Raw genomic sequence first — 576,716 nt, 5'->3', positions numbered from 1 at the left:
TCTCCCCTGTTCATGCTCTCTCTCTCAAAATAAGTAAACTTTAATATAAATAAATGAATAAATAAATTAATAAATAAAAGTTAGCCCTCTTCATTTGTATCAACTACCAAGTCCTTTATTGCATACCTAGTACTGTGGGAGAAATAGGTAAGAATCCCACTCTATTAGATTAGATAATACTTATCAATGCATAATTCAAACAACTTATATATAAAGCAAAGAAGATAATGCCACATGGGATAATTAATTTATAATTATTTTATATGTATATACAATATCTGAAAAGTAAAATGTAATCTATGTGTATATATATATATGTCTACACACACACACACACACACACACAAATACACACACACATATATGATTAATCAGTTAGGTTTGAGTAGAGAACCATGCACAAAGACCTTATATAAAGCATAAATTGTATTGGAAATCATTTCCAAAACCATAATCTGATCATCTGATGGCAGTATATATATAAGGGCTCCTACAAGTAAGAGATACTACTATCAGAAATTACTTACAATACAATTTATACCCTAAGCATGAGATCATGCTTAAGGTCTTTGTACATAGCTCTCAACTCAAATCTAATTGATTAAATGTGTATGTATAGGTTTGATTATATGCATATGCAATGTTTTTATACAGTTATAAATGTTTTATAAGGATTGATGCACCAAAAAAATTAAGGAAAATGCCACAGCACAAGTATACATTACTAAGTCAATCAAGGCTAGAAACATTCAGACACTAAAGTGAATTATTGAATTGCAATCAATGTCCATGAACAATTATAATAAGCAAATTACACATCTGGCAACGATCTTCAATAGCATTTACCATAGACATCCTTTCACTTGGAGCACACAGAGAGCAATCAATAGTCACCATAGAATACATGAGTAATCCATTCCACCAGACCATGTCAGCCTAGAGTGACACTGGTAAAACCCCTGCAGTGACATTCATCATGTCTGATATTGCAGAGGATGCACAGGATAAAAAAAAAAAATGTGAGAGTTGTCCATCAGGGTGAAAAAGAATGATGATCTTAATAACTGACAACATATTTTTTTCTTAAGGAGTGAATTATACTTTAGGAAACATTTTGGAAAGTCACCAAAGGTAAGAATAAAGAGTAAATGACAAGATGACAAAAAAAGACAGTTAATTTGCCCTATGTTAGAATTGAACAGAAGTATAAGACTGTTGTGTTGCCTTAGAGAGAATCTGAGCAGCCTACATTCTCATACTCATAATTATCCTCCTTACTGTCCATGGACTTAGCTTGTCAAACTGCATCTCTGTTTTTGGAGCAAGTTCTTTTCCATAAGGTTCCTCAATGGATCCCCAGTGGACTAGCTATACTGACTGTCCAGAAAGGTTAACTACCCTAAATTCTCCAAGAGCAAGCAATGTGACATTCAATCTGCTCTCCCAGCTTGTTTGTTCCCAGTTCCCCAAACAGCCCATGTTTATTTCCTAGAGATTAATTTCAGGGAGGTTGAAGAAGTTGTTAAGTTGCTAATCATGACTCCCCTTGAAACAGTACTAAGGAGACAGGAATTCAAATTTAACACTTTTATAGAGTAATTGTTATGTGACAGTGTGTGCCCAATCTCCTCCTTGGGAAAGCAGGCCAGGAAAAGGACTGAGAAAAGTATGAATCAAAAGATGAAGTGTGTGTGGTTGTCTGTAACATTAAATGATTTCAAAATCAAGGGAGGAAACAGAAATGAAAGTCAATTGGGTGATGGCTCAGGTATGATTACTAAAGCAGACAAGGGAATCTAAACAAGACATCAAAGAAAAAGTCAGAGCCAGATAAACACAAAAGCAGTCTAGAGATCAAAGAATAAATTTATTAATAGATAAGTTAATTCTCAATATCCCAAGAGTTAGGATTTCTGTAATACTTGTTAGAGAGTATAGATTTAAACTGGTATTATAAAGGGCCATCTCATTCCCTTCTTAAATCTATAAAACTTGGGGCATACTGATGGGGACCAGAGATCTGTAGCATAAGCTTTGCTTGGTAACTGCTCATGCACTAAATGGCCTACAAAATGGAAAGCTCAGAATGGCAGGCCAAATATTGAGGAGAAGGTAATGTAGTCAGGAGATGGATCTATCCTTGTCTGGTGATATGTTTATTGCATGAAAGCAATGCATAGTTGAGAAGACAAGAAAACATGAGCACCCACTGGGCTTAAGAGCAAATATAGTTCAATTAAGAGACCATGTATTACATGAGCAGTGAGTCTGAATAAAGAACAGTAACTTGTAGAGGAAATGTGGCCTACTGATTGACAAATTCTCACCAGTCCAACTATTTGTTCTTGTTGCTATAGGAAAGTGAGTGAGGGGGATAAAGGGGGCAGTAAGACAGAAATTCCCTTATAGGAATTCCAAAGGAGCTAATGTGAGAATATCAGAAAGAGGAGGTTTCTTTTGATGGTCCTCAGATTTTGTTTTTTCATCCCAAAGGCAATAGCAATATCTATGGTCAACCAGGCATATCAAGGACAAAGACTGGCAAACAAATAGAGCTTGGTCTACACTTAACCTTCATCATGCTGCTTCCCAATCTCTATTACCACTGATCCTTTCTAGACTTGCAGGACAACACATAGGTAGTTCAGTGTTTATGTTCAGATGAATCTAAAATGAGTACAGAAAGGATGTTAATTATATTTTATTCCAATTTAATTTCCTATCTTCAGCTTTCTTTGCCATTAGTCCAGTGTGTCTCATCAGGGTGTGGAGGGCAGAGAGTGCTCTGGGGCAGTGTATGATTATTCAAAACAATGCAGTTTTTGTAATATTGAAAATCCATGTTTAAATAATATTACTTCTGTCTCTGAAAGAAAATTTAAGTGCAAAAAATGAAACCATACACACTTCATAGTTTATAGAAATTCAAAACAAAAATTTTCAATGGCTTAATACCTTAATATGCTCAGTTGCAACTCAAGCTAAAGTAGATTGAACAATGTGGCTCAAATATATGTCTGATAGAGTACTTTTACAAGCCACCCATTTTACAGCCTGGAACACCCACCTCAGGAAGGAGTTGACTTTACTGGCTGAAATAATTCAGGCCTTCCATACTTATTTGTTACTTTACAGGGAAGGAAAGGAGGAAGACAGAGACAGAGGGCAACAGAGATAAAACACAGATGGGCAAGGAGGAAGAGAAAACAGAGAGAAACACACACATACTCAAGGGGGTGGGGTAAGGGGAGCAGAGGCAGAGACAGAGATTGAGGTTACTGTCTTTAGAAGGCAGTTTTAGGAACTTGACTCAAAGATTCTCACCACACGGAAGCAGGAAAAAGAATAGAGTCCACTGGTCTTCTTACTCATCTATGAAACAGGAAATAGAAGGAAGAGTAGAGTATGTTTCCTAATATTTAGACAAAGTAACCCAAAGGCTAGTAGAACAGTGTTGCTCCTTACATGCCAGTCTCACAAATTAGATTAACTATCTTTTTTCCTATGAGCTCAACAAGGAAAGCCATTCATAGAAGATGAAGTTGCCTTCTCAGCCAGATGCTGGAGAGCAAAGCTCGCAGAAGTGCTCTCCTCTAAGAGCCCAAATGAGGCAAATAGGGAGGGTAAAAAGATCTCTCCCACCATATCTACAGCTCATTATAATTCCAGGTGGATTGCTGTCATGGATGGTGTGAGTCTGAAGGCATAAACAGAAAGGACTGACTGGTATGTAGAAATGGTGGAGAACTTTTTTGCAGAGGAGGTGACATTTGTAAGATGATTTTAAAGTTAAGTAGGATTTTTATCAGGCAGTCAAGTTGAAAAGGGCATTCCAAGTAATAAGAGCAAAAACTCAGCTATATAAAGTATATATAGCTCATTTGGCAAACAGAGAATTCAGTCAGAAAAGGCTCAGGTTAGTGGAATTGACAGAGAGAGAAATGAAGAAATAGCGTGTGTGTGAGAATGTAGGTATGTGTGAAAAAGGCAATTTGTTCACATATTATGCTTCTTTTTAAATGTCACACTAAGGATCTAGACTTTAATCTTTAGCAATGGGAAATCAACAATGGACTTTTCAGTAGAAGGATGACATAATCTGATCTGTGATTTAGGAAAAAATATCTCGATGGACGTGTGGAAGGTAAGGGTATACTTGATGTAACCTCAAGGTCTTTCTGGCCCAGGCAATCCTATCCACAACATTAGTGCAATGTTCCCCTTCAGGCACAAAGTTTTGTGATCTTTGCATAGCACAGGACCCTTGTGACAACTTTGGGCCTCTATAGTTCTTGGAAATGCTCTAAATGAGGTCTTGACAAATCTCAGATATGGCATTAGGTGGTTATCAATGTTTTCACATAATGGGCCAAAGACAACAAGAAAGATCTAGACCAATGTTAACAAGGCTCATAGATCTGTAGTGAAAACCTGACTGAATCTCCCTTAATCTTTGTGCCTAATAACCAGTTACAAGAAAGCTCATAACCTGGGGCAGTACTACCCCCCTGAGAGTGTTTGGTAATTTATAGGGGTATTTTCAGTTACAAAAATCACAAGGAGGCCCTGCTATTAGTGAACAGGGTTCCAGGTTACAAAACTTCCCAAACTGTGTAAGACAGGCTCTTAATAATAACTATCATTAGCACTACACCAGCCAAAATGCCAATGGTTCTCCTGTGAGAAACAATGTTATACCAATATTTATTCAAACATGTCCTGTGGAACACTTTAGTCTGAGGAAACTCTATGAGAAACAAACCAACAACTCAGAAAACCAAGTAACAGAGTACTGTGCTAAGTGAGTTTGGTCAATTCTGAGTACCATATCTCTTCTTAGTGAAGCATTTCATACATTAACAGTTTCTCTTTAACTTTGTATAATCTATTGTTTGTGAATATATTTCTCTGTAATATCCCATGGGCCACTTTCGGAAATTGCATTAGAAACACAGAATCCCAGGCTATATCCCAGATTTTGCATTTCTTCTTTTTAATTTTTTTAATGTTTGTTTATTTTTTTGAGAGAGAGAGACAGAGTATGAGCTGGGGAAGGGCAGGGAGAGGGGGAGACACAGAATGTGAAGCAGGCTCTAGGTTCCAAGCTGTCAGCACAGAACCCAATGATGGGTATGGGGGAGAGGGGAAGGTGGGTGATGGGCATGGAGGAGGGTGCTTGTGGGAATGAGCACTGGCTGTTGTATGGAAACCAACATGACAATAAACTATTAAAAAAATAAAATAAACAAACAAACAAAAAAGAACCCAATGTAGGGCTTGAACTCATGAACCAAGCTAAAGTCAAATGTTCAACCAACTGAGCCACCCAGGTGCCCCCCAGATATTGCATTTCTAACTAGCTCTGAGTAACAATCTTACAACTGGTGAGAGGATCATCACATGTTGAATAGCAAGGGAAACTATCGGTTCTCAGCACTTTGTGTGATAAGAATTGACTAGGGATCTTAAAATATACATATGTTGGTGTCAAAACCTCACTGCATGATATTGTGGTGAAGCTAAGCATCAACATTTTTTAAAAACCCCAAAAAACTCCCTAGCTGATTTTAATATCGAGCCAGGTAGACAATTGAATTGGTTTGATTGCTACTGCTTTTCATTTAATGGGTGCCCATTTATCATGACAGACATAGTAGCTTTTATTTTTTGTTAATTTACTTATTTAGAAAACGTCTGAGTTTGAATAAGTATAATCAGCATGATAAGCCAAAAAAATTGAAATCTGGATTATAATCATATTTTCAGATCTGTTTTCACACCTCAGAGCAACCTCAGGCTTTTGTCTATTGAGTTTTATTTTTCTCATTTGAGAAATGACAAAATAAGCAGGCATTGATTTATCACGTGATAAGAAAGATTTGAAAGAGAAATAGGTTGTATGTTTAGTGTAGCACCCGTTGAAGAGCTATTGCAAAAAAGTCCATGGGCAAAAGGATCACATGTTTAGGCATGTGTCTGGACAGGCTACTCTAGCAAAGTACCTGTTAGAGAATTGAATGCAGCAAAGAGAAAGCAAAGGTGTGAACAGTGAGGAAAGTGTTTCAGGTGTCTGTACAAGAAAATAGGAAGCTTTAAAGAGAAATGAAGCAGTGAATGCAGGTGGAAGGAAATGAATCAAGTAGAAATATTTGGGGGTTAGTCTTAGTTATATGTTATAGGAGAGGAAACATAATTTTCCCTTTACCCTTCTAGGTTCTTGGCTAAGACCCACTTGGTATTAAAAAAGACAGACTAATAGGAGAAAAAATAGAAGTTTAATAATGTGTAGACCTCTTGTATACGTGGGAGAGACCCAGAAAAATTCAGTGACTTTCTGAAGTGCACCAAACTACTGCCTTAAATACCATCTCCAGGTAAAGATTAAAAATGCTGCTGATGGGTGAGGGAGCCAGTTATGAAAGGCTATCAGGAAAAGCTCAATAAACTGAAACCCCTTAAAAGCATAAAGTTGAACAAAAATCAAAATGGCTGCACTAATGCTTCAGAAAAACTTGATTTTAAAAACTAAGTGACCCTTTTCCTCTCTTCTCCAAACCTCCTCTCCTCCCTTCTTAGCCTTTTGTTTAAAAATCCTGGCACCACCCTGGAGACCTGACCAAGAGACTGGGTGCAGTACTCCTGTGTAAATCGGCTAGACCCTATATTTCCCTATAAAACCATCCAGTCCCTTCCTCTGGGTGGGCTTAAAGTTTTTGAAGGCCACAGCCTGCTGCAGCCTCCTTGTACCAGCAAAACCTTAAAGCTATTGTTCCTCTTTACCCGAAACTGTCTTCACATTATATTTTGGTTCCCAAGAGCAAGATGATTGGCTTCAAAGACAAAACAAGTGTATTAAGTAGCTTTTAGTCCTTGACTTCTTTGTTGATAGGAACTTCTAGAGATTTAGTCACTCTTCTCTTCCTGTTACAAAGGAAGGGAACCCTTATAAATGGAGATTTGCCTTATAAATGTAAGTATTCCTTGCAAAAGAGTAGCTTCTACTTGGTTTTCATAGTCTTTCCTGTGTTTCTTGTTTCTCAAAAGGTAGTCGGTTTGATGCGGTTTTGGGGGTGATGGTGGAAGGTTCGGAACTGACAGCCAAGAAAGAATTCTTGAAGATGTCTTTGTTGCAAAAAGGTGATTTTATTAAAGCATGCGGACAGGACCCATGGGCAGGAAGAGCTGCACTGGGGTTGTGACCGGTAACTGATTATATACCCTGAGGTTGGAGGGTTAGGAACAGTGTAATTCTCTAAGGAGTTTTGGAAGCAATGTTTCCAGGACCTTGAGGGATTAGCTATTATTAGGAAAATATCATTTATTACCATTTAGTAAAACTTTAGTCATGAGACCCTTCAGATATATATCAGGGAGCCGTAAGCTTGGAGTATGATTGCCAGCATGTACCTTGGGGGAGTTGAGATAAAAGAAGTTCCCAGAGGAATTTTTATATGTTAAGGTAGACTTACAGGATCCTGAAGGTTGAGATAAAGTTAAGCCAAGATTCTCTTTTGCCCCTAGCAAAATGTCATTATCAGGCAGCTGAGCTCCTAGAGAGAGGTCATTCTGCCTGTTTCAAGGACTTGTCAATGGGCTGTAGGCAGTAAGAGAATTTAATTTTTCATTTGCCTTTGCATTCCACATCACCATGGCAAGCACTTAAACCCCCTTACATCTTGATGAGGGTGATATTTGGGCTCTAAGAAATGGAGTCTATAGGTTTCTGGAGATTAGGCTTATGGATAAGATAGCCTTCTTCTTGCAGTTTACTAAGTTATCTGTAAACTGAAGGAGACGCCTATCCTGCAAGACTGTGATCTCTATCAGTCAACCATTTGTTTTCTTTCCTTTCCCCTGTTTTTGGGCAGCCAGGAGTGTCAGAGGAATATCATGCATATTCCATGTGACAAAGGAGGTTGGAGGGAGGTGCTCTTAGCCTGTACTTTGCTCTCAGCTTGCCCCATGCTCCTTCATCAAGAGCAAGGGGCATATTTTAGGGTGGCAGTTCTGCTCCCTTTCCACAGTTTATTGGTCTAAATGGTGAGACTGAGGGGTGCTTGGGTGGCTCAGTCAGTTGAGTGTCTGGTTTCAGCTCAGGTCATGATCTCACGGTTCATGGGTTTGAGCCCCGTGTCGGGTTCTGTGTTGACAGCTCACTCAGAGCCTGGAGGCTGCTTCAGATTCTGTTTCTCTCTCTCTCTCTCTCTCTCTCTGACCCTCCCCTGCTCACGCTGCCTTTCTCTTTCTCCAAAATAAATAAAAATACACTGGAAAAAAGTTTTTTAATAAAATAAAATAAATGGTGAGAATGAAATAGTAGACAATTTTATAAATAGTTCCTAGATAACTTTTCTTGGATACTTAAGTCTATGGCCATACCAACATGAACATGCCCAATCTCATCTGATCTCAAAAGCTAAGCAGGGTCCAGCTTGGTTAATACTTGGATAGGAGACCACCTAGAAATTTCAGTTGTTGTCAGCATAAAAAAAAAAAAAAAGGTAATTAAAACTCTAAAATTTGTATATCTTCCCAGGGATAGAAAATAAATAGATTAAAGGAAACAGATTAAAGGAAAAGATTAAAGGGAATAGATTAAAGGAAAAGACTAAGAATGAAACCAACATGTTAACAAATGCATGACACTTCTACCCTAAGAAAACTCTTAGCCTAATTCATGAGACTATCTTCCAGAAATTTGACTGAACACCAGAAAGATCATCTAAGACTGGAACTGGGAAGAATTCTTGAAGTTGTGTGGAAGGGATCAAGAGTGAATGAAAGTAATCCCTATAGTGACAAACTCTGAGATATCCTCCCCCCCCCCCCGCCCCATTGGTCATATTAACCTCACCATTCTTTGAACATCTGTCCCAAAAAGAGGCATGATTTCTGAATGTGCATGCCCAGACAGGGGGTCATCTCTCTTTGTTGCTATAGCCAATCAGCATATGCCACATCCTGACCCTTTACCCTTATATACACTCAACCCTAACACTTTGAGGAGGTAGATTCATGAAATCTTCTTCCCTCTCCTTGCTTGGTGCCCTGTAATAAAACCTTTTTTCTTAGGGCATCTGGGTGGCTCAGTTGGTTAAGCGTCTGACTTCAGCTCAGGTCATGATCTCGGTTCGTGGGTTCGAGCCCTGAGTCGGACTCTGTGCTGACAGCTAGCTAAGAGCCTGGAGCCTGTTTCAGATTCTGTGTCTCCCCGTCTCTCTGACCCTCCCCTGCTCACGCTGTCTCTCTCTCTCTCTCTCTCTCTCTCTCTCTCTCAGAAATAAATTTAAAAAAAACATTAAAAAAAAAACACCTTTTTTCTCTACTGAAAAAAACTGGTGTCAGTGTTTTGGCTTACTGCACATTGGGCAATAGAAATGTGAGAAACTTCCATGTAAATGAAGATAGGAGAAAGAAAGGGAAGTAAAGGCATATGTGTAGAATAATCAGAGGAGGAGGAGGAAGCCCATTAAAAAGCAAAAGGAGAGAATTTTAGCATGGAGGAGGAAGATAACAGAATGAGTGTGCAGAAAGAGGTCAAAGACAGAATAAAACTCATGTTGTAGCTATTAGGAATCTACTCCTGAATTGTGAAAGATGTGTTTCCTACTATTAAGGAAACTATTTTCAGATAAAAGGATGAAAGAAATTGGGAATCATGCTGTAAAATGAAGACAAGGAAAAGAGCCATGAAAAGGTTTTTCCATGGACAAAATACTTGATAAATTTCAGGGCAGAAGGCAAAGACTGGTTGTAGGGTATGATAGATAGGGCAATGGGAATAGGGCTTGGGAGGAGGTACAAGAGAGCAAGTTGCAAGAGAAATCAATAAGAGGAAAGGTAGAATGACCTATTCCTCTGAAAAAGGAGGGATTTTCTAGCTAAAGATCAAGTCATCTGCCAAGAGGAAGCAAGTAAGCAAAATAAAAAGGTGGGGGGGTTGATTATCTTTTATAGGAAGGATGAATAGGAATATTGAAGGTCCAGCTAAAATTTAATGAATTTAACATGCATTGGACCAGAGGGTGAGATGTCTCTGATTTTTTGTTCCCTAATGGTGTCATGCTGGGAATCTAGGAGAGAGATATTATTGATTAATCTAACTGGGTTTCAAGCTTATTTGGAATAGAAAAGGATAGGGAGGAAATACTTATTACAACATTAATGGAAATATGTTTCTCTGTGTATTAAAAGATATTTTTTAAAAGTCCCAAATCAACACCTTCAGCGTTCCATTCTCTTCATGACCACAGAACAGATGACAGGAAATATAAACATTTGATTGGAACTGGGTCATTAGTTCAGTAACCACTCTACAGTTGGCGTGAGTGTGAAAGCTCTTGTCATCTGAGGGGAAAAATAATCCCTGTCACCAACTTGCTAGAAGAGTGATTTTGACACCTCCTCAAACACTTCAAAAAGAATTTTCAGGTGATTTATTACCTGTCAAAACAGATTCAGGCTCAAACTCTGGATACACCTTACTCAGTGTCAATCTAATCTGTAAAAGAAGTTTCATGGACAGGGAGGTAGAAAATCAGGAAAGGGAAAATTAACTATAAATATGGCAAATTTGAGTTCTCATTGCTTCAGTGTCTTTGCTAATTGCATGTGTGAATAGAAGTTCAGAAAATAGGGTAGCCCAAGGAGAAAGCTTTATAGTAAATAAAAAAAACAACATCCACAGGCTAACTGTAAAGTACTCTATGATACATTTGGGGTATATCCATCTTTAAACCCTCAGACTTCACTTTGAAGTCTTCAAATGCCTCCATTCCAATTTGTAGTTCTTTTACCTGAGAGATTTTGTTAAAAATGAGAGGAAGAATTAAAGTGGATTTTATAGTAATTACTGATGCTATAGTGTCCCTATAGTGATTACAGAAATAATCACTTGTTTATTCTAAGCCATTTGCCTTTAGCACCTTTTCTTGATATGTGGTCTTGCCTAGACAAAGTCCAACCGAGAAAGATAAGATTTTGTGAAGACTCGATATGTTGAAATAGCTAAATAATAACATCAGAATCTCCTTTATTCCTCCATCTCCCCATAATTATGGCAATCTTTATAATACAGATATGAAGAGCATAGTTTTCTACTTCTAACTTTTCCATTTGTCTTCTCTTACCTTTCCAAGACCAAAAATGTGGGCACCCGGCTTTGAAGAATAATGTTATCAAATTTTTCTTCTTTGAAGGCTTGATTCTTGTGGGAGGGTGAAGACTAAAAATGTAACAAAGATTTTCTAAAGCATTTTTTTAGAAAAACAGAATTGTGGAATATTCAGACAAACTATAGTTTCAATAGTAGTATTCACTTCTATCTCTTGAGGAGTCATGAAGAACTTGGGAGAAGGCAGCTAGCCAACATTAATTCAGAACATATTTCTTTAATGCACTTTAAATGTATTTGGAAAATATGTTAAAAAGTGATATCATAAGTTCAACATTTAGATTTTAGTTCTACAAAGAAGTTAAATGTCACCCCTTCCAATCCTCCATATCCAGCAGCAAATACAATTAACAAGCTGGATGCATACTGTCAAATTTTTTTGAACTCACAGAAGGATGTTAATATTTGTAATGTATTTGATCTGCCAATCCTTCAACAAGATAGAGAGGTTACCTCTCTTTTCATTTGAATCAGGGAGGTCTTGTGACTTTTTTCTAACTGGTAGATTTTAAGTAAAATATTAGTATTCTAGTTACAAGCCTGGCCCTTAAATAGATTGGCAGCATCTACTTTGTTTTCCTGGGACTCACTTACTTCGGAATACTCGCTCTTTGAACCCAGTTTCTATGCTGTGAGAAGCACATTCCATGTGGAGAGGTCATGTGTGGGCAGTCTATTCAGCAGGTCCAGCTAAGCTTTCATCCAACAGTCAATATCAATTGCCATCCATGTGAATGAGCCATCTGGGGCATTCATCCCAGTGACATCTTAGATTACTGTAGTCAAAACTACAGTAAGTTGAATGCAGTTATTTGAGAAAACCCAAGAGAGCCTAGCCAAACCATAGAACCGTGAAGAGTACCAGTGAAGTTTCATATAAAGTCACTAAATTTGGGAGTGGATTCATTACACAGACATAGATAATCAAAGCATCCTTTTCCACATTTTAACATGTCTACTATTGGGCTTATAATGAATGTGATAAGAGAGGGCATCATTCCATAATTTGCAATGAGAAATTTCCCTCATGGTAGTACATAAACTAATGGTGCTACTGATAATGCAACAGATAATCAGTAGTGTTTTAGATTCAAAGAAATATAGTTCTTTAAGATGCCATGAATGAAAGTTCTAGCAGTTGGGATAGTTGAGGTATGTGGGTTTAGTAAATAGATCATGCAGACCCAAAATACCTAGGGTTTCAAGGCTGAATATGGACAGGGAAAAAAAGATGAATACAGAGTAGGGTAGCCAGGAGCATAAAAATACATTATCTGGGAGACAAACCATAAAAGACTCTTAAACACAGAGAACAGACTGAGGGTTGCTAGCAGGGTGTTGGGTGGGGGAATGGGCTAAATGGGGGCTGGGCATTAGGCAGGCACTTCTTGGGATGAACACTGGGGTGTTGTATGTAAGTGATGAATCACCAAATTCTATTCCTGAAATCATTATTATACCATATGTTAACCAGTTAAGATTTAAATGGAAAAAAATAAAAATAAATCTTCCAAAATATCTGGCTAAACTTATAAACCAAAATGTTTGTAAGAAGGTAGAATGTTAAGAACACTTATTTGAAGTTAGAAATGTTATATTTCAAAATAATTGCTATACTACAGGGTAGTCCCCTAGTTACTAATGAAATATCATAAACTGTGAGAACTTGAGCAAGTCACTTCACCTTCTCAAATTTCAGTTGCTGTCTGAAAAATGAGAAAGATAATATTCCACTATGAAGTTATGTTATGAAATAATCCTTATGAAGGATTTCATAGTATAAATTGCTAATAAATGCAAGGTATTTTTATTAATACTATTAAAGTGAACAGCACTGGCCTAGAATGAATCATAACCCATATTCTGGGCCAGAATTTAGTCCAGAACTCAATCTTCTCCTTATTCTAAAACATCTACTATCATACTTAGATTTCAGGGATACAAAATTTCCTAGCAAAATATAAGCATATCAAATATAATACCTAATAAAAAAGTAAAACATGCCATGATTAAGTAGAGTTTATCCCAGGAATATAAGGTTTAATCAAATTTTAAAAAGCAAGAATTAACCATACACACTGATTAAAAAAGAAGCTATTATATGATTATCTCAATAGTTGCAAGAATAAATATTTGGTGAAATTCAAATGATCACCCCTCAAAGCCCACCCCCCCCCCCACCCAACCTTTCCAATACCCAGGGATAGAAGGAAACTTCTACAAACTAATAAAGCTTGCCTACAAAAATCATACAGGGGCACTTGGGTAGCTCAGTAGGTTGGGTGTCTGACTTCGGCTCAAGTCATGATCTCATGGTCTGTGAGTCTGAATCCAGTGTCAGGCTCTGTACTGACAGCTCAGAGCTTAGAGTCTGCTTTGGATTCTGTGTCTCCCTCTGTCTCTCCCTGCCTCTCCCCTACTCATGCTCTGTCTCTGTCTCTGTCTCTGTCTCTCTCTCTCTCTCTCTCTCTCTCTCTCAAAAATAATAAATAAGCATTAGAAAATTTTACAAAAATCATACAGCTAAAATCATATTTTATTTTCTCCTAAAATCAGGAACAGGGCAATGGCATCTAGTCTCACCACTCATATTCAAGATATTACTGCATATCCTAGCCAGTTCAGTAAAACAGGTAAAAGAGATAAAAACATAGATTGGAAATGAAAGAATAAAACCGCTTTTCCCCCCACAAAAGACATTATTGAACATATAGAATATCCGAAAGATGCACAAAAATATTAATTGAATATTTATATATTTGAAAGTGCAATTAATTATATTTTGGATTGTATAATTATAGAATATATAAACATAAATTATATATAATGAATATATATTTGTATGTTATATACAATATTAAATAGATCTAATCAAAATATATAATTATATCTTATTATATAGGAATAATTATAAATGGTACTATTTATAATTTATCAAAATGCATAAAAATAAACCTAACAGAATGTGTGCAAGAAGTATGCAAAACTTGTGTGTCCCAAACTATAAAATATTGATGAGAGAAATAAAATGTGGTTTCATGTCAGCATCATATGGGGAAATTTCAAAAATAAACTTTTCTAAATTAGGAATTTTGAAAATGGAGCCTGAAAATCTGTATGTTCAAGTGATTCTCCTGCAGACCAGTCTGCATTCAGATATAAGTGTTATGTCACTGAACTAAAGTAAGGTTATGTTTTTCTATTAGTTTGAAAAGAGACTTTTATTCTCTCTCTCTTCCCATCAAGTATCTCTTCAGTATGTTTCTTATTCCCTCAAGTTATTAGCAGATGCCCATATTCGATAAATAAATAAATGCTGACTTGAAGACAGTGTGTTCACAGTAAGTGCCAGTGAAAGAGTCAGAACTAAGAAGAGGATTATTTGGAGGGTCCTGGGATTCAGTGATGCTCTTTTTTTTTATCACTCTGAAATTATACTCTGATCTACAATCGAGAGTCCCATCAGCTTGTTCAGACAGGCAATGCAATAGCCACTGCATATAGAATCAAATTGTTGCCAGACCAACATCTGGGGGTGAGCAGAGATCACTGGGAAGAGGTAAAAAGACTGCATGGATAGCCATCACACTAACTTAATTATCACTAATGAGTTTGAGGGAGAAATAAATGGGGGTAGGAGAAAAATCTCACAATGGCATGGGCTCTGGGGTCGTTCATAAAACATTCATGGAGATGTTGCAACTTTCAAAGATTTCCTATCTTGAAGTCTTTCAAGTTTCTCACAATAGGTGGAGGAGAAAGGTTTAAAGACCATTAAACAGTACACCTGAAATTAATATTACATTGTATGTTAACTAACTGGAATTTATAAAAACTTTTTAAAAAATAAAAAATAATGATTAAATAAGGATTAAGAAGAGTGGGTTCTGATGCTCGTTCTGCTTCTATATGACTGTCATGTTGGTTATTTTATTACACCTCTTTTGTCCTTTCTTTCCTGCTCTATAAAATTAGTGGATAGAATTAGTGGAACTTTAAGTTCCTATACTGTTGCAATAGAAAGTCTGTACCTCAAAAATTTGCGGTGTGTATACCAATGAAAGGTACTCAAAACTGAGATCTGGGTGAATAAGAAATGTGTTGCTCAGCTCGTAAAAACTGGACACCAAAATCTTAAGAAATTCTTCTTTTAACATGAATAGGCATAAACAGTTTTCCAAGAGACGTGAGACAGAGACAGAGACAAAAACAGACAGATGTAGATACAGAATCTCAGTAATGATAATCTGTACTGTGGCACAGTGAAAGACACAGTATAATCTAAAGCTTGAAAAGCTTAAAACACTGGTAATAGACAACTGAAAAAAGAGGAGGAATTTGTTGTCCACACTGCACATTGACTGCTGTTTTCAGTCTCTTTACTATATCTCTGTTCGTTCAAAACTAGCCCCTGTACACAGAGAGCAAGGAGAGACAGAAATAAGAGGAAGACCACTCCAGATTAGTAGGCAGCAGGTATAATACGCAAGGAAATTTATGAGGCATCTTTTCAGCGGTCACAAGAAGGGTGGATCACTGCTCCTGAATGCCAGAGTCTTCAAAAGTTTACACAGAGACCGTGATGAGATTGAGTCAAGTGGACTGTCCAGATGGTCTCATTACCATCTCAAGGCTATATACCTCAAGTGGCTCTGGCTGTGGGTATGGTGAGCAGAATACATATTCCAAGGGGAGAGGAGAAGGCGAGGAGCCTCCAATTGTCCAGGCCCTGCTGGCAAGTCAATTCGCAGTCATGTTGTTTCAATGACCTCACTCAACAATCCCCATAGTACCTCTCATGGTGTGGGGGTGGGAATGATTGGTCTCATTAAGTTTAAATAAAGAGACTTTGTTTCCTCTTTTGAATGAAAGTAGCTGCATTCTGGAGTATTTCTTTTTTCTTTTCTTTTCTTTTTCCTTTCTTTTCTCTTCTCTTCTTTCCTCTCTTTTCTTTTCTTTCTTTTTTATTTCTCTTCAACCTGGCAAACTTCTGAATGCTAAAATCATCTGAATCAAAGCCAGTTCCATAGCCTTTTATTTTTTCATACAGGCCTCTCTCTGGTCTGAGAGACTTCAGTGAAGATTTTAGAAGGAGAATGAGGGAGATTGTGATATTGTGATATTGTGACTTATAAGAAACATGTATTTGATCTTCTTCTGTGGTTCCTGGCTCACAGCTCCTAACCTCCCTGAAACTTCCTTAGTGATGACAGTTTAAAGATGTCCTTTACATTATGTTAATGAGGTGACTTATGGACTTCAAGATGGGAGTTGGTCACCAGAGGAACCAATCGCATGATTAGAGAGTTAGAAAAAAAAATTCAAGTTCATTTATATATTTTGAGAGGGACAAAGAGAGTGAAATTGGTAGGTGGGTGGGGGGAACAGAGAGAGAGGGAAAATCCCAAGCAGGCTCTGCACTCTCAGTGCAGAGCCCAATGTGGGACAAGAACTACAAAGCTGTGAGATCATGATGTGAGCTGATGTCAAGAGTGGGACACTTAACCTACTGGGCCACCCAGGTGGCTAGAGGGTTAGAAGCGCCCAGAGGGTTAGAAATTTCACTCCCATCCCCTCACAGCCAAGGAGAGGGAAAGAGGCTGAAGGCTAAATCTTTCCTCAGTGGCCAACGGTTTAGTCAATTATGCCTATGTAATGAAGCCTCCATAAAAACCCAAAAGGATAGGTTTCAGAGAGCTTCTGGGTTGGTGAGCACATGGCGTACCTGCCTGGGGAGGGCATGGAAGCTCTGTGGCCTTTTCCCCACAGCTTTCTCTATGCATCTCTTCCATCTGGCTGCCCCCGAGTTCTATCCTTTTATAATAAACTGATGATCTAGTAAGTATAATGTTTCTCTGAGTTCTGGGAACAGCTCTAGCAAATTAATTGACCCAGAGGAGGAGGTTGGGGGAACTTCTGATTTAGAGCCAGTTTGGTCAAAAGCATAGGTAACAACCCGGACTTTTCCATTGGCATCCTGAGCTGGCAGAGATCGTTGAAACCTTTAATTTGTAACCACCAAGTCAGAAGTCAGGTAACACCCTGGGCTTACTACTGACTTCTGAAGTGGCATGGGGGTGGGGGGTATTTGGGGCACAGTGACAGTCTTGCAGTCAACCTGTGGAATCTGATGCTATTCTAGGTAATAGTGTTAGTATTGAGTTAAATTCCAGGACACAAGTAAGGTATCCAGAGAGAATTTCTTGGTGCTGTTTGGGAAACCTCTCTACAATGCACACATAGGAATTGGATCCAGGAACTCAATTTAGTATGCCCTGTTGACAGCACAACAGATCAACAGGAGTTGATGACGATTATAACCCTAACCTGTTTTACACCTCTCATCCTCACTATCTCAGAACATAGGCAAAGCACCTTGGGACATGTATCCATATACCAGTACATCATTCTTTCTTATGGCTGAATAAAATTGCAATATAGGAATATATCATATTTTATTTATGCATTCATTTGTTGACAGACATTTAGGTTTTTTCCACTTTTTGGCTATTATGAATAATGCTCCTATAAATGTTGACATACAGGGGCACCTGGGTGGCTCAGTCAGTTAAGCGTCTGACTTCAGCTCAAGTCATGATCTCACAGTTTGTGGGTTCGAGCCCCGCTTCTGAGCTGTCAGCACAGAGCCTGGAGCCTGCTTCGGATTCTGTGTATCCCTCTCCCTCTGCCCCCTCCCCGCTCATGCTCTGTGTCTCTATCAAAAATAAATAAACATTAAAAAATCTTTTAAAATAAATGTTCACATACATGATTCTGTGTGAACACATTTTCATTTTTCCTTCCATATACATAGAAGTAGCATTGTTGGGTCATATGGTAACTCTGTGTTTAGTGAAAACATTATGCTAAGTGAAAAAAGCCAGTCACAAAAGAGCACATACTATATCACTCCACTTATTTGAAAGTACAAAATAGGAAAATCTACAGAATGTATCTTAATGGTTGTGTAAGGCTGAGAGTAGAGAGGAGAGTATAGAAGAATAATAGCTAAAGGGCATGGGCTTTCTTTTTGATGTGACAGAAGTGTTTTAAAATTGGGTGTGATGATTGCACATAATTATGGATGCATTAAAAACCAATAAAGTACACTTTAGGTGAATTGTACATTACGTGAATTATATTTCAATAATTAGAGATGAATGGGAAAACACACTCCTATCTAACTAAAAAAAAAAATGTATGTGGGAGCCTTTTGTCCTACCCAGAACAATCTATCCATGCTTGACATTGGTTATTCCTTCCAAGAAATCTTAGTTTGGTGTAAGTGAGGCTACTCTGTGCTTCCATTGTTATAGCTCCTTCCACTTGCATCAGATTTATCCACTTCGTGGAAATCTTCTCATTAAATTGCTATCCCTTTGGGAGGAGAGGTAATATCATACTAATAATTATGTCCCTAGGGCCCAAACACAGAGTCTGGAACATAATAGGTAAAAAATAAATATGTCATATGGATAAATACTCCAAATCATTTTTCCCCACTAGAGAGATGCAGAGTTTTCATAAAGAAGCATACAAGAAAGTTTAATTTAGAGTTGCCAAATCTCTCAAGTGCCAACTTAGACGTCTTTCTCATGTAAAGTGGTATGCGCCTAGCAAGCTTCAGACACAGACTTACCACCAAAATACTTGTAAGGAAACAGATAAAGACAAAAATTCACACAATCATTTAAATGGATACTGACATAAGGCACCTGGGTGGCTTGGTCAGTTAAGTGTCCGACTTCAGCTCAGGTCATGATCTCATGGTTCATGAGTTTGAGCCCCACATTGGGCTTTGTACTGACATCTCACAGTCTGGAGCCTGCTTTGGATTCTGTGTCTTCCCCTCCCTGTGCCCCTCCCCCACTCATTCTCTCTCTCCTCTCTCTGTAAATTAAATAAACATTAAAAACATAAAAATAAATTTAAGAAATAAATGGACACTGACAGTTTAATAGCTAAGAATTTCCACTAATTATGACTGAAAGAAAGGTCACAAACAGATATCAGTAAGTGTCCTGTTCTAATCCATTTGAAAGAGAGTAATTTATCTCTCCTAGTGACTTAGAATTCTCCTACTAAGAGATCCAGATTTTTGTCAACAGGAAAATGGGCAGCCAACTCTCCATAAGCAGGCATCTTTTCAGGGAGGCCACGTTTAACGTGCAAGATTGCTATTCCATGCCCCACACCTCCAGATAAGAAAATATCCATAAAGATCTAGCAATTCCAGGGACACATTAAGGGACTGTTGGTACCTATTTGCACCTGCCACCCAATTATAACAAGGTCACTTTGTGGACAGTTTTAGAGACATGATATTCAATCAAGTAAACTAAAGATTGATGTTTAAATTTCAGAAAAACATTATATATCTTTAAGTATTTTAAAGATGCAGCAAAAGAGAATTACATTGCAAGACTTCATAATCATTTTTTTTACCAAAAATTTCTCCCAAAGACCTTGTAGCAAATGCTCAATGATGTTTCTTATTTTCTGTCTCCTACAAACTCTATAAAATTCTGATCTGTTCTATAAAGACCAAAAGAACCTTGAGTGAATTTTAATGGATAATATAACTGTAAAGGAACAAAAATGAGGTTGGCCTCACTTTTCTCTGTAAAACCAAATGTCCAAAGTTTAATAGATACCTATCATATTTTGATGGAGAAAGCATCAGACATTAAGAGTTTCTGGAAAACAAAATACTGTTTGTATCAGTTAGGGTCACAGTTACTGTTTCCTTTTTGCTTTTATGTGTTTCATATTAGACATTTCTTTCAGATACTGTGTGATCTTGGCACACACTTCAGCTTGAATTGTTAAAAAGCGTATTGGAAAAGATAAACTCCTGGGAGGGGCTTGTAGACTGTAGTCCTAAATATAGGAAGGTGTGCAGAAGCTGTTTCATTTGGAAACCACGAGGTTGTTTTCTAGGACTGGTCAGATTTCTTAAAGAAACTACCAATCCCCTTCCAAAAAGAAAACAACACAGAGCTGCTAGAAATATAGGACACAAGTTGCAGATGAAGGTGGATATTTGTGGGCTCATCTTTCGGTATGCAGATGGGCATTTCCGGTCCCCCCATTTTCACTATAGTACTCCTACCTTCACTACTGCACATTCATCTCTTCCTGCAGAAGCCCAGGGGCCCTTCTCAGAGAGTGGTCCCTGCATCTGTGGGCAGGGCAGACTTTACCTCAGAACTGGGTTGGAGATCTCAGAATTCAAATACTTCTTCAAAAGACTTTTGAATAATCATACTGTTTGCACTTTTCCCTTCCTATGAATTTCCCGGGATGGACTGTGTTGTCATCTCTGTTATAGAGGCTTCCAGAATTTCTACAGTACACACTGCATAGTTATGTTGCTTTCCACTCTTCTGGATCAGCTTTGCCATCCATCCGTCACATCACATCTTCCCAGCCCTGTTTCTGTCTTTTCTGTCAGTCATGTCCTTGTGAATTTATTCATTGTAGATTCCCCCTTTACCAATTGTTTGTCTAATTTTAGTAGGAAGTGAAATTAAGTTTGCTCTAACCAAGTCTATGAATGAATTTATAATTTTAAGTAATCTTATTACAAATATGAATCCTAGTTGGTCATAATGTGTTATTCTTTAACTACTTTGCTAATTTTGTTTGCTAAAGTTTTATTCAGATTTTTTATGTTCACTAGTGATACTCTTTAATTGTTTTTCTTTCTCATATTGTCTTGCTCTGATTTTGAAATAAGGTGAACTGGACTCATCGAATATAGTGCTGTGTCCCATATTTATTATCTGTAAGGGATTAGTATGGAAATGTGTATTCCCAGATGTTTTGACAAAACAGAACTATAAAAAAACCTAGGAATGTTGCTTTTTTTCAAGTACATAGATATTTTATTACTGATCAAGTTTCTTTAATAGTTTCAGGGTTTATTTAGATTTTCTATTTCTTATAAAGTCAGTTTTGTTCATTGTATTTTCCCTTAAGTGCATACATTTTAGACTTTAAATTTATAATTTTTTGTAGAATTGTTATGTTTAATGCCCTCTGCAGCTATAGTCATGCTACCTTTATAACTGAATAGAGTTAATTTGTTCTTTCTCTTGAGTTTCTTATCAGTCTCCTCAGAAATTTAACTATTTTATTAATTCTCAAAAAATATCATTTTTATTGTTTCATTGTCCTAAAAATAACTAATTTTATTATTTTTTAAATTCTACTGCCTCTGGCTTCTTATTTTTCTCTAACTTCTTGAACTGAACACTTAAATCACTAATTTTTAGTAATATCTTTACTGTAAAATAAGCATTTTCAACCACAAATTTCCTTCTAAAAACCATTTTATTCCTGCATTTTCCAGGTTTTGTTACTAAAGCTTATGTGTTTAATTCTAAATATATTGTAATGTCTATTTTGATTTCTTCTGTAATTTAAATATTTATTAATAAATGGCGTGTGATTCTGGCTTTTTGTAACTAATTACTACCTTCATTACAATCTAGTCAGAAGACATCTGTATAATTTTCATCACTTAGTAATTATTGATATTTAATTTTTGTCCTGGTTGATAGTCTACTAAAATGTTTCATATTTTATTAAAAAGGTGAATTTTGTTGTAATGGTTTCTCAGAGATCCCTGTTATGATATCGGACATTTCATCATCAATGTTCAATTTTGTCAGTGTTCACTCCATAAATTTGGGTGAGTATAAAAGTACAGAGAATTTGTATGTTGCTGATATAAAACTATAAGATTTAGAATTAAGCAACACAAATGCTACAATTAAAATTTATATTATTCCAATAAGATGGTTATAAATGGAAATGAAAAGACTTGAATTTATATGGTAAGGAATTGTTCCTTTTATTATTAACAATAGCTTTCTTTAATAAATCTTTTGGGGCTAGAAGTCTATTTTATGTGCTAATAATAATGAAGCTATAGCACATTTATTTTGGTTAATAATTTCCTGTTTCTTTTCTTCTCTTTATTTCAACCTTCTGGTCCTTCTACATCTAGGATCTTGTGTGGGGCAATAAACAGGTGTATAAAAATTCAGAAAAACAATCAGCTTTTTAGTAAATGAATTGGTCTTCCAATCTTTAAGTGATGACTCTTTTTATTTTTATTTTTTTTTAAATATTTTTATTTCTAGGAGAGAGAGAGAGAGAGAGAGCATGAGCAGGGGAGGGTCAGAGAGAGAGGGAGTCACAGACTGAAACAGGCTCCAGGCTCTGAGTCGGCAGTCAGCCCAGAGCCCCACGCAGAGCCCGAACGCACGAACCTTGAGATCATGACCTAAGCGAAAGTCAGACGCTTAACCGACTAAGCCACCCAGGTGCCCCATTAAGTGATGACTCTTTATCCTTAATAGAGCTTTAAAGTCCATATTGTTTATTATTTAATACTATAGTTCTGCCTCATTTTTAAGCCACTCAATAGACCTGATACTATTACTGATAATACGGTCAGTGTATTTATAATTTCCCACATCTTTTACTCAGCTGTATTTGTCACCCTTGCATCTTTGTGGATTTTTTTGTCCTCCACAATGATATACAGTTGAGTCATTCTTTCACTGAAAAGCTGTGAATGGTAAATACTCTCAACCTTTCCCTCCAAGTGTCTGCTTTTAATTTCATTCTTAAGTCATAATACATTAAACTATGAAATTGCAGGTTATGCGATTCATTTTTCCTAGCATTTTGCATATGTCTTTGGATTGTCTTTTGTACCTTGTAATTGTCTAAGTATTTAAAAAATTAATCTGTCTTTTCCCACCAGGTTCTTCTTTAAGATTTGTTTTGCCTTGATTTTCTTTTGTTTTACTCTAATATTTTTGGAATTCTATTTTATTTGTTCTGCTTGTAGCTCACTGTGCTTCTTAAATTGAGAACTAATATTGTTCTATAATTCTGTAAAGGTTCTCATTTGTAACTGTTAATCATCTTTGCAATTTCCCAGAGCCAGCGGATGTGATGTCCCACCTAACCTGTCCCCGAGGGACAACAGTTCCACACTGCTGACTTTGTGCAAGGTTTCATCTCGCCTTCTTTTACAGGCCTCAGGCCAAATATCCTGCCCTACAGATGTGTTAAAACCTCATCTCTAAGCATAGGGTCCATATCTGGATTATTATGTTCATGGGCACTGAGTGTGTCATATTGATACTTGATCACAATGGACTTGGGTTCTCTTCTCACGTCTGGAAATCAGGATTTCCCTTTCTGTCTCTTTACCTTCTTTTCTTTCTTCCTCTCTCCCGTCTTTCTACTGTTTCTTTCTTTCTTTTTGACTTCTACCCATTAATTATTTTTAAAATATTTTTCAGAATTTAAATTTATTTTAAAGCATGATGAGACTCTGCAGGTTTTTACTTCATGTTTCTGTAAAGATCTATATTTGTAATCTGAAAAGAAAAAGGGAAATAATCACACATATCCCTAGGAATCTAATAACATAAAGCTTATCTCTGACATGTTCTCTTATTTTTTCTTAATTTAGATACTAAAAGAAAAAATGTGACTTTCATTTAGAAAATAAGTCTGCTAACCCAACTCTTGGCTGAAAAGATTCTAAGTCACCAACTAGCAATGTAGGCAGAGAGCCTGACTGAGGTAGGGTCTAGGCTGTCAGATGAAAGAAAAATCTTCCCTTTTTTCTGTCTTTCTGACACAGCCTTGATGTCCTTAGCTAACCCTTTGTAGAGTATGGCCTTCTTTGGGCTTTACATTTAATCATTATACCTCAGTGAAGTGAACTGAGTCATAGAGTTGACATGACAATTCTACCTGAAAGCTGTCAGTGCTCTGGATATTCCTACTTTAGAAAAAACAAAAACAAAAACAAAAACAAAAAAAAAACTATCATCTCTTGACAGGGAGAAAGAAGGGAAACAGGCTGGTTTTATAGTCAGGCAATTGGGAAGACACAATTGAATTGAAATTGTGTATAACATAGTGTAGGTGGAAGTTCCTGCGACTAGGGAAAACTAGCAGATTTTTCCAGAGTTTCCTTTTCTCTAGAACTACTTTGCAAAATAAACTGGATGTTGGGCATTTGCCTCATCTCCAGCTTCTTTTGTGGTAACATACGGCCAATAAGTCCAGGCTGCATGAGAGTTGTTTTTTTATGGCATAAAGCATATGTTTTATCTGTGTTTCAGTGCCTCTGGTCATATGATATAAATATGCCTTTGTGTACAAGAGCAATTTTCAAAGGGCTTTATAAATATCAGATCTTTGAGGAGTAAGGGATCAGAAAGAATGGGGCATTCTATGCCTGGGAATTTAGTTACTACTATGAAATACTCAGAGGATCAGGAAAAAAAGTTTCGTCATCCCTTAGAATGTCTGATCCTCTAACATTAAAATAGAAATATTAGGGTGTAGAATCTTAGTAGCACAAAGATACATTTGTTCCTAGGCTTAATTATTAATAAGTTGAGATAATATGGGATGAAAGAGAAATTGATAATCTAAAATTCTATATAATTCTTTTATATTCATTGTCTAACTTTTTTTAGAACTGCTGAATATAAGAAACAAATTCAACATATACAGATTCCACTTTTTAAATTTTACCTTTTAAGTGATGGCATGTCCTCCAGAAAAGAGATGTGTAAAACACAAAGGGAAAAGGGCATGGAATTTGTGAGGGGCTGAAACCTCCTGCTTTACAGCTATCTCATTTAAATGTCATAGTAATCCTATTATCTAATTTTATTATCCATATCTTACATAAGTAAATAAATAAAACAAAATTAACTGAGGCTCAGAATGAGGTTAATGGCTGGTATAAAACAAAACGTTGGTCTTGAATGATTGACTCCCTTCTTTTAAGGGCTGCTTCTGTTGATTTGACTTTGTTATGTATCATGATTGACTTTAGGTAAAAAGCTATATTATTGGCCACTCGATAAAAGGAAGATGTCTGACAAAAATAATAGAGATTACATCTAAATGGTATGGGGACCAAACTATAGCAAATAGGCTATTACAGAAATTCCAGGCCAGAAGTCTTGCTAATTCCTTTATAGACTTGGCATTATTGATTGAATTTTTTTTTACACATGTAGTATTTATCATTGGTTTAGGCTGACAGACACTTGAATAGCACAAAATCATTACACTGTGTCCATAATAAGGATTATATATTTTATAATGACAAAAGTTCTACGAATCTTGGTCTAGCTCTCAATGGTGATGAATCGAGGGCCAGTGGTAAAGAGCTGGATTGCAGTACTGAGGAAGTACATTTTCTTTCCTGGTAATGACCTTTCTGTATCTCCTTTTCTCTCTTGTTTTCACCTAAGATAATCCTATTCATTTGTGCACATGAGCCATAGTATCTATTTGCCATGAAGTACACAGCACACAATTCTTAACTCATCCCTAAGTCACGTCAGATTTTCACACTGCTAGCACAGAAGTCATATTTTCTCATTAACTCTACTTTCCAACCATAATCAATTACTTGAAGTCCTAAATGCATCTTGTCATCTCTGTATTTTGTGGCTCCCTTTACCCAGAGTATACTCTCTTCCCCTTCATCTGTTTACTTATACCATTCCTCCTTCAAAGCTCAATTCAGGCCTCATGTCTCCCCAAGAAGCTTTTCCTGACAATCTTGTCTCCCCTGACTCCTTCACAGATGAGATGGTGGGATATGAGATGGAATACTGTCTCCACTGTGTTCCCATAATTTCCTGCACATAAATCCCAACATAGAGATCTGCTGGTGAGAAGAAGAGAGATATTGTAACTACACTAGTATGTTCAAATGCTGGATCCATCCGTTCTTAGTTGCATGCTCTTGAGTAAGTCATTCAAACTTTCTCAGCCTCATTTTCTTCATGCAAGTTAGAATAACCATTTCATTGAGGTTGGTTGCATAGATGAATGACATGTAAAAGGCACAGATAGGCATTTATGCTGGATATCATTCCTTTGGCCTCCCAAGGTCCATTTCTTGCCTTCTCTACCTCATTCTGGGACACATGAAGCTGAAAACAAGAACTGCATTAATGGGCCCCTTGCTCCTCTGGCTTGAGCTTGACTTCACTCACAGAGGTGCACAGACATAAAGATCAGATGGCAGAAGAAAAGTGAAGTCAGGGGTCAAGGAATTTAGTCCCCTAACCCTTCTTTTGCTTTGTAGCCAGAGGTTGCCTGCATTCTTCTCCAAGGCCACAGCCCCCGCCAGCTGGCTCAGTCAATACAGTGACCTTCTCTGTGTTCCAGCAATTGTACCCTCCCCTTGCCCTTCATGCCCAGGATTCTGCATTATCCCTTGTTCATTTCCTTTAACTCTCCTCCCAAAATTGTAAATAGTTCCTTTATTAAACTCTCCTGAAAAAGCCAGCTTGAGTATGTCAGCTGCTTCCTGCCAGGGGCCTGACTAATATCACATTCGATATTATTAACAATGTGCACTTAACAAACTATTCTGTAATTGTCTCTTGATTTCTCTGAATCCCCTGTCAGACCATGAACTACTTCAGAGCAGGGACCATGGTTTATTTGTCACTGTTATTATCTGTTGTCACGTACAATGCTTGGCAAAATATAACCACTCAATAAATGTGTGTTGGTTAATTAGATGAGAGAAGGGATGCATATTATTCTGACTCCTTAAAAGTAGACATTGCCCTTTCTTCTTCTGACTAGAGTGCTTTACAGGGTGATATCAGTAAATGTTTGCTATTATGAATGTGAATTTTTCCAGAAAAAAAAAAGTTTAAAATGATTAAAAGGAATGCTTCAAGGCAAATTATTCTTGTAAACAGTCAACTGGCTATCAGGTTAAGTGTCATATAAAATTAGCTTAAAAGGAGAAGCAGAAATGAACTCTGGAGAGGGCAGAAAATTTAGTTTAGATGGGTCTCATCTTTTGGATGCGTTGAGAAGGGGAGCATGCTATAGATTATTTATGTAAACATTTTTTAAACTATTACCTCCATAGAATATTATGGTGGTGCATCCATTTTGGAAGACATCACTTGAAGCATAATCACTAGGCTAAATTTTTTTCTCTTTACCATAAGAGATATGCTAATTATGTTAATTTAGAAGTGGTAGGAATAATGATGGGAATTACACTTTTAACTTTGTTCATCACAGGCATCATTGAGTACCCAGGAAAAATAGGAGCAGCTAAGGAAAAGGCAATTTGTTTCAAATGGCCAATTAGAAATTCTGGGTTGTGACAGGGGTTCAGATTCAGGATTAAATTGTTCAAACTTTAAAAGACAAGGAAAATGAGTTTGTAGATGTACTTTGCTATCTAAGGTTATGATACTTTGCATCATTTTAACAACCTTTGGAAATACACCAGGCAGACATTATTACTTTCATTTTATAACCGTGGGAGGTTAAAACCAGAGAGGTTAGGTGCTTTGTCTGAAGTCACATGGAACATGGCAGTACCAGAATGAATACAAACTAATCTATGGCCCAGTGCTTTCCACCTTACCAGAATGGCTCTTCCCATCCAGAGTTGCCCAGTTGTTTACCTGACTTTATTGGAGGCACATTTATTATAGGCTTTTTTTCCCAAAGCTTTTCTTCTAAGAGTTCTACGTGTTTATTTTTCATTATAATGAATTTATTTATGTTGATTTTGGCCCTTTCATGAGATGCTTTTTGATAATTAGAAATTATCTTTGCTGATAAAATACTTAGGGGTTGTCCTCATATTGGTTTAAGTTTCAATGTCTTCCTAAAGCCACCCTTGGTCTCACCCAAACTGTTGGATGATATTGCCTTTTTGGTGATTCCCAACCCATTAGCTGCAGAGCTCTTAGGGGAATCCAATGATCATATGGGGTCCTGGATATTCAGAAACAACCCATGTTATATGTAGGCTGACTAATTTCTGTGACATAAACATATATACCTAATGTTTTACAAATACACATACTCACTGCTATAAACATAAAATATGAATTTATGTGACAGAATTATGAAACCAATAGGTTTATGTCATTATTTGTGTTCAATAAATATTGAAAGATAATGTACTTTCTCCCCGAGGATCTGCACTATCTATTGACTTTAAAACAAGTTTCTTTTCACTTTCAAAACACTTTGATTTTAGCTCTACATTTTGGTTCATTAGCTAGATCTGCTTTAATGTCATCAGAGACTGAACTCTTTCAGCAGTCACCCTGCAACTGTGTCTTTGTATTAACCCTTTTTCTTTATAATGTGTCTTAAATTATATTCTCTGTTCTTAAAATGAAGATTTTGCTCTTTGTTAATACTTTTTAGACAATTTCCAATAAATATTTAATGAAAAGTGGGGTTTGCATTAAACAATCGCTGAACTAGCTTTACATGTAGAATTGTGCATAATCAAGAAATGGACATACAAAGATTAAAACCTGATGTCTTTGGGATAACATAGAGACAGTTCAACTAAAGCAAAGAAAATGAGTCATTTGGCATTGTGGTAACTGTAATTTACCTAACACCCAACAGCTTTATGAGAACCAGTTTTGAAGGGAGATTTAGTGTATGGTTGAGGTAATCTATCACAAAAGACCACGTTCAAACTAGGGCAGAGGATGGGTAAGACTCATCTCTGCTCTAGAAGCTTATCAAGGTTATGTTCAAGTACCTAAGGCTGACTTTCACAATAGTTATGAGAATATGACATAAGTAAAGTATGAAGCTAAGATCAGAATAGAAGCAAGATTAGTACAATAGAGTATAATCAACAAGTGAAACTTTATTGGCATAGAAGATCACACAATAGAATAGATTATCTATGAGATTTGGCATTATACAGATAGATATGGCCTCTGAGTAGTGCCTGGGTGGCTCAGTTGGTTAAGCATCCAACTCTTGCTTTCAACTCAGGTCATGGTCTCATGATTTGTGAGTTCAAGCCCTGCATCTGGCTCTGTGATGACAGTGCAGAGCCTGCTTGGGATTCTCTCTCTCTCTCTGACCCTCCCTTGCTTTCTCTCTCTCTCTCTCTCCCTCTCTCAAAGTAGATAAATAAAACCTAGAAAAAATAAGAATTTTAAAAAATATATATGACTTCTGAGGTTCACTGTTAGTTTGACCTTAACACTAACCTTAGATTTTTTAACTATAGAGGGGTATAATATGTACCTTACAGGTTTGTTATAAGGATTAAATTTGAGGGGGGAGGGAGTGAAAAAATTTACATTTAATTCAGCCAGCTGGACTCAGTTTAGATGATCACAATTTTGTCAGCATCCAAAGCATCATAGTCAGAAGCAAGTCAAACATATGCCTCTTCTTTCCTTCAGGGCTGATCAAGGTATTGACCTTGGCCATGTCAATATCATAGATCTTCTTCACAGCCTGTTGGATCTGGTGCTTGTTGGCCATGACATCCACAATGAACACAAGTTTTTGTTGTCTTCTATTTTCTTCACGGCTGACTCTGAAATCAGGGGGAACTTGATGATGGCATAGTGGTCGAGCTTGTTTTCCTCTGGGGGCTGTTTTGAGGATATCTGGGTTTCCTTTGGAGAGAAAGTGTGTTGGGTGGTGGAAAGGGAGGTGATGTACAGGTTTTCTTGTGTGTGTGTGTGTGTGTGTGTGTGTGTGTGTGTGTGGTTCTGGACACCTTTTAGCACCATCTTCTTGGCCTTCAAAGCCTTTGCTTTGGCTTTGGTATTGGCTCTGGGAGGGGCAGGGGCTTCCTTCCTCAGTTTTGGCACCATCTCCATGAAAAATGAGGATTATTTTTTTTTAATTATGTGTAAAAAGTCTAGCCCAAAGTAGACATTCAGTAAATAATGTTCCATGAAAATGACTAGTGAGCAAATCCTAGGTAAATAAATGCCAGTCCCTTCTTGTCTCCTAGCCAGGCCTCTATCAGGATGCTGGTAAATGTATCTCTAGCTCTCCCTGTTAGTCTTCCTTCACAGTGGGCCTTCTCACCTTCCCCAGTCAATAATGAGTTTGTTGCTGGGTTCTGCCCTCTGGCTTAATGCCTGACACTACATTCAAAATGATGGCTAGTGGGTGTGTAGCAACATGGATGGACCTTGAGGGTGTTATGCTGAGCGAAATAAGTCAGGCAGAGAAGGACAAATATCATATGTTTGCACGTATAGGAGGATTAGGAGGAACTTGACGGAGGAACAAGGGGGAGAAGAAGGGGGGAAATGGTGGGGAAAGGGAAAGAGGCAAACCATGAGAGACTCTTGAATGCTGACAAAAACTGAGGACTGATGGATGTGGGGGTGGGGGGGATGGGCATGGAAGAGGGCACTCGTGGGGATGAGCACTGGGTGTTATGTGGAAACTAAGTTGACAATAAACTATTTGTAAAAAAATAAAATAAAGTAAATTAATATAAAAAAATGATGGCTAGTGGGGCGCTTGGGTTAAGCATCTGACTTTGGCTCAGGTCATGATCTCACATCCATGGGTTGGAGCCCCACATTGGGCTCTGTGCTGACAGCTCAGAGCCTGAAGCCTGCTTCAGATTGTGTGTGTTTCTCTCTCTCTACCCCTCCCCTACTCACTCTCTGTCTCTGTCTCTCAAAATAAAATAAAGACATAAAATTTAAAAAAAAATAGTGGCTAGTTTCATTCATATTTCATCCCATCTGCCTCCAACTCGGCCTTTCCTGTGTCCAAGGTGGTATGACATGATCTTAAAAGTTCATCCATTAGCCCATTTACTGTTATGATTTATTAACTCAATGTGTTGGGTGCCAGTTTTATTACTTATCTTTTTCTGTATGTTTGAAATATTTTAGAACTTTAAAACACATTTCACACAATAAGGATAGTATAAGAAAGAACAGATCTATCCATTCATCAGTTCTTCCATTTTCCATCTAATAATGACATATGTAATGTGCTAGGCACTGTATGAGGTACTTGGCATGAAATCATACTTTTGCCCTCAATGGATTCATGGTTGAAGGGAAGATGAGACAAACTGATAGATCATTACAAGGTGTTCTGATGCCAAGGTGAACTCAGGGTATGGTGATAGATGAGAAGAAATCCTGCCACTCAGCCACCCATCCTGAGAGGGGTCCTGTAGAAAGCAAAGACTTTCGTGAAGCTATGGCATCTGAGCTGATTCTTTATAATGTGACTAGACTATACAAGTGAATAGAGGAGAAAAGCAGAGGAAAGGGCATGTACTAAACTCAGAATTCGAAGGAAGCAAGACATCTTGGTGTAATGGCAGAAGTTCAGTATCTTAGAGAAAAAGGTTTTAATTAGAGGAAAAGGGCAAATGAGGATGCTGCTTAGAGAATAATGGGAAAATGTATAATAATCATACCTAATTGTATCTCATAAAATAATTATTTCCTAGCTCTTAACACTAAAACGCCCTAGAAGAACCCTGTAGTGATGAACACCATAAGCACCGAATTTGTGGTTTTTAATAGTAACATTTAACATTTATGGAATAGTTGATATACATCAGAACTTGTATTAAGTACTTAATATGTATCATATCATTTAAAACTCAAAAAAAGATCTATGTGATAAGGCTGAGTCCACTGAGGCCAAAGTAAATAAAATTATGGAAGAAATTGTAAGTAGATGCCTATTTCACCTCTTTTTTCTTCCCATGGGGCCTAAGACTAATAACTGGCAGAACTTGGATAAAAATTCAGTGACTTCAGAGCATCATATCACAGCAGAGGTCTATGACTTAAATAACTTAGCTCTCCCCCCCCCCCACCCCCACCCCAGGTATCTAGGATAGGTTCTTGGGCATGGTAGACACTGAATACTTATTGATTAATGAATTAGTCTAAACTTACACTGTAGAGAGTTGATGGCTACATATTTTTCCCTTCAACTCTACACATGCATACACAAAAACACAATGAGAATAATCATTACACAACATACCATAATGTAGGTTAGCTGATGTCTACTAATTAGCTGAATATTGGGGTAGAGATATTTTTTATTGAAGTATAATTTTTTTTAATGAAGTATATTTTTTTTTGAAGTATAATTGAAGTATTATTGAATACTTTTTTTTATGGAAGTATAATTGCAAACATGCACCCATTTTTAACATTTTTACCTCCAAAAGAAACATAATACATAAACCGGGGCGCCTGGGTGGCTTAGTCGGTTAAGTGTCCGACTTTCGCTTAGGTCATGATCTCACGGTTCGTGGGTTCGAGCCCCGCGTCGGGCTCTGTGCTGACTGCCAGCTCAGAGCCTGAAGCCTGTTTCAGTCTGTGACTCCCTCTCTCTCTGACCCTCCCCTGCTCACTCTCTCTCTCTAGAAATAAATTTAAAAAAATTAAAAAAAAAAGAAAAAAGAAACATAATACATAAACCAATAAAGAATACATAAAATTCTAGAAGTCTTCATAATAGTAATAACAAATACATAGGTTGTTTTTGGAGATTGTTAGAGCATCAGATCATTATTGTGAAACTGATAAAGGACAAGAATCAAGCATTTACTGCACCTTTCTTGTATAGGATATAATTCAGAGTAACCAAATAATTGATAAGGAAAAGTTGTTTTTTACAAAAATATTTTATCTTTTTTTAATCTTATTTTTCTTTAATGTTTTTTATTTATTTTTGAAAGAGAGAGACAGCATGAGCAGGGGAGGGTCAGAGAGAGAGGGAGACACAGAATCTGAAGTAGGCTCCAGGCTCTGAGCTATCTGTTGGTACAGAGCTCAATGTGGGGCTCGAACCCATGAACCATGAGATCATGACCTGAGCCGAAGTCGAACGCTTAACTGACTGAGCCACCCAGGTGCCCCTACAAAAATATTTTAAATGCAAATAGGATTACAAAATTAATGAGGTGCCTGGATGGCTCAATGAGTTAAGTGTTCAATGGCTCAGGTCACGATCACATGTTCATGGGTTTGAAACTTGCATAGGATTCTCTGTTGCCAATGCAGAGCCCGCTTCAGATTTTCTATCTCCTTTTCTCTCTGCCTCTCTCTCATTCCCTCTCTCTCTCAAAAATAAATAAACATTTTAAAAAGGATTACAAAATTCACTATTCTTATAATCTTCAATGAAATAATGGATATAGGAAATTATTATGACTGAATGATAAATCTGTGAGGTAGAAGTTTGTCAGAGATCTATATTATAGACATGACAGTCTGACATTTCCTCTAACCATTGTTCAATGTAAAAAACTAATAGTGCAAAGAGCAGACAACGTGTTCCTCTGATGTCTTTGAAAAAGTAGTGCAAGAGAACACACGTGAAGAAATTCTTAACAAAAACAATATAAAACTGACCCTAAATCTAATCAAATCTCTCAATCGAATTCCCTACTTATAGAAAATACAAGAGATTATTATTGAAAATGCATGAGGTGACTGAAAATATAGGATAAAGAAATATGTTAGATGATACTGCAAGGAAAAGTTGGTCATTCCTGAAATGAAGAAAATTCTACTGAACAAAATCCATCTTCTTCCATAAATAAATTGATTTTTTATAAAAAAAAAAAGATGAGAAACATAGATTTTTAACAACAAGAAACATGTTAACCAAAAGCAATTTATAGACTTTTTTGGATTTCAAAAAAATATGTTTAAGATAATTAAAATAAATTGAACATAGACTTGAAATCAGATGACATTAAGGAACCATTGTTCTGTCTCTTTTTTTTAACATTTTATTTATTTTTTGAGAGACAGAGAGAGAGAGCATGAGAAAGGGTAGGGCAGAGAGAGAGGGAGACACAGAATCAGAAGCAGGCTCCAGGCTCAGAGCTGTCAGCACAGAGTCCGACACGGGGCTGGAACCCACAAACTGTGAGATCATGACATAAGCTAAAGTGGAAAACTCAACTGACTGAGTCACCCAGTCACCCCTCTTCTCTTTTTGTCTGAGATGTTAGACTGATATTGTAGGTCCTTAATTGTTAATGATAGATACTGAGACATTATAGAGAAGATATGCTTTTGGAAACTTGTTTTTAAAATACTGAAGAATTTTTTTTTCTTTTTATGTTCATGGACAGAAGAAATAATGCCTACAGAAAGATGATGGTGGTTGAAGTGTGATGATGAGTACATGCTAATTAATTATATTATTTGTTTCTAGTTTGAGTATATTTAAGTATTTCCATAGCAAACTTTATTTTTAAATAGTAGGTATTCACATTGGACTAATTATGTTTCTTACACTCAGTCAATGGTAGCTACTATTAAAATTGAGAGAAAGGGCTAAAAAATGAAGCTGGGGAAGAAGGTTCAAACTATCATCAACTGAAAGAGCAAAGACAAACCATCAGAGTGAGGGAAAAAATCAAGGCTGACTGGTCAAAACCAATGAGTGGGTGAATGATCAACGCAAACACCAGAGACCAGAGAAGAATTGTTTGTGGCTAGACTAGACTAAAAACTCTCAAATTCAGCATGTCTAGAATTGAATCCATATTCAATTTCCATAAACATTTTATCCTCAGTCTCTCCTCATTTTAGTTAATGACACAAGCTGGAAACCTAGAAGTCAACCCCAAATCTCTTTTCTCTTTAGCCTTCACTCCTCTTGAATTCATCACTTGTGTATCTCTCAAATCCATTCACTTCTGTCCATCTCACAGAGCATCACTCTGGTCCAAGCCTCGTAATTTCTTGCCTGAGTTACTCCAATGATCTCTAACAGTTATTTCTAGATTTACTCTTGTTCCCCGCCCCATGTCTGTTGTCCTCTCTTCAGCTTCAGTGAAATGTTTTCAATTCACATATGATTAGATCACACTCTCCTTCAAACCTGTCAAGGCTTGAGATCTCATCCATACGTACACCTCCATACTTCTATCACATCTCCATAGCCTTTGGGGTTGTAGCCACTTTAACTATCTTTAGGATCCTGGAGACTTTGCATGTGATATTCCCTCTGCCTGGAATGCACTCACATGCACTCTTATCCTTTTCTACAAGCAGACTTCTTCTAATCTTCAGATGTCACGTGAAATGTAACTTCTTCTAGAAAACCTTGCTTGACTATGCCTCATGAGACTAGATAGGTCCCCTTGCCATCTTCTCTAGAAGCTCTTTTATTCTTTTACAGTAGCTTAGAAAGTCGTTTGACCAGGAAAAAATATTAAAATACACACAAAGTTATAAATGTTATATAAATATAAAATATTATTTTAATAGCCTATATGTTTCATGAGGGTAGAAACCTCTCTGTTTTGTTTACCACAGCACCCTCATCTCTCAACATATGCCTGATACATGATAATAAATATTTACAGGGTATTTACTGAGCCCAAATTTTGGTTAATAGAGTATTGCATTAGCTCAAGTGTTACTCATACAATAATCTCCTAGAATAGGAGATTACTCTCAAATTCTGTAATTCTGGGAAGAACCAGTTTAAATGGGGTTTCATATGTAAAGAGTTTGTATTGACAATAAGACTTTGATACATATGGGTCGGAGTAGATAATGTTCTATATTTGAGAATAATAAAGAGGTCTGTCAAGTTAAAGAAATTAAGAGGACAAAGTACATTCTTGCCATTCATCTAAGCATGCTTGGAAGGCTACAGAAAACAGACCTGAGAAAATAGACACAGAAACCCAGCAGTGTGATGAAGGCTTTATAAGTTATTCACTGGGAAGCCTGATAGGGGGGCAAGTGTAAAGTAAAATTCTTAATTAAATTGAACCTTAGAAGTGAATTCTGTCTGCAAGTAGATGGAACAGAATTACAAAAGGCCACATGTGGTTATAAGTAATACAGAACCAAGACTCCCCAGGGACAAGAAGCCCTGTGTTAATCCCTTGGTGGCTCTGAAAGGAGGAAGAAAAAAAGATTAAGCCTCCTTGTGGAGATCATGTGATGACTTCCTGATTCCAGCCAGAGGCAACATTTCCATGGAAACTTATCTTCTGCTCCTCTTCACCCACACACTGCTCCTTCCACCGAAAAAGGCTGCTTTGAATCCCAAGAGAGTGGTACGGAGGCACCTTGATGTTTTCCTAATGAATGAGACTAACTCCAGAAGAAAGGGGAGAAAGCAGAAGCTGCCTACAACATCATGAGGAAAGCGACAGTCTTCCCTGGAATCCCACATCTCTGAGACAAGACACTGCTGCCTTACTTAGAGCTTTAACTTGTTCTCAGTTGTTCTGTAGGTTAAAGGGACCACCCAGATTCAAGTACAGAACAGGATAAGGAAGGAAATCTCCCAAGAACAACTTCAGTTTGCCTACTCTCATCCTATAATTGCTCAGCTCACCTTAGTTTAAATCACTTAGTTTTTAGGCCCCTTTATGGACTGGTCCCAGGTTTAATTTCCTTTAGTGTGAGGAGCTTGCCTGAGTCCAGTTCTTCAGCTCGGCCAGTGAAACAGCTCCGGCCTCTCAAGTTTCCCCCTGACTGAAGTAGTGTCTCCATTCTATTTGTCTCTCCAACTTATGCCTACCCTTTAAGGTTTTATTCAAGGGGCATCCTTTCAGTGAAATTGCAATACTATTATCCAAAATTATGCAATCTGTTTCAGTATCCTCAGCTCACAAAATTGTCCCCTCCATTAAAAGTTTGATGTACGTATTACCTATACTACTCATTTGAAAACTGGCATAAGTGGTAGAATTATATTTTTATCCATGAGTTTCAATTTATCTAGCTTACTATACACAGAAAAAGAACTTTTAGGACCATTAAATATTTATTGCCTAAATATATTAATCCTATTTATTCACATCCTAACTTGAGAATTTTTTTACAAGATCATATTGCAGAAAAAATATCAAAACAATTTCTGATTTCTAGAACTTATGGGTGAAACAACATGGTTACTGCACTAAAAAGAAAAGGGTTTTCTTTAGAATATTAGCTAGTAGAAGTCTCCATAATAAAGCAGACTAGCCACCTATCCCATCCTTAGGAATGGTTAGGAAATGAATGGCTAGCTCACTAGCAAGTAGTCAACTGTATCAGATAATAAGGAAGGTGAATCAAAAAGGTTTTTTTCTTCAGATACTTTGTATAAAATAAATAAGCTGCAATATAACCAGAGATAAAATACAATCTCTAGACTCTGAAAAGAATCTTCTTCTGCAGAGCTGAGTTCTGCAAATGCTGTGGCCTATTTATGGTCTCTGAGAAACTGCCTTGGCCCCCATAATCTCTAACCTTTCCTGAACTTTCCTAATCAGAGAAGCTCTACTCCTGATACCACCTCTCATTTTCAAATTCATATCCTCATTAATTTCAGTAACCAACTGTGTTTACTTAGATCAGGCATGATTATTATTCTATTATTATAACCATATGAGTTAAACTGTTAATGGTGAAAAGTGTTTCTCCCTTTCACATAGGCCTATCCCACTGGCGGGATATGTGCCAACTTCAGGGAGAAGTTAGTCATGTGGTTTTCAGAAGATGAAAGCTTAAGATAAAGACTGAGAGTGTTTGATGCTGGAGGTGGGACTGGTATTATATAGGTCTTAGCCGAAACATGTGATAGTCACTGTAGGGGTAGCTGGAAAGAGAAGTGTGTGGCTCAATTAACTGGCTCAAGCAGATCCGTGAGGACTAGAGTAAGCATGCTCCTGGCTGCTCTCTGCTGCCTGCTGTGCAGTTTCCAGACCTCCGCTGGCCATTTCCCTCGAGCCTGTGCCTCCTCCAAAAGCCTGATGGAAAAGGAGTGCTGTCCAGCATGGACCGGTGACGGCAGTCCCTGCGGCCAGCTCTCAGGCAGGGGTGCCTGTCAGGACATCATTCTGTCCAAAGCCCCACTCGGGCCTCAATACCCCTTCACGGGGATGGATGACCGGGAGGCCTGGCCCTCCATCTTTTATAATAGGACCTGCCAGTGCTTTGGCAACTTCATGGGATTCAACTGTGGAAATTGCAAGTTTGGCTTTTGGGGACCAAACTGCACAGAGAAGCGACTTCTGGTGAGAAGAAACATCTTTGATTTGAGTGTCCCAGAGAAGAACAAGTTTCTTGCCTACCTTACTTTAGCAAAGCATACTACCAGCCCTGACTATGTCATCCCCACAGGCACCTATGGCCAAATGAATAATGGATCAACACCCATGTTCAATGACATCAACGTTTATGACCTCTTTGTCTGGATGCATTACTATGTGTCAAGGGACACACTGCTCGGAGGCTCTGAAATCTGGAGAGACATTGATTTTGCTCATGAAGCCCCAGGTTTCCTGCCTTGGCACAGACTCTTCTTGTTGCTGTGGGAACAAGAAATCCAGAAGCTGACCGGGGATGAGAACTTCACTATTCCATACTGGGATTGGAGAGATGCTAAAAGCTGTGACATTTGCACAGATGAGTACATGGGAGGGCGCAACTCAGCAAACCCAAACCTACTCAGCCCAGCATCTTTCTTCTCCTCTTGGCAGGTAAGGCATCCTAGATATACAATACCAGAGCATCAAAGAATCTCAGCTATTGCTTCTCCAGGAAGGCATTTATATACCTTCCTCCCCATCTCTCCTGCCAAGAGTAGAAAAGGTCCTCTATTAAAAATTCTCAGCATACCTTGTATTTTTCTTTACAGCACACTTTACAATTGTAATTACACAGATATCTGTGTGGCTATTTGTCTAATATCCTCCACCAGGTTCCTAAGCTCTGATAAAAACAGAGTATTTGGCTCATCACTATATCTCTCAGCACCTAGGATGGTGCCTGGCAAGTGGAAAGGGCTCATTAAGTATCTGTTGAATGAATGGATCAATGAATATTTAGATGATTAAGTAAGTTAATGATCTAGCTTAGTGTTCCTGAAATTTTCTTCACAATAAAATTCATACAGCGTACAAATTACAAATCCCTGGTCCTACCCTTAGACCCATTGATCAGAGTCTTCAGGAGAGGGTCCTTGGGAAGGCATCATTTACTAAATGTCTATGGTCTTTATTATCATCAGGAAAATTGGGTGAATATTATTTAGATTAAATTTTTTAAAAAATATATGAGGACCCTGGGGCCCAAATAGGTAAATAACAAAAATGCTAATTTGCATTTTAGCATGTGTGAAGCCCTGTTGCAATACTTTTTGTGTAGTAACTCAGTTAATACTTCTACTGATCTTTCCCCATTCTAAGGATTGAAACACAGAGGTATAAAGGTAACTTGTACAAGATCACAGAGATAGGAAATAGAGATAGGCCAGACATGGCTGCCTGATCACCTATAGTATTCCCAAGGACATGAATGCTATGATGTCTTTAGCTGAAGGATCTGGCTTACTTCATCTCTGTCTTTTTTTTTTTTTTTTTTTTCTCATTAGGCTGCAGAAGAAATTAGGGTTTTTTTCCTAAATATATTCAAATTTTAGAGGTACAAGATAAGGGACTGCAATTTTGAAATTTAATTTCTCCTATTCTAAAATTCTCCCTCTGGATTAGGGGCAAAATGTGACCCCCAAAATAAGTTTTTAATTATTTAAAACCGTAAGGAGAAAGAAATGCTTTTCCGTCTGTATTCCAAACATTTCTAATACAGAACTTTTTACTAGCAGTGCTTTATTGAATTAAGCCCAATGTTTAAATGAGATGGGAAGAATCTGGCATCCTCACCTTGCACTCTGCAGGTTTAATATATGAATGGCTTCCTCCCCTTTCCACTAAGTTCACATACCTTCCAAATGTAGTCTATTGAAGCTCTTGAAAAATGGTCATGGTGTAATATCCGGTATGACTAATACCAACTATTTACCAAGAGTAATGAGTGTATTTATGCAGGAAAGCCTGGAAAAAGATGAGCCTGAAAAAAATCTATTTCAATAAGCCTTCAGATCTCCTACCTTAATCTATAAAGTGCAAAACTCTCATCTAACGCTCTCATCCCTTATTACTGCTTAAAATACTGCTCAGCTAGGATAGGGATTTTCAGTCATTTATAATGCTTTCCTTACCCATACAGTTTCACTTGACCCAGAAAGGCTTGTGGTTTATCTAAATTACCAAAACTGTACAACATCTGCACCAAAGCTTAATAGATAGATACTAACTGATATTTTATTATAAGAGATACATGCTACTTGGTATTACTAGCAATATATTTTTTTTTCTAATCATTTATTGATTATTGAGTGGAAAGTCCTTATCCTCCCTTTTTTCTTTATAATTGTGGCCAATTTTATTTCTAAATAAAACTTTTTGGGTCTACTGGTTAAACACTGGACTGAAATTATTACATTAGGTTCAATATTATTCTATGATTAAACTGCTGTGGAGTAACTGGTGTTAAAAATAAAATTTGGAAATAGAGTGAACAAAGACCATTGAAGAAAAACAAGCAAATGATAGTTTAAATTAAAAAGGGAGGGTACCTGGGTGGCTCAGTGGGTTAAACACCTTGATTTCAGCTCAAGTCATGATTTCATGGTTCATGAGATGGAACCCTGCGTTGGGCTCTGTGCTGACAGTGTGAAGTCTGCTAGGGATTCTGTTTCTCTCCCCTGCTTGCTCTTCCCCTCCCCTACTCGTGCTCTCTTCCTCTCAAAATAAATAAGTAAACATTAAAAAACTGCAAAAAAGCGAGTGCCTAAGTGGCTCAGTCAGTTAAGCATCCGACTTCAGCTCAGGTCTGACTATGACAATCTCATAGTCTGTGAGTTTGAGCCCCGTGTCAGGCTCTGTGATGACAGCTCTGTGCCTGGAAGCCTGCTTCAGATTCTGTGTCTCCCCCCTCTCTCTCTCTGACCCTCCCCCACGTGCACTCTGTCTCTCTCTCTCTAAAATAAATACACAGTAAAACATTTTTAAATGAATGTGTCTGTTTCTAGAAGAAAAAAAGGGAAGTGAAAAACATTTGTATCTGTCTATTGTGAGCAGTGTCACTGCATGAGGTGTCACTGTTTCCATTTCTTCTCATAGTCTCTCTGGTTACCATCCTTTAAAAATGAAGATCAGTTGTTTATATCAATTTAATGCAGTAGTTCTCAATATCTAAATCACTTAGGAAGCTTAAAGAAAATTGCATGGATCCATCCACCTAATTTCTGCTGGAAAATTCTCTTCCAAGTGGTCTATTCTGAAGTCAAAGCATCTGCATTTTTAAAATCTTCTCTTGTTCTTTTAAAATTTGTATTATCATTTTTTTCTTAATTTTATTTAACATTTTAATTTCATTTTTGAAAGACAGAGACAGAGAACGAGCACAGGAGGGGCAGAAAGAGAGACACACACAGAGTCTGAAGCAGGCTCCAGGCTCTGAGCTGTCAGCACAGAGCCCGATGCAGGGCTCAAACCCAATAACTGTGCTATCATCACCTGAGCTGAAGTCAGAAGCTCACCTACTGAGCTACTCAGGCACCTCTTATTTTTAATTTTAGAAAGAGAGAGAGCAGGGAACAGGGACAGAGGGAGGGAGAGAGAGAGAGAGAGAGAGAGAGAGAGAATCTTAAGTGGGCCCCATGCCCAGTCTGGAGCCCTGTAGAGAGCTTGATCTCAGGACTCTGAGATCATGACCTGGCCCAAATCAAGAGTCAGACTCTTAAGCAACTGAGCCACCCAGGTGCCCCTAAACCCCTCTCTTGTGATTCTAATATGCAGCCAGCATTGAGAATCACTGACTTAATTAATCTGGAAGTTGTTTTGGTATCTATTTCACTTTATAAACAGGTTCTGTAATAAACACACCACTAGTTTGCTTCTGCCTGAATTGTACACTCAAATCAAGAAGTAAACTACTTTGTGTGAAGTAAGAATCAAATAGCTTCCATACTCAGTGAATTCATTGAGACCTTCAACATTAGCTAGACTGATAGCCCCTTTCATGTAAATCCTCCATTTTTCCTCAATTTCAGACATATTTTACAAAACAAAAATAGAGCATTTAGTAATTCATAGCATTTATTAACTGTGAGCTAAAAGGCACTCAGTGGTGTGTAGCGTAGTGCCCTTATGTTATAAAAGAGGATAGAGTGATGCTCAAAAAGGTATGATTTATACAAGGTCACACAGGTGAGGATTGAAATCTGGTGCCTCTGAGTCCAATGCTATTTCTCTGTTAATAAAGAGCCATTTAGGCCCAGAAGAAGTCAATTAAGCCACTAATTTATAGATATAAAATTTGACTTATAGTCCCTTGTTATCCCTTAAAATTCAACTGCACAGATAAATGGAGCAGATACTCTGTAGTCCTTTTCATTTCTGCCTTGATAGAAATATTCCTTTAGAATTTTACTGATCCATATCTCTTACTCAGGTAGAATTGACCCTCACTCCTTGTGCTATATTACACTCAGTACAGATTTATATTATAGTATCTATTAACTCTTCAGTACATGGAATGGTTTTCAAACCTGTCTTGTCTACCATACTGTCAGCAGCTCCAAAGGCAGAGACATTTCTAATTTGCTTTTGTACCCACAGAGCCCAGAACCATGATATATACATAGAACGGACTTTATAAATGTATGCTGAACAAAATTAAAAATCATAGAAGTGTTAGCTGTCATAATAACATGGATTAAAAACTACACTATGCATGCCTGGATTTCTAAATAATAGACCGTACTTCTTTATAGCAGTGGATCACCAAGACCAAGGAGACACAATGAGAAATAAGCAGTGATTCATCAAAGTGTAGAATACAACATTTTATGTAGTTCTTTCTGGGCTTCTATATGTATGTGTGTATGCATGCAAAAAAAGAAAGAAAGAAAGAAAGAGCATACAATAGAGAAGGTCAAATAAGCTACAATGTGTCAGAGTGTTATTTAAGTGAGACTGAGTTTTCTATTACATAAAATAATATATTCATTATTGTTAGTATTTTTAGAAAACCATTTTTCTTATATTCAGGATTCATATCTTTTGTGTATATATATTTTTTAAAATTTATTTCTTTAATGCCAAGAGCTTTTAATGTAGAAGCATATTTGTCATCAGTTAAAAACAGTCCAATAGTTTTGGAGATGGGGGTGCTCCTTAATAACATTAAAGTACCAATACCTGTGCTCAATACAATTAGATCCAATGTTATGCAAGCGCAGGTAGATCAGCCATAAAAAAACAAAAGGTAGATCAGGAGTAGCTGTCATGGTGGATCAAAATAAAGAGAAAAAACAAAATATTTCCTAGATGATAGATGTGAGTGAAATGTGGCCAGGGAATTCACTCATCAGGTGAAAAGCACATCACATGGAAGCAAACAGTGGGAAGAAAAAAGAAAAAAAAGTCACATTTCAGCAGATAGTCATGGGTTTTAGGTAACCATGGCAACAGCTCAGTGAAATAACAGCTTCTCTTTTTTCTTTATGGAAAAGATTCTGTGGAATGTCATATGGTTTACTTGCTCCCCATCCCCCCACCCCGATAAACCTCTAATGCCCTAATAGAATTTTTGCTCCTGAAATCTTTTAATAACTGGTAGTTTATTGGTATTTATTTAAGTTTAAGAGAACACTGTCTAGGTTCACCTCCAATAATACATCTGTTTGTTCTTTCTACCTCTCTTTTTTCATTGGACTTGGGACATTTGATTTTTCCCCCCATCATATGCTATAAATCACTTGTGTTGAAATAGAAAAAGAATGAATTCCTCATCAGAGGACCTCTGACACCAGATGATATTGAACATGTTATTTAGAGTCTTTGACCATTGGTTTTTCTCAACAGAAAACAAAATAGGGTTTTGTTACTTTTGTATCTCAGCTCAAGATCATGGACAAGTTACTTAATTATTTAAGGACATTTTTTCTTTAAAATTAGAATAATATATCTTGTGATGCCTGGGTGGCTCTGTCGGTTAAGCATCAGACTTTAACTCAGGTCATGATCTCACGTTTCATGAGCTCAAGCCCTGCTTCAGGTGAGCCCCACTTCTCTCTCTCTGTCCCTTGTGAGATTCTCTGTCTCCCTCTCTCTCTCTTCCATTTGCTCACTTGTGCCCTCTCTCTCAAAAAAAAAATAGAATAATATATCTTAAAGCATTATTGTAGAGGGATTCAATGGAATCTGTTAATGTAAAAAGACTAGTTTAGTATCTGACATATTCTTTGAGTTCCATGTGTGGAAATTATTATTATATCTTTTTATGATATATCCACATTAGTTGTTACACCAATGAATATTCAATCAGTGTTATAGAACCAGAGTTAAAAACAATTTGATGGCCAATCCAACAGTCTTGTATTCAATAATAATATAAAAGCTATCATTAAATACTCTATACCTGAAACTATATACTAAGTGCTTTGCATATGTTAAATTATTTAATCCTTCCTAAATAGTTGTAATAATCCCCATATGCACATGAAAAACCGTAATACTCAGAGAGCTTAAGTAATTTGTGCAAGGTCATATAGCTAATAATAGTAAATATTGGAAAATACGTCTGACTGTAATCTCCATGATCCTAACCGTTGTGCTAAGTTTCTCCCCCTGCCTCTCCTCCTGTATCAAATATAAAGATGATGATTTGGGATTAAGTTTTTCAAATTATTTCTGGAACCAGGGTAGATTTCCTCCTTGTTACTAATACATCCAGTCATCTGAACACTTAGTCACTTGACAGTTGGCATTTCAGCAAAAATAGTTCCATTCAAACCTCTCTAATTTAAATGAGTCAGCTGTAGGAGTCTTTGAGGCAGTAGGATCTTTTGAAAATATCCTGAGATGGTTTATTACTCAAACAGGGATGTATATTATTTTGTTTATGTACCTGCTCTAGTTAATTGACATTATAAAGGAATCCGATATATCATAGTCAATGCAATGCAGCTGTAGTCAACCATTCTTAAGCCATTTACAGGCAGTAATAAATGTAGTGGATATATAAATTTGGAATCAGAACTGTGGATTAATGTTCTAGTTCTGTCTCTAAATATCTTATGACCTTAGACAAAGTTACCCAACAGATCTATTTCTCAATTATGTGTGGATAAAAGGATTGAGAAATGTTGTAAGTATGAAGAAAACTAGAAACTGACATTTGCTGGGTAAAAAACTACTGCTTCCTATTATTTTATTCCATTATTAATATAATAGATATGAATTATACATTAATGTTATATATTTTTATTAATTCCTCTTATATTTAATATGATTTCATGTTACAGTTGAGAAAATTGAGTCTTAGCCAAGTCTAAATAACATGCTCATTGACACATTGCTAGTAAGTAGCAGAGCCAGAACTGAAGCCCCCATCTATCTGAATTTGGAGTCCAGTTGTTTTCCAACATATAAAGATTCATAAGTGATGTCTTAGTGACCAAAAATTAAAAGCTTCTCTAAGTGTCTCTATTTAACACAGTAGCAGCCATTCCTAGGGGGCATAGCTCATTCAATTCTATCTCATGGTAATTTAATTTGCCTTTACATTTGTATAGATTGCAAACTCACTGGAGCAGGAGACTGATTGTCTTGACTGTCATGATTATTCTCAACTGTGGTGCAAACAAGTGACCAGAAAGTCTTTTCACTTCTAAAATATTGTTCCATGCACCTTGCCTGTTGTCCATATAAGTATCAGTCATAAGACAGGATTTTATATATTTATTTATTAAATGTTTTGTTTTTATTTATTTTGAGAGAGAGAGCGAGTACAAGCAAGGAAAAAAAAAAATCCTAGGCATGCTTTGGGCTCTCAGCGCAGAGCCCAACACAGGGCTCAATCTCACAAACCATTAGGCCACAGGCCCTGAGCCGAAATTGAGAGTAGGTCACCCAGATGACTAAGCCACCCAGGCACCCCATGAGACAGGATTTTAGATGCTCCTAGCCTTTTGTATTCTTCCATACTTAGACTCAGTTTCCTAATCATTAAACTAGGGATAAGATCATCTAAACCTATGAGGTAGTGGAGTGAAGTTTTAAAAATGTACACAGAGATGTCTTCCTCGTGGTGTAGAATATAATAGGGCCTCAATATATGTTCAATGAAGATGATACATTTAAAAAGTGTATCTTAGGGGTGCCTGGGTGGCTCAGTGGGTTAAAAAGTATATCTTCTAGGGCAGAGGTTGATATCAACAGAACGAGGGAAAAAGCGTGTTTAACACATTTCTGTTGAAGATTCATTGGTTCATCCATTGGTTTATTCATCCATCAAATATTTATTGAGCCTCTATTCTAGATTCTGTGACTAATAATAACAATAATAATAACATTGTCCTCATGGGGATCACATTTTCTAAAGGAGACCATATTGATTGTTTATCAAGGGAGTGTAAAGTAAATGAAGTCTAAGTTTGGCAATGAATAATCTTATCTACTCAGTGGACACAGGCATCCTGTGAAAGGATGTGCTTGTGACAGTCAGTGATGGCAGGGTGGCTTCTCCTGCGTGTTTGTACTGAATTAGGATTGATATCTTGCTATTTAGTTCATTGTTCTCACCGAATCTAAGGCACCTATGATTTTAAGATAAATTAATTTATATAGTACTGAGACCAAAGAAAGGTAAACCTACCTATTTACTTATGATGTGATATTTTAATCATTTAGAATTTTTATTTGATGTTTATACTGAAAGAGCACCTTTTGACTTATTTAGTGAATTATTTTATTTTCAGAGTTTATTCTTCTGTGTACATATAAATGAAACTATATGCAAAATAATTCAGTGAAGAATTCCTTAAAATTCTTCATATTTAGAGTCAGATTCTTTTGAATTACTTTTGAAGTCAGAATTGACAGAATCTGTTTTTTCTTTTTTTTTTAACTTTTTGAGAGAAAGGCTCAGCAAGCCTGAGCAGGGGAAGGACAAAGAGAGGGAGAAAGTGAGGTAGAAAAAGAGAGAATCTCTCGTGAGATGTGTGACTTGAACTCATGAACCATAAGATAATGACCTGAGCCAAAATCGGGAGTTGGATGCTTAACTGATTGAGCCACCCAGGTGCCCCATTCTGTTTTTCCTGTAATATTGCCTCGGCCTTGAGGATGAGGTTGGATATCAGACCCATGGCAACGAGTGAGAGTGCCTTGGCATGAACAAAGTCACGGCATGGAGAAGCACAAGTAATGGCCAGAGAAGGGTAGCCAATCTGACTTTAGCAGTCGGATCACATGATTTATAAGAAAATCGAAGACTGATTCTCAGATTCAAGCTATACTCTAGAGGTAGAAGTGAGACAATTGGTTAATCATTTCTATGTGAAAGACATAAGAGAATAAAATGCAAATGAAAACTCACCAGTTTCTCACCAGCTTAAAAATCATGATTCATGGGCTTCTGGCTTGAGCATCAGGATGGTTGGTGAGATAAGAAATGTAGAGGGAGGAACAGATTTTTGGATTTTAAATGTTCCATTTGAGATGTGTGTGAGATAACACTGAAATAGGAAGTCCCAGATGGATAGACAAGGTTCAGAGTTCAGAGGAGTGGTTCTGAAGCAGAGATAGGAACTAGGGAGTTCTTAACATGTAGTTGCCCCATAAGCCATGAAACTTGTTAGAGCCAAAAAAGAAGACATATATAGAGAGAAAACAAATGATGGCACAGATGTGACTCGGTACTAGGTCTAGCTTCATGGGCACCCAACCAGCAAAGTCACACAATGGATGTTTAACAGATGTTTGTCAGATTAATTTTCTCATTAAATAAATATTTGACAAAACTATATGCAGTAGCTATTATTATACCCACTTGATAGATGAGGCCTAGGAAATTTAATTCATTTTCTTAAGGAGATGTAAGATCAGAAGTCTGTTCTAGATTTTAACTTTCACTGTTTATGCTGCCCTGTGACCTCAGATAGGCTGCTTCCTCCAACAGTTCAATTTTTTTTAATGTTTATTTATTTTTGAGAGAGACAGTGTGGGCAGGGGAGGGGCACAGAGAGAGGGAGACACAGAATCTGAAGCAGGCTCCAGACTCTGAGTTGTCACCACAGAGCCCTATGGAAACCATGAACTGCAAGATCATGACCTGAGCTGAAGTCGGATGCTTAACCGACTGAGCCACCCAAGGCTCCCCTCAACAATTTACTTTAAAATGTGAACCTCTTGATGGTAACCTCCGGCCATAACTCCTTTAATATAAAGGTTTTTGTGTAGATCATCTGTACCCGATTGGAGGAGTACAATAGCCGTCAGGCTTTATGTGATGGAACTCCAGAAGGACCGTTACTGCGCAATCCCGGAAATCACGACAAAGCCAGGACCCCGAGGCTTCCCTCCTCCGCTGATGTGGAATTTTGCCTAAGTCTGACCCAGTATGAATCGGATTCCATGGATAAAGCTGCCAATTTCAGTTTTAGGAATACACTGGAAGGTAATGCCTTTTTTCACTCATTTAAAGTTTTCTCTACTCATTTAAAGTTTTCTCTGTTATTCTGAACTTATGTTTAGAATCTCTTATTCAACACCCCAGTCCCAGATATGTTTAAGAATACTGAATTTTCTGAATAAGGACATGTAGCATATTGCCTATGTGGCCAATAATCCTCACAGAGTCTGAGCAGCACACAATAATCCAACACATAAAACTCTTCAGCAAGATGTATAAATACACCCACCATGGCAATAAAGAAAGATGGTTGGCAGCTGAAGGATGAATAAGGTTAAGTTTTTCCACTAATAGAGTATTGGTGCCAAACGAAACACTGTCAGACCATTTTGTATTTCAGAATTATAGATAAAAGACTGTGGATCTATCATACTTTGCAAGTTTTAGTATTTTATCTAGTTTAGAATACTTTGGGAATGAGGCTCTTCGAGGCAAGTCCATTCTCTTACCTCTAAGGATGAAACCTATATATTAGGCTAAGTCGCCATCCCATATTCCCTCAAGATTTCTCTACTTTGTCGGAGATTCCTTCTCAGAGGCTCTTCTAGGTCCCACTTTTCCTACAAAGCTTCCAGTTTTGCTTGCTCCTCCCTTTAGCACCTGTTCATTCTTCTCTGCTCAATGCTGTCCCAGTTAGGAAACTCAATTTTTTCACCTCAATATGCATTATGGAAACAAACTATAAACAAAACCAACCAACCAACCAACCTACCTACCTACCAACCAAGAACATTCACTCAACTCATAGATTTAATAGGAGTTTTGGGAAGACAGGGAGCCAACTTGTAGCAATGTCAACTCAACATTTAACACTAAACTGCTCACCTCCTAAAAAACTCTCTTTGGCACCCTACCATGTAAATGAATCTTTCTCTAATTTCTTTATTTTTAACTTTTTGAAGTTATTTTTTGAGAAAGAATAAGGGCACAGAGAGAGATGGAGAGGGAGAACCTAAGCATACTCGGTGTGGAGCCCAACATGGGGCTCAATCTCATGACCCTGAGATCATGAGCTGAGCTGAAATCAAGAGTCAGGTGCTTAAGCTACTGAGACACCAGGTGTCCCTCTTCTTAACCTTTTTGTCTTGTTTTCTTATCATTGTGATTGTTGTTTTATCCAACTTCTGTTGCTCAACTATACAAGAGTAGTTTTTCTGTGCCTTTCATATCCACAACCTCAGGGCCTTGCTCTCTCCAAGAAGCAATTTAAACAAGAAGTATATCACCCTAAAGAGGAATCCTGCTTCTAACTATTAAAATAAAAATTATGTTTATCTTTTGTAATATTAATAATTAACATTTTCCTTCTAATCACTATTTGCAAGGCACCATGCCATACATTTTGTATAGCACTTCCTCTTACAACCATTCTCTGAGGAAGATAGCACAATTATTTCTAGTTTAAAGAGAGGAAACAGGACTAGAGATATTATACGATTTGCCTATAACCACTCATTCTTTAAGTGACAGAGCTAAACCTGTTCTAAGAATTGTCAAGTGCCAAAATCCAAGAGTCTTTTCCATACTATTCTGATGACCCAGAATGGATTGAGAGTTTCTTTTTTTTTTTTTTTTTTTTTTTTTTTTTTTTTTGAGAGAGAGAGAGAGAGAGAGAGAGAGAGAGACAGCGTGAGCAGGGGAGGGTCAGAGAGAGAGGGAGTGACAGACTCTGAAACAGGCTCCAGGCTCTGAGCTGGCAGTCAGCACAGAGCCCGACGCGGGGCTCGAACCCACGAACCGCGAGATCATGACCTAAGCGAAAGTCGGACGCTTAACCGACTAAGCCACCCAGGCGCCCCTGGATTGAGAGTTTCTTGAGGGTGAGTGATAAATATATCAAGCTGGACCTTCACTAATATAAGAAGGCAGTGCATGGTTCCCAGGTGTCTAAGAGGCTATATGCTGGGACAAAGGTGCACATAGAAGTTGTCAGTCACCATCTGGGAGGATGGGGTGTCCCATAGGACTTTGCCAGAGGTTAACAGTAGGACTACAAATTCTCTTAGTGACACTGCAGAGTCGGGCTCTATCCTTAACGGAGCAGAGGTACTTTATAGGTTTTTCATGCAGATTTTCTAGCAGGGAGAAAGCATGGAACTTTGTTACTAAGGAACATGGGCTGGTCCCAGATATAAGTAGGGGAGCCACACTTTTCTGGGTCTCAAGTCTGAAAAAGAAAGTGGCTTGAGCTGTGTCAACTCAGCCAGTGGCTCCCAAATAAGCTGCTAATGCACAGAGGTAAGTGCAGAACATCAGGTTTATCACAAAGAATTTGCTATTAATAAATTATGGTTGTGAATTATTTTTTAAAAATTTTCCAGTACTTTGTTCTTTCACACATAATCCAGTATGCTTTCTTGAGGAGGAGAAAAAGAGCATATCATAGCACAGTATCTGGCACATAACAAGTGTTCAATAAGTTTTTGATAACTCAATACGTAAATGAAACCTAAGGCGCTTCAAATTGCATAACCTACCACTTAGCTTATTTATCCACATTGTATGTTACCAACGGACCAGTGGGGAAGTCTTAGAAAACATTGATCTGAGCTATCAGCAAAGATTTTCCCTGATCAAGGGCACTTTTATTTTTTTTTTACTCTTTCCCTTAAACTTTTACTCAGGAATAATTTTAAGCTTATAGAAAAATGAGAGCAATAAAACAGTACAAAAGACACACATATACCCAAACGCACTTACTGTTTACATTATATCTTATTTGCTTTCTCTCTCTCCCAATCTGAACCACTTGAAGGTGAGTTGTATAAATTCAAACACTTTACCCCTGGATATGTCAGTGTATTTTTCCATAAAGTAGGAATATTCTCTTACATAGCCACAGACCAGTTATTAACTTTAGTAAATTCTGTATTTATATAATGCTTTATTCTAATCTAATATTTCCAATTTTTTTTCAATAGACCTAATAATATCCTTTATAGAATTTTTTTCCCTCTGTAACAGGATCCAGTCCAGGGGAAGTTAACATTTGGTTGTCATATCTCCTTAGTCTTCTTTAATTTGAAATTTTTTACAGATTTGTTTTTAATGAGATTGACATTTGGGGAGAATGCAATGCCTCCCTCCATTTTTAAATAAAATTTCCTTGTTTTGAGTTTGTCTTATATTTCCTCGTGGTTGGATCCAGAAAATGTATTCCTAGCCAGAATTCTACAGAGGTGACTTTTCTAAGAGGATATCACATCTGGAGGCACAGGATAACCATCTGTCTCACACTGGTGATGTTAATTTGATCATCTGCTCCAGGTGTGGTCCAATTTCTCCACTCTAGAATTACTAATTTTTCTCTTTCAAAATAATAAATTGACTACATGGGAACATTTTTAATATGATGCAAATATCCTGCTTTCTCCTAAAGTTGCCCTCCATTGATGGTTACAAAATGTTGACTTTCCAACTTCAGCACTCCCTTTACATTTCTTAGTCAGCGCTCGGGATTCTACTGTTAGCAAGAGCCCCTCTTCCTTCCTCCCTTCCTTCTTCATTCTTCCTTCCTATCTACCGTCTGTCTATTGATATCAATATATCTATACTATGGAGTAAAGACTTTCAATTTTTTTAGGTATATAATTTAAGTATATAATTCATTAAGGTGCCTAATTATCTCCATGCTCAAATGGCCCCAGGTTTCACCCATGGGCACACCTTTAAGCTGGCTCTTATGCCTCTGTTTCACATCCCCACTCTTCTTTTTAGCATTTTCTTTCTTTCTGGTATAGCAATATATTCTAGAGTCATCTTGTACCATATTCCCTCAGGCTTGGAGTCAGTCATATTTACTCAAAAACAATGGTTCCTTTCAGTGGGCAAGGATGTAAGAAACAAAGATCTGGGAGTAAGCTTTGCTCACTGGACACATTGTGTAACCAGGATAGGGTGGGATGTGGAATGTTTGGGCTTACAAGTAGTGCTCAAGTGAATATAGATGTACGGAGAGTAGGACTGGAGATCCAGGAGCAAAGATTCTCTCTGCATTCTTCTGTATTCTTCTGCATTCTTCTCTCTCAATAAACACAGGTGGGATGGACTTGTCCATTTTTACTGAACCCCATGGTTATTGCTACCCTTTGGTTATTTCTAGCCTTTTAAGATGTGTGTAACATACATCCCATTCAACAAATTCTCACAGCCAGCCCTGGGATGAAGTAATTGTGTTTTCAACTACTGAAGTGATTTATGTTACCTCAGCTTTCTTCCTAGATTTAAATGCCGAAATATATATTGAAAATGTGCCACTTGTGAATTGTGTAAAAGAGACTCATGTTCTTAGAAAAAGCAAAGACAAATAAGTCTGCATTATAAAAGGGAGTCTTCTCATTTGCCTAAAGAGCTGGTCCCATGCAGAACGGGGTATTAGATTCAAAGAAAGATGTTCTCATGTCCAAATCTTTGACTGCGCATGATGTCTTATAGTTCAAGGTTTATAATACTGCTAATGCAAAATTAGCAGTGGTGTGTGTGTTGGCGGCTGAGGGAGGACTGACAGTTTAGTGAAGTGGTTAAAAGCAATCAAACTGACAGGAATTTGATCCAAACCCCATCACTTCCTAGATATATTATTTTGAATAAGTTATTTTACTTCTTGGTCTTAGTTTCATCATCTTTAAAATACAGCTATGAATAATACTTTATGGGGTTTATATAAGGATAAAATGATAAAATACATGTAAGGAATTTATGATATTTCTTCAATAAATGGCCGCTACAATTATGTTAAACTGGGATTAGCTGTTGATGATTCAGTTATCACTGATTAATTTTTCTGACAATCAGCTTAGAAACCAGGTATAGACTGACTCTTGAGAAAATATGTCATTATAGGCTAGTTGTAGCAGAAAAATAAAGGAGAAAGGTGGGAAAATGTTGTTGAGATAGACCCAGAGATATATAGCATTTCTGGAGATAAATAGCTTTTCGGGGGAATTCCCAACAAGAAGGGACAAGGGAAAGGACAACTCCTATTACCCAAAAGGGAGGAAGGTGCAAGAATAAGAAGCAAATCTAATTTAAAGTTGTATTCACAACCCTAAGCGCAACTGAGGATCATGGAAATGTACAGGTGAAAGACACCTCTCTGTGTATTCACTCTAACATCCCATAGTGTGCTGAGATGCCACTATGACATTATCCCTATGTGGCCATTCAAAGACAGAGACTAACCTACCTCACATGGGAGAACAAAAAGTTTCAGGTTTGGGAAAAAACCTAGTTCTATTCCATTGAAAGAACCCTATGTGATCCTGGTACTATAGTAAATTATGGACATACAAAGACACATAAAGATGACAATTACATAGTTCCTGACCTCAAGAAGCTTGCCATCTAATGATGAAATGCCTCATGAATACATGGGGAAAACACAATATGATAGTATACAATTAGCAAAGAACCCAGAGATAAGCCAGAAATATTTCCTTAGAAGACAAAAATAGAAGTGGATCTTTACATATCAATAATTTTCACCAAGAAGAGAAAAAGAAAGGCATTTCCAGCAGAGGGAACAACATGTGCAGTGGAAGAGAGGTGTGAACGTGTGAAATTTGTTACCAAAAAAAATAAGAGGTTGTATATGGCTAAAATATTAACTTTGCAATGGGAAATAAGAAGAAGTATAAAGGGTTTAGAATACATCACGTATACCTCTGTTTCTCAATCTTCTCTGGAGGAAAAAAAGTTATAGACCCCTAAAAATATGCCCAAAGATCCCTAGGGAATTATGAAACTAAAGTTTGTTTCAAGTAAATGTCTTATAGCTTCCCTGTAAAAGAGATATAGTTGAAAACCCAGAGTTTAAAAACCATAATATAATGTTTGTATCTTCAAGAATATGTCTACATTTTGTTTCATGCTATCGACAGTGTGGTCAGGAGAGACCAGGAGGTCTCTCAATTTAGAGACATGATCTTCTCTAAGTGTCAGTAAGGTATGAAGCTAGCAGCCTTAGCAGAATGCGGGAAGATTAATCAGTGAGCTGTTGGGGGGATGATAGATGGTGAGGGCTTGTTTTCAGGTATGGAGACTGAGATGCAGATGAGCTGGTTAGAGTAAACCAACTTCTTTATATTCTAGAATATAGAGTATCAAGAGCTCTTGGTAACCAAATGTGAGACAGACAGGTGAACACATGGAGTATGGTTCTAAAACATCCCCCACCGATTTCTCATAATTGGGTCTCATTTTGGCCTCTCAATCTATACACCGTTAAAAAATCTAATTTATCTTCATATGATAGCTCTTCTAAAATAAATGCTATTTTGATTCTCCAGAACTTTCCTTTCTAGCAGCTCTTCAACCCTTTCTATTTCTTTGTGACTGCCAGACACATCCCTGGGGAGTATCTTGCCTCTTAATTTGCTGGGGCTTCAGCAGTTCAAGAAAGTAAAAAATGAAAATTGAAGCTTTGAAATTTTAAATAATGTTTTGTAAATGTGCATATTTGAAGAGAAAGACTAGCGGCCAGTCACACTGAAGTCTCAAAGAATGGCCTAGTTTTCAGTCTCTGTGCTTGAGGAATGGACTTTATTAGGACTTTCAGAAATGATCACACAGACTCAGTAACTAAATGCCATTGAGACTAACTGTGTAAATCTTAATGTCAAAGAAATTATTTCAGTGGCGTGGGAAATTGTAGTGATGGGAAGGCTCCAGTCCTCTCTGGCCACATCTTTACCCATTCTGGGGGAATCAGAAAGCTGAACAGCTTGGTATAAATGATGTTCACTGACTTAGAAGAGAGGTGAAAGGCTGTAAGGACCTCAGAACAAGAAAACTTTTCCAAGCCTGGGTTATTTAACTCCCCAGAATTACCACCGTGGCAACCTTGTTGGTATTCTGATTAGGTAATGTTCCTGATCATAATACCAATAAAAATCTCTTCGTGCCAGACATTCTCATTTCTCACAGGCTAGATGATTTAATCCTCACAACAGCCCTCTGATATTTAATATTCACTGATTAAACTAAAGCATCATTTTAAGTAGTTATTCCAGTGTGTTTAGGAAGCAATGTGTCTCCTTCCAGTCGAATGAGCTGATTCAACTCATCTGGCTCAAAGGATAGCCTTTTTCTCCTCACTCCAAGTTCACAAGGAAAATAGGACCCTTCTAATAACATGTAGGGAATTCAAACAAGTATCCTGTGTATAACTTTCCAAGCGGGCTTGCTTTGAATGTGCTTCTTTAATCAGGAGATAACATTAACTTTTTAAAAAGCCTGAAATAAAATAAGGACTGCTATATACGTATAAGAGATCCAACGCAGAAGCCATGCTCAGGGACGAGTAATACTTGTGTACTAGGTTCACAAAAAACAAGTCAATCATAATTCCCATATGCCTGTTAAGTTCTTACTCAGTGCCTTGTTTCCCAAAGCAAAAATGTGGCAAGATCAGAATACATTTTATCTGGTCATTAGAAACTCTCTAGCCAGGATGCAGTGATCGCCTGTTAGAAACTGACTTTTTGAACATTTGGAGGCATTTTAAATTTAGTGGACAGATTTCTTTAGTCTCAATGACATTGTTCAGACATTTGGGTGGTAGAAACTCACAGTTTTTTAAATTAATTTATTAATTTATTTATTTTCAGAAAACAAAACCTTAAAAACAGAATAGTTTAGAGTTTGGGGATATTATTGCTTGGTGCTCAGTAAACTTTTAGCAACAAATGTGATCATCTTATAGCCTGAGATCTCTCTGTAAAAAAAAAAAAAAAAAAAAAAGAAAGCAAAAATAGACCGTTGGGTCCTATATATTTATATAGTTTTTAATGATTCTTCTGTTTCTACTCCCTCTGACTAGTTGAACTGGAATGCAAATTGTCCTAGCCAAATGTGAATATTGAGAAAGTAAAGTAATTTATTTAAGCCATGTGTCATCTTTGCTAAGAATTAAGAAGTGCTGGTATTATGTACTGGCAAATGCCATCTTGTAAAGCCACATGAGAGAAAGAGGGAGAAGAATTTCCCAGAGTGGAGCAGGGCCTGATAAAGTGAATTGAGACACTGATTTTTAAGGCATATAGCAATATATTTGAGTATCAGTTTTAACATTATGAGAATCTTATTCCTTAAAAGTGTATTTAATAATTACCTGTTTAGGCTACTGTGAGAATGTACACACATCTAGCTTTTACTATATACACAAGAAATGTTTTCTTTTCGCCACTCCTGTCTTTGTAATCTTTCCTTATAATTTAGCAAAGTTATTCGTCTTCATGATATGTATTTATCTATAATAGAGAGCTTTTATATATTTTTTCATCATTTGAATTTACTGCAGGAGAAAACAGCTCTTTGCTAAAGGATAATCTTATTTTCCATTTAAAGTCCCAGAAGATCTTTAAGGAGCAAAATAATAATGTACCTGTTCTAGGTGTATTCTATTTTTATGCATATATATATATCTAACAAATATGAGTTGAGAGACTTCAAGATACTAAAGACAAAGTAACAACATCTCATGTATAACTGCTTTGTTATCTAAAATATTTTGACTGCAGTATCTATTTACAACTCATATAAAATATGGAGAACTCCAGTTTTTGTTAATGTGGGTTATATTTATTTCTACTTACCACTTTTAAAACTGAAACTAAGAAAAATTTGAAAACATTTATTTATTCATTAAAATAACAAAAATTACATTATATGCATACAAGTAACAATTAAATATAGTTTATAAAAACAGAAAGTAACATGGCATCGTTTTATATTTTTGCAAAAAAAAAGAAGACATCTGGATTCTATGTCTGCTTCTATACTCAATAATAGCATGATGTGGAATTTAGTTAAAAAGTGAAGAAAACTCAGTCTCACACAGATATAAAGTTAGAATAAGAAGTCTTTTTTAAAATATTTTCTGATAATTGTGGGTCTGACTATTTTTATACACCAAAACTCAACAAGTGGTAATTTCTTAAAAGTTGACTTGCACCGTCAAATCTGAAACCATACAAATGAAGTTTTTGTACTTCTTATGTTAAATTCTACTCAAGCCTCTCTTACATCAAGAGTTGATTTTTCTCCATATTTATTTTGTAATATCAATCATAGGTCGTTTATAAAATATTGGTTCACTGAGATCTGTCATATTTTGAAATATCCCATTACACAATATCAAAAAATCACATTCATTAGTATCACCAATAAGTAATCTCATCAGAAATGTTTTAAAGTATGGAGAAGCTCTTGAGCTTATAGTGATGGAATCACAATTTTCAAAATTCTGTTTTTGCTTGAAAACTCAAATTGTATCATTGGTTAAAAATATCAGCAGTTGTTTTCTTTTAGGTAACATACTTATTTTGTTCAATATCAAGAAAATGTCTGCCAAATGCTTAAGTCTGAATAACCATAGTTTATTTCACAATTGTACATTCCAGTAGAAATGGATTCCATTAAAAGCATGGTTATTTCAGTTCTCAACACAAATAATGGCACAAGTGCTTTTCCCCTTAGATAAACATCATACTTCAGACCACAGCAGATATGTATGTCCCATTCTGGTTTCTCTAGGGTACCAAAGACATAGCAAAACTTTGGTCACGGATACACTCCCAATCCTGCTTCTGTTATCTGGCTCAGCACTAGTTACTCCACTCTGGGTGGGTATCTTGGGAGAAATCTTTGTGCCAAAACAATGGAATTTTTACATGGCCAAAAATAAAAAAGAATCACAGTCAATAAACTAATAAAAGTACATAGACTTCCACTTATGGGAAAGTGGAGTAGATAGACATTTCCCTATTCCTCTCTTTAAGTACAACTTAAATCTCTATATGTAGTATATAAAACAGAATAACATCAATGGTGAAGATAAGGCAGACTAGCTAAAGACCCTGGGATCTCTTAACCATGTTAGTGAGTCCCTTGTGCTTTCTTTTTGCCTCAAGATCTATTGCTGAAGAAGCCTGAAAATAGCAAGAGGTTTAGACAAAAATAAAACAAACTAAAAAGCAACAAAAACTTGCTCTCTGTAGCCAAAAGTCAAGAAGTAGGGCAGAAAGCTTTCAGGCAATACCCAGTATACTCCATTTAAACACCAAAAAAGAAAATGAAATGAAACAAAATTAAAAAGAGAGAGAGAGAGAGAAGAAAGAAAGGCTGGTTGGGGTGACTAGACCTCCATCATTATCAAATTAACACTGTGTTCCAATCCCCTGGCTGCATGGTGTCAGAGAAGTCTGACTAAAAAGCAGAGGTTTCCCAGGAATAAATCCCACTTGATCACGGTGAAAAATTATTTTAATGTATCATTGAATTTTATTTGTTACTATCTTGTTGAGAATTTTTCATCCAGTTTCATCAGGGATATTGACCTGTAATTCTCCTTTTTAGTGGGGTCTTTGTTTGGTTTTGGCCTCATAGAATGAGTTTGGAAGCTTCCTTCCATTTCTATTTTTTTGGAAAAGTCTGAGGAGAATAAGTATTAACTCTGCTTTAAAAGTCTGGTAGAATTCCCCTGGGAAGCCATCTGGCCCAGGACTCTTATTTGTTAGAAGATTTTTGATAACAGATTCAATGTCTTTGCTGGTTGTTGGCCTGTTCAAATTTTATATTTCTTCCTGTTTGAGTTTTGGTAGTGTGTGGGTGTCTAGGAATTTGCCCATTTCTTCCAGATTGTCCAGTTTGTTGGCATATAATTTTTCATACAATTTTCCTATAATTGTTTGTATTTCCGTGGTGTTGGTGGGAATGATGTGGCAACCACTCTAGAAAACAGTATGAAGGCTCCTCAAAAATTAAAAATAGAACTACCATATGGCCATCAATTGCACTACTAGAAATCTACCCAGAGGATTCAAAATGCTGATTTGAAGGGGTACATGCACCCCAATGTTTATCACAGCACTATCAACAATAGCCAAATTATGGCAAGAACTCAAATGTTCATTGACTGATGACTAGATAAAGAAGGTATGGTGTGTGTGTATACATACATAATAGAATACTACTCAGTGATGAAAAAGAATGAAATCTTGCCATTTGCAACAACATGGATGGAATAGAAGGTATTATGCTAAGTGAAATAAGTCAGTTGGAGAAAGAGAGATATCATATGACTTCACTTATATGTGGAATTTGAGAAACTCAACAGATAAGAATAGGGGAAGAGAAGGAAAAATAAGTTAAAAACAGAGTGGGCAGCAAATCTTAAGAGACCTTTAAATACAGATAACAGAGGGGTGCCTGATGGGAGGTGGATTGTGGGATGGACTAAATGGGTGATGGGCATTAAAGAGGGTACTTGTTGAGAGGCGTACTGGGTGTCATATGTAGGAGATGAATCACTCGGTTCCACTCCTAAAGCCAAGACTACACTATATGTTAACTAATTTGAATTTACACTTGTAAACAAACAAACAAGCAAATAAATAAATAGCAGAGATTTCCATCCCAACCATGCAGTAAGGAACCGCTCCCCATACCTTACATGAAGGTGATGCAGAGAATCTGCACTTCCATACGTACCTAGCAGTAAAAAGGTGACTCACTCGTTCTCTGCTGGATTGGTGTCAAAGGAGACCTATGGTGAGGCAAGGCCTCTACTATTACCCAGTGACATTGAGGCCATTTGATCTGTGTTATGTGTGGAGGCCAGGTGGGGAGCAGTAATGAGGCATTCCTACCTTTCATAGGCAGAAAGTATAGGGGCTCCATGGAAATCAGGTCAAATGGAGAACCTGGACTTTTATCCCTACCTTGCAGTTATGAGGCATTATCTGTTTCCCTTTCCCTTGCTGGTGTTGAAGCAGAGAAAGCCAGTTATAACAGAAGACTTAATAAGATCAAGAGTCTCAAAACATAATACACAAAATGTTTAGGTTTCAAACACAAATTACTTATCACACAAGAAAATTTCATGCTTGAAGAGAAAAGACCATTAGTAGACAGTTAACACTGAGATAACAGAGAGAAACATCATATGATGATAAATGAGTCATTCTACCAAGAAGACATAGCAATCCTAAATATGTAAGCACCAAACAACTGAGATCCAAAATATAAGAAGCAAAAGCTGATAAAGATGAAAGGAAAACAGACAAATCCACAATTATATACGTGGAGAACTTAATACCCCTTTCTCAACAATTGATAAGGCTTGACAACATATCCACAAGGATATATAAGAACTCACAACACTATGAATGAAAAAGATCCAATTGACAATTACAGAACACTTCACACAACAACAAAAGAATCAACATTCTTTTTGAATGTCCAAAAAACATATACTAAGATTGACTCTAACCTAGAACATAAAATAAACCTCAAAAATTTTAAAAGAACTGAAATCATACATATTGTGTTATTTTACCAAAATTGAATCAAACTAGAAATCAATCAATAGCATAAAGCTAACAGGAAAATATCATTAGAAAAAGGGAAAGAAAGAAAATCACAGCCCAACATCCCTCATGTAAGGCTAGTTTAATATGTAAATGTCTTATATCTGGACTTTTACTAGGACAGTATATTGGCTATAATATTATATTACAGATTTTCAAGGTGATACCATTGGGGGTAATTGAATAAAGGACACATGAAATTTCTCATTATTTTTTAATATTTGTATGTGAACCTAAAACTATCTCAAAATTAGAACTTAAAAAAATAAAAACTAATTACAGCTTTAATTTTAAAAATAAACAAACAAAACAAAGATACAAGCAAAACTGTTCACTTTTAAATAGAAGGAGGAGATAAAAGAGTCTACTACTAAGAGTCTTCGTTTGGTCAAGAAATTGACAATACTTTTGTACATTGGCTTTATTCACAAATCAAGAAATGCAATTTGTAGCATCATCAAGATAATATTATAGTTATTGATACACGGGAAACAGCCTTAGGGCAAACATAATGTAGGTTTTATTCTAAATGTTGCATTCTGCAAATAGCTATTATCATTTCTGTATAGAGTAGAATAAATAGAAAGTTGACCATTAGACTAAATTATTTGGGAAATATATATGGTACATATCCTTTTTAACACATCATAGAATAAGAAATCTGGGAGTTTCTATAATACAGAAAGCTGTTTAACTAGAAAATTTTCCAACATATTTGACCATAGAACCCATTTACTCCTTTCACCCTGTGCCCTTTATTTCCCCAAATACTGTTTTAAAAATTGTTTGGTTTATAAATTACAAACACTTGCTTGGGAAAATCTGGTCTAAAATTAAAACGTTACATCTATAAATAACAAGGGTTAACTCTAGTCTCCATCTATTTCAAGCCAGTCAATTTCATGCCAGAGACTATGAATCATTATATTTTTCTTCTTTGTTGTTAATTTTAAGGGGATCATAGTGATTATTTACACTCAAACTATTCCAAAAAATACAAAAGGAGGGAAAACTTTCAAATTCATTCTATGAGGCCAGCATTATCCTGATATCAAAATCAGATAAATAATCCACTAACAAAGAAAACCAGAGACTATCCTTGATGGACATGGATGCAAATTTTCTCAATAAAATACTAATAAACTGAACCTAAAAATACATTAAAAGAATCATTCACCATGATCAAGTGGGATAATTGCTGGGATGCAAGCGTGTTTCAATATTCACAAATCAATCAAAGCTATACATCAGATTAATAAAAGAAAGGATAAGAACCATACGATCATTTGAATAGATACACAAAAAGCATTTGACAAAGTACAACATCTATTCCTAAAAACTCTCAACAAAATAGGTTTAGAGGGAACATATTCATTATAATAAATGCCATCTATGAAAAACCCACAGCTAATATCATCCCCACTGGGAAAAAAATCAAGAGTTTTTCACCTATGGTCAGGAACAAGACAGGGATGTCCTCTCTCACCACTTGATGAGCCACTACTTGAGTCTTAGCCACAGCCACACATTAGACAACAAAAAGAAACAAAACCCATACAGACTGACAAGGAAGTAGTAAAACTTACTTTGTTTGCAGATGACATGACACTCTATATAGAAAACCCTGGAGACTCCACCAAAAAACTGCTAGAATTGATATACAAATTCAGTAAAGACACAGGATACAAAATCAACATACAGAAATCTGTTGCATTTCTTTTTTTTTAATTTTTAAATATTTATTTATTTTTGAGAGAGAGACACAGAGTGTGAGCTGGGGAGGGGCAGAGAGAGAGGGGGACACAGAATTTGAAGCAGGCTCAGGCTCTGAGCTACCAGCACCACCAACTGTGAGACCATGACTTGAGCCAAAGTCGGAGGCTTAACTGACTGAGGAATAGGATTAGTGTCCTTATAAGAGTCACAACAGAGCTTACTTCCCCTCTCTACTCTCTGCCATGTGAGGATACAACCAGAAGCCAGTAATTTGNTGTGAGCTGGGGAGGGGCAGAGAGAGAGGGGGACACAGAATTTGAAGCAGGCTCAGGCTCTGAGCTACCAGCACCACCAACTGTGAGACCATGACTCGAGCCAAAGTCAGAGGCTTAACTGACTGAGCCACCCAGGCACCTATGCTGCCTTTCTATATGCCAATAATTAAACTTCAGAAAGGGAAATTAAGGAGTGCCAGAGTGACTCTGTTGATTAAGCCTACGACTTCAGCTCAGGTCATCATCTCACAGATCCTGAGTTAGAGCCCCACATTGGGCTCTCTGCTGTTAGTACAGAGCCCTCTTTGGATCCTCTGTTCCCCTCTCTCTTTGCCTTCTCCCACTCATTCTCAATCTCTCTCTCTCTCTCTCTCTCAAAATAAATAAGTAAACTTGAAAAAAAGAAAGAGAAATTCAAGAATCAATCCCATTTACAATTGCACCAAAAGCCATAAGATACCTAGGAATAAACCTAACCAAAGAAGTGAAAGACCTATACTCTGAAAACTACAAAACACTGATGATAGAAATTCAGGACAACACAAAGAAACGGAAAGACATTCCACATTCATAGGTTGGAAGAACAAATATCATTAAAATGTCTATACTTCCCAAAGCAATCTACACAATTAATGTAATCCTTATCAAAATACCAGCAGCATTTTTCACAGAACTACAATAAACATTCTAAAATTTGTATAAAACCACAAAAGATCCCAAATAGCCAAAACAACCTTGAAAAAGAAAAGCAAAGCTGGAGGCATCCCAATTCTAGACTTCAAGTTATATTACAAAATTGTTGTAACCAAGACAGTTTGGTACTGGCATAGAAATAGATACACAGAACAGTGGAACAGAAAAGAAATCCCAGAAATTGACCCACAACTGTATAGTCATCTAATTTTTAACAAAGCAGTAAAGAATATCCAATTGTAAAAACAGTCTCTTCAACAAATGGTGATGGGAAAACTGGACAGCAACATGCAAAAGAATGAAACTGGACCACTCCCTTCTACTGTACACAGAAACAAATTCAAAATAGATGCCAGACCTAAATGTGAGACAGGAAACCGTCAAAATGCTGGTGAATAATACAGACAATAACCTCTTTGACATTGGCCATAGCAACTTCTTAACTAGATGTCTCCTGAGGCAAGGGAAACAAAAGCAAAAATAAACTATTGGACTTCATCAAAACAACAATCTTTTGCACAGCAGAGGAAACAATCAACAACCCTAAAAGGCAGCCTCTGAATGGAAGAAGATATTTGCAAATGATATATCTGAAAAAGGTTAGTATCCAAAATATATAAAGATCTTATAAAACTAATACCCCAAAAATAAATAATCCAATTAAAAACAGGCAGAAAACATAAACATTTTTCCAAAGAAGACATTCAGATGGCCAACAGACATGAAAAGATGCTCAACATCAATGATCATCAAAGAAATACAAATTAAAACTACAATGAGATATCACCTTACACCTGTCAGAATAGCCAAAATCAATACCAGATAAAACAGGTGTTGGTGAGGATGTGGGAAAGGGGAACCCTCTTGCACTGTTGGTGGGAATGCAAACTGGTGCAACCACTCTAAAAAATAGTATAGAGTTCCCTCAAAAAGTTAAAAATAGAAATACTCTATGATCCAAAAATTGCACTACTAGGTATTTACCCAAAGAATACAAAAATACTAATTCAAAGGGATACATGCACTGCTATAGCAGTATCATTTACAATACCCAAACTATGAAAACAGCCCAAGCATCCATCAACTGATGAATGGATAAAGATGTGGTGTGTGTGTGTGTGTGTGTGTGTGTGTGTGTGTGTGTGTATGACACTATACGTTAACTAACTAGAATTTAAATAAAAAATTTTTTAAAAAAGGAAAGAAACTGGGGCACCTGGGTGGCTTAGTCGGTTAAGCTTCCGACTTTCGCTTAGGTCATGATCTCGTGGTTCGTGGGTTCGAGCCCCGCGTCAGGCTCTGTGCTGACTGCCAGCTCAGAGCCTGGAGCCTGTTTCGGAGTCTGTGACTCCTTCTCTCTCTGACCCTCTCCTGCTCACGCTGTCTCTCTCTCTCTCCCTCTCTCCTAGAAATAAATAAAAAACATTAAAAATTTAAAAAAAAAAAAAGGAAAGAAACTGAAGTGATTATTTTTTTAGTTAGTTATAGATTTCAGTAGAATTTTATAGTAGAGTTTTAGCTGGATCCAGGGGAAAAAATGCAAAATAGAAGCTTGTTTACAGTGCCAAGTACGTGTGAAATAAAATCTATCAAGGTTTTTTAAAAATTCATTAAGGTTACTACGCATAAAACTCTGGGGATACCATCCAACTTTTATTGTATTGTGCTCTTGAGAATGAAATTATAAAATATAATATAAATTGTACTCCCTAGGATTGTACTTTTTTTTTATTGTTCTGTAAACCTATCCTCCTTTAAAAATTAAAATTAAGAAAAAACTAATAGGCAACAGTTTTTGAGAGGTTACTAAATGTTAGGTACTTTAGTAAACAATTTTTCTACCTTTTGCAACCTTATCCTAAGTGGTAAATTTTATTTATTATCCCCATTCTATAGATTAGAAAAAAGTATGTCAGAAAGGCAAGGTCATCTGTTTAGAGCAACATAGATCACAAACGGCAGAGCTGAAGTCCAAAATCAATACTGAATCCTGAGCTCACAATCTCAGTGGGAAATGTTTAGAAATTTGATAAGTATACTACCATCCTTGAAGAGAGATCACTTGAAGTCAAGACATGAGACCCTGGGCAAGCCAGTTAAATTCACATAGCACATCTTTTCCATCTATCAAATAGAAAACTTCTGTACTATCTATCTTTGAGTGTTCATATGAGTATCAAATAAGATAATGTTTGCTAAATGTGGGAAGCCTCTGTTATACTACAATGAGGAAAATCTTTTTAAAGATTTATTTTTAAAGGTTTATTTTTTAAGATTTATTTTTAAAGGTTTATTTTTTAAGATTTATTTTTAAAGATTTATTCATAGTATTAGAATTCTATTATCTTTTTATCAACAATTTTACCCCAAACTATATTTATTTTTCATTTTCATCCTATAGTAAAATCAAAATCATGTGACATTGACCTCACAGTGGGTGACTTATCACTAGAAACTTTGAAAGCTTGTGCACTTGAAATGATCACTTTAGTGCTTAACTAAGTAGAAAAGAATATACTGATAAAAAGGATTTGTTATAGGCAGAAGTACTTGAAATATGTTAATTAATAAGGATAAGAAGGATCACTTATGTATATACCAAAAGCAACTATGATTCTAAGGACTCCTTCCAAGATTTCACAGGTCATTAGTTCTATAAGATATTGCTAAGTTACTCTATTTCTCCTTCTATTTATTAGGACTCATTTTAAAATATTATAAGAAAAAAAACCCAAATAAGGTGGCTTAAAAAAGAAAGATGTTTATTTTGTTCTCATGAAACAACAGAGATGGATAATCCAGAACTGGTAGTGCAGTTCTACCGTGCCCGACTCTCCACATCTGTCTCTAAATCTTTGTTCTAATAGCTTCATCTTCATTGGCGGGAAGAGCAAAAACTGGGTAGAGGAATGTATGTCCACTCCCTTTAAAGGTGTGAGTTAGAAATGTCTCTCATCAACTCTGTTTTATCCCTATGGTCAAACAAACATGGCCACACTTAGCTCTAAAGGGTAACTGAAAAATGTAACCTCCAGCTAGTGACCATGTGCCCCACTACATTTAGGATATTTATTATTAGGAAAAGAAGAGAACTTGTGCTGGTGAAAACATTAGAATTTCTGTTACAATCCCTTTCCCTAGTGTTTGCAGAAATACTTTCCTTAGTGTTTGCTGTAAAATTAACATCAAGTACAGTAAAATCTTGGTTTGTGAGCATAATTAGTCCTGGAAACATGCTTTTAATCCAAAGCACTTGTATATCAAAGCTAATTTCCCCATAAGAAATAATGTAAGCTCACGTCGGGCTCTGTGCTGCCAGCTCAGAGCCTGGAGCCTGTTTCGGATTCTGTATCTCCCTCTCTCTCTGACCCTCCCCTGCTCATGCTGTCTCTCTTCTCTCTTTCTCAGAAATAAATAAAACATTAAAGAAATAAAAAGAAATAATGTAAGCTCAGATGATTCATTCCACAACAAATCTATCCCCTTATTTCTTCTTTCTTCTTTAATGCTGTGCAAATGGTCAACATACACTTCTTATAAAGCCTTGCAATTTTGGCCATTCACATACTTCTTTTGTACTTCTCAATAATTTCCTTCTTAACTTCCACCATAATCGTTTCCTTCTTACTGCCTTTCTTTTCAACCTTTTTCTGTATGAGAGTCATTGTATATACTCACATGATGTTGACTATAGTACAGTATTAATAAACTCCTGTCATCTACTGTATTTAATGCAACTGGCAATAAGACAGCAGAGGAACAAGTCTATATCTGCAGACAGCCTGGCCTAGAATGAAGCAAATCATTCCTAAGCTTACTTTTGTATGGAAAAACAAAGGACTGTCCACAGGTGCTTTGAAGTGACAAAAAATACACTAGTTCCAGTTGTGGGCACCTTTCAAAGTTCTGAAAAATCACTGATTTCTGCCAAACACCATGGCCTGAGACCAAGCAGCTGAGCATGGGAGACACAATCCCACAGTGCGTGTGTGTGTGTGTGTGTGTGTGTGTGTGTGTGTGTGTGTGAGAGAGAGAGAGAGAGAGAGAACCATTGGTTCAGTTGTGATCATGTAACATTCAGCATCACGTACTACTTGTATTGCAAGACCTCACTTGCTTATCAAGTTAAAATTTATTAGAAATGCTTGCTCATCTTGTGGAACACTCACAGAACAAGTTACTCCCAATCCAAGGTTTTACTGTATTCTCCTACAGTGTTCTGACTCCTGTGTTTCATAAAAGACAACAGCACTTTTGTAGGAGTAAGTGAAGTACCAAAATATTCTTTTACTCCAGACCTTTCAAGTTATTAAGTTTAGAGAATTTATTATATAATTTTGGAAATTAGAGTAACATGCTAGAATGTATGGACTGAATGTTTGTGCCCCTCCAAATTCACCTGTTGAAACCCTACCATTCAATGTGATATATTAGAAGGCGGGCCTCCGGGATTTAATAAGGATTAGATGAAGTCATGAGAATGGGGCCCTCTTGAATAGGATTAGTGTCCTTATAAGAGTCACAACAGAGCTTACTTCCCCTCTCTACTCTCTGCCATGTGAGGATACAACCAGAAGCCAGTAATTTGCAAACTGGAAGAGGGCCTTCACCAGAACTTGACCATACTGGTACCTTATCTCAAATTTACAGCTTCCAGAACCACGATAAATAAATTTCTTTTGTTTATAAGCCACTCAGCCTATGATACTTTGTTATAGTAGCCCACACTGACAAAGATATGAGAACGATAACAAACAAGACCCCAAATGTTAACGATCTAACCTGATAAAAACTGATCACTTGCTCACACCAAGTCCATTTTGGATCTTAATATTTGGTGAGTGGCCTTTTATGTGGCTATTGTAGTGACTCTGCTATCCCTCAACTCTCTGATGGATCTTCTGCATATTCCTGGGAGATAAGAGAACCAGGTGTTTAGAGCGTCCTATAGGGAGAATATATGGGTCAAGCCTGAAAGTGATCTAAGTACCTTCTGTCTATATCTCTTTAGCCACAATTCATTTACAGGGCCACACCTAAAGATCAGGTTGGTTGTGCATATAGAATTTCGAACAAATTGGTTTTTTGAACACAATAAATGGGTATGTGTTAGATTTTTCTGTTTGAGACTTTTCCTTTTTTTCTTCTCTAGGATTTACTAAATGCTGAGGGTTTTAGTTTCGGGCTAGGGCATCTCACATTGAAGCCTCGATTCTTTTTTTTTTTTTTTTTTTTTTATAGGAGAAGGAGCCAATGGCTTGTCTTTATTGGAAAGAAGAAACTTTACAGCACATTTTGAGTAAGTTAGTGCAAAGGCTCAGTGGGCCAACTGGTGGGGCACCAGCTTGTTCCACAGCTAGGGCACCGCTGGGCTTCGCCTTTGTGCTGCCAGAACCAGTTGACGGCACTATTGTCCTCTTCACAGATGCAGCCCACTATTCGCTTGTTAGTGATAGATGGGACTAAATTAGGGTCGTCCTTGGTGCCTGAAGCTGCCTTTGGGGCTAGCATATTGTATGGGTCCAGTCCCTTCTTTGCAGCCATCATGACCTCCCTCTCCAGCCCAGTCGCCTGCTCATCATCAGTAGGAACACCGCCTCCAGATGCCATGGAGCGCACTGCGGCGACTCCATTGGGACCGCGGGCCCTGAAGGCCTGCGCGGCCAGGGATCCAACTCCGCAAAGTAACCTTGAAGCCATCACACTCGCTACAAACAGCCTGAAGCCTCGATTCTTAATTTACCTTTTCTCACTTGCCATTTCTTTCTTCCTCCTACCCCACTGTTCTACAATATTTTCCCACTTTATCCCATTTTGCAGAAGATAGGAAAAGGCCGTGAAATTCTGTTTTCCCTAGCCATTATATGTTCTTCTGTCCCAGTGGGATTTCCCAAAATGTACCCCATGATTTATGGGTGAATAATTATTTCTATTAACATGTTTTGTTTGAATGAAGAATCATCTATCCTTTCTTTCCTAACATCTACTACTATTTCCTCCATGTGGAGCAACAGCATAACTAGTTTTCATACAAGCTCCTTGGATCTTTCTCTACATACAATTAATTTGTCCATCAGGAGAATATTGAAAGAATGGCCTATTCAACAAATACATAAGAGCCAGATTCACAGCCATGATCCCTTTCACTCAGCAATAAACCGAGGAACATTATGGACATGTTTCAAAATATTTGTAGCTTAACTCATTTTATATTTTAGCTTAACTGATTTTGAATTATGTCAGCAACTGGGTTGCATGTTTTAAGAGGAGAAATAAATATCCCATGTTTATTTATTCAACAAGTATTTATAAAGCATCTACTATGTGCCAGCAATTTGCAATACACTGGAAATAACTAGTGAATATGATGCAGATCCTTCTGTCTTAGAATTCTCAATGTAGTTAAGAATTGGACCATAAATAAGTAATTATAATACAAAGAAAATAAATGATTAAAAAGAGGAAAGTATGGGGCACCTGGGTGGCTCAGTTGGTTAAGCGTCTGACTTCGGCTCAGGTCATGATCTTGCTGTTCGTGGGTTTGAGCCCCGCATCGGGCTCTGTGCTGACGGCTAGCTCAGAGACTGGAGCCTGCTTCAGATTCTGTGTCTCCCTATCTCTCTGACCCTCCCCTGCTCATGCTGTCTCTCTCTCTCTCTCTCAGAAATAAATAAAACATTAAAAACCTGTTTTAAAAAAGAAGAAAGTATGTGTTATTACATAGAGGGACTTAAACAAGTGTTTATTTTTAGAGAAACTTTGATGATATTTGTAAGAATGAGCTGGAGTACATAAGATGAAGTGCAAAGAATAAAAAGAGGAAAATTACAAATTCTTTCCAATATCCTAACAAAATAACTTTACAAATTCCCAGAGAGTCCCTGTAACTAATAACAACTGCTGGTATCAATAGCTCTACTTTTTCAGTTCCTAAAATCTTTTCACGCCCATTATCTGAATTACTCCTCTCAAAAGATTTATATCATCCTTATTATTACATTTATTTTGGAGATGAGGGAACTGAGATTCAGAATAACTTGACAAGGTCACACAGATAATAGGTAACAAAATTGGATCATTAATAGGAGAGGTCATGTCCCCAGGTCTTTCAAATAGAGAGACCAAGTTTTAGAGGAAGCAGAGAATAGTGATTAATAGACTACTTGGGTTAAAATCCTGATACTATCACTTAATAGCCAGATGATTCTTGGTAAATTTAACCTGTCTTTACTTGAAGTTCTTCATTTGAAAAGTGAGGATAATAACAACACTTATGTCATGTGTTATAAAGATGACATGAGTTAACATTTGTAAGTTAGAATAGTCTCTGTGATGGGAAAATTTCATTAAATAATAAAGTCCCTGACTTGCATGCTGATGCACAGTCTTATTTTCTAGATCTACATACAAACCAGATTCTAAACAATGGAGTAAACTAGTATTTTAGGTTTCCAGTGGACAAAAATTGTTTCAGGAAAGTATTAGTCCTAAGCTGAGTTGACATCCAAAGTGTAACAACATGATGATAGTTTCTACTTAAAATGACTTTTAAAACTCAACCTTTGAGATGCAATTAAACCCTACTACAGACTTCTGAAACTCATTAAGGGAATTCAATTAGAGACAAATATTGGGCTTAAGGAGATGAATATCTGGCCTTATATATTGGTGGCACTACTTCCAGAATTCCAGCTCTTCCTGTGTTTTATGACTATCTGACTGAGCCAGCTGACTAAACCATTTAAACAAAGCTTATAAGGTACTCATCCAAAAACAGAGGGAGAGTGGGAACCACCACGATAGGGCCTTCTCTACCCCGAAAGAGAATATTATGAAAAACTGGGCTGAATTAGATGCCTCAGCTTCTTCATTGAAAAGAATTAAGGGAAACAAGGGTACTGTTGGAACGAGAAGAGATGTATTGTCATCTCAGGGATTTTTATATTTTAGTACAACTGGTATTCCTGTATCAACTAAGAAAGTGTAACAGAATTATTAGGAGCAGAGCTTCAAAATCTGGTAGATAATTAGCCCAAATCCTGGCTCTGCCACTTACCAGTTGAATGATTTTGGATAAACCACTGAGCCTTTGTATGCCATAGTTTCACCACCTGAAAGTTGGCTTAATGATATGTTATTTACAAAGTTACTATGAGAATTAAGTTCCATAAGAACATAAGGAAACACAGCCTAATGCCTACCACAGAGAAGTTGAAAGTGTTGTAATAGCAAAAAAATCTTTGTCACCAAGTGATAACTAAGCAGTAACAAAGGCAAATGAACTATATGAATCAGAGGCTCCTGGGTGGCTCAGTTGGCTGAGTCTTTGACTTCGGCTCAGGTCGTGCTCTTGTAGTTCGTGAGTTTGAGCCACACGTTGACCCACATGTCAGGCTCTGTCCTGAGAGCTCAGAACCTGGAGCCTGCTTCGGATTCTGTCTGTCTGTCTGTCTCTCTCTCTCTTTCAAAAATAAACATGAAATTTTTAAAAATATATGAATATTTCCATTTATAACTGAATATAACTGAATTATGAAGATGGCATTTCATCTTATGCAAGCATAAGCCTCTACTTGAAATTGAAGGTTGAAAATGCAAACTCCCTTGTGAAAATTTCAAATATATTTTCAAGTGATTTTAATCAAAGGCATCTTAACAATAATTACCCTTGGTACAGCATAGACAATACAGTCAAAAGTATTGTAATAGTGTTGTCTGGTGACAGTTGGTAATTCCTCTTGTGCTCATAGCATAACGTAGAGTTGGGGAATCACCATGCTGAACACCTGAAACTGATATAGCATTGTGTGTCAACTACACTTCAATTTTTAAAAATACCCTTAATTTTGTTTTATTTAAAAAAATGTTTTTAAATGTTTCATTTATTTTAGAAAGAAAGAGAGTCCGAGCAGGGAAAGGGCAGAGTGAGAGGGAGACAGAGGATCTAAAGCTGACTCTCTGATGACAGTAGAGAGCCCGATGCGGGGCTCAAACTCACCAACTGTGAGATCATGACCTGTGCCAAAATCAGATGTTTAACCAAATGAGCTGCTGAGGCATCTCAAAATTGCCTTTAATTTAACATAAGTAGAATTTTTATTAATTTTTGCTTCCCTAAAAACTAACTTTATTTGATGTTAAATTTCTTTCACCCTTGGCATATGTATGCTCCCATGCATTGGTTGCAATAATTCCTATACACAAGTTTATAGATATGAGTGATAAGAAAGACAGAATGGTATAAGGGGAAGAACATGGAATTTGGAATAAGAAAATTAGAAAGATAGTTTTGGCATTAGCCACTCAAAAGACATGCTACCTTTAATCTCATCCAGATTGCACAACCTCTTCATTTGCACTGTAAGTATGGTGATACCTATTCTATCTCCCTTATTTGAGGAACATCCAGTGACGTGTTGGAGCTGACTCTTTTTTTTTTTTTTTCACAAATAGTTTATTGTCAAATTGGTTTACATATAACACCCAGTGCTCATCCCCACAAGTGCCCTCCTCCATGCCCATCTCCCCCCTACCCCCCCAACACCCATCAGTCCTCAGTTTGTTCTCATTTGACTCTTATCTGCTATGAGAGCTGACAGCATTCTTTTCTCCACTCTTTACTCAAAGACATCAAGTTGGTACCTTGAAATTAACAATCATTGGAATTTACACCATGAAAATTGGCAGATGCTACAAGACAGTATATTCTGCCCCTGTGACCCATTTCCCCTCCAAGATCTGGTTATTAATCTTGCTAGTACACTACTGGAAATGTCACATGAGAAAATGTGTCTGAAAGTGCACTATAAATTTGTGAACTATAACTTATAACGCAAATATGTTAAAATATTCATTACTGAAAATTGTAGGTATACAGGGAAATGGTGACTTGCATATGAAAATACCATTAAATGATCTTGCCTAATTAGAAAGCAAAGTGTTACTAAGATCATTTGACTCGTATTTTATAGAACTGTCCTATCAAATGAAGCCAATGACAGAACGTTACATAGAACCTTAGCAGGATGACTATCTCTGTTTGCCTAGGATTACAGGGTCCTTGTCCCATCCAGGACAAGGATTAGCTATATAATTTACAAGGCCCAGTGAAAAATGTAAATATGGAATACCTTGTTCAAAAATATTAAAAATTTCAAAATAGGAACAATAGAGCATTAAACCAAGTACAGGCAGCTTTCAGTGGGGAACATTCATATGCATGCTTATGAAATTGGCCTTACATATGGCACAGAATTCTCAGTGCTAAACCCAGAACAGCCTGGGGCACACAGGGACTAGGCTAGTCAGTTACCCTATCTTTGCTTCAAAAACAGTTAGCCTTAGCATTAATATACTAACAAAGTTTTAGCACACCTGATGAAATGTACCAAATGCACCAAGCACTATCAATTCAGGCAAGAATACAGCTTGAATAACCCCTTGTCTATAAAGTTGTTTGTTTGTTTCAGTCTGTACAATTCAGTAAACTAAATGACTCTGCTGTGTGGGTCACTATTTTTGAGTCTTTGCAGGATATAGAATATAGACCTAGAATACAGAAAACCATTAAAAATTTTACCTTAAAATAAGTTTCAGATAATTAAATGAAGAAATGGACAATTGATGTGTAAGATCGTTTCATAGATGTGTTTATAAACTAGAGATAAGATCTGAGAAATGTTGAAAAAAATCACTGGATGGTGTAAATTATATATATGCTGTGTATTTGTAATATGCATGTAAAGAAAATGATTACAATGTGTAAAACACATTGAGGTTACCAACAGGAGAAATTAGTCTGATATTTAAAATAATAAATAATTTTAAATGATGGCATATGAAATAATTCTCCTGCTGTCCTTTATTGAGTTTATGGAAATGACTATGACTAAGCATCCACCATTGTCTTTGTGCAAACAATACAAATAATTAGAGCAGTGGTTCTCAAACTTTGCTGTGCATTAGAATTACCTGGAAGACTCATTCTGACACAAGTGGTGAAACCCACTGACTTTCTGATCCAATAGTTCTCTGCTAGAGCTGGAGTATTTCCATTTCTGACAAATTTATAGGAGATGCTGCTGCCTCTGGGACCATATTTTTGAGAACCACAGAAATTTTCGAGCACTTGTGACCTTAACTATCATCTAATAATTACATGTTAAGAAGCCAACACCCACTGCTACATCTATTACACTGCTTCATTCCCTGTTGTTGAAGGAATTTCCTAAGTCAAATTAAAAGTATTTTCTAATAAACATAAATGCTAATTAATTACATTTATGGTGTAGAGCTAGTACTTTGAGAAAGCCTGAAATTGGATTGAAAGTTAATGCTTCCATTGTTCCCAGGGACTTGCTCAGAGCCAAGATCTTTTTTTGATCTGCAATATTATATTTCTGCTGAAAGTAGTTGAAATTATAAGCCTTTTTAAAGTACTCAGCCATCAATTATGACCCCCTTACATCATTGTGTGTAACCTTGTGAGGCTATGCACTTCAGAGTTCCTGAGTTAAGTTGCACATTAGGAGAATAATTAGGGGAAATGTAGCCAGGGGGGCCTAACAGTCACGTCGCTTCAATCTTCACATTCCCTAATGTACATTTTTCTATCTTTCTGCTTTATTTTCTCCAGTTATATCACTGAAACTCTAAGAAATATTAAAACAGGTTTGAGATGCACTTTAAATAAAATTAAATCAAATAAATGTACTTTGTTCTGAAGATTTAACTAGGTACTTTTTCACATATCAAAATTTACAAGGCATGATAAAGTGTAACTTCTATAACCCAGGCTTCTAGAAAGGGGCATCAGAATTAAATAAGATGTCCATCCAGTGTCTGCCACATTTTTAAACATCATTTTCAAGTATATGTGTTGAAGAAGTTATCAGCATGAAAATATTTTAAGTCAGAAGTGTGTGGTGTGGGATTTCAAAGGCAGAAGCATTTTTGGACTTGTCAGGATATAAGAGGAGAAAATTTCAAGTGAAGGGAATAATATATTCAGAGGTAAAGTTTTTAAATTGTGAGCTCAAGTTTAGAGGATGGAAAGCAATTTAGCCTAAACCAGTGAATTTCAACCCTGGTTGCACATTAGAATCACTTGGGTGTTTTAAAACTCCAAGTGCCTGAGCGCCCACTCTGTACCAATTAAATCTGAATCTCCAGGGATCGGAGATAGGCTTCAGTGTTGAAAAACAAACAAACAAACAAACAAACAGAAAAACTCTCCAGAGTACTATCGGGGAGGAAACAAAAGAGAAAAGTCATGGATTGACAAGCTAAAGTTTTGTACTGTTATGATGAGCCGGAAACTGTGTTTATTAATTTCCCGTAGGAACACAACACGCAGATTTGAAGGCTTAACACAGAGTCATTTGGGCAACTGTCACTGCCCTTCACAAAGAACTTTGAGCTTTTTTGGCATCTGCAACTGCTAACAAGGTCCCTGCTGGCTTATTAGATTTCCCATCGTGGGGAATCCTTGGACAGGAGTGAAACAGTAACACATTCTGCACCTTGCTGTTAGTAGATGTAAACAGCAAGCTCATAAATTCATGTTGTAGTCCATAGTAGAAAGAGGCCTCCAAGGTAAATCAGCAAGTCAGCACAGTTACAACCCAACTGCAGTGTACAGAAAAAAGCACAGGTTGAAATTGAGCAGAACTATATTTGATTCCTTGATTCCTTCAATTACTAGCTTGAATGTAGGTGTGTTAACTAATAAACATGTCACTTGTATACACTTAAGTTTTCTCATCTGTAAATTGGGACAATGATGTTATTTATATCACAAGTCACCCTGGGGTTCAAATGAGATCACCTATGTAAAAGATATTTCAAAGGTTTCAAGTATAAATTGTTATTACTTGGAGCCTAGAATTTCCTCGTTGACTTGCACTTCCAAAAGAGAATTAAAATCTCAGCAAGAGAATCTACTGATATTGGCATAATCTTTTCTTATTTTTCCAAGGCAATTTACTGGCCAAATAATGAACTGTTTGAAGAAGTAAAGTAGAAATCATTTATTTAAAATTTCATAGTATTCACATCAACGACAATTTTCTCTGTTTTGTCTCTTAACAAGCAGCGGAGTAGAGCTTTCTGAGGGTCCCTTAAGATTTTGTGGAGAGAAATGTATGTTTCCTGTTCCCAATCTCTATAAAATGGTATAAGTTAAGGACTGAGACATATTTTATATTTGGTTTTCTTTTAAATACAAAGATGTGAGAGTCTCTGTCTCTGTCAAAAATCAAAGCAAAAGATTTGGTCCCTACATCTAAGGCATTTCTAGTCTGTTTGAAGAGACAAGATATGCACAGTTCATTTAAGAGTTAATATAACAAGATGATCTATATTAATAATCGAGTACCTGTCACAAAGAGGTCAGATATTTGCTCAGCCTGTATCTTTGAACTATTTCTGAGCATATATCACAATATTCTGACAAATTCCATGTGTTTCTTATTCAGATGTCCTTTCTGAATAACTTTGGAGGCTTTCCCAGATTCAGTATCTGGAAAATTAGCCAAAGAAGTGAGTAAAGAAACATAAGCCACACTGAGAACACTGTCAAAATGGCAATCCTACTTTCCAAGATCACCCTAATGTTGGATAAAGGCAAGCAGCAGGCAGGTTTCTGTAGAGCAATGGAGTTTAGGAAGGGGAGAGGTGTCTGGTGCTGGGATGGGTCCTGATGGAGGGGAGTTGTGGCAAAAGAGACTTTCCTGCAGGGGGAGTGCCCTCATATTCTTGGCCAGTAGCTCTCATGATGAGCACCCATTGATCAAATGCAGTGAGCTAATAGAAATGACAGGTACTACTCAGGAAGCATCCATTTTGTGCCAGATTCTATACTAGATGCTTCACACCTGCTATCAGAATTATTCCTCATGAGAATCCACATGGGTATTAATTATTCCATCTCTTACCAATGAAGAAACTGAGGCTCAAAAAAAAGTTAACTTGATAAAGGTCATACTTTTGGTAAGGAATATAGAATTTAAAGCTGGGTTTGCATAGCTCTAACAATCTTTTCTCTATAGCAATTATCTTCAAACTGGGATAGACAACACTATTGCAGATTCACTAAGACTTTCTACAGGGTACACGGTACAAAGAATGTTAAGGAAATTTATTTCTAAGCCCTCCTCCCAAATATATTGTTCTAAAATGAATCTTGAATGGATAGGTTCCTAAAGGTTCTCCTTTACCTCTGCCCTATATACAATCCCCCTTTTCCTACTTTTCAGAAGAAAAATCTTCTGAAGGTACATCCTGAATCCGTACTCAACAAAGCACATTATCAGAAGGGGTAAAAACTACATGGTGTCTAACACAGAATTCAAAATATTGGTGCCAGTGTTGCTAAAGGGCATGACTTTAATAACTAGGTAGCAAATGTCTTCCAAGTTGAGTGATTTGTAAATAAATTCATAATTTATAAGATTGCTTTCATGAAAAATTCTTGGTTGAGTTGCAGCTGATGGATCAGATTATTTGATGATGGATCAGTGTGTCATTTTTGGTATATTACTAAAATAGAGTTCAAATAATTAAGTGAAATTACTGTATGAAATCTTTGATTCCAATGTAGTTATTTTTGAGAACAAAATTTTCTCAGGACCTAGATTTAGTTTTTGAAATTTAGAATAGATTTATGTTAAACTTTAAACTTCGTAGTATTAATCCATAGATAACTAAATTAATTTTTAATTAATAATCTTTCACCAATATTATTAAGAAATAAACTTTCACTAAAATTTTATTTTTCTTATATTTAAGATTTTATAAAACATTTAAATATATTTATGTTATTTTGATAGGTTGCTATGGCTAAAATGTTTAATGATAAATTAAACCATATTAAATTAATGCTCACATGAAATTTTTTTTTTTTTTTTACAAATAGTTTATTGTCAAATTAGTTTCCACATAACACCCATTGCTCATCCCCACAAGTGTCCTCCTCCATGCCCACCCTCCTTCCCCCCACATCCATCAGTCCTCAGTTTTTGTCAGCATTCAAGAGTCTCTCATGGTTTGCCTCTCTCCCTTTCCCCCACCATTTCCCCCCTTCTTCTCCCCCTTGTTCCTCAGTTAAGTTCCTCCTAATCCTCCTATACGGGCAAACATATGATATTTGTCCTTCTCTGCCTGACTTATTTCGCTCAGCATAACACCCTCAAGGTCCATCCATGTTGCTACACGCTCACATAAAATTTTTAAAAAGCAATTTTAATTTTATATCTATTTTCATTGCAAAAAAGTTTTTTTAATCAAGCATAATTTATATAACATTTAGTATGTTTCTAAGGGATAGTAGAATTAAAATATGAGATGAAGTTGAAAAAGAAAACCTCATAAATTTTCAGATGATAATAGAGTTTGGGATTTTTTAACATGGATGATAGTGAATAAGATGGATATATTTTTTAAAGTGGCATTAATTTTTTAGTTTAAAATCTGTACTATTTGCAATATCTCTAAAGTTATATCCTCTGAAAGTATTTATAATTATGCTTAAAATAATCTGTAATCTACTTAAAAATATGTGAGACTATATATAAAATACGGTTTTAAAACTTTCATTTGGTGCTACTCAAGGATAAAAGCTTAAAGACCATTGCTCTACAGAAGTTTATCCTCCATGATATGTGATTTATTGCTACATAGGAAAGTCAGTAAACCATTGCATTCAAGAGTCTGAGCTCTAGAATAAAACAACCTGTGTCCCAGCCTTAATTCCTCCGATTTATTTTTTAATTATAGACAGGTTACCTGATCTCTCTAAGCCCCTTTATTCAAGTCTATGTAATGGAGATCATAAAGGTGCCTAATTTGTAGGATTGTTCTAAAGAGTATATGAAATTCATCATGTCAAGTTCTTAGAAAAATCCGTGCATATAGTAAAGGATATGTATACATGTATATAATGTATATAATCACAAAAGTTTCATAGACAAGTGGAGATGGAAGTACTTGTACTTCAGCTAAGCTTCCATTGGGAACGGGGCTTGGGATGGTCTCTGAAAATGAGTACAAAAAGCTCAAAAGAAAAGAAAAAAATCACAAACTGAGGGCAGAAATACTGTGAGCCACAGTGATGGAAGAGCAAAAAGCACTGAATATGAAAGTCAAGAGTTGCAGCTTTAACAATGAAGAGGTTGGGGTGCCTGGGCAACCTATTGGTTAAGCATCTGACTCTTGATTTCCACTCAGGTCACCATCTCGTGATTTGTGAGTTCAAGCCCCTCATTAGGCTCTGAGCTGGCAGCACAAAGCCTGCTTTGTAGTCTCTCTTTCTGCCCCTCCCCTGCTCACGTTCTTTCTTTCTCTCCCTCCCCCAAAATAAATAAACTTTAAAAAATGAAGAGGTTGACAACAAAATAAACCTAGATGCATAAAATTAGCTAAAACTCCCCTGCCCAAATCATAGTGCCTTCACTGTGTGCATCTACCTTTATCATCATCATCATCATCATCATCATCATCATCATCATCTGACAGTTTCTGTTTGATATTTCTAAGTCCTGATTTTAATAATGTGCCCTTAGCCATTATTGCCCCAACTAGGTTTCTATTTTACAATTGAACTTTGATAAATTAACTTCTTTGTATGGTTCTGAATCTGAGTTTTACTTATGTTTTATGTTTTGTCTGCATGGACTCTAAAATATCTTACTCTTGCTCTTCCCGGGTAGTGTATGAAAGAGAACACAAAATAATGAGAGCTCAGATCTTGAAGATCTATATCTTAATTGATAAAGGTTAAAATCCCAACTCTACCACTACATGTGTAGCCTGGGAAAATTCAATTTCACTCAGTTTTCTCTTCTTTCCAATGGGGATAATAATTTGTAATTGGCAGAGTTACTATAAAGTTTGGAGGGCATATATTGCCAAAAGCATTTAGCACAGTTAATATTCTGAAAACAGTATCTCTTATCCTTATTATATTCCCACTGTTAGTATTTCTGATGCAATGAAAGGAACCATTTAATGGAGTCCTGATTAACTTTGAAATGAATAGTTTGCAAATTCTAGCACATTCTGACCTGATGATGTCCCCCAGACTGTGATGCAGAAGGTCACACATTTCATGTTTCCTCTGGAACCAGAACCCAAAATTAAAAGTAATCACCAGAACGGGAAAGCAAGGAGACATGTAACAGGCTGGAAAGATCTGCTCTCAGTGAGAGTGATCGTGCTGATTATTATAGAAAAGTCTTACTACTCTTCAGTATCCAGACGAGAAATAATAGGTAGAAGCATTAGGAGGGAACACAACTGGCTCTGCCTAGTCCATCTCATTAATCAGCACCCTGTCCCCAGATTAACATCCATCACTTCCACCAAGATTTATTAAATGTAAAGAATCCAAATAAAGCATGAATTTTATTACTTTGAATTAAGCTCTCAAGTGTAGTTGTAAACCAAATGAGATAATCACTGAGATTTTCAATTATTAGGGCCAACTGATTTTTTCTTTTCAATTTTCTATTTACCAACAGGATTTGCTAGTCCACTTACTGGGATAGCAGATGCCTCTCAAAGCAGTATGCACAATGCCTTGCACATCTATATGAATGGAACGATGTCTCAGGTACCAGGATCTGCCAATGATCCCATTTTTCTTCTTCATCATGCGTTTGTTGACAGGTTGGTTGACACTTTTTCACAAATTATATGCTTACTGCTGTTAAATATAGTAGGACTTTAGCTATTATATAAAAGCTAAGAAATTATGGTAGTTTGTTGTCTTAGATCAGGTTCTCCCACAAACAGACTGTAAGGAAAGGAGTTAGATGCAAATGTTTCTATTTAAGTGTTTTATTGAAGAGAAACCAGTAAGGATGTGGTTAAAGCAGGATAAGAAGGGGAAAAAAGCCAAATCAGAGTACAATGTCAGCTGAAGTCCCAGACTCAGCCAGATTTTGGTAGAGTGTAAAGCACACCCCAACTTGTCTTGCCTTAACACAAGAAAATGGAGTTTTTGTATTACCATATCAAATAGCCATTGGTTACAGGTTTCCCTGAGATAGGAAAGGACCTTGTCAAGGTCCCAGGCACTAGTGCATCCCAGACAGGCTACGTGGCTCCAGTAACCATGGGCAGTCTTCTGAAGGTTGCACACGCCTGTGGTTAGAGGTAAAGCATGTAAAAGCAGAGAGGCTGGCACAAGAGATCTAAGGCCATCTGGGCAGGACAGAAATATGCTACATCTCTCTTCAAACCATTTTTTTTCTCTCTGGCAATATTATTGTGATTTCTTCTTTTCCACCTTCAGACCCTCACATTAAAGCAGATACAGTTTTTGATCTCAACCTTGACCTGAGTATTACATGATTAATTCTCCACACATGAGGTACTATGGCTCAACCATCTTCTTTAATGTGACTTAATTCTCCTGGAGCCTTTTCCACCCTTATTAACCCTCTTCCATTACACGTGCAATGCCTTAGCCATAAAGATTTTAGACTTAATCACATGTGATGATAGCAAAAGAGAAAGTACATAGAGGAAGATCATCTGTCTGTTTCTGGAATTCCTCAAGAAGAGAGGAGGAAATAAAACATTGAACCATGACAGATGAATATAGGACTCTCTTTTTTCTTTCTTTTCTTTTCTTTATTTATTTTTTTGGTCCTCTCTCAGGTAATTTTCTCACAGTGGCCAAAGAATAAAGGGCACAGATTTATACCTGCCATTAAGGTGATATTTTCCTTCTCTTTGGTAAATATAACAAGTTCTATTTTTCCTGTCTTAGAGAAACTGAAACTGAAAATTAGATGTTTTGCTCATATTATCACCATTTCCAACTCAATCATTTTCCCAGGAACATGGACATAATAACAGTTAATAAGCGACCACTAAGGGTGTCTGGGTATCCCCGTCAGTTAGGCATCTCACTTCGGCTCAGGTCATGATCTTGAAGTTCACAGGTGGGAGCCCCACATCAGGCCTCTGTGCTGACAGCTTAGAGCCTGGGGCCAGCTTCTGATTCTGTGTCTCCCTCTCTCTCTGCCCCTCTCTGTGTATACAAACTCTCTCGCGCTCACTCGCTCGCTCAAAAAATAAATAAAACATTTTTTAAAAAGTGACCACTAGTTTGGAAGATTATTAGGCAGATTTTTATTGTCTTCATGACTACTCTAATATTACAGGAATTAAGTCATATCCCAAGTCAAGTTTTATTTAGAAATCAGTTTGTAAGTAAGTGTATAAGCACTAAAAGTTTGATATCAATATGATATCATAACTACCTATACCCATATATAAAGAAGGGAGAAGAATGCTTAGAAAAACATCTTACCAGAAAACATAGATTGAACTCTTTTTATGAAGTCATTTTTATATCTTATTGTCCTTGTGAATTTGGGGCATTTTTTTTTTTTTATCTTTAGTGGCCCATGTAGTTTAAAGAATTCTAGACTTCCTAGACACATTGATGCCCTAGGCAAGAAATCAGCAAACTATGGATTACAGGCCAAATCTGTCTCCGGCCTTTTTTTTTAATAAATAAGGATTTACTGGAACACAGCCACATCATTCATTTATATTGTCTATGGCTGCTTTCATGCTACAAGGACAGAGTTGAGTAGTTGTGACCAAGGCCATACGGCCCACGAAGTGGAAAATATTTAGTTTCTGGCCCTTTACAGAAAAAGTTTGCTGACCCCTGACAAACCACAGAATTCTACATATACAGACCAGAAAAGAGATGGAAAAAAAAAAAAAACAGTTGATCTTTGGCTAGCTTGCTTATATCTGTATTTATAGAAAATACTACAATTGAATTCAGTGTCTGGAGGCAGGTTTGCTTAACAGAGATAAGGCCATTATGCAGATATATGGTTTTTAGGCCATTCTCTCACCCTGAACATTAAAATTTTAAGTTTTCTGCCCTCTTAGAATTCTCTGCTAATCCTATCTTACTATTAGATATCTGTATGGTTATGAGAATAACTTAAAAATAATAAGTAAATAGGGGCACCTGGGTTGCTCGGTTGAGAGTCTGACTCTTGACTTTAGCTCAGATCATGATCCCAGGGTCGTGAGGTCAAGCCCTGTGTCAGGCTCTGTGCTGACAGCGTGGATTCTCTCTCTCTCCCTCCCTCTGCCCCTCTCCCCCACTCTCTCTTTCTAAAAGAATAATAATAATAATAATAAGCAAATGTCAAAGTAGTTTCTCATTCAGCCCATTGAGCCAAGGTGATGAAGATTCTGGTGAGGGAGAGGGATGAAAAAGCACCATCATGAAGGATAGACACCTGTGGATTTTCCACAGACTGTTGTATCACCTGAGCTTTCCTCTCAAGTCTCTTCTCAGTCAGATGATCGATTCACTGCCATTCAACTCTTCATTAATATATTTATTGACTACCTACTATGTGCTGAGTATATTTGCCCAAATATTCGGCATTCCTTCCTGTCTCTACACATTATTTATACCAATCTTCAAACCTGAAACATATTTTCCTTCATTTATCTAATTTTCATACAATCTTCAAGACTAGTTACAGTTATCAATTCCTCCATGAAGTCTACCCAGACCATTCCTGTCTGTAACCATCTCTCCCATCCAGAGTGTGTTGGAGCCAGCCCACACTGGCTAGCAAGATCTAATATGGACATCTTTTCCCAACTTTGCTTTAGTGACCTCAAGCTATAGTTTGAAATTAGCCATGGTAGTAGTATTTATACCATGAAATTGGCAAATGCTACAAATCAAGGTTTTTATTTTGAGAGCTGGTTGTTATATAATGACCAGCACACTAGTCCCCCCATTTATTAACTCATACCACATTCTCTCTCTACCCTTTATTTTAAACACATCATTTGCATCATTATTGATTATGTTGTTACTCATTTGTGCTTTGTCTCACTAATCTCTGAACTACTTAATAGTCAGACCTATGCCTTGTATTATATCTGTTTGTCTCACAGTGTTTTGTCTAGCTTATTACTAGTAAGTGTATAAATAATTTCTATCAAATGAACAAGTGATTGAGAACAAAGTTAACATGCCACATTTGCCACAGCTACAGAAAGAACTACAGAGAAGTCATTTTAACTGAAGGAATTTGTTTTGCAAGACTTAGAAAGCAAAATGTAATCACCATTTAATGCTATGAATAGGTCTCAAATTTTAGCATGTTCTAGACCATTAGACCTGGTTCTAGGCACTGAGGAAATAATAATGAGACAAGACTGCTGGTCTGAAAAAGCATAGTCTAGCGGGTAATATAAGCCAGTAAACAACTATAGTACATTTTGATTCATGTACTATCATAGGAAACATTCTTAGAAAGCTACATAAAAGGATGGTAGAAGAGCTGAGCCCTGAAGAATGGCAGGCCCACTTGACAAGAATGAACAGTCAAGGATCAGGAGTACACACTTCTGTCTCATTGAAACCAGTCACAGATGAAAAAGTGTATATGGAAGAAGAAAATTCAAGTTTGGCATTCAAAACATGGAAATAAGCCTCAAAGTTCATGTGAAGAGAAACTCATAAGATTCCAGTAGCCAAGTAATCTGTCATCAAAATGTGCCAATGTTGGGGTGCCTGGGTGGCTCTGTCATTTAAGAGTACAACTCCTGATTTAGGCTCAGGCCACAATCTCATGGTTTGTGGGTTCGAGCCTCTGCTCTGTCAGTGCAGACCTGCTTGGGATTCTCTCTCTGCCTCTCCCTCTGCCCCTCTTCTGCTCAGTCTCTCTCTCTCTTTTTCTCTCAAAATAATTAATAAACTTTTATTTACTTTTAAAACCATTTTTTTAATGTTTATTCATTTTTGAGAGACAGAGAGAGACAGAACATGATGGGAGGAGGGGCAGAAAAAGAGGCAGACAGAGAATCTGAAACAGGCTCCAGACTCTGAGCTGTCAGCACAGAGCCTGACACAGGGCTCAAACTCACAAACCATGAGATCATGACCTGAGCCAAAGTCAGACATTCAAGAGTGAGCCACCCAGATACCCCAATAAATAAGTAAACTTTTAAAGCAATGTGCCATTGTTGAAAAAATAAAGACTTAGGGTAATTCCAATTCTATCACTTAAAAATCAGAGAATGGACTTAATATTAAAGTTTTAAAAGATAATATACATATAGTTTTTACTATATTCAAGGCATTACTCTAAACTCTTTGTAAGTTCTATTTCATTCACTTTGTACCAACAAGTCTATAACATAGGTTCTAGTATTGTCCCTACTTTATAGATTTAATATATATATGGATTTAATATACAGATTGTGTAGCTGGTAAAGGACACAGTTGAGACTTAAACAATGTAGTCTTATTACAGAACTAGGTTCTTCACCATGATGGGCAATTCCCTGGGGATATGAAATAGAAGTTTCCTGATTGTTCTTAAATTGAGAATAAATCATCATCATTAAAAGGTAATTCATTTGTCAAACATTTTAAGTTTTTACTGTACTCCATATACTATGCCGGTTATGATGCCTGTATTATTTGTTGAAATGAATAAAAAGTCCTGACCTCCAGGTATTTCAGCCTTTCAAAAACACAGAAAAAAATTAATAATCTTTGCAATGTAGTAGAGCCTATAAAAGAAATACGAGAGATATATGATTCCAGAGAGGAAGAGCCTTAAAAATCAAATGCTTTCTAGAAAAGGCTATCCTTTGATTTATTCTTGAAGATGAGGAGAAATTAAAGATATGACAAGGAAGGTACAAAAGTGTATGTCATACTTAGGGAGCAAAATCAGTAAATCAGAAGATAGAGGAAATCATGTTGAAGAACTTTATTTAGCAAGGCTAAAGAACAGATTCCAATAAGTAGCAGCAAGATGAACATCAGATTTGAGGGCCCTGACTTATTTTTGGCTTCTTTGAAAGACTTCTTTTAAAAACTATATTGAGGGGTGCCTGGGTGGCTCAGTTGGTTGGGCGTCCGACTTCAGCTCGGGTCATGATCTCATGGTTTGTGGGTTCCAGCCTCACGTCAGGCTCTGTGCTGACATCCAGTTCAGAGCCTGGAGCCTGTTTCAGAATCTGTGTGTCTCTCTCTCTCTGACCCTCCCCCTGTTATGCTATCTCTCTCTCTCAGAAATAAATAAAACCTAAAAAATTTTTGATAAATAAATAATAAAAACTATATTGAAATATTTTATTTTTTATTTTTGTTTTCTCTTAAAGAAAAAAAAAGATAATATAAAGGAGCAGATTAGGGGAAATTACCTAATATCTCTTCTGCCATTTAGAAAATTTTTAAAGGTAGAAAAAGGAAGAAATTAACAAATTAAGAGAAGCTCCATCCCATCATTCTGATATACACTAAAGAATTCACAAATAATTCTGTACTCTTTTCCTACTTAATAATCTTAGATATACTTCCACATCTGTACATGTAAATCTATTCTTTTCCTATTTCCCAAAATTAGAGAATGAAAGTATTTCCACCACCCTCTCTCCTCATGAGATGTCATCAGCTCTATAAGCCTTTGCTACTTCGAAGAGTATAAATACATCCATTTGAATTTCTCTATTTCCTACACATATTAAAGATTTGTTTCCTAAAAATCTCTTCACATTTTGTTATTTTATATTTGGAGAAGATTTTTTTGCATTTTATTAGTAAATTGTATAGGTTTTCCATATTTTAAAAATTTAGCCCATTTGTCATAAACATTATAAATATTTCCTGCATTTTAACATTAAGTTTTAATGGTATGCTTTTTGCTTTAGTTTTTTTTTTCTTTTTAAATGTTAATTTATTTTTGAGAGAGAGAGAGAGACAGAGTATGAATGGGGAAGAGGCAGAGAGAGACAGGGAGACATAGAATTGGAAGCAGGCTCCAGGCTCTGAGCTGTCAGCACAGAGCCCGACCCAGGGCTCAAACTCAAGAGCTGTGAGATCATGACCTGAGCCGAAGTCCACAGCCCAACAGATTGAGCCACCCAGGCACCCCAAAAGTTGTTTTTAAATAGCCTTTTCTTAATTCATTCTTTTGTTTCTGACATCAGTGTGCCTACTTTTTTGTTCCTCAGTATTCTTACCTGTTAAAAGAATGGATTGCCATAAAGCTCCAAGGTCATTTCTGGACTTTACTATACTATGGATGTTTTTTTGAAGAAATAATAATAGAATGCATTAGCACAATTACAGGGCTTTCATGGGTTTCTTAGTGACAGCTTAATCATGCTTTTAGTTATGATTAACAGGTAACTGACAAATAAGTCCAATTCATAATTACTTTTCTCTGCCATTCAGACTAAGGTCTGATAAGGGACTCTAGCTGTTCTCAGGGGTTTTTTTTGTTTTGTTTTGTTTTTTCAAATAGTTTATTGTCAAGTTGGTTTCCATATAGCACTCAGTGCTCATCCCCACAAGTGCCCTCCTCCATGCCCATCTCCCCCCTCCCCCCCCTCCATCAGTCCTCAGTTTGTTCTCAGCATTCAAGAGTCTCTCATGGTTTGCCTCTCTCCCTCTCCCCCACTATTTCCCCCCTTCTTCTCCCCCTTGGTCCTCCGTTAAGCTCCTCCTAATCCTCCTATATGTGCAAACATACGGTATTTGTCCTTCTCTGCCTGACTTATTTCACTCAGCATAACATCCTCAAGTTCCACAAAAACAAAAAAACATTTCTGGAAAGAAGAGAGAGTTGAGGAGCAATCACCCTAAAAGAAAGACTAGTTTGGTGTGTTACATATCTTTTTCTCTAAGAAGATCAGATTTGGGGCATGCCAAAAATAGAGGGATTTGAAACTTTAAGCCAACACCCATCAAGCAAAGCTGATGTTTAAGCAATGGAATCAGGAGCTTTCATGCTTATAGTTTCCTCAGGAAGGAAGAGGAGCTTTGGTGTCAGATGGTGCCCTGTGGATAAATGTCAGTGCAATAGAAAAGGAGATTTGGAAATATTTCCCTTTCCTTCACTCAAGAAGGACTCACATGGACCAAAAAAAAAGCAAGCACACTTCCACGTGCATGCTTTCATTCATCTGTTCACTCAAAAATGAGTACCCTCTTTGTTTTGTGTGCTATCTTAGGCATGGGGATGCAGTGGTCATTGAGAACTACTCCTCTCCACCTAATGCTTCCCAGTGAGTTATGTAAATAACTAAGTAACATAAAACAAATGTAACCTGTTTAGTAATAGTGGTTTAATAGGCTAGGGTATGTGCAAGATAAGAAAAGAGTACCAAAGTGTAAGGACCACAAGAGCTGTCCTCTTAAGCCCCTGGATATGTGGCACCTCGCACGGTGCCTGGCACAGAGTGGATATTCAGTGAACAGCTGTTAGAGTCCCTTGTTTGGAATCTCTTATGACTTAGTGGCTTGATGAAGAATGAGTCAGATTTTGACTTGTGAATTTCGGTCACAAAAACATTCAATTCATACGGACCCAAACAAGAAAGACACAGAAGCATGAGGTTCAAGAAACACTTTAGGAAAGAGATGATAGTTTAGAAACACAGTAAAATGCTAAAAACACCGCTAACTGTGCTTACTGTGCACCAAATGCTAAGTGCATCACATGGATTGACTTGTTTAACACTTTCAGCAATCCTACCAGTTAAGTGCCATATCATCCTTACCTTAGGCAGGAACAGACTTGAAACACAGAGAGATAATCTGTCAGGATATTAACCCATGTTCTTAACCTGTTGTGTATGCTTCTTCATAAAGAATTTAGAGGGTTAGCAGAAGAAATGTATAAATAGAGAAAGAATATATACTCTTCGCTCAACAGAGAAGCAGGAGCTGCCAGAATAGGTAGTTATTTTGAGCATTAGTTGAGAAGCATGGTTAGTGCAGCAGGAGCTGATTCCAAGAACAAGTTGGTAAAAAAGACTTAGCAATCTCAAACTGGAGAGGGGTGGGGAGCAGCAGGGTGCAGAGGATGTGAAGGGGAACAAAGACAGGGTCAAAAATGGAGTAGGGAGCGGTGCCTGGGTGCCTCAGGTGGTTAAGCATCTGACTCTTGGTTTCAGCTCAGGTCATCATCTCACAGCTCATGGATGTGAGCCTCGCATTGGGCTCCACATTGACTGTGCGGAGCCTGCTTGGGATTCTCTCTCTCCCTCTCTCTGCCCCTCCACACGCATTCATTCTCTCTCTCTCTCTCTCTCTCTCTCTCTCTTTCTCTCTCTCTCTCTCTCACTCTCACCCTCACTCTCAAAATAAATAAACTTTTAAGAAAATTTTAAAAATGGAATGGGGAAGTTTGCCATTTAGAATGCCCAGAAGCTTAATCCAACAGTTTTAACCAAGTCTCTCTTTATTTGAGTTTATTTATTTATTTATTTTGAGAGAGACAGAGAGAGCACAAGTGGGGGAGGGGTGGAGAGAAGGAGGGACAGAATCCTAAGTGCTCGTGAAGCCTGATCGGGGGCTCAAACTCATGAACAGTGAGATCATGATCTGAGCTGAGATCAAGAGTTGGAAGCTTAATCTATTGCGCCACCCAGGAGCCCTAATTTTAACGAACTCTTCAACCCTCCTCTGATGTGAGAGCTCTTCTCAATCAGCCTTGCCAGGCACTGACTCAGAAACTAAGGGAGGTGCAGATGGAGAAGGCAGGACCAGACACCCACCCTCTGGGAGCTCAAGGTCTAGTTCCTAGACCTAAGTGTGGAAGAGAAATCCTCAAGTGGAAGAACCATGACATCTAGAGTCAGAGGCCGGTGAGCACATCCTGGCTCAGCTTTGTGATACTTGTGTGACCTTCGGAAAGTTGCCCAACCTCTCCCAGCCTCATTTTCCTCTTGTAAAATGTCAGTAATAATACTACTTTCCTTATAGGAACATCCATTTATACTTTAAAACTATAACATATTATACAATGACTTGTTGTTGTAAAAAGAGTAGAGTATAAGGAACTTTTTTAAAAGCTTGCACGGTGCTTTATTCACTAATATCCATGTGTTCCCCAGTATTGGTAATACCTCATCGGTTCCTGTCACCGGTCTCGTGAGTGCATGGGAATCCCAGCTAGGTACAAAAGGGAAGCAGAACATTCCAGAGATGGCAAGCCTGCCTCACAACTCAGCTACAGATTAACTGCATCTTTTGGAGAGACTTTCTAGCTATATTTCCTGCTGAGGCTTCCCCTCCACTCTGCTCCCCAAGCATCCCCTGGGCCATCCTGCTGAGAAGGCTGCCCTGACCCACATGCCCATAAACCCAGTGCCTTGCCAACTTGGCAGCCTAGAAATAGTCCAGGCAGAAGGCAGGTCCCTGGAGCTTTGGGAATGAACAGCAGATTGCTTGACTGCTGGTGATTGCAAGGCTGAAGCTTGCTCGGAAAAGCAGAAATCCTAGGGTTATAGAAGGAGGTGAATTCAGAAGCCAGAGAAATGTCTCAAAGTCTGCTCTAGGAATCAGATGGGATGGCAGAGGAGGACCTGGCTGTTTCTGGGTATCTTTTCATATTGCTGGATTGTGACCAGCTTTAAAAATGTTCCCTGTTTGGGGCGCCAGGGTGGCTTAGTCGGTTAAGCGTCCGACTTTCGCTTAGGTCATGATCTCGTGGTTCGTGGGTTTGAGCCCCGCATCGGGCTCTGGGCTGACTGCCAGCCCAGAGCCTGGAGCCTGTTTCAGAGTCTGTGTCTCCCTCTCTCTCTGACCCTCCCCTGCTCATGCTGTCTCTCTCTCCTAGAAATAAATAAAAATATTTTTAAAAAAATAAAAATAAAAAAAATAATAAAAATTTTCCCTGTTTGTTTTCTAAAGCAGGAGCGTTAATTCCCTAGAACAAGGATCAGTTATACCATCATAGTCACACTTACTCATATTCCCACAGTTAGTGCTGCTCCTATTGTGCAGTTGAGCTTTTGTATCAATCTGCTTTGGTTAGACCATTTGTGGGTTGATCTATCTCTCCTTGAAGACAGGGTCTGTGTATTAATCAGCTCCAGCCTCCAGCAGAGTTTAGCACCCAACACAGACACTGGCACATAGGACATATTCAGTAACTTCTTACTAAAGTGTTGTATAACTGATAATTCTAAGGCAGACAGCCATCTGCTGGGCTATTAATAACATTTTGTGGTAGAGTAAAATATTAATCTAAGGGAATTGAACTGCATCCTATTAGCTAATGAAGAAGCCATGTACTATAATAACCTAAAGAATGTTCCTCCTACAATATGGGATATCTCCCAATTCTTTGCTGAAATAATTTGTTTTAGTACTAGGGGAATTAAATTGCTTAAAGTATTGATAACTTAAAAATGCCAAATGAAAAAGGATAAAGAGACATGAGATGTCATCATTTTTGCTGAATTTTTAAATCTGAAAGAGAATGCCAAGGTCAATCCAAACCCCTCACTTTACAAATAAGGAAATCAGGGACCAGAGATGGCCTGCTCAAGGACACGGCTTTCTGCTAAGTAGGAGGAAAAAGTAAATCAAGGTCTTGTGGTGTAAAGCAGGAGGTCCCAAAGACAGAATGGAATTTTTAACATGACAGGGGATATTTAACCAAGAAAGGCAGAAACAGCATGACTATGGGAAGGTCCTCACCACAATTATCTAGAGAGTCAAAGGTCAGAATGGCTGAAATAGCACCAAATATTAGGTCCAAGGGATGAGCATGACTATAAAATAAGTTTAAAGCCCAGGAATCAGGAGACTAGGAGGCAATAAGTCATGGATTAAGATCACAGATTTTAGCATCAGACGTGCTTCATTTTGAATACCAAAACTGCTCCATCTAGCTCCATGACTCTTGGCAAGCTGTCTATTGTCCCCCAAGCCCTCCCTTTCTCAGTCATAAAATTCTGCTAATATTAGTAGCTATCTGAAGTTATAGCTTTGATAATTAATATGATATTTGTATAAGTGCGTATGAACGTTCTTAGCACAAAATTACAAGACAGACAAGGTCCTTGCCAATATGATGCTTACATTGTAGTGGGAGAAAACACAAGTAAACCAGGAAATAGCGAACTAAGCACAAAATTCAATTAAGCACTATAATATGATAAACATATGTATTTTATAAAGAAATACTTGGACAGTTTCCAATTTAGATAGGCTGGCTTCTCTGAGGAAATGAGCCATAGCTTTACACTGGTCTCATGAGGAATCAGCCAGAAAATTCTTTTGGGAAAATATTTTAGGAAGTGAGAAGAACAAATTCAAAGGGCACATGGCAAAAAAGAACTTGGCTTGTCTCAGGGACACCAGCAAAAGGAAAGATGGTAAACAAAGGGATCCTGGTGCAAGATGAGGTTAAAGAGATCTCCAGAGACCAGCAGAGTCCTCAATAGTGGAGAGACTTTAAATGATTTTATCAGAGTACTAAAATAATTTTAAGAAGATTGGCATTTGCAGAAGTTATCCTGACTGCTGTGACAAATGGAGTGTTGGAGCCAGAACTTTAGTAGAGACATGAATTACCGTATTGTACTAGTCCAAATGGGAGGTGATTTTGAATTAGGAGCATTAGGAAGACAAAAGGACCATTACTGAAGTAGAAAAGACTAGGCAGGTAATGAATGTAGTAAAGAAAATGGAGTCAAGAGTTCTCTTTTGGATATATTATGGTCCCTTTTGGATAGGGTGATGAGATATCCAAGAGAGGCTGCCAAGTAGTCTGTTGGATCTTGAAGGATGGAACTCAAAAGAAAGAAAAGGGTTTCAGACATATATTTGGTAATCTTTAGCAAATAGGCATTATTTCACATCATGGGAGTGGGAAAGATCCCCCAGGTTCCTAGGATCCCTCAGGAGGAAGAGATCCTCCTCTTCCCTGAATAGGGAAGAAAAGCCACAGTCTGGCAAACCCTATCGAAAGGATGAATGGATATCAATGAGTCAGCAAAGGAGGGTGAGAACCTCTGGCCAATGAGGGAATAGAGAAACCAGGATAATAAGTCACAAAAGCCATGTAGGCAAAAATGAGGAAATAAACAAATGGATCTCATTCTCTTAAGAGGTTAATACGGAGGAGAGAGAAAGAACATAGTGGGTCTAAAAACATGGGGATACTTGTAACTCTTAGAACAACAGTTTCAGTAGAATGGGGGCATCAGGAGCCAGATTAAGTGGGTCCTTTTGAAAAGAACTCTTTTGAAAGGCTTTGACAAGAAAAAGAGCAGAGAGAAGACAGATGGAAAGCAGGAAAGGGGATATGGGATCAAAGGATAAGTTGAAAAAGAATTTTTTGAGAGAGAGAAGACATTAATGAGGGTTTGTATGCTACTGGAAGTGAAAAATTACAAAGGAAGACACATGCTAGTGAAAGGGAAAATCTACCAGAGCAAGGTCCTTATGATTTGAGGTCCTTTGCAATGATTAGGGATAGGTCTTCCTTTATGCTTAAATGGACAAAAAAAAAATAGAATGTGGATGCATGTGTATTTGTCAACTTGATGTTGGAAATATTAGGGTCTTCTGATTCAATTACTTCCATTTTCTCACTGAAATGTGAGCGGAGGTCATCAGCTCTAAATGGAGTAGGGGCTGACTAGAAGGATAAGGATGGGAAAGGAAGAGTTTGTGGAAGGTCTGAGAAAAATATTAAATAAATTATCTTGAACATATGTCATTCAATATAGCATCAGTCTGCTGAATTAAAGAAAAAGAAGCATGCTAGTTCAACAATGGGTAGGAACTAGAACATAAGTTTCATTATTATCTACTCAATACTCTGCAAGCCATTTCCATTTATACTATCTTTGTTAATACTTAAAATAAGTATTTATTATCCCCTTTTTATTTTCGTTTACTTTAAAACATTTTTAATGTTTATTTTTGAGAAACAGAGAGAGAGAGACAGAGTGTGAATGGGGAGGGGCAGAGAGAGAGGGAGACACAGAATCTGAAGTAGGCCTCTGGCTCTGAGCTATCAGCACAGAGTCTGACATAGGGCTTGAACCCACAAACTGCAAGATCATGATCTGAGCCAAAGTCGAATGCTTAACCAACTGAGCCACCCAGGCATCTCTATCCACTTGATCTTAGCCAAAAGGCCAAGAAGCGATCCCCCAGGCACCTCTGTCACCCCTTTTTAGAATTTTGGAAAATGGGGGTCAGAAAGACTAAATATTTACCTGAAGTTTCAGAGCTACTAATTGACTGAAATAAGATTTTAAATTTTACAATTTTGTTCATCTTACTTGAAAATCCCTATCTTCAGTTTTACCATCATACCAACGAGGAGGTCACTATAATCACACCAGAAACATTCTCTGTAAGGGGATGTTTTTGTTTGCTGGGGCTGCCATGACAAAGTGCCATAGAAGTACAGTATCATAGTAGAACAGAAGTTTATTTTCTCACAATTCTGAGGCTAGAAATATGATATCAAGGTATTGGCCAGGTTAGTTTCTGTCTCATTGGCTGGTACATGTCCGTCTTCTCCCAGCATCTTCATATGGCCCTCTTTCTCTACATGCCTGTGTCTTAATTTCCTCTTTTTATAGAAAGAACACCAGTCGTTTTGGAGGACCTAATGATCTCATTTTAACTGAATTTCCTCTTTAAAGACTCTTTTACCAAGCACAGTCACATCCTGAGGTGCTGGGGGTTAGGACTTCAATGTACAAAGGGGAGTAGAGGTTGTAAAACTCAGCTCATAACAGCTGGTGAGGATGAGAGTCAAACTGTAGTAGAAGGGAAACAGAACAGAAATTGAAAATGTCACATTAGACCAAGTTTTAATAATATGATGACAAAATAAAACAGGACAGCAAACTGTTTGAAAGGAAGAATTCAAAAAAACAATGTTTGGAAATGGCTTTTTTTTTTTTTAACAATAAGAGTTCCATGACTGAATTTATAATTTAAGAGAAATTTGCTAAGGAAATGAGAGGGGGGTAAAAGTATCAAATGTGAAGCACATTGAAATGCTTTAAAAGGTAAACTATGAAAAAAAATATATGGCTTCAAGCCTAAAAGATGATTCTCTAGGGGAAAGTACCCCATATTTTTTCCAAAGGAAAAACTAATCAAAGGATGACAACTGATGTATAAAGTATTTGTAGGAAATTCTATTTTGAGAACCTCATTTGTCAAATCAATGACAAAATGTCTTTTTTGTTATATGACTTTGTTTTATTAAGTTACTTTAGATATTACAAAGATTTCTGGAAATACCAAAACAAAATTTCTGCATGTAGGATTGACAAAGCAGAGAATAGAGAAAACCAAGGATGTACAAAATAAATGTTATTTCTCCCCTGGAGTCAAGAAGGCCCAAGATAACTATTGTCAAGTACAAAATGTCACAATGATCTACAGATAACAATGAAGATGAGAATCTCTTGGAAACTCAGGAAAGACATATTACTAAATTCAAGTAGTCAAAACAGCAGTAATAAAAGGAGTTTTCTGTAGCTCGATCCTTATATGAAGCAATCTGTCAGGAGAAAGTTACATATATTTATCAAAAAAAGAAGTTTTTGAGAAGAGTGCTTTTCGCTCACAAAAAGAAGTAGCAAAACCCTTTAATCTCTGCTAGAAAAAAGACAGCCATACAAGCTTCAAGATTCGTCTTCTGGGGTTTTGCCTCGTGTCAGCACAGCATGGAGTTCAGAGGCAGAGTTCTTACTCTTCTCTCAGAAGAGGCCACTCTTCCTGGCAACAAGACAGGGACCTGAGTAGAGGTGCCATTTCTCCTGTGTCCCAGGAGCTGATGTCATTTCCTCAAATCAAAGAAGGGCCTGAGACCTGAGCATGTTTTCTGCCTATCCCTCCCCCAGCAGCCAGTTAACTGTGCTCTTGTTGCCCAGAATGCAGATGGGTCTTAAGCAGGTCCAAAGTGTCCTTTCTTCTGCCTCCCAGCAGCATCCAGGAGAGGCTCAAAACTAGTCATACATTCTCCAGGATACCGTGTCTTGCATTCTCAGGAAGTAGAAACTGTTCCATAGCTCATGTGCAGCTTAATCAATGTGTTAACATATCAGCTATTTTCTCCTTACCCAACTGCATGGCTTTTATGCCTTCCAATCATATTGTGGTGAGACAAAAAGCTCACATTTCCTGTCTCTCCTCAGCATGTCTTGTCACCCATTGCTGTCAGTTTGTCTGGATTTGCTGTGATGCTAGCTCTCTAATGAGGCAAAAGTATGATTTTTAAATTGTGACTTATTTTTATTGTTAAATTGGGAATGATATTCTCTGTGAAGTTCTTACATTTTAAGCAGAGCTGAGTGATGACAAGTAAATTTTCTCCTCTCTTCTCAGTCACAAAGGGAAGGCAATCCTGGTGTTAGTGGTAACTGTCAATGTGGAAGTAATCAAGCAAAACCTCGAAAGTAAAGCATAGGGAGTGAGGAACGGATCCAGAGAGAGACAGAAATAATAGCTAAGACAGAAAAGTATGTTCAGGTGCTGATACAGAATTGATATCAGAGGAACTGGTAACTAGAGCGGTGTAAACCTAAGACTCAAAGTTCATGAATAAGCATCAGAGCTCAGAATTGAGAAAATAAAGAAAGGCACAAGTGCTGCTGGAGCCCCATGTTCCGTGTGGAAGAACTCTTGTGATGCCCTACTACTACCATAGGATTGACTTGGAAGAGTTGTGCTTCCCTTCTCGGTCAGTCTTGCAGGTATATGCAGAAGCAGAACATGGAAGAAAAATGGAAATCCTCTTGAATCATGGTATTTTACTTGTGCTCTGATCTTTGATGCCATGCAACTGACACATATGGTTCAAAAATTTCATCAGGGCACCTGAGTGGCTCAGTCGGTTAAACGTCTGACTCTCGATTTGGCCTCAGGTCATGATCTGAAAGTGGTGAGATCTATCACAGCATTGGGCTCCATGTGAAACTCTCTCCCTCTCTTTCTCTACTCCTGCTCACTCTCTCTTTTTCTCAAAAAAAAAAAAAATTACATCCATAGATTATTGTATCACCAGGATGCAATGTGAACAGGAAAGCTAACAGTCTAGGTCTGTAATGTGGCTACTAAGGACTTGGAATTTTGCTAGTACAACTCAGGTATGCAATTTCAATTTCAAAATGGATGATGTGCTCTGTTAGAAAACTTATAAGTGTGTTTGGAACAATTTGAGTATGTGAATACATGTTTTCTTTAAAATGCATGAAATCTGAATATGCATCAAGCATTTCTGATACTCTCCTATGTTTTACATCTTCAAAGTATATTCTGTAGTTACTGACTAGGTTTTTCTCAACTTTGTATATAAAAAATACTTAATCCCATGATGAATTAGCCAAGATAAACTTTACTTTCTGTAGTTTATTATCAAAAAATGATAGGGATTTGTACATGGATGCGTGTATGTGTGTGTTCTCTATTGGTCAGCATTCAATGAGAGAAAACAAACAATACCAGTTATCTTAACAGAGAGAACTTAATACAAATAGTAGTAGTAGATGAAATAGATTTGGGAATTAAAAAGGAAACTGTAAGAATATAGGGTTAGGTATCAGAGGAAACAGTACCACCCCTCAGGCTGAGGAAAGATAAAGAAATGGCTAGACATATTAGAATCTGGAGGCTTTTGGAAGGCCTTCATGGAACTGGCCTCTGACTTCTGAAAAGGGGATATTGTTCAGTTAGTATTGGTACCTCATGCTAACAGTTGATATTAGAAGAGGGGCCTCATGAAGCAGGAACTCAAACCTCTGAGTAGGGAGTGTGAGTAAGCTGGTACTAAAACCTCAGGAGTTTAGCAGCATTCTACAGAACTAATGATATAAGACTTCTTGGAGGGGGGGAATATAGCCCAACATATGTTGAAACTTCTCTTTTTGAGAGGGATAGAGAGAGCACATGCTTGTACGTGCACTAGCAGGGGAGGGGCAGAGAGGGGGATAATAAATCCCAAGCAGGCTCTGCACTGTTAGCATGGAGCCCAATATAGGGCTCAATCTCACACCCCTGAGATCATGACCTGAACCAAAATCAAGAGTCAGATGCTTAACCATCTGAGCCACCCAGGTGCCCCTATGTTGAAACTTCTTAAGGGGAATGATGGTGCTAATTCTGGGAGTGTTTACAAAAAGCTAGAAGCTTAACTCTACTGCCTTCTCAGGGTCAAGAGCAATTGTTGAAATAAAAAGCAGAAAGCAAGCCCCTTATTCTTCTTCCAGTCTGTGTCAACATCTGTTAAGGATCCAGCTAGTAAAGGATCTAAGTAGCTTTCAGAGGCTCAGCCTCAGTATCAGAAGGCAAAGTATACAAGCATATCTCTAGGGTTGAGAAACACTAGCTAATAACTAGCAGAGTCTAACCCATGGTTATTGAGAGTCAACATAGATACACCTTCCTACCCATGGTTAAGTTCATATTAAAGCTGTAGCATGCTTATGTTTTTTTCTTTACAAATAAAGATTCACTCATTCTATCCCCAAAAAGAATAACCAAAGCCCGAAAAGCTATTATATTCATTCTTGATTAACAGTCACCACATACCCCTCTGGGAGATGTGGTATAATTCTCAAGTTCTGTAACAGTCTATATTGAATATTTGTACACTAAAAACTAAATTGTAAAATTAAATGTTATTGATGACATTTATATGAAATAAGAAGACAGGAGATGTGAAAAAAGATGTTAGTTAATACATCAAAATAAATGGATGTAAATGGGCACAAAAACTAGGTAGTATGAAAAAATACACCAAGAGTAGATAGGGAAGAAAATACACAGAGCTGCTGCTGATCTCATTTCTTTAACAGATTATGATGCCTGGATTGTTACTTATAATTTTTTCCACTACCCATAACATGTTCTGTTTGTCTTTAGCCAGTATCTCAGCCAGCCAAAGCTCTTTACTCAGTGAATGATACCAATTTTTATTCCTAGAGAATCTGAATTCTAAGTAACTTTATATTTCCTTGGTTCCTATAGACTTCCATAAGTTTTGCCATTGAAAATAGAAATGCTAAAAACTCCCTGGAGAATGCCCTGAATTTCATAGTCTTTCCTGTACTACTGTGTAGCAGCAATCCAAATATATCTTGATAGTCAGGATCAAATGCATCAAGCAGTATAGTACAGTACCCCTCTTTTTTATACATATGCCCAGTGTATAAAGCCTCTAAAATGTCCCTGAATTAAACTTCGAATCCAATGCAATATTTCTATGTACCTATGTGGAAGCAGTTCTTCTACTTTGGAAAATAACACCTAAAAAACAGACAGTTTCAAAATTTTGGTCATAGGAGAAAATAAAATTGTACATGGGTTGTAAAATGCAATCATGAAAAGAACCATTCCGATTTCCTCTCTTACTTCCAGCACCTGGAAGGATGCACATGCGAGAAATATTACTCAGTAATTCAAAACGTGTACTGCCTTGTGGGACAGGACCTCAATTCTTGAGGATGTTTTCTCCCAACTGGTACCTCAACTGAATCTTCAGTGGTCAATTCACTATTTTATTAACCCTTAGCTTTTAGGTGATGGAATGCATAGTAAAACTAGTGAATTCCACAGGAAATAGCACAATATTGCATTGCTTATGCTATAAAATGAGTTCTGTAGTCAGAAGCAATGTTAAGTGGAATAATACGATAATAAAGTAACATCCCTGGGTCCATGGGTGGTGATGCTGGCAGAAGCATTATCCATAGATGAAGCAGATTAATATACAGATATTCATCTATTTTGGTGAAAGCAATTGCTGTATGCTTTATGATGATAGAAGTCCAATGTAATCTATATACTAGGTGAATGAACTATTCCCTGCTCCAATGGCATGGTGTTTTATCAGAACCTCATAGTAGGTTCTGATATACCAGAGTGTATTAACAGATTTGTCACTCCATAGTGGTAGTATCTAAGTCAGCATTTGTGAAAAGGAAAGCTGTATCACTGAATCCATGCCTAGCCTCTATCTCTGTCATTATGGTTACTTTGCACATGGGTTTAGGGAGCAAACACTTTTGCAACCTGGGAAAGAGGCTGAATGTTATCAACATAATGTATCAACTTGTCCACCTTATTATCAATAATGTATGGGTCTGTGAGACATTTGGATCTGCATGTGGCTCTGTGAGACAGTAGCTTAATAACTACCACATGTTCTAAATATAGAATTTTATTATTCTAATTGCGTCTATTTTCCATCAACTATAAATCCCCTCAGAAGACTCCTCCCTTAAGAATTCTTTCTATGGAGAAAGGTAAGGCAAGTAAGTTATTTTTGAAAATATCTTTTACTTCCTCTCTGATCGACAAATCCCAAAGATTTTGGTATATAATGATTAATCATGAAGCTCCATCCTATTTGCATACTAATTACAAAGAAACCCTCTAACTACAAAGAAGGGAAGTATGCATCCTTTGAGAGGGAGTTAAGGTACCATAATTCAAGGCACTGAGAGTTAAAGACAAAGTATATTCACCTATTCCTTAACTATGGACAATCAAGATATTCTAAGTGGAATCATTGGGAATGTGCCCCATTCCAAGGGGCCTTTATGGAAACTCTTATCTTTTCCTTTGAAATTCTCCATCAGCTTCTCCTTCCCTCTCAAACAAATAAGCTTCTAGTAACCCTTCAAACTCCAGCTCAATCATTGCAGCTTCTCATTTTCCTTCCCTTCAGTCAAAGCTGATCACATACTCCTTTTTTACTTTCTTTTACTTATCTCTGTCGTAGTGTCTATTAAAATTACACGTTCATGCCCAGATTGTGGCACTTTTAAGTGCAGGGACTAGTATTTCTGAAGTCTTTATGTGCAAGAATCAGTGTGGCCACTCAGAAATATTTGCTGAATTTTGAATAGGGATTTTGAGTTTGGGGATTAACAATGACCCTTGACTTCAATGATAATGTGCCAAATACAAGACTTCTATTCCATGCCAAGGTTGATCAAATACTATTAGCTGTCATTTAAAAGGATAGTCTGTTTGGAAACTAAAATTGCCCACTCAAACAAGTTTACTTTGGGATAAACATCCTACTGTCAGAGAAGTTTTATTTTGGCATGTAGGGACTCAATTCTAGGTCTTCACAAATAGGTTAATAAGATAGTAACCCAGGTCAAGGAAACATGGCAGAAAGGAGTTACTGGAATGGACAAAAATGGCCAGTCCATAATCAATGAGGACTTAAGTATTGTCATGGTAGACTATCAATCCTTCCTACTGAGATCACAATTAATCCTCAAAACTGGAACAAGCCTGAGCTTGCAGTGGAAATTAGGCAAAATGTAGGTGAAAAGGGCTTGCAGAGGCTGGAAAAATAGGTCAGTGCTTATTTACCTTGTTTATAATTAAGAACAAAAACACTGCTTCTCTTAAATCCCCCCAATATCCACCCATTTATATTTTGCTTTTCTTTATTTGTTTGTTTGTTTGTTCACTGTCTAGATCATAGTTTCATGGGACTTTTTCCCACTATATTCTGTGATGCGCGTCATCAAAGGTACCGGAAGAGGTGACACTTAAATCCTCATTCTTTAAAAATCTAATACCTAACTTTAAAATTGCTTCATTTTTCACACTGAAGCACCCCCAACCCATTTCATTGCTTTTCCATTTTTCACATTTTCCTTTGGCCATATGTTTGGCAATGGAAGATTTTCCTTATTTTTCTCTTAAAAATGATTTACTATATCCATCAGACTTCTAGCAAAGAAATCAATTTTCTTTTTTGTTCTTATTTGATTTGATACAGACAGCCAATATGAAGACACAGTTTTTCCTCTTCAGTGCCTTCAAGATATCAGATGGCATAATCCCTCAAGTTATAGGGGCACCTGGGTGGCTCAGTTAGCTAAGTGGCCAACTTCAGTTCAGGTCATGATCTCAGTTCATGGGTTCAGGCCCCACATCAGACTGTGTGCTGACAGCTCAGAGCCTGGAGCCTGCTTCAGATTCTGTGTCTCCTCTCTCTCTGCTCCTCCCCTGCTTGTACTCTGTCTCTTGAAAATAAATAAACATTAAAAAAGATAATAATAATTCCTCAAGTAATAAATACTAAAATAAATAAAAACAAAAACACAATTTATCTACGTTCAGGTAGAACCCATCTGAGAAGATTTTTTTACCTTTCACCATAGCAACCAATATGCACCTCATTACCACAATGCCAAACCTTCAAAATGAATTAATCAACATAAAATCAATACTGTAGAAGCAATTAGAGAAATCTCTTAGGATTTTTGTTTTCATCAAAAAACAACTGCACATTGTTAATTTTATCTGGAACATGGAATGTATTATTTTTTAAAAATCAATGAGGCTGTCCTACTTAGCTTGGGATACTTAATACACTCTGCTCAGTGTCCTTCTTGCTTTTTAAATTGGAATTGACAGAATAGGTAATCTACTATGAAACTGATTCTCAATCTTTGCTGTATAAGTTCTCGGGATGCTTTTTTTTTTAATGTTTGTTTGTTTGTTTTTTTAAAGCACAAGTGGGGGGTGTGGAGCAAAGAGAGAGGAAAGAGAAAATCCCAAGCAGGTTCTACACTGTCAACACAGAGTCCAATGAGGGGCTGACCTCATGAACCTTGAGATCATGATCTAAGCTAAAATCAAGTGTTGGATGCTTAACCGACTGAGTCACCCAGGTGCCTCAGTTGGCTTTTCAAAAATATCCAGGTACAGGCACCAGACACAGAACTTCCTATTTAATAAATGTAGAGGCCTGGGACTCCATATGTTAATGGATTGAGAACCACTGTGTTCATGCTCACAATGAGTAGTCTAGAATTAGCAACATGTATATAACCACAGATGTGTTAAAAGGGAATCCTAAAAATACAGATATCAATCAATTTATAGCATTCTTTTAAGCTCTTTTATACACAGCTAGACTTCTTTTTTTCAAGCTTAGCACCTCTCTTTTCATACTGAAAGTCAAATTCTGCCATGTTATGAAGGATACGTGACTAGGACACTAGTATCTTGCCTAGCTTTTTTAAACTTCCTTTTCCAAGAGGGCTGACACTACTTAAACCTCTATCACTGATAAAGAAATGTCAAGGGGGGGAGTGGGGATGGGCATGGAGGAGGGCACTTTGGGGATGAGCACTGAGTGTTATGTGGAAACTAATTTGACAATAAACTATTTGTAAAAAAAAAAAAAAAAAAAAGAAAGAAATGTCAAGCAGACTACCAAAAACTGTACTACTTAAAACTACCTAGAACTCAGCACCCTTCTGTCCCTGAACCATAGATTTCACATAAAATTAGGCTCTTCTATAAAAACTATTTGTAAATACCACCAGATATGACAACGCTAAAGTATTTCATGTAGCTAGATTTGGGGCCAGGGGATGTCATTCATATGAAGAGTTTGAGTTGAAATAGGACCAAGGAATGAGTTTTCAAGATCTATGATTTTGAGTAAGCCAAAGTCAAACCAGAGTCCATTACATCTTTTTGAATGCTTGTGTTTAGATTTCTGGATTCCCTGTTCAGGCGTTTACCTACCTAAGGCCAGGACAATTTCCTAGACTCACCTTACCTGTGACTCTACATCTTTGTCAACTGTCATTCTATTAATCTCTCAACATGTCTGCTGGTCAAACCTCAATGAATATTAAGGGAAGTGCTTGGAACTTCTTGAAGTATATTTCACTACTGTAATACTGAACCTCTCCTAATGTTAATTAAAAGCAATTTTCATTACTTAAACCTATTACCCTTTTGCTACAAGATCATGGATGTATTGCATTGATTTTTGGATGTCAAACCAACCTTGAATTCTTGGAATAAATCCCACTTTGTTATTGTATATAATTCTTTTTATATGTTTTGGTTTAGTAGAATTTTGTTGAGTATTTTAAATTTATATTTACAATGAATGAAAAGAAAAAAAGGAAATATATTCCATACAAAAATGAAGGAAAAATAGTCAATTGAAACTGTGCCCAAGGGAGTCTAGATGTAATTTCTAGACAAATACCTTAACCAACTTTTTAAATATGTGAAATGAGTTAAAAGATACCATGCATACAAAACTAAAGGAAAGTATGAGAATGGTATCTTACTAAATAGACAATATGAATAAAGAAATAGAAATTAAGAAGAATCAAATAGAAATTTGGAGTTGGAAACTTGGAGGTGAAATGTATAATAACTGAAATAAAATATTAATGAGAAGGGCTTAGCAGATTTGCGCCAGCTAAATAATCATTAAACTTGAAGATCATACAATTGAGATTAATCAGTTTGAAAAACAAAGAGAAAATGGAGTGCCTGAGTGGCTCAGTCGGTTAATTGCCTGACTTCTGCTCAGGTCATGGTCTCAGTTTGGGAGTTTGAGCTCCACATCAGTCTCCATGCTGATAAAGAAGAGCCTGCTTGGGACTCTCTCTCTCTCTGCCCTTCCCTCACTTGCATACACTCCCCTCTCTCAAAATAAATAAATAAATAAACTTAAAAAAAAGAAAAACAGAGAGAAAAAGAAAGATTAACAATAAAACCTAAGGGACTAGGGAACACAATCAAAGATATCAACAAGTGAATAATAGAAGCCTCAGAAACAGAAGAGAGAAGGGAAAAGAAACAGTATTTGAGAAAAAAATAGCCAAAAACCTCCAGAATGTGATGAAAATCACTAATTTATATCTACAAGAATCTCAACAAACTCAGAGTAATGTAAATGCAAAAAGATCCACCAACATCATAGTAAAAGTACTAAAAGCCTAAGGCAAGTAAAACATCTAGAAAAAGCAAGAGAAGTGACCTATCTGATAAAAATGATCCCCAATGAAATTAAAGATTGACTTCCCATCAGAAACTATGAAAGCCAGAAAACAAAGGATTCACATATTCAAACTACTGGGGGAAAATTTATGAATCAAGAATTCTATGTCCAGCAAAATAATCCTTCACAAATGAAAGGGAGGGACACCTGGGTGGCTCAGTTGGATAAGCATCCAACTTCAGCTCAGGTCATGATCTCATACTCTATGATTTCAAGCCCTGCATCAGGCTCTGTACTGATGGCTCAGAGCCTGGAGCTTGCTTCAGATTCTGTCCTCCTTTCTCTCTGCTCCTCCCCACTAGTGCTCTGTCTCTTTCTCTCTCAAAAATAAAATAAAAACATCTAAAAAAAGAAATGGAAATTAAAGCATTTCCCTATGAACAAAAACTAAGGAATTGCATTGCTAGTAGACTTTCCCTACAATGATGCTAAAGGGAGTCAGGCTGATAAAAAAGGACATGACTCAGTGACTTAAATCTACCTGAAGAAATAAAGAACATTGGGAAATATATCAAAATAAGTAAATATAAATATTTTTTCAATTTGTAACTTCTCTTTTATATCTGATTAAAAGAAAAATGCATAAAGCAATTATTATAAATCTAGCTGGTGGGCATACTATATATATACATACGTGTGTGTGTGTGTGTATGTGTGTGTGTGTGTGTGTGTGTGTGTGTGTGTGTGTAGTCTGAGACAATACCAAAAGATGAGGGGATGCTCTACAGGAGCAAATACTTTATGTAATATTAAAATTAAGTTGGTATTAATTTGAAGTAGATTGTTATAAAATGTCAGTAGTAATCCCCAGGGCAATCATTAAGAAAATAACATAAGACAGTATAGTAAAAGAAATGACAAAGGAATTAAAAGCTTAACTAGAAAATATATTCATTATAAGAGAGGTTGGCAATGAAATAATTGAGAAACAAAAAAGACATAAGACATCTATAGAAAAAAATAGCAAACTGGCAGGAGTAAGGACTTCCTTATCAGTAATTACGTTAAATGTAAATAGATTCAGTTCCCTAATTAAAGGCAGAATGTAGCTAACTGGATTTTTTAAAAAAATGACCTCAACAAGTATTGTCTAAAAGAAACCCACTGTAAATACACAGACACAAATAGCAGAACTTATTTTTAAGCAGAACTTAAAAATAAAAGGAAGGAAAAGAATTCACACACGCAGTACTCAAAAGAGATCTGGAATAGCTCTATTAATATCAGACCAAAAAGAAAAAAAGACTTTAAAGAAAAATTATTAGTAGATACAAAAGAAGACATAATATAACTATAAAAGGATCAACCAATCAAGAAGATATGACAATTATAAATATATATGTACCTAAGAACAGAGTACAAAACTCATGAAGCAGAAAATACATGAAGCAAAAACTGACAGAACTGAAGGGAGAAATATACAATTTAACTCTAATGGATAGTTAATACCCCACTTTCAATAATGGACAGAATAACTAAACCAAACATCAGAGAAGAATAGAAGATTTTAATAATACTATTTACCAATGAGACCTAGCAGACGTATATTGAACCCAATAGCAGAAAATATACATTCTTCCCCAGTGCACATGGAACATTCTCCAGTATCATCACATGTTAGATCGTAACATGAGTCTTAAAACTTCTAAAAGATAAAGTAACAAAATGTCTGATCTCTAACCACAATAAGAAGAAATAAAAAGTCAATAATAGAGATTTGGAAATGTTATAAGTATATGGAAATTTAGTCACACACTTCTAAATAACCACTGGGTTAAAGAAAAATTCACAAGAGAAATTAGACAATACTTAAAACAAAACAGAAGCTCCTGAGTGGCTCAGTTGGTTAACCATCTGACTCTTGATTTCAGCTAGGTCATGATCTCATGGTTTGTGGGATCAAGCCCTGCATCAGGCTCTATTCTGACAGCTCAGAGTCTTGGATTCTCTCTCTGCCCTTTCCCCACTTGTTTTCTCTTCTTCCCCTCTCAAAATAAATATTTTAAAAAAATTAAAAACACAAAAAATATGGGATGCAAAAAAATGGTGCTTTATGGTTGTAAACCACACATTAAAAAATAAGAATTGTCTCAAATTAATAACCCAATCACCAACATTAGAAATTAGAAAAGGAAGAGCAAACTAAACCCAAATAAGGAGGAAGAAATAATAAAATTAGACTGGAAATAGAAATAGGAATTAGTACTATAGGGAATAAGAAAACTATGGAGAAAATCAATAAAAACAAAAATTGATTTTTGGAAAGATCAACAGAAATGACAATGCTTTAATTAAACTGGCCAATAAAAAAAGAAATAAGACTCAAATTACCAAATTCAGGAGTGAAAGAGTAGCACCTCGTGGCTCAGTTGGTTAAGCATCTGACTCTTGATTTCAGTTCAGATCATGATCTCACAGTTGGTAAGTTTGAGACCAAGATCGGGCTCTGCACTGACAACATGGAATCTGCTTGGGATTCTCTCTCTCCCTCTCTCTCTGCCCCTCCTCTGCTTACATAGTCTCTCTTTCTCTCAAAATAAATAAGCTTTCAAACATAATAATAAAAAATAAGATCAGGAATGAAAGACGACATTACTACTGAATTTGTAGAGGGGAAAAAAAGATTATGAAGGAACACTATGAACAACTGTAGAGCAACAAATCAGCATTCTAGATGAAATGGACAAATTCCTAGAAACACATAAATCACCAAAACTAACCCAAGAAGAAATAGAAAATGTGAACAGATCCTATAACAAATAAAACATTAAGATAGTAATTTTTAAAAATCTGGCCATCTAAGTAGTTTTACTAGTTAAGCATTGAACTTTTGGCTTTGGTCATGATTTCATGGTTCATGGGATCAAGTCTCACATGTGGCTCTGAGCTGACAGTGCGTAGCCTGCTTGGGATTCTCTCTGTCCTTTTCTCTTTGCCCTTCCCCACTGGTGCATATGCTCTCTCTCTCTCTCAAAATAAATAAATAAACATTTTTAAAATGTTAAACTAAAAATAAATCCAACAAAGAAAGCTCCGGGATAAAATGGCTTAACTCATGAATTCTACCAAGCATTTAAAGAAGAACTAAACCAATCAAAGTCTTCCAAAAACTAAAATATGAAGAAAAATTTCCTAACTTATTCTCTGAGGCCAGTATTACCCTGATAGCAAAGCCAGACAAAGCAATCGCAGAAAAAAAAATTGCAGAATTATTATCATCATCATCATCATCATCATTTTACAGAGAGAGCACCACTGGAGGAGAGGCGCCAAGGAAGAGAGAGAGAAAATCTTAAGAATCTTATGCAGGTTTTGATTCCACAACCCTGGGATCATACTCTGAACTGTAATCAAGTGTCAGATACTCAACTGATTAAGCCACCCAGGCACCTCAAAACTGCAGAATTATATCCTTTACAAATATAAATTTAAAAAATCCTCAATAAAATCCTGGAAAATAAAGTCCAACACTATAGACTATGACCACACAGGATTTATTCCAGAGATGCAAGGTTAGTCCAACATATTAATACAATATAAGTAGAAAAACATGATCATTTCAATAGATGCAGGAAAAGCCAACATTCTTTCATGAAAAAATAAACACTTATGAAACTAGGAATAAAGGGAAACTTTCTCAATTTGATGATGGAGATCTATGAAAAAGTACACTTAACGGTTAAAATCTGAAACCATTTCCCCTAAGTTTGGGAACAAGACAAGTTTGTTTGTTCTTGCCACTTCTATTTAGCATTATACTGGCAGTTTTAGCCGAAAGAGAGAGAGAGACAGAGAGAGAAAGAAAGAAAGAAAAGAAAAAAAGAGAAAGAGGAAGAAAGAAAGAGAGAGAAAGAGAGAGAGAGAGAGGAAGGAAGGAAAGAAGGGAGGAAGGAAGGAAGGAAGGAAGGAAGGAAGGAAGGAAGGAAGGAAGGAAGGAAGGAAGGAAGGAAGGAAGGAAGAAAAGAAAATTGTCCAAACTGGGAAGGAAGTAAAACTACCTGTATATGCAGATGGCATGATCTTTTATATAGAAAACCATAAAGAATCTACAATAAAAGAAAAAAAGGTGGGAGTAGACCTAATAAAAGAGTTCAGCAAAGTTGCAGTATACAAATTCAACATACAAGATTATAGTTTATTTCTATATACTAGCATAAGCAGTCTGATAATGAAATTAAGAAAATAATTCCATTGTCAGTAGCATCAGAAAGAATATAATACTTAGGAATAAATTTAAACAAAGAAGTGCAAGACCTGTACACTGCAAACTAGAAAACCTTGTTGGATGAAATTAAGGAAAATGTGTATAAACAGAGAGTTATCCCTATTCATGAACTGGAAGATTTATTGTTAACATATCAGCAGTCTCCAAATGAATCAACAGATTCAAAGCAATCTGTCATGTGAGAAGTGAAAGAGCCATGATTCAAATGCCAGAGTGTATGATGCTGTGTGAAGTAGGTCAGACAGAGAAAGACACATACCATAAGATCTCACTCATATGGGGAATCTATAAAACAAAATAAATGAACAGGAAAACCAACAAACAGGCCAAAAACCAGAAGCAGACTCCTAAATACAAAGAACAAACTAGTGGTGGCCAGAGGGGAGGGGGCTGCGGAGATGGCCTAAATAGGTAAAGGGGATTAAGAGGTGAAAATTTTCAGTTATAAAACAGAAGATTTTCTTGAATAAACATTTCTTCATTTAAAAATTTCCAGAAATTTTAAACTGTTGAGATTATTATTATTTATTTTTCATAATGTTTTCCAGTTATATTTGTTTTGTGAACCAGGTCCATGGAGCCTCTCCCACTGCCCCTCAAGCAGTGGAAATACAGAACCCTTTTATTTTTTTAATTAAACGATGGTACTTCAATATGTCAAACAGATACAGGTAGAACTGCTCTTACTGTGAATGAGCCCATCTGTATGGCAAGGCCTAGAACACACTGCCATGACTCCAGGCTACCCATTGACCAACTCCTGGTTAAATGACAGCATTCTTTCAGGTCCTAATATGTGTCAGATTTAATATGTGCATAATATGTGACTTCTACATCTAAGAAGCCTTATCTCTCCTTTCTCAGGAAAAGCCCTTTTTCCAAAGGCCATTTTCTTTCTATTGCTTTGAGAAAACATTCGAGTACATTTTCCCCTCTCTTCTTTCTCATGAGTCCCCAGTAAATGATATTTATGTGTTCAGTGCATATTTTTTTGAGCTTCACTGATCTCTACATCAGTTTTGAGTGCAAGCTCATTAATGAGGTAATCAAATCTCTGAGAAATTCTTTTATTTTTGAGTGATGAGATCTAGTAATATTTTCTTAATAGCTAGAGATTCTCAAACATTTTGGACACAAAGAAAATGATAAAACTTCATTGACACAGGAAGCTCAACTTTAAAAGAGAACAAGGAAATCCTAAGAATTTGGGACATGAGGGATAAATGGAATTACTAATCTTCACTATCTAGGAGTGTATAAGCGGTTCAGACATGAAATTCATTCCTCTGGCCTTTGAAAAGAAGAGAGGGATTGTCAGCTGGGCCCAAGGAAGAGTTTGCAAATATGGCTGCCATGGCTGTTCTGTCCTTCAGAATTCCTCTCTGTCTCTCTCTGTCTCTCTCTCTGTCTCTCTCTCTCTCTCTGCCATGTGGCTGTAGATTGGAATGATCTCCACGGCTTCTGTTTACCTTGATGTTCCCTAACAGCATCCTTCTCACTTCTTGAATTTTACTTCTAATCACTTGGGGGTAAACAGGTAAAAAGTGATAACAAATTGGAACATTTTGAGATATCCCAAAGTTCTCACTGTTGTAAACTCCTTGGTTTCTATCCCCAACTCTTCCTGAGATGGTATGTGGTTTGCCCCTTTGATATTCTACCCTCAGTTGTTCATTGTTTCAGAAGGGGTTTTATTAGTGTCTCACCTTTTTATAGATCTTTCCTTAGCACAGAATACATGGATTCTTCCTTTTGTACTTACTCTCTTCCCTTAACAAAGACCCAATACAAACAGAGTAACAGATTTCTCCTTTGCCTAAAGTGGCAATTTATATTTTTGACCAGACTTGGTGACACTCTGATTACTGATCTTTGTAAGAAATACATTTGTCAATTTTTCCCAATTGAATAGAAAACTAGAGGAGTAGAAAAGAGACTTGGAAATAATGGTAGATAAAGATTTTTGGCTACAGAAAGAATAAAAGGGGTTAGATGGGTGTATAACTATTACTTTAGAGAAACATACACAGAAAATAATCCTTTTTTTTTCAGTTCTTGATTCTTTTCATGGGCTCCTTCCTTCTACCAGTCAGAATTATTTGTCGTGATTAAGATGTCAGGTTTTCAGCTTCAGTTGAATTTGCTTTCTGAAGGATGTTTTACATTATCTTCTTTGTTCATTAGGCTAGACTTGAACATATTATAATTTTTCTCATCTAAATTTCCAATGATATCACTCTTATTGCTCCATAAATTATTTGTGTATTTGTGTTCTGTATGTTTCTATAATTGTACATCATAAATATTCTTAGGCATGCATGGAATATTTGCTGTTCACTGGAAAGAAGCATTTGAACTCATACTGAATTTTTCTTCTGCCAGATGGCATTCCCGGTGTTCAAACATTTGTGACCTTCTTTGCTTTCTTGTTTCATTTACAGATATTACCTTCAGTTTCTCTTACATTGTGAGTATAGGCCCTTGTTACTTAGCTGCCCAGCATGCCTTGTTGGTCCCTTGCCTCTAATCTCTCCAAAAAAATCCATCCTGGGCAACACTTTCATATATGTCTCTCTGTGTACAACTATTTTCTCATGTCATTCACCTTTTCAAATGGCAGCAGTGACTCTGACTACATATGCAATAAATTCAAATGCCTTATGCTAATACCCAGAGATTTTTGCTATTTTGTTCCCGTCTGTCCATTGTTCTCACTATGCCCCCCCCACTTTTTTTTTGGTTATCAATATGCACCAAATGAATGTATTGTTTTTCCCATTAAGTGTTGTTCTGGAAAAGAGCTAGAGACCCAAGAGATATACAGTCCAGGTGTGAATATTGAAGAATTGGCTCATGTCCTATTAGCTCAAAGATGAAGAATGAGGTTCTTAGTGGTTTTTATTAACAAGGACTCATAGAACATACAAGGAAAATAAAAGATATCCTATACCAGTGGACAAGTGGTGAGAATTGATTAACAGAATTATGGTCTTTGTGCAGCTGAGAATGCAGGGGATCTCTAGGCCATGAGGTAGGTTATTAGGTGAAAAAATAATTCCATAACGTCTCTGAATTTCCATCAAACAATATTAATTCCTTGGGAGGCTGAAAGCATTAGGGGTGCATCTGAAGGGCCAGATGCAAAAATAGTAGTATTAATCCTTTTGTCTGGAGGAAAGAACTTTCAATACAAATAAAGGAGTCTCTATCTGTGCAGGTAATAGATGTGTGGTTTATTCTCCATTGCAACCCTCAGAAGCAGGTAAAATCTATCATGATTGGGGTAAAGTAGTGAGGCTGTTATCAGAAGTAGATGCCTATGGCCTAGAGACATGGTATTAAAAGCTCAATTTAGAGAGAACATTGGAAACCACAGAGTAGTGTCTCGTGCTCATGACAACAATGTTGGATTAGTCAAGTGGTACTTACACTAATTTTGCCTACCTTGAACTTGGTTTACTGTTCTTGCCATTAATAATTACTTTTATTCTATAATACTTAAAGACACATGTCCATATCAGATAAAGGTCCTAGAGCCTAGGCTAAAGTAAAAATACTGTATATATATATATATATACACACACACATATATATATGTGTGTGTGTATATATATAGTATTCACTCACAATTTTCCAATATTCCTTTTCTTTTCATCACTAAATTAGAAAATGGGCAAATCATGCAGGTTCACTCTGTTTGCAAAACATGCAACTGGAAGAACCTGTTATCTTGGAAAGTGCCAAGTGCAGCAAGCCTGAATTTGATTCCGGCTGTTACATTTATTAACCAAATGAATTGAAGAAAGTTATTGAAACTCCTGCTTTTTGTTTGCTCAGATTTTGTGTGTTTTCATGTGAATACTGTGGTGAGGCAATGTTTCACTAAGGTCAGGAACCCGTACTGTAGTGAGGTTGCCTGGGTTGGAAACCCTGTTCTGCCACCTGCCACCTACTAGGTGTGTAACCCCAGGCATGAGTCTTATCCTCCTCATGCTTTAGTTTTCCCATCTGTGGAACAGGCATAACTGAGGAACTGAACATTCTTCATAGGATTGTTTTGTGAATTAAATGAGTTCCTATATGAGGGGTACCTGGCATATAGTAAGTGTTGCATAAGCTAATTCCCATGACTGCTGCTATTATTAATCCTCTCTAGCAGTATTGTTGGAGAAATAATATGTTTATTAAAATCATCACCATTATACCAGATATGTAACTACTTAATAAATGGGAATGAATGCCTTAGAAGCATCACTGTAACGAAGAATAGTAGGAAGTAATGGAAAAGCTGATGTGAAATGAAGAGAAATTCTGTAAGAAATAGGGGCAGCATAGCTCTTTTAAGAAGTCATAGCTGTCTGCATAAACAGAAGTTGTCGTATGCACTGTGGTCCACCGATACATTATGATCTCCAGTAGATGGAAATCATATATCTTGACTTATTGTTATTTAGTATAATGTATAATAATACACATATCCACTATAATATTTCTAAAATTCAAATTCAATCATGGTCATTCCTTACCTAAAGTGCTGAGGTAGCAAGTTGACTCTCAGGATCAATCCAAACTGTTTCTAACTACTCCTATGCTGTGGGCAGGAATTTCACAACCTGACCCTTCTCACCTTTCTGGTCTCACTCCCTATTAATCCTGAACCACTCTGCATTCTGCTCCCACACACCGAAAAGCCATTTTCAGTTTTCAATTACGTCAGGTCCCAGGCTCCCTGGGGGTCTCTGCTTTGAATGCAAAGCCTCTAGGGTCATCTACTCATCCAGTTTAAATACCATCCCTGCTGTGAAGCTTTCCTGGACTCCCAACAGTTCCTTGTTCCTGTTGCAAGCAGGTAGGTTTTATACACATGCCTCCAACAGCATCATTCACATTGCTTTGAAATTTTATGTGTCTCTTGTACCCCAATGTTCATAGCAGCACTCTCCACAATAGCTAAAACATGGAAAGAGCCTAAGTGTCCATCAACAGACGAATGGATCAAGAAGATGTGGTTTATACCATGGAATACTACATGGCAATGAGAAACAATGATATCTGGCCATGTGTAGCAACATGGATGGACCTTGAGGGTGTTATGCTGAGCGAAATAAGTCAGGCAGAGAAGGACAAATACCATATGTTTGCACGTATAGGAGGATTAGGAGGAACTTGACGGAGGACCAAGGGGGAGAAGAAGGGCGGAAATGGTGGGGGAAAGGGAGAGAGGCAAACCATGAGAGACTCTTGAATGCTGACAAAAACTGAGGACTGATGGGGGGGGGGGGGAGGGGGGGATGGGCATGAAGGAGGGCACTTTGGGGATGAGCACTGAGTGTTATGTAGAAACTAATTTGACAATAAACTATTTAAAAAAAAAAAAAAAAAAAATAAATAAATAAATAAAATAAAATAAAATGTTCCTATGGAAAAAAAAAAAAAGAAAAAAAAGAAATTTTATGTGTCTCTTTATTACGACACGGAGTAAGATCCATGAGGATAGGGATCATTCTGATCCATCGTCCTTGGAGCTTGTACCCACAAGCAGTGGGTACAAAATATTAATATTAATACAATATAAATATTAATACAACAATTATAATACAATATTTAATGAATAAATAAATAGGCAATTTAGTGAAGGGGCAAAGGAAGTTGGAACGTCACCAATTCCCTGGGAAGGGCGCTGAGAATCTGGAGGTCAATTAGTAATACCTACTGAAAGCCAAACGAAAAGCCCCAGCCCCTGTGTGGGAGCGCTGGCCCTTTCAGGAACCACTCTGAGCAGCTGTGTCCTGTGAGTGCCGCCTGGCTCATTCAATTTGGGTGTAACTTCCTCCTAAGGCAGTGGCTCTCAGTCCCGGATGCACAGTAGAGTCACATGGGGGAGCATGGCAGCTTGCTTTTAATCCTCTCTCAAAACCGTTCATAGGGTTTTTGTCACCTAATGACACCCCTAAATGTATGGAAAAAGGAAAAAACAACCTGCGGAACTGCCTTTCTTAGACTTCTAGTTTTTTTATTCTTTTTGGTTCATTATCACCAATATTTTGGTTCTTACACAAAAATCCCTTCAAATTTCATCATTCACTTAAGTGAGTTTAATCTGTTTTTCACTCCCTTACGCATGCCCCAAGAACTTGTCTGCCCTTTCCTCAACTAAGCTAAGAAGCTGTGGCGCATGCATTTAAAATTATAGTCAACTGCGGTTGGCTCTGGTTGAATTTCTTAGCTGTGGAACAGGCTTTCCATTTCCAGCTATACATCACTGACAATCTATGCTCTTAAAGTGTCTGTTTCTTTCAAAAGTGTGATTTTTCAGTAAAACTTTCCAAATACTCCTTCAATGAGTTCTATCATTAGGGGGTTGCATGAAAAAAAGAATCTCTGGGATACTGTTATTTCAAACCCAGAAAGAGGCTCCAAGACTTTAATAGGGACCTCAGTGTAGGCAAGTCATGTACCTATTACCTGGTAACTTTCTTTGAGCCTCCAGAGTCAGCCATTGTATGCATTAATTAAACATGGTTATGTCCATTCCTTGCTTTCTCATAGATTTCAAAATAACACCCAGATTTTTTACCTTTCTTAATATGCAGGAAGGCCCTATATATAGTTTTGGTTTAGCTACATGTACCCACATTCATCCTTCCTTCCAGCCCTTTTGAACTACTTGCAAGGCCCAAAAGCATATTCCCATTTCTTCAGGCTTGTGCTTTATTCTTTCCTAAAGTACCCTTTTCCCATTTATTATTTTGCCCAGGCTTGTGCTATTTTTTTTTCAAAATTTAGATACAAGTGTCACCTAAAATGACTTACCCAAAAGCACCATGATGGTTAGTTTTATGTGTCAAGTTGACTAGACCACAGTGTTTTTAAAGATGGTGTTTTTAAAGATGATATTAATATTTACATTGGTAGACTTTGAGAAAAGCATATTACCCTCCATGAGGTGGGTAGGCCTCATTCAAGTAAGTTGAAGGCCTTCACAAGAAAAAAATGACCTCCCCGAGCAAGAATAAATTGTGCTAGTACTTGGACTTTAACTAAAATTGGCTTTGGACTTTAACTGTGTCTCTTTCCTCAGTCTCTGGCCTGCTTGCTTACCCTGCAGATTTTAGATTTGCCAAGTTTCTACAATCATATGAGACTCTCTCTCTCTGTTAATCTATCTTCCTCTCTCTCTATTTTTCTCTGTGTTCCTCTGTCTCTCTTTCTCTCTGAGTTTATGTACACACACACACACACACACACACACACACACTATTGGTTCTGATTTTCTGGGGAACTCTAATACATCACCCATTCTCTTCCGAATTACATGTTATTTCCTCTTCTTTGTTCTCCCAAGATGTTAATGGCCCTGTTTCTCCCATGTTACTCCAACCATACTGTGCGGATTGATTAGAGTGCAACTCTTCTGTAGATGAGACTCCCCATTTCACTTTATATTCCAGCAACCTAACATGATGATAAGTATATGCTAGACACTGTGCTAACTGATGTGGATCAGTGAACAGCACCACCTACAGAAACATCCAACTCAAAACCATTAGCATCTCGGGGCGCCCGGGTGGCGTAGTCGGTTAAGCGTCCGACTTTCGCTCGGGTCATGATCTCGCGGTTCGTGGGTTCGAGCCCCGCGTCGGGCTCTGTGCTGACTGCCAGCTCAGAGCCTGGAGCCTGTTTCAGTCTGTGACTCCCTCTCTCTCTGACCCTCCCCTGCTCACGCTGTCTCTCTCTCTCTCTCTCCTAGAAATAAATAAAACCATTAAAAAAAAAAAAAAAAAACCATTAGCATCTCTGAGATTCCTCCTTTTCTCAGTTCCAACATCTAACCACTAAATAAATGATTCTTAACATATTTAATTCACATTCTCTTTGAGATTTTGATTTTAAAAAACTGGACTCTCTCATACAATTTCCACTAAATTTCACATATTTTTGAACTACATCAACCCAGCCAGCTTGCTGGATAGGCGCTATGATGGACATTTAGTGTACAATGATCAATAAGACAACATCATTGCTCTCAGTGACTTTCTCCACATACTGTTAGAGAGTGACACATAATCAAATAACTACAATTTAATAAATGTAATAATCAAAGGAGAGAAACATTAAGACTGGTGAATGCTTTCAGAGAAGTAGCATTTGACCTAAGTCTTGAAGGAGCAAAAGATGTAGTAGACAATAAAAGTTTAAGGAAACAGGAAATCCTTAGAGGGAGACCTCAGAAACAAAGTAATTATAGTTTTAATATCAATAGCAGCAATACTTCTCTAAATCATTCAAAGTGGCTTTGCATATTTTAACATATTTAATACTTACAAGAATCACTTTAGGTGAATGCTGTTATCTACTGGTTTGCCAGGACTGCCATACCATAGAAGTACCACAGGATGGGTGCATTTTCCCCTCACTAGACTGGGATTTTGATGGGCCAGCTTGAGGCATCTCAAGCAGTGGTTCTCACAGTGTGATGATCTGTCCTGACCTTCCAGAAAGATGACTCTTGAGAAAAATGACACTAGATTCTCTTTTTTATTGTCTCAAACTATAACAACTTCACTTATTAACACAAGCTGATGGTCTCTCAATTTATATTTCCAGAGTAAATATTACTCTGAAATATCCAGCAGTCTACCTGACATCTCCTTTGGAAAGTTTCAAAAGTATACGCAAGAACAGTACATCAAAAATCATAATACTAACATTCCTTCCTCATGCCACATCTGCCCAGTTGACTACATCTTTGGGAATATAAAAGTGTTTTGTCCTGGGGCACCTGGGTGGCTCAATAGGTTAAGTGTCTGACTCTTGACTTCAGCTCAGGTCATGATCTCACAGTTCATGAGATCAAGCCCCGCATCAAGCTCTCCACTGACAGTATGGAGACTGCTTTGGATGCCCTCTCTCCCTGTCTCTCTGCCCCTCCCCTTCTTGCTCTCTCTCTCTCTCTCAAAACAAATAAATAAACATTAAACAAATTTTACAAGTATTCTCTCCTGCAGAATAAGCCAGAAAACTTGGAGTCTTCTATGATACCTCATATCTCAGTTGTGCTGCTTGGCTAGTCAGTCACATACCACCTTACCACCTTTTTGCCTGCACATCGTTTTCTCTGTGATTTCTTCATTCCTTGCGCCCTGCACATCAACTCATACTATCCTTTAGCCCCTTCTCCACAATGCAATCTGTGTAATCTTTAAAAAAAAACAAAAACAAAAGAAAAACAGGAGGGCTCCTGGGCGGCTCAGCCTATTAAGAGACTGACTTCAGCTCAGGTCACGATCTCATGGTTCACCAGTATGAGCCCTGCATCAGGTTCTGTGCTGACCGCTCAGAGCCTGGAGCCTGCTTCAGATTCTGTGTCTTCCTCTCTTTCTGCTCCTCCCCCACTCACATTCTGTCTTTCCATGTCTCTTAAAAATGAATAAACATTAAAAACATTTTTTAATGATAATCTGTTCATGTTCTACCTACCACACACATATACATTAAACAGTGACTTCCTGCTGTTCATAGGAAAAAACTACAAATATTTCTCACATGCCTTCCACTGTTCTTCATCATTTGCTCCCCATTTACCACTTTAGCCTGATCTCAAACTATTTTCTCCCTGCTCTCCATAGACATATCAGTCAGTTAGTGCCTTGGACCTGCTATGTACTTCTCATCAAAAGCCCTTGGCAAATCCCCTTCTAGTCTTCAGAAACAGTCCACCATTTCTCTATGTGCATTCTTCAGCTCTTGGTTAACAGACTATCAAAGATTTTCCCAGAGACTGCAGTCCAGATGAGGTCTCCCCATTAAATCTTAGTACCGTGTGGCCTTCTTCATACTATTTGCCTGTCGGTAATTATAGATTTAGTTTTGAAATTACTAGTTAATATCCGTCTCCACACCTAGACTCTAAGTACCACAGGATGGGGAACTTCACCCAAGGTAACTTGGGGAATTTTATACCCTGCACAGAGCCAGTTTATTATAGATGCTCAGAATATACATATTATCTATTTCTAAAATAGATGAATAAATGAATGAAAAAGTGTTCTGTTATACAGGTACATGTTCCTTTTTTGTCGCTGTGGTGGTGGTACTAAAACAAATCTGTTCCTAAATATCCATTTACATTAGGCCTTTCTTATTTTTTTTTTTTTTTAAACAAAATAAACTCTTGGGACACCTGGGTGGCTCAGTCAATTGGCATCCAACTTCGGCTCAGGTCATGATCTCACAGTTTGTGAGTTTGAGCCCCATGTCAGGCTCTGTGCTGGCAGCTCAGAGCCTGGAACCTGCTTCAAATTCTGTGTCTCCCCCTTTCTCTGCCCCTCCCGTGCTCATGCTCTGTCTCTCTCCTTCTCTCAATAATAAATAAAAACATTAAAAATTTTTTAAGAATTAAAAAATAAACTCTTATTTTAGAATAGTTTTCTACTTAAGTTCAAATATACTCCACATCTATTTTCCTCTATTTTCAATATATTAAATTAGTATTGAACATTTGACACAATTAGTGAAATATTAACCAAAGTCCACACTTTATTAAATAGATTACTTAATAGTGGGGCGCCTGGGTGGCTTAGTCGGTTAAGCGTCCAACTTTCGCTTAGGTCATGATCTCGCGGTTCATGGGTTCGAGCCCCACATCGGGCTCTGTGCTGACTGCCAGCTCAGAGCCTGGAGCCTATTTCAGAGTCTGTATCTCCCTCTCTCTCTGACCCTCCCCTGCTCACGCTCTCTCTCTCTTTCTCTCTCTCTTAGAAAATAAAAAAAAATAAAGATTACTTACTAGTTATTTAATATATATATTTTTTTGTTTCAGGATCCCATGTAGGATACCACATTATATTTAATCATCATGTCTCTTAGGCTCCTCTTGGGTATGTCAGGCTTTCAAACTTCCCTTTTTTTTTTTTTGTATTTTTATGTTCAGTCTATTAGAGGTCTACTGATAGCTAAAATACACTTTCAGTTGTATTACATGACTTGTAAACATATATTTCATGTTTATCACAAGAACATTTTGCAGGTACATTAGATAACTATTATACAAACTGACTTAAGGAGTTATATGCCACCTGTATTATGTATTCAGAGTATCTATGTTAATTAATTGAAATTCTTCTGCATGGTAGACTTAAGTATTTCCCCTTTATTTATTCTTTAATTTGTATCATCATGGACTCAACTATATTTATTACATACCTATATAAAATAAATTAGGTTATAACCTAATAGTACTTTATTTATTCTATTGCTCAAATTTTTCCATCTTTGGCCATTGCAAGTGATATCCATGGGATCCTCTGGTTCCTTTTATTGAAGAATATTTCTTCTGCTCTATTCACTTTTTCTGTTATTCAAATTGCATTCATGTTACCTCTTTGAAATTATCCCACAGCTCTTGATTTTTTTCATTTTTTTTTCACTTTGCATTCTAGTTTGGGAATTTTTTATCTTCAAGACAAGATTCTTGTCTCAGAGATGTCAGATCCATTGGTGAGCACATTAAAAGGCATTCTTCATTTCTGTTACGCTGTTTTTTTATTTCTAACAGTCCTTTGAGTCTTTCTTAGGGTCTTTCCACCTGTCGGCTTTACTATCCTGTTCTTGCACGTAGTTAATTTGTCTTGTTAGAGCCTTTAATATATTATTGATAACTATTTAAATTCCCTATGTGATAATTCCAATCTATCTCATATTCAGTTAGGGTTTACTTTGCTTTGATTGCTTTGTCTTTTTAGACTTATTTTCTCACCTTTTGGTATGCCTTGTAAGTTTTTACTGAAAGTCACATATATTTTATTGAGTGATAGGAACTGAGGTAGATAGGCTTTTAAGGTAGGATTTGTGCTTGTGCTAATCTGGCAAGGAGTTGGGCAGTGTTTAATTGGAGCTGTAGGTGCTGGAGGCTTCAAATTTCCATAGGTCTTTGTTTTTGTCCTCACTCTTGACTTTGGGCTTTCCTGTATACTATTCCTTAGATATTGTCTGCCTTGTAACTCTTTTAGCGTCATGATACTGGAGCTCTGTTGATTCATGGGAGAGTATTAAGGTGGGAGGGGACATTGTGTTCTAAAATATACTGATTAAATTTCAGTCTTTTATGTGGCCAGTGTCTTGGGGCTGTCTCCGATGGAATAGCTTTCCTTTCCCTCTAGCTCCTACTTTTGTGGTTATGGCATTCCCAATTTATTTCCTTGAAACCCTGACCAGTGTGGCCTATGCTTTATTTCCCCTAAGTGAGACAGAAAAGCTGGAATCTCCTTCCTCTGGCTGGGATAAGCCTCTGGTCATCATTTCCTTCTGAATTAAACAGGTTTTTGATGGAGAAGGCTGAAAGCTTATTTCATAATGGTACTTCTCTGCAGTCATCTCTGCAGTTTTAGGGGTGACAGTTTGTCCTGTGACTTCATTCTCTCATAGCCTAAGAAAAGTTGTGGATTTTCCATTTATCTAACTTTTTCTTGCTGTGAGGATGGGAGTGCCCAGGATTTTTACATGTTAGGCTTGACACCAGAGATCTCATGTTACTTTTAAACATAAAACATGTCCCTTATTTGCATCTGCGATTATCTTTACCTTTTTCTAATTCTAGAAAACTGTCTCGATACAGTTTATATAAATCTTTGGTAGGAAGATAAGTTCTTCTGATAATGACAGTGTGATTATCTAGGTGAAGCATCAGAATTCCAATGTGAGTCATTTTAGACATGGTTTGACAAAGTTACCTGAAGATGAGCACCACCGATGAAGAATTTAATCAAGATTAATACTTTCATTTTAAAAGGTTGATAAGGTGGGTGAGCACATTAATGGTTTTATCCATTAAATGTTTTGGTGCTAAGAATTGATGTCCTTGTCTTACCTAGTAAAGAATTTTTATTTCTTGGCAGAAAAAAAAGATTATTTATAAGCTGAACTACAGTAGTAATTTTTCTCAATTGACAAAAGGCAGAATTTTTGCCTCAGGTCCTTATCTGGTAGCTCATTGTATATTGGGCTCTTTCACAATCAAAGTTTAATAGGTATGGGTGAGAGATTAATTGTATCAGAAAGCCTCCTTCTCATTAAAAAAAATAGATTTGCCAGTTGAAAAGCAGCTAAACATTGTTTAAGCATGTTTAAATATTGTTTAAACATTAAATATTGCTTAATACAAATAAAATACCTTTTATTTTTATTATTTTTTAATGTTTTAATTTTTTCTGAGAGAGAGAGAGAGACACCGCATGAACAGGGGAGGGTCAGAGAGAGAGGGAGACACAGAATCTGAAGCAGGCTCCAGGCTCTGAGCTAGCTGTCAGCACAGAACCCGAAGCGGGACTCAAACCCACAAACTGCGAGATCATGACCTGAGCCAAAGTCGGACGCTTAACCGACTGAGCAAGCCAGGTGCCCCATATAATACCTTTTAAAACATTATAATACAATTCTCTTTTTTGTTAAAATAAATACGCAGTTATGCATATTTTATAAACTAGATATAACAAAATATGAAGCAATTATGTGAAGTGTTTTCTCCTTTCATTTTTGCCCATTTATATTTTCTGAATTGTATATAATGAATAAGTACTACTTTCATGCAAAGAAAAAACTGCAGAAGTTAAAACAGAAAAAAAAACCTAATTAATAAAATTGGTCTTGAATAGAATTTGGGCTTTATTTGTTAAGCCAGTTCCTAATTTCTTTAGCTGAGAAGGCACACACAGAAAAGCCAATCTTCCCGTATCTTCTCCTTTTTCATTCTTGCCTGTCAGAACCATAACCCTTCAAAAGACCTGGCTCAAATGTACATGGCGTTGGCATTTCTATTACACTAGGTCTCAGGTCTCTTGCTAATTGTAAAGTTCTTCCAGTATAAAGTTAATAATGAGGAGGAGGGAGAAGAGGAAGAAGGGGATGAAGATGATGATCATTTCCACTTACCATTTGTTAAGCACTTAAATATACATCTTACTGATGTTATACTAATTAATCCATAAATATTATTCCCATTCACAGATGAAGAAAAGGGAAATAAACAGGTTAAGAAATTTTCACAAATTTCCCTTGTCACAACCCATGGAACTCACTTTTTCATGTGGGCTCTTGTTTCTCCAAACTTTGACACATAATAAGTACTCTGTAAACTTATTTAGTAGTTGAGCTATTTAGAGAGCACTTGGTATTTGTGAACCAAATTTTCAGTATTTATCATGGCCTGCAGATCCCTCTGTTAATTCACAATTAGAAGCCAACTTTAATCACAACTAGCATTTGAAGTCCAGAATCTCTAAGCAAATAGAATTGTTTTCCATTGTGGAAAAAAAACTGCCATTCTATATCATTGTTCTGTACTGTGCTTCAAAATGTTTTTCCAAATTTTTGTTTGTTGAAGTATTGTCACTTTCCTTTTTAGACACCATCACTGTGACAATGCAATAACTTTGTATCTCCTGGCATAAGTTTTATAGCTAAGTAACGATAGCTTACTTACTTAGTACTTTCATAAATATTATCACATTGGATAATCCCTTTGGAAATAGGGCAGATATTACTGCTTTCATTTAAGGATGAAGAGACTAGATCTCCAAAAACTTTAGTGATTTGCTTAGAGTCATACAGCTTTTAAAGCACAGAGCTAGGCCTCATGGGGAGTTCTCTGACTTTAGGTCTTGTGTTCTTCCCTCTATTGTATAGCTTGATAATAAAAAGCCTTTCTCTTTGTCATTTGTTTAATGATACACTATAAATTCTTCGATAGCTTGAGTTTCTACTTTATTCTTACTCAATCTTTTAATCTCTTAATTGTTTATCTTTTGTTCCAGTCAGAATTTTTAATTGCACACAACAGAGACTAACTGGCTGATTTAAACAGAAAAAGAATTTGCTGAGAAGATATTGGATAATTCAGGAAATCATGGAAAAGGAGGTTCAGAAATGAGTGGGAACAAGGGAGGAGGGAGTAGCAGTGAAGAGATCTGCTAAAACCATGCTATAGATCACAGGATATTCCTTTGCTGGTACTTCTGGTCTCACAAGCCCTAAAAATTGGATGTTGTTATCACAATTGCCTTTGCCCACTACCAGAAATGTTTTTCATTGTCCTTGCTTCTATATGTCACTATCTGTTTCAAAGTCTTGGATGGATATCTGTGATTGAGTATGGATCATATGGTCATGCTCTAGCCTCAGAGGAAGTTGGAAAACCAAGTCCAAGTATTTTTAGTCTCCATTATGGGAGATAAGCTCTTTCTCACCCCAAACTTCATTACGCATACCCTTCACCAAACATAACAAGATGGTTGAAATCATTGAAAGTCCCCAACCATAACAACAACAAAAATGACCAAATTCTAGTACTGATTCCAACTTAGTTTTATATGTTCTTTCTTTAGGCTAACTTACTTTGGGACAAGAAACATATTTAACTTACAACTCTGACTCAGTTGTCATTCAACCAATAATTGCTCTTGCTCTGCAGCATTCTGAAAGGTCTAAACTTGTCATGTAAAGTTCATTTACCTGAGATATTCCCTTTCCATAGTTACCTTCTCATATTTCTTTCAAATGAGTGAGCTTCATCAGGGCCTGACAGAATGAACTAGTGCTTTACAAAATATTTCCAAGCATGAAAAATATATTTGGCATCCTTCCATGTCTTGGGATTTTAAGATATACCTTATGCTTTTACTTTAAGAATTATAAATATTTCTTTTATAAACATGTTTCTAAGCCTGAATAATCCTTTTCTCTATAGTATTTTTGAACAATGGCTCCGAAGGCACCATCCTCTTCAAGAAGTTTATCCAGAAGCTAATGCACCCATTGGACACAACCGGGAGTCCTACATGGTTCCTTTTATACCTCTATACAGAAATGGTGATTTCTTTATTTCATCCAGAGATCTGGGCTATGACTATAGCAACCTACAAGATTCAGGTAAAGTTTGGGTCACCTGGGTGGCTCAGTCAGTTAAGTGCCCGACTTCGGCTGAGGTCATGATCTCACAGTTTGTGGGTTTGAGCCCTGCATCAGGCTCTGTGCTGACAGCTAGCTCAGAGCCCAGAGCCTGCTTCAGATTCTGTGTCTCCCCCTCTCTCTGACCCTCCCCTGCTCATGCTGCCTCTCTTTCTCTCTCTCTCAGAAATAAATAAAACATTTCAAAAAAAAATTTTTTTAAAGATTCAGATATAGTTTAATTTCTTTCACATGAAATGATGAATCTTGTACAACCAATTTCTTTTGAGAAAGTATATAACCTTCTGTTTTTACAATGTTATCCCCAAAGCCTCCAAATTGGTGAAAGAAAGCACACAACAAAACTTAATTTATGCTAATTTATTATTATATGAACTAAGTTTCAAGGATCTTTAATTTCATATCCATTCTGCTTAATATAGAGCATTTTATATATGGCAGCCATGGAGAGAACACTACAATTAAAATCAGAAAGGAAACAGAGGGTTTAAGACATAATTCTATCAACTGACTGTTAAACGACCTTGGAAATTCTGCTCCAATCTGTGAATCTGTTTTTTAACCTGAAATATCAGGGTCAGAATACTTCAAAGAGATATTATGATAATTAAATGAATATGATATATTAAAGAGTCCTGTGTGGTATGGCACAAGATAAATATCTAGTAGTTTTAGCGAGGCCTGGGTGGCTCTTTTGGTTCAGTGTCCAACTCTTGATTTCAATTCAGGTCATGAACCCAGGGTCATGGAATTGAGCCCTGTGTTGATCCATGCTCAGCTCGAGCCTGCTTGGGATTCATATTCTCCCTCTCTTTCTCTCTCTCTCTCCTTCCCCTGCTTGCACACACACTCTCTCTCTCCAAAATAGATAAGTAAATAAATAAAAAGAAAAAAAATATATGTATAGTACTTTTAGAATCATCTTTGGAAGCTTTCTGCTATGGTTACCAAGAAAACTTGTGGATGTTTTTATTTTAAGCCCAATTAATAATAACAATAACAACAATAACAACAGAAAGAGGAGGAGGAGGAAGAAAAAGAATGAATATAATATTATTGCTATGACTATGATTAAACTAATAATATAAAACTCTAAGGTGATAACTATATCTGGGCTTTAAGTAATCTTCATGAGTAGAAATACATCAATATCTTCCTAAAAAATGAGAAACAGGTAACAATGTCTTCCCCCACCGAAAAACCTGCTACATGCAGATCTCGTACATACGTTACTAATCAGTCATATATTAGGGTGAGTATTATTATCTCCAGAAAGAGGTGAAGCCACTGATACTATGAGAATTTAAATGACTTCCCCAATATCAAACACCAATATGTGGAGGAGCCAGATGTCAATACTATATGGCCCTCTCTTCATTTCACTACAATGCTCTACTCTAACACAAGAGGATCAACATCCAAACACAGTAAACAAAAACAAAAACAAAATATATGGCTTGTGGGTAAGAGGTATTCAATAAGCATTGATGTTTCATTATATTCATTGATAATTCATAAAAATTATAATTCATAAAAACAAGTAAAAGAACAAATTAATGACATTTACCAACGTCCTACCTCTTGTGATAGATTTTAAGAACATAAAGGACTCACATAGTTCCAAACCTCAAGCTCTAAATTCAGTGTGGAAGTCAGATGATTGTGCAAGAAAGTACAAAACATCAGTCTGTGTTAAGTGCAGCAAAAGAGTCATAAACAAAATCCAACAGGAGCACAGAGGAGAAAGCAATGACTTCTGAATAATTCAGCCTAGAAAGACAAGACCTTGAAAGATGAACAGGCAGGTAGCAGAGAGAAAATGGTGGCGAATGTTCTACATGAAGAGAATAACAAGAAAAAATAGAAGTGGAGAGTGTATGGTGTATTTATAGAATGCAAAATTCTCCTATTTGAGTAGGATAAGCAATGGAAAATTACCCTAAGGAGAGAAATGGAGTCATTTCACAATAGCTAACACATATTGAGTACCGTTTTATGTGCCAGAAATCTTTCTAGGTGTGCTGTGTGCATTATTTAAACTTCATAACTATCCTATGAATTAGGTACTATTATTTCTTTTTTCCTATTCAGGTGAGGAAACAGAGTCCTAAAGAATATACATAACTTGTCTCAGGCCATCTAGCTAGTATGTGGCATAGCAGAACCACAATTTAGGGCTAACAGGAGAACCTATATTTTATCAACATTTACCTGCTCTTTGGGAGATCATTAGTTGAACAAATATGGCTTTGATTAACATATTTTGCTTTATCTGAAAATCATAGGCAATGGAAGGAATACTAAAATGGCTGCCATTGGAAATCAGTTCTTTCAAAACATTGAGATCATTGAAAGCATTGAGAAAAGAGAATTTTGTAAAGGGCAGAGGTATGGTAAGGGGAGGGCTTTCTGTAAGTCAAAAAAGGGACAGTCTCAGGTAACATGCTTTTCCTTCCATCTATAAACACCCCACCATACATAAAGGAAGGACCGTATTTGTAATGGCTTTTCAAAGATTCACCACTTAGCGTTTTATGATTCCCATTTCCAAAACATGCCAGATTATTTCATTGGCTCATGCTTTTAAACATGCTGTTCTCTCTGGCTAAATTTTGATCCTGTTTATCCATTTGTCAGCCTCTCAGATATTAAATCATTTTATGCATATATGTAGTCATGTTTAATCATTCCTTTATTAGAGTACATGGTAATTTGTTATATATGAATCTTTCCCTGCTCCACCTTGACTGTGTACTCTAAAAGATTAGAATTGTTATCTTTCAAGCTTCTCTAGTTTAAATATCAAATGATATCTGGTATCATTGGGGTGAAATCAATGAATCAATTTGAGTACAAGTGATATTGATCATGAAGGGCAGTATCTCTTAACCAATATAAGTAAAGCTTGCTAGAAAAATGTCACCCCTCTTAATGCCCAGGTCATTTTTAGATATATCTTCTTAACATATTTCAAGCCTTCTATCACACTAGGTACTTTTGAGGTGGTGTTACTGATTTATTTATTCTTTCTACATATATGTATTTAATAACTACTTTGAACAAAGCATGGTTGTAGATACAATGCATACAGTGGTAAACAACAGAGTCTCTATCTTTATGGAGTCTACATCCTAATGGAAGACCTTAAACAACTACTTACCTAATGACTTATTTGTAGATATACCTATGTCTAGCGGTCAATGAAGTGATATTTCAGAGGATATCAGTATAACAGGAAGAAGTAATTAGTTGAAAAGAGGGGGGGGGTCTTGATTCTAGGTTTTGGCCATATTGCTAAAATAACAGACACCATTGATAAATTTTAAACATTGTTTTGAGTTTTCTAAAGATTACTGTTGCTGCAGTATGTAGGAAATTTTGCAGCAGTTGCAAAGCACATTCAGGGAAGGTGGTGAAGATGCTATTACAAGAGTCCAGAAGGTAGGTAGAGAAGGAGAAAACATGAAAGAATTTGATATTATTTTGAATTTATATAAAATGTACAGAACTTGGAAAATGATTCTAAGGTGAGAATCATGGATTCAAATGAATCATAGGAGATAAGAAAGTAGGGGATATTAGGGATGCCTTTAAGCTTTCTGGCCTGTGAATATGATGAATGGTGATAGGTTCACTGAGACAGTGTCAGTAGGAGGCCAGACATGGTGGGGATCTCATGTTTGCATTTATTATGCAGAGAAATGGGATGACAGGAGATATCAGGGTAAATATGTCTCTGGGGGAGCTGGTTGGCCTTGAAACTCAGAAGACATTCTGGCCTGCAGATACCAATAGGATAAAAGTTATAGACATCAGAAGGTAAATTATTATCTCTGTGAATCTTCACAATCTTATGTAGTAGTGATTTTTATTTTGTTTTGCTGGTAAATTGAGAACAGAAAGGTAAAGTGATGAATTCTAATTCACAAAGCTACTAAAAGTGGCTAATATTGAATCCCAAACTAATTTTCTCCCCATCACTCCACACTAGAGAAGGTTCTCTTTAGTCCCTATGTGCCTTGTACATTATGTTCCATCTCATGGCTCCTTCTCTGGAGACCAAATAGGTAGTTTTTACTGAAAAGGCAATAAAATCCATCAGAGGAAAGAAGGGAGAGCGGGCTCCAAGAGTCACATTAGGGTCTTTAGCTATTTATTATTTATTTCTACTTAAATATTTTTAAAAATTAAAATTGATTTGAGATGTTGTATTTGTTTAGGCTACTTGCCATACAGCTGTGAATCTATACCATTAATTTTAGAGAAGTTTGACTTTAAAATCAATAATAGCAATTGCCTATTTTCTATTTTATGAATTATTCTATCATTTCTTTTGTCCATTCCAGGAGTTTAAAATTTATTCTTATTTATTGTTAAACTTTAGGCCTACTAAAAAAAAAATCTTTAAAAACTGCTTCATGTAATTTAGTTCAAGAAGTTTATTATTCATCATTCAGGTACTCATGTTTATAATTACTTAAGTGTTTTCTGTAAAAGGCAGCTGGTGTCTAGCATTTGTCAAACATTTTCTCTTATAATCGAATTTAGTGATGCTTTTAAAAATTGAGCAGCAGGTGATTTTGTCTGCATGCATAACTGATTAAAAGGCGAGACCAAAAAGCTTTGGCAATGAAAGGTTGTGTCCTTAATGCTGTTGGAAAATGCAGACTTGCTCTGTGTATGATACTGCTCTATCGAGAGCTTCCTTATCCCAATATATCCCTAAGACCTTCACATTTGATTTTAAAAATGAGAAGAGGAGACACGATCACAGTACTAGAGCACCCCATTCTGCAGTTGCAATTTGATGACGGGGCTTCTATCATTCAGAGATGTGTTCGGTAGCTATGCTGCCTGTGTGTATACATAGGTACATGCTGTTCCCTTTTTCCTGGAATGGCTCACCGTCATCACATGCTCAAGTTTTCATTCATTCTCCTACTCAGTGAGATAGTCTTCTGGGAGGCTGCCCTTGACTCCCCAGACAGATATGAGCTCTTTCCACCAGGATTCCATTGTATCTTTTGCCTACTTCCATCATTACAGTATCACTCTTGAAATAATTTGTTTACTTATTGGCCTTCTCTTCCAGTTATTGTTTCCTTCAGGCCAGGGATTCTACTTGTTTATCTTTTCACTTACAGTGCCAGGACCACCACTTGCCATGTAATGTGTCTCAGTGCACATTTGCTTTCTGAATGAATGAATGAAGAATGAAAGATAAAACAAATAAGACATAATACTTGCCTCTCCAGAACTTATGAGGCTTTCAAGCCTGAAAATACATATAATACACATAAGTAATTACATATAATACATAGAGATAATTACAACACAGAGACAATAGTGCCAAGGATCACAAGGGAAATAGTCTGAGAATCCAAAAGAGAGCTGACTTGAGTCAGTAATCAAAGCAGTTTTGACGAAAAAAACTCTTATTAGAAGCAGGCTCAACTGAAATACTGTTGAAATTATGAAATAACAAGAATTGTTAACAGTTATAAATTGCTTTCTATGTTCTAGACATTTTCCCAAGGGCTATAGATACATTGTCTGGTTTAAATATTATAGGCAAACTTTCCAAGTTACAGATTCCTAATTCATTAAGTTAGGATAATGGTCCCTAACTAACATACGAGTTTGTTTTGTGGGTAAATGAGCCTATGGTTTGAACATGATAGAGCACAAAACAAAAGACTTTATTATTATTCTGAAGAGAAAGGCTAACAAGAAAAATGGAATTTAGGTAGGCAAGGCAAAAATAGAACAATCATTATATTAAGAAATAACTTAAAGTTGCATTCTTTGGGTCAAAGCAAGGAGCTGAGAAAGTCTGAACTTTCATGTGGTGCCATTAAGAAATACAAAGTGTTTCAAGGAAGTCTATTGGTAGCAGTAAAAACTGAGACCACTTAGAGTGAACTGAAGTAGAGAGATTATAAGAGAAGCTGAAGAGCAGGACAGGCAGAGACAGTATTTTAAAACTGACTTGAGCTAAGCCTGAAATAGAAGAAATCATATTTACTATGGAATATCTATATACTCTGCATTTTGCTACTTTATTTTATTTTTAAATGTTTTATTTATTTTTGAGAGAGAGGGACAGCATGAACAGGGGAGGGGCAGAGAGAGGGAGACACAGAATCTGAAGACAGGCTCTAGGCTGTGAGCTAGCTGTCAGCACAGAGACGGATGTGGGGCTCAAACCCATGAATCATGAGATCATGACCTGAGTTGAAGTCGGATGCCTAACAGACATCCACCCAGGTACTCCTATGCTAGATATTTTAAACATACTTTATATACCGAAATGACCACTAGCAATATAAGCCAGGCATTTGTAGTCCTATTTTCAAATTAATTTTAAATATATTGAAAACACTAACTTTCTGATATTTCTTTTTAATTTTAGCTTTTTGGCTTTCATTGTTTAGATTTAAATATCACAGTTCTTAATGTTTCATATAATTTATTTGGTAATGGTGTCCCTTCCGAATGAAGAGAAATTCTAAATTGTAACACTGTTCAAATTATGCTTAATGAGTTCTAGGAATTTTAGAGGTAACTTAGTGACAGCTGGCAAAAGATGGTGTCAAGGAGAGAAGGAGAAATGGACAGGATTTTAGCCCTATAGCCCCAAAGAAGCCAGGGAAGCTACACCTTTATCTTCTTTGAATAGATATTAGGCTTTAGTACTGTGAAATTCATTTTTAACAAATTCTCTTGATTAAAAAAAAAGGAACATTCTTACTTTAGTCGTTCTGAACATTACTGAGGTTTATGGTGAACAGTGAGACTTTCATTTTAATTTTTATTTCATGTTGCTACCCATGCTTTCCAAGGTATATTATTAAATAAATATTTTTTTTCTCATTGGTTTGTGGATCTCATTTTTATTATACATGGAGTTTGCATATACATAAAAACCTTGGTTTGTGAACATAATTCATTCTGGAAACATGCCTGTCATTCAAAGCACTCGTATATCAAAGAGAATTTCAAGAACCACTGGCTCAGTTGTAATCATATAATGTTCGGCATCACGTACTACTCATATTGTAAGACGTCACTCATTTATCAAGTGAAAATTTATTGGAGATGTTTGCTCATCCTGCAGAACACTCACAGAGCAAGTTACTCACGATAGGTGTTACTGTAGTTGCAATTCCAGAACTTCCTAAGGTTTTTACTCCAATTTTTATTGTCCTGGACATATAATTAACTTTTCTAAATAATCAGGACTTTCAAAAATGCAAATGGCAGAAGCCCCATAGGAATGAGATTAGATTTAAAAAAGGTATTTTTTGGTTTAAAAAAAATCCAAGGAGGGATGAACACTCAAACTCTGGGAAAGGCAGAAATGCAGCTGAGACTGAGGAAGAGCAGGAACCAGGGAACTAAAAGCCCTAAAGACTCTCTGTGTCTCTGTCCCTCTGTCCCTCTCACTATCTCACTCATTCTCTAGCTCTCATCTCTATTTTTTGAGGTGCATTCATCCTGTCTTCTACAGGTTGAGAAGTAAGGCTATCATTAGCTCCTAAGAGCTGATAACAGCATCACAGTGAATTCTGAGAAGTGATTCTGATTGGCCCATCTTGAGTCAGTGGTCTACCATGTACCAATCAACTATGGCCAAGGAAAGAGTTTGCAAAGAATATTATAATTCCTGTACAAGCGAGGGTGGAGCAGGTACAGGTTCAAAAATCTATGGCTTAAATAAGTTACTTTATTTATTGCTCAAATAGCAATCTTGGCATATTGTTGAATATCAGCTCCATAATTTCAGGGTCCAGTGCTGCTTCATTCTTGTTTCCATAAGACCTAGGGCTTAATCTGGCCCACACGGTCCATGATGGCTCATCAACACACCACCTGCATTACAGCTAAGCAAAAAGAAAAAAGGAAAACAGAGAAGACACATTTTTTTCTTTTTAAGGAAAATGCCCCAAAGTTACATATATTGCTTCGGCACAAGACTTGAGTCACATAGACATCATTTACTACAAAGTAAGCCCAAGATGCACTCTCTTCTTTGTATACAAAATGAATAGGAATATCTTGGGAGTTTCTTAGAAATAGTGATGGGTATTTTTAAATCAAGCAAAAAGATACAGTAAATTATTAACTCCAAGGGGAAAATAATGTAAGGAAATATAATCGTTCCACTGTGAGTAAAACTTATATTCTAAAACTAATGAACGGGTACCTGGGTGGCTCAGTCTGTTAAGCGGCTGACTTCAGCTCAGGTCAAGATCTCATGGTCTGTGAGTTTTAGCCCCGCGTAGGACTCTGTGCTGACAGCTCAGAGCCTGGAGCCTGCTTAGGTTTCCATGTCTTCCTCTCTCTCTCTCTGCCCCTCCCCTGCCTGTGCTTGCTTGCTCGCTCTCTCTCTCTCTCTCTCTCTCAAAAATAAATAAACATTAAAAAAACTAAAACTAATGAAAATCCTAGATGTGGATGTCACCCCAAATCGTGATGCATTATGCCAAAAAGACTTAGGAAAGAAAAGGGGAGTTGTGAGAGAACAATAATCATTATTTCATGTGAAGGACTCCAGATATAAACTTGATGAATTAAAAGATGGTAATATTTGGTTATTACTTTTAAATATGGAAGCAAATATCAGAATAAAGAACTAAAAATCTTAATAGCTGACTTGGTTATAGGCACTGCATAATTTACAGATCAGGTGTTATCAATCAATTTTAAAACGTTCCAACAAGGAGGTATTATGTTCCTGTCTTCCTGATGAAGAAACTAAGGCTTAGGAGTATTAGGTGTGACTTTTCTGAGCTCTTACTAAGTAGCAGAGCTGGCATTCAAACCTAAGCATCTGTCTCCACAGTACTCTGCAAAGATAATTAATGATTATGATGGTGATGATGATGATGATGCTAATGATGACAATAGTAAAAACATTGGGATATCTTTCTGTTTCAGAACAGGACATTTTTCAAGATTACATAAAGCCCTACTTAGAACAAGCAAGTCGGATTTGGCCATGGCTCATTGGGGCTGCTGTGGTAGGCTCTGTCCTCACTATTGTGCTGGGAAGGCTCACGAGCCAGTTGCATCATCGTCGCAAAAGAAAGCAGCTTCATGAAGAAAGACAGCCCCTCCTCATGGAAAAGGAGGATTACCACAGCTTGTTGTATCAGACTCATGTATAAAAGGCTTAGGCCACAGAGTAGGGCCCAGAAGGCTTACCTCACTTTAATTCAAATGATGCTCAAGTCCCAAGAGCAGTCCCTGGTACTGGTTTGTGAAGACTATGATCAGAATTGGCATCTAACAAAAAAAGGTACCCCCCTCCTCCAATTCAGGTATATATTCTACCTGTGTTTGCCTCACTGCTTTTCGATCATCCCTTTGACAGTTTTCCTGACCTGTATTTCTAAGAAAAAGATGCCATTTGGCATTGAGTAACTGCTACTTGTATTTGAATGAAAGTGCTCTTATAAAAATGTGGGAATAATTTTGATTTTTCCTCCTGACTGTTTAATGAAATGTTTCTTTTTTATTGTCTTCTTTCTTTGATTTTAATAAAATAGTAACAAATTTACATAGACTGACTCCTTTGAGCTTGGGAAGTACATTTTTATTTTCCTCAGAAAGCATGTTTGCTTTATGTTTTACATTCTTGCTCCAAAATGTGTTAGGAACTTCAAATAAACAATAACCTTTAGCTGTTTCCTGCCTTGGTTCTGAATATGTGTTTGAAGGTCACCGAAAATAAAGGCCCCACCCCTACAACAAGTCTGGCTAAGTACCTGTTTTAAGATGTACTCATTAACTATGTTGATAATGGCGATAACCCCATTAAAAGGGTTTTTTTTTTGTCTTCTAAGAAGCATTTTATTAGAGAATGTTTAAAATGCTACAAAACACTTGAAGTTTGAGAACTATTATGTGAATTGCCTGCTTGCAATTCTAGTAAAATAAGATTTGTTTCTCTTGGCTATTAAGACCGTAAATTAGGATATGCAGTTAATCCTGCTGCCTGAATTTTTGGGTCTCATTGAATTTCTAAAAACAGTACAATTGATATTCCATTTCTATTATAGCTGTGTATAGCATAAAAGACAAGGACCTGTTGGTGAAAGTTACAGGGGACCATTTTGGTTCAATAAAAGGGAAAACTGTCCAATATGCAAAGCTTTCCAAAACCAAGAGGGACATCGTTAGGATATAATAAGTAGTTGCCACTATAGTTCTTCACATATAGGTTGGATAGCTAATTCAACTGGAATTCTGTAAAGAGAATTTAAGTATTAAGTTTATAATAATACTTATTTAAATTGGCTCAGGACTCTTAATTCCCCACTCAGAAACAGGGCCAAGCATTCTCTATAAACAGTCCCTGTGATTCTTGCACAGTATTTCAGGGTATTTCACCAGATTCTAATTTCCACTTTCACTGGATATCCAAACTCAGTTGCGCTGTCCTGATATCCTCTATCTCATTTTCTCTCTTATGCCCGCCCAATTAGTGTTTGTCTGCTCAGTACTTTCAATAAGACATTAGTTTTACTACTTGATTTGCATTTCCCACCTCCTTTCTGAACACTATCTTTTACTGCCTCTTGATGCCAAGCTTTAAAGACAGAAGTGTCTAATCCAGGCTCCCAGAAATCTGCCTGGCCTGGCACCTGAACCTGTACAGGTCTGGGGGAGTATTTCAAAGGAGACCTGGTCACCTGGTTGGTACCTTTCAACTACGATATCTCACAATTCCTAGAAAGTCTGAAGCTTAGTGTTCAGATTGTTTATGAATGCATTTAAAAATGAGTGGACTGAAAACTATGAGCTCTTAAAAATGTCTTTATCTAGAAAAAACTAGATCAAGATCACATAACTTTAAATTATTACATTTTATTTAGTCCCATTTTCAAAGAAAAGCAAGAAATCAGCCCATTAGACACACTGGTCAAATGATCTTGGCTAATTTTCATCCTGAATACATATAAATTCACAATTATTGCGGAGGTAATTCTTTGACTCTCAGAAATCACTAATAGTTAATAAATTCAGTTATATAGAGTAATACTATCTTCTAATTTCCATTGGTTATTAGACTTATTGACTAGCTTGTCTAATTTCAGCTGCTTCATAGAGAAAAGTCAAGCAACAGATAGGGAACAGCATGCTTACTTATGCTTACTTACCCCATGAAAGGGTCTGTGGGGCCAGCAGGTAAATACAGGGATTATATCCTCAATTTGGTACATTGCCAGAAAAAAAAAAAAGATTTAAAATAAATTAACAATGGCATCTGAGGACCGGATTCAATTTAGTTGGGAATTGGAACCAGTAAAACTAAGACAAAAAGTGGGAAAAGAAATTTGGATAACGGTCTGCAGAAGATTGTGAGGAAGCAGTAACAGTGAATTTTGTTTGCCTTTTGTCTAATCTCAGAACACAAAGAAATTACTTAGGTAGGTTTGAGTTGAAGGCAAAATTTTGGTGCAGGTGGTATTTTTTTCTTTTCTTTTTTTTTTTTTAATGTTTCATTTATTTCTGGGAGAGAGAGAGAGAGAGAGCATGAGCAGGGGAGGGTCAGAGAGAGAGGGAGACACAGAATCCGAAGCAGGCTCTAGGCTCTGAACTAGCTGTCAGCACAGAGCCCATCGTGGGGCTCGTGGAGCTCGAACCTATGAACCGTGAGATCATGATCTGAGCCGAAGTCGGACGCTCAACCGACTGAGCAACCCAGGCGCTCCCCAGGTGTTATTTTCAACCATTTTTACCAAGCATCTCGAATGGAAGTCCACCCCAGGATTTTTTATTGTTACTGACAGCGATCTGTACATTGTCATTCTTTTCTTTATCACAAGACAATTCTCTGCTTTATCACTGCATTTTAACATAGAACATTGTTCTGTTTCTCCGAGATACCAGGTATTTACTTGTGTATTAGCAACAGCTGCTCTAAAACCACCACCACATTGATTCTCAGTAAGGTTTTCTCAATACGGTTCCAAAATCACATGACTGATAGTTGAAGATACCTGGCAGTTCCATTAAATTCTAACTAACATTACATTCTGTGGCATTGTTTTATAGTGTGGCTTTTATAAACTGCTTCACTTTTGGCTCTGCTCTTTTTCCATCACCACATTACAAGTCACATTTTGTTACAAAGAAATAAGCAGCTGCCACTCTTTTTGTTCCTCCGTGTTTTATTTAAAAAAAGAGTATTTTTAGTAACCAACCTTTCCAACAAGTCAAATATATAATTCTCCATCTGTAGAAATAAATATGTGATGGGTACAAGTCATTTCAAGTAGTGTCTCTGGCAGGCTGACAACTGGTATTGATTGTGAGCTTTTTCCTTGTTTACATGGGCTTTGATTTGTAGGAGCAGTTTTCTTTGTCATCATATAAAGGGCCTCGTTGGGGCCTCCTATTGTTAGCCTGTGCTATTTTGGAGGGCACATCCATAGAACAAAGTTCCACTCCCCTTCTGATTAGACTCCTTCTGAAAGCTGCTGAAATGCAAGTAGAAAGAGTTGGGCTTTTTTTTTTTTTTTTAACTTTTTGTTGCTTGTTGTCAAAAGCATTGGCTACTTTGTACAATCATGAATATAAAATTGCCTATGGCAACCACAGGAGGCCTTAAGGGCTTTCAAATCATTCAGCTTTTTAAAACTATAGAGGAAGAATGGGAGTATTTCTTTAAAATAAAATCCTTACTAATACTCGGTAGCCTGTGTTTATCTATTTCACAAGTTCTTTTCTTTTTTTAAAGCTTATTTATTTGAGAGGGGGAGTAGGAGCATGCTCGAGAGGGGGAGGTGCAGAAAGAGAGGGAGAATCTCAAACAGGCTCTCTGCTCTCAGGGCACAGCCCAAAATGGGGCTCAGGGCTTGATCCCACTAACCAAACCTTGAGGTCATGACCTCCACCGAAATCAAGACTCCTACAATTAACCAACTGAGCCACCCAGGCTATAAGTTCTTATAACCCTATAAATTCTTTTCTTAATCGCAATGTAAGAAATTATTCTTGGGGCGCCTGGGTGGCTCAGTCGGTTAAGCATCTGGCTTCCGCTCCAGTCATGATCTCACGGTTTGTGGGTTCGAGCCCAGTGTCGGGCTCTGTGCTGACAGCTGTCTTTGGATTGTGTGTCTCCCGCTCTTTCTGTTCCACTCCTGCTCATGCTGTGTCTCTCTCTCTCTCTCAAAAATAAATAAAACATAAAAAAATAAAAATAAAATAAATTATTCTTATTGATAAGGGAGCATAAGGCAACATGACAGGTCACAAACAACCCACCCGCACCCCCATTTGGGATACTCCTCAAGCACTCCTGGCTGCCCAAGAACAAAGGAAAAGGGGAAAACAAATGGTTAACTGATAGAGATAATAGCTCTGCAGGAACTGAGTCTCCGTCTATTTACAAATATCTTAGTAAATCACAAGAAAAGGGCAATCTTATCAATAGCCTAATCTCCAGAAACCTATAGACTCTGTTTCTTGGAGCCTCAACGCCACCCCTCCATGGTGATGTGGGAAACAAAGGCAGAAGGAAATGGCAGACGGAACTAAATTTCCTTATGATCTGCAGGCCATTGACAAATACTTGAGGCACAGAGTAAAATGTTTCTCCAGGATAGGCCTCCAGTATCCTGTGAGTCTTCTTTAGCATCCGAAACTCACTGGAAACTTCCCCTGAACTTTACCTCTCCCAACTCCATAGCATAGAACCAGTCTCTCCTCCTGGTCCCAGGGCAGCTCTTCCTGCCCAGAGGTCCTGTCCCCAGGCTTTAATAAAATCACCTATTTCCACCAAAGATGTCTTCAGGAATTCTTTCTTGGTTGTTGGCTCCAGACACCAGGAAGCCGGCTATCCCTCTAAAAAACCTCATCACTTATAACTTCATGTTACTGTACCAATGCTTGTGTGTTTGATAATCATGATCATAGTAATTTCTAATTTCTTATTTATTTGTTTTTGAGACATAGCATGCACGCAAGTAGAGGAGAAGCAGAGAGAGAGTGGAGGAGACACAGAATCCCAAGCAGGCTCCAGGCTCTGAGATGTCAGCACAGAGCCTGACACGAGGCTCAAACTCATGAACCGTGAGATCGTGACCTGACCCAAAATCCAAAGCTTAACCAACTGAGCCACCCAGGCAACCCTCTCAATTCTTTTTTAAAAATAAGCAGCAAAGATGTTATAATCTAGTGAGTAGTTATGATGTTCCAAGAACTTTGCTGAGCAGCTCATATATGTGAACTCCTCTGTTCTTCATGTCATCAATATGGGAATAAGTATTATTTGTGTTTTCAGATGAGGAGACGAACACTTAAAGAGAGACATACTTTGCCTAGGTTTATGTGTCTGCTTAGTAATTTATGTAATTTAGCTGGGATTTCAATCCAATTCCTCCTTCATAATTACAAATTTCCTTGTTTTGTTACTTAATTATGTTTATGCAATGTCACTTACCAATTCCTCACTACTGGACATTTAGGTCTTATCTAGTTTTTAGTTTTATTTTTTAATATTTTTTTTAATTTCCAGTATAATTAATGTACAGTGTTACATTACTTTCAGGTGTACAATATGGTGATTCAACCATTCTATGTTTTATCTAGTTTTTAAAATGTTTAGTGCCATATGGAATATGTGGGTATAATTTAGAAAGTAATTTCTAAATTATTTTTGAGGAGTTCAATCTCTGGATCAAAGCAAATGAATAATTTTATGGCTTCTCTAATGAAGCCATGGGTTGCACAGATTTAAAAATGCAGAGAGAAAACCTAAAACTAAGAGATCAAAAGGAGTGAAGAAGAAAATGAAGGGTGAAGAATTAGGAAGAGCTGCAATTCTCTTTGAGGGGAATTGAAGACCCTAATTGCCACTTGGAGTATTGCTTCTTTTCATAAATCTTTGTAGAATTATAACGTCAATTTAATGGGCATTTTCTCTCACTAAAATTAGAAGAAAATTCAGACTGAAGCAATTTTAGAGAGATAAAGAATAACATGCATGTAAATTGCTCTCAAAATGAGATGTTTTCAGAAATCTGTTAATCTTAGCTGGGTAGAGGTGCGAGCTATCAGAATCATGCATGGAAAAACAACAAAAAACCAGCAACACTAGAACCCCATTCTTGGAAGAGTAAGCCTAAGGCATCAAAATAGTCTGAATCAACAGAGTCAGGGTCAGCGATTGGGAGAGATAATTGCAAATATTTGCAAGAATAATTGCGAAGCATAGATGTGTGTGTGTGTGTGTGTGTGTGTGTGTGTGTGTGTGTGTAGAAAAAATGGAAAGAGGGGCGCCTGGGTGGCTCAGTCGTAAAGAGGGGCGCCTGGGTGGCTCAGTCGGTTGAGCATCTGACTTCGGCTTGGCTCATGATCTTATGGTTCATGGGTTCGAGCCCCACATGGGGCTCTGTGCTGACAGTCAGCTCAGAGCCTGGAACCTGTTTCAGATTCTTTCAGATTCTGTGTCTCCCTCTCTCTCTGACCCTCCCCTGCTCACGCTGTCTCTCTCTCTCAGAAATAAATAAAAAAACATTAAAAATTTAAAAAAAGAAAAAACAGAAAGATTAAATTTTTTTCACATCTCTCCAATATCAAAGAGAATTTTGTTGATTTTATTTTTATTGCTACTGCCATAAATTACCACAAACACAGTGGCATAAATGATATAAATTTGTTATTTCATAATTCAGTAGATTACAAGTCCAACATGGGTCTCACTGAGGTAAAACCAAGGTAGCAGTAAAACTGTGTTCTTCATAGAGGCTCTAAGGAAGATGTCATTTCCCTATGTTTCACAGCTTCTCAAAATCATCTAACATTCCACTTCCCCCTCCATCTTCAAAGCCAGATACATTGTATCACTCTGATCATTTTTTTGGTAGTCATATCTTTGATCGATTTCAAAAAGAAACTGATAATTGAATTGAACTCTTGAAGTTCACTCATTAGTTAAGGTCGTAGATAGTTTCAATAAAATCTTGGCATGATAAAGACAAGTGTTGATAAACTACGACCCATAGCCAAAATCCTGACAGCCACCTGTTTTTGTAAATGAAGTTTTATTGGAATATAGCCACATTCATTCATTCATTTATGTTACATACTGTCAATGGCTGTTTTCATGCTACAATGATAGAGTTGAAAGGCTGCAACAAAAACCATGTGCCCCCCCATCCCCACCCCAAGTCTATGATATTCACCATCTGGTCCATTACTGAAAGTGTTTACTTGACTCCTAGCCTAAGTCAAATCAAGAAATTCAAAGTCATGGAAGAGAAATAAATGTGGGTATAAAATCATGAAAGAAAATTCCACCTTAACAACTGTAACAATAATTCATTTTCTTGTTATTCTATTGTTTTGCTAGTTTATTAAGATATAAAGTTCTTTAGTACAGAGAAATGTATGTATAGATACAGTTACAGTATATATATATTTTTTTTTCATTAGATTAGAAACTGTTCATAAGTTTGCAATTTTGAATTATGTGAATAAGGTATATGAAATTGCCAGATAGGAAATGCTTTATATTTCTGCCAGCAAACTGACAAACTTCCTACATTATTTTATTCATCTTATTTTTTACCCCCTGTTCTCATGTAACCATCCTTCCTACTGTCAAGGACTCATCTCTGTAAGCTTGAGATCCCAACCCTTCTGAACACTCTGGGGCCTTTACTTCATCAGTTTTCCTCCTTTCCTGTGTCTTCAACTCTTCCCACTCTATAGAACCCTTAACACTTTAACATTTAGACATGCTCCCCTTAAAAAGAAAATTACTCTCCTTTGACATCACATTTCCACCCAGCTTTTGCCCTTTTTGTCTACAGTCAAGCTGTTCAACAGAACTGTTTTAAAATATGTGTGATCGCTTTGTCTTTGCCTCTTACCATTCAATCCATTCCAGTCTGTCTTCTGTCCCTACCTTACCACTGAAACTCTTCTGACCAAAGTCACGGATGGTCTCTATATTGCCAAATCAGATGACATTTTGGTACTCACTGTACTTGATCCTTGCTCTCTTTTTAAACTCTTTTCTTATGGGGGCACCCAGATGGCTCAGTTGGTTATGCCTCCAACTTCGGCTCAGGTCTTAATTTCATGATTATTAAGTTCAAGCCCTGTGTTCAGCTCTGTGCTGACACCTCAGGGCCTGGAACCTGCTTTGGATTCTGTTTGTCTGTCTGTCTCTCTCTCTCTCCTTGTCCCTCCCCCACATGTGTGCTCATTCTCTCTCTCTCTCTCTCTCTCCCTCTCTCTCAAAAATAAACCAAAAAAAAGGTTTATTTAAAAAACTCTTCTTGGGGTGCCTGGGTGGCTTAGTCGGTTAGGCGTCCAACTTTCGCTTAGGTCATGATCTCGCGGTTTGTGGGTTCGAGCCCCGCGTCGGGCTCTGTGCTGACTGCCAGCTCAGAGCCTGGAGCCTGTTTCAGAGTCTGTGACTCCCTCTCTCTGACCCTCCCTTGCTCACGCTGTCTCTCTCTCTCTCTCCTAGAAATAAATAAAACATTAAAAAAATTTTTTTTTAAAAGAAAAACTCTTCTTATGGTTTCTGGAGTATACCTCACTTATGGTTTTCCTTCTTCCTGTCTGGCTTTTCCTTCTCAGCATCCCTCACATGGTCAACTCTTCTACCTGTATATACCGGAAGTTTCTTAGTTGGGCTTCTCTGAGAAACATACCAAGATAGAAGTTTACATGCAAGAGATTTGTTAGGAAGTACTTGCAAGATTCACACTGCTAAGAGAATAACAGAGGCAGGGTATGGAAGTAAGAGAAAATGTAATACAACAGAGGCCTCACTAACTCTACAAGGAGTTCCTCAGCTATAATGGATATAAAGAGTATATATGCATATACATTTATATTATCATATAAAAATAATATATAATATTAGAGTGGATTTATAATATATATAAAATTATAAGAAATTATTATAAGGAATTATCTTATATATTATATTATATAAAATATATATCTTACACAGTAATGGGTAATTATGAAATAACTCTAAAGCCCTTAGGGCAATTAATTCAGAAGGGAAAATAACGAGCAAACTGGTCTCCCAAGAACATAAGCTGAAACATTTACACAGGTATGAGTCTCTTTCATCAGGAAAGACCAAACCCTGTTAAAAGACCTTCTAGTTGACTAAGTCAGGCCTACTCAGAATGATCTTCCTTTTGATTAATTTAAAATCAACTGACTAGGGTCTTTAATCATACCTACAAACTCCCTTCACAGCAACACTGGGTTAATGCTTGACCAAATAACTGAAGATGTGTGTATGCTACTAAATGCTTCTTCCAACTTTGTGAGAGAATATTCCTTGCAGGTCATTCTAGAAACATACTAGAAAAGAACTAGAAATATGCATATAGTTCAGTATAGCCACGTTGACACATGGTGAGGAGACCAGATCCTCCTTACTCTGAGCCATTCTCAGGCCATGACCTCAAATGGACAAGCTGGCAGTTTTTGGGGGTGTGCATGTGACAGACCCATTGGATCTCATGGTCATGTCCTCACGGCCACATCTTCTTTGTTGTACAGTGTTAGAATCTTATGATCCCTACTGGAATCAGTTTTAAAACTACATCTACTATTGGGTCTGACTTATAGAGCACAGACACTAGTGAGCTCCTCAGAAATACTGGTGCCCTTCTCAGAAATTCTTAATCACTTTGGTAAATGGAGGTTTCCTGAAGCCTTATCATGAAATAGTCAGCAAGTGGTTTTTCCAGTCTTATCTACCATACCCATGCTGGCCTGCCCTTCGATCTTTCCTCCACCAGGAACCACAGAGTTCTGACATTTCACTTTCACTAACATGGGCTATCTTTTCCTCAAATATACAAGAGTTATCCTTGCAGCATGTTAGCACTGTCTTCTGGAATTCTTTCAGGAATGTTAAATTCTCTATTAGGAGAGATGCTCTCATTTTGGTAAATTTTTCTTTTCTGTCTTGATCAGCTTTCTCAGGATCCAGACTCCTATATGGATCCTATTCTCCTAGATCTCCCTGGGTATATATCAGCTAAATCTGTAACTCATTGGTGTGTATACTTTTTCCTCTTTTAACTCACCTATATGTCCCCAAGAAATTTACGTTGTCACTTGACCTCATCATTGGTCAATTATTGGTCTGATGTTCATGAAGAGTGTTAGAGGTAGGTACTGAAAGATGTGTGTATTGTCTTGCAAAGCAAAGTTGGCATCATTTTCAAACAAGAAGGGAGGACTTGCCTTTAGGAGGGATGAGTAGGCCACTTCTGCAGTGAAGAGAGATAATGGAAGCTGAGGGTTCAAGATTTCTAAGTGCATCAACACAAATGTCTCCATCTTGACTGAGGATTCCACTTAGTTCCAACCAGAGCCCTGATCTTTGGAGGTATCAGAATGGATAAGATTGATAATTCAAGCTTTGTTTCAGTTTTCCATTATTATTAAGTCCTAGACTAATCATCTTGTGGTTCTGTCCTCTGGTAGCAGAGGATGAAATCCTCTTTAGATTCTGCCAAGGAGGCTCTCTAGCATTCACATATCAGCTTGAACTGTAGATTGATTGGCTTTCACATTTCACCTTAAAATAATTTCTCCCAGCCTTTCATTGTCTTTTTTTCAAAGCATCAATAGTACTTAACAAGAGCCATTTGCCTTGAACTTCTCAAATCCCCTAAATTATGCTTTAGTTACGGGTGCATTTCAGTCTATTAGCCTATTCCAGGTGAAGTTCATAACAACTACTCACTACAACAAGCTAGGAGTTACCCACTCTCCAAGGATGACTAGTGATAGTCTTCATTGCCAATTAACTGGTAGGTTTTCCAACAGCAAGTTCCTATTTCAGAGCCTGCTTCCTAAGACCACTTCTTTTTTTTTTTTTTTTAATGTGTATTTATTTTTCAGAGAAACAGAGTGTGAGTGGGGGAGGGGCAGAGAGAGAAAGAGACACAGAATCTGAAACAGGCTCCAGGCTCCAAGCTGTCAACACAGAGCAGGGCTTGAACTCACAATCTGTGAGATCAATGACCTAAGCTGAAGTCAGATGCTTAACCGACAGAGCCACCCAGGTGCCCCCATAAGAACCACTTCTGACACATGTCTTCATGTGGTTTCTGCAGAGGTCTCAGATGATTCTAGAGCTATTTGAAGCTGACATAGTCCTTTCAAACTGTCCCACATCCCAAACCAAGGATCTTTAACTTTTGTTTTTCCACCTTGTCTACTCACTGTGTATGAACTGTCCCAGGAGAGAAAGTGTAAATTTGGGCAAGGGATTTCCTTCCAGTTCCTGGCAAGGGATTCAGTGATGCACAATCTGCAGCCAACACTGCCTGTAGCTTGGGAAATGAGTGTCTCAGTCCTGAAGGAGCAATCTGTTCAGCACAAGACAGCATCCCTAAGATACTCTTATCTTCCCATTCTACTTTTTTAAAAATTTTCTCTTCCAAAATTTCCACAATTATTGACGATTTTCATGCTTTTATCTCTAGTCCCAGTTTCTTTTCAGATTTCCTGACAGATACATCCAAGTGCTTATTTTTTATTTTAATTTTTAATTAATTTATTTGTTTATTATTAACAATAATTTTATTTTAGTTATTTTATTTATTAAATAAAATAAATATTTTATTTTAATTATTTTATTTTTAATTATTTATTTAATTAATTTAATTTTTTATTTAATAAAATAAATTTTATTTTATTAATTTTATAATTAATTTTATTAAATTAAAAATATTTTATTTATTTAAATATTTATTTAATATTTAATTTCTTTATTAGCTTTAGATGTGGGGCTCCATCTCACAATCCTGGGATCATGACCTGAGCCAGAATCAAGAGTTGGAGGCTCAACCAACTGAGCCACCCAGGGTTGCCCAACTGCTTACTTTTTTAAAAAATTTTTAATGTTTTATTTATTTCTGAGAGAGAGAGAGAGAGACAGCGTGAGCAGAGGAGGGTCATAGAGAGAGGGAGACACAGTATCAGAAACAGGCTACAGGCTCTGAGCTAGCTGTCAGCACAGAGACTGAAGAGGGGCTCGAACCCATGAACTGTGAGATCATGACCTGAGCTGAAGTCGGACACTTAACCGACTGAGCCACCCAGGCGCCTCGAATTTATTTAAATATCCTGCAGGAATTAAAACTTACATTTAAAAATGAACTCTTGGGGCGCCTGGGTGGCTCAGTCAGTTAAGCGTTGGACTTCAGCTCATGTATGATCTCGTAGTTCGTGGGTTCGAGCCCTGCACTGGGCTCTGTGTGGACAGCTCAGAGCCTAGAGCCTGCTTCAGATTCTGTCTCACTGGAATTGAAGTTGTACCTACAGGCAGGATGTTAGCCTGGGAAGAGAAAAAGATTGATGCAAAATCTTCAAAAAGGAAAAAGTAAGAGGCCTTGGTTTCATAAGTAACAGAGAGGAAAAATCAAAATTAGTATTTAAGTTTTGAAGTCTGATTGTACCTTTTCCCTAACTAGTCAAATAATGAATGTGTAAGTCTAAAAAATAACCTTTGATCATATAAATTATTAACTGATGTCTTTTGGTTTTTATTTATAATATTTTTCTCTTTCTTGAAGACTATTTTAAAATTCTTTTTATGCTTAGTAGTATCTCTAGCAAAATTCAGCATTTCTTTTAGTATGCTCCTTGGTTATAATAAGATGATGAGAACTAGATTTAATCTAGCAAGAAGTTACTGAGAACCTATTGAGAATCAGATATTTTGCTAGGAACCAGAATATAAAAATGATTAAGGTCCTAAGATTGTGCACTTCATTAAAAAAATGAACAATTACTGAATGTATTAGGCAAGCAGACAAGTAACTATGAAATTGTAATGGAAATATTATCACCTCAGAGCAATATCTTAAAACACATTTTCATAAATAAGATCATTATACTAAAAAAGGAACGAATTATCTGTAGTCCACTACTGGATTTCTTCAGGCTGGCCTAATTTCTTCTATAATACTTAGGATAGTTACCTTTTTATCTGTTATGCATTAGACATAATTCTAAACACTATTATTATATAATTGCTATTTCTCATACAAACCCTGCAAGGAGATGTGTTATCTTAATTTTAATAAGGTAGAAACCCAAAGAACAAAGGGAGCCCTGTCCAAAAGTCACAAAACTAGACTTTCAATTCATACCTGTCTGCTCTAGCGTACTGCTTCTAGACCTGTATACCCATCTTTCTCTATTTAATAAAATTATCATTGTTATTCACACTATTGAGTACCTACTTTGTGTTCCTAAATACTTCACATCAATTCATGTATTTAATTCTCATTCTATAGATAGGCAAACTAAAGCTAAAAATGTTAATTAAAAAAATTGCCCAAGATAACAGAGCTAACATTAGGCAGAATTTTAAGTGAAGCACTAGGACTCTAAAATTCAGGGACTTTGTCTCAAAAGAGAGTGTAACCATTGTGTTATGTGGTCAATTCTGGAATCCTGTAGGTCCAGAAGGACACTGATAAAGGAAGTGAATTAAAGCAATTCATCAGCCTCCATCTTGACAGAAACCTAAAGGCTGCTTGACAAAGCATAACACTAAAATGTGACAATTGATAGGCAATCAAATTGGCATCACTGAGTCATGTGTCGACTGTGCAAGTGCCGTTTCAGGTGGGGTGATACTTCTGTATGAAACAGACCAAGTAATGATGGGAAAACTGGTCTCTGGTAGTTTTGAAAAGTGTAATAAAGATGGCTGATGGAGTAACGTTTGTTTTTCCTGGGAATATAAGCTGGTCTGTACATTAAGTAAGTTACGATTAGAATTATGAGATTTGATAAAAAGAGATAGGTTGGAGAACACAGGAGAGAGAACAAAGAAAAAGTTTTGGAAATCTTTATGAAATATCTCTAAGGGAAGCTCAGTAGGGACTCAAACTTTTTGTTGGGGATTGACCACACAGGCACCCTATGCCTAGCACTTATTAAAATCCCTGACTCCCAGAAGAAAAGTAAGTGTTCAGTATAATCCTTACTGTTTTAAAGTTAAGTATTCTAAAGATACCTTCCTTCCCCATAAGATAGCATCTAAATCCCCTACCTCAATCACTATTGATAAAGGATATGCATGAGTCTACCACAAATCTATATTCTGGGAAATTCTTACCTATCAAAGAAATTTGTCATCAGAAATCATTGTCTAAGGCAAATGCCACTTCTGTGCCATCCCCCAAACACTTTATTATAAAATAAAGTTGAGCCCCAGTCAGAGCAGAGATGCCTGCCTGGTGACCAGAAAGATTCTCAGGGCTCTCTCATGTCTCCCTCGCCAACACCGTCCATCCTTTGGGGACCCATGGACCCGGCCAGAGCAGGGCTTTGGCATATATGCACAATTTTTTACACACAACAACCATACCTCAAATGTGAGCCAATAAAAATTTCAGACTCTCTCCAATCGAATCAATATTCTCTATTTTTGAGGTGCAAGAAGGAAAAGGATTAGTGTTGGGAGCCATTCTGAGCCCACTAGTGGAGAAAACTCCTGGCAAGGTTAAAACAGGTTTGCATAGTCTCTTGCCAATCAGATGATGACCGATATCCACCCCCACTCAATTATTTCTGCTTGAGCACTGACCCCTATGGTACCTTGTTGATCAGTATCGGGAGTGACTTGTCCCCTTATTCTGGCCCTGGTATGATGATTGCACCTTCTGAAGGAACTTATTGTGGGAACTTCTTCTTTTGATTATGGGAACAGACATCATGTCTCCAGAAGGTCCTGTTTCCCTCCATACTTTCCCTTGAGCTATGAACAGGCTAATGACCCTTACTCATAAAAGATTGACTTTTACATATACAAATCTGTTTCTACTGTTACGTTAGTCCAAGATGTTCATACAGCTCAACATGTAAATCAACTAACCAAAAATGTCTCTCATGCCCTAACTATTCAAGAAATCATAAAAGTAGACACAAAGGTAAATGCACTCGAAGAGGCTATTCTATGTATTGGAAATGAGCTAAACTCTTTAAAGGTATGGTTGGCTCTCCGGTGCTGTGAAGAATATAACTAAAAAATCAAGTCTTACCTAGAGACAAAGAGCCTAACTTAGAGAGAAGGAACAGATAAGGGCAGAAGATAACTTAGTACATACACCTTTGCTAACTGATGGTGTATAGCAGCCCCTTCCCTAAGGCCTACATTGCACAAACAGCTTTCCTTACACTGGCAACTGTGATGAGGATGGATAAGAGTATCTACAAACCTATGACTTGATCTTAGTGTTATTAAAATGTGAACACCCTGTTATTTTCTTAGTTATTCAACCTCACTATAATTGGGGCAGTTCTGCAAGAAGACTTCTGTAAAACCTGTTTCTGTACATTTCCAAAAACATCTTATCACAGAGAGCTATCCATTGTAAAAATTCCATTTTCTGATGCCATGTTAACATTTGACCTATAAATAAAGACACCAAAACCGACAGGACGGAGATGCCTGCCTGGTGATCAGAAAGGATCTCGGGGCTCTCTCACTCTCTCTCTCTCCCGCCGACACCGTCCATCCTTCAGGGACCCCTGGACCTGCCGGAGCTGGCCTCCGACAGATTAGAAGAGAAGCAGATGGGGAAGTATCTTTCTTCCTCATCTATTGAGAAGATACTCCACAGTAGTTCAAAATCAGTAATAAGTGAAGACTAAAGATAAAACCTACGAAAAGGCACAGAATCTTCCTTCCTAGTCTCCATAACCAGGAAAAGCAGACACCATCGAACCTTGTGATTCAGAGATTCCTTATGTGCCAGTGATCTACTTGATAAACTTTTTGTAACCTTAAAATCAATATTCGCTACACTTTCCTGGTCATTTGCAGACCTGCACAGAGCAATGAAATGTTTGAGTCACTTGAGGCCCGTGTCCCCAGCTGACGTAAAATATGGCATCTCTCTGTCTTCTTGCTTCAGCTCCCATACTGCAGTTAAGTGTCCTTTTCATGGTTCATTTACTGCCACATTTATGCTTTTTCTTGGCAATTTTGCTGCTTAAAAATGGTCCCTAAAAATAATGAAGTCCTATCTAGTGTTCCTAAGTTCAAGATGGCAGCGATGTGCCTTATGGAAAACATACTGTGTTAGACAAGCTTCTTTTTTTTTAAGGTTTTATTTATTTCTGAGAGAGAGAGAGGCAGCGTGAACAGGGGAGGGTCAGAGAGAGAGGGAGATACAGAATCCAAAGCAGGCTCCAGGCTCTGAGCTGGCTGTCAGCACAGAGCCTGATGTGGGGCTAGAACCCACAAACCATGAGATGGTGACCTGAGCCAAAGTCAGACGCTTAACCGACTGAGCCACCCAGGTGCCCCATGTTAGACATGCTTCTGTTGGCCATGAGTTCAATGTTAAGGAATCAACAATACGTATTCAATAAGAAATGCACATACGGTTATGTTGATTGGTTGATAAAACTATTGTGATCAGAGGCTCACAAGAACTGAAATGGGAACAATGGTTTAGTGTTCACTAATTCAGTATGTGTGTGGCATCATCATAGAACAAAACTACCAAACAAAAACAAGACCTAGCTGGAATATCACGCCACATGTAAATAAACTCTGCCTATAACGTTTACCATAATGATACATGGTAATATGGTATATTGGGTGTGAATGGCAGCCCCAGTGACCATGGGCAGAGAAGCCACGGCTGATTAAGGCCAGTGCCTGCAGGACTCCTCTAAGCTCTGAGACAAAGGAAACTCAGAACCAAGAGATTGTAGGTTAATACAGGGGTTGAATGGGAAACAGAAGCAGAGCCTGTGTGAATCCAAAGACCTAAACAAATAGGCTTTAGGACCCAGGTGTTCTAACATCTACAGCTGGACTGGGAAACAACAGAAAAAAAACGAAGTCCTGATAAAGGTTCCAGTTTGAGAGCTGGTTTCAAGGAAACGGAAAAAGAATGGAGTCTGAATGAGACCACGGAAAAGAGAAATTGTGGTCATAGGAAGGTTTCAGATCATGGCTGTGTCTCCCTAGGGGTCTGCAAGCTGATCTACTTAGAAGCACCCTTCCTGTTACTGACAGATTGAGGTGAAAGGGCCAACAGCCCCGAAAAGCAAGCCTCACAAAGCCTACACAGTTGTAGCACATCACTAGGGATGTATTGTTTCCATCTGCTCTGGAAGACCACAGTGTGCTTTCCCCCCAAGTATCCCATCAGGGATTTAAAAACCAGTAATTAACCACTTCTTACCGCCTTCAGAAAAGAAACCTAAGGCAAACAGACAGCGATTTTAAAAAGCTTGAAGTCTGGATTTGTTTAATCGTCAAAACCTCCCACTAAAGTCTTTTGTCAGAACAAACTGGAAATTTCATTTCATAACCCACCTTGTCAAAATGCGAACAAGGTGACTTTGAAATCTGTCACAATTAGCAGTCACTCTAAGTCAAAGAAGTGTCTTTTACACAATACCTTGGGTCCATATTTGAAATGCAAAACCAAGTTTTAGATGTTTGCTTACATTTCCCAGTTGATGACACATTTATCAGCAAGCTGTAAACAGAGCCCCTGCAACACAAGCCACTTAAAAAGATTTCTTATAGATTTCACTGCCTAATAAAAAGTCTGATGAGGAAATTTTACTGTCACACATTTTCATATTTCTAAGCTCTGGCAAACACATTCCTGACAGCAGGGTAATCAATATGAATAAAGGAAGGCATTTTAGAGGAACTTTTAATCTTCACAATTGAGATTTACATCAAAGTCTCCTTGATTTGCGCGCCCCGAAAACATTTTTTTCCCAATTATCTTTGCGGTTTTCCCTCGCTGGCTGCTGCTGATGAGTAATTTTACAACACTAATGCTATTAAAGCACGCACTCATGACCCCTTTGTGACACAAAGCAAATAATGCACATAGGGAATGCGAGCTCATAACTGCTAATCTTGCTTTTAAATGCATTTGAACTTGACCTATTGAAATGCCCATTACAGAATACGACATCCTGGCAAAGTACAGGAACAAGACACCATCTGAGGAAAGCAGATTCTTTGAAAATAAATCACTTGAAGGACTGCAGCTTGGTAGGAATTGATTGAGAACAACGCAATACCACATAGTGAAATAACCTCCTTAAATCCTACAAACAAGTCACCACTTACAAGAGCTCTAAAATTAGAGCACTGTAGCATCTTAGGTGACCCATGAATGACTTTCCGATTAGGGAAAACAATAATAATTTAATGTAAAGAACATACATTTATAAACATGGATAGGATAACATCCTTCACTCTGAAGCAAATAGCTTTTCATTCTGCTAATGCAAAAGGGCTTTCCAACTTTGTATACCTTGAGAGGTGTATCTTAGGACCTAAAGGGGACCACAGTCATACATACTGAAAGAAGCATTTTCACTCATCCTGTCCACCATCACATTATAGGTTCACAGCCAATACAGAAACACAACATGGAAAGAATGTAAAAACTCCCTTGGGCCAAAAGGTGAGGGGCTTGCAAAGGAGGATACCAACCATTGTTTGATCTCAAACTCTATTCAGGTAAAAGGTCAGGGGTTGAGCACCTAGCTCCTCCGGGCTGCAGCAAGCCCCTGAGATGTAAATCTTTAGTGACCATTGTGATTAGAACGGTCAAACATGTTCTTCAAGCAACTGGTAAGCAACCCCCACCTCTAAACGCAAAGATTCTCGCTTCTGTGCACCAGCTTCGCCCCTCTCCCTATATAAACCCTGAGCTATGGCTTGGCAGGGTGCTCTTCCGCGGACTCTGAGTACTCGGGAGGGGCCGGCCAGCCGGACTAAAATAAGCCTGAATAACCAACTCCTTCCGTGTTTGTGGGCTTTGTCCTCGGTGACTCTCCTTTGGAAAAGGTGGTCTAACAGAGTCTTAGAGAAATTTCTCATCGGCCCTATTCTTTTTTTTTTTTTAATTTTTTATTTTATTTCTAGGAGAGAGAGAGAGAGCGAGACAGCGTGAGCAGGGGAGGGTCAGAGAGAGAGGGAGACACAGACTCTGAAATAGGCTCCAGGCGCTGAGCGGGCAGTCAGCACAGAGCCCGACGCGGGGCTCGAACCCATGAACCGCGAGATCATGACCCAAGCGAAAGTCGGACGCTCAACCGACTAAGCCACCCAGGCGCCCCTCATCGGCCCTATTCTGATGGGGAAATCACACAGCTAGTTTTCAGATGGTGCTAGATCACAGGTGTCTCTAAGTCAGAGCTTATGGCAAACTGCTCATTTCCCACCTAAGTAAATGTCATACAAACCTGTGAGTTACTCTACTGGTATTCTTTGTTTCGTGGACCTCACAGACTTCTAAAAAAGGGAGATGAGGATATGTTGGAAAAAATATCCCCCTTGTCCATGGGGGATACATTTCAGGACCCTCAGTGGATGCCTGATACCACAGATAGTAGTGAACCTTATAAATTCTATAGTTTTTCCTATGTGTACATATACGTGATAAAATCTATGTTAGGCACAGGGAAAGATTAAAAACAGTAATAACAAAATGAACAATTATAATATACTGTAATAAAAGTTATGTGAATGTGGTCTTTCTCTCAAAATACATTATTGTGCTGTACTCACCCTGTTTAAGATGATGTGAGATGATAAAATGCTGACGTTAGGAGAGGAAGTCAGGAGAGGGGCAAACATGGAGGAGAAGTAGGGGGATCCGAAGTTCCCTTATCTCTCAACCAAAGCAGTGGTGAGGCCAAAGGACTTTGAACTCCAAGAGTCCTGGTGGTAATGAAGAAAATAAAGGAAAACTCCTTGAGGTCATACAGGTCAAAATGGTGGACTGCCCAAACTGCTCCCCACACCCACTTCCTTTCTCTACCTTTGCCTAGCGATGACCCCAAGTCACCCTACCCCTATACATCCAATCAGCTTTAAACACCTCTGCTGGTATGGGTGGGCTTCTTTTAACTTTATAAGCAAACGACCACCTTTGTTTGGGGCCCAGACCTCTGGAAAATGATCTTCTCTGAGCCCACCTGTGTAAAATAAACCTCCTCCCTTCCCAGATCTCTGAGTGCCGCTTGGTTCTTCCGCCAGTGAACCAGATTTCTGCAACATTTGGTTCCCTGACCGGGAAACCCAACTGCGCTGCCCCATTGCTGCCACCGGTTTGGGAAAACCGCTGGGCGGTGACTGAAGGAGGAATCGAAAAGGAGAAGACGCGCCTGCCTGAATTTAGGTGGTCTCCTGCTTCGTCACCTAGGCCGGCCCACTCCGCCGTTCCCGCCGGACTCGAGGAGACTTGGCAAATGCGGACCTGGAACCGATGTGGGAAACCGGAAAGGCCTGGGCCCTAAGTCTGTCCTGTCCGGCCCACACATAGCCGTGGAAGGGGGACCTGATCACTCCCGGGAGACCCCAGTGGTCTCAACTGTAGGAATTCTGTGGGAGGGAATGTAATAACCTCTGGGGTGTGCGTGAGTGTGAATGTGCGACTCGGTCTGGCTTGCCTGCGGGTTCGATTCTGTGGCTCCACAGGTGGGAACCCTTAAGGTCCCCAAAAGCCTACGGATTCTGAGTGGGCCCATCTGCGATTCTGTGGTGAATGGCATACAGTCTATGGCGGCATTGGAATAGTGTACGATCGTTAAGTCACAAAGCTGAGACCACTACGGCTAAGCGTCACCTAAGTTCCTTCAGGACATGGCCTGATGGGCATCTGACTGGTCTCCTAATTAGAGGGGCACCCCTACCCCTTTGTCTATCTTTGTGACACCGCCTCACGGGAACATTATGGGGCTGGGACAGAGCAAACCCACAGTTCTTGAAACTGATTGAGAACTTTGAGAAAGGCTTTTCTGCAGACTGTTGAATTAGGTGAATTAGAACGGCCCAGTTTTGGTGTAGGATGTCCCTCAGAGTGAACCTTAGTTGTCCCAACCACCCGCCGCCTCTGGCATATTGTATCCCGATTCCCAGATTACTCTGATCAGTTTCCGTATCAATTCCCGGTTACAGATTGCCAAACACCGCCCCGCCTTGGGTGCAATTTACCTTTAACAAACTGAGACACTGGAAGAATGAGTGCCTGAATCACAAAGGGCCCGCTAAACCCAGCCGATATCGGGACCTTGAGAAGGGGACCTTATTGGTCTGGCTGAGATAAAACCAGACTAAAGGGGATGCTGACTCTCTCTGCTCCTCTGCCTAATAGATGTGAGGGCTTCTCTCATTCATTTCCCAAGTTAACAGCTGAGCTGACAAAAATTTAAAACTGGGAATTCTCTTTCTCTGCCTTATGCTGGCACCTCTCCTCTTTTGCCCTCCCTTCCCCCACTCCTTTTTCTGCACCACCTCGGGGGAGGTGGGGTAGGGACAGCCTGCATAACTGATTCCTCAGGGCCTGAGGCAATATCAGCTCCTCCTCCTCCCCTAGACGTTGAGGAACAAAGTTCACCGAAGTCAGATTTCCCCATCAACTTTCCAGGTCAAAATTGACTATGGGAAACACAGTGTCTCAGATAAACTCAAGTAAAATGTATTCAGTGTTTTAGTTAATTTAAGTTTGTTGGTTTGAGAGAAGCAATGTTTATCAACAACAACAAAACCAGAAACAAACCTGTATTTCCTGTTTTCTCTGTTCCAATTTGTTAACAAAAGGTTAAATTAAACTGATTGTTAATTTTGTCTGTCTCATAATTTCCATGGGTAATTCTTAGGATAGCTTTCAAACCTTGGTAACCTAAAACGTTAAAGTTTTGCTTACATGATAAATTAAGATCGAAATCATTGGCTATCTAATGAGATAAGAAGCTAAAGCACTGATTACTAGATGAAGGTTTATGCTTTTGACTTGTCACAAAAAACTAAAGATCTTTGAAAGTCTGCCAGAGTCCTGCTCCAGCAGCGCCTGGAGTCCCTGAAGGATGGACAGTGTCGGCGAGGGAGGGATGGAGAGAGCCCTGAGTGAGATTGTTTCTGGTCACCAGCCACACATCACCACACCTTCTGAGACTCAACTTTATTTTAGTATTAAGTGTTTGGGGACAACAGAGAAGTGACATTCTGATGATAAATAGGATAATGTTTTTAGCATAGTAAAGGCAAAAGTTAGTTCTTAACAAGCATGTGTAAATAGCCTGTTTATCACTTAATGGGAGATATGTTAAAAGACATAAGGAATTGATATACATTTTTGTTGAGGGTAAAAGAAAGTAATTTTGTCCTAAATGAAACTGGTTGTTTTGAGAGAAATGGCTGGGGAAAAAGTTTAAAGCAAAGGAAAGTTATAGAATGTTCTTTGAAAAGGAATTTTATGTGTGCTTAGGATATACTAAGGTTAAGATAAATAAAATTTTAAAAGTACACTGGTGTTCATAGCAGCGCTCTCAACAATAGCCAAAACATGGAAAGAGCCTAAGTGTCCATCAACGGACGAATGGATCAAGAAGATGTGGTATATCTATACGATGGAATACCACATGGCAATGAGAAACAATGAAATCTGGCCATGTGTAGCAACATGGATGGACCTGGAGGGTGTTATGCTGAGCGAAATAAGTCAGGCAGAGAAGGACAGATACCATATGTTTGCACACATAGGTGGATTAGGAGGAACTTAACAGAGGACCATGAGGGAGAAGGGGGAATAGAGGGGGGGGGGGGGGGGGATGGGCATGGAGGAGGGCACTTGTGGGGATGAGCACTGGGTGTTATATGGAAATCAACTTGACAATAAACTATTTATAAAAAAATAAAAAATAAATAAAAGTACACTGGTATAAGGGTAAAACTATGCTTTTCTCTTTGTTCAAAAGACAAAGTTTTCTTGGATTGTTAATCTGCTCTTGATAAGACAATGTAAACAAAGGTTTTCTCTTTTGTCTGCCAAGAAAACCATAGCTTTAGGTTTCATCTTTATCAGGTCTTTGACTGCTTAGTTAAAACTTCTCAATGTTGAAGGAGCTAGGTTTTTCTAATGAATATATTATGTTATGCATTCGCCTTTAGGATCTTTTATTGCCACTTTGGTTGAATAGAAAAAGTTTTAAGATTTTTAATGATCTGTAATCCTATTTAGGATGTGCTTTATAACTTCCTAAGGTTTTAACAAACTTCCCAGGATTTGAAAGGTAAAAGAGGTCTTTTGGCCAAGTAGGCCCTTTTTTTTTGGGATGCTAAGTTACTTGGAAAAGAACTGTGTACAATGATGAACTTCAGGTTATATTGCATGGATAAATGCTGTAACTGCCCAAATATATATGCAAATCCTAAAGTTTTAATGTTTTGGCATAGGGTTATCACATACTCTGATTGCTTGAAATGTTATGTGTCACAGAAATAACTGAATTTCTTTGTCAACTGCATTATAATGAACTCTCATCAGATATTTAACAATGTCCATTTCTGAGATTTTGTCATTAATAACTGTTCTTATTCTCTCACAAAACGTGTTTCTTTTTCAAAGAGATTTATAGAAAGAACTTTTGATACAAATACAGGTAATTGACATCTTTAAGATTAATACTAAAACGGGTAAGAATTTCCAGAGCCAGAAGTGCATTTAAACTGAACAAGAATTAAAACATGGGACTAAATAAATTGAGAAAGATTATAGTTTTGTGACTCTTGTTGAAAATATTTCTGGTTCTCTAACGTTTGCTTATCCAGATTAAGAAAACATTTTCTTAAAATATCTATGATATACAGAAATGTCATGAAGTATTCTTTTGTAAACTGAGGCATTTATCTTTTCTCTCTACCTAAACCCTCTGAAATTTCAAAAACTCTCAGTGAGTATTCTTTCTTTTATGGCAATTACAATTGTTTGCATAAGTTCGGTAGAATCTGTTCATCTTGCAACAGGAAATCATTGGAAATACTGGTTATTTACCAAGGCTTTGATAGGAATGTCATATTTGAGAGTCAGGCATAGACTCAGATATGACCAGATAACTTTAAGGAACTAAGGTTGACTTTATAAAACATGGAGCCATAAAGGCTTTTGGAAATGGTGGCCTGATACTTTCTTACAGAGTTCCCAGCAGCCTCCCCAGGTGAGTAAAGAAGGTCACTTCCTGGCAGGTGCAGGGACCTCAGGATATCTTGGGGACCTCATGAAGAGGAATTTACCCAATCCTACAGGTATTGCAGGCCTATCTGATGGCAAGTACTTGGCTCGGTTTCTGGCCTGGAGAGGCTACTAAAAGTTCAACCTGAAGATTCTTTATAAGAGATCCCAGCAAAGTAATTTGAAAGATCCTCATGAACAATCGCTATTCTTGCTGAGCTTATGTAAATAATTACATCAGGGCTCTGAAGACTGGGCTTGTTCTATAAGTGCATTGGTCTCAATTTAGCTCTCTCTAAATGGGGATTTTTAGAGAGAAAAACTGTGTTTCAACAACGCACCATTATGGATGTTAAATTCTAGTTCTGATTGTCTTTAAATGTCTGTTGTTTGCCTAAAATTAGACAACTTGAGGTCGCCTTCAGAGAAATTGTCACAGTATTTCATGTGTATACAATCTTCTGTGCTTGTTATTCTGTAGGGATGATAATAAGACCCCATGGGCATATGATTATTTAAACAACAGGAAAAACAGGAGGATCTTTAAATATGCAAAATCATATCCTCCCTAAACTTGATTTGACATTTACTAGAAACCCACCCCATATAAACCCAAGATATCTTGTTTATTCAAAGGATGGGGGTCACCCCTTTCAAAGACTTGGAGGTAGACTTCACAGATATACAACCAAACAAAGATTCAGCTCTTAAAGTTTCAGGCATCACCCCATGGGCCCATCACTCCAGAGTTAAGTAGGCCCACTCAGAAGATCCCTCAGCCTGGCAAAGTGATCCAGATCCAGTCACCAGGTTAAACTGACCTTCAAAAAGACACTGGCCTCTGATATCTCCAGCCTTGCTCCAGCCATACCCTGGAAGTCGGTGGTCTACACACGGCAGAAGCTTGAGGAATCACCGGTCCGATGAGATAAACTGTCCTTACCCTTTGCCATTGGCTTGGCAAACATTGCCCCAGAAAGCTTGGAAAACAGCTAAAAGTTCCTATTTACACTCACCTTCCTGTACGGATAGGGTGTTCTGTTGTATTGATTGCCTCTAATCTGGCCCCATTTGTAAGAACAGGGCACCGGAAGATTCTGAGGGGTTTAAAAGTTTAAATGTAGGGGTGCCTGGGTGGCTCAGTCGGTTGGTCATCCGACTTCGGCTCAGGTCATGATCTCATGGTTGGTGGGTTCAAGCCCCACATCGGGCTCTGTGCTGACTGCCAGCTCAGAGCCTGGAGGCTGTTTCGGATTCTGTGTCTCCCTCTAACTCTGACCATCCCCTGCTCACACTGTCTCTCTCTCTCAGAAATAAACAAAATATTAAAAAATTTAAAAATAAATAAATAAAAGTTTAAATGTAGTCTAACCTCTTTTGGTCTGTTGGGTTGCCTGACAGTAAGGTTGCTAATGCCATTTTTGGGGAAAATGTTTGCACTAAAAGGTTAATGCTTAAATTAACTTTCAGTCTTAAGGTTCAGACTAAGTGAGCAGTGTTGCTATCTGTACTCCTAGGGGCAGAAATAGCCACGGGGGTAGGGACTGGCATAAGAGGTATAGGCTTTTCTGTGGGACTAACAACTGGCTGACTCCCGAGTGTCCCTACAAAGCCACATAAGTTCCCTGACAGGAAATGCCCTCCAGAGCGAAAGGCACTGACTCTTCTCTGCCAAAAAGGGGGAACCTGCATCTTCTTACAAGAAGAATGTTGCTACTATGTCAACTAGTCCGGGATCGTCACCTCCAAAGTCCGCAAACTCCGTGACCATATCCAGCATTGCCGCCAAAGCCTTGCCTCCTGGGGCTTTGATCCCCAATCTTGGAATTCCTGGTTACTCCCCTTAACAGGTCCCTTGCAGTCTACACTCCTCCTGATAACTCTCAGCCCTTGCGTCCTAAAAGGGCTAATCCGTTTCATCAAGAACACTGTCTCCAGTCATACCTCAGCTCAAATGCTTATCCTCAGGGGCTATCATTCCCTCGATATAAGTGATGATCTCTAAGGTATGCCTTCCGATCACAAACAGTGGGGACGTAATGGAGAAAATAAAGGAAAACTCCTTGAGTGTCGGAGGCCGGCTCCGGCAGGTCCAGGGGTCCCTGAAGGATGGACGGTGTCGGCGGGAGAGAGAGAGAGTGAGAGAGCCCCGAGATCCTTTCTGATCACCAGGCAGGCATCTCCGTCCTGTCGGTTTTGGTGTCTTTATTTATAGGTCAAATGTTAACATGGCATCAGGAAATGGACTTTTTACAATGGATAGCTCTTTGTGATAAGGTGTTTTGGAAAATGCACAGAAACAGGTTTTACAGAAATCTTCTTGCAGAACTGCCCCAATTATAGTGAGGTTGAGTAACTAAGAAAATAACAAGGTGTTCACATTTTAATAACACTAAGATTAAGTCATAGGTTTGTAGATACTCTTATCCATCCTCATCACAGCTGCCAGGGCAAGGGAAGGTGTTTGTGGAAAGTAGGCCTTAGGGAAGGGGCTGCTATACACCATCAGTTAGCAAAGGTGTATGTACTAATTTATCTTCTGCCCTTATCTGTTCCTTCTCTCTAAGTTAGGCTCTTTGTCTCCGGGCAAGACTTGATTTTCTAGTTATATTCTTCACAGCACCGGAGAGCCAACCATACCTTTAAAGAGTTTAGCTCATTTCCAATACATAGAATAGCCTCTTCGAGTGCATTTACCTTTGTGTCTACTTTTATGATTTCTTGAATAGTTAGGGCATGAGAGACATTTTTGGTTAGTTGATTTACATGTTGAGCTGTATGAACATCTTGGACTAACGTAACAGTAGAAACAGATTTGTATATGTAAAAGTCAATCTTTTATGAGTAAGGGTCATTAGTCTGTTCATAGCTCAAGGGAAAGTATGGAGGGAAACAGGACCTTCTGGAGACACAATGTCTGTTCCCATAATCAAAAGAAGAAGTTCCCACAATAAATTCCTTCAAACGCACAATCGTCATACCAGCGCCAAAATAAAGGGACAAGTCACTCCCGATACTGATCAACAAGGTACCTTAGAGGGTCAGTGCTCAAGCAGAAATAATTGAGTGGGGGTGAATATCGGTCATCATCTGATTGGCAAGAGACTATGCAAACCTGTTTTAACCTCGCCAGGAGTTTTCTCCACTAGTGGGCTCAGAATGGCTCCCAACACTTGAGTTCATACAGGTCAAAATGGCTGACTGCCCAAACTGCCCAGGCTGGGTGCTCCCCACACCCACTTCCTTTCCCTACCTTTGCCTAGCGATGACCCCAAGTCACCCTACCCCTATACATCCAATCAGCTTTAAACACCTCTGCTGGTATGGGTGGGCTTCTTTTAACTTTATAAGCAAACGACCACCTTTGTTTGGGGCCCAGACCTCTGGAGAATGATCTTCTCTGAGCCCACCTGTGTAAAATAAACCTCCTCCCTTCCCAGATCTGACTTTGGCTCAGGTCATGATTGGTTCTTCTGCCAGTGATCCAGACCAGATTTCTGCAACAGCAGCAAATCGACAGAGATGCTTCCAGGGACCCAGTGGGACAGCCACAGATGCAGGATTGTGAACTGGGAGAGATAAAATAGATGGGGGGGAGGGATCCCCTTCTGCAGAGAAACAAAGAGAAGAGAGAGGCTGGGGAAGCATAGGACTGTATCTGGACAAGAAAAATCACAGACCTGGATGGAGAAAGATCCAGTCTCTAACTGTGGGGCTGTCTCCAGACTGGGGCTGGCTGTGCACCTGGGGAGGAGGGGAGACAGCCCCAGGCTTGGTAATAGTTCAGAGGTGCAGTCCGCAGTGGGAGAAGACAATCCCTTCCTGGGAGTGCTGTGGGAAGAAGATATATATCGGTTCAAAAGAGAGGCACTTCCTGGAAACTGGGGCTCATGGAGTGAGACTTTTTTTTTTATTTATTTATTTTTGAGAGACAGAGTACAAGTAGAGGAGAGGCAGAGAGAGGAGACACAGAATCTGAAGCAAGCTCCAGGCTCTGAGCAAATGTTCAGCACAGAGCCTGATGCAGGGCTTAAACTCACTAACTGAGATCATGACCTGAGCCAAAGTTGGATGCTCAACCAACTGAGCCACCCAGGTGCCCCACGGAGCAGGAATCTTAAAGATATTGGGGTTTAAGTGCCAGCCAAGTGCCAGGGAGGCACAGGAGTCAATGGCGCAGGACAAATGGCCTCCTTTGCACCCACAGCACAGTAAGGACAGCTTGAATAGAATGGTTTGGGATACCCGGTCTGTAGAGGAGAAACTGCAGTATAGCCACTGTTCTCCCTACCACCACCAAGGTGGTCCCTCAGGGAACAGACAGTGAGCCCAAAGGAGTGGTGGGGACCTGCCTACACCAAACCATGCCCCTCCCCACCTGGAAACTGCTTATCAACTCTAGCAGGAGTGATATTGAGGAACCAGATAGCCCCTTCTCCACACCAGCACTGTTGCATTGTCTAGTTTAATTCTCAAACAATTCTTATTATATAGATGTATATTCCTTCCTTTTCTCCTTCATATCTTTTCCCTCCTCTAGTCTGGTTACTTTGATTGTTGGTTTGTTTAAGCAGACATATTTAATCTATTCTCTTGATACGTTCTATACTTCCTTCTTTATTTTCCATGTAGTTTCTCTGGTCAACTTTCTTTTCTTCTTCCCCACCTCTTTATTTTCCTTTCTCTTTTTCTAGATTAAGCCATATAGTTTCTCTGGACAATTTTATTTTTCTTTTCCTTTTCCCACCTACTTCTTTATTTTCCTTTCTCCATCTCTGGATTAAGCTATATAGTTTCTCTATTTGGTCAATTTTCTTTCCTTTTCTTTTTCCCCACCTCCTTCTTTATTTTCCATTCTCCATCTCTGGATTAAACTATACAGTTTCTCTGTCTGGTCTATTTTTCTTTTCTTTTTTACCTCCTGCCCCTGGCATTTCCCTCTTTGTATGGGATAAGGTCTCTTCCATCAGCACAGCTTCCACTCTGTTGCTTACTTGTAGTTGGTGTTTCTGGTATTTTCATTTTTGGTTTTTTGCTGGTTTGCTTGTTTTTGTTTTCTGTTTGTTTGTTTTCCTTTCCAGGACTACTTCAAGAAACACATCAAAACACATTTGGTGAAGGGTCCAAAACATCACTATGAGTTGGGAGATCAAGTAACAAAACTCAGAACAACAGAGAGCAAGTAACAGTCTCCAAAAAATACCTCCTGAAGGGCCAGACACTGGACAGTGTATGACTCCTTTTTAATATATTAGTGCTCACAGGTGCAGGGCATATAACAAGCTTTTAAAACACATATGGGACAGAAAACTAACCAAAATGGGAGAATTTTGATCAAATGGGAGAATTCTCCTCAGAAGAAATTCCAGGAAGAAATGACAGCTAAAGAATTGATCAAAACAGATATAAACAATATAATGCAACAACAAGAATTTAGAATAATAGTCATAAGATTAATTGCTGGGCTTGAAAAAAGCATAGAAGACAGCAAAGAATCTATTGCTGCAGAGATCAAGGAACAAAAAAAGTCATGATGAACTTTAAAATGCTGTAAAAGAGGTCCAAAATAAACTAGAGGTGGGGACAGGGAGGATTTAACAGACAGAGAGAGATTAAGTGAAATAGAAGATAAAATTTTGGAAGAAGATGAAGCTGAGAAAAAGAGAGATAAAAAATTTCTGGACCATGAGGGGAGAATTAGAGAACTAATTGACTCAATTAAACAGAACAATATTCGTTTCATAAGGAATTCTGTAAGAAGAAGAGAGAAAAAGGCGGAAGGTATACATGAACAAATCATAGCTGAGAACTTCTCCAATCTGGGGAAGGAAACAGACATTGAAATCCAGGAGGCATGGAGAAACCCCTTCAGATGTAACTTAATTTTCTGCATGATGCTTCATAGTGAAACTGGCAAAATACAAGGATAAAGAAATCATTCTGAAAGCAGCTAGGGAAAAAACAGGCCTTAACCTACAAGGGTAGACATACATAAGAGTAGCAGGAGACCTATCTACTGATACTTGGCAGGCCAGAAAGGAATTGGCAGGAAATTTTCAATATGCTGAATAGGAAATATATGTAGCCAAGAATCCTTTATCCACAAGCCTCTCATTCAGAATAGAAGGAGAGATGGTTTTCCCAGAGAAACAAGAACTGAAGGAATTTATCACCACTAAGCCAGCCCTACAAAATATGCTAAGGGGGACTCTGTGAGTAGAATGTTGCAAAGACTACAAAGGACCAGAGACATCACTACAAACATGAAACCTACAGAGAACACAATGACTCTAAATCCGTATCTTTCAATAATAACACTGAAATGCAAATGGACTAAATGCTCCAATCAAAAGACATAAGGTATCAGAAATGGTTAAAAAACAAGACCCATCTATTTGCTATCTACAAAAGACCCATTTTAGACCTGAGACACCTTCAGATTGAAAGTGAGGGGATGGAGAGCAATCTATCATGCTACTGGAAGTCAAAAGGAAAGCCTGAATAGCCATTCTTAGATCAGACAAACTAGATTTTAAACTAAAGGCTGTAACAAGAGACAAAGAAGCACCTTTTATGATAATCATGGAGTCTATGCATCAAGAAGAGCTAACAATTGTAAATGTTTATGCACCAAATTCAGAGACACCCAAGTATATAAAACAATCATAAATATAAGCAATCTTATAGGTAAGAATTTGGTATTTGCAAGGGACTTTAATACTCCACTTACAGCAATGCACAGATCATTTAGATAGAAAATCAATAAGGAAGCAATGGCCCTGAATGATACACTGGACCAGATGGATTTGACAGATATACTTAGAACTTTTCATCCTAAAGCAGCAGAAAACACATTCTTCTCAAGTACACATGGGACATTCTCCAAGTTAGATCACATACTGGGTCACAAAACAGCCCTCAATAAATATAAAAGAACTGAGATCATACCATGCACACTTTCAGATGACAATGCTATGAAACTTGAAACCAACCACAGGAAAGAGTTTGGAAAACCTCCAAATGCATGAAGGCTAAAGAACATCCTACTCAAGAACAAATGGGCCAAACAGGCAAAAAGAAGAAATTTTAAAATATATGGAAACAAATGAGAATGAAAACACAATAATCCAAACCCTTTGGTATGCAGAAAAGAGGAAAATACATTGCAATCCAGGCCTATCTCAAGAAACAAGAAAAATGCCAAATACAAAATCTAACAGCACACCTAAAGGAACTAGAAGCAGAACAACAAAGAAACCCCAAACCCAGGAGAAGAAGAGAAATAATAAAGACCAGAGCAGAAATAAACAATATAGAATCCAAAAAGAAAGAAAATAGAACAGATCAATGAAACCAAGATTTTTTTTAAATAAACAAAATGGATAACCTCCTAGCCAGACTTCTCAAAAAGAAAAGAGAAACGACCCAAATAGATAAAATCATGAGTGAAAATGGATTTATCACAACCAATCCCTCAGAAATACAAGAAATTATCAGAGAAGACTATGAAAAATTATATGCCAAGAAACTGGACAACCTGGAAGAAATGGACAAATCCATAGACACCCAGACACTATAGACACCCACATGCTACCAAAACTCATATGGGAAGAGATAGAAAACCTGAGCAGACTCATAACTAGTGCATAAATTGAATCAGTTATCAAAAATCTCCCAAAAAATAAGAGTCCTGGGCCAGGAGGCTTCCCTGGGGAAACTACCAGACATTTAATGCATAGTTAATACCTATACTTCTCAAGCTGTTAAAAAAAATAGAAATGGAAGGAAAACTTTAAGACTCATTCTATGAAGCCACCATTACCTTGATTCTCAAACCAGACAGAGAACTCACAAAAAGAGAATTACAGGCCAATATCCCTCATGAACATGGATGCAAAATTTCTCAACAAGATACTAACAAATCCAATTCAACAGCATATAAAAAGAATTATTTACCATGATTAAGTGAGAATCATTCCAGGGCTAGAGTTTAATATTTGCAAATTAATCAATGTGACACATCACACTAATAAAAGAAAGAATAAGAACCATATGATCCTGTCAATAGATGCAAAAAAGCATTTGACAAAATACAGCATCCTTTCTTAATAAAAACCCTTAAGAAAGTCGTGATAGAAGGAATATACTTAAACATCATAAAAACCCTGTAAAAGTCCACAGCTAATATAATCCTCAATGGGGGAAAACTAAGAGCTTTCCTTCAGAGATCAGAAACACAACAGGTATGTCCACTCTCACCACTGTTGTTTAACACAGTTTTCGAAGTCCTAGCATCAGCAATCAGATAACAAAACGAAATAAAAGGCATCAGAATTGGTAAAGATGAAATCAAACTTTCACTTTTCATAGACGACATGATACTCTATATGGAAAACCTGAAAGACTCCACCAAAAGACTGCTAGAACTGATACATAAATTCAGCAAAGTCGCAGAGTACAAAACAATGTACAGAAATTGGTTGCATTTTTATACACCAATAACTAAGCAACAGAAAAAGAAATAAAGAAACTGATCCCATTTAAGTTGCACCAAGAACCATAAAATACCTAGGAATAAACTTAACCAAAGATGTAAAACATATATTTGCTGAAAACTACAGAAAGCTTATGAAGGAAACTGAAGAAGACACAAAGAAATGAAAAAACATTCCATGCTCATGGATTGGAAGAATAAACGTAGTTAAAATGTCATTGCTACCCAAAGCAATCTACACATTCAATGCAATCCCAATCATAATTGTACCAGCATTCTTCACAAAGCTAGAACAAAGTATCCTAAAATTTGTATGGAACCAGAAAAAAAAAAAAAAAAAGACTCTGAATAGCCAAAGTAATATTGAAGAGGAAAACCAAAGTGAGAGACATCACAATCCCAGACTTTAGCCTCTACTGCAAAGCTGTAATAATCAAGACAGTATGGTACTGGCTCATAAATAGCCACATAGACCCATGGAATAGAATAGAGAACTCAGAACTGGACCCATAAATGTATGGCCAACTAATCTTTGACAAAGCAGGAAAGAGTATCCAATGGAAAAAAGACAGCCTCTTTAACAGATGGTGCTGGGAGAACTAGATAGCAACATGCAAAAGAATGAAACTAGACCACTTTCTTACACCATACACAAAAATAAACTCAAAATGGATGAAAGACCTGAATGTGAGACAGGAAACCATTCAAACTCTAGAGGAGAAAGCAGGAAACAACCTCTTTGACCTCAGCTACAGCAATTTTTTGCTCAACACATCTGCGAAAGCAAGGGAATTAAAAGCAAAACTGAACTACTGGGACCTCATCAAGATAAAAACTTTCTGCACCGCAAAAGAAACAATCAACACAACTAAAAGGCAACTGACAGAATGGGAAAAAGTATTTGCAAATGATATACCATATAAAGGTCTAATATCCAAAATCTATAATTTACCAAATCCCACAAAAACAAATAATCCAGTGAAGAAATGGTCAGAAGACATGAACAGACAATTTTCCAAAGAAGACATCCAGATGGCTAACAGACACATGAAAAGATGCTCACCATCACTCATCATCAGGTAAATACAAATCAAAACCTCACACTGGTCAGAGTGGCTAAAATGGACAACTCAGGGAACTCAGATGTTGGTGAGGATGTGGAGAAACGGGCACCCTCCTATACTGTTGATGGGAATGTAAACTGGTGCAGCCCCTCTGGAAAACAGTGTGGTGGTTCCTCAAAAAATTAAAACTAGAACTCCCCTATGACCCAGCAATTGCACTAATAGGAATTTACTCAAGGGATACAGGAGTGCTGATGCGGGGGCATGTGTACCCCAATGTTTATAACAGCGCTCAACAATAGCCAAATTATGGAAAGAGTCTAAACGTCCATCAATTGATGAATGGATAATGAAGATGTGGTTTATATATACAATAGAATACTACTTGGCAATGAGAAAGAAAGAATGAAATCTGGCCATTTGCAGTAATGTGGATGGAACTGAGTGAAATAAGTCAGAGAAGGACAGACATAAGTGTTCACTCATATGTGGATCTTAAGAAACTTAACAGAAGGCCACAGGGGAAGGGAAGAGGAAAAAATAGTGACAGAGAGGGAGGGAGGCAAACTATAAGAGACTCTTGAATACAGAGAAAAAACTGAGGGTAGATGGGGGCTGGGGGATAGGGGAAAGTGGGTGATGGGCACTGAGGAGGGCACTTGTTGGGATGAGCACTGGGTGTTGTATGTAAACAATGAACCAGGGGAATCTACCCCAAAAACCAAGAGCACACTTTACACTGTATGTTAGCCAACTTGACAATAAATTATATTTAAAAAAAAAAAAAGGAGATGAAGTCAGGTGAACAAAACAGGTAGCTAGACATAGTGTTTCACTGTTACTGTGTAGTGACCTTCTGACTACATATCAGAAGGAGGGTCATCTGCTTCCAGAACATCGTTGACTGCACGTAACTGGAACCAAAACTACAGAAAGAAAAACTGCAGATAAAGGGGAATGCTGTCAACAAAATCCTTTGAACAGGAGTTACTATATGGGCATAAATCTTTATGGCATACTCAGCATTTAGGTAAAACCAAAATCCTCAGTGATAAAGTATAAAATATCAATATTTGGACTTCATAATGAACATTATATTTTATTAATTTTATATGTAGAAAACTATAATGTTGACATCTTAAAATTGTTTCAATATTTCAGTGTTTTAATGGTCACAATTATGTGATTTAGGAATCATACCACAAAAAGAAACCAAAAGTAAAACCAGTGATACACCTGATGAAATGAAAGTCACAAGAGTGTTGAGAAGCTCGGAATTAGGCCACGTTCAAGATTTCCAAGTAACACTTCTTAAATATTTCTTGTTTAATATCTTCACAAGTAAAATTAGTGTGATAATTGGGTCCTTCATTAGGATGAAAATAACACTAACTTGTTCTAAAAATCCTGAGAAAATTCTTGATTATTACCACCAGAAGTACACTATTAGTTTATATGAGAGGGACTTTTAAATATATTTGTCCAACTTTTATTTGTTTAGCTTTTAAGCACCATGCCATTTTCTGAAACACTAAAGGTTTTCTAAAACATACCGTGTCTTTACAATAGTTAAATTATACTTTAAAAATAACTGTATATACTTTTCTAATTCTTTATAAGTATTGAAGCTGGGTTAGTGCTTCCTCTCCAGCAATGTACAAACTCACAGCTCCATTTAGCCAGGCAAGAATCAAATGCCACACCTGCATTGCTGAGCATAGCACATTTTGATTGGAGAAATATACTTCCTCCCTTTGCACACCTGCCAACATTGGATGCGTAATTATGAAAGTTGGAAAGTGTCATTACACAGTATTGCAGAATGTCATTTTCATTCAGGCAATTTACTCTCTCTCTCACACACACACAATTTAAATACAAATATCTACAATATAACAAAGCTTTGATGAGATACATAGCGTGAAGTATATTTGTGAGAGTTAAAAAAAGATAAATTTTATTCCATCTAGGAAAAAAGTAGCTACTGTGAAGCGCTGCCCCCCCCACTACAGAATTATTTCTAGTTCTAAGATAGAAGCCATGATTTTAATTCAGTAAGATGTCTCATATATACCTGCTTTTTCCTACACCAAACCCTAAGTAAGTTGGATAATGTATATCTCCCTCCAGCAATTCCTAGCTAGATTGTCATAAATCAACTGAGCTATCTCTAGCCATAATGGGCCTGACCAAAATTTTAAGAGGAATCCAGAAGGCAGCTGTATTGGATACAACAGGCAACTTTGTGTGGGGAATCTCGGGAAAACAAAGATAGACAGTGGTGTTTATACTTTCTACTTGTCCAGAAAACATAATTAAACACTAAGCCTTTTGGTTACAGTGGACTGTGATTCATAAAAGCCTGGGTTTTTACTTTCTCAGAGTGGCATTTTATTTTTACTATGTTAACAGAAAACCTACTAAGGAAGATTTACCCAAGACATTTCTCTTTCCTAACCACTCTTTTCCTCTTCTCCCCTTTATGCTTGCTCCACTACATCCCAGGACAAGGAATGTAAGCAGAGGTAGAAATTACACACAATTTTATGTACATAATCAAACAGTCTTCAGGGATAAAGGCTGCAAGTCTTCTCATTTCTAACCTAGGATTCTGTTCACTCTAAACACTAGAGGTGGTTGGTAAAATGATGAGACTGACATTCTCGGGGTAAATAGAACTTCAGTCAATCATTCCCACTTTTGAAAGCAGTTTCTAATTTTCCCAACTTTGAATCTGAATCAAACTTTAATGAGAAAAAAAAAGTTCCCTGTTAATGCCATTTGGTAAGCAAATAACGGCCATCTTTAAATAAGGATATAATTATACCTGGTAGGCACCCAACTATGTGATTAAAGAGCTGTCCTAAGAGCTAGAACTTTCCTCAACTGGAAAGAATCAAGAATAAGCCATCTAATCACAGAGCACGGAGTAAAACTCAGGTCATATTCCAACAGTGTGCTAAGGAATTTTATAATCCTTTAAGAGTCAGCTGGAGAGGAAAACCTAGAAGATTGAAGTACTTCTCCCTAGCCAATGTGTTTACCACCATATTTTTTTAGCAGAACCCCCGTTTTATGCATTGTGGAGATTTCTCACTACTAAAATGAATTATATAGTCATCCTCATTGATAATTAGTTTCAAGTGAATGTGCAGCTATAGGTGAACAGACACACTGTTATGACACATGAGAGAATTTCTGTATCTCAGGATCCGCATTTGTGAAGAAGGTTTCCTTCTCTGGGTAGAAGGATAAGAATGGAGAAATATGACCTTGCAGTGACAGAATTTTAATGTGCAGTGTATGCAGCTGGAGAAAGGCATGGCAGACTCCCCTGCTTTATTGCTACATATATCAGAGCATTTGCACAGGGCTGGTTTCATCTAAATGTCAGGCTTGCCTTCAGGTCAACCAGCAGTTCACCAAACCACTAATTCTTATAGAAGCCAGGTATAATTCTGATCAGAGGTAAAGCTTCTGTGAAAATTCTAGTGGCAAAGAAAATGTGAAAGAACCCCAGAAACAACCAAACGTTACATTCTTTTACATCTTCCCCAAACACAGGAATGGTCAGTTCTGCCACACACTTGAACATCTACAGAGTTGTGAAAAGAAAAGCATTATCATATCCTAATGTGTCAAATCATTTTTCTTTCTTTAACTCCTTTTTTCTTCTTCCTAGTTTTGCTTTTATGAGGCATTTCTTGCCCTAACCACGCTTATATTGTAGCTTAACACTGCATTAAGATTACTGGTAATATTTGCCAGTATAAAATAAGAAGTCCACTCTTAGATTTTAAAAACAGGAATATAAAATTTTATATAGAAGAAACTAAAAGTTTTGTATATTCACTTCAAAAAAATTCTAGTCTCTGGTCTAAAGCAACATTACTTAACTCTACTACTTTTAAATGACTGGTATGGCCTTTTTTCGCTTTTTCTCTTAATGGACTGTTCTTTGCTAAGTATTGGAAGTCTTCTGTTTCTTTTCTTTAGAAAACTTCCTTTAGCTTTTGCAACTCTGTCCTTTGAGAATACCACAGTGTGGAATAAAGAAGCTGGGTAATGGAGTGGAGATTTAGACAGAAGGAGACAGAGAGTTCACATTGTTCTGTGCTGATTGAGGCAAATGCTCATTATGCTTGGTTTCATTTATTTCCTGTCTTACTAGTTAACAAAAAGCGGATTCTTTTCTCCTCAACATTATGGTCATACGAGTAAAGAACAAGTCATCTGTTTTAATATCAACATTTCCCTGGGAGCTTAGAAAGCAGGGAAGTTTTGACTTCTGTTTATGAATCTAAATTTAAGGTTCAATATTAGTTTTTCCTAGAAATTATACTATTACACATTTCTTCAAAGCAAAGTTCTGGAGAACAGAATCCCTTTAGCACTATCACCATACTTTAAAACTGACTTTTGGAAATAGGTTCTAATTGGCAAATCAGAAAAGACTACCACATTTAGAATCAGAAGATACACAAGGAAGAAGAGTGTGTTTTTCTGCACCTGAATCTGGAATTAACACATAGCACCTTATTTTCCCCCAGCACTAAATAGGCCTCACAGGGAGACTCGAACAAACAGGACTAGATGCATCTTATTAGATGTGTATGCCATGGGGAGGGAGAGAGCAGAGATGCGGAAAGCTGAACTTCAGTTTCAGCTCTGTGACAGACTCAATGGATGACTTTTTTTCCCCACCACAAAAAGTGCAGTCACCACCTGTCACCATAAGTTACTGCAATATTACTATGTATTCCCTATGCCATACATCTCACTCAGTGGATGATGAAACAAATTGCCATTTCCCTTTATGCCTCAGTTTTCTCGACCACAGAATAAGACTACTCCTAACTTCAGCCTTTTCTGTTTCTATAACATGGCTGGATATGAAAATGTCCTGGATGACACATGAAAAGGAAATTCTTGTAAGTAGCACTTACAAATGTTTCATTGGGGCGCCTGGGTGGTTCAGTCGGTTAAGTGTTCGACTTTGGCTCAGGTCATGATCACATGGTTTGTGGGTTCGAGCCTCGCATCGGGCTCTGTGCTGACAGCTAGCTCAGAGCCTGGAGCCTGCTTCCGATTCTGTCTCCCTCTCTCTCTGACCCTCCCCTGCTCACTATCTCTCTCTCTCTCTCTCTCTCTCTCCTAGAAATAAATAAAACATTAAAAAAAAAAAATTTAAAAAAAAAAAAAAACAACAACACTGTTCAGGTGAGTTAACCTTAAGGAAAAATTTTTTTTCTCTTTAATATAATGAACATTGTTTAGTACTAGAATTATCTGTTGATGACAGTGGCCCATTTCCTTCTGGCCATCCTCTTTAACAATGTGTTATGATTTAAGTCTATAACCTCTGTGGATGCTCCAAGTAAACACTGATTTGGGGAGTTGTAAGTAACTTGGATATAGAAGCTGAATCAATTCAAGCTATGCTTTGTCTATATTGTTTTTCTTTGTTTTAAGAGACTCTATTATCACAATCATCCAACTGGCATTTTAAGTCACTATCAATCATTTCATTTTTAACCTGACTTAAAGAAAAAGAAACAAACAAAAAAGAAAGCCCTGAATATATGTGTAGTATGTATGTATGTATGTATCTGTATGAATCTGAGTCTTTCATTATAATTGTTATATAAAATCACAGTCTTCCCTTGCATAAAGCAAGAGAACTTGGATTCTCTGAGAGCATATGAAGAGAATTTCCTTTACTTTGTCCAGAGTTAATTTCCTACTACAACCATATAACAATGGATAGGTTCTTGCAAAAAATCACAGAAAAGTATACGTAGAAAGACCTATAGTGATGGATTATTTTGTTCAGAGATTCATAAACTGGGATCCCTCTTTTTAGAGATTATTTGTAATTACATTGTATGTAATATTTTGTATTAATGTCATAATGATTACTTTTTAAAACGTTTATTTTGAGAAAGTGAGAGAGCACAAGCAAGGGAATGGCAGAGAGAGAGATTCCCAAGAGAGAGAATCAGTGTGGAGCCTCAGGCAAGGCTCAAACTCACAAACTGGGAGATAATGACCTGAGCTGAAAACCAAGAGTTGGTGCCTCAATGGACTGAGCCACCCAGGTGGCCCCATAATATTTACTTTTAATCAGGGTTCCAAAGAGATATATTACCCAGAAAAGACTGATAACCACTCATTTAGTCCAAATGAGAAATTTTAATCCCAGAGTGACATCCATGTGACATCCATGGCCATAGAATTCAAACCCTATTGGATGCTTGGGTGGCAAAGTCAGTTAAGCGTCTGGCTCTTGGTTTCAGCTCAGGTCATGATCTCATGGTTTGTGAATTCGAGCCCCACATCAGTCTCCACACTGACAGTGCAGGGCCTGCTTGGGATGCTTTCTCTCCCTCTTTCTGTCCCTTTCCCCACTCATGCTGTCTCTGTCTCTTTTTCTCTCTCAAAAATATAAATAAATAAATAAATAAATAAATAAACAAACTTAAAAACAAAAACAAGAACTTAAGCCCCTAAGGCTGCTCATGCATGCTACTGTACGTGCAAATAGATTATGTTTCTTAAACTTGCATCATTTTGTGAAAAAACTCTGCCTCCTTTATTTGTTGTAAAGGGTGACGTTATAGAGATCTCAAAAATACCATTTCAATTTTAACATTTATTGCCACCAAAATGATATATGACAAAGATCTGTATGACAAGAAATAGCCCCAGAGCAAAATCCCTCAAAAATAAAACTCTTCTACATACATGATGAAAACCTAATTTATTATTACCTACGGAAGCAAAGATTACCTGTGTTTAGCACTTCATGTTTGAACATCAGCTAGAATTTAAAAAGAGACAGGATGTTCATCTAGAATAGCAGACCTACCAAGAAAGATGTTTATTTTTTTTTTTTGAAAAACCTTCCACTTGTTTTACTACAATTAGGTGTAGTAATATGATCACATAAATAAAATGATCAGTAAAGAATTAGTATTGCACATTAAGCCTGTACGAACTCATTTCTTTTTCCTACTTGTGTTATGTGTGTTCACGGAAATTCTTTTTAATTTTGAAAGTGTTGCCAGGATGCACTGGTTATCAAATATGCCTTCAGAGCTAAATCTGCAGGACTATTGCACATTTCCCATATCCTTTTCTGACTTGCCTTCCACGGAAGGAAGAATAAAAAATTCCGAGGGAAGGAAGAAATATCTCGAAGTAATATGTTTATGGGCAGTAAATGTTAGATGATTTAACATGCTTGATTGCTATTGGTAAATAAGAGCAAAAAGTGACAGCTGCATCTGTCACATGCAAAATTTTAACAGACAAGACCAGTCATTCTGCTTATTTCACCAATGTGCTATATTTGATAGCAATTGATAGATATCTACACAACAAAATCACTAACCTGCAAAAATAGCTTAATTCTTAAAGTAGGGAAGTGGATTTTTCTTCTGAGCCAAGAATGTAATGGCAAGCATAAACTGATAGGATCATGCAGTGTAGTCCCGATAGTGACTTTAAATTCAATAATTAGATTCTATCAAGATCCAGAATACCAGATGGTGCAACAAATAATATTCTTTCTTCTGGACTTAAATACTAATGAAGTATTTTCTCTTGTGTAAACTGTAAAGTATGTGTTTTTTTTTTGTTCAGGAATGGCACTGTACTTGCAATGTCTCCAGTATAAACCAATGGGGGCAAAAGAGAGATATCTTATATCTTGGTGACCACTGAGAGACACAGTGTTCTTTGTCAAATTAAACAAAGTACCTTTTTACCTTAAGGCTAAAAGTAAAACAATTTATGCTGGGGGAAAAAGTAAATAAAAATAATAGAGGACAATGGTGAAAACGGGAACAAGTTATAGTCTATATATATTCCTTTATAATTTACAGTAATGATATTTTCCTCATTACTATGCAACAGTAATAGATTAAGTAAATTGCAGATGAAAAGGACCTATTAAATCACTGTGTCTAATGCACGCAAAGGAGGGAATATTTCCTTATAGGCAGAGGAAAAAAGAAGAAAGAAAAATGTAAAAATAGATACCATATCAACATTTACAAAAGTTCATTCAGCATAAAGTCTACAGACATCAGTAGTGAGGAAGATTAGATACAAAGTACCCGTATTAATACAGAGTCCTGTGCCATATCTTCAAACATCTAAAATATTTGCCTGAAGCTTTTCAAAATCAAAACTACTCTTGTTTATACTCAAGTAGAAAATGTAATCTGAGTTTCAATGAATTTTTAATTTTGTTCAATCTTGCATTTGTTCAACCAAAAACAATTTAAACAGGACCAAGTCTATCAGCCTCAAAGTGAGCAAGCACAGCTCCTCACTAGGGAGTTCTTGGATCTGCCATAAAAATCAACTGCGTGCATCTAATAGTTTTCTTTTAATTTGAGCATTGAAAAGTGAATCATCACATCAACCATTCTTCAGGGCCTCTTTGGTTTCCAGATTAAACATGTAATGTGACCTGTCATCTTGCCACATTCTCTGTATTTCCATTTTAAATAATCATAAATAAGAAAACCTTGCTACTCTTTGGCATGACACAGCTGCTTGATTTAGCTGAGTTTCAGTCTTAGAAATTGCACTCATTCCTTGTTCAGTCCTGGTTCATCTCAAAGGTTTTCAGCTGAAAGATTCTTTATTGTACTCAAATCTTGTCCCATATGAGTTGTTTTGGTTGCATAGTTTATGAAGAGTCTTAGAAATTGAACTGGGTCCACAGCAGAAAACACCAACTGTTTTCCTGGTAAGAGAGAGGGAGAAAACAGGAAATCAGGTGGAAAATTAGGCAGAACATAACAAGAGATATGTTTGAGGTGTTAACAAAGTTCATTTGTTGCTGCTTTGCATACTGAATGAATTAATTTCCCAATTATTTCCAAATGTAAATGATCACCATGAAGATACCTTATTTGCTTCATGCTTTTCTCATGAGAAATTAGGATAGTTCAAAGAAGGTAACTACGAGCACATATTTGCTTATTATCAAACAGAAAGTGAGGTCTGCCCTTAGCCTTTTTGTTACATGCAGAAACCAAATCAAGTAATAGATGTCCATCCACACCAGATCATGTCAGTCTTCTCTTACTGATGTTTTATATGCATTTTTCTAAAGATCTCATGAATTTGCATGGGCACTGATGAATAAGAGAAAGAAAAGCTACTACCAATTTGAAAGAATGATTTTAAGTAACTAATTTATATCCAAGTTGAAACAAAAGCATATTAATCTGAATACAATTCATTTTTTATTTATGTGTTGTGACAACTGTAGCAAATGCTAGGCAGGTTTTATTATTTGCTAACATAAAATTTTAGTAGATAAATTATACATATCCCTAATAAATAGGCTAAATAAATCCCAGGAGATGACTAGTATTACACATTGATCTTCCTCCAAAATTTGTTATTTGCATTGAATTCTTCCTAGGAGATCAAAATTATTAACAATTCATATTATATCTTGGGCAAACATAGTATGTCCTTATTACCTTAGCTGAGAATAATTGGTGCTGGAAAGAAAAAAAAACCTGGTAAATCCACTTAAATGGGTACCAAGATTTTATAATAAATACTTAAAAAATGGTTTTACTAAATCTTTTCACCTTGAAAAATGAAACAAAGAGCTACAAAAATAGAACTTACACTTGCAGCCATGATGGGGTACTGGGGACTAGATTTACCCTCATTCATTGAAAAACTAGGGAAAAAACCCAATATATGAAGAAACGTATTTTCAGATACTTGACAGTAGGTAGAGCAGAACAGATTCACTAGAAAAAGAGAAAAAAAAAACACAACAAGATGAGTCCAGCAACTGTCTCTGCTTATTGGCTGGAGGCAATTTACAGGCTGCAAAACAGAGAAATTCATGCTGAGATTGGGGGTCTCAGTGAGTTGAAGAAACAAAGAGTGGAATTCATGGAGGACAAAGCAGCTAGAATCTGTGAAGACTGTGGAAAGGAAGAGAGATTCTTTCCTCTGGGTGGTTCAGTTGGTTGAGCGCCAGATTTTGGCTCAGGTCATGATCTCATGGTTCATGGGTTTGAGCCCCACTTTGGGCTCTGCAATGACAGCACAGAGCCTGCTTCAGAACCTCTGTCTTCCTCTCTCTCTGCCCCTCTCCAGTCTGGATGCACTCTCTCTAAAAAATAAACATTAAAAAGAGAGAGAGAGAGAGAGAGAGAAAGGAAGAGTGATCCACAGAAGGAAGCTTTGGAGATCTGTAAAAGTGAACTCTCAAGTCTTCGGTTGAGTACTGATTTGCTCATGTGTGAGAGGAAACTACATGAATCTTGGTAAAGAACTAGCAGAGAGCAGTAAGGCAAACAATTCTGAGTTGACAGAAGGTTGTGAATAATTCATATTCCCACAAGCCAGAATGGAAAGATCTATTTATCATATGTGGGTAATGGGTAGTATTTTAGAAAATTATCACCTTGCTTGTAAGAGGCAGGGTGGATACTGGAAAACTTTGCCATAGATGGAAGGTGCTCTGGATCTATACTAACAAAGCTTAAGAGCAAGACTTAGAAATACCAGACTGAATCCAAGTCACAAGACTGCATGCCTGAAACAAATCCAACAATATTGAAAAGAAAAGATCAAAATTTGTCATTTAACATCTAATGTTTATTTATTTATTTTGAGAGAGAGAAAGTGAGAGGTTGGGGGGAAGGAGCAGAGAGAGAGGGAGAGAGAGAATCCCAAGCAGGGATTCTGCCTGGAGCTTGACACAGGGCTTGCAAGACTGTGAGATCATGACCTCAGCCAAAATCAAGAGCTGGATGCTTAACCAACTGAGCCATCCAGGCACCCCATGGCATTTAATATCTAAACTTCAAAATGTACAGTATCCAACAGAAAATTAGTAAGAGTTTTATAGAGCAAGAAATTATGAACCTTAACTAGGAGTCTTATGGGCTGAATTATGGTCCCCTCAAAATTTGTATGTTGAAAAATCAAACCCCCAATACCTCAGAATATAGCTGTATTTGGAGATGAAACATTTAAAGAAGTGATTAAGTTAAAATAAACCTCTCAGAGTGTATCCTATTCCAATCTGACTAGAGTGTTTATAGGAAGAGAAAATGTGGACACATGAGGAGATGTGAGAGGAGACACATGCACAAAGAAAAAGACCATGTGAAGAGGCAATAAGAGGGTAGTCACCTGCAAGCACAGGAGGGAGGTCTCAGGAAATCAACCCTACTGCTATCTTGATCTTAGATGTCCAGCCTCAAGAGATTTGAGAAAATAAATTTCTGTTGTTTAATCCACTCAATTCTGTGAGATTTTGTTATGGAAGCAAGCCCTAGCAAACTAAAACAAAGAGAAAGATCAGTCAATACAAACAGGCCCAGAACAACAAAGATGATGGAATTATCAGACATTTCATTGAAATGGTAATGAGAAAAACACTTTATTATATTCAAAGGAAAGCATCAGCATAATGGGAAGAGAAACAGAAGATTTTTAAAGGCCTAAATGAAAATTCTAGTGATTAAATACAATACTTAAAATGATATATACTGATGGGTTAACAGAAAAATAGGCACTGCAGAAAAAAGGTAAGTAAACTTAAAGACCTACCACTACAATCTATCCCAGGGTACCACATGAAGAACAAAAGTTGGGGGAAAAATGAACAGAGGCTTAGTGACCTGCGGTACAAAATCAACTAGTCTAACACAGATGGAATTGTAGTTTCAACATGAGAGAAGGCAGAGGGAAAGAGGGAAAAAGCACTTAAGAAATAGTTGCCCATTTCCCCCCAAATTTGATGAAAACAAATACATAGATCCAAGGATCTAATGAACCCCAAAGAGAACATACACAAAGAAAACCAAGTAAGTCAACTTAAAATAAAACTGAAAATGACAGTTTTCAAAGAGAAAAACATTTTAAAAAGTTAGAGAGGGAAAAGGACATTTTACAAATAATAAACAGAAGATGAAAGATGGAGTTCTTGTCAAAAACTATGCATGTCAGAAGCCAATGAAATGACATCTTCAAAGTGCCAAAAGACAAGAGAAAATGTTAACTGTTCTATATCAAGCAAAATCTAAATAAAAATAACTTTCGAAACTGAAGATGGAATACCAACTGTTTAAACAAAAGGTGAGAGAATTCAGCACCAGCAGACCAACACTCTAGTCTATTAAAGGAAATTCTTCAGGAAGAAGAGTGATTATTAGATGGAAATTTGAATCTACCCAGAGGAATGAAGAGCACCAAGATGGTAAATCTGTTAAAAAATACAATGTGTATTTTGCCTAATTTATAATCTCTTTAAAATACAACTGATGGTTAAAACAAGAGTATAACAATGCATTATGGAGTTTATAGTATATGAAGAAGAAATATGAGTAAGAACAATAATCAAAGGGTGGTTCCAGGTGGCTCAGTGGTTGAGCATCTGACTCTTGATTTTGCCTCAGGTCATGATCTCAGGGTTGTTAGATCTCAGTGCATTGGGCTCTGCACTGAGTCTGGAGCCTGCTTAAGATTCTTTCTCTCTCAGGGCTCCTGGGTGACTCAGACAGTTAAGTGTCCAACTTTCCCTCAGGTCATGATCTCAGGGTTTGTGAGTTCAAGCCCTGTATTGGGCCATTAGCACAGAGCCTGGTTCAGATCCTCTGTCCCCTTCTCTCTCTGCCCCACCCCCACTCATGCCCTCTCTTTCTCTCTCAAAAATAAACATTAAAAAAGTAATTAAAAAAATAAAATTAAAAATTTTTTAAAAAAAGATTCTTTCCCTCTGCCCTCTCCCCACCCTTCTCGCTCATGTTCTCTTTCTTTCTCCAAAAAAAAAAAAAAAAAAAAAGGCAGAAAGAAAGAAACTAAAAAAGAGAGAAAGAACAACAGCCAAAGAGATGCAGGGGGAATGGTAGTACCTAAAGCGGTATAATATTATTCAGCATGGACTCTAATAAGCTAATGATGTACACTCTAAACCTAGAACAATGTTTTTCTGACTTCAGCCTCATCAAAAGAACATGAGGGACTTCGCAGACCACAGACCAGCTGGTCCACAGACCATCCCTAGAGCTTCTGATACGGGAGATCTTAGATAGGGTTCAAGAATCTAACAAGTTCCAGGCGACGTTGGTCCAAGGAATGAAATTTGGGAACCAATGTCTCAAATAAATCACTAAAAGCAGAGAAGTATGGCTAATATGCCAATATAGGAGAAAAAAATGGAACCATAAATGTACTCAGTCCAAAAGAAATGGATAAAGAAAGGAAAAGAACAAATGAGATAAATAGAAAGCAACAGTAAACTGCTAGATTTAAAACCAGTCAAAGGAAGCCAAGATTACTCAATGAGAGAAACATAATCTCTTCAGTAACTGGTGTTGGGAAAACTGGATCTATACACGCAAAAGAATAAAACTGGACCCCTATCTCACACCCTCACAAAAATTGTCAGAAAGAATTAAAGACCTAAAGATAAGATCTGAAATCAGCAAATTTCTAGAAGAAAACAAGGAAAAACTCCTTGATAATAGTCTTGGCATTGATTTCATGGATATGACACCAGAAGCACAAGCAGTAAATGCAAAAATAAACATGCGGTATTACATCAAATTAAAAAGCTTCTATTCAACACCAGAAATGCTCAACAAAATGAAAAGACAACCTATGGAATGGGAGAAAATATTTGTAAAAATACATATCGAATAAAGGGTTAATATCCAAAATATGTAAGAAATACATACAACACAACAGCAAAAAAAGAAAGAATAAAATAATAATTAAAATAAAAATAGGCAAGGAACCTGAATAGACATTTTCTACAAAAGATTTTCAAATAGCCAAAAGGCACATGACAAAGTGCTCAGCATCACTAATCATCAGAGAAATGCAAATCAAAACCACAATAGGATATCACCTCACACTTATTAGAATGGCTATTATCAAAAAGATAAAGAGACAAATGTTGGCAAGGATATGGAGAAAGGGGAACTCTTGTGCACTACTGTTGGGAATGTAAATTGGTACAGCCACTATGGCTAACAGTATGAGGTTTCTCAAAAAATTAGAAATAGAAGTACCATATGATCCAGCAATCCCTCTTCTACATATATATCTGAAGGAAATGAAGTGATTATCTCGGAAAAATATCTGCACTTCCATGTTCATTGAAGCTTTATTAAAATGGCCAAGACACAGAAACAATCTCAGTGTCCATCAATGGATAAATGGATAAAGAAATCATGATGTGATATACATATAATTTATATATTAATTATTAATATCACACACACATATACACATACACAGAGAACAATATTATTCAGCCATAGAAAAGAAAGGAAATCCTGCCATTTGTAACAACATGATTGCAACTGGAGGGCATTGTGCTAAGTGACATAAATCAGATAAAGAAAGACAAATACTGTGTAGAAACAGAGAACATATTGGTGGTTGCCAGGGCCAGACAAAAGAGGTAGGAAATAGGTGAAGGCTGACAAAGAATTGTAAACTTCCAGTTATAAGAATAAGTTCTGGGAATGTAATGTACACCATCGTGACCACAGTTAACAATACTGTGTTGTATATGAAAGGTGCTAAGAGAGTAGATTGTAAAAGTTTTCTTTACACACACACACAAAATGTAATTATGTGAAGTGATGGTTGGCTGTGTTGACTAACCTTCTTGTGGTAGTCACTTTGCAAAATATACACATACATCAAATCATTACATACATCAAATATTACATGGTACATATTTAATTTACACAATATTACATATTAATGATATCTCAATAAAGTTGGAAAAATCCAACAATATTTTTTATTCCATAAAATAATAAAGTGTAATAAATTTTGAATGAATACAGATAGTATTATAAATAGAAGAATAGTAAGATGTAATGAAGTAGTTTAAACACTACAATTAAAACCTCCAACTAAGAAACTCCAATATACCACTAACAACCAATTGGAACTAATTGATATTTATAGGGTGCTCTATCCCCAAACAATGGAATATAAATTCTTTTCAAGTGCAGCATAACATTCATCAACACAGACCATATTATGGGCAATAAAACAGGTCTCAATATATTTTAAAGAATTGAAGTCACGAAGAGTATATTTTCTCAACAGAACCCAACTGAACTAGGAATCAAAAGCAAAATGATATATATAAAATCCTCACAGGTTTGGAAATTGAACTACGTACTTCTAAGATAACCAATGGGTCAAAGAAGAAATCACATGGAAATTTTAAAAATATTTTGAAGTGTACAAAAACAAAACACATCAACATCTGTGTGTTGTAGCTAAAGTGTGGAGACTGAAGGGAATTTATAGTATTGAACATTTTTATTAGAAAAGAACAAGGGTCTGAAACCAATGACATAAGGTTCTACCTTAAACTAGCAGAAGAAAATCTAATCAAACCCAAAGTGAGAAGAAAATTAAAAAGAAGCATGAAAATAAGTTACCTTAAACATTAAAAAATTAAGATTATTATTAAAACCAGATCTAAGCACACTAGGTTACTTAAATTGACAAAATTGAACAATTCAATTTATACCACCAAAAATAAAAATAACATAGTGTGGTTTTCATGAAAATGAGAAGACATTGAGTCATTTTGATGATTTGTGTACATTCTCTGTCATGCTGCATTTTAGTAAGATACCATTACTTTCTTCACAGCACAATTATAAAGTTCATTTTTCAATTTTTATAGATTTCCTGATTGCTTCTATTAAATATTTCATTAAAAAGTTATCTTTTTTATTTTATTTTTTTGAGAGGGAGAGAGCATGAGTGAGGGAGAGGGGCATGGGCGGGGGGGGGAGAGAGAGAGAGAGAGAGAGAGAGAGAGAGAGAATTCCAAGCAGACTCCACGCCCAGCACAGAACCCCATGCAGGGCTCTATCTCACAACTGTGAGATCATGATGTGAGCTGATATCAAGAGTTGGACACTTAAACTGCTAAGCCAGCCAGATGCCCCTAGAATTATCATTTTTAAGGTACCTATATATCATGTTTTACATTTTGTATTTCATATTGTTAACTAGTTTGACTCTAATAGATCTTTATATAATTTGAGGTGTTCCCCAGTGTTATTTTCACTAACAATGAGATCCTGTAACTTCTTCAAGATCTATACTTAATTTCTGCAATCTATTTGCACTAAATTTGCATTAGGTTTCTGCAGTCCAACAACCATCTAGAGATTTATCTACAAAAACTTTGCTGAGATGGGTTGAAACAGATGTTAAGCAGAGAATGTGGTTTGGGATCAGAGGTTGGAAACTAGTTCCATAATTTTCAATATATTTGTGCATATTATATCAATCTTTGTTTTTCCATGCAGATTTGTAAGTGGGGTATCTCATAATAATGACAGTTTATTCATTCCTTGTGAATATAGATCCAGAGGGTCTGAGTGACTTGACCCAGGGACACAGGATCAAATGTGAGAGATCAAACCTAGGTATGCTTAAAAAATACAGCACCCCTTCTTGATAAAAGCCCTCAACAAAGTAGGGACAGAGGGAACATACCTCAACAAGATAAATATACAAGAGACCCACAGTTAATATCATCCTCAAATGGGGAAAAATTGAGAGCTTTTCCTCTAAGGTCAGGAACAAGACAGGGATGTCTGCTCTCACCATTGAGATTCAGTATAGTGCTGGAAATCCTAGCCTCAGCAATCAGACAACAATAAGAAATAAAAGGTATCCAAATGAACAAGGAAGAAGTCAAACTTTCCCTATTCACAGACAACATGATACTCTATTAGAAAACTTGAAAGACTCTACCAAAAATTTGCTAGAACTGATACACAGATCTGTATTGTTTTTAAAACACCATGAGAAAGATATATAAATATGGTCTCAAACATTTTACTCAATCCCAGAGTAATAGTTCTCTACTCCACATAAAGTAGATCCTTTATTTCTCCTATTGTATAATGCATAAATTTGACTAATTTATGATATGATATACATTTTTATTACAAGTAAGAGGAAAATGGACTTTGGTTAGGCATAACAAAGTATTTCCTGACACGTTTTTAATACTGAATGGTTTATAAAGTAATATCTAGAATATCTTTTTATACTTTTAAAAAATTAGTTGTTGACACTTTTAGTATATTACAGTTAACATTCTGCTGTCATATACATAATGAACATGATGGCTTCTTGCAAGATCTTACTGTCCCCAAGAGGGACATGGTAAAATAAAATTGCTACTCTTTCTATTTGGGTCAATGCTCTGCTGTAAATAAAGTACATTGAATTTCACAGTCAGAAGATAGGGTTCATGTATGAATTCTGACTCATTAACCATAGCTTGAGATAAATCATTACCTTTTGGGTCCTAGCTCCTTCATTTGTCAAATAATGATGAAAGTAGAGTGACTTCAAAAGCTCCTTCACTTTCCTTGATCATGTAATACCAATACATAATTCATTTCCTGAATTTAAAAAAAATCCACAAGGAAGGAACCACCTCCTACACATGTGCAAAGTAAATTGAACGTAAACTGATTTAGCCTTTTGGTTTTAATAGGACAGTATCTAAATGTGCATACTCTTTGAGCCAGCAATTCCATTTCAAGGGTTCTAGCCTTGAACTGCAACTCCCACAAGAGTGGAGTGCAAAGATAATTACTATAGCACTGTTAGAGACAGTAGAGAACTGAAGGTAAACTAAATATCCATAAGTATTGTAGTAGCAATGATCATGTTATCCACATTCTAGAATATTGTGAAGTAGAATTACAAGGAAATCATCCATGAACAATATATGAATGTATCTGAAAAAGACTACATTGAAGAATTCTATTTAAGAGATTCATTTTGTGTTAAAAATTAAGGTTCATATTTTCAGTATATAGATTTTAAATATATATGCACCCATATACACATACATATATATGATAAGTATGTAAGTAATATACTTTGATAAGTATGTATGTGTGTCTTTATATATTCCTTCAGTAATTCATGTACATGAGGTTAACCAAAATTTTATATCTTAAATGAGGATTTCTCTTTAAATAGCACCTTTTTACTAGCTAATGAACCTTAAGATATTCATCCATTCTTTCCCTAAATATATCATGTAAAAATTCTTTAAAAACAATGCACTTTTAGGTGCCTGTCCAGAGCAAATACAGAGTGAAAGTGTTGTACAAAATGTCAACAACAGATGGTGCACACTTGTTCTTCTTAAACCAGCTTTGCTCTTTGAAGAAAATAAACAACCAACCAAATAAACATACAACATCAATCTAAATCATGAATAGTTTAACAAATGAGAATTCTTAAGAAGGAACCAAAGAAATCAATAATCCCAATCTGCTTTCTTATAAATGGTCCTCTTCTGTAATAGAGTTTGGTTTCCTAATTAAGCAAAAACAATAGCACCAACAACCAAATCCCAAAGTTTTCATCACCACAGAAAGAAAACTAATAAAACGATGCTTGTCAGAAGTTAACCATGTATTTTTTTTAAATTTTGCTCCTGGGGCTCTACACCATAACTCCTCAAACAAAATCTCTGAAGAAGGACTCAAGTGCCATGATGAATCTGTGACTCTTTCAATAGATCATATTCATCCATGAATTCATGAACTGAAGCATTTTTAAAACTTGTCACCTTATAAGATCATTCATTCACAAATATCCTTTGTATATTTATAAAGCGTATTTTTTAAATTGTGAATTAACTATATACACTAATAATTGTAATACTAAATCAATCTAGAAGAGCAATAGGGCCAAACGGTTATTTTAAAAATTAAATCTTCAGTTCATGTATATTCTTATTACAGAATTATGTTTACTTAAGCAACAAAAATATGATTGGTTCAAGTGTAAAAACATATTGAATTTTGATAAAGTCTAGAGGTTAAACAGGACAGAAATACAAGTTTAAGTAGAAAAAAATAACGTGTGGGACGACTGAGTGGCTCAGTTGGTTAAGTGTCTGACTTCAGCTCAGGTCATGATCTCATAGGTTGTGAGTTTGAGCTCCACCTCGGGCTCTGTGCTGACAGTTCAGCTTTGAATTCTGTGTCTCCCACTCTCTCGACCGCTCCCTCACTCATGCTCTGTCTCTCTCTCAAAAATAAATAAAGATTAATAAAAATTTTTTTTAATAATGTAAAATGTCCAACTGCTAATGAAAGCTTATTTGTATATCTTTACAAATATATAAGGTTAGTATAAAAAAACTGTTATTTCAATTCCAGTAGACATGTGTAAAAGAGTTACATTAATTTTAAAATGTCAACATGTGCAATATGTTAGAAGTTAGAGCCTTTGCAACTATTTAAACTTACGATGAAACTATTTCAGTACCAAATTTAAAATGTGTTGAGTGGGTATATCATTTTCAAATGCTCTTAGAATTCTTATAGACCATTGCCCTGAACAGTAAGTTTACAAAAGAAAAAGGGATTGGCTAGTCTGTGCCCTACAGTGAATGCTTTCCTTCAATGCTAATCTCTTCAGACCATAGACATATATTCCACAATGCAAATATTCTTCATAGAATTACAGCTTCCAAGAAAAAAAAATTATGTTTGGAAACATTCCTGTTTTGGAGACTCCATATTACAACTGTTTTAAAAATTTATTCATTCTGATAAAAAAAACCTACAAATATCTGATTTTTAAGTGCATTCATTATTAGAAATGCTGGTAGAGCTGTTGGCCAACATGATTTTGAAAAGTTTTTCCGATGATCACCTGATACATGATGTTGGAATGAATACCCATTTTAATATGAGTCATTCAAATTTGAAAGTAGGTAGGAGAGTTTCATTCATAAATTCTTTATAAACTATTTCTAAGCCAAATTTTAATTATTTGGCATTACAGATACATGAGGTGGTCCCTGACTTGCTTTCTTCCTTGACAGTGACAATTGAGTGTTTAAGTGACTTTGTAATTTGTAAACCCATTACCTAATTCATCTTTAAAAACTACATGTAACGGATTGAGAATATTTTAATTTGTTCATTAGCCACAGGGCAAATTTCCTGAAAATTAGTACTTACCCTCTATTACATTTTGCTGTTTCATCAAACAGAAGTTTCCACCGAGGGCGTCCAATAAAAAGTCTTGAATTCAGTGCTTGATATTTTTCTCCAATTATCTTCTGCCAAAAAGAAAGCACTATATTTTATATGACACAGAGTTGGATGAATAACCTATTTCTCTAACATCATTTCTACTGGTTCTGTGGCTTCCTACCAAATTGCTGTGATATAAAGAATATAAGTATCAAATGGCAAGCTATTAAGTACAGTCATTTAGAAGCATCATTTCCTTCCTCTTTTTCCTTTAAAATCTATTATCTTCTTGAATTCCATTATTACAAATGGCTGATTTTCCTAGACTTCAGTTAGTTGCTTCATTTTTAACAACCACAATGTTAAAGAAGGCATTTTAATTGCCTACTCTCAAAAAGGGTGCAGCACATAAACTTTATTGAAGTGTTTTTGCACTGCAAATACAGTTGTCATATTTGGCTCATTACAGGAGTAAAATACTACAAATCGTCATCACAAATTTTGGGAAATTATCCTAGACAAGACTGCCTAAGACAGAAGAGCTCCACATCTTGAGTCTTTCAACAAATAACTTCTAATGGGTTGGTGTTTGCAATTAAAGATTATTAGATCTGGATCAGCAATGAAGGGTCAGAGTGAAGTGAGAAGAGACGGGGAGAGTGTCTGAGTCCTAGGCAGACAAACGGAGAACCATCCCTTAATTATAGCCATACCATGAGGAAAAACGGTACTGACTTGCTTCATGAGAATAGCAAAATATTTTTAACATACCAATGGGATAGAAATCTGACTAGAAAAAATAGGGTTAAGTTAGTTTTGAAGTAATTGACAAGTGTTCATATTTTGTATTCAAATATGAATTCAAGTATTATAGGAAATGTATAACGGAGATACTAAAATATAGCTTGGGAAAGCATTCATGCCCAGATTTATACACCTGTGCAGCACTTCCATGTCATCTGTAAACCTCAGGTTTTTCACCTGTAATGTGAGGATGGCAATATCATCTACCTCTTAGATCTGTTGCAATTACACAAGATAACAAATATGAAATGCTTAGCACAGGGTCTAGCACAGCAAGTAAATAATGTGTAATGGCTATTACTATGTTGTTTAGTTTCCCTTGAAGAGAAATAAGCTTAACTGCACATGACGTTATCTTGTCTTTCCACAGAAAAACTCCCCTTGATGAACACAATCATGAGACTGTTCACTCATGGTCTGATTTCCAGAGGTGAAGAATTTGAGACAACAGTGAAAGGGAGAGAGATGAACTCAAAGGTCTGTTCCAGCTTCCTGTGAGGAGGACAAATGAAAGGCATAACATGGTTGGCTTCAAGTACAAGCCATGGGTTTTCTGGACACATTCCAAAAGTATCCTCTGGGAAACTTTTCTTCAAACCACCTGCAGAAATTTTCTTCCAGCATGGCCCTTGCAGTAAATCTTCTATTATCAAGAGGCTTGTTTAATTTATGAAAACATCTAACCACATACCTGTATCCCATCTGCTTGACTGAGGTACAGCTGGATGTTGACATAGTCAGGTCTGTTCTCTTGCCAAAACTGAGAGGACATAAAAGTAAACAGACATGAGAATTCTCTCTGTATACTCAGACTTTCTCCTATTCTAACATATGTGATTCTACAATTTAAGAGGTGTGGTGTCTGATCACAGTCAACATTTACTAGCAAATGTGTACACATACACAGATATATATATATACTGTATCATATACCAGCCAGAATCTAACATTAATAATCTGTGCCTACTGGCACAATTAGTGTCGGCAGTAGTAGCAGTAGTGATAAGGGAACAGTAGATGGTAGTAGTGCAGGAGAAGAATTCTGTTATCTTATTTTAATTTTTAATTTTTTTTTGAGACACAGGAGTGAGTAGGGGAGGTGGGGGAGAGGGACACAGAGAGCGGGGGAGGTAGAGGGGGAGGGAGAAGGAGAGAGAGAGAGAGAGGAGAGAGAGAGAATCCCAAGCAGGCTCCACGCTCAACATGGAGCTAGCCGTGGAGCTTGATCCCATGACCCTGAGATCATGACCTGAGCCAAAATCAAGAGTAGGACACTCAACTGACGGAGCTGCCTAGGTGCCCTTCTGTTATCTTTTTTAAATTTTTTAAAAATGTTTTTTCTTTATTTCTGAGAGAGAGAGAGAGAGAGAGAGATAGCATGGGCAGGGGAGGGTCAGAGAGAGAGGGAGGCACAGACTCTGGAACAGGCTCCAGGCTCTGAGCTGTCAGTCAGCAAAGAGCCCGATGCAGGGCTCAAACCCACAAACCGTGAGATCATGACCTGAGCCAAAGTCAGACGCTTAACTGACTGAACCACCCAGGCACCCCCTGTTATCTTTATACATACAAAACCAAGCATGTTAAATATTACACTGATATCCCCCTAAATCCTTACCCTATATCTCCTTTTTTATTCCTTAAGAGTCTCTAAATTAGAGCCAAGAGTTCACTCGTAAAGAACATGATTTTCTTTAAAAAAAAAAAAGAAAAAAACGAACCCACAAATAGTGACATAAAATATGCATGCTAGGAATCACAAAACAAAACAAAACAAACAAAAACAAAAACAAAAAGGCAGTTCTTGTCCTTGCCTTCCTCTTACTCAGCACTAGTTTTACTTGTATAAAAATGTATGAGGCTAGAAATATACCTGCCAAAATAAAAGTCTCAAACATTTCAATGCCTTGAAAAATAAAATAAGCAAGATATCATATGCAGGAAGATAAACTCAACAAAAAGAGTAAAGGGTTGTTCTCGTCTGTATGCTGCCTTTTTCCAGAAGACAAAAATGAACCTAATAACAAATGGCCTTCCTCTGACTGAACCCTGATTTCTGAAATCTGGTATTTTAAAAAAATTTTGCACTTGAAATTAATATTACACTGCATGTTAACTAACTGGAATTTAAATAACTTAAACTGAAATTTAAATAAAAATTTTAAAGTTTGTTTAAAATATACAAATATTATTTAAAATATTTAAAAATTTTACTTAAGGGATATGGGAGTGCTGATGCATAGGGGCACATGTTCCCCAACGTTCATAGCAGCACTCTCCACAATAGCCAAAACATGGAAAGAGCCTAAGTGTCCATCAAATGACAAGTGGATCAAGAAGACATGGTTTATCTATACAATGGACTACTACATGGCAATGAGAAAGAATGAAATCTGACCATTTGTAGCAACGTGGATGGAACTTGAGGGTGTTATGCTGAGCGAAATAAGTCAGGCAGAGAAAGATAGATACCATACGTTTTCACTTATACGTGAAACAGGAGAAACTTAACAGAGGACCATGGGGGAGGGGAAGGGGAAAAAATAGTGGGGGGGAGGAAGGCAAACCATGAGAGACTCCTGAATACTGAGAACAAACTGAGGGCTGATGGGGGTGAGAGAGAGGGGAAGGGGGTGATGGGCATGGAGGAGGGCACTTGTGAGGATGAGCACTGGGTGTTATATGGAAATCAACTTGACAATAAAATATAAAAGAAAAAAATAACTAAATCTTTTTTTAATTTTTAAAAGTAGTCTTCTTTTTAGGGCCTCCTTTCACCATCCTGAAATAAAGGAGAGTTGAAAGATAAAGACAAGGCATCAAAAGTGAAAGAAGAGAAGGAGAGGAACACCTCTGTATGGTGGGCTCCTTGGAGAACAGACAGGAGTGTTTGAGGAGTAGATCCGAGGAAAGGCATCAATAGGACCAGCACTTCTTTAAAAGACAAACCATTTATTGAACAGAGCTCAGCATAGTGGATTTGCTTGAGATGGTGCAGGGTTTGGCTGGACTTGACTGCAGCAAGAGGATCAAATGATTCAAAGTATTGTTTCTATATTGTGTAATGATGTGCACAGCTGCGTTCTCTACAATGGCCAAATTATGGAAATAGTCCAAGTGTCCACCAAGTGATGAATTCATAAAGAAGATGTGGTATATATACTCAGCCATAAAAGTGAGTGAAACCTTGCCAACTCCAGTGATGTGGGTGGAGCCAGAGAGTATAATGCTAAGTGAAATATGTCAGAGAAGCACAAATTCCATATGATTTCACTCATACATGGAATTTAAGAAATAAAACAAACGAACATAGGGAAAAAAAGAGAGGGAGCAAACCAAGAAACAGACCCCCTCCCTTTTTTAAAGTAGACTCTTAACTATACTGGTTACCAGAGAGGAGGTGGGCGGGGTGGGTTAAACAGGTGATGGGGATTAAGGAGTGCACTTGCAAAGAGCACTGGGTGATGTATGGAAGTGTTGAATCACTACATTGTACACCTGAAACTAATATTAGAGTGTTAGCTAACTGGAATTTGAATAAAAGCTTAAAATTAAGTATTTAATTTAATATAAAAAATGATACATTGGGACTCGAAGCAGAAGTTTTAGGAATGCAAAAAAAGTCACATTGCAAATGGTGGGAGGATTAAGTAGGGTTTCATCACACCTCTGGCACCACTTAGCATGGTCACAACACCTGGCAGGTGACTGACTTGTCTATCTTTCCACACTGGCCCTGAGACATCTAAAGACTTACTCATCTAGGCCTCAGTTTTTTCATCAGGACAATGGTAGGGTTGAAAGTCATCATCTCTTTTCAGGTGTAAAACTATACATTTCTGACAGGTGGAAACTCTGAATTATAAAGCCCCAATAAAAACATATTTACTTTAAAAGTGGTAAATGATCATTCTCAGCTCCCATAATACCCTTAAAATATAATCGTTAATTATATCCCATCAAATAGCTGCCTCAAGTTACAGCCAAATCTTAAATTCATTTTTAGGCCCTTTCTGAGTTGAATTCAGGATTTATGGCTTTTAATTCCAAAAAACCCCACAGATGTTTCTAGATGCCAGTGATGAATAGCACCTCACAAAACACACGGCTTTTGCTGAGTCTTGTCTTAAATGTTTACCAAGATGCTGTTATGAGATCAGTCCAATGATTCCTACATTAATAACTGGGATTTGGTGCTTATAGCTCCTAGTAAGAACTATGGAAATTTGAATAACGTTTTTAACGATGTCAATGTCTTCATTTTAGATTACCCCTCACTGACGACAATAATTTCTACTAAAGGAGTAATGTTCTCCAAATAAAAAGAACACTGAAAAACTAAGGGAAAAAATGGATATATGGATCAACACAATCTTGCAAATAGACTAGGACTGTAGGATCATGCACAAATATTATGTTCTTCATTTTTACTTCTGCCTATCACCCTTCCTTATTTTTCTCACAAATGAAAAATAACAGGATGTGAGTCCTGGAAGGAATTTTACAAATCACTAAGAGGAATCATGGCAATCATTTATTAAATGCCTTCAAAATGATAGATACTTTAGATATGTTAAAGCTAAGTCTCACATCAGGTTTCAAGTGCTGGTAGCCTCCTTTACAAATTGAAAGCATCAATCAAGTTTATGAAGGTTAAGTGATTTATCCAAGGACTTGTGGTTCATATGAGGTAGAACCACTGTTCCACTATAAATGACAGACTCCAAATGCTTGATGTAGCCCTGATTCCTCATTTTGATTTTGACAATGTAACCTACAGAGGTGAAGTGACTTGGAGGAAGTCATGTGGTTACATATTAGCAGAGCTGGTACCAGATCACCTGACATCTGGCCCTGTGGTCTTCTTCCTTCACCACATTGGACTTTCTGCCCAAGCAAGATCCACCTAAGATCCACTTTGTCATCACTGCAGATAGTCTGACACCAAGACAGTGACTAGGCCAACTAAGGTGACTTTGTCTTAGGCCTTCTAGAATAATGTGAAACATAGCTGGAACAAGATTGAAAGACTGTATATTTGCATTTGGTTTTCAAAAACATTTCCACCTACTCTCACATAGACTGTATGTAACGTCACTCTCTCTGTCTTTGTCTCTGTCTCTCTCTGTCTCTTTCTCTGTCTCTCTCTCTCTGTTTCTCTCTCTCTCTCTCTCTCTCTCTCACACACACACACACACACACCATACATTGAACTTGGTAACACAGTTGCAAACATATCATCCTCAGAAGCATAACTGAAGGACCAATGTTCATTCTGCTGATGTGAAGAATCAAAACCTGGATGCAGAGGTGTGTGTAGAAGATAATCATCACCTATTGTTTATACTAGTTTTAAGCTTTTATATTATTTACTCCACAGATTCTTACAGATAAAGCATATCCATCAAAAAACTTGAAATGAAAACATAAATCTTAAGATTCAACTCCTGTGAAGGTCTAGCCACTTAACACTCTTTTCTTTCCTTTAATGCTTTCCCTCCCTACTACTTACCTTATATAGCATCTATTATTCAAACATGCCTGTCCTCATCTTGGATCTAATTATGGCCTTTTATTTTAAAAAGATTTTATATATCAGTTCAAGAAAGATTAAAAAATTAGAAAAACAAAGGTAGAATTAAGAAATTCCAGAAGTAATACAACTGGTCAATAATCATATGAAGAGAGATTCAATCTCATTAGCATTCAGGAGAAAATAGAATGAGATCTCACTGAGGGATTGGTGGAAATTAACAAGATTGGTAATAAAATGTTTTAAAATAAATGTCTTTCATATTCTTTGGTAGAAATGCAAATTTCTCTATCTTTGGAGAGTGTTTTGTCAGTATATATTAAAAATTTAATTTCATTCACAACCTGCTCATAACCTCCAACTTAGAAAGTCAGTCTTAGAATGGGCAGAAGATATGAACAAACACTTCTCCAAAGAGGATATCCAGATGGCCAACAGACACATGAAATGATGCTCAACAGATACCACCTCATGCCAGTCAGAGTGGCTAAAAGGAGCAAATCAGAGAACTCTAGATGCTGGCGAGGATGTGGAGAAACGGGCACCCTCCTACACTGTTGGCGGGAATGTAAACTGGTACAGCCCCTCTGGAAAACAGTGTGGAGGTTCCTCAGGAAACTAACAATAGAACTCCCCTATGACCCAGCAATAGCACTGCTAGGAATTTACCCAAAGGATACAGAAATGCTGAGGCATAGGAGCACATGTACCCCAATGTTCATAGCAGCACTCTCCACAATAGCCAAAACATGGAAAGAGCCTAAGTGTCCATCAACAGATGAATGGATCAAGAAGATGTGGCTTATCTATACCATGGAATACTACATGGCAATGAGAAACAATGAAATCTGGCCATGTGTAGCAACATGGATGGACCTTGAGGGTGTTATTCTTAGCAAAGTAAGTAAGTCATTCTCTTGAACGCTGAGAAACAAACTGAGGACTGATGGATGTGGGGGGGAGGGGAGATGGGCATGGAGGAGGGCACTTGTGGGGATGAGCACTGGGTGTTATATGGAAACCAATTTGACAATAAACCATTTGTAAAAAAAAAAAAAAAGAAATGATGCTCAACATCCCTCCTCATCAGGGAAATACAAATCAAAACCACACTGAGATACCACTTCATCCCAGTCAGAGTGGCTAAAATGAGCAAATCAGAGGACTCTAGATGCTGGTGAGGAAGTGGAGAAACGGGCACCCTCCTACACTGTTGGTGGGAATGTAAACTGGTACAGCCCCTATGAAAAACAATGTGGAGGTTCCTTAAAAAGTTAACAACAGAACTCCCCTATGACCCAGCAATAACACTCCTAGGAATTTACCAAAGGATACAGGAGTGCTGATGCATAGGGGCACATGTACCCTGATGTTCATAGCAGCACTCTCAACAATAGCCAAAACATGGAAAGAGCCTAAGTGTCCATCAACTGATGAATGGATCAAGAAGACATGGTTTATCTATACAATGGAATACTACAAAGCAATGAGAAAGAATGAAATCTGGCCATTTGTAGCAAAGTGGATGGAACTCGAGGGTGTTATGCTGAGTGAAATAAGTCACGCAGAGAAGGACAGATACCATATGTTTGCACGTATAGGAGGATCAGGAGGAACTTAACGGAGGACCATGGGGAAGAAGAAGGGGAAAAATAGTGGGGAAGAGGGAGGGAGGTAAACCATGAGAGACCTTGAATGCTGAGAACAAACTGAGGGCTGATAAGGGTGAGGGAGAGGGGAAGGAGGGTGATGGGCATGGAGGAGGACACTTGGGATGAGCACTGGGTGCTATATGGAAACCAACTTGACAATAAACTATTAAAAAAGAAAAAGAAGAAAGTCAGTCTTGAGGATCAACCCAGGAAAAAATACAAATCTAAGAGTGGTGATTTTGCTCTTCTTGAAAGTTTTTACTCCTTCAGCCTCAAAGACAAAACTCTCTCATGGTTTTCCTACTATCTCACTGGCCAGTCTGACCAATCTCACTTGTTGGCTGTTACTCATCTTCTGTGCCTCCAGAAGCTGCAGTATCCCAGAGCTTGATGTTTTCACACACATGTCCAAGATCTACACTTAGATCAGTCTGGCTCAAGTCCTTTCAAAGGCTTCTCATCCCTCCCTTTTTCCCCTCCTGATTCAGCAGGTCCCTCGTGGGTACCAGGCATCTGTACTTTTTTCCCAATAGTGGTAAAATATACATGCTTGTTCTTAAGTGTACAGTTCAGCGGCACTAAATACATTCACACTGCTGTGCAGCCACCACCACCGTCCGTCTCTTGAACCAGATCATCTTTCTAAACCGAAACTCCATGCCCATCAAACAATAACCCTCGATTCATGTTCACTGAGTCCCTGGCAACCACCCTTCTACTTTCCATGTCAATGAACAAGGTATCTACGTACCTCATATAAATAGATTGTATAATATTTGTCCTTTTACGTCTGATTTAATTCGTTTAGCGTAATATTTTCAAGGTTCATCCACACTGCATTTCTCAGAATTTCATTCTTTTTTTTAAGAAATATTATTCCCTTCAACTATACACCACATTTTCTTTATCATCACCAGGGGTTTGGGTTGTTTGGCTATGGTGAATAATGGTGCTATGATCACTGGTGTACAAATAACTGTTCAAATCCTTGCTTTCAGTTCTTTTGAGTATATCTCCAGAAGCCATCTATTTTTTGCATCAAATCCAAAGACCTTATGTAATACACTTCTTCCCCAAAAAAGCATACACACCAGCTCTCTGACTGCTTCTCTTACTATTTTCTCCCTTTCTTACTTTGCTTTGCCCATATAGATTTCTTTCATCTTCTTCCCAAACTACCAAGCATACCATTGCATCAGAGCCCTAGCCTATGGAGTCGGATCCCTTTTTCCCCATGATTTCTGCCTTTTCTGCTCATTCACTTCACAAAAGGCTCTGCTAAAATACTTTTTTGGGGGTTGAATTCCCAATTACACAATAATCAGCATGTCCTCTATGGTTTACTCTCCCATTGCTTTATCCCACTTCCTTTTCTTCTTTGTCCTAATCAGAATCAGACATCCTATTTATTTATTAGTTTGCTGTCTATCTTTCCTACTTAGGATGTAAATTGTATGAGATCAAAAACTTGTTTTTATTTTGCTCTCCAATGTAGCTCCAGGTCCTAGAATAGTTTGTGATTCATCGCAGGCAGTGAGTGATTATTTGATGAGTGACAGAAAGACAAGAGTGAATAAATGAATATCTGCATACAAAGACATGTATGATATTCATTGCAGTGTTCTTTGTAATAAAAAAAATCCATCATTAAGGGATGGTTAAATAAAGTACTAAGTATTCTATACTACAAAATACTCTATAGCAGTAAAAATAATGAGGTAACTCTATTATGTACTATTATTAAAAATGTTCAAGATGTAGTGATAAGTTTAAAATAAGCAATTCATAGAACAATGCAAATAGTATGGTAGAACTTATAGAACACTCATGAGTTACCTCTGGTTACACAGATTGGGTGAGGAAAATAGTAAGGGAGGATTTGGTTTATCTGAATGATTTGACACTTTTCCAAAGAAGGCATATGGATCCCCAAGAGACATATGAAAAAATGCTCAACATCACTAATCATTGGGAAAATGCAAATCAAAATCACAATGAGACATCACCTCACATCTGTCAAAATGGCTAGTATTAAAAAAGAAGTACTAAGTGTCCGTGAGGATGTGGAGGATAAAGAATTCTCACGCACTGTTGGTGGCAATGCAACCACTGTGGAAAACAGTAGGAGATGTGCCTCAAAATATTAAAAATGGAAATACCATATGATCCAGTAATTCCACTACTGGGTAATTTACCCAAATAAAGTTAAAACACTAACTTGAAAAGATATATGCACCTGTATGTTTATTGCAGCATTATTTGCAAGGCAAATTATAGAAGCAACTTAAGTATTTTCTGATACATGAATAGAATGACCATATATATATATGCATACAAACACATACACACACACACACACACACACACACACACAGAGAAATAAGTGAGAAATATATATATGCATATATATCATGAGAAATAAATCTTGTCATTTGCAACAACACGGATTGACCTAGAGGGTATTATGCTAAGTGAATTAAATCAGAGAAAGACACATACCATATGATTTCACTTCTATGTAGAATCTAAAAAACAGAACAAGTAGGGTGCCCGGGGATCTCAGTCAGTGAAGTGTCCAACTTTGGCTCAGGTCATGATCTCGTGGTTCACGAGTTCGAGCCCTGCATCAGGCTCTGTGCTGACAGCTCAGAGCCTGGAGTCCGCTTCGGATTCTGTGTCTCCCCCTCTCTCTTTTTCCCCCACTCCCCACTCATACTCTGTCTCTGTCTCTCTCAAAAATAAATAAACATTAAAAAAATTTAAAAACACGGGGCACCTGGGTGGCTCAGTTGGTTGAGTATCCGACTTCGGCTCAGGTCATGATCTCACTCATGGGTTCGAGCCCCGCATCAGGCTCTCTGCTGACAGCACAGAGCCTGCTTCCTGCTTCAGATTCTATGTCTCCCCCTCTCTCTCTGTCCCATCCCTGCTTATGCATGCTCTGTCTCGCTCTCAAAATAAATAAACATTAAAATTAAAAAAAGCAAAACAAACATACAGAAATAGGCTCATAAATAGAAAAAACTGAGGGTAGCCAAAGGGAAGGGGTGGTGGTGGTATAGGTGAAACAGGTGAAAAGGATTGCAAGGTACAAGCTACCAGTTATAAAGATAGAAATTACAGCACAGGGAAGCTAGACAATAGTTTATAATAACTTTTTATGGTGACCGATTATGACTACATGTATTGTGGTGAGTGGTTTGTAATGTATAACTGTTGAATCACTATGCTATACACCTGAAACTAATATAACACCGTATGTCAACTATCCTACAATTAAAAGGAAAAAAGAAAACATCTGTAGCAAAAATGCATATGTGTATTACTTGTATAATTTGGAAAAATTAAGATATATCTATCAATAGATAAATGAAACTTTACATGTAGGATAGATGAAGAAGGCCTGAAATAAAACTTAAGAATTTGGGATTTTTGACATTTTGCCTAGTGTGCAAAAAGTTTGGTGATGGTCCATTTGGAATATTAAAGGTGGAAATAAGAGAGATCAGAGCTAACAGAACGAAGGACGGGAAGTACAGTAGCAACTGTCTGCTGATGTGGCTCTCTATCTGCTTTCCTTCACCACCGCACAGGCATACCTCACCTGCCAGAAACCTATATTTCCAGGTGAAAAAATTCTACATTAAAACACAGATATGAGCATTTGTGTGTTAAAATATACCATAGATATATACGCATACTCTCAGATACCAACATCTGAAAATACGTGTACTAAATTATTAATATGCTTTTTCTGTGCTTTTAAGTTTGAGAAATTTTCCCCCTTCTTTCCACTTATCTGCATATTTCCTGGTTTATTCTGTAACAAGCATTTATTATTTTTGTCAAGTAGATTTTTTTAATGAAAATAAATGCCCAAGTAATAACAAATGGAATTTTACCTTGTTATGTAACACACAGAGTAAGTCTGCAAACCAACGGAAGGAATCGATGTCTCTGCACACCCAAATAAAATACAGTCTTCTGAGCTTGTATGGTTCCCAGTCATCCCTTTAAAATTAAAAGAATGGGGCAGGGATTAGGATGGCAAAAAAAAAAAACAAAAAACAAAAATTAGGATGGTAAAAAAGAAAGAAAATTAAGAATCCCTGTATCTTTGAAAATTTGCTTTTCATTAGTAACCAAGTAGCCCACAGAAAAACCAGTCATTTACATTTTATCATCTGTCATAGACTTACTACAGCTCTCAAATGAATTTAAATGCAACATACCGACTCAGAGGAATGGTACACTCCATGAATTTAAGTGTTTATATGTGTGAATATTATATGCAGATCACCCATTTCTAGTTGAAGGCAATAAACTAAACTCCTGGACCAGAATAATATGAGCCCTGCATCCCAGAAAAAATGTTCTCTATTTTCTGTGAATTCTATCACTCAGCAGGACTCCACTGCTCATCAGTCGTGCCCTGACCTCCAGGCAAAATGAGCCAAAACCATTCCAGAAAGTTGGTTGTTTATCCCCTTCTTAATAATCGTTAAAGAAAGAGATGTAACAGCCACCTACTATGTAATGCATTCCAGTAACTCATAACTCCATGTCTGGATTCCTATTTATAATTATGAAGTCAGCTTGAGGTTAAGAAAATATTTTCTCCTTTTCTTAACTTTAAGTGCCCAAATAACTTGCAGTATGTTTTCAGAAGCAAATGATTTCTGGCTTGGAATATGGTTATTTTTCTAAGAACTTCCGAAAAGTCTCAAATTTGTAACAAGTATTTAAAATTGAATATCATTCAAACAGATCATTTCAACTTTATTATTCCTTCTTTTAGTACTCTATAAAAGACTTCTAATGCAAATGGCATCTTCTTGAAAAGTGAATGGAATACATTTGAGAATAATTTTTTATTATTATGTTTGTGTCTTCATGAAAATTAATATTAATTAATTTTTGCTTATAGCCTTAGAACTAAAATAACTGAAAAAGTATTATCTAGGTAAGAAGTCTTATATTTGAAATTTTTATTCTTTTTTTTTAATGTTTTATTTATTTCTAGGAGAGAGAGAGAGACAGCGTGAGCAGGGGAGGGTCAGAGAGAGAGGGAGTCACAGGCTGAAACAGGCTCCAGGCTCTGAGCTGGCAGTCAGCACAGAGCCCGACGCGGGGCTCAAACCCACAAACTGCGAGATCATGACCCAAGCGAAAGTCGGATGCTTAACCGACTAAGCCACCCAGGCGCCCCTGAAATTTTTATTCTTTAGTCTGTTATAAATTTGCTGAGGAATAGGCCAAGGCATCGTGTGCTCATTTGTTAACTCCTGAGAAAACCTTTTGCTCCCCACCCTTATACAATAATCCTGGCCCTTTATTTCTATATCTCATTGTTCTCTCTTCTTTTTACCATAATTCTAATATTTTCTAAAATGATATTATTTATGAATTTCTCACTGGTTTATTTTTTACCTGCTGCATCTGAATGGAAGCTTTTTAAGGGCAAGGACTCTGTTTCAATCATTACTTTATTACCAGTCCCTATGAGATGGATTGGCATGGAGGTACCCTAAAATATTTATTGACAGAATGGATGAAGAGTGCCACTTAGCACTTATGAGGAAGTAGAGAAATGAAGGTTGGTGGAATGATTTTAAAAAGACAGAGGAACGGAGCACCTGGGTGGCTCTGTCAGTTAAGCTTCTGACTCATTGTCTGGGCTCAGGTCATGATCTCACAGATCGTGAGATGGAGCCCCACATCATGCTCTATGTGCTGATAGTGCAGAGCCTGTCTCGGATTCTCTCTCTCCCTCTCTGACACTCCCCTGTTCACTCGCTGTCTCTCAAAATAAATAAACATATTAAAAAATAATTTTAAAAAATGACAGATGAATGCCTAATTGTGATACTTTATAAGACAGTGTGCTGAAAGCCACAGACCACAGAGTGAGAAACAATGAATTATTTCCTTCATCAATCAGTAAATGGAGTCCCATGAACAAGTACAGTAGTGCCTCCTTATCTGTGGTTTCACTTTCTGCGGTTTCCGTTACCCACGGTCGCCCATGGCAAGGAAGTAGATAATCACTGCTCCATCTGATATATTGGCGGAGGTCAACAGCACATAATGCTTACATCATTCACCTTGCTTCATCTCACCACCTAGGCACTTTATTGTCTCACCTCATCACAAGAAGAATGGTGACTACATCACAATAAAGTATTTTGAGAGAGAGACAACACACTCATAAAACTTTCATCACAGTATATTATAATTTTCCTATTTTTATTATTAGTTATTATTGTTGATCCCTTATTGTGCATAAATGGTAAGTTAAACTTTATCATGGGTATGTATGTATGTATAGAAAAAAGCATAGTATATGTAGGGTTTAGTACTATCATAATAATACCAATTCAGGCATTCACTGGGGATCTTGGAATGTATTCTGTGTGCACAAGAAAGAGGACCACTATAGACAAATTCTATGAGGGATTACCTCATACTAAAAGGGAGATGTTTGAAATATTGATAGTTCTCTATTTGAACTAATAAAATGGATCAAAATGACATACAGCAGGGTGTTGAGTATTGATGCAAACGGAGTCACTCCAATGCCTCCAGCCACACAGAGGCTAACCTCATAGTTCAAGGATTCCTCAAATGGACTTCCAAATGGGCCATCAATGTACAGCCTGTGGAGAAGGCAGACAAAGGTGGGAAAAATGAAAAGAAGTTAAGTTAATCCCCTGTAGTATGTAGCAAACATTCTGAATCCAATTTCTAGGCTGTGTATGGCTCAGGCCTTATTTCATCATTTCTCATTACTGATAAACCTAAAGGAGCATGAAATGTTGTGTACAAACTCTCAATATTAAAACAAGTATATCTGTTTCTAAGCCTTTCATTTTTGAGGCAAACATTAATTAAAAGTATAGAGAAGTGTTTATAGGATCATAACAGATAGCTAAGGACAAGTTAAAGCTCTGATCATATTAGTATATTTGATTAAGTCAAAATATTAATTGCTTTACCAGTCTAAATTCAGTAAATAATGTTCTCTTCAATGGCAAAGTCAGTAGTAGAAATATTTACTGAAACATTTACTATGTGAACAGGAAAGTAATAGAAGAAAATAAAAGAAACTGTTTCTCCTCTTGCCCTATTGAGGTTTATTAGTATAGAAATAACTTGAAAACAATCTCAAAGGAATCTCCACATACTTGGGATTGTATATCCAAGCAAGTAAGTGTGTGTGTGTGTGTGTGTGCGCGCGTGTGAAATCCTTAACTTCAATAAAACTTGCTAATTGTTCACTTAATATTTTTCTTCCATTATTTCTTAATAACAAAACATTAATTTATTAACAGAAGCAAATTGGCCAGCTGAAACACTACATTCCTAAAATCCACTGCATTTATTTTGACTGTGTGACTATGAACTTGTTAATGTAATGTAAATGGAAGTACAATTGGAAAAATTGGAAGGTTCCATGAAGGAAGCAGTCTCAGTTGAAAGTTACATCTCTTTATTCCTCTCTTTTCTTTTTTTCTTTCTTAGTATCTAAAATGGTGACTTGATACTTGTCTTTGATAGCTGTAGAATTAATATAGCCTCTATAGACTACCTTGTTCTAGGCATTTTAAGGTTAAAGATATGTTAAAGGCACTCCCATTTTAATGTTCCTTTTTCTATTATAGAAAAAAACTTTGCTAAAATAACTGTCCTCCAAAGTATATTTATGTTATCAGCCTTATGGTATAGAAACCTTTTATTGTAAGGAACGGCTGTAACAGTAGATCACTTAATATTAAGCATCTGTGGACTTACTGGTTAAATGTTAAATGAATTAATGAATGGACAGTCTTTGGACCTCTGAGCTCTATGAGATGTAGTCTAAGTTGTGTACCACTAGCCATTGTCAAGACTTGGTTTCCTTTCCTCCTGGGTACTTATATACTTCTTGGAATTTTTGTGGTTATATTGAGGCATATGTCTAATTCTGACTGCTGGGCTATGAGTAGAGGCAACACTTCCTACTTCCAGAATAAGCCAGAGAAAAGTGCTGTCCCTTCCATGAGAACTAAAAGCCATGAGTTGAACCAGAAGACAAGAGCCAAGTGAAGCCTTGACTTATCACTTGAAGCAGTTGTTCTGGACCCACTGACCCACAAAAGTCACTTCATGAGTGAGAAATAAGTCTGTATTGTGTCCTATCACATTTTCAGAATATTTCAAGGTTGATTAGTTACTATAGCAGAGCTTAGATCATCATGACCACCACATATACAGTTTGTATTTAAACCCTCAAAGGAATTTGCAAGAGTACAGCTTTAAAAAATATTGTATCTAATAAAAAAAGCTACTTATTGTACCTCAAGGACCAATAACCAAAATTTGAATGTTTAAGGTAGTGTTCTAAACAGAAGAAATTCAGAAAATATTGATAGATCATATGCACACAATATACCTAATTCTTATTACGTCCATCTTACTCATACTTTACAAGTTATTCACTCAACAAACATGCACTGTGTGCCAACTGTCCTGTGATACCATTTTGGACTCAAAGATAAAATTGACACCATGACATCAAAAATGACTTTACTAGAGGGGTACCTGGGTGGCTCAGTCCACTGAACATCCAACTTTGGCTCCGTTCATGATCTTAGGGCTGTGGGTTCGAGCCCTGCATTGGGCTCTGTGCTGACAGCTCAGAGCCGGGAGCCTGCTTCAGTTTCTGTGTCTCCCTCTCTCTCTGGCCCTTCTCCACTCATGCTCTGTCTTTCTCAAAAAATAAATAAACATGTTTTTATATTTTTTATAAAATGACATTACTGGAGTTTTTGCATCTTCATATGAAAATAACATTAAATGGACTGGAGGATGAAAGAATTACTACAATGCTTTGATCTTTTTATTTTTTTATTTAAAAAAATTTTTTTAACATTTATTTACTTTTGAGAGACAGAGAGACAGAGCATAAGTGGGGGAGGGGCAGAGAGAGAGGGAGACACAGAATCTGAAGCAAGCTCCAGGCTCTGAGCTGTCAGCACAGAGCCTGATGCGGGGCTTGAACTCACAAACCATGAGATCGTGACCTGAGCTGAAGTTGGATGCTTAGCCAACTGAGCCACCCAGGCACCCCTGCTTTGATCTTTTTAAAGATAAGACCTTCTAGGGGTGCCTGGGTTTCTCAGTCAGTTAAGCATCTAACTTTGGCTCGGGTCATGATCTCAAGGTTTGTGAGTTCAAGCCCCACGTTGGGCTCTGTCCTTACAGCTTAGAGCCTGGAGCCTGCTTCAGATTCTGTCTCTCCCTCTCTCTGCCCCTCCACTACTCACATTCTGGCTCTCTCTGAATAAACGTTAAAGTGAATAAATGTTAAAGTGGATAAATACTAAAAATGAAAAAAACATTACAGATTTTTTTCAAAAAAAATTTTAAATTTAAGATCTTTAAAAACATCAGTACATGTGCCCCTATGCATCAGCACTCGTGTACCCCTTGGGTAAATTCTTAGGTGCAATTGCTGGGTCATATGGGAGTTCTATTGTTAATTTCATAGCAGCACTCTCAACAATAGCCAAAACATGGAAAGAGCCTAAGTGTCCATCAACGGACGAGTGGATCAAGAAGTTGTGGTTTATCTATATGATGGAATACTACATGGCAATGAGAAAGAATGAAATCTGGCATGTAGCAACATGTGTAGCAACATGGATGGAACTTGAGGGTGTTATGCTGTGCAAAATAAGTCGGGCAGAGAAGGACAGATACCATATGTTTGCACATATAGGTGGATTAGGAGGAACTTAATGGAGAGGGAGGAGAAGGGGAAAAATAGTTGGAGAGAGGGAGGGAGGCAAACCATGAGAGACTCTTGAATGCTGAGTACAAACTGAGGGCTGATGGGGGCTGGGGGAGAGGGGGAGGGGAAGATGGGCATGGAGGAGGGCACTTCTTGGGATGAGCACTGGGAATTATATGGAAACCAACTTGACAATAAACTATTTAAAAATTCAGTGATAAAACTGGCAGATGGTTTCAATATGTATTTGAAAAGCAGAATTTAGAACAGGATTCTTTATACTTGTCTAAATGTATTTAGCTCCTCAAGTGCAATGCTTTTATAAAGATATTTTCGCTAAACAGAAAAAGAACAACCTGCAAACAAAGCTACTAGAAGATATCTGAAAATTAAAGATCACTACATTATTGATATAAATCTCAAAATATCAGGGGCTCAAAAACAACATATGTGAATTCATTCTACCACTTCTCACTAAGTAAGCAAATCTAGAATATAAACACTAAATAAGAAAATCAGGCTCAAAAATAAATGCTTCCAACTGCAAAAACAGATCATTGCAAATCTCTACATCTACTTTAGAATCCACTACACCTATTCATTCTTTCATTGAACAAATGCTCTTATGCCATTGCAGTGTGACAGACAGTGTTTAAAGTGTCAGGGAAACACAGATGAACAAAGTAGAAAAACTCCCTGGCCCCTTGGTTCTTCGATTCTAGTGGGAAAGGAGTTAGCCCATAAATAAAGACACAAAAAGATATATAATATCACAGAGCATTAAGTGCATTTAAAAACAGGTAAAACATAATAATTACTGAAGCTAGGTGACTGTTACATAAAAATTCATTATACTGTTCTGTTTACTTTTATATATGCTTGAAATTTTGCACAGGGAGTTTATTGTTTTATCTTATTTTATTTTATTTTTGCATAGGCAGTTTAAAGGGATAGTAAGAGAAGGACTCTGTGCATATGGCAGTTGAACAGAGACCTAAATGAAATGAAAGCGCAAGATGCAAAAACATCTGGAAGAAGAATAATAGAGCAGGAATAACAAAGTATAAAAGATATGTATATATCTTTTGGCTGAAAGATATATTCACACCAGCTCAACCCTTCTAAGGAATTTTCAGCTCAGTTTCTTCACTTAATCTCCTGCTAATTTTACTTATGAATTTTTCTTTGTCAGGACTGATACTTTGGGCCAATCCCTGTCCTTTGTTCGTTCACAAAATTTTTAGCTCCTATCCTTTTTTTTTTTTTTTAAATGTTTTATTTATTTCTAGGAGAGAGAGAGAGACAGCGTGAGCAGGGGAGGGTCAGAGAGAGATGGAGTCACAGACTGAAACAGGCTCCAGGCTCTGAGCTGGCAGTCAGCCCAGTGCCCAACGCAGGGCTCGAACCCACGAACCACGAGATCATGACCTAAGTGAAAGTCGGACGCTTAACCAACTAAGCCACCCAGGCACCCCTTTTAGCTCCTATCCTATAAAAAACACTTTTCAGGCTCTGAAGATTACGGCAGTGAACAAAAGACAAACATCCTTGTCCTTGGAGATTACACCTTCTCTCAGGTGTAATTATCTAACATAGCCTTCATTTGCATATGCTTATTGAGTATCTTCTATGTGCAAAGTCCTAGAGATAGAAAAGTATATCTCCTGCCCTGAGCAGTTATGGTGCTGCCCACTTCTTTACTTGTGTCTGCTTCCTATAAGAAAAAACAGACTCAAGGACAGACATGTCATTTGACCAGCTAAGGATAAGAGCAGAATCATGAAAAACACCTCTTTTCGACTTGTCTGCTTTATAACCCACAACACCCTCCCCCACCTGATACACACCCATCCTACATGTTTGGTGTTCCAGAATAACTTTTGGCAAGAAGACAAGAATTCAGGGTTCTAGACATTTACTAGGGTTGGGGTCACAGGCCACATACATGTCCTCTCAAAACTGGATTTCCTTCACTGTAAAAAGGACCACTAAAATGTGGTGACACAGAAAAATCCTGGTCAAGAATTGTACAGGGCCACCAATATCAGAAAGACTTTTTGTTAATGGCATCAATAAACACCTGCAGTGCCCTGTCAGGCCAACTGTGAGGTCCAGTGTGACATGAGAAATGTATATGGGAATGTGGTGTGAAGGACCTTAGACAATCTGCTGGGGTTTTTTGTTCTTTTTTGTCATTGATTTTTTAAAAATTTAATTCCAGTATAGCTGATTACAGTGTTGTATGTTTCAGGTGTACATTATAGTGATTCAACAATTCTATACATTACTCAGTGCTCATCATAAGTGTACTCTTAATTCTCCTCTCCTATTTCACCCATGCTCCTACCCACCTCCCCTCTAGTAACTCTCAGTTTGTTCTCTATAAGAGTCTGTTTTTGGTTTTTCTCTCTCTTTTCTCCTTTGTTGCTTTGTTTTGTTTCTGCATGGTATTTGTCTTTCTCTGACTGACTTATTTCACTTAGCATTATACTCTCCAACTCTATCCATGTTGTTCCAAATGGTAAGATTTCATTCTTTTTAAAAAAATTTAATGTTTATTTAGTTTTGAGAAAGAGAGAGAAAGAGAGAGAGACACACAGAGAGAGAGAGACAGAGAGAGGGGGAGACACAAAATCTGAAGCAGGCTCCAGGCTCTGAGCAGTCAGTACAGAGCCCAATGTGGGGCTTGAACTCATGGACCATGAGGTCATGACTTGAGCCAAAGTCAGACACTCAACCAACTGAGCCACCCAGGAGCCCCAAGATTTCATTCCTTTTTATGGCTGAATAATATTCCATTGTATGTATATACCACTTCTTCTTTTCCACTCATCTATCAATGGACACTTGCGCTGCTTCCATAATTTGGCTATTGTAAATAATGCTGCAATAAACATAAATGGGGTGCCTGCATCCCTTTGAATTAGCATTCTTGTACTCTTTGGATAAATACCAGTAGTGTGATTACTGAATTGTAGGGTAGTTCTATTTCTAAATTTTTGAGTAATTGCCTTCCTGTTTCCCAGAGTGGCTGCACCAGTTTGCATTCTCACCAATAGCGCACTAGTATTCCTTTATCTCTACATCATCATCTTCACTTGTTTCTTGTGTTTTTTATTGTAGCCATTCTGACAGGTGTGAGTTGGTACATCATTGTACTTTTAGTTTACATTTCCCTGATGATGAGTAATGTTGACCATTTTTTCATGTGTCTGTTGGCCTGCTGTATATATTCTTTGGAAAAATGTCTATTCAGGTCTTCTGTCCATTTTTTAATTGGATTATTTGACTTTTGGGGTCTTGAGTTGTATCAGCTTTTTAAATATTTTGGATACTAACCCTTTATAGGATATGTTATTTACATAATCCTCCAATCAGTAGGTTGCCTTTTTGTTTCCTTCACACAAAAAAGCAGAAGCTTTTTATTTCAGTGTAGTCTCAATATTTTATTTTGCTTTTGTTTCCTTCGCCTCATGAGACATATCTAGAAAATGCCGCTACTGCCAATGTCACAAAAATTGCTGCCTATGCCCTCTTCTAGGATTTTTATGGCCTCACATTTATGTCTTTAATCCACTTTGAGTTTATTTTTGTATATGGTGTAACAAAGTGGTCCAGTGTCATGCATGTTGCTGTCCAGTTTTCTCAACACCAATTGTTGAAGAGACTATCTTTTCCCATAGTGTATTCTTTCCTTCTTAGTTAGTCAGAGAATAATTGACTATATAAGCATGGGTTTATTTCTGGGTTTTCTACTCTGTTCCACTGATCTATGTGTCTGTTTTATATCAGCACCATACTGTTTTGATTATTACAGTTTGTAATATAACTTGAAGTTTAGAATTGTGATACCTCCAATTTTGTTTTTCTTTTTCAAGATTGTTTTGGCTATTCAGGGTCTTTTGTGATTCCATAAATAATTTTAGGATTGTTTGTTCTAGCTCCATGAAGAATCCTGGTGTTATTTTGATAGGAATTGCATTGAATGTATAGACTGCTTTGGGCGGTATTTTAACAATATTTTAACAATATTTGGCCTTCCAATCCATGAGAATGGAATGTCTTTCCACTTCTTTGTGCCATCTTGAATTTATTTCATCAGTGTTTTATAGTTTTCAGAGTACAGGTTGTTTACCTCTTGGTTAGGCATATTTCTAGGTATCTTATTATTTTTGGTGCAATTGTAAATGGTATTGTTTTCTTAATGTCACTTTATACACTTCATTATTAGTATATGGGAATACAACAGATTTCTGTACATTGATTTTTGTATCTTGTGACTTTACTGAATTCATTTATTAGTTCTAGTATATTTTTGGTGGGGTCTTTGGGATTTTTCTATTTATAGTATCATGTCATCTGCAAATAGTGAAAGGTTTATTTCTTCCTTAACAATCTACGCCTTTTATTTCTTTTCACTGTCTGATTGCTGTGGCTAGGACTTCCAGTACTATGTTGAATAAAAGTGGTGAGAGTAAACATTCTTGTCTAATTCCTGACCTTAGAGGAAAAGCTCTCAGTTCTCCCACTGTGTATAATGTTCACTGTGGGTTTTTCACTGTGGCCGTTAGTATGTTAAGGTATGTTCCCTCTAGGCCTACTTCGTTGAGGGTTTTTTATCATGAATGAATGCTCTACTTTGTCAAATGCTTTTTCTGCATCTATTCAAATGATCGTATGGTTTTTATCTTTCTTATTGATGTGATGTATTATGTTGACTGATCTGCAAATATTGAACCATGCCTGAATCCCAGGATTCAGTGATTTTTTTAAATGTATTGTTGGATTCAGTTTGCTAGTATTTTGTTGAGGATTTTTCATTTATTTTCATCAGAGATATTGTCCTGTAGTTGTTTTTTATGGTGTCTTTATCTGGTTTTGATATCAGGGTAATGCTGATCTCACAAAATTAATATGATGTTTTCCTTCCTTTTCTATTTTTTGGAATAGTTTGAAAACAGGTATTAACTGCTCTGTAAATATTTTGTAGAATTTGCCTATGAAGCCATCTGATTCTGGACTTTTGTTTGCTGGGGTTTTTGATTATTGATTCAATGTCTTTGCTGGTCATAAGTCTGCTCAAATTTTCTATTTCTTCATGCTTTAGTTTTGATAAGTTATGCCATTTAAGCTGTGGTTTGGTACTGTTTTTCATTTGGGACAAATTTCTTTGTGTCCTCACATTGTCTAACTCTTTGTGTCTGTTTCTGTGTGTTAGATAAGTCAGCTGTGCCTCTTGTTTCTTGATGGTTCTTGATGACATCATGTAGAAGAGGTCCTCTAGAGGGGCACATGGGTGGCTCAGTTAGTTGAGCACCCAACTTCGGCTCAGGTCATGATCTCACAGTTCGTGGGTTTGAGCCCCACGTCAGGCTCTGTGCTGGCTGCCAGCTCAGAACCTGGAGCCTGCTTCAGATTCTGTAAATTCCCCTCTCTCTGACCCTCCTCTGCTCACTCTGTATCTCTCTCTCTCTCTCTCTCAGAAATAAATAAAAACATTTTTAAAAATTTAAAAGAAAAGAAGAAGAGGTCCTCTAGTGCCCTGCAGTGCAGTGTCTGGCAAAGGGAAGGTCTCCTAGGTGTGATGGTGTGCTCTGCTGTTGGGTGTTGGTCTTTTTCCTTCAGTCCAGTTTTCTGCAGGCTCCCTTTGGCTGTTTTGGGCAGTGTTTGATCCCTAGCTGGGTGGGACACGTTTTAACAAGGTGTGCAGTGGTATGCTTGCAAAATGACACCTGCTACCACTGTGTGATGAGTCCCTGAAAAACATGCAGGCTGCAAGATATGGTGAGGCCTGTGCAGGGCTTCTGGGGCATAGGCAATAGTACCAGGACTCAAGCAAGTGTTCCTGGGAAGAGAAGATTTGCTGAAGCACAAGGAGTGGAGCGTGGTGCAAGTTAGGCAGCAGAGCCTTATCAGTTCTTGCAAGTGGCTGTTGTCCATGCTGGGGGTGGGGTGTGGGTAGGGGAAGGAAACTGCACCGGCTAGCTCCTTTGTTCCTGGAGTCTTCTCATGATTGCTGATCTCTGGGTCACACTCTGAGATGAACAAATCACTCTCCCTCTTCTCATCCCAGCATTTTTCAAACTGCTGCTTCCACACTGTGTCTCTGCTGACTATGGTGCTTTCTCTTTAAGGGTGGGGACTCAGCTTCCTAAAGCCTTCCAGTTCTCACAGAGCTGAGCACACTGATTTGTAAAATTCCAGGCTTTATGTTCCACTGGATGTCAGAACTCATGAGATTGAGCCCCTTTTGCTTTCACAGCCCAATGTTATGGCGATTCATCCTCCCTGTTCATGAGTTAGCCAGTGTACAAGTCTGTTTCTCACCCTTCTCCACATCACTGGCTCCCTCCCCACTGTGGACGCTCAGGAGGGCCTGTATCTAGATTCCTTGGGTGTGCATGGGAAGTTGCGGCCCCTCCTACTGGGAGGGAAAGAGCCACCTGTGCCATGGGAACCTGAGTTTGGAAGAAAGAGAGAAAGGAGACTTTTGGTTACAGTTGGTCCACTGTCCAGGAAATGCAGAGTGATCTCCTGGGGTCATCTGCAGACTAATTCTGTCTGTTTCATCACTGGCATTGTCAGCAGCATCCGGGCCATTCTGCTCCCAAACCATGCCTTCACCCTTCCTACCTTCTGCATTGTGTCCTCTTCTCTATCTTTAGCTGTGGAGTTTGTTCTGCCAATCTTCCAGTCACTTCCTGTGTTATTGACACTGACGTGAATAAGTGTTATCTACAGCTGTATCCATGCGAGGAGATGGCTCAGGGTCCTCCTACTCTGCCTGTATCTTCCCAGCCTGTATCTTCTCTGTTTTTGTCTATTTGCTTGAAATGCGTAGTCACATAAGGAGAAACAACGTTTTGCTTCTTTGGGAGGAAAGATGAAGAATGAAATTACTGCTAATTTGGCAGCACCTGGGTTTTTGAGGGAGGCAGAAAGATAAACTACTGAAGTCATTTTTCATATATTTAATGTGATTAATGTGTAAAATTCATTGCCTTTAATTTATGAGCAGTGATTTTTCTCCCATGTTAGTACCTGCTCTTTAAAGGAATGCTATATTCCTATTATCATTATATATGTGACAAAATTACAGAAACTAAAGGCAACTCTCCAAAGTCTTAAAACAACGTAATAGAGGTGAGATCAACCTGACATATTTTTAAACTTCAGTTGATGACTAATAAAGTTCCATTATGAAGGACTGTGGATATGAGAGAATTCTAGGAAAAGGAGAGATCCTCTTTCCTGGACCATTCAAACATATATAAACATTTTTTTCAAAAATTCAGTAAGTTTTTCCCTTGTAAGTAGAATCCACTAATATGTTTAAAATTGATTTACTTGTTTTAACGTGTAATGTTAATTATCTGATACCAATTATATCACATCTCTTTTTCTCAATGGAAAAACCCATCAGCTGAAAATTGACCCAACTTATTAAAAAATAGAAGTACAACCAACACATTCTTGAAATCTTGTTCCTCAATACTTCCTATCACTTTCTTCAAAACAAACTGATATCATAAAAAAATGAAAATAGAACTTAGACAATCTGAGAATTTATAGAATTATCTTAACAAAGATGCCTATTAATTTAGGAAACTTGGAACACCTAGATGGCTCAGTCAGTTAAGCATCTGACTTGGGCTCAGGTTATGATCTCATGGTTTGTGAGTTCAAGACCTGCCTTGGGCTCTGTGCAGACAGCTCAGAGCCTGGAGCCTGCTTCAGGTTCTGTGTCTCTCTCTTTCTCTGCCCCTCCTGTGCTGATGCTTGCTCTCTCTCTCTCAAAAATAAATAAAAACACTTAAAAAATAGATACTGATTATACCAATATTTCCAGAAAGGAATTTCAAAGAACAATAATGTAAGGGGGAAAAGTATTTTGTAGTCAAATATATTTGGTAAATGTATTAACCAAATATATATATATATTTTTTGTTTATTTAAAAATTACTTAATTCAAAACTCCTCTAGGCCTTTCACATGCCAATTGTGCCTTATTAATCTCCAAGCAGGGGTAAACAATACTTTGTAAACATTATTTCACCATAAATTCTTTATCCATAAAATATCTACTAAGATTTCAGAGAATAGGCCACAAGTTAGAAAATGGAGAATCAAGACAAAGTATTCCTCTTTAACAGACTATTTCCCTTGCTAGGTTTCAGAAAGAATAACTCTCGGTACGATGAACATTGCCAATATTATTTTAAAGATTAAGTGTGGGGGGGAATTAAAGTGCCTTAATTTATTTAACATATAATAATGGAAGGTTTACTATGAGTAAAGCCCACTACTACCTGCTGCAGCAAAAAAATGAAAACCAAAAATAACGAAACAGAGAGATGTCTGTCCACAAGGTGGATGCAAGGCGGTAAGTGGCTGGGACAATGCACACAGTATAAAATGAAGTGCAATTTGAGAAGTTACGTATGTTATAAATCCATGTTACATATACACAATGCTTTGTACTCTTCACAAACACTTTATGAGGTAGCTATAGTATTCTTATACCCATGTAGCAAATGAGGACCCCAAGACCAGGAGAGGTGCCATGACCAATCTGAGATTCCACATGTCCAGACGAAGGTGGCGAAAGAGTAAAAGTGAGAAGGGACAGACCAGGGTCTAATCTATAAAGAGAACCTTCTAGGTTGTGCATCTCAGTCACAGATCTAAATACATCTTTCTGCTCAGAAATAAGATATGCTTCCATGATAGCCACTGGTCAAATGAGAGAATTATCTGGAACTAACTCTATGTGCAGGAAAGCAAGAGCACCATTGCTACACAGCTGCTTTGTCTGAGCGACCATGGGTTTCATCCTCCTGGTGATAAAAGTGAAAAGAATGCCTCTAGACACTTGCCAATGGTAGTCTTTCCATTGAGAGGAAGAGGAAACCATTGTCCTCAGCAAAACTACATGGGTCCAAATTCTGGAACTGTTCAGTGGTGTTTAGGTATTACAGCAACACACTCACAACTGTTTAAAAAACACTTTCATTGTGGAGGTTCCATCAAGGAATGATGTGCGGTTGGGGAGGGAGACTGAATGCAGGAACTCTTCCCTCCATCCACTCTATTTCTTAAACCTTTCTTTTTTACTTTCCATATGTTTGTCTCTCTATGCCACATTCTTGATAATTATTTCAGTTCTATTTAACAATTCATTTATTCTCTGTATGGCTGTGCTAATCTGCTGTTTGTGATATTGTATCTCTCATTTGTAGAGTCTCTTCTGACCCCTTTTCCAGGCTGCCTTGAGAAGTCTGATTGTCTTTTGTCTCTTAATCATTATTTTAATGTTCTGTTTTATCTTTTAGATATACTAAACATTTGTTTTAGACTTTGTGAATATAAGATTTCTACTAAAATATACTCCTGATGTTTTGTTTCCTCATTTTTTAAAAATATGAGCTCATGGTGCCTTGTACAGAGGAATCCTTTGGGGACTAAAACGTGTCTCCCAAAAGAGGATGTTCCTTTTCCTTTTCCAGACAACAGGAGGATGCCCTGAATCTAGAATCGTTCTAAATTTTTATCTCTGGGTTTATTGGGCTACATACATATTATGATTTCACTGTTTCAATCCAAGTGAGATAGAGTATATGGTTACTAAATATTGGGGGAGAATTTTTTTTTCATTCTTCTCAGAGCCAAGGACAAAGTAAGTCAATTACCTCCACGATCCCCTTCTGCATATTAGGCTATTTAAACTCTACTTAATCCGCTAAGGATGGTGCACCTGAGGGTTCTAAGCCATTTGCAGGGGTCTCTGAGCCACTCTCCTACCGTCCTCAGGGTCCAGACCTTATCTCTTATCCACCAACATACAGCCCATTGAAACTAGCTCTAAACATTGGGGGATAGATAGATACATTGGTAAGAGCAAATATGAGCTCAAGCACTCATTTCACTTACTAGTCTTGATATTAACTTCTTATTGTTTATGACCCAGAGCAATGGTATTTATTCATGTCCTACCATCTCAAACATGCATTAAAACTCTTAGCGTGTGTGTGTGTGTGTGTGTGTGTGTGTGTGCGTGTGTTAGGAAACATTTTTAGATTTTTTTGTATCATTTTGTATCATAGTAAGATTATTATCTAGTATGCTGTATTGTCTAGTATGCTATATTTATTTTCCACTCTTAAGTATACACATACACACACACACATGTAGATGAATTCTTACTATTAAACTTAGTTCCTACAGAAAATTAAAGAGAAATTTTTTTCCCTTTTTATTTTGTTTTATGTGTTGGCTAATGTAGGCTTGATCTGCTAGCATGCAACTTGGAACTTCTATTCATATGCAAAAAGACAGCTAAAATAACATTAAAGAAAAGCCACCAAACTGTTCAACTGTTCAAACACTAGTACTTAACTGAAAACATGAATTACAAGCTGACCAATCCCTACTAAATTTTCAAGTGTAACATCTAGCCAAATTTCACACCCCACTCCAACATATATTTAAACACAGCTGTAAGCCTTACTATAATAAAATTTCTTCTGAAGGCTTTTAGAGGGAATATAGTCAGTTAAAATAAACACCCTTTAAGATTGAGTTTAGATTTTAGACTTTTGTACTACAACCAGTCTTTCCAACAAAGAGTCCTATTTCATAAATTGCATTTAATTTGAACTGTTGTTTATTTAGATAATAATAAATCCTTTTTTCCTGTCAACTTATATGCCTTCAGGCTCAAATATTTTATAATTTTGTTTCTCAAACAAGTCATTCCATCTTTTTACTGTCTCTCCTCCTTTTTCTACATGGCTACTGATTTCCTGCTGAAAGCTAGGTGTAGAGCAAGCTTTTCTCTTAATTGCTGGCTAATTTTAGCTTCTTTAAACTTTCATACCTTACATTGTTTGCACTATATTTTTTTTCGCTATTTCTTTTTCATTAGTTTAGAGAGTGCTCAATTCAATTAATAGACCATGGCTTCTATTGTATTATACATCTTGCTGTCTTCACAGCTGAGAGAGAGAGAGAGAGAGAGTATGGGGGAAAAGCAGAAAAAGTGGGACAGATAAGCAAAATAATGTTGCAGAATGTAATTCAGTATAAATGAGCCAAGGTCTTTGGTTCAAAGGAAAAGATTGTCAAGCTGCAATAAAAAATCAGAGTAACAGCAGTTCTTTTCAAGAGATTCAAAAGATTTGGTGTTTTATACTTATATAAAACTTGTACTTTGTACTCGTATACAAAGAAGTTGAAAGTTAAAGGGTAAACATATAGGAATGAAATTCTAACAAAAGCAAAATAGTTATAGTTACATTAATTTCAGATAAATAGATTTTAAGGAAAAACATTACTATAGATATGCAGTTGCTAATTACATACAATCCAGCTGTCTAAGCTTTCAGATTTTTCCTTTGTCATCAAAGACAGACAACTATGAGGAGGAAGACTTGACTGTACTCTCTTCTCTCCTGCTTTGCATGCTGAGCACATCTCTCTTCCCTGGTGACAGATGTAGTAATTGTGACTTTGAAGGGAATGAAAAGCCCTTCATCAGGCTGTGACTAAGATGATGTGGTTCGTTTCTATTCAAAGTGTGGTTCTCAGACCAACAGTATCAATTTTCCCAGATAACTTGTTAGAGAGAGAATCTAAGACCCAATATCAGATTTACTGATTCAGCATCTGTGTTTTACTAAGATTTCTGGGTGATTCATATGTACATTAAAGTCTGGAAAGCACTGCTCCAGTGCATCTTCCAGGGAACTCCATAATGTCAATAATGAAGAGGGTTTCTCCTTTATTTTCCTCTTGTATTCTGTGAATATTATCTTCTCTGAGAGTTTCCAAAAGTGATGAGCTAGTGATTTCAAGATCTGGAGGAGAATGTCTACTATCTGAATATGAATATTTCTCAAAATTGTATGATCAACAAGGAATGCTAATAAAACCACATATAACCCATCACTTCAGCATTATGAGGAGAGATTATCTGTTGTAGGAAAATAATCATTAAGTACTAACAGAAAAGAAAGTGTTTGAAATGGAAGACAGGCAACTAATGTTCAAATTATATACAACCGTAGTCTCTAAAAACAAAACTAAACTACTACAATGGTACAGAACTAAAAAAATATAATCCAAGAAAGTAAAAATTCAGGAATACCACCAATAAAATCTCAACCTATTGAGTTGCATAGGCTTTGGGAAGTAAATGTAATATTGGTATATTTCACAGGTATATGGATTTTAACGTTCTGCCTCAGCTTCCCTGCCATCCTTTTCCCCTTTCCTATGTGAACTCAAAATGTTGATTTCAGTGTTGAGACATTTACCAACTGCAACATTTTTCAGACAGAACGAAATAATCACTCTACTGCAAGAAATTTATGTCATTCTAGCTTCTATCCCTACTAATCAATTGATCAGAGATATTTAATAAACAAGAGGGAAATTATATAATTACTAAGTAAAACTGATAGAAGAAATAGGTGTAAAAGGCAAAATACCACACATGGAAGAGGTTTTTGTTTTGTTTTGTTTTTGTATTTCTGAGAGAAAGAGAAAGCATGAAAAGGGGAGGGTCAGAGAGAGAGGAAGACACAGAATCTGAAACAGGTTCCAGGCTCTGAACTAGCTGTCAGCACAGAGCCTGACACGGGGCTTGAACCCACGAACTAAGGTCATGACCTGAACCTAAGTCAGATGCTTAACCGACTGAGCCACCCAGGTGTCCCTGGAAGGGGTTTTAAAAACAATAAAACCCCTAAGAATAAAACATATTTTATATTTTATAAGTACAGCCAGCCCTACTGTCTAGACATTGCCAGATTTCTTCCTTTGGTTTTATCACTAACTCAAAAACCAAAGAAAACCAGGATGCTGTTTTAGAATAGTTTAGCCCATTAGTTATCTCCAGTTGCTGGCAATTAGTAGGCACCAAAGAAATATTTGTTGGAAGAAGTACTGAAAAAAAATCTGTTCGACATGCTCATTTGCCTTTAAGGCCACTGTAGCTGAGTCCTCATTCACTGTGGGGGAGAATGCTCATAGTAGGGTGAAATTTTCTATTCTCAAAACTTCCACAACAATTCTTTTCAGTACAGAAGCTTTAAAAGCTGAAATCTGCCTTTCAAAATTCCAGTAGGAGGAAAAATACAACTTAAAAGATTTATTGGAAAATTTAAAGATAATAAAACAATGTTTTTAGTATATAATAACATAGGAAATTAGAATATAGGCTCTCAGATATAATTTAAATCATGGCTTTACCAGATGGTAATGTCTCATGTCTTGACAATGTCTCAACTTGACCTTAAGCAAGTTACCTGTCACTCTGTATCTCAGTTACATCCTTTGTAAATAGACAGGGATCTAAGTAATACACATCTCACTGGTTATTGTAAGAAAAAAATGAGATAATTCAGACAAGGCAAAGGCCACTGGCTATCTATGCTTTATTTCCTTTCTTTTCTTCATTCCCAACTTTAGGGTCATGTTATAGTAATGTACCCCTCAAAAAAAAGTTTAGGAAAACTAGGTGTAAGAAATTCTGGGATGGAGTTCTGAGACATTCCTTGAAAGGGAGGCCAACGCAGCCTGCCTGCACTTTGCTCTTCTTCCTTCCTCCTGGAATAAGGATAATGGTGGCTAAAGCTGAGAACTCCTCTGGCAACCATGAGAGGGAACAGGAAGAGAGGTGCAGACACCTCAGATGTGAGGTGCTGACAATGAATACAATCCAGCCACCAATTATCTGGGTAGTTCTTGTCACATGAGAACAATAAGCCCTCATAATTTTTAGCTACATTTCTTTTTTTTTATTTTTTAATGTTTTATTTATTTCTGAGAGAGAGAGACAGAGAGAGAGAGAAAGAGAGAGAGAGAGAGAGAGCAGAGTAGGGTCAGAGAGAGAGGGAGGTATAGAGTCTGAAGCAGGCTCCAGGCTCTGAGCTAGTTGTCAGCACAGAGCCTGACGTGGGCTCGAATCCATGAACCATGAGATCATGATCTGAGCCGAAGTTGGATGCTTAACTGAATGAGCCACCCAGGTGCCCCTACATTTCTATTTTATGTAGCTGAACAGGAATACACTTGATCAGCTGTTAACATTGTACCTAGACACGGTAAGCATTTGACAAATGTTAGATATTATTATTAATAATAATAAAGGGTTGTAACTCACATCTATTTAATGCTAATTTAAATATCCACTTCAGGAAAATTATTTCCCTTTCTTATCTATCTGATTTGCTTTCACTTTAAATAAAAAGTTCTTCTAATGGAAAAATAAAATCAAAAGCTATCCCAGACTCTTATCTCTAAATCCTAAAATGAGGTGCAGTAACAATAGATACCTTCACTGAACATATAATTTAATCCAGGACCTACATCTGTTCTATATACGACTTCCCTCCTAATCCACATGACAGCTTTCTCAGGAGGTATAATCTCTCCCTTTTACTGGACCAGGAACTAAAACTCAAAAATGTTAAGTAATTTTCCCAAGGCAGGAAAGACATTCAGTTCCTTCTGAGTCTGACTCCAAAGCTCATTTCCTTAATAATCACATATTAACCATTACAGTCAGTTGTAAATTATTTTGGTTAGGAATAATACAAAAAGGCAAATAAAATCTGAAAAGGGCACACTGTGCCAAGGAACTTCCGGAAAATCCTGCTTTGCAGCTGAAAGGGTTTGGGGCCATCCTTCCTATAACAATTCTTTCTTCATCAGGGAAAAAGAGGAATGTCATTAACTGTTTCTCTAGAGAGGATGGTATTGCAATTTTAGACCATTCTACTCCCAGGAGATAATCATATCAGTAAAAACAGCTAGAAGTGAGAGGGAGTTAAAAAGGCTGAGATAGTCTTTAAAATCTTTCTATCTTGCCCTAATGGTCCTCAAACACAAGTGTGCATCAGAATTTCCTGGAAGGTGTATTAAACAGAGTGCTGGGTTCCATCCCCAGATTCTCTGAGTCAGTAAGTCAGGACTAACATCTGAGAATTTGTATTTCTAACAATATCTCATGTGACATTGAGGTTGCTGGTAGAGCAGATAAGGAGGATAGGGAGTGAGCTGGGGCAGGTGATGATTTTAAATATATTGATCAAGGCAGGCTCTAAACTTGGGAGTGGAAGGTGATGGTCCACATTGTTGGGACTTTAGGAACAACTTAAGGTAAGACATTTCACCAGCAGCCGGTTAAGAACGCTCTAATTCATGTGTGATTTTTACCTAATGCAATCACGTGTAATAAAAGCAACACTGCTTAAAAAACCACTTTGATGTTTGTTTCTTGAAACTCTGAATCATTCAATCAGGTCTTACAAATAGAAGCCATTAATTAACTTAGGTGTTGCAAAGAAAAAACCTGACAAGGAATTCCAGTAAACAGACATATTGTTAAAATTATACTACCGTAAACCATTATGACTTGATAAATTTAATATAAGCTTTTTTTAAGTTTATTTATTTTTTGAGAGAGAGAGGGGGGTAGAGAGAGAGAATCTCAAGCAGGCTCTGTGCTAAAATTCACCTAATTTAAGGGCGCCTAAGTAGCTCAGTCTGTTAAGTGTCCAACTCTACATCTCGACTCAGGTCATGACCTCTCAGTCTGTGGGTTCGAGCCCCACATCAGCTGTGAGCACAGAACCTGCTTGGGATTCTCTATCTTCCTTTCTCTCTGCCTCTCCCCCATTCTCTCTCACTTTCTCTCAAAAATAAACATTTAAAAAATGAATAAATAAAATAAAATTCACCTAATCTATGGAGTTCATAAACAGCATCTGAAATCATGGTTTAATGATGACACTACCCTCTTGTAGATGAGCTAGAAATCACTTTAAGCAAAAAGGAGATAGTTCTAGTCCAAGGAAGTTAAGGTGGGATTTTAAGATTTGTAACAAAAGAAGAACTTCCGGCCACTTTCTCTCTCACCTGACAGACACTCTGAGTCAAAACAAACAAATCAATGAACAGCAATCTTGAAAACTAAAAAAGCCTGCTGTCTGAGAAGATGTATGATAGTGGAGAATGCAGGATGGGGCAGAACAATGTATGTCGATAGCTCGCAAAGGTGCTAGGTAGAGAATCGCACATGCTTAACTTACCCCCTAGAAACTGTTTACTTTCTTAGCTCATTTGGGATTTTGGCTGTCTGGCCCACTACAGGTTCCTCTTGGCCCTATCCTTGAACCAGTCCTTCCTTGAGTCCAGGATAAGTGAATCTCTCACTGAGCACTGAGGCTTCCTCGCTGCCTGCCCACTAGTCCTATACTAACAGAATTTCTTGACTTACCACATTTCTGGGCCAGTCTTCACAATTTAAGCACTGCCTTGGTTTTTGCAGCATTGTTTGTGGGTTCCGATGGTCCACTTTGCTTCTGCAGTCCTGACAGTAGGGCTTCTATGTGTGACCATCAGCCCAGGGGGCCGATAGACCAGCTTAATTCTGACAGCTTGCTTGCCTACATTTGCAAATATCAAACCAACTGGAAATCCTCCTTTCTTCATTCCATACTCTAGTCAGAACATCAACTTGTTAGATCTCTTGCCAGATGGGTATTGGCATATCACCCACTACATAAAAGAAAACCTAAGTTTAGGGATGAGAAGATGAGAAACAATAATCCTTTAAGGAAAGACAAGACTAAAATGCTAAGTATAGTGGGAAGAACATGAAGCATGACTGTAGTTGTGGAAGCTGCACACAGCCACCTTTGTCAGGAAGAACAATGTGTGCTTTCTGGCAGGATCCAGACTGAAGACACTAAGGCATGCCATGTGGTGGGAACTTTTGACACCCTGAGGTAAGGCATAGCCTTGAGAAAAGGCCGAAGACAGCTGAGAATGAGTACTGGTGGAAAGAATCCACATTTGCAAGGTGCTTTATATTATTTTATTGAACCACCACAAAGTCTTACAGGGTAGAATTACGCCAGGCACTGTGCATTCCTCAAAGCAACATTAGAGAGAAGCTCCTTGTGAAACAATAATAAATACTGACTTCGGTCCCTGCCCCTCGTTCCTGACACAGGGTTCCTAAGACCTTTGTAATTTCCTGAGTGGTAGAAGCATCCAACACAGAGTTCCTAAATCTCTTGGAATTTCCTGGGTGATGGGAACCTGTTTTGTTCTAATGAGGTTGGTGGGTACATTGTGGGACCTACTACCTGCAATTGGCACTTGAAATGGGGGTGGACAGTCTTAGGGAATGAGCTCTTAACCTGTGGGGTCTGCACTAACTCTGGTTAGTGTCATAATTGAATTGAATGTAGGACACCCAGCTGATGTTGAATTGGTTGGTGTGGGAAAAACCATTCCCTACATCTGGTGTCTGAAGAATTGTATGTGAGATTAAAAGAAATTGGGAGTTTTTCCTATAGTACCATTATTACCTCCATTTTAAACAGAGACCCTAAAAAAAATGATGCTCAGAGAGACCTGCCACTTGTCCCCAGTCACGGGACTACTAATCCAGGTTATGACCCAGGAGAAAATGCTTGAAACCTTTCTTTGAACTCCTTCTTCCTCCTGACCCCATCCCTTCGTTTTTCATCCTCCTTTCCTTTGTCCAGTAATCGTGACATTCTTGTCATACGCCTCCTAAAATCCTCAGACATCTACCTGCCTTTCCCTATTACTATCACCTCAGAATAGATCCTTTCTCATTGCCTTCCTGAGTATGAAATTGCCAACTAGCTAGTGTGCTACCCCTCAAGTCCTCATGTACCTCATGTCCCTCTTTCGCTCCATGATAAAACTATGAAAATGTGAATCTAATGATTTTGCTCCTTTGCTTAAAGTTCTTTCATGATGTTCCTTGTCCACATGACAAAGTCCAAGCTGCTGTAAATGGCAATCCAGGTCCTTCATGGAATGGTCCCTGTCCTCATTTCTCCTTACACCCTAGCCCTTCAGTGTGTGTTTACATACACTGTATACATGTGCACACACACAGTATACATGCGCACACACGTACAAACACACACACACACACACACACACACACACACAAAGACTTTTGAGCCAGAATACCCGCAGGTGATCAATTAACAACTCACCTCCAGGACTCTACATGCTGTTATGCACTTTGTTCCATCTAAAAAGCCTCTTCATCTGATTCCACACCATTTGTCAAGACTTTATGCAAAGGGAAAATTAAACTTCACATGAATTACCCAGATAGGAAGACACTTTCTTTTCTCTTCTCCCACTGAATTTACTGCATTGCTCTATAACTATGGGTCTTTCCATTAAAGTCTGATTCTGCCTTTCTTTCATTAGACCCTAGGTCCCTCAAAGTCACAGGCTATGTCCTCATTACTTTTATATTCTCAGAAACTGTGACTGCTTCTAGTGCACAGTCATTGTTCAATAAATATTTGAAAGATGGATTAATGGAAAAGAGGACAGATGAATGAATGAGAGGTAGTATAGCACAATTAGGTATAATTTGGGGGCCAGGCAGAACTTGAGTTTGAGATCCAGCTCTTTCATATGACTTTGTATAAGTCACTTAACCCTTTTAAATAAAGAGGCACCTGTGTGGCTGAGTCAGTTAAGCATCTGACTTTGGCTCAGGTCATGATCTCATGTTACATTAGTTTGAGCCTGTGTCGGGCTCCATGCTGACAGCTCAGAGCCTGGAGCCTGCTTCAGGTTCTGTGTCTCCCTTTCTCTCTTCCCCTCCCCAGCTTGTACTCTGCCTCTCTCTTTCTCAAAAATAAATATTTAAAAATATTTTTTAATTAAATAAACAGATGAAATCTGAAACAGTCTTCTGAGACTTCGTAGTTTAAGTGTATCACCTGATTATCACCATCTGAAGCCATTTTTAAGCAGTCCATTGGAAATGAGAATGGGGTAAGGCATTGCTTCTATTGTCTAAATAATCATGGTTATCCTATGGTAGGAAACCAATTCAAAGAGGAATAGTTCTGAATTTTATCACAAATAATATTCCTTTCTCTGAATAATTCTGAGATCCAGAGAACTTGATCTTCATGAGAACATTTTATTCCTTTTATTACTACATTCTCACAGTGTTTTTATGCATATTCTGGTTAAACTTCCAGAGTCACTGGATCATGTTTTGCTGGCCTAATTGCTAAAACGGTTGCAAGTCATTTGTGAGCAAAATTACTCCAAATGTCTTCAATCATTTTACATCTCCAAGCTGTACCCACAAAGATATGAGTGTTTGTAGCTGCTCTCTTGCTTAAATACATTATAAACCTAAATCTTTCAAAGTTAACGACAGTGACACCAGCTAAGAAATGAGCAACAAACCTTATGTTTTATTATCTCCACTTCTTTCCTCTAACCTACGAATTAACAACATTTGTTTTATAATGGGTATACATTCATTTTCTTCTTTTCATTCATCTGTCTTTTTTTTTAATGTTTTATTTATTTCTAGGAGAGAGAGAGAGAGACAACGTGAGCAGGGGAGGGTCAGAGAGAGATGGAGTCACAGACTGAAACAGGCTCCAGGCTCTGAGCTGGCAGTCAGCACAGAGCCCGACGCGGGGCTCGAACCCACGAACCACGAGATCATGACCTAAGCGAAAGTCAGACACTTAACCGACTAAGCCACCCAGGCGCTCCTTATCTGTCTCTTTCTGACAATGGTCACACCTATTCATGCTCCAAGAATTTTCATGATGCAATGTCTTCAAATACATCCTGATGAGAACAGATACGCCAGGCTTTGGCAATGGGTCAAATGGAAGATCACAAATGTAAAAATGTGATGAATGAACATTATTATATTCTAGAATAATGGTTCCCAGGAGGGAACATTTTTTTAATGGCTTTCCATTCACACACACACATACACACACACACACACACACATTTCAAGAAATGGTCAGTTCTCATCTTCATGAATATTTTTTCACTGATTAAAATACACATTTTTCCCTGTTTCATTGTCTGTTGGGTCGTTTCTTGATAACCAGGTGCTTAAGATTATAGGGACGATAGGCTGACTGGAGATCCTCCCCACAATCCAATTACCACCGTCCACTCATCAGCTTTTATTAACTAGTGTTGAGTGAGGCTCACTGGAAGGTCAGCTACACTATGCCCTGTAAATATCACCCTGTGACGTTACATGATGTAGAGCAAACAAGTTGCTTCTAAACCCATATTTTAGCTTTTAAAACATCTCTCACTAATAGAGTCTGTCTGTATTCAGTGAGTCACTAAAACAAGCAGAAAAATTAGGGAAAAAACCCTCAGTGTAAACAGGTATACTGCATTGTGAATGAAAGCAACAAATACTAATGGTCTGATTACATTTTCAGCTTTCTGGAAATTTTTGCATGCATGTCATAAAATTACAAATTCTTTGACTTATTTGTTATCTTCCATAATGAATAAATGATATTTGTGAGTGAATACAAATGAGAGACTGAGAATATTTAAAACCATGAATAATTCAAAATTAGTTTACATTAGGTCTAGACATACACAAATCCTTGCCCACTTGTATTTATTGAATGGCCCTTATCACAATGGTCTCTTCTACCCCAGCACTCTTTAAATGGGCATTACTACATGTCTAGAGTTTTTACTCCTATGCTCTATCCTGGACCCATTTAACACTTCTCAGGCACAGCACAAATCGAATTCTATTATCCTTTCTCTGTTCTCAGCACCTCCTAAAATTCCACTGCCAAATTAGACATTATATGGGCAATGGGAGGGTGCAAATGCTCAGTATTCTATAACTTAAATAAGCTAACTGTATTTAATCCAGACTTTTTTCATAAATGTCATTCAGATCCAGAAACATTTAATTAGTATGCTTTCATTTGATAGTTTGGAAAACTGAAACTCATAAAGATGTTAAGTGGTCACCAAAGCAGTGCCTCACATCAGCAATAATTTAGAAATATCAAATAAATAGTACTTCCCTAAATATTAATAAGGGCAGACTGACAGAAGTATCCTGATATAAGATCAATGAACAATCTATTTACCTAAGGTGTTTAGAAACCTCCAATTCTAGTTAATTCTATATGTAATTTTAAATAAATAACACTTGCAGCTAGAATGTAGTATGTGTCAAGTTCAATTCTAAATATTTTTTCATTTATTAATTTATTCAATCTTCATGACACCCCTAAGTGGTAGATATTATTTTCTTATACCTTCCACACAGGTGGAACTGAGGCACAGAGGGTTAGGTGACCCAAGTCACAGTCAGCTGGTAAGGCAGTCTGCTTCAGAGTCTGTACTCTTAATCGCCACAACATGGTGTATGTGATATCAATGGATGACTTTTATTCTTCTAGTCCACAGATGTAAAAAAACAAAACTACCCTAAGGATTAGACACTGACAAAGGATTGACACATGGCATCTCTGTTAAATATCAACAAGAATCACATCACTATCAGAAAAGTAATCAAAGGGCAAGAAGGGTACATTTAAGAACATACAGCTAAGAAAATTTAGGGAAATAGCTGCAAACAGATTACCAACTGAGAAATGACCATGATTCCCCTCTTCAAGCAAAGGTATCAGGTGGACAGTAAGCCTAAGAGGCAGAAGAAGAGGCACCACTGGCCTCTGTAAACAGCAGCTGGAAGCAAAAATACTGATAAGCATTCATCAATCCCTTTGGGCTCCTCTATGTTCCTTGTCAATATGTACATAAAACACCACGTATGAGGTGCCTGGGTGGCTCAGTCAGTTAAGCCTCCAACTTCAGCTCAGGTCATGATCTCACGGTTCGTGGGTTTGAGCTCCGCGTTGGGCTCTGTGCTGACTGCTAGCTCAGAGCCTGGAGCCTGCTTCAGATTCTGTGTCTCCCTCTCTCTCTGATCCTCCCCTGTTCACGCCGTCTCTCTCTCTCTCTCTCTCTCTCTCAGAAATAATTAAAAATATTTTAAAACATTAAAAAAAAACAAAAAACAAAAACAAAACACCATGTATGCAGGGAAGGCTGTCCAGGCTTTGTCTGTCCCTGAGCAGAAGCCCCATGAGGTAGCTAGAAGATTACTGCTTAAGATTAAATCCGTATTAATATCAAAGACAAAGAACAGGTAATTTGGATTCTGTATTTAATTTTGTTATCAGAGTTAAGTAAATATTATCAAAGCTAAGTATTAGGAGGAAAAAATTATTCTAGAAAGTGAAATTCAGTGGATATTTGAATAAACTGCCAAATCAAAGAAGGAGTCACTTATCATAGTGATTGGCTTTGATGAATTATGTACAAACTAAGCTCCAATTCTTTAACTTGGTAAGCTTCCTTTTCTGTATCAGATACTAGTTTATTCACTCTCCAGCTTGTATGCTAGCTAGTAAATAGAGAAGGACATTCATGAAGTAGAAAGTGCACCAAGCTTCTGTGGGAGGGATCAAGATACTAGCATCCACCAGCTTTTAGGGAAAAGGATGCCTAATAAAAACCTGCTACTTCCTTATTCTCTGGAAAGATGAAGGCATATTTCTTCAACTAATAAGTACACTTGTGGCATCTAAGTGAACAAAGGGTGTGCCCCATTTAAGCAGGGGTCAGGAAATTTCACTTCCCATAATTATCATGGTAGTAAAGAGAAATATATATAAATTACTGAAATCATATCTAACGTGGTTATTTGAAAACCACTTATTACAACATGAATGAATTCTCGCATTTAAAGGTTAGAAAACAGGAAGCCAGATGAGAGAACACCCACAAAATATCTGTTGCTATTGATACAGAATCAGGCAAAAAGAAGCACGGTCAGGCACTGATGCAGGTAACTTAACACTCTGCACCTTGCAAAGGCTCCCAGTCACAGCTGGGCTATACCACAAGCAAGTCTTTTTTCTCTGAACCAACTGTAAAGAGCTTGAGACATTATAGTAGAGGAGATGCCCTACTTAATTAGGTTAGGGTATGCTAGATTTTTCAGAAATCCTTAGAATGAAAACATTTTGTTTTTGCCCTCCCAAATCTCTCCCGTCACTATACCATTCCCCTTCCCAATATCCAGTGAACTCCTAGTGCTTACTTGGGATAATTTCTAGATTGAATGAAGGGCAGAATCTCAGAGTCTTGACTAGATGGAGGAAGTAGTAAATCTCGAAACCGTTCTGTTAAAAGAAAAATAAACATCAAGTTGTGAAAAAATCAAAGTCATTAAAATAATGTCAAAATGAAATTATTACCTATTCTTTTAATTTGTCAACTATTTTGATTGCACATCTTTTATTAGAAATGTACCCACCATTTTATGTAGAACCAAAATATGTCTATTTTACTTTAATGACTCTATCTTTTTATGATTAAAATATAACAACTGCAAATACAAATATAAAAAATATTCATTAGTATAGACTAGCAAAATCTTATAATTAAAAGAATAGAAGAGATATTTATGACCAATAAATATACATAACAGATTGGCAATCTCATTAGTAACCTGGGAAGTGAGAATCAAGACCACATACTCATAGATGGCATTCACATCATGTGGCATTCGATCGACAGAAATTAATCTCCCAAGATGAAGTGTTAGAGGATGTGGATCAACATAAACTCATATATTTCTGGTGAGAATGCAATTGGTGCAATAGCTTTGGAAAACAATTAATTTGGGATTATCTTCTAAAGTTAGCCTCTGTACACCCTAAGAGCCAATACTGCCATTCCGAGGTATATACTCATGTAGAAGCTTTTACATAATATCTTAGGCAGCAAGTAAAAGAATATTCATAGCAGTACTGTTCATCACAACAAAGAAAAACCACTCAGTTGTCCATCAACAGGAAAATGGACAATTTGCAGCATATACACAAAATGGAGTATTAACTGAAGTGAAATGGAATGAATTCAGTTACAAATAAAAACAGAATAAAACAGTGAGTGGAAAATATCCAGAAGAATATCATGTATTGAGTTAAAAAACAACCAAACAATGTATTGTTTACATGTGTTATATATGAAACGAAGCAGCCCAATAAAGAAAAGACTAATATACATAATCCAGGATAATGGTTATCTTTTAGAAGTGGTAAGAAGATGAAATAGAAAAGCAAAAGGTAGGTCATAATTGCTAACATTTCATATCTATTAACTATTGCATCTTAAGTGAATAAATGAATGAATGCAGGCCAGGCATTATCCAATGGTGACACTGGCCCATGAACCAAAAATTGGATTAATAAAATTCTGTGCTTATGAAGTTCATAATGAAGGAAGGAGAGAGGAGAGGAGAAAGAGAAGGAGGGAGGGAGAGAAGAAGGTAAGAAAGGAGAGAAGGGGAGAGAGAAGGAAATGGAGGTAAAAAAAAAAAAAAGGAAAAAGGAATGTGGAAGAAGGAATAATCTCAGTTCTACTTTAGAAATAGTTGCACGGCATAGTTACCTGCATTGCATACAGTAGTCTGTCACTATAATATAATCCCTTATTTTCAGAACTAGATACTCATTACCTCTAGTCATCCCTATGGGAAGGCTTCCTTGATGCCTCCTCTTTTTTTCTCTCCTCCTACAAAATCTGGAATAGATGGCCTTACTGTGTGTACTCCTAGTATACTCTGCTTACACTCACAGAATGTTCCATCCTACATTTCTAATGTAACATTTAACTGTCTAAACACCTCTCCTTCTCCCTCTAGGAGATACGTATAGTGCCACCAGGATATAGAACAGTATCTGATACATATTAAAATGTTCAGTAAATATTAGTTGAAATGATATTTCCATTTGTACTGCATAAGAAAAACTGCCCCAGTTGACCTCTTAGAAAAGTCAAACTGGTCATCTATTAACCATGAAAAGCAAGGGCACCAACCTCCAGCCTGAGAGGGTCACCCCATCAGGCTGCAATAGAGCGCAAAGTTGAAACTCCAATCTGAAGTAAATCCATCTCTAGCTGAAGGTGTGCAATTTCCACAAAATACTGAAAATCTGCTGTTGGTCACAATCCCCACTTGCCAGTTACTGAAGAGCCAGATGTTAAACATTTGTGAATACAGTGGTTACAAAGTATGCTGAGAGGCAGGATGTGGATTTGTCTTCAAATTTACTGAGTCACACTGAACCAGATATTTAACTGACCTCCACTCTCCTGCTTGTTTTCACCACTCTGACATTCACACAGTGTACTTGGAGGAGGGACTAAGAAAAGCCTAAAAGAGGTGGCTGTACTCTAGAGTCCACAGATCCAGGAAAGCACAATTTATTTTTCTCCTTCAAGTACACTTGCTCTTTGAGTTCATATTTTCAAAAATCGAATTCTATTATTGACTGATCAACTGTTTTTAATGAACAGAATTAATGTTTATTTCAATGAAATGACTAGTAAATTCTTCTGATATGACCCATTGCCTTTCAGCATACTTTCTAATTCATGTAGCATTTCATTAAATGAATTTGTAGCGTTTCTCCTTTTCCCTTTTCCCCCTCCATTTATCCCTTTCCAAAACAAATCTTGAAAAATAAAGCCAAAACCCAAGAGACAACATGAACCTTATGCCTCAAGTAAAGAACTGTTCAATCAAACAGCTACACTGAATATGATATATCCTTGGGTGCTAAACATATAAATAAAAGTTTTACTGAATGATTCTCAAACTGATTTAAATTCAAAGAAAAATCAGAATTCCTAATGCAAATAACCATAACATAATAAAGCTGGAGGTTTTTCCCTGTTTATATAATCACACAAAAAATTGATTGTAAATCTGTAAGACAATATCTAGAGATAACATTATATTAATAGGATTTAAAACACACACACACACACACACACACACACACACACATACACAGAGCAAAAGAAGCATGTAAGAGATTACTTACAAAGCCACCTCAACTATGAAATCTATAATGTATATTCCTACATTTGAAGTATCCTTTACTCTGAATATCGTAAATGCAAACAATACCAAGCAAACATGAAGATCCTTCAAGTAGCTATCATGCATGTCAAAAAAAAAAAGAGTTCACATATAAACCAACAGAAAATAGCAGCTTAAAACTACATCCTTTTACAATGTTTATCATTATATTCATAAATTCCTAAATATGAACAACCAACTTTATCCCATGAAAGGTATCATGATTGTTTATTTTTTCTTTATGAGAATAAAAATAAAAATCATCCTTAGAAAAATCCAAGCACATGAAAAATTGTTTATAATTCTTACATTAGTTCTTCTTTAGTGTCCTAGATTTCTGCCTATCAACTGATTAATTACCATCCCATTATTGATCTGATGTTGGGAAAAAGACCAAAATAGAAGGATGCTTCCTTTGTTAAGAAGCAAAATTTTTAAAATAATTTTTTCTCTTGCAGCAAATGTCCCACCAGATGAGCTACTTTCTCAGGAGGCCCAAAGTCTATTTCTTAAGAAAATGGCAGTTATGCAAACACTGGATCTCAGTCCTGCTATGAAGCTCTTAGAATAATTTCATTAAAGCCACTGAAAAGGACCAGAGGATTTTCTAAAAAGTGGTATTTTGATGAGCTGACTAATGATGAAATGATGTCTGGACATGATTTTCTACCAGTCACAGATATACTTAATTAACATAAGCTTTTGTAGACTTTCACTCACTCTTCCCTTCTCACATTCAATCAGCAAAATGATCCAGAGGCTATCAGATCTGGAGGGCATACTACACACGATTACCCTAATTTGAGCTCTCTGGACAATCAATTGTGAGACAATACACTTAATTATTTAAAATCAAAGATGAGAAAAATAAAATAACCTTTCCAATTCTAACTCAAACTTTTGGACATTGATTGTGATTCAATTCTTTATTTTCCCCTTTGTGAACTACATCCGACTTCATAATCCTCCCCAAACACAGAATGTAACAAATACAATAAGAATTTCCATAATGACAAAAGACCAATATGCAAATACATTCCTGAGATGAGAAGAAAATAAAATCTCCCTACCACAATAAAAAAAAAAAAAAAGGAAGGAAAGAAGAAAGGCAGAAAATGAAAACAGGATACCATTCTTTTGTAACATAAAAGTCCTTTGCATCTAAAGATGTGACATTAGCCACCTAATTGGTATCTTCAATAAGACCCTAAGAAATAGCTGTTTGCTGGAGGAACACTGTCAAAGTTTTACCAATTCCAAATCATGGTTCTTTTCCAGGTAATCCAGAGTGCTTACCTTTGGCTCTCCACAATCTCCACTATGGAAATGAGTATTTTAACTACTTCAAGTATTACGTTATCATGGGCAAGGAAAGAAAATTAAATAAAACATCTCTAAAGAGTGATAATGTTGCTCTAAAAATCCTGGTAAGAAGTTACTGATATTTTTATTAATAGATACAAATTTTCTCCTTTTTCTTTTTCTTTTGAGAGAAAGAGAGAGAGAATATTAAGCAGGCTCCACATTTAGTGTGGAGCCAACTCCTGGCTTGATCTCACAAACCCTGAGATCACGACCTTGGCCAAAATCAAGAGTCAGACACTCAACTTAGTAAACTATCCCTCTTCTCTTTCTTTTAATGCTCATATTACACTTGATTTGCCAGCTTTCATTTTTTCTTCAGAAAGAATTAAAATAAAATCCTTAAGGGATATTAAACAGACTCATTAAAGACTTAAACTTAGTTTTAAAAATAACTATTATAATGTAATGTAGTATTGGAAACTATAAGATAAACATCATCCCCATGCTCTTGGTATTCAAACAAAATCCATAAATGGTTACACCATAATATCACTATTATTTTACAAGGAAAACTGAAGATGATCTCATCACACAGGCAGTATTATAAGAGCGTATGTGTTATACAGGGTAGACCAAAGAACAAATTTTTCTTTACAGTTTGCAGTACTTAGAAGGAACAAGTTATATTAGAAAAGATACCAGATTGGTTGTCAGAAAGTCTGAGTCCTCTACCTATTTCTGCCTCTATTCTTAATTCCTTCTTGCAACTGACAAATGAGTGAGATGAGTTCAATGATTTCTAAACCAGTTTTCAACTTTGGATCCCTTAAAGAACGTATGCTTAAGGACAGGAATGGAATCTTGCCAAAGCCACTGAGAAGGAGAGTAGCAGTACCTTACCTGGGATGGTTCTGGCTATCCTTGCTAGCATTCTGCTTAATTTAATATTTGCTAGCATTCTGCTTAATTTTTAAATTTTTTTTTTAATGTTTTTATTTATTTCTAGGAGAGAGAGAGAGAGAGAGAGAGAGACAGCGTGAGCAGGGGAGGGTCAGAGAGAGAGGGAGACACAGACTCCGAAATAGGCTCCAGGCTCTGAGCTGGCAGTCAGCACAGAGCCCGACGCGGGGCTCGAACCCACGAACCGCAAGATCATGACCTAAGTGAAAGTCGGACGCTTAACCGACTAAGCCACCCAGGCGCCCCAGCATTCTGCTTAATTTAATATTCATCTCAGAACCTTACTTTGAAATTAAATGTTACTAATAAAGTATGCCAGGGATGCTGTGTTTGCTACAGAGAAGCCCCCCTCTCCCCCACATTCTGCTTCAGTGAAGTATGTCATCCAGTATTTGCTCTGGGGCTTCCCACCAGTTTAGCTAAGGCTTTGTAGAGTCCACTTGGTGGCTCAACTTCGCCCTCAACCCAATCTCACATCCTTGCTTTTCCCTTCAGGGGCACTGATCTCTAATAAACATTTTACATTGATAAATTACTTCTCAGACTCAGTCTCTGATGAGCCCAGCCTGCCACAGATGGCCTTACTAGACCTACACTTTGTGCTTAGAGCTTCTGCTATGCTCTCGGCTATGACTGGGTGAGATGCATGTGCGTGAAGTTAGGTCAGAATAAATCAGCCTCTTTCCAGCTTTCTGGAAGTAACCTAATTAACACCTTCATTACAAGTACAGATGCCCATTGTTAAAATGAAGTGCTCTCAGACACACCTTTCTTGGGACAAGTAACACCATTCAGTTGGGCCACTAGTGGAAGAAATAAATGAGTACCCTGCAGGCCATGTGGTTTACTAGCCAGGTCACCAGAACTTGTGCTGCACTCCGTGAGGTACACACAACCGCAAGCCTTCAGGTGAGGGTGTTGGTGGGAAATGTGGAAAGCTATAATTTAGGTTGATATGAGAATTATACATGAATTAGAGTTAAATACTCCACCCTAAATTGTACAGAGCATCCTGAAATCTCTAAGTCTTTATACTTTATACTTTATTATGAAGTATAAGAAATCATTTCAACAGTACCAAGCTAAAAAACATTATGATTAATAAAAAAGTAAACACTAAATTTGTCGTACATTTTCAGCAAAATTGAACATGTAACTTGAGCAAAATGTTTGTCAATATTGGCCATCCACCCAGGAGGTCATAATGATTTCACTGAACACATGAAAACACATGAAAACAATCAAATATGTTGGTGGTGAATCAGTACCTAACTTTACAAGTTACTCATTATTTTATGAAAACTATGCACAACAATGATAATTTAACACATGAATATGTAGAAGGTCTAGTAAGTGATCAATGTTATGGGGAAAGAAACAGCTTGACAGTAATTGGGATCCATCCAGGTGGCCTGGTCTCTGTGCATAAATGTCATTACAGATGGACCATTCATCAAAAGATACTAATAAAGCAATACTAATTTCATATTATTACTCAAAAACAAACAATTAATACATGGTAAGGTGGGGAAGAGTGAGGAAAGAGTATGTCTAAGTGTCCACAAACATCTTACACTCTCCTTTATACTCCTTCCATGGATTGTGTGACTCAACATCCTCTACTACAAGGCAGCTTTTATATCCCAAGGGTCTCTAGTAACTCATATGCTCATTAAGAAAGATAGGTATTTGTTTCAATTCCCTTTTTCTTTCCTATTTTTCCTCTCTGTATTCAATTTTTCGTTCTTTCTCTTTTTTAATGAAAACCAGTCATTTCAATGAAAATTCCTCTTTCTCACTTCTCTATTTAGTCATTTTAACCCACTTCCTTTGAGTATATCATAAAAATTCAGTGATAGTTCCAAAAGACATTCTTCTCTTCAGAAAGGGAATTGCAGGTAAGAAAGTAAGCTGGTAAAAACCATGTTCTGGTTAGTGAGGTCTTCAAACAAGTATCTTTAACAATATTTATATAAACACAAAAGAATGGGGTCTAACTATTGGACTTCAAGAAGAAAACAATGGCATGGATGATGAAGTAAACTTAAGACTAACAATAAAACATGGGAAATGTTCCTTTCTACCTAGAAGTACAAAACATCATGAGTAAGAAAAATATAATATAAAAGAGGGAGGAAAGGAGATTATATAGATAAGGGTGTCTGACACAGGCTCAGTGTGTTCATTGCTATCATGCATTCTGGAATTGGGGTGGAGTCAGGGATCCACTGGGCCTATGGTGACACACACTGAACCCAAAACTCCATGAAGTCTCCATCAGCCCTGACTGTTAGTGGTCTGCTACGGTAATGTTTTGGTTCCTCAGGATACAGTGTCACCTTAGAGTCAACGTTTAGTTCCCTAAAAGCATTTACCCAGGCACTTACCCTGCCAAATCATAAGAGGATCATTGCACAGTTTAATTTTGACAAATAAAATGTTTGTTTGTTTTTTTCTCAAAGGGACCGGATCATCTCTTTATTAAAGAGGTTCAGAATCTATCAACTGACTCAAGTCTGGAAAGTGAAAGAAAGGCTGTACTCTGTAGCAAGATGATTCAGATTATGCCTTTGCCAAACCTAGAGTTTTCTTTTAAATTTTTAAAAATTGTTTTTATGTCTTTATTTTATTTCGAGAGACAGAAACAGAGAGTAAGTGGAAAGGGGCAGAGAGAGAGGGAGAGACAGAATCTGAAACAGGCTGTCAGCACAGAGCTGTCAGCACAGAGCCCAATGCAGGGCTTGAACCCACGGACTGTGAGATTATGACCTGAGCCAAAGTCAGACGCTTAACTGACTGAGCCACCCAGGCTCCCTGAGTTTTCTTTCCATTTGAATAAATCAAGTAAGACTTTAGTAGGTTGCCCATCTAAAGTCTAAGTTCTAAGTCTGAGTTCTAAGGATGCCATGGTCAGTCAACACCAAAGATCTTACAAATCAGGACACCGTTAGAGCCATCTTGAGTTTATGAGTTAAGTGTGGTCTCCTAGCCCCTGCCTCTCCGGGACCATATCATCTCCCACTTCAATACTGGCCTCTCGCGCGTATCACTCTTTGCCTAACAAACAGTCACATGGAAGTTTTTCAGAGTTCTAGACTGCCTATCACCAATGAATTTCCCAAAGCCACAGTGAAAAAATCCTTTATGGGACTTACGGAGTTGATAAGCCATCATATGTAATAATATACTCAACACTGCAATCTCTCCAAGGTTTTGGATAACTTCATCTACAATATGTCTAAGAAGTCTGGAGGCATATACAGCAAGGATGAATATGTATAAAGATACGAGATGAAAGGAAAAAGGCATCAACTTTTATTTTATCTATACCGTTTCTATCCTCCATAGTACATACTTAAGAGTAGTAATTTTTGAAAAGATAGATGTGTATACCATGATTATACACACACATGAACATGTATTCAAGAGTACTTGTCATTCACATTTCTACATTTTAGTTTTTGTAACACAGTCCACTCCTCTACCTTCTAAGGAAGTCACAAAACCAATGAAGAAACACAACATGCATGCGCGAGCGTGCATGCGCGGGCACACATACACACACACACACACAGAGGCTGCTTAAAAGAGAAGGTACAAATTGTTTTTCCATAACATTTAGGAAGTATCATTTAAATAAATAAACAAAATATGCACGTTTAAAAATAACTTTTTCAGGAAACATTTACTGATCAGGTACCAAGTTAGGTCCTCAATAATCTTAAGATATGTATCCTGCAAATAAATAAGTGCTAAATGTATACTCCAGGAATCCAGAAAAAAAGAGTAACCAACATTGCCTGGATCTATTAGTAATATAAAGCAAAAGAATCAGGAAGGTTTTATTTAAAAGTGAAACAAAGACCAAAGAAGTCTTCCTGATCCATGGTGCTAGATGAAGTAGATAATTTTGTTGGTATTTTTGTGGCCTACTTTTATATCAATAACTTCTCATGGAATAGAACTTAAAATTGGAAGTGAGACTAATACTTTGAGCCAGAGGAACTTTTATCAATTAAATAATACGTTATTCATTTATTCACCCACTCAACAAACTTTTATTAAGTACCTATTATTTGTCACACAGGATGAATACAAAAGATTCTTATTCTCAAGGGCAGCCCTGTTTATCACAAGGAGATGCCAGGACAACAAAACAATTGTAATTCCATTAGAGCTACTTGAAAAAGGATTTAAAATGTAATCACAAAATTACTTAAAAAGGGAAAGAAGAGCTGTTCTCCTAGGGATTTAAAGAAATTAATGGTTTGTAAAAATTTCATGTTTTATTTTTCTCAAAAAATTAAAAGAAATATGCACAGTAATGATAGAAAAACAAATTACTTCAAAAACTGGGAACAAAAGGGCACACTTAGAGTGGTGCATTCAAACCAACTAGAAATATATAGAGTCTAAGTTTTCCTTTTCTGAAAAGTTTAAATCAAGTGAATGTTCTTTATTACCATGGTAACCGTACTGAATAAAAATAGTTGCTATTTAAAATATTGCTTTCAAAGCAACATCAAAGGCATTCAAATTAATACTATTTTAGGTAAATCAGGAAATCTAGTTGCAGAGCAAGAGTATTTTGATATTAGACACATAGAAAAATGTGTTGATAGAATTAAAATGGAAATGGATTGCAATTCTAGAAGAAGAAAGCAATCAGCTCTGGTTATTTTGACTACCTTCTCTACAAATATTAAGGCCAATATCAAAGGAATATAAAAAAACCAAAATCTTGGGGCACGCGGCTGGCTCAGTCAGTTAAGCGTCTTACTCTTGCTTTTGGGTCAGGTTTTGATCTCACAGTTCATGAGTTCGAGACCTGCATTGGGCTCTGTGCTTGCAGAGAGGAGCCTGCTTGAAGTTCTCTTTCTCTTTCTCTCTCTCTCCCTTCCCACCCTCTCTTAAACATTAAAAAAAAAAAAAAGCCATGCTTGTCTTGTATAAGGGAAAAAAATTAAAACAAGGTCACATTAGCAAATCAGAAGATAAGAATACAGAGTACAGTGTATTTACAACTATAGCGAGTAAGTGAATAAGAACCTTAAAAAATGGCAGAAAAAAGAGATACATAAAAATCCTATACTTGGCATATATCCTTCCACAATACTCCCTTGAGCTTTTCTCAACTATACCATTAATCTTTTTTATTATTCCTACTTTATGTGGAATTAAATTATCTATATTCTAGAGCTTATTTCTGTGAAAAAAATTATATGACTTTATATAAGCAATGATCTGAGAAAGGAAAAAGCTCCCTCAATGCAGCATGTTGTAGATGAGGAAGCTAAAAACCAGACAGGTGGACTGACCAACCCAAGGTCACATGGGTAGCAAGAGGCAAAGAGATTAAAGAAACAAAGCAAACTCCCCAAAATTCAGTCCAGTGTTCTTTCCACTGCCTTACTTTTCCTTCTTTCCCTCATTCTTGGGAGAGAAAATGTTGGTGTATTCCCTTTTCTCTCCTCCTCCCCTTCTTGCTTTCTTCTTGCTTAAGAGTTACAAAATGAAGGAAAAAGGCAGCAGTGTCATATACAATCTATATACGTGGACACCTGGTACTTTCAACATCATAAGGTCTGAAGGTAGTCAGTGCACTATTTTACAAAGGTAATTTATTTACTGGATCCTTTTATTTCCAGAGGAAACATAGTGATAAAAGTCTGTTTCTTTAAAACTCATTATTCTGGGTCCTACTTGCTAAACATACTGTTAAAAAAAATAAAAAGCAGCTTTTGAAAGAACTGCAAACAGACTTCTTGGCCCCTTAATACATCAGTGAATCAATGTCTATAACTAGCCTTCTTAAAAAACGTTAATTCCCTTCCATTGCCACAGAGGCTAAACTACAACAAAAACTGACAGGGGAAAAAAATAAAAGAACAGAGGTTTAGGGGAAGTGAAAGCAAATAAGAGAGGCATTTTTGGACAAACACATTATTGCTACTAAGCTTTCCACAATCCACTTTTTAAGGAAAATGTTATATTTCCATTTATCACAGCAAATGCACTTTTTTAACAATGTTGGCATTCAACAAAAGAAACACCTCAAAGTGATCAAGACTCAGCTTGATACTAATTCAGTTCCTGCTTTCTGCACAAACTCTGAATACCCACTGGGTACATATTCTATAAGGAACAGGCAATTTTATCCAAGATCCAAAGACACTGGAGGTTTTCTTTTATGTTTTTATGAAGTTCTAAACTAAAACCCTTGGCTAACAAAATTAATGGCATGCAATATATGGTCTTTTCAAGCTTATGAAAACCAACCACACAGTGAGAATCTTCTCTTTTCTTAAATACAGGAGCTCCCGGCCAAAGAACAAGCTTATAAAATGGATTAGGGAACAGCAACAAGCAAATATATGAATCTGCTTCCTGTGTTGGGTTGTTTCATTGGACAAACTTCTGGTTTTCTTTTTGCATATACCTTCCCAATGTCAGCAATAACTATCAATAAAAAACTTTGTTAACTGATAGGTAAAATACAGTATTATAGTTATTCTATAATATAAATGTTTATTTGAATACTATTACGATTTTCTCTGTTCACATAATTTATCCATTTCTTTTTTGAGCTTCTTATTGAATGGGCTATTTCTTTTTTTAATTTTTTTAATGTTTTTTTATTTTTGAGAGAGAAAGAGAGAGAGCAAGCAGAGGAGGGGTGGAGAGAGTGGGAGACACAGAATCTGAAGCAGGCTCCAGGCTCTGAGCTGTCAGCATAGAGCTCAATGTGGGGCTTGAACTCACAAACCATGAGATCATGACTTGGGCTGAAATCAGACTGAGCCACCCAGGTACCCTGGGGATCTTCTTCTTCTTCTTCTTCTTTTTTTTTAATGTTTATTTCTGAGAGAGAGAGGGTGGGGGAGGGATAGAGAGAAAGGGAGACACAGAATTCTAAGCAGGCTCCAGGCTCTGAGCTGTCAGTACAGAGCTGGATGTGGAGTTCGAACTCCAAATCACAAACTGCAGATCATGACCTGAGCCGAAGTCAGGTGCCTAACCAACTGAACCACCCAGGTACTCCGAAGGGACTCTTTATATACTGATATATATTGATCAATATAAGTTGATATATATTGTATATATTTATATATTGATGTTCTGTGTATATTATATATTGATATAATTTCTGTTCAATTGTATTTTCTGTTTTGATAGAATTTTTATATTTTTACATAGTGAAACCTACTTAGCTTTCTTTTTTTTTTTTTTGTCTACTTAGCTTTCTCTGTGTATTCTTCCAGAATAGAATGTCCTTTTATATCTGAAGGCTTGCTGGCTATTAATTTCTATTTTCTTCTGATTCCTTTACAGAAAAACTTTTTTATGTTAAAATATTTAACATATTTGGATTAATTTTTGGTCATCTAAAGATTTAAATTTTTAAACAGTTAAGTAACAATTATTTTAACTATTTACAAACTGATACTTCATACTGATTTATGGACCTTCCTTTATCCTATGATACATATTTTCACCTAGTAAAGGGCTTGTTTCTAGGATATCTTTTTTCTTTGTTAAAAGATTTCTTGTCATTTTTGTTCTAGTACCATAGTGATTAAACTATTTCAACATTATAGGAGGAAGCATGGTAAATCAGCACAAGCTTTAGCATACAATGAGCCTGAGTTCAAATCTCAACTGATCCACTTAAGAGCTTCATGTTCCTAAGTATATTTTTTAGCCTTATAAATTCTTAGCTTGTTTGTAATGTTTATTTCACTTTATAACATGTTTTAATAGAGCCAGTGTTGCCTTGTTATTCAAAATTTTCTAGATCTTTTGTTATTTATTTTTAATTATTTTCTTCTGTTTTTTCAAATAAACATTTATACTGTTTTTGACCTTGAATTTTATTTATTTATTTATTCATTTTTATTTTAGAAAGAAAGAGTACAAGGGAGAAAGAAAGAGAGGAGTGAGAATCTGACATGGAGTGAGACCTGGAGCTGAAACATGGAAAGTTGATGTGTGCCGAAATGAAGAGTCAGATGCACAACCAATTGAGCCACCCAGGTGCCCCTGAATTTTTATTTTAGTTGAAATTATATTAAGCCTGTACTTTATCTTGGGGAAAATTAACAGTTTTAATTATTCAGACTTTATACCTAGAAACGTTGCATATCCCTCTGAACTATTCAATCCTTTAAAAAAAATCCTTAATTTTTTTGATATTGCTTGGTTCTCAATTGTCACTGAAGTTATATTAGGGTCTTTTCCCTCTGTGCATTCTTTTTAGTATGGTAAAAATAATAAACACAAAATGAATGTCTTTGATAGGTTTAGGGAATTTTTTTGTTAGAGGATTGCTTACAAAGGCTAACTTCTCCAGCTAAATAAATAAGCAAACAAATATAATATGTAATCAATACAACTAAAAACTTTTTTTGAGGGTTGTCTGGGTGGCTCAGTAGGTTATGTGTCCACCTCTCGATTTTGGCTCAGGTCATGATCTCACATTTATAAGTTTGAGCCCCATGTTGGGCTCTGTGCTGACAGAGTAGAACCTGCTTGGGATTCTCTCTCTCTCTCTCTCTCTCTCTGCTTCTCCCCTGCTCATGCTCTCTCTCTCAAAATAAATAAATAAACATTAAAAAATTAACCCTTTTTGAAGGATAATTTGGAAAATGTTACTTTTTGTTCCTGCTCTGTAGAAAAAGCAAGAATAAGAAATTTTATTCATGTAAATACAGAGAAAAGAAAAAGGAGAGGAGAGGAGAAGAGAGGGGAGGGGAGGGGAGGGGAGGGGAGGGGAGGAGAGGAGAGGAGAGGAGAGGAGAGGAGAGGAGAGGAGAGGAGAGGAGAGGAGAGGAGAGGAGAGGAGAGGAAAGGAAAGAGAAAAGAAAAGAAAAGAAATCCCCATTGCTATTGGTTTGGATCATGGCTCTGGTTGTCTTTTCCTCTATGCTTAACTGCCAGCCTTGAAAGTCTGCCTGATTAAGTATGCTATCTCAATGAGGTAAAACACAATATTCAAACCACCATTGAACAGTTCACCATTCTACCATCAACAAAAAATTTTCACTATTATGGTGAAAGTAGAAAGTCAGAGAACTATGTCATAAATGAAAAGGAGTTGGGGGATACAGGATGACAAATCACTTGATGATTTCTTGAAGGACAGGCTAAGTCTTAAAATACATTTTATTTGTTCCAATTAGAGGCATAGTTTTCTACTAGGTATTATCATTGAAAACATTGGGATATGCAAAGTTTTTTATATAGATCTTTTTTTCTTTCCCTTCTTCCCTAATTATGTTGATAGCTGCACCCTAAGACATTTTACTAGTTTCTCAATATGATGTCAAGAAAAAATAAGACCACCTCCTATTTTTAAGCTCTTCATCACACTATGGCAGACAGTTTTAACTCTACTTTAGTATCTATTCTACTACTTAGTTTGGTACATTTGGGGCGGGGGGGGGGGTTCTCTAGCATTTCATGTCCATTATTTGTAACCTCCAAATTTTCTAAAAATCTTATTTCATGCAAGAAGTTAGTTTTACCATTCTATTTACATTTGTTTATGACACTCCACCCTCCTCCTTTGTTAGACTTGAAAAATTGTAAGAGCAGAACCATTTTCACTAGATACTATTCCTCATATTCCCTTACTCAATTGCCTTTGAATCCACAGAAGATAAACACCTTCCTTTGATATTAACATATTTAAAGTCTTTGGTATGTTCATCTGGATGACATTTAAGGACCCTATCTGCATCATTCCAATCCATCCAATCCAAAATTACAATTTTGCTTTAAAACTTATAATATGCTTAGAGAACAGGAACTATATCCATTTAGAATCCTTTATAAAGTGCTTTGCAAGTGCATCAAACAAATGAATACTTGAAAATGTTCCTCATGATAATGATAATGGCACAAACCTCTTGACTTTTTGGCTTCTTGTAAATTAGCTAGTCCATTAACACTAGACTAACTTGGCAAAATGACATTCATGTTTTTGGCTACTCAGTACATTACTATCACATTTTTAACATTCTTAAGAAATCATATTACTAAGAAAATTACTCACTATTCTTTTTTCTTTCATTTTATAGTGTAAAATCAAGCAGAAAATAATAGATAACAGAAAGTCCAAACTTCTCTTAGGGACAAAACAATTCATACTAAAAACATAACAATTCATGCAAACAAACCATTTTGCTATAATAACTCTCTTTCGAGGTCCAGAAATTATAGAATTGCTTATATTCAGGAGCTAAAAGTCACAGTTTTTATTGGCTAGGAAACAAAAATTTTGCATTTTACCCTGTCTTTGAGGTTGTAAAATGACTGCAGAAGAATAAAACTTAATGAGTGGTTAACTACAATCATTTACAGAGTGGTCTCTACATATTCTGTGCCATTATAAGTGAGCTGTCATCTACTAAAGAATGACAGCTCAGATTTCATGTTCATAAACTGAGAAACCAAGGGGAAAACAATTTATCCTCTCTCCTGAGAGCAGATGGGCATTTAAATTATAATATAAATTACTCGTTTCCCTGACAGAAAAATTTCCTTGATTTCTGAAGCTATGAAATATGAGATTTAACCCCAGCTCATATGTATTGAATGATTTATTATGTTACAATAGCAAATGAGTTATGTCAAATGCCATCAAATTAACTAATTAATTGTTCTCAATGGTTTCCACATTGACTCACATCAGACCAGAATTACAGTGTTCCCTTATATACATAATATCTACACTAAGACATAATATGTTAATTCTCATCCTGACCCAGACTCACCTAGATAAATACACAAGTAATTGCATATGTATTTGGTACTCATTTTCCACTACGAATCACAAACCACATTATAAATTCAGTCACTCTCAGAGTTCTGGTAGAATTTAGAATAGGAAGAATTTAGAAATAGCTTATTTGCTCTGTGCTTCTTTTTGTACACCAACTTTCTCAATTTACTGGTCTCTAATATACTCAGTAATTCACAGCAATCTATACCATCCCCAAACCTCTCCCCTGCATTTTCCCAATGAGATAATTTTTATAAAGTTAGCAGTAATCCAATAGTTGTTTTTCTCTCATAGTTATTGTTTGGCCCTATTAAATTGGACACCATAGATCATTCCCTCCATAGAACTTTTTGTCTCCTCAGCTTCCTGGACAATACGATGAATCTTTAATTTTGGTGTCTTTGCTTCTAACCTAGTCTTTCTCCTTTCCAATCTGTGTAATACTGGCAAGGTGATACATATAAAGTGTAAATTTTATTTTAGTTCCTATTTAAAGCCCTTCAATTTTTCACCAACATCTTTCAGGGGAAAAAAAGACCAAACTTTGCAGCAGTTCCTACAAGCTCCTCCATGGCATGGCCTCTGGTTACCCTCCCAGCCTGGCTTCGCAGACCCATGACATTTTCCTCATATTCCATGACTGTTCACACCTCTGAGCCATTATTTAATCTATTTCTTACCCTGGTATAATCTCCCACCCTAGACAAATCCCATTTACCCCGACAGTGCTTGGCCCAGAAAGCCTCCCAGAAGCATCTGTGCCCTCCACTTCTGAGAAGCACAGCATTACATTTTGTTAGGTATTTGACTCCTACCCCCATTAGCTTGGGGGTGTCTATAAAGCAGGGGATACACCTGTCTGCCTGCTTGCCTTTCTCCTTCCTCCCTCTCTTCATTCCTCTTCTTAGCAAATAATTACATGTGCCAGGAACAACCATTTTAAAAGGCCTTTGAATATAATGGTGAACACAAAATGATACAGCCCCTTATCCTATCAGGTTTAGTCTATTGGAGGAAACTCGCTACACCAATGATAACACTTTGAATATATAGTTACCAACAGAAATAAGTGCTCTTAAGGAAAGAAATATAGCAGCCTCAATTTACCCAAGGGATACAGGAGTGTGGATGCATAGGGGTATATGTATCCCAATGTTCATAGCAGCACTCTCAACAATAGCCAAAACATGGAAAGAGCCTAAGTGTCCATCAACTGACGAATGGATGAAGAAGATGTGGTTTATCTATACAATGGAATACTCCATGGCAATGAGGAAGAATGAAATCTGGCCATGTGTAGCAACATGGATGGACCTTGAGGGTGTTATGCTGAGGAAATAAGTCAGGCAGAGAAGGACAGATACCATATGTTTGCACACATAGGTGGATTAGGAGGAACTTAACGGAGGACCAAGAGGGAGAAGAAGGAGAAAAATAATTGGGGAGATGGAGGGAGGCAAACCATGAGAGACTCTTGAATGCAGAGAACAAACTGAGGTCTTGGGGGGGAGGGAAGAGAGGAAGGGGAGTGACGGGCATGGAGGAGGGCACTTGTGGGGATGAGCACTGGGTGTTATATGGAAACCAACTTGACAATAAACTATTAAAATAAATAAATAAACAAACAAACAAATAAAAAGAAAGAAATATAGCAGCCTTTTACAAAGAGCTCAAATTGGCATGTCCCAGAAGGCTCTTGGCAGAAGATTCCTGAACTGTGATCTAAACCCAGGTACACGTGTGGGTTGGGTGAGGAGGGTGCTGAAGATTGCTGTAAACATATGGGTCAGGACAGACATGGGGTTAGAGGCAACAAGCACAACAAAAGGAACCAAAAGGCTAGTGTTGCTATAGTGCAAAGAAAAAGACACAAATTGAATCAAGATGAGAGACCACGCAGGGCCAGAGCAGAGAGGCCCTTCTAGGCCACCATGAGTTTTTTTATCTTTATCCTAGGAGCAACGGGAAGCTATTAAAGTGACTGAAGCAAGAGAAGTGATTTGATTTGACTCAGGCTTTGAAGTTTCTATGACTATACTGCAGACAGTGGGTTGGAGGTGACAGTTGTAGGGAATTCAGTCAGAAGTGGACCAACACTTGGGGTGCCTGGGTGGCCTACTTGGTTAAATCTCTGACTTCGGCTCAGGTCATGATCTCACAGTTCGTGAGTTCAAGCCCCTTGGCGGGCTCTGTGTGACAGCTCAGAGCCTGGAGCCTGCTTCGGATGCTGTGTCTCCCTCTCTCTTTGCTCCTCCCCCACTCATGCTCTGTCTCTGTCTCTTAAAAAATAAATAAACATTAAAAATTTTTAAATAAATAAAAGAAAAGAAGTGGACCAGTGCTGCTAAAATCTAACACCACCATCTCCCTACCTGCTCACTAGCTAATCTGAAGAACCAGCTATGTTGGGGAAAAAACTCACAATTTTTCTAAGTTGTCTCACTTAAATTTTGGACAACATATTTTGTAGGCCTCTTGGCACATCTCAGAAGGGCTACCATGCTTCACTCATCAATTTACTATTTCAAATGATACTTTATACCTTCTTCTTTCTCCTCACAATTCAACATACCTTCCCCCATCCTCAGTCTCAGTGATAACCTTCTATTTTTTCACCAAGGCAACAGAAGAAACCAGAAGAAAAATCCCATATTTCCCAATCCAAGCCCACCAATCCATTGGTAGCCATGCTCTGAAACCATCTTCTCTGTCTTCCCATCTGTTAATGAAGCATGAACTGCCTAGATGCCTTATCAATGGTCAATTCTTTCACTTGCACATTGAAATCCAATTTTTGTGGAATGCATTAAAAGGCATTTGTGGACCTTGCTCCTGTGATTATGCCCTTTGTCTCTGCAGCAATGTCAACTTTTCCCTCTACTTCATTCTCATTACTCATATTGTTCCCAGATGTATGTGAACATATTACAATTATTCACATTAAATACATATGTATGTGTGTATATATGTGACATATATATGTATATGTACGTATTTATGTTATATGTGCTCTCACATCTGCCTTGTCCGTATATCCTCCTTCCTTCAGCTACTGACATTTATTTATTTCATTTATATCAAAACTCCTTAGAATTTGCCCAGTAGTGTTTTGGCAAATACTTAACAGGCAAATCTTTTTTTTTTTTTTTAATATTTTATTTATTTCTGAGAGACAGAGACACAGTGTGAGCAGGGGAGGGTCAGAGAGAGAGGGAGACACAGAATCTGAAACAAGCTCCAAGCTCTGAGCTGGCTGTCAGCACAGAGCCCAACACAGGGCTCGAACCCACGAACCGTGAGATCATGACCTGAGCCGAAGTCGGATGCTTAACCAACTGAGCCACCCAGGCGCCCCAACAGGCAAATCTTTAAAAACATTTCTTAAATCCTTTTTTAATGATATCTGTCAATTTCTGTGGAATAAATACACTGTGGATGGTTTTAAAGCTGTCAAACATGACCTCACTGAACATAAAGCTGGAAGATCCAATGAACTCATAGGAACCCAACATGTCTCTGGATTTGTCTGTATGGGCCATCTCTACTTCTCTTACTATCTCTTGAGCCTAACTCACACAGGTTTCTGTTCCCAATACTCCATTAAAAACACAGCTCTCCATATCATTAATTCAGCCCTCATTCTACTCTACTTCTCAGTAGCACTTGTTTCAATTGATCAATGCTATTTTTTTTTTTTTTTGAAACATTGCCCTATTCTGTCCAGGATTCAAACTCTCCTAGTTCTCCTCTTTCTTCAGAGGTCACTCCTTCTTTTCACCTTTGCTGGACTCTACATGTTGGTCTTAGTGCTCTGTTACAGTTCTCTATTTATACACATTTCCTTAAGTTATTTGTTTTGAGAGAGAGAGAGTGAAAGCAGGGGAGGGGCAGTGAGAGAGGGAGAGAGAATCCCAAGAGCCTCCATGCTGTCAGTACAGAGCAGAACACAGGGTTTGATCTCACAAACCATGCTGTCAGGACCTGAGCTGAAATCAAGGGTTGGACGGTTGACCGACTGAGCCACCCAAGCTCCCCTCGATACACAGTTCTTCAAGTAGTTACTCTTGACAGGACAGTGCTACCTTGTAGGAGTAGTTTTGAGAACTTGGGGAGGTAATTTGGATCTCACTATGATGATCAGCAGGTACTAAAGTTTAGAGGGTAGAGGTCAGAGACACTAGACATCAGGAATTGTCTCACTTCCTGCATACTTTTCATATGACTTGCTAGACATTCACATAAATGAAAAACTCATTTATAGTGATAAAGAATGCAAAGGTTTTGAATGACTTAAACATGTGCTAAAAATCCCAAGACTGTAACCACCCTGTATACTGAAGTAATATTGTAAACCACTGTGTCTAGAATTTAATCAAAAGAAGTTCACTATTTTATAAAATCACACCATAAAGCAAACAGTGTTTATGGTATTTTAATTGTATTGGGATCCTATATTTAGAACTGTCTTATTCCTGATCATTTTGTATGTGGGTTAAGTTACCTATTTCATTATGACTTCTAATATAGTTATGCTTGAAAATTTAAATATGAAATATAAATCATTTACTATAAACTATCTTAATAGCTCCTTTATGCTAAGGTTAGGACATTATATTGGTTTTTATAAGTAATTTGTGTACATAATATCTGTAATTGCATGTTAAGAATGTAAAGCAGGCATATAAAATGTTATAAAATGTGTATAAATTGCTATAAAAGATATATTAATGTAATGGCAAATAGTGCAAATACATACAATGCTGATACATGATATATACAATGTAAAATATATATAAATGTACATTAAAATGTATATAAATCTTCTCATCTCATAGATGAGAATTACTATCCTAGCTGATCCTATCCAACTTTACATCTTTAGATCCATGAATATAATAATAATTCCCAAGTTTGGATCTCTACCCTGACCTCTAGACTCAAATATGCAATGGCCTATTCAATCTTATTTTTTGAAAGTCTAAAAGGCATTTCAAATTTAAAATGTACAAAACTGAATTGAATGTCTACTCTTGTGCCCCCCAATATGCCTCAATGTGCTTTATTTCAATACACAGAAGCACTATCCACTTACACATTGACACTAAATATCTTAAATTGTCTTTGATTCTGAACTCTTGTTACACCCCACCTCCAGTCCCTCAACAACAGCTGTGAGATACCCTCAGGATCCATCCACTCTTCATGACCCAGTCATCATCACCCCATGCATACTAAGCACTTTCTCTTGTCTAGACAGCAGCAAGAGCTTCTCTCTTAACTCACCTTCTAATCCCACTCTTGCCTACCTCATCATATTCTCTATACAGCAGCCTACCTCATCATATTCTCTATACAGCAGCCACAGTTACCATTTTAAAATGTGAGTCAGACACTAATCAAAATCCTCCAATGATTTTCTACAACATTTATAATAAAACTGAAGTTTATAAGTGCCTACCATATCCAGTCCATGGATATTCTCTGCTTTTATTTCCTACAACATTCCCACTTATCAGTTCCAGCAACACTTCACTTTTAACTGGTCCTCAAAGACAAACATTAGACTGCCTCAGGGTTTTACATATCCTCTTATCTTCCCCATTATTACTTCTCCAGATTCAGAATTCTGTTGAAAGAGGCTTCGCTGACCTCCAAATCCCAAAACCAAGAATGACTCTTGATGATTCAAGTGAAAGGAATTTAATACAGGGAACTAATGACACGTGAAGGAAGAACTGAAGCTAAATCAAAGACAATGGAGAAATCTAGAAAGTAGAAAGAAGCTACTACCATCTATGAGGGCTAACGGGACCTCAGGCTACCAGAACTCATAAACCAGGGCCACATGGCACAAGATAAAATCACTACTGAAGCATATCTAAAATGATGATACATTCCCCAACCCAACAAAAAGTTTTTCCTGTTTTCTGCAATGCTCTGAAGTCCCACCATTTTCCCCTTCTCCCTAAACTCAATTATTTTAAATAAATAAATAAATAACCTTAGCCTGACAACCACTAGGTAGTATGTATTAAAACAAAATGGAAGATCATTCAGATTTAGATTTCAAAACCATGCCTTTTTTCTCAATCACATTAAAATGCCCCAGGTGTTTTATATATAAGTGATCAATCACTGGGTTCTACTCCTGAAACCAAAACTACACTGTATGCTAACTAACTTTAATTTAAATAAATCCATTTTTAAAATGTAAGTCTTCCTGTAATCTACAGTGTCCAATTCCCTGCTCACCTCTCTGATCTATTTTCTACTACTCCCTTCACTGTCTCTATTCCAGTCCCACTGGCCTTCTTGCTGTTCCTTGAATATCCAAACATAGGGATTTTGCACTTTCTCTTTCCATAGTCTAAATACACTTCTTCCTGAAATCCACCTGACTTACCCTCATCTCCTTGCATGTAACTAAGCACCCCATCTAAAACAGCACTCCCACCCTTCACCATTATTACTCTCTTACCTTTATTTTTCTTCATAGCATTTATCACTAACATATTATTATACATTGATTTGGGTTTTTGTTTATTGGAGATGTCTACTGACTAGAATACAGTCCTTGTAAGAGCAGATACCTTGTCTGTTTTGGTCATTGCTGTATCTCTGGACACAGGCCATTGTCTAGTATACAGTAGGTGTTTATATTTCATTATTAGCCAAAATAACAAATAGTCTAAATGCTATCTTCCACAAATGACTAACCATTGTAGTTTGCTAGTCATAGCAACAACAAAAAAGATATTTCTAGTCACTCCTTTGTAGTTACACCAATTGATAATTCATAATTATGGGCTTGAACTAAAGTGTACACTGTGTGAACATGTATTATGTAAGATCCATAATATTTCATATGTGCAAGTATGACCTGTGCTGTTCAAAAAAGTCAGTTTACTCAATTTTTTTTTGGAATCTATTTTTTGGGACATGTCCTCAAAAATAGAGTTGTATTCAATTGGAGTACTTTTAATTTTTTGCGTTTCTTACAGCAATCAAATGGCATTCACAGATACATATGGTGTAAGGTGAATGCCACAGGTGTTCAAAAATCTGTTCTCATTATAAAATAGTAACATTATTATAAATGTCCAGTCATAATCTAACTTATAAAGAACTCCCCAAATTAAAAAAAAATACTTTTAATGCATTACACATATTCTGTTTTAATCTCTTCATAAACAATCAGCTAGATGAAGTATAAAACAAGCCTGGCTAATTCAGTAACATAGAAATAAATACAGAATTATCACTTCTTTCTTTGGCCTAGTCTTTAACTAAAGTTCTAAGGTTATATGTTCTGTGACTATCAATGTATTGTTTAATCAAGGCAAATTCACGATGTCACATGGCCTTATTTTCCTACTTTTAATTCTCAAAGTCAACTATATCTTCTGATTATAGCAAGAGTAAAACTTAAGCCTCTCTAGAGTAAGCTGCTATCTAAACCACTAAAATAACCAATAGTATAACATTATCTCAGACATTATTCAATAGTAATGACATCTAATGCAGAAAGTAACAGAACAATTTCGGATAGTCAGAATGGTAATCAAACCAACAGGCAATTTGTAACCATGCATTTGAAATTAGAAAGCATGACTGATTCTAGAAAAGCAACAAAATATTAAGTCAAAGATAAATCACTCAAGTAATTCACTCTACCCCCTCTACCACCATTTCAAGAAAAAACCTCAATTGTGTTAAAAAGGTTTGAAGAGTCTTCCAAACTTAATGAGTCTATCCTACACTAAGATGCACAACAAAGACCTGGTTAAAATAAAAAAACTAGTGGAGGGCCTGGGTGGCTCAGCTGGTTGAGCATCTGATTCCTGATTTCGACTCAGGTCATGATCCCAGGGTCATCAGATTCCATGCTAAGTGTGGAGACTGCTTAAGAATCTCTCCCCCTCTAGCCCTCCCCTACTCATATGCATGCTCTCTTTCTCTCTCTAAACTGTAAATTAATTAATTAATTAATTAGAATATATAAAGCTTGACTTGTCCTGTGCTATTTAGGTGTTTCAATTGCTTCTTGGTCACTCTGCTGCTGGGTTATCATTGATTAGTCTTAGAAAGATCATCCACAGGGCAGTCTTAAATCTGTTCTTTAGGCCTCCCCAGGGCAGAACATATTTCAGAGAAGAAAAAGTAAGTCTAAAATATCTGTTGGTTTAGAAAAGCATACCTCTGATATTCTACTTGTTACGCACCCCTTTGGTATTTCTCCCCTTCTGCTCTTAAAACTTTTAGTCAATTCTTTTAGACAAATCCAATGATGCTTGATCTTAGAAGTAATGTTCCCAGTTTCCTTCCATAATTATAATTCCATTATTTTAAGGCAGCTAAATCTTTTCTGAACTAAAGTGCCAGATAGTGGCAGAATTATTTAGAGGTTCTATGCATGAATGCTTGACATTTTTTTCCAAGTCAACAAATATTTAAAATCAACAACCAAGAAGGACTATTAATTGAAAAGCATATGACTAGAACTGACCTCTGAATAGAATGATCTTTTTTCTCCCTCAATGGCACAGTACATAAAACAGGAGGATAAAATTAAAACTATTAAGTGTTCCTTAAAAAAAAGATTGAAATAAATGATGAGATAATCATTTTTTCTAATGAGCTACTGACAATGGAAAATAACTTTATAAAGAAACTCACTAACAATAGCTTGTAATAATCCATCATGAAGTTTTTCCTTACCACAATGAATTAAATTATATCTACACTGTGCTTGTTGCACTTCAGATATAGAATTTTATAAATTGCCATTCATTACTGAAGTTAATTCTTACTTTTTGGGATTCTTACCAGAAAAGAACTTTGCTCTTTATTTGTCAAACAGTGCAAAACAACTGTGATTATATCAACTAGTTCTGGGCTTATCATGAGAATTACTATTTTCATACTACACCAGTGTTTTTCTTTTCTTTTTTTTACGGCAGTGTTTTTCTAACAAGGTCTCTTTTTGAAGGCAATCAAATAAACTATATCAATTTTTTATTTAAGTTGTAGTTAACATACAGTGCAATATTGGTTTCAGGAGTAGAATTTAGTGATTCATCACTTACATACACCACCCACTGTTCGTCACAAGTACCTTCCTTAGTACCCATCACCCATCCTCCACCCACCTTCCTCCATCAAACCTCAATTTGTTCTCCATCTTTAAGAGTCTCTTATGGTTTCTCCCTCTCTCTCTCTGTTTCTCTTTTTTCCCCCTTCCCATATGGTCATCTGTTTTGTTTCTTAAATTCCACATATGAGTGAAATCATATGGTATTTGTCCTTCTCTGACTGAATTATTTCACTTAGCATAATACATGGATGGGGCTAGACCGTATTAAACTATATTTAAGCCTGATTTTTCACAGTTCCATAGGGCATTACTGCTCCAAGTCTTTTGATTAATTTCATTGTTTGCTCATTAAATATTATGTTGTATATTTTCTCCATATTCATTAATTCTCCAATTCCAAGCTGGCTACTTTTTCTATAGACAAAGAATTTATATACACTATTATCTTTTAACTGTATAAGCTCATTCAACTGCCTTTCTTCCTAAAATATCCTTTTCTTATTACACCGTATCTTGCTCTTTCTTGATTTTTTTGAAATTAGTACCCCCTTTCCAATGCTAACTTCCCAAACCTGTGCTTATAAATCCACTCTTTCGAGCCCTGTATCCATTTCCCCCCTTCACTGACTCTTCTCCTCTGCTTTCCAGTCTCAGTATTTCCTTGGTTCTATTCTTATTCATTATTAATACTATTTTTGTTATGATTCTCTAAATCTTTCAAAAGTTCTCTAGCATCTCTAAGTTATTTTAATTTCTTGTGAAGGCATTCAAAATCTTCACCAAGCTGACTCTAAACGCCTATTCCATAGTATTCCCCAGAACAAAATCTTTGCTTCTGCTAGGCTGACTGACACACCTTTCTCAAATATGGTTTATTCATTACCTTCTCTGATTTTTTGACAATGCTGTGGATTTTACTTAAATGACCTACTTTATTTGCGTGATTTTCAAGGTTTGGCTCAAATACTATCTTCTCTGTAAATCTCTTCAAACCCTAGACTATACTGAATCTACCTTTTCCTGATTCCCTGTAGTTTTCACAAACCAACTCCTAGTTTAGCATTCAATATGAAAATATTTTTATTTAGACTTGCCTTTATGTTTATACCCTGCATCCTTTCCTTTGAGCAACCAAATTAAACAAGTAGCCAATAAGCTAATATTTACTGAGCACTTACTTGTCAGTTACTCTGTTGGACCAAGGGAATACAAGAATGAATAGTTGTTTCTTTTTATTTACTCAGAACTCTTAATACAATGCATCTCTCAGATAAAAAAAAAGTTTTTACTGAACAGACAACATATCACCAATAGACTTGCTATTAAAAATGACCATTATTCCAAAGATGTTGTGGAATTGCTATGAACATATAGGTAATGACACAAAAAGATCATGTAAGAACTGAAACACTTATGTGATCTCAATCCCAGGTGTTGATTAGTTTGAGAGTAAAACCAACCACCAATTTTAAAATCCTGTTTTCTAAAACATGCATTTCATTGTTCTTGCTATTGCCAGTGCATCTGACAAGTAGGCAGAAACCAGTGATTTGCAAACAGAGCAAACAATACATTATTAACAATTATTGATATTCAAGGTATTTGAATTGCAAAAATGCATCCTACAAAAAGAAAATGTGAATATCAAAGCTGTATAAGCAAAGAAAGAAAACAAAACAACAGCTTGAGAACATATACACATCTAAATATGCTGGTAGTTCTATTACTTAAGCACATGCAAACTATGACCTATTATTTTCAAAGCATATATGTTAAAACTCTATATTCTACATACCTGTCCAGTCTCCTACTATTTTGAGGTGGACCCCAAATGTTGCTTTGGTTTTAGTAGGACACTAAAAAAAAGAGAAAAAAAATACTAGAATTAATTCTGAATAACAGTTATGTATGACCAAACTATGATTTAATTATAAGTTTCATTCTCATAGCAAATCCCCCAAGTCAATAGAAAATAGGAAGGAATGAACTAAAAATCCATACAGATCCTCACTAGTTAAAGAAAAGAGGAATGTCAACAAGTTAATAAGACAATATTTTTTCTCTAAAAACCCTATATGTATTTAGACAAAAAGGATAAAATATGCATAGTCTAAAACTGTTGGGATATCACATCTAACTGCAAATATTGCCTAAATACCTTTTGAATTAAAATATTTAAGAGGACATGGCTTCTAACCACAAAGGAAGAAATGGAGACTAATGACTGTAATGTCTTTTTCTCTCCAGATATTATTATACACTTCACATCTTAATAAATTTCAGGAATAAGGAAAAGAAATATTTCTCAATGTGACCTGAATTTTCCATGTGCAACAAGGAAACTCCTACTGAAAGAGCTGTATTTCATTTCTCCCTTAATTCTCAGAAGAAATAAATCTGGAGTGAACTGGCAAGGGTAGCTGGGAAGGGGAATGAGCCGTAGTATTGGAACAAAAGTATCCATGTCCCCTTGTCCAGGAAATATAGAAAACACCCACATAGGTGAAATGAGAGAATAATCTTTGGCTCACAATAAGATGATGAAGAGTCTCCTTTTTTTTTCATAACCCAATATCTTATCCATAATCCCAAAATTCAAAAGTTGTAAAAAGTAAGTGTTTTCATAATTCATTCAGTGGCACTATCTACCCGGAATTTATGGGAGGTAATGATGGGAGGCTAATACTTCTGTATAAAAGTTTATACAGAAGTGTTTCCTACAGAAGTATCCATTTGTTTAAGAGTCTTACCGCATGTCCTGCTAGAAGTCATATGTAATATATGAAATATACATACCTTTTAAAATCTACAAAAATTATGAATTCTGATAACACATCTAACCTATGGATAAGAACTTTATATACACTATTATTTTTATCTGTAGGATATAAACTCTTTCAACTGTCCTACTTCCTAAAACATCCTTTTATTACCATACAATATCTTGTCCTTTCCTGATTTTTACAGAAATTAGTTCCCCCTTTCCAATACTAACTTCTCAAACCTGTGAATACCAAGCTTGAGTACCTTGCACCATGGGCAGGGCTAAGTGCTTTATTTCCAAAGTCTCACAATAACCCTGATGATGGTGTCTTTGATAGTGAAGGAAACTGAATAACTGAGACTTAAAAATATCAACGTGCCCCAAATCATACAACTCATAAGAACACAAGACAGAATTTGGATCCAGGTCTGTCTGACTACATAGTTCTTAACTATGGCAAGTCACTCTCTTCACTCAGGGAAGCATAAGAAATCAAATGGAGTAGGAGGGGGGAAAGTATTTGTTGAAGATTATTAGAATCATGGACAACAGTAAGAATTAAGGGGAAATATGGACTGAAATCAAAGCACCAGTGAGGTTCTGAGGGCCCTGTGATAGAGACGGGGTTGTGTAAAGCAAATCCAATATCCTCAAATTCACTGTGTCAACCAACTAATGTAGCTCATACTGGGGTGCTAGAAGGACAGGAAATAAGGGGAGATAAACACACCATGGAGATATGTTAAGAACTCACAGTCAAAGAAGGTAGCTTGGAAACCAGTGAAAACACGAACATGAAAATGTAGGTATTACTCATTGGTTCACAGCAAATCATAAACTAAAAAGTACATGATCTAGTTCAGGGTTGGGAAATAATGTGACATGGAATTTCCAAACTACTATTCTGTAGTAGGTTGTTGTTTTTTTAACTTTTTAATGTGTTTATTCATTTCTGAGAGAGAGAGAGAGAGAGAGAGAGAGATACAGAGCGCTAATGGGAAAGGGGCAGAAAGAGAGGGAGACACAGAATCTGCAATCAGTGTTTTTAATGGAATCATTATTGTTAGAACTATAAAAATATTAAAATAAAAAACATTTATAAAAGTATTTAAATATTACTTATGCTATTAAAATGGTAATATTTCATTTATAATTGTAACTCTAACTTTATTTCATTTGTATTCTGATTTTTAATAACTCTGAGATCAATAAGTTTTAGAACTTGTAAATCTTAATGATCACGCCATTAGTAAGATGGTGTGATCTGTAAAAACCACCCATAATTTTTGTAATGTTTGTTCATTTTGAGAGAGAGAGAGAGAAAGACAGCGTGCATAAGCGGGGAAGGAGCAAAATGAGAGGGGGACAAAGGATCCAAAGCAGGCTCTGCACTGACAGCAGTGAGTCTGATATGGGGCTCAAACTCACAAGCTGTGAAATCATGACCTCAGCTGAAGTCAACCAACTGAGCCACCCAGGCACCCCCATCATTTTTACTTCATGTTACTTAAGGCTGGCCAGAGCCTCAATGCAGTAAAAGTTGTAGTTCGCAGAAAGCAAGAACCCAAGCTACCAATCTGTCCATATATCACTTGATATTTCCCTCATTGTGAACTACATCTGAGGTTAAAAAAAGATATAAGCCAAGAAGGCATCAGAATAGAGAGCAAAAAAAGTTTTGGTATGTCTGAGTGCGCAATTGCCTTGATTTAATCTCATACTCTGAAGGAAAATATATTACTTGCCAAATATTCCTATCTCTATTCTATTCTTTCAGTGTAAACATTGTAAAAGATGAATGCATGTGGTGTTTAACACCCCCTCAGGTTCTGTAGGAGCCTATAAACCTCCCTCATGTGATGCTGGCCGAATGTATCAGTATAGATTTTAAGGCTGATCTGATTTGAAACAGATAAAATATAGTGTGGGTTCTCTCAAAGTCAGGGAATGATGCCTTTAAGTTACTGATACTTTCTCAAACTAGCTAGGTATAAGAATACAGAATTTAACATTGTCTTTGCCCAATCATATCGCCTCACATTTGAAGAGGGCCTGCACAGATTAACACACAGAATGGCGTCAGCATTTGTGGTTTGAAACAATGACTAGAGATTTTAGAATCCTAGTAGCTTTGTACAGATAATGTTCAGATTCACTAATATAGCTCAAAACATAGTATAGTGATTCTTTAATGTTTATTCACTCTCTTTTAATTTTTTAAGGCTTCTATTCAAATTCCAGTTAGTCAAAGTAATATTAGCTTCAGGTATACAATGTAGTGATTCAACACTTCCATACAGCATGCAGTGCTCATCACAACAGGTACACTTCTCAATCCCCATCACCTACTTAGCCCATCCCACACTCACCTCTCCTCTGGTAACCATTATTTTTTTTTCTCTATAGTTAAGAGTCTATTTCTTGGTTTGCCTCTCTTTTCCCCCCCTTTGTTTTGTTTCTTAAATTCCACATATGAGTGAAATCATATATTATTTGTCTTTTTCTGATTGACAGAATGCTAATTTCATTTAGCATTATACTTTTTAGCTTCATTCATGACATTGCAAATGGCAAGATTTCATTATTTTTTATGGCTGAGTAATATTCCATTGTACATATATATACCAAACTGGACAGCAACATGGAAAAGAATGAAATTGGACCACATTCTTACACTATACACAAAAATAAATTCAAAATAGATTAAAGATCTGAATGTAATACCCAAAGCCATAAAAATCCTAGAGGAGGGCACAGGCAGTAACCTCTTTGACATCGGCCATAGCAAATTCTTCCTAGCGGTCTCCTCACTCTCTTTTTAATGGCATTTAGAAAACCTTCCAAAGGGATGAAATAGTAAAGTACAGATATCTTTGGTTAACTGACTTTCCTAGAACACTAATAAGGAAACATGCTTATGACAAGTTTTCAGTTTAAAAAGTTACAGGATAATTATGTACTTAAGTTCACATTAATATAAAACAGATATGAATTTTTTTCTATACATAGAAATAAGTTAAAAAGAATATACAATATGGCATTAGGAATATTAACTTCTGGGAAGTAAAATCGAAGACAGAAAATGAGAACTCATTTTATACACATCTCCTTTTATAAGATTATTAGTCTTTATAATGTTTATAAGTTTAATATTTTAAAAGCTTAACTTAAAATGTAAGCCATAAAATATTACTGAGCCTCAACTTAGTCTTATTTAAATTTCCTAGATGAAGAGAAAGAGTATGGCTTATGTTGACCATAATGTATCCACCAGAATACACACCTACTTTAAGGGAAAGAAAATAAAGTGACAGAATTTGTAAAAACAGATCTGAAGAATTTCTATTTTGATATCCTTGAGTAAAAATGTTTTTCTTCAAATTATTTGTACAATATGGCATTGAGTTTTAAAAGTGCTCAAATGACTAATGATTTTATAACAGCCCCACAAAAATATAAACAGATATTATGTAATCATCTTACATTTGAGAACTAAATGTAAAAATGATGTCACTGCACAATGATTTATTCAACATGGAAAAGAAATTTAAAAGCCACAATGTGTTTGTTTTTAAATCAAGAGCCTTGCAATAAAAAATAAAATGACTCTAAAGTGGATATTACTATATTAAGCACTAAATTTTCAATGTAATAAATTTGTTAAGCCACAGAAAATGATTACAGAACAGAATGTACTTTAATCATTACTGTCAGGTCTTATTTTTAATCCCTTCATCCAAAGGTCTAGTTTCTACCCCTGCTAGACATTCCCACCTGAAATTCACTCTAAATGTAATATATCTAAAAACCCTGGTGTCTTACTTCCCAAACTGTGTTCTCTTTCTGATTCCCTTATGTCCAGACATAGAACCTATGCCCTTATCAGAACAGAAGCTCAAATATCAGAGGACTATCAAGTATATCTCTTCCTGCCAGCATTCAATCAATTTTCAAGTCCTTTAAAATAATCTTACCAAAGAAAATGTATGATAACAACAATCTCCTATTGATTAACCTTCTGTGTCCTGAGGAAAAACACCCACATTCTTTCTTTCCTACAGTCTGTAGCCAACCACATCTGTTCCAAATTCTTTCCAACTTTATACTGCAGGTTCTTCTTTGACCACTCTAATCCAACTAAACCAACATGAATCAGCTAATATATTTCCCTGGCCTGTCACTTTTCCACCTACTAGTCTACTCATTTAGAATGACTCCATTCCCTCTTCTCATATTGAACACTAGCAATTCATTACGACCCATCTCAAATGCTACCACTTTCATGAAGAAATCCTATTTTATCCTGCCATCAGAATTCTCCACTTCTCTGACCCTCCTAAATTATTTGACTTCTATGCCCTTTATTATGGTTCATCTCTTTAATTGTATGTAATTTTTTTCTGTGTTAGTATACATTTACAATGTCTTGAGATCAAGACCTACTTCAAAGTCATTACTGTATATTCCACAGCATCTTACCCATAGTGGGTATACATTCAAGTATCAATTCAGTAAAGTATTGGAGAATTAATCTGAGAATGAATAAGGACTTCAACAATGGGCAATTCTTCTATAATTTATTCATACACTCAACAAATGAATCCAGAGTGTTCCAGATACTATACTAGGAGCTCATGCAATTTCACAAATGAGATTGTTCTAAACGTGAGAAAGGAGATAATGAGCCAGGAGCACAGAACCCATCACAATTAACGCAACATTGTGACTCCAAACATTTTGACAGATACAATGTTTTAACGTTTCTTTGTTAACTTGAAGGAAAAAATTAGTGTTTAGTATATTTGCAGGAAAAAAATATACTCAATCTTAAAACAGACAGATCCTGGAAAAGTATGTATGTGAAATGTTTATGAACTGTGATGGAATGTGTGTATTTATCTCAACTCTTTCATAAAAACAAAACACTAACATGACAGTGGAGGGATATAAAAACACAAACTAAAACAGCAAAATAAGATGGGGCGTGATAACAACAATGGAGAGGTGTCAACAAAATCTGGAATGGAGAAATGTGGATGACATGGTGGTTAGGGAACAGACTGAAAGAAACATATGCAGCTAAAACTCTACTACCTTCGTAAATGGGATCACCTTGAGAAGCAAGCCCACCTTTCCCTCACAATAGACCTCAGAGGCAATAGAAGGAAGCCAGGGTTCAGCTTATGATTAAAAACAAAAAAAAGAAAAACTGTTCCTATGTATATATGGGATCATCTGACCCCCAGAATCATCTTACCCCTCCACAAACCCAAAGACAAGCAGAGGTGGGACAAAGGGGGCTCTAGATGCAGGAATAACGCATACAGTGGAAAATAGGGCTGATATTTGCTTCTTTGCTCATTAGCCCAGCAAATCTTTAATGAATGCACACTAAATGCCATCTCAAATTTACATTCCACAACTAAGCTCTACAAATACTCATAAGGACTTGTTCTCCCCACGGTCTTCCCTATCTCAATGCAGCCCCAGCTGCTGAGACCAAACACTTTGAAGATAACCTTGACTCTTCTATTGCACATTCCATACTCAGTCTATCAAGAAATCCTGTTAGATCAGGTGCCTTGGTGGCTCAGTCAGCTAAGCGTCCGACTTTGGGCAGTCATGATCTCACAGTCTGTAGGTTTGAGCCCTGTGTCAGGCTCTGTGCTGACAGCTCAGAGACTGGAGCCTGCTTCACATTCTGTGTCTCCCTCTCTCTCTCTGCCCCTCCCTGACTCATGCTCTGTCTCAAAAATAAATAAACATTTAAAAAAAGAAAAAAGAAATCCTGTTAGCTCTAACTTGAAATATATTCAGAATATGACCACTTCTCAACACCCTCGTACAAACCATCTTCATACCTCAAACAGATGCCCACGACAGCTTCCTAACTGGTCTTCCCACTTCTGCTCATTTTCCTTCATCTAATCTTAACACAGCAGCAAGAGTAATCCTATGAAAAAGTAAGTCTGACCATGCCGTTCCTCTACTCAGAAGCCTCCAATGGTCCTTCCTCACTCAAAGTAAAAGCCAAAATCTTTACAATGTCCTATAAACCCCACATAAGCTGACTTCTCATGACTTCTCTGACATTCTCTCCTACCATCCACACTGAGTGTGTTCCAGCCACACTGAGACTTCCCCTCTTCCATGCACACACTTAGGCACACACATGTATATAGATGAAGGTCAACAGACATTAAATATAACTCAGGGTGAAAACTGGCCAATTTTGAGCAAAGGAATGACATGATCTGATTTTCATTTTAAAGTAATCACTCTAGCTGCTTGTCAAGATTAAATGGCAGGTGAGCAAGGGCAGGCAGAGGGAGATTAGTTAGCAGGCTATCCAGATGGTAGTGGCCTGGACCAGGGGGCCACTGCCAAAATGGTGGACATGTTTTGAAGACAGAACTAAGAACACAAGTGAATAGATTACTGACTATATCGAAAAATGACAACAAAAACAAGAATGATATCCAGGTTTTCAGCCAGAGCACCCTGAAAAATGGAGTTGGCATTAAGTGAGAAGGGAAAGATTGTGGGTGAAATAGATTTGGGAGGTTGAAGATTAGCAGTTCAGTTTTAGACATGTTAAGATGTCCTTTAGACATTCAGATGGAAGCTTCTGGAAAATCAGCTGGACACCTGAGCTTGAATTTTAGAGTTGGAGGCAGGACTGGAAATATACATTTGGGAGATGACAGCACACAGATGCATCAGTAAGATTGCATGAGATCACAAGAGAAATGAGTTTATCTCGAGAGGACAGGAGCTTCAAGGAATGGACACTGGAGTGTTCTGATATTTAGAAGTTGTGGTAATGGCAAGAAACAGCAAAAAGACATTGAGTAAAAGTGGCCAGAAAATGAGGAGTAAAACCAGGTGAAATCGGATGTCCTGGAAGCAAAATGAAAAAAGTGTTTCAATAAAGCAAGTGATCAGCTGTGCTAAATGCTGCTAAGAAGTCAGTTCCACCAAGGACTCAGAAATGACCACTGGAATCAGCAATAACATGGTCACTGCTATCCTTGAAAATGTTTTTGTAGGGTGCTGTGGGCAAAAAGTTGGTGAATTTAAGAGAAAATGAGGGGAAATGTAACTGGAAGAAGATGTGAGTCAAGAAAGGAGCTTTTATTCATCATTTTCTCTTTTGTACCTAGGTAAAAGGAGGCATCTAAAAATATCAATAGTATAAATCAAGTTTAATATTAAACAGCTGGTTTTCTCTGAATACATTGACCTATTTAAGTTCATATTTATCATCCAGGCTCTCATTAGGCACTGAAGGAATATTTTCTTTTCCCCTGGAAAAACGCCAAACGACAGCAGTTAAAAGATGTTTAATTTTCAGGGAATTCAGATGTTCTGTTATGTTTCATGAACATTAGTGACCTTTTTGGGGTGATTTCCACCACTATGGTTAAGGTACACTGTTGCCTTCCTAATGTATCATCTATCCCAGCTGAGTTTCTAAGCTGCCCAAGCAAAAGATTTGTGAAGCACTAGAGAAGAACAATTTTTTTAAGAATTACACAAATGAAAGCAAGACCCAAGATCAAAACAGCTGATGCAGACTTCCTGGTTGTATTTAAACCCAACACATTAAATAAATAATAATAACAAAAACTTCGCCAATCTTTAAGGAATCCATGACCATTCTTGTCTGGTTTTTATTGAAAACTGGAAAGACTATTATTCCCAAAGTGACCGGTTAAGAGATTAAAAGTACAAAGCAGAAAAATGATGGCAAGCACAGGCCTGCTATGTAAAAGCACAGACAATAACAAACTAACAGCTAGACTTGCCTCTGACTCATGGAAAAATATGTGAAATCAGGTTATCCCAGCTTAAAAATAATGAATCACACAACTTAGAATACAGATGTCAGGAAAGCACATGTGTATTTATGATTAAAAATAATAATGGAAGGATATAGAGTTATTCATGCAAGCTTCAATCAGTTCCATGAAAAACAGATTCTGCATTATTTCTTTGAGAATCCATGAAAAATATTAATGAACATAATTAATGTCTATCTCAGTTAAATACTAAGAGATGCTATATTTCATTGTAAGCAGTAGTTTTCATGCTTTCTTAAGTTTGGGCATGCATTCATTCATTCATGCATTCACTTATTTTCTAAGTAGGCTGTATGCTCAGCATGGAGCTCAAGGAAAGGCTTGAACTCATGACCCCGAGACCAAGACCTGAGCTGCACGTCTGACACTCAACTGACTGAACCACCCAAGCACCCTAGTTGTACTTCTTAAAATCATCTCTGATTTGCATATCTAAATTAGGTGAAAGCATACTTTAATAGAAGATTTATTTTGGTAAAAATCCAAACTTTGGTATTTATAGAGCATGACTGGAAAACACTGTTCAAGATCCACTATACAGTTGAAGAACAACAGGTAAAACTCTACCTGGACTTAAAGCCAATCAATGAAGGTCCAAAGAGGGAGAAGAACCCGAAAACATGAATTCTAGATCTAATTTTGTCATCAATGGTGTTACTTTACTTGCTATGATCATTTAAAGAATGTATCTTTAGATATCTTCTCCCCCAACACTAAGCAAACAAATAAATTTGGTGCTTGGACTATAAACTTTTTTCATTGATGTATAGTTGATATATAATATTATATTAGTTTCAGGTGTACAACACACCGATTCAACATATCTACATTATAAAATGCCACCATCCCTCACCATACAAAGTTATTATAATCTTATTTACAATATTCCTTATACTATATTTTTATTCCTGTAAGTTATTTATTTTAAAGTTTATTAATTTTGAGAAAGAGCACAGTGTGAGCACAAGTGGAGGAAGGGCAAAGAAAGAATCGCAAGCCGGCTCCACACTGCCAGCACAGAGCCCCATGTGGGTCTTGAACCCACAAACCATGAGATCATGACCTGAACCAAAGTCGAGAGTCAGATGCTTAACTGAGCCACCCAGATGCTCCTGATTTATTTTATAGTTGGAAGTTTGTGCCTCTTTTTCCCATCAGAGTATAAATTTTTAAAGCTCAACGAATTTTAGATAAACTAAGATTTTTTTATATGTCTCATATATAATTTCAAGTGTTAAAAAAGTAGAATTTTTTCACAAAATATATACTTAATATCCTTTTTAATGTATTTACAAATACATATGTGAATATAAATATATAATTTAACTACATACATTTAAATGTCATTTGTAGTGGAAACAGTGGTGTGCTGCTCATATCTTCCCAATTTTCAGGTTCAAAACACTAATTCCTCAACCTCCTAGCTGCTGAACATGTTTCCTACACAGCTCATTCCTGAGACCCCCTCCCCAGGAACTGCTGGTCAGGGAAGGAAGCTTCCATGCCCATCTCTAAGTGTCTTTCCCTGGAGATTTCTCACCTCCAATGACTGGTCCATTACAAAGATGTAGCTTCCTGACCTCAGTATAGAACAACTCTGAACTATCAGTTTAGCTGTCAGACCTGCTGAGGCCTCTGCTGAGACTTTACTCTGAAGTTCAACTTCTGCCTTGTGTTCTCAGTTGTTGTCCTGAGCACACTCCCCACAAACCTCCCTCAGGAAAACCTCTACCTCTCAATCTGTTTCCCAGGAAACTGAACCTAAAACATTTATCCTACAGGCTAGTAAAACCACAGGAGGCAATTTCTCCATTGCTCCAAATGACTGTTTCTAAACCAATCTCTGGCCAGAACTTAGTCACTGCATGCTGTAGAATGAGGCAAACAAAACGAAAAAAACAATTTTATTCCATTTAATTCTGTCTTGGTTCTCAAGTCATGCTCTAAAATAACAATCATAACAGCTTTGAACTTACTGAGAATTTACTGTATGACAAGTCCCAGGCTTACCACTTGGTGATATCTTTCTAATTAAGATTCAGAGTGACTGCATAGAGAAGTTACTATTACTAGCCACATCTAATAAAGAATTGAACCAAGTATGTCAGAAGTCATAATACCAAGTGGGGGATCTAGGCCTCCAACCCAAGCTGAAGGATTCCAAACTCCATGGTCTAACACTACACAATGGCCTCTGATTGCCATCAATCCTGTCGGCAAATGCAGGTGCATTAGCAGAAAACAATTACGACTTCCTGGGAACAACCACCAGATTAGCCCATCCTCCTTATGTAAGAAAGTCAATGTCAAGGATAAGAAATGCTGAAGCACTTTTAGGAATTAAAAGTCCAATCTTTGGATACTGAAGTAAATCAACACTCAAAACTTAGTTTTACTTTGAAACTGTGAAACATACCATAGTGCTTCTGCACATTACCTTGTGTACTCAGTTTTTTGTATTTTCAGTTTTAAAAGCTTTATCTTTTTTATCTCAGTTTTAAAAACTGAGGTAAAAGTCAAACTACTCAATGTGTAATTGTTGTATATTTTATAGATTTTTCTATACATTGGCACAGTATATGAAAATAAGCATTCGATTTTTTCTAGCTGGGGAATTTGACCTTCAACTCTGCACAATGTAGAAGAGCTTAGTAGTATGCAAAATCCAAAACTTTCAATTGCATATTTCTCTAACATTTTTATAGTTTCAGTAAATTTCTCTCCTAATGGCAATTCTTGCCTGTTGTCTGACTCCAGCAACAAGGATTCCCAAAAGTAATAGGAGTTTCAGAAATATTAATGCCCTGAACATCGATGAATGAGGAGTCAGGAAAGGGTACAGAATAGCTTAGCTGGCCTCTTGAAATCATTGTTGCACTATATGCTAGCTAACTTGGATGTAAATTTAAAATAATAATAATAATAATAATAATTACAAAAAAAAAAAAGAATAGCTTAGCTGGCAACATGTCTTTCTGTCAGGCGGGTCCATGTTTGAATCTCAACTGTGCCACTAATGAGCTATGTGACTTTGGACATGTTATTTAATTCAAGGCACATTATTTTCTGCATCATACAGATGAACAATACATGTCTTATAGGAGTATAATAAAAATTTTAAATATAATATTTTCAAAGCTTATGAAAGAACTTCTAGGCACTAATTAGTAGGGAATATTAACCTTAATTTACATACTTTTTAGTGAGAATGAGCAAATGGGAAATTGCTTTGTTTTGCTTTATTTCAAAGGAACCCTTAAGGGAAATACCCAGTGAAAATGTTTGAGAGCATGCATTTTACATGTAGTGCCAAGTAGAAATAATTAGACAAAAAGAAAGAAATGTCAGGAAAAAAAATAAATTAACATAATAGTATGACATAAAATTTAGCTTACAAATGGTTGCTTTACTCAAATTCATTTCTAGACAGCAGCAACATTTGCCTCTTTTCCCTCTTTTGAAAACAGAAACTCCCTTGGTGGGTAGTAGGAGTGAGTCCACCAGTAACCCCCCAAATCTGGGAAGGCTACAAACCATTTCCTAAGCCTACACAAGTACATGATACACAGATGGCCTGATGAAAAGAATTTCCTTTGCCTTAACATGTTTTTTTTAGAAGCCAACTTTTGTTACAATTTAAACTAGAAGATACAGATACAAAAAAATACACTTAAAATAAGAACAAATATGAATACAAAACCTAACCTTGCAAAACAAAGACCTATTTCAATGTATGGGTTGCTAGGCAAACCTGAGAAATACTGATAGCATTTGTCAGATAAGCACAGAAATTAGGAACAAGCAATTTTCCACTGTGAGCCCAGGGAGTGGGCCTATTGTTTCTGACCAGATGTTACGCACGGGTTGTCTCCCTTTGTCTTTGGTGTTTCTCCTCCAAGCACCTTTGCCATAAGTACATTCTAGTTGGTAGAGGCTAACGATGTTGGTAAACATAATGCACAGGACAACATGCCACATCCAAGAATTATCTAGTCAATAATATCAAGGTTGAAAAGTCCTGATCTAGCACAAACATCCTTCTAAACATCCTGGGGAGACAGCTTTCTAAGGTTCTGGACTGGTGTCTCATTGTTAGAAATGTCTTTATCATACTGAATCAAAATTTATCTCTCTAAAACTTTTTACCTAGTTCTACACCTTGGGATCCCAGAGGAAAAATATCTAATTATTCACCTACATGGCAGATTTTCAAATGCTGAGACTACTGTGATAACCTCCAAATTTCTCATTTTCAGGTTGAAAAACCACATGTTGATGTCCTATCCCTGCTTCTCCAACAACAACAAAAACAAACAAAACAGAAAAAAAAAAAACATAACTACAAAAGTGAAGGCAATAATCCAAAGTAAAAGGAAACATTCTGAGATTATGAAAACAAATAATAGTGTAGATACCACGTACTGACTGCCACCAGACATACACTCCCAGGCACAGAACTTATAAGTGACAGAGCTGGTGACTCATGACACTTCATGTTCTTCGTGTGAATACTCACTACGATTTTACATCCCCTTCTCAATTCTCTCTCCTACTTTTCAGTTCCTCTTCTGTCTGTCCCCTTCTCTGCCTTTTCCTTCCCTCCTACTGTTATAGAACCTGGTATGGATCACTGGCAGAAGAACCAAGTGGCATTCAGAGATCTTGGAAGGCAGGTTTATTTCACACGAGGGGCTCAGAGGAGATTGCTCTCCAGAGGTCTGAGCCCCCAAGCATCAGCAGAGGGAACAATTTATAGTCTGTTACTTCCGCATTCTGCAGTGGTAGTAATTTGGTGCAGGCAGCAAGCAGGGTAGCAACAAGAACCCGGAAGGGTGTCTTCAGTCGGGAACGAGAATTCCCCTATCAGTCCTGTTGGCCATCTTATAACAGATTTTTCCCATTACTACCTGTGCCGGCAGCCAGCTCCAGGGCTACCACAGTTCTTACCACAGTCACCTGTTTGGGAAACAGATCAGGCCACGAGAGGCACTTGCTGAAAGCCCTTACGACCTACACACCACTCTTTTGAATTTCTCCTTTTGCCCTGTGAAAGGGTCCTAGGACAGAGTAGATTTAGAAGCTCCTACTAGGCATGTACCACAGGAGAAAAATTCTTGGCTTTTCTGTTTTGGAGAGCATAAACATTTTCAGTGATACAATGTAAACAACCTTTTCTGTTTTTATTAAAGCTGGGTGATGAGAATATGGAGGTCTATTATACCAATCTCTCACTTTTGTGTATGCTGGGAAATATTTTTGTAAAAAAGTAAAAAACCCCTCTTCTCTGTATTTATCATTCAGCAACCACTTTCCTTTCTTATTCCATGTTCTCTATTTAATGCTATGGTGAAGAAACTATTTTCAAAAAAGTCTCATGTTGTATACCTTAAGTATATACAATTTCTGGTTTTTCAATTACATGTCAATAAAGTTGGAAAAAAAAAAAGAGTCAAACACAAAGAAAAGATTAACTTCAGAAGTAAATTTTGTACGACCTCCAAGAGTAGACCAAACTTTTTAAACTACTTACATAGAGACAAACATACATGTGCATTTTTTTCCCTTTTCCATCCTTCCCTTTCTTATTACTGTTACCAATTTCATATTTATGGGATATATGAAATCAGAAACATGGAAACACATCTTACAACTATCAGGACTAAATGCAGTGCTTCTGACTGTGGTGGATGCAACTGTGTGAAAATGGCTTCACGATTCAGCCGAACCATCAGACAAGAAGGTTTGTTCATCACATTTACTAGCCAAGGATCCTACTGTCTCATGGAACAAGGGCAATATTGAACCCCATTGTAGAGGGTACATATCCTAAAGGAGTGAAGGGCATGATGTGGCTATACAGCTGGGTCCTAGACTCTGCATTCCTGGTTTTGAACCCCAAGAGGACAACTAAGCATCCACTGGTCTTCCTAACAACATTATTTCCCCTCTCACTCTACCCTGCCGCCCACATGGCACTAGATGAAAGGGTGTCCGGACTGTACCCATCTATCATCAGATTGAATAAACAACTGGAAATTAATGTCTGCCACAAAGTAAGCCAGCATTGCTATCGTTCTTGATAAAATGAAATATTATCAAGCACTGGACTATATGCCAAACCACTTTTCCTTAATCGTTAATAAATAAGTTTGCTATGTACAAACAGAATGTGAAATTTGAAGCAACTAAACACTATTGAACAAATAATGTCTGTTTTTTCTCTAACCATTTGACACTTGCATTCTGTTTCCTTTATCCTTTAAATATAGATTTTTCTGGCCTAGCTGTCTTTACAAGAATATGTCTCAAGGGGCAAACTCACAATGAAAATAAAAATCATAATAATTGCTAGCATATGTTTACATGTACCTGACACTTTCCATATTCCAGGCCTTGCTATACATACTTTACTTGTAGGAGTTCACTTAAGCACACAACATAGCTGGGAATAGATAATGTTTTCATGGCAATATTACTCTGGGGGAATAAATGCTCAGAAAAATGAATAACTTGGCCAAGGTTTCCAAGTTTTCAACATAACACATCAAATTTGAAGGGTGCCTGGGTGGTTCAGTCAGTTAAGTGTCTAACTCTTGATTTCAGCTCAGGTTATGCTCCACATGGGGCTCTGCACTGACAATATGGAAGCTGCTTGGGATTCTCTCTCCTCTCCTTTTCTCTCTGCCCCTCCTTTGCTCTCTCTGTCTCTGTCTCTCTTTCTCAAAATAAATAAATATACATTACAAAATTTTAAAAAATAGCACATCAAATTTGAAAGTGGCTGCCATCCCCGGTACAACCTTACCCCTGCACTCTAGCACTTAGGCACCAGTAATTTTGCTGCCCACCCCCCGATCTGTTCAATTTTATTTGCATATCTTAAGCATGTATTTAAACATGTAGGTCCTGTTCTTAGTTACTTTTGCTAAAAGTTGAAAAAAAATCTCAAACTCCATCATAATGGGAAATACTATATTAATTACAGTACTTTCCTAGTGTGAAATATTCTGCAGTCATCAAAACCAATGAGGCATATACAAACACAGTAACATGGAAAGTTGTCTGTGATATATTGTATTTGTTACTGTTGTTTATTTATTTATTTTGAGAAAGAAGGAGGGAGGGAGGGGCAGAGAGAGAGAGAGACAGAGAGACAGAGAGAGACAGAGAGAGAGAGAGAGAGAGAGAGAGAGAGAATCCCAAGCAGGCTATGCACTGTCAGCACAGAGCTCGATGTGGGGTTCAATCCCATGAACTGTGAGATCATAACCTGATCTGAAATCAAGACTCGGACACTTAACAAGCTGAGTCCCCTAGGCGCTTGAGCTGTGTTATATTGCTGAGTGAAAAGAGAAATTATAAAAGAAATGATCCGGCAAACAGATATCAAACATCTATATATGCCTAACTATATAGGAAAATGTCTCAGAATATATGCCAAATTCTTGAAGAAAGGACTGCAAAGTGAGGAAAATGAGGAAAAGTTCCTATTTTATCTTATCTATTTGTGAATTATTTACTTTTTGATAATAGACTCATGCTATATTTATAATGCAGAAAAGAATGTTAAAACAATGTGCTGACAGGCTAAAAATATTTAGTGAAGCCATTACTTAGCCAGATCTTCCCCTACTCAATATTTATTCCATTTTATTTCTCTAGCTCTATTTTCATTTCCCTCCCAACACACAGCCTGGGCTCCAATTACACTGGACTTTTTCTTTTCTAAACACTGCTTGGATTTTCTTAGGCTTCCACACAGCTCAGGGAACCCTCTTTATCATTAAATTCAACCTCTCTAAAGGAAACCATACATTTTATATTTAGATACACATTTCATAATAGGAAAAGTGTAAATAGCCATGAAATTCTCTGTATTTTGAATCAAAAAGCTTTAATACATTTACATATATGGGTTCCTGGATTAGAAAGGGTCAGAAAATAATAAATAGTTACAAAGTTTCTGAACAGATAATATTTTTTGGATAAAAAATGGTTTATTTAGGCATTTAGGATACTGTGATCACCTTGCATGATTTTTAGAAAGAGGTGGAATACACACACAAAAGAAAAAGATGCATTTCATTCTTAAAAAATTCTTGAAATCAAAAACAAGTTTCTTACCATTGTGAGGGTAAACGGATGGTTTTCTAACGCAGACACACTGGGACAATGTAGAATAATATACTAAAAAGCAACAAACACAATATTTAAATGACCAAGAGAGAAGTTCAAGTATTTCAAAGATGGCATGAGTAATAATTTTCAAAAATTATATAAAGATAAAGGGAATTTAAAAGCTGCTAAACTGACTCACCTGGCCAGGTCTTGCTTTAAAGTTTTCTTTGACCATTCGGATTTCCATAACATCTGAGGGATGACGTATGACAGAGATGATGGTGACTGGCTTATTGCTCCGGATGCACCTGTAAAGTCTTTCAGCACAATACAGGCACAAAGGTCCAGAAATCCAAAGCCAAGTCTAGTGGAGAGTTTTTGAAATATACTTTAGGAAATACCTGTAGGAATCTTTACATCCTGCTCAATAGTTTATTTCTTACATTACAGTAATGATATTTTAATCTATATTTTAAATAATAAAATGTAAAGAAAAAGGAATGAAAAATAAGATGCTCACTGAAACTTATTCACACAAGACTAAAGTACAAAATAAAAGGGGAGGAGCACCTGACTGGCTTGGTCAGTTAACCATCTGGCTCTTAATTTCGGCTCAGGTCATGATCTCACAATTTGTGAGTTCAAGTCCCACATCGGGCTCCATGCTGACAGTGCAAAGCCTACTTGGGATTCTCTCTCTCTCCCTTTGTCTTTCCCAACTCCATGCTCTCTCTCTCTCTCAAAAATAAATAAACTTTAAAAGTAAATAAATGATGAAAAATAAAAGAGGAAGGTACCATATTGACAGGTACGGATACATTGTTTCATATTTCCCTTTTTGCATACCATAAACACATAATGCATGCATAGACATACAGTATTTTATCTAAAGAGAGAAGGGAAATTAAGTGCTCAAATCAATTTGAAGATGATTTCAGAAAAAAATAGTACTACTCCAATGTTTGTTAAAAAAAAGAAAATCCTGGATATGTATATATTTTTCTTTTTCTTTTTAAGGTATTAAAATGTTCTAGTTTGTAAAAGTAATTGGGATTCTTCCAAATGTAAGGTAAGTTTATTTAGAGTATTTTGTACTTTTATTTATTAATTTTTTATTTGAGTGTAGTTGATACACAATGTTACATTAGTTTCAGGTATACAACTTACTGATTCGGCAGGTTTATGCATTATACTATGTTCGCAATAAGTACAGCTACTACTTGTTCCATTTTTATACAATGAAAATATGTACAAGCACAGACTTTAAAATATAGGATACACTAAGCATGCTGCTTACAACTCTCACACAATAAAAGTAATATGAACAGAAGACAATATATAGAATTTGGGAAGTCTGACAATTTCACATCTTTGCTGCATACATATCCCTGATCAAGGATAAATAGGTGCCTACTCTCAGAAGTATGGAAGCCTATGTGGTCAATCCTTCCTCTAGAACTGCACACTCTATTTTCCTCATCACTTGGACATCTCCAACCCAAACTTATTTTAATGGTTACTTTTTTAAACCTATTTACATCATGATTTCAGACCTTCCTACTTTTGTGCAGACAGATCATGCCTCTTCCTTATATTTAGTTTGGTATCGTGTGAGTAGCAGACATCTCAAGACAAGCTCTGCAATGCAGCAGACTTGCAACTTTGAGATGGTCACTTACCCTCTGAGCATCAAGTGCCACGTAAGTAAAATGGGAGTCACAGTATCTGCCCTGCCTAACATATAGCATTGTGGAAAACCTGATGATTCTGAAAATTGCAAAATCTATCAGAAATTAGAGGATATTACTGAAAATAAACACAAGATTAATATACTCTTTCCAAAGTCATCTACAAATTCACTCTATTTTTTGACTCCTCTTTTTTTTCTTCTGAAAACAGTCATTTGAGATATTGTCCCATACCTCCATCTGTTATAGGCAAGGAGTACAGGGTGTTCATTCCCATGTGGGCAACTCCTGTAGCCACATGAGAAGATCAGAGCCCTTACTGAACTACTCACTGGCTATCTGGGTAAGAATATCTTCTAAGAGCAAGCATTTTAGTGAAAGACCTGGTTTTGTATTCTACTTCTGTCATATATTAGTTTGTAGAATTTGCTCAAGGTATTTTATGTATTAAAGCCACAATTTTATCATCAGAACATTAAGGATAATAGATTTGGCTTCAAAGAGCTATTGTGAACATTAAAAGAAATTAAGCATACAGTAAATTTGAGCATAATACCTAGCAGATGATACCAGGTATTCAACAAATTGACTTTACAATTTATTATTTACAGTATTATACATAATATTGTACCATAACATTATGCTATACCATAATAATAATTACCTTCAGTGTTAGTTCTTTTGCTATTGTTTTTTATTATTCAACCTACTTTTCTCAATGGATACGGAAAATATCTTTGTCGCCTTCTTTAGGCAAATACCAGTGCCACAGTATGTAAAGATTACATAGGTAAGCAGGATTTTTCTATAATCTATAATATCATAGGGCTTTCTCTTTGAACTGCCAGCTACCTATAATGGAAAAACAGTGCTCTACTGATGTTTAAACATCCTGGAATGTTCTTTTCTACAAGAACAATTGCTTTATATACCTCCAAAACCACATTTAAATGCAATGCTGATCAATAATTACGGAAATACGGACTTTGCAGAGACCAACAAAGATATAAAATTAATCCTGACCTGTGGAAAATTCGCTTGGAACCTGGGCTCTTCCATACAAATCTTCACAAATCTGTTTTGGGTAAGTTCATCTGGTTTTGAAAATTCTTCAGGAAAAGATTCATGAAAACGTTCTGAGAGATAGTCTGGTAAATGATTATTCAGGGAATGGGTTCTGTTAAGATTGATGCAGCCAGGAGGGTGTGTATCTAAATTAGTTTGATACTTCAGCAGCCCTCTGAAATTAAATTAAGAAAAAAAGAAAGGAAGATGAAAATGAAATGGAAATTAGGGGACACAGTATGAGAAAATAGCCTCTTTTTCTTGTTAACTTTCTATAGCATTTATCTGGAAAGTGCTTTTCATATATCTTACTTAGGAGCAATTGAGAAATCCTAAAACTTGTAATAAATTCTTTACAATGGGACTAAACCAAGATTTTTAGCCCTTAAACAAAGGCCACAAATACATGGCTGGGAAGAACACATCAGTATTTCCAACTACTCTTGAATTTCACAGCCTTTATTTCAACCCTATTAGGAATTCATATAACCATACACAAGTTTTCACTTCAATAAATATGATAATAATTGGTACTTTTGCTATATCTTCAAACATAAATGGGGAAGTACAAGGATCATATCTTATTTGGCTAAGACTGGATAAATCAGGCCTTGCTGACTTACAGAGGAATATTAAAGAAACATAATAACAAGAACTAGAATTTGACATCTCTTTTGGACTGGAAACAATTAATATACAGCAATTAGACCCTCCCCATGTTAATTTTCAAAATTTCTCCATAAGGAAGACTGCATAAAAGACTCAAAATAATCAGGAAGGAGAGCCTAACCCCTAAAATCAATTCTGATTGTTCTATATTTCATAACATTCTAAGACAAACCATTAAACTTTCTATGTTTTGTATTGTTATTAATAAAAAGACAAGATCTATTTCATGGAGATAGTGCATCAGTGAATAGGTCAAAAAAGGTCACTACTATATAAGCAACTCTTGAAGAAAAACTTAAGATTTTGAAAAGCACTAGACATCTGTCAGTATGTTTTTTCTCTATTTTAAGGACACTAAAATTTTGGTGTCCAAAATTATTTTTCCTGGTTAGCCAAGAATATATTTTTAAATTACTCTTTAAGTTATCAAATAATTAACTTTAATGCATTAAAAATGTATATTTTAAGTACATCACATCTATATTAATTTTATAAATGATTTTACAAAGATAACATTTTGAAACAACAAAAATTATAACATGAATAATAAGACTAAATAGATCTAATATATGAAAATTAGAAAAGCAGTGGCCAAGGCAGTCTTTTATGGAATTCAACATCTACTCAACCTGATCGTTCTCCTTTTGCTTATGTTCATTCCTTTCCTCCCTTCTTTTTATATTACTTTCTACCTTTTAACTAATCATAATGAAATCATTAAAGAGCATATAGTATATGATATAGTATATAACAAAGGAGCAAGATATATTATGTAACATCAATGGCAAGCCACACACCCATCTTTTAAAGCAATGCAGAAGATATGGCCTAGGTACAGAATAAACTAATGGTTTATACAAATGTGAGCCAAGTACATAACCCTTCATAGAATTCTAGTCATATAACAGATTCATTGTGGCATTATACTTGGAAAACCTATGAATATGATTCATCTTCCATTACAAATAAGGATTTATCCAAATCTGTTGCTCCTACTGACCATCCCAAAGTGGTGGTTGTTGACAGGTAGGTAGGCCAAAAATCTCAGGCATTTATTCTACTGGCCTGAAATTGAACAATCATTGGCATAATGCACTTGGCACTATTCTAGGTGGTTCTATAAAGTTCAATAAGGAGTCAAATCTGACCCCTGAATCTCTAAACAAATAAAATCTAGTTTAGAAGTCATCTTGGGAGAAGCTGAATGGAAGTCAGACCATAAATAATTGTAATAAAGTATTTTAATATACCTTAGTAATGTGTGGTAGACATCAGGCCCCAAACAGAGCAATTTATATATATTTCACATAAATGCAACAATTGCATGTAATTAATATTCCGATTTTACAAATTAAAAAACTGTTTTATTAGATATTAAATAACACCCCAGGGTCACAGAGCTGGCAAGTGGCAGTGCCACAATTTGAACTAATTTCTGACTCAAATTCTAAACTCTTCACCTGTCACTATACAGCATGTTAGTTCAATGGATCCTTATAACATACCTGTGAAAAAGGTAAGGAAGAGGAAGATTAACATTTATTAAGAAAGGGTGTCAAGAATTTTTTAAACATCTATTTCTCACTTAAACTTTAAAACAAAATGATCATAGAGGGTAAGTGTTTTGATTGCCCGTTACACAGATGAAAAGCTTAAGGCTTTGGGTTAGAAATGAACCTATTGGCAGTCTAAGCATGGGATTCAGAAACCTCATCTCCCTCCTTCCACAAACCTCTATCATATAAAGCAAATCAGTTGATTAAAGAAGTAGATATCAAGGAAGAAGCTTCAAAATGAACAAACACCTAGAAATGGAGTCAGTTCGTGTGTGTGTGTGTGTGTGTGTGTGTGTGTGTGTGTGTGTATTGATGGGAGCTGTTTAACACATCAGGTAAAGGAATGTTATTTACTCCTCCTAAGTCTTAACAGTGTTCAGGTGGTCAAGATCCATGTGCTGCCTTAGAATGATAAACATTACTATGCAGTACAAATCTTTGGGCCAGCTCAGTCAAAAAAATAATTGCCATTCCTGGCATTTCAAGGGGTATGTAATATTCCAAAATCCCTTTTTATTTTGTATTTGTATTGAAAGCTGTATTTTATTTTTTAAGCTACTCTCAAGCTAAACGCATAGGTTACCTCTGTCTTAAAACTCCATTAACTTGTGGGGATGAGCACTGAGTGTTATGTGGAAACTAATTTGACAATAAACTATTTGTAAAAAAAAAAAACAAAAAAAAATCTCCATTAATATGTCTTCTTTGTCTCAGTTTGTAATTGTTGCTAACAAATACTCATGGATAAGAGAGAAAAGATCTACAGAGAGACAATGATAACAAAAAAAATATCATCCCCCAAAAAACTCACAGGCACAGAATCTTCTTTCGCTAAATAAGGTAGTAAAAAATACTGATGGGTTGACATGGAAGGGTACCGGCACATTTTGAATTTCATGTTTACAGAATAAGTATTGGGCATACCAGACAGGTGCTTCATGCCTTAGTGCCTATTTTCAAAAACTCTGTAACAAATTTACGTGGTAAATATCTGTGGTCCCATCTTAGAGTAAGTGAGAACATTTGGAGCTGTTATCTGCCCAAGACCACACTGTCAGCCAGTGGCCAAGACCAAAGGCCATGCTCCCTCCCCTATACAAGTCCAACCCTCACTCCTCCATTCTTTCTATGAACAAAGACCTATGAAATTAAAGGCCAATATATATACTGAAGAAAAATTACCAGTGCAGGCAAAGACCTGAATTTGTCATTTTATTTCATGTTAGTTAACTTGAGTAGCCATGATCAGACATGAAAGCAACAACAACAGAAAAGCAAAGTGAGAACATGATAGAGATTAGTAGAGTGATCCTTGAAAGTATATAGGGATGGTGAACTTTGATTATGAAATTTAGAACAGGGCTTCGTGAAGGAAACAACTGAAGGATGTGCAGATTTTAATGGTTTAATAATAGATGAATGGCACTCCAGTAAGAGGGAGTAGTATGAACAAATGCACATGGTCCGTTCCCAGATTAGTAGAGAGGATCATGTATTATGCATTTACATATCCACCCGTATGTCCATACTCACTGCCAAACCCTGTCAACCCTCTAGCAAGTTTCTGGCACATATTTAATCATCAATACATTTCTAGTGAATTGATTTTAAAAGCAAATAATCACATAATTTGTTTGAATATAATGAGTGCACAGAAGTTAAGATAAAAAGAAAATATTCTTGTGTGTAGTATTGTATCTTTCATATTAAATAATAAATAATTTGAAAGGAAAATCAGGGAAGGGAAAAAGATGGCCATGAATGGTACACAAAGAGTCTTGCCAGGTTAAGACAGTGATAGAGTAGGCACACAGGGAAGAAAGCACACAATGTTGGAATCCTTATTACTCATTTTTTTAGTTTTATTATGTTCCAAAGTAGAGATTTTGAAATAGCTTTAGAATGTCTAGTGTTCTTCTATCATGAGAAATCATGGATTTTATGGTGTATCAAATACATAGTTGTGGATGCTATTATTTTTTGTACTCATAAGGATTTCAAGATGTGCTTTCAAACTCAACAGAGTTTCAAAAATGGGTTTCTTTCTTTTTGTCCTTTTTATCTCAAAAGGCATTAGAGACATACTACCATTTTTAATATAACAAAGTCACAGAAAATAATACAGGACACAGAATAAATCCCACTTGGTTACAACATGGAAATCATAAAAACATTTTATGGCAAAAAATTAAATATTACAAAATGCCACACTGCATAAGGGAGAAACACAAAATCACTCCTACTTTAACTGCACATCAAAAATGTCTAACAAATGCAGTGTCACTTATGTAACCTTTATGCTTGTGATTTTAAACCTTTTTTACAGTGGAGAAAAAAAATCCTTGTTCCATGAGGAGTGTACTTTTTTCCGAGTTTTCTATAACACAAAATGTTTCTTATCTTTACAGAAAAAAATAGAACCTGTTTCAGACTGTTCTTTTTACTCTGCCTCAAGTACAAAAAAAGAGCTTAAGAAAATATACCCAAATTCATTATTTCAAAAGCCACTGGCATTCATTGGCTTCTTTCTGTGGAATCTGCTAGAATGCACACTTCTTAAGGTCAAGGATATGTCCTATACCTCAGCTGTATTGCTGGTGCCTAGAACAGTGCATATAATCTATAGCAAGTGTTCAATATCGATTCATGGAATGAATTACTGAATGACTAGAAGTGTACAAACAACTTTTTTGGGTTGTTATTGAAACACATGATTGAGTCATTATCTGGTTTTAACAAACACAGAAGGGAGTTTGAACTTGTAATCTAACTTCAAAAAAGATGCCTAGATGTTAGAAAATGATATTTAGTAAAGTAAACAATATATACACATCCACCTTTGCAAGAAATAGTATTAAATCAGTCTGCAACCTACATCATCCTTCTTCACCCTTGAGTACTGCTAAGTTTGACCCAAGACTTCAACCCTGTCCTAACTCTAAGTCAGTTCTTATTTAGCAGACAAATTATCAAGAGAGTCAAGTTATCAACCTACTTGGTAACAGCATGTAGAAGTGGAGTGTTTGCCTCTAGTTCTGGAATACTTCAGGGAAATCCCAAGCATCTGAGTACATATCAAACCAGAGCTTTTATTCCCATCCCTACTTTGTCTGGTCTAGCCAGGATCTTGCCTCTGAACTCTCTCTTGGGCACTTGCTACTGATATCTGAGTGTATTCGCATCCTGCAACTTGACTGTGGCACATATTTTCTCTAGCTCTTGCTGATGGTGTTGTCCAAGGTACAAGACTGGGTAACATAGGGCCAGCATTATGGGTGTGTGACCTCTGCAGTCTAATGGAACCATGCTCTTAGAAAGATCCTGTGACTGGTTCAATGCTCTGCTGTCGCCATCTTAAAATACTGAATAATGTTTTATCAATTTTGCAGTGATCCCTGCAAATGAAGTAGCCAGCCACAGATCCCACGCAGCGGGCAAAACTAAGTGTTAGAGCTTAAGAACATAGGATCAAGACCAGGATGCTCCCTAAGTGTGTGAAGTGAAATAGGTCATGTTACTAATTTTCCTTAGCTGAAAAAGTGAGACAGTACATGTTACTCTCTAGGTCACAAAATAAAGGAAAGGACTTTGATCTCTTGGGAAGAAAAAAATATGTAAGCATCCAACATTTCTTAGTATATCCTCTGCTTTCAGGCTTTATAAAACTGACAGTGGGAATAAAAGAATTATTTCACATTTCAGAAAAACATGAATGTACTAAAAATATTTCTTAAATGTAGTCCTTGAGTTCCTTCTCCTTCCTCCCCAACTTCCTTACCTTGTACCTTCAGCCAGGACCACTTGTTATTATGCATAAGGTCGCAGGAGGAAAACTGAGATTAAAATTATATGAGAAAGTATTTGGTCTGAAACTCACTACTTCTATCCTCGATGTGGTGGAAAAGTAACTCAGTTTAGATTAAAAATTCATGAACAAAAGTAGATTATAGCACAAATGAATTTATGTACATGAAAATGCTCTGCATATACTATATCTACCTATACATATGGCTTACTTATGGGAGAAAATAACCACATGACCTCAATATCTACCCCTCCTTTCTTCCAGGATAAAATATCAGAAAAAGTAAATAAATCAGAAGAACTTAGACCAGATTAGTTATACAGAGAAATCATTTTTACACAAAAATGAAAATCAATCCTATGACTAGGAAATTAGAAGGGGGAGGGGAACACTTCTTAAAGACCATATTTGTATAGAACATTCTATTATTCACATATGGGAAATATGTAAATATCATATGAGGGAGATTTGAATTCCATATAAGAAAGTCTTCATTCTTCAGGAATTTCATTCGCCCATATACTTGGGTGAAAAATTCAAAGGACAAAAAGGGAAAGTAAACAAAGAGATGAATTTTTTTCCTTCTTTGATCCAAAGAATTTTTAGCCACTGAATTACATAAAAATCCCCAACAAAAATGTGCCAATCTACAAGACAACCAAAACAGTCAGGACCTACAAGTTAATTCCTCTGGCATAGGAATTGATATGCTAGTGAGCATAAGAACTTATGACCCAGACAACAACAAATATAACTGAGAGTCCCAAAGGAGGAATCCAAGTTATGTTTAAACAAATACACAGATTATTTTTTATTGTTATCTACAGTGCTTTGATAATTGAAGAAATTTGGAAGGGCCTAAAAGGACAACAAATTCCTAGCTAAAAGCCAATTAATATAATTCCCCTTAATCTAGCACACACTGAGTAATGACTTGTGAAAGGGATTCCATTGATAAAAATGGGTAAGAAACATCCTGACCCTCAAAAACACCATAGTTTACCCAAGATTTATCACTGCTGTGTTGTCTTTTCACTTTCATATACAGAATAGGGTTGGCAGAAGAAAAACCTGGAATTTTCTATTATTCAACTTCAACTTCAGCAATAGCCCAACATTCTCCCTTTTACCTAAGGATTTACACAGTGTATACTTTTCTGTACTTTAGGATTTGGGGTGGCTATGTGAAATTCCTCTCTCCCCTGGATATTTTCAAGGAGTGTATCTGTAGGTTCTTTCTTTTTTTCTGTGTAATTCCCATTCTCTTTCATCTACATTGCAGCAATGACAGGCACCATTCTGAGGCTTGGTAACAGACTTTAAAAGATGTAGGCTACCAGGGTGGCCCAGTTGGTTAAGTGTCTGACTTCAGCTCAGGCCATGATCTCTTGGTTTTGTGAGCTTGAGCTCTGCATTGGGCTCTGTATTGACTGCTCAGAGCCTGGAGCTGGTTTCGGATTCTATGTCTCCCTCTCTCTCTACCTCTCCCTTGCTCACATTCTGTCTCTCTCTCTCAAAAATAAATAAATATTAAAAAAAAAAGATGAAGACCATCTGTTCGCTGAATTAAGAGTCACAAACCCACAGTGCGTAACAAGAATACTGATAAGAGTATCTCTTCTACTGTATTTTTATTAGCTCTAGTATAGAACCTAGCTTTAATCATTGTTATTTGGAATAATTTTGGAGGTTACAGTACCATATAGATATAATTTTATTATTAGAATTCTTATAAAGATATTTATTATTTGTCTTAACAAGGTTGTACATTTTAAGAAACATTTATAAAGCAACATAACAAAGTTTCATTTTCTTCTTACTGTTTTCTAGGAGGGCTAGATTTCACCTTCAAAACCTTGAAATCTATGTAACGTGTAACAAAATTTAACTTCTTACTCAAAATACATAAAACACACACATCTACACTCACCAACTTTTATAGATAAATTAGAAAATTATCCAAGATTTTCAAATGACATGAATATATTTCATTCAAAAGTAAAGCACCCTCCAAACCATGAATAAATAATTCATTACTTCAAGAAAAGTTTAGAAATTAAATGCATATATTTTGGGATCAGAATGTGGGCCAGTCCCCAGTCCTATCAGGCACTAGCCAGGTGTCTTTAAATAATCATTTAATTTAACCTTCTGTGCCTCATTTTTCCATCTGTAAAATGACTTCATAATGCTATGAGATTAAAAAAACCTCTGTATGTGTGTATGTGCGGGGTTATATATGTATATATGTATGTGGTATAAAGTGCTAAGAACACTACCTGTCACATATTGAATATTATATAAAACTTGGAAATTATTAGCAATAGTACCATTATTATCCTCTAAAATGATAATGCAGGGTGCCTGGGTGGTTCAGTCTGTTAGGTGTCCAACTCTTGATTTCGGCTCAGGTCATCATCTCACAGTTTGTGAGATTGATCCCCACATCAGGCTCTGAGCTGACAGCACAGACCCTGCTTGGGATTCTTTCTCTCCCTCTCTCTGCCCTTCTCCTGCTTGAACACATGTGCTCTCTCTGTCTCTCAAAATAAACATTTAAAATAAAATAAAATGATGATGCAACTGACAGGTCCATAACCATTTATCAGTAAGTTCTCCTTACAGAAGCCTTCATGTGAGAAGAAAATTTCCCCTGTGTTTCTTATTTTCCCCACAACCTATTGTTTCTAACTCTGAATAAATAAGTGAAGGTATAAGATGTATAAATGTAATATAGTTCTCTAGTAAAAATCTAGCGTAGGCTTCATTCAGTTCAGTTATTTTAAACTTCCTTTGGGACACATATAGCTTTGGGAATCTAATGCAAGCTACTGTGGGGGTGGACGGGTGGGTGTATTCCAGGAATTCATGGATCCCTGACATCCATTCAGTGATTCCTAGAGATTATGAATCCAAGTAGAGAACTCCTACTCCACTAAAAAAGAAGTAGGATTTTGAAGTAGAAATTAAGGGCATCAAACTTAAAGTAATTATGCACACGTAGTAGAAATTAGGCATTTAGCAACTATTCAGAACAGGTCATTTGTAAGGGTGTCATGTAGTATACCAAAGTTTTAGCCATGCCATGAACGTGCAGTTTCTCAACCTTCTACCTAACATGGTAGAGGACATCCAATTATGATGTCTAAAGTGAGACAAAGCTAGGCAAATTTACTGTTTATTATTTGAAGGTTTGAGGCTCCCACATACTCTTGTAGAGCCCCAATTTGAGGTAAGGTTTCCTTTTGTGAATCAGTCTCCCTAGAATTTTCCCCTATGCCTAGGAATAGGTAGAATAACCATCTGTCCTGGTTCAGCGACAAGTCATTGCTTAATTATCCATAGTATCTCATTTAATTCTCAGTATCTAGTTTGGACAATGAATTATACAGCCAATTCAAATCTAGAGCAAGGAAAGGAAAATTGACAAGAAAGTGTAGGGAAATTAATAAATTCTCCCAGGGCTAGAATAGAATTGGCTTAACATAAAAGCTCTTGGCCTTTCTTTTCCTGGGTCTCACCAAGTTTCCATTGACATTTTAAGTGCAAATTCCTCTCTCTAGTAGGAAGATCATACATACAAGCCAGCAGTGTAAGTGGCTTCTAGAAGAGAAGATATTTGGGAATCAGCAACTTTCAACACTTGTCTATACTGCATAAATACTTCTAGCCCCCAACAGAGTGTTCTTAATTTCCCCCTCCTAAAGGCATAGAAGGAGGATAAGCCAGTGCAATAAGCCTAACCTCATAAATATTTGTCTAACCCTGGTTAACTTCTTGAGCCTAAACTCCTGAAGCCAGCCTCTGGTTCATTAATGTCATTGTTGACAAAGGCTGCCCATTGTGTCCCTCTGGTTTAAGGAGTAGATGATTTTAGAAACATGCACATGGAAATCCATTCCTTTTAAGTCCCCCTAGAAAACATGATTCAAACAGAATATAAATCACATTCTACAATGAACTCTTGCCAGCAAGTAGTCCCAAATGGCAAAGAGCTCTGTTTAAAAGAATATGTATTATGTAATGTATAAATAATATGTATTAATTTATATAATAAAATGAGGTCTGAGAAGCCCAGCAGAGCTAGCACAAAAAAAAAAAATATTTACACAATTAATTGGTTCTCATTGCCATATGTGCTTTTGAGAAGGCCCTTCCCCCTCTCTTTTTCAGAATTGTCACATTATAATTCCTTTCTCATGTAAATAAAAAAGCAAAATACAATTACTACCCAGCTAACACTCCAAGCTAAAGCCAGTGGGTATTGACTATGGTAAGACTGAGAGGCGAGGGTGCCAGATCTCATTTACAATACGTTCCCTCCATACGCCTGTCAAAGGAGTAGAGTTAGTCTCTCTGCTGTGGCTCTGTGACACTCATAATTGCTTTTCACTCCAATATCCCCTTTATCAGTAAGTGAGAATGGCAGTATATATCTCCTCCTGATGAGTTTTTCAAATGAAAATAAAAAAGTGTCCAGTTATATTCATGTCTGAAAAGAGGAAATTGTTTTGGCTTTTTTTCCCTCAAACATCTTCCAAACTGAAATATCTATAATTTAGCATGCAAATAGCAACCTCCTAGAAAGGTGTATTAAAAATTAAAAGAAAAAAATTCCCCAGGAGGAGGCTTGTCTTCCAAGTCCCAAAATAAACCTTTATTGTTAACACCAACTGAATTTTTGAGACCTAATAATGTCATAAAAAATGTTGCCCTTTCAAGGAATATTCTTTTGATCTGCTAAACTGTTTTCATTATACATTTATCAGATTGCTTTACAGATACGAAAATCTGGGCTCTTCAAAAGTGTTGTGTCTTTATTAAAAAACAGATTCTTCAAACAGTTAAATGCAGAGTTTCTTCCTAATACAGCTATTAGTTTGGTACAAGTATATATTTTTTTGCTAATGCTTGAGTATGTCTCTGTTATGCCTATATTGCAGCATTCACTTATTTAAACCTGAAACAACCCTCTGATATAGGTGACTTTATTAATCCCATCTAATAGTTAAGAAAGAGAAAGGAGAAATTATCTGGCAAGGTCATATAGCTATTAATGGTATAGCTCTTAATTGCCATGCTCTAGTGACCTCTTGGAAAGGAAAATTAGTGTATTTTAGTTACATTTCACCATTGAAAAGAAACATCTGAGTTTGGTGTATACGAAATGGATTTTTTAAGGGTGTCATTCAATAGATTTGCTTATAAAGAATTAAAAAATTTTAAAACATAGATAACAAGTATAAAAATTAGGTTAAGCTAAGGGCATGGATAATCATGGAACAAGGCAATCAGGTCCTAAATAATGACCAAAATATTTGGAGCAAGAAAAATAAACTTTCCATGTTGCCAATGTCATATTACATACCCAAGAATACTACGTTTAATTTGATTTCCAGCTTTAAAAGAGATACAAAGTTCTCTCTCTCAAAAATAAATAAAACGTTAAAATAAATAAAAGGGGGGGCACCCGGGTGGCTCAGTCAGTTAAGTATATGACTTTGGCTCAGGTCATGATCTCATGGCTGGTGAGTTCAAGCCCCATGTCGGGCTCTGTGCTGACAGCTTGGAGCCTGGAGCCTGCTTCAGATTCTGTGTCTCCCTCTCTCTCTGCCCCTCCCCCACTCATTCTCTGTCTGTCTGTCTCTCTCTCTCAAAAATAAATAACATATTTTTAAAAAGTTAAAAAAAAAGTAAAAAGGATACAAAAGAAGCCATACCAAATTGCAGCCAGCCTAATTTAGTGGCTAGGAATGTGGGCTCAGGAATCTGATCCCTGGGTTCAAACCCAAACTCTTCTACTTATTATGCATGACTTTTAAGAAGTTCCTTCACCTCTCACTGCTCCTGTTCTATTACCTGGGCAAGATATTATAATAATAATAATAATAATAATAATAATAATATGATAATAATATGAAATATAACATTATGGCAATAATAATAATAATAATAATAAGAGCATATTTTACCAGGATTGTTGGGCGTATTTAATGAGATCAAACATTAGTAAGGTACAAGATAAGTACTCAATGAATATTAACTATGAATGTCTTTTTTTTAAGTTCAGAATAATGATGAGGCATGAAATATTATAAAGCAAGGAACAGATGAACAGAATTTAAAGAAGAGGGACTGAATTTCCATGGTCTATAGTCACAGACATCGAAGTCATTGGGTTAAATTAAAGTAAAATAAATTCTGGCCCAAAAGAAAAAGAACTTTGTGAAAATCAGCTTCCCAAAGACAGAATGGGCTTTTCAAAATTAGAGATATACTTAGATTGCATGGGAGACTCAAATCATCTTTCTCACGATATCTTTTAAGCTTCCTTCAAAACTTGACATTCTATGAAAGTAAAATGGACCTCTGAAAATCATCAGAAGCAACTGATCTTCCTATTGCAAAAGTCTGCTTAAGTAGAGAAAGCAGTCAACAATTTCTAATAGCTTCATCCTTGAAGTCTCAAATTTTCTAAAATTTCTAGCCTACATCAATTCTTCAATTCTTTGAACTATTAGAATTCTTGAAAATAAAATATGTTTACAGCTGAAAAATACGCAGTCTAAAATTCTCTCTAGTTCTTTTTTTTTAAAGTGTATTTATTTATTTTAAGAGAGTGAGAAAGCATACACACAAGGCAGAGGGGCATGCAGAGAGGGAGAGAGAAAATCCCAAGCAGGCTCTGTGCTATCAGCCCAGAGCCCAATACAGGGCTTGATCTCATGAACCATGAGGTCATGACCTGAGCCTGAGCTCAAATCAGGAGTCAGATGCCTAATTGACTAAGCCACCCAGGTACCCCTCTCCCATTCTTTCAACTCGTCCTTTTAACTGCAAACTACCAATGCTGGAGGCCTAAAGATCATATATTGTTCTTCTATCCCTCATTATATACTTAGCACACTGATGGAGAGATGCCCAGAAAATGCTGATTTCCTCTTCCAACCTAAAGCATGCTCTTTAACAGAAATCTCAGTATAAACTCAAGAAACTTTTTTTGAATAACTGCACTTTACTCATATAACCCAAAGCTAGAGAAGGAAATTATCAAATATTTCATAATCAAAGACTTGTCTAAGTTCTCAATATTGGCACAAAGGATAATAATTTCAATAGATTTACTTATAAACAGATCCTTTAAAATAAAATAAAAAATTTTTAGAAATGTTTCACTTTGAAAAAGCTGTAAGAGGAGTGCCTGGATGGCTCAGTTGGTTAAGAATCCGACTTTGGCTCAGGTCATGATCTCACGGTTCATGGGTTTGAGCCCCACATTGGGCTCTGGGCTGACAGCTCAGAGCCTGGGAGCCTTCTTCGGATTCTGTGTCTCCCTCTCTCTCTAACTCTCGCCTGCTCGTTTTCTGTCACTCTCTGTCTCTCAAAATAAATAAACATTTAAAAAAATTTTAAAAAGAAAAAGAAAAAGCTGTAAGACTTACCACTAGTAAGTTTTCCCACAAAAGAAGCGTAATCTGTGTGGTTATATTCAAAACTGAACTTCAAAGGGTTAAAATCTTTTAGCCATTAGAAGAATAAGCTCTAAGGATCTAATGTACAGCATGACAACTACATTAAATATAAAATATTGTATACTTGAGATTTCCTAAGAGAGTAGATCTTAAGCATTCTCACCAGGGGAAAATTAAAAAGGTAACTTAAGTTATGGATGTGTTAATTCACTTGATTGAGGTAATCATTTCACAACATATATGTATATAATCACACTGTAAAAAAAAACTTAAAATATATATAATTTGCAATATACTATACATATATTATTTTGTCAATTATACTTCAATAAAAATTTAATTTCATAAAAAATGTGCACTCTACAATGGTTTTGGATTGTGTATTTGCTGTATGACACTGATTTCAATATTAGAATAATTGTTTTTTACTAATAGTATATAACTATTAATTAAATAGGTATAAGAAATTGATTGTATAAAATTCATCCTGCAGGTACCTTTTATTATTTCTTTGCATAAATGAAAGTCACTTTCTGTTTATGGTTCTTGTTCTACAAAAGTAAAATCAAACTTTAAATATGCCTCCTTTTATGTCTAAAAAATGAAGAAAGAACTCTCAATACAATCCTCTTTAAGCTTAAGAAATCTGTTTGAACTTCTGAACCTTTAAAAAAATTTACTCTATTTTGAATTACAAAGAAATAGATCTTTTCAGTTCTAACTTAATACAACATAAAGGCAAAAGAATGCATAGTTAATTATACTAACAAATGATTGCATTTTTCTCTCTGTTACAGATAGATGTATGAGAGAGATCACAATCGCAGGTAAATCAAGATATTAACCTTAAAAAAAATCTTAACACCAAATTCTAAATATAAGGCTTTCTAAAAATACAGAACCTAACAGGAAAAAAAATGGGAGTTTTTGAGTAAGAATGCCTGAATTTGAATCCAGGATCCATCACTTGGGTAAACTTTCACAAGTTACTTACTCTCTCTATACTTCGATTTTCTGATCTGTGAAGGGGGTTTGACAATATTGTTTATCCTTATAAAACCGTGGTCCTTGGAGACATCAAGCATCTAAATCGTTTTGAATTTATCCTGGGCATATAGTAAGCATTGTGTAATTGTTTTAAATTACTGTTATCATCAGCAGCATCTGCTTACTCATAGTCCATTTTATGATAATAGCCCTGACAGGCAAACAAGCCAAGCCATTTAAAGAACACAAATTTTCTGTACGGAGAGATTTCTTGGTGTCTTCATATTCCATAGAACATATTATCCACATAAAGGGAAAAGAATAGAATCCAGAGCTTCCTCAGACCATGACCCTCTTCCCTGTGTGGCAGGAATGACTAAATGGAAGTCAGGATTATAAATGTGGCCATGTTTCTGATGCTCTACAACTGTATGTTCTAAAACCCAGTACAGAACAAATTGAGCCAGGACACAGAAGAAAGACACATATAATACGGCTGTTTAAACCAGTGGTCTTTAAAAACAAGAGAGAAAAAAAAACATTTTGAACATGCACCCTGAAATAAATACATAATTTATGTATATGACCTACTGTACTGACAAAGTACATTATAAAACATTCTGAGGAAAGGATTAACAGCAGATCTGAAGCTTTCTCCAAACACTGTCTCCCTGGAAACATTTTGGGCTATGATAAATGGGGAATGCCAGCTGTGTTTCCAGGCAACATTGTTTATTAATGGTGGAATGCATCTGCACCAGGAGAACTATGAATGAACTATAAACTCATGTAGGACTCACAGACCTCAGTTTCCTGTGTGCCCTTGCAACTGAGGGCATCCCTTGAGGAGATCTGGGCTGTTACTGAGACACTGGTTCCTATGGATCATGAGCCTTACCCAAAGCAAGGGAGTCCATGCCTACCCATCTATTCATCTCAAAACTGAGTTACTACATGGGAGGTAAGGGAAAGGAGGTGGGACAACCAGAGGGACTCCCCGCAGAAGAAGGACCTAACATTATCCTATTGATTTTCCATGTTTCTGTCCTGTATCATTCTACTCAATCAAGTGAAGCTGATGCCAAACAATGGCCTATTGTGTCATATTAGTGTGAGTCTCAAGAAAAAACCATAGTCCACTCTAGTGATCATGCAGACACAAAAATATATATATTTCCTTCCTCTAACCTAATAGATTATATTAAGCACCATACCTTTGAGTCCACTGCTTGAAGTGACATACTTTTCAGAATAATTGGTGTATATTATTTGTAACAAGCTTAGGATACTTTCTTTTCCCTTTGTGATCTTCTGATGTTGTTGACAGATCCTTCTCTTTGATCATTGTAAACATTAGGCTTTCTCTGCAACTATTCTTGTGGGTAGGACTTTTTACTTTTTAAAAATTTTTTGATTTTGGTCATTCTGACAGGTGTAAGGTGTGTTTTTCATGTGTTGGTTGGCCATTTGGATGTCTTCTTTGGAGAACGGTCTGTTTTTCAATAAGATTATTTGGGTTTTTTTGGTGCTGAGTTGTGTAAGTTCTTTAAATATTTTGTATACTAACCCTTTATCAGATATGTCATTTGTAAATATCATTTCCTATTCAGTAGGTTGTCTTTTAGTTTTGGTATTTCCTTCGCTGTGCAGAAGCTTTTTATTTTGATGTAGTCCTAATAGTTTATTTTTGCTTTAACTCCCTTGCCTCAGAAGACATATCTAGAAAAATGTTGCTACAGGCTGCTAGGCCTTTTTAAACTAAACACTGGTAACTGTATTGTTACAAATTCCGCAGCAGCAAGACATAAGGAATTCCTAAATTTTTAGGAAACATTAAAATACCTTCTTGAAGGTTTTCATTTCTTATTAACTTTCTCTTTGAAGTTATCAAGATATAACCTCTTGATATAGAGATGTTAAAAACTGCAACATTGTAGGAGAAGTAATTGTCTTTCAATTTTAATATATTTTAATATACTACATATGATTTTAATATATGTTTATACTAGTTTCATTAAAATGTGCTATGATAGGGTCACCTGGGTGGCTCAGTCAGTTAAGTGCCCAACTTTTGATTTCAGCTTCTGTCATGATTTCACAGTTTGGGAGATGGAGCCCTGAGCCAGGCTCAGAGCTGACAGCACAGAGCCTACTTGAGATATTTCTCTCTCCCTATCTCTCTGCCCCATCCTCTCTGCTTACACTTATGTGTATAAAATCTCTCTCTCTCTCAAATAAATAAACTTTAAAAAAATATATGCTATGATAAAAATAAAACTATTTCTTCATTCTTGACACTGCCCTCAATTCCAAGTAACCAAATAATTTTACCACTTCCTATAAAAATCTCTATAGATATATCTGCCATTACCCCATTTTTAGGTTACACATGATTTTAAAAATATGTTAAAATATTTTTTAAACTTACCCTGAAACATGCAACATCAGCAGCATGTAGAAGACAAAGAAGAGATTATGAGTATACCAGAAGATGTCATAATTAGAAACTCTGAAAAAACAAATAATTTGATTTCAATGCCACTTTACATTCCATCATTTCAAACACATGTCAAAATTGAAGAAAGTTAAAATAGGAGTTCATCTGAGATTTATCTATTAAGATCAAAGTATTAACATACCATGCAGAGAGAACTGACACAATATTATAACACTTTATAATTTTGAAGGTTCTTTGTATTTCAAATAAAGACACATGGAAAGAATTAAAATGAAATGTTTAAAGTAATTATGAGTTTGAGGAGTAGTTAATAGGCTGCTAATATGTACTTTTACTGTCCTTTTGATCAATATTCTCAATTTTCAGATGGTATCTAAAACAAATACTCCCCCTACCCCAATATATAGTGTGAGAGTACTCCAAAGGAAAGTAAAATGAGATAAATTAAATAGATGTTCGTTAGAGTTTTACATTCTTTTCCTGAACAGTCTATATGCTAAAAATAACAACTTGGTGTTATTGCCCTGGGGGAGGACAGAGCCTAAAAAAGAAGTGGTATGGTAAGCACAATTTATGAAATTTTCAGAAAAGTAAAAAGACTAACAGATATTTTCTTTCATATGTCTGGGTTGATATTCAAATAACAGAATCTTGGAGGTGGAGGGCAGATACTAGTAAAAGCTTCTGAGAAGAGTCTGATATGATCCCTAGAACTTTCATAACTCCTGAGTTAAGCAATATCCAATTTGTTTGACATTTACTTCATCTACAGCTTCTGTTATTATTACCAAGGTCATTCATATCCTTGGGTCATATGCCTTTTTGTACATATCTGAATCTTTTTGAACCTAAACTCCCAGAAGTGGAATTACTACATTGAAGGACACATTTTGTTTTTGATACACATTGCCAATTGTTCTCTGAAAACATTTTATCAATTATAAACCCAACTGTAGGGTAAAAGAGCCTGTTTCCCCAAACTCAGATTCCACTTTATACATTTTCATCACTTTATGTAAATGGAATTGGGTATGATTTCGTTTCTGTGTTAAATTCTTCTGTGATTTATCTCTTCATGGTAATAGCCATTTTTACAGTATATTTTTCTTAATTACTTTGTGTAAACTATTTAAATTTTAAGTATGTTCCATATAATTTAAACATGTTCCATATATTTGTAAGAATTTATTATTGGGCAAAGTTTCTTCTAAATTTTTAATGGTATAATTTTTTTTTTATAATTACCTCTTAATTTATCTCGAATTTTATTCACTTAAGCCTTACTTTCCTCATAAGTTTGTAATGGCCTCTTTATTACTTGGCAGCTTTTTATATATACCAAAATCTCCTACAGGGCTTTCTATCAACTCTATCATTAGGTTCAATTCCTTGGTAATTTTTGCAATTAAGTCCTATTCTGTTTGAAGTTACTGAAGCTTAATTGTGTTAATGTTTAGTAAGCCACATTCGCTCTTTTACTTCTCTTTGGAACATGTACTTCGATGTTCCCTCAGGTGAACTTTAGAATTGTTTTTGCAATATTCAAAAACAAAATAATCTATCTTGTATTTTGATGGGAATTGCAACAAGCCTACAAAATGAATGAGGAAGAACTCCATCTTTACAGTATGCAATCTTTATTCAAATCTCCACTCATTTCTGTCAGTGAAGTTCTGTGCTTTTCTACATAGATTTCAACTAGTTTCTTAATAAGTTTATTTCTAGATATTCTATGTTTTTGTTACGATTGTGAGTGGTACCTTTTTAATTTTCAATCTGATAATACCTATTATATAAAAGCTATTTTTAATATTTGTTTTGTATTCATTTACATATTACAATTCTTTTATTTGGTATAACACTAATTTTTTCCATAGTTCTCTTGGATTTTCTGGCCGGATAATTACATATACATTTTTGGAAATAATGATGATTCATTGTTGCATTCTTTCTAATAATTCTAAATGTTTCATTTCTTATCATATATAATAATGGTAGAATTAAAAATAATCACTTTTGGCATAATTTTCTTAGGAATGTATCTCATGTTTATTTTGTACGTATGAGTTCATAGTTCTGACTTTTATATTTTTTAATTCTATAAAGCAAACTACTTCCTAGTTTACTCTGCCAATTTTAATTCACAACTAGAGCTCAGATTTAATAACCACCACTTAAATATCTACTGAGATGAAAGTATGTTTGTATTCCTGTCACCTGTTATTAAAATATATAAAACTTATTTTAATAGATTGATCCATACTAAACCATTGGTGAATTACTAGACTATATTCAACTGTTAGAAATCAAACATTAGAAGAAAAAAAGAAACCAAATATTGGAGCTATTTATTCTCTTATTTTCTCCAATGCTTTATTTCCTCACTGGTAAAGAAGAAAAAGATCATCTCCATGATCCATTTAAGAATTCCATGATTCTCACAATACAGCTTGAAGAAAAGCAGAGTTGGTTTTATAGTCTCTTAAAGAAATGAAAAACTGAAGATTAATGAACATTTGCTGAATTATTATGAGTACAAATATAAGGCTCAGTTGAAAATAGAAGCTGATCTTTATGTTCCATTTTACAAAACTATCTCTCAATTAAGGATTTTTTAATAGATGTAGAACATTCATAGATCTTTAATCTTGCAAATAATATGTCAGATGCCCTTATATTCCTTTAAGAATACTCCAAACTGAAAAATATATGTTCCTTAATATGCTTTACCTAACTAAAATAAAATTTCTCCCCACAAAATTGGCACTCTCAAGTACTAATGTTAGAGATTTGGTGTGCCTTCCTCTAAGGAGATTTTTTAATTCTTATGAGAAGTCTTAAAAGTGTGCTTACTGTTTCACCAAGGCATTCTACATCTAGATAGTTTCCTTAGGACGTAAGTAAAAAAGTATGCAAAGATATATGGATGGGGGTGTTTGCTTCAGAACTCAAATACTATAAAAAATGGAATCAACCTAAAATATCCAACAATAGGAGAATAGGGAAAGCTATATATATATGATGATATTATGTTCTAACAGTAAAGAGAGAGAAATATTTCTTAAATGTACAAAAATGTTTCTAACATATTTAAATAAAAAGCAGATTTAAAATAACATGTTTAACATGATCCTGTATTAGTAAAATACATAGACATAGGAAGAGAGAGATCAGTAGTGTGAAAGGGAGAAAAAGAGAGCGATGTTGGTGGAAGTAGGAGTTGGGGACAGAGTGATCAAGGGCAAGGAGGATTAAGCCTATAAACATCAAACCAGAAAGTTTATACTGCTAAACTCTGAGTGGTGAGTTTACTTGTGACATTTTGGGGTGTGTGAATATGTATAGAGATGTGGTCAGAAGTGCAAAGACAGATTCATTTTAATATTGTATTGGGTAATTATTTTCAAAACATGAATGTGTGTGCATTTCTATTAAATTTCCCATCTCAAGTACAATAATTGGGGATTTTTGAATACTATGCATTATTTTTTCTTTTTGCTATCTTACCGAAAATGTTTAACCAGAAACATAAGATGTTGTAAAATATTATGACATACAGAATGTATCCATCAGAAAGAACATGTGAAAGTGTTCATGAAAACGTATGCCTGCAATTGCTCAAAATCTCGTAACAAGAAGAATAAATATGCATGCAGATATTTTCGATTATTTTAGCAGATGTCAATGAACCATGTTCCCAAAGCTTCATTTAGAGTACTACAATAAACTGCAGCAGGAAACAAGTCATAAAATAATTACGTTATATTCCTTTGCATACATGTTGATTACAGTCTCATGTCTTGTAGAGATACACTGTCCTTCAGAAGGATGACCCCGAAGAACTCAAATTTCCTCAGTCATCAAAAAGTCTCCACATATGTTTCCTTATCAAAACAGAATGCTTGACTAAACAAAGGGATTTTTCAAAAGCAGGAAATGATATATGGAAATGTCTCTACTTCACTCTTAGTTTTCCAGAATAGTCCATTTACCAGAATACTGATTGTACTGGCTAAGCATTTCAGTTAATCAAGACTTGTTCTACATATGAAAATTAAGATAATCTGAGGAAAACCTAAATACTTGGGCCAGCAAACACTGATATAATTGGTCTGACACTTACCGTATCGCATATGTAGAAGCTGTAATCATCAGGAAGAGCACCAATACCATGCAGACCCCTGTCAGGCCAGGAACTATAAAAAAATATATATAAGTACATTTAACTTAAACCATACTGAGAAAAAAAGTACAAAAAATTATTACCTTAAAAGCCAAAGGACTATGCTGCTCTGTGGGAAGCCCAATTCAAATCACATATCTCTTTGTATGTTCCCTCCCAAGAAAAAAAAGCCTTTTTAAAATTAGCACAGGCTCAAGGTACTTAAAACAAAGCAATCTTTTCTCCCTTTAAAAGAAGAGTCCACCTTAGTATTTTCATGTATCCCACTCAGAGTGGTGGATGTGTACATACTTCTGTGGGGACATGCTATACCAAATGCATACAAGATGTCAAATGTCAGTAATGAAAACAACAGAGAAAAATTAACCATATGTTTAATAGGGAGGCAAGGAGGAGCAGGAGGGAAAGACTTCCAAAGGCACGAAGACATTTTAAAGGGTGAGTGTTAAGATCTATTCCTTATATTGATAGTGATGATGGTTTTGTAGATATACACAAGTATTAAAACTTATGAAAGAGTGTGTATTAAAGGGATGCAATTTATTAGCTCTTAATTCTACATGAATAAAGCTGTTTTAAAGGAGGAAAAAAATATACAATGGGACGGAGTTGATATCCAACACCTTTTACCATTTTGGTTTTCTCCACTACAGTATTGAAACTCCCTGACTCTCTCAGACCTCCTTTTATGGAACTAGTAGCTTTTCCAGTCTCAATTCAAATAATTTCTTTCGGGCTCCACTACCCAGAATAATTTTAAAGAAAAAATAAACAAAACCTAAAGCTTTCTAAAAACCACAACTTCAACTGTAGAACAAAAAACTATAGATTTCAAGAAAAAAGAATTACAGTGCTGATGTTTTAAGAATGCTTGCAGGCCTGTCTCCTTAGTATGGAAAACAGGTTGTTAATAGGTGCTTCTGATATAATAATCATTTTTTAGCAAAGAAAAAAATGTGCAATGCTTTTCAAATTTAATACTGATGCGATAGATGATTAAATCCAATATTACCCTGTATAGCATATCCAAAATGAATGGTTGATATGCTGGATCAAAAAGAACTAAAATCACAAGAGTCACATTTCAATTTATTCTATTAATACCAAATAAAATATCCTGTCTACAGACTACTGTTATTTGCTCTTACAATCATACAAGCAACAGTAAGCCCTAAATACCCTAGCTGAGACATTCCATCTTAAATCTTTATGGAAAGCTACTGAAACAATTGTGTCTCCAAAAGTATAGACATCCCCCAGCTTCTGTCCTTGTCAAGGAAGCACCTAGAACAGAGAAAGGCCACCATGGACTATAAGCCCCTAGCAGGAGCAGACAAGCTGGGAACAAATAGGAATGATACGGGTGTGCATCATTAGGATTCCAATAGTTTAGAATCACTGGAAAATGCTAGAAATCTCAGTACAGTAGAAATAAGTTTCTACTTGTAAAGAGCCACATGAGAAATTAAGGAGCTAGTTTTTGTATACTTAATACTTGAATACTCTCTCCTCCTCAGTCTTCCCAATATACAGATTTGGAAGCCTAACAAGACTTGCCTTTCTTGATGTGCATAATCCATATAATCTCTTCTCTATACTTCTTTCCTAGGGCCCTCTGTTCCCATATTTCCTATTGCCCCAGGTGAATACTAACTTCCTAGAGGTAAAAGAAGAACAAGACAACTATATATAACTAGTTCACACTAGAAGACTAATAGTACAGAAAAACAGTATTTACAAAAAACAGCATGCCTACAAAAGGACCCAGCCTTTCCACTCCCAAGTATTTCTCCCAAAGAAACGCAAACACATATCCGTACAAAAACTTGTTCAAAATATTCATAGTCACTTTGTTTTTATCAGTTAAAGCCTATAAACAATTCAAATCTCTATCAGGAGATGAATAGGTAAATAATTGTGGTATTATCTCTACCTGGAACACTAACTGACAATTTAAAAAAACCATCATGTGCCGTATGCAACAACATACATGAATCACGAAATTATTAGACTGAGTGAAAAAAGTCAGACACTCTTCCCCTTAAAAAAATCCCAAGAGTACAAACTCTGTGATTCTTTTTATATAATATTCTAGAAAATCCAAACCATTCTCCAGTGATAGAAAGCAGATCAATTGCAGGAGGCATTAAAAAGGCACAAAAAGCTTTGCGGAATGATAGATATGTTTATTATCTTGATTTTGGTCTTGGTTTCACAAGTGTATGCCTATGTCAAAAATCAATCAAATAGCATAATTTACATATGTATAAAATAGTGTACTTCAATTATAACTCAATAAATTTAAAGAAAAAAAAAAGAGGTCTTTCTCTCTGGCTTCAAGTAGTTTAAAAAACAACCAAACCTTATTTGGCCAAATGAATAAATAAATGATAGAATCCCAGATGGCTCCATGATGTGAAATTTGTGGTTGGAGAAGCCTTTCCAATAATTTTCTTGGGACTTCATTAAGGTCTACTGTGTCTGCATACAAGGTTTCCCATGTGGTTCTAAATATGCCAAGATTAGCTATGGAATGTCTACAAATCACTTCAGCAGGACACCTGAAAAAACTGAGTATGTTTAGTATAGAGGCATAATTTCCAAAGTATATTATTTGAACATTAATTCCTTGAGATATTAATTTCTATTACTCAAAAATGTAATAACCATTCTTTAAAGTGTCACAGAACATGTTAGTATATTAAAGTCTCTGGGAAGTACTAACACAAAGAAACAAGAAACAGATCTTTTCCTCAAATACTTAACTAGAGAACTCCTTCTACAGCAGAACACAGAAAACATACTGGAAAGACTTAGAGGGGATGAAATAGTTGAAATCAGTCATTTGAAGATGAAGTAGACAACTTAGCCGACAGGATGCACATCTTGGGATTAATGGTCCTGTTACTGTCCCTTAGGCCAAACCCCAATCTCACTGGAACTCATCTGGAGACTTAGGAGAATCAATTCAACACTTTTTAATGTTCTTTCAGATTTATGAAGTTACCCTTTTTATCTAAAGGATTCATGTTTCCTTTCTATCTCCCTGAAGTATAAAAAGACCAGAGTTTATAATTTATAAAGTAATAGATGAAGTAATGAAGAAGAAAAAGTTACTTATAATTAACAATGAAAAGAAAAAAATTATAACTACAATGGTGAAAAAAAAGGAGTAACTTAAGAAGCTATGATTTACTTACACTGGAATTAAACAAAAGTTAGCTAACTGATTATCTAGATGTAAAGAAGATCTATGTAAAAAGCAGTAGAGTTAAACAAATGGCTTTTATCTTTAGTGAATATTTTCCAGGCATCTGTAATGTACTATTAAGTGACAGAAAAAAAGAATCCTCCTCTGAAAGAAATTCTAATCCAGTGTGGAAGATAAACAGACAAACGCAACATAGGGCATTAAGTGCTACAAGGGAGCTAAGCATTGAGTGTATTCCACGGTACATCAAAGGGCACCCTAACCTAGCTTTTGATGACAGCTCAGCTAAGACCCAATATATTATTCTCTATTACTACACACATTCTGAGTCAGGAAGCATAGGTTGGAAATTACAGAGCTAGTAAAAGCTTACTGGGCCAAGCTACTTGCCAAAGTGAATTATACTGTGAACTCTTTGAATCCTTCCAATTATAAAGCAAAATACCTACAGTTGTTTCCTTAGGAAACGACATGTCTGTATGTTCATTCTTATTACTTTGTATCTATGCATACTAGATTTCATTAATTAGTTGCCTTTAAAATGAATGACTGCACTATATTCCCAAGTCTAGAAGAAACTGAGAGATCATTTTCATCTATATCCAGATGTGGTCAGAAATATACCACCTTGTACTCATTATCCTGTTTGTTTCCAACATAACTGGAAACACAATTCTTTTTGTGTTTGAGGGTTTTTCTAATTGAAATTGGATAGTATGCATTTTATCCTCATCATACAAGGTACTACCAAATTTGGAAGTAACATACTAAATATTTTTAAATCCATGTCTGAATAATCTAATCTTTTAAACTTGTTTTATTTTATAAATTCTCAATGTTTTAACACTTCTTACTGAGTGATCTAACTACCATATTTCATGTCACTTGAACTTTCTACAAAACAATCTTAATTTCTCAGCTGTAGACTACATTGAAAAATGTTTAAAGACAGAGAGAAGACTCTATGTAACATTAAACAACCTAAAATCCAAGAAATATATTAACCAATAAAAAGTAGGCTTTATCATTAGAACATCTAAAAAACGTGCATGTGTTCCTCCATCAGAAACTTGATTTTTCTTAGGTACTGTACCTAACAACACTTATTAGTAATACAAAGCTAGACTTAGTCTATTTGTAGAAAACTGTCCCTTCTCCTCTTGTTCTCCTTTGATTCTGCTTTGTTCTCTCACCTACTACTCAGTAGGGTCAATCAGATGCCCTAGAAGCTCTAGACTCATACTAGGGGTTCTGGCCTGTGTTCCAAGCTGACAACCTGGGAAGTAGGTGGCTCTTTCTGGCCAGCACAAAATTTCCTTCATGCAATGGTGTAGACTAAGACACTAAAATGATGCTGATATACTGATTTGGATTCAAGTTGTTTGTAGTGACAGAAACCTCCCTCCCCACCAAAAATGTACCTGACTCTCTGCATGCCCTAGGGGAAGCCCTGCCTCATACTGGAGAACTCACCTTCACCTGGAAAAGACCATGCATGCACAGAAATAAAGTACTCTCCAAGAACATATCCTTAGGAACCCATGCCGAAAAAGAGAGGAACTCTGCCTAGTGGAATCAAGGAAGAATTTGCGCATGATGGGGTGTGTCAGCTGAGGCTGGAGGGCTGAGCAGAAACTGAGCAGGGTAAAAAAGAAGAGACTGAGAGAGAGAGAATAGGGTAAGAGAGTAGTAAAAGTTAGGTGTTGCGAGAAGGGAATTATGAGAGTATGATGAGATAGATGCTCAGTAAGAGTGAAACAGAAGCTGGGAATGTTAATAAAATGTACTATCTGGTCACACTACAGAGACTATAGGATGGAGCCAGGAAATTTGTATTTTTAAGTATCATCTCTACTTAGTCCAATACCACTCATGGAAACTTCTGGGAAATATAGGATGGTGGGGTTTCAGGCTAGATGGAAAGATCGCCTGGTTATATGTAAGTATTCATTATACTAAGACTCTGAATATAATATTAAGGTCACATAAGACATCTTTTTAAATTTTTGTAAACTAAACTTTCCCAAACATTTTAAATGTTCCCATGTTTGTGGTGTGCAAAATAATATTAAAGTTCTGGATTATTTCTGCGAAATTAATTCATATGAACCAAAAAATACATTGATTCACACATAAGGTTTTGTTTTTCTGCTTTTTCTCCCTCTTATTTCTCATCCAATTCTTAAGGCTTAAATGAAAAACATGTTTTCAATGAGCAAAGTTGTAAACAAAACTAAATTGTGTTCCTAAAGAGAAAACTGTGGAATACTTTACATATATAGGCAGGAAAAACACCATATACTTTATAAATTAAAATATGCTGGTTATGTCCTCACTGTGAGAAGGAAGGGGAAAAAACATCTGAATTGTTGCTATTTTCATCATAATATTAATTTAAGAGAAAAACAATGAATTTGAAAGAGCCATGCACCTCAGTCTTCTATGCAATTCTGATCCTTAATAGGGCATTTGTGATAGCCAAGCCTTTATGACAGACCATCTCAACTACCTAGTAATCATCCTTAGCACTGAAATATGAGCTAAAAATCCCCTATATGCAGTTTTCTCCTTTCACCATATAAAGTTGAGAAAGATAAGAATTTTAACAAGATTTATACTATCAACAGGACAAAATTTTGAGATGGTTAAAAGCGCTTTAGCGAATTAATAGTCGAGACTGAGATTTCATGGACAATATGCTTGGAAAGGAAAAGTAAATTACAAATGAAAAAGGAGGCCCATTGCACGGAAAATAATGGATTTTAATAACTGTTCCTCCTTTTTTAATATAGGTTCTAAAGATGACAAAATATTCTATGAAATTACTGAGTTTTAAGACGCACATTGATACTCAAGAGTGCTTGGTGTTTCTCTCCAGTACCTTGAGGGTAAGAGCCTGTTCCGTGTGTATCATCTCCAATAGGACTTGCCACAGCCGTGGGCACAAAGCAGGTCCTCAATAGCCCATGGCATCACACTGTTGTCATTGGAAGAACATATGGAAGGCAAATGCGTTTACTTATTTTTACTCTTTATTCATTTGAACCCCACTGTTTGCCTTGTCCCCTGCTTTCATTGCGAACTTATGCTTCAATTCCTACCATTGGTTCTGACTGCAAATTTCCCATGTTATATCTTAACATATATTTAATTGCTGTGTCATTTGATGGTGCTTATTTTCAGATATTTCCCTGAATCTACAGAAAGAGCAATGAATAACAACTTACCAGTTGTGAAGAGAAGTTTTCTAGGATCCTGAGAAAAAGGGAAAAAAATTGACTGAAAAATAGAACATTGATAATGTAAAATTCTACAAGGAATCTGAGGGGTATGAGATCCATTAGGTATTTAAGATGCATTCTCCCAACGGAAATGAGAATTCAACTAAGTTTCATAATGTTTTCATGACACTAGAGGAGATCATAACAAGTACAAAATCCAACAGAGAAGATTATCCTTCTGAGAAAGAGCGAGCACTGGATGAAGAGTCAGAATGTTGTACACTTTCAACTTCATGGTTAATTACAAGTTAGGAGCAGTGGCCTGAAGCCCACACTATGAACACTTGGAGACTCAATACCTTTGGCTATAATGTGGAAACATTCATACATATTCTATCTACCATAATTGCCAAATTGCACCTATAAGATGTCAAGACAGTGAAAATCAAAGGTAATAAAATATATAGGGAGGGCTGTATCCTGTAAATTTAGTGCAAAAAAATACTAATACTAATAATACAATAATACAAATACTGTGAAAAGTAGTGATGATACTCAAATAAAACGAATGGGTTCTTGCCACTCAGAAATATAAAAATTAATATTATTAGTGTAATCTTTCCTTTAAACTACATCTCTCATAGTGTAATGGACCTTAGGCAACTCCCTTTCTATCTTCTGAGATCAATCCCCAGTAGATTTGTGGGTTTGTTTTTCATTCTAATGGTGCTTAATATTGCACAACTTTAGAAATTCTTTCCAATGCCTCCATTGAATCTGGAGTCAGGCCAACCTATATACAAAGTGGGGAGCCATTTATATGAAATAATTGCAGAAGCCTTGACTAAGGGCCACTTGCTCAGCAAGAGCATAACTTCATCCTGTTGGGGCCAAATGATTTCTACTTCTGACATGACAAACATAGCTAAAGGGTAACCTAGAGAACCTAATCTATAAACAGCTAGTAAAAATACAAGACAAGCTGAACAAAGAAGTAATACCAGAAATCTGAACCAATGGCTATGGCAACTCAGAGGATGGAACAATCACTACTGCCAGGGAATAAAGATGGAATGTGAGACAGCAGGAGACAGTTTCACAGATGACAGGAGGAAGCAGATTCAGGTGGATCATCAAGAGTGTGCCATCCAGTAGCTGCAGAGTAGGTCACTAGAAATCTGGAGAACACAGAGAGAGAGCACAAAGCACATGGACAATACGGTGCATGGCACAAATCCATCTTTCTCAAAGACAACTCACAGTAGACTCTCTATTTTTGCATGCAGTGTGTGTGTGTACGCACGCACGCGCACTTGTGTTTTCATCTTCATCTAGCACATTGTCTGATACCTACAAGTTGCTCAAAAATAAAGAAGAGAGGAAGAAAAAAGAGAAAGAAGTAAGGAAGGAAACAAAGAAAGGAGAAATATAAATTAAAGCAATGGTTACCATTTTTCATCCATCAGACTGGAAAAAATTAAAGAAAAACAAAAACAAGGTGGGGTGTAGATATAAGCATTCCAACAAACTTGGTAGAAGTATGTATACTGGTGAAGCCTTTTTGGAAGCCAATTTGCCCATCAAAATTAAAAATGTGTGAGGTGCCTAGGTGGCTCAGTCGGTTAAGCAGCTAACTCTTGATCTCAGCTCAGGTCATGATCTCATTGTTTGCAAGTTTAAGCCCTGCATCCAACTCCTAGCTGACAGCATGGAGCCTGCTTAGGATTCTGTCTCTCCCTCTCTCTGTACCTCCCCTGCTCTCTCTTGCTCTCTCTCTCAACATAAATAAATAAACTTTAAAAATTTTTTTAAAAAACCAAAAATGTGCATAACTTTGAAACCAAATTCTACTTCTAGGAATCTGCCTAGTGAAAGCATATAAAAAAATCAATTTATTGGAGTCTGGTTCATAACAAAAACTCAAAAACAACCTAAACATCTGTGAATAAGGAAAAAGCTAAAAATAAACCATCACATATTAATATGAAGGGAATGATAGTTCCATACTTTCTGATATGGCAAGCTACAGCATATGTAATTATGCAAACAAGAAAATTACTGATGAGTATGTTTCATAAACTACCACTCAAAGTACCTTAGAACAGAAAGTTATAACTATGGCTACTTTCGGAGAAGACGGTTTCATTTTTCAAACTTCGTTTGCTTGAATTTTAAAATATTTTCCTTGGAGCACATATCCTACATAAAATGAAATAAAGTTAATAACTACAGATCCTAAAATGACTAAAAATATTGGAATATTAAGCAGAAGCATATGACATTAAAATGATAGACCCATTAGGGGAACCTGGGTTGCTCGGTTTGTTCAGCATCCGACTCTTGATTTCAGCTCAGGTCATGATCTCACAGTTTCGTGAGGTCAAGTCCCACATGGAGCTCTGTGCTGACAGTGTGCAGAGCCTGCTTGAGATTCTCTCTCTCCCTCATTCTCTGCCCCTACCCTGCTCTCTGTCTCTCTGTCTCAAAAACAAGTAAATACATAAATAAACTTTTTTTAAAAAAATTATAGAACCATTATAGTTATTAAAGACCTGAGGTTACCAAAACAAAAGGGAGAAACAAAGAAAGAAAGATACATAGAAAGCTGCATGCCAGAGGCAGCAACCAGGAAATACATGTGCTATGTATGGGCAGAGGAAGACAGAAGAATAGAAGGAGGCAGCAGCAGATGAGAAAAGTGGTGGCTCCGTTCTGAAATCATTACATATGAAGAACTTCCACTGACATGTGGTAAAGCTGGATTTGTCAGTGGTTCTTAATGCTGAGTGCTCAGTGCAATTATCAGTGCTTGACTCCAACCCAGACCAGTTAAATCATTTTGGCGTTTTTAAGAATACTAGTGTCTGGTCAGAGAACTTAGCAAAGGCTGCTTGCTATTTCAGTTTTGTGACTTGTTTCTGTGTTTGCTGTTAGTGTTCCCTTTGTTTTGTTTTGAAAAGGAGATCAAGCACATAACCACAGTAGTATTAGTCTAGATAACTCAGGTGATACATGGAAGAGAAAACGGAGTTGAAGAAGAGAGGGAACAATCTTACAACGTCACTACCAGACTTAGCAGAACAGGATGGAGGTGTGATCAAGTTCGGTCCCAAGCGGTTTGATTTTGATGCAGTCTTAGCACGAAGCAAAGAAGACCAAGGAAAGTCAGAATGAAAGTACTGAGCAATAGAGAGCTAACCAGGGCCATACATGTGTTCATCAGGCTTCGTCCGGCACCCCGCACATACAATTTCATCTCATGCGTGGCTTCACATGGAGAGAAGCAGCCGCCCTAAGTCAGATATTGCCCACTACAGAACTCAGCCCACGGTCACCTATTTCGAGGATTAAAACAAAACAGAGTAACCACTAGAATTCAATAATATTTTTTAAGTCAAATAAACTGATCACCCAGGATCAAATATTATATTCAAAAAATATTATTGAATATAATATCAATAGTCGACCTGGGTCTCTGTCCTTTCTCACCCAAGCGGAGTATCCAAGTTCTTAAAAAACTTTTGCCCTGTAAAGACACTGCTGGGCATCTCCGCTGGGTAGGAACCAGACAGCACTGTGGGAAGGCAGAAGGCAGGCCTGAGTGGCAGCCGTCAGAACACTGCAGAGCATAAAAAGTAGACACTCTCCACCTCCCATTTTCAGCAGGAGAGACTGTGAAATAGTAATTACCTATATTTTCTATTGAAAAGGAACAAAACTCAACTTGACAACTGCATTTTAAAAGCACTCAAAGGGAGCAGCAAAGTACAAATTTTCTGTGAAAATCACAGACCTTCATCAGTCACCTCACGACAAGTGAAAGGAAAATGAGAAGAGGGAGACCACCCACCTCATCTCGGTATCTTGCTGCATTCAGTTCAACGAAATCCTCACTGTAGTTCACTGAGAAGTTGAAGGCATTTACCAGATGGGCAGCCACGTGCACACCTACGGAATCACATGAGGCCCAAATCAGTGGGGTTTTTCTACTCATTTCCTCTCCCTGAATAAACACAGGGTCGAACTTTGACAGCTGATCTGAGCAACAAAATATTAAACTGAAAGGGGAAATTTTAAAGCACAAAAATCTTGATTACAGACAGTTTAGTATTAGAAATCATGTAAAGAAACTGAATTTTCAAAAGCTAGAATAAAATAACTCTAGCAGGTCAGGGTTAGGAAACTCGTACATACACACTTATACATGTAAATATATGAGGATATGAGTATGCATTTATTTAAACAGCTCCTGGATATTTGAGTTATTCTACATTTTTCATCTCTCCAGCTCCCAACTCTGTTGCATATATCTTATATATTTCACTGTCACTCAAACTAAAATATAGAACCCCTGGAAGGCTTTTAACCGGTTAAAATTTCTCACAACCCATAAATTCAAATCATAACATCCTAAGCCCAACAGCAAAAGTATTGGGAATCACTTCATTAGGATTAAAAATCCAGGAAAATAGTAACTACCATTTAACAAACTACCTATAGTGGCACAGTAGACAGCTCAACTGACTCAGAGCTCTCACAAAAGATGCAAGTGTTAGAAAGTTACTAGAGAGTTAAAGACAAATTCATTTTGGCATGGCCAGGTAAAAGGAAAATTATCTTGAAGAGACTGGACAAGAAAGGAGAAAACAAACTTGTGCATTGAATGATAACACCTTCCCCCTTCCCAATCTTTTCTTATAGGTGAAATAAGGGAGATAAAAGAAGAAAATATAATTAGTAGCTGGAAATCCAGTCTTCCTGGCCACACAGTTTACCTACCTCAGATTAGTTCTCTGTAAAATGACAATGAAATAGGAGATTTAATGAGTTAAGTGACTTGAAACTGGTTAGTTAACCATTACAGTCTATACAAATATATGGGGTGTAGTTATTCAACAGAAAACATGGTGTGGAAACTGGAAAACTCTGTGGTCCCTTCCAGCCTAGCATATGAGATGTAGATAAGCCAAAAGTTCTGAAGTACTCACAAAGACACACAGAAGTGAGAGAAAGATGAGAATGCTAAATAAAAAGTTAGTTAACTGATTGATAAGCTCCTGCCAGAATCAAAAAGGGAAAAAGTTCCCATAAAAAGCAGGCAGAAAGTAAGAAGTGGGTTAACTAACAAGCAAGGACAGAGTTCTAAGGAAATTTTTAAAAGGGTGCCCAGGTGAGACTCAACTATGGCATAGGCACAAAACATAATTTAATCAAAACTGTCTTTCCTGTAACTTTATCATGCTTGAAATACATAAGCTTAAAAAGATCCCTTCATTTTAAACTAAAAGTTGATATGTTAACTACATACATACATTATGGCTCATTTTTTCTCCTGGAAACAGCCCTAGGTAACAGCTGTATGAGATACACCCTTAAGAGATACATTCGCCTTCTTTAAAGATCTTTTAGGTCAAAGGCATTCAGGGCTTCTAATTCTGGGGATCAGGGAAAAAGCCAGGCCAGGCATTTTGGACAGATTTTCCCATTTAATTCTCACAACAAAATAATGAGGTGGGTAGAAGCATCCCTATTCTACAGATAAGAAAACTAAGGTTTGGGGCACCTGGGTGGCACAGTAGGTTAGGTTAAGCATCTCACTCGTTGATTTCCACTCAGGTCATGAGCTCACAGTTTGTGGGATCAGTCCCCACACGCTGTCAGCATGGAGACTGCTTGGGATTCTCTGTCTCCTTCTCCCTCTGCCCCTCCCCCTCTTGCACATGCATGTGCATCCTCTCTCTCCTGCATGTGCATCCTCTCTCTCCTGCTCTCTCAAAATAAATGAATAAGCATTGAAGGAGAAGAAGAAGAAGAATAGGAGGAAGAAGAAAACAACTCAGGTTAAAAGGGGTAACCTAGTTAAGGTCAGACAACTAGTGAGTGGCAGAGAGCAAACCCTCTGGAATATGTGTTTATTCATGGCAAGACTCAATGCGGTCTCAATTTGGTTGTTCGCCAGCTGAACCAGAATATTTGGACACAACTATGGTTTAGAACAAATCAAGTTACAAATATGTCAACATTCCCTAACGTTCCTCCTTTTCTGACCTTTCACTCCGTGTGTCCTAATCCAGCACTAACCCTTGCCACACCCTTGGTTCTCATCTGATCCTGGACTCTTACTCCATCTCCAGCCTTTTGGGCTGGATAGAGTCCTGATCCCAGCCCTGAGCCTCTCCCCGTCTCTCGCCTCCAGAGGTGGAAACCACCAATACGAAGATGTCCAGGGATAAAACAGTGCAGATGCCTGTTTCAGCAGTACTTGGCAACTTCTTAAAAGCTGAAAGCTTAATAATCTCTTGACAATAGCTGCATCAAAACACGTCTAATTCAAAACAACCATACATATATATCCAGACCAACGTCTCTGGTATCAAAACAGCTATGTCCTATCAAATAACAGCCAGACAGAAATGTCAGGTGCTATGCCACTGGGACAATTAACCCCCAAGATTACAAATTATAACTAACTCTATCCCAGCAGGAAGGCAACTGGGGATAGATTGTAAAGAATTCATCTCCAGAGTCCATGTACTTAATTAATATGTTTATTAATTTCTGTTCCAAAAATTTGAAAAGTATATAAATTCTCAGGATAAAAATTTATTTTAAAAGGACTCTTTTAAACCCCAAAGATTCTCACTTGATATTTTAACTTGGAATTGAACAGGATAAATTTCCACAAGCTTTTTGATATTTACTCCTCAACCCAAGTATTAATATCAAAGAAATGTTTATCAAATATAATTTTGAGTAGATTCATGTTCTATGGATGTACATTTCACATTCTAATTTATATACATTTAAACTCCTATCATATCTTCAGTTTTAAACCTTAAAAACTTTTATTCTATCTCTTTTTATCTTTCTGAATGAAATTATTTACTTTTGGGAAATAATTATTAACAGCTTGAGGGCCAACTTTTGTACATTATAATGTGAAAAATACATATATATGTAAAGTATAAAATATGCTTATTTTCTATAACACCATTGGGCAACTCTCTTTAAATATACAGAAAAGAAAAATAAAGGTGTATAGAAAGAAAACCACAAGTTGGTAATAGTAAATAATTTATGGAACAATAAAAATACCATTCATTGGGGCGTCTGGGCGGCTCAGTGGGTTAAGTGTCCGACTTCGGCTCAGGTCATGATCTCACGGTTCGTGGTTTCAAACCCCACGTCAGGTTCTGTGCTGATAGCTAGCTCAGAGCCTGGAGCCTGCTTCAGATTCTGTATCTCCCTCTCTCTCTCTCTGACCCTCCCCTGCTCACACTGTCTCTCTCTCTCTCTCTCTCTCAGAAATAAATAAAATGTTTTAAAAAAATTTTTTAAATACCATTCATAAAATGTGATCTTCTAACATAATATTTTAACATATTTTGGTTTTCTCACCTGAAAAAATGCAGATAGTAACACCACAGGTTATATGGAATGTTCTGCTTTTATCCAACAATCTTCTGGTTCTCCTGCTTGGAACCTAAACAAAATTTGGCACGGTGAAAATCATGCAGCAAATAAGATGGCTGTACAAAGGTTTTCATTACAGCATTGTTTATGATATCAAAGGTTTAGAAATATGGCAGAAACCTAGGAAGTAAAAGCTGGTAAGGTGAATTACGGTATATCTAGTCAGTAGAACACCCAAACATTACAGAAAATGTGAGAAGGCTAATAACTGGAAAGATGTGTGAGACAATAGCTGGGTAAAATAGTTATGACACATAAACTATAGTATAATCCCATATTGTTTAAAATCAATGGCATTATATGCAAATCTGAAGGCATTTACCCCAAACTGTACTCAGTAATATAAGGAGCAACCTTCACTGATCACGATTTCTGGAATGTTTGAGCTGTACAATATATATGATTTCCTATTGGAGTCAAAAAATAAGATTATTTTTAAATGAAGCAGTTTCATCTATGGTTTTAAATGCCTTCTTAATCTTATAAAAAATAAAATGTCAAGCAACTTTGAATACCTATGTTTCACATCAGGGGATAGCTCTTTAAGATTATTAAATACTGAGACTTAGGTGGGCACATTTCATTTCCTGCTGTTTATCTTCTCTTTCTTCACACCAAGCCAAAAGCCATCCATAGGGATCAAAACCTAGCATTTTACAATGGCAGGCAACCTAGAGAAAGAGTTATTTCCACAAATTACTGTATTAAAAGTAGTTTCTAAATATAATTATGTGAAAAGGTTGAGAAGTTTTACTGCAGTAAATCCCCTTATATAAACTTCACTGAACATCAAAGTGACCTCATATTAACAACTTTTAAAGTATCAGTATTGATCCAGCAATGCCTTATTATCTCAATGAAGAAACAACACACACACACACACACACACCACCAGGATAACCGAAGACAAAAAATAATTTCAATGGAGTTTAAATTTCCAAAATGTTTTTCTGTTTCCTTACAACCTTCATTTTACAACACTAAATATCACACACAACATCACATCTTACTCAAGGCATCTTCTCCAATCCCTCTACATAGCTTATAACATATCTGTGTTTAAAAAGGAGTCAAATAGCCACCCGGCAGTCACCTTATACATTGCCACAGGGCACTGATTTGTTTACCTGCACTTAACTAAATGGAAATACAAGATCTCAATGAGGCATAGTGTAGTGGACAAAGCTCAGAGCTGGGACTGATCTTAGCTCTGCCATTTCACTAATCTCATGACGTTGGTCAAGTTACTTAACTTCTCTAAGCCTCACATTCTTCATCGGCCATCTCTCCAGAATCACTGTGAGGATTCACAGTTACATATGTGGAATGCTTCACACAGTGCCTGATACCACTATTAATAACCATTTCTGTTATCTACAACCCTTATCTAGCATTGCAGAGTAGCTCGAGGATCTTCCTCACAGATGACATGGTCTTTACTATCATCTGGTAGATGACAAAAGATGATAGAAATCAGTCTACTAGAAAATCAGACCATAAAAACTAAGTGGTACTAACATGCCACTGTTACACTTGATTTTTGTGCTGGAATCCATGACTAGGATTATTCATGCTTACCTTCTGGGATCCTCGAAGGTAAGCCAGGAGTGTCCGGCACATGGGTAGAAGGATAAGGCTGCAGTTGAGGTTAAGAACAGATGCGGAGGCTCTGCTTAGACACAATCCTAGCTGAACAAATAAGGCAAGGGTCAAAACACGGCCAAGGCCAAAACAGACTACAAACTTATTACAGGCCTCACTCACCCTGCTTCTCCTTCAAGGATCATGGCAAAAACGCCAACTCCTTCAAGAATCTTGAACAACACCCTTCTCACCAGAAACCCCTAACTGAAATTGGCCTCTTTCTCCTTTGTACTGCCATAAAACTTTGTCTCCCCTCATTTCTACTAGTGTTAGAATAACCCAAGTACATTTTTCTGGTGTGAAGTCAATTTCTTATTCTGCCCCCACAGAGAGCCCCAGTATATTATGCACCTCCACACTGGTGCAGTTGAATCCTTTTTTCAAGGATAAGGTACCAAAAAATTCAAACAAAGCTCTGACTACACAACCCCCTTCCAAACCACTGCCTGCCTTTCATCTCTTCACTTTACTGACTCTACCCATCTTTCTGGTTTCACCTTAAGAACTACGCCTCTACAGTTCTTCAGTGACCTGAAGCTAGGGGGGATCCAGATCAGCTATGTCATACAGAGATCGTCATAATCACAGTGTGCAACCTTTTTTTCTTTGTTTGTTTTCCAAAGACTGGGAACCCTCGGTATTAAGCCAATACTTCATGGCAACTATCTTGCTAGATTGTAACCTACTCTTGTCTGGTACTTATCTACATTCTTCATATAAATAGTGTATCAGATGAAAACAAGAGATGGGGTCAAATCTGTACTCTCCTCCTAAAATAAACATAAAAGTATTTTATTTTAAGGATATTGACTAAGGAATGTGTGTAAGTCAGATGCTTTTCTTATCTTAAAATTCTTCATGCTCCTGAGATTTCCCACCTAACTTGGCAAATAGCAACTCTGTTACAAAATGTTTATTGTCACCACATGAAGTATTGTTCCTGAAGGGGAGAGAGGGTAATAAGTCATGTCAGGAAAGCAATCATTTTCACTGACTTATATAAAAAGTAATTAATATTTCCAGTTAGGCTATTTCTACACCATGAGTTAGAACACCTTAGAGATATATTGCAATGAATATACCATTAAGTGGACAAATAGAAATAATTCCCTCTAGACTACCTAAAAAAAAAAAAAAAAAAAGCTAAATCTACTATTCTTTCCTCAATCAGCAAAATTATCATTTCAGAGTGATGGGTTTTGTTATTTAGGCCTCCAGAGAAACAGAATAATTGTTATCTCTTTTGATCTGACATCTGCACATGATAAGAAAATTTTAGCTCAAGGGATTTTAGATGATAGTTTTGTCTGCAATCTTAATGTGCCAGGACAACAATTCACTTAAAATGTATCAGTTAAAATCTATCATATAAGTGTAGGAATTAAAAGATACAAATAAATTGGGGCACTTGGGTGGCTCAGTCATAGAGGAGGGCACTTGTTTAGATGAGCACTAGGTATTATATGGAAGCCAACTTGACAATAAACTCTAAAAGAAAAAAAAAGAGTTGCTTTAGATATTGCATTGTTTCCTCTTGTTTAAACCAATACATTCATCTTAATCTCAGGTTAAACACCCCTGGATCAGCCCTAACCTTCTGTGTGCTTCTAAATTATCCCCTTCATCACACTTATATTTACTGGTCTGCATATAAACACCATATACCAACATACGTGAGTCCAAGCGAACATCGGACTCTGCTTCCAATTCTGTGTCCCCCTCTCTCTCTGACCGTCCCCTGCTCACGCTGTCTCTCTCTCTCTCAGAAATAAATAAAACATTAAAAAATTTTTTAAATAATAAAATAAAGAAAATTCTTATATCTCTCATTTTCTAATGATTTATTGCATATCTGGAAGTGTTTTATTGTTGTGCTTACATTAAATCACATAGTAATTTATTCAAAGTGGCTTTAAGTGTCCCCTTAGGATAGATGGGAATTTATCTTGGCATTCTACTTCCTTACAATGCTGTAAAATCTAACCAGAAATTTTACCAAGGACTCATTTCTACCTATTTGTTTGTTCCTGAATATGCTTAGTTCTTCAAACTAAAATGGAAACTTCTTTTTATTAGGTTATCAGAGCACAAACCTCCCTCATTCCAAAACAATGGAAAGAGTGAGGAAAATGGAGACAGATCCCAGTCAATGATTTCCCAGGAATTCATTTTATAGATTTACTACATGGGTAACATTCTATAGCTAAGAGAATTTGTTTTGTTTAGTCATTATTAACGCATATCATCACTGTAAGAATCAACTATCTCAAATGTTCACTAAAAAGAAATGACTGCCCAAGTTATTTGTCCAGCCTACTCTACATGAATGACTTGTTTTTACCTTTCTGAGAGAACTTAATTGCTGCTCTGCTTTTCCAACTTTATTCAAGTTAGTTGTCACTAGGTGGCAGTGTTACTTTCATGGTTCAAATCCTACCTGTCAAGGTCTCTATAACATAATTAACTGAGAATTAATTCCGTATGCAATTTTAAAACTATGAATATATTTTAGATGAGCATATACAAAGAAAACATAGCTGCCTCCTTGTTATGGACTGGATGTCTGTTCCCCCCAAATTCATATGATGAAATCCAATGTCATAGTATTTGGAGGTGGAGCTTTAAGGAGGTTATTAGGTTTAGATAAGATCATGAGGGGAGGGCCTCCATTATGCAATTAGTGCTCTTATAAGAAGAGAAAGAGACCACAGCTCTCTGTAGACTCTATGTGAGGATACAGCAAGGTGCCTTTCTGCAAACCAGGAAAAGGGCTCTCACCAGACCAATTCTACTGGCACATTGATCTTAGACTTCCCAGCCTTCAGAACTAAAATAAACATTCGTTCAGCCACCTAGTCTATAGTATTTTGTTACAGAAGACTGACCTAATGCAATCCTATAGAAAAATCATAAGGAAATATGCCATTTGAAGCAAGTTATCAAAGAATACAACATCTGGGTATAACAAGTTGTATGGTTACTTTCCCTAAAATCTCAAACACATGGTTTCTTATCTTAAATCTGCAATTTAATAAATATTCATCTTGAATATCCTTTTTTTCAAAATTAAGAGGGATAATTTTTCTTATCTATAAAATGAATATAATGTGCCATGATACAATAGTCCTAGTTCTTAGAATTTTTGTGAAAAGTAAAATCAGTCTAAAATATGCAAGCACTATACAAAATTAATTTATTGCCTTGGGGTCACTGTATCACATCTTCTCTCTAAATGTTCTCTTCTACTGTAAGTGTTATCTGTTCCACTTACATTATTCATTCAATGCACATTTTGATACACATTTTGTGTGATATGTACACATCCCAAGGCACCAGGAGTTCAATCGCAAGAAAAAACAGAATGCCTATTCCTTAGGATGTCTGCATTTTAGCAGGGGAAACAGACACTAATCAAATAGCTATATAATCAAATGTAAATTCTAACAATGCTGTGAATGAGAAATACAGAGTATGAGCACGTATAACAGGAAATGAAAGCTAAATATGAAGGTCAAAAAGGCTTCCCCAATTAGTGAAAAGTGAACTGAGATCTTGAGGGTGATAGTACAAGTCATTCAAAAAGGAGAAAGACATCCACGCAGAGAAAAACAGTGTGAAAACTGATGCGCAGCAAATGGGAACATGGTATCTATTTGAGAATTTCATAGTAGGTCAGTGTGGTTGGATTGGAAATGGAGGGTGCTACAACATAAAACTGGACAAGGGGTACACCTTGCTGGGTTGTATAGATCGCATTAAGAATGTGTGTCTTTATGGGGGCGCCTGGGTGGCTTAGTCGGTGAAGCGTCCGACTTTCGCTTAGGTCATGATCTCGCGGTTCGTGGGTTCGAGCCCCGCGTCCGGCTCTGTGCTGACTGCCAGCTCAGAGCCTGGAGCCTGTTTCAGTCTGTGACTCCCTCTCTCTCTGACCCTCTCCTGCTCACGCTGTCTCTCTCTCTCTCTCTCTCCTAGAAATAAATAGAAAATAAAATAAAAATAAAGAATGTGTGTCTTTATCCCAATATCAGTGCAGAATGAATATGTTTTAAGCAGGAAGGCAGTATAAATAGGTGAGATTGTGCTAATGATTAGTCTGAAAGAAGTCTGAAGAACAAATTGGAAGAAAGTAATTTGGGCTATTACATTTCTTCGTGTAGTTAATCATCACAAAATTTTGAGACAAGAATTACATCTTACGGTAATTATGACCCAGTCTTACATATAGAAAGGATCTAGTTTTGACTAAATATGGTACATATCAGTAAATTTATTTTTGCTAAATAATTTACTAAAACATGTCTCTCTAAAATTGGAGTACTATAAGAGTCTATTCCATACCCCACTGTCCCTCCCAGAGTCTCACCCCTCTATGACTGCTCTGGCCAAAGGTAATCTACCCTCCGGTGATTTTTTCCAGAGAGAGCAGCCTGTTCCACTGTCAAAAACTTCTTTTGCCTTCTTACACTTACATGAAGTCCATGTCTCTGTAACTTCTACCCACCAGGCAGCTCTAGATAATAATATTCCTAACCTAAAGATAAAAGAAGAATGATTTCTTAGTCCAGTCTGTTTTCTTCATGCTAAACACTATTAGTTGCCTCTGAAATTCTTGAAATAATGTTAGGACTCCCTCTCACCTCAGTGGCTTTCCCAGTTCACCAGAATTCAGTACATCTTCAACACAGACTAATAGTAGTAGGAAGTTCTGAAGAGATCATCTCCATCACAAAGCACATAACTGATCTCCACTAATTCTAAGACTGCTATATATCACAGGGTAGGGCAACTATGTTATATAATGGCACATCTTGAGTTTACAACATAGAGATTTCTGGCATGAGTTTCTACCAAGCAATGATTCCTTTCCTACAGTGGAAAAAACAATGAAGGTGAGAGAAAGCCTGTATATAAATGCAAGAATGATTTGGTTTTAGACTATTCTATCATATTGGGTATAGATCCTTTATTCAGATATTTTTTATTCTTTTTTGCTTTAGCCGAAAATTGTACATTCATGTTTTCCACATCTCCATCCAAGTGCTTGACAGACCTATTAAAGTGTAACAAAATTCTGTAGAAATAGTTGACTTGCAAAAAAAAAATTACCTTTTCTGGTAAATTAACTTTCAAATGAACATTTTGCTCTCAAATGGGAAGTTTCTCAGCAATTTTGAGGAAATAAGACATTCTACATGTAAATATCTGTGTAATGCTATTGTTAAAAGGATTTGAAAAGGCCAGGGAAGTATTAATAGTAAGCTTTAATAAGTGGTCATTTTTCTAGATGCTCTCTTAGGGAGCCAACAATGATTTACTTTCAGGAAAAAAATAAAAATTACCATAGAGGTTTATAAAAAATTATTATGTATTCTGACTTGGTATTTTGTGTTTGTCTAAAATTATGTAAATTTGTACTCATTAAGGTCAATTTTATGGACTCTTTTCCCCCAAGGAAATATTTTTAATCAAACCAAATGAATCCTACATAACACCTAATTCTTACATGTCTTATAGTCACAGAACCTATAGCTCTTTCATGGGGCTTTGCATGTCATTCAGTCCAACCTTCTTTTTGCCACTACCTATGCCACTGGTTTGGAAAGAAACAGGGACTAGAACCCAGACCTGCCTCTGTGCTATCTGACGTTGCCTTAGAGTATGTCACTCCCTAGGACAGAGATGTGAATGCAGATGTCTTGTCTAGCAAACTTCCAAACCATAATAGTTTCTTACTATTTCAGCTGTTTATCCTTTATCCAAACAGTAGGTTTCCCTATCATTTTGTGTAACTCTTTACAGAAAATTTTCCTAATCTGACTGCACACTGAAATCATTCAGTGGACTATTTAAAAATAAACACATCTCTGTTGTGCTTTCTGAAATTTTGACTCCTTAGATCTAGAGAGGGGCCCCAGGAGGTATACCCTGGCTTGACAATCGGTGAAGGATACACTTCAAAGTCAAACAAAACGGAGTTTAAAGCACCTTTTTGAGCTGTGTGGCCTTATATAATTTTCTTATACTGTCTCATTTTCCTTATCTACAAGATAAAAATAATACATCACCCTCAAAGGGTTATTATATTAAATGAGCATATATAGTACCTCATGCAGGTGTCCAGCATATAGTAAAAAAGTCAGCAGAAGCTATTTTCGTAATCCCGGTCCCTGGTCATCCACAAACCTGTTCTAGTTTCAGAATGTAAATGTTCTTAAGGCACGCCTTCCTGTAATAACTTCTTCTTCCCATCCTCCAGTCTGAGGAATAATTTTCTAGTTGCAGCTATGAGAGCTAAGTTTGATTGTACTCAGCTATATCTAAAGATTTCAAAAAAAGTTCTAGGTAACTAGTGGGCAGTCAATAAATAAATGGTAAATGAATGAATGAATGAATGAATGAGCCTATGAGATGATCCTTCATTGTCCTTGTTTTGGAAATTAAGGAAAAAATAATCAAAACCTAAAGTGATCACCAAAGAAATCTAGTGTATATGTAGGATTGGAACTCAGACCTGCTCTTTCCATTATATCATATTGCCCAAGAACAGTAGCTCTGCCTCCACTTCCCCAATAGTGACGATTCTCAAGACTAGGATTTCCTCTATCTAGAATACCTTCAGGACCACTATAGCTCTTTGATGAGACTTTGTAGTCTCATGATGATAGATATTTCATCTAGTCCAACATTCTTTTTGTACTGACTTATACCAGAAGCCCATAAAGAAGCCAGGAGCACCTGGGTGGCTCACTCAGCTAAGCATCCAACCTCTTTTTTTTTTTTTTTTTTAAAGTTTTTTTTTTAATGTTTTTTTTTTTTATTTATTTATTTCTAGGAGAGAGAGAGAGACAGCGTGAGCAGGGGAGGGTCAGAGAGAGAGGGAGTGACAGACTCTGAAACAGGCTCCAGGCTCTGAGCCGACAGTCAGCACAGAGCCCGACGCGGGGCTCGAACCCACGAACTGCGAGATCATGACCCAAGCGAAAGTCGGACGCTTAACCGACTAAGCCACCCAGGCGCCCCGCTAAGCATCCAACCTCTTGATTTCAGCTCAGGTCATGATTTCATGGTTCATGGGATTGAAACCCACTTTGCGCTATGTGCTGACAGCACAGATCCTGCTTGGGATTCTCTTTCTCTCTCTCTCTCTCTCTCCCTCCCTCCCTCGCTCATGCTCTCTCTAAATAAATAAATAAATAAATAAACAAACAAACAAACAAACATTTTTAATAAATAAAGTCTGTAAATAAGCCAAATTGATGATACTATAGTGCCAGCTGGATATACTTTTATATTTAATGCATCTCCTAGATGCTTTACCCAGATTAGTTATTCCAAGTTTTACCCCGTATCTCCATTTCTTATCCATAGCTCATGGTGTTGTCATTCTTTCTGTTTGTGATGGCATTCCACCTCTTCCAACCTCCACATTTCCTCTACAGTCCTTTACATATTATATTGTAACATTTGAGCTATTTATCTCCTTGTGGTCCCACCAAAGCGAGCAAGTGGCAGCACCACTAAGTGGCAATGTCCAAACTGCTTCTTGTTGTTGGGGACCTCAAAACTTTATGCTTGTTAACAGTTAAAATTCTTTTGAAAAATACTCCATGAAGAAAATACACTTTGAGCAATGAAAGCCAAAGAAAAGTAGTCATGAGACAGATACATGAACAAGAGAAAAACCCATAAAGTAATCTACAGAAGTTTCCAAAAATGGTATTTTTATTGTCTTTATAGTAACCAAAAGGTCCATGGCAGACAATCAGAACAATTTAGTTTTCCTATACCTCTAAATCAAACTTGTGGTATTATTTTAAATTTCAATTTGTACCATTAATATAATACGGATATGAATTTAGAATATGATAGATACTTCAGGCAGACAAGATTGCACTTAACGATTTTAAAAAATGATGTTTCAATGAAAGGTTACTTCAAAAGTTGACTACCTAACTATTTTGATACAGTTTCATATGAAAATAATGAATAAAATGCCATGAGCTATCAGAAAGCAGTTAATAATAATTGGAGTAATTATTTTTTTAAAAAATTCTAAAATAAACTACCAATTCAGTGGTCTTGGGGTATATCCAAAAGCTCATGAATGCTCTTTCATTCCATTATAAGCTGTAATTCATGCCAAATGATCCTAGCTGGTTTCTATCAACTAACTGCTCTGGAAACTTTTAACTATGATGTAATTTTTGACTCAAGCTGACCTCCCTTTAAATCTATAAACCTTTTTTTTTTCCCTACACTGTCTCTAAAGAAAGAGGCTGGAGGGAAAAAAAATGTTTCTATATAATTAAAGGGACCACTAAAAGAACAGAATCCATCCTGACTTTATATCCAGATTTCCTTCTGCTTAACTCAAAGCTTTCCTTTCTGTGTCATCCTTCATTCTACCCTTTCTAGAAATAAACTTTCTTCCATTTTCAGTAGGAATGGAGTCTTTCCTTAGAAGTCTATTATAAATCAGAAAGAAATGTAGCTCTTACAAAGAGAGAAGAAAGCAAGATTGTAACATGGTATTTCTGTCCATATTTTGTCTACCTTATTTTTCCTGTGCCAAAAGCTCACAGAACAGAAGAGACTCACCTCTAAACCATGTGTCTGTCTGCAAAAGTTAAAGTTCAACATAAGTGTAATCCAGAATTGCATTGAACACATTCCTGGCTTTCTGCAGGCATTGCTGTCTACGGAACAGGTCACCAGACTAAGAGGTATGACATTATTATCACAGCTAATACCTGTGACCTCTACCAAGGTCATTGTCTCTAAAATCTAGAATTAGGGAACTTAACAAAACAATAATAAAAGCCTCCTCCACTTTCTCTCATAGAGCTATTCTAAAAGGTAAAAATATATCAAATGAAAATGGTTTGACCTTTTTTAGCTGACAAAATAGATTTTTTAATTCACCTATTACATTCCTGTGGATGTCTGTTGTTCATCTCTTATCTTCTACTCCTCTATCGATAGCACAAGAACAAGGGTCTCAAAAATTACAGTGCACTTGCTTTCATGTTATTGCTACATTTCCTCCTCCTGCAGGAGTCATTCATGCACAGGGAAAGGCACCAAGGAATGGCATGTATTTTGCAGAGTATGGGTGGCTAGAAAGCTGAGACAGGCCCTATTTCTCCTCCATCACAGATCTAGCACATCTGATCACAATTACTGAATATTTATTTAGTCACCCCTCAGCTACTCTTCATCAGAAACAATCATTCCAAAGTGTTGCATCATTTTTCCTCATCTTTAAACCATTTTTAATTTCTCAACATTCCTCCTAAAATTTAGAAGCCAAAATGGATATACTAGTGGTCCGAATGCATGGAATAATTTTTGAAAGGAAACAACAGTCATAGAAATGGTACCCTCTCACTTGGTTAAGACTGCAATCAGACTATCCATAATGCTATATATTAAAACTCATTTAGTGAATATAGGATATTCAATATTAAGATTTTTCTTGCATGACTGTCAATTAAGTATATCTATTTTACCCCTCTTGAACTCAATCCTATTTGTTAATAACTCATCTTAATTGAATCTGTAAAACTATCTTTAAGTGCTCTCTTTGCCCTCAAAGTACTAGAAATCCAGTCAGCTAACTCAGCTTGTCTTTTAACCCTAATTTTCAACTCTGAATCAAGTTGAATCTCTTTTAACCTTTCTTTAGAGAAAAAGCAAAACAAAACAAAATGAAACAAAACAAAACAAAAAACACTGTCTCCAAGAAGAAGCTGTAAAGAATTCTGGTTACATCAAAATGACCAAAATGCCTGAGAGAATAGGTGCTCAGTAAATTTTTTTTTTTTTTCTAGGAGAGAGAGAGAGAGACAGTGTGAGCAGGGGAGGGTCAGAGAGAGAGGGAGTCACAGACTGAAATAGGCTCCAGGCTCTAAGCTGGCAGTCAGCACAGAGCCCGACGCGGGGCCCGAACCTACAAACCGTGTGATCATGACCTAAGCAAAAGTCAGACGCTTAACTGACTAAGCCACCCAGGCGCCCCAATAGGTGCTCAGTAAAATGGACTGAATGAATGGATTGTTTGGTAGAGATTATCTACCTAAACTTCCTGATGCATACATACATTTTTACACATTAGACTCTTCTAACAAATTCTTTAGAGGTTAACTGATCAACTTATAGTGGTCTACCCTAGTTCATCTGCTGGTAGAATAACACATTCTACGAAATGTAAGATGATAAATAGAGGAGAAGAAATGTAAATCAAAAATAATCTTTTCTTCTCCTAAAAAAGTAACATTTAATAGGTCCAAAATATCTCATGTTGGAATTTCTTAAAAGAAAAAAGTAGCATACAGACATACTTGTCCAAGTGTACATGTAAATTTCTACAAGGATGCAGTATGGCATGTGATATAAAAACAAAAGGAATAGAATTAAAATGATAAACAGTGGAGAAATATAAAACAAATTAACTACACATGGGATAGTATTTAGCCATTGAAAATAAGTCAAACTTGTATAATGGAAATGAAATAGTATCCATAACATATGCTGAATTATAATATGCAGGTGCATATATGTGTATTTGTATATATAGGCATATATACAGATATAGATATTAACATAAATTATATAGATACAGAAATGGTTACCTCTTAGATGTAAAGGGGAGTTTGAACACCAGTATTCAATGTATAGAAGTATGTATTTCATTTAAAATGTAATATATTTTAACAGTTAAGTACCAAGAACCAAACAGATAGATTACAATAAAAATTCACAGTAATGAGTTATTACGCTTTGAAATTCTAATAACATATCCAAAGGAAATAATTATAAAAAGAGGGGGTATTCTATACAATGATTTTTTATGCTTATTTATTTATTGTGGGAGAGAGAGCAGCATGAACAGGGGAGGGACAGAGAGAGAGTGGAAGTGAGAAAACCCCAAGCAGGCTCTACACCCTCAGCACAGACCCTGATGCGGTGCTCAAACTCATGAACCGTGAGACCATGAGCTGAGCTGAAATCAAGAGTCAGGGACACTTAACCAAATGAGCCACCTGGGGCCCCCACAATGTTTCTCACAGCATTTTCTGGATTCGTGAACAGAAGCCAACTTGATGTCTAAAAATTTGGGAATGTTTAACATAGGTGTGTTTGTATTATTCAGTGAAATATTAAAAATGAAAAATGTTTAATAATGTAAGTTTAACAATCTGTGACAATAGAAATAAATCTAATGTAACATTTAACACTCCATGTTAAAAGGAGAATACAAAACTGTTTATTCTGAATGATCATAGTATTGTATGTTTTGGTTTTTGTTTGTTTGTTTTTAAAATAGGCTCCATGCTCAAATGGAACTCACAACCCTGAGATCAAGAATCACATGCTTGGAGCACCTGGATGGCTTGGCTGGTTCAGCGTTTGACTTTGGCTCAGGTCATGATCTCATGGTTCCTGAGTTTGAGCCTCACATTAGGCTCACGCTGATGGCCTGGAGCCTGCTTTGGATTTTTGTCTCCCTCTCTCTGACCCTCCCCTCTTCACACTCTGTCTCTCTCTCTCTTTCTCCCTCAAAAATAAATAAACATTAAAAAAAAGTTTTTAATATTTAAAAAAAAAGTCATCCAGGTGCCCAATGAATGATAATATTATTAAAAAAAAAAAAAAAAGAAAGAAAGAAAAAAAGAAAAAATTTGTATTTAGGAAATGCACCAAAATGTTAACACTGGTTATCTGTGGGTGCTGAGCTATAAATACTTTTTGTGTACGTTCTCTCATTTTCTATAGTAAATATGAAAAAGATTTAATAAATGTGAACATCACAAGAAAGATTATTTTCTAAAGAAAATGGAGTGGAAAAAGTCTTAAAAGTAATAATTGAGGGGCGCCTGGGTGGCTCAGTTGGTTAAGTGTCCTGACTTCAGATCAGGTCATGATCTCACAGTTTGTGAGTTCGAGCCCCACGTCGGACTCTGTGCTGACAGTTCAGAGTCTGGAGCCTGCTTTGGATTCTGTGTCTCCCTACTCTCTGCCCCTCCCCCACTTGTTCTCTGTGTCTCTCAAAAATAAATAAATGTTTAAAAAAAAAGTAATAGGGGCGCCTGGGTGGCTTAGTCGGTTAAGCGTCCGACTTTCGCTTAGGTCGTGATCTCGCGGTTCGTGGGTTCGAGCCCCGCGTCGGGCTCTGTGCTGACTGCCAGCTCAGAGCCTGGAGCCTGTTTCAGTCTGTGACTCCCTCTCTCTCTGACCCTCCCCTGCTCACGCTGTCTCTCTCTCTCTCTCCTAGAAATAAATAAAACATTTAAAAATTTTTAAAAAAAATAAAAAATAAAAAAAAAGTAATAATGGAGGAGTAATATTATCTTTGACTAATGAAAATATGAAAGGCTTCTTTCCTTTTATTTGAACTTTTGTTCATTTTTGCATTTTTCCCCTCATCGTATGCATTATTTTCATACTGAAAAATACATGACAATCTTTTATAAATTCTCTTGCAAATGTGATTTGCAAGGTGATAATTTTCAGAAGGACATGAAGCTACAGCCTTCCCTTTTCCAGCCTTTTGATAAATGAGAAAATATTTATTTAAAATTCAGGATCAATAGGACAATATAGAATAGAACAGGACAGTAGAAGACAGAATAGGAGGCAAGAGAACAGGGCGGGGCAGAACCGGACAGAACAGGAAAGGGGAAGTTATGATGAGTGACATTACAGCTGGCAAGGGAAAGGGAGGTTCCAGGTAATGAACAGAAGAACTACTGGGATCACAGGATGGTTCTTTAACACTAGTACAACTTAAGTGGGGCTCAATATTAAACAGCTCCCAAACTGAAGGACAACTAATCCATTCAAATTGTAACAAAACGTAGGATCCTTCTATATCCTTGTTAATATGGTTTTTAGTGAGATGAAGATGAAAGTGGAGGTGAGATCACACGTGGCGCAATTCTAAAAATGGACATTCAGTTGTGTTTACTGGTTTGCAGTGAGAAATCTAAAGGTTATTGGATGACTAAAGGGATGAAAGCAGCGAATATTTGAAGTATGATTTAATTTCTGTATTCCCATGGCTTTTTTCTTCTGTGTTGCCAATAATATTAACCATTTAAACAAAAAAACACCCATATAAACAGTTACGGTAAAAGAAACAATGATAACACATACAGCGTCAGACTTAGAAGTAGAAGAAATGAATTAATATAGGAGAGAACATGAAAAAGGGAGATGGATAGGAGTGGGATGAATTATAGAAAAGATAAACAGGGCACTTGGGTGGCTCAGTCGGTTAAGCACCCAACTCTTGATTTCGGCTCAGGTCATGATCTCACGGTTAGTGAGTTCAACCCCCTCATCACTCTTCACCGCAGAGCCTGCTTGGGATTCTCTCTCTCCCTCTCTCTCTGATCCTTCCCTGCTCACCCTCGCTCTTGCTCTCTCTCAAAATAAACTTAAAAGGAAAGGAAAACATACTGCCATTTGCAAAAACCTCTCTTTAATTCAGAAGGTATACATTGTATGAAACTAGGAGTTAATTTCTCTTCATTACTGGAAATTTTTAGTCATTAGCAGCCATTTATAAATAGATTTCAACTTCAAAACAGTCTTAACTTCAAAATGTAGCCTGAAAGAAATGATTCTAACATTTTACTACAACTTCTCAGAAGGAGAAGTCATACTCTTTTTTTTTTTTTAAGTTTATTTATTTTTGAGAGAGAAAGAGAAAGACAGAAAGAGAACCAGAAATGGGGACAGAGGATCTCAAGCAGGCTCCACACTGACAGCAGACAACCTGGTGTGAGGCTCGGACTCACAAACCATGAGATCATGACCTGACCCAAAGACAGACACTTAATTGACTGAGCCACCCAGGAGCTCCAGAAGTCATGCTTTTTGAAGGCCTCATACTCAGTTCTTCCTCATCCTACTCAATCCTCTCCTCAAAACAAAACAAAACCCTACAAGAGATATTAGGGTAAACTATGTAAAACTGCAAATTTTGTAAGACAGAACATTTCAATACTGGAATTTTTATGTAGTTCAATTTAATGCTATAATTCTCAATTTAAAATTGAGGAAACATAAGTCCTTGAAGATTTCAATAAATTACTTAAAAATACGTTTCTTAAAAGGCAAAGTCATGATTTCAACTATGATCAGTTTGTCCACAAAATCATGTTCTTTTCATTACATTTTATTGTTTCCATTGATACTTCAGAATCTTCACAGGTATTACTATATTTGAAATTTAAACTAATAGTCACTCCATGCTTAGGTGATAGCAGACACTTGGTTTTAACAAGAATTAGAACACGTCATATAAGACTTTAACAAATTAAATTTCATCTATCTAAAATCTGTGGGCTGAACAAAATATAATCTTCTTTTTGAAGAACCACATATTCAAGGGGCACCTGGGTGACTCAGTCAGTTGAGCATCCGACTCAGGTCATGTTCTCATAGTTCATGAGTTCAAGCCCCTCAATGTGCTGTCTCTGCTGACAGCTCAGAGCCTGGAGCTTGCTTCAGATTCTGTGTCTCCCTCTCTCTCTTCCCCTCCCCTGCTCATGCTGTCTCTCTCTCAAAATAAATAAGTAAATAAATAAACATTTTTAAAAAATGAATGACATGTTCAAGCTTTAAAACCAGTACAAGTCTAAGACTAATTTTCTTCAGGCAAAACAAAATTCAGTAAATTTCATAGACCCATTGTAATTTTAAGCTCTTCTAAGATGTTCACTTGACTCATTCCTCCCCTCTTAAATTTTATAAAATGTGCAAGATCAAAATGAATTCAGTGATGGGTTCTACAAAGGCCAGGCCAAGCCCCAGCCCCACAGAAAAATTCCATGGGAGGTAACAGATGGAATACAGACAATGCCCAACAGCAAAGGCCAGTTCTCAAGTGGAAGAACATTCGTACTGAAGCTCCGCATTCTTGTGGCTTAAGATGAGTCATTTCTTTTTCCAACTGGAATCCATTAATATAGACCACTGATGACACTTACTTAGTTTTCCCTTTAGACATGCTGAGCTATGAGGAGAAAACAGAAAGAAAAAGTATTCCTCACCTTTGTTTGCGTGACTCAAAGCACTTTACAAACGTGCTTTCCAGCCTATGCTTTTCAGACTGAGAGAATCAACAAAGCTCAAAGGCCCAAAGTAACTTCTCAAAAGCAATTTGGCCAAGGGAAATCGGAGAGAGGTAAAAGCACTCTTTTCACCCTGTTTCAGCATATTCTCAAGAAATGGTTTCTTCTTCCCTTGTTCCATAATTTTCTCTTGGGCCACCCATACCAGCCTGGAAACCAATATTCTCATCCGAGGTACGGTGACAGCAAGTTACTCAGGTAAGATGTTAATTAGAAGGCACCTAAGAGACAGCATTTGGGGTATGGGGGCGGAAGTCAGCAAAGAGAATCAAAAGTATAGCATGGGGAAAAAAGAAACTTGTTTGGATCACTACCACTTCATATCCTTCCAATGCACATGAGCTTTCGTAGATCACGTGAAATGAAATTACTTGTACTTTGAAATCAGCTATCTGATAATCCTATCATAGGAAAAAGAAATATAATCAGAAAGGCATTCACCATAAATCATTTCTTAGATTTATCTTAGTGTTGACGTACTTAACTTTTTTTTAAAATTTCAGATTATAAAATGCTTTCACTTTGTGTCTATCACTCATCTCTTCTTGCCGTAAACTATTTAAGACCTCTGATATCCTTGGTATGTGTCTGGAGACCTTTAACAATTTCCAAGTTCACGAAAACCATTAAAGCATGTAATTTAAAGCAAGTTCCCCAGAGAACTTGTGTTTACTTCATTTATCCACAGATAGGCATCATTGTCATATTCAAGTTTCCAATTCCTAAAATTATAAACATTCTATTGATCATGCAAAGTCCATCTTCTACTTAATCTACTTTTTCACTAGTCCTACCACCAAAACACACAAGAAACTCCTTCTCACAAGGCCTTTTACCACAATCTTTGGTTACAGTCACATCACAAAGTTCCATTAAATTAGTGGACACTGGGGCACCTGGTGGCTCAATTAAGCCTCCAACTCCTGATTTCAGCTCTGGTTATGGTCTTAGGATTCATGAGATCAAGCCCCACAATGCGCTCTGGGCTGGCAGTACACAGCCTACTTGGGATTCTCTCTCTCCCTCTCTCTCTGCTCCTCTCCCACTCACTCTCTCTCTCAAAGATAAATAAATGAACATTAAAATAATAAGTTATGGAACCAGGATGTTTGGGTTGAAGTCTCACCTCTGTCACTCAGTAGCAAGTCATAAAACTGCACTAATTCAGTCTCTCAGCTGAAAAATTAAACATACTTACTCCTTAGGGTACCTCAGTGGCTCAGTCAGTTAAGAGTCTGACTCCTGATTTTGGCTCAAGTCATGATCTCAGGGTTTGTTAGGGAGTTTGAGCACCATGTCGGGTTCTGCATTGGCAGTGCAGAGCCTACTTGGGATTCTCTCTCTCTCAATCTCTCTGCCCCTCCCCTGCTCATGCTCTCTTGTTCTCTCTCTCAAAATAAATAGACATTAAAAAATATATATATCCACAGTATGGATGGAAAGATTAAATAAATTAGTCCATACAAAACTTTTAGACTAAAGCCTGGTATCTAGACAGTCCTCAATGAATGTAATCTGCTATGCATGTTATTAATATTGTCAGTAACAAAATGAAGAAAGTAGATTTGAGAATCTCTGAAATTAATTCCACCTTCCAATTCTATCCTGTTTTGGATGGTTTTGATAAAAGAAAATTATACAGTGGGCATTCAGATGTATATAATAAGGAAGTTAAGTGTTACTGAAAATCTGATGAATATCATGAAAACAAAAATAACTGAAATAAAAATAAGTCTCATAATACCTTAATAATTTGTCTGAGACAAATCTAAAACAACTATAATGCTGAAAACAATGTTATCTTGAGGGTAAATCAATAATTTTTCTTGAGTTCTTAAACTGCTAACCATCTAAATATCATTCCACGTAAGATGGAAAGCTAGTGGTCTATAGAGTGTGGTGTTTAACTTGTGCATATGTATTGTCAATGTAACAGACTGAATATTAGACCGAGGATCAATGGACTAGAAAAGTGACCAAGCCACCCATTCAGTGGGTGATGATGACCAATCACTTTAACCTCATTTTTCCCATTGAGAATATGAGGAAGAAATTTAAGTAAGGATTCCAAAGCTTACTTTCAATTCTAAAATTCTACAAGGTCTCTATCTATCATAAACAGTTTAAGAATATAATGATTGCATCAATGTAATGTAAGTCATTTCACCTGTCAATAAACAGGAAGTAAATTATTTCAAATAACAGAATGTTAAGAATAGAAACAAACAAACAAACAAACAAAAAACCCATTCAGTTAATATCCCCTGGATTGAAACCACAATGCATACCTGGGAAAATCTAAGTAGTAACTTTTATATTTTGTGCAATAAATGGAAAGAATTATCGATCAAGTCTTTTCTGAAACTAGATAGATGGTATGTATTTCTTCTCAACAGAATTAAAGCTACCTTGCCCAGCTATAAAACCAATAGCAACTTAAAATCCTAGGTCCATTTGTACAGAGACTCTAATCTTTGACCTTAACAAATTCATATGACATCAGATTTCTGTCTCAGAAAATTGTTAATTATGATATAATTTCTAGGACTTTTGAGAAGATAATGATTGACCAAAGAAAGATTATCACTGTGAGACTAGAAAAAGTCTCAATGTTCACAGCTCTCTTCCAATTAACAAAGGTGTCTGAACCAAAGTTTAAAAAAAGAGGGGCTCCTTGGTGACTCAGTCGGTTATGCATCCAACTCTTGATTTTGGCTGGGGTCACGACTTCACTGTTCCTGAGATCGAACCCCGCTTCAAGCTCTGCACTGAGAGCAGGGAGCTTGCTTGGGATTTTCTGTCTGTCTCTCTCTCTCTGTCTCTCTGCCCCTCCCCCGCTTGTCTCGGCCCCTCTCTATCTCAAAATAAATAAATAAACATTGAAAAAAGTTTCAAAAAAAAGAGAAAAAGATCTTCATGACCACGTACAGATCTAAAATAATTAACTGTGAAGGGTGCCTGCCTGGCTCAATCAACAGAAAATACAACTCTTGATCTCAGGGTTGTAAGTTCGAGCTCCAGACTGGGTGTAGAGACTACTCAGAAATAAAATAATAATTGTGAGACAAAGCAACAAAATTAAACTTCTCATTAAGGCACCATGAGAATAACTGGGATGAAATTAAACAGTCCATAAACAAATGTTAGTTTGGGAGGAAAAGGATATAAAACGAAGACACCCTGAATCTGGTACCATTAAAACACATTCTCTTCTCAAATTAACATGTTATTATCAATTAAATTATATCTGTTAATTATTAAAATGTCAGAAATACAACTCAGAAATAGGTGAACTTGCGTATGAAGGCTTCTATGGATAGTATTTTGAGTTAAACTGTTCCAACATTTCAAAAAATCTAGGAAACTAAATTTCTTAGTTGGCCAGAACACATTAAGACTTTCTAGTAAAGTGCAAGTAATCACATTTTCAATTCCTTGAAAATACATAAATCAAAACTAGATGTGATCTTAAAAAATCAAAGTATTCCTTTATTTGAAAGGTGTTATGGGAAGGTAGAGGTGGTTATTGTTTGGTTGTGTGTGTGTGTGTGTGTTGTTTGTTTTGCTTCCCTTAAAAGACTTTCTTTTTTTCTTCTTAGCTTAATTTTAAGATTCTAAAACTCTCAGCATGTCATAATTAAACATCTCCTAGGAAGTACACAGTCTGATTAGCACATTAACTCAGGCATAAACCAGCCGTGACCATGCTGCCTCCCAGGTCAGGGTCAGACCAGTCTGAGAAAGAACAGTCATGATGAAAACTCCTTAGGACATATTAACCTCAACGTTATTTTGTCTCCCATCAATTAAGATCTTCTTTTTTCTATCAATTCTTATGCAATTGTTTTAATTGTTATTTCTGGTCTGAACAATTCTCTAGCCTCTTAAAAAGTGGGTACACTGGTTCTGATAATTAAATGATTTTACCTTCATTCTCAAAGGTTACCAGCACCAAAAATCTCAGATATTTATGGAGAAGTCAGAGATGTGTTTATAGGCACACACCAATATCTAGACCCCACAACTTCCCATCCAGGATCAACTCCTGTTTTGGAAACAGGGAGCAAGAAAACCACCCACATCCTGATGTCTTTTTATTGGGCTGGTTGGTGACCCGCTGTTTGCTGTAAAAAAAAAAAAAAAAAAAGATAAGTGCATCTGACCATGAAAGTAGGAATATCTTCCCCCGCAGTCTACATTCACACTGTCCAAAATGGAAGCCACTGGCTGCCGGAGGTTACTGAGCATCTGAAATGTATGTAGGCCTGCCCACTAAGAAGCTGAGTTTTTAGGTTTATTAATTTTTTTAATTTAAACTTAAAGCTGAGGGGAGCCTGGATGACTCAGTAAGTTAAGCATCCAGCTCTTGACTTTGGCTCAGGTTATGATCTCATGGTTTGTAGTTTGAGCCCCGCATTGGCCTCTGAGCTGACAGCGTGGAGCCTGCATGGGATTCTCTCTCTCTGCTCCTCCCTCACCCATGCTGTGCTCTCTCTCTCTCTCTCAAAATAAATAAATAAACTTTAAAAATTAATTAATTAATTAAAAGCTGATACTCCTTTATGTTATTAGAAAATGTTTAAATATGTTTGGAACAACTTGGGTATGTGAATTCGCTTTTTTATTTGTAGAATTTTATGAAATCTAAACACAGGTCAAGTATTTCTGAGGAAATTTTGGTGACCGAGTTTTGATATGCACAAGTGTAAAATACATACTATATTTCAAAGAATAAGCAATAGCATAGAATATCTCATTAAAATTGTTTAAACTATTGACATGTTGAATACTTCAATCTATTACAATATTTTAGGTATGTTATTTTAAATAAAAGACATTATTAAATTTAATGCCACTGGCTTTTTACTTTTCTAATGAGCTACAGAAAAATTTTAACTGCCTATGACTCATACACATTTCTATTGCGCAGCAGTGATGATGAGTAATAGTAACCAGGAGCATAAATATCAGAGATGGACCAGTGAAGTGATTTAGAAAATCTGTGTAGCATGAGGAAAAAGCAAAAAAGGCCAGGCAGGACTGCATTCAAATCCTAGCTCTGACACTGAACAAGTCACCAGTTTCCTCAGCCTTTATTTTCCTATGTGTAAAATGGGAAGAATAGTTTCCTAGCTTAAACAAAATATTTGTAAAGTGCCTGCTATATCATAGGAATAAATAAACAGTTGAATAAGTAGTTGTTTTTCAGTAGAAAGCAGAGATTTCAACCTACTAAGAATTAACTACTTCTCAACATCTATGCTTTCTTACAAATGGGCTATATTCTGTGGACCCTTCTATCCCCTAATACTAGTGCAGCTTTATTGTTTCCTTACTTTTAAAGATGAATAACAGCAACCTTTATACTCAACGTTATTATCAAAATATTCAACAATTGGAGGTACTTTTTCCATTTATGTCTTCTAGTGGTAGCAAATTCATTTCCAGGAATACCACCATGATTTTCATGAACCTAAGATTCACCTTAAAGAGATTTATAATGTCAGAATACTTATCATGTCCTTTTCAGGCTTTCTAAAATTCAGCCGTGAGACCTTGCTCTCAGGAGTGTTTGGTAGGCTCAAGATGCTCTATCTAAGACGTTAATAATAATGAAGTATAGTTATTAAACATGTAAAACATGGGAGCCAGGAATATTTATTTTATAATTAATAATATCCCATTGCTATGATCTATTTTCTTTGCAATGTGAAAAATGCCTGCAAATTCTTATACTATGAAGTAATACCATAATAATCAAAGGATCAGGAAAGATAAGCCTAGGACAAATAAAATTAAATCCTCCATCATAAAGCAAATAGTTAAATTACAGAGTTCCTTTTTCACTAAAAAGTAAAGTGATATAGACTGAAAATATTTCAAAATGATTTAGATAAATTAATGTCTAGAAAATTCACATAGGTGATTGCTGAAAAGTGCCAAGTTTGGAAGTCATCTTTCATCTTTCAGTAGGATCCAAGGAGAAAAACCACTCCTTCCCATGGTGACTTTTCATACAATGTTGACTCCTGACAGGATGGTTTAAGGGTCAGCTCACTATGATACGATCATTCTTATGTTTCTATAAAACTAATTTATGGGGCACCTGGGTGGCTCAGTCATTTAAATTCTGACTTTGGCCCAGGTCATGATCTCATGGTTCATGGGTTTGAGCCCTGAGTTGGGCTCTGTGCTGACAGCTCAGAGCCTGGAGCCTCCTTTGGATTCTGTATCTCCCTCTCTCTCTGCCCCTCCCCCCCAAGAATAAATAAACATTAAAAAAATATTTAGGGGCACCTGGGTGGCTCAGTTCGTTAAGCATCCGACTTCGGTCAGGTCATGACCTCTCAGTTCTATGGTTCAAGCCCCACATCAGGCTCTGCTCACAGCTCAGAGCCTGGAGCCCACTTTAGATTCTGTATCTCCCTCTCTCTCTGCCCCTTCCCTGCTCATGCTCTCTCTCTCTCTCTCTCTCTCAAAAATAAGTAAACCTTAAAAAAATATTTAAAAAAATAAAAATTAAATAAAAACTAATTTATAATTACCTTTCTCTTCTTTAATCTGTTTCCTGTATTTTCCACTCATAGTTTTCCATTTAGTCCTTTTATCATTTTTTTTCTTTATCCATCTGATAAATATTCATTGAGCCCTCCCCATGTGCCAGCTTGTCTGCAAGCCTCACCACTGTACCTCACTAGCCTGCAATACCATTCAAACAAAGGCACTAAAGTAAGATGGAGGTAGAGAGAGGTAAAACATACGTAATCTTTTTTTCATTACTTGGGTCGTGTGTGTGTGTATGTGTATACTCTTCATCATATCTGACTTATCAACAAAAATAAACTTGAGGTTTTCACACAGCATCCAAGTGCATAAAGATTAACTCAATGGTTTCCGACATAATTTGTAATTAAATTATTACTTTGGCTTTTACAAATGTCATACAGTGAGATCCAAAACTCAGCTGTGGCTTCCAAGTTGTCTTTTCTTAGATTTTATTTTAATACAAATATCTCCTGATGAAAACATACTATTTTTAATGGCAAAATTCACCATCATAACTCTTTATAGAGTCTTCAAGTTATTCGAAACCTCGTTACGTTATAGGCCAGATATCCCCTACTGAAAAATCTCGTGTTCACTAATTCACACCTAAGGGGAACTTTCTAGGGAAAAAAAATTAAAATGTCAGCAGACCCTCATAGGTCTATTAAAGAAAATTTTTCATAAGTTGTTTATTCAACTATAAGTATTTTCCTGTTCAATTTTCCAATAGACTATAAGTAACTTGAGGACTGGGGCAAGGTCTCACTTTCTACATGCCCATTTGAAAAGTGCAGATTTCATGACAGTTTGCTAGATGGTTAATGGAAGGTTGGTTGGATGAAAAATGAAAGATAAGTTCAGATTTAAGAGTTACCAATGAAATGAGTTTAATCTTTGAGACTATTATTCTTAACCCATTAGTTAAAAACAGAGGTGTGGAGTGATTACGATGTGTGGGTTAGGTTCACTATAACATGTTATCACACTGGGAGGGGATGTTGATAATGGGGTGGGGGCTATGCATGTGTGGGGGTACGGGACATATGGGAAATCTCCACTCTCAGTTTTACTGTGAACCTTAAACAGCTCTAAAAAAAACCAATTTTTTAAAAAAAATAGGTGTTAAACTTTAAAAACATCCTTTGTGTGACCAATAGATAATGAAAAAATAGTACTTTGTTATAAAAATATCAGCTAATTAATTCAGCCACAATTTATTGCAGCCTTAGCACGTAATAAGCACACGACTCTCAGGGCTGTGGTTTAAGGATAAATAAGATCTGCAAATGTAAAGTAGGAATTGGAAGGTTGGTTCTGCCAAATTCATGTGAACTAATCGTAATTTTAAATAATCATTAAACTATGGAAAAGAAAACAATGGATCTCCTACTCACAATGTGTTCTCTGGCCCAATGAAAAGGAATGACAAAATCTACTTTTTCAGACATCCTAAAATTTTTCAATACATTTTATACTTTTTGCTTGTTGCTTCGAAAATGCTATCTCCTAATACAGAGTAAAAAGTCCTCAGTGCCTCTGTCTTTTGTTAAGGAGTCAAGGAGAAAGGGAATGGAAAGAATGAGAATAGAAATGTCATAGAATAGAGAAAAGAAAAACATCAACATGAGATAAATCAGAGCGAAGTTCTGCACAAAATCATTCTCATATAAGACCAGAACCCCTGAACATAATCAACCAGAAACCTAGAGTAAGACGCTGAGAAATGCCCAGAAATGAAAAACTGCACTGGACACCTACTTTGTAAGAACTGGCAGTAAAAGGAAACAGTGCAGAAACCCTCTGGATAAGCTCATGGGCAGGCTGAAGTCTTGATTAGTGAAAACTACAAGCCTGTCATTGGCTGGCCCTGATGGTGAAGCAGATCCTTCAAGGCACTTAGGAGCTGGCAAGATGTAGCAACTTCTCTCAAGTACTCCTAGCCTGGTCTGGCAGGTTCATTCCTTTGACTTTAGCACATAGGATCTTTTGCTTCTTAAAAGAGTCAATCATTCTAACATAGACGAATGTAAATAATACATCAGGAAAACCTGACCGCTTTAGAGAATGACAAACCTTTCTGAAGTGAACAACCAGTGTTTCTTTAATAAAAGGAAGAACTGACCAAGCCTCATAGCAATGTCTTCCCACCTTAAACACATTCTACCAGGTAACCCAAGTCTCACTTACCCCTAACATCTGGTGGAGGTAGTGATACTCTGGCCCTTGGTTATAGAGCAGGAAGGTTTTCCAGAAAAGCAAAACGTTCAGGGAGAGCCAGATAAACTAAATTATACAAAGAGAGAGAAAAAACAAAAATTAAAAATAAACATTACCTGATAAGTGGAAACCTCACATGCAATCGTTGGACAGAAAACTTTCAATGGAAGCTGGATTAGTAATTGCAGAAAGCATTCTCAATTAACCAGCAAGCTGAAGACCACTCAGAGGAAAACAAATCTGACCTCCCTCAGTCCCTGCACCTTAGATTAAGCATTTTGGGTTGCAAACAGGTCTCCTAAATCACCTGCAGATATCCCCTACAGTAAAAAAAATGAGACTAAGAAATTACTGACATCACCCAGTCCCAAGCATTGCATGTTATTAAAATGCAACACCAAACAGAAACAATCTGCGAAAGGAGCAAAGAGGGGAAGAAGTTTAAAGGGTTAAGAAAAAGCTGTGTTCACTAAAAGTGATCTCTTCTCCCTTCCTCCACATCTGCTCTCCCAACAGTGTGCAAGGAAAGTTCTCAGGCGTTTGGAATAGAGGTGTGGGGAGGGTGTCGCTATTATCTCCAGGTATTAACAGCAGAAAGTTGTGTTAGTTGAAAACGTTGGAATTAGAGGCAAAAACGTCTTCCAGCTTCCCACCCGCGCACGCTCAGAGAATGAATCAAAGCTTCTGCACGAGAGACAAAACGCAGGGAGAGAGCCTTGCCCGCCATCCTACCAGGCAGAGGTGTTTAACCCCTTCGTTGGCCAGCCAGCTCCTCCAGGACACAGCCATGCCGCCGGCCCCGCCGCGGTGCGCTCTCCGGCCGCCGGCCCGCGAAGGAGCGGCGGCGGCCGGGGCAGCGGTTACAGTTGTGCGGCCTGCGGGGGGGCCGGGTGGGGACGGAGGGTCAAAGACTGAGTGGAAGCCCGGAGGCCGGCGCCGAGCCAGCCCGGGCGGGGTCTGCGCCCCGGAGCCGGGTCTTCCTGGCGCCGCGGCTGCGCCCGCGCGGGGTCTGCGCTGCGCGCCCGGCGGCCCCGGCCCGGCGCTCGGAGCGCGCGCTCCCCGGCCCTGCCTCCCGGCTGCGAGAGTCTGCACCGCCGCGCCGGTCCCTTTGTCTGCGGGCGAGCCTGTTGTTGTGGCTGCCGCCGTTCAGGATGTCCCGGCTGGGGACTGGGAGGCGCCCCCCGCAGGCTCGTGGGGGCCGACCGCGATGTGGGGAGGGATACCCGTACCCTAGCTGGGGACCCCGCCGCCCCCTCGTACTCTCGCACACACACCTAGCTCTTTGGCACGGGTCGTTTTCCCCAAAAAAGTTCCACTCAAAGACGCCCGGTCACGAAATTTGAGCCGGAAATAGCCTTTTGTATACTAACTTCCCCTTTCGCCCGCCCGTCCTCAGGAACGCATCCCAACCCTAACAAATGCCTCTTCACAACAATCACCTAAAGCTTCCCTCGGCCTCCCTCTTCGCAGTCCCTCACCCCTACCCTAACCCACATTCTTGCAAAGCTTTTAAGAAAATTCTGAATTAAAAGAGCCCGGCGGTTTAATGGTTAAAGTTGACGTCATTCTCAGGGGCTTTAGGGAAGCTCAGATTCACTCTGTAGAAATGTGCGTCTTATTACCTAGTATCCGAGTCTGTTTAGTAATAGGAATCCTCTCAAAGTTGTGCCACAGAGGCTTGGTGTAGGGTGGGAAGAATATGATTGACACAGGCTACCTACTTTTCCCACACCAAAAATTATCGGTATTAGGAAAGAGGAAAAAAAATAATTCACATAGAAGAATGTCTGATACACAGTAAGTGTTCGACAAAAGTTTATGAAATCAGGAATCTTCCAAACTTTAACTAACAAGTGGCAGAAAAGGTAAACCACTAGTAGCTACTTTCATGTCTTTTAAGCTTTTTTAAAAAAAACAAAATTCATTTTAAAACACACCTTAATATGCGATTGAAACTAAAATTTCTTAAAATCTTCTCAACTCCAGCAATGTACTTCCTCAGTTAATTTCATGAACTGATTAATGACTGCAAACTTCAGTTCAAACTTTGAATTAATCCCTATCAAGTGTCGGTTACATTACATGCAGTGAACATTCTAGTAGTCTCTCATTTTCCATTGATAAAGGGCTTTCCTGTTTCATGCATGATCAAATCCTGAAAACTGATTTAAATCTTTCTGGGGTTAAGAAGCATGTTATTGATAAATTCATATTGAAATTATTATCTATTAAATTTATTATTGAAATTTTAAATTCATATTTATAAATTCATATTGACCATGTGATACCTAAAGGACCCAAAAAAGACCACAGAGAGGACCGACAGAGACCTTCCCACTGGGGAAGGTCAAATTCTGGACCACACTGATATGCCTCAAATTACATCGTAATTAACCATCCCAGAGTCATAAGTTCAATGGATGGGAGGTATAGAAGGTCCAGCAAAATAGTTTGGTTCTTGCCATAAGTGTAGAGGAATGAAGCAATTAAAGAATAAATAATAAAATGAAAGGTGATTTTTCTTGACTTAATTGATCTCAACTTCTTCTTTCCTCCATTTTATTGAGAAATTATTGACATACATCACTGTAGAAGTTTAAGGCATTGTACAATAAGATGGTTTGATTTACTTATATTGTGAAATTATTACCATAGTAGGATCAGCTAAAATCCATCTTGTGATATAGATACAATAAAACAAGAAGAAAGAAAAAGGAAGAGGGGGGAATTTTTTCTTGTGATGAGAACTCCTAAGATTTACTCTCTTAACTCCTATATATCCTACACCGGTGTTAGCTATTGTCATCATGTTGTATGTTAGTTACATCCCTAGTTTTTATTTCTTTTTTTTTTTTTTAAAGTTTCTCTTTTAATGTTTTATTTCTTTCCAGGAGAGAGAGAGAGAGAGACAGCGTGAGCAGGGGAAGGTCAGAGAGAGAGGGAGTCACAGACTGAAACAGGCTCCAGGCTCTGAGCTGGCAGTCAGCACAGAGCCCGACGCGGGGCTCGAACCCACGAACCGCGAGATCATGACCTAAGCGAAAGTCGGACACTTAACCGACTAAGCCACCCAGGTGCCCCATAGTTTTTATTTATCTTATCACTGGAAGTTTGTACTTTTGACCACCTTCCTCCAATCTCCCCTGCCTCTGATAACCACAAGTCTGATCTATTTTTCTATGAGGTTTTTTTCCCTCTAATTCCATATATAAGTGAGATAATACAGGAGGACCTGGGTGGCTCAGTTGGTTGAACATCTGACTTCCACTCAAGTCATGATCTCAAGGTCTGTGAGTTCAAGCCCCATGTTGGGCTCTGTGCTGACAGCTTAGACCCTGGAGCCTGCTTCAGCTTCTATGTGTCTCTCTCTCTGCTCCCACTCACGCTCTGTCCCTCTCTCTCTCTCTTTCTCAAAAAATAAACAAACATTTAAAAATGTTTTAAAAAGATAAGTGAGACCATATAGTATTTGTCTTTCTCCGCCTTATTTCATGCAGCATGTCAAGGTCCACCCATGTTGTTATAAATGGTAGGATTTCCTACCATTTTTATGTCTGAGTAATATTCCATTGTACATAGATATACATACACAACAACTTCTCTGTCCATTCATCCATCCATGCACAATTAGGTTATTTCCATGTGTTGACTACTGTAAATAATGTTGCTGTGAGCACAGGGTGCAGATACCTCTTCCAGTTAGTGTTTTCGTTTTCATTTTCTCTGGTTATATTTCCAAAGGTGGAATTGCTGGATCATATAGTAGTCCTATCTTTAATTTTTTTGAAGATCCTCTGTACTCTTTCCACAGTTGCTATACCAATTTATCACCCACCAACAGCGCAAAACAGTTCCATATTCTCCACATCCATGCCTTGTATTTTTGATGATGGCCATTCCAATAAGTATGGGATGATATTTCATTGTGACTTTAATTTGCATTTCCCCAAAGACTGGTGATGTTGAACATCTTTGCATGTACCTGTGGTCTTTCATGTATCTTCTTCGGAGAAAGGTCTTTTCAGGCCCTTTGCCCATTTTTAATTATTTAGGTTTTCTGTTTGCTTTTGTTTTTTGTTATTGAGTTATATGAGTTCTTTATATATTTTGGATACCAACCACTTATCAGATATATGGTTTGCAAATATTTGTTCTGATTTCATAAGTTGTCTTTTCACCTTGTTGATGGTCAAGACAATTTTATTTAAAGACCAGCTACTTCTAGGGGGGGAAAGAGACAAAAATAATGGACCCACCTGTTGCTATGTACATACTTCTTGTTGGCCACTGTCCTTGGTACTTCATATTCAAAATCTCTCTTAATTCAGTCCATAGGTCTCCGAGTAGACGTTATTGCCTCTACTTTAGAGATAAAGAAACTGCAACTGAAAGAGATTACACTTGCCTGAGAGGGTGGAAGAAATGGGCAGATGTTGGTTACAGGGTATAAACTTCCACATATATAATGAATAAGTTCTGGAGGTGCAATATAGCACAATGATTATAGGTAATGATATTGTAATATATACTTGAAAGTGTCTAAGACTGTAGATCTTAAATGTTCTCACCACAAATAAGAAGTGAGAGGTGTGCCGGGGTGGCTCAGTTAAGTGTCCAGATCTTGATTTCAGTTCAGATCATGATCTCACAATCGTGAGATCAAGCCTTGTGTGTTGGGCTCTGTGCTGAATGTTGAGTGTGGAGCCTGCTTAAGATTCTCTCTCCCTCTGCCTCTCTCTTTTTCTCTCTCTCAAGAAAAAAATAAATGAGAACTATATGAGGTGATGGAGGTGTTAGGTAAGCTACAATGCTAATCATTTCACAATCTGTAAGTATCAAATCAACATATTTAATACCAAATCGACATAATCAACACTTTAAGCTTATACAATGTTCTATGTCAATTATATCTCAGTAAAGCAAGAAAAAGATTATGTTAACTGGAAGAATAAGAACATTACAATAAAGATGGAAAAATAAAAAAAGATAAACCTGTTTGAGAGGGCAAAACAGGATTTTCTTCCAGCTCTAACAAGCCAGAATCAGACACTTTTGTGACATCTTTCTATAAAATGACAGAATGCCATACAAGTGTTGATTATTACATTGATCACTATTATCTGGTATGAGCTCTGTAGAAGGGGCCCAGGTTCTGACTGGGTGTGTCGCCTCGCAGGGAAACAATACTGCAAGCTCTCCTCAGAGGACAGAGCTATTACCCTTTTATGCAGGAACTCTCATTAATGAGGTTCTTTTTAGTATCATTCTCTCTAGGCCCAATTGTTTAGTGCTGGCGGTTACTGCCTTTACCAAGATAGGAAAGCCTGTCCTTTTAAGTAATGAGGAGTTCTGTTGCTATATCAGTAATCCAAAACCCGGAAGGAAGGAAGGAAGGAAGGAAGGAAGGAAGGAAGGAAGGAAGGAAGGAAGGAAGGAAGGAAGGAAAAGAGCAAATGACACTTTTGCCAGGAAAAGACTTCACAGGAAAAAAATCAAAAGGCAAATACCTTTGTTTTTGGCTTAAATACTAGTAAAATAGTAGTGACCATCCTATGCTGATTAGAATCTCTGTTGGGCAGTTAGAGATGTTTTTGATCTGTTATTTATTACTTAATAAATACTGGCTAAGGTAGACAGTGTCCTTCAGAGTGTGAAATCCATGGGGGAAAAATTATCAAAGTTTACTCCTCTGACCTGCTTTATTTGTTTACTCCTTTATGTGTCAGGTCGGAAGCACGCCTTTGCCAAGAAGCTTTTCCTAGCCAAGCGCCCCCCACCCACCTTCTGTGTGCTCATACAGACTCATTCTGTAATCTCTGCACTCTTCAGTGTGTTCAGAATACTCCGTGCACATAATCACTACTGCATTTTCCACATATTCATTTAATTCTAGGGGCGCCTGGGTGGCTCAGTCGGTTAAGTGTCTGACTTCAGCTCAGATCATGATCTTGTGGTTGGTGGCTTTGGGCCCCATGTCAGGTTCTGTGCTGACAGTTCAAAGCTTGGAGCCTGCTTTGGGCTCTCTCTTTCCCTCTCTCTCTGCCCCTCTCCCGTTTGTGCTCTGTGTCTCTCTTTCTCTCTCAAAATAAATTTAAAAATAAATTTTATTTAAAATATTTTTTAAAATTTTATTTCAAAATAAATTTAATTGTATATATGTGTGCCTAACTCCCCTCATCAGCCTCCTCAAGGACAAAGATCCTGTCTTATTCAGTATTTAATTCCAGGGCTTAGGACAAAGATTAAAACATAGCAAGGGGGCATCTCGGTGGCTCAGTCCATTAAACTTCCTAGTCTTGGTTTTGGCTCAGGTCATGATCTCACAGTTCATGAGTTTGAGCCCCACATCAGGCTCTGTGCTGACAGTGTAGAGCCTGCTTGGGATCCTCTCTCTCTCTCTCTCTCTCTCCCTTTCTCTGCCCCTACGCAGCTGGCATTGTCTCTTTCTCAAAATAAATAAATAAGCTTTATTAGAAAAATAAATTCAAAGGCTTAAAGCAACAAGAATGTATTCTCCCACAGTTCTGGGAGCCAGAAATCTGAAATCAGACTATTAGTTCAAAATCAAGGTGTTGACAGGGCCACATTCCCTCCTGAGATTCTAAGGGAGAGTGTGTTCCTTGCCTCTTCCCAAGTCTGGTGGAAGCTGTCATACCTTGCCTTCCAGCTACACCACTCCACTCTCCACCTCCATGGTCACCTGCCTTCTGTATATTTGTCAAATCACCCCTGCCTCTCTCTTCTAAGGACGCCTGATTGTACTTAGGGATTTAGGGTCTGGCCTGCACTCTGAAGTAATCTTCCCATGTCAAGATCCTTAACTTAATCACACCCATGAAAACATTTTTTTTTTTCTTTTTCTTTCTAAAGTACCATTTACAAGTCTCTGGGATTAGAACCTGAAATATTTAGGTGGTCATGTTTCACTCTGCTGTAATACCAAAATTAACTGGTGTTAATTTTATTTCCCTAGTAGATATGCCAGTAGGAAATTCACCTTAAGAAATAAAAGTTGAGGGCGCCTGGGTGGCTCAGCTGGTTAAGCACCCGATTTCAGCTCGGGTCATGATATCATGGTTCGTGGGTTCCTGCCCCACATCTGAGCTGCCAGCTGAGAGCCTGGAGCCTGCTTTGAATTCTGTGTCTCCCTCTCCCTCTGTCCCTCCCATGCTCATGTTCTGTCTCTCTCTGTCTCTCAAAAATAAATAAACATTAAAAATTTTTTAAAAAAAGAAGGAAAAGTTGAGACTCCTACTAGTTAGCAAGAAATCAAGAAGTCAAGAACCATGCCCCTTCCTGACTTGATTGGATTTACTATTTTTGTTAACCTATATCTGATTATCAAGAATGGTAAGCACTAGATGCAAGATGAAAAGAGCCTGGGTGTTTTTCTTATGAACAGAAAAGAGGAAAGTAGGAAAGCTATCCTAGGATGCCAGCGTTACTGACAGAGTGGACAGAGAATCTCAGAGGTGTGAGTAACTGACATTAAAGAGAAAGCAAACTACTTTGTAAGCCTTCTTTTCCAAAAAAGTATCTTTGGCGGGGGGGCGGTAAGAACCTCTTCGGCTTCTTCAGTGTTTCTCAAGGAACTGACCTAGCTGTGTGAGTGCACAGTAGACATTCCAAAATAACTGAATCAGATGATGGTCTACACTTGTTTTTGTATAGAAATGACAATGAGTCACTGTCTGGAACTTGTCCCCAGACTTGTGAATTTCTCACTGGTTTCCTGGGGGGCTCTTCCTTGCCAATGGTCTCAGGGACAGTTTGATTGAATAGAACTGAATAATAATAAATATTTGTTTGGAATTGCCCTATGTAGAACACTTTTCTAAACTTCTGGACTTCATAGACCAACAAAATTTCCAACAGAAAAAAAAAAAATGAAACCAACACAGACTATCCAAATTTTGCTGCAAAAGATAACTTCTAAAATGAAAAATAAACAAAAATACCATGCACTGCCATATTCATTAAAAAAAATTCATTTCTACCAAAAAGAAATAAAACTTGTAAGAAATTTTGAATACCTTCAGCTTCCACAGAAACTCATTATATTCCCTTTCACTTACTGTCTCTCTCTCCTTCCCCTCCTCTCTCCACTGATTATTTTTCATTACTGGAGCCTCAAATCTCTTCTATAAGATGGGTAGAGATATTCTTATCTTCATGCTCATTTTATACATGAGGGAACTGAGGCACCTGAACAGTAACTAACTTGGCCAAGGTCACTCCTTCGTTTCTGCAGTTCCAAAGTGTGGAGGAGGGTGGGAAGGAGGAGAGTTTCCCCACGCCAACAAGCAACTCTCCAGACCCCAGCTGCATGTCCTGCAATTCAACACAATTCTGACACTATCTATGTGGAGATAGCATCAGATTCCACAGGTTATAGACTCAGTGCTACAAGACTGCCCCATCCCCTACTTCAGATGGCAGTCTCATACCCAGGTTGTTACCTGTACTGAGCACGGCCTCCTACCACCCCCTCCTCAGGTTCAATTATTTAGCTAGAGCAGCTCACAGAACTCAAAGAAGCATTTTACTAACTGGATCACCAGTTTATTATAAAATGATGTAACTCAGGAGCAGCCAGATGGAAGAGATCCATTGGGAAGGGAATGTGGAAGGGTGTAGAGCTTCCATGCCCTCTCCAGGGGTGCCACTTTCCTAGTACCCTCACATATTTACCAACCCAGAAACTCTATGCTCTGTCCTTTTGAGTTTTTAGGAAGGTCTCATTACATATACATGGTTGGTCAACCCAATCACCATGATTGGCTATTGGTGATCCATTTGACCTCCACCTCCTCTTCCTACCTCGCAGAGTCCTTGTAGGGGGGCGTAGAGGGATGCCAGGAGGTTGGGACTGAAAATCCCCACCTTCTAATCATATGGTTGATCCTCAGGCAACCAGCCATCATCCTTAGGTACTTTCCAAAATTCACCTTGTTAATATAACAAAAGACACTTGTATCTCTTTCATCCTTCTCTTTGGAAATTCCAAAGGTTTTAGAAGCTCTGTGCCAGAAATGAGAACAAAGACCAAATATGTACTTGTTATCATAAATCACAGCATCACAATCACCAAGGCATTAAGGAGTAGATTCCCAGAGGCCAATACCCCTGTTCCTTCCTGGATACCATGAACTAGGGTTTTCATGAGTTCTGAGCTAATCCTTTAGACTCCAAGTGGAACTCTGATTGGCAAGTCTCCCAGTCCTCTGAGGTATATAGGGATTTGCCAGTGGGCTTTTATACTCCCAAGATGGCGCACTTTCTCAAAAGACTGTCTAGTCTATTTTTATGATATTACTTGTCCTTTTTATTGTATGGCATTCCCCTAAACACGGCCATTAACAGAATAATTCCCGGATGTTTGTGTTATTTTATTGTTTTTAAAGTTTTAAATAGAGATGTCCCCGAGGGCCAAAAGATATTCTTAACACCTGCTTCCATATTTCTGCTCACATCCTCCAACACCTTTGAACTATTGAGGAAATAAGATTGGACTTCTTTCCCAGATCACATCACTTTCTGCACATATCATAAAAACCTTCAGTCATAACTATTAGAATTCTTATTAAATGATATGCATGTTAGAGTCATAAAAACATTAGTATAAGAAAAAGCTTAAAAGAACATCATAACTTCCACTTATAGAGAGGAAGCTGAAACCCTTCTCTCAACTCTTTGAATTCACCAAAATCCCTCAATGCCACTGAGCTTTTGCACAACCTGAAAGCTTGCATTTGTATATTCATTCATGAGCTTACTCAATTAATGTCAATCTCTGTTATAAAATCTGAGCTCCTCAAGGGTAATGTTTTTGTTCATTCTTATTTCCCAGAGCCAAATATAGAGCTTAGAAACATGAGTGAGTGCCCAATAATTATTTTGAGTTAAAGAAATTAATGCCAGGAGGAGAGTAGATTTCCCAACTTTTCTAACCATAATATTTACAACTGATTTTTCCTTTTCTACATGGACATGGTATTCTGAACATCTTTAATTATTTATCTTCCCCAAATATATTATCTTGTTTTCCCCCATCTTCATCCATGTGTGCATGCTATTTTTCCCATCCTGGCACACCCTACCTAGTGGTACTCACTTAGTCTCCAAACTCACAAGTTTTCTTCCCTCTTAGGGTCCACACGGATGCTTCCCAGCTGGATCAGAAACACAGGCTCACCAAGTGTGCAGCCCTTTTTCTGAGCAGTTATCAAGGTGCATTTACTGATGCATGTTCTAGGTTGTTTCTTCAACAAGAATGTGAGAACTTTGAGAACAGAACATTTTTCTTCATTATTTATTACCTGGCACATACTAGTTGCTCATAAAATATTGCATGAAAGAGTGAATGAATGAAAGCCTAGCCTACAATAACAGTTGAGGTTATTTTCAAAATGAGAAATTAGCACTCACCAATCTTATATTTCCCAGGTTCTTAGTATCTTATTTCTTCATTACCATTCATTGTCCTTACCTTCATGTTTGAAGCATATTCAAAGTGTACCAAGGTTTTAAGGTTAGAATTGATGGGAAGTAAGTTCAAGAACATAAAAGAAAAGAAATTGACTTTTCCTCATCTACCTCCTCTTCCATTTTCATGGAATTTAACCTTTGGGCAAAACTTTTTTCCTACTCTCCTAAAAGTTGAGACTGGAAATTTTGAAGTATTGTTTTTATTCTCATGCTCTCATAGTGACTCACTTATACCAACAGAGCAACTTAAATGTATGTATATATGCAATTATGGATAGTCTAGCTGATCTTGAAAAAATATTGTATGGGATCAAAGGTTGAAAAGAAACTGGAATGATCTTACAACTTAGAGTTCCAGCTTCATGTTCTACAATTGAAACTTTCGGAGAAGAGAAAAGTTTTACATTCTCACTTCTTCTTTCCCTTTTCTTCAAAGTTTCCTCAATTCTTTATTGGGAGCCCCTTTTGAATCAGATTCCTAGCAAAGGGAGCACTGTACCTCCTCTAATCTTTCAAATTCCTTAGTCCAAACTTACATAGGCTCAGACTATGATGTAATTATTTGCTACCCATATTTGTTTCCATGTCAGTGGGATTTCATTGAAGTGGCAGAGTTTCCAAATCTTCCCCTATTATCCTCTTCTTTATTTTAGCAATAAATCACCCTGAGTTTCAGCTGAATCGTAGCTTCTCTCACAGTCAGGAGTAGGCATTGACTATGTTTCTACAAATGCCATGTGAGCAGAAGGGATGTGTACATCCCTATTACAAAGGAAATTGCTTGCACTCCACTTTCTTTTTTACCCTTTCACACAGGCTGGAAATATGCTTCGAACATGAAGGTAAGGACAATGAATGGTAATGAAGAAATAAGATACTAAGAACCTGGATAACTTTGTGGGTGAGTTACAACTCCCCCTTTATATAGAGCTCACTTCTTGATCGTTGCAAGAGAAATAAATAAAAATTCTGCTTTATTTCAGGTGCTATATTTTAGTTATATCTGCTTAGCTTGTACTCTATTATTGTAGAAACTGGCCCCTGGAAATGAAATACCATCATCATAAAAATCAACATATGTGACATTGATTTAGCAAGTTGTGTAGCAGGTAGAAAAGACCATAGTCCAGCTACAAAGGTGTCCCTAGTTACGCTGCTTGAAACTATATGCTAGCTTGGAAACAGACTGCATTACTACCAACACTGTAGCTTTGGAGAATCAGGTAAAAAACAATGTCGTATTTTTGGTGTGTGCTGCCTGTTATTTGGAAGCAGAGTTACTTTTTAGCCAAGTGCTAGAAGACACACAAGATAAAGTTAGACAAAAATGACCCATTCGCATATAGAGATGGAAGGGAATATACCTTTATGAATGTATAGCCTATCTGTCTGTGAATGCAATTTAATGGATTAAAATGCCATTGACTCGAAGCCCTGGAAGGTTGGAAAAGTCAACTGTTTCCATTCCCCAAAGAGCATGGTATAGCATCGTGGTCAGAGCCACCCCAGGGGCAAAGATCAGTTAAAGATTACCGGCTTACCGGCCAGCTTCCCAAGACTTCAGTTTCAGATGGCAGTAAGATAGCTGAGAGTAAGTTAAGGGGAAAAGAGAAGAGCAGTGGAGAGAAGATAATAAATTAAAGATGAGTGACATAGACTCTGTGGAAATTTATCCAAAAGAGGTCTTCGAAAGTGGCTATTGCACATGGAACTGACTAGAAGCAAATAGACAAGAATTCTACAAAGGTGTTGAGGAAATGTGTTACCCAAGAAATCATAAGTCTAGTGCTCAAGAGCTTATGATTATTAAATCTCTAACCCAATACGCAGTTTCCTGAAGCTGAGTCAAGTAGAGCAGACTCTTTCTTGCTCCCACTGATATGGATAGTGGACAGGGAAAAATCTCCCAAACAAACATAACAAAAGCCTAAAGAGAACAATGAACAAGGGAGATACTTCAGAGCAGAGCTATTAAGAAACCTCCTCCACCAACAGAAAGCTTTCACAGTTCTTGCCTGGAAGAATTTAACATTTGAATTTAACTGAAAAGTACTGAGATTTCCATTCTTCACGTTTCTCAAAGGGTGTTTTTTTCCCTTATCTCTTAGTTGAATTAAAAAAATGGTTTTCTTAATGTGGTAAAACATAGATAACATAAAATTTACCATGTTAACCATCTTTTAAGTATGCAGTTCAGGGGCATTCATGACCTTCACATTATTGGTGATGGTAGCATCCATCTCCAGAACTTTTTCACCTTCCCAAACTGAAATTCTGTACCAATGAAATGATAACTCCCCATCCTACCCTATCCCCTGGTAACCACCATTCTGCTTTCTTTCTTTCTCTGTGAATTTGACTATTCTAGGTACTTCATAAAAGTACCGTATTTGTCCTTTTTGTGTGTCTGGCTTATTTCACTCAGCACAATTTCTTCAATGTTCATCCATGTTATTGCATAATGTCAGAATTTTCTTTTTTATAGTTGAATAATATTCCATTTTATATATTCTTGATGGGAAATTTCCATAGGCAATGTGTCCTTCTCAGGACACCATAACTGGGGAAGCCCTTTACCTACTCTACTATTGTATATTGGAACTGGGAAAGATTTAAAACTTGTGTTTAATTGATGGGTTACCAGACTGTGAGACCCGCTTTCAGACTGAATAGTGAAGACTATCACACTATGATCCTGGATTTTCAGCTGCATTGGATAGGATTACTAGATACGATTTTAGACAGCTCCCTTGTAGAAGGTTTGACTGTATTTGTGAGGAAAGATGAGGATATATACATAGATGGCTAAAAGGGAAAAGTGTGACAGAGACTGCTAGGTGTCCATGTATATTCATTCTTCTCTAGTCTACTAAGAATAGAACCCTCAGAATTTATCTAAGCATAGAACTTTCCAGTAAAACTGCATTTCCTAACCTACCTTTAAGGTAAGAGAGAGGTGACTAAGTTCTAGACAATTGGATGTTAGCAAAAGTAATGTGTTAAACCTTCTAGTCATACCCATTACATAGGAATTGCTTAAATTTCACTTCCTCTCCGTTTCCCCTCTTATAGAACCAGAATATAGATGGGCCAATGAACTGTTTTTATCAAGAGGGCCACACTCTGGAGGAAAGTTGAACAAGACAACAGGATAAATTATTTCCCTGAATGATTCCCTTGGAGCAAAATCCCTGCTAGCCAAGGCTGAACAAACTCTTATATTGGACAGAGAAAAACTTACCACCTTGATGAATTCACTGTATCTTTGGTGCTTTTAATCTTACAGTACCATAATCTAAACCCTTTGTATTATAATTAGATTATAAAAATAAAGGTTGATCATGGAAGAATATTTTTGATATTTAGAAACAATATTAACATTCTAAATGTTTTCACTACATCTTAAGTTATTGATAAGTAAGGGACTATATGTTTATCTTCATATTCCTAGCACTTATTCTATTGTCTGACATGGTAATCAATGCATATTTCTCTCCTTAATTAATCAAGTAATTCACATAATGACAACAACAAAGTATAAGAATGGCTGTGATTCAAATAGCTTCTTAAATGAACATTAATCTGCTTCCTTTATCTATTAATTGTTGTTGTTTCTCTAATGTCTAGCCTTGTGCCTTCTTATCAAGGTTTGAACTGAATTATTTACTACTTATCATATCTGTCCTATCTGAATGAAAAATGTGCTTGATCCTGATTTATTTGTTCTAGAAAATTCTAATCATTTATTTTAACGGCAAGTGTATAACAACAGAAGACAAAGTGTTTAGTAAGTGTGGAGAGGCCTTGTTAGCAGAAGATTTAAAACTTCCTTTTCATATTTTTATAATCCCACAGCCAAATTTTCAGTGGCAAATTTCATACTGCAATATTCCAAAATATTATGAGGTCACACAGAAATAAGTCCTCAAATAGCCTCTTCCACACAAACTTCATTTAAATCAGAAAAGCATCCAGTTCTTGTTGTGATAATTACTTGAGTGGCAGTACTCATTAATATGCTCACTAACAGAATAAATAAAGAATATGTGTGGAGAGCACAGGAATAATATAACTGGGCCACACTATTCAGCACAATGGAAGGAAAAACTGCCACTCATTTTCCTATTGATTGTCAAATTTCATTTTATCCTTCAAGCTCATTAGTACTGGATATGGTGTTGTTTTCCTCATAAGTGAAAAGTCAGTTGTGAAATTGCAAATGCTATGTTAAGGAGGCATTCAGATCTATTGGACAGAGAAATTAATTTGGAGTTTGAAGACCTGAGTGCACTGAATCCTGGCTCTGCCACTAAATTGTTTTCTTTTATTTTGGACAAGTAATTTAACCTTTTTAACCTTCAAATTCTTAATATGAGGTGAGTAGGTTGGGCCAGATGATTATGAAGGTATTTTCTGGTTGTAGAGTTTTAGAGTTTTATGATTCTATAAATTTCCCAATCCATCCCGGCACATTAAAAATTCATCTAACACGTATTAGTTGAGCAATGCACTTTGGGTTAGGCACGATGTTAGATCAAAGTTGAAGATAAATGACCAAGAAAGACAGGATCTCTGTCCCTCTGGAGTTTAGAAAAGACAAAAAACATAATAATAATTATAACACTAAATAATTAACTGCATTATGGAGAAATGCTACCAAGGTGGTAGACAATGACATAAGATATAAAACTAACAAAGCTATTTTAGTCTAGAAAATAGCTAGACTAAGTAGCTAGGAAATCTTCTCTGATTAAGAAATGTTTAAGCTCAGCTGGTTAAGCATTTGGCTCTTGATTTTGGCTCAGGTCATGATTTCACAGTTTTTGAGAATGAGCCCTGTTTTGGGCTCTGTGCTGACAGCGTGGAGCCTGCTTGGGATTCTCTCTGCCTTTCTCTCTGCTCCTCCCCTGCTCTCCCCTCCCTCTCTCAAAGTTAATAAATAAACTTAAAAGCTAAAAGAATTTTAAAGAAAAGAAATGTTTAAGCTGAGACCTGAAGCTAGGGGAAATCCAGATAGAGGAAATGGCTGAGCAAATTCCCTGTGGTGGAAGAGAGTTTTGGGCCCGATTAAGTTGCTGAAATCAAGTTTGTTGCTGGAAAACACAGAATGAGGGAGAAAGTGGTGCAAAATGAGACAGGACAGGTAAGCAAGGTCAGTTCTTTTGGAGCTTCAAACACAAACATATGTACTTTGGACTCAGTACAAAGATATATGGGAAGAGATAAGAGGGTTCTAAGTAGGGATGCAATGTGATGTTGCCTTTAAAACATTATCTCTTCCTGAGGAGTATTGAAGGTAGCCTTTGCAGATATGAGGAAACCAGATCAGAGGCTATTATAGCAGATAGATGAGAAATGACATTGATTTAACAGGGTTCTTATAGTTAAAATGGAAATAAATGAACAGATTTTTTGATATATTAGAAACTAGGACTACCAAAATCATGATTAATTTGGATACTAATGTTGAAGAAGGGTGATATTTCAAAGGTCATTCCATATGCTCAGGCATTAGTAGCTAGTAGATGCAAACAACATATACCAACGTGTATTACATCCCCCTTTGGAGAAGGGAGAATAAAGATTTCAACCTGATATAATGAGTTGTGTTGCCTATGTAATACCCTAAGAGAACGTTGAGTAGCATTTGGATACACAGGTCTAAATTTTCATAGATGTTTGGGATATATACTGTGTATTTTATATGTATATATTATAAGGACAGGAACTGTTACCATGCATATGGTATTTAAAATGACGAGAGTGGAGGCACCTGGGTGGTTCAGTCAGTTAAGCGTCTGACTTCAGCTCAGGTCTTGATCTCACAGTCCATGAGTTCGAGCCCTGCATAGGGCTCTGTGCTGACAGCTCAGAGCCTGAAGCCTGGTTCAGATTCTGTGTCTCCCTCTCTCTGCCCCCTCCCACTCAATTCTGTCTCTCTCTCTCAGAAATAAACATTAAAAAAAACTTTAAAAATAAAATAAGATGACAAGGGTAGATTGAGCTGTCAAGGTAGAAAATATAGAAAGAAAAGAGCAGAAAAGAAGAGAACAAGAAAAGACAGCAGAAAAGGAAATGGAAAAAAGCCCAGGGCAGAGCATTGAAGATATTCAACATCTAATGCTCACATCAAAGAAGAAGAAAATCCAAGAAACTGTTAAGTGATCAGAGAAATAGCAATGGCTGGCAGGGGTGGAGATTGGTGGAACACTTAGTGTTTAGAAGTCAAGATAAGATGTTACTTCTAGAAATACAGTACAACTGACTGTATGGAAAGCTGCTGAAAAGTCAAATAAAGTAAGGACTTAAAGTAGCTACTAATATAATTGGCACAGGAGTCATTGGAGAGCTTAGCAGAAGTGGTTTTGACTGACCAAAGGTGAGTGGACTAAGAAATTAATAGGAGATATGTAATGGAGAGAGGGACTTTTCCAGCTCTTTGGCTATGAATGGACGAGGAAAAATTGGACACTAGCTGAAAGTTCAGGATGAAAAAATTCAGGATTTTTTTTTAATGATGGGAGAATGTGTTTAAATACTGGTTTAAAAGATCTAATAAAGAAGTAAATAATGGAGGAAGAAGAAGGAAGAAGGAAGGAGGAGGAGGGAGGGAGACGGTGGAGAGAGAATGGCAGAGGATGGGGGGGTAAAGGGAGGAGGAGAAGGAGGAAAGGAAGGAGGAGGAGAAGAAGGAAGAAGAAGGAAGAAGAAGAAGAAAGAAGAAGAAGAAGAAGAAGAAGAAGAAGAAGAAGAAGAAGAAGAAGCAGCAGCAGCAGCAGCAGCAGCAGCAGCAGCATGGGACTAGCCAAAGGAAAATGTTCCTAAATAGGGAGAAGAGAATGAGATCCATAACACAGGTAGACTTTAATGGAGGAAGGACATATCCTTTAAGAGAAAGGAAGGAAAAAATGGTAGTAAAGATACAGGAAGATTTATAAATTTGGAAACAAGAAGTTGAAGTGCTCTCACTAGGATGACTTCCATTTTTATCTGCAAAGCAGAGAAAGTTTTACCTGCTGAAATTGGTGGAAGTGAAGCAAGAGATCAGAAGTTTGAAGAGAATAGAGAAAATTTATAATACCAGTTTTAGAAAGTAGGAAAGACAGCAAACCTGAGAAACACAGGAATATTGCCAGGCCTGTTGAGACAGTTAAAAAAGGGAGTCATGAGTCATAAAACAACTTCTCTGCTTCACTGTGCCATTGTCTTTAAGTGAATTTCATGAGCACGGAGCTAGCAACCCAGAGAGAAGCTTGTATTTACTCACCTGTGATGCTTGGCTGGACAAAAGGGCCAGAAAACTGAGAGATGACAAAAATGTTTGCAGCAGCAGACTAGAAAATATATGATAGACATACAAGAGGTGAAGAAGAGGAGGCTGATGAGTAAAGAGAAAATAGATGGGACAACTAATTGGATCCCATAGAATTCTGAATGATAGAAAAGGTTTAATGTAAATAATTTGCAAGCAGAGGTCCAAAACAAAGGAGGTTGTGGTCAGAGGATTTCAAAATTAGATCTTTTTACTTTTCAAGTGGAGCAAATCTGAGTAGTGTAAATGCCCAGTGTGTATCCGAAGTGAGGGCTGGTGGCAATGAAGGAGAGAAGCATGTCACTGGATATGGAAAGAGTCTTCTGTCTCAACCCTTGCTTCAGTTTCTCCGACCATTAAATAAAAATTTAACAACATTTAAAGAATTATTTTGAAGGTATGGCAAATCATCCTGCCCAAAATGACCATTTGTCTAGGGTCAGCACTGACTGAGGAGGAGGGAACAGCAAGCTAGCTGCTAGGAGGGAATAGTAAGTACTGCAAAGTACTCACCAAGTACTCATTAAGTACTGCGAAGTACTGACTAGGAACTCCTAAGTACTGATAGTTGTTCAGGGAAGACTTTCTGAAGGAGGGGACTGCTGAGCTGAGTCTTATGTAATAAGTACTAGTTAGCAAGATAAAAAAAAAAAAAAAGGTGTTAGGAAAAGCTCTAGATAGAAAAAATCAAGTATGTAGAGACATTTAAATCAATTTATTCCTAAATTGTTCGTTTCATTCAAGGAAAGGTATGTACTAGCCACCCTGAGGACACAAAGATATTTCAGAAAAGTTCTCAAAGGAGGAGTATTGCATGTACAGTCTCACTGCTATATCTGGACTGATACTTGCTAGATTTCAAGCTCAAGGATAGGAACTAAAGCTATCTTAAAGACCTCTATTCACTTAGTACCTACAATAATAATTTGGTATATAGTATGTATCCACTGCATAATTGTTGAACAAATGAATGGATAAATTCAATTGCTAGTCTAAGTCCAAGTATAAATTATATTTCAGAGTCCTTGTGAATAGAATATTACATTTTGAATGAATGCAGAAATGTACACATTTATTCCTTTAAGCTATGGTCATACAATCTTTGAGGCACCTCCAATTTCAGAGAATTTGCTGCATTTTAAAGATAATTGGTTTTTGGACAGTTCTAGATGTTAGAGAGATCTTCCTGATAACTGTGTCAAAATTTCCTGACTTTAATTACCACCTTAATTCTCCTGTCTCACCTCTGAATACCAGTGATAGAGATTATGATTAATTCCTCTCTGACAAGGCACAGTTCAAACATGTCAAGGTAGCTATGCTGCTTATCACCTTTCCTTCTACTTCCATCTAGCTTCCACGGCAACTCTCTTTTCCCCAGGCTAAGTACAGAAATTTCTTCTTTCATTGCCCATCACTCTTTGTTAGCTGTTACTCATAGGTCTCAGATTAATGACCACGTTAGTCTCAGAAAAGCCTAACACAGGACAGCCTAAAACTGTCTCCTCATGATAAACTCCTCTATTATCTTAATTTTTTTTCATGGCACTTTTTAAGTGAAACATTGTTATTGTCTGTCTTAACGGCTCGACACAAAGTACATTAAGAGAATTGGGCCCACAAGGGGGAAAGACAAAATCACTACAGAGGGATTAAATTTGAATAAGACAGATAATTGTTAAATGAGTAAACAAACAATATAAATTTAGAAGTGGCATAAATCTTTTTTTACAAAAAAGCACTGAATGGAGAATAATGGGAAAGCAAGGGTCAGGAAAGGCCTTTCTGAGAAGCTGATATGTAAGGTGATATGTAAGGTGAAACTCAGGATATTCCAGAAAGAGTATCAGGGTGGGAGAAGTTCATGAGGCTTAGCCTGCTAATACAGGCAGAGTCGACCTAGTAAGGAGATAACTGGGGAGATAATTTACCAAAGAGTTAGCACACTGTTATTTGATGGATGTGTAATGTTAAGGAAACACAGAGGTCTTTAAACTACTGGTGCAACAAAAATTTGACGCATATCATCATGTCTACAAAATTGCGATACTATTTATCAACATAAAAATATTACAGTACAATCAATTGGATGTTTGCTTCCAGCCAAAATCGTGAAACAGGGAGTCGGAGTTAGTCTTCCTTCTGAATCGACTAAAACACCAGGCAAAATGTATGAAACAGTGGCTTTCAAGACGTTGGACATGAGATGATGAAGCATAATGAACTCTAGAAATGGGAAACAAACTAAGGTGAGTCCTGCAACTGCTGCAGGCACTCTGTTACAGGAGGTTTCAGGTTGAGGCGTGGGAAATGGGGACACAGGTGGAACCCAATGGCCGTCTTGAATCGGCAGGATGCAGCTGAGAGTCCGGAAGACCAAGGGCTTTCACATAGAAGAGAAAATGCACAGACAGAGAATTTACAGAGATCATCAGAAGTCTCCCTTGAATATTCATCGGTGCATGCATGTGAAGGAACTACCTGTAAACGAAGAAAGAACTATTGAAAAGTTCAGAGGGAACACAAAATGGTCAAACAGGGCCAGGAAGACTGCCTCTTCCTACGTGCAGCCTGGAAATTATGCAGTTCTCAGGATATCAGGAAATGTACTCAGGAGGGCCCTAGGTCAGTTGTGAAGAAAAGCTAGCCTTAGAGTAAATGCTGTCCTGATCCACAAAACAAAACGTAAATCAATATGCAACAGAGTCACTGTTTTTATGTAACTTAACTGTGACCCAGAAGAAAGCCTCAAGAAGGTTTACAGGAATACAAAACTATCTAACACCAAATAAGGTAAAATTCAACATCCAGTATCTAATATAAACTACCCAGGCTTGTAAGCTCATTCCTGGTAAATACATCTTTCACAAATAAAGATGAAATAAATATTTTCTCATATACACAAAAGCTGAAAGGAGTTATCACTAGCAGGCCTACACTACAATAAATGTTAATGGAATCCTTCAGGCAAAAGAAAAATAATACCATATGGAAATATAAATCTATACAAAAGAATAACAATCATTCTAAATGAGGACTAAGATGAGTAAGTGTGCAAGATTTTTTCATATTATTGTTTTTAATTTTTTAATGTTTATTTAGTTTTGAGAGAGAGAAAGAGTGCAAGTGGGGGAGGGGGAGAGAGGGAGACACAGAATTCAAGCAGGCTCCAGGCTCTGAGTTTTCAGCATAGAGCCTGATGTGGGACTTGAACCCAGGAGGTGCAAGATCGTGACCTGAGCCGAAGTCAGATTCTTAACTGACTGAGCCACACAGGTGACCCTTTCATATTATTTAAATGTTAAAAAATCAATAGAACAAAATATCAAAAATGCAATATGGACTTTAAAACATACATAAAAGTAAAACATAAGACAACAGTAGTTGAAGGTTGGAAATGGGGAGAAAAAGAACTCTCTATATTGTAGGATTCTTATACAAAATGTTTAGTGGTATAAAAATCGCTTGAAGATAAATTGTGAAAAGTGGGAGATCTATATTGTAAACCCTAAGTAACCACTAAATTAACAAAACAAAAGGTTATTAACTAACAGACTAACAAAGAAGATAAAATTAAATCATTAAAAATGCCCAGGGTAGGGGCGCCTGGGTGGCTTAGTCGGTTAAGCGTCGGACTTTCGCTCAGGTCATGATCTCGCAGTTTGTGGGTTCGAGCCCCGCGTTGGGCTCTGTGCTGACTGCCAGCTCAGAGCCTGGAGCCTGTTTCAGTCTGTGACCCCCTCTCTCTCTGACCCTCCCCTGCTCACGCTGTCTCTCTCTCTCTCCTAGAAATAAAATAAATAAAAAAATGCCCAGGGTAGCCAAAATAATGCACAAAAGGGGTAGAAACTGGACAAAGAACAGATGGGACAAATACAAAACAAAATTAATCACATTAAATTAAGATGATCTAACCATACCAATTAATAATCTGAAATTGACCACATAAAACAATCCTCCCCAAAAAAGCAAGAACCAACATACAAACCACTTGAAAACACAGACACTTTAAATACAAAGACATAAGAAAGTTGAAAATAAGATCTTTAAAAAACATCTACAAAGATATATTATTCTAGCTTCTAGAAATAGAAAGATGGAGTGGCTATGTTAGACAAAATAGGTTTCATAGTAAAACAGATTGCCAGGGTTATTTTGAAGTTTATCACTTAATTTCTAATATTTGGGAATTTGCTCAGAGGCTTTCTGTTTTTAGTTTCCAATTTAATTCCTCTGTGGTTAGAGAAAAAAACTGTGTATGACTTGAATCCTTTTAAACATATTGCTAATTGTTTTCTGGCCATAAATCTGATACATTTATTCAATTGAAAAGAATATATATTCTTTCATTTGGTGGAATCTTCGGCAAATGGCAGTTAGGTCAAGTTGGCTGATAATGTTGGTTAAATATTCCACATCTTCAGATTTCATTTTTTTGTCTACATGTTCTGTCAGTTATTGAGAGAGAGGTACTGAAATCTCTGACTGTAAGTAAGAATTTATCTTTTTGTTCATGTAGTTGTGTCAGCTTTTCTTCATGTATTTTAAAGCTCCATTATTAGGAATAAAATGTTTAGGATTTTATGTCTTCTTGATGGGATAACCTCGTAATCATTATTAAATGACCTCTTTTATCCATGTAATGCAATGTTTCTCAATATTTAAAAATGAATATAGGGGCACCTGGGTGGCTTAGTCGATTAAGCATCCAACTCGATTTCAGGTCACCATCTCACAGTTGGGAGATCAAGCCCTGTGTTGGGTTTTGCACTGGGTGTGGAGCCTCCTTGAGGTTCCTTCTCTCCCTCTTACTCTGTCCTTCCTCTGCTCTTGTTCTCTATAAATAAATAAATAAAAACAAATAAATATAGATACATTGACCATTATAAAAAACTAGAAGGGAAAAAAAATCTCAATAACAAGTATCAATCAATCAATATTGATAATCTTAATATCATATGCAGAAAAGGCATTTAACAAAATCATAATTACATATTTGATAAAAACTCTGTGAAAACTAGGAACTGCAAGTAACTTCCTCAACTGGGTAAAGAACATCTACAAAAAGCTTACAGCAAACTTATATTTGATGATGAAAGCCTGTTTTTAATCCCAAGATCAGAAACAAGAAATTGACATCCTCTCTTACCATTTCAACTCAACATTACATCACTCAAGATGTTCTAGCCAATACAATAAAGAGAGAAAAATGTGACCAGAATGGAAAGGAAGAAATAAAATAATATTAACTCACAGATAACAAGTTCATCTAAGCTGAATATCCAATTGGAATCCATGGGGAAAAACTTGGGGGTGGGAGGCAAGGGATCAAGGGGCAAGAGAGAGAGAGAGAAGCAGGGTTTACCTGAAATGGGGCTCATTCTCACCTGATGAGGGACTCAGACTCACAAACTCTAAGTCAGGACCTAAGCAGAAGTAAGATGCTTAACCAACTGAGTCACCCAGGTGCCCAGGGGAAAAATCTTCTACAATTATTAAGGAAGTTAGGCAAGGTTTCAGGAGGAAAAATCAAGGGAAAAAATCAATTCTATTATGTGCTAGCAATGAACAATCAGAAAATGACATGAGTGGGGCACTTGAGTGGCTCAGTTGATTAAACCTCCAACTCTTGGTTTTGGCTCAGGTCATGATCTTGTAGTGGTCTGGTTCATGAGAATGGGCCCCAGGTTGGGCTCTGCACTGACAGCGTGGAGCCTGCTCAGGGTTCCCTCTCTTCCTCTCTCTCTCTGCTCTCTCTGCCGCTCCCCTGTTTGCACTCTCTTTCTCAAATAAATAAATAAACTTTAAAAAAAGATAAATTGGCATTAGAATGTAATACCCTCTACAATAACATCAATAAAATAAATAAAACAGTGATAAATCTATCCAAACGTGTTAATCAAAAACTATAAAATATCCATGAGGAAAATTATGAACCCGATTAAAGAAATCCAATAGCTGAATAAATGGAGCAATATTGCAAGTCCATGGATAGGAAGACTCAATATTGCTTAAAGGCCTGTTTTTCCCAAATTGATCTACAGATTCAATGCAATCTCAATGAAAATCCCAGTAAGTTATTTTGTGGATACCTACAAACTTCTTCTAAGGTTTATATAGAGAGGTGGAAGATCCAATATAGCTGACACAACATTGAAAGACACTATCAGAGTTAGAGGTCTATCACTACCTGATTTCAAGACTTACAATAAAACTACAATAATCAGAACAGTATAATATTGGTGATAGAACAGACATGTAGATCAATGAAACAAAACAAAGAACCCAGAAATAGACCCATTTAGTATAGTCAACTGATATCTGACAAGGGGCAAAACAGTGCAATAGAGAGCAAAGATAGTCTTTTCAACAAATGATGCTTTAACCCCTTTCATCCACATGCAAAAAAGTGAATCTAGACACAGACTTTTCACCCTTCACAAAAATTAATTCAAAATGGATCACAAGACTTAAAAATGACCCAAACTATAAAAATCTTAGAAGAAAATGATCTTGGGTATTTTAAATTCAACACCAAAGGTATAATCAATGAAAGAAATAACTGACAGTTGAAGTTCATTAAAATTTAAAATGACTGCCTTGCAAATGACAATAACAAGAGAATGAGAAGACAAATCTCTCACAGGGAGAAAATATTTTTAAAAGACCCATCTGATAAAGAATTGCTATGTGAAATACACAAAGAACTCTCAAAAGTCAACAATAAGAAAAATAAATAAATAAAACAAGAGTCAAAAACCTTTAACTGACACCTCACCAAAGAAGATGTACAGATGATAAATAAGCATATGAACAAATCTTCCACACATAAGTCATAAAGGAAAAGCAAATTAAAATGAGATATCACTAAACACCTATTAGAATGGACAAATCCTGAACACTGACAACATCAAATGCTGGTGAGGATGTAGAACAACAGGAACTCTCATTCATTGCTAAGTGAGAATGGAAAATGGTACAGCCACTTTGGAAGATAGGTATTTTCTTATGAAACTAAACATCATCTTACCATGCAATCCATCAGTTTGTGCTTCTCGGTATTTAACTCAACGGACTTAAAAATTTGTCTCCACACAAAAACCTGAAAGTCGATGTTCATATTAGGTTTATTCATAATTATCAAAACTTGGAAGCAACCAAGATGTTCTTCAGCACGTAAATAAACTGGTATATCCAAATAATGAAATATTATTCAGTACTAAAAATAAAAGGACTAATGAGTCATGAAAAGACATGAACTTTAAATATATATTACTAAGTGAAAGAAGCAAATCTGAAAAGGCTATATAGTATATTATTTCAACAATATGGCATTCTGGAAAAGAAAAACTATGGAGAGAGTAAGAAGATCAATGGTTGCCAGTGGTTGGGGGTGGGGATGGATGAATCCACAGAGCATAGAGGATTTTTAGGGCAGTGAAAAGACTCTGTATAATACCATAATGATGGATATATGTTATTATATGTTTGTTCAAATCCATAGAATGTACACCACCAAATGTAAATCATAATGTAAACTATAGAGTTTGGGTGTTTACAATGTGTCAGTGTGGGTTCATCAATTGTAACAAATGTACCATTCTTGTGGGATATGTTGATAATGGGGGAGGTTGTGCATGTGTGAGGGCAGGAGGTATATAGGAAATCTCTGTAACTTCCCTTCTATTTAAAAATGTTCTTAAAATATAAAGTCTTAATAAGGAAAAAAACCTAAAACACATTTCTGAGAGATGTTAAAGAATATCTAAACATATGGACCAAAATGCCATGTACATGGATTGGAAGGTTCAATATTGTTAGAATGCAAATTCTTCCCAAACTTATATGTAGACTCAATGCAGTCTCAATGAAAAAATTTTGGTAGAAATTGACTGATTCTAAAACTTTTATGGAAATAAAAATGACCAAGAATAGCCAAAACAACTTTTCAAATAAAGAACAAAGTTGAGAACTAGCACTACCCTGATTTTAAGGATTTTAAGACTTATAAGACTATCGTTATCAAGACAGTATGGTATTAGAATAAATATAGACAAACAGAGCAATGGGACTGAATAGACAACACATATGTAGAAAAAGGATTCATCACTAAAATCAATAACTATTCAGTAAAGAAAATGTATTCTTTTTAAAAATGGTGTTGAAATAATGAGATACTACTATGTGGGAAGGAAGAAAAAAAGGAAGGAAGAAAGGATGGATGGAAGGAAAGAAGGAAGGGAGGGAGGAAGGGAGGAAGGAAGGAAGGGAAAGAAAGGAAAGAAGGAAAAAAAGAGAAAGTAAGAGAGACAGGAAAGATGAGGAAGGGAGATTCTATTTATATTTTCCATCATTATGCAGATATTAAGGCAAAATATATTATAGACCTAAATTTAAAACCTACGATTACCAAGCTTCTAGAAGTAAATATAGGAAAATAGATTATGTAGCTGTAGGTTAGGCAAAAATTTCTTAAATACAACACTAAAAGCATGATCTATAAGAAAAAGTGATAAATTAGACTCCATCAAAATAAAAAAACTTCTGCTCTTCAAAAGACAATGATAAGAGAATGAAATCATAAGCTACAGACATGGAGAAAATATGTGACACCTATATATATGTATATATATATAGGTGGCACATATTTATATATATATATGAATGAAAAGGACATGTATCTGGAATCTATAAAAGACCTTCAAAACCTAATGATAAGGGCAAAAAAGTTCAATAAAAAATACAGAGATACTTAACTAAAGAAGTTATATTGTTAGCAAATAAGCATAGGAAAAGATGCTAAACACCATTAGTCAGTAAGAAAGAGTAAAATTAAAGGCTGCCTGGGTGGCTCAGTTGATGAGTTGTTCATCTCTTGATTTCAGCTCAGGTCATGATCTCACAGTTCATGAGTTCTAGCCCTGTGTTGAGGTTTATGAGTTTAAGCCTGGCATCAGGCTGTGCACTGACAATGCAGAGCCTGCTTGGGATTCTCTCTCTCTCTCCCTCTCTCTTCTGCACCCTCCCCTGCTCTCTTTCTTTCTCTCAAAATCAAACATTTTTTTAAAAATAAGAAGTAAATTAAAACTATGATGAAATATCACTGCATACCTGTCAGAATATCTAAGAATAAAAAAACTATCAATGATACTAAGGAATCAATAAATAATTTAGGGGAAACTGTGAAATAGCTATACAAAGCAGTACTAGTCACCAATAAAAAGAAATGAACTCTTGATATATACTATGTATATGAATCTCAAAATAATTATTCTGAGTGAAAGGCAGACATAAAAGGGTTTACACACGATTCAATTTTTACAACTGTCTAGAAAATACAAAATATATTATATTAAGAGAAAGCAGGTCAGTGCTATCGTGAGGATGGGTTAGGATGGACTAGGGAGAGATGCCGAAGAATAATTACAAGGGATTTCAGCTAGAAGGGAGGACATTGAGGGGTTCTTTGGCAGCAATGGGTATATTCATTATCTTAAGTGTGATGGTATTATGGATGTATTCATATGTCAAAATTTATGAAATTGTACCCTTTAAATAACTGCATTTTGTGTGGTTTAATTTACATGAGTGATACCTCAATAAAGTTATATGCATCCATGCATGTATATGTATATACAGATACCGCCATTTTGCAAAATGTCGTGTTACAGAAGACCAACATTGGTACCTGTTTCTGCTAAAATGGAAGTAAACCAAAAAGGACTTTCACTTTTATGAAAAAAAAGGGAACAGCAAAAACAGCACTCAGCATTTGTTTTGCAGGGAGACATGATAGAGACAGTGTCCGACGGGAGAAGCGGCAGTGGTACCACCAAGCTCCCGCCCAAGGAGCTGTGCTCATCATCTCAGCGTCTCAGCATCAAGCTGCCATGGCTTTGAATGGTGCTTTATCTCGATTTATTCTGTGCCTTCATTAGCAAGATGTGTCCTAAGGTATCAGAACAGTCTAAGAGAGATTATTTTGGGGGTTGAGGAATGCTAAGAAATTTTTCCATATAAATTAATGGTGATTGCTTGTTAGCTGTACACCATTTTGGCTTACAAAAGTTTTCATCAAAATGTTCTACTTGCAGATAACAGGGGAAACCTGTATATAATATAAATGAAATATATAATAATACAATATAATATTATGTATAACACAATAATATATAATAATACAAAGATGTATATAGACATATTAGATAATATGCACTTAATATTGCAAAAAGATTAAGTGCCTGGTGTGTAGGCATATGAGTAACTTTCTGTTGAAAACCATTCTCAAATCTATCCCTTGCTGCAAGTCAGTATCCTAAATGTATGGCATTACCTCACTTTGGATATCTCTTGTGTAATATTCTGCTTTACAGTACTTACTTTTATCTACTCTTCTCTTGTTTTCTGCAGTGCCCAGTTTAGTACTTTCCAGATGGCAACGACTGGCTAATTCATGGTTGAGTTTAGTACAAGTAAGCTTCTAGATGGGATTCTTGTTCCCTCAAGGATATCAATGATGGAACTTTACAAACAAAAATGAGGGTTGATGGAGGGAGTTAGATGGGGGATGGGCATTAAGAAGGGCACTTGTTATGTTGAGCATGAGGAGTTGTATGTAAGTGATGAATCACTGAATTCTACTCCTGTAAAGTACCAACATTACACTATATGTTAACTAACTAGAATTTAAATAAAACTTTGAAAACAAATTATTTCTTTTTTAAAATGTTTTATTTTATTATTTTTTGAGAGAGAATGCAAGTAGGGGAGGGGCAGAGAGAGAGGAGAACAGAAGATCCCAAGAGGGCTCTGCACTGATAGTAGCAAGCCTGATGTGGGGCTTAAACTCACAAACCCTGAGATCATGACCTCAGCCAAAGTCAGACCCTTAACGGACTGAGCCACCCAGGTGTCCCCCCCCCCCAAAAAAGGATCTCTTATTAAAGAGATCAGTTTAATTCAAAAGTCAAAGAATCTAATCTATTAGATTAGAATCTAATCTAAACTATTTTCAAATCTAAATTTGAAAATAAAATCTAAATAGCTAAATATTCTCTCTTCAACCAATGGAAACCTTGTATCTGCCTTCATAGTTTATACAGAACAAAATTTATTTTTCTACTAAGCATCATTGGTTTAGAATATATTCCACCAAAAAAAAACATGCCTTATTTTTTATTTTTTAAGTAGTTTATTGTCAAGTTGGTTTATATATAACACCCAGTGCTCATTCCAACAAGTGCCCCCCTCCATGTCCATCCCCCCTCTTCCTCTCTCCCCCACCCACATCAGCCCTTAGTTTGTTCTCAGCATTCAAAAAAAAATAGTTGGGGAGAGGGAGGAAGGCAAACCAAAACATAGTTTTTTAAAAGGCATAATGCAATAACTATTGGTATACTAATTAACCTTCCTCTAACCCTCAGGACCCTTTAGACATAAAAATCTTAATACCACACATATATATGACCCACCAATCCAAACCATTATGTGGAAAAAACTGAGACTCAAAAATGACTTCACCTGAAGTCTCAGAGTTAGTATGTCTGTACTATTGTTGTGATGTGTCCTATAAATGAGTGCTGACCCTCTAAAAAGTGCAGCTCTCTGGCTGGCCGGGGGGGCGGGGGGGGTGCAGATAGCCCAGATCCACTCTTTGTTTAGAGCTTGCCAGTACACTTGACGGTAACTGTAATCATGAACATCTCAGAACCATTTTTTCTTTAGTCTAAGATTACTCATGTTGGGAAATTAGAAGCCATTGTGTTCTGAAAAAACAAACCCTATTTTATCCCGTTTGTTAAATGCCCAGGATGTGCTAGGTTCTAACCACTGAAATAAGACAATCATCTGACAAATCACATGGATTCCCATACTGTCAGAATTGACCAGGGATTGCCCATGGGGAGACATTTCTCTGGGAAGATTTATGAAAGTGAAGTTAACAGAGATAGTTCAGGAAACTAATATCAAAAATCTACCAGTCACTACCCCAGGAATATTATACATGCTTTATTATAGAGTTCTCACAATATTCTGTAAGGTAGCTATTATCAACCCCATTTTACATACTTAAAAACTGAGGCTATGAAATGTTAAGCCGGATTCACAAAGCAACAAAGTAACAGTTGTTATTTAAAGTCACGGTTGAATGACTACATAGGATTTCCACTATACTACATATAGCCTTCCAGACAGAAGCATCCAACACAGGGGAAAAACTAAGTGTTTTCATATTATTCAGGAAGCATAATTTAGATTCAAATTCAGACCATGTCATGGAGGACTTTAAGAAAATGCCTTATACTGCATTTATTTATTTATTTATTTATTTAGTTATGAGTGCCATGATTCTTTTCCTCAAAAAATAAAAGAAATAATAGAATCAGAAATAATAAGTAGAATATATTTGTAAGGAATAAATCACTGTGAGCAAACCTAATTACTTTCTTTCTTCCAGCGGAATTACATGGCCAAAAGATAATGGAAGTACAAAAGACACAATATATCTTGATTACTAATATAACAGATAGTGTCTCTTAGACATTAACTAGCACAATTAATTGAAAATAGTTTCAATCTGGAATAAAAATGAACTTCATAGAAACAAAAGGGCATTATCATATGCTGTCAGGGGCCATTCCAGACTGCCTGCCTTGCCCTGCCCACAAAAGCCATTTGTCATGATACTTGTAAGGGCGGCAATGGTCTGGAATTACAAAGCAGACAAATCCTGTCTGGTGCTGGCTCTGCCTATTTAGGAGACTCAACTTGCATTAGATGGAGATAGAAGTTGGGGGAGGAGAGGTATAGAGAAGTACACACTAGGGACATGAGTAGCGCTTGTAAAACAAATGCATAATGATTCAGGAAGGAACTGTGCAAAACCACCTGAGGATCCATCATGACCTCCAGAATTTTGTTACTGAATTTAAACTAGACTTAACAAGGTATCTGAAGAAAAAACGTATCAGCCATACTCAGCCTTGAAAGCATAGAGAAGGGAACCACAGGAAGTGAACCATGTTGGATTTAGCCAAGTTAATTAACTTGCCCAAGTGCACATGGATGGAGTTGGAGGGAGAACTAAGCCGCAAGTGTGTCAAGTGTCTCCGGATCTTAACTACCTAAATCCCAAGGTCTCTTCATGTAAAGATGTAAACCAACAACTCACACTTCTCTACCTCCTTGAAGCCAGGCAACCGCTGAGTTCCACAAGTCAATGAGATGACCTGGGGGTAGTTGGTAGTAGAAATAGGCACAACCTCCTGTAATAAAGATAATTAGAATTCACAGGATGGTAAACAGACAGATTCCTGCTTTCCTCTTAGGAACCTGGGGGTTCTTATGAAGAGATTAGATCCTGGTTTAATCAGAAGGAGTGGAAAAGGCGCTTGCAATGTACTTTTTGGGCCTCTAGCCAGGAAAGAGATGGCCGGGCTTGCAGAGTGATCACACCCTCAGGTTTACCCTAGAAGGTATCCTCCTTCAGACTTTACACAGAGTGACCATTTGAGCTACTTGTTAGGAAGAAAGCAAACTCCTCATAAACCATGCAGAACAAAGAAGGCTATGTTTGCTGTTTAGAGATAAAAGCTGTTCCAGGGCATAGCTTCTGTTTGCCTAAGCTGAAGGTGGGCAAACTCACTCTAGGCAAAAATATGAAGTCCTCAAAATGTTTTTCCATATTCTTGAGATCAAATTTTGCATTACTAAGTGTGACAGAGTAAGACTACTTAACTGGTTCCGTGCTTAACCAACTGAACCTTCCAGGCACCCCTGGAGTTCCTATAGCTTTTTGATGTAAAGTATTGGGGTAAATTTTTCTGGTAAAAAAATTCCTAACTAAGGGTTATTGTTTAAGGTTAGCCCTTTTGGGGCTATCTCACTGCAAACAGATATCCTGATGACAAAGGTAGGGTCCTGTTCACAAATAATATGTATCAGAAGATAGTCTAAGTCTTCTTTCAAATAATACTGAATTTGGTCAATTTATGAAGTTGGACTATAACCTTCCTAAAATTGATTCTTTGGAGCACGTTTAAGGACTTAGAGCCACTTAAACTATTTTCCAAAATTCATGTTCTTCAAGGCTTGCATTCATCTGGGCAAAGTAAAGATTTCTAAAGTGATTTCTAAATCACTCTCTAGATTTTCCTTGGGCTCCATCATACCCCAGACTTCTTTTCAAACAGACCCTACTCCTCTTAAAATCATCATGACTTTTTGAACTTACAAACGTACTAAAGTAACATCTTCTCACCAAGATTACCAATCTTCTCTGTCTGGAGATTATAAATGTAATTTGTAGGTATTTGCACTGCTAAGCTTGATGCTGAGTCCTTTAAAAAATGTTTTTTGATACATTATAAGTTAAATATAAATATAACTTTTTTAAATGTTTTAATTGATACTTTATAAGAGTTGCCTTAGAGTAAATTGCTCCTAAAAGAGGGAGAAGAGCATGTGCTGCCCAGGTGCCATGACTCTTCATTCTTCTCGGCAACTGTTATCTCATTGTATATTAATTATCTGCATTCCGGTTTATTAATAAGACTTCTGTGCTTTGAGATAGGAGGCAAGATGGCAGAGAAATAGGGAATTCTCTACTTTCCACCTGCATCTCTCAAACAAAAAAGGGCTAAAGCCAAAGGTCTCTGAACTGCAAGAGTGTAGGAGGAAAAGAGATTGAGTCCACTAAGAAGACAGCCTCATAGGTGTGTGATCGCAAACTAGGGAAGATAAAAACAGGCCAGGAAATGGAGGCACGGAGGGGAGGGAGCAGCCTCTGTGGAGAGAAAAAGGGAAGTAAAAGAGCGGCTGTGGAATCGTAGAACTGTCCCTGGAGTAGGGAAAACCCTTGGCCGGGATGGAGACAGATCCTATCATCCCATCTCTAACCACAGGGGTTTCGGAGAGATAACCTATCTCCAACTGCGGAGGTTTCTTTGGGGTGGGTGCCTGGGTCCCAGAAATTCCCTCCAGGATAGACAGTATGTAAGGCATGCAGTCAGCATCAGGAGGAATTGGTCTCCTACTCGTTCCCCTGCTAGGAAGGGCAGTATCATTAATGCGCACTGAGTAAGATCTGGAAACAGGGCTGGGTATGGAACACAGAACATGGCCCACCATAGCTGCACCCAGGGCACAGTGAGATCGGACCCAAAAGAGTGATTTGCAATGCTTGGTTCAAGAAGGGACTAGGGGAATCACTGTTTTTCTCACCACAACCACTAAGGCGGGGCCTCAGGGAGTGACACATGGAGGCACAGTGGAGGCGAGACCTGCCTACACCAGACCACACCCATCTGGCCTGGGTAGCTGCTTTTTTTTACTAGAGCCCAAACAGATGATACAGAAACAAACAACCCCTCCCCCAAGACCAGCATTGATGCATTGCCGTGCTTAACTCTAGATCAATTCTTGCCGTTCAGATATATTCTCCTTTATCTCATTCTTGTCTCTCCCCTCCTCTGGACTAGGTATACTGGTTATAGGTTTGCTTAAACAGGCATATGGAATCCATTCTCTTGATGCATGTTCTATACCTTCATCGTTACCTTCCTTTCTCTCTCTCTGAAATAACCAGACTATATCGTTTCTCTGGGTAACATTATCTTCGTGTTTGTTTGGTTTTTCTTTTTCTTTCTTTTTTTCTTTTCTTTTCTCCTCACTTCCTGCCATATTCTCCTTTTTTCTTTATCTGAATTAAGCCTTTTAGTCTCTCTGCCTGGTCAATATTCAACTTCTCTTTCTCCCCACTCCTGTCATTTCTCTCTTTGTATATGCTTTTCCATCAGCACCCTGCTCTTTATTGTACCTGGGATTCCTGGTTTTATGCTGTTAGACTGTCCTTTGTCTTTTGTTCTTTATGTTTTGGTTTCTTTTTTTTTCTTTTAGCGTTTCCTTTTCCTTTCAGTTTGCTTGTTTGTTTGATTTGTTTGTGCATTTCCATGCTTTTGTTCCCTGTTTGTCTGTCTGCTTTCCTTTCCAGGGCTACCTCAAGAAACAAGCCAAAGTACACATGGTGGAGAGTCCCAAATTTCACTACGAGTAGGGAAATAAAATAACCAAAGTCTCAACAAGAGAGACCAAGAGACACCATTAAAAGAAAACTTCCTGAATAGACAGGCCCTGGTCAATGAACCTCCTTTAATATAGCAGTACTCACAGGTGCAGAGTGCATAACAAGATTTTAAAACTGACAAGAGACAGAAGGCTAGCCAAAATTATAAAATGGAAGAAGTCTCCTCTAAAGAAATTCCAGGAAAAAGTGACAGCTAAAGAATTGATCAAAACAGATAAGCAACATAACTGACCAAGAATTTAGAACAATGGTCATAAAATTAATCGCTGGGCTTGAAAAAGTCATGGAAGACACCAGAGAAGCTATTGCTACGAAGATTATGGACATTAAAAATAGTTGTGATGAATTTTCAAATGCTGTAAATGAGGTGGCCACTGCACGTTTTGAAAAGGCATAGAGGAGAATAGATGAATTAGAAGACACAATTATAGAAAAAGAGGAAGCTGAGAAAAAAGAGATAAACTGATCCAGGAGCACGAACAGAGAATTCAAGAACTGAGTGATACAATCAAATGAAATAATATCTGTATCATAGGAACTCCAAAAGAGAAAGAGAAAGGGAAAGGTGCTGAATGAGTTCTTGAACAAATTCTAGCTGAGAACTTCCCCAATTTGTGGAAGGAAACAGACATTGAAATCCAAGAGACACCGAGAACTCCCCTCAGACGTGACCTGAATTGATCTTCTGCATGACATGTCATAGTGAAACTGGCAAAATATAAGGACAAAGAGAATTCTGAAAGCAGCTAGGGATAAAAGGGCCCTAACATACAAAGGGAGACATATCAGGGTGGTTGCAGACCTATTTACTGAAACTTGGCAGGCCAGAAAGGAATGGCAGGAAATCTTCAATATGATGAACAGAAAAAATATGCATCCAAGAATCCTCTATCCAGCAAGTCTGTCATTCAGAATAGAAGGAGAGATAAAGCTTTTCGAAAACAAACAAAAATTGAAGGAATTCATCACCATGAAACCAGCCCTACAAGAAATCCTAAAGGAGACTCTATGAGGGAAATGTTGCAAGGAACACAAGCTACTAGAGACACCACTACAAGCATGAATCCTATAGAGAACACAATGACTCTAACCCCATATTTTTCAATAATAACACTGAATGTAAATGGATTAAATGCCCCAATAAAAAGACATAGAGTAGCAGAATGAATTTTTTAAAAAACCCACAAAATCCATTTATTTTCTGTCTACAAGAAACTCATTTTAGACTGAAGAAACCTTCGGATTGAAAGTAAGGGGATGGAAAAACATTTATCATGCTACTAGAAGTCAAAAGAAAGCTAGAGTAGCTATACTTATATCAAACAAACTGGACTTTAAAGTAAAGGCAGTAACAAGGGATGAAGAAGGACATTACATGACAATTATAAATGTCTACGCACCGAATACGGGAACACCCAAATACATAAAACAATTAATCACAAACAGAAACAATGTTACGGATAAGAATGTGCTAATAGCAGGGGACTTTAATACTCCATTTACAGCAATGGATAGATCAACTAGATAGAAAGTCACTAAGGAAACAATGGACTTGAATGACACATTGGACCAGATGGATTTCATAGATATATTTAGAATTCTACATCTTCTCCATGGAATTCACTTTCTTCTCAAGTGTGCATGGCCACATTCTCCAAGATAGATCACATACTGGAACATAAAGCAGCCCTCAATAAATATAAAAGAACTGAGTTCATACCATGCACACTTTCAGATCACAATGCTATGCAACTTGAAATCAACCACAGGAAAATGTCTGGAAAACGTCCAAAAACATGGAGGTTAAAGAACACCCTACAAAAGAATGAATAGGCCAATCAGGCAATTAGAGAAGAAATTTAAAAAATATATGGAAACTAATGAAAATGAAAATATAACAATCCAAACTCTTTGGGATGTGGCAAAGGCAGTTGTAAGAGGAAAGTACATTGCACTCCAGGCCTATTTCAAGAAACTAGAAAAAGCACAAATACAAAATCTAACAGCGCACTTGAAGGAGCTAGAAGCATAGCAGCAAGAGCATCCCAAACCCAGAAGAAGAAAAATAATAAAGATCAGGGCAGATCTTTATTAACAATAAAGATCTATAATTCTAGATTAATAATTATAATAAACAATATAGAATCCAAAAAAACAGTTGAACAGATCAATGAAACCAAGAGTTGATTTTTTGAAAAATTAAACAAAATGGCTAAACCTCTAGCTAGGCTTTTCAAAAAGAAAAGAGAGAGTACACAAGTAGACAAAATCATGAATGAAAATGGATTTATTACAACGAATCCCTCAGAAATACAAGCAATTATCAGGGAGTACTTTGAAAAATTACATGCCAACAAACTGACAACCTAGAAGAAATGGACAAATTACTAAACACACAAACACTACCAGAACTCAAACAGGAAGAGATAGAAAATCTGAACAGACTCATAACTAGTGAAGAAATTGAATCAGTTATCAAAAATCTCCCAACAAATAAGAGCCCTTGGCCAGATGGCTTCCCTGGGAAATTCTCCCAGACATTTAAATCAGAGTTAATACCTATTCTTCTCAAGCTACTTCAAAAAATAGAACAGGAAGGAAAACTTCCGGACTCATTCTACGAAGCCAGCATCACTTTGATTCCCAAACCAGACAGAGACCCAGCAAATAAAGGGAGAACTACAGGCCAATACCCTTGATGATTACAGATGCAAAAATCTTCAACAAGATACTCGCAAATCGAATTCACCAGCAAATGAAAAGAATTATCCACCATGATCAAGTGGGATTCATTCCTGGGTTACAGGGCTGGTTCAATATTCACAAATCAATCAATGTGATACATCACATTAACAAAAGAAAAGATAAAAACCATATGATCCTGTTGATAGATGCAGAAAAAGCATTTGACAAAATACAGCATCCTTTCTTAACAAAGACCCTCAAGAAAGTCAGAATAGAAGGAATGTACTTAAACATCATAAAAACCATTTATGAGAAGCCCACAGCTATTAATCCTCGATGGGGAAAAACTGAGAGCTTTCCCCCGAGATCAGGAACATGACAGGCATGTTCACTCTCACCACTGTTGTTTAACATAGTGCTGGAAGTCCTAGAGTCAGCCATCAGACAACAAAAGGAAATAAAAGGATTCAGAATTGGCAAAGAAGAAGTCAAACTTTCACTTTTTGCCAATGACATGATACTCTACATGGAAAACCTGACAGATTCCACTAGAAGCCTACTAAAACTGATCCATGAATTCAGCAAAGTCGCAGGGTACAAAATCAACGTACAGAAATCAGTTGCATTTTATACCCCAATAATGAAACAACAGAAAGAGAAATTAAGAAACTGATCCCATTCACAACTGCACCAAAAACCATAAAATACCTAGGAATGAACCTAACCAAAGATTTAAAAGATCTGTATGATGAAAACTGTAGAAAACTTATGAAGGAAATTGAAGAAGACACAAAGAAAAGGAAAAACATTCCATGCTATAGATCAGAAGAATAAGTATTGTTAAAATGTCATTACTACCCAAAGCAATCTACACATTCAATGCAATCCCAATCAAAATTGCACCAGCATTCTTCTTAAAGCTAGAACAAAATATCCTAAAATTTGTATGGAACCACAAAAGACCCCAAATAGCCAAAGTAATATTGAAGAAGAAAACCAAAATGGGAGGTATCACCATCCCAGAGACTTTAGCCTCTACTACAAAGCTGTCATTATCAAGACAGTATGGTATTGGCACAAAAACAGACACATAGATCAATGGAATAGAATAGAGAGCTCAGAATTGAACCCACAAATGTATGGCCAATTAATCTTTGACAAAGAGGGAAAGAGTATCCAATGAAAAAAAGACAGCCTCTTTAACATATGGTGCTGGGAGAAACGGATAGCAACATGCAAAAGAATGAAACTTGACCACTTTCTTATACCATACACCAAAATAAACTCAAAATGGATGAAAGACCTCAATGTGAGACAGGAAACCATCAAAACCCTAGAGGAGAAAGCAGGAAACAACCTCCTTGACCTCAGCCACAATAACTTCTTACTTTACACATCCCTAAAGGCCAGGGAATCAAAAGCAAAAACGAACTATTTGGACCTCATCAAGATATAAAGCTTCTGCTTCAGCATGGCAAAGGAAACAATCCATAAAACTAATAGGCAACTGATGGAATGGGAAAAGATAGTTGCAAATGACATATCAGATAAAGGGCTAGTATCCAAAATCTATAAGGAACTCACCGAACTCCACACTCAAAAATAATAATAATCCAGTGAAGAAATGGGCAGGAGACATGAAAAGACACTTCTCAAAAGAGGACATCCAGATGGCCAGCAGTCACGTGAAACGATGTTCAGGGTGCCTCCTCATCAGGGAAATACAAATCAAAACCACACTGAGATACCACCTCACCCCAGTCAGAGTGGCTAAAATGAACAAATCAGGAGACTATAGATGCTGGAGAGGATGTGGAGAAATGGGCGCCCTCCTACACTGTTGGTGCAGTGCAGCCCCTCTGGAAAACAGTATGGAGTTTCCTCAAAAAATTAACCATAGAACTCCCCTATGACCCTATGACCCAGTAATAGTACTGCTAGGATTTTACCCAAGGGATACAGAATTGCTGATGCATAGGGGCACATGCACCCTAATGTTCATAGTAGCACTTTCAACAATAGCCAAATTATGGAAACAGCTTAAATGTCCATCACCTGACAAATGGATCAAGAAGATGCGGTTTATCTATACAATGGACTACTACATGGCAATGAGAAAGAATGAAATCTGGCTATTTGTAGCAACGTGGATGGAACTCGAGGGTGTTATGCTAAGTGAAATAAGTCAGGCAGAGAAGGACAGGTACCATATGTTTTCACTCATATGTGGAACAGGAGAAACTTAACAGAGGACCATGGGGGAGAGGGAGGGGAAAATATGTAAAGAGGGGGAAGAAGGAAAATCGTAAGGTACTGCTAAATACTGGGAACAAACTGTATGTTGATGGGGGTGGGGGAGAGGGGAAACGGGTGATGGGCATGGAGGAGGTTCCTTGTTGAGCACTTGGTATTATATGGAAGCCAATTTGACAATAAACTCTAAAAGAAAAAAAAAGAGTTGCCTTAGATATTGCATTGTTTCCTCTTGTTTAAACTATATGTTCATCTTAATCTCAGGTTAAAAACCCCTTGATCAGCCCTAACTTTCCATGTGCTTCTAAATTATCACCTTCATCACACTTATATTTACTTGTCTGCATATAAACACCATATACCAACATACGTGAAGGCATGCAAGTCACATCGGATTAGTTATGTCCTTAAATACCATTGCAACCAGTATCTAACAGAATTCTCAGAACATACTCGACACTGAAAATGTGTTCAATAAATGAATTATTTAATTGAAATCTTTGCAGAAATATATGTGAGACTCTTTAAAACTGTTTGTTATAATATCACTACACTCATTGAAAGAATTCCAACAGAGCTGTGCCTTAACTCACTGGGTCCCATGAAAACCTAGACTTTAAATCTCATTGAAAAGCAAACACAAAACAGAAATTCAAAACAATGAGAAACTCTCTAGCCAGTAAAACTTTATAATGGTAAGAATATCACTGTGAAATCATGTTGAAGACTTCAATAGCTCAATTCTGTATTTTTATTTTATTTTACTTAAAAATTTTTTAATGGTTTTTAAAATTTATTTATTTTGAGAAAGAGACAGAGAGTGTGAGTGGAGGAGGAACAGAGACACAAACTCCGAAATAGTCTCCAGGCTCTGTGGGGCTAGAACCCACAGATTATAAGATCATGATCTGGGCTGAACTGTCTGACACTTAAGCAACTGAACAACCCAAGTGCCCCACCAAGTACGTATTTTTTGAAGAATATGGGGTTTATGGCGGTAGGCAGGGAAATTCCCTATTTTCAGTCACTAAAGCACTTCTTTATAAGTTAGAATCTCTAATTTTTTTACTGAGATAGAGTTGACATATAACATTTTATTAGTTTCAAATGTGTAAGCTAATGTTACAGTATTTGTGTATATTGTGAAATGATCGTTGCAATATATCTAGTTAATGTCCATCACTGTACATAGAACCTCTGATTAAAGATCTTAATTTTTGCAATTACTTGGACACTGGTTTAAAATGAATTGTCCTGTTCACCAGAGGGGAGGTGGGTCGGAGGAATGGGTTAATAAATGATGGAGATGAAGGAGGGCACTTGTTGTAATGAACACCTGGTATCGTATGTTAAGTGTTGAATCACTAAATTGTACACCTGACTCTAATATTACACTACATGTTAAATAACTGTCATTTAAATAAAAAAGAAAAAAATCATTAAATAAATAAATAAATACTCCTGAAATAAAAAATGACATTCTTAGGGTGAAAAATATAATTCATAAGTCCCTCCAATTTGACATAAAATAAATAAGGCATTTTTGAAATATTATTTATTTAATTATCCAAATAAATCTGTGATGTATATACTCTTATCCCGATTTTACGGAGAAGAAAACAAGTCTAGTGTGGATAAGTAATTTGCCCAAGAACGCTGAATAACTATGCCATGATATAAATCCATGTCCCCATCAACTACTTAAGCTTTTTCCTGCTACTCATGACTCTTTAAAGATTAAATTTAGGGGCATCTGGGTGGCTGACTAGGTTAAATATCCAACTTTGGCTCAGGTCATGATCTCGCGGTTCATGGTTTCGAGCCCCAAACGCGGCTCTGCGCTCACAGTTCAGAGCCTGCAGCCTGCTTCGGATTCTGTGTCTTTTTCTGTCTCTCTGCCCCTCCCTCGCTCATGGTCTGTCTGCCTCTCTGTCCCTCTCCCTCAAAAATAAACTTCAAAAAAATTAAAAATAAAAAATAAAGATTAAACTTATTGGGATTTGTGTGTGTGTGTGCGCGCGCGCGTGTGTGTGTGTGTGTGTATCCCCATATGATGTCCAATCAAATGCATCCATTCTAATGGTATGGTTAAGTGAGTTTTGATAAATATATACACCCATGAAACAGTCATCACAACTGAGATATTTCCCAGGTCATAGTTTTAGGATATTTATAGCATCCTCTAAAGTTTCCTCCCTATCTTTGTAGTCAGTCCTCTCTCTACTCCAGGAAATTATTAAATTTCTATTTTCAGTATTCAAATTTAACATCTTTATTGACTATAAGTTACACAGTATAAAATTCAGCCGTTGAAAGTGTTCAATCCAACGTCTCTGGCACGTTCATAGAGTTGTGCCACTATTACCACATTCTAATTTTAAGACGTTTTCATCACTTCAAAAACAAACCCCTTATCCATTAGCAGTTACTGTCCAACTCCACCCTTTCTCCCTAGTATTTCCATCCCAAGCCCTCAATAAACACTAGTTTTCTCTTTGCCTTGTCTGCACATTTCATGTAAGTGGAATCATACCATATATGTTTTGGGGGATATAGGCTTCTTTCACTTAACATAAATGGAAATTCATCCATATTGTAGCATGTATCAGGTTCCACTTCTTTTGATTACCAAATATTCCACCATGTAGATGTACCACACCTTATTCATCCATTCATTACTTGTTGGACATTGGAATTGTTTCCACTTTTTGACTATCATGAATAATGCTTCTATACATGTTCGTGTATATATTTTTGTGTAGAAATGTTTTCGTTATAGGACTTTAGTTTCCTGTCCAGCATGTAAGGAGTTTTGAAGTCATCACTTCCATCCACACAATGAGAAAACACTGAAAAAAACAAATGTCAACAGTCCTTCTTGGGTGCATCATAAAACAGTGGTCACAGGGAAGACCACTGCCTCCAAAATTGGAGAGACAAATAGGCAGATAACAGAGAATCAGTTAGTGAAGCAGACACGCATGAACTGAAGTCTCTGGGAACTGATATCAGGGAGGGTAAGCCCAAACTGTAACTGATGAATTTCTAGAGGCTCAGTGTGGGCAAGTTTGAAAGTTAAAAACTCCAGGAGGGCCTATTCTTAAAGAAAGGCCCTCATACTTTTGTAAACTTGACCTTCAGAATCCTGCCAGGTTCGCAAAATAAAGACCATGGAAAACTACTCTCATACTTCCAGCAGAGGGGAGGGGAAAAGCAGCCTTTTCTAAATAAAAACGCCAAAGAATTCTGTCTTAACACGACCCATTCTCAAAAGAAACTGTACCAGAGCCTAACCAACTGGGATTATACTAGAGCCAAACAAACCTGGGAGGAATAGGGAAGGGAAATATCCAACTGCTCCACCCTTCATATGAGGAAGATGAATCCCCAGCTCTAGTCCTTTATAGCCTTCTAGTCTCAAATAAAGGTGAGGAGGACTGAGAAGCATTTGTGAAAGTCATAGCTGGAAGCACAAGCTCACTGAAGACTGAGACCAAATCACAGCCTTGAATGTGAAGTGATTTCTCATGTGCTTTCTCTAACTCATAATAATGTAGAGTATCTTGGCATGTGATTCTTGGTCATTTACAGATCTTCCTTGGAAAAATACCTATTCAAAGCCTTTGCCCATTTTTAACTGGGTTAGTTGTCTTCTTATTTTTAAGTTGTACAATATTATTTTATTTTCTGAATAACATTCCCTTATCAGATGCATGACATCACAGACCACTTACTATTATTTTCTGTGGGCTGTTTTTTCATGTTCTTGATGAGATTATATTTAGCACATTTAAAACATTTTGATGTAGTCTAATTATGTATATACATATGTTTATGTATGTATATATTTGTGTATTTTTTCCAGTTATGCTTTTGGTGTCATGCCAATGAAACCGTTGTCTAATTCAAGGTCATAGAGCTTTACTCCTGTTTTATAACAAGTTTATAACCTTGACTATTGGCATTATGTCTGTGGTCCATTCAAGTTAAATTTTAAGTATAGTGTAAGCAGGAAAACCAACTTGATTCTTTTGCAGGTGAATATTCAGTTGTCTTCACATCATTTGCTGAAAAGAATATTCTTTTTCCATTAAATTTTCTTGACACTCTTGTTGAAAATCAGTTGCCCATAAATTTGTTTCCAGACTATCAGTTCTAGTCCATTTATGTCTATCCTTAGAACAGCTCACTATTTTTATTTGAATTCAGGAAATGTGAGTATGCCAATTTTGTTATTCTACAATTCTACAAAATTGTCTGCTCTATTCTATGTCTCTCGAGTTGCTATATCAATTTTATACTCAGCTTGTCAATATTGTGCAAAAAGAAAGCACTATAAAACAGCCAAGATTTTGACAGAGATCACATTAAGTTTGTAAATCAATTTGGAGAGTATTGTCATCTTGACAATATTGTCTTTTGATGCACAAGCATGGGATATCTTTCCATTTATTTAGATTTTCTTTAATTTCATTCAATAACATTTTATAATTTCCAGTGCATATGAGTGTTATACTTCCTTGTAAAAATTCATTTCTAAGTATTTTGTTTTTATAATGCTGTTGTAAATGAAATTTTTTTCTTCAGAACAATTTTCAGATTGTTGTTAGTGTATGGAATTTTAGTTGACATTTGTATAGTGACATTTTATCCTGCAAATTTCCTGAACTCATTCATTAGCTCTAATAGTTTTAATGTGGATTCTTTAGGATTTTCTATATATCTGATCATGTATCTGCAAAAAGAGATAATTTCCTTCTTCCTTGGTAATTTGTATGCCTTTTATTTCATTTTCTGGATTATTTTCTCTGACTAGAAGCTCTGGCATAATGTTTATTAAAAATAGCAGGACAAGACAACTTTGTCATGGTTCGATCTTTGGAAGAGAACATTTTGTCTTTTATATGATATTAGTTGTGGGTTTGTTGTAGATGCCCTTAATTAAGTTAAGACTGTTCCCTTTATTCCTAAACTGTTGATGGGTTGTTTTGGTTTTTGATTTTTGGGTTTTTTTTTTTCCCTTGTGCTGTGTTTTCTAATGATGAAGTGCTGGATTTTGTCAAGTGCTTTTTGTGTCTATCGTGATGTGTCATGTAGCTTTCGATTTTTATCCTATTAATATGATATATTTACATTGATTGATTTTTGTTTAAGTGCACAGAGCCTGACCGGGGCTCAAATCCACGAACTGTAAGATCATGACCTGAGCCAAAGTCAGACACTTAACCGACTGAGCCACCCAGGTGCCCCTCTGTACCCATTTTTAATGCTTATCTCCTTTATAGCTGTTTCAATACATATTGTTACATGAGGATATAAGCACCAAAGAATAAGCATTATGTATGTTTTGTGTAACACTGTATGGCCAGCACACAGCACAGTGCTTAGAATATAATGGGGGCTTAATGCACATTGACTGAGCAAATAAAATCTCTGCTGAACTATTTATAAAACTCAAAGCTAAAATTATCTCTAGTGCCAATGAAGCAATTCCAACAAACATCAATAGTGTAAAAACTTTTGACCTTAAATTGCACTGGAAATTAAACACACAAACAAAATCCCAAAAGAATAAAGATTACATGAACTGGCTAAATACAGTCAGGACTTTTTCTTTTTTAACTTTAGAGAAAGAAATCAACACAGAAATTGAGAAATACTTAGGAATTTGCACTTTGGAATAAGAATGGAAATAAGATAAAATACAGGGTTGCCTGGGTGGCTCAGCCGGTTAAGCGTCCAACTTTGGCTCTGGTCATGATCTCACAGTTTGTGGGTTCAAGCCCCGCGTCAGGCTCTGTACTGATGGCTAGCTCAGAGCCTGGAGCCTGTTTCAGATTCTGTACCTCCCTCTCTCTCTGACTCTCCCCTGCTCACACTGTCTCTCTCTCTCTCTCTGTCTCTCTCTCTCTCTCTCAGAAATAAATAAAACATTTAAAAAAATAGAAGATAAAATACAATGTTTGTGGAAGAGACAAACATTTAATAAGAACAAACTCCTTGTGCTTTAATAGGAACAGATCACAATCCATACCAGGAAAGTTTGGAAATGTTTTCTGGACAGCTATAGAAAATGATCACAAGAATTCAGTTATCAATATTCTTATAATGGCTACAGAAAGTAGATGGTAAGTGTGGAGGGCAAAAGTGCTACTTGCTTATTATGAAAACAGTAAAATCAGAGGAAAATGTAATCAGAACTATTAGCTACCCAAACTAAAATGATATGACAATTTTGTGATTCTATCTTAGATATACATATACATATATGTTAGATATAATTTATATGCAGCAGCAGTCTTGGTGTTTCTTACAAGAATAGGTCAAGGTTTTAGTCTGGGTTAGCTCTATCCCTTTGACACTCTGATAATGGAGAGAGACATAAGTCTGTCAGCTCCCTCTTCACCAAGGGAAAAAACATCTGAAATCACTGCTCCGTACTTTCGCCAAATTGGATAATCCAATACTAAATGAAAAGCTGTATGGTATAATAGAAGGAGCAATGGGAAAGGAAATGAGAAGATCTGTCTTCTCATAGTTAATGAACTATGTGACATGGACTATTTTTCTAAACTGTAAGGTGTCAGTGCTCTCATTAACTAAGCAAGGAGATGCAACAAGAGAGCATCTAAGATATATCCTACTTTTTAAAAATGATTTCTTAATTTCTTATTCAAATCATTTTCCATGTCAAGATCCCTCTGTGGTCATGATCTAAGACTTTACTGTAAATATAAGTATTGGAATTAATTTTACAAATTATCAGATGGTAAATAGTATCTTGCAGTCTTTACCTACGAAAATTTGATTGCATTGCATTTATTCATTAATTCAATACTTACTTACTAAGTGTTTGTTATGTTCTTAGCTGCTATGTTGGGTTATGGATATAAAATGGTAATCAACACACTTCAAGGACCCAGTTAAATTATAAAGAAATAAAGGAAACAGGACAACAGAAAAATTCTGAACCATGTAAGAAGTGCTATGATTTGAATAAACACAAAGTATTCTGAAAGCACACCAAAATCACTTCACCTGGTTTTCAGGAAGTTAGGCAAAGTGTTTCAAGCCAAATGATATTTTCTATATGAAATTGTGCTATGTAATATGGAGAGATTTATAGATGCCACTAAACAAACCCTCGTTTCAAAGTGATTGCAGTTTTGAACAAAAAGTAAAATGAAGGTAAATAAGGTATTGAATAAAAAGTAAGAAGCACCATAAAAGGTTACCTATACAAATCTTCATCATTTTAAAAGAAGCAGAGTGGCACCTGGGTGATTCGATTAAGCGTCTGACTCTCGGTTTCGGTTCAGGTCATGATCTCACAGTTTTGTGAATTCAAGCCCTACATCAGGCTCTGTGCTGACAGTGCAGAGCCTGCTTGGGATTCTCTCTCCCTGTCTCTGTATCTCTCAAAATAAATAAGTAAACTTAAACTTTTTTAAGTAAAAGAAGCAGGAATTCCCTCTAATTAAAGAAGTCAAGGACATCTTTAAGAAAATTGTGATATATCTGCTGGTGTTAAGAAGACAAAGGGAAGAATTCCAGAAAGAAGAGATTTATTAAGCCGAAATTTCCAGCGCTAAGGAGTGGCCTACAATGTCACTTACCAAATCCTAGGGAAGTAGGGAATAGGACAAGGCTTTCATATATGGGGGTTCAAGTGTGCCTTTTAAAAAACACATTTATTTATATTCCAAGACAAATGATATCACCAAGGCTTTCTCACTCTCTTTCCCCTGACTCTCAATATTTCTGATCTTCTGTGAATGGTAACCTGAATCTTTTTTGCTCTAAGCATCCCTAAGCTAGTATCTTTAAACCTTAACAATGCATATACAAAATCATTTCTCTTTGTCTTTTAACATTCATATATAAAATATACTGAAGGCCTCTACCACTTCTTTATTCATTACTTAAACTAATAACCATGAAGTAGAAAAAGGGTTATGATGCTTGGCCAAACCTGTCTGCAACCTTGTGGCCAGAAAGCAGACAGTGTGCTGTGACTGACTGTCCCTTTATTATTTTTTAAGTTAAATTTTACTTAGTTAGCATCCAGTGTAATATTGGTTTCAGGAGTAGAATTCAATGTTTCATCACTTACATACAATACCCAGTGCTCATCACAAGTGCACTCCTTAGTACCCATCACCCATCTAGCCTGATGGTCCCTTTAAAACTGGGAAGGACTGAGGAAAAGTAGTTCTCCTGTGGGACAGTAATTCTGGGTAGATGAAAAGGTTATCCACTACTATTACTGCCCTGAGAAGCTGAGGGAAAAAAAAGGATAAAAACTCTTAGCTTCCCCCTTGCTATATGTGAAAGTATATACCGTCATGTCACTGCTTGATAAATATTTACTGGTTTTAAAAGAAACATACTAATGGTTTCCCTAAGTGTCCAGTATTCAACAACATTGCAGTATGCAACCCCACCAAAATATTTAGGAATTTTATTTTAAAACATATATCCCTTGCCCCTTCAGCAAATATAAACACACATTCCATGTGTAAAGGAATTCTGATTTAAAGTCTATAAACAAAATGCAAGATGATGTGGAAAAATACTAAATATTGATAAGAAAATTATTAGCAGTTTTGAATGAGGACCACTAAAAATACTTACGAACTTGATTCAAAAAAATTTTTTAAGGTTTTACTTTGTGAAAGCTAAACTCTTAATTTTCTTAAATATAGCAATGGTGTCAACTAAAGAAGGTAGAGTCAATCTGCAGTAGTTTATCACAGGTGTTTGTCAGCAACCACAGTTATCTGGAAAAGAGAAAGGAAACAAAGTTCTTCAAGATTTAACTAAACTAGGTATCCTTGGAACTCATGCTCTTAGGTAACCAGGAGGCCTCATTCAGAGCTTTATGTCCTTTATTAGTGTCCTTTGTAACAAACTTAACTTAGTCAGTGACAAACTTAATTATCCAATTAAGTTTGGATTGCTTCCAACAATAGATTAGCCAATAGAGGAGAAAGCAGAGAACTTCCAAGTGGCAGCATATTGATAACCAGGAGGAAGGACAAAATACAACCCAACAATGACAGGAGACACAAACGAGAATTGAAAAAAGCAAGATGGTGGGCGCCTGGGTGGCTCAGTTGAGCGTCCGACTTCAGTTCAGGTCATGATTTCACAGTTCAAGAGTTCAAGCTCTGTATAGGGCTTTGTGCTGACAGCTCAGAGCCTGGAGCCTGCTTCGGATTAAGTGTCTCCCTCTCTTTCTGTACCTCCCCTGCTCGCACTCCGTCTGTCTCTCAAAAATAAACATCAAAAAAAATTTTTTTTGAAAAAAGCAAGATAGTATGAGGGTAGGAGGATGGCACCCAAACAGAGGCTAAGAGATGCCCTCTAAGTCACAATATTTGTCTCTATAGAAGACACGGGCTCTGTTATTTAACTATTCATTATTTAACCTCTGTTGGTTTCCCTGAGTAGAGATCAAAATCAAAGAGCTTCTTATCAGATATTCCACTCTCAGTTATTTATCAGAGAGAAATGAAAACATCTGTCCACACCAAAGACTCACACATGAATGTTAAAGTAGCTTTATTTACAGTAGCCTCAAATTAGAAAAACCTAAGTGTTCATTGAGATGTGTAGGGATAAGCAAAATATATCAATACAAGAAGACACTACTCATCAGTTGAAAGGAACAGCTACTGATAGATTCCAAAATTTGGACAAGTCTCAAAATCATTGTACTGAACAAAAGGAATTAGACACAAATGAATACATGCACTGTGATATCTTAACATAAAAATCCAGAAAATGCAAGGTAATTCAGGGTGACAAACGTGGTGCCTGGGTGACTCAGTCAGTTAAACCACCAACTCTGGATTTCAGCTCAGGTCATGATCTCACAATCTATGGGACTGAGCTCTGAGTCAGGCTCTGTGCTGACATTGAAGAGCCTGCTTTGGATTCTCTCTCCCTCTGCCTCTCTGCCTCTCTCTCTCTCTCAAAATAAATAAATAAACATTTAAAAAATACTAGTATTTACCTTGGAACAAAAGTAGAAGGAACATGGACTGGAAAGGGTCCAGGAAAGCTTTCAAGGGTGATGCAAATATCTTGTATTTGATGTCCACCATGGTTTATAGTGTATACATCTGCCAAAAATGTATCTAATTGTATCCTTAAATAGATCCTGGTATTTCTTCATAAATTCCATCTCAATAAAATCAATAAAAATATCAAGGTTTGCTGAAAACTTGTGAACTTTAAAAACTTTTAAAGTAGAGCACTCTTTGATGCCTAGTTACTACAAATCTTAAGTAGGTGTTTTTTTCTTTTCTGAATACTATTTGAGGATTCTTTTAATTTAACATTTTAAAGGCCAAAAGAGTAATTATCTTTAAAAATCTAAAGAGAAAAAACTAACAACTATTGATCACTTATTACATATAAACATTTTACTTATGTTGTACCATTTATTTCAATGTAATGCATGGAATTTAATCTGCATTATAAATGAAAAAACCCAAGGCTCCGAAAGTTTATTGAATTTCCTCTGGGTCTCAGATCATTTAGACCATTGCCTCATATTCCTATATGATTTATTTATTTAATGTACTAAGGTATATATTACAGGCAGTAAAATGTACGCATTTTAAATACACACTCCAGTAAGTGTTAATCAATGTATCTACTCATGCAATCACCATCACAAGCAATGTAGAAAATATTTTCTTCACATCTAACATTTCTTTTATGCCATTCTCAGTTAATTGTTGAAATCCCTGGCCCCAATCAACCATTAACCTGCTTTCTTTCATCATAGAATAGTTTGCAATTTTTAATTTTCAAATTTTTATATTTCTATGTTGAATAAAAACTTGTTTATTCAAAAAGAATATGAATATAATTGTATTCTTTAATGTTTGGCTTCTATAACTCAGGGTAATAATTTTTTTATGTTTATTTTTGAGAGAGAGGGATAGAGTACAAGTGGAAGGAGGGGTAGAGAGAGGGGGAGACACAGAATCTGAAGCAGGCTCCGGGCTCCAGGCTCTGAGCTGTCAACACAGAGCCTGACCAGGGCTCGAACTCACGAACTATGAGATCATGACCTCATGACCTAAGCCAAAATAAGAAGCTTAACTGACTGAGCCACCCAGGTGCTCCAAGGGTAATAATTTCATGATGATTACATAATTCTATGTATATAAGTAATTTATCCTTTTAAATTAGTCAAGAGTATCACATCATACAGATATACTGCATTTTTAATCTAGTCACCTGTTGGTTGATATTTAGATCGGTTCTAGTTCCCTGGTTAGGACTATTACCAATGAAACTCTTATGAACATTTGAGTCTAAATCCCTTTGTGCACATATCTTTTTATCCTCTTGGTTAAGTGTCTAGCTGTGCAAAGGCTGGGTAAGATTACAGATGTATGTTTAACTTGATAGGAAATTGCCAAATGGTTTCCCAAAATGGTATTATTTTCCATTTGCAGCAGCAGTAAGAGTCTCAGTTGTTCCATATCCTGCAAATATTTGGTATTACCATTAAAAAAACAATAGTGAAATGTAGACTTCCTAATGAATGTGTCATTTTGGTTCTGATTTGCATTTCCCTGTAGTTGAGTGCCTTTTTTTTTTTTAATATCTATTTATTTTTGAGGGGCGGGGAGGAGCAGAAAATCTGCTGCACTGACAGGAGATCCGGAGGGAAGCTCAAACCCTCAAAAGGAACCATGAGATCATTACTTAAGTCAAAGCCGGGCACTTAACCTATGAGCCACCCAGTGCCCATCTAGCACCATTTTTTAAAACTACTTTCCTCATTCAATTATATTGTCATCTTTGTCCAAAATTTACAATATATGTGAGTCTATTTTGGATACTCTACTATTTTCCACTGATCTTTACACCAACATCACAATGTCTTGACTAATATAACTTTATAATAAGTCTTTAAGTCAACTTGTGTAAGTTTGTATTTTTCTTTTTTAAATTACTTTGACTAATGTCGGTCCTTGAATTTCCAAATAAATTTTAGACTTTGCTTGTCAATTTCACTACAAAATAAGCTTGCTACAATTTTGATTATGATCTAATTGAATTATTAGATCGACTTGGGGACAATTCATATTTTAGCAAGGCTTTAGCCTTCCAATTAGCAAATGTACCATATCTTTTCATTTTCTCAGGGTGTATTAAATTCTTTCAGCAATGTTTTATAGTGCTCTTTGCCTAGGTCTTGCACACGTCAAATTTATCCCTAAGTATTTCAGGTTTTTGATGCTTTGGAAAACAAAATTTATTTTTTTCTCTTTTGTTCCAATTTTCTGTTATTTTACAGAAATACTATTGACTTTTATATACTGACCTTACATCTTGACGTTAATAGATTCACTAGTTTTAGATGCTTTTTTGCATTGCCTTAGAAATCTCTACATATATGATCATGCCATCTACAAACTAAATAGATTAGTTTCCTGCCCATTTTATGTGCCTTTTTTGTTTTTGCCTTATTCCACTGGTTACTTTTTATATATTATTTGATTCAATTTGATGATATTTTCTTAATGAATCATATGCTTTAAAAATATGCAATATTAAATTATATTCACACTCATTTGAAACAACTTATTACATTCTCCCTTGTGATGTAGATGTGGTGTCTTTCAGGTGTTTTCAGATGTGATAAAGGCAATACTGAGTTGAGGATTCATTTGGTTTGAGTTTAGTGCTAACTACTTTTGTAGTTCACTTTCATTTATAGTTTCTGATGTAGAAACTGATTTTCTCCTGATGTAGGGATACTCCTCTGTCCACTATGCTAATGAACTCAACTTTCTGACCTGCCCGAAGGGTCCATTATGATGTGATCTTCTTCTGACTTTGGTAGAAATTTGCATAGTGGAGGAGAAAAGGTTTGAAATGCATGGATCCAAAAACTTATATGTAAAAAATCCTTCCAGTAGTGCCAGGGTGGCTCACTTTCAGCTCAGGTCATGACCTCACATTTTTATGAGTCCAAGCCAACATTGGACTCTGCCCTGGCAGCATGGAAACTGCTTGGGACTCCCTCTCTCCCTGTCTCTGCCCCTCCCCAACTTGTGCTGTCTCTGTCTCTCTCAATATAAATAAAGTTTTAAAAAAATCTTTCCAAACAGAAATATTTATCACACAATATATTTCTTCTCTGAAGACTGGCTTGCAGAAAACTGAGTACTTAGGCCTTCCTGATGCCCCATCAGGTGTTTTGGGCTCATCAACGTGTTTTGGGAAAGCAAATTTCCTTCTTAAGGAGATCTCTAGAGTGATGTTTAAAGGCAATAAATATTTTCTACACCTTTTAACATTCGTATGACATTGTGAGAAGAATAAATGTGCATTAAGGCTTAAAAAGTGATGAACTATACATAGTGATTAAGAACATAGCTTTGAATCATACAAACCTTAGTTGGGATCAATCTTATGTTGCTACTTCTTAATTATGTGACATTGAGCATGTCCACATGAATTTTCATCTCCTTCTTTATAAAATAGAGATAAAAATGCCAATCTTTGAAGTTTATATATATATATGTTAATATATAATACTTATTATATATAAACTTGGGAGATTGATATTTTGTGTCCATTCTACTGATATATGGCATTGGGGTGCCTGGGTGGCTCAGTCAGTTAAGCGTCCAACTTCAGCTCAGATCATGATCTCACGGTTTGTGGGTTCAAGCCCCATGTCAGGCTCTGTGCTACAGCTAGCTCAGAGCCTGGAGCCTGTTTCAGATTCTGTGTCTCCCTCTCTCTCTGACCCTCCCCTGCTCGCTCACTCTCTCTCTCTCTCTCTCAGAAATAAATAAAACAGTAAAAAAAAATTTTTTTTAAAGAAAAAATATATATGGCATTTATTACTGTGCTTTGAATTATGCTGGTTATTGTTATGTGACAGGGCCAAGATATTAAACTATAATTAACACAATCCTCTTCTCCCTCTTTTTCTGTAAAGCATGGTTTATGATGAAGATAACTTCTGTTTTGTGAGTTGGTAGAAGATGAGGATACAGAATAAGGAAGCCAAACCCCAGAAAGTGTAGACTCAGAAAAAGAGTAAAAAAAAAAAAAAAAAAAAGAGGAAATGTGTGCAAGTGTAAGGAGGCTGACTTTTGGAGGATAATGATAATGGAGAAGTAGGATTCTTAGAAAGTTTTCTGTTTGATGTGCCATCGAATCACATTCTCAGTGTCCTCAAAAGACCCTCATTAAAGATTTAAACTCCTCTTAAAGTTTTGTTTTGGGGGGGGTGCAGAATTGTGTTTATTTTTAGTGGGACTTTTGATGAGCCGGGCTTTAAGGCAGGAACTAAAAAGTACAAATGTATTCAATTTGCAGCCATAATCAATTTCAGTAAAACAGAAGTGTCAGTGCAAGGCCAAAGGAAAGAAAGCATTGGGGAAATCAGGGAAAAGTAGCCTGAACACACAGACCTTCAGCAGATCAAATAAGCAATAATATTAAAAAATATTTAAACAGGTAAAACCCTGGGAACAGATTCTAGACAGTCCTGAAGCCAAGGGTTATTTGTTTAAAAGCCACAAATATGATGTTTGGATACTTTATTTCATTTTAATTCCAGGGTGTCTCCTGAGATGTTTAGAGGCTCAAGATTCTTGAAGAAGCTATCAAAAGAACAGAAGACAAAAATGCTAACCACCAATCACTTGAAAAAAGATAAACTGTGACCAGAGGGAATTTACAAACTCCAAAATCCTGTCTCCAGACAGTTTAATGTTTTCATTTTTTTCAGTGACACACTGGAAAACTTTCACTGGTAAATCTATCCAAGACTGGAAAATAAATCAAGAGTTGTTTACCAAATTAGACACAATGTGCAAAGATTGGATGTGATGAAGAAACCCATGTGGGGAATAATCCTAGCACATTGGTTCCCATTTCACTGGATTTTGAAGATATTATAAAACCTATGTTTTTTGGAGGGTGCAGCACACTTTCATATGGATAGAATATATAAAAGAAACAAAAATGTAGGAAGAATTAATAATGGCAAATATCAGCTTTTCACGCTCACTGTGTGTTATGTTACATACTCTGTTGTCAAGCATACAGTAATTATGAAGATTAAGAATTATAATGTCAACATTACATATAAAAAGAAACCTGAATTTATTTTAAAAAGAGCTAAAATGATCTATGCAAGTTTATAGGCATTGATGAGATAGATCTACTTGGCTCCAAATCTCATGTTCTCAGCTACTGACTACAGGGGTGGTCAACATACTGGACTTCTTTCAAAGTTGTCTAACTTTCAATGACCCCTAATTGCCTTCCCTTTTCAACACATACATTCTTAGTTGGTCTATACTGATTCTTCTCAAAGTCTGCGTTTTTAGATGATGATTCATTTCACTACTTCAGGCACACTACTGCCCTCCTTCTGGCCTCGGTTTATTGGTCCAGAAATAGACACCTGATACAAGCTGTGATAATTATAGTCCTTCTCTGGTTTTTTTAAATAAATGACAAATAAGTAGCGTACAGAGCAACATGTGTGGTTTTGTAAATTGGGGAGCAGAGGACACCAAATTGTAGAGAAAGAGGAGAAACATATCTACAGAGAAAAGTAGAGGGGAGAAAGGGACATTTCTGTCTGGGCTCTTAATAGTTTCTGTTCCCAGAACTCAATTCCAGTTCCTCCTGTGGCCCGGCCACATTCTTCCTATTGAGTTCCATGATGTTCCTTTCCTTGTCCCATTATGATTTGTTGTTCTGTTTTGCTTCAGTTAGCTCCAGCTGGCTTTCCTTTCTTGCAATCCAAGAGTTCTAACACCAAATAAGCCAGAGTTGATTTTCATTGGAAGGATAAACAGACAAGATTTCACTGGCCTCAAGGATCAAGTTGACCCTAGTGAATATGTCTTTCTTACAAAGTTCTGGGTAGATCTCACTCTGTATTTCTCTCTGTGAGGCTCCTGAGGCTATACCTTTGGCTTCACCTTCTTGCTGAGCACCAAATTTCTTTTTGGAAACAGGGATTTTAAAACACCTAAATCAGCCGTGCAAATGAGTACCATTAAGACCCACACTTTGGGTCAAACAGACCTGAACTTAAATTAAATCCCAGATGTCAGTTTCCTGAGTGATGTTGGTAAAATCACTTAGTCTCACTAAATCTCAGATTTTTTTTAAAAATGGAGATAACACTATGTATCTCAAATTATGGTTGTATATATTAGAAACAAACTATGTAAAAAGCCTAATACGATGTCTGGGATATAGTAGGCACTCAGTAAATACTATTTGTAAATTGCCACAATTCTGACCTTATTATTTTTTTTTAATGTTTTATTTATTTCTAGGAGAGAGAGAGAGAGAGAGAGAGAGACAGCGTGAGCAGGGGAGGGTCAGAGAGAGAGGGAGTCACAGACTGAAACAGGCTCCAGGCTCTGAGCTGGCAGTCAGCACAGAGCCCGACGCGGGGCTCGAACCCACGAACCGCCAGATCATGACCTAAGCGAAAGTCGGACCTTAACCGACTAAGCCACCCAGGCGCCCCCTGACCTTATTATCCTATGGCTAATAAGTAACATTGCCATGTATGTGAATTCCCTACATTGACTTTCTATATAATCTTTTTATAAACAGAATCTTCCCTTCTTTCTTTCCTTTCTTCCTTCCTTTCTCCCATCTTAAACATTTTTTGATAACCTGAAGCAAAAACTAAAGATATAGGTCCTGCCTCCAAGGGTTTACAGGCTAGTGGAAGAAAGGTCACGGCCACGCAATGGCACAGGCTGGGTGTAGCAATACAGGACATGACATAGAAACATCAAACTCTTCTGGAGGTGCAGAAGAAATTACATGGGGCCCCAGTTCCCTGAGTCACTGTTTTGAAAAATTCTTCTCAGGAGAGCTGTTACATCCGTTTTCAACCCCACTCTGAGTGAGAAATACAATTCTGTTCTGTTCAGTGATTAAGATTTGGGAGTTCTTTGTTATAACAACTAATGCTAATTGTATTGACTAAGTTAGTTCCTGGAGCCATATCTCTGAACACAAGCCCCTAGGCTATAGATACTTTGCATGTAGACCAGACTCAGGAATCACACTCCTACACATTGTTGCTGCAAAGATTGTTGATTCCACACAGCTTGTCTTACCTCCTTCCATTTGACCCATCCCAGTTTGCTTTTAATCACCACTAACACACCCTTCCCCCAACACAAGCCTCATGATGATATCTGATGGTATCATCTGACTCACCTCACAGTGTCAGTCTTTTCTCTAGCTGCTCTGAGCAGATGGGGAGAACAAAGTCCTTATTACAGAAAGTCCTGCTTTAACTCCACGTTCCCACATTCTCCAGGTCTCAATTTCTCTTTTTAACCTTCTCCTCATTCTGCAAGGATGTAAGTCATCCTTACTTTCAGTGACACTTTGTGAATAGGTTAAACAGGAAGAATGGCTTTTGTCTGGGGCAGGCACAGACCTTATTTTTCTAATTTAGTGTTTCCTAATTCTCTCTACCTGCACTGGCACAATCTACAGTCTTGATCTTTCCTCTATTCTCCTCATCATCCCTCTTCACCTTCCCTCCTCTACCCACACACCATCTCTACACCACACACACACTATCCATGAGATTCATCCTTATACTAGAACTTCGCTGTGTCCTCTATCCCATCCCATAGGATTTGGTTCAGGTTTCTCCATAAGCTTTTTCCAGAGCCTTTTCCCTGGGGGCTAGATCCACAATTGTATGAGTTAGAGTCCTGTTAGAAGAGGGAATCAGCTTCCAATGGCCTCAGAGTTCTCCCAGATTCTGCTCTTCTGAATATTTTGTTTGTGTTAAGTAGGCTCCAGACCCAAAGTGTGGCCTGAACACACAACCTTGAGATTAAGAGGCACATGTTCTACCCGCTGAGCTAAACAGGCACCCTTGTTTGTCTGAATATTTGTACCCATTGGATGAGGTGCCCCCTGGAAACACACCTGAGCTAGATGAGCATTTGGGACATGGTGCTTTGTCAAGGTTGGCTGTCCTTACTGGATTTTTATTTTTTTACAGTATGCTTCCATCCTCTTTGACTTTACCATCCAGTCTCAGTATGCTTTGCACATAGGGTTGTTTACATTATGACTGCCTGTGCACAGGAGTAGATGATAATCATCAATTCTGACACAGAAGCTAAGCAAACTCATGGATTTTAACTCCTTCCTAACTTGAATGCTTTGAATTTGGAGTCTCGTTTTATAAAACTGCAGAGTGACTTAAAATAAAGCTTCTTTACAGGGGCTTGGTCTATCTTTACAGTCTTAGAATTTTATTTTTATTCTTGCTACATTGTTTCTGTATCAAAGTAATATAAACACACTTCAGGGAAGAAGCAAATAAAAAATATTCAATCTCAGCACTCTGCAAGAAGTATTAGCATTTTCCTTATGTTTTTTTCACTCATTTTTTTATGAATACAGATGTACAAACAGAATTATGATCACAGTATTTTTTCTTAAATTTTATTGTAACTTATTACCCTACCCCTTTTGGAGTTTTAGTTATATGATTATTTTCTCTTTAACTACCTTTTGCTTAAATGCTTGAGTCAAGAGATACATAAGTGACTTTTTCCAAGTGACTTTTCTTACTGATTTCAGTGTAATCGAACACCAAATAATTGTCCAATAAGCAACATTAGTTTTCGCTAATGCTGTGAGAGGTAATATTTCTATCTCCTTCAAAAAGGATCTGAATAACAATGAACTGCCAGATGCGATAGCACAAACTTTCATCAGATGCTTCTTGGAGTTTCTTATCACTATCAGTCTTCCCTCCTTTCCTTTCTCCTTTTTTCTTCTCTCTCATCTTCCAGCAATAGCACTGTGCCAAAATATCCGAGGATACAGAGATGAATAAGAGAATTTAAACAAAGTTTTAACTAAATAGCATATTTAAAAAGAATCTTAATTAACAATTTTCAACAAAAGTTTTTGAGAAACTAGATGACAACCATAAAAGCTTAATTATAGCTATATTCCATCATAATACATTACAAATGATTTTTTTTCCAAAGACACCATTGAAAAATCAATATATCAAAGAAGATCAGAATTATTCCAGCTGTGGAGGAAGAAAATTTTCAAAGATAGAGAACCTAAATGAGAAGAAACAACCCAGTCTCTCATTTCAGACCTGAACTTCCTCTTCCGGAAAACTTTACCAAACTCTGCCTTCAAGCTGCTCTTGGGTTTTTTCCTAGGCCTCTTACTCCCCTCTTACTTCGACAGAACCCTGTCACCTCATTCACTAAAGTGCAGTGTTCTCAGCAGTCTTTCTTGATCTTGTCCTTCTCTACTGGGGTAGTTTCATAATAATATGCAATCCCTTCCTCTTGCTTCTTTTGCCCACTCCTGCTCAGATCTAAAGATCTAGGATTATAAGGTTGCTGCAAGGATTAAATTGATCTTGACATTCTAATACTTCAAATAGTAGCTGGTATGTCAAAAGCAATGCAATTAATTTTACTGCAAACACTATTCACATTCCTCCTAGTTTCTCTTACTACTACTCTTACTACTACTACTACTACTACTACTACCACCACCACTGCTTCCATAACTACCACTGCCTTTCCTCCTCCTCATTATTAAAATTATGACCAATGATGGTTATGATTATGATTTCCCAGATCCTATGGCTTAACATAGGATGAGTATTACCATACGCATTTTTCATCCAAGGAAATGAGACTGGGAGAGTTTACGTCAATTGCCGAAGATTTAAAAGTTATGAAACCAGAAGTCAAATCCAGACTGTCTGACTTAAAACCTTGCTTCCTCTTTCATACCATAATCATTTCTAATTAAAAGACTGCATTTTGTGAACTTTCATTTTGAAAACATGAACTTGGAGAACTTAGAGAAACACGTCTGAACTACGTAAGTGGGATTATGCCCATTTCTGAAATTAACAATCAGAAAGTAAACTGAACTGCTGTCAAGTATTTGACTAAAACTCAAAAAAGCAAGACATATCCACAGCCAACAAGAGCAGCTTGGCTTCTCATATTCTGAATTTTTGCCATTGTTTAAAAATATAAAAACAGAATGTAACATGTTGGAAGTAAAATGTCAGCCAATGTCCTTAGTCAAAACTGGAAATTGCTTTATTTTCATAATGTTCTAAAGATGTTACACAAACATTATGACCTAATGAATATATTATCTGATTTTTTCATACTGTGTATCAAAATATATAATAGATGTTTTAACTTAAAAGGCATACTCATATCAAAATATCCCTGAATTATTATTATGCAATGCTTATAAACACTCTTATGCATATTCTGTGTAAGTAATTGTACTAAAAACATGTGTATTTCCCTTTTTCTCTTCCAGTTCACCATAAGCAAATTTAATTTTGAATTGTAAGCATTGACTCCCCTCGAGACCAAACTGCCTATTTTTAGATCCAGCAACGTTACTTATGGATGTCTATGTACACTATCACAATTGAAAAAAGGAAAATATGTCACACATAATGATTTTTCTATTCTCAGATCCATTTTTATCCTGAAAGCTGAGTTTGTATCCGAGCACATATGACATAGAAGAGGCCAGTTGCACATAGGCTTTTCATTCCTAGCTCCGACCCAAATCTCTATTCTATCTTCATCCTATAATAGGTTCCTTGGACCAACTACTTAACATATATCTTAACACTCCCTCCTAAATGGGAAAGTAATATGTTTTTGAGAAGGGAGGAAGAATGGAAAAATGACACAATTATAAACATTCTAATATTTTCATCTTATGCAATAGGAAGTTGAGAAATACTGTCTAAAATTGATAGAAAAAGAAAGATAAGATTTTTTTTAATTTTTTAATGTTTTTTTATTTCTGAGAGAGAGAGAGAGAGACAGCATGAGCAGGGGAGGATCAGAGAAAGAGGGAGACACAGAATCCGAAACAGGCTCCAGGCTCTCAGCTGTCAGCACAGAGCCCGACGTGGGGCTCGAACCCACGAACCTTGAGATCATGACCTGAGCCAAAGTCAGATGCTTAACAGACTGAGCCACCCAGGTGCCCCAAGGAAGATAAGATTTAATAATAGACTAGCAAACCGAATTCAACAGCACATTAAAAGGATCATATACTGTGACTATTAATCAGAGTTCTGCAGAGAAAGAAGCCAATAGGATATATATCTGTATGAGAGGAGATTATAGCAAATGGCACATATAATTATAGAGACCAACAAGTCCCCAGATCTGCCATTTGCAAGCTTCAGAATCAGGAAAGTTAGTAATGTAATTCAGTCCAGGTCCAAAGGCCTGAGAACTAGGAGGGCCAATGTCCAATAGCAGGAAAAAAAAAAAAAAATAGATGTCCTAGCTCAAGTCAAGAGGGCAAATTCATTCTTTCTCTACCTTGTTGTTCTACTAAGGTACTCAACAGATTAGATGATCCCCATATGTATCAGTGAGGGAGATATTTACTCAGTCTACCAAGTTAAATGCTTATCTCTTCCAGAAACACTCTCACAGACACACCCCCAAAATAATGTTTTACCAGGTATCTATAAATCCCTGAGACCAGTTAGGTTGACACATAAAGTTAACCATAACAATGACCAAGTAGAATTTATTCCTGGCATGCAAGAATGGTTCAACGTATGCAAATTAATCAATGTGATACACCACATTAACACAATGGAAGAAAGAAAACCACATGATTATCTATAAGTACATAAAAAGCATGTGACAAAATTTAACACCTTTTCATGACAAAAAATCTTAACAAGATAGTTATGGAAGGAAATTACCTCACCACAATACAGGCCATATATGAAAAGCTCAGGGCTAACATCACAGTCAGTAGTGAAAATGAATGCTTTCTCTCTAAGATCCAGTACAAGGCAAGGATACTGACACTCTCCACTTCTACTCAATATAGTCCTAAAAGAAAAAGAAATAAAGGGCACCTAGATCAAGATGAAATAAAATTCTATCTGCAGATAACTTGATCATATATGTAGAAACCCTAAACACTTAATAACAATAAAAAACCTTAGAAATAATAAATTCAGTAAAGTTACAAAATATAAAGCCAATGTACAAAAAATCAATCAGTTTTTAATGTACAAACAGCAAACTATCTGAAAAGGAAATTAAGGAAACAATCTTATTCACAGTAGCAAGAAAAAATAAAATATTTAGGAATAAACCAAAGAAGGAAAGACTTGTTTATTTGTATAATTTGGAAATTATAAAGCACTGATGAAGGAAGTTAAAGAAGACATACATAATTAAAAAGACATCCTGTGTTCATGGATTGGAAAAATTAATATTATTAAAATGTTCATACTACCCAAAGTAATCTAGAGATTCAATGCAATCTCTATCAAATCCCAAAGGCATTCTTTATAAAGGAAGAAAAGACAATAGTAAAATTCATACAATACTACAAAAGATACTGAATAGTCAGTACAATTTCAAAATAGAACAACAAGGCTGAAGGTATCATACATCCCAATTTCAAAATCTATGACAGAGCTAAAGTATCAAAACAGTATGGTACTGGCATAAAAAAAACAGGCTCATAGACCAATGGAACAGAATAGAGAGCCTAAAATTTTTATTCCTCTATGGTCAACTGATCTACAATGGTGCCAAGAACACACAATGGGAAAAGAATAGTGTTTTCATAAATGGTGTTGGAAAAACTGGATAGCCACATGCAGAAGAGTGAAATTGGACCCTTATTTCACACCATACACCAAAGTCAACTCAAGGTGGATTAAAGACTTAAACATAAGACCTAAAACCATAAAATTCCTAGAATAAAAAATAGAGATAAAAGATATTGACATTGGTCTGGGTAATGATATTTTGGATATCACAACAAAAGCAAATATAGACAAATGGGATTGCATCAAACTAAAAAGCTTCTGTACAGCAAAATATACAATAAGCAGAGTGAAAAGGCAATTTATGGAAAGGCAGTAAATATTTACAAATTCTACATCTGATAAAGGATTAATATCCATAAATAAGGAACTCATAAAACTCAATGGCAAAATACCAAAGAATTCAATTAAAAAATGGGCAAAGGACTTCAATAGACACCTTTCCAAAGACAGAATTGGCCAACAGATATATGAAAAGGTACTCAACATCAGTAATCATTAAAGACTTGCGAATCAAGACCACAATGAGCTATCACATCACACCTGTTAGAATGGCTATTCTCAAAATCCAACATGTAACGAATGTTGTCAATTATGTGGAGAAAAGGGAAGCCTGAGAGAAAGCAGATACTGAACTCGGGTCCTCTCAACCCTGTGTTCCTCGATAGCTAAAACTGTATGCCCCTTGAATAGTATATTTTCCAAGATGGCTAAATCTCTATACCCTTGAGTAGCAGGTCTTAAATGAATGCAGAGGCAGGATGCTCACTGAAAGGAGTGACTCAACTACCAAGACTAGCAAAGACTAGACTAAACCAGTCTGTGCCAAGATGGACCCCAGTGCTGAACTTTCACTGGCTTTCCCCCTCTTTATAATACCAAAATTCACACCCATAGGTGGAGGCTTAACGACATGCAACACATGAAGAAGCATGACCTTTAAGTGTGCCAGTACCAATAAATTCCCACCTCTACATGCTTAGAGGTCAGCCTCTTCCCACCTAAGTTTCTTTAAGAAGCTCTCCCAGACCTCTCCTCAGGAAGTCAGTCTGAAAATTCTTTCCTTTGTGCTGTCTCCCTTGTGCTGGAGCATAAGCCCTAATAAAGCCTTGCCTGAAACTCCTGTTTGACCTCTTGTGAATTTCTTTCTTTCGTGTTTATTTATTTATTTTGAGAGAGAGAGACATAAGAGGAGGGGGAGAGAGAGAGAGAAAGAGAGTCTTAAGCAGACTCCATACTCAGTGCAGAGTCTGACGCAGAGCTCCATCTCACTACCATGAGATCGTGACCTGAGCCAAAATCAAGAATCAGACGCTTAACCAACTGAGCCACCCAGGTATCCCTCCTCTCATCAATTTCTTTCGCGTTAGAGAACCCAAGCACCCTGTTTGGTAACAACTCTTTTGCACTGTTGGTGGGAGTGTAAATGGTACAGACATTTTGGAAAACAGTGTGGAAGTTCCTGAAAAAATTTAAAAAATAGAACTACCTTATGATTCAGACATTCCATTCCTGGGAATACATCACACCATGGATGTTATCAGTCTTTTTTTAAAATTTTTTAATGTTTATTTATTTCTGAGACGGGGAGAGACAGAGTGCAAGCAGGGGAGGGGCAGAGAGAGGGAGACACAGAATCTGAAACAGGCTCCAGGCTATGAGCTGTCAGCACAGAACCGGATGCAGGACTCAAACCCACAAACCACAAGATCATGACCTGAGCCGAACTCGGTGGTTCAACCAACTAAGCCACCCAGGCACCCCAGGATGTTATCAGTCTTAAAAGAGAAGGGAATTCTGCCATTTGTGACAACATGGAAGAACTTGAAAGACATTCTCCTAATTGAAACAAGACAGACACACAAAGATAAATACTAAATGACCTCGCTTACATATGAAATCTAAAAATGGAGAGATACTGGTCAACGGGTACATGTTTCCGTTTTATAGGGAAAGTCTGAAAGGTATAATGCACAGCAATGTGACTATACTTAAGGATACTGCTATTAGAAGATGGAGGAAATCCAGTAATATGTCCTCCAAACTCAGAAGGTACTTAAGACGAAAAAAACAAAGCAAGCCACTCCATACCATTTATAGAGTTTTATTCAGGATAACGTACTGACGTGGGGGGAGGTGTAGAATCAGGCAGAGTGGTGATCCAGGCCAGAAGCAGCCTTTCTTTGCCCTCATTCTCCACGCAGTTCAGACTTTAATCTCCAGCTCTTATGGAGTGAGGGACAGGATTGTAAGGTCACAGGGTAGTCATCTAAAGTGACATCATCTGTGAGTCAGAGGATCTCTACTAGTTACCTAAAGTGAGCCTTCTGTGTGCCACTAGGGAAGATCAAAACAAGCCTTACTGCATTCCAGTCAGGTCATACATTAACTTCCATACAGCCTGGAAAACACAGCCCTGAGGTAGGTTGTTGCACAGACATGTACAAGATAGAGGGCCAAAGATGGAGTCACAATTGTTAGTGTTCCTTCAACTGTATTGCACGCTTGAAATGTGCTAAGGGGGTAGATTTTAAGTGTTCTTACCACAAAAAGAAAAGAAAAAAAAAAGCACAGAAGAAAAGATAAGAACATGAAAGCCATGTGGGTGATGGATATGTTAATGAGCTTGATGGTGGTGATTATTTTACAATATTTGTGTATATCAAAACATTAAACTGCACACCTTAAAAATATACAATTTTTATTTGTCGATTTACCTCAATAAAGCTAGGGGAAAAAACTGAAAGACCGAGTTTAGTATGCTTTATAAATTTATATAATTACTTAAGAAATGATGATATGTAGTAATAAAATTTTTAAAAACTGGCAGTTTTAGGGTGGCAAATAGTGAGTCAGTTAACACTTCATTTTTCATTATACTAAGTAAATAGATGCTATCTGAATTTAATAGATCAATCAATAGAACTATAAATATTTTGCTAATCATAATGGAGATGGCCACTGGGAGAAATAAAAGTAGAAAGGATTAAAAGTAATTGCCTCCAGAGAGTGAGGCTGGAGGGGGAAGATGGGGAACCTATTCCTCTTTATTTTGTAATTCTATGTCCTCATTTTCTAAATATATAAACATATTGTTTTAAAAATTAAAAAGGGGAACCTGGGTGGCTCAGTTGGTTAAGTGTCTGACTTCAGCTTGGGTCATGATTTCATGGTTCATAGGTTCAAGCCCCACATCAGGCTATGTGCTGACAGACAGCTCAGAGCCTGGAGTCTGCTTGGGATTCTGTCTCCCTCTCTCTCTGACACTCCCCCACTCATACTCTGTGTCTCTCTTTCTCTCAAAAATAAACATTTAAAAAATTAAAAATAAAAATAAATAAGTAAATAAATAAAAAAGAAATCTATAAGGGCCATTTTCCTAATACCCCAGACTCTCCTAAAAGTAGTAACTATGTTCCTAGAATTCCAGGCCCAGGCATGGGCAATGATTTGGTTGAATTTATCTCAATGCATTTCAACAAATATTTGTCATTAGCTTAGTTTACATCTTCCTGACCTCTGTTCACATTTCATGTATTTATTTATTGCCTGGCCTTCTCACCTAGACTATAAACCGGGAAAGCAAGGACAAATACTTTTTAGCTTTTTCCTCTTCTACTGTAGAATTAAAGCAGTTTCTTAAAAGCACAATCAGGCAAATGCAGAAGTAAAAACTGGTAAGTGGGTCAGAGGGTCAGAGAGTACTTTAATGATATGACCAAAGAGAAGTTATAAAGTAAAAGAACTGCTCACCAATGGAATAAGTCAGCTTGCATAGTACCATACTCAAAATATTCAGAGAAAGTCTAGTTGGCCATCTGTCTGGGATGCCTGCACTGAAGAAATGTGTATTACTAAATACCTGAGAAATTTAAGAACGGGAGATTCTCTACTTACACAGTCTTTCTTAATCCTTACAATAAGGATTGTAAGCTGTTAGCTGGTAGCTATGTAAAACAACCCCGATTTTGCAGTTAAGGCTACAGGGCTGGGGCTGATTCAGTAATTTGCCTTCAGTGATCCAGCTAGAAAGATGTAGAATTTGCGTTTGAATTCCTACCTACTTTATTTCAAAGAAAATATACATCCTGTGGCCCACTCAAATACTGAATTTACTGAAATACCTACACTTGGTAGCCTTACCTTGTCCAAATGCTTGGTATAATCTGAGTAACAAACAGGATCCTTATTTAGCAAAGTCTCATGAATTTATATACTTATATGAGCTAGTAATTTGTGCTCTTCCTATTGTAGTCTCTACATTGAATAGAAGGAAAGTAAAATAACTTTCATTTTGTCTCATTTCTCATCATACGTGACAGTTACTGGAGAACAAATGCTGTTCCAAATAATTGTTTGGCAAAAGGTCACCCATATCAGGTGCTGGACAGTCAGTTCTGTGTATATCTTCTTGCTTGGACAACCACTGTGGAAATGAGACTGCTTCTGTTCAGTAGAAACCTTTGAAAAATTGTATTCAGAGTCTAAATTTGGCAGTTTGTCTATTAAAGCACTAAAGATGACTTTTCTCATTTTAAATTTATGAACCTCTTCTCTGTCATAACTTCTAAATAAAAGTCATTGGCAAATACAATTTCAGCATCATGAAAAATAACAATTTCAGCCCTTTGCAGATTATAAAAACTACATATAACTCACTATGGAAAATTTTAAATATACAAATGTGTAGATAATTTCCCAGTGGCTTTTACAATATTACATGTTTTATGATATAACATTAAGTTATAATGATCTCCAATATTAGTATTAATATTGTCATAATAGGGAAATTTACAGATGATAAGTCACCAGATTTACATTTTAAAACTCAGCTAGGGGCACCTGGGTGGCTCAGTAGGTTAAGTGTCTAATTTTTTTCTTTAATTTTTTTAATGTTTATTTATTTTTGAGAGAGAGAGAAACAGAGCACAAGCAGGGGAGGAGCAAAGAGTGGGAGACACAGAATCTGAAGCAGGCTCCAGATTCTAAGCTGTCAGCACAGAGCCTAATTTGGGGCTTGATCTCACTAAACACGAGTTCATGACCTGAGCCAAAGTCGGACACTTAACCAACTGAGCTCCCCTGGTGCCCCAGCAAAAATACTATTTTAAAAGAGCTATTGTCATTATTATTTCATTTCTTTCCTGCATCATTACACTGTTCTTATGATGAAAAATCAGAGGCTCTGATTTAACCAATATCATTTACCTACTTCTGCAAAAAGAAGTCCTGAAAACAGTTTTCTGATGTGAAACAGAGCTTTCCACCACCTTCCCTCATCTGCAGAAATTCCACCTGCCTAATCCAGAGGATGAGGCTGCCTGCATGGAATGATTTCAAGAGCACCCATGGGCTCATAATCCTCACTACTTCCCTTTTTGTCTTCCAGTGGTATGTGATATACCCATCATTAGAATATATCTTTTGAATTAACAGTATTAGAAAAGCCCTCTGAACTTTAAATTTTTTGACTATTAAAAGTAACATTAATTTATTTTCTTGGCAGAAATTTATTCATCTAGTGTTTTAAACCATTCCATCTCTAACCCCACTGTCACTGCCTTAGTTTAGGTATTCAGAATTTTTCCTTTACATAATTATAGTAGTAATCATTTTTACCCTCAATACATGTCTACTATATTCCAAAAACTGTGTTAAGTGCTGGTAATCAAAAGAAAAATAAGACATATCCTCAATTCTCAAATGATATTGATAAACCCATGGGATTGTAGCAACTTAGAGGAAGACTCATAATTGGTCTCCAAGCCTCTCCATTTTTGCCCCGTCCAATTGATCATGTGGATCATGTGGATGGGACAATCTCTCTGAAATGAAAAGAAAAGTTATTATCTTTTTTCTTTCTAAAACCTGTCTTTGACTCTCTATTCAAGATGGTAGTGTGGATTTGTGCATGGATTCAAGAGAGATAAAGACTTGGCGCTAGCATATATTAGCTACAAGACCTAAGTAAAGTCACTTAATCTTTTCAGTTCCTTATGGTTTGTAAGCCATTTCATAGATCTATTTTTCAGTGCCTGCCCCTTGTGGAATTTGTGTGAGAATTAAGTGAAGTAAATCTTTATAAAGTCATGTATATAAAGCATATAGCAAAGTGTCTGACACAGTAGGTATATAATGGATGTTCCCCATTATCGTCATTTAATGAAATGGCCCTCCTTTCTCCAGCCTCATGTCTGTCTCATCCCTTCCCTAAATGCTCCCTCCAATCTGGCCTTGCCAAACTACTTGTAGAACTTGTCATGCCTCCTGTCTCTTATCTCCTTACTTTTGCATACGTTCTTTCATTTGCATATGTCCTCTGGCTTCATCATGTGGCTAACTCTTACTAATTTTTATGGATTCACCCCCTTTAAAGAGTCACCTTTATTAAGGGGCTTCTCTGACCTAGTAGGGTGAGTTTGGTCCCACTGTGTCTCTCAGAGATGTCATAATGAGAAATTAGGAAAATATTAAAAGCTTAGAAAGACCAAATACCTCATTAGGATAATTCAGCAGAGCTGAGGCTAAAATTGAGTTTGCAAAGTCCCAATCCAGGATTGTACTAGATCTGTTTCCATCTCTGTAGAACACAGAAAAAGAGTTCCCAATACCCTATAGGTTTCCATAGAGCCACAGAAAACAATGAAAACTGCTAATTTAGTTAACTGAATTCAGTGACTTGGGTGAACTGTAATAAGCAAGAGTGGTAAGATGAGATGAATTTCCTGAAGTGGCAAGATGCTCTTTATTCTCCAGCAGTTATTTTTCAGCATCTAAAACCAGGGCTTGCTCATAGAATAATAACAACTTCTCCTACTGAAATATGTAGGAAGGGACATATTTCAGATGACGATTAAGTGGTGAAACATGATTAAATATTCTAGAACCTTGCTATTCAAACTGCAGTGCTATAGAACCAACAGTATTCATATCTCATGGCCATTTGTTATAAACACACAAACCTCAGCTTCCACTCCAGACCTACTGAACCAGGATCTGCATTTTCACAGAATCTATTAAAGATTGAGAAGTACCATCTAGGGCAGTGGTTGCCAAAGTTGGCCATACATTAGAATTACCTGAGCAGCTTGAAAATAAAATAAAGAGACAAAAACAAATGATATTCGTGACCCATTTGGGGGCTCTAATATAACTGGTTAAGATACATGTAGGCATGGGTCTTGTGGGAAGCTCCCCAGTAATTCTATATGCAGAAGTGGTAGAGAACCACAGCTGGGAGAATATAGCTACAGGATGTAGTACAAGATCCCCAGTCTTTCCCTGCACCCTTTCATGTGTGGGACCAAGAATATATGAGCCTTTTTTGAGGAGTGATGGACAAAGAGACATGGATATGCTCCTACAGGGGAAAAGTAACTAAACAGAGAAAAAAGCCTTGCAAATGTAACCTCTGAACTTGATAATTTTTCAAGGCACTTAATGAGACAGAGGGAAACTAGTATATATAGGAAATATATAGTATAGTATACTGTAGTATAGTATATTGTTTGTAGGAAAGGGTGACTGATTCTAGAGAAAAGGGTAAGAGGTGGAATTTGGTAGAGAAAATGAGCTAGTCTAGAGAATGTGGAGAAGAGATCAGAGAACCCGGGGTGTGAGGGCGGCACATTGGGACCCTCCCAGTGAGGCCCAGGCAGTGAGGCCTTCCCTCTAACAGTGGAAAGAAGACTGAGGTATTCCACTTCCTCTCTGTCAACCTGCCTCAATTCTCCTGCTTTTTTCCTTCCGTGCCACCCTTCCAGACCCTTGGGGATAATTCTTTGAACATCTTAAGAACCTAGCCCAATTCTGGTATTTGTATGAAAAAGTGGGTGAAAGGCTATCTGCGCTAGAGAAGAGCCTTTATTTCTTTTACACCATGAACTAGAAGGCACCGCTGTGTGCTGTGTTTGTAGTTTGCAAACCTAGCTGGAGAAACCATAAAGCTTATCTCCAGACTGACCCACCCCGACTGGGAATGCCACCAAAGTATCATGCCCTGACAGGGGGTAAAAAAAAGGAGGCTCTTAAAGTTTTCATGTGTCCCAAGTCCCAAACCTGTTTGTTTAACTGGAGATTTTTCAATAACAAGAAAACTTTACCTAGGTCTGTATCTATATTATCTATATCTATATGTATAGTGTACCTGTTTTACCTCCTTCAAAAGAACAAACTTAAAGGGATGGAGCTGCTGTTCACTGTTTATTACAGTTTCTGTGTAGAAATCATCTTGTCTAATTCTTTCCATATATAGATTTTCTTTATATCCTTTACTATCATTTAGCATTATAAAGCAATGTTACTGTGTATGCTATTAATAATAAATATTTGCAGACTAAATCATGTTCTGTAGATCACCTTAGATTTTTTACAAGTTAATTCTTTCCAACACAATAACAATCTCCCAGGTTTCATCCTCTTTGTTCTTTGCTGTATTACACACCATTAATCAGGCCATCCTCGAAATTCTCCTATCTTGACTTTTGTGGAAAAATCTTGTTCTCCTCCTATGTGTTAGTATCATGTGAAATGCTTTACATATATTATATAACGGCACATTTTCTAACTTCTTTTTAAAACAATCCATGACAATAAATAACTTTGCATTCTACTACAGCCTGTGTGTGTGTGTGTGCATACGCGCGCTGCTACTTACTACCAGAATTCTAAAATAATGCTTTTACTATTATTTCTTATCCTTTATTTCCTGTCATTGTTATAAAACACTTCAAATAAGAAATGATATTTGCAAGGGCATCTGGGTGGCTCAGTCAGTGAAGCGTCTAACTCTTGATTTCAACTCAGGTCATGATCTCAGCATTTGTGGGTTTGAGCCCTACATTGTGCTCCCACTGACAATGTGGAGCCTGCTTGGGTATCTGTCTCCCTCTCTCTCTACCCTTTCCCTGCTCACTTGCTATCTCTCTCTCAAAATAAATAAAAATAATACACTTTAAAAAAAAAAGAAAGAAGCAATATTTGCATATAATTTTGAAAGATAAGGTGTTCTCCAGGTTGTCAGTGGAAATTTGGGATGGGAAAGACATCCCAAGTGTAAGGGGCAGGATGAACAGAAGCATGTACAGAAGTACAGTGAAGCATCACAGGAACTTCTAGGAGATTCTCAAAATGCAACTCTAATTTTTGACCAGGACTCTCATTTTCTTAGCTTTAGTGTGTACGAGCAAGGATGTGTCTGTCTGTGTGTGTGTGTAAGTAGAGAGAGGGAGTTGATCTGTAGTATAGTATTTAGTTGCCATTATCATCTGCATATTAGCATACTGTTACTGCTCTGACACTTCTTAGTGGTTGGCATACTTATTCAAGCCTTTAGTTCAACAAAAGAATGTTTAATGTCATGGGAACAAAAAGTAAACTCATACTATTTGATAATCTGTGGGACTCAACAAATAATTTGGGTGCTACAAACCTTTGCAGGTAGGTTTGATGGAACCTTTGATGGAAAGTAGTTTCCATCCCTAGGATATACAGACCATTTAATCAAACACAGGATAGCAGGATAGTCAGCAAAAGCTTATAACTCTTATCAATTAATTATTGCCTCTGTGAATCTGGAGTCCAGCACCTAGCCTACCATACAGTAAACATACAATAAGCATTTATCAATTGAGTAAACAAAATGATCAAATGCATGAATTATTCTGATCACACCCTAAGCCCAAAGCAACCCAGTGGAGGTCCTGGAAAGAAGGCATGGGGAAGGCAGAACAGAAACCTACATCTTCAAGAGCAATAGCCACGTTACCAGTCCAGGGGGAGATATTTGAAGGAAATATCTTAGTATGGGGGGAGGCAAGATTAGGAAACTAATCAAAACCATCCAGTAGAAAATATGGGGTTCAGGGGAGAAGTAAGACAGATATATAGTCAGCTCTCCATTCATATATGTTGAGCTTTGAATACAGCTCAACTTCCATCTGAGACAGATCAATAATAAATGCAGTGAACTCTAACAAGCATGGCTCTGAAATATGAAATCCCTTGGTGCTATTATGGGACAATGGGGGTATGGGAGAATGGAACCCAGTAACAATGCTCTGGGCTGGGGTTCATGCAAATATGCATGATATTTTAATGAAAATGCAAGGTTGCCAATGCTAACTTCACACGTGCAGTCACATTACCATGACAACCAGCAGCTCTCCAGAGTTCAGATATGGAGTAATGACTTGCTTATGCCTGAACATTTAACAGTTTTTCATGCTGCTAACAAAGATTAAATTGAAAAAGAACCCTGAGCCAAAACTGACAGATATGGGAAAAATTCATTTCTGAAAACAAATGTTTAAACTAATTGCTGGCTATATTTGCTTCCTAATTCTCAGAAGGTAAATCCCAAGGGATGTGGCAATACAAAAGCCTATGAATTTTTTCATGGTGAATGCTAGTATTCTAAGTGAAGATGACTTTGCAGCATGAACTTGAATAATAATTACAGCTGGGGCAGTGTTGAAAGCCACTTCACTGACAACTACTTCTCTGGGAAAGTATAGACTCAAGCCAGGTCAATTAATTACGTCTCTAAAGAAATCTTTTCTCCTGGAAGACTTCTTGTTTTTAATTCCTGCCACATCACTGGCACATTGCTGAGTAGTAAATCACATCCTTTAAACACTTATCATGTTTCCTGCTCCCTTGCCTGCCTTCTGTTGACTCTTTAAACATAAACAACTGCCAGGTCCTGACAGAATTTAAGGAACACGAAAAAACAGGTTTTACTCATTTGTTTCTTACAGCTGGGACTGACCAGGTTTATGGTCAGACAGACCAGCACATGCAGAAAGGTAGCTGTATTTCATGCTTATTGAATTTAGTCTCCCTCAGCATCTATCCAGGATACCCCTAAAAGAAAAGGACACTTTACGAGTAATTACGTGTGGGGGTGGGGGAAGCTGTTCCTATAAGAGAGTAGGGTATATGACTCTTATTAGTTGCCCAGCTCTGGTTCTGAAGCAGAGACCCCCTACACGATCTCTGGGCCCATCTTTCTGTCTTTAAGGGTGAGGAAACCCTACTTAATAATGGCCCAGCAAAAATAGAAGAGGGACAACAGAGAAGAGTGACTTTCAGAGATGGCAATTGACATTTACGACAGCTTTCTGTTTCAGAACTTGGGTTTTCACATATGCTCGTGTTTAATCTTTACCTCAACGTCTGGACCAAAATGAATGGTTGTGCAGTTTGCTTTCTGTACTTGAGGACAAGTAGTCTTATACCTGACTATGTCCACTAGAAGGTAGAGATCCCTTCGTCTTAAACAAAAGTGCCACCTCTTTGCCAAGCCACTAGCTAGAGGAACTGCATTAGCTCAGAGCAGGTGCCCTTTCCTAATTCACAAAAACCTTTCTTGAAGGTTAGCAGTGGCTCTGGCACCCCATGAGGTTTGTCTTGTTACCCCCTTGAAGAAATAAGGAAACCAAACTGCAGAGAGATCAAGTAAATTGCTGAATGCCACTTAGTAAATTATGAGTTTAATACTTTAGTGCTTTGACTTTCAAGATACTGGTCTTTCCACTGTTCCCTGCTTTCTAAGTCTGGCCCTTTGATAACTAAGTCTGGGGCTGGAATGAATTTCTCCCTAATAAAAATGATAATGCCAATGTGTAGGTACTTAGTTGTAGCCAGGTAATGAGCGAACTCCCCTACTGCCCCTACATTATCACTGTGTTCAGTGGTACTCCAGAGCAGCTCAACTATGTTGGCTGTCTGTTCAGATGCAGCTTTTATTGTTCTAATGCCTATGGTTGCCCATCTTCATGTCATGCTGTTCCTTACCTTAAGATCACCCAAGGACTCCTCGGGACACATGGCAAGAAGGTTTTGATGTCATAGGCAAGTTTTCATTCCTTTCTTCAATTTCCAGATTCTATCTTGGGATCAGTTTACTGCATTCTATGAACTTCTCACTAGGTGTGTGTCTTACACACAATTACAAAGCACCAGTCCTGTGACGAATAGGAAAAAGAACTAAGAAAGAAAGAATAACTGAAGGAAAGGGTCAAAGTGAGCACTACGGAGAGCCAGTTTGACGAAAGGAAGATGAGACCCAAAGGAAGTATAGGACTTACCCAGTGATACTGCTAAGTGTTTAACAGCTGCTTGTCCACGGAGAAACAAGCTCTAATTTGTAGGGTTAATGACTTTCTGTGGTGTAACTATTCCCTCTGTGGCTGGTTTCAAGCTACCAAGCTGGTGTCACTGAACATGGACATAGGAAGAGATGAACAACACTTTTTGTATATCTACATGTAGATATAAAAGAAGCAAAATAAAGAACATAGATAATTATCAAATGTAGCAAAATAGGCTACTACCAGTTTTATGAATTTATTACCTCTGTTTCAAATTTAATTGTAAATTTATATGATTTTGTTTTTATAACTGATGTTTTTGGGAACTGGTTCCTGAAAATTTAAGAAGTGGCTCTCATCCAGTTGGTCGATGTCAACTTGCCTATGACATCAAAACCTACTTGCCTTGTGTCCCAAGGTGTAAGCTGGCTTCAGCAAAGGAGATAACACATGGGAAATCTCTGAAATGAGAAAGAGCTAGGTGTATTAAACCCAGAATTAGCAATCCTGTTATGCGGATGCTCCCCACCTGTTATGGATTGAATTGTGTGCCTCTAAAAGGTATAGTTAAGTCCCAACACCCAGGATCTGTCAGTGTGGCTTTATTTGGTAAGAGGGTCTTTGCATACAATCAAATTAAGAAAAGGTCAATTAGAGCAGGCCCTAATTCAATATGAGTGGTGTCTTTGTAAGATAAGGGAAATTTGGATACAATCACACATGGAGATGGTGGCCATATGGAGACAAAGATGTACCAGGAGAATGCAGTGTGATGACAGAGGCAAAGACTGGACTGATGCAGCTAGCTACTACATATGGAGTGTCGAGGATTGATGGGCAACATCCCCAGCTAGGAAGATACAAAAAAGGATTCTCGTCTACAGTTTCAGAGCGAGCATGGCTGTCCCAATTGTTTGATTTTGAACCTTTGATTTGGGAACATTTGATTTCTATCTATGTATTATTTCTGTTTTTTAAAGCCACCCAGTTTGTGGTGCTTTGTTACAGTCACCCTAGGAAACAAATACGCTGCCTGTATCTCAAACTTTGTTCTAGCCTACTCTCAATAGCCCTTATGACCATTTCATAAAGGATTAAAATGAATTTAAACAATAGGCAAAGATATAATAATGATATTCTGCACTTGCTCAGGATGAAAGCAAAGGGACATAGGCAGAGAGCAAACGAACAGGTAAGTAGCTAGGAAGCACGAATTCTGTCCAAACATAACAAATCACTATCTTGTCAGAAAACTATTCTTCCACCCATCAGCCAGCTGACCTTAAGCACTCTGTGTAACTTTCCAGGATATCCATTTTGTAGCTTCATGTGATGATTCAAGCTAATGTAGCTATCAAGAGATAAGTTCTTAACAATGGAACTAAAAGAATGATTGTAATAATAATAATTGCTAATGCCAGTTATGTTATATTCATTAAGTTGATTCATTTCTCTAGGCATCAGTTTTCTCATATGGAACTTTTTCCTCTGTACTTAAAGGAAAATTCTTCACTCATTCACCCAAGGAACAGCTATTTACACTATACCAGAAACTGTCCTTGGTGCTGAAGACATACAGCAGTGGATAAAAAGTCCCTGTGGAGCTTACATTCTAGTGGGAGAGACTGATCATAAACAGATAAACAAGAAAATATATAGAATGTCAGGTGATGATAAATTATATGGAGAAAAACACCAGGACACAGCAGGTTGAGAGTGGCAGAAGGGTGAGCCTTTGCTCTTCTATAGAGGGTGGTCAGGAAGAAGGTGATTTTGGAGCTCATGAAGGAATGAGCCACATAGATGTTTGAGGGAAGAACATCGAAGGCAAAGAGGAAAAGCTGTGAACTGAGCAGCGCCTGTTTTGTCAGAGAAACAGCACCAGGCCCAGTGTGGTTTGAGGTAAAAGTTACCTCCAAAAAATCTCCAGGCATTAGGACACCCTCATCCAAGGCATAAACACCTATATTCACTTGATGCTTAATGTTAGAGTAATTAGAAATATTCTTTTTCATCAAGTCTGATGAAAATAGTAGCAATGCAGATGTGAGTGCATGTGAGAGACAAATAACTGGAAAATAAGAAAACAGATTTGTGGCTTGAGGCAAGTCAGAGTCAAAGGGAAAAATAATGAATGGAACTCAAGGAAAACCACTCTCATGCCTCAATTTTACGGAAGCTCTCACGTAAGAAGTAGAATGCAAATTTCCATCGGCAGAGGCAGAGACCTTGGACAGTTGTCTCTAGAAACAGTAGGAAAAAGATCCTGGACCAATGAAAAGCTGTTGTAGGCACTCTATTCCTCTCCACCACACCCCACCCCCACCCCCAGTGTTCTCCTCTACCCACTCAAGCATTCACTCATACCAACAAATATATCCTAATGAAATGCTTATATTCATTCATCCACCCTTTCGTCTTCACTTCCTTCCCCCTTCCCTCTTCTTTTTTTATTATCACTAGCTGAGTTCAGGTGCTTTTAACTTTAGTGACCTCACACCTAAATCATTAAAATAGCCTCATTAATTGTTTCCCTCTGTCCAACTTCTCTCTGATTCCACACTGTCTATACTGTCCTAGGAGTTCATCATTTGTAGAAATGAGCAATGTGAAGTAGTAGCATGCAGGATAGCCTCTCAACAAGAGCCATGCAGAAGGGCAGTGTTCTTCTAGGGAAGTATGGAGCTCCTGGAGTTTCCAGGGTCACGTGCCCAGAGACCATGGCAGGGCATTTTGGTTAAAGGAACCCCTCAATGAGATTGAGTATTGTTTCTTTCTCTTCCACAAATATGCTCTGTATCTGCTTGCATTTGTCCTTTATCAGTGAATTGCCTTACCTAGAAAAGAGTGAGTAAGAAAAAAAAAAATTCAGGCAAGGAATCTTTTTTTTTTTTTTATAGTCCTTGAAGCTAATTAAGCTATAGCAAGACAGCAGTAGAATAGAACACTATGCTGGCTTTGATAAATTATTTCTTAATATTTAGTGAAGGGTTTTTAAGAGTTCCAGATTATCTCAGCTGTTGTAAAGGAAACTAAGGGAAAGGATTTTTATCTGGGTGGCAGCAGCAGTAACTGAAGTTAAGACAGGTCCAAGTGAATGATTCTCAGGAAAACTGAGCCAAAGCTGACTTTCCCTCTTATTCTGAACTGCAAATTGTTCTAGATTGCTTTCCTTTACGGCTAACCATTCTACCAATCTATAGTCTGGGCCTCCTCCCATTCATTCCATCCATCAGTGCCAACATGAATAACCTACCCATATTTCTCTCCTCTTTTAAAAATCCATTCAACTATTCCCATTACTTCCTGTGTAAAGAATTTAATATGGCTAATAAGATTCTTTAAAACTTGGCCTCAAGTTTTAATCCTGTTTTCTACCTTGTTTTTTGCCACATGGTTGGCTCCTTGCCATCTGTCAAGGTCCAGTGCAAAAATGAATTCATATATGAAGCCCTTCGTAGTATCCCCTATAGAATGGACTACTCCTTAATATATAATCTATGGCATTAGCATTATTATGGAACTTCTCAACTATTTTTTATTTATTTGTGATTCTGCTTCTACCACTAGATCATAGTCTTCTTAGAAGAGCTCCCATGTTTTTGGTTTTTGTTTTTCAATACTCCATTTTCAACTAGTATGGTGCCTGGAATAGGGTGAAACCTTAATATATAATTTTTAAATAAATTAGTGAATAAAGAAATCAGTCCAGAAGAATACAAGTAAAACCACAAGTACAAGTGTTGGCCTTGAATCAGTCACGTATAGGTAGGAAGGCACTAATAAGTTCTAGTCAAAGAAATAAGTAATGAATACTTAATGAATAAGTAATGGCAGTAATTTTGAGAAGAATCTGCAGAAGGATAGTCTTAGAAGTGGAGAAGAGCCATTAAAATGAAATGAAGTGAAAGAGCCAGAGATTGAAAAATAATTACAGTAAAGGGATAAGTAGTTTATAACACAGATCATCATGAAGAGATTAAGAAGATAAATTTGAAATTTAGTGCACCTATGTGCTACACTTCTTCTCTATCAGGTAGATACATGAGATAAGTTCAGTAGATGTGAGCATATGCTAGAACATTGGAGCTGAAAGTTAAGAATAATAAAGATAACCCCAAAGAAGAATTCATTCCTGGAAAGACAATAATCTTACTGGTGGCAAAGTCTTGTATTGAGTTGACTATTCATTCCTTGCCCTAATTTAAAAGAACTGGTAATAAACTGACCTTTTGGCTACTGCCTAATTTTATTTGCCTTTACCTGTAATATATTTCTGAATGCAGGAGGTTGTGCACATTTAATCAAGATCTCAACATAGAAATTCCCAGGTTTATAGGCTTTAGTTCATCTTCATGTAGTACATAGCCAGTGTCACAAGGAAAAGTGCTAAACGAGAAGCCAATGTATTTACCTTGACAGAAACTGACAATGCTCCCATGTTGGGCTTCTCACCCTTATTACTCTACAATAAACATGGATGTATACATCAGCATACTGCCTTCTGGTCCATTGTTTTTCATCGGAAAAAAAAAGTATAGGAAGACCTGTGTTCAACTCATTTTTGAGCAAACCCATTGAAAAATAAGTCTATTTTAATGGAAAGGATGTTGGCCTAGGACTCAAAATGTAGGTGCCAATCTTAGACTGACCACTGTGTGGCTCTGGGAATATTACATCTGTTATCCAAAAGTAAAGCATTCCTATGAAAACTTCTGTAAGCCAAATGTTTTAAAGTATAGGGATTTTTAATTTATATGGTACACTTAGATTGTGGAAAATGAGTGTTAAAAATGAGTTATCAAGCCATGAGAAGACACAGAAGAAACCTAAATATATATTATTAAATAAAATCAGGCAATCTGAAAAGGTTATATGGTCTATGATTCCAACTATAACTGAAGGACAGCAAGAAAGAAGAGATTAGATAGAGACCAGGTGTGGGGAAAGAGCACACTTTCTATGCCCTCTCCAAGTGTATCACTCTCCTCACCTCCCCTGTCCTTTTGGGTTTCTATGGAGACTTCATTGCATAGGCATGATTGATTGAATCACTGACCTTTGCTGATTGATTCAACCTCCAGGCCCTTTCCCCAGACAGAAGGTTCCCACCTTCTAATCACATGGTCAGTTGTCCTGGCATTCAGCCCCCATCTTTGTGTTCAATCCAATGGTTACCTCATTAATATGATAAGAGACAACTTTGCCCCTTTCCTCATTTAGGAAATTCCAAGAGTTTTAGGAACCCAGTGCCAGAAATAGGGATGAAGATCAAATATACATTTTTAAATTATAAATCACATTAATAACTATACAGTCCATCACCATACCCCATGAAAATGTCTCCTAGGGCAGTTTTCTCAGGCTTGCCGATTTCCATTCAACCTTGTCATGCTCTACCCATAACTGCTATCTTTCTTTCTGTTCATTTGTACACAAACTTTTCCAGTCTTGGAAGAGACATTGGGTTCAGGTACTGTGCTGGTCTAGGTTGTAGGTTAACAATAATCTGCATGTTCTCTCCTCAGCCTACTTCTATTCAGGTTACACCTCAGCCCACTTCTATCCAGGTTACACCTGCAGAGAGCTAGCGAGCTATCTTTACCACTAAACACTATAGCTGCATTCACTATTAGCTTCAATTTTGTGAGATGGAGTGAAGGCACATTCTGCCCCATCAGACCCTTAGGAATTCTGACATAAAATTGAAAACATAGTTACAGTTTCTTGTTTAGCGACCATCTTGCTTCCGGCCCTTGTAGTGCAGCGCTAGTGCTGTGACCACTCCACCAAGTTGGATACAATGAAAAAGTGAAGATTATGTGAGGAAGAAAAATACCAGGACCCTCCACACCTCCTCTCCCCTAGATCCATCAGAAAAACAGAGAAACCTATCCAATAGGGACATAGCCCCACTCATGTTCACATTGAGTGTGAGCACATATTGGTGAAGGCATGTAAGCCAGCCCTTCATGTTTTTATTTCCCCCTTTTTAAAAAATATTTTTAACATTTATTTATTTTTGAAAGACAGAGAGAGAGAGACAGAGCACTACTGGGGGAAGAGCAGAGAGAGAGAGAGGGAGACACAGAATTAGAAGCAGGCTCCAGGCTCCAAGCTGTCAGCACAGAGTCTGATGGCAGGGCTCGAAATTGTGAACCACGAGATCATGACCTGAGTTGAAGTCAGATGCTTAACCAACTGAGCCACCCAGTCATCCCTCTCGCCTTTTTAAACAGCCAATGTTTTAATTGCCCGTTCCAATTCTCCATCAAACTAGTACTCTGAGAAGAATATTTCTCAGCCCACTGTTGGACACAACAGGCTGTAAGGTATGCTTCTTGTCTGAAGAAATGATCGTCAGCTGTCCAAATGGGGGCAATATCTTCTGTGCTGGTTCTTTTACAGCACTCTAGCATTTATATTTACCACCAGGTAAGCAAAGCTCAGTTCAGAGTCAGTGCCTACTCCTCTTAGGACCCATTTATAGCCTCCCCACCCCAAGGCTATCAGCATCAGTCTCACTTGCCAGCTAGGATCAGGGCTCTTCTACCAGGGACTGTACTGCATGGCCACCTGCAGTCTCTTGTCTGTCTTGTTGGCAGATAGAATAGTTCTTATTGGCATTTAATGCCTCAGACGCTGTGAAAGGGCTATGCCTAGATGCAGCCCATCTCTGCACTGCTGCAGCACCCCCTGCCTCATGGTCCCAGGTGGCCATCCCAAGGGGGTACATGGGGGAGTCCATTTGTCAACTCCAGTCACCTTCCAAATCCAGAAGGGACTTCTTCTAATGTGGATTGGTATGTTCTACCTTAATGTACCCCTCAAATTTCCACTACTGTGCCCTGCACACACATTCCTTTAATAGGCCTGGTTTCCATTGCCTCCCTGCCTGACCATATGGACAGACCATCAGCCACTGCCCATGAGTCAGTAAAAAGCCAAACACAGGGTCTTTTATCACTGTTCAATCTTTCCACCACTACTAGGAAAACAGTATGCAGTTTAGTTCACCAAGCTGATTTGTGTTTACTTTCTCCAACTGCAGCAGCTCCTCACACAGTTCTAGAGTCAGTCCTGCGGGAAAAGAGGATCCTTGCTCATATCTCCTTCTTGCATTCCCCAGGCAACATGATCCTGTAGCTTCAATGAATAATGTCATGTAGCAAGGTAGTAAATGCCCCTCAGATGGAAATCCTCTAGTTCAAAGATCCAGTACGCATTACTGGGAGGTGCTGACAGGCTCTTGCCATAGACCCTAGTCTATGTCCCACACAGAGCCATCACATAGGGAATTTGTCCATCTAGCATTCAAGCCTCTATTCCACATGGTGAAGGCTCAGGCAATCTTAGTGGTTCCCATTCAGCATGCTCAATTAATATTGCTCGAAAGGCAGATTTATATGCCTTCTATTTTCTAGTAGAAAGGCGAAACATTCCCCAGTCAGATACAATGTCCATCCCCATAATACAAAGAGGTAAAAGAGATGAAACCACATCTCATAAAATCTATTCAAACATGCTGAAAGCCCCTGGGCTGGGGATCCCAAACAGACCAGGTTTGGCCAATCCAAGAGCAGAGAGGTAAGTGGACATAAAACAAGAAAGAAATTTATCTCAGTGAGGCCAACACTGGGAAGACAGTGAATTTACGTCTCAAAGACTGTCTCCCAAGTGCTGAAAATACTTCTAGGTTTGTATAAGAAAAACTTGGGACGAAAGCTAGTGGGTATGTGCAGCTGGGCAGTAAAGATCAGGTGGTTATTGTCTTGGGGTCAATCAAGCAGGGTCTTGCTGACATCAGGGCAGTCATTAATACTTGAGGGGGAGTGTCAATTCCCATCGTGGGATGATGTGCCTGCTGGGTCTTTCACCTGAGTTAAAAGAAACTGGTAAGAAGAACTCACTCGGTTAGAAAGTACAGGCTGAGATAAAAAATGGAGGTAGTTAAGGCGACTGGGTTTTCTTTCAAATCCTTGCTGTCAAACCATCACTCCATTTCTATGAAAGGCACAAGGGGTGATGGTCATTTCTTCTGTAACTACTTCCTGTTGGCTGGGGACAACATAGAAATTTAGGAATGGAAGAGTTCCACAGGGTGGGAGAATTTTGTCTCTTTCATTCCCACTGAAGAAAACAGCAAGAGCAACTCCAAGCTAAGGCAAACAGCTCAGACTCCCATTGGACAAATGCAAAATGCCAAACAACAACCAAAAAGAAAAAAGGACAGGAAGTTTAGCAATGTTTAGCAGGGCCTATTTTCATTTGAAAGGTATTGGATTTAGCGAACTGCTTGAAAGGGTCAGAGGTAGGGCATCTATAGCAGTGATGTCTTTATTTAAATCTTTCATGGCTTCAGACACATTTTTGGAATAACTTAGAATACACACACAACATTAAACTGTAGTCAAGATATCAAGGGCCATTGGTTTCGGAAGACTTCTTTTCATATTTATGTGATTTCATCATTTAGGAGAGTGACTGCATGCCAGATTTGGTTAAATGTGGCTGCTGTATGTTTGGCCAGGGACTCTACCTATAGTTCTCTGCCAATAGAGATAGCTTCTGGGACAAATATGACTAAGGGATAGAACCACCATGAAGCCATCTTTACCCTGTGTCTAGCTTTAAGATAATCCCAATTATAAGAAATTACTGGCAAGTTGGAGATGACTTGTCCCAGGAGATATGGGCATCCCCAAGTGCATCATATAATCCAATTACAAGGAAGGTTGGGTCATCCATTATTTCCACAAATCCATAGAATGGGGTATGCTCTGTCTTTTAAGGAGCAATTTTGTCATCTCAGTCACATAGAATCAGTCAAGGTGAGAGATGAGTAACACCGTTGTCAGGGAATCCATTCCATTGCCTGGGAGGATTCCTGAACACAATTTAACTTTTTAATACATAGGAGGCTGCTTCATTCATTTGGACTTGCTTGGCAGTTAGCCACCCCATTCCACTGTGAACCACATATCCCATACCGGGGTGGTGTTTATTTGTTCTTTTACTAAGGCAATCACATTTTGATGAGCTGCAAATTCCCCATAGGAGAGCAAAGTATACCCAAAGAAATATTCAACTCCACCTGATATTTCCTCAGGGAGGTGTGCATGACCCAGGTGAATAATTTGAGAGAGCTAGTCCAATGGACAACTTCAGACTTACTGAAGACTGAGAGAGAGTAGTAAGAAATCCTAATAAGCAAGTGCCTCCCATTGTCCAGCTGTTTAAATAATCTTATGTTCATGGAGTCCTTTTATTATCCTCACAGAGTAACAAGCATAAAAATTGTCTATACGTGAGCTATTGTGGCAATTTCTCTGAAGTTAACTTCGAATTGTCTAGCTTAAGCAAACAATAAATATTCAATGACAATCAGAAGTAGAATCCAAAATCCACAAAAGTGTGTTATTAAAACATAATGTTTCCCTCTAAAATCACCCTCATTTCCATCAAAGATAGTCAAAGTAAGATTAATCTGTTTGTAAAACAAGTCTAATTTTAACAAACTTAGCCTAATTATTTACAGAAGCATGACAAGAATAGTGATTGACCATATAAGTCTTTCAAAATCTGCTTTGCTGAAACTTTTTATAAGAAACTTGAGATTTAACTTTTAATAGCCTCTCAAGGCCAAAAGCCAACCCAAATACTTGTCATCAGATTTGCAATACTTATAAACGTGAGTGAATTCCTTGTCTTGACATCCCTAATATATCCTGAGGTTCCTGCACCTGTCAGGAAGTGACATTTCTTTGCTTACCTTGTTTTATGGCTGCTTGGAACCTTTGTAAACAAGGTATCAGGCCAACATTTCCAGAAGACTCTACTGGCTCCATCAAGTGAACCTTCCTTCCATAAGGCTGATCATATCTGAGTTTATGTATGTCTTTCTCAAAATATGACCTTTTAATCAAAACCTTGGTAAATGATCAATGTTTTCAATGGTGTTCTTTTCCAAGAACAGATTCTTGTTGAATAAGAATAATTATAATTACTCAAATAATTATAATAGCCATGAGAGAAAGAATATTCACTGAGAGTTTCTGAGTTCTGGTGGGTTCAAGTAGAAAGAAAAGATAAATATTTCAATTTGTTCACAAAGAAGTATTTTCTCATATTTCTGTAAGTCATAGATACTTTAAGAGAAAAACTTCCTTTAAATCTAGAAGCAGCAATGTTTCAAACAAGAGCCTTAAAACTACAAATTATCTGACTCAATTCATTATCAGTTTACTAACTGTTGTTCTGTTTGAATGTAGCTCTTCCATTAGTTCTGGAAACTCTTATTTGTTTACTTTACTTGTTTACTTTAGTTTTATTATATTAAAAATATCGGAAACTATATTTGTCAAAAGTCCTTTTCATTAATCTTCTTGAAGATGAAACACATTTTGGGTTTTTTTGGTTTTGTTTTGTTTTAAGTTTTTTAATGCTTATTTATTTTTGACAGAGAGGGGGAGAGAGACACAGAGTGTAAGCCAGGGAGGGTCAGAGAGAGAGAGGGAGACACAGAATCTGAAGCAGGCTTCAGACTCTGGAGCTGTCAGCACAGAGCCTGACGTGGGGCTTGAACCCATGACGTGAGCTGAAGTCAGCCGCTTAGCCAACTGAGCCACCCAGGCGCCCCATGATGAAACACATTTTGCAAGAGCATCAAAACAGTAACTATAAATGACAAAAGACTAAAAAATGGACATGTTTAAAGAGCTAATGAGAGTTCATTATAATGCAGTTGACAAGCAAATCCAGTTATTTTCGTGACACACAACATTTTGATAATTAGAATGTCAAACAGTGACCTTATACCAGGACATTTTAGGGATTTCATATAATATCTAGGACAGTTATAGCATCTACCCATACAGTATAACCTAAAAAGGTTTGCCATCATTTGTATGACAATGCTTCCTATGTGACTTTACCAAATAAACAAGCCTATTCAGTCAAAATGAATTCATTTAGAATTTGAATTGGGGAGAAGTTTTATTAAAAACCTCAGAAGATTTTAAAGCATATGCCAAAATGGGATTACACATCATTATAAAACTTAATATTTAATTATCTCTTTAATCAAGCTGGCAATAGGAGACTCAAAGAAGGTTATATAGTTGGTCGTAAAACTTAGCTCCTTTAATATTGGGAAGTTTAACTTTCTTAGTAATTAACTTTCTTTAGTAATTGAAGACAAAACAGAAACTTTGATTTTGGGGGCAGATAAAACAAACAAACAAACAAAACTTTGTTTACAACTTCTTATTAAGAGACGACCAATAACCTAAAATACTTTGTCATTTTAACAGACAGAAAAAAAAAAACCAAATTCCAATCTTCTATAAGTATACTTTTAAAATTCATTCATTCCAGTCTTAGTCAGTCCAGACAATGCATCGTCTTTTCCAAATATTCCCCTCTTACAAACTTTCTGCAATTTTCTTTCCACATACAAATTTTGTTCTAAGCCTTCTCCCTGTAAATAACCAGTCACTTTTTAGGACAAGATTATTTCCTTCTTCCTCAACAAGAAAGTATTCCCATTTCTTATAACTTTTTTATCAAACATACATCTTACTTTGCCTATATAGAGTTGCTTTCCTTATCATTTTCTAACAGTCTTAATTACACTTAACAGAATTTTAACTCTTAGAAACTTTAGAATAAACTAAGTAGTAACCAATTGTCAACTGTTACAACAGAATTCTTCAGATTGAAAATTTAATGAATTCACTTTATAATTTCTAGGAACATGTGTTCTTTCATAATACCACTTTTGATAAAGTATAAAACATGTTTGCTAACAGACTGAAGCATCCTCAGTTCTCTGCAACAAGACAAAAGCAGATAAATCTATGTATCCTTAGTAAGCAAGGTTTTGATATTTTAAAAAAATTTTTTTAATATATATTCATTTTTGAGAGAAAGAGTGTGAGTGGGGGAGGGGCAGAGAGAGAGGGAGACACAGAATCTGAAGCAAGCTCCAGGCTCTGTGCTGTCAGCACACAGCCCGACGGGGGGCTTGAACTCATGGACTACAAGATCATGACCTGAGCTGAAGTCGGACACTTAACCAACTGAGCCAACCAGGTGCCCCTAAAAATTTTTTTAAATGTGTATTGTTTTATTTTTGAGACAGGTAGGGAGAGAGTGAACAGGTGAGGGGCAGAGAGAGAGGGACAGAGGATCTGAAGAGGGATCTGTGCTGACAGCAGAGAGCCTGATGCAGGGCTCCAACTCACCAACTGTGAGATCATGACATGACCTGAACTAAAGTTGGATGCTTAATTCACTAAGCCACTCAGGCACCCCTTGATATTTTATCTTATTTGAAAAATAGATTTCCAATGAATTCAACCCAGTTTATCATTTAACTTATCAAAACTTCAAATTTTAAGTTACCAAAGATTTTGGAAGCTATAAAGTTTTTTTATTTATTTAACCTATTTGCTCTGAATGATTACTCATGAAAACTTTATGAGGCAGACAAAATTAACCACCATTTTAAGTCATCTTTTTGCTAACAGACTGCAACAGACTCAACATGAACTTAACTAATAAATTCAGGCAGAAAAAAAGTTAATTATCTGTAATATATTGGATGTTGATAACTCTAAAAGACATGTCTATTTTATTTAAACCAACAACCTTGAATTAGCTCTAATATGTTGCACCTGTATCCACTAAAACAGTTTGTTCCCCAATGTCAATTTTACCTGGGGCTCCTGTGGGAAATCTGAAGTGACTGTTTTAAGTCTAGGAGCCCCTTCAAGTTGATTTGGGAGGTGCTGCAGTTTGAACCTCAGAAGGAGGTGGCCCAATAGTTTGGAGTGCTCTTTGCTCCTCATATGAGGGTAGGAGGAGCAGGGGCTGGTGGCGCTGGAGGCACTGAGGATGGTATCAGAGCAGCTATGTGACCCACAATAGTGGTGGTACTGGAAGAGGAGAAGGGGGAGACAAAGGCAGACGTGCAGCGGTGCCACAGGCAAGGCTGGGGGCAGAGTCAAAGCTTGGGCAAACATTCCTTAGTCTCCATCTCCTGTCTCCCTCCTACAAAATGGGCTCTCCTTCTGTTGATACTCAGCCCTCTGCACCATTCATTCAAAATACATCCTAATGGACTTTCTTTGGGAACAGAAGTATTTTCCACCTTCCTAGACACAGGTTCAGAAAGAACACAGAAGAAACAAAACTATAACTAAATGAAGCCCAGAATGCCTCTGTTAGCATTTGTTCTTTCCCTAAAGTTGGGGGCTTCCCCAACTGAACAAAATAGCTTCCTAGGCAAGCTGAGAGAGCCAAACCAAAACCCCTTATGTAGGGGCAACTGAATGGGAGGAAGAAATTTAAGAGAGCCATTCAGTGGCCATCATTCTTTTGAGCTTAACATATACATAGGACAAGTGTTTTACAATTTAAAAAATCATCTTCTTTGTCATCAGTTTATAACTAAAAGTAGACCAGTCAGCCAATATTCTCCCTAAGGGACTTTAGAGAGGATAGGGTTAGCACTCCCCATCTTGTATACACACGCACTCACATACACACGGATTGCAGCAGAAACTTCCATGTATATCTTCTGCCTTCCTGTCTACCATATATCTATTCTTTTCCCAATGGTATCTTACAGATTACAAATTAAAACGGTCCCTGCCACAAAGCATGCAAACAATCTAGGCAAGCTTGAATAAATGGGTTATGAAAACCTGAAACAAATGGTTCAAAGGACCCAAATGGCAGAGAACCAAAGAAGGATGGGAACTTACCAGGAGCCAAATGTCTAGGGTCCACACTTGTTCTTCAGTTTGTTTCTCTGCTTCCCCAAATGCAGTTAAGGAAGGCAGTTGATGCTGGTCCAAGATGAACAAAAAGGAGTTTTCCCAAAACAAAACAAGTTTCAGAAGCCCAGGGTCAAGTACCTAGCTCCAACCTGACATAATCACTAGCTTAGGAGAAGGAGTGAGCTCTGGCACCCTACCAGGGCCAGCTGCTCCATCCCTGTGAGTCCCAACAGGGTTGGACAAACCAGAAGCACAGCTCCTGGCTGGCTTGCCAAAAATTGTCATTGGCCCAAGGGTGCAAAAGCACCTGGCTCTGGGGGTCCCAAACAGACCAGAGTTGGCCACTTGCCACTGACAAAGTCCAAAGGCAGAGAGACTTGTTTCTTGGAAACAAGAAAATTTATTTCGGTGACACCAACAGAGGGGAAACAGCTGTCTCCAAAGCACTGAAAACACTTCTAGGTTTATACAAGGAAAATGCGGGACAAGGTCAGTGGGTTTGAGCAGGTGGGCAGTAAAGGTTAGGTCCATCATTGTCTTGGAGTCAATCAAGTGGGGTCTTGCTCATGTCAGGTCAATAATCATTACTTGAGGGGGTCATTTTGGTTCCCATCATGGGATACTTTGCCTGCTGGGTCTCTTGCTTACATTATAAGATAAGCTGGAAAGAAGAACTAATCAAAAAGTACATGTAGAGGCCACTTTTAGGCAACAGGCTTGAGCAATGGAATGTATATAGCAAGGCGAAAGGGCCCACAGTAACCCCCTGGGTGAATACAAACAGGCCCATCAGGCGACCCACCTCAAAATATCCATAGACCCTAAGTAATCAATAGGCTACTTATGCTCAGGCACTGGTACCCAAAACAGGAAAATTCTATACCTCCCACCTCCTTACCTTCTCCCTCTAAATACAACCCCCACCACCACTGCCTCACTGCAGACAGTCTCTGCTTTGCTGTCTTGCCCACTTCTCTTGTGCTGTGTATTCCACAAACTTCTATCTCCCTTGTTCTGCCTTATGTGAATTATTCCACTGTCTGTGCTCTGGGCTTCTACCCTATCAGGTCACCCCACATTTTGGGGTCCCTATCCAATCAGGAGAGAGACACGCAGTACAGATTGAGGTAGTTAAGACAACTGGGTACTCTTTCAATACCAATTCTCCTACTAACCTTTACCTTAATTCCAACAAGGTTTATGTTCCTACCTCTAGCCTCTATGAGGACATCATCAACAGTTTTATAAAATGAGGTAGGGGAAATATTCCCCAACCAGACATAATATCCATTCCCATAAAACATCCAGGTGGAAGAGACACAACTTCTTTTCATAATGCCTGCTCAAACAGTCTTATTTTCATAATCCTATCAATCCTGATGCTTTTAAGATCTCTTTGTTTGAAAGAACACCACAGGCTTAAAATGACATCACTTAAGCCAAGACACCAAACCGGGGTTTCATACCTAATCTAATGGCCGTTCCCAACCTCCCCAAGAAATATGTCCTAACTGGTCATTCAGGAATTCTCTGATTTGTGCCAATAAAATAATCTGCAGCAAGGGCCTTCTCCATCCCCCAAAGGAAGATGAGGTAATCTGCTTAGGACTCCCTGCTCTCCCCCAAAGGGAATGTGACCTTGCCAGAATAATCTTTTTCTTTGGCTATTAACAGCTTGCTCCGTCCCCCTTTGTATAAAAACCTTCTATGGTGTACAACTCCTCCAAGCTCCCCTCTACTCGTTAGGTGGGTATGCTGCTTGATTCATAAGTCATTTAATAAAGCCAACTGGATCTTCTAATTTACTCTGTTGAATTTTGTTTTTTAACACCTCAGTTGTTACCCCAGTCAAGACTTCTACTGGTTTGCAAACTGGCCCCTGTACAAGGAAGGTAATGAGAGACAGAAGAAAGACACAGAACACTCCAGATGGGTGGATGGCACTTATAAGGTTTGTTTGGTGAGCTGCAAGACAAGTGGGTCTCCGTACCTGCTGCCAGAATCTTACAAGTTTATATAGAGGCATTAACACGATTGAGTCATGGGTACTGTCCAGATGGTCTCAATGGCACATTGTTCTCTCAAGGCTTTGTCCTAGAAAACCACTCCAGCTATGGGGACTGTGGGAGGAAAGTATATTTAAAAGACCAGGAGAGGGGTGAGGGACCTCTGATTGCCCAGTGCCAGCTAGTGTGTCAGTCAGTGTTCACTCCCTCTCCATGATCTCCCACAGCTTCACCAGTGGCTTTTGGTACCACAGTTTGTGGGGCTTCTATAACAGAGATTCCTAGAAAATTCCCTTTTCTACCCCTTGACCATTTCACCCACTCTTGTGCAAAAGTCTTTGGGTCTCCAGCAAGGGTTGAGCCAAGGAACCCTGGCCCTTTGGTTACTTTTTACTTTGATTAAGCAGCATAATTGTTGCCCCAAGGGATTCCTGGTCAGGTTTCTCATTGCAATTTCTGCCTCTCAGCTTTTCAAGTTTCTCCAAATTGGGGTAAATTGAGCAGACTTGTTTGGATCCCTTTAAAGTTTGGTTACCAACAGAAGGTCACTTTGCCTCCTCTCCACCCCACCCCCCACCTCCAGTTCCAAAGCTTTGGTAGTGTTGTGTTCCAACCTTTGTTTTAACACAATCAATGTCCATTTTATTCATCCCATTTCTTTTTTTTTTTTTTTAACCTTTACTTATTTTTGAGACAGTGCAAGTGGGGGAAGGGTACAGAGAGGTGGACAGAAGATCTGAAGTGGGCTCTGCATTGACAGCAGAGAGCCCAATATGGGGCTTGAACCCATGAATTATAGAAAAGATAAACAGGGCACCTGGGTAGCTCAGTCAGTTAAGCATCCAACTCTTGATTTCAGCTCAGGTCATGATCTCATGGTTTGTGAGCTGGAGCCCCATATTGGGTACCATGCTAACAGCACGGAGCCTGCCTGGGATCCTCTGTCTCCCTCTCTCTGCCCCACTCTGCTCATGTGCATACACTTTCTCACTCTCAAAAAATCATAAGTAAACTGTAAAAAAAGGATTTCCAAAGATTTTATAAGTTCTGTGCCAGAAATGGGGACATAAACCAAATGCACATTGTTATAAATTACAATACACTTCTATCCAGAGCCAGATCTTCATATTAAAGTTCAGTATTACCATCTTAAGGGATAGGGGAATATGGTAGATCTAGTCATGAGGACAGCCAGCAAGTCTTAGTTGTGAAAATATACTAATGAGTATATTTTCATCCCCATATTTCTTAACCATTGTTTGAGCCAAAAGCAGTATGATTTAAGAAACAGTTTATCAGTTTACTCACTCACGGGCGCGCGCACACACACACACGTGTACGCACAAATGCATGCTGGGATTTTGAATGGGATTTATCCAGTGAACATATAGATCAATTTGAAGAAAATTGATGTCTTACAATATGGAATCCTCCTATTCATGAACATACCTGCAATTTCTTCTTTATAAACTCATATAAAAGATCTCAATAATCTTTTTACATTGAGATTCTTAAAAACTATTGTGAGACATCTTTTGGCATGTAATACATCAATGCTATTATAAACAGTACCTTTTTTTCCTCTAATTGTAAATTGCTGATTTGCAGAGGCCAATTTTGCTGTATAATCTTGAACCAATGTTCTTGCTAACTTTTTAATAATTCTGATAATTAATCTATAGGTTTACTGAATATTCTACACATGTACTCATATCATCCAAAACTAATGAGAGCTTTATTTCTTCATTTTCAATTCTTATTACATTTTTTTCATTACCTTACTGTTTTGACTAGATGTGTAGGGCAACTTGGAAGAGAAAAAATAATAATGGGTATTTGTTATAGGTTTCTTATCTCAATGAAAAATATTTCAACATTTCATAACAACATTTGCTATAAGCATTTTGTTAAAAACTTCTATTAGAATAAGAAAGTTTTCATCTATCCCTACTTAGCTAAGAGTACTTCATCATACATGATTGTTGGATTTTATCAGTGGCTTTCACTGTATATTATTTTCCTGCTTTATTCTAGTAAAGAAGTAAATTATATTAATTGTTTTCTATTGTTCGGATCCCATTCCTGGGATAGACCCTATATGTGATATACTGTGCTTTTTTTCTTTGAATGTTTATTTATTTTGATAGAGAGAGATTTGAGTGAGAGAGGGGAAAAGAGAATTCCAAGCAGGCTCTGTTTCTGTCAGCACAGAGACCAATGGTGGGACTCGAACCATGAGATCATGACCTGAGCAGAAATCAAGAGTCAGATGCTTACTCAACTGAGCCACCCAGGTGTCCCATGCTTTTCATCTATTACTGGGCTCATGTATTAATCACAAGATTGTTGCTTCTCTGTGTCTGAATGAAAGTCACCCATTACTTTCCTTCCACCTAATGTTCTTGTTTGGTTTTGACATCAAGTTTATGATAGCCTCATAAAATGAATTGGAAAGTATTTCTAACTTTTCTGTTCTCTAGAAAATTTTATATAAGGTTTCTATTATTTATTACTTGTATATTTAGTAGAATTCATTGGTGATGTCATTCGAATTTGTTGCTTTCTTTGTGGGAAGATATATACATGTATACACAGTATAAAAAGTATAGCATATAAGGGGCTTGGAAATCACCACTCCATCCCGACAAGTAAAAAGCTGATAAGACTGAAAAATCAACAATTCTTGTATCTATCAACCTTAAAACAAAACAGCCATTTATTTTACCAGCGAAATGTATTTACTCAGGAATAGCAGAGGAATTGCAGTTAGGGACAGGCAAGCTATAATAAAGGTCATAGACAAATCCAGAGAACAAAACGGAAAGAGGGAGGTTGAGAAGGGTTGTTATAAACAAGAAGTTCATTGTAGTAAACTGGGTGTTGGAAGTGTGGTGGCTTTTCATTGGCTGAGTTGTGACAGTTTCTTATTGGCTGGGCTGTTGCCAGGCAGGGAGAAAATCATCCTTCCTCCTAGTGGGGTAGTGAAGTGTAGGCATCTTCCTGCTGGGTATGCAAAGGGCTGCAGTGAATGGTAGGGTGTGAGAATTTCCCCTTTTGACCTCCTGAAACCATTTTAGATGATATTTCCTTTATTCCATTTCATAGATCCCTGATGGAGGGTAGGACACAGGGCAAATCACTCTAATATGAATTGGGGGGTGGGGGACATAAAATTCAGACCCTAGTGGTCTTTTCTTCTGAAATGATTATTTCAGTCTTTTTGTCTATTTTTCTGTTGGGTGACTGTCTTTTTCTCACTGATTTTAGGAGTTCTTTATGTATTCTTGACTTAAGTAATTGGATACACTCCCACTTTATGGGCTGCTTTTTTACTCCCTTGATATATTTTTGACAAAAAGAAGTTCTAAGTTTTAATATAGTCCAACTTATTACTTTTTTATTTTGTGATTAAAACTTAAAAAAAATCTGCCTACTCCAAAGTCAGTAATATGTTCTCTTATATTTTCCTTAAAATATATACATGGTTTGCTTTCACATTTAGATCTTTGATCTACCTTGTAATAATTTTTGCATATGGTGTGAAATAGGCCCAAAATAAATATATTTTATCCAAATGGCTATGCAATTAATCCAGCACCATTTATTTTATTTTATTTATTTATTTTTTTTACTTTATAAAAACTTTTAATGTTTTATTTATTATTGAGACATAGAGAAACAGAGCATGACAGGGGAGGGTCAAAGAGAGAGGGAGACACAGAATCCAAAGCAGGCTTCAGGCTCTGAGCTGTCAGCCCAGAGCCTGATGCGGCGCTCAAACTTATGAACTGTGAGATTGTGACCTGAGCCAAAGTCGGCCACTTAACTGACTGAGCCATCCAGGCGCCCCCTAAATGGCTTACTTTAAAAAATATTCTCTTTATTTTAAACTATACAGAGCTATGTAAGCCATAAGGATTTCAACGTGTCCTAAATGATCTCATTATTTATTTAAAAAATTTTTAAATAAATAGAACCCAACACAGGGCTTGAACTCACGAGCTGTGAGATCATGACCTGAGCCAAAGTCAGACACTTAACTGACTGAGCCACCCAGGCACCTGAAATCATTGCATTATTTAGATATGTTCCTTTTTAAATCTCCACATGGAAACTGTTATTGAACCTTATATATGATTGACAACAAACAATAACCATTGAGAATTGTGAGGCGTTTTCTCATTAGCAGCACCATTTATTTTAAAGGCTGTGTTTTCCCACTACAATGCAGTGTTACTTTTTTCAAAAATCAGACAATGTTATATTTATGGACTGTCTCTTCTGTTCCATTTTCAGTTTGTCCTTGCACTGAGATATGGGAAGGTTATTTAATTATGGATTGGATTGCTTTAATAAATATAAAACCATGAAGATTTTTTCATTTTTTTATGTCAATTTAGAATACATTACCTTTCAAACGAGTGTATCCACTTCATCTACATTTTGAAATGTATAGAGTTGTTCAAAAATCTTCCCTTATTTTTTAGGTCTGCAGAATAGTATTAATGTCCATTTTTCATTCCTGATTTTGATATTTTGAGCTTTTTCTTTCTTCCTTGATCAGTCTTTATACATGTTTATCAATTTAATTAGTCTTTGTGAAGAACTCTTAGTTTTATTTATTTTCTCAGTTATAGATTTTTCTTTCATGTCATTAATCTCTGCTCTTTATTATTGTCTATTGTCTTTTATTTTTTATTTTTTAATTCCTTTTTTAACTTACTAAGGAGGAATGATTAGCTTACTGATTTATTAATCTTTGTCTTTTCTAAAATATGCACTGACACTATAAAATTGTCTATAGATACTGCATTAGCTCTATGCGATAAGTGTAATGTGTACCAGCTTCAGCATAATGTAATTCAAAATATTTTCTTGTTGCTATCATGATTTATTTTTAATCCTGAGATATTTAGGAGTATATTGATTAATTTCTGTATGTATGGGAATTTTTAAAGATATATGTTTGGGAGGACATCCAGATGGCCAACAGACACATGGAACGATGCTCAGCATCCCTCCTCATCAGGGAAATACAAATCAAAAGCACACTGAGACACCACCTCACGTCAGTCAGAGAGGCTAAAATGAGCAAATCAGAGAACTCTAGATGCTGGCGAGGATGTGGAGAAACGGGCACCCTCCTACACTGTTGGTGGGAATGTAAACTGGTACAGCCCCTCTGGAAAACAGTGTGGAGGTTCCTTAGGAAACTAACAATAGAACTTCCTTATGACCCAGCAATAGCACTGCTAGGAATTTACCCAAGGGATACAGAAATGCTGAGGCATAGGGGCACATGTACCCCAATGTTCATAGCAGCACTCTCCACAATAGCCAAAACATGGAAAGAGCCTCAGTGTCCATCAACGGACGAATCAATCAAGAAGATGTGGTTTATCTATACCATGGAATACTACATGGCAATGAGAAACAATGAAATCTGGCCATGTGTAGCAACATGGATGGACCTTGAGGGTGTTATGCTGAGCGAAATAAGTCAGGCAGAGAAGGACAAATATCATATGTTTGCACGTATAGGAGGATTAGGAGGAACTTAACTGAGGAACAAGGGGGAGAAGAAGGGGGGAAATGGTGGGGGAAAGGGAGAGAGGCAGACCATGAGAGACTCTTGAATGCTGACAAAAACTGAGGACTGATGGATGTGGGGGAAGGGGGGGAGGGCATGGAGGAGGGCACTTGTGGGGATGAGCACTGGGTGTTATGTGGAAACTAATTTGACAATAAACTATTTGTAAAAAAAAAAAAAAAAGATATGTGTTTGGTTGTTTTTTGGTCTGGGGTCTCCAGGGGGGGAGGTGGTTCTTGTGGTTTGCTTTAACTATGGATCTGAAGCTTAAAATAATTGTGACCATAAAACATATTCTGTATGATTTCAAACCTTTGAATTTGATGGGTATGCTTTATGGTTAATTGCTGTTAAGTGCTCCTTGTGGGAATAAAAATAATGTGTTTCCTACAGAATTATATTCTGTAAGTGACATTGTCTTGTTATGTTCCATATGTGTCAATTAAGTCAAGCATTTTCATATCTTTTCCTCATTTTTCCAATTTTTATGCATTTTTAACATGTCTTTTTAAAACAGCATAAAATTGGGGCACCTGGGTGGCTCAGTTGGTTAAGCGTCTGACTTTGGCTCAGGTCATGATCTCACGGTTTGTGGGTTCGAGCCCCGTGTCGGGCTCTGTGCTGACAGCTAGCTCAGAGTCTCGAGCCTGCTTCAGATTCTGTATCTCCCTCTTTCTCTGACCCTTGCCTGCTCATGCTCTCTCTCTCTCTCTCTCTCAGAAATAAATAAAAAAACATTAAAAATTAAAAAAAAAACAGCATAAAATTGAGATTGTGTGTGTGTGTATCCACACAGATAATATTCTCTTAATTAGACTACTAAATCTGTTTACATGCAACATTTTTTATTTTTAGATTTAATTATACAATCCTGCTCTGAATTTTTCTTTTCCTCAGTCATTTTCCTCTTTTCTTGCTTTCTTTTGCTTTCAGATTATTTTCTAATTCTCCTTTTTAAATTAACTCTATTTATACCTCTTTTACTGTGTGTAGTGTTTTCTTTGATATTATAACATGTACTTAGTTAATTGCTTATCTCTTCCAAAACAATACAGCCACCTTAGAACACCTCCCCCTTAAACTTGTATGCATTTTAAAAACTGATGTTAATTATTTACATATTTGTAAACCCCATGAGACAGTACATTATTGCTTTATACAGTCAATATTTATTTAGATTCACTTGCATATTTTAACCCAATTTCAGGAAATGAATATTTCTTGGCCACCCCAGCAAATTAAGATGTTTTACTTCTGATGTATCCTTATACCTAGAGTATATCTCCTCTGGTTCCAACCCCAATCACAGGGGCTTTACCAGGACCACCATATTTGGTAACACTGGCTTCCAATTTAACTCTTCATAGACTTAAGAAATTTTCCAAGGACTCAATCTTGTCAGGTACCTATTTTGGATTGGCAAATATCCACAGAAGCAATTCCGAAAAATCCAGGCTCTTATCTTTGAATTTCTGTTTCTTCCAGATATTGGTGCTATAACTGTTCATTGCTTTCTTAGCTACCTAATGGCTTTAAGAAAATGTCATATTTCTTTTTAATTTTACTGTCAGGTTATGAAGGAACTAGGTTTTAAAGTATTTATTTTACTACTGCCAAAGTTCAATAATAACCTTTTGTTAAGACTTTTTCTTTCAATTAGACTCATTCCCTAAGAATTATTTTGTTTTCCTTTGCACTCCTAAGTACTGCTTGTATTTAATAGGCAAGAAGTCGATGTTGTTAAATAAATCATTCACCATACTTGAATAGCTCTAAAGAAAATACCACAATACATAAACAGTACTATCTCAAAGATACTTATGTTTAGAGGTGAGCCTTGATGAAGGAAACATGGTGTTTCTAAGGCAGTATTTTAATAATTCAAGTAATTATCAGCTATACCAAAAAGTCACTGAGGATATTAATAGCAAGAACTGAAATTTACATGTCTTTTTCTAAAAGTTTATTTATTTATTTTGAGAGAGAGAGTGCATGTACAGGAGGAGCAGAGAAAGAGGAGAGAGAGAGAGAGAGAGAGAATACCATGCAGGTTCCACACTGTCAACATGGAAGCCAATGTGAGGCTCGAACTTAGGACTGTAAGATCATGACCTGAGCTGAAACCAACATGACCTGAGCCAAAACCAGGAGTCTGACACTTAACCAACTGAGCCACCTAGGTGCCCCTGAAATTTACATTTCGATTGAAGTAGTTCTTGTTAAGGAATTGAGGTCTGCTGTAATAAGTTTTAAATTTTACACTGACATTCCAAACTAGGCAGAACCAAATAATTGTCTTCCTTTTGTGTGATGGTACCCAGAGTTCGATCCACCCAAGAACGAGTTTTGTGTGCAGTAGCCTGCAGACCTGATCTACGGTATAAGGAAGATGAGTGAAAAGTTTAAATGGGTAAGGATATCTATTGCAAAACTGAAAAAATTTGAGTAAAAAATGACAGTTTCTGTCAAAAAGAAACATTAATAGATTCTACTTCCTATACATATACACACCACATAAGGCATTAATTATTCATTGTCTATAGTTGCAGGTGGGTGTGGCATTGCTTCCCATCACCCAGCTACTTTTAACCTCTTTTCTCACTCATTCCATTAATATAATTACAGTGGCAGCTGCTCTTTCCTTTCTTTTCCCCTTTTGACCTTCCTTCTTTCCTTCTTTCTTTCCAAGCTCCTTCTCCTTCTTTCTTTCCAAGCTCCTTCTCCTTCTTTCCCCTTTCCATCCTCTTCCTCTATTTTTATTGTCCCTTTAATACCTACATATCAGAAAACCACTGGATCCTTATTCCACTCCGGGTTTTGCCACTTAGGCAAGTCTCTGAATGTTCATCGTCACAGTTCACTAATTTATAAAATAAAGTCATTAGGAAGATAATCATTAATGTGGCTTGTAGTTCCAATAGTCTGTAAGCCTACCAACTTCTCTATGTTTCTATACTACCCCGTCACTCTGGCCACAATTAATTGGCCAGAGTTTTGGGTATATGACCCAAGCTGAAGAAATGATTCTCTTCTTTGAAATGTTTGGACTCAGAACCAGACATAGAACAGTCAGTAACGTTTCCTAGGGACCAACCTATAAAAAGTAAAGTTTAGCAAGCACTTGTAGTAGTCAGCTTTGCTGCCAAGGGGAGAGAGTTTGACTGAAGAGAAAGAGAAATTTAAATAATTTACATTTAAACAATATAAAAAAATGATTCTGTAGCTTTTAAAAATTTATTCTTATTTATCTCATTTTCAAGGATGCTGTATAAGATAGATTTAGAAGATTAAGTCATAGGATATAAAGACAAACTTGTTTCTTGAAAATCTATTGTATGAGCCAATTTTCTTAAGCCACTTACATATCTTGCTGAAAAATAGAATGGCAGAAAGGGCTCAGAGGAAGCATTTAAATAAAGGGAGCCAAGCAAGAGTTACTATTTGAAGATCATTTATTATTATGAATTTTACAAATATTATTTACCATTCATAAAATAATCCATGAAGATAAGAATTATTATCTCATGGGGCGCCTGGGTGGCTCAGTCGGTTAAGCAACCCACTTCGGCTCAGGCCATGATCTCGCGGTTCGTGGGTTCGAGCCCCGCGTCGGGCTCTGTGCTGACTGCCAGCTCAGAACCTGGAGCCTGTTTTCAGTCTGTGACTCCCTCCCTCTCTGACCCTCCCCTGCTCACGCTGTCTCTCTTTCTCTCTCTCAGAAATAAATAAAACATTAAAAAAAATTTTACAGAATTATTATCTCAGTTTTACACAGAGGAAAATTTAGATTCAGAAAGATTAAACCTCTTGCCAAATGTATGCGGATAGGAAACCACTGATCTGGGACTCATCCTGTTTTGTCATGACTAGAGAGCTCCAGCCGTTTCCATTCTGCAGCAGAGCTGCCCGTCAGGATGGCAGTGTGTGCCTTTACCTCTGCAATTAGCTTATAATCTTCTTGGAAACATAGAAATAAAATAATCCATATATAAGTATATATATATATATATATATAATTAATATATTAATAAAACATTTAAAAAGAAACCCAGGTGGGGGTGCCTGGGTGGCTCAGTCCGTTAAGCATCTGACTTCGGCTCAGGTCATGATCTCAGGGTTTGTGAGTTCGAGCCCCGTGTCGGGCTCTGTGCTGACAGCCAGCTCACAGCCTGGAGGCTGCTTCGGATTCTGTGTCTCCCTCTCTCTCTGACCCTCCCTGCTCACACTGCCTCTCTCTCTCTCAGAAATAAATAAAACATTAAAAATTTTTTTAAAAGCCCAGGAAAATTTACTTTCTCAAGGATTATACCATACTCTGAGGAGTGTGTATGATTTTATAATCTATAAATTGTCCTTTCTGATGGAAACTAAGTTTGAAATTCAGTGCTAATGCACATCTGTCAATTCTGTGGGAGTTTGCTTGGTGAAGTTTGGATGTCTTAATTACATAATACCACAGGGTTTCTTGGGACTCTGGGAGATGAGTTTTTGTAGCCCCGATTGATTTTTCAAAGCCTGCTCTTTTTGAAAAATATGCTAGGAATCTTCCCATATGCCTTACATTCTAAGTTATTACTTAAATTATTGTTAATAAATATAGTTACCATTTATTATGTTAATACTCTCAACAATTCTGAAAGACAGGATATAGCTTGTAAATGGTACAATTAGCTAACGAGTCCAAGCTAGCTTCAAACAACTTCAGTCAATGTTGGATCACAGACTTAGTGAGGTCAACAGAAAAATTTTTTTACAAAGATGTACATATATTAAACCAAATTCGGTAATTATTTCTGAGAGTATGACCGCAAAATTGTATATATTACATAATTACATAATATGTAATATTATATTATGTAATATGTAAATACATATTACATAAATATGTATTTCAAATCTTCTCTTAAGATCAGTACAGTGAAGGGGCGCCTGGGTGGCTTAGTCTGTTAAGCGTCCGACTTTCGCTTAGGTCATGACCTCGCGGTTCGTGGGTTCGAGCCCCGCGTCCGGCTCTGTGCTGCCTGCCAGCTCGGAGCCTGGAGCCTGTTTCAGCCTGTGACTCCCTCTCTCTCTGGCCCTCCCCTGCTCACGCTGTCTCTCTCTTTCTCTCCTAGAAATAAATAAAACATTAAAAAAAAAAATTTAAAAAAAAAAAAAAAAAAGATCAGTACAGTGAAAACATATCCACCAAAAAATCCTTCACACAAATGTTTATAGCAGCTTCGTTCATAACTGCCAAACTTGGAAGCAACCAAGAGGTCTTTCAGTAGATGAACAAACAAAAACACATACAATAGAATATTATTCGACAATTAAAATAAATGAGCTGTTAAGAACCTTAAACGCATATAGCTTAGTGAAGTAAGCCAACCTGAAGAGGCTACATACTCTACGATTCCAACTACATGACATTCTGGAAGAGGCAAAACTATGGAAACAGGAAGGAAAGGTCAGGCAGGGGCTCAGGGGCAGGAGAGGAAGACAGAAGGATTCGGTAGATGGAACACTGGGCAGTGAAATATTTCTGAATGATTCTATAATTGTGGGTACATTTCTTTTTCTTTAATGGTTATTTATTTTTGAAAGAGACAAAGAGAAAGAGATATAGGTAAGAGGCGGGGAGCAGAGGGAGAGGGAGACACAGAATCCCAAGCAGGCTCCAGGCTCTGAGCTGTCAGCATAGAGACTGACGCAGGGCTGGAACTCACAAACCATGAGATCATGACCTAAGCCGAAGTCAGGTGCTTAACCAACTGAACCACCCAGCTGCCCCTGTGGATACATTTCATTACACCTTTGTCAAAAATTTATAGAATGAACAACACAAGGGTGAACCTAAATGTAAACTATGGACTTGCTAACAATAACATACTACTATTGGCTCATCAACTGTAACAAATATAGCACCTTAATGCCAGATATTAATAAATAAGGGAAACTAAAGGGAATGAGGAGCTCTGTACTTTTTATTCATTTTTTCTATAAAACTAAAACTACTTAAAAAATAGACTATTAATTTTTAAAAATATTCTAGTTGCTTATGTTATGGAGATTCATGAGTATATATCCACAGAACAAACGGAAAAAAAAGACTGTTTGGAAGATACACAAATGGAATCTGCTACTTGAAACAATATTCCCAGAGGCTATCAGAATTACACGTTTAAAAAAAATTCTTAGATTGCAGTGAAAATGATGATGATGATTAAGTATTAAAGATAAAGAGGGGCGCTTGGGTGCCTCAGTCGGGTAAGTGTCCGACTTCAGCTCAGGTCATGATCTCACAGTTTGTGGAATCTCACAGTCTGATTCGAGCCCCATATCAGACTCTGTGCTGACAGCTAGCTCAGAGCGTGGAACCTGTTTCAGATTCTGTACCTCCCACTCTCTCTGTCCCTCCCCGGCTCACACTGTTTCTCTCTCTCTCTCTCTCTCTCTCTGTCAGGAATAAATAAAACATTTTTTAAAAAATTTTTTTCAATTAAAAATAATTTTTAAAGTATTAAATATAAAGATCTCCATTATGGGGTTTCACAAAAGAGTTTTGGTAAAATTTTTAATGTAATATAAAATGGAGCAATGTGTTATTTCTTAATTATTATATTGATTAAAAATATGTGGTTTAAATGTTATAGTATAACTAATTTAATAAGTCAAGCAAAACATCTAATTATTAGATCACCTCATATACATTTAACTGAGAAGTACATTTATATTCTTCTCAGGCAAAATAATTTCATTTGTAAATTTCTCACTGGGAATTTGGAAGTTTATTCAATTTGGAAGACTACATTATATTGAGAAATTTATGATATTTTTTGATTGGCTAACTTACATTGGGCTATGGGTTAGGCACTGTGAGGCATATACAAAATCATCAAGACACCATGGTATGGTTTCTGCTCTGAATCTCTAAATATGTTCCAATCATAAGGGTTGAATGAAGATAATTCAAGTAATATCTAGTCCATGCTCAGTGGTTAGAAGCAGTAAGTGGGAAACATGGAATATATCCTGCTGGTCTAAATGAAGGAAAAATTGTCTCTATCTGGAGAATTCAGAAAAGTCTCCATGGCGAAGACAATATTTTTGATGGGCTTAAATGGATTCAGAAGATGGAGAGGGAAAAAGTGGGAATACTCAGATGGAAAAAATTTCCACACAGATGGAGGTACAGAAAAGAGTGAATCATGTCTAAGGGTTGACAGTTGACTCAGCTTGGTTAGATCACAGGAATCTGAATACAAAGCAAAGAGGAGAATTTTTATGGAGATGGAAGGTAAAGGTTAGTCATGTGGTACACTGACAAAGTAAGATGAATGTTAGTCCTTCATTCAGTTAGAAATTAATGCGGGGAGATATTGAAGATATTGAGAGTTTCTGAGCAAAAAAAATTACATTTTAGAAAGGTGAATGTAATTCATCTGTTTTGTGATAATGAAATTTATTTTACTGTATTATGCTGTTTCATGTCTATTTGCCTTTTAGACCAGGAGCTTCTCAAGAACAAATGTCATATCTTACTCACCTTGTTATTTTTATCACTTAATCCCCAACCGGTACACAGTGTAAACTCTATAAATGCTTACCGATGAATAGCTGAAGTAATTTTTCTTAGACAATTTAGAAATAATTTTGAGAACCCTAAGAGTATTGGTTTTCAAATGCTCAAATCTGAGTTGATCTTTGATCATTGATTTGTAGGACAGCCTGAGTTGATGTGGAAGGGGGCAATAGAAGGGATGAAAATGTCATGATTCGAAGAGGGACCACCTCCCTAATAAATTAACTACTGCTGCTCTTTAAACTCAGCCTTCCAATATACTGTACTTGGGAGCTGGACACTTGAATCATTCCTTGTCCCTGAGAAGTCTTTGTCACATGTCTCAGACCCTAGCTTCTCTGAGAAGATGGCCTGTCTCACTCCTCCAGAGTCCCTTCAGAAAGTTATAGAGTTCAGCCTAGAAACAGGCCAGTGTGTGGTTCCCAGTGAGCTACCTGCTGCAGGTGTTCCTCAGTGGCTCTCCTGTGCCTCTAAAAGTTGTACTTGAAGATTTCATCTCCGTGCTCTCCCCACCCTTACTGTCAAGGGCACCTGTGCTGCTTACTGCCCTCTACACTGCCCTTCCTCTCAGCACCTACCACTCAATTTCTGTACTCAGTGCCTGTGTCTCTGATATAAGAAGACTGTGTTCTAGGTCTGATCCCAGACTGCTATAAATAACCGAGCCATACAGAAGCAGCTCCCAAAATATTACAAAATACAACATTAACATAATCTATATTTCTAAATAGACACAGCCAAAACAACACTACTTCTCTTTTATTTGCTTTATCTAACTAGCATTGCAATATAATTAATCTTTTTAAATTACAAGTCGGTTGGTTTTAAAATGTTCAGCAAGGGGCACCTGAGGAGCTCAGTCGGTTAAGCAACTGACTCTTGATTTCAGCTCAGGGGTAGTGAGATCAAGCCTCCCATCCGACTCTGCACTGGGTGGGGAGCCTGCTTGGGATTTTCTCTCTCTCTCCACTCTGCCCTCACTCACACTATCTTTCTCTCTCTCAGATATAAGTAAAAAGTGTTCAGCAAATGTGTATACTTGATGCTGCTGACTTTTTAAAAATCCAATAAAAGATCTTAACAAAATCAGAGGTATTTCTGATATAACACATTCTGATGTCTGAAAAAATTATCCTCAGCACTGCATAAACTCAGGTGAAACTTAATATTGTTTATTTTTAACATTTCCGACGGTTATTAACTAGCAGAATGTCAGGGTTAGAAGAGACTTTAGAGGTCAGCAGTAATTTCCTTTTTGAATGGGACAAGAGCAGTAACCTTCTAACCTTTAAGAAATAAAACTGATTAGCTAAACTAATTCCTTTTCCACAATTAAGTACTATACAATGTATCTGAAAACTTTTATTACTTCTATTCCTGTCACAGCAAACAGAAAGTTCTTGGCATCATTTTCTGGTAGGCTTTTTCCTGTCAAAGCTTATCCTAAAAGGAACACCTAGTATTTTCCAATCAAAAAAGAATATTGTAATGAATTGGCTACAATAAGTTTTCTTCTCTGTAGTGAAAACTTTCTCCTGAGCAATGCTGACAGATTCATCTGTACCACCACTATCGCTGTTCCAGTTCTCCTATGGTATTAGCCCAGGAATTTCTTGGTCTCCCTATCATTTGTATCATCTATCTCAACACATGAGTGAGCATTCTGAGAATTCCATCTTTGTTTACCCAGAATCTACCACTGTGATGAGCACACATCAGTGTCTCAATAAAAAACTTTTAAAAATTGTACAAAAGCATGAAGGATGAATAAACCATGATTTGTATCAATACTCAATGAATGTGTATCTGAAACCGAAAAGCATTTCAAAATCAGCAATGCCTTTGAAAAATAACCTGACTTTCACAGTCTTTCTTTCCTTCTGGTATTTTTGTGATAAAAGTAATGTAAGCCAAACACTGCCTCTCTTCATGGGTGTTGAATTCCCACTCATTCTTCTTAGGAGAAAAATGTAACATTTTTTTGGAAACCTTTTGTTGTCTTTCCCTCAGGCAACATTTTATTCCTATTCCTGTTATGACTGATCACATTGCATTGTCATTTTCTCCTTTGGCACTATCTAAGACCTAAGTGAAAATTAAATATAAATCTTTATGCATCATTCCAAGGTTATTCACTGTGCTTTTAGATTCAAGTTTTCTGCCTTGTTTCAAGCAAGCACATTGTCTATGCTTATAGATATATTTGATGTGTATATATTTATTTTTTATCACCAGTTTCATATCATAAGTAATGACCCTTTCAAATGATTTATGTTACTTTGCACTCTGCCAATGTCATCAAATAATATCACAATGTAATAACAGAGATCGAAAAAACTTGTGGTAAATAAATATGCTTATAAGCATATAGTACAGATAATGAATATGCTGCTAAGTTTTGATAACTTAATTCACATAAGGTCCAAGGGTTTGAATGTCCATTAACAACGGATAGTCTTAAACTGACTGAAGTAACCACTTCCAGGAAGTCATGAGCATTTTATATTTTAGATAGTACATTTCTGTTTTATTTGTTCTCACTATACCTTGAACTAATTTATACGAAGTGTAGTAATTTAAACTAATGTGTAGTTCAACAAATTCATCAGCTAAAATGTCCAAAGCAAAATTTTCTACTGTAAACACACATAACTACAGATAGATACATAGAAACATAGATATATAGATAGGTACATAGATAAATATATAGGTAGATACATAAATACTGTATATACATAGATATATAAATTTCTTTCTCATACTACACTGTGAAATGAAACGGGGCTTTTTCATATCCAGGGTTTTTTCATATTGGTTTGTGGTCTAGTAATCCGTGGGACAGGCAAGGCCTTGTGACCTAACGATTAAGTGCTTTCTGGTTGAATCACCTCTATCCACCTTCTCATGTCTCCGGGCTTGTGATCTGAACCAGACCTTCACCATTATTGACCAACCAAATTTTTGCTGTCATGTTTGTGACATGCTTGACCTGAGGCTTCAGCCTACACTGACACCAAGATTCCTTTTTGGAAACTTGAGCTATAAAATACCATTAGGCTTCTTTAGCCATGCTTAGAAATCTTGAATAATTTTCCCAACAATAAGCCTCTCAGTTTGACCATCTTCTGGTGGACCCGCATTCCCCTACCGCTGAGCTCTTTCTCCATGCACCCATACCATGTCTCCTGCTTCCATATTTCCATCTCAAAAAAGGTTCATCATGTCTTCTGAAACCCACTATGAGCAGTAAGCATTCTTCACTCCATATTCTCAACTACATACCAAATGGTTCTCCAATTCTTTGAATAAACTGAATCCTAGGACAGACTCAAAGATGCTGTTTTGCCTGTACCTTTCTAGAGCAGAAAACAGCAAAACTCCTGTGTACAGGACCACATAGTAAATATTTTAGACTTGGTGAGCCATACAGTTTCTGTTGCAATTCTCCACGTTGCCTTTCTAACACAAAAACAGCCTGAGGCAATACAGAATGAGTGTAGCTGTGTTTCAGTGAGACCTCATTTATAAAAACAGGCAGCAGACAGATCTGGGGGGCATAGTGTGCCTGCTATAGTGTAGAGGGTGCTCATTCTGTCCTGCCTCCAACTTCACAAAAGCAAGCAGTTGAGTCAAGATTATTCTAACTTTTCAATCCATTGCTCTCCGCTCCTGTGTCAATCACCCTTTACCCAAGTCTCATTACTATCTTCTACCGATTTCTTGGTCGCTCCTCAACATATTTTGAAGAATCTGGCAATTGAGTCACGCTATTCCTCCTAACCCAAAGCCTATCTGGTCTCTGAAATTTCACTGGCAACCATTTAATACCCAAATTTCCAAAGGCAGCACTTTAATATGGCAACACTTAATCCCCTATCTATCTCAACTCTGATTATCTTTGCTTATAATACACTTCCTCTACCCTTGTTTATGACCATATTGTGGACCTTTTCATCTCAAAGAAATGTTCTACTGTGGAATAATAAACCGTGACATTCCACTCTCTTGACTACAATTTTTTTCTTCCAGTACTCTCCCTCTTTTATTGCTAACAAAACTTCTATTCAATCTACTTAAGCTTTCATTCCCTTGATCCCTCACTTTTATTCCAAATTACTAAATTTCATTGGTCCTATTCAACTTAAGCCCTACAGTAAAAGTAGCACCATTTATTGAGTACTTATTAAATGTCAGACACTGTGCTAAGTATTTCATATACACTATTTAATGTCAATCCTCATAACAACTTTGTGAGGTAGGTACCATTCTCTTCAGATGAAGAAAATGTGATTGTGAAAAATGAGATAATTAAAAGTCACACAGCTGAGTGTCAGAATTAGATTTGAATATAGGCTTGTCACTCCCTAAAGCACATTATTTAAGAGAAGGCAATTGACTCACTTAATGTAAATGTATTTGGAGCTTATTATGCACCAGGCCTTATTTTTGGTCCTGGGAATACAGATTAATAAGAAATGGGTCTTTTCCTCAAGAATCTTAAGTTTAGTGGTGGAACTCTGCATTCATCAAATAAATATATTGCAACATATTGCAATAATTAAGGATCACGTAAAGTAATATGGTAGCAAATGGGAGAAAATAACGAACTTTCTTACGAGGAATCCTTGCAGATAAAGTGACACTTCAGCTGGATCTTAAAGCACAATTTGAAATGGGCCAGGTAGAAAAATATTTTAGGAATTTTCTAGAAAGGAGAAGCACCGTGTACAAAGGCATGGAGACATACTTCAGCTTGTGCGAAATTCCATGGCTAGAAAACAAACATGAAGAGGCTAGGAGTGCTACGAGATGAAACCATTCACAAGGTAGAGGCCGATCTTGAAGAATCTTGAATGGCTTCTGTGGAATTTGGAAGATAGGCATCTGGAACAGAAGTTTGGGAGAGAAAAGATCCCACAAAGAAGCCTGTACAGGTAAAGGATATCAGATGAGCAGGACAACGAGGTCACAGAGGCATCCTCTAAGTCAAGGAAGAACATTTTAAGAGGGGTGGGAAGGAAAAAAAGGTTTCCAAAACAGCAGGAACCAAGAGAACTATTGGATATGTAGCTTAGGAACGTTTTCACTGGAATTTCGGAAGCGGAAATCCCTTAATGATTTAATTGAATAGTTCAGACCACTTGTATGTGTCCAACTTGTTTATAAAATATTATAATATGTTTATATTGGCTGGTATCAAAATCTCTCCATATATGTATATCAATACAAATAACTCTCCTTTTGGGTTATTTTTTTTTTTTTGGATGTGCGCTATTTCTAGACTGAAGACACTGAAGAACCAATAGCTACATTTTTGATATGCTTTGCAATGACTTTTGATATTAAAATACAGTCATCAGTAGCTGTATTTTTCTCATTGGAACGCTTTCCCTCTGATTTATGAAGAAAACTTAACAAATGCTTTCCTTATTATTATTTGTATCTATTCTCATGCTTTCTATTTGTATCGTATGATTTCACATAATATAGTCATTTTCCCAGTAGTGATTAAATACTCATTTGCTCTTTCTTTACTCTGCCAAACATATTTCACATTTAACAAAATATCCCACTTAGAAGTCTTGTTAAAATTCAAAGAACTGATTTTAAACTTTTGCTACTTGACTTTTCTGATTAAAATACATTTATGCTCATAGCAAAAATTATGAAATGTTAATTAGTAGCAAATGCTATGTCATTGTTAATATTAGAGAAATGTAATCATTTTAGGCCAGAGCAACCTAATGGTTTTATTTTTTTTAACTTGGCTTTCACAAATTGCTGTAAAAGAACAGAAACATCTTAGAAATAGGTTCCAGAAATTGTGCACTTTAGACTGAAATTGCTTCCTATTCTGAAACGATGGAAGAAACATTGATGATTGTGCCCATTTAAAGTCTCAACAGGTCATAAGGTTTCTCTGCAACTGTGCAATAATGAATTACTAATTAATAATGAGAACTTGCTTCTTCAGCAAGTGCTTGCCTGTCCCTAAGACAGGTCAATGTAAAACAAAACTTTTCACCCTGGTGTACACTGCAGGTGTTTCCACTGAGGATAGTCACTAAAAGGTTATTGTTTGAAATGACTAGACAGTGATCTTTGTGAAATAAAATGGTTGACTGATTTCATTCTGTTTCCCTTTGCTCGGAGGTTACCTGAGGGTGACAGGGAGACCTCTCTTGAGCAGCACTTATTTTTACAAGAATCTGAATAAGTTGAATCTGCAGGCAAGTCACAACCTCTATTGAGTGTGAAGAATAAACAGTGCTGTGAAAAAGGGCACATGATTCCTACCCATATAGAGTAAAAATTATACTATCGATGGTAGAATATATGCACATGTAATTAACTAAAAACATTTCATTGCAGAAGGGTCCCACACCAGTAATATGAGGAATATCATCATCTCTCAGCCCTCTAATGATATCTAATCAACCAATGCATTGCTAAGAAATAAGTTTAATTAACAGATAACATGCTAAATTAGACTTGTACCTGCAGCCTGATTGTGAAAACCATGAGAAACTGTCTATAAATGTTCATCTGCCCTGTTTCCAGTCATTGGGGAATTTCCTGTTTCTGTGTCCATTTGGAGTCTCAGGCTGGAATCCAAGTTCACTCTTTCCACATTCTAATGTCTCTGTGGAGAGCTTTGCTTTTGACATTCACCTCTCCCTTCCCCTTATCCTCCACCTCCATTATTACCACAGACAAGTAAGTTGTAATTGTTTTAAAATGGCCCCAGATCCCTTGCTCCTCTTTCCCTGAGAGGTGGAATTTCATTCTCTACCTCTTCAGTTTGGGCTGGTGCAACGACTTGTTTTGGCCAATCAAATATAGTATAGAAACCATATGGCTATCTTATAAGATAGAATCTTATGAGATCTGCAGCTTATACTTTTGTGCACAGACACTCCCTCTTGGAACCCAGCCACCATGCTGGGAGAAGCCCAAACCATGTGGAGAGGCTATGTGGAAGAGTCATGACACTCTGGCCAGCAGCCCCATCTCCACTTGGGTTCTGAGAAAACAGCCAGCACCAACTGCAGCCATTTGAATGAGTTCAGCAGTCTCCGGATGACTACAGAACCAGTTAACATCTGGTCTACTGCTACAAAAGACCATACAGCTGAACCCAGTTAACACAGAATAATGAAAAGTAATTAAAATTCATTTTAAGCTACTAGGTGTTGGGTAGTGTGCAACATAGCAATACATAACAGAAACACTAACTGAATTATTATCTGAGTATCTTGCTTATTAAATTTCCTATAGATGCTTGCTCACTAAAGTTTGAAGGTTTGGGGGTTTTTTTGTTTTTTGTTTTTTTTTCAGTTTAAGAGGTTTATTTGATGAGAAAGTATGGATTTAGCAATCAATGAGAGCTCCTTTAAAAAAAGACTTTATTTCTTAGCGCAACTGCATGACTTTGGGCCGGGTATTAAATTTTCCTTAACCTCAGCTTTCACTTCTGCAAAAAAGAAGGTAAATAACACTGACTTTTGTTTATTTGTTTTTTAATGTTTATTTTTTTTAATTTCTGAGAGAGAGCGAGGGTCAAAGAGAGGGGGATACAGAGACAGAAGAGAGTGAAGAGCCTGATACGAGGCCCAAACTCATGGACCATGAGATCAAGACCTGAGCCAAAGTCAGATGCTTTACTGACTGAGCCACCCAGGTGCCCCAATAACACTGATTTCTTAACAACTGTTGTAACAATTAAGTAAAACAATATGTGCGAAACAAAAAAGTCTTATCATTGTTCATCTCCGTGATCCATAGCAAGCACCTATAACTATCCATTTCCTTCTCATTTACCACATCCTTATTATAGCCACATATTTATTGATTTTTCTTTCTCTTACTCTCACCTGTACATATCTCTGTCTTGTTACTGCTCAAAAGACTGAAAAAAAGGAGGCAAATGGCAAAAACACAGTGGGAGACAGGCTAATGAACAAATGATTCTGCTTAATGTTGGAAAGTTGCCAGGCCATCCTTCCAAGTTCTCTTTCAAATTGTGGCAACTCTTAGCATAGGTACATGCCACTAGAATGAACCTGAATTGTCAATCTTTTTATAGTACCACAAGGCTCCCAGGGAGAAGGGATATAGCGTGGCTACCAAAGATGCTTTTCACCTTTCTCAACACCATTGGCTATGTGTTCCTTATTTTCCTCTGTCCTCCAGGCCCTGCTTCTGACTTCACTGGTTATTGAAAATGCCATTGGTAATTTGGTCATCCAAATCATTGCTCCTGACAGTATCTCCTTTTAAGACTGCATTGTTCCTCTGCTCACCATAACTCTTCTCACAAAACATTCTGCCACCAGATGCATTTTGAAATCCAGTATAATTATCCATCAGCTTTAGGAAGCATACCAAAAAGAGTCTATTTCATCATAATTTCTTCTTCCTTTGAATTCAGAAAATTTAGGTTCCACAAATCGGGTGGGATGATTAAAAAAGTACTGTCTTGTGATACGTCTTTTTTTTTCCGTGGTATTACATAACTGTACTCTGAATATCGTTATTTATTCAGCCAGATTGCAAGCGTCTTGAGAGCAAAGTCTAACACTTACCAAATGGGTGATATTGAACAAATTACTCCATCTCTTAAAACTTGGAAAATGGGGGTTATAAATCCATTCTTTCCAAGTTACTTGAATTTAATTAGATAAACACATAAAATTCATAGAGTAGCACATAATTATGTTCAAGATAAACCAGTTAATTTTTATGTGCAGTTTTTGAATATGCCTCAGCATTAGATTGAAAGACATTATATTTGGCTGAGTCCTTGATGTGCTGATAAAGTAGAAACTACTGTTGCCCAGGGCTGACATGACACATATGAAAAACAGGTAACTAATATCTAGATGACACATGGAATACCAATATCAACTTCTTGGTTCAGTGATTTTTTTTCAGAAATATTCTGATAAAATCAAATATACTGGACTTGTAAATATCCCCTTTTGGCTATCAAAAACTTAATTCTGATTGTTTTAGTCTAGTACAGAAAATAAAATCACATGAATAAGAACGATGTTTAGCTCCTGGATACGGGCCTAAAACAGGGATTCTGGGCAAGTGAAGACAACATGAATGCACTAAAAATATTAATGAACAGTAGTAAAGAATAGCAAAACAGAACCAATATGAGGCAAATGGGAAAAGATGGGCTGAATAATTAGTAAAGTCAAAGTTTACCTACTTCACAATTTTTATGACCTCGAGTAGACTTGAGTTTGCAAAAGGACCTAATAATCATTAGTCCAACCGCATGGGTCAAGATGAAGACATGTTATTTACACTGAAAAGGATAATTATTCACAACAGGAATATTTTACGTGCTAGTGAAAAAAAAGTGCCAGCTTCTCATGTAGCTATTCAGGTTCCCTTTCTGTAGCTTCTGCATGTTTGTCCTTGTCCAAATGTGGGTGCATGCTGGAAGAAGAAGCAAACCAGAGGCTAGTGTTTGCTTGTTGAGAACACATGGCTATATCATTGTTTTACATGGCTGTAAGACGTTTTACAGTTTCTGTAGAACCAGGGCCACTGCTCAAAAGTAACTGTACGACACAGTTTTGATTCACTTCAGGCAAAAAACAGTGTTTGAACAAGAAGTCCCTGGTCTTCATCTCATCTGAGGTGCTTTTCCATTAACGAATAAGAAGGGACTAAATGTTATATCCCCAATCACAAGGACTTAAATTCTAGGAGCAAAGAGCACAGTGTGGATACCATGACAGATGATGAGGAAAACAATGCCGCTGTGCATGACTGATCCAAGCCCCCATGTAAGGATCTCCAGGGATACCTGGTGATCACACAAAGCCAACTATATTAAGCTTGCTGAGCAAGTGACAGCACAATGCTAACAAGAGTATCCATAGTTTTCAAGACACGAATCTTAAGAAGAGGTACTTGTAGGATCGGGGGTAGGGGACAGTAGATGGACATAGTTATTTTAGAGCAGAAGTTAGTAAGCATTGGTCAGAATTTATGAATAAGACAAATTAGTGACACAATCATAGTCTTCTCTTTGTAAACTATGAATTCAGAGTTAGGATAAACCCATTCATCTGTGGTCTTATCTTGAAACACATAGATCTGAATGAGGTGACACTAAACTAGTCTGGGCTTATGTAATGTATGTTGCATGCCATAATTTAGAATAGTTTGTTATGCAAGTCAAACTATAGCTTGTTTTAAAAACCATCACGTCTATTTTAACTTCTCAGAATGTATGTACTAAGCCTTTAAAAGAGATGTTCAGCTTCACTACAGTGGTGGATGTCTAACAAGGAAGAATGAGGAAAAAAAATACTGTCATGTCTGAAGGGAAAATTCCAAACTTTTGAGTGAAAAGCCAATGCTGTTATTACTATCTTCTTTCCATCCAGGTAGCTTACTGAAGAAATAGCTGAGGAAAATACATCAGACACTGGAAAACTGAGGGTAATTTCCATTTCTAGAATATATCAGATATATTTTCTCATAAGAAGCATTGCCATGAACATCTGGGGTTGTGAATGATTCAGAGAGTTTATCAGCCCGTTTCCTAACAATGTCCGCCAAATGACTGGTATTGCTGGCATAGTTGTCTTTGAATCCAAGGAAGATATTGTGAGCATCCCAGAAGATAACAGGACCAATGATCTGCTATTTGAGGAGCAAAATAAAGAGTTGGAGGGGTTTTTTTTTCCTGATGCAATGGTGAAGAGAACTTGAAATATTGGAGAGGTGGAGTAGGGGAAGATAGCAAATAGCTGTGGCAAATGCACTACAATACCAGGGAAGCCCTTAATTCTCGACCAAATAAATATCTCTGAGGAAGTGGTACTGTAAAAACATGTTTCCAGCTTTGTTATCCCAATCATATTAAAGAAAAATAGTACCCAATCTCTCCATTAGAATAACATTCTTTGGGTAGAAACAAGATTTTTCTCTAAGTAATTGAATATACTTGACCATAAGCATTCGAATAAACATAATACTTGCTAGTTACACAGACTAATAAAAACAAAGAACAGTATTTAGAAATGAGCCCAACACAGAAGCAATTGAAATTACTTACAAATCCAAATCATAGCATATGCAAAAGTCTGTTATAGGAGTTTATTTAATGAAGTGAATAACTTACCACTCTTTGGTGAGAATAATTATTTAATTATTTAATTTTTTTCCCTCCATGCCCAAATGAACTTGTTTCAAAGTGTAATCATGACTCAGATACTCTTTAGATTTGCAATTCATTTTACATATATATATATATATATATGTATATATATGTGTGTGTGTGTGTGTATATATATATATACATATTATGACACATATATATATTATGATCCCCATAATAGCCCTGGCAGCAGTCGTAATCACCTCTGTGTTAATGGAGAATATTTAATTTCAAGAAATGCAACTCAAACTACTTTAAGAAAAAGGGAAGATAATTGGTTCATATAACTACAAAGTGTAAGGGTGATAGGTGCTTCAGGCATGACTGGATCTAGGGACTTAAAGAGATATAACTCTCCTTCCCTTTATAGTGCTTTCTTTTGCATTTTGGTTTCATGTTCACTCTCTGTTGGGTAAGATATATTGCCACTGCAGCACCCCTTAGTCTATGTTGTAGCTTCCCACCAAAAAATAGAGAACCCCTTTTCTCTGACATGTGCATATCCAATTTCATGGGAAGCCTCTGAATGGCCTTGCTTGGGTAAAGTTCTCATCTCTAAACCAATCACTACAGACAAAGAGATGAGGCATTCTGACGGTCATGTACACAGACCTGTAGCTGGGAGGGGAGTGGTAGTAATTAACACCATTGCTTCATAGGGAATGATTGGTTTTCCAAGGAAAGAAATATTGTGCAAACAAATAACATATGTCCAATACAACCTCCAATGTACAATGTACTAATGACAAACAACTAGATACCCTTAATACAAACTATAATCCTTAGTTGAATCATAAGGTTCTTCATAAATTAACTCCAGATGGTCTCTCTAAGTCACCTACTTTACTCTCTTAGATACACCCCTTAAACAGGAAAATCTTTCAATTTCTTAAGACCTCATGATTCTCCTCATCTCCAGGCTTTCTTCCCCCTTCCCTTTGGTGTACTCCTCTTTATCTCTTGATTTTGACTTCACAGGATGTCTCTATGACTTTCTTTTAACACTGTTACCTGATGCACCATTAGCTCTTTCAGTTCCCTTTACCTACACAAACATAGCTTTTACCATACATGTTTATAATTACTTGTCTACCTGGTTGTTAGACCATAAGCTCCGTGTGAGCCGCGCCTAGCACATAGTATGGGCTCCATAAATATGTATTGAAGAAACGGGCACTGCTACAGTTATGAAAAGCCAGAGTTTTGATTCCTGCACTAGAGCACATTAAATCACACCACACAATTTTACCAAAGTGCAGCAAAGTTTAAAAGAATTAGAAAACACAATTATCAAGATAAATTCACTACCACAGACAGTGCCAGAGCAGCAAAGTTCAGGAATTTCAGCCTGGCTATAGAACTCAGTTCCTGACTGTGCAATGGCCCTACTAGATTCTTGACCATCTCCAGGGTCTCCTGCAAATTCCCAAATGAAAAACAGAATTCTCCAAATGTGGAAACAAAAGAAGTGCAGGCTAAAAACAAGAGGTTTTGAGTTAATTGCTGGCATATTTGCAATTCTAAGAATAAAGTCTCTGCCACTCCGTGGCTGATTTTTAAGTAGGCATCAGGCTCTGTGCTGACAGCTCGGAACTGGAGCCTGCTTCAGATTCTGTTTCCCTCTCTCTGCCCCTCCCTCACCTGTATTCTGTCTCTCTTTGTCTCTCAAAAAAAAAAAAAAAAAATGAATAAATGTTGAAAATGAAAGAAAGAAAGAAAGAAAGAAAGAAAGAAAGAAAGAAAGAGAAAGAAAGAAAGAAAGAAAGAAAGAGAAAGAAAGAAAGAAAGAAAGAAAGAAAGAAAGAAAGAAAGAAAGAAAGAAAGAAAGAAAGAAAGAAAGAAAGAAAGAGGAAGAAAGAGAGAAAGGAAGAAAGAAAATTCTCTCTCATTCAGTTTATTCTTCCCCTCTGGTTCTCCTAAGCCATTTCCATTTCTCCAATGTGTCCCATATACACATCTTTTTTCTTTCTTTTTTTAACTAGTTACCTTCTTTGAAATGCCTGTTTTGCTGAACTTCACAAATTATCCAGGAATCTTTAAGGGAACAGCTCCTTTTGACCTTTGATCTCTATCACAATAAAACAAACATTTGACACCTGCTCACTTACATGTAAATCACTACCATCTCTCAGGGTCTCCTCCCTGCCCTCTCCCCCCCCAACCAGCTCTGTCTCTCATTGGTGCACCACTGACCAAACTGTGTTTGTGGTAGACACTTGGTATAATCTGTCCAGCGTCTTCTCTCTCTTAGCACTGCTTGTCACCCATCTACATATTTTTCTTGCCTTTTAAAAAGCCAGCTTTATTGGGATATAATTTACATATAGCAAAATTTACCTATTTTAAGAATATAATTCAAAAGGGTTTTGACAGGGGTACGTGGGTGGCTCAGTTGGTTAAGCGTCCAACTCTTGGTTATGGCTCAGGTCATGATCTTGCGGTTTCCTGAGTTCAAGCTCTGTGTTGGAATCTGTGCTGGCCTCACAGAGCTTGCTTAGGATTCTCTCTCTCCCTCTTTCTTTGCCCCTCCCCACTAGCACTGTCTCTGTCACTCTCAAAATAAATAAATAAACTTAAAAAAATAATTTGAAAAAGGATTTTGACAAATCTATAAAATTTTGTTACCACCACCAAAATAATAATAATATTGAACATTTCTAGTACCCCCAAAGGATTCCCTTATACTCCTTTAACTTCAATCTCTTCCTCCGGTCTCTGGCAACCATTTCTTCTTTTTAACAACATAGTTTTGTCTTTTTAAAAATTTTATATAAAGGGGGACACCTAGGTGACTCAGTTGGTTGGTTATGTGTCTGACCTCAGTGCAGGTTATGATCTAACGGTGTGTCGGTTTGAGGCCCGCATTGGGCTCTGTGTTGACAGCTCAGAGCCTAGAGCCTGCTTCAGATTCTGTCTCCTTCTCTCTCTGCCCCACCCCTGTGTGTGCTCTGTCTCTCTCTCACTCCCTCTCAAAAATAAATAAACATTAAAAACTTCATATAAAGGAAATTCCATAATATATCGCTTTCCTGTGTATGTCTAGCTTTTTTTCCTTACCATAATCTTTTTTGAGATTCATCTGTGTTGTTTTGTGTCAAGATTCCTTCTTTTCACATAGTATAATGGCTTTTACTTAACTTTGTAGCCCCAATCCTGACTGATCCCTCCAAGGATGGGTCACTGTGCCAAAGTCAACAAAAAAGAGTTTCAGTAGAGTCTCTCTGATGCCTAAAGTCAGAAAATGTAGAACTCACAAACTAAAGACGGTAGTATATCCTTATGGGAAGAAAGCTAGTCTGAGATGAAAGAACAGATACAAGACACAGAAAGAATCCTGGCAGCATTGGAGTCTCTAGCTTCAGGTCTTTCCAAAGACCAGCTATAATCTCTTCCCTGCAGCTTGGTTGTTTGACATGTGTTTGAATTTCATAAGTCAATAAAGCAGTTTTCTTTTTTTTTTCATAAAGTTGGAGGGTTTTTTTGTTTGTCCTTTTTGTTTGTTTTTGGCCCCATAGTAGTCAACTACGGCTGATGGTCACTGGATTGTTACAGCCTCTAGTATATAAGCTCCCTGGAGTTAAAGGCCTGTGCCTTATTCATGTTAACACTCCCATCACCTGGCAACAAGTGTCTAGTATGTTTGTTAAAATGTTTAGCTAACCTTAGTCAAGACATATCCTGTCATCATTATTTACGGACCACATACTAAAGTGTGGGACAATGAGTTTGGTGTTTAGGGTAAAGATTCCATGTCTGTCACCTATCTATATCTCCAATCTTATCTCATGGCAACTTCATTCTGTCTTCCCCAGCCACATTGGTTACTTCTATCCATGGGTTGTTCAGATTTGGGGCTATTTGTCCCAACCTTCCTGCCTCGTAAGTCAGTTTTTTCAGGGAAGCCTTTTCTCCCTGACGTTAAGACTTATTTAAATGTCCCATAGATAGATCCTCAGAGGACCATGCACTGATATCTTTAAATAGCATTGAATAGAATTGTAGTTTTACATATATTATTTTATTATTTGGTTAATTTTTCCTCTCCACTAGTTTAAAATCTTGAAGAGTGTAGGGCTTCTGTTTGTTTTCATGCACCATTGTATTTGTAAAGGCTAATAAAGGGCCAGGAACAATAGGGCACAACATATTTTGCTGAATGTATGAATAAGATTGGGAACTGCCTTCAAGAGCATATAATCAAATTAGGCTATACACATTTTTAAAATGCATTCAGTCCTCTATCTTTATCTGCTAAATCTGGAAAGTATGAATGAGTAATGGAGACACCTAGGGAAGGCTTCATGAAGGAAACAGTACAATAACTGAATCTAGTTTGAAAGGTATCAACAAGTTATTAATTTACTATCGTCGTAGTAGCAAATGTTCCCATTATCTCAGTGGCTTATAACAGCAAACATTTATCTTGCTCAATTTATGTGAGTGCTCAGCTCAGTTCAGCTCCACCTGTTTTCTCATTCTAGAATGCAGGTAAAAGAAGTAACTATCTGGGATATACTATTTAATGGTGGAGGGGTAGAATTAGAGGCACTGAGCCATGCCAAGCATGCACCTTCTGCTCAATTCCATTTGCCAAGGCAAGTCATGTGGCCAAAGCCAGAGTCAATGGGAGAGGAAACGTACTCACCTACCATAAGCAAGGAGCATGGGGAGATTGTAAGAACAAAAAGACAGTTGTGAGAATGCTCCTGTCAACAAATGTTTGGAGAACTTCAACATATTTTTCATTAATTTTCTATTTTCAAATAGTTTTAGATTTATAGAACCATTGTGAAGTTGGTACACCCACATCTGGTTTCCATGGTTATCATCTTACATTTATGTGACACAACTTATTAGTTATAACCAACATTACATTGTTATTAACCAAAGCACAAACCTGATTCAGATTTCCTTAGATTTTACCCATTGTTCATTTTCTTTCCTATAATCTCATATACAATATCATATAATATTTAGTCATTATGTCTCCTTAGGCTGCTTCCAATGTTTCCCTGATTCTACTTTATTAAAATTGCTTAATTAATCTCTCTACATAATATCTTAAGATATGAACCTAGAGGAAATATCCCTGGATGTAACAAATGAATAAAAAGAGTTTCTTTTTTGAAACAAAGTCCATCCTAGTTCCTGAAAAGTTGATTTACAACTGTTGATTTACAACTGTTGGTTTCTTAGGGCATGTCTACAACTGGAGTCTACTGAAAAACAGAGATGTGAGCTAGTGCTTTCTGTGGACATCTGAATGACACACATCCTAGAAAATCAAGGGCTGAGTAACTAAGGGACTGGATATCAAGAGAAATGCTGAATATGCATAGCCTCTTCCATCCCTGTGTTAATGACATATACATGAAATATTGTAGATAAGAAAATAGGAAGTCCTTTGGAAGTGCAATATGAAAATATGCAAAGGATTAGTCTGGTATAGGGCTTTCACATTTTACATGTCATACCAAAGGGTATATATGAGGTACCATAGTTGTAAGATTTTTGGCCAGGGAAGAGATGTTGGGCTTTCAACTGATTGTAAAGTGCTAGAGTAAAACACTCTAGAGAAAACACTCTAGAGAAAAATCTAAGGTAAATATACAGAGAAACTATGGTAACCCCATTCTCTAAATACAAATTGGGATGAGTATTCTTTTTTTTTTTAATTGAAGTATAGTTGACACATAGTATTACATTAGTTTCAGGTATACAAGATAGTGATTCGACAACTGTATACATTATGTTATATGGACCACAAGTGTGGCTACCATCTGTCACCATACAATGCTATAGCACAACCATTGACTATATTCCCTATGCTGTACCTTTTATCTCCATGACTTATTCATTCCATAATTGGAAGCTGGTATTTCCCAATTCCCAGGATGGGTATTCTTAAGTGGTTTGAAAACGGGACAGGGGAACCTGGGTGGCTCAGTTGGTTAAGCATCCAACTCTTGATGTCTGCTCAGGTCATGATCTCACAGGCCCTAGAAGCCCCTCATCAGGTTCTGCATTGATAGCACGGAGGCTGCTTAGGATTGTCTCTCTCCTTCTCTCTCTGACCCTCCCCTGCTCACACATGCTCTCTCTCTTTCTCTCTCTCTCTCACAATAAATAAATAAACATTAGAAAAAGAAAATAGGACAGATTATTAGAAACGTTTTGGTTTGCAAAATTGCATAATGATGAAACAGCTAACATTTATTAAATAGATTAAGTGTTAGGTATGGTTATAAATATTCGTTTATTATCACAATAGCCTATAAGATAAATTTTATCATTTCCATTTTCCAAATAAGGTAGAGAGACACAGAAAATTTAAGTAACTTGCATGGTAAATAGGGGAGCTAGTTTCTAAATCTGGTGCCAGGGTCCATGCTATAATCTCTACTATGATTGCCTCTCCTGTGGAACACTGTTAGCATAGGCATGATGGACACAGATATGAACCCTCTAGCCCTCCTTCAAGGAAAGATGTATGCCTTCATTTGTGGGAGTGCTGTCTGTAGACAAGTGACTAGCCTGGTTCTGGCATCTACATAGCTTTCTGGCATTGATAACTGACATGTATTTGGCAGTCTCTTGATGATAATTCCCCTCTACTCCCTGCTTAGTGTACTTCCATAGGTTGTTCTCATCAGGCCATTATGACTTCCTCCAGGGCCACCTTCCATCCAGATCTCCCCCTGCTCTACCTCTCCCTTTCAGTTCATGAATTTCATCTAGTTTCCCCCAAGAGTAGTGCAAGACTGAAACTTACCATAAAGGGGGACCTAAGCAAACAGGTGTTGCCCACTATCAACCAGAATTTGCCTCCATCAAGAAACACTTTATGAGGTTAGGCTATCTACACTTAGGTCAGCTTTACTCTTAGGTTGGTCTCCTATTCGGTGTCCTATGGACTCATAGTTTTGCTAAGAAGTTGTAGGAAAAGTCGGAAATGTAAGTAAAAGGCTAAAAGAGATGTTTCACCCTAAACTTTGTAAATTATTGAGATATGAACATAAATTTTTTATATTCATGTGGAATAAAGCCATACTAAAATTGGGAGAAAGCTACTCTCCTCAGAGCTTCATGAAGAAACGCAGCCCAACTTCCGGTCATTGGCTTTGAAGACTACTGTGAGCATCTTATTGGTGCCTACAGGACTCCAGCATGCAGCAGCACCTCTACTCAGTAATGAGAGCCCTTTGCATCCAATTTACCAGTGGAAAGGGAGCTGGAGCAGAAAGATTGGGCATGGTGGAGATTTTGATGAAAGCAATGAAGCAGCTGATCAAATTTATCTGTGACATTTTGAAGTAGAATATTTGCAGGAATGTTATTAAGAGATGTACTCAGAGCAGGCAAGAGTAAGAGTAAAACAGACTTCATACAGGTGAGTAGGAGAAATGAGCAGAAGATAATCTAAAGAATCTTAAAATTGTAGATAATTAGAAAACAGCAAACACATACACACACAGAACATGAGCAGGTATTCAATCGCAGTGTACATCTGGCCAAAATGGCTGTGTGGAGGGGTGAAGTGGGATTAAAAAGATTAAGTCTGAGTTTGATTGCTTGAGCTTGGCTGCTGTTGAGATATATCTTTTGCAGAATGGACTTGCCAAAGATAAGATGAAATAACAGATAAAATTTAGTCTACTGGGATATACTGCCAACAAGAAGAAATAGAAGTACTCTTAGGATGCTATTCTGATGACTTATGGTCCTGCCTATGCTTGGATACTGGAAACAGAAAGGCAACAACTTTGCCCATGAAGATGTACCTGCTGAGAAGTATAGCACGGGGCAGTAGAAGACTAGCAAGCAACCTCAGTTCTCTAGTAAATGCGCATTCACTGCAAAACAACTATTATGGGATGTACTATGTTCAAAGGGCAGGGATGTCTGCATGCATCCTAGGAAGCTGAATGTTGAGGATTTAAATATGGACTTTAACTTGAGGTCTGAGGATTCTACCTCCTGATTGTACAAAGCAACAGTGCTCACCAGTGCGTCGAAGCCATGTATATTCTTAAAGTTCCTCTCCACTGACTCTAAACCTATCACCGATTCTAATGTGTGGAGTAGAAGTAGATAACACAAATACCAGGAGAATCTGAATGTAATAAAAACCTAATGCTTAGCTGCAGTTCTCCCGGGGAAAACGCATATAAATATCTAATAAAGTTGTACTATAGGAGGAGAGGCTCTTGAAGCATTCATGAAAAGATGCTCTGAAGGGAATTAAAGAAGACTCTTCATTAACAAAAAAATGATAGAGGGAAAAAGAAAAGGGGATTAAAACGATGGGATAAAAGGAGTTGTTATCTCAAGCTGTGACACTTGAGAGGGTTTTGCTTTTAGACTACATGTTTTGAGAGTGCAGAGGTAGAAGGTTACCCAGTGGCCAGTGGATTCCTGGAAGGCAGGAGGTACAGAGATCACAGAACAAACACCACGAAAGCCAGAAGGGGACACAGCTCATCACAGGTACTGGGAAGATGGGTTCAGTAACTTTAACAAGAATCAGAAGGAAAAAATGCCTGCTGAAGAGCTTCCCTTAGTCCTAGCACCCTCAGATAAGTTAGCTCACTCACAGGCCAGGAACATGGCAACAAGAATGAAGGGGCAGAGGGGCGCCTGGGTGGCTTAGTCGGTTGAGCGTCCGACTTTAGCTTGGGTCATGATCTCACGGTTCGTGGGTTCAAGCCCCGAGTCGGGCTCTGTGCTGACTGCCAGCTCAGAGCCTGGAGCCTATTTCAGAGTCTGTGTCTCCCTCTCTCTCTAACCCTCCCCTGTTCACGCTGTCTCTCTCTCTCTCCTAGAAATAAATTAAAAAAAAAGAATGAAGGGGCAGGGAGTAAAATAGGGAGAGGGTATTCATCAACTTTCTATGTAATCCTCTCAGCTAATCATAAACTGTGTGGATTTTGTTTGAGCATGCTGGTATATACCTCTACCCCTATAGTGCCTGATCGATGTATCATGTAAGAATACAGCCTACTTTATTATATTACACCCTACGTTATTATATTACACATGCACCATTAAAACACAACCAAAGTGAGATTATTTACAAACTTTGCCGTCTGCAGCCCTCAAACTCATAAAATGAGAGAGAGAAATTACAAGCACTATTCAAACAGTCTCTTTGAACACTTTGGAAATTTGTGGCAAGAAGCTAATATTTTACCCATATTAAGAGGTAAAATATACTTCATCCAATATTTAGGAATGGTAACCAACCAAAGGCATTGGCAGGAAGTCACAAGTTGGGTTCCTGGGAAAAAATCCTGAGAAACAGATTTGTTTGCAAAATGTTAAGAAATGCCCTTGGGATCCACATCTGTATGCCTGTGGAAAGAAAAAGCTAGGACAGGATGGAGTAGGGAGGAGTGGATCTGCAAGGAAAACTCACCAGCCTCAGCTGACCCCATGGAGAGCTCTATAGCTACAAAGATCGTTTAGCATTTTCCCAACTTGGGTCAACATAGCTAAGCCTTTCTACCTCGATATGGATGAGACATTTTATGTGGGCCACTCTGAGAAGAATGTGTGTTTGGGCAATGTAGTTGAGATGGTCTCTGAAGGGGCTGGTAAGGTGAATTACAGCACTCTCCACTGTAGGGGCATTGAGTCTTTCACTGATGGGGGATTCAGAAAGCACAGCAAATGTCCATCCCTTGGGATGTCTGTGTGTCCAAGACTGTAACAGATAATACAGAGAAGATAGAAAAATAAAATGTTTAAGATACTGTCCTCTATGTTAAGTTAAAGAGACCATAAAGCATGCATATTCAAGAGTCAATTTTGACACTTGGAAATTGTGTGAACTTAACTATTCTATGGCCCAAACATTTATCTGTAAATTACAGATAACAACTGTAATAATTATCTATAGCTACTGTAGCCAGCTACTGCAAACTTAGCAACATAAAAAAATGAAAACTTATTATCTCACAGTTCTTTAGGTCAAAAGTCCAAGTGGGTTTGGTCAGTTTCATTTGCTTGGGATCCCACAAGATGGAAATCCAAATGTCAGTAAAAGTGTCTTTTCTTGAAGGTTCTAGGAGAGAATCCATTTCCTTGCTCATACAGGATATAGAAGAATTCAGCTTCTTGTGTTGTAGAACTGGGGTCTTTATTTCTTTACTGTTAGCTGAAGGCCACTCCCAGCTTCTAGAAGCCAGTAATATTCTTTACCTTGTGGCCACCCCCTCCTCCAACTTCAAAGCCAATAATAGTGGGTCGTCTCTCATGTTTGGCATCTTTCCTGCATCTTCTTCTATTACATCTCTGATGGACTTCACTGTCGTCTTCTTCTACTTTTAAGGACTCATGTGATTGGATTCGACCTCCTCAAATAACCCAGGATAATCGCTCTATTTTTAAGTTCATCACCTTAATTTGCAAAATTCTTTTGCCATGTAACAAATTCACTGGTTCTGCCTATCAAAAATCACAGTGTTGTAGATCAATGGAACAGGATAGAAAACCCAGAAATGAACCCACAAGTATATGGTCAACTGATCTTTGAAGCAGAAAAAGAATATCCAGTGGTGTTGGGAAAACTGGACAGTAACATACAGAAGAATGAAACTGGACCACAATCTTACACAATACACAAAAAGAAATTCAGAATGGATGAGAGACCTAAATATGAGACAGGAAACCATCAAAATCCTAAAGGATAACACATGTAGCAATGTCTTTGACCTTCGCTGCAGTAACTTCTTACTAGACACATCGCCAAAGGCAAGGGAAACAAAAGCAAACATAAACTATTGAGACTTCATCAAGATAAAAAGCTTCTGTACAGGGAAGGAAACAATCAACAAAACTAAAAGGTAGCCTATGGAATGGGAGAAGATATCTGGAAATGACATATCTGATAAAGGGTTAGTATTCAAAATCTATTAAAAAATGTATCAAACTCAACACCCAAAAAGCAAATAACCCAGTAAAGAAATGGGCAGAAGAACGTAAATAGTTTTCCAAAGAAGACATCCATATGGCTAAGAGACATATGAAAAGATGCTCAACATCACTGATCATCAGGGAAATGCAAATCAAAACTACAATGAGATATCACCTCACACCTGTCAGAATGGCTAAAATTAACAAACAGGAAACAACCGATGTTGGCTAGGATGCAGTGTTGCACTGTTGGTGAAAATGCAAACTGGTGCAGTCACTCTAGAGAACAGTATGGAGGGTCTGCAAAAAACTAAAAATAAAACTACCCTACAATCCAGCAATTACACTACTAAATATTTACCCACAAAATACAAAGATACTGATTTGAAGGGATCCATGCACCCCGATGTTTATAACAACATTATCAACAATAGCCAAACTATGAAGAGAGCCCAAATGTCCATCAACTGATGAATGTATAAAGATGTGGTAGGGGCGCCTGGGTGGCTTTGTCGGTTAAGCGTCTGACTTTCGCTTAGGTCATGATCTCGCGGTTTGTGGGTTCGAGCCCCGCGTCGGGCTCTGTGCTGACTGCCAGCTCAGAGCCTGGAGCCTGTTTCAGAGTCTGTGACTCCCTCTCTCTCTGACCCTCCCTGCTCACGCTGTCTCTCTCTCTCCTAGAAATAAATAAAAATAAAACATTAAAAAAAAAAAAAAGAATGAATCCTTACCACTTGCAATGACATGGATGGAGCTAGAATGCATTATGCCAAGCAGAAGTAGTAAGTCAGAGAAAGACAAATACCATATGATTTCACTCATATGTGGAATTTAAGAAACAAAACAGATTGAACATATGGGGTGGGGGGAGAGAAGAGAGGGAAACAAACCACAAGAACCTCTTAATGATAGAAAACAAACTATGGGTTGATGGAGGGAGGTGAAGTTGATGGATGGGTCAGATGGGTGATGGATACTAAGAAGGGCACTTGTGATAAGAAGGGCACTTGTGATGAGCACTGGGTGTTGTATGTAAGTGATCAATCACTGAATTCTCCTGAAGCCAGTATTGCACTGTACATTAACTAACTAAAATTTAAGTTTAAAAAAAGAAGAAAAGAAAAAAACTCACAGTGTTGTGTGAGATTATGTTAAACACCTATATACCTGAGGTAGAGTAAAACCTTCAATAAACAAAACTCACACCAGGAGTTTGGAAAAGATACTGACTAAGAAGCACTCCAATCATCAGTAAAGACTTCATGGAGGCACCTGGGTGGCTCAGTCGGTTAAGCGTCCGCCTTTGGCTCAGGTCATGATCTCACGGTTCAGTGGGTTCGAGCCCCGTGTCGGCTCTGTGCTGACAGCTACCTCAGAGCCTGGAGCCTGCTTCAGATTCTGTATTTCCCTGTCTCTCTGACCCTCCGCTGTGCTCACTCGCGCTCTCTCTCTCATCTCTCTCTCAGAAATAAATTTTAAAAATTTAAATTTTTTTTAAAAAAAGACTTCATGGAGAAGAGGGGCTGAATCTTGCAGGATAGGAAGAATTTAGATAAAAGAAAGGACAAGGAGCCAGGGTGGCTCAGTCATTAAGCATCTGACTTCAGCTCAGGTCATGATCTCATAGTTCATAATTTGGAGTCCTGCATTGGGTGAGCTTGACCCATACTTTGGATGAACACAAGCTCCGCTTTAGGTAAAACAACAAAAAGAAACACGAGCCCCTCTTTAGGTAAGCCCTGCTTCTCTCTCTCTCTCTCTCTCTCTCTCTGCTGCTTGCTCACGTGCACCCTCTCCTTCTCTCTCTCTGTCTCTCTCTCTCTCTCTCCTCTCTCTCTCTCCAAGCAAGATGCTGGATTTGAAGTCAAATAGACTTGAAATGTTTAATTTGCTTATAACGAGGTCTGTGTCTTAAGCAATTTAATAAACACATCTCAAGGGGCTTCAGTTTTCCTTATGTGCATGCGTGTGTGTGTGTGTGTGTGTGTGTGTGTTTGTGTGTGTGTGTGTGTGTTGAATGCCTAGGAGAAAAGCAAGGCATTTTAGTATCCTCTCCTTGCCCTCTCAGTTCCACTGGTTTTGGCAAACCCGCATTATCTTCCAACCACATTTCCTAGCTATTCCAGAAGACTAAAAAATTCATCTCTAAACCACTTATGTCATTCCAAAATTCTGACATGAATAGTTCCGCAGGGCTCATAAGCAAATGAGGAGAAGGTCTACAGCAGTAGTCTCCAAACTTCTTTGATGCTTCAACAGATAAAGTGAAAAATCTGGAGAATGTATTTTGAATATATGAACAATGAATACATATGAATAGTGAATATATGTATGTATGTGACAGTAATGAATATATATACATATATTCACTGTTCATATACTGGAAGTATACATTAATATATAAAAATAATATTGATTTATATTATATTCTATATTAAATATTAATAAGCCTAAATTGTATTTTAATTGTTTTAATTTTAGATAAAAATAATGATTCACAGAAACACTAATATATTCCTCTTACATTACGATTGATTGGTTTGTATATTCCCTAAAGTGCCTTTGGAGCAGAGATCCTCTTAAGTTTAGTCCAAAAGGCCACAGTGTGCACATTCTGGCAAATCTGTCCCTATCACACACACATGCCCCATGTTCTTGGCCTCAGGTATCATCCTCCTTTTCTGATTTGTTCAAAGAACTATCCCAACATGTACCTAAAAAGAGTACTGTTGGTCTCATGGTAAAGATTAAATCTGATGCCTTCTAATTAACGACACGTTAAGTAGTACACAGATCAAAAGAACTTTTTCAAATAAGCCAACCTGCTACTGATAGAGAATTCAGTGATCCTTGTTTAAGAAAATGCTGAAGATTAAGAAGGACGGGAAGGTGTGCATTTTACTTGGGGCAACCTCATCTAACTGAAGTGACTGGGTCCCAGTCCCCAGGAACTGTCAGGTGACCTAGCCTTCCCCACGTGGAGAAGAGCCCTTAGGAAACTTTTCCTGTGCCTTTTTCCTTTAAAAGAGTATTTTGATAGCTCAAGCTTCTTCTCTGAAGAAAAGACTGTATCCTGCTTCCATTGCTTCTGACTCCTCTTTGTCCTCATGAATTACACCTGACTTCAATCTTAAGGTTGGACACCTGCCTTTTCCACCCCCAATAGCCCTTACCCCTCTTCAGCTTAAAATTTAAAAATCACCTGATGTGTACCTTCCCTCTCCATCATAATACTAGTGACTGGGTTAGATTTTGTAGCACCTTGTTAGAGAAGTTTAGATTCACTATTTTAAATAAGTCATTGAGAATTTTGTTCTGAGAATTTGCAAGACTTTAGGAAGACGGTCTTATCCACCCAATTAGAGAAGCATAGAATATGGAAGCTGAGAGTAATTGGAAGTGGGGAGAAGGGCTCAGAACTGTACTAGTGGACAATCTGGCCATGGCGTGATGAGACAGATTCTCATGTTGTTCCCCCGCTTATGTCCTTGTCTGGAGTGAGGAAAGACGAAGTTCTATCAGTGGTTTACAATCTTTTTTTAAGTTTATTCTTATTTATTTTGGGGAGGGACAGGGGCAGAGAGACAGAGAGAATCCCAAGCTGGCTCCACGTTGTCAGTGCAGAGCCCGATGCAGGGCTCCAACCCACTGAACTGTGAGATTGTGACCTGAGCCGAAACTGAGAGTTGGACACTTAACCAGCTGAGCCACCCAGGTGCCCCAGTGGTTTACAAAACTTATGGTAGTTATTGGCAATGCACATGGGATGAGCAAACTACTAGATGCTATTTAATTTAAGTTATACGTTACTGAGGAAGTCAGATGTTGGGGATTCTGACACATAGTTGAAAAATAACTTATGTCTGGTTTTGGTGTTGCTACCAATTAGCTGTGCTGTTTTGGGCAAAAGACTTTGTCTCTAGTTTTCTCAGCCATTAAAAAAAAAGGTATTCAATAACATAAAACCCCAAGAATCCTCTTGACCTAGAATCATATAATTGCAAAAGAATAAATAATGCCTAAATGTGGGGGAAATTCCTTCTTCTCTTTTTTTTAAGCATCATCCACATTCTTCAAACACTATTAGTTTTTCATATATAGTTCTATTTTATTAATCAGTTTATGTGATCCATCTCCAAGTATTTTTTTTTTTATTTTTATTTATTTCTAGGAGAGAGAGAGAGACAGCGTGAGCAGGGGAGGGTCAGAGAGAGAGGGAGATACAGACTCTGAAATAGGCTCCAGGCTCTGAGCTGGCAGTCAGCACAGAGCCCGACGTGGGGCTCGAACCCACGAACCGCGAGATCGTGACCTAAGCGAAAGTCGGATGCTTAACCGACTAAGCCACCCAGGCACCCCTCCAAGTACTTTTAAAAGGAAGCAGCATATAATTTAAAAATCACTATGTGATATTTTAGTAGTAACTCAATATAAATAGAATCAACGTTTAATAATTGACCATTATTTCTTCATAAAAACAAAGTGATCCAAATCACATTTTCCTCTGGAGTTATAATATTTCAGTACTATGAATTAAGAGATTTCCAAAACAAAGAAGTCAAGTTAAGTGGCATGTTGATAATTTGAAGAAATCCATGCACATGACATCTGGAGAAGGGCCCCTCAGTTTTCTGTTTTGATGGATAAAGACATTAGTAGAAAATCTAAACACAATCATGTTACATCTACTTCTGAAGTAAGTTTGCAAAACTATGCATAACATGACTGTGTCTAATGTGTTAAGAATTAACAATACTTCAATTTAAATACTGAAATTCTAATTCAGGAGACACAGGAAGTATCTAGTTTCACCATGCCACCAGTGTTTTGAAGAAAATGAAAATTATCAGGTCTGCTTCCAAACAAAGAAATCTCTTACAAGCCACTAACTTATTTCAAGTTTCATTTGTCTGGGCAACTAATATTTTGATTTAAGTAACACTCTCAGTGGATTGAAGTTAGAAGACCTGTATTTAAACACTGTCACCTCCTTTTGCTACCTATGTAACATTGAGGAGGCCACAAACACTGAATCTCAATGTGGTCATTTGGGACATGAAATTAATAATAGAGTTATATCTACCTTATGTTCTTCACATGAGTACAGATAAGATACAATAAAATGATTAAAGTGGAATTATTTTATAAAATATTTATATTTATAATACTTTGATGAATTACTACAGATAAGACAAAACAAACATAACAATATGAATAAACAAGTGACGTATACTGCATTAACTTCATATTTTATGCAAATATTGTAAAATAAGCCAAATTTTATTAAATGTCTCTATTTTCGGAATAATATGATCTATCTGAAAAGACATATAAAGGAGACTTAACATTTTCCCACTGTCAACGTGGGAGCTAGTATAAATCTAGAGCTTCAAAAAAACATGGAGGCCACCAAATGAATACCCATCCTTTACAGCTGAGGAAACTGAACTCCAGAGAGTTTTGAAGTACAATTTGAGGAAAAGATTCAGAAGAAGGCTGACATTTTGCAAATGATGCCCAGCATTAATAAAGGAAAATGTTGGGGTGCCTGGGTGGCCCAGTCAGTTAAGAATTGACTTCAACTCAGGTCATGACCTCTTGGTTCTAGGGTTCAAGGGTTCGAGCCCTGCATTGGGCTCTGTGCTAACAGCTCAGAGCCTGGGGCCTGCTTTAGATTCTGTGTCTCCCTCTCTCTCTACCCCTCACTTGCTTGCACTGTCTGTCTCTCAAAAATAAAAAAAACATTGAAAAATTTTTAAAGATAAAATAAAGGAAAATGTTGCTGAGACATCTTAATTGCAGATACGAATACAATTAATTGCTTAATTGCAGATACAAGAACCAAAGAGAACAGTACCATCTCTAACAGTTCCTAGGAATAGTGGGTAGAATAATTGACTAAATAACTTGCAAATGAGTAACAGTCCATTGTGACTTGAAGGTTTATGATAATCATGACAACCAAACTCTACATCAGTAACCTATGAGGATTTTCTTTCAAAAATGCTGGTAAGATACTAGACAAGACTATGAGGCTTTCAATTAGACTCTCAACTTTGGCATGTGTGCCTTCATAAACTCATGAAATGGGCACTGTACTTTGCACAGTGCCATGTGATGCTGATTTTAGCAACCAGAGCACTAAAATTCTGCAAGTAGATCAGTCCTAGGCTGTCAGGCAGAACAAGGCAGGGTGCTCAATCTTGATGGCCTCAAACACTGTATTCTTTAATTATTTTTTAAATGTTTATTTATTTTTGAGAGGGAGGGAGACAGAGTACGAGCAGGAGAGGGGCAGAGAGAGAGCGAGACACGGAATCTGAAGCAGACTCCAGGCTCAGAGCTGTCAGTACAGTGCCCAACATGGGGCTCAAAACCACGAACCGTGAAATCATGACATCAGCCAAAGTCAGACAGTTAACTGACTGAGCCACCCAGGCATCCCTAGAACACTGTATTTTTTTTAATAGTTTATTGTCATGTTGGTTTCCATATAACACCCAGTGCTCACCCCCACAAGTGCCCTCCTCCATGCCCATCACCCTCCTTCCCAGCTCCCCCACCCCCATGGGTCCTCAGTTTGTTCTCAGCATTCAAGAGTCTCTCATGGTTTGCCTCTGTATTTTTAAAACCAGGGCAGTAATAAAAGTGATCCCTTAAGTTGTACACTGCTTTACATACACTATCTCATGTCATAGTGAGGTACAATATGTAGAGTTTTCCATTGTATAGATGAGGAAAAAAATATATGTGACTGAGGTCACATAGCAAGCGAAAAAAGAAGCTAGAGGGGCGCCTGGGTGGCTTAGTCGGTTAAGCGTCCGACTTTCGCTTAGGTCATGATCTCGCGGTTTGTGGGTTCGAGCCCCGCGTCGGGCTCTGTGCTGACTGCCAGCTCAGAGCCTGGAGCCTGTTTCAGAGTCTGTCACTCCCTCTCTCTCTGACCCTCCCCTGCTCACGCTGTCTCTCTCTCTCTCTCCTAGAAATAAATAAAACATTAAAAAAGAAAAGAAAAATGAAGCTAGAGCCACATGTCATATTCTCTAACCCAAAGTCCAGTGATTTGGGTTTCCTCTGTTCCAGACTTGTCAATAATAACTATAGCTACTATTTACCAAGCACTTACTATGTGTCAAGCACTGTGCTGAGTTCTTTAGATGCTCCATTTTTTTTAGTCAACCCAAAACCCCAGAGGGAAGGAAGCATTATTATCTGCATTTCATAGGCAAGGCAACTAAAGCTTGCAGGAGAAGCAGGAAGACCTTGATCAAGGTCACAAGCTACCAAGTGGCAGAACCAGCATCCACACCCATGTCTGTCTGACCTCAGCCTGTCCTACACTTTCCCCCATGCAGCTTATGCCAGAGGAGCTCTGGCCGTTACCATTTCAGAAGGTTCCCCTTCAAGGAGCTTGCCTTGAACCAAAAAGTAGCTTGGCTTAAAGATATTAAGGCAGAGCAATGAAAGGACTGCACTACTGGCATTTAAGGGGTCTCTTTTAGTATCTAGTATTAAAATGTGATATTATTTTATATAATCCATATATGCTGAGTTAAATTCTCTGCCCAATGTATATGCCTCTATCAGACTGAGGTTGTTGTTTTTTTCCTCCCTTTCCACCTCATAAAACATAGTCAATATGTATGTATACGGTGATATGTATATCTACCCTGGGACTTCTTCCTGTTTCAAATGCCCAGGAGAGCCCTGGACAATGACAAATATTCTAAAATCTTCATGCAGTGCAGATTGCCCAGCTGTATTATTAATGATTTATATATATTTTCCAGAATCTAACATACTCTTGAAACATATTAATTCCACCTCCTACTACCAACATTCATCCTTCCTGCCTTGTGTTTTTCTTCCTTCCTATTTTCTCTCCTCTGTACCTTATTTTCTTCTGTCCTTTCTTCATATAATGATAATAATTCAAAGTGACTACTAAGTGCAAACATGACCTGGAGGAACTCACTGTCTAGCTGGCACAAGAGCCCTATATATGTATTAAACAACTAACATATAAAGAGTAACAATGTGTCACAGACTATATGGAATGTAGGTTCTCTGTAAATTGACAAAGATCATGAAAAACAGCTGCTGAAGAAACACCAGAACTGGCCCTTCAATAATACCAAAATACTCCCAAGAGGAAGGGAGAGGCAAGATAACATCTGATAAATTTTAAAGGGAAAACAACGGGTACTATTAATTCAGTCTCCTCTCTCCGCAAATCACCCTTTTGCCTGCTAACCAACAAACACTGACCAGGCTCATGCGGTTCTCCAGTTTAATACAGTCTTGTACCTCTGTTTCTTTGCCTCTGCTGCCCCCTCTGTCTGACATAGTCTCCCAACCTCCCATCCAAACCTCCCGACTTTCCGTGAAAGTCAGCTCAAGGTTAAGTCTGTAAATCCTTTGTGAAGCTTTCTCTGGTTCCCCCAGACAGGCTAGGCTTGCCTTCCTTGAGCCCCACTGCACGCTGCATATAACTCCACTGTATCTGACACTCTGATATGTCAATGCCTCTTCGTGCTGTCTTCATGCCACACTGTGTGTTATTTGTCTAAATCCCAGAACACCAGGACCATGGAATGCTTAGTAAATAACCAATATATGTTTCAGGAATGAATAAATTCTGTAAAAACAGTTATAAACTTGGTCTATATAATTTAGGTACTAGAATGGTGGTTCTCAGTGTTAAAGGCTCCATCTAATTCAGGTTATTCTCAAAAGTACTTACTCCATGGCTTAACTCTGGGTAAAAGAATTACAAAGAAATGGTTTGAGAATGTGAGAACCCTCTCCATGAAATGAACTATATGCAATATAAATATATAACCAATGCTTAAATATGCACAGAAAGAGATGAATGAGGCATTCATACGTAGAGCAACAGTGTCTGAGTCTTCTAGAAGTGGTTGATGATTGCAGGCTGGTGTGGAACATCATGAATAAAAGATTAAGCAGTATGTGTTTTAGGTAGGTGGATGGGTGGGCAGTGCAGAGAACTGGTAACAAAGAGGGAGAATATTCAGAAATACCTAAAATAAATAATTCATTTCCCAGTGAAAGTGAAACCCTAAACATGGCTATTGCTAAAAGAATCATATTTACATGACCTTTTAAGCAAATTTTGTATAATGTTTTTATAATAAAAAAGATAATTCTCTAGATGGAAAAGGGATTTCACACATGTCAACCATCATCTGGAGATTGATTGTATGGAACTAAGAAAGAACATAAAGGTTTTCCAGCTTCAAAGAAGGTCACAAACCAGGGGAGCCTGCATTTAGAATAAAATTGAGTGCATAATAAGGTACCAAGAATTCTCATGTGAATTGACTTTCCCAATCACCACTAGAGATGAAGAGTCCCTTGTTACTTTCTCATGGAGTAAGCAAGAGGAGGGAATAAAAGAATCAGAAGTTGGAGCTGGAAGGTTTATGGAAATCATCTTCTTTCACTACCCTTATTTTCAAATGAGGAAACCTGTCAAGAGTCCAGAAAGGTATAGAAACTTACCAAGGTAGTCAAAGAACTAAAATATGCCAGAGTTGAAGCTAAAACCCACAATTTCTGATTCCCAGTCCAGTGTTCTTTATTCTACACTAGGCTATGTGAAAATCAGGTCAAAAATAAAATACTAAAGCTACTAGTCTTAGCATTGAGGAGCATTTGTACAGGGCAATAGATTTGTTTCTTGTTTCACTGGCAATTCTTTGTTTTCTTCTTGTTTACAAAAAGAGTGACATGGACCACAGTCTCCTAGTGACATCTGGTGACTAAATCAGGGTAATACAAAATATAGGAATAAGAAAAATAAAGCACCTTTGTATTTTTGTTTATTAACATTTTCTGGGGTACTTAAATCCAAAATTTAGAGGATATGTTCTAATTTTTGAAGATAGTCTTTCTGGGTTCCTTTCCTCATTAATAGTCTACAAACAAGACTTTGTTTTATAATTCTCTTATTTATAATAACAGTGAATTATTGACAGTCTTGTGCCATCTGAGTCTAAATTACCTAATCTATTCAACAAAGATTTATGATAACCTACTATGTAACAAAAACAATTCTAATGACTGTGGATGCAAGAATAGATATCTATCTTCCTTTTCTTTAGGACCCTCACTGCCTAGCTAGGGAAATAAAGTCATTACAGGGAACTATAATACAACGTGATAGGGGATGAAATGAAGATACATATAAAATATACTGAGGACAGAGTGAATGGGAAATCAGGAAGTCTTCAGGGAAAATGATACCTTCTTAACTTAATTTTAAAAAGGGTTCGGGAGTCCATCTGACTTAGCAAAAAGTCACAATCATTCTTTAAAATATAACAAAAAGGATTTAACATTTAAATGTACTTTTATTAAATGGTCATTCCATGAGTATGATTGTCACTCCATATTTCTTCAGTATTGATCAGTTTGCTCCTTGTAGAAAAGAAGACCATGCTACTATTTCTGGTCAATAACACGGAGATGTTTCTAATATTCTCACCATTTTTATTTCTACATCTGATGAGTATGGGAGCTGGGCGCCAGAACCCAGAGCTCTCTGATTTTGAAGTACTCTAGTGTTACTTACTGAATGACTACTATGTGTCAGATATTCTCTATGATGCTGGAGGTAAAACAGTCAATACAATCCATACCTTCATTGTACTTATATTCTAGAGGGAAGGAGAGTCAATAAATAAATAGGTAAAACATAGTAGTCAAATAGCTATAAGTATTATTAGAAAAAATTGATTAGGGATGAGGGATAGATAGTGCAGGGAGGGTGGAGAGGAGGTAATTTTAAAGATGGTGGTTGGGGAAGGCCTTGCTGAGAAATTGGTATTTTAGCAAAGACTTGAAAGAAGTAATGGAGGGGGACATGTAGGTATTTGAGGAAGAGAGCTTGCAAAGGGGGAACAGTAAGAGTAAAAGCTGTATGTTGGAAGCATGTGTAGCGTGTGAAGAACACCAAGGAGGACAGTGCGACTAATGAATAGAAGAAAAAAAGAATAGAAGAAAGTAGGTCTGGGAAAAAAATGGGGGCAGATCACACAGGGCCTGTTGGTGAAAAACCATTTTAGAGTTTAGGGTACAGGGGTAATACTACCCAATCCGATCCAGCTGCCTTGTTCAGAACAGACCAGAGGAGGGAGGCATGTGCTAACTCAGAGAGACCAAAAGCAGAGTGTTGTATTTACTAGGGAACAGATGATGACCACCTAGAGAAGAGTTAGCAGTGGGACAGGAAAAACCAGATTATTTATACATTTTGAAGGTATAATTAGAGAAATTGATTAATGGAACAAATATGTATGAGAAAAAGAGAAAGGTCCATTGGTAGGCAACTACAAATTGCTTAAGCGATTAGAAGTTGACCTTAAATGTTCAGGAAGATCAATATTAAGGAGCTGTATATCAAGAATCCAACTCAGGATATATTAAATTTAAGATTTCTCTTAACTACAGAAGTGAGGGCATTCAGTAGCAGTTGAATAGAATTCTGAGTTCAGGGTAAGAATTTTGAGCGTCTTCAAAATACAGATAATAAAGTCATAAGATTGAGTGATATGGCTTTGAGAGTTAGTTTTGATAGAGGAGAGAAAGGAAATAAGTTCCCCCAGTGAATCCCAGTAGAGAAATGAGAAGAATCAGTAAAGGGAGTTATAGGAAGCAACAAAGGGAATTAGGAGAACTGAAAGAGTAGCTTCCAGAAGCCAAGTGAAGAAAATATTTCCCGGAGAGATTCATCCATAGCATCACTGCTACTAAGAAGTTAATTAGGGTAAAGACTAAAGTTTAACATTGCATTTGGGGCAACTATGGAAGTCATGGGTAATCTTGAGAAGAGCTGCTTCTGGAGTACATTCCAGTAAGAACAGGAAAAGAGGAAACACAAGAGTGAATACAAGAAATCTCTTTCAAGAAATTCTGATGTATATGGAAGCAGAGAAATCAGGTGACAGCCAGAGACTATTTTAAAGAAGGGGGTTATTTTTAAAAAGGTATTATAGTAAGCTTATAGCACTGATCTGAGATTAAAAAAAAAAAAATGTTGCTTAAGGAAGATAGTCTAATTGCTGAAGAGAAAGTCAGTGGGACCCAGTGTATAAATGTTACCAGAATCATGGTCAGTTCACCCACAGTTAAGGTGGGAAAAGAATGAATGTACACAAACAGATAGAACAGGTTAGTTCATGTGGTGGGGACAGAAAAGAATTATCCACTGATTGTTCTCGGGCCTGGGTAGCTGAGGTAGAATGGAAGCTCTCTGAGGAAGTGGTCAGGAGTTTGGAATTTTAATCCATGGACATTTACCACGGTTTATAACAGGAGTGCTGTAAAGACTGACCTTAACACACACATAATGAGATCTTGGGGAGTAATAACTAATATAAGCTGATGATATGAGCATCTTGCTGGGGGATTTTTTCAGGACAGGGAAAAAAAATCACTTGGAAGTGTCCACTAGCAGAAAGGACCTCTACATCTAGGTCAGTGACAGAGGAGGTATGGGAAACAAACCAGTGAATATTTGAGAGTGTATACTTCTTAAGTTTGTTACTTCTATTTATTAGCAGATATTTATTCTTTCAACAGATATTTATTAGAATGCCAACTCTATTCAGGTCAATAAGGGAGGACTTCTTAAATCAAGATCCCAGCATTATTTGATCCTTCCATTTTTATAGGTTTCATTCATATCTATCGGCATCCAGCATGTTTTAGAGATGATGGGCATTCATATCCCTGAGTTCTAACCAATTTACATCTCATAAAACCATATTGTGCTTTCCTGCATGTCTTCCTGCTATTTCAACTGAAAAAGCTATTTTCTGCTTCCTCTCTATGGCATTCAGCAGAAAGAATGGTGCCTGCATGTTTCCAGGGTAGGGGACTCGAATCAAGTGGTGTTTTATATTGTCTCCTAATGGTGACACAGTCCCTTCAAAGAGCTTTCAGAGTCTGCAGAGGAAAAGTACCCAACAAATATAAGAGCTGCTAGGAACTTAATCATGTACCCCGAGCAGCAGATCACTCAAATATAATTGACTAGAGATTTTGTTTTAACCTTTTTCACTGGTCACATGTCACATCCCTGGACCTCATGTGTTCTCACTCCCAGGCCTACAAATTGTGTTTTCTTGAATTTGTTCTCTTTTCCAATTTGCCCAATCCTAATGATTCTTCTTTGACAAGAGTCTTTCACTCTGATAGTTCAATTCATCCACGTGTTTATAATGAGCAAGATCTTGGGTCCTAGGGGGAAAGGGAATGAAAAGATGAATGGTTTCTGGTCCCTACAGGCCACAAGCCCACTGTGAAGTAGGAAGTTTGGTTCACGCTGCCTTCCTAATTCTTTGGCAAGGAGAGAACAGAATATTGTCTCAAGCCTCCTCACATTAGCAATCCCCTGGGGTGGTGCCTGGAATAGGAATTATTAACAGGCATTCCCCTGGGGTGGTGCCTGGAATAGGAATTATTAATAGGCATCTCAGATGCTTCTTGTGCACACTAGGCCATCCTAATAACACACTTAGATTTCTGATCTGGATCGTCCCTTTAGTTAAGTGCTAAGGGATCTTAGATCCCCACAGTTCCTCCTGCTTTAATGTTTTCAGGTCCTGTTACTGTTTCACAGAAGAAATAGAAATAAAAGTCTATTTTTCCTTTTGTTTACTATAAAGTAAAATGTATAGCTTTTTAAGACAGAGTGTTCTAAAATTGAACTCTGTGTTTTGGGGAACAGTCTCTTTCATGGAAAAAAACAGAGCTTGTGGAGTTAGAGACCTCTTTCCAAATCGCAATGACCCCTGTAAAGAAATCTGGGTGGTACGTGGAATGGGATAGTAACATGAGTTCAAAGCAATGGTTGAGCAAACTTCAATATCCCCATCTGCAAACTGGGACAACTGCAGGCTACCTCAGAAATGTGAAGGTAATTAAGACCATGTAAATCTTTATTACAGTCCCTGGTACTTAGTAAGCCTTAAAAAATATATCTATCATTGCTGTGTTATTTTCTTATTCTACTTCTCTATGCTCCAGACAAATGGACTGCTAATGACACAGAGGTTTTTGCTCATTCTCATCTTGACAAGTATAAATGGGCTCTCTCCCCCACGCTTTATCAAAATCAACTGCTCTTTGTAAGCTGAGCTCAGATGCCCTCCCTTGGAGGCCTTCCCAGACCATCCCATGGCCAAGGTTGATCACTGTTCCCTGTTCTTTATACACAGCTGTTTCTTTCTTGCTGGACAATTATCACGTATTTGTATGCACCAAAATTGCTGTATAAAAACATAGTTTGCCTTCTTTTCCTTCAAACCATTTACATAACATGCAATTGTTCTATCTTTGTGTATATTCTTTTTTTTTTCTTTTAATTTACAACCAAGTTAGTTAGCATATAGTGCAACAATGATTTCAGGAGCAGATTCCTTAATGCCCCTTACCCATGTAGCCCATCCCCCCTTCCACAACCCCTCCAACAACCCTGTTTGTTCGTCATGTTTAAGAGTCTCTTATGGGGGCGCCTGGGTGATTCAGTCAATTAAGCATTCAACTTCGGATCAGGTCATGATCTCATAGTTCGTGGGTTCGAGTCCCACATCAGGCTCTGTGCTGACAGCTAGCTCAGAGCCTGGAGTCTGCTTCAGATTCTGTGTCTTCCTCTCTCTCTGACCCTAACCTGCTGACGCTGTCCCTCTCTCTCTCTCTCTCAGAAATAAATTAAAAACATTTAAAAAAAATTTTTTTTAAGTCTTTTATGTATTGTCCCTCTCCCTGTTTTTATATTATTTTTCCTTCCCTTCCCTTATGTTCATCTGTTTTGTATATTAAAGTCTTCATATGAGTGAAGTCCTATGATATTTGTCTTTCTCTGACTGACCAATTCCACTGAGCATAATACCTTCTAGTTCCATCCACATAGTTGCAAATGGCAAGATTCATTTTTTCTTTTTTGATTGTTGAGTAATACTCCATTGTATGTATATATATCTTTTTTATCCATTCATCCATCGATGGACATTTTGGCTCTTTCTATACTTTGGCTATTGTTGATAGTGATGCTATAAACACTGGGGTACATGTGCCCCTTCAAAACAGCATACCTGTATCTCTTGGATAAATACCTAGGAGTGCAATTGCTGGGTCATAGGGTAGTTCTATTTTTAATTTTTTGAGGAACCTCCATACTGTTTTCCAGAGTGGCTGCACTAGTTTCCATTCCCATTGTTTGTGTATATTCTTCATGCTCCACCCCACCAGTGTCTTCCAGGCTATTTGCCCCGTAAAAGTAGTGATCACCATCTCTTGTCTCCACCATTGTATGACGCGCAAGCTGACTGAGTGCTTGTTACATAATTACATCAGATACCCAATAAATATTTGATGGATAAATTTTGGATTTTAAGGTTAAGAACCATGTCTTACGTTTTATACTCCTTACAAACGTACCACAGAGTAAAGCATGTGACAGGCAAGTTTACTTCTCTTGATGATGCATACTCCAGGATGGGGAACTCCAATGAAAAAATCTGATAATACGATAATATAATTGTTTTATAGAAGCATCATTCCCAGGACTGCTACAGAAAAATGCCACAACTGACTGGCTTAAACAAGAGAAATTGACCTGCCTCACAGCTCTGGAGGCTAGAAGACCAAGATCAAGGTGCTGGCAAGGTCAGTTCCTTCCAAGGGCAGCAGGAGAAGGTTTTATTTCATGCCCCTAGTCCATCTTCCAGTGTTTGCTGGCAATTATTGGTGTTCCTTGGTACCCTAATCTCTGCCTTATTCTCACAAGGCATGCTCCCGCTATGAATGTCTATGTCCAAATATTCCTTTTTCATAAGACCAATGGTCACATTACATATTGTATTAAAGCCCACTCTAATGGCCTCATTTTTATTTGATTTCCTCTGGAAAGGTCCTATTTCCAAACAAGATCATATTCTGAGGTACTGGGGGTTAGGACTCCAATATATAAATTTTGGAGGAAATATTCAACTTATAACAGGCACATATAAATTTGGCTGGAGCACAGAAGGGCCTCATTTCTACACTTAGTTCACAAAAAGATTCAAGGTGGCTTACAAAAGATTTACAAAGTTCAACAGAATGAAAAATTAAAAGGATATAGGGAAGATGTCTTAAATTAGCATGCTTCCCTAACATATTATGGGACATAAAATGGTTAACCTAACTGCTCAATTCAACCTAATTCAATTCATCCTAACCTAAGCTGTTTCAATCAAGGAAAGATAATAAATGCTGTTGAAGTGTCAGGTCATACACACTTCTGTCCAATGAGAGGAACTTTTTCATTTGAGATCTCCATGTGTTGTGGAATCTGGTCTAGATCAGCTGGTAGAAGAACCAAGCAGCACTCGGAGATCTTGGAAGGCATGAGGTTTATTTTACACTGGTGGGCTCAGAGGAGATCATTCTCCAGAGGTCTGAGTCCCAAGTGTAAGCAGAGGGAACAATTTATATATAGTCTGTTATTTCCGCATTCCTCATTAGTGTGCGCTACAAGCAGGGTGGGAAGAAGAACCCAGGAGGGGAGTCTTCGGTCAGGGACAGAAATTTTACCTATCAGTCTTGTCAGCCATCTTATAACAGATTTTTTCCTATCATTCTCCCCTGGGATGCCCTTTAAACAGATCTAGTCTGTATTAGAGGGCATCCTCTTTATTTATTATGGATTTGTTCTTTTCTTTTAGTTCCCTGACTTTGGTTGTGACTATTCCTGACTAGTTTACAAAGTATCAGCATTCTTTTCCAAGGAAGATTTAGGTGTTCACTTTCCTGGCAGTGAGGAGGTTAAGTGCCCATATGTTTTGGAGGGCAACTCCTGCCAAAGAACTTTTTTGGCTCTGCAGGGACATTAGGGAGTCAGCCACTCACTGGTCTCACAAAAAAAGCCTATGCCTCCTCTGCAAGTCCCTATTCCTGCCCCAAGGAAGACAAGTAGTAACACCACTCGTTTAGCCTGGACCTTCCTACTGGCAGGCAAACCAGCAGAGTGAAAGAGTTTACACCTCATTTAAGCTTTTAAACCCCGCACATTCTTCCATTGAAGGTGCCCTGCTCTTACAAATGGGGCCCAGATTAGAGGCAATCAATACCAACAGAACATCCTATCCATAAGAGGAAGGTGAGAATAGGAGCTTCTCGCTGCTTCCCCAGCTTTCTGGGGCAACCTCTGCCAATCTGGTGGCAAGGAGTAAGGATAGTTTATTTGTTTTATCATACTGGAAATTCCTCAAGCTTCTGCCGTGCATAGACCAGCCAGCTTTTGGGGTTGGTGGCTGGAGCAGGGCTGAAGATCGGACTTGGGTCAGTCTTCTAAGTCTAGGAATCCTCAGGATTGGCCCTCTTAACTATGGAGTGGTAGACCCATGTAGCAATACCTGTATGAGGCCCAATCCATTGTGGTTTAAGAAGGTCTTTTTCCAGTCTTTGACCTAGACCAAGTTGCCTGGTGAGAGGGGGTGTACAGGGAATCCTAAATTGGGACCCTCTCAAAACAGGAGAAGCCTTGAGTTTGTGGTGTGCAAGGGACATGCAGGGAGGCCAGGGGCAACAGATCTGGACATGGGAGGTCTGTTTCCTGACAGAACTTGGCTAAGGTTTTCTTGAGGGCTTCAATTCATTCGCTCTACTTTCCCTGAGCTTTGAGGCCAATAAGCAGTCCACCAAGAACGCAGGCCTGTTATCACTGTAGGCTGTGACTGGTAAGCCAAACCAGGAGACAATTTCTTCTTTGAACTCCTGGTGGGGGTCACAGCACAGATAAGGGAGGGAGCTATGTCTACCTCCGTATTAAGTGCTATCTTGGCTGCTTCATCTGCCAGATGATTCCTTCATGTTGTAGAGTTGTCTCCCTTCCAGTGTCCCTTGCAGAATACAACTGTAACTTCTTTGGGAAACCAGACGACCTCAAAGAGCTTTAGTATTTCCTCCTTGTTTTGATGGGCTTCCCTGCCACAGTGAGGAGGCGCCTCTCTTTGTAGATTGCCCCATGTATGGGTACAGTAGCAAAGGTGTACCAGGAATCGGTTGACTCACTTGTCCTTGATAATGGTGAGGGCTCAAATTAAGGCATGTCACTGCATACCCTGCCTTTTGAACACCCTCTGTAACAAAACTGCTACTATCACTGAAAAAGGTGAGGTCTGGGTTCCGTAGGCCTGGTCACGCAGATATGGGTGGCTTACAATTACTTTATCGGTCACCTCAGAGCATTCATGATCTGGTCCTCAGAAGGTAGGAAAGTTGCAGGGTTCAGCATATGCACTGTTTTAAGAGTGACCCGTGGATTCTTGAAGAGGAGGCCCTGGTATTGTGCTAGTCGAGAGTTGGAGAGGTATGAGAGACAAAACAGCATGAGAGACCTTGACATTTGGTTCTTGTCCCAGGGCGAGTTTATCTGCCTCCTTAATGAGCAGAACTGTGGCTGCGAGTGCCCTAAGGCATGGTGGCCATCCTGCCACCACTGGGTCCAGCCTCTTTGACAGGTATGGCCGTTGGCAATGGTCTATGTGAGAATCCCAAAAGCCACCTTTTCATTTTCATGCACAAAGAGACTGAAAGACTTTTTTTTATATTCAGCAGGCCAAGGGCTGGTGCCTGTCCCAAGGCAACCTTTATCTCTAGGAAGGCTGCTTCGGCCTCCTCTGTCCAGACAGGGGGTTCTCAGTCTGGCCTTACCAAGAGATTATAGAGGGGTCTTGACATTGCTAAGAATCTGGGAATCCAGATTCAGCAGAATCCTGTAGCCCTGAGGAATTATGGTAGTGCCCACCCCACACACCTGCTCCCACTTTGTTTGGGGCTGAGGTAGGGAGGTGATGACCTTCTTTCTCTCTGGCCCTATTGCTCTTTTTCCTTGGGTGAGAAGGAAGCCTAAGTATCTGACTTGCTGTTGGCAGATCTGTGCCTTTTTTCATGAGACCCGATACCCTGAGTGCAAACAGGAGTTGGAGGAGGGCCCTTGTGCCCTCTGTACAATTCTCTCGGGTATTGCTGGCAAGGAGGAGATCCTCCACATTCTGGACAAGCGTGCGGTGTGTGGCCTCCCTTGGAAAGCCAGCGAGGTCTTCGGCCAATGCCTCCCCAAAGAGGGCAGGCGGGTTCTTCTGATGCTCTGTGTCGTTAGGTCCATTCAAAGGCAAACAAGGGTTGGCTCACGGGGAGCTGGGTAGAGGCAGAAGAAGGCATCCTTTCCTTTAAGTCTAGGCAGGAAAACCAGCTGGCAGAGCCTGGGATCTAGCTGAGGGGTGTGTATGGGTTTGGGACCACCGGGTGCAAGGCTTGAACTGGTGGGTATCCTCCTCCCAGCTTCTTGGCTGGCAAGAGCAGGTTGTTCCAGGGTGATTGGTATTCAACCAGAATGCCTGATTTCTTGGATGCCTCCCCTTGCCTCTTGTGAGAGGGGGCACTGCCGCTGTCTCTGCAGTTGAGCCCCTGGGATTAACTCTACAATGATGGCGGCCCAGTTGTGGGCAAGTCAGGGGGATGGTTCCCAGCCCAAATAGTGGGGGAGGCAGTCTTGAATTCAGGTGAGCCACTCGGTTGGGCCTGGGCACAGAACAGCCTCCATTTGGATCCAATTGGGGCTGGTGCATCCCATTGGCTCAAAGATTACTTGGGCCTCCAGCTTTGAGAGTATATCCTGGCTGAGGAAAGGGATAGGGCACTGAGGTAGGTAGAGGAACTCATGCCGTAACGTGTAGGCCTAAGTTCACATAAAAGTCATAGTTGGACCCTCTACTTTTATTTTGACCATGGGGCTCATGGGGGCCAGAAAGGGAGCCTGGTGCCCCTCAATCTGAATCTATTCCTGCTAGGCCTATGAGGTCTTTTTTACAGGGTTCTTGTGCATATCAGCTGGGTTTCTGGGACTTTTCCCGGTTGAGACATTTATTCTTTTAATGTCCTTTCTCCTTGCAGTAGGCTCATTGACTGCTTGCTAAGGAGGTTCTGGTCCTCCCCCCTTTTGGAGGCTGGCCCTCATCGGTCCTTTTGTCATGGCTCTCTTGTGCATGGTGGTCAAACGGGGTGTAAGCCTTGCATAGCCTCTCATAATAATTCCCAGGAGGATTCCCCTTACAGCTGGGCATATTCATGGGCTTCTCAGCCCTTGCTTGGATTCCGTGGAGGAGAGCCTCTAGGTACAGACAGCTGTGGACTGGCATCTGGAGAGCGCCTGTGCCTGGTCAAGGGTGTAATCTGACTGCAGGTATAGGGGAGAGAGGATCTGCCAAGTCTGGAGGTTTGGGGAAGGCCAAAGGTGGTGGAGTATCAGGAACCGGGGTTTCATATGGCAGGGGCAAGAATGGTTCTCCCTCTGGATCACCGACGAGAATTTGTGGAGGTCAGGACTTCTGTTGACCTCCCTTGGGCCACTTTGTGGAGGCGACTAAGACCCTAGCCTGTCCCTGTTTGTTGCAGGTAAATTGCACCCAAGGTGGAAGGGCTTGGGCAATCTCTAACCAGGAGTCAATACACAGGAACTGATGAGGGTAATCTGGGTCTCTGGCAGCAACATGCCAGACGCAGTGGATGGTTGGGACACCTAAGGTTCCCTCCAAGGGCCATCCTACACCAGAAGTGGGCCATTCTAACTCACATAGGGTCCTTAATTTGCCAGGGGTTATCTTAATTCCCTAGTCTCCTGAAAACCCTTTCTCTAGTTCTCAACCACAGTTACAAGAACTGTGGGTTTGCTCGATCCCAACCCCATAATGTTCCAGTGAGGTGGAGTCGCAAAGACAAAGAGATAGGGGTGCCCCCTCTAATGAGGAGACCAGTCAGATGCCCGACTGGCCATGACCTGAGGGAACTTAGGTGCCACTTAGCTGTAGCAGACTGAGCTTTGTAACATTCCATCAAAAACTATTCCGATACTGCCATAGACTGTATGCCGTTCACCACAGAATTGCAGACGGGCCCACTCAGACCCCATAGGCATTTGGGGACCTTAAGGGTGCCCACCGGGGAACCACCAAATCCAACCGGCAGGCAAGCCAGACCGAGTCGCACATCCACACCCACACACACACCAGAGGTTATTACATTCCCTCCCACAGAATTCCTACAGATGAGACCACTGGGGTCTCCCGGGAGTGATCAGGTCCCCCTTCCACCGCTATGTGTGGGCCGGACAGGACAGACTTAGGGCCCAAGCCTCACCGGTATCCAACATTGGGTCCAGGTCCTCACCTGCCAAGTCTCCTTGAATCCAGCGGGAATGGCCTGAGGAGAAGGACCCCGAGACAGCCTAAACTCAGGCAGGCGCGCCTTCTCCTTTGCGTTTCCTCCTTCCGTTCACTGCCGCGCGGTTTTCCCAGACCGGTGGCAACAACGGGCCAGCGCGGTTGGGTTTCCCGGTCGAGGAACCAAATGTTGCAGAATCTGGTCTGGATCACCTGGAGATGTTGGAAGGCAGTAGGTTTATTTTACACGGGTGGTCTCAGAGGAGCTCATTCTCCAGAGGTCTGAGGCCCGCACTTAAGCAGAGGGAACGATTTATAGTCTGTTACTTCCGCATTCCTCATTAACGCGCTCACGCTCGACAAGCAGGGTGGAAAGAAGGACCCGGAAGGGGAGTCTACAGTCAGGGACAGAAGCTTTCCCTGTCAGTGCTGTCAGCCATCTCATAACAGGTTTTTCCCTATCACATGTATATACTCTTCCTGTGAAAAGAATTACATTTTCAATGGCACAGGAAGATCAGTGATCAACACACACTGGGAGAAACAGAGACTGAGAGGAAAAATAAAGGTATGCTGCACATATATCCCTGGGTATGTACAGTGAATTCTGAAAATTATGGATGTACATATATAAGGTTCGTTTCAGTACAAAGAAATATCTGAATGCAGAAGTATGTGGTACAAGAACAAAATGTGAAAATACAGGAAAACAAAATTTGCAGAATTTAGGTCAAGCAACAAAGAATTCAAACAAACTAGACTAAAGATGATTCTTATAGCCATTACTGGTTAAGGGATTACTAAATTGGAATTAAATATTTATGCCTGACTGGGGCCCAGTGTGAGTGACTCCAGGGTGCACAATCCATATTGAGTACCATGTGTGCCCCCAAGGAGAGCTGTGCAATGCCAGGCTCTGATAGAAGTCCATCATTTATCATTGGTAATATAGAGCCCATACTGAAATTTAAATTAATGGTAAGAAAAGTACATAGCTTTTATCCTTTATTTAGAAGAAAAGAATTCTTTAATTAGTCTTTCCAAAAGTTTTGTGTTGTGGGGTTGCCGAGGTGGCTCAGTTAAGTATCCAGCTTTTTATTTCAGCTCAGGTCATGATCTCACAGTTCGTAAGATGGAACCCGGCTTTAGGCTTAGCACTAACAGCATGCAACCTGCTTAGGGTTCTCTTTCCCCTCCCACCCCTCCCTTGCTTCCACACTGTCTTTTTCAAACTAAATAAACAAACCTAAAAAAAAAAAATCTTCATGTTGTCAAGTCCTGCATTACAGAACTTCTGCATATTTTGGGCTTACCTTATTTAACTTTACCTTATTCTTGCTGTATAAACCCAAATGAATGTATAAACTGAATGTATAAACCCAAAGTAAGCTGTAATAATAGTGATAATGATGATGATGATGATGATAAAAAAAAATAATAATAGTGTCCTACCTATTGAAATAGCACCATAGTCTGAACTAGCACAGACATCTCTTCCACTTGTTTACTAATACAAACTATTTTCCTGTGGGTAGAGTTTTAATTGAATAATAGAATTTATCTGAGATGACAAAGTCCAGCCAAGGATCTTTCTGTCAGTAACATACTCCATCTTTATGTAAAGTCAATACTGAAAAGGGGGAGGGTAAAGAATGTTTGTGACCTCAATTCTCCAAAGGAAAATAAAAGAGAAACTTAAAAATGAGAAAACTACTTTGCCCTTTTAAGAATTATAGATTCACATCCTGATAAAGTTAGGTTCTCCTACCTCCCTCCTTTCCATTTCACCCTGTTATATAGAACCACGTTGTCCTGGATGAAGGGCATAACTTGTTGTGTTACTTATCAACGATAGTAAATATTCTGGTCTTGCAATGCCCAGGCTGTGGGTACAGCTTTTTAGTGTAAGTAAGACATCCAGTTCCCTATCCATGACAAAATCATAATAATAAAATAATAGAGATTTCACTTCTATTGAGTTACTTGGCTTGACTATAAAAATTGCAATGTCTGTCTAAAATAGTCTCCACTTATGCTAAAACACAAAATACATGAATGATTGCACGTACACCAAAGATAATTTTATTTTTTTTATTCTGTAACCAAACTAAATTTTATCACATATATCTACCCTCACAGTTTGTTGTCCACCTAACATTTCATTTATTTCCGTCTGTCCCTGTAAACATTTCTCACATTCTTAGACATATAATGCATAAGAAATAACTTAGTTATTGTTACTTTGTGACATCTTATAAATGTGGAAAGTCACAGTTCTTGATTTCTGGCTTAGAGTTCTTTTTGTGGAACAGCAAAATCTATTTGAATAATATATAAGTAATATATGCTCATGAGAATAAAATACATTCCAGATATCAGATAGAAATGCAGATGGAACTGGGCAGCTTTCCTAAGAAATAGGAAGAGTATGTAAGAGAGATAGGAATGAGCATTGTAAGCAAGAAGCTAACCTTGGCAGTCCAGGACAGGAATGCCTTTTCTTCTGGAATCTGAAACTATGTTGCAAGTCTTACTTTGTCCTTGTCCAGAGGGTATAGGTTTATGTTGCAGAGAGACTCCTGATTTCCACTTCATATCAACTTTCTTGTTACTGGGTTCTCCACAGAGGATCCTACCCCACTGCCCGGCCTCCTTGGGAGTACATTGTTCCTCTATATAGGTCTGAGATCTGGAAACATTCCTTGTTCTATCAGTTGAGCTAGGACAAAGCTAGAGGTTTTTTTGTTTTTGTTTTTTATCTAATTTGTACTAAAAAAAATTTTTTTAAGGACAACATTGTTAACAACTGGAACAAAAAGGCATATAGAAAGAAATTCTAATCCAAATGTGTTTTGGCTGGTTGACATAATTCTTCAGACTTTTCGGAAAATAGCACCTTGAAGCCCTCACTCTCACGTCTCTGTCACCCTTTTCCCATAATTCTCTGCTCTTCTTTGACTTACCTACTATGAAGGGGAGGAGCTGGAGCAGAACAGATTAAATTCCTTACCAGCAAGGGCAAGAAACAATGAAATGAATTGTCAAGTGTTCATTAGTGTACATCATCATATGAGCATGTCAGCAGAGAAGCCAGTCCTGAAGAATGGCATATTTTCTGGCCAGTTCTGAAGGGTAAAGAGGTCTTTCTTCCACAAAGCTGTTTTCACAAGTAGCCTTATGCCACAAGAAGAACTTACTTGCGTACTATTGGCCAGTAGCCCAAAAAACATCTTGCTTAAAGCTCAGTTTTTAACAGAAGAAAAGGTGGGTGCTCATTATGAGTTTCTTTTTTTTTTTTTTAAGTTTATTTATTTATTTTAGAGAGAGAGAGAGGAAGAGAGAAAGAACAGGAAAGAGGCAGAGAGAAAGGGAGAGAGAGAATCCCAAGCAGACTCCTCACTATCAGTGCCGGGAGTCCCATGTGGGGCTGGAACTCACAAACTGTGAGATCATAACCAGAGATGAAATCAGATGTTAGCCGAGTGAGCCACCCAGGCACCCCTAAAATAGACGTCTCCGAGGAAAAATAACAAAGTATTCTAGTTTAAGAGGGCATTGAGTACCCCAATATAAAAAGTGTGAAATAGCTCACCATCTTTTTAAAGCCCTCAGTTGGTTAATAAACTCCTACTCCAACAACAACAAAATTCTTTATAAACCTAAATAAATGACTTGCATTAGAGAATATCTTTGGCAAGAGACCCTTTATACCCACTGTATTTGGATGAATCCAAAACCCCAAACTGATAGACAAGCAGTGTTAATTAAACCAAGAGGCCATTAGACTGATGTGGCTCTAATGCCATGGCAGCTTTTGTAAGCAAACCCAAATCTAAGCCTCAAGGTTAAGAAATAAAAATAACTAAAGACAGGGGTGTCTGGGTGGCTCAGGTGGTTAAGTGTCCCCCTCTTGGTTTCAGCTCAGGTCATGACCATGAGGTCATGCATCAGGCTCTGCATTGAGCCTGCTTGGGATTCTCTCTCTCTCCCTCAGCCCCTCTCCCCTGCTTGTGCTCTCTCTCTTAAAAAAAAAAAAAAAAAATCTTAAATGCTAAAGACAACCAACCACTATTAGCCAAGTGGGCTTTAAGCTATAGTCAATCTTAGTTTCCTTACATTCCTTATGCCTTTCTATGTAAAATCCTCTCCCCATGCTCTGTCAGTGGGGCTTTCCTAATCACTTCATTTGGTACAGCCTGATTCAAACTGATTTTTCTTACATAAACTCTTAAAATTTTATTCTGTCTCAGTTTATCTTTTAATAGTTCTGGTATCAGAAGAGAGGACCAAGGGAGAGCTTCCCCCACCCCAATGGCCCCCAAGAGCAATGAGGAACCAGACAAAGGTAACTGCCATCCTAGGAATCTCTGGAGCACTGCTTTCTGGCTGCTTCTGGAGGTGATGTGGGCAGAGAATGGAGAACCAGAGCTGAATGAGAGAAGAGACTCAAAAGCTTAATTATTCAGGAGTCTAAGTAAAAGAAACCAACTTTAGTTAGTTAAGCAAAAAGGAGATTGGATAAGGGAGCCAGCCTTTATTATAGAGACATAAGAACATCTCACAAAACCCAAGAGCAGGAACGACACTGGGTCTCTAGAAACACTGCAACCACGATATTGAATTGAAGGTCAGGAATTAGGGGAGCACTCCATTGGGGATACTATCTCTGCTCCTCTCCTGACACTCGTTCCTTCTGCTTGCTAGTTAATCCTGCTTTCTCTGTTATTGTATCCATATGGTAGGCTGAAGCTGACTGGCCACATATGTAACACGTCTAGCCACTTTGAACTCCAGTTAAGTATCTCAGCAAAAAAGACTTTGCTTTAAACTGAATCAAATGTCTGGTCTTCCTTCAATTAACTCTGCCCAGGGGCAGGAGGTTTTCAAGGTAGACGTCCACTCCAAAAATAGATTTGTGTAAGGTTTTGGAAAAAAATGTGTAGATCTCAAGGAAGAATTTAAACTTTATATTATTGGGGGGGGGGGGGGCAAGTAAAGGCAAAGAGTTTCAAGCCAAAAATTGAGATGATCATATTTCTTTTTTAGGAGAACTGGTAGAAGTTGGGTATGAGTAAAAGAGGTAATGGTCTAGTTTGCTTATTATTTGTCTGCTATACCAGGTGTAGTTCCTGACACATAGGACACACTAAATAAATATTTCATAAGTAAATAGATAAAGAATAACTTAAGATTTCATCTTGAACAGCAATGGAGAATGGTGTCATTTTTTCAGATAGGACCGTCAAGGGAAGTTTAGCAGAAGTGAGTGTGGTGTAGTGCCGGAGGTCGGCTTCAGTAGGTCCAGGGGTCCCCGAAGGATGGATGGTGTCGGCAAGGGAGGGGTAAGAGAGGCATGAGAATCTTTCTGGTCACCAGGCAGGCATCTCTGCTCTGACTAGGGCTCAACTTTAGTTTATAATTAAGTGTTTGGGGGATGGTACAGAAGTGGCATTTGCCTTAGACAATGATTTCTGATGTCAAATTTCTTTGATAGGTAAGAATTTCCCAGAACATAGATTTGTAGAAGACTCATGCATAACCTTTATCAATAGTGATTGAGGTAGATGATTTAGATGCTATCTTATGGGAAGGAAGGTTATCTTCAGCACACAAGACAATGTTTTTATTTTAGCACAAAAAGGGTGAAGTTAGTTCTTTGTGAGCGGGGGTCAATAGCTTGTTTGTTTAAGGGGAAGGATTAAGAAAAACAGTCTTTCAAGAAACACAATGTTTGCTCCCATAATCACAAAAGAAAGAGTTCCTACGATAGGTTCCTTCACAGCGTGCAATCAGCATATTCAAGGCCAAAATAAGTCACTCCAAATACTGATCAACAAAGATGCCTTGGGGGTTGGTGCTCCAAGCAGAAACAATTGGGTGGGGGTGGATATCAGTTGCTATCTGATGGGTCAGAGGGAGTTCTTTCCCAACCTATGAGCTCAGAAACGGCTCCCAACGGTGTTGGGAGGTGGTGTGATGGTTAATTTGATGTCAACATGACTGGGCTAAGGGACGCCCAAATAGCTGAGTGTGTCTGTGTCTGTGTGTCTGAGTGAGTCTGTGCCGTGAGGGTGTCTGTGGAAGAAATCAGCATTTGATTCAGTAGCGTGAGTAAAAAAGATTTTCCCTCACTCCTGTGATTAGGGCCCAAATAGAACAAAAAGATGTTAAAAAGGTAAATTCCTTTATTTTGTTCTTCAACTGGGATGTACGTTTTGGGCCTTTAGGCTTGGGGCTTTATACCAAAGATACCCTGCCCCACCTAACACCCCTTCTCAGGACTTTGGACTTGGACTGAATTATACCACTGGCTTCCCTGATTCTCCAGCTTGCAGACAACAGATTGAGGGACTTCTCAGCCTTCGTAACCACATGAGCCAATTCTTACAATAAATCGTCGCTTATATATAGCTGTATGTATCTTTTTCATTCTGCTTCTCTGCCAAACCTTGACTAATACAGTTGGGTAGTAGACCAACTTCTCTTTGTCCATGTGAAGTTTGAGGGACTAAAAGACTTCCAGGTGGAGATCTCAATTAAGCAATTAGATATTTAACTCAGGATCTTAGGGGTGAAATCTAGGCTGGCAATAAACATGAAAAAATGGAGGACTCCATCAAGATCAGTAATATTTACTGACATCAGCTATTGTACCAAATAAATCTATTCAGTTAAAAAAAAAAAGTTTATTTTTCACTTCTATAGAGTCCAGTTGGGCATTCTTGATTATTGGTTACTCCTCCAATCAATGGTTTAGGAATCGATGTTCTTTCAATCCCAAGGCTATTACCATCCTCTAGGGCCTTGATTCCTCTCTTAGACTGTGTGCAGTCAAACAAATGATTGACGTGAGGAGTGAGAATGGAACATTGTGTTGGGGTTTTTATCAAAATTTTATTAAAAATTTTTTTCTTAATGTTTTATTTATTGATTTTTGAGAGAGATGGAGAGCACAAGTTTGGGAGGGGCAGGGAGAGAGGGAGGCACAGAATCAGAAGAACGGTCCAGGCTCTGAGCTGTCAGCATAGAGCCTAACATGGGACTCACACCCACAAACTGCAAGATCATGACCTGAGCCTAAGTCAAAGTCAGACACTTGATGGACTGAGCTACCCGGGTGCCCCTGTGTAGGAGGTTTTTAAGGGCCAGTCTTGGCAGTGACATCACTTCCTCCTGTATTTTGGTAGCCTTTGCACAGCAAAGTGGCTTACCTACCTTCAAAAGAAACTGAGACTTGTAGGCTAGCTGTGTGCCTAGGAAACAGGGAAATACTTGGTGAACCTCTAACACATTTCTGCCATAGTATAGATGATAGTTGAAGTTAAAAATCACCTCAAAGTATACTAAAGAAAGAAGAAAACATAGGACCAAAGGCAGAGCCTTGAGACACTCCAACATTTAAAAGACTGGCAAAGAAGACTAAGGAATGCCAATAAGTTTGGGAGGAGTGGAGTCATCTAGTCTAGAAGAGACACGTTGACTGAGGAACTAGTAATTAACTTTGCTAGACACTGTGACACTTTTTTTATGTTCTTGAGGGCACAGTTAATAATAGAAAAAATATTCAGAGTTTTACTTTGATTTAAAAAAAATTTTTTTAATGTTTTATTTATTTCTGAAAGAGAGACAGCATGAGCAGGGGAGGGTCAGAGAGAGAGGGAGATACAGAATCTGAAGCAAGCTCCAGGCTGTGAGTTGGCTGTCAGCACAGAGCCCGACGCGGGGCTCGAACCCAGGAACCATGAGATCATGACCTGAATCAAAGTCAGACCTTAACAGACTGAGCCACCCAGGAGCCCTTACTTTGATTTTTATAATCAGTATTTGGTTGATTGAAGTTAGAAATTTTAAAAAACCTTGTTCCTCCTTAGCAGCTTTAATTTCAGTGTATGTATCTTATTCTATTTATTAATCTAATAAATTTTAATAATCACTATGAGACTTTTTTCAAATTTTAATCTTATTTTACACACTTGATTAAATACTATTAAACATTTTAAATAGCATTTACACATTTAATGGATTCTATTAATTTTAAAGCACTTCAATCATTTAACAAAAACTTTCAAGTACTGAAAATTAATTCTTATAAGACTAATAAATTTAATTTGTAATTATGGAGAATCTTAATTTCTTTTACATATTTCAGTAAAACTGCATATAAATATAGTAAGTAATTTCAATTTAAAACCCAAAAGGTGAATTCAATTACTCTCTTAATACAGATCAAATTTAGAATTAAGTCTAACTGAATATCCCCAATCCTCTCAAATATCACACATCACATTTTTGAAATACTAAATATGCCTAAATTTCTTATAATTAATAGGTTCAAGTACCCATACATTTCTATGTTTAAATCTAAATATTCTGGGGATAAAAATATGCTTTTCACAAAGGAAATGTAGCTATCATCAAAAGAGTCTTCAAGGATACTATCTTAGATGTTTGGAATTCGCACAGTTACCTGAGATACTGACCAGAGATACTCACCTCTGTGCCCGTGATGCCCTATTGTAGGCCCTATATCAAACCACTAAATGGTTGTGGAGATCTTAAAATCCATGTAGATCACATGTTTGAATTTGGATTTTTCCTAATTCTTCTTTTCATAAGACTCTTCAACCCCATTCAGATGGTTATATCACTAAAATTAATTTTCTTTGTTTCTTATGCTATTTAAAATATCTTCTTACACATATGTCAAATAGCTGTGATCCTGATAAAAACCTACACCTTCCTCATGTTTTTCCTATTTGTTTGGAACAGATGCCTTTATGGATCTAGATAAGTCTTAGAGCTGTACAGTGTCCCAAGGTCCCAGTGACAGAGAGCAGGCAGGGTGGGAGGAGGGAGAGAAAGACAGAAAGATGGTGGGTCAGGGGTACAGAGAAAGAGAACTGATTACTGTCTTGGTAACTTTGAGAAGACTGAAAAACTTACCTCTGATTACTTATGTGAGTAATTGAGATAGATTTGTTGTTTTAAGTTTATTTATTTATTTTGAGAGAGAGGGAGAGAGAGAGAGAGAGAGAGAGTAAGCAAGGGAGGGGCAGAGAGAGAGAATCCCAAGCAGGCTACACATTCAGTGCAGAGCGCAACAAGGGGCTCCAACTCACAAACCGCAAGATCATGTCCTGAGCTGAAATCAAGTGTCAGTCGCTTAACTGAAACTGACTGAGCCACCTGGGCACCTCAGCTGAGATAGATTTAAAATCAACTGTGTCTGATTTTAAATCCATGACTGTGAAGAGACAAACTTGGCATATTTGTATGTGGGAATGTTTGTGTCTTTTCAAAATTTTTAAATTTTGTTATTTTTAATTAGGTAAATATCCTAAATTAATCTAAGAATCAGCATTTTGGAAGACACATCTTTGCTAATTTGTTGTTTTGGTTATAACGTGGGCCTTTTTAGCATCCTTTAGTTTTTAGAATGGCCATCTAGTTTGTTTTCAAAATGGTGGAGACAACATTTAATATGAAATCTACCCTTTTAACAGATTATGTATGTATGTATTTTGCTTTTTGTTTTTATTTTTTATTTTTAATGCCAGTGTAATTAACATACAGCATTATATTAGTTTCAGGTGTACAGTATAGTGATTCAACAATTTCATACATCACTCAGTGCTCAAAATGATATATGTACTCTTAATCCCCTACATCACCTACTTCACCCATCCCCCAATAACATTCCCTCTGGTAACCACCAGCTTGTTTCCTATAATTAAGTCTGGGTTTTTTTGTCTGTTCGTTTGCCTCCTTTTTTGAAAAGTATTCCTTTTTAAATGTTTATTTATTTTTGAGAGAGAGAGGAAAGGACAGAGAGAGAGAGAGAATCCCATCCAGGCTCCACACTGTCAGTGCAGAGCCTGATGCAGGGCTCGAACCCACAAACTGTGAGGTTGTGACCTGAGCTGAAACCAAGTGTCAGACTCAACTGACTGAGGCACCCAGGCACCCCTGTCTCCTTTTTTCTTTGCTCCTTTGTTTTGTTTCTTTTTTTTTTTTTTAATTTTTTTTTAATGTTTTTTTTATTTATTTCTAGGAGAGAGAGAGACAGCGTGAGCAGGGGAGGGTCAGAGAGAGAGGGAGTCACAGACTGAAACAGGCTCCAGGCTCTGAGCTGCCAGTCAGCACAGAGCCCGACGCGGGGCTCGAACCCACGAACCGCGAGATCATGACCTAAGCGAAAGTCGGACGCTTAACCGACTAAGCCACAAAGGCGCCCCGGCCTTTGTTTTGTTTCTTAAATTCCACATATGAGTGTGATCACATTGTATTCGTCTTTCTCTTAATGTTTTATTTATTTCTAGGAGAGAGAGAGAGAGCTGAGCAGGGGAGGGTCAAAGAGAGAGGGAGTCAGAGACTGAAACAGGCTCCAGGCTCTGAGCTGGCAGTCAGCACAGAGCCCGACGCGGGGCTCGAACCCACGAACCTCGAGATCATGACCTAAGCGAAAGTCGGACGCTTAACCGACTAAGCCACCCAGGTGTCCCTTGTATTTGTCTTTCTCTGACTGACTTATTTCACTAATCATTATACCCTGTAGATCTATCCATGTTGTTCCAAATGGCAAGATTTCATTCCTTTTTATGGCTGAGTAGTATCCCATTGTATATATATTCAACCTCTTCTTTATCCTTTCATTAGTCGATGGACACTTGCGTGGCCTCCATATCTTGGCCCCATTTTAACATATTTTTTAAGTGTGCAAAACAGTATTGTCGATACTGCACAATATTATCTATAGGTACAATTTTGTGTGCCATATACCTAGAACTTTTTCATCTTGCATAACTGAAATCTTATAGCCTTGATTAGCAACTTGCTGCCAACCACTGTTTTGTTCTTTGCTTCTTTGAGTTTGACTATTTTAGATATAAGTGGAAACATGCAGCATTTTTCCTTCTGTGACTGACTAGTTCACTTAGCACAATGTTCATCAATGTTGTCACCTATTGCAGGATTTCCTTCTTTTTTAAGGCTGAATAATATCCCACTATATGTATACACCACATTTTTTAACCCATTCATTGATTGGTGGACATTTAGGCTGTTTCCACATCCTGGCTACTGCAACTAGGACTACAATGAACACTGCAGTGCTACTATCTCTTTGGTATACTGCTTTCAATTTTTCTGGATGAATACCCAGAAGTGAGATTGCTGGATTATATGGTAGTTCTTTTTAAATTTTTGAGGAACCTCCAATACTATTTTCTATAGTGGCTGCAGCATTTTGCATTCCCACCAACAGTGCATAAGAGTTCCAATTATTTAAAGCAAAAGGAAGATTTTACTTTAAGTTTCTAGTTTGATATAAACAATGTAGTATCTCTCCATTCCTTATTCCTCCTCTCTCTCAATAATATTGCATTTTAATTGGATTTTTGGTTTCCTGTCCCTCATATTCTGTCAAAAATGTTGAAGATCTTTCTTTAGACACACGCTAACTCAATTCAGTTCAGTTTAGGTCTTAATACATGTCTCTTATAATTCCCATCATAGACCTTCAAAACTGCAACCTTTGCCAAAATTTTTACCAGTCAGCTTCATTCTTACCTTTAAGTTCCAAATGATTTTCAATAAGTTTTCACTTTACTCCATTCAAATCACACTTACCTTGATTCTTATCACATAGGAATCCCTGACATTATCTGGTTATTCTGCTATGAATGAAATAAAACAGACCTTTCTACTTCATGTGTCTGGAAGAAGCTTTCTCCTTGTTCAAGTTCTTTAAGGGCCACTCCTTCTTAAAAGTTTATTCATGACAAAAGTTGTGGTGCTACTTTCCAGAACAAATTTCAGCTTGAGTGCAAAATATTAAATTTTTCTTTTAAAAAGTTTATGTATTTATTTTGAGAGAATGTGTGCATGAGAGAGAGAGAGAGAGAGGGAAAGGGAAAGGGAGGGAGAGAGAGAGAGGGAGGAAGAGAGAGTGAGGGAGGGAGAGGAAGGGAGGGAGAGGGTGAGAGAGAATACCAAGAAGGCTCTGCACAGTCAGCACAGAGTCCAAGGCTGGGCTTGATCTCACAAACTATGAGACTATGACCTGAGCTGAAATCAAGAGTCTGACACTTAACCCACTGAGCCACCCAGGCACCCCTCAATATATTAAATTCCTATGTGAATCATACACATATAGTAATCTTTGATATGCTTGGAATAAAAATTGCATTTTCACATCTATTCTTTAAAGCTACTAAAAACAGTAAAGGATATAATTTATGTATTGATATGCAAATCTTCATGACTGAATAAAACAAATTTAAAAATTATATATATACATATTTATAAATTCTTACCAAACAAAAAGGGAAAAAAGCAGAATACCCCATAGAAGAAAAGGGCTTCTTATTTTTAAAGAAAAACCACATCCGTAATATTTAAGTAAAATGCAGGGGGGGTTTCTGTTAATTTTATTACTAATAAAGCTTGCTTAGTGTTTAAGGAAATGCACATAGCAGTATAGGAAATAAGAAACTCAAGTACATCTTTTACCCTCCTCTCTCCCTTCCCTCACTGTTACCACCCTCCTGAGGTAAATACTGTAAACATTTCGGTCCTAACCTTACCCTGACATTTTTCTTTTTTTTTTAATTTTCTTTTTTATTTATTTCTAGGAGAGAGAGAGAGACACAGCGTGAGCAGGGGAGGGTCAGAGAGAGAGTCACAGACTCTGAAACAGGCTCCAGGCTCTGAGCTGGCAGTCAGCACAGAGCCCGAAGCGGGGCTCGAACCCACGAACCGCGAGATCATGACCTAAGCGAAAGTCGGACGCTTAACCGACTAAGCCACCCGGGCGCCCCACCCTGACATTTTTCTACGCATACACACAAAATACTTTAAGAAATACAAAATGAGACAATGCTCTGCCTTTACCTTTTTAAGGAAGGTTTTAATTACTGTCTAAAGGCATGCAGAAAAGTTCACAAATCATAAATGCACAGTTCAGGATGCTGAACTGCGGGTGTTGGCACTTTGCAGAAACCCAGGGAGCGGATTGGCTCAGAGTGAGCGAGCTGTAGGGCGGAGACACCGGAGCCCCGGGCAGAGGGAGCCTGCGGAGCGGGGCGATCGCTCGCCGGCCCGAGGCCTCCTCCGTCCCGCCGCCAGGCTGCAGCGGCACCTGCCCAGAGGCGCGGGTCCCGCAAGGCCCCGCCGTCCGCGCCGAGATGTGGAATCCCCTGCACGAAGCCGACTCGACCTTTGCGGCGTGGCGCCGCCCGCGCTGGCCGTGCGTCGCGGCGCTGGCGCTGGCCGCCGGCCTCTTGATCGCCGGCTTCCTCCTCGGTACGGGCGGGCTGGACTCGCGCGCGGAGCCTGCGGCGCAGTCCCGCGGTTCCCGGGGCTCGCGGGCCGCCGGCCGAGCGCGGTCCTGCGGCGGGTTTCCCCCCGGCGGTGCGCGCGCGGAAGGTGGGGCCGCTGGGGTGGGTTCCGGACAGTCACCCCGGATTAGGAGTGGAACGCAGAGCCCCCGAAACTTGACTTCAGCAGGTCCCACCCGCTCGAAAAATGGGAACATCTGGGTCGAGCGGCACGTCTGCGGGGAGCAGTTGAACCAGGTCGTCCAGGGAGCTTTGCAGGAAAGGACTCTGAACCTGTGTTGCCTGGACTGTTTCATGTATACAGTAGGTAGACGTCAGGGCGTTGCTGCACGGGGCTCCTTTCTCTCCTCAGACTTTCGTCCTTTCGTGTTACATAATTCGAGGAACACTTGAGAACTGGCTCTTACTGCCCGCGCTCTGAACAGATCTTTGCCTGTAGGTCTTCTGCGTTGTTCTCTGGAAAGTGATTCGCAGTCTTAACTTCCTTAAAAACTAGGGGCAGCCCAGACCAGCTCAGACTCTTAAATTTTCATTTTGACTGTTACTTCTTCGTGGCTTTGAACAATTTACCGAGTCTCTCTTAGCCTCCGTTTTCCAATCTTTATGATGAGGAGAATATCTGAAATTTATTCAGAATAGCAAATAATACAGCACCTGAAACCTCTAGCATAGTATTGGGGTGTTGGCACTTTGTTCCTTCTTGGTGAGGAGATGCTTCTCATTGGGCGTTGGTGCACAGGTCTAGCCTAATGTAGTTCACTCCTGCTCTGACTTCTAGATTCTCCTTCTGGGACTCAGAAGACCAGGCATAGACCAGCTACCTTGACTCAACCCAGTACTCTTTTTGGCTTGCTGTGTGACCTTTGGGGTGACTAAGAGACCTCTGAGCTGCACTCTGCTTATAACTAATGTATGGATGATGTAGGGATGTTAGTAGCCGTCCGGGGTTGTTGTGGGGTTTGCATGATATAGGTGTTCAATAATTAGGAGACTGTTCAAATTTAGTTTCAATCGTCTCGGCTGTAAAAATGGGAAATAGACTTGGTAAAGCTGGCACAGGGATTAAAATCTACGTCTCACGATGGCAATCTTATTCTTCCTAGTGTTGCCCACGACCCCTCCTTGTACACTGCTCAGTGGCTGACACAGAATAGGTTCTTTTTAAAAAAATTTTTTAACATTTATTCATTTTTGAGAGACAGAATGTGAGCGAGGGAGGGGCAGAGAGAGAGGGGGAGACGATCTGAAAGCAGGCTCCTGGCTCTGAGCTGTCAGCACAGAGCCCCATGTGGGGCTCAACTCAGGAAGTGTGAGATCATGACCTGAGCCAAAGTTGGACACATAACTAATTGACTGAGCCACCCAGGAGGCCCCGGAATAGGTTCTTTATTAGAACTTGTTAATTTTTCCCCAAGATTCACTGTTCTCCACTCTCCCACAGGCCTCCTGCCTCTTTGTTTTGTTCATTTTTAGCTCTCGGTTCAAACACTTCAACTCATTTTATCCTCGATGAGGCCTTCCCTGATTCCACACTCTAACCCAAGTCCTTTTGTTTTATGTACCAATGGAATTAAATTTCCATTTGCTGCCAACCGTTCATTTCAATATGTATATATTGTGTGTGTTTGTATGTATATGATTTATAACTGGAAAGTTCCAGGAAAGCTGGATGGGTGATTTTGGTAGCCATTTTATGCCCATATCATATCATTTTTTTCCAAATAAACCCTGTAAAAGATGCCCCATTTCCACCAGGTTAAAAACCAGCTATAAGGGCTAATGGTCCTGCATGATGTGGCTACCCATGGTCTCTAACCTCTGTGTATATGCACTGGGCATCTTGCAAAGCCATTGGGTAAATTGTAGTTTCCTTGGAGCTTTCTGAAGTCAAATGTCTCCAGCCTGCTTCAACTGGAAGCACAGAATCTCAATACATTTTGTTTGGGTTTGAGAAACAAAACAAATGACAAGCCTGAGTTTCCTTCACTGAAACAATTTACGTTCTTGAAATAGATTCATAATTAATTCATTATAAACATTTACTAAAAGCTTGTTCTCAGTCAGCAGAGGAGCAGTTACTGGAGGTAGAAGCTTTCAGGAGAAAGTAGGTGGATCTTTTGACCTTAACCTTTAAGAGATCTTGTTTATGCCCCTTACTTGAAACATATTTAATTTTAGTGGTCCTTTTCTTATGAAACATTTTTTAAAGAATAACGGCAATACTCATCATTGAAATTATATTCAAAACTATGTTGCGACTGATCTATATTTTAAACATGTTTGCATGATTATTTTCCAGTGGAAGTGGGCAAGAGAAATTAAACATCAGAAGACTGGAGGTCATTGATAATTTGTGTTTTACATATGATATGAAAAATAGGTCCTGTCAATGAGTTCATGTCTCATTCCTATATTTGTATATATTTTACAGGATGGTTTATAAAATCCTCCAGTGAACCTACTAATGTTGTTCCACAGCATAACGTGAAGAAGGCGTTTTTGGATGAATTGAAAGCTGAGAACATCAAGAGGTTCTTATAGTAAGCATTTTGATAGTTTATATGGATAATTTGCTGAAAATTTATATTATTCTGTTTAGAAGTATTGATCCAATATTTCATATACAGGAGCTGACTTTTTTAAAAAGTTTTCTCTGTGGAAAACCTTGTATCATATTTCATCTAGAGAGATTATACTTTAAGCTAAACTGTATCACCAGAGCCATTTTTGGGGAGGAGCCAGCAAACTGTGAAGCACCAGTTCTTGTAGGCCAGTTGATCTCTGTCCCAACTACTCAGCTCTGCTCCTGTAGCAAGAAGAAGCCATTGAAAGAATATAAACAAATAGAATGTCAGTTTCAATAAAACTTTATTTATGGGCACTGTAATTTGAATGTCATATAATGGATAGGTCACAAAATATTTTTTTTTTTAATCTATTTAAAATGTAGTAACCATTTTTAGCTTGTGGAGTGTACAGAAACAAGGAAGTTAACTGAATCTGGTCAATGGAATATAGTGTGCTGACTCCTGTTTTAGAAGACATTATATTTTAGTCAAAAGACTACATTTGGATTTTGGACTCAGATATACTTGAGTTTAAATTCCATCTTTGCTCATTGACAGTAAAATCACTAGGAGTGAATACTTCTGAGCTCTCATTTCCACATCTATATAGTGGGGACCATGATATTGTTGTGACAAGAATGAATTAGAGAGCGTATATGTGACAGGATTTGCAAACTAGCTCCCTGGTTCCTGAAATAGTTATCTGTAGTGTGGAGCAAAAGATGTAAATGAGTACATTTAAAGAGTATTTGCAAAGCAACTAAAAATAAAACACTTTAGTGTAGGATGATTGTATATAATTGATTAGAATACTTAGCTTTTTCCAAGTAAAATACTTGAAGTCCCTATTAGTGATTGAAGGATTCCTTAGTGGATACAAGTTATAATTTTATATAAAGGGCAGTTATATATATACACATATATTTACATGCACACATAAAATAAGCATGAGTGTGCACACATAATCCAATAAACACATATGTCTATTTTTTTTTATTTTTATTTATTTTTTTTTACAAATAGTTTATTGTCAAATTAGTTTCCACATATGTCTATTTTAATTACAATAGAATTAAAGCTATGAATAAACATTTGCTAGGACACCTTCCAGATCTTTAGAAGGGCCATTTTAAGTGAGAGACCCTGAAGCTTAAATTTTGTGGAAATCCCTCCTCTGACTCTTGGACTCCCTTCGCTATAATTATGTATAATAGACAGGATAAAAGTGGAGGTCTGGAAAGATAGAGTCACTGTTCCTGGACCAGCTGCTGCCTCTGCTTCCTTCTTCCTTTCCTAACCTGTGACATAATCTGACCAGCAAAGAAGAAAAATGAATGCCTTAGTTTCTCTTTCTGGACCCTGAATAAAATGGAAGCAGTTGCCTATTTATTTGTCCATGACCCTGACAGAGCTCCTCTGTTTAGAACTCAAGGATTTTTTACCATTAGCACAAAAGAAAGAGATTAAGAGAACCCCAACTCATCCCTCCAAGGACCACACATTTACCAGAAACCTCCTGGACTCTCCAGATTTCCCTTTGCCATTCGACCATCAGAGGGTCATTGAAAGGTCAGATCTTGCATCTTATCCCCCTTTGCCCTGCTACTAAAGATCACTGCTTCCAGGTTCTCTGCCTCTCAGTAGTTGCTGAGAGGATTAAAAGTAGGGGGTGTTTTTTTTAAGTCTCCCTTGGGATGTACGGTTATCCCATTGCCCTTCTGTTTTGGAAACACCTGTTTGAGTTCTCTGATCTGTTCACTATTTTGCATCTCTTTAGGGAAGCCTTCAGTCCCTTCCCTGTTCTGAAAGGCAAGATTATTTTAGAAAATCGTTTTAGACCTCTGGCCTCAGAATTTCACTGACAACGCACTTGAGTACCAGTTCTACCTTTCACTAGCTGCCTTCAAATCATCTAGCTCCTGAGGGTACTGTACCACCATTTATAAACCAGATGCAATGCATTAAAACAGGAATACCAATAGCTCTCTTTATTAACTGAGATAATGTAATGATATGTGGGACTTTTCTAGCCAGGCAGAGATTTGTGAGCCCGTTTTTAAATACAAGCTGTTGGCTATTTGGGATAGTTTGTAAATTATTATTCTCTAAGAAAACTTGATATTTTAGTCAGATCAACAAATTATTTGCAACAATTTGATTAAAGAAAGAAAAATTAAGAGCTGCAGTTTAATATCAGTTACTTCATTGAGCCACAGATCTTTGGGAAGTAGTGAAGGAGCAATATTCTTCCCATATACAGATGAGAAAATGAAGATTTAGCCAGGATTACACAAGTTAGTAGCAAAACCTCAAATACACCACTTGTAGGATGGTGTATTTATCATTGGAAATGGATTTTTCCCCACTCTTCATTAGAATCTGCTTTGTTCCAAATAGTTTCTGGCCCTGATTGTAGCACAGTGTAGTATCCTAGTTGGTAATGACAAAACTGTTCCGAGGAATTTCACTCATAATAGCCAGGTCTGATAATAATCCATCTTCCTCACTCCCTCCCTCTTTCCTAATGGTGGGGAGAGCAGGTTCAAGACTCCCCATTGGCAACTGTTTTTTCTTTAAAAAAAATTTTTTTTGTGGAAACTCTGCCCTGCAACATGTGGCTCAGACTCACAATGCCAATATCAAGAGTCACATGCTTTACCAGTGGAGGCAGCCAAGCACCCCATCTCTTACATGTAGGGACAGAGTTATCACTGTGACTTCAGGAAATATGCATAATCTGCATCCACCTACTTATGTTACAGTTTGTGTAATATAGAAAAAATAGCAACATGTTAGCTCTTTCTCTCTTTTCTCTGCAGGCATACATTGAGGAGATATATAGATACCTCAGCTACCTCTTAAAATTGTGTTCTTTTTGTTACTACATTTTGCAAAGACACATTAGAAACTTTGTTGTAAGGGAGCAAGATTGTCCTATGCCCTTCAAGGTCCTTCTAGCAGGACTAAGAATCAAATTGACACAAACAGATTAATAGGAGAAAATCAAATTTAATAGCATATGTATGGAGAATCCACAGAGACACAGAAATTCCAAAGACGGACAAAAGGAGTATACATGTCATCCTGAACCAAGAAGTGGGCAGGGGTCTGAGACTTCAGGTGAAAGGAATGTGCTTCACAGGGTGATGAGAAGAGCAGGTGTTTGGTAATAGCTGTATTCCCTGTCTATACAGAGGGATCACTCAGATAAAACTTTCTCTGCTAGTAACCCTTATTTGGGGAAAGACCACCAGTTTCCGTTCTTTGTTTCTTTGGAACCTGTAGGGTCTTGACTGCCTTTGGCTCAGAACAATCTTCATGCCAAAGTGGCCCACCTTGGGGCAGCCCACCATTGGCCCCTATGGTTTTAAGCCCTTAAACATTTTTGGGATAAAGATTTTGATACTATCTTTGTAAATACAACTTAAATTAACAGAATTATAAAAATTAACAAAAACTCTATTTTTTAAACACTGAAAGTTATTTCTGGCAGTTGATTTTCCTAGTCAAAAATTCAGATACACAGGAAAAGTAAGCATTTGAAGGTGGAATCATCATAGCCATGTTGTCTATTTGTTTTGAGGTTTTTTAAAACTCCTTATAAGGATGGACATGTGTTAATTTTAGGAAGACCTACATATTCAGAATCAGAAGTTCATGATCTAGAAATAAATGTCTTTTTATGATACATGAGGCATTGTCATATGGATTTTGTTTTCTTTAAGTGGTTTAAGATGAAAATACCAATGAGCTGAATTTTCAGGGAAGCAGCAGATTTCCACGAGAGAGAAATTTAAACAGACAAAAGGCACCAGTATCTAGACATATTAAAGGAGAAATTAGTAAACTGATGACAGTATTTTTGGTGGCTAAGATTCCTGCACAGTTTATTAATTAATGATATTCCTGGTCAGACTAATTATCATCATTGATTTTTAAGGGTATCACTATGCCTGATGAATGAAGTATAAGAGATTCAGTCTGAGCTTGTGTGTAAATATGTTTAGATTATTCCTTAATGAAGACACTTTATATAGGTTGGTAATCAGAAGGTCTCTCACTTGGCTATAACTTTCAGTATTAAAAAATAAATGTGATTATCAGTCATTCCTGGCACATGACAGTTTGGTGTTTTGTATGAAAAGAATTTTCACTTCCCAAATACACTTTACACAGTGAAATAAAAAATAATTCCATGGAAGTTCCATGAGTGTTAAGTAACAAATATGATACTTTCCTAATCTACTGTATGGGAACTCATCCAAAGGATCGCACATAACAATTCTCTACAAAGATCAGTTTCTCCAGTTTTTCTTGAATGAATACAAATTACAGCATCAAAACTTCAAAATACACTTTGAAAATCTATTTGATGGAATAATAGCACCACTTTGATTTTTTAATGTATCACATTTCAAAGCAATTTTTAGATGTAAATCTGCCTTACTTGGTTGTTCATTTGGGATACCAGCTGACTAAACATTAATTTCTAACCACTTTCAATTTTTCTTCACCAGTAATTTTACACGGATGCCACATTTAGCAGGAACAGAACAAAATTTTCAGCTTGCAAAGCAAATTCAATCCCAGTGGAAAGAATTTGGCCTGGACTCTGTTGAGTTAGCCCATTATGATGTCCTGTTGTCCTATCCAAATAAGACTCATCCCAACTACATCTCAATAATTGATGAAGACGGAAATGAGGTAAAAAAAAAAAAAAAAAAAAGGAAAGAGGGAGAGATAAGAAACTACCCTCATCACCATTCTTTTCAAATACCTTTTATAAAAGAATAGCACTATACCATCTCTAATTATTGATAGAAATTAATATTGAAATTTGTGAATGTTTTTAATAGCTCATTACCAGTGTCAGCTATTTCCTATGATGCTTGAATTTAATGTGATATTGGAAAAATTATGAGAAATTAATGCTTGATGACAGTTGTATTTTCTGGTTTCTAGTATTGCCTACCAATATACAATATGATATATTAGTACTTCCAAGCAACTAAAACAAACACATTATTGATAGGCTCAGAGTGTAAAAGAAGTAAGTTTGGGAATGTCAGGAAACTCAGGACACCCTGTGTGCAGTATGTCATCAGGTTTTTATTGGTACTTAATGATATGTCTCCTACGATCAGCTCTGTGCTCAGAAATTGGATGTGACATTTGAAGAAGTGAGTTTGGATGGCAAGTCTGTAGAATGATATCTAAAGAATGTACAATCTTGTTTGCAAGTTAGGGTACATACTTGATAAAGAAAAGAGAATAGAAGTAATTGAGATATTTCTTATCATGATGTATATTCAATATGAAAGCTCAAAATAAACCTCATACATTTAATCCTATTTAGCATACCTTAGTTTTAAAGCTACTATATCTTAACTAAAATAGTCCCTTTTTATCTAAATAGTTTCCTTCAGCCCTTTTGTTAGCTGGGCCTTCTAAATGTGTCCAACTTAATCAGTAAACTGAAAATGTCATGTGATTTAAATATATATAGATTAAAAATTTTTTTCATAACATGTCAGTTACCTTCTATCAACTAATGAATCAGTCTTTTAGTGGCTAATATGCTGTTAGGTTTTGTAGTCAGTCACATAATCCCATGCTAAATATCCTAGTATGATTTGAAACATTCCATTAGCTACTATTTCAAATTATACTAGTTAATGGTTTATCTTTTTAAAATGTTAATCTATCTCAAAATTTAAAAAGTATTTTTTGAAAAAGTTTTGTAGAATATCAGTATACAGTATATGGTCCCATACATTTGTTAAATAAGTGGTGTCATATCTATATAGTCGAGTACTAAGCAGCCTATAAAAGTATATTTAGGAAAATTGTTCAATGATGAAATAAAATATTGATTATGTTAAAAATATAAACAAATACTTAAGCCTCTGTCTCGATCTGTCAGATTTGGGGATTATCTATATACAACGAGGAAAATAGCTAACTTGCCATTCTTTATTCCTTCTTTGCTTCCATTTTATTATTTGTTTTTGCTATTATAAGCATTTGTTAAATTCTTCAAGCCTGTCACAGAATATAAAGGTATCATGTAGAAATTTCATTTCAGAGTTTCTTTTTTTTTTTTCTTTTTTTAATAGGGGATTTTTTTTTTAATGTTTTGTTTATTTCTAGGAGAGAGAGAGACAGCGTGAGCAGGGGAGGGTCAGAGAGAGAGGGAGTCACAGACTGCGAAACAAGCTCCAGGCTCTGAGCTGGCAGTCAGCACAGAGCCCGACGCGGGGCTCGAACCCACGAACCGCGAGATCATGACCCAAGCGAAAGTCGGACGCTTAACCGACTAAGCCACCCAGGCGCCCCTCATTTCAGAGTTTCTTGAATGGTGTCTGCTCTCTCGTTTGGGTTCCTAGAGCAATTTCTACTGGGAAATTTTCCCCACGCATTCAATAAGCAATTCTCGGACACCAGTTGGCTGTTCTATAATTCAACTCAATTCTGACACTTTACCTGGAGTAGTGTCAGATTCCATAGATAGGAATTCAGTCTTCTAAAAATGTCCCCTCCCCCACTCATTCAGGATGCTAGTTGCAAGCTCAGGTTGTTACCTGTGTTTCTGACCTACCTACTGGCTATAGACGGGAAGTTCCAAAGCCTCCCTCCAACTCAGGATGCCAGTTGTAAGCAGGTTGTTACCTGTGCTTCTGACAGATTGGCAGAAATCAAAGGTTCCCATGATCCCCTCCTCAGGTTTGATTAATTTGCTAGAGCGAATCAACATTTATAAAAAACATTTTACATTCTAGATTATTGATACGAATCAATAGCCAGATGAAGAGATGCTTAGGGCAAAGTACGTGGGAAAGGCACACAGCTTTTGTTGCCGCTTCTAGGGGTGCCAGTCTCCCCACAGTCCCATGTGTTCACCAGCCCAGAAGTTCTCTGAACCCTGTCCTTTGAGTTTTTACGAGGGCTTCATTACATAGGTATAGTGATTAAATCTTGGCTATTGGTGGTTGATTCAAAATCCAGGTCCTCTCCCTTCCCTGGTGGGAGGTGGGCAGTGGGACTGAAAGTTCCAACTCTAACCACAAAGTTGGTTCTCCTGGCCATTAGTCCTCATCCTTAGGGGGTCAAAAAGCACTGGGTGTTATATGGAAACCAACTTGACAATAAACTATTAAAAAAAAAGTTACTTCGTTAACATAACAATAGACACTTTTGTTGCCCTCAGGAAATTCCTTTTAGGAGGTTTTAGGATCTCAGTCCAGAAAAGGAATGAAGATTAAATATGTATTTATTGTAAATCACAATATCGTACTGCCTAGAGCTTCCTAATTTTTTAAAAACTACATCATTAATTCATTTTCCTTTTTATTTTCATCCAAAGTATACCTGAACAAAGAGTCACATACTTCTCCAAAGTGCCTTGCTTCCTCCCTATTTCCCTTTCCTTAGGCAATCGCTATTCAACTGTTGACACAAAATAAACAAACCTTTTAAAAACTTTATCGTTTTATGTGAGCCCAAGTAAAGACTGCTGCACAGGATACACAATCTTCCCAAAAGCTAATGGAGCATTAGGGGAAAAAAAGAAGAGTAAAAATCACATACTAAGAAGGTAGAAATGACTTAAATGCTGTAGATCAGTAATTAGAAAACATTTAAAGGAAAAAACTGGTTAAAAACATAGTATGTCAGACTAATTGTACACTAATCAGCTGTGTACTATTTTATAAGGAGTGACTTGAACGTAACATCACAGCAAGTTTGAAAGTAACAAAACTGAAAAAGAAATACCAAGCAAATACTGACTTTAAAAAATTGTCTTCTAGTCAATTTTAGGGCAAGTCAAAAACCTTTTTAAGAGACACATAAGTGTTTCAATTCGGTTTTATCTGTTAAGGAAAAAGATACAACAGGCCCAAAATGGAGTTAATTGTACTAAGCCCCACTTCAGCAAACCAAGATTTAATACCTAACCTAATGCAGTTTCAGCCGCTCTCAGGAATGTAACCTTTAACTAGTCAATTTGAAAAAACCTGGTCAGCACTAATGAGGTAATCCACCTGATTGAACCCTTTTGTTCCCCAAAGGACAAGGTCAATAAGGAAAAATACAGGGAATGTATAAGTAAATAGTATAAGGAGTAAAAAAGTGAGGCCTATCTCTAGATGTAGCATGAATTCAAAAATATTTTTAAAATACTAGGAAAAAGCATGCCAATAATTTCATAGCTGAGATGGAATGGGAAAAAACATGAAAATTGACATAAGAATGTACTTTTTAAAATCCAGAGACTTTTATAACATTAAAGAAATTAAATCTGTACTTCAAAAATTTCTGCAACTCAAAAGCATCAAGACCAACTGGTATTCCTTTAAGTTTGAAAGATTAAAGAAAAAGATCATTTTTGTAAAGATCATTTAAATATGGTATAACACAACTTATTTCAGAAAATATTAAAAATTCAACTCATTTTTAAGGTAAGTATAATCTAGAAATTAAAACCCAACAAGGACATTGCAAAAATACAGGCCAAATGTGTAATAAATATGTATAAGAATAATATAATTATCATTATGAAAAAGAAAAACTTTCATACTCATCTCGAAAGACATTCATGACAAAAACTCTTAGTAAACTTGGAAAAGAAGTTAGTTGACATTACCTGATAAAGGTTAGAGCAACTATCAAAATTAATGGCGAGATACTGAAAACATTCTCTTCAAGTTCAGCCTATCTGTCACCACTTTTCAATATTGTATTTAAGGTCCTGGCTAGTGCGGTGGAACAAAGGGGAATGGGAGACCTGACGTGAACCTGGGCTGATAGTGCCTTATACCAACTAGAGCACCAAACACCTGCCTCTCCTCAGGCAGGCAGAATCTAAAGTGAAGCCAAATCAACCACTACCCTCCAGAAATCCCCACATCTCAAAACAGCCCATAATTTCTCTGTGATCCACATAGGATACAAACTCTTCTGAATCATTGGGCAAGCTCAGAAAAGAAACTTTAGTATGCAGTACAGGTACAAATCCATGTTGAAACAGTCATTAATTACATCAGCAAGTCTTTCAGCCAACAGAGTGTTCAAGTTATTCTCACTCAATTTGCCTTTATGAATCTTCAGTTTTACAGCACACTGAACAAGTGGATTTTAGAGCATGTTTATGAGTTATTCTAACAAGAGGAGACATTTTTTTAAGGGCAAGGGAGTAACTTTTTTGGGTGACTATCAAAAGTAGACTATATACCAGAGAGCATTGCTCTCCTTCCAAAATACACTAATATAGCTTCAAATTATGTATTATGAATATAACCAAAATAATTTTGGTACACAAACCTTTATTTACCTTCTGTGACATAAAAAAGGCAGTATATTGGGATGCCTGGGTGGTTTAGTCAGTTGAGTTTCTGACTTCAGCTCAGGTCATGATCTTATAGTTTGTGAGTTTGAGCCCAGCATTGGGCTCTGTGCAGACAACTTGCTCAGAGCCTGGAGCCTGCTTCGGATTCTGTGTCTCCTCTCTCTGACCCTCCCCTGATCACACTCTGTCTCTCTCTGTCCCTCAATAATAAATAAATGTAAAAGAAATTTTTTAAGGCAGTATATAGTTCAATCTATATCATATGTTATCTCTACATAAACAAAGATAAAATAACGTGTCTATATTTAAAACATTTCTGGTAGAATCCATAGAACACTAGTCTTCTATGTTGCCTGTGGAAGGAGGAACTTGTGTGTGTTGTGCGGGAGAACAAAAGTTGACAGTTTACCACTGAGCTCTGCTCTGAATAGTGACAATAATTAAGCTACACTGGGAGATGGTGATAATTCGAAACCATTTGCAGGTGGGACAGAATGATGAAAACAGAGCTGAGCTGCCCAATGTCAATAGAGAATACCTCAATCTGAAACACAGGCACTATAAGCATGTGATTTAAAGAAATACAGGTAAATATTTTTAAAAAATCAACTCCTGGTGGTGATAAAGGGAATTTTCAGCCCTTCATGTTTGTAGGCCCTGCCCCTCGGCTCCCAGGGAAGCTATACTTCAATATTTATGAAGATCAAAATGACTTGGCAAAACCTTAAAGTATGGGCTTTATTTCTGCCCCAACCACATACCGTGTATCTGCTTCGATAAAAAAACAAACAAGCAAATAAATAAATAACCAAAGAGAAGCATTCCAAACATAAGGATAAGAAAAAGAAAGAAACCTCTTGGTTCCCACAAGATTAAAACTATACAGACTTGCACGTACTAAAAACATCAGATAAAATCTGTAACTTTCTGGAATGTAGTAGGTCATGATGATTTCTAACACTTTTTCCCCTTCCTTTTTTTTTTTTTTTTGTCTTAGATGCCTGATCTTATTAGTTTTATATTTTAGTAGTTTGGAAACTAAAACATCTGATCCCTACTTAACAATGTAATTCAATCAATATTTCTACAATACAAACATCTTAGAATACTTTCACTTTGGTCATACACTATCAATTTACACTCATAATTCTAATTCAATCTTGTTCTTGTCAACTTGAACAGTTCTTTTTTTTTTTTATGTTTTATTTATTTCTGAGACAGACAAACAGCGTGAGTGGGGGAGGGTCAGAGAGAGAGGGAGATACAAATCCGAAACAGGCTCCAGACTCTGAGCTAGCTGTCAGCACAGAGCCTGACGTAGGGCTCGAACCCACGAACTGTGAGATCATGACCTGAGCCGAAGTCGGACACTTAACCAACTAAGCCACCCAGATGCCCCCAACTTGAACAGTTCTTGCTTTTATTATTACATACAGTCCATATTTATTCATTTTTTCCATATATTTGCAATACCTTGCTTACCAATCCTTCTTGAATCATCTTAAGAGCTTCTTTTAAATTTTTTAATGTTTTTTTATTTTTGAGAGAGAGACACGGAGTGCAAGTGGGCGAGGGTCAGAGAAAGGAAGACAATCTGAAGCAGGCCCCAGGCTCTGAGCTGTCAGCACAGAACACGATGACATGGGGCTCTAACTCACAAACTCTGAGACCATGACCTGAGCTCAAGTCAGATACTTAATGGACTGAGCCACCCAGGCGCGCATAAGAGTTTCTTTTAGAGGCTTTGTTTTGTTGAATGAATATCCTTTGGAAGTTTTCTTTGTTTTCAGCATCTGTTGGCTCCAAACTGTTAATTTTTGGTAGAAAACATGTCTTTCATTTCATTTCATCAGGAAGGATGTTTCAAGCATTATCCATTACATTATTGAGATATCAGCTGCCAATCTAATTTTTATTCAGTTTGGGTATCTTGTGTAATCTCTCTTTTCCAACTTTTAACATCAAGCACTATATCAAATATTACAATTTACCTATGATGGGTCTGGATATAGATTATTTTTTAATTAGGTTGGTCAGGATTCATTGGACAGCGTGAATCCTAGAGTTCATAATTTTTATCAGCTTGGAAAATTCTTAGTCATTATACAGTCAAATTTAGCTTCTTCACATTCTTTCTATTCTCTTCTTTTACAAGCCCTCATATATACATCCAACAGGTTTATCTCTAGGGTAACCTTAATCCTGAAGGATACTGTATTTTGGAGACTCAGCTTTATGCAGGGGTCTCTTGTAAGACTTCATTATTTGGCCCATCTCGAGACTTTCTGTAAACATCCTGTGCCCCTCTTTTGGGGTCCCAGGCTCCATTAGATCCAACCTTAGTGTAACCTCTCAGGATTCCTGCTTTCATGCCACTTTTTTGGCTTCTGAGTATTCCTAACCTTTTTTACGCCCAATTCAATGATACACTTAAAATATAATAATTTGTATTTAGTTCAGTGCTTTTAGTTCTTTTCAAGTGTGAATATTGTTCATTGTGTCTAGATACTATTAGATATGGATCTTTTCAAAATGTGTTTTTTGTATTGAGGTGAATTTAGTATTTAATTTGTTGCTCAATAATTATCTTAACATTGTTATAAGGGACTAAATTTATAATACAATGTTGCTTTTTATTTGGGTGGTAACATTTTCCTCCTAAGTCAAAACCTGGCACGTTATAGGTCCTCTCTGGGTTATTCTTCTCATGAGATTCTCAAAGCTTCTAGCACAGTGCTGGATGTTTGATATGTATTTGCATAATACTGAAGGATTGATTAACCCTGTACTGAAAAAGAAGAATACATGCATTTTTTTTCTTGTGTTTGACTTGTAGTAATCAAACTTTACCTGATTTACTTTTAATCACTGTATTTTGTTTTTCTAGATTTTTAACACGTCGTTATTTGAACCACCTCCTCCAGGATATGAAAATGTTTCAAACATTGTGCCACCTTTTAATGCCTTCTCTCCGCAGGGAATGCCAGAGGTAAAGATGCAATACAATGAAATAAAAATAACAAACAGAGCCCCCTCATATATGCAGGCAATAATTAAACAGTTATAAGGAGATTTTTCATATAATCCAAATTTACCCCTTTTACAGTTAAGAAACTAGAATTTCTTTATAAGAAAGAGGACTATTTATTAGTTTGTTGACAACTTTTAAAGATAAAATGTACTACAGTGAGATACAGAAATCCAAAATGTACATTATTGTTTTTTGACAAAGGTATATACCTATGTAATCCAAGCCCCTTAGCACACAGAATATTACAGTCGCTTCAGAAAGTAACTTTATGCCCTTTCTCAATCGTTATTACACACACTCCCAGTCAATCGTTCAAGTTTTTGCCACCACTGCTTAGTTTTGCCTATTCTAAATATTCATCTAAATAGAATTACACAGCATATAATCATTTGTGCCCAATTTCTTTCACTAAGCATAAAGGCTATGAGATTCCTGTGTTTTAACATTTAACTCATTCTTTTTTATTGCCAAGTAATTTCCATTGTATGAAAATACTACATTAATTACTACTGCTGCATGGCAGTGATTAGTTTTCAAAGAATTTGAACAAGAGTATTGATGGCATTTTGAAATAAGGAGCCTGAAATTTAGAAAATTTTGTGTGGTCTACCCAATAAAGCAATGTGCCTAAATGTCATCTGAATTCTGCAGTCAATCCCAATTCTTGTGTGGTCCTTTGTTCTTTAGAAGGAAGCTAAGAAAGATAAATTTGAAAGAGTTGACTATAATTTATTAATATCTTTTTAAAAATTCTCTTTCCTATTATAATATTTGACAGGAAGTAGATTCAATTTTGGTTGTATTGGGTTGAGATGCCTGGGATATATGATATATTTACAAGAAGTTGCTAATTGACAGTTGGGTATATTGAAATATCACTCAATAGAAGGATAAGCATTGGCTATTACTGGAAACATCCTAAGTAAAAAATTTGCATTTAGAATTGGATATTTAAAAATCTGTCTTCACCAATCAATGAGGATTTGTTGCAAGAACATAAGGATGATTTTAATATCAGGCAACAGTGCCATATTTTTTAATAAGAGAGAAAAATACTATTTTATTTTCAAATGTATTGACTTCACTGGCTTACTTATAACTTAAAAACTTATACAAACTTTGAATCAAAGAATATTTTCTATTCTTTGAATAAAAAACTATTCAAATGAATAGTTTACATCTTACTTAATGGCATAATATTAGAAAAATTCTTCCTAAAATTTGGCACATAAATAGAATGCACACAATCATTTTATAGTTGACCTGAGATAGAAATGAGGCATTCAACAGTTGGAAACGAAGAGATAGTGTATTTTATTTTATTATTAATTTTTTTATTGTTTATTTGTCTTTGAGAGAGACAGAGTGCGAGGTGGGGAGGAGTAGAGAGAGAGAGGGAGACACAGAATCTAAAGCAGGTTCCAGGCTCTGAGCTAGCTGTCAGCACAGAGCCCAATGTGGGGCTCGAACCCACGAACTGTGAGACCATGACCTGAGTTGAAGTCAGACACTTAACCAACTGAGCCACCTAGGTGCCCTAAGATAGTATATTTTAGATCTCAGGTGCCCTGAAGTCACTTAGACTTGTTTCTTAGGTTAAGGTGCCTTACCATCATGGGCCCATGCATGATCCCTAATTTAATGTATTTTCTTTTCCTTTCATCTTCCCTATTCGCAATCTTATTCCTTCCCCCTCCCCCCAGTGTATTTGTGTCCTTGGCAATGTACATAGTATTCTTAAAAACACATGGCTTTATTTTGTGTTTGATGTATTTTAAATTTCCATAGGTAGCATTATACTTTAGGTCTTAACTTCATCTCTTACTATTTCCAGTCAATGTCCTTTAAAAAATCTATCCTGTTGCTTTATGTCAGGGTAGGTCATTATTGTTACTGTTGCCTGTCATTCCATGATATGTGCACACCATGTGTAACTTATCCATTCTCTTAGTAGCCAACACTGCTTTCCTCCTAAGTCCTCGTGATGATAGTGTTGCAGCAAGTAACCTCATATGTGCCCCTGTCTGGGCTTGCCAGGGTTTCTCTCTTTATGGTACAGCAGGTATGGGATTGCTGTTTTATAGGAGTATTTAATTTCCCAATGTCCAGAATATAGGAGTTTATTGCCTGCACTGGCATCCTTTTTTTTTTTTTAATATTTTCATCAACACTTGAAATTATATAACTTTATAATTTTTGCCTAAGTGTTTTATTTTAATTCATATTTCTCTGATTACCAATGAGGTTGCTCATCTCTATACATATTTATTTATTAGCTATTCTGGTTTTTATTCTGTGCAGTGACTAAATATAGACTAAGTATAGCTCTCTCCATTTTCTGTTGAATTTCCAGCCTTTTTCTTATTGAATTTAAGTGTTTCTTAAATTTTTCAATTATTTATTCCATATTGGTTTAAATATTATAAGTATCTTCTAATTTTTCATCTATTTCTTCATGCTATCTAAGCTGCTCTTTATTGAAAAGATACCTTTAGTTTTGATATTGTCCAATTGCTCTCCTTATGTTTTTACACTTTGGGTTTTCTTTACTAATTCTCCTCAATATTTACAGTGATGTATCTGTATAACCAGAATATACAGAAAATACTAACACATCATTATTTAAAAATATGGACAAATATTACATAATAATAGGAAGTAAGCAAAAAAATTTAATTTAAAATAGCCATAAAATATAAAATACACTTTAAAAGTCTTCAATGAGTTTGAAATAGTTTAAGAACACTGAAATTTATTGAACAATGAAAATACTATGTATAAAGAAACAGATTATGGGAGCACCTGGGTGGCTCAGTTGGTTAAACATTTGACTTTTGCTCAGGTCATGGTCTCACAATTCGTCAGTTCGAGCCCCACGGTGGGCTCTGTGCTGTCAGCTCAGAGCCTGGAGCCTGCTTCAGATTCTGTGTCTTCCTTTGCCCCTCCCTCATTCATACTCTCTCTCCTTCTCTCTCTCTAAAAAATAGATAAACTTAAAAAAAAGAAACAGATTATGTTTCTAGATAAAAAGAGTGTCATAAGGAGAAAATTATACCCATATTACTTTGTGGGCTTGCTGTATAATCAGTTAAAATCCCCAAATACTTTTTGGACTTTGACAGAATTAATTTGACAGGTCAAATAAAAATATAATCTAGAAGTGTCTGGGTGGCTCAGTCAGTTAAGCATCCAACTCTTGGTTTCAGCTCAGCTCATGATCTCTGGCCTTTCTGGGTTCGCGCTCCTTATCAGGCTCTCTGCTGGCCGTGCAGAACCTGCTGGAGATTCTCTCTCTCTGCCCTTCTCTCACTCCCACTGTCTCTGTCTCTCTCAAAATAAACTTTAAAAAAATATGTAATCTAATTTTTGGTTTTCAAACTTCAGCATGTATCACGATAATCTAGAAGGCTTGTAAAACACAGGTTCTAGTTCCCACCCCCCTGAGTTTTGTAGGTCTTCCTAGCTTGTTTCCAGTAAGACCCTAAGTCTTGATTCTGTAGGTTTAAGAACCACGCTTTGGGAGCCACTGGTCTTTCCTCCCAGTTCTGTTTCAACTAACAAGAACAGGAAGGTAGAAGCTTGAAGGAGACAGAAAATTCTAGGCTGACAATGCAAGATTGTATTTATTCCCAGTCATAGAACAATGGTACAGTGTAAACTTTACAAGAAGGTCATTGTCTGAAAACAAAGCTTTTTTCTAACAGTGACAACTTGCATTTGTGAAGTGCCTGGAGGACATATCTATCACACTTGTGTTTGTTTTCAAAATATCCAGTCATTTTTAAACTAATATCTTCTCCAATCCATCCTTCATCATAATTTGTTTTGTGAGGATTACAGATTTATCAAAAGATAGCCACAATTTATAGGCATTTAGGGAAGTAGTCTTCCCAAAGTTAGTGATATTAAATAGAGATGCATTTTAAGTAGGACACTGGCACTAAAACAAAATTCACTGAAATCAAATTGGTTAATGTCTCTATATTCACAGAATGAAAGCTAGCTCCAGAGAAGGCTAACAATTATAAATGAGACATATGGTGCTGTCATTACTGGTGCATTAATATTGCATTGTCTGAAGAAGAAATATAAGAGCTAAAAGTAATCCCTTCACTGGAGCAAAGATTCAAATGTCACCTTCTGAGTAGACTTTCCTATTTTTATTTAAAATTGCACCCACCCAAGTACTAGTTACTATTTGTCTATTCTGTTTAAACTTTGAAAACTTAATTTTGACAACGCTTATCACTTTTTAATATACTATATAATTTACTTAGTTTTCAATTTATTATTATCTTTCTGCTTTTCACATAAATGTAAGTTCCTCCAAGGGCAGGGATTTACTGTATCCCTAATTTTTTTAATGTTTTTTTTTTTTTTTGAGAGAGACAGAGTGTGAGTGGGGGAGGAACAGAGAGAGAGGGAGTCACAGAATCTGAAGCAGGCTTCAGGGGCTGAGCTTTCAGCATAGAGCCCAAAGCAAGGCTCAAACCCACGAACTGTGGGATCATGACCTGAGCCAAAGTCAGGCACTTAACCAACTGAGCCAAACCAGGCACCCCTCTTTTTAACTTTTTAAATTAATCTACTTATTTTCGAGAAAGATAGAGAGTAGGGGAGATAAAGAGAGAAAGGGAGAAAGAGAGAATCCCAAGCAGGCCCCAAACCACTAGTATTGCTAAGTGAAGGGCCCAAACCCTGGCTCAAACACAGGAACCATGAGACCATGACCTGAGCCAAAATCAAGTGTCAGTTGCTTAACCTACTGAGCCACCCAGGTGCCCCAACAAATGACCTTCTTAATACTCATCCCTCTTGTAGCCCATCTTACACCGATCTCTCTCCATCAACCCTCAGTTTGTTCTCTATGGTTAAGAGTTTCTTGTGGTTTATTTCCCTCTCTCCTTTTCCCCTCCTCCCCTACCTCTTCCCCTAGTCCTGGATTGGACTAGGATGTTCTAGTCTTTATACTCCCACACTTATCAGTCACTGAATGTGTGACATCCTAAGAAAGGGCATGGCCTTGAGGAGGGCGCCTGACTGTACCTGAGGCAATCCCTGAAGAGGCTTGAGAACTGAAGTTTGTCTGCCAAGAGCCTTCATTGCAGCCGGAGCAAGACTGTCTTCACTGAAGGGGAATCTGGGCAGCGCATCCCAGGGTCCAGAACAAATACATTTTACTTTAGAGTAAAATTCTTTGGGGAAAGGAGGACAAAACTGAAGTTTAAGGAGAAAAGGCATGATAATAAAATTCTGACTGAAGAATGCATTCCTATATTTTTCAAATGGTTGACATTGAATAATAAATCAGTGTAGTGTGTGTATTCCTTTGGATACATACAAAAATTGATGTAAAATTGCTTCTAAAAATGTTAATACTTATAATATGCTGGAAATTGCATTTGTTATACATCAACTTAAAATTGATAAGCAATTTTAGATGTCAAGTAAATGTATGAGAGAGTACATTGCTTTTCAAAATTAATTTAGGGACTAGGTGAGGAAAAAGATGAAGAACACTGGTCTAATCTAACAGGTCATTTTGCAAATGAGAATATCGAGACACAGAGATGTTTTAAGACTTGCACACCGTCATACTAATAATATGAATCCAGACCCACAAAGCCATTAAAAATTACCTGACCTCTCTTCCTTACCTGGTGGTTGTAGAGAGTCATTAAGCTACTATTTGTGAATGTACTTCTAAAAGAATAAAGCTCTCATTGAGTTTCTTAACCTAGGGAGCCTAGCCCCTTCAAATTGTATGTGGCAAAATGTATATTCGTATACATTTGGGGGGGAACACTTCTATACTGTTAGAGTCACTATAGAGGAGATATATAAACAAACCTTACTGTTAAGTTCATACGTCTCTAACCCAGCCAATTGCCATAATTCAAGTTCTCCCATGAATCTCTTATGCGAGACTCATGCTTTTCTGATCCCATTGCACGCTCATGCATCTTCCTTCATTCAAAGATGCGAAGCCGTAGTCATGCAGGGAAACCTCCTTGCATTAAACCTTTCTTGTTCTAAATCATTCCTGATCTCAACAGGGTGATCTAGTGTATGTTAATTATGCCCGGATTGAAGACTTCTTTAAACTAGAGAGGGACATGAAAATCAATTGCTCTGGGAAGATTGTGATTGCCAGATATGGGAAAATTTTCAGAGGAAATAAGGTAAATGTCATTTCTTTTTCCTTGTCTCCAAATATAAAAAATTATGTCATATCTTACATGTGTAGAAATGTATCATTAAAACTATCTGAGGACCATGATCCTCTCATATTCTATAACGTGAATAGAAGACACAGGTACCAACTTATAGATAGGGGTTTTACTTTGGGTCATTAGAGTTTGGGCCAGTGATGAAGTTCAGAGAGAACAGAGCAGACTCTTCCATATTTACAAATCATGCTTGTGGTTGACAAAGAAGCATGCATGGGATATTTTATTACCATCATATCTTTGTTTTAAACATTCTTTGAAAATATTTACCAAATTAAATTTTAATAGAAATTGTTGTTATAGGGAATCAGAGAAACCAACTTATTATCCATAGCAGCTTTTAAGAATTACTGTCGCTTTGATCTGCAAATTTTTTTCCTCTTTTGTGAGAAATTAAATTTCAAAAATATCCCCTTACAGATTAAAAGATAGAGAAATCTGGCTTGTGGGGTCCACTTGCTTCCTGTGCTTCTAAACTAGTGCAAGAAAACAGCAAGTACTCACTATCACTATTACAGGCATTTTCCAAATCTGTTGCTGTGGGGGCTGATCTAGCCTTAGAAACCCATTTTTAGAACTTGAAGTAGTAAAAAGCAAAAGCCAGTTCTCTGTGAGATGTCCTTTGTTGTACATCTAATGATAAAAGGTTGAAAATAAAGTTTAAATGTAATTTCAAAAAAGCTGAAATTATCAATTTTGGAACAACCAGCCTGAAACAAGAAAGACATTGTGCTTTTCCAGATTAAAAATGCCCAGCTGGCAGGGGCCAAAGGAGTCATTCTGTATTCAGATCCTGCTGATTACTTTGCTCCTGGGGTGAAGTCCTATCCAGACGGTTGGAATCTACCTGGTGGCGGTGTCCAGCGTGGAAATATCTTAAATCTTAATGGTGTAGGGGACCCTCTCACACCTGGCTACCCAGCAAATGGTGAGTGATAAGGCCTTAATTGTCATAGGAAACTTAAAAACATGCTTAAGTGATTTTATGAAAGGATTTCCAGACAAAGTATGTCTTTTTCAAATTCTCTGTGCATCGAAGAATTAAGTTAAAGAGTTTCAGGCTCTGAAAATTATTGCCTTAGGTCCCTGATGTCTTCTTATTTGGAACCCTTGGGCCTGATGGGTTTTGGAAATCAGACATTTTCTGATATTTAGAAGTAAAGTAATATGAGGCATTTATTGCATAACACCCAGGAGGCTGGGATGGAATCCAGAGAGCAGACATATAAATAACTTTTGCAGCAAAATATATGAATACTCATCCTCAGCAGAAGTAAATAATAAATGATAAAAATTAAATAAATAGCCACATGTCCTCTCAAATTAGAGTTGGATGTCAAATGAGTTTGCATCAGATCAGGTTTTGATGCCACATAAATTCCTTCCAAATTTATGGTTTTTACAGTTTTTGGATTTCCTAATTGTGGATAAGGGATAGCAGACAAGAAGTTTTACAAATCCCCAAAATGCATATTTAAAATATAGAGTCCAGAAAATGCTTGTTGCATCTTTGTTCTGTAAACACGATAGTGGTCACTTTCTGCAAGTGTTTCCTGAATGACAGCTCTTACACATATCCATAACCCTAGAAGCTTCCGAGTACTATTGCCAGTACTTGACAGAAGAGAAAAGTAACCACTGCAGCACTACTGAGGGGTTGGGATCTACTTCTTCCCTTTAAGACTGTAAATCCTTACCAAAGGGAGCCAGTTCATTTTGAATGTACTCAGCTATTTGATGACATTTACAAAACTCTGTGATCATTTCGTTTGTGTGATTTAAAACCAGCTAAGGTGTATAACTTGTATAAAATAGGTCACCAAAGTATATGTGTCATTTTCATATTTATTCTTCATCTGGTTTTTCTCTCAAATTGTAAGCTTTAAAGCTTATGTATTTAGGCTTTATGAATCTTCTTGGAACGTAGTACAATGTCATAGATTTTTTTAAGCAATAAAATTATCCTATAATAAAATCACATAAATATACCTGAACTTCACTTACTTCTGCTTTTTATTCCCAAGTTTAAAAAAATGCAGCTTCTCTTAATTTCTGTTTTACAAAGCTAATATGATGAACATAAAATGAACTTACCTGGAATATTTCTGTTGATTATCCTCAAATTTAAATGATAGTATTTCCCTATGGGTCTTGTATTTATTGAATTTACTTTTGTGCCCTATTCTTTTTCTTCTTTCCCTTTTAGTTCTACTTTTTATTCTGGAATAGTTCTAAAATACACAAACAGATAATTATGAACATTTTGTCAGTCTCATTTCATCACTTTATCTTGCCTTTTTAATTGTTACTTTGGAAAATTTTTAAATAAATCCCATATAATGTATCGTTATGTCATTTTACTCATAAAATGAATATGCTTTTGCAATCACCTACAGTTCTTGTTAGATAATTTAAAAATTTGGAGAAAAAACTGGAAAAAATAACTCCTATTTTTTAATCTGAAGAAATGACAGAATGTTTTTATTTTGAAGTAGAGCTTATATGTGATAAAATACACAGATTGTAAGACTGGAGTTCAATGAAAATTTTAAATTGCATATATCTATGTCACTCAAAATAAGATATAGGACATTTTCATGACTCCAGAAAGTTCTCTTGTACTCCTTTCTGGTCAACCAAAACAGCTTGGTTTTGAACTTCATATACAAGGACTCAGTGAGTATTTTTTTTATAGCTCGCTGTTTTTATTCAGTATAATGATTTGAGATCTCGCCATGTTATTGTGTGTCATAGTAGTTTGGTTTTTTAATTGCTGAGTGGAATTCTATTGTGTGACTGGGCTACCGATTGTTTATTCAAGCTGCTGTTGACAGACATCTGCACTGTGTCCTGTGTTTAACTGCCCAAATTCAGCTACTGTGAACAATTTTGTGCAGGTCTTTTTTGTGGAGATATATTTTCCTCCTTCTTGGGTAAGTACCTAGAAGTAATTGCTGTGTCATAGTGCACAATTCTGTTTAACCTTACTTTTCCAAAGAGTGATCCAAAGTGATTATGATTTTACACGCTTGCACGGAATGTATGAGAGCTTAAGTTGCTCCACATACCCGCTAACATTTGAAATTATCTTTTTATTCTAACAGTTCTAGTAGATGCAATTAAAAAAATGTGTTTAATGGGATTTACAGAAAAACTTTTGAAAGGGACTGAATTTGTACTAAAGCATGTCCAACTTTTTTCAGAATACGCTTATAGACGTAGAATCACAGAAGCTGTTGGTCTTCCAAGTATTCCTGTTCATCCAGTTGGATACTATGATGCACAGAAGTTCCTGGAGTAAGTGTGTAAGAAACGAGCAGATGGCTCTTTGGATAATTCTCTTTATGGGCAGTCTCGACTATGGGCAATATTAACATCTGAGTATTTCTCCACTATTCAGAAATACTGAAATTCTCTTAGATGGTGGAACCTACAATTTTACCACTATTTTAAAGAATAGTGGTTATTTTCTGGAATTTATATAGTGGTATCTGATGTGTGACAGTCATGAGAATGACTTTCAGTTTCCAGCTGCAGGGGGCATGACTGATCAATGGCCTTAGCGACTGTGCTTTGAGATCCATAACCCAGTTGGTGTCAAGGCCATGCTTCCTCCTGGTGCTCCCAGTCAGTGAATAGTTGCAGCAGGGACACTAAAACAGGCCCATTACTGGGAGGCACAAGACTCTTCTCATGGGAGACTTTGGCTCAGGATTCTATGACAGGCTCGCCCAACTAGACAATGCCACCCATGACCTTTAACTTCCTTCCTTTTCTCCTTTACCTCATATGAGACCTGCATTGCAGTCTACTGGCTTTTTCAGCCTTCCCTCACACCCTTCCTATTTCTCTCACAGCCTTTTCCCCTAATAAATCTCTTACTCATCTAACCTTCCATATTGTCTAGTACTTGGATAACTTGGAATAACATACTGGGAAAGCGATTCCTTGTTATTTTTATCTCTATTCCTCTTCCCTCTCTACTTTCCTGACATTGGAACCCTCTCCCCTTTTCTGCCCTGCTGTCTCTCATCTGCATGTCCCTTGTCCATCATCCTTCAGGAGGGAGAGGACATGACTTCTCTGAAAGTAGAATTGTTAGAGAAGCATCTGGCCAGTTAGTACCTTTTCTTAATTGAGTTTTAAGCATTCTTAATCATTTTATTCTAGTCTCTATAAGAAAACTTCTTATGACCTAATACAATGCCCTCCTTTTTTACAGTTGAGGAGGTTAATTTTCAGAGAAATGGAAGGATCTGTCCCATTTAAGGGCAGATTAAGAAACAGCACCCTTGTCTCTTTTATTTAAAGGCTCTTAGCTTTTACAACATGGGTTATGATTCAGGATCCAGACACAACTTTTGAGGGCACAATGGATAATGCATTTGTCTAAACATATTTATAAATCAAGTCAAATATTTGTGATATTTAAAAGATGAAAGTGATTGTAACATTACATGTAATATTGGAAAAATGTCAGTAACACTTATCTTTAATAATTGGTAAGTAGTCAAATACATCACTGGCTATGATAATGCATAGAACCATTAAAATATAGGTTGTACAAGAATATTTAATGTTATGGAAACATGCTTATGCTATATATACTACTAAGTGAAAATGGCAGATTTATCTATATATCTAGGTATCTATGGAAATATCTATATATAGATATGCAGATATGTAAAGACAGAATAATCTCAATTATGTTAGTTTTTAAAAAGTGAACCTGTATTATCTTTGCAATTAGAAAAATAATGCATGGAAGGAAAGATCATATGGAATTGATTTGAAGTGTATGTAACCAAGTTTACCATTTGGCTGCTCTGAATAAATAAGTAGGTCAGCATCAGCTGGGTCCTGAATGTGTATTAGAATTACTTGATCAGAAAAAAATCACAAATGCAGTTTATCCCTAATGTATTTAAGTCAAGTTCTCTAAGCTATCTTGTAAATACAATCACCATTTAATAACATAATTTCTATGGAAAAGTGAATTTTGCACTAAAAACACCATAATTTAAAAGAACTTAGGAAACACAATCTACTTAGAAGTAGGAGATGATCTTTATCTATTAAAAGCAATAAGACAGCTCCTATTTCATCTTTCATACTTTCTTTTTTTTTTTTCAATGTTTTATTTATTTCTAGGAGAGAGAGAGAGAGAGACAGCGTGAGCAGGGGAGGGTCAGAGAGAGAGGGAGTCACAGACTGAAACAGGCTCCAGGCTCTGAGCTGGCAGTCAGCACAGAGCCCGACGCGGGGCTCGAACCCACGAACCGCGAGATCACGACCTAAGCGAAAGTCGGACGCTTAACTGACTAAGCCACCCAGGTGCCCCTCATCTTTCATACTTTCTAAGATATATGAAACATTCTATATGATTGCCATTTAGTCATAATTTTTTTTCAAAGAACGTATTGTTTGTTTATGAATTTCACTATGAAAATGTACTCCTGCTGCACACTTAGGAGTATGCTAGTTATCCCTGATAGTCAATTCTCAGATGCCCACAAATGGTTACCCGTTTAGCAATATGTATTAATTAGAAAAGAACTGGCAACATCATAAAATGAAAGTTTCTTAAATGTGTGTGAAGACGGGAAGAGATATAAAATCACATAATGGCCCAAGAATGCTGAGAATTTCAATGAAAAGTTGATGAGATGTGAAGTGCCTTGGTGGCTCAGTCACTTAAGTGTCTGACTTTTGGTCGCAGCTCAAGCCTTGATTTCACAGTCATGAGTTCAAGCCCTGTGTTGGGCTCCATGCTGGGTGTGAAGCCTACTTAAAAAAAAGAAAAGGCTGATGTGAGTTATAGTAAAGCGAAACCACATTTACTTGGGTAGGAGGGAAAGGAACGGTATAGTTTTTTCTATTCTTCTTTACATCTCTATTGAAGGGAAAGTGATTATATGCTTTTCATTTGCCTCCCTGAGTAATTACCAGGATTATGATAGCAGCACCAGCAATAATAATGACAATAATAATAACAATAGCATCTAGCATGCTATTATTTGTCAATTTCATTGATATTTTATAAGAATCAACTTTTGGTATCATGGATTTTCTCTGTTGTTTTTCTCTTTTATCTACTTAATTATTTTTGTTACAGTCTTTATTGTTTCCTTTCTTATGCTTGATCTGAGTTTAGTTGCTTTCCAGTGTCCATTTTCTTAAGGTGGAAAACTAGTTTATTGAATGATGTCTTTCTCCCTTTTAAATGTAGATGTTTCCAGCTGTACTTTTCCTCCAAGCACTGCTTTAGCTGCATTCCATAGGTTTGGATATGTCGTGTCTGTGTTTTTATTCATCACTAAGTATTTCCTAAATACTCTTGGAATTTTTTCTTTTACCCATTGGTTATTTAGGAGTCAGTTCTTTGATTTCCATGTATTTGCCTATTTCCCAAATTCCCATCTTTTATTGATTGTTAAATTCTTTCCATTGTGCTTGGACTAATAAACAGATTCTATAATTAATAAAAGGGTTGCATGACTTGAGTCTTTTAAATTCATTTAAACTGATTTTATTGCCTAATATATCGTGAAAAAAATGTTCCATATGTGCTTGAGAAGAACACGTTTTCAGCTGTTGTCAGATAGCATGTTCCAGATATGCCACATGACATTTCTGGCTTGCCAACTTCTTCAGCTCCAAGTCTGGGATAGATAAGCCAAAAAAGAAACTGAGGAACTCACCACTTTGTTTTTTCTCATACCCTGAAGTCCCAACCTAGCCTTTGAGAGCCTAATGTTTGGTATTCTGTACACTTATGATCTAGAGAATTTAGCTGTACTTAACTGGAAGAATAAAGTACCTCTCCATCTTTCCAGAAGCAAAGTCTTACTTCTTTTCAAGCTTCTGTCATGGTGCCCTGATCATCTTATAGCCCAGCCAGACAATCACTGCGCATTACACTTGCTCTATACTTTTTTGCATCTGTACCTCTTTATGTCATACTTAGAACCTAGAATGCTCCCCATGTCATCTTCCCATACATATATCTTCACTCATCAGTTAAAATTCAGATAAGTAAAACCTCTAAAACGTTGTTCATGATCCCTTAAGCTAAATAAAGCTATCTTTTGCCTTTAGAAATTTCTCTACCATTTGTCTTGCTTTGTTTTATATTATTGTTGACTTTATATGTATCTTCTTCTAACTTCTGACTAAACTTTTTGGTGGAATGACTGTCACATACATATTTGTGTTCCTTATAACACAGATGTCTTGAGTATATCATGATGTCTTGAACATTGTAGACAATCTTTGCCAAATGTACAAATAAAAAGTAATTTGCTGCAGGATATAGATTTTAAATGCCATGCTGTTTGTATATATTTATTGAACATCTACTATCAAGTCCTTTCAGAGACATTTTCAACATTTACATATATTTCCTGAAATTTGTATGGCTTGCAAGTTTAATATTTAACTTTTTAATTTTCTTGGAATTTATTTTTTATTTATAGAGTGAGGTCAGTACCTAAAGAATGTATATTTAATTATATGTCAGTAACATTTATTGACGAAAACTTCTATTCTCCATAGATCTGTGATATTTCCTGAATTAATACATCCAGTTCTTATATTCAGCTATTATATTCTATTTTGGTCATCTGTTTACTTGTCCTTGTGGTACACTATAATTTCCACCTTATAGTTTATTATTTTGTGGGAATATGGGCTATTTGTTACCTTCCTTATGTAATAATAGACAATTGGTTGTTATTCTTCCTGTTGAAAGTACCTTTTTATATTTTTCATGTTTTTATTTTGAAAAGGAAATATATTTACACAGTTCAGAGTTCAAAGGGGTGTACAGGAAGAGGCTTCCATCTAACTCATTTCCACCTTAAGAGCAATTAGTGTTGTTAACTTACAGTATATAATTACAGAAATATTTTATATATAATCAAGAATAGGTATATGTTTCTTTGCTTGTGCTCTACAACTTTTTATTAATGATTATTTGTGGGGTGAGGGATAGAGGGAGGGAGACAGAGGATCTGAAGTGGACTTTGTGCTAATAGCAGAAAGCCTGATGTGGAGCTCAAACTCATGAACCTGAGCCGAAGTCAGATGTTTAACAGACTGAGCCACTCAGGCACCCCTGTGCTCTACAACTTTTTTACATGCTAAGTACTCTGCTGTTTTGACTGATTATGCTTTCTACCATTGTAATGCCTCTTCATATTACTTGATGCTATCTATGTGAAATTTTAATATAAAAAAAGACAAATAAATTTTATAGTATATTACTTGAAATGATGTTTATTAGCCAAACTCATCAGTGAGATGGGGAAAAAATGAGTAAGCATTTACTCCCTGATAGAGCATTTTAAAACAGAATATTACTTATAATTAGGCCTCCACGAGAATATAGTCTAATCAATTGCTTTATCATTGTGTGTTCAGTAGATTCTAGGTCAAGTGGAACTAGTCACATTTCCTCAAATAGTTAGGCAGGGAACAGCACCTGTGTGTAGGCACAGAACAAAGCAGGAAGCTGTAAAGCATGCTCCTTTGCAAAGCATGCTCCTTTGCAAAGCCTAGAGTGCATGAAATTCTATGATGACAAATAAAGTCATAAAAGATAGATTGATATTTTCCACACTCTTCATTTTCTCTTGAATCATGTTCTTCAATTTGCTGCAACTTAGCAAAGGTACATTTGGTTTCTATGCCCAAACCAAGAATAAGTCAATGCTCTTGAAAGAATAAAGGCAGATATGTTGAAATAAAACCACAAGAACGCCTTCATTCCATAAACACTATCATATTACCTTTTTCAGTCACCTGCTGAGAAATAACCAGGGCTATTGGCATGTACTGACTAGTCTGCTTGAATTTTCCTACCCTTCATTTTTTAATTTTTTATTAAAATTAAATTCATTTTTTAAAAATGTTTATTTCTGAGACAGAGAGAGAGAGAAATACAGACAGAGTGTGAGAGGAGGAGGGGCAGAGAGAGAGGGAGACACAGAATCTGAAGCAGGCTCCAGGCTCTGAGCTGTTAGCACAGACACTGATGCGGGGCCCAAACCCATGAACTGTGAGAACATGACCTGAGCCGAAGTCAGACTTAACCAACTGGGAGCCACCCAGGTGCCTTACTACTTAAAAATTTGCAGGAAGCTTTTAGGGACTGTTGATTGAAGTAAAATCATTTCCTTTGCTCTTCTTCACTCCCCAGTTGACATGAGAGAACTTTTACCTTGTAAAAGATGACCATGTCCATATTTGGGGATGTATTTATCAGTAGAAGAAATAACAAGATGGAAAATCCCAGACCAGAATTTGACATCAGAGGCATTTTAAACTGGCTTTCTATTAGAAACTGGGAACCATGAGTCTGGATTCTTCCAAAATGTTTGACCCTCAGCTATACCACTTACCAGCTGCGTGGCATCAAGCAAGTTACCTATTTCTCTAAGCCTCATGCCCTCATCTTTGAAATGGGAAGTATGGTAGACTCTGCCTCCTAAGAACCCTAGTAGGAGTTAACTGGTATATCCCTGACTCTTGAAGCTATCATGAACAGGCAGTTCAGAATGCAAGCTCACTGACACTGTAACTGATAGCTCCAAAGTTTTTCTTCAGCTAATAATACTTTTTGTGTTCAACAGGAAAATGGGAGGATCAGCACCACCAGACAGCAGCTGGAAAGGAAGCCTCCAAGTGCCCTACAATGTTGGCCCAGGCTTTATTGGAAACTTTTCTACACAGTTAAGAGACTATTTTTGTTGTAACTCTCTTCCAGACAAGGAAAACATTTTTCAAAAATAAAACACCCACAGAGGATGAATGGAAAATAAAATATATCTGGTACCAACAGGAAACAAAACCACAGGTTGTAGAGGGGAATACACCCACATCATTAGTACTGGACAGCTGGACAATGTAATTCTTGCATGTGTACACAGAAATTTTAAAAATGATGTAAGAGTTAAAAAATTGTGGGTGGCAAAGTGTTAACTGGTATTTTCAGAACACGTCCTTTATTTTTGCATTAGAAAAGTCAAGATGCATGTCCATTCTAACAATAAAGTGACCAGAATATACAACGTAATCGGAACTCTCAGAGGAGCAGTGGAACCAGGTAAACTAATCATTTGCTCAGAGAATATTGATCGAGCAATCCTTCTGGGCCGGGTACTGCTCTGAGCTCTGGGAATGCAAGGTGAACAAAGTAAAGTACTTCTTGGCCCTAGTGGAACTTACAAGGACCCAAGATATATAAATTTAAGGTAATTTTGTATTGTGATACATGTTTGAAGAAAAGTAAATGTGGGGCTGGGTTGGTTAGATGCCTGAGGTTAGTAAATGTTAAGTTGTGCATACTTCAATTAAAGGATCCAGGGTGAAAGGTCAGGGAGGGATCATTCTGAGGCCTTTTCTCTGGGTTTTCTGGATTTGTTTACCACATAGTTTGCTTGAGGAAATGTCCTCATGATAACTACAAACATCTATGCGAAAGATAACACTCAGAAAATTAAGGTAACCTTGAATTAATGAATCCTTTACATAGTCTTATTTTCCATTGAAGTTAATGAGATGTATAGACACATGATTTCCATAGAATTTCAGTACCCTACAGATTAGTATATTTTGTAAATAGTCTTACTTCATTGTGTTTCAGTTCCTTAGGAATTAGGGTAATATATTTCTTACTAGCAGGCATACAGTTAAATCACATATTTTTCATAAAAACAGTCAATGCTTTCTTTCAAGGATAAAGAATACTGGCTTACTTCCAGAGGTTACTAAATAATATATAACTGGCAATTTATTGAATCTTACTGAGTACCTGTTTTATGCAAGTTCTGTATTAGGCATTGAGGATAGAGGGGAAAAAATGAAGACATGAGCCAGCGACAAGGAGCCAAATATTCAAACATGGTAAAAGCTTTGTCAGATATGGTAGGATTGCTCTGAAAGCTGGATAGTGGGAGCAATTCTCTCCCCTGTGGAAGCTAGGAAAGGGTCACAGAGGGGGAAATTGTTGATCTGTGTCTTGAAAACTGAACAGGAGTAGGAAGTGGAGAACGTACTATGTGGACACTGTGTTCTCTTACTCTGAAAATACTGGAAGCAAAGTGTTAAGTAGGTAAGAGGAGTGACAGAGAATTCTAAAAAGATATGTATAGAATAATTCCATACTTACTTACCATTACTTATATATTTTTAAGTTTATTTATTGTATATGTGTGTGTGTGTGAGAGAGAGAGAGAGAGAGAGAGAGAGGGAGAGCGTGCAAGTAAGTGGGGGAAGGGCAGAGAGAGAGGAGAGAAAGAACCCCAAGCAGGCTCCACACCATCAGCGCAGAACTGGATGTAGGTGTTGAACTCATAAACCATGAGATCATGACCTGAGTGAAATCAAGAGTTGGACACTTAACCAACTGAGCCTCCTAGGTGCCCCATCACTTATTGAAGTACATTGAAGTATACCTTTGCTTGTTCTATCCATTTTCTTCTTCCATCAAAATCAGACCAAAATAGTACATTTACACAAGTCTTCAGGAACCTTGCTATCTTTCTTTGAGTCATGAGTGCTCTGTGTTTAGATGCTCTTGACTCATTTGCAATTTGCTCTGTTAATTGACCTGGAAAGACAAATAATTTTGCAATGATGCTTCCTAGACAGATATGTCATTCTTGGAGGTCACCGTGACTCATGGGTGTTTGGTGGCATCGACCCTCAGAGTGGAGCAGCTGTTGTTCATGAAATCGTGAGGAGTTTTGGAACACTAAAAAAAGAAGGTAACATAAACAAAGTGAAAAGGTCAACCACTCTGAATCTCAGTTTGGTCCTCTGTAAAGTGTGTAAAATTACCACCTTCTTACAGGTCTGTGAGAAGGATCAACTGACTGGATACGTGCAAATATCAAGTGCTTTGTAATACCTAGTAGCATAGAATAGCTTTCAGTAACTAGTGGCCATATTACTCATGAGGGTTAGATAATTATATTGTTTACTTAGTTTTGCTTATTTATATAATAATGTTTACATTATTGACATTTATAAAATATAATCTGAAATAAGAGAATGATACTGTGAGGGGTCGCTCTTGACAACAAAGAAGGTGGAGACCAGTTTCTTCACAGGAGAGGACAAACCAAAATTAGGTCCTGGGTCAACGTGTCTTGATCAGAGAACTGTGATCAGAGGTTCCGTAGGCCCATCTAGCCTCACACAACAGGTCAAGGGCACCAAGTAAGGGAGGGAATTCAAGCTCCTCTGAGAAGTACTGGCCTCCCTTCCTAATAGGAGTTTCGGAAGTTTGATGTTTGCACTCCCACATCCTCAGGCTTGGTGTGCTCTCCTAAAACTTAGGTTTACGTTCCTAGCACCATTGCTTCAGTCCTTTTAGAATCTTCATATGAAAACAAAAATAACATTTAGTTCAAATGGTTGCTTTTTAAAATAAATCACACAGTGAGAGCAGAAAGTCCACTCTGTTTACTGACCCTGCAAACGAGGATGTGGGGGCTATAAGTGTGAGCCATGTTTTTTAGCAGCAATCACAACCAATGACAAAAATATATTAAGTTGCATGATACTTATTTTCTCAGAGAAGGTGCTTTCACGTATTCGTTGTTTTGAACTCTTAACAACCAGGGAGAAGTTTACTTAGTTATTTCTGTTTTCATTTCACAAATAAGCTAACTAAGTTTTACAGAATTTAGCGTATCACCCACGGTTGTATAGCTAGTGTGTAGCAGAGTCAGAGATCCCAGGTTTAAACTCAAATTTCTGGCTACCAGCCCATGAAACCATGTCTGTCTTTAAAACAAAATGTAAAGGGGCTGTATCTTTTTTTCCCACAAAAATATTTTATATTTTAAGGACACAGAATTGTGAAGACCTAAATTTACATAGCTCATGAATTAGGTAGTAGTTAGCATTAGCACAAAAAAATTCATGATTTTGCAGTAAGATTCCCTATGATAATTACAAAAACATCACAGTGACAATGATAGAGTGTGCCAAGAAAGTGCAATGACGAGGAATAATAATTCATAGAAAATGTGAATATTATTAACAAATTGACAAAAATAAAACACTGGACTCAGCTGTAGGGATACACATTCTTAATAAGCCCAAATGAACTATTTACGGAAATAATGACACACTTTCAGAGCACATATGAAGTGCTGTGTTTGTAAACATGACTCCAGTTAATCTTCCTAACAATCAAGTAGTATCTTCATCTTTACTTTGCTCATTCTGATGTACAGATGAAGAAGGGGAAGCTAAGGAATCTTGCATAACTTCCCCTCGGTCATACTGCTAGTAGGTGAAAGAACCAGGATTTGAATTAAGATCTTTCTTTAACTACAGGGTCAGTGTTTATCACTCCAAGCCATATTACCTCCTTGCTGAGTTATGCTGAATTATTGCAGCAGCCACAGACAGCAGTATTGCTAACTGAGCTTCTGTTGACTAATTCTGGCAAAGAATGGAGTGAAATCACACAAGCAGCTAACATTGAACAATTGCGTGTGTGATGCCAGAACATGGAAGAGTTGTAAGGAATTTTCTCTTGGCTCAATCTGCTCTCAGAACACAGACCACATCTAGCACTTTCTCTTCCATTCCAGGGAGCTGCAGAGCACAGGTGGCTTCCTGCATGTATCCAATCATTATAAGCCAATTAGAATATTATGACCTAGTGGGATTTTTGGTATGTCTACATTTCCCCCTTTTCAGTGCAAATGTGCTTGTTTGTACTGACACATCAGCTTTAACATCTGATAACGTTATGATAATGAAATGATATAAGTAAAAATTCTCACCACAGTTCACTTTTCCTAAACAATCAGTGGAGTTTTAGTGTTGTTTTGCTGTTGAGTTTTACAATGTCTTGGACATATGATGTATTTTTCCCAGCATTTATGTGTATACACATATATTTTAGGGTGGAGACCTAGAAGAACAATTTTGTTTGCAAGCTGGGATGCAGAAGAATTTGGTCTTCTTGGTTCTACTGAGTGGGCAGAGGTTAGTTCATAATTTGCTACAATATAAATTTTCATAATAAACAATTAGGACTCAATTCTCAAGGATGTAAAAATAACAAGTGAATTCAGTGAGAACATATTCAAACTTTTTTCCAGAAAATCTGAAATAACATATCCTTGTCCAAAAGGAAAAATCTCTTTGTCATTAAAAAATGCTTTGTTTGAATTTTAAAGCTACTTAATGTCAATTTTCAAAATAATTTAATCTTCATTTTCTGGGAGTACAGTAGTAAATAAGTAAATTCACTAGAAACCAAACATCAAAATAAGGTATCACACTTCTACTACCCTTTGCAAATTAACTACTAAAGCTAACTGCATTAAAATACCTCCTTGAGTTTATACAGTAAGGTATACTTTTGACATTTATGTTCCTTATATCTTAATGACTGACTCTAAATTAAATCATGCTAAAAATGAGGTAGAAAGTCTCACTGCAAAATATTTGATAGGCCCCCTTAAAAGTAAATGTCCCTTTATGCAGAAGATGTTATACACAAACCAAATGGTCATCACAAACCAGAAACCAGTAGTAGCTATGCAAAAAATAGAGGACGGAATCCAAGTATATCACTAAAGAAAGGTAACTAACCATGAGAGAAGAGAGCAAAGGAAGAGAGGAACAGAGAAAAACTATAAAAACAGCCATAAACAAGTAACAAGTTGGCAATAAGTTACATCCCTATCAATAATTACTTTAATGTAAATGGGCTAAACACTCCAATCTAAAAACATAGGGTGATGGAATGGATTAAAAAACAAGACCCATCTACATGCTGCCTACAAGAGGCTTATTTTAGACCTAAAGATATATGCAGATCAAAAGTGAAGGATGGAAAATATTTATGCAAATAGATGTGAAAAGATATCTGGGGTAGTAATACTTACAGTGGACAAAGTAGACTTTAAAACAAAGACTGTGATAAGAAACAGAGAAGGATGCTATATAATCACAAATGATACAGTTATAAGAAAATGTAACAATTGTAAATATTTATGTGCCCAACATGGAAGCACCCAAATACATAAAGCAGTTAATAACATACATAAAGGAACTAATTGATAGTAATACAATACTAGTAGGAGACACCCCATTTACATCAGTGGATAGATAATCCAAACAGAAAATCAAAAAGGAAACAGGGGCTTTGAATGACACATTGGACCAGATGGATCTAACAGATATATTCAGAACATTCTATTCTAAAACAACAGAATACATGTTCTTTTCAAGTGTACATGGAACATTCTCTAGAATAGATCATATATTAGGCCACAAAAAAATCTTCAACAAATTCCAAAAGATCAAAGGCATACCATGCATCTTCTCTGACCACAATGCTATAAAACTAGAAATCGATCACAAGAAAAAAATCTGGAAAGAGCACAAAATGTGGAGGTTAAACAACATGCCACTAAACAATGAATGGGTCAACCAATAAATCAAAGGAGAAATTATAAAAACACATGGAGACAGATGACAATGAAAATGCAGTGGTCCAAAATCTTTGGGATATAGCAAAAGCTATTATAAGAGGGAAGTTTATAGCAATATAGGCCTAAAGCAAGAAGCAAGAGAAATCTCAAACAACCTAACCTTACAAGTAAAGGAGCTAGAAAAAAGAACAAACAAGAACAAACAAAATACAAAATCAGTAGAAGGAAGGGAATAATAAAGATTAGAGCCGAAATAAAATAGAAACTAAAAAAATAATAGAACAGATCAATGAAACCACCAGCTAGTTCTTTGAAAAGATCAGTAAAGTTGGTAAACCTTTAGCTAGACTCATCAAAAAGAGGGGGATGGGGATGGACTCAAACAAAATCAGAAATGAAAGAGGATAAAAAACAACCAGCACCATAGAAATACACAAGATTATGAGAGGGTATTATGAAAAATGTTATGTGCCAACAAATTGGACAATCTAGAAGAAATAGATGAATTTTTATGAACATATAATTTACCAAAACTGAATCAGGAAGAAATAGAAAGTTTGAACAGAGAGATTACCAGCAGTGAAATTGAATCAGTAATCAAAATATTCCCGACAAACCAAAGTGCAGGACCAGATGGCTTTACAAGTAAATTCTACCAAAAATTTTTTAAAAACCCTCAAATACCTATTCTTTTCAAACTATTCCAAAAATAGAAGAAGAAAGAAGAAAGAAACTTTTATTCACATATAATTTACCAAAACTGAATCAGGAAGAAATAGAAAATTTCAATAGATCGATTACCAGCAATGAGATTGAATCAGTAATCAAAATATTCCTAACAAACCAAAGTGCAGGACCACTTGCTTTACAAGTGAATTCTACCAAAAATTGAAAATAAAAACAAATACCTATTCTTTTCAAACTAATCCAAAAATAGAAGAAGAAGAAGAAACATTTGTTATATGAGGCCAACATTGATCTGATACCTAGACTAGATAAAGACACTATACAAAAAGAGAACTACAAGTCAATATCTCTAATGAACATAGATGCAAAAATCCTCAACAAAATGGTAGCTAACTGAATACAACAGTACATTTAAAAAATCATTCACCATGATTAAGTGGGTATTATTCCTGTGTGGTATAATGTTTGCAAATCAATCAATGTGATACATCATATCACTAAGAGAATGGATAAAAAACGTATCATTTCAACAGATGCAGAAAAGCATTTGACAAAATACAACACCCATTGATGATGAAAACCCTCAAAAAAGAAGGAACCTACCTCAACATAATAAAGGCCATATATGAAAATCCACAGCTGACCTCATACTCAATAGTGAAAATCTGAGACCTTTTTTCACCTAAGGTCAGGAAGAAAACAAGGAGGTGTCACCACTTTTATTCAGCGTGATACTGGAAGTCCTAGCCACAGGAATTGGACGAGAAAAAGGAATCAAAGGCATCCAAATTGGTAAGGAAGAAGCAAAACCTTCACTATTTGCAGATTACAGTATCATATATATAGGAAACCCTAAATTCCACAATCCACCCCCACTTAAAAAAAATCCTACTAGGACTTACAAATGAATTCAGTAATGTTTCAGGAAACAAAATCAGTATACAGAAATCCACTGCATTTCTATACATGAATAATGAAGCAGAAAGAGAAATTAAGAAAACAATCCCATTTACAATTGTAGCAAGAATAATAAAATGCCTAGCAATAAACTTAATCACAGAGGTGAAAGACCTGTACTCTGAAAACTATAAAACATTTATTAAGGAAATTAAAGATGACACAAACAAATGGAAATATATTCCGTGCTCATAGATTGGGAGAATAAATATTGTTGAAATGTCCATACTGCCAAAAGCAATCTACTGGTTGGACGCAATTCCAATCCGTATACCAACAGGTTTTTTAACAAAACTAGAACAAACAATTCTAAAATTTGTATGAAACCACAAAAGGCCCCAAATGGCCAAAACAATCTTGAATAAGAAAAAGCTGGAGGTATCAAAACTCTAGATTTTAAGTTATAATGCAAACCTGTAGTAATCCAAACAGTATGGCACTGGCACAAAAGTAGACACATAGATCAGTAGAATAGAATAGGATGCCCAGAAACAAACCCACAATTACATGGCCAGTTAGTCTTTGACAAAGAAGGAAAGAATATGCAGTGGGAAAAAGACAGTCTCTTCAACAAGTGGTGTTGGAAACACTGGACAGAAACATGTAAAAGAATAAAACTGGGCCTCTTTTTTACATCATACCCAAAAATAAACCCAAAGTGGAATAAAGAGCTAAATGTGACCTGAAGCCATAAAAATCCTAAAAGAGAGAACAGGCAGTACTTTCTATTACACTGGCCATAACAACATTTTTCTACATATGGCTCCTGAAGCAAAGGAAACAAAAGCAAAAATAAATATTGAGATTACATCAAAATAAAAACCTTCTAAGCAGCAAAGGAAACCATGACTGATACTAAAAGATGACCTACTGAATGGAAGAAGATATTTGCAAATGACTTATCTGAAAGGGTTAGTATCCAAAATATATATTTAAAAAAACTGGTATAACTCAACACACAAAAAAAACACAAGTTATCTGATAAAAAAAAAAATAAGTAGAAGACAGTCATTCTCCCAAGAAGACATAAAGATGGCCAACAGACAAATGAAAAGGTGCTCAACATCACTAATCATCAGAGAGATGGAAATCAAAACCATGAAGTATCACCTCACACCTGATAGAATGGCTAAAATCAAAAGTGTTGGCGAGCTGGGGAGAAAAAGGAACCTTATGCACTGTTGGTGGAAATGTAAACTGGTGCAGCCACTGTGGAAAACAGTACTGAGGTTACTCAAAAAATTGAAAATAGAACTACCCTATGATCTACTAATTCTGCTACTGGGTAGTTACCCAAAGAATACAAAAAACACTAATTCAAAAAGATTAATGCACTCTATGTTTATAGTAGCATTATTTACAATAGCCAGATTATAGAAGCAGCCCAAGTGCCCATTAATGGATGGATAAACAAGATGTAATACATACATACATACATATATATACATATATACACACACAGACATATATATATATGTAATGGAATATTATTAAGCCATAAAAAAGAACAAAATCCTGCCATTTGCAACAGCATGGTTAGATCCAGAGAGTATAATGCTAAGTTAAATAAATCAGTCAGAGAAAGACAAATACCATATGATTTCACTCATATGTGAAATTTAAGAAACAAAACTAACAAGCAAAGAGGGAATAAAGAGAGAGACAAACAAAGAAACGGACTTAACTGTAGTGAACAAACTGGTGGCTGCCAGAGGGGAGGGGAGTGGCGGGATGTGTGAAATAGGTGAAGGGGATTTAAAATTACACTTATCATGTGATGAGCACTGAATAATGTATAGAATTGTGAATCACTATATTATACACCTGAAACCAATATAACACTGTATGTTAACTATACCAGATTTTAAATTTTAAATAAATTAATTTTACTTGCATACATTGCTGGCCTTGTGGAATAGAAGCATTAGCTGTAAATATATGCAAACTTAAACTTTATCTCATTTACTTTCAGTCATGCTGTAAACCATATTTGGCTCCTATTATATACTCTCGGAATTAGGAGAAGTCCTGTAAACTTCAGTTTTCTTTGGGAAAAACAAAAGAAGTAGTGTTCCTAAAGATAGGAAAGATTTATGGTGGCATCCAGAAGAGCCTAAGTATTTTGAGGTTTATTTATCTCCTTCAATTATTTTCCCCACCTAAAGTTGCAAATCTTTTCCACTTTCTTTCTTACTGTCAGGATGCATGGGAAATTGCATGTTTTTGAGATTCAAATCCACTTAATAGCTCAAAAAAATTTTGCTGCACTTTATGTCAGCATTTTAAAGTTATGCTATGATCAGTTGTGACCAGTAGGTGGTGCGATCCTACTGGAGAACTTCATGCTTTCCAGTATAGACCTCACAGTTTTAACCCATAAATTGAGATAGTTCATTCCCTGAGAATTGGTCAATAATCTCTATTTAAATTTTTAAAAAATCATTTTTTCCACTCAGAGTTTCTTCCTTAGGTCATTCATGTTTGCTAAGAGAATTTCTTAAAGATAAACTATGTATGGTTAAGCAATCAACTCCTTTTCTATTTACTATATTAAGAGGACAGACAGGTTCATCTTACACTTTAGTCTTAAAAATATTTTGCCCGTTATTTATTAGCAATAGTCCTTACTTAAATTCCTTCAAGTATACTCACTTTCAGAATCTTACATATCAATTTTGTAGTCAGCTTAGTTCAGAAATCTGCACATGGCAAATATAAAGATACATTGTTTTAGGGGAGCTTATGGTATATATTTGTGCTTTTCTTTCTTTTTTATTGTAGGAGAATTCCAGACTTCTTCAAGAGCGTGGTGTGGCTTATATTAATGCAGATTCTTCTATTGAAGGTGAATATCATTGGTCTTGTAGGAAAAGATGTGATCATGGTAGTAGCAGCCATTTAGTTAATAAATTACACACTAATAAGGAAGGCAAATCCATTACATGTGTTTAGGGACTTCGTTGCTGGTGTGTCTGGTTTCTGCCCTTGCTTTACAGCAGCTATGAGACCTAGAGTGCTTATTTAGGAAAGCAGCCCTCTCTGACTTGCTTCACCTGGCAGATTACCTTGTCTGCGCTAGGCACTGTAAATATCTGTTAAATGAATGAGCAAATCATAGAAAAGAAGATTTCTGGTTAAATGAATAAGTAAATCATAGAACTGAAAATTTCTGGATTTTAGAATGTGGTAGCAAAAAAACTATAATTTGAATATAATCCTAGTTTTATCATATCATATGGATGGATATATTTTATAAGAAATTACTGATGTCCAAGTATATTTTTTCTTAAATATTTTTTTCTCCAATTGAAGAAGTAGTTATTGAGCCCTTCTCTATGCAATGTATTTTCCAGTATTTCAAAGGAATCAGAAGTTAGTAAGGAAAATTCTTGCCCTTGGGAGTTTGTGGCTCAGTAGGAATGATGGAATTAATTAGTGTAGGATTCTAATATATTCAGATACTGCAAAAAGGCTTTTCTGGGAGTTCAGAGGAGAGAAAACTCTAACAAGTTCAGTGAAGGCTTGAGAAATAGATAGACACTCAAGATCGGCCTTTAAGAACGGATTTGCTTTTAATAAGCAGAGATTCAATCCAAAGGACATTCTCAGGTCTGTTTCCAAGATCAAACAGTCCATTGTCACTACCTTCCACATCCAATCATCCTTCTGTTCCTGACCACATGCAGCTGCTGTTCTCTGTACTAGGATGACCGTTCCACACACACACTCTACCTGTTTAATTCTTACCCTTACAGCCTCCCCTGAATTGTTACTTATTCAGGGAAGCCATGTCTGTAGCATTCCTCACTGCCATTATTAAACAATTATTTACTTTACAGACTACTTCTGTTACTAGGCGACATTCTTCAGCAAGGAGCAGACAGGATCTTGCCTGGTAACTCCTGGTTTCCTAATGTCTTGTTAAAGACATATGTGTTGCATGGGTGCAGCAAATGAATGAGTAAATGAAGAGTAGACTTTGAGAATCTTTTCTGTAGTATATTGATAAACTTTTCATATCCACAATAGACCAGTGCCTTTTGAGAGGCATGTTGGCATTTACATTTCTTCTTTGTCCAGGTGTCTGAGTTATATCATCCCCAAGGTGGGTCACACTGCAGTTCAGTAATCCTTTCCCCCAACTCTTAAGGTCATGATGAAGGGTGTGGCCTTATTTCTGGCACAGCCACTTCCTAGTTGTGTGACCAATGTTACTTACATTCTGTGTCTCAGTTTTCTCAGCTCTAAATAGAGTTGTCAAGAGCACGTACCTCAAAGGCTCTTGGAAGGGCAAAAGAGGTTAATATTTGCAAAACTCCCAGACCTGTGCCTTGCACAGGGTAAAAGTTCAAAAATAGTAGCTTGGAACTATTACCTTTACTTAAAAACACATGATAGGATGAAATCCCTTTGCTACACATAATAAATATGTAACCATATATTTCTCAAAAGCAGAATAATGTTCTCTTTCTTGCTAGCTTTTTTGCAAGATTTGATTTTTAATGTATATTTTTAAATCATCGGAATTTGCTGATTCACTTTCCTGCCTTAAAATGCTGCATGGTCTCCCCATCATTTTCAAGACCCAGAGCAAATGATACACATGTTACCTCAAGATTGGACACCATTTATCTTAATTTGTTTTACATTTAAAATTTTATTAAATATGCCTTTTTACAATAACACAATAAGTGATACATTTGCTTTCTCATGTTAAAATGCAAAATTCACAAACAAAGCAATAAACTTTACAAATATCAAACTCAGCCCTCTCTCCGAAGGTACTACTGTTCTCTGCTTAAGGTGTTTCCATCACACTGACATTCATATATAAAACTCAGTTCACACAACCTATCAATGGTGTCGAAGGTGCTCTCTTAAGTGCTTTGCATGTAAAAATATATTTAATACTCACAGTCATCTGCTGAGGTTAGTGCTTTATTATTTCCCTTGTGTAGAAGAGGTAACTGTGAATTCAGGGGGATTAAGTAATTTTCCCAAGGTCACACAGCTAGTAAAGGATTGAACTGAAACTCACATCACACTGGTCAACTTTATCCTTCTTACCACTATATTCTGTTGCTCCTCACTACCTTATACAGGTTTTCATTACATATTACGTCTCACATGCTAAATGGTTCTGCATCTCGCCTTTTTCATTCAACAGCATTCTATGGAAGACTTCCCATGTCAGTGTATATAGATCTATTTCATTTGAAAATTAAACTTCTACAGTGTATTCAACAGAACAAATTATGTCTCAATCCTCCAGCTGATGGTCAGATTTTTTCCATTTGTTGTGGTCAATATCTTTTTTATTTGCCTGTCTTGCATTTTTCTATACAAGTCAAGAATGAAGAACTACAGTATCATTACTTGGTCATGGTATATGTGTAATACATTGTCAGAAATGCTGCCAGACTATCTCTCTGACCCTTTGGTTTACACTCTTACTAGCTCTTTATCTGTTTTCATAATTACAATGGCTAAAATTTGTGCATATTTCTTCTTCCAGTTGAATTTTATTTTATTTTAATTTTTTTAATGTTTATTTACTTTTGAGAGAGAGAGAGAGCATGAGGAGGGGAGGGCAGAGAGAGAGGGAGACACAGAATCCGAAGCAGCTCCGCTGTTAGCATGGAGCCCAACACGGGCTTGAACTTGTGAACCCATGACCTGAGCTGAAGTTGGATGCTCAACCGACTGAGCCACCCAGGCGCCCCATCAGTTGAATTTTAGAACTAGACCTTCAAGTTCCATGAACAGTTCTGCTGGGGTGTCTATTTATTTATTTATTTATTTTTTTTTTTCTAGGAGAGAGAGAGAGACAGCATGAGCAGGGGAGGGTCATAGAGAGAGGGAGTCACAGACTGAAACAGGCTCCAGGCTCTTAGCTGGCAGTCAGCACAGAGCCCGACGCTGGGCTCTAACCCACGAACCGCGTGATCATGACCTAAGCGAAAGTCGGACGCTTAACCGACTAAGCCACCCAGGCACCCCTTATTTTTAAGGCCTCAACTTTTGCCATTCCTATACATGGATCTTAAGCTTTGAGAGAAGAGTTTCTGGCCATTCTCTGAGTACCTCATGTACTTTTCTATTCCTGGCCATTTGTACAGGCTATTCTTTGATGAAGTTGTCTTAATTTCCCCTTCCCCAGGCCCCATCCTGTTCTAGCCTCCCCTCACTGTGCTCCCACACCTACCTGAGGGCACCTCTCCTGGCTGGTTTGCATGATTCTCAAGCTCGTCAGACATAGAATTCCTGAGAAACAGAAACACTATCTCCTCTCTCTATTCACAACTAGCTGGAGAGCACCTCCTTACAAATGCATTTTCACAACAAATATTTATTGGGTAAATGCTAAACACCAGGGCTGTGTTAAGCCCCGGGGATAGGGCAACAAATAAAAAAGAATACCTGTTCCCATGGAACTTAGAGTCTGGTGTGAGGATGACAAATAAAAAGGCAAATATTTAACATGCTTGGTAGGTAACTAATGAGAAAAATAAGCCAAAGTCAAGAGAGAGTGGCTAGGATGAAGGGAAGAGAGGATGCTCCTTTAGTAGGGTATTCAAGGGACAGCTCTCGGAAAGCATGACATTAGACTAGAGGTCTAAGTGAAGTGGGGGAATTTTAAGTCATGGAGATGTAATGCAGAATGCTGTTCCAGGCTGAGGGAACAGTGTGTGCAAAGACCCTGAGAAGGTGCCTGCTTGGGTAGAGTGGGATGTGAAGATTTGGAGAGGTGATGGGAGTTGTTTCTTGTATGGAACCAAGGACCAGGGTAAGTATAATGAGTTTTATTGAGTAATGAGTTGGAGAGTTTGGATTGGACTTAGGTTCTAAAAGGATCTTTCTGGGAAAAAAGTTAAGATTGGTCTTTGAGTCAAAGACTGAAGTAAATGAAATAAAAAACCATTCTCTTTATCTTTAAGGGAACTATACTCTGAGAGTTGATTGCTCCCCACTGATGTACAGCTTGGTATACAACCTAACAAAGGAGGTAAAAATAATTACGTATCATTTTAGAAAACTTGAGCTCTACAAATGATGTTTCACTGAGGTACCATTATTATGTTAAGCAGCTGCCTTGTTTTATAATATGTGTTTTTCTCATAGAGCAAATACCCACTCCTGAGAACATTGCATGTCATAAACTGTTTATACGTATTACCCCGTTTCCCCCAACTGCCCTGAAGTAGCCTTTGGATAGCATTGCGTCTACCATCCCCATATGAAACTGAGAACACTGAGATCAAAAAGCATTAGCCACCGAAGTCACAACACTTGTGTAGTAGCTGAGCCAGGACTTACTTGGTCCTGTGGTTTAAGTCCTTAATTTTAAAACTGCTTTATACTCCTTCATATCACAATACCAGTTAGCCCAGGATGCAGGAAGAGTTAAAATTTCTAAGTGATTGAGAAAGACTATGTGTAAAAACACCCAAGAATGGACTCCATGGCCAAGTCAATTTGAGGCAGAGGCTAAGTGAGACCGTGTACCCCCTTCCTGAATTCCTGACTTGAACTGCGGTCCACTGAGCCCCCCTGATCTGGGCTGATTGCTAAAGTTGTCTTAGTTCTGTCAGTGGCACAAGGTACGGAACCTGCTGGAGAGACAGTGCCTGAATTCCCGTAGGGCTGACAGGCAACTCTTCCCTTTAGTGGTCCTGCTACCGGACGGTCCCAATGTTAGTCATAATGAAGAAGTTGTTGCTTGGAAGATTTTTGTTGTTCCTGCTAAGTATCTGATTTAAACTGGAAAGGAAAAAAAAAAGAGTTGCCTATTTAATGGAATTACCAATTGGAGTATAAATACCAAGAAAAACACAATTATTGCCCTTCAGATAGGGATTTTAAGTAAGATTTAAATATCACTAACCTTTGGTTTCAAAAGCATGGAATTTCATCTTATAACTTAACTTCCCCTATAGGAATAGAAGCAAATTACTTTGAGAAAATGTATTCATGTCGATACTCAAGAGCTGCATCATTTGCCTGTACTTTTTTTCAATTTCTATGAAATGTATAAAAATTTAAGTACCTGAAAACAGGGTATTTCAGAGAAATTTCAACATTCATGTAATTTAAGGCAAATGCTGAGGAAGCTTGGGAGCTATATATGTTTTCTGGGTGGTTTGGTGGCACCCAGGGACAATTGCAAAAACAGTACTCTAAGTCAGATTCCAGATTATGTGATGCTTGCCAGTTTGCAGTCTGATACTATGTTTTGTTTATTTGGAGAGAGGGATTTATAGCATTTTAAATTTTAGTGATGAACTGAGAATTTAGTCATGTTTTTCGACACTACTCTAAATTTGTATTTCTTTTTAAATGTTTATTTTTGAGAGAAACAGAGAGACAGAGTTTGACTACGGGAGGGGCAGAAAAGAGACACAGAATCCAAAGCAGGCTCCAGGCTCTGAGCTGTCAGCACAGAGCCCTAGGAGGAGCTCAAACCCACCAAACGTGGGATCATGACCTGAGCCAAAGTCGGACGCTTAACCTCTAAATTTGCATTTCTCAGAATAAATGGAGTGGTGCAAATTATATCAAATAAGTAGCCCTTGTATCAAAATTTTGTGTAAATGTATAAGCTTGAGTGAAATTATTTTACTACTTTATTTATTCGTATTTTGCAAGTTAAGATGTTGACATAATTTCTGACTCTCTCCCCATGCTTGTGCAGATTTTTTTAGGTTCCCATAGACCTTTGCGCATACCTCTCATATAGCACTTAGCACATTGAATTCCACATTTTTACTTATAGTTCCCACGAGTACAAAGTATGTAATGTGTCTTTTTGAGCTTTGTTTCCCTGGCATTCACAAGTCTTAAACAACATAGGTACTCTATCAATTTTTAAAAATCGAATTTGTTAAAAAACAGAGCATAGGGTTTTTATTAAATATAAATTAAAAACATTGTGTGCCATATAATGTATAATAAATAACCTGTGAATAACTATGGAACATTAATTGAAGGTTAGTTTGTGAAATGTTTTTGGGATAACATCTAATGCTCTAGATGTCAAGAATAGGTCTAGGATTCAATAATAGGTCATATTTTCCTCCCTTAGTTTTCTCATCAGTCAAACCAGAAACCAGTAAAACCAGTATTTAATGAAATAACAGTAAATACTCAATTAATTAAATAAAATATCAATGCATTTGTTTTTATTATGTATTATTTAATGACCTTTAGCGACCTTACTGGCTAGAGACAATATTAAAAGAAATACCTTCTCTTCACCACCTTACTTCCTTTCACTTTCTTTTTTTATAAGAGAAGTCTGTTTTTGAGAGCAGCCTTCATGCATTAGAAAAAAATAGACCCAAAAAAACTTACAATAGGACCATTCCTTTGAATATAATGGCTTGGTAATAATTAGGCCTTCTTTTCCATACACTTCATGTGAGTTTTTATAGTGGCCCCACTTATAAATAATAGCATGAGCATTTTCCCATATTGTTAAAAACTCATTATTGTAATTCTTAATGACTGCTAATAATATGAATTGCGTTGCTTGTTTTGCTGAGTATAGTTTATCTATTCATTCCCTGGCTGATGGACATTTTTATTTTAAAATATCTGATTTGTAAGTATTCTCTTTTTTCCCTTTTAACCTGCGTAGCTCCAAAGCCCCGATGAAGGCTTTGAAGGCAAATCTCTTTTTGAGAGCTGGAATGGAAAAAGTCCTTCACCTGAGTTCAGTGGTGTGCCCAGGTAAACATGCAAACAAGAGTTGCTAGTGGATACAGTATGGGGTTGTGTTGAAAATGAAAGTATACTTCCTTTCAATGATAAAGAAAAGGCAATGCTTTGGTTCACAAATAAAATATTATGTGTTTTGGTGTTAAATCTGTAGGCCATGAAACAATGGTTCTTTTTTGAGTAGGCAATATATATACATGATACACAAGTCAAAAGTATGATAGAAAGTAATTCCCCTAACATTTCTGTCCCTAGTTACTCGATACATTTTCTCTTTTCTGAACATCATACAGTTAACAATTATTTTGGTTACTCTAGGAAAACCATAGACATCATTTCAGTATTGGTTGTGTCTTCACAAGCAAGATTACAGGACTAAATATCTCAGAGATAAAGATCGATTAGAGATGAGATTATAACTTTAAAGAGTATGAATAATTTAAAAATGTTAAGGGTAAGATTTGCATCTAAGTTATCTAAAAAAAATCTCTGCTTCTTTTACGTTTATCATGGACAACAAATACAGGTAATCAAATAAGTTAATGAGGGGAAATATTTTTCAATGTAATGAATCTTGTTATTTTATTTTATTATTTTTTAATGAATCTGTTTAAAAAATAGCTTACATAGTTGTGATATTGTGATTTATAATAAGAAGTACATATTCAATCTTTGGCCACTTTTCTGGCACAGATAACTCCCTAAATCTTTAGAATTTTCTAAGTGATGAAAGAGACAAGGGTGTTCTCTTGTTATGTTAACAAGGTGACCTTTGGACCCCCATCTAAGGATGAGGGCTGAGGGCCAGGTGGACAGCTGCATAGTTAGAGGATTGGGACTTTCAGTCCCACCCCAGGAGCAGAGGTGAATCAATCTGCAATGGGCAATGATTTAATCAACCATGGCTTTGTAATGAAACTTCCATAAAAACCCAAAAAGATAGGGTTCAGAGAGCTTCCACACTGAGTGGCATACACGGGGAGGGCATGGAGAGCTCTGTGCCCTTTCACCACATCTCGCCCCATGCATCTCCTTCACCTGGCTGTTCCCAAGTTATATCCTTTTATACCAGTGATATATCCTTTATACCAGTGATCTGATCAAGTAAATAAAATGTTTCTCTGAGTTCTGGGAACAGCTCTAGCAAATTAATCGAACCCAAGGAGGGGAACTAGGGAATCTCTAATCTGTAGCGCGTTGTTGAGAAACACACATATCCACCTGGGTTTGTGTTCAGCTTCTGAAGTCAGTGGAGGGGCAGTCTTTTTCCACATGTTGGAATTGGGTCCAGGAACCCAAAAGAACGATGGTCACTACTACCCAAAACAGCCTTATGGAAGTAGATACTTCATGATCAGAATTGCTATTCCTCTCAAATATTTTGTTTCTGTTACTTGTCTAACATGATTTTTATAAATAAAAATTACATTTAAAGTAGTAAGAATGGAGTTTAATAAGTCTTTAACCTGTACTCACTGAAGAAATAACTCAAATAATTTCATGTTTTATCCCTATAAGGATTAGCAAGTTGGGATCTGGTAATGATTTTGAGGTGTTCTTCCAAAGACTCGGAATTGCTTCAGGCAGAGCACGGTACACTAAAAATTGGGTAAGTCTATCAATAAGCTTTTCAGGGTTATTTATGAATGTACTTTAGCTAAATAAATAATTCTGAATTTTGAAAAGCAAGTTAAGCAGTAGAGAAATAGAGGAATTGAAGCACACGTGGTTGAGATGGTGCTGCTACTACTACCTGGGGTAGTTCCTACATCTGGTATCCTGAGCTTTAGAACTTGAATTTTGATGTACTCCCTTAAATATATTTTCTGTTTCATTAGATGGCATTGCTTTCATGTAGTTACTTATGCTAGAAATGCAGAAATTGTCTTTGATTCCTCTACACCTGTTATCATTTAAAAGTACTTAATATCAAGACCTGCAAATATTTGGATTTTTATCTCATTAGATCCCCAGTCATTAAACATGGAAGTTGATTTATCACAATAGATTATCATAGTGAAAGGCACAATAAACCATGAACACCTATACAATTCCTAATTTTTTTGGCTACCGATGTTGCTGATGAAGATAATGACACTTTTATAGTTTTTATTTTTATCAAGGAAACATAGGAACATAGTTCATAAACTGTCATACACTCTGTAAGAGTGTGTAATGAAAAACAGTAACAAATTGAGATATTTTCAACTTTTTGTTTTATTCTGATATCTATCTGCATGCTTATAAATAATTTGCTCATGCTGCTATTTCTTTATTTTTCACTTTTGTGTATATCTGTTTTCTTCTCATTAGGGAAGATGGACATTTAGCTCTTTTTTATCACTTCTTCCAGCTCCCAAATACTTTCCCTCGTTGCATTTTCTCAGTATATACTTGTACTACACTTGATTAGAATATCTTTTTATCCTCCATGTATCCATAACTGATTCACCACAACTTTTACTATATTTAAAAACATCAGGTGATCTAGCAGATTTCATTTTCCCCCTTGGGATCTTCTCCTGTTCCTCTGAATTCTCTGCCTGTTCTCTCTACCTGTGGCATAGCTCTTGCCTGTGAAATTTTCCTTCAGTGAGAAATCTGAGAGCATCTTCATTTCTCTCCTGTTTGGCATCTTCTCTTTCCTGGATTTTGTATCTTCCTTTTTCTTGTTTACTCTTTACTGTTTTTGGAATATATCCTTCAGGAACTTCATGAAAAGGGTGTATGAAATCTAAAGCCCTTGCATGTCTGAAATACATTTAAACTACACACTATTCTTTGGCAGTTTGCCTGGGCACAATGCTTTTGGTTGAAAATCCTATATCATCAGAATTTTGAACTCATTACTCAATGTCTTCCAGCCTTCAGGATTGCTGTTGAGAAATTTGGTGCTATTTGATCCCTGATCCCTTGGATTTTTTTCTTTATCGAAGTATAATTGGAATTCTATATTCTATTAGTTTCACGTTTGCATTATAGTGATTCACTATTTTTATACATTACAAAATGATCCCCACAATATATCTAGTTACCATCTATCAATATACAAAGTTGTTGCAATATTATTCACTGTATTCCCTGCACTGTACTTTATGTCTCCATGACTTACTTATTTTACAACTGGAAATTTGTACTTGGTATTTCCCTTAAATACCATAAAAAGCTGATTGAAGTCCTGTATACGGGGTGGCACTTGTCGAATGGGAAGCTTCTGAGAAGAGTGATCGAGAATGCCTATTCTGGTTGCATCATGGGAAGGCAACAACTCTGAGAATCTATAGGTCTTTTCTCTTGGACTATTCTCCCCAGACAGGAAATCTTTAATCTGGTCTTTGGGGTAGGAAGTTAGGAAAGGTTCGATGGGGGTGGTGATGAGAGTAGATGTTAATATTATCTACATTTTACCTATGAGAAAATTACAGTAAAGAAAGACTAATAGGGGCGCCTGGGTGGCTTAGTCGGTTAAACGTCCGACTTTCGCTTAGGTCATGATCTCGCGGTTCGTGGGTTCCGGCCCCGCGTCGGGCTCTGTACCGACTGCCAGCTCAGAGCCTGGAGCCTGTTTCAGTCTGTGACTCCCTCTCTCTCTGACCCTCCCCTGCTCATGCTGTCTCTCTCTCTCTCTCCTAGAAATAAATAAAACATTATATATGTATATATAAAAAAAGAAAGACTAATAATCTTTGGGTTAATAAACACTCAAAAGTTATTTCGTAATAGGTCCTAAAACCTGGACTCAAACTCTCCAATTTTAGAGTCTTAGCCTCTTCAACACACCGCTGTATAAAGTGCTCTTCTATATCAGTAAAAAAAGGAGCAACTAAAATAATAAGCAGCTAAATAAAGCAGTCAAAAGCATAAATCAGCAATTCTAAGTTGGAAAAGTCCTTCCCTCTTGCCTCTTGTGTATTTTCTTACCTATGTCTGAGCATTCCTTCTCTCTCCTGAGTGAGACTCTGGATCCATTACTGAATTCGCTATGTGGAGTTTTCACACTTCTGCACATTGCTTGTCAGATCAGAGAATTATCTGTTCATGGAATTTCAGTCATTAACAATTTGCAGCATTGCCCTATATGACATTATATAATACTTATTTACTTGCCTCTACCAATTCTCTGTCTTCTTAAATTATTTGTACTGAAATGCAACATTAATCTTGTCTTCGTTTCAACAACACTTTCACATATCCTGTGTTCTTGAAGGCAAGACTGTTAGGTCTTTCCAAATAATGTTTATGTTATCATTTATGTTACATACACAGTTTTTATTAAAAAGATTTTTTTTTTATGTTTATTTTTGAGAAAGAGAGTGAGTGGAGGAGGGGCAGAGAGAGAGGGAGACACAGAATCTGAAGCAGGCTCCTAGCTCTGAGCTGTTAGCACAGACCCCGATATGGGGCTTGAACCATGAACCGTGCTGAAGTCGGACACTTAACTAACTGAGTCACCCAGGCGCCCCACACATATTTTTTAATTAGTAAAATCCTGGGGTGTGTTTTAATATTATAATGCTAACCTTTTAGTAAGTGGCTTTATTAAGGCACTGAAATACTTTTCTTTACTCATTACTGACCAAAACAGTTTTACTAATATTAATAGTAAATGTGATATTGGGGCGCCTGGGTGGCTTAGTCGGTTAAGCGTCCGACTTTCGCTTAGGTCATGATCTCGCGGTTCGTGGGTTCGAGCCCCGCGTCGGGCTCTGTGCTGACTGCCAGCTCAGAGCCTGGAGCCTGTTTCAGTCTGTGACTCCCTCTCTCTCTGACCCTCCCCTGCTCACGCTGTCTCTCTCTCTCTCTCTCCTAGAAATAAATAAAACATTAAAAAAAAAATTAAAAAAAAATAGTAAATGTGATACCATGCATTTTATTATAAGCTATCTTACGAGAGAAATATTTTGTGGGATTTTTTTTTTTTTTGTAGGCAACAAACAAATTCAGGAGCTATCCACTGTATCACAGTGTCTACGAAACATATGAATTGGTAGAGAAGTTTTATGATCCAGCTTTTAAATATCACCTCACTGTGGCCCAGGTTCGAGGAGGGATGGTATTTGAACTAGCCGATTCCATAGTGCTCCCATTTGACTGTCAAGATTATGCTACAGTTTTAAGAAACTATGCTGACAAAATCTACAATATTTCAATGAAACATCCACAAGAAATGAAAACGTACAGTGTGTCATTTGGTATGCTGCACTTCCTCTTTCAGAATTCATTATCTGTGGGTTTTATTTAATCTCTAAAATACAATGACCTACTTTAGTCCATTTATTGATTATTGCCATTCCATGGGATCAGATACATTCTTTATGTCTGTAAAGTGTTTTCCCTTTCATTGACGCTCATCTTGTAATATTTAAATATAAATATGGTGTAGAATGCAAAAGAAGACAGCTTCCTATATTGTTCCCTTTGCATAAGCCATACAACAATGCCATTAGGTCCTGATTTCTATTTCAGATTCACTTTTTTCTGCTGTGAAGAATTTTACGGAAATTGCTTCTAAGTTCAGTGAGAGACTTCAAGACGTGAACAAAAATAAGTATGTTCTACATTTTTAAGTTATGCATATAATAGATACAATTTAATAACCTTGTTCAACTATTCAAAATTGGATACATTTTCAATGATATCCAATCATTCTTACTACAATAACACACTCCTCCTTTGGAATATGAATTCTATGAAAGCAGGAAGTATCTGATCATTGATAACAGCAGGCATTCAAATCTTGTTAAAAGAATAAACAACATTTCTTGTGTTCATGATGGTTTATCTTTAATAACAATATAAACATTAGCTGTCATTTGGTAAAATATGTATAATTTTCCAGACACCTTACATTAACATTAATAGACTATCCTTTTTTACTTCTTTGCTTGGAAACTTATCCTTCTCTCCATGAGCTATCCCATTCAATATTGAAATGACTGCTTTGAGTAGATTCCTAGGATACTAAGATGAAAAAAGTCTTACCTATTTTTAAATACCGAGGTTTGTCAATTCATTATTACTTCAAGATAAATAAAAATTTCTGTCATCTTTTCAATTGGCAAGTATAACTTTATGTGCTTTTACAAGCTCCAGGAGAATAGTATTTTATAGGTTTCTTTAAATGTAAGTGTGTATGCTATTCTTAATTTGCATATCATAGGAATTTAGGATATATTGTGTTTAGTTTTGTTCTAAATTTTATTAATTTTTTTTTAAGTTTATTTACTTATTTTGAGAGACAGAGAGTGTGAGCCAGGGAGGGGCACAGGAGAGGGGAGAGAGAGAATCCCAAACAGGCTCTGTGTCATCAACACAGAACCTGATGTGGACCTCTATCTCATGAATGGTGAGATTGTGACCTGAGCTGAAATCAGTAGTTGGATGCTTAATTTACTGAGCTACCCAGGCATTCCTGTTTTGTTCTGAATTTTCAGTTTTCTGTGTAGTGTGCACATTTTCATGAAGTGACAACTGTATTCATTTTCTTTTTTAGCCCAATATCATTGAGAATTATGAATGATCAACTGATGTTTTTGGAACGAGCATTTATTGATCCTTTAGGATTACCAGACAGGCCTTTCTATAGGTAAGGATACAAATATGACTCTTGACTATATCATTCTGTCTTAGTTTTTGCATTGTGGAAAAATATAGCTGATTTCTTTCAGGCAAAGAGAAAATTTAAAATATATATAGCAAATGATAAATATATTATTTCCTCATATAATGTAATATGATGGCTACATAACTTTCTTTTTAATATTTTTACCTCTGATTATAAAAGAATATATGTTCATTGTAGGAAATTTAGAAGATTCACAAAGTCACAAGTGGGAAGTAAAAATCTCCCCAATTCCATCAGTTAGTTTATGCTTGTATACTGATTTAGATAATTTTAGCCCCTCTCTCATTTTAAATATATTTGTGTTTATGTATGTATATAAGACATAATAAATATATGTGAAATGTAATAAATATATATTTATTTACTCTCCTAATGTTCACATTTTTTTGCTAATTCTTGATAATTGTAATTATTTCTGATACACATCAGTGGCAAACATTAGATTGATCCTACTAAAAGCTGCAGAATGAATTAGATCACTGACTAGCAAGAAATAGCTCCACCTTTCTGTTTATGGATTATTAAAGGATCAGAACTGAGCATGATCTAAATATGGTGACTGGTTTCCCAATGGTAGTATGATTGTGCCTCTTTCCTTCTTTACCTCTGTGCTTGGGAACTTAGCCTTCCCTTCATGGACTATTACATGAACTAGCATAGGTCTTGTCTTGTCTTTTCTTTAAGCTTTTTTTTTTTTTAATTTATTTTGAGACAGGCAGAGGCAATATGAGTAGGGGAGAGGCAGAGAGAGAGAAAGAGAGAGAGAATTCCAAGCAGGCTCTGTGCTGCCAGCTGCATAGAGCCCAATGTGGGACTCGAGCTCATGAAACTGTGAGAATATGACCTGAGCCAAAACCAAGAGTTGGATGATTTACCTACTGAGCCACTCAGGTGCCCTGACATAGGTCTTTCAATAAAACATCACCTTCTCCCTAGGTCATGTTAAATTTAACAACGTTGTTTTTAATAATTCTTCATAATTTAAGGTAGGCATTCTAACATGTTAGTGTGTCATCTTTTTTAAAGAGAAAAACACAGTAGTAGGTTGGCAGGTCATGAATAGGACTTTAATAATCACCACTGTGCTACATTTCAGGGGGTAAAGTGGGATAGTGAAAGGTCAGTACTTATTTGCAATGTAACTTGAGCCTGACCACTTAATCTCTCATATCTCAATTTCTTCCTTTTGGAAATACTAAAGTCAACTTTGTAGAATTTTTTTTCAAGGGTTAGAAAAATTATACGCAAATTATTCAATATCAGGCATGATCCATAGTAGGTGCCAAGCTATTATGGCTCCTGTTATTTTTGTTGCTATGAACCATGTAAAGTCATCTGTTTAAAGTCAAAACATAATTAGATAAATGTTTTGTATCCAAGATATATAAACAACTTTATAATCCGATTAGAATGGACAGAAGACATGAGTAGACATTTTTCCAAAGGAGACATACAGATGGACAAAAAACACATGAAAAGATGCTCAGGGCACCTGGGTGGCTCAGTTGGTTAAGTGTCTAACTCTTGATTTCCACCCACATCATGATCTCACAGTTTGTGCATTCCCACTCTCTTTCTCTCTCAAAACCAAATACATAAACATGTTTTAAAAAGAAGTAAAAAAAAAAAAAAGCGCAACATCACTGATCATCAAAGAAATGCAAATCAAAACTACAATGAGATATCACCTCACACTTGTCAGAATGGCTAAAATCAACAATGCAAGAAACAGGTGTTGGCGAGGATGTGGGGAAAAGGGAACCCTCTTACATTTTTGACAGGAATGCAAACTGGTACAGTCACTCTGGACAACAGTATGGAGTTTCCTCAAAAAGTTAAAAATAGAACTACCCTACAATCCAGTAAACGCACTACTACGTATTTACCCAAAGAATAAAAAAAAAAAAAACTAATTCAAAGGTATACATGCATCTCAGTATTTATAGCAGCATTATCTACAGTAGGCAAACTATGAAAACAGCCCAAATGTCTATCAACTGATGAATAAATAAAGAAGTGTTACGTATATACAATGGAATACTACTCAGCCATAAAAAAGAATGAAATCTCGGGCTGCCTCGGTAACTCAGTCAGTTAAGCGTCTGACTTTGACACAGGTCATGATCTCAACAGTCCGTGAGTTTAAGCTCTGCATTGGGCTCTGTGCTGACAGCTCAGAGTCTGGAGCCTGCTTCAGATTCTGTGTCTCCCTCTCTTTCTGACCCTGCCCGCTTGTGCTCCATTTCTCTCTCTCTCCCTCTCTTTCTCAAAAATAAATAAACATCAAAAAAAAAGAGAATGAAATCTTGCCATTTGGTATAATGTGAATGGAGCTAGAAAATATTATGCAAAGTGAAATAAGTCCATCAGAGAAAGACAAATGCCATATAATTTCACTCATGTGGAATTTAATAACAAAACAAATGTGCATAGGGAAAAAAGAGAGAGAGAGGCAAAACAGAAATCAGACTCTTTTCTTTTAAAATTTTTTTTAAATCTTTTATTTATTTCTAGGAGAGAGAGAGACAGCGTGAGCAGGGGAGAGTCAGAGAGAGAGGGAGTCACAGACTGAAACAGGCTCCAGGCTCTGAGCTGGCAGTCAGCACAGAGCCCGACGTGGGGCTCGAACCCACGAACCGCGANTCACAGACTGAAACAGGCTCCAGGCTCTGAGCTGGCAGTCAGCACAGAGCCCGACGTGGGGCTCGAACCCACGAACCGCGAGATCATGACCCAAGCGAAAGTCGGACGCTTAACCGACTAAGCCACCCAGGCACCCCCAGACTCTTTTCTTTTAAAGTTTATTTATTTATTTTTGAGAGAGAGAGTGAGCTTAAGCGGAGTAGGGGCAGAGAGAGGGAGAAAGAGAATACCAAGGAGGCTGTCAGTGCAGGGCTCAACACAGGGCTTGATCTCATAGACACGGAGAAATCTCATGATATCCTGAGTGGAAGTCAGGAGTAGGATGCTTAACCAACTGGGCCAACCAGGTGCCCCTAGACTCTTAACTATAGAGAGCAAACTGATGGTTAACAGAAGGGAGAGTTGGGAGTGGGTGAAGTAGGTGAAGGGGATTAAGAGGACATGTATCACGATGAGTACTGAGTAATGTATAGAATTGTTGAGTTACTCACTACATTATTCCCCTGAATAATAACACTGCATGTTAACTAACTTGAATTTAAATAAAAATGTAAACAAAATGTCAAAACATAATTAATTAATACATACTTCATAGACTGGTCTTTGGAGATGACTAAACTTGGAAGTTTGACTGATGAGTGGCTTATTCATATCATAAAATTAGAATTGTGCAGTCCAGCGTTTGTAGAGCACTCCTGTTTTTCTCTTGTGTGTATCATTTGGACAACTGATAGATAGCACACTGTCTTTATCAACAGGCATGTCGTCTATGCTCCAAGCAGTCACAACAAGTATGCAGGGGAGTCGTTCCCAGGAATCTATGATGCTCTGTTTGATATTGAAAGCAAAACGGATCCTTCCAAGGCCTGGGGGGAAGTGAAGAGACAGATCGCAATTGCAGCCTTCACAGTGCAAGCTGCAGCAGGGACTCTGAGAGAAGTAGCCTAGGTGGTTTTCCAGAGAACCCGTACTGAATATGTAGGTACATCACTCAGAAGGAATCATGATGGTGTATTGATAAATTAAAACATAAAGCTATATAAATGTATATGTACATACATATATATACACATACATCTTAGCATTCTTTCTTCTTCTCCCTATGATCAAAAAAAGAAAGATGGACAACTTTTATTCTATAATAATAGAAGGTTAGGGGCACCTGGGTGGCTCAGTCAGTTAAGGGTCCGACTTCGGCTCAGGTCATGATCTCATGGTTTGTGAGCTCGAGCCTCATGCCTCGCTTTGTGCTGACAGCGCAGAGCCTGCCTGGGATTCCCTCTCTCCATCTCTCTGCCTCTCCCCGACTTGCTCTCTCTCTCTCAAAATAAATAGATAAAAATAATAATATAAGGTTATTCTGAGTTTGAACTAAGTGTTAAAATTAAGGCAATGCCTACTATATTAAAACACCTATGTGACATTATCAGAGATTCAAGTCTAATTCAACACTGGTGTTGGCTCCACTGGCCACGCAGGGCTGAGAGAGCACTATTTTAGTATACTAGGTGAGCAGCTCTGATTTAATCACACTGCTGGTAAACATAGTCACTCTGTACCAGAAAGGATAATTACTTTTGTTAAATTAGCAATTATTTTATTTATATCAAAGGGTATATGTAACATATGTATAGTGAAAAATAATAAAGAAATGAACCTTTATAGAACTGCCCACCACAAATAGTCAGATTAAGAAAAGGAGCATTACCAATATCTTTGAGTCCCCCATGTGCACTGACCAGTATGCCTTCAACTTCTGCCGGAGATACTTTCTTGAATCTTATGTGAGTTTTTTCTGTTATTCATAATTATACCACACATGGTATAACCCTTATGTGTTTTGGCTTTGTGTATTTTTTAATTGTTTATAAATAAAATCATACTGTGTATGTATTTTCTAAGACTTGATTTTTTTGTTCACCTTTGAAGGTGCATCCACACATGCGTCATTGTGGCTGTAGTTCACTGATGTAGACCAATGGACTTGCATGAATGCAACATTTATCAGTCAGGGTCCAGTTAACACAAGGAAACCACACAGTAACACAAACAGGGAAAATTAATATAAAGACTGATTTTTTAAACAGACACGTGATAAGATGTTGAACAATACCCACCATCAGGGAAATATAAATCAAAAGTACAATGAGATACCACCTCATACCTATCAGAATGGCTAAAATTAACAATTCAGAAAACAGATGTTGGTGAGGATATGGAGGAATGGGAGCCCTCTTAACACTGTTGGTGGGGATGCAAACGGGTGCAGCCACTCTGGAAAACAGTGTAGAGATTCCTCAAAAAATTAAAAATAGGACTACCCTAGGACCCAGAAACTGCACTACTAAGTATTTGTCCAAAGGACACAAAAATGCTGATTCAAAGGGGCACATGCACCCCAGTGTTTATAGCAGCATTATCAACAATAACCAAATTATGGAAAGAGCCCAAATGTCCGTGGAATGGAATATTACTCAGTGATCAAAAAGAATGAACCGCCATTTGCAACAACATGGATGGAAGTAGAGTGTGTTATGTTAAGCAAAACAAGTCAGTCAGACAAAAAAATAAGTATCATATGATTTAATTCCTATGTGGAATTTAGGAAACAAGATAGGTTGACATAGGGGAAGGGAAGGAAATATAAGATAAAAAGAGAGAGGGAGGCAAACCATAAGAATCTTAAATACAGAGAACAAACTGAGGGTTGCTGGAGGGGTGTTGGGTGAGGGGATGGGCTAAATGGGTGATGGACATTAAGGAGGGTACTTGGGATGAGCACTGGGTGTTATATCTAAGTGATGAATCATTAAATTCTACTCCTGAAATCATTATTACATTATATGTTAACTAACTTGGGATTTAAATAAAATTTTTATAAAAGGATGATTAGTTATAACAACATTGCTGTAAGGAGATACTGTCTAGTAAAAGGTAAAGGGAACTTTAAAGAACATAAGTGTAGCAGACACAAGGAGCAGTCATTATCCCTAGGGCTGAGATGGAGCAGCTAATGAACTTCCCCACCCCACAGGCCTTACCGAACAGCAGAGAAGTCATCATGGGGCTGAGCTCGCAGAACTTGTGAAACTCTCCAGAAACTTGCACTCTCTGCCACTGTGGGAGGCTGATTATAGGGAACTGTCTTGCCAGAGGCACTTCACTAGCAGACCAATCACAGGTGGTTTTAGAAGAAGCTTCTGGCTACTGTGTTCTGGCCACCATGAATGACTAGAAGCAAGTGCTAGAGGAGCAGACTGGACCACAGGACAGGGCACCACATGATGGCAGCACTGGTGAAGCCATGTGTGCTATATGAGCCACATCCTGAAGTCATTTGCATGCAGAAGACTGCCAGATGAGCACATGGGAACCAAGAGGGAAAGCCCCTTCCTGCAAGGTCTCTAGAATGCCTTCTACTGACCAACTTTAACATCATGCCTCTCAGCACAGAAAAAAAAATTTAAAGGATCCAGATATATTTACAAAGAGCAGGCAATGAAGAGTAAGTTTGGAGCAGAGAAGCAATAAATTGGATAGCTGACACAGAACACAATGTATTTGTTCATTTTTCTCCTGGTGGGAATTTAAAATGTTTTCTATCTTTTGCTCCTATAAACATGTCTCCAGATGCAAATATACAAATATACAGAAACATCTTTTCGGACAGCATCTATTTATAAATGAAATGTCTGGGTTGTAAAATGTGTACATTTTCAATTTTTACTGTGAAACTGTTTGAAGTGGTTTTATTTGCCTATGTTCCCAATGGCAAAGTGATCACATTACACAAGAGAATAGAAATAAGAAAGATTGGCAGGTTAGAGAAATACAAAGAATTTAGTGTTATTAGAATCCAAGGAGTGTGTCTATATGCTTAGCATCAGATCATGTTAGGCTTGGGAAGATACACTAAGGACTGTTACTATTTTCTTGTTTAAAAAGGAAAGCTACCTGAGTGGCTCAGTTGGTTGAGCATATGACTTTGGCTCAGGTCATCATCTCGTAGTTTGTAAGTTCAAGCCCCACATCAGGCTCACTGCTGTCAGTACAGAGCCTGCTTCAGATTTTCTGCCCCCTTTCTCTGCCCCTCCCCTACTTTCACTCTCTCAAAAATAAATAAAACCTTTCTAAAAAAGCCATATAGTAATGTTAAACAGGGGAGATATATGTTAAGATTTACATTTTAGGAAGCATTCTGGCCTAGGTATAGGTGGATTGGAAGAGCACTAACACAGCAAGAGATCACAACCTGAACTATTTCTCATTACACTTATGCCATGTAGACCTTCACCCTCAGAATAGACAAGACTTCCCTCTTATCTTTCACATTTCATCTCTTCTGCAAAGATTTCCAGCATGTTCACCCATTCCCTGCTACCTTTACCTCTACCAGTCCTTAGGGACAAGTCTTGATCATTACCATGGCTATGGTCCCTCTACCAGGATGCAGTCTGCTGCAACCACGCATTTGTGAATCGTCAGTAGTGGGCATAGGGACCTATGTCTGAGAGATGATGTGTCTGGCAAATAGTGGGGCTGGAAAGTGCTGTACTCAGCACTAGGATTTCAGCAATGCCTTGTCATGGGATTTGATTGAACATACTAAGGCTTTTATTGATGTCAGGGATACACAGTCAGACCAATACTGTAGGTGATGCCTAGGCCTTGGGACAAGGTGAACACCACCATTCTAAAAAGTGAATAAAAACCCACATAGTCTGAAAGTTATGTGAACTTTCAGTCAAGTTGTAAACGTGCAGTAAGCATCCACCCAAAACATTTTGTGTAGTTGCATGTCTTAAAAACATATTTTGGCTAATAACACATTTAATGTAAATGTCATTAACTGGAGGTTGTACAGGGACAGAAGCACAGCTTTGTGAGACAGATTACTGGGTTCAAACTCTGCTTCTTTCACTTGGAATATGACTATGGCCAAATTATTAAAGCTCTCTTAAGTTTCTTAATCTGTAAAATGGGTGTTAAAAATATTTTATAGGGTTGCTGTAAGGATTAAAAGAGCTGGTACATGCAAAGCACTTAGAACAATGCCCAGCATATAATTAGTAATCAATACATGTTTAATATTGTCATTGGAGTAGTAGAGTATTTCTTAATATGGTAAGGAACATCACTTTTTTTTTCTTCTTTCTTCTGGACAATGATACAGTTGAATTAGAAGATACCTCTTCTAGCTTCCATGCCTAAAATTCTGAATTATTATTTATTCTTTTATATGCATCTTATAATTTGCTTATTGTTTATTTATACCTAGTATAGCTGTAAGGTGTGTTTCACAAAATTGCAGTTACATATTTCTTGTTGAGTATGATTTAAGAATGAGGTGAGGGGCGCCTGGGTGGCTTGGTCAGTTAAGTATCCGACTCTTGATCTCAGCTCATGTGTTGAACTCACAGTCATGAGTTCAAGCCCCATATTGGGCTCTATGCTGGGTGTGGAGCCTACTAAAAAAAAGTGTTCTTTTAAAAAATAATTAAGAGGTGTCTGGGTGGCTCAGTCGGTTAAGTGTCTGAGTTCGCCCCGTGTTGAGTGGTTTCAAGCCCTGCGTCGGGCTCTGTGCTGACAGCCAGCTCAGAGCCTGGAGCCTGCTTCAGATTCTGTGTCTTCCTCTCTCTGTGACCCTCCTCTGCTCATGGTGTCTCTCTCTCTGTCTCTCAGAAATAAATAAAACATTTAAAATTAATTAATTAATTAATTTAAATGAGGTGAATTAACTAACTTTGTGCAAAAGAAATATACCAAATAAATTTTACATTGATCTGGATATTTAATAATGACAAAGTAATATCATTTACCAAGTTATAATGGCATGAAACGATAAAGATGCTATTTACATTTTGGACAGCAATTTCATGACCATACTAAGGCCAATTTTCACTGGTTTATAAAATTGGAAAGACAACGCATCAACTTTAAAAATAAACTGTGTTCTTATGGACTTCCTCAGTGAAGACCTTTGTTTCTCATTTATCTCCTGGGACAATCTCAGAACCATAATGGATTTCATTAGGAGAAGGAAGAGGAGAAGGAAGTATGCATAAGGAGGCATAGAATGGTTGTATAGCTCAAAAGTAAACTATCAAAATGGAATCATATATATAGAAAAATAAGTCAATATGTATACTAAAGTTACTTTTTTAGTCTCAGGGATAGTACTGTATATCTCCACCTTACACTATGGTTATATTGATTCGTAGGTTTAATGCCTTATATATTCATCTGATATGAAATTTTATAAAGCATACATGCTTTGGAAAACTGGAAAGATTATTTTTTTAAATACAATTTATCACCAAATTGGCTTCCATACAGCACCCACTGCTCATCCCAAGTGCCTTCCTCAGTGCCCATCACCCATTTCCCCTCTCCATCACCCCCACTACTCTCAGTTTGTTCTCTGTATTTAAAAGTCCCTTATGGTTTGCCTCCCTCCCTCTCTGTTTGTAACTAGTTTTTTCCCCTTCCCTTCCCCAATGGTCTTCTAAGTTTCTCAAGTTCCACATATGAATGAAAACATATGATATCTGTTTTTCTCTGACTGACTTATTTCACTTAGCATAATACCCTCCAGTTCCATCCACATTGCTGCAAATGGCATGATTTCATTCTTATTGCCAAGTAGTATTCCATTGTATATATAAACCACATCTACTTTGTCCATTCATCAGCTGATGGACATTTAGGCTCTTTCCATACTTGGGCTATTGTTGAAAGCGCTGATGATATAAACATTGGGGTGTGCATGCCATTATGCATCAGCACTACTAGGAATTTACCCAAGGGATACAGGAGTGCTGGAAAGGTTATTGAAAAGTCCAAAAGAGGTGGAATTCCATCTCTGATTATTAGGGCCTATTACTATGATTTCTCACATTTCAATTCATACACTATCCACTACATTTACTTGAGTAAATCAAATCCTTCTGGGCATTTCAGTAAATACTTTGGGGCTAATGGGGTGCCTGGGTGGCTCAGTCAGTTAAGCTTCTGACCTCAGCTCAGGTCATGATCTTCTGATTCATGGATTAGGGCCCGGCAGCAGGCTCTGTGTTGACAGCTCAGACCTGGAGCCTGCTGTGGATTCTGTCTCTCTCTCTCTCTGCCCCTCCCCAACTTGTGCTCTGTCTGTCTGTCTCGCTCTCTCTCAAAAATAAATAAATATTAATAAAATAATAATTTGGGACTATTAATAAAGAAATCAAATTCAGTGCTGATCAGTAAAATTTTCAACTAATTTAAATTCAATTTGTATTCAATCCAAAAAATAGATTTTAATAAATTAATTTAAATTCAGTTCAATTTATATTCAATTCAAAATATATTTGAATGCCAAAATAGACTGAGATGAAGTAAGCAGTGACATATGGAGAATACAACCATAAAAGAGTGTGGTTTACTATCCAGATGGATTAGATCTACTAAACTTAAAAATTGGGAAAAAAAATCTCAAAGTAAATGATCTGTAAACCAAATGAAAACAGCATCCTGGGAAATATATTTGCAATGAATGTAACAAAGTGTTACCATAACTAACTTAAAGGCTCTTTTAAATCAGTAAGTTGAGGTGCACTTGTGTGGCTAAGTCAGTTAAGCACTTCAGCTTAGATCACAACCTCACGGTTCCTGAGTTCAAACCCCACGTGCTCTGTGCTGACAGCTCAGAGCCCGGAACCTGCTTCTGATTCTGTGTCTCCCTCTCTCTCTGCCCCTCCCCCACTCAGTCTCTCTCTTTCTCTCTCTCTCTCTCTCTCAAAAATAAATAACAATTAAAAAAAATAATACTAAATAAATATATCAGTAAATTGAGTATTAATAATTAATCTTCACGTTTCTCCCTGAGGGTGTGTGTGTATGTATATATCTTTGTGTGTGTTTAGATTAAGAGAGAAAATGAAATAAAAGAATAAGGATAAGAAAGTAAATCCAAGGCTCAAAGTAGTGGGATTTGCATACCTAAACAGTGGAAGTCTTAACCTCTACCCTTCTTGAAGTTCAGCCACAACCTTAAGATTAAAATACATCTATTATTCAGAAGGAAACAAAGAGGTCAATAAAATGGCAAGTTTACATGGAGTTAAGAGGATTACTGACACACCTCTCAACACCCATTTCATCACAAATGCTTTGACTCTTTGGGCATCTGGGTGGATCGGTTGGTTAATCCTCTGACTTTGACTCATGTCATAATATCATGACCTATAGGTTCAAGCTGGGCTTGTGTTGGGCTCTGCGCTGACAGCTCAGAACCTGAAGCCTGCTTTGGCCTCTCTCTGCCCCTCCCTTGCTTGTGCTCTTTCTCTCTCAAAAATAAATAAACTTTTAAAAATGTTTTGAGTCTTTCTTGTTTTCCGTAGTAATAGTTGTAGATATGCTTCAGAACAGTTCATTAGCCCAATACAAACTTATGATCTATAAATTTGTTTTGCTCAGTGATTTGGGAATTTGTCTAAAGCACTACACAACTAATTTGTACTTCAGAATTCTGATTGATCCAGTGATCTTATGCCTTTTTTTACAGTTCTGTACCTATAACTCAGTCCCCAAACGTGGTTCTGCTGTTGAGTAGTAGTTATCTTCAAAGTCATTCAGACCGTTCTTTGCTTTGTAACAAAGTATTTTTGACTTTAAAAAAGCTCACAAACAGCAAAAAATGTAGTTCTTTGTAATAAAACATACATACCAAATGCATATAAACCTCTCCAATCTAAAGGACACATTTCTGACAGAACTCACAGCTATTTATTTGTGTCAGAGAATACTTATTTTTAATTGCCTTTTAAGGAAAACGTCCTCCAAATTAAAAAAAAAAAAAGGATTTGGGGTGCCTGGGTGGCTATGTCAATGGAGCATCAACCTTGGCTCATGGGTCAGCACAGAGCCAGCTTCAGATCCTGTCTCCCTCTCTCCCTGCCCACCCCGCTACGTGATCTCTCTCAAAAATGAATAAACATTAAAAAAAAAAAAAAAAGATGATCAACATAGAGAATTCTGGTGGAGCACAGAGGATGTTTAGGGCAGTGACACTACTCTGTATGATACCATAATGATGAATACATTTTATTATAAATGTCCAAACCCATAGAATGTACAATACCAAGAGTGAACTCTTGAGTAAATCATGGACTATGGGTAACAAGGATGTGTCATTGCAGGTTCATCAGTTGTAACAAATGCACAGCTCTGGTGAGGGATGTTGATAGCGGGGGTAAGTTATGTATGTGTAGGGGCAGGGAGTATATGGAAATCTCTGCACCTTCCCCTCAGTTTTTCTGTGAACCTAAAGTTGCTCTAAAAAGTAGTTTATTTTAAAAAAAGATTCATGCCAGAGTCCTATTTTAGTTTGATTTTAGGTTTAGAACAGTCACTGAAAAGCATATGTGAAGTCAACCTATGTAGGCTTGAAAACATAAAATCAAATAACATTGACAAACAGAGCTAATTCTCTACCACCAGCTGGTGTTTGTTGATGTTTCCTTTTGGATTAACGGATTATGTAAATCCAGGCAAACAGACTTGAACTTGTGTTTACAGTTACAATAACCTAATATTCTATTAAGAGTATAATACAATATCTTAAGTGTCTCGTCTTTGGAAATTCCACAAAAAAAAAATATGAACAATTAAATTCAGTCCTCCACATTCTCCAGAAAATAAAGACCCTCACTGTGATCATTAGGATCCCCGGTTACAGTCACCAGTGAGTTCTGTCTTAAAAAACAACAAGCCTGGCTAATTGACTTTTCCTAAAAAATTACCATCATGATAACATTGATAATGCTTTTATCTTATGTTCTTGTTAAATGGGGCACCTAGGTGGCTCAGCCAGTTAAGCACCTGACTCCTGATTTCAGCTCAGGTCATGAACTCAGAGTCGCAGATTTTTTGGCAGGCTCAGTGTTGGCCACAGCAGGGAACTCCAGCTTTTTTGATCAATGTTTTTGTTTTTTGGAGGGGTTCTTTCCACATAAAGTTGAGGGGGAAAGAAAGTCAGAAGTTAGTCAGCTGCTCTTTGTTTTCTTCTTCTGTTGTACACAGATTTCTCTTTCTTCTTTTTTATTAAGTTTATTGATTAAATTAATTAATGTAATTTAATGTGAGATCATGACCTGAGCCGAAGTTGGACACTTATCTGACTGAGCCACCTGGGCGCCCCTATCTTATTTTATTTTTAAGTTTATTTATTTATTTTGTGAGAAAGACAGAGAAAGAGAGGGCAGGGGAGGGGCAAAGAGAAAGAGAGAGAGAATCCCAAATGGGCTCTGCACTGTCAGCACAGAGCCGGATGTGGGGCTCAAACTTACAAACCCCAACATGACGACCTGAGCCAAAATCAAGAATTGGACACTTAACCAACTGAGCCACCAAGGAACTCCCCAATTTGATAATTTAAAAAAAAATTAATGTTTATTTATTTTTGAAAGAGAGAGAGAGAGAGAGGCAGAGAGAAAGAGGGAGACACAGAATGTGAAGTAGGCTCCAGGCTCTCAGATGTTAGCACAGAGCCTGATAAAGGGTTTGAACTCATCAATCATGAGATCGTGACCTGAGCCATAGTTGGATGCTTACCCGACTGAGCCACTCAGGTGCCCCTGAGAATTTTATTTTTTTGCTTTTTAAAACTTTATTTCAACATACTATGCTTACAGAAATACACTCATATTGGTTAATAGAATAAATTTAACTTATCCTCTACAATTTGGACCAAAAACTTGGTACATGGTTTAAGTGTTAAAAAAAAACAAAAAACAAGGATTTGCAATCTGGTTTATTTTTTATCTATTACAAAAGATCCTCCCATCAAATGCTGCTAAAGCAGGCAGCAAAAACTTGAAATATTAGCCTTTTAGTTTGTCTAGGAAAAATAACATGTATTGCACTGTAAAAGTTTATAAAAGGTGATTTTTATTTAAATTTTTACTTTTAAAATTTCTAGCAAGTTTAGATTATTTTCATATGTTTATTATAGGGCTAATCTCCCAAGCATTAGATAACTTAGTGAGACAACCCATAGGCAAGCATTGGTGATTTGTTAAACTGTGGTAGGCATCAACAAAATACAGGCAGTATGGCACCTCTGTTAAAAATAATTTTCTACAGGGGCACCTGGGTGTCTCAGTTGTTTGGGCGTCTGACTTCAGCTCAGGTCATGATCTCACCTCTGTGAGTTTGACCCCTGCATCAGGCTCTGTGCTGACAACTCAGAGCCTGGAGTCTGCTTCAGATTCTGTGTCTCCCTCTCTCTCTGTCCCTTCCCCGCTTATGCTCTATCTCTCTCAAATGAATAAACATTAAAAAAATTTTTTTAAATAATAATAATTTTCTATAGCATGCACAGCATGGTAACTAAAGTTAATAATACTGTATTGCATATTTGTAAGTTGGGGAGAGAGATCTTAAAAGTTCTCATCATAAGACAAAAATTATGTAACTATGTATAGTGATGGACATTAACAAGACATTGCAGTGATCATTTTGCAATATATACAAATAACAAATCATGTTGTAACAGTTGAAACTAAGACAGTATTATATGTCAATTATCCCTCGATTAAAATATAAATTTCTGGGGACACCTGGGTAGTTCAGTCTGTTCAGTGTCTGACTCTTGATGTCGGCTCAGGTCATGATCTTGTAGTCATGAGCTAGAGCCCTATGTGGGACTCCATGCCGAGCGTGGAGCCTGCTTGGGATTCTCTCTGTCCCTCTCTCTCTACCCCTCCCCCACTCATGCTCTTGCTCTCTCTCTTAAAATAAATAAATAAACATTTAAAAAATGTGTTGTCAGTCAAAAAGAATGAAATCTTGCCATTTGAAATGACATGGATGGAGCTAGAATGTATTACACTAAGCAAAGTCAGAGAAAGACAAAATACTACATGATTTCACTCATATGTGGGATTTAAGAAACAAAACAAATGAACAAAGGGGAAGGAAAAATAAAGAGAGAGAGAGAGGTGGGGGTGGGAAGTAGATCATAAGAGATAGAGAACAAACTGAGGGTTGCTTGAGGGAGGTGGGAGGGGATGGGCTAGATAAGTGATGGGCATTAAGGAGGGCACTTGTTGTGATGAGCACTGTGTGATGTATGTAAATGATGAATCACACTGAATTCTACACCTGAAACCAATTTTACCATACATGCTAACTATTAAGAATTTAAATAAAAACTTGAAAAGAAAAAAAAGTTGTGAGGTCAAAGCTTATAGAATGAAAAACCATTTAATGAAGTAATTGCTTTGGTTAAAATGTCTTTTTGAACAACTTGTGCAAGTTCAAAACAAGTCCAGGTTTTGTTAGGGCATTAGTTCTCAAGAGTTGTTTTCTTTATGCTGTAAAATCTGATTAGCCATTTTTATACCTTTCTGTGTTACCTGATCAGCCATTTCCGATTCTTTCTAAAGAAAATAGCCAATCTCAAGAAGTAGGCGTGGCTTTAGGTGACCTGGACCATATAAAAAGCACAGCTGTCCTGAGAGGACTTCTTCTCTGGGGTTAGACTGGCTCACTTTGTAGCTGCCAGGCTTCAGAGAGCAGAGAGTTCCCGCTGGCCCTGATAGCGCCCAGCCTTCCAGAGCTTCTAGACCTTCTAGAGGTGAGACCACTCAGTAGACTCTGGTAAGTACGGAGTTTACAGTGAATATCTTCATTCCTACTTTCTCTTCTACAAATACTTTCAAGTTGGCTGTTGTCCTGCTTGGGTCTTGTCCAAACAAACAGCTTTCGTAGTTATTTTAAATGACATCAATATTTAAAAGATCTGTGTAACTAGAGCATTTGTAATATAATAATATTTGCTACATTAGGTTGATTATTTTTATTCCTTTTTTATTTGAAAAAACTTTTTAATGTTTATTTTTGAGACAGAGAGAGACAGAGTGTGAGTTGGGGGAAGGGCAGAGAGAGAAGGAGACACAGAATCTGAGCAGGCTTCAAGCTCTAAGCTGTCAGCACAGAGCCTGATGTGGGGCTTGAACTCATGAACTACAAGATCAGGACATGAGCCAAAGCCGGATGCTTAGCTGATTATTTTTTACTCTTTTACCTTATGTGTTACTAAACTTTTTTATGTCTTAGAGATTTATGCAGTTTTTATGCAATTTTGGAACTTGTAAACACCTGAAATATTCAGCATAATGTATGTATGTAATAGTCTTTATACCCATCAACATGAAAGTTTAGTGTGCTGAGTTAATTAGAAACCCCTTGTTGTAAAAGTCCTATTTGCTCTCCTAAAACCTTCAGTTTGCAGACCAGATTTAAAGGGTTCTAACCAACTGGTAAGGACTCCCAAGAAATGGCATTGGTCACCATGGGGAAATACCAAAAATGAAGATGAATTGATCGTGTTTCTCTTAACTGCATCTCTGTATTTTCTAGTGCAGAAAGGAAATCCCAATGCTTATTCTCTTCTTAATTTGTTAAAAAAAAAAAAAGATTAATTGTTGCTGATTAGCACTGTGACTTGAACATTAACCAGCTCAAGATGTGAAGATGCTCTGATGATTTGAACTGACTCTGGGAAAATTATTTTTCAAACCAGAAATAAAAGATAATTTTTACACTTTATTTCCTTTTTAAAAAAATTCTTAATGTTTATTTATTTTTGTGGGAGAAGGAGCCAGAGTGTGAGCAGGAGAGGGGTAGAGAGGGAGGGAGACAGAATCTAAAGCAGGCTCCAGGCTCTGAGCTATCAGCACAGAGCCTGATGCAGGGCTCAAAATCATGAACTGCGAGATCATGACCTGAGCTGAAGTTGGCCGCTTAACCAACTGAGCCACCCAGGTGCCCCTACACTTTACTTCCTGAAAGGAGGAGTTTTGCTATTAAAGTTAGCACAAATTCAGCTGATTACAGTTGCAGGAGTCAAAGTTGAAGGTAACATGGATTAAATTAAACAAACTTAGGATAAACAAAGTGTCCGGATTCGGCTTTGGCTCAGGTCATGATCTCGCAGTTCCTGGGTTCAAGCCCCACGTCGGGCTCTGTGCTGACAGCTAGCCCAGAGCCTGGAGCCAGTCTTGGATTCCGTGTCTCTCTCTCTCTGACCCTCCCCTGCTCACACTGTCTCTCCTTCTCTCTCAGAAATTAAAAAAACAACATTAAAAATTTTTTAAATTAAACAAACTTAAATGAAACCTTATCCATTTTATTTGTCTTTAGAAAAGTACACCAGTTAGTTTGGAGACAGAATGCATGGAGGCTGTTAGCATGGAGATGAAGTGTCTGTATATGCTTGTGTGCCTGTTACAGTAATGGAGTCATGGAGAGAGAAACACATGCACAGAGAGAGAAAGAGGGAGAGATTGAGATTCTATATGGGCTTCTGCACCAATGAGCTAAGAAATGTAACCCTGGAATCATCCTAACTTTCACCCCTTGTCCCAGTCTTTAATGGGCAGTAGTTGAGCTCTGATTGAGAACACTGTCTATTTGACATTTATTTATTTTTGAGAGACAGAGCAAGACAGATAGTGAGTGGGGGAGGGGCAGAGCGAGAGTGGGGGAACACAGAATCTGAGGCAGGCTCCAGGCTCTGAGCTGTCAGCACAGAGCCTGACGTGGGGCTCAAACTCACAGACTTCAAGATCATGACCTGAGCCAAAGTCTGATGCTTAACCAACTGAGCCACCCAGGCGCCCCAAGAACACTGTCGATTTGAAATTAAAAGGTGGTAAAGACACTTTTATCCCATTTTCTCATTTGTAGCATAGCATAAACCCAACCTATGTTTACCATGCCTCTGTTTGTCCTGGGGTTAAATTAATAGGTAGATTAGATAGAGCTCAAGCAGACAAGCTTTTGTCTAAGGGCTTCCCCCTCCATCCCCCGCCCCCCTCCCCCAATCAGGACAGAAGAATGACCTTCTCTCTCTCTCTCTCTCTCTCTCTCTCTCTCTTTCTTTAAAAAAAAAGTGCAGAAATATGGATTTGGACACCTTGCAAGCCTTGCAGAATGAACTCATCTGCTCCATTTGTATGAATTACTACATAGACCCAGTCACCATTGACTGTGGGCACAGCTTTTGCCGTCCCTGTCTGCACCTCTGCTGGGAGGAAGCCCAGACCCTAATGTCTTGTCCTGAGTGCAGGGGAATTTCACAGAAGACAGACTTCAAAACCAATATTACACTTAAGAGGCTGGCATCCCTCGCCAGACGGGCCAGACCTTACCACGTCGACAGCTGCAAGGAGCAAATCTGTGTGATACACAAGGAAGCAAAGGGGCTCTTCTGTGAGACTGACAAGAGCCTGCTTTGCGGGCCCTGCTCTGCATCACCGGAGCATGTCTCTCATGACCACAGTCTGGTACAGTGGGCTGCTGAGGAATACAGGGTAAGTGATGGCTCTAGAGCAAGCTGAACTCTTACAGACTTCTAAGCCAGGAAGAAAGGCGGGGAAAATGACCATGAGGTTGATGTGAGTACAGATAGTGAAGGTGGTGATTTTTTCAATATAAATACCAAGATGTAAGTACATACTTGCAATGCTATTGGCCAATTTTGATGCCATATCATAGCTACGGTGAGCCTTTAGCAAGGGAAATTTCCTTAGAAACATTGTCCAAATCTGTGTGTTCGATGTAATTGTGGGGCAAGTGGCTACTTCTAGGAACATTGGCTTCGGATACAAGCTTGACACCTTCACGGCCAGGTTAGGTAAAAATCTGAATGTCAGTTTCTCAGAAAACGGTAGTATCTATAGATACCCTCAAATCTTTATCACGTCTATCACCTCTGATATCATAAATATTGGAATCAAATTAGATAATGCGGAAAAATCTGGCAGCTCCATACGAACCCAAGTTTACTGTTTTCTCAGACACTGACTTTTCCCATTGATAAGGGGATGAAATCTATAATACCATCTTCTGTGTTGCTAAAGCTCATGGTTATTTTGCAGGAGAAACTTCTGAAGAGAATGGGCTCTTTATGGAACATGACTCAAGAAATACAAAATGATCTGAGTCAAGAAACTAGCAAAATCCAGTCATTTGAAGTAAGAATGAAAATGTTCTGTTTTTATGTAGGCTGACATAATGGTGGTTTAGACTTTTGGCTACATTTAAGCTGCCAGTTAAAGGATCATTTTTTTCCAGGAAAAAGTAATGGTTTCAAATGATATATCAGTAATCACAGATATACTGTGATTGGCTTCTAGCCAATAACAGCTAGTGCAAAGAATGCTAGTATATGGGATACCCAGGGAATGGGTGGTATACCTAGTCCAGCCCTGCAGGTTTGGATAAAGCCTCTCAGACACTGAGTTTAAGAAAACATTGCAACGGGGCACCTGGTGACTCAGCTGGCTAAGTGTCCAACTTTTCTTTTTTTAATATTTATTTACTTAAGAGAGAGAGAAAGACAGAGCACGAGCTGGGGAGGGGCAAAGGGAGAGGGAGACACAGAATCTGAATCAGGCTCCAGGCTCTGAGCGGTCAGCACAGAGCCTGGCATGGGGCTAGAACTCACGAATCATGAGATCATGGCCTGGTCCAAAGTCAGATGCTCAACCCACTGAGCCACCCTGGTGCCCCAAGCATCCAACTCCTGATTTTAGCTCAGGTCATAATCTCATGGTTTGTAAGATTGAGCCCTGCATCAGAATCTAGGCTGACGGCACAGAGCCTGCTTGGGATTTTCTCCCTCTCTCTCTCTCTCTCTCTCTGCCCCTCCCCTGCTCATAAGTGCACTTTCTCTCTGTTTCTCTTTCTCTTTTTTTTTTTAAATTTTTTTAATGTTTTATTTATTTCTAGGAGAGAGAGAGAGAGAGAGAGAGAGACAGCGTGAGCAGGGGAGGGTCAGAGAGAGGGAGTCACAGACTCTGAAACAGGCTCCAGGCTCTGAGCTGCAGTCAGCACAGAGCCCGACGCGGGGCTCGAACCCACGAACCGCGAGATCATGACCTAAGCGAAAGTCGGACGCTTAACCGACTAAGCCACCCAGGCGCCCCTGTTTCTCTTTCTCTTAAAATAAGTAACAAACTTTAAAAAAAGAAAACATTGCAATAAATTTGGCTGTGAAGAAGAGGAGAGGCATAGGGTAGCACTGAAGAGAAAAGTAGAGAATTTAATTTAAAGATCTGTAAAGCATGGTGTATATATAAATATCTTTAAACATTTAGAAAAATCAGGCATAGGAACAAAGGAAAAGGAAGTTCAGGTAAGAGAGGAAATAAGTGATGGAGCAGCACAGCAAGAGGGTCTGGGACCCCTTAGCGGGCTTGATGTGAACAGGGAAGGAGTCTAAGAACATAGAGAAACGGTGAACAGAAAAGATTAGCAAATACTCCAGACATTTGGAGATGTGAGGCACAAAGTTTGTCAAGTACTTTCTCGATAACACTGAGGAAATAGTATTTGAAGGTTGAGGTTTTCTGTTGAGAGCAAGTCTTTGTAACCATTTACACATACCATCTCCTCAGGAATATGTGCTCTTAAGGAAAGTCATGATCAGGGCACAGTATCAGAAGATGCGACTATTTCTCTGTGAGGAGGAGCAACTCCATCTGGAGACACTGGAGAGAGAGGCAAAGGAGATTTTCCAACAACTCAAGGAAAGTGAATTCAGAATGACCCAACAGAAAGAAAGCTTGAAAAAAGTGTACAGAGAGCTGATGGGGATGTGCCACAAGCCTGACCTGGAGCTCCTCCAGGTGAGCAGGGAGGGTCCATCCTCAGAGCCAGGAATCCTTTTGTGGGCAACGCTGCCATGATGTAGAAATGCTAACCGCATACACCATTGCTCTCAGCCAGCTGGTGATGCTCATTGACTCCCATCATTCCATTTGTCCAGCCATTTATTTCCTCATATCTTGCTCATCTTTGGGTGATTTTTTTCTCTTCTAGTAGTTAACCTAGGGCAAAATTATTGCTGTGTAATCAGGAGTACTAATCACACGGATAAATGATCCAAAATCAGAAAAACCCTGTAACCAGAGGAAGGCTAGCTTTGTTGGAGTAATTCTCAATGTATGTTCCCCTAATCCATTGCCACTCTGGTTCCCCTGCCCCCAGAAATAACTTGCTGAAGACACTGAGATTTTGCCGTATGCCCAGGCAAGAATTGTAGAATGTGGCAATCAGTTTTAATGCACTCTATAACCTTTTTTTAAATGTAATTTCTCTACTTTGCTTTAGTTGTCGTAAATGATCAGATCTCTTCTTGCGAATAAGACTGGGCTCTGAGCGACAGTGGAAACCTAGATGGTGTTGCACAGCCTCTTTCTGACCTCCTTCTTTCCTTAGTATATCCTGAGGAAGCCTGTCATGGTTTAGTTTAGGTTCTATTATTAAGGTAGTCTCTGATTGTTGCTTAGAAGGGAATAAGAGAAAAAATACATTATTTAAACAAACAAACAAGAATACTGGAGAAGAAGCAAAAGAACAAGACTCTCATGATTAATATCACTTTTTGTTTTTTTCCTTGTAGGACTTGGGAAGCGTATTGAAAAGGTGAGTTTCCACCATTGACTTCTGATTGTTGAGCAAGTCTCTTGTTCTTATTGATAAAGTAGATGGACATGTTTTGAGCTCTTAGCATCATTCTCTGTGACCACTTTTGTTGTTGTTGTGTTATTGTTAAAGCTTATTTATTTTTAAGAGAGAGAGAGCACACAAGCAGGCAAGGGACAGAGAGAGAAGGGGGAGAGAGAGAATCCCAAGCAGGCTCCACATTGTCAGCTGAGAGCCCAATGTGGGGCTCGATGCCACAATCTGTGAGATGGGCGAACTGAGTGGAAACCAAGAATCAGACGCTTAACCAAGTGAGCCCCCCAGGCGCCCCTCTGTGGCAACTTTGTATTTCTTTTAAAAGAAGCCTGAAGACCTTCTGCTCCTTAGTCTGTTTCCTCCTTGTGTGGACGAATTCAAATATACTTAAAAACCATGTGACATTCTGGGCTCTGTTCCACTCACTGCTCCCAAATCCTCTCTAGACTCACCACAATAAAACTTACTGAAGGAATTTTTTAAGGCATAACAGAAGGGGTTCCTACCCTAGAGGGTTGGAGGTGAAAAAGATAAGAAAGAAGGAGATTCCCCAAGAATGGAAAGGAGAGGGGTGTGATTTTGTTCCCAGCTGTAGTAATGACCTCGCCTATTCCATCATAACACACCCCACGGTAGTCAGGGCCTCACAGGAAATGGCTTCCTGGTGCCCACTGAGGGGGTGGACCCTCAGGACTAGGGCTGCCAGGCTGAATATAGATTCTCTGGCTGGACAGAAAAGAACAAAGCTGTCTGACTCAGTGGGCTCTCCCCTTTTAGACACTGAATATATCATTAGTCACTACTTGCAGAGTAAAATGCCAAAGGCTTTGCCTGAACTTTGTGCTCTCTGTAAGACCCCAGGATCTTTGCTTTACCTGAGGTGGAATAAAAGGAGGGAATTATCCTTAGTAATTTTAGAAATGGAATAATATCTGAAAAGAATGGAGAAGTTGGAGTTTGATATAATCTAAATTCAGAAAAAAAGGTAAAGTAATGTTTCTCCTGCCCCCAAGAGCATATAATACAACGTATACCTAACAAATCAAAATGGGAGAATTCCGATGAAAACTCTTAGATTAAACATTGCTACTTTTGTAACAGTAGTGCGATTGACCTTTGGCCCAAAAGTATAACTGATGTTATTCCTTAAAGGACTGAATTGTTACCGATGCAGAAGCCGCAGCCCATAATTCCAGAGCTTACTAGTCATAGCATCACAGGAATCCTGGATATACTGAACAACTTCAGAGGTAAGAATCAGCCCTTTGACAATCAGGCCTCAATTTCTTTAGTGGTTCTTGGGGATGATTCTCTTTTCTCTTTTAATTTTCTTTTTCTGACATGAAGGTAGTATACGACTTTCCAAAGTTATTCTCTTTTCTCTCTAAATAGTCATATTACAATGATCAAGACTAAATTTGCCAACTTATACTTTACTGTAAATGCAAATCAAGATATATATTTTTAGTTGTATCTAACACAAACAGAGCAAGAGGAGAGCAATCAGGTTGGTCATGTAGTTACGAAGAGATAGAATATTTAGTTCTCAGAGTAACAATCAATATGTATGCTTATTCAGTTTACTCCAGTCTTGAAAGTTTAAATATGGCATTGGTAGTTTTTGTTGCATATTCTAAGTACATTTGTCATGGATGGTACAAAAAACATTTATTACTTATAAAATCAGAAAGCTTTGACAGAGAAAGACCAAAATTCTCATTGGCAGAATAATGTTAATGTTGTCAGAGCAATCTCAAAGCCACTGAAAGGCAAGGGATGGGTGAACAGGGCTGAAACATAGTGGGCCAACACCAGAAAGTAGGTCTAGACAGCAGAGGGCTAAAATTGGGATTCGACTAAATCCAGGCGCTGAACAGATCATGTAAAGCCAGAACACTCTTTTCAGAAACTTCTAAATTAGGCATATGTAAATTTCTATCAAATTGTTGACATTTGAAAATGTCACAGCTACCAGGTATATGCCAGTCAGTAACCACATAGTAGCTAAGTGCTATTTATTTATTAAATAGTATTAAAGACAAATAACACAGGAAGAGTTTTCTGAAGTAAAGAAAAAAAAAATAGGTGTGGCCTGAAATAAATTATCCAGCCTGACATTAAATAAATGCTTCACACAGTTCACAGTATATCTGGCTGTTTTTCCTTTTTCTGTATGATTTGAAGGGTTTCTGTGTGCTATAGAGACAGTCACAACTCTTGCTCTTCATAGAAAAGCCATCTGAACTCTCTTTACTCTCTTTGTTTTGTATTTCCTTGAAGGAAGGGAAATGAAGAGGTCATTGGAAGGTAGAAAATCTTTGCCCCTCAGTATATGGAAATACCATTCGCTGACCTCATTTTTGTCTCTCTTTGCAGTGGATAATGTGCTCAGTCAGGAAGCCACCTGTTGGGTGTCTGAGACTGCTGGAAGTGTGATGCTTGGAGCCACCCATCCTGGTGTGTCCAGAGAGCCTGAGAGAGTGGCGAGCTTTGCAAGATGGGGACCTCAGGTCTTCACCTCTGGTAAACATTACTGGGAGGTGGATGTCACATGCTCCCCAAATTGGGTCCTGGGAGTCTGTAAAGATTCCTTGACCAGTGATATTGATATCATGAGTGATCCTGAGGCAGCATTTCTGCTGTTTTCTTTGAAGATAAACAATCATTATAGTCTCTCCACCAACTCCCCGCCTTTAATTCAGTACGTGAAAAGGCCTCTGGGTCAGATTGGAGTATTTCTGGATTACGACAATGGAACTGTGAACTTCTATGATGTTTGCAAAAGTTCCCTCATATACAGTTTCCTTCCTTCCACCTTCTCTTTCCCTTTAAAGCCTTTCCTTTGCTTTGGTTCCCTCTGAAAAATCAAGTTTTATGAGCATTTATTTGATGAACTCCTGTCTCTGAGGAAATTCCTGTCATGAAACCTTTTCATGTAAAGCAACAGGATAATACGGGTCTTCAATCACACTGTGACTTAAGGGAACAGGACCCTTGTAGGTTTATAAAATGGCATAACTTTACTGAATGTACAAATTTGTGTATTAAATTTTCTTTTAATAAAAATTGTTTATTTTGGAGCATTTTCTGGAATATAATCAATGCGTTTTCTTCTTTCTTTAATAACATTGTTAGTAAGATGAAATTTACATATGGTAAAAGTCATTCCTCTAAAGTACATACGTAATTCAGAGGCATCTAGGTGGCTCAGTCGGTTAAGCGTCCAACTCTTGATTTCGGTTCAGGTCTTAATCTAATGGTTTGTGAAATCGAGGCCCGCACAGGGCTTCATGCTGACAATGCAAAGACTGCTTGGGGTTCTCTCTCTCTTCATCTCTGTCTGCCCCTTCCCCCTCTCTTTTGCTTTCAAAAATAAAAAAATATATGAAGTACATATTTCAGTCGTTTTTAGTAATATCCAAAGAGTTGTGCAACTATCCTAATGATTCAATCTCAGGACATTTCCATCACCCCCAAAAGAAATAAATACCCATTAATATTTCCTCCCTATTCACCCTCTTATCCCTTGTCAACCCCAACTCTCCTTGCAGTCTGTATGGATTCGTCTATCATATACATTTCATACAAATTCTGTCCCACACAACATGCGGCTTTTTGTATTTGTGTTTTTGTACTTTGTAAACATTTGCATAATGTTTTCAAGCCTCATCTGCATTGTGAGCAATGTGTTTTACTTGCATATTTGAACCAGACCGGGGTAGAAGAAATGAAGTGGTATATATCTCAGCTTAGGAAACGAAAGGAGTGAGGCTTAGTCTTCTCTTCAAGGCTGACCTAGTTGGATAGATCCAAGTATCTGATAAACATTATCATTTCTCTAAACCCTAGTCATTCATCATATCTTGACTGAAGCAAGAGCTTTTTAAGGAAGTCCTTCTGACTCCACAGACCAGCGTACGTAGTTTCTCTTATTCAATACCCTCTAAGCATATAACAATACCGTATTATAATTATCAACAAACTTTCATCAAATTGGTAGATACTTATTAGATTGAAACTTATTAGAATGATACTTATTAGATGGAAAATTCTAAGAGAGTAGGGGCAGTATTTGTCTCATTCACAGCTCTATTCCCAGTATTCAGTGAAGTACTTAGAACATAAAATGCAATAAATATGACAAGTGTAAATGAGTAAATAAATGAGCAAAAGAGTTAAGTATACAAATATTATTTCAGCATGATACATAGTTTTCCAAAATACAGCTAACATAATAGGACAGAAAATACTAATGGGTAATGTCAACAACAGACAAGATATAGATTAATTTCCAGATTCATAGACTAAGAAAAGTCCATTATTTTAAGGTGTGAAATAACTACAGCGTAATTTTATCTTGTAGTGTTGATTTTGAGATTTCCCCAGGATAATCAATATAATCTAGTAGAAGATGAAGACCCTACATAAAGTGATAAAGTGATAGGGAAACAGGATTATTTCTTTATCTGGTCACATTTTTTATGTGGCAGGAATTTTTATTCTTTTATAAACAAAAAGTAAAAATGACAGAGAAGAAAATGTGGAAAGAAAATGATATTATAAAACACATAGACTAACACTTCATTTATTTCTGGGCTGGATTTAGAAGACATGTAGAAAGGTAACTTCATTCTTGGATTCAAGACAAAAACAAATGAGGATTGGGACAGAGATCAGATTGTTTTTGCTGAATTAAGAGACTCCTAATAAAACATCTTAGTTGGGAGGCCTTGTTAAAATGTGAGATGTAGCTTTTTCTCTCTTTAAAAAATGTTTTTAATATTTATTTATTTTTGAGAGAGAGAGAGAGCAAAAGAGGGACAGAGATAGCTCAAACTCACGAACCATGAGATCATGACCTGAATTGAAGTCAGACACTTAACCGACTGAGCCACCCAGGCATCTGTCTCTCTCTTTTTTTTTTTTTAATGTTTTTTTTATTTTTTTCTAGGAGAGAGAGAGAGACAGCGTGAACAGGGGAGGGTCAGAGAGAGAGGGAGTCACAGACCGAAACAGGCTCCAGGCTCCGAGCTGGCAGTCAGCACAGAGCCCGACGCGGGGCTCGAACCCACGAACCTCGAGATCATGACCTAAGCGAAAGTCGGACGCTTAACCGACTAAGCCACCCAGGCGCCCCGGCGTCTGTCTCTTTTTAATGAAGTATAGCTGACACACAAATTACATTAGCTTCAGGTACACAACAGAGCGTTTCAACATCTCCATGCATTGAGCTGTGTTCACCAGAAGTGTAGCTGCAATCTGTCACCGCACAAGTCTTGTACATTATCACTGGCTGTGTTCTCCGTGCTGTACCGTTTATCCCTGTGATTTATTCATTCCACAACTAAAAGTTAGCCCTTTTTTCTTTAAAACTAATTATGTTGGGGCACCAGGGTGGCTCAGTCAGTTAAGTGTCCGACTTCAGCTCAGGTCATGATTTTGTGGTCCATGAGTTCAAGGACTACATTGGGCTCTGTGTTGACAGCTCAGAGCCAGGAGCCTGCTTCAGATTGTGTCTCCCTCTCTCTCTGCCCCTCCCCTGCTCATGCTCTATTTCTCTCTTTGTCTCTCTCAAAAATAAACATTAAAAAAATTTTTTAAACTATAATTATGTAATTGTATCTTCTACAATTAACAGATGAGTTTGTGCTGCCACTCATGCCCAGACTTGATATATCAGCCCGAGCTTGTTCTCTTGTTCCTATAGTTCTAGAAAAGAGAAAGACAATTATGAGTAGACTCAAAGAAAAACTTACTTTTTGAAGAGGAAGGGGATTTTGAATTTTGAAATTACAATTTTTTAGGCTGATTGCTTTCCCTTCTCAGTGATAGGTATCACTGTGTAACTCAACTGCTCCAAACACTTTCATCTCCTGAGATTTTAAGAAGGAACAATTTTTTGTTTGTTTCTTTGTTTTGTTCTGAGAAAGAGGGAGCATAAGCATGGGAGGGGCAGAGAGAGATAATCCCAAAGTAGGCTCCATGCTGACGGGGGAGTTCAAACTCACAAATTGTTGAGATGATGACCTGAACCTGAACTG

At 37.3% G+C, this 576,716-nt stretch overlaps 4 protein-coding genes and 1 pseudogene across 10 annotated transcripts; 3 read left to right on the top strand and 2 right to left on the bottom strand.

The window, feature by feature from the left end:
• The first annotated feature begins 37,688 nt into the window (after positions 1–37,688).
• On the top strand, positions 37,689–134,668 carry TYR (tyrosinase). Its single transcript, XM_039253686.1, has 5 exons — positions 37,689–38,507; positions 48,120–48,336; positions 80,920–81,067; positions 125,004–125,185; positions 134,165–134,668. The coding sequence occupies exons 1-5, from the start codon at positions 37,689–37,691 to the stop codon at positions 134,392–134,394; spliced, it is 1,596 nt and encodes a 531-aa protein (XP_039109617.1). The 3' UTR covers positions 134,395–134,668.
• On the bottom strand, positions 68,647–69,118 carry LOC120246245 (annotated as a pseudogene).
• Positions 134,669–176,040: 41,372 nt separating the features above from the next.
• NOX4 (NADPH oxidase 4) lies at positions 176,041–481,612 on the bottom strand. 5 transcript variants are annotated; one of them, XM_039253693.1, is made up of 18 exons: positions 336,965–337,048; positions 335,661–335,756; positions 311,722–311,832; positions 310,069–310,153; positions 306,521–306,618; positions 302,677–302,704; positions 296,179–296,251; positions 292,026–292,106; positions 275,067–275,283; positions 272,555–272,719; positions 272,362–272,424; positions 255,407–255,467; positions 228,638–228,719; positions 202,406–202,525; positions 199,772–199,880; positions 189,379–189,447; positions 187,869–187,969; positions 176,041–176,569 (listed from the first exon to the last, which is right to left on the bottom strand). In XM_039253693.1, exons 2-18 carry the CDS (start codon positions 335,667–335,669, stop codon positions 176,449–176,451), a joined length of 1,593 nt encoding a protein of 530 aa, XP_039109624.1. In that variant the 5' UTR covers positions 335,670–335,756; positions 336,965–337,048; the 3' UTR covers positions 176,041–176,448. The 5 variants fall into 5 exon arrangements, with proteins under 5 accessions (XP_039109624.1, XP_039109625.1, XP_039109623.1 ...); XM_039253694.1 differs by having other exon boundaries at positions 311,722–311,828; XM_039253692.1 differs by lacking the exon at positions 336,965–337,048 and adding an exon at positions 336,423–336,958.
• A 13,079-nt stretch (positions 481,613–494,691) lies between these two features.
• On the top strand, positions 494,692–575,664 carry FOLH1B (folate hydrolase 1B). 3 transcript variants are annotated; one of them, XM_039253688.1, is made up of 19 exons: positions 494,692–494,860; positions 497,327–497,435; positions 501,980–502,166; positions 509,696–509,797; positions 515,896–516,021; positions 516,811–516,997; positions 519,273–519,366; positions 525,702–525,800; positions 526,089–526,174; positions 527,718–527,837; positions 529,997–530,079; positions 535,962–536,025; positions 540,119–540,186; positions 542,818–542,909; positions 544,416–544,506; positions 547,825–548,089; positions 548,364–548,445; positions 549,391–549,483; positions 575,627–575,664. In XM_039253688.1, the coding sequence occupies exons 1-19, from the start codon at positions 494,743–494,745 to the stop codon at positions 575,646–575,648; spliced, it is 2,088 nt and encodes a 695-aa protein (XP_039109619.1). In that variant the 5' UTR covers positions 494,692–494,742; the 3' UTR covers positions 575,649–575,664. The 3 variants fall into 3 exon arrangements, with proteins under 3 accessions (XP_039109619.1, XP_039109618.1, XP_039109621.1); XM_039253687.1 differs by lacking the exon at positions 575,627–575,664 and adding an exon at positions 552,924–553,230; XM_039253690.1 differs by lacking the exons at positions 494,692–494,860; positions 497,327–497,435; positions 501,980–502,166; ... (2 more) ...; positions 516,811–516,997; positions 575,627–575,664 and adding an exon at positions 552,924–553,230 and having other exon boundaries at positions 519,328–519,374.
• Positions 567,111–573,536, top strand: LOC120246247 (tripartite motif-containing protein 64-like). The gene is made up of 6 exons (XM_039253691.1): positions 567,111–567,521; positions 568,089–568,184; positions 569,610–569,840; positions 570,617–570,639; positions 571,828–571,925; positions 573,052–573,536. The coding sequence occupies exons 1-6, from the start codon at positions 567,111–567,113 to the stop codon at positions 573,534–573,536; spliced, it is 1,344 nt and encodes a 447-aa protein (XP_039109622.1).
• Positions 575,665–576,716: the final 1,052 nt, after the last annotated feature.

Source organism: Hyaena hyaena, unplaced genomic scaffold, assembly GCF_003009895.1.
Source record: "Hyaena hyaena isolate Hyena2069 unplaced genomic scaffold, ASM300989v1 scaffold_462, whole genome shotgun sequence".
Classification (NCBI taxonomy): Eukaryota; Metazoa; Chordata; class Mammalia; order Carnivora; family Hyaenidae; genus Hyaena; species Hyaena hyaena.
Note: the sequence above shows the minus strand (reverse complement) of the source record. Positions and strands in the feature narration are given on the sequence as shown.

What these genes read in the sequence shown, in the direction of transcription:
- TYR (XM_039253686.1), top strand. Translation starts at nt 37,689, where the DNA reads ATGCTCCTGGCTGCTCTCTGCTGCCTGCTGTGCAGTTTCCAGACCTCC. An exon ending in TTTTAGGAATACACTGGAAG is followed by an intron (nt 48,337 to 80,919) that starts GTAATGCCTTTT and finishes ATTTACCAACAG; the next exon opens with GATTTGCTAGTCCACTTACT. An exon ending in TAGCAACCTACAAGATTCAG is followed by an intron (nt 125,186 to 134,164) that starts GTAAAGTTTGGG and finishes TTTCTGTTTCAG; the next exon opens with AACAGGACATTTTTCAAGAT.
- NOX4 (XM_039253692.1), bottom strand. Translation starts at nt 336,479, where the DNA reads ATGGCTGTGTCCTGGAGGAGCTGGCTGGCCAACGAAGGGGTTAAACAC. An exon ending in GCTTCTACATATGCGATACG is followed by an intron (nt 292,107 to 296,178) that starts GTAAGTGTCAGA and finishes TTGTTTTTTCAG; the next exon opens with AGTTTCTAATTATGACATCT. An exon ending in ACAGCAAAATGTAATAGAGG is followed by an intron (nt 176,570 to 187,868) that starts GTAAGTACTAAT and finishes CTCTCTTACCAG; the next exon opens with GAAAACAGTTGGTGTTTTCT.
- FOLH1B (XM_039253687.1), top strand. Translation starts at nt 494,743, where the DNA reads ATGTGGAATCCCCTGCACGAAGCCGACTCGACCTTTGCGGCGTGGCGC. An exon ending in GATGCACAGAAGTTCCTGGA is followed by an intron (nt 519,367 to 525,701) that starts GTAAGTGTGTAA and finishes TGTGTTCAACAG; the next exon opens with GAAAATGGGAGGATCAGCAC. An exon ending in CCAGACAGGCCTTTCTATAG is followed by an intron (nt 549,484 to 552,923) that starts GTAAGGATACAA and finishes CTTTATCAACAG; the next exon opens with GCATGTCGTCTATGCTCCAA.
- LOC120246247 (XM_039253691.1), top strand. Translation starts at nt 567,111, where the DNA reads ATGGATTTGGACACCTTGCAAGCCTTGCAGAATGAACTCATCTGCTCC. An exon ending in CTGACCTGGAGCTCCTCCAG is followed by an intron (nt 569,841 to 570,616) that starts GTGAGCAGGGAG and finishes TTTTCCTTGTAG; the next exon opens with GACTTGGGAAGCGTATTGAA. An exon ending in TTGGGAAGCGTATTGAAAAG is followed by an intron (nt 570,640 to 571,827) that starts GTGAGTTTCCAC and finishes TATTCCTTAAAG; the next exon opens with GACTGAATTGTTACCGATGC.